The sequence below is a fragment of the Hylobates moloch genome, unplaced genomic scaffold (assembly GCF_009828535.3).
Source record: "Hylobates moloch isolate HMO894 unplaced genomic scaffold, HMol_V3 SCAFFOLD_14, whole genome shotgun sequence".
Lineage (NCBI taxonomy): Eukaryota > Metazoa > Chordata > Mammalia > Primates > Hylobatidae > Hylobates > Hylobates moloch.
Window position 1 is genome coordinate 60,839,401 of NW_026652289.1, and position 552,927 is coordinate 61,392,327.

General features: G+C 41.3%; 5 protein-coding genes, 2 long non-coding RNA genes, 1 other non-coding gene and 1 pseudogene across 23 annotated transcripts in view; 4 read left to right on the top strand and 5 right to left on the bottom strand.

The window, feature by feature from the left end:
* The first annotated feature begins 56,436 nt into the window (after nucleotides 1-56,436).
* Nucleotides 56,437-56,543, top strand: LOC116482850 (U6 spliceosomal RNA). Its single transcript, XR_004252098.1, has one exon. It is a non-coding gene; the product is annotated as a U6 spliceosomal RNA (small nuclear RNA).
* A 1,045-nt stretch (nucleotides 56,544-57,588) lies between these two features.
* On the top strand, nucleotides 57,589-62,095 carry LOC116482347 (uncharacterized). Its single transcript, XR_004251845.1, has 3 exons — nucleotides 57,589-57,758; nucleotides 58,970-59,313; nucleotides 60,619-62,095. It is a non-coding gene; the product is annotated as an uncharacterized LOC116482347 (long non-coding RNA).
* Nucleotide 62,096: 1 nt separating this feature from the next.
* On the bottom strand, nucleotides 62,097-71,294 carry SKOR1 (SKI family transcriptional corepressor 1). Of its 2 annotated transcripts, none has more exons than XM_032175732.2 (9): nucleotides 71,218-71,294; nucleotides 68,280-70,476; nucleotides 67,155-67,245; nucleotides 66,123-66,230; nucleotides 65,532-65,603; nucleotides 64,053-64,127; nucleotides 63,717-63,791; nucleotides 63,140-63,205; nucleotides 62,097-62,665 (listed from the first exon to the last, which is right to left on the bottom strand). In XM_032175732.2, the coding sequence occupies exons 2-9, from the start codon at nucleotides 70,464-70,466 to the stop codon at nucleotides 62,571-62,573; spliced, it is 2,769 nt and encodes a 922-aa protein (XP_032031623.1). In that variant the 5' UTR covers nucleotides 70,467-70,476; nucleotides 71,218-71,294; the 3' UTR covers nucleotides 62,097-62,570. The 2 variants fall into 2 exon arrangements, with proteins under 2 accessions (XP_032031623.1, XP_058283153.1); XM_058427170.1 differs by lacking the exon at nucleotides 71,218-71,294 and adding an exon at nucleotides 70,704-70,810.
* A 17,924-nt stretch (nucleotides 71,295-89,218) lies between these two features.
* On the bottom strand, nucleotides 89,219-357,252 carry MAP2K5 (mitogen-activated protein kinase kinase 5). Of its 4 annotated transcripts, none has more exons than XM_032175733.2 (22): nucleotides 356,494-357,252; nucleotides 349,554-349,602; nucleotides 336,349-336,416; nucleotides 319,549-319,618; nucleotides 314,449-314,489; nucleotides 313,469-313,536; nucleotides 307,391-307,439; nucleotides 293,403-293,467; nucleotides 263,219-263,258; nucleotides 247,641-247,709; nucleotides 247,470-247,551; nucleotides 237,765-237,826; nucleotides 231,774-231,822; nucleotides 204,811-204,884; nucleotides 203,799-203,849; nucleotides 194,188-194,259; nucleotides 169,364-169,393; nucleotides 148,713-148,739; nucleotides 148,369-148,401; nucleotides 126,951-127,012; nucleotides 124,036-124,081; nucleotides 89,219-89,687 (listed from the first exon to the last, which is right to left on the bottom strand). In XM_032175733.2, exons 1-22 carry the CDS (start codon nucleotides 356,626-356,628, stop codon nucleotides 89,583-89,585), a joined length of 1,347 nt encoding a protein of 448 aa, XP_032031624.1. In that variant the 5' UTR covers nucleotides 356,629-357,252; the 3' UTR covers nucleotides 89,219-89,582. The 4 variants fall into 4 exon arrangements, with proteins under 4 accessions (XP_032031624.1, XP_058283156.1, XP_058283155.1 ...); XM_058427172.1 differs by lacking the exon at nucleotides 89,219-89,687 and adding an exon at nucleotides 113,165-113,742; XM_058427171.1 differs by lacking the exon at nucleotides 89,219-89,687 and adding an exon at nucleotides 113,758-114,073.
* LOC116482346 (heterogeneous nuclear ribonucleoprotein A1-like) lies at nucleotides 265,003-266,381 on the bottom strand (annotated as a pseudogene).
* A 72-nt stretch (nucleotides 357,253-357,324) lies between the features above and the next one.
* LOC131381240 (uncharacterized) lies at nucleotides 357,325-358,866 on the top strand. Its single transcript, XM_058427997.1, has one exon. The coding sequence runs from the start codon at nucleotides 357,338-357,340 to the stop codon at nucleotides 357,752-357,754; it is 417 nt and encodes a 138-aa protein (XP_058283980.1). The 5' UTR covers nucleotides 357,325-357,337; the 3' UTR covers nucleotides 357,755-358,866.
* A 14,207-nt stretch (nucleotides 358,867-373,073) lies between these two features.
* Nucleotides 373,074-378,544, bottom strand: CUNH15orf61 (chromosome unknown C15orf61 homolog). The gene is made up of 2 exons (XM_032175735.2): nucleotides 378,094-378,544; nucleotides 373,074-373,296 (listed from the first exon to the last, which is right to left on the bottom strand). Exons 1-2 carry the CDS (start codon nucleotides 378,437-378,439, stop codon nucleotides 373,169-373,171), a joined length of 474 nt encoding a protein of 157 aa, XP_032031626.1. The 5' UTR covers nucleotides 378,440-378,544; the 3' UTR covers nucleotides 373,074-373,168.
* Nucleotides 378,545-378,608: 64 nt separating this feature from the next.
* On the top strand, nucleotides 378,609-469,664 carry LOC116482348 (uncharacterized). 4 transcript variants are annotated; one of them, XR_009209573.1, is made up of 6 exons: nucleotides 378,609-378,681; nucleotides 380,637-380,739; nucleotides 432,747-432,977; nucleotides 435,190-435,308; nucleotides 440,994-441,062; nucleotides 469,166-469,664. It is a non-coding gene; the product is annotated as an uncharacterized LOC116482348 (long non-coding RNA). The 4 variants fall into 4 exon arrangements; XR_009209575.1 differs by lacking the exon at nucleotides 378,609-378,681 and adding an exon at nucleotides 378,864-378,937; XR_009209574.1 differs by lacking the exon at nucleotides 378,609-378,681 and adding an exon at nucleotides 379,006-379,318.
* Nucleotides 398,963-552,927, bottom strand: part of IQCH (IQ motif containing H) — a 257,935-nt gene continuing 103,970 nt past the window's right edge. For 3 of the 9 annotated variants that reach the window (XM_058427228.1, XM_058427223.1, XM_058427224.1), the window contains 15 exons: nucleotides 536,177-536,253; nucleotides 533,734-533,772; nucleotides 520,818-521,369; nucleotides 520,045-520,111; nucleotides 508,507-508,590; nucleotides 504,210-504,385; nucleotides 497,674-497,946; nucleotides 492,947-493,138; nucleotides 475,288-475,408; nucleotides 470,719-471,005; nucleotides 434,176-434,346; nucleotides 423,664-423,786; nucleotides 409,405-409,466; nucleotides 405,090-405,198; nucleotides 398,963-399,171 (listed from right to left, as the gene is read on the bottom strand). In XM_058427228.1, the coding sequence (XP_058283211.1) occupies nucleotides 399,058-399,171; nucleotides 405,090-405,198; nucleotides 409,405-409,466; nucleotides 423,664-423,786; nucleotides 434,176-434,346; nucleotides 470,719-471,005; nucleotides 475,288-475,408; nucleotides 492,947-493,138; nucleotides 497,674-497,946; nucleotides 504,210-504,385; nucleotides 508,507-508,590; nucleotides 520,045-520,111; nucleotides 520,818-521,369; nucleotides 533,734-533,772; nucleotides 536,177-536,253 (2,447 nt within the window). In that variant the 3' untranslated portion in view covers nucleotides 398,963-399,057. Of the gene's footprint in view, nucleotides 399,172-405,089; nucleotides 405,199-409,404; nucleotides 409,467-410,355; nucleotides 410,478-423,663; nucleotides 423,787-429,895; nucleotides 429,971-434,175; nucleotides 434,347-446,518; nucleotides 446,771-470,718; nucleotides 471,006-475,287; nucleotides 475,409-492,946; nucleotides 493,139-497,673; nucleotides 497,947-504,209; nucleotides 504,386-508,506; nucleotides 508,591-520,044; nucleotides 520,112-520,817; nucleotides 521,370-533,733; nucleotides 533,773-536,176; nucleotides 536,254-552,927 lie in introns of those variants that run through there. The other 6 variants (XM_058427227.1, XM_058427225.1, XM_058427226.1 and 3 more) reach the window with 6 other exon arrangements.

Here is a 552,927-nt window from a genome sequence, read left to right on the forward strand (position 1 = left end):
TGAGACAGAGTCTGGCTCTGTCCCCCAGGCTGGAGTACAGTGGCACCATCTCGGCTCACTGCAAGCTCCACCTCCCGGGTTCACGCCATTCTCCTGCCTCAGCCTCCCGAGTAGCTGGGACTACAGGCGCCCGCCACCACGCCCTGCTAATTTTTTTGTATTTTTAGTAGAGACAGGGTTTCACTATGTTGGCCAGGTTGGTCTCAAACTCCTGACCTCGTGATCCGCCCACCTCGGCCTCCCAAAGTGCTAGGATTACAGGCTTGAGCCACCGCACCCGGCCTAATAAGCGAATTTAGCAAGGATGCTAGGTATAAAATCAATTTACAAACATCACTTACATTTCTACACAAAAAGATATAGGATGTTTATGGACTGGATATTCATGGATTGGCTACTGAATATGATAAAGAGGTCAATTCTCCCCCAATCAATTTACAGGGCCAATGCAACCCCAGTGCCAATCCTAATAGGCTGTTATTGTGGAGATTTTCTTTTTTTCTGTTTTGTTTTTTGAGACAGGGTCTTGCCCTGCCACCCAGGCTGGAGTGCGGTGGCCCAATCACAGCTCGTTGGAACCTCGACCTTCTGGGTTTATGTAATCCTCCCACCTCAGCCTCCTGAGTAGCTGGGACCACAGGCACGTGCCACCACACCTGGCTAATTGTTTTATTTTTTGTAGAGATGGGGTGTCACTATGTTGCCCAGGCTGGTCTCAATCTCCTGGGTTTAAGCAATCTTCCTGCCTCACCCTCCCAATGTGCTGGGATTACAGGCATGAGCCTCCACGCCAAGCCAACATTTTCAGACTGATTCTAAAATGTATCTGAAAATTCAGAGAGCCTAAAATAGTCAAGACATTATTGCCGGGCGCGGTGGCTCACGCTTGTAATCCCAGCACTTTGGGAGGCCAAGGCGGGTGAATCACGAGGTCAGGAGATTGAGACCACGGTGAAACCCTGTCTCTACTAAAAATACAAAAAATGAGCCGGGCGTGGTGGCGGGCGCCTGTAGTCCCAGCTACTCGGAGAGGCTGAGGCAGGAGAATGGCGTGAAGTCAGGAGGCGGAGCTTGCAGTGAGCCGAGATTGTGCCACTGCACTCCAGCCTGGGCGACAGAGCAAGACTCCGTCTCAAAAAAAAAAAAAAAAAAAGACATTATTAAAGAAGACGAACAAAGTGGGAGGAGTTACAAACAATTAACAAGACTCATGAAGCCATGGTAATTAAAACAGTGTAGTATTGGAACAAGAATAAACAAATAGACCACAGAACAGATCGAAAGCCCAGAATCAGACACATGAACTTGTTGTCATATGATTTACCACAAAGGTGGCACTGTACTGCAGTAGGGAGAGGAAAGTCTTTTCAGTACATGGTACTAGGTCAGCTAGATATTTACATAGGAAAAATGAAAATTACCTTTATTTCACACTATGATAAATAATAAATTCCAGATGTATTACAGGTCTAAATAGGAAAGGCAAACCAATAAAACTTTTAGAATATAATATAGCAGAATGTTTTTCAGACTTTGGAGTAAAGAAAGATTTCTTGGTAAAGATATACAAAAGCACTAATTATAAAGGAAAAGATCGGTAAATTGGAGCTTCCGTTTTTCAAGACAGCATTAAGATAGTGAAAATGCAAGTCATGAAATGGGAGAAGCTATTTGCAACACATAGAACTGACAAAAGGCTTGTAGCCAGAATATATAAATCATTTATAAAGCAATAAGAAAAAGATAAAAGGATCCAACAGGCCAGGCGCATTGGCTCAGGCCTGTAATCTCAGCACATTGGGAGGCCAAGGCAGACAGATTACTCGAGGTCAGGAGTTGGAGACCAGCCTGGCCAACATGGTGAAACCCTCTCTCTACTAAAAATACAAAAATTAGCTGGGTGTGGTGGTGCAGCCTGTAATCCCAGCTACTCAGGAGGCTGAGACATGAGAATTGCTTGAACCTGGGAGATGGAGGTTGCAGTGAGCTGAGATCACGCCACTGCACTCCAGCCTGGGCAACAGAGCAAGACTCTGTCTCAAAAAAAAAAAAAAAAAAAAAGACAAATAACTTCTTCCCAAATATGAACAATTTTTCTTTTTGCAAAACTCTTTTCATGGCCCCTACACTACCTATAACAACATTTATAAGAGGTCTTTGGCTGGGCTTGGTGGCTCACACCTTTAATCCCGGTACTTTGATAGGCCAAGGCAGGAGGATTGCTTGAGCTCAGAAGTTCAAGACTCACACTGGGAAATATAGTGGGACCACGTCTCTACAAAATATAACCAAAATTTTAGCAGGACATGCCTGCTAAAGGCTCCAGGCATGATGGCACATGCCTGGAGTCTCAGCTACTTGGGAGGCTGAGATGGGAGGATCGCTTGAGCCCAGGAGGTCGAGACTGCAGTGAGCCAAGATCATGTCACTGGACTCCAGCCTGGGCAACAGAATCAGACCCTGTCACAAGAAAAGAGGTCTTTAGTGTTCCTGGGAAGACCAGCTCTCTTTTGTCTCACCATTGGAAACTGCATAAAGCATGAACCCTGAGAAGAAACTAATTACCCATTTTCCTCTCTGAGACCCTCCAGACTCACCTGCATGCCTCACATCCCTATTTATCTCAATATCCGCCCCATATCCAAGACTCTCAGGTAATCCATCATCACCCAGACTCTTATCACATCCCTTAATCTAATCAGTTTCCCACCCTTCCCTACTTCCTCCATTCTTCACTGTGACCCTGAAACTCATGGTCCACCCTCAGGAAAATGTCCTAAATCCTCAACCTCTTCTCCAAACATTCATTTCCCCTTCCTGCTTTCACTAAAATCTGGTTGTGCCTGAGGGCGTTGCTTTTTTGTGGCCCTTTAAAGCAGGGGCTGGTTTTTCTCCTACACCCCATATACTACAGACCTGGAGGAGGGGTAGGTACACTCTTGGCTCTTCATTGCCTTTTCTAGACTAATTATCCTTCCTTTTCTCTACAAAATTCTGTTCCCTTGAAGTTCGTGTCCTTAGGCTATACCACTTACTGTTCTCACTGAAGCCTCCTGGATACTCTTCCTTACTCCCTGAAGATTTTAGATGCTGGCTGTTATCCTCTCTCACCATCAGCAGTACTCACCATTTTGTGATTTCAACCAACTCCGGTATCAAAAACCCATCCAACATCCTAGATTTTCAGGTTCTGTATTACTTATCTGTTGTGTAACAAATTACAAATTAACAAAATAGGCTGGGCCCAGTGGCTCACACCTGTAATCCCAGCACTTTGGGAGGCCAAGACAAGTTGATCACTTGAGGTTAGGAGTGCAAGACCAGCCTGGCCAATATGATGAAACCCTGTCTGTACTAAACAAACAAACAAACAAAACAAACAAAAAAAAATTAGCTGGGTGTGGTGGTGCATGCCTGCAATCCCAGGTGAGGCAGGGAGGCTTAGGCAGGGGAATCGCTTGAACCCAGGAAGTGGAGGTTGCAGTAAGCTAAGGTCGCACCACTGCACTCCAGCCTGGATGACAGAGCAAGACTGTGTTTCAACAATGACAACAACAAACAAAAACCAAATTAACAAAACAACTCAATAAGCACTTATGATCTCATACAGTTTCTATGGGCAGGCTTTGGGGAGCCAGAGACAGTTGATTCTGGCTGAGAGTCTCTGATGCTGCTGTAGCCTATCTCCTGGGGCTGCCACAATCATCCGAAGGCTTCACTAGGGCTGGAGGATTAGCTTCCAACGTGGCTCCCTCACATGCCTGACAAATTCGTGCTGGTTGGTTAACTAGGTAGGTTTCTCCACAGGGCTACTTGAGTGTCCTCATGGCATGGTGGCTGGCTTCCCCGAGACAATCCAAGAGAGCAAAGACAGAAGATGCAATGTGTTTTAGAACACAGCCTCGGAAGACACACAGTCATTATTACACATGCCAGCCCCAATGAGCACAGGAGGGACTAGTCAAGGGGAGTGAATATACCTCATGAGAACCACTAGGGCCAGGTAGGAGGCTGGCTGCCCAGACTCCTGATCTCCTCCCCTCCAGCTGTCTTGTACTCATTATGGCCTCAGTCTCCTGCTGCCATGGTCAGGCCCTGGACTGTCAGCAATGACTGCTTCACCACCTTAAAATCATCATTTTTAGCACCCCACCCCACTCTTTGGCCAACCCTTCCAATATTTCCAGCTCTCTCACTCTAGTATCCTGACTCAGTAACTCTTCAACCTCAGCCAGAGTTCCTAACATTTTCACTACCTATCCCTTCACTTATCTTCTCACTTTCTTAATTATCCCTTTAGATTCTAACACAATAACCACTCCTGGCCCCTTTCTTCCTCATTATGTTGTCCTGAAAAATGGTCAGAGCAAATTCCCTTCACCTGAGCAGCTAGATGTGGCTGGAAGAAAACAACTCTGTCCACTAATCTCTCTTTACGTTGATGACCACAAACCTCAAGTGGGCCATCAGCACTCATTCATGTCTCTACTCTCAAACATAAATTATTTCATATCTTCTTGTTTTTTAGAAAATATCCCATCCCATCACCAATCCACTCTTAGCTTCTCACCTGACAACCTCGTCCATTCTTTTGAAATGAAAGAAGCAACCTGGAGAGCCACTTCATCTTTCCACCACCAAAGGAAACAGCCTACCTGCATCTGTACCAGTGACCTTTCTCCATCCTGCAAAGTGATATGGTTTGACTCTGTGTCCCCACCCAAATCTCATGTCAAATTGTAATCCCTGTGTGTCAGGGGAGGAACCTGGTGGGAGGTGATTGGATCATGAGGGTGGTTTCCCCCATGCTGTTCTCGTGATAGTGAGTGAGTTCTCAAGAGATCTGGATCTGATGGTTTAAGTGTGTGGCAGTTCCCTGCTTGTTTTCTCTCTCCTGCCACCATGTAAGACGTACCTTGCTTCTCTTTTGCCTTCCACCATGACTGTAAGTTTCCTGAGGCCTCCCCTGCCATGCAGAACTGTGAGTCAATTAAACCTCTTTCCTTTATAAATTACTTAGTTTCAGATAGTTTTTTATAGCAATGTGAAAACAGACCAATACACAAAGAATGGACCACTTCATCGTCAGTGTGCTGGATCCCATTTTCTCTCCCAGAAAATGGGATCTGTGGCTCAAGGCCATCAGCTCATCTTGTTAGATGCTGGAGTTGGGGAGTGATACAAAGCAAGGGAGGGCAGCCACATGGAATGTGCACACCAAGGTCAGTCAGCCAAAAAAGAGAAGACTAGAGGAGGCAGGGAGAAGCAAATGGTGAGCCTCAGAGAGAAAAGAGAGGCCTCTGTGTTCCCGGCTTTCTGCACTGCTTCCAGTTCTTCATGAAGCTGACTGGTCTGCAATTCCAGGAGACACCCCTGAGTCCTCGAAACAAAGTATCTGGTACATAAGTCAGCTTGAGTGGATCTCTGTGGTTTTCAACTGAAGGAGCCCATTTATTCCCTATGTTTGGGCATAGAAAGCTGTCTGGCAGGGTGTCTCCATCAAGTTACTAGTATTCTCTGGGCAAGTGGATTTTAGAGGATTTTAAATGGTTTCTTCATTATACTTTTCTGAATTGTTTGAGTCACTTAAAATGAGCATATATCCGTTTCCTTCCTCTCCCTACCCCACCCTAATCTAATCCATCAACATCTTCTCTCAGCCTCACCTCTGAAATATAACTCAAATCCATCTCTCTTCCTGTCCACTGCCATCATTCTAGCCAAGTCTCCATTCTCTCTCTTGCCCAGGTGACTGCAGTAGTCAGGTAATTGGTCCCCCCATTCCTCCCTTGCAAACATTCACTCCATTCCCACAGCAGCCCACAGGATCTTTCTACAATATCAATCCAGCCATGCTACTTCCTTGCTTAAAACCCTTCAGTGGCTTCCCTACACACTGGGAATAAAACCCAATCCTCAGCTCCGTATCTTGCCAAGTGAGTCGTAGGCAAGTTTGAATACAACACTGTGTGAAGAGCATGTATAGAGCCTGGTCCATCATAGCTCCACGTGGAGTGGATGTTCTTGTCCTTACCTCCAGGCTGTTCAGCCACTTTCAGGAAGTTCTTTTAGGTTAGAAAGTTCTTAGAAACTGGCCCGTATCTACTCTGCAACTTCATCTTTAGCCACTTGCTCCTTGCTCCCTGTGTCCCTTCCATATCAGCTTCTGATGGTATTTAAAACATATAATGCCAAGACACCCTTCTGCCTCCAGGCTTTTGCTCATTCTGGCACCTAGAATATCCCCCCCAGTTCCTCCCACGGCTGGCTCCTCATCTCACAGTGCTCAGTGTTTTAGAGCTGCCTCCACCAAGGCCATCCTGACCAAGGTGCCAATCCCCACCACACCCTGAGTATTATCGTCAAGGAAGCCTGTGTTTCCTTTGTAGCTTGTGTCACAACCTGCCATTTGACATTTGCTTGTTGAGTCTGTTTTCTTTCTCTCCCACCAAATTATATGCTTCCCGTTGGTTTTATTTGCTTCTTTATTCCCCCAGTGCTTAGGGATGTGTCTTGTCTATAAAAGCTCCAAAGGTGTTCACTAAACAAAGTTTAACAAAGAGCCTTTCCTGGTATGCCCAGCTGGAAGCCATCACTGGGTCCTCTGAATTCTCATAGTTCTTCATCTCCCCTTTATTAGAACACATCTTGCTTTGTCTTTTGCACTGGGATACTTGTACAGAGAGGCAGGGTGGTTAGAACCAGACCCCTGTGTTCAAATTCCAACCCTGCTACTCCCAGGGTCCAGAACAGTGCCTGGCGCACAGAAAACAACATAAAGAGTTAGTACTACTGTGCTTTGCATTATCCCCTAGCAGGAGTCAAACTAAAGTGTTTTGAGGGTAACATTACACATATGACCAGGCATGGTGGCTCACGCTTGTAATCCTAGCACTTTAGGAGGCCAAGGCAAGAGGATTGCTTGAGCTCAGGAGTTCAAGACCAACCTGAGCAACATAGTGAGACCTTGTCTCTATAAATTACTATTTTTTTAATTTAAAAAAAACTACACATATGGTTTAGTATTTGATAACTTCCCCAAGCCTAGCTCAGGACACAAAGTAGATGCCCAATAGACAATAAATAAGAGCGCTGAGTGCAGTGGCTCATGCCTGTAATTCCAGCACTTTGGGAGGCCAAGGTGGGAGGATCCCTTGAGCCCAGGAGTTCAAGATCAGCCTAGGCAATATAGTGAGGCCTTGTCTCTATAAAAAATAAAAAGGCCGGGCATTGTGGCTCACACCTGTAATCCTAGCACTTTGGGAGGCCGAGGCCAGCCAGGAGTTCGAGAACAGCATGGGCAACGTGGCAAAACCCCGTCTCTACTAAAAATACAAAAAATTAGCTGGGTGTGGTGGCACGCACCTGTAATCCCAGCTACTCCAGAAGGCTGAGGCATGAGAACCACTTGAACCTAGGAGGCAGACGTTGCAGTGAGCCAAGATTGCACCACTGCACTACAGCCTGGGCAACAGAGCGAAACTCTGTCTCCAAAAACAAGAAATAAAATAAATAAAATAAAATAAATAGGCCGGGCACAGTGACTCACGCCTGCAATCCTAGCACTTTGGGAGGCTGAGGCGGGTGGATCACAAGGTCAGGAGATCGAGAACATCTTGGCTAACATCTTGGCTAAACCCCATCTCTACGAAAAATACAAAAATTAGCCAGGCATGATGGCATGCCTCTGTAGTCCCAGCAACTCAGGAGGCTGAGGCAGGAGAATCGTTTGAACCTGGGAGGCGGAGGTTGCAGTGAGCCAAGATCGCGCCACTGCACTCCAGCCTGGGCGACAAGAGCAAAACTCCGTCTCAAAAAATAAATAAATAAATAAAAATAAAAATTTAGCTGGGCACAGTGGCTCATGCCTATAATCGCAGCACTTTGGGAGGCTGAGGTGGGTGGGTCATTTTGTTAAGCTCAGGAGTTTGAGACCAGCCTGGGGAACATGGCGAAACCCCCGGGCATGGTGGTGGGCACCTGTATGCGGGATGCTGAGGCAGGGCGATTGCTTGAGGTTGAGGTTGCAGTGAACCATGATTGCCCCACTGCACTCCAGCCTGAGCAAAAGAGTGAGATCCTGTCTCTAAAAAAATAATAATAATAATAAAAAGAGATAAATTTTATTATGAGTTTGTATTTCTCCAGGTTCTAAACTGTTCTAAACATCTTACATGTATCAGCTCATGTAATCCTCACAATAAGTACCATTATTATTCCCACCTCACAAAGAGGAAACTGACTCATAAGGAATTAAATACTTTATCCAGGGATACCAAGTAATTAAGTGGAGTAGCTGGGATTTGAACACAGGACACAAGCAACTAAGCCTTAACAACTACAAGATACTATCAAGTGTAGACCAAGTTGTTGCAGGTTTATGAGGTCAGAATCAAAGAAGACAGCAATCTATGTTGTACAATTGGGGCTGGTTAAATAAACTCTGATAGTACCTTATGTAGCCATTAAAATGATGATATAGATCTATATTTACATTGAATGACATTCATGACTTTCTGTTTCTTTACTCCATACCTCACCTGGACTGAAATAATTTTTAAAAGCAAGCCAGAAAGCAGTAAAATAAACCTGCACACAAATGTTTATAGCATCTTTTGCATAATTGCCAAAAACTGGAGGCAGTTCAAAAGGTGAATGGATAAACAAATTGTGGTACATCTGTACTATGGAATATTATTTAGCTATAAACAAGAAATGAGCCATCAAGCCACAAAAAGACATGAAGGAACCTTAAAAGGCATATTGTTTTGTGAAGGAAGCCAGTCTGAAAAGGCAACAGACTATACGATTCCAACTATATGACATTCTGGAAAAGGCCAAACTATAGAAACAGTAAAAAGATCAGTGACTACATGGGATTAGAGAGTGAGAGGTGAACAAGGGGATCACAGGGGATTTTTTGGGCCAGTTGTTCTGTATGATACTGTAATGGTGGATATGCGACATTATGCATTTGTCAAAACGCAAAGAACTTCACGCCACAAACAGTGAGCCTTAATATAAGCCATGAAATGTAGTGAATACTAATATATCAATACTGGTTTATCAATTGTGACAAATGCAAGATATTAATAGCAGGGGAAACTAAGGGAGCGCTGGGAGGTTATATGGGAACGCTGCACTAACTTCCCAAATTTCTGTTAACTGAAAACTGCTCTAACAACTAAAGTTCGTTCATTTAGAAACAGTATCATCGCAGGATATTTCGTGTTAATGTATATCTGTGTTTTTTGTGTATACAAAAAGTCAGGAAGGACATAACCAGAATTAATAGCAGTTGTCTCAGCCTGGTGGGATTAATAGAGATCTTTCTCCTAGTTCTACTTGTTATTTTCTTAACAACGGCACGCCTTTATCCTGTAAAGGAGTAAAGTGGGGCAGTGGGGGCTGCCCAGGACCGGGGACCAGCGGGCCCAGGAGCGGTTGCTGCCAAGCGACTCCGTGCCCCTAAGGGCACCGCAGTCCTCAGCATCTGCTCCGCCCACCCCGCCCCTCAGCCTTTGCAACTGTGGGTCCCGAGGTTAGCAAAGAGACCAGAGAATTCCTCCGGTGCAATTGCGTCTGCACACGCGGCGGGCGACGGGGAGCCGGCAGGGCGGGCGGGGTCGGAAGGGGGCACAGTGGTGCTCGTCCTGGGGCCGTGGACGCTCTGTGCAGCTGTGGGGAGGCGGGGGCGGGGGCCGCGCCCGCGATGCCTTCAGTTTGCTGGAATGTTCCTGCGGCAGAAGTGTACTTTGTTCCAGGGATGGGGGAGGGCAGAGCGGGGGCTGGGCCCCAGGGCGGCCAGGGAGTTGGAAGGCAGCCAGCTTTCCGTTCCCAGGGTGCCTTCTGGCGGGGGCGGGCGTTGTCTGGTTTTCAGCATGGGCCGCTGTGGGGTTCTGGACGGAACCCCTGGATTCCAGAGCCATCCCTGCCACCGACTAGCTGCAGGTCCCTGCGTGGGGTCTCTTAACCTCTCTGGGCCTATATTTCCTCATCTGCAAAATGAGGCTAATCACATTAATAATAATGCTGTGCATGGTTATAGCCGGGCACTGCTGTAAAGCACTGTGAGGTGCTCTCTGCTCGCAGCAACCCTTGGAGGTAGGTGCTGTTAATATAACATAATTACACTCTTAGTAGACTAATACTTGCTGCCCAGGCCCTTTGGAAAGCGTAGATGGTCTGGCTGTAGAAAACCTGGTCCAGCCTCCTTCCAAGTAGTAAAACGTGCTATTATTATTTTCACTTTAAAGATAGGGACACAGGAGCTCAGGAAGGTTAAGCAACTTGCCCAAGAGCACACAGCTCCTAAGAGGCCATCCAGGATGCAAACCCAGCACTTTGGGAAGCCAAAGTGGGAGGATCCCTTGAGCTCAGGAGTTCGACACTAACCTGGGCAACATAGTGACACTCCATGATATTTAAAAAATATATTTTAAAAAAGGAAAACAAAAAGGCGGGGAACGCAAATCCAGTTAGTCGGTGAAGAGCTGCCACTCAACCTCTACAGAAACTGCCTCCTTACTGCTAGTGTCTGGAAGCCCATTATAAGCTTATTTGGACATTGCAATCCATGCAACAATTCTGGGAGAAGTTTCACAAATAATAATTATTAATAGTAATGATAATTATCACCAATTGAGGGCTATAATTTCAACACCGTATATGTGCAACAATTATTTTTCCCATTTTAGAGATGAAAGAATCCAGGCACCAGGTCACTCCAGTTCAGTGGGGTGGAATCCATTCATCCTGAAGCGGAAACACAGCAACAACTTAGCCGTCACCTCCTTTGATAGGCAGGCCGACTCCTCCAGAGTCTGATTATGCAGGCCAGCCAGGAAGAGCAGCCCTTCCTTCCCCAGACATTGTCAAAACCAACTTTGCCTTGCCTGGTAATCTGAGGAGCTTCTAAGCTGTAAGGGTGTAAGGAGTCTCAGATGATACCTAACACCAAGCTGGGGAGTTGCTCTCCTCTCCTGAGTCTGCTGCTTCCAGGAGCCCGGTTGCCTGGTGCCTGTGGAAACATCTCCTCCACTGAGTCTCCCTGAAGGATGGAGGCAGAGTGCAGGACAGTTGCCCTAAATTGTGGACAAAAGAGAGCTCTGCAGCCGAAGTTCCGTGTCCCATTATCACTAGGCTCCTGTCCCCTCAATCATATGACAGAAAATCATTGGATTCTCAGCCTCCTCCTCGGGTTAAAAGGCTGCCTTCTTTTAATGCAAAGTTTGCCACTGCTTCTGTGCAACCCATCCTCCATATATTCTCAACCTCATGGGAAAGAAAAAAACTCTTATTTTCTGTAGTAAGCTTAAATGTTTCACGAATGAAGACAGTTTGGCAAATAGCCACATATTGCTATTGCTGTCATGTGGGCATGCAGTAGGCACCGAATAAGTGCTTTGCATATTTGCTCCCTCTGTTCCGAATGTTCTTCCTCTGAATACTGACATGGTTCCCTCCCTCATCTCCTTCAGTTTTTACTCACATCGCCTATTCTGTGGGGCCTTCCCTGACCACCATATTTAAATTACACTCTCCCAATAGTCCTGACTCCTTTTCCCTGTTTTATTTTTTCCATAGCACATATCACTGTCTTACACAGTGTTACTTGTATTTATTTCATTTGTTGTCTGTCTTGCCCCCATTAGAATGTAAATTCCAGAAGGGCAAGATTTCTTTCTGTTTTCTTCACCACTGTATCCCCCAGTGCCTAGAACTGGGAGGAAGGAAGGGAAGGGGAGAGAATAGCTTCCCTGGCCATTCCAACCCATTCAACCCGGATCTCCAAGGGATACCACGCCCTTGGAGAAATGTGCATTTCTTTCCTGCACTATCTACTCGACACTTGGCCTATCCTTACGCGCCACCTCAACTCCCTACTCTCCCCCACCCCTTTGTAACATCACTTGACAGTAGCTTCCTGTTCTGCTATATGACTTTGCAGATGTGTGTCTCATCTACTTAAGTAGACAGAAAATTTCCTGCCTTACGGGCAGGGGCAGAAGACATCTGATCTTTGTATCTCCCTAGTACCAAAAACAGGGCTGAATTTCTGCAAGTTCCAGGGCTCCTTAGATTTTAAACAGAAAAATTCCTCCCTCCTCCATCCCTTCCCCCACCTTGCTCAGTTCGACTCCTAGTTCATCTCCATTAATATCAGACTTACTACTTAAGTTTGATTTGAAGTTTGATATTTGTTTTAAACCAAATAAATTCACAATGTTTTTGATAAACAACATTCAATATATATTAATGAGGATCAACGTGTGAGCCATTTAATTTCTTAACACAACCACTATATTTTCTCATTAAATGAAACAAAACTGCATACCTTAACTATGTTCTTGCCTTAATCTGCACCCTTGATTTTTTCTTTATTCCTAAGAAGAGTTTTGGAGAAATTTCAGTGGCCAAAGTAAGAAAGAGAGGGAGACAAGGAGTCTCATTCCCTGGAGGTGAATGAAGCCTGCTGGCTTCCTTTGGTGGTCACCCGACCTTACCCTACCCCTCAAGAATAAGGGAGGTACACAGCTAAGGATAGCTCTTACATAGCATCACAAATGATTATAACAAACACCGAATTTGCTCTCTGTCTCCCTCTGCATTTCCACAGGGCTGGCTCTAAGGTGGGTTGGTGGCACATCCAACTCAGGAGAAGTGGGAGACAGTCCTTGAAAAAAACTAATGACTATCATTTTTATCACCTAAGAAAATCTAAAAACGTTCACAAATCAGCATTTAGTTATGTGATTTGAACATGAAATTTCATCATTATATTGCGTGTGTGTGGTGATCTTGGTGCCTGGTATCTGTTAAAATTGAGGTGAAAAGTGCCATTCTGATTGGCTTGAATTTGAGAAAAATACAATTGAATGGGCCCTATATAAGTCTCAACAAAAATAACTGCAGAGGCTTGGTATGGTGGCTCATGCCTATAATCCCGGCACTTTGGGAGGCTGAGGCAGAAGGATTACTTGAGGCCAGGAGTTCAAGATCAGCCTGAGCAACATGGTGAGTCCTGGTCTCTACAAAACATTTTAAAAATTAGGCCCGTGCAGTGGCATGCACCTGTGGTCCGGCTAGTCAGGGGGCTGAGATGGGAGGATCGCTTGAACCCAGAAGGTCAAGGCTGCAGTGAGCCATGATCACATTACTGCACTCCAGCCTAGGTAACAGAGTGAGACCTTGTCTCATAAAACAACAACAACAACAAAAAAAACCCTGCAGGATCCTCATGAGATATGTGGGAGAGATGGATGAATGAATGCAAGCATGAACAGATAGATGAGAGAGGAACTGATCTAAGGGTAGGTGGGTAAATTAAGAAATGCACAGATGGCTAAAGAGATGCACAAATGGATAGATACACATGGTAGGTGATTGGCTATGCCGTGCTCCAGAGGCCCTGGGGCTACCACAGTGCTGACTTCAAAAGGGTTTGCTTACCCTTTGGTCTTCCACCCAAGATTTTGAGCTCCTGGAATGTAGAAATTTAATTGTATTGGTTTTTGTATCCTGAGCCCCTAGTGCAGTGTCCGGCCCATTAACGCAGGTATTAGTCAGGATGTAGTTTTGGCTGCTGTTACATACAACCTCTCATCTGCATGATGGAGCAATGCCAAGTGCATAATGCAGCCAGCAGGAAGGGAAAAAAGAGGAAAGGGAAGGCACACATCCTCTTCAAAGGCACATTTTACTTCTGTTCTCATCCCATAGGCCAGAACTTAGACACATGGCCACACCTAGTCAGAAGCATGCTTGGAAATTTGGTCTTATTCTGGGTGCCTGTGTCCAGTTAAAAATCTGTGTTCTAAAAACAGCAGAAACAGGCGAGGCATGGTAGCTCATACCTGTAATCTCAATACTTTTGGAGGCCAAGGTGGGAGGATCACTTGAGCTCCAGAGTTTGAGACCAGCCCGGGCAACATAATGAGACCCCGTCTTGATTAAAAAAAAAAAAAAAAAAAAATAGCCCAGAATGGTGATGCATGCCTGTAGTCCCAGCTACTCAGGAGGCTGAGGCAGGAGGATCACTTGAACCTGGGAGGTTAAGGTTGTAGTGAGCCATGATTGCGTGACTGCACTCTAGCCTGGACAACAGAGCGAGACCCTGTCTTAAAAAAAACCCCAGCAGAAACAGATATAAGGCAGTTACTCTCCACTACATAAATTAGCAACAGATTCTTATGTTAAATGAATGAATAAATAAATGGGGCCAGACACTATGGCTCACACCTATAATCCCAACACTTTGGGAGGCCAAGGCAGGTGGATCACTTGAACCCAGGAGTTTGAGACCAGCCTGGGCAACATGACAAAACCCCGTCTGCACAAAAAATACAAAAATTAGCTGGGCTTAGTGGTATGTACCTGTCATCTCAGCTACTTGGGAGGATGAGGTGGGAGGATTGCTTCAGCCCAGGAGGTTGAGGCTGCAGTGAGCCATGATCATGTCACTGCACTCCAGCCTGGGTGAAAGAGTGAGACTACATCTCAAATAAATAAATAAATGGCATTGAAATAAATAAATGACAAATTGAAATAAATAAATGACATTGATTGTTTTCTGAGAAGGACACGTATGCTGAGTCACATACAGTAGGTAAGTGAAAAAAGCAAGGTAGGATTAATATATGGTATGCAATTATTTGCTGTCATTCTTTACTAAGAGAAATTTTGTTGAGAGTGGAATGGGCCTAGATAAAATAGTTCACTCCCCAGGCTCCCTCCAAGTGGCTGTGTGACACCACTGTGGCCACAGAGATATAAATGGGAGACAGCTGGAGATCTGAGGACATTTCTACTTTAATACAGGAACCACCTTTCCCTCTTCCCTGCTACTTCTTGATTTCTGAGACGCAGATGTGAGAGTGAAGGTGGAGCAGTCAACTTGTGACCGTGACCATAAGACTTAATAAGTGAGATAACGTAACTACTTAGTTACATTAAGTGTAACTGAGTAGAAAGATGGAAAGAAGCTGGGACATTGATGACACAGTGGAGACGCTGCACCCACCCCAGACCTCTCATTAGTGAGAAATCCAAACTCCTGCTTGGTTAAGCCAGGATAGTTGCATTTCTGTTTTATGAGAGATACTTATGTTGTGAAATTCATTGAATACATAAAATATCTCTGGAAGTACACACAAGAAACTGTAGTCTTAGCTGCCTCCTGGGAGGACAAATTATGAGTGATCTGAGGACAGCACTGGACAAGAAACTTGCTTTTCATTTGTAGTCTTTTATATTTTTGAATGCTGAATTTACATTTATATATTCAATAAAAAAAGTGTGGAAATGACATATTACATCACCAAACCAGGTCCGTTTGCCCTCATGCAATAGAAAGGCAAACACTGAAGGACTGAGTTTTTGCAGCAAGAAAGGTTTATTGAGTCAACTGGCAAGGAGATGGGAAAATGCTCAAATCTGTCTCCCCCACACTGGGGGCCTGAGCTGGGTTTTGTAAGTGTAGGGTAATAAGGTGTTATCTGATTGGATCTTGCAATGAAGTGATGCTGGGAGGCATGATTTGACTGGATCCTGCCATGAGGTGACAGCAGGGATTGATCTGATTGGATCCTGGATCCTGCCATGTGGTGTCCACTTCTTAATTCACTCCCTGCTCCTTGGGTTTGAGCACTTAGGTTCCTCTGGTGATTGCACACTTGGTTCATGCACACTGGGTATGCTCAGGTTACTTAACCTTTGTTACAGAAAAGTTGAACCAGATTGGTCTGGTGAAGTTATATTTCAATAGGGAAACTCAAAAGAGACTGTTTCCTTCATGAATTTGATGGTTCGAGAAATACGTTTTCCAACAGTCCTGCTATTACAACACCCTGTTATGTCATCATCAAAGGCAAAGTTGTCTCAAGAAATAAATCATAAATTGAGCTTCAGCAACTGAATTTTGAACAGTATTTGTTAAAAATAAATTAACTATCTATGCTACACCTCAATAATGGAGGGGGGATGTGTTTTAAGGAAACTTTCATTGTATCTCTAATGGGTTTTTCTGGGTTTTTTTGAGTTGGGGTCTCACACTGTCACTCAGGCTGGAGTGCAGTGGTATGATCTCAGCTTACTGCAGCCTTGACTTCTCCAGCTCAGGTGATCCTCCTGCCTCTGCCTCCCAAGTAGCTGGGACCACAGGCATGCTCCACTACGGCCAGCTAATTTTTTGTATTTTTGGTAGAGACAGGGATTTTCCCATGTTGCCCAGGCTGGTCTCCTGAGTGCCTGAGCTCAAGCAATCTGCCCACCTCGACCTCCCAAAGTGCTGGGATTACAGGCATCAGCCACTGCACCTGGCCTAGAGTTTTATCTCTTAAGCTAGATGAGTATACTGTTTTGTTGATTGCCCAAACTACTTCCTAATTTGAAATTAATTATTAGTCCCGTCTCACACTACTATAAAGAAATACCTGAGACTGAGTAATTTATAAATTAAAGAGGTTTAATTGGCTCACGGTTCTGCAGGTTGTACAGGAAGCATGGCTGGGGAGGCCTCAGGAAATTTACAATGGCAAAGGGAAAGCAGTCACATCTTATATGGCCATAGCAGGAGGAAGAAAAGGGAAGGTGCCACACACTTTTAAACAATCAGATCGGCTGGGAGCAGTGGCTCACGCCTGTAATCCCAGCACTTTGGGAGGTTGAGGCAGGCAGATCACGAGGTCAAAAGTTCAAAACCAGCCTGACCAACATAGTGAAACCACGTCTCTACTAAAAATACAAAAAAAATTAGCCAGGCATGGTGGCGCATGCCTGTAATCCCAGCTACTCAGGAGGCTGAGGCAGGAGAATCACTTGAACCCAGGAGGCGGAGGTTGCAGTGAGCTAAGATCGCACCACTGCACTCCAGCCTGGGCAACAGAGCGAGACTCTGTCTCAAAAAAAAAAAAAAAAAAAAAAAAATCAGATCTCACATTAACTTACTCACTATCATGAGAACAGCACCAAAGAAGAAATCCGCCCCCATGATCCAATCACCTCCTACCAGGCCCCATCTCCAACTTTGGGGATTACAACTGGACATGAGATTTGGGCAGGGACACAGACCTAAACCATATCACTAACTAACTGTGAAAAATTAGAGTGCATTCAAATATAATAAGGCACTCTCACTCCCTTGAATTACAATCTGCTTTCTGGAGAAGCAGAGATATGGCTGGTACAATGAGGTACCCAGACTTTCACCTGACCCACAACTTATCTCTGCTTCAGCTAGTGGCTAGTACCCCTGACAGTTGCACCACAAATAAATTAAAAAACTTGCTGCCTGGGAGTCATGATTTTTTTTTTTAATTTATGTATTTATTTTTTGAGACAATATTTTGCTCTGTCACCCAGGCTGGAGTGCAGTCGCACAATCAAAGCTCACTGTAGCCTCGATCTCCTAGATTCAAGCCATCCTCCCACTTCAGCCTCCTGATTAGCTGGGACTAAAAAATACATGCGCCAACATGCCCAGCAAATTTTTTTTTGTTTGTTTGTTTGTTTGTAGAGACCAGGTCTCACTGTGTTGCCCAGGTTAGTCTCAAACTCCTGAACTGAAGCAATCCTAATCCTCTTGCCTTGGTCTCCCAAAGTGCTGGGATTACAGGTGTGAGGCACTGTGCCCAGCATGATTTTTATACTTACTTTAATTTTCTTCTTAATCGTACCCATAGATGAATTCTTAATATGGAAAGAGGCAGGGGAGAAAAATCACACACAAAGACTACATCCGCATCTAGGAGACACAGGAGAGAGCATGACCCAGGGATAATTTCTGTTATAAACCACACAACAGCAATGATTACCAAATCAAAAGGAGAGAAACTGATGGTTAAGTGCTATTTCTCATAATCATAGTCATATTGATATATATACATAAATTCTGTTACCATTTTAATTAGTAAAGTAAGATTAATTCATGTTTATTCTGCAACAGTGCATACTTGTTCCTTTCCTGATGTTATCTATCGTATTAGAAAGACATGGAAAAATATTAAACTTGTTAAAAAAATTTTTAATTTAAATAAAGCTTTATGTTTTAAAAAATTAGATTGGTTATATTTATGTACTTTTTCTCATAAAATGACAGAGCTTTTAAAAGTTCTTTAAAGGGCTGATTTTACACCACTAATATGTTTATAAAATGCTTTAATAAATCTCATGCCAAAAAAAGTCTGAGGGGCTATTCACCTTACTTCTCCATAAAACGTTTAATATTCCACAAAAAATGATTATGGCCAGGAGAATGTGCCTTGTGTGTGAATGGCATTCACCATGTAAGTTGCTGGGGTGAAAAGGGCCAATAAACAAAAGAAAATCAGCACATCATCAATAAATTCTAATAAAACTAGTAATAGAATCAGCTGCAATTCAAAATGGACACTAAAGAAGACCAAAGCTGGACTTCTGAGTAACAGTATGTGTGATAAATTACATATTTATTCTGCACCAAGTCCAAGATCTTTACCATACTGCTCCCAAGCAAACAAGCAAAGAAATAAAAAATTTATACTATCCCACGTGGAGGTGGCTTGCTAAGGTACAGCTACAAAGAAATATGTATCTTAGAGGAACACTGATATTTTTGTTAGGTTACATATCGCCTGATTAGATTAAGAATAAAGACAGCCAGGCGCGGTGGCTCATGCCTGTAATCCCAGCACTTTGTGGGGCGGAGGCGGGCAGATCATGAGGTGAGGTCAGGAGATCGAGATCATCCTGGCTAACACAGTGAAACCCCATCTCTACTAAAAATACAAAAAATTAGCCAGGCATGGTGGCGGGCGCCTGTAGTCCCAGCTACTGGGGAGGCTGAGGCAGGAGAATGGCGTGAATCTGGGAGGTGGAGCTTGCAGTGAGCCGAGATTGTGCCACTGCATTCCAGCCTGGGTGAGTCTCCAAGTGAGACTCCGTCTCAAAAAAAAAAAAAAATTATAATTGTGTGCAAGGCCCCTCACTTGTTTCCATCCATGTATTCATTCTTTTTTTTTTTTTTGAGATGGAGTCTCACTCTGTCACCCAGGCTGGAGTGAAGTGGTGTGATCTCAGCTCTCTGCAAACTCTGCCTCCTGGGTTCAAGCAATTCTCCTGCCTCAGCCTCCCGAGTAGCTGGGACTACAGGCATGTGCCACCATGCCCAGCTAATTTTTGTATTTTTAGTAGGGACAAGATTTCACCATGCTGGCCAGGATGGTCTCGAACTCCTGACCTCAGGTGATTCAACACCTTGGCCTCCCAAAATACTGAGATTACAGGCATGAGCCCAGCCCATTCTCTTTTATATTCATATTACGCACTCTCCCATATACCTTGGCAACCACTTTACTATGTTTACAGTAAATGTTTTTGTATTTTTGGAAAATATGTATTTCTTATGTTAATTTATTAAGGTATAATTTACATTCAGTATCAGCCAACCTATCTTTGACAAAGAAGCAAAGGCAATTCAATAGGAAAAGGTTAATCTTTTCAACAAATTGGTCTGGAATCACCAGCTGTCCATATGCAAAAAAAAAAAAAAAAAAAAAAGGATCCAGAAACAAACTTTAGACCTTTCACAAAAATTAATTCAAAATGGGTCATAGGCCTTAAAATGCAGAGCTATAAAACTTCTAGAAGAAGAAAGGAAAAAGACTAGATGACTTTGGATTTGGCTATGAATTTTTGGATACAACACCAAAAGCATGATTCATGAAAGAAAAATTGATGTCAAACTTTATTAAAATTAATAACTTCTGCTCTGCACAAGACACTGTTCAGAGAATGAAAAAGTCACAGACCAGAGAAATTATTATAAAACATGTATCTGATAAAGTACTTGTTTCCAAAATATACAATGAACTCTTAAAACTCAACAAAAACAAAGAAACCAATTTTAAAATGGATCATCTGAACAGATATCTCAACAAATAAGATAAACAGATGGCAAATAAGCATTTAAAAATGTCTGGGTGGGGTTGGCTCACGTCTGTAATCCCAGCACTTTGGGAGGCTGAGGAGGATCACTTGAGCCCAGGAGTTTGAGACCCGCCTGGGCAACAGAGCGAGTCCCCGTCTCTACAAGAAATTTAAGAATTAGCTGGTGTGGTAGCACACTCTTGTAGTCCCAGTTACTTGGGAGTCTGAGGCAGGAGGATCACTTGAACCCGGGAGATTGAGGCTGCAGTGAGCTGTGATTGCACCAGTGCACTAACCTGGGCAACAGAGCAAGCCTCTGTCAAACAACGACAACAACAACAATAAAATGCTCAACATTATTTGTCATTAAGGAATTGCATATTAAAACAATGAGATATATACATCGGTATATATTTAACTTTATCGGAAATTGCCAAACGGATGTCCCATTTTGCATTTCCATCAGCAATATATAAGTGTTCTAGTTGCTCAGGATCCATCCCAGGGAAGAAAAAAGGAAAGGTAAAAAGAAAAAGAAATAAGAGCTCCAGTTGCTCTACATCCTCAACTTGTATTGTCAAGATTTTAAAATTTGAACATTTTGTGATGTTAATGGTATCTCACTGTGGTTTTAATATGCAATTCTCTATTGACTAATTATGTTGAGAATCTTTTTATGTGCTTATATCTTATTTGGCGAAGTAGCTTTAAATCTTTTGTTTTATATCTTATTTTTAAGTCAGTGTTTGTTTTATATCTTATTTGGTAAACAGCTTTAAATCTTTTGTTCAATTTTAAGTCAGTGTTTTTATTTATTATTGAGTTGGGAGGTTTCTCTATATATTCTGGATAGAATTTGGTATCACTGTCCAATCAAGAAATAGAAAACAGGTAAAGTTTAACATAAAGAAATAACAGGAGATTTGAGTAATGGGAAATCGACTCATAAGAGTTACAGAGAACTCTGATGAATGCAAGAATGGCAAATACAGGGAACAGCCACTGCCAGCAGGATAGAGTGCCCAAGGAAGAACTCCAGACCCTGCTGGGGAGAGCACAGCATGCATCCTGGATGGTGGAGAAGACACTGAGGTGGCTCACAGTGCAATACTGGAATCTTCCCTTTAGGGTACTAGGGGGTGTTGTCCACAGAGAAGTGCCATACCTTGAAACTTGCTGCAAATTCTTCAGGTGATGGGGTGCTAGGGGAAGCTGTTCATGGTCAGGTGCCTTGCCAGTGGCACACCACTTAGAGAAGATGCTGAGGGAAGCTTCTGTCAGCTAGGCACTGAAGGTTACCATGCACTGCCAGAACTGGGAGCTGGAGAAGCTGCCCTTTTCAGGAAAAGGGAAACAGTAAGAGAAAATTTCTTCCTCCTCCCATGTCTACTACTGGCTTAACATATCAAAGAAAAATATTTATTTAACCCACCTCCATTATCACAGAGCAGGTAAAGAAGGGTGAATTTGGAGCCAAGAAGCAATAAGTTGATGACTGTCACAAAACCCTTTATCATTTGTGTGTTTTGCAAATATTTTTTCTCAAGCTGCAGCTTGTCTTTTCATTTTCTTGATGGTGCCTTTCGAAAAGCAGATGCTTTTAATTTTGGTGATGCCAATTCATTCATTTTTCTTTTTTCACTAATGCTTTTTTAATCTAAAATCTTTGCCTAACCTCGAATCATAAGATTTTCCCATGTTTTCTCCTTGAAGTTTTACAGTTTCAGCTTCCAGATTAAGGCTTATGATCCATTGCAAGTTTTGTGTGTATGCGTTTTTAAAATTGGTAACATATACAATAAATTACAAAAATATGTGCATCTACTTTAATTTATGAATGGTATCAAGTTATCTCATTATGCTTCTTACCTTTGTCACTGAGGGCTGTTTTCAAGATTCATTCATGTTGCTATGTATACATCTGCTATGGTTTGAATGTTTGTCCCTTCCAAAACTTGTTTTGAAATTTAATTGCTATTGTAGCAGTATTAAGAGGTGGGACTTTTAAGAACTTGACAGCTTCCATCTCATGAGTGGGATTGGTGCTATTATAAAAGAGTGAGTTTAGGGGCTAGGCACAGTGGCTCATGCCTGTAATCTCAACACTCTGGAAGGCAGCGGCGGGAGAATTGCTTAAGCCCAAGAGTTCAAGTTTAGGGGCTAGGCACAGTGGCTCATGCCTATAATCTCAACACTCTGGGAGGCTGAGGTGGGAGAATTGCTTGAGCCCAAGAGTTCAAAACCAGCCTGAGGAACATTGTGAGACCCATCTCTACAGAAAAAAAAAAAAAAAAATTAGCTGGGTGTGGTGGTGTACACCTGTAGTCCCAGCTACTCGGGAGGCTGAGGTGGGAGGATCCCTTGAGCCTAGGAGTTCAAGACTGCAGTCAGCTATTATCATGCCACTGTGCTCTAGCCTGGGTGACAGAGCAAAACCTTGTCTCAAAAAAATAAAAATGAAAGATAAAGAGTGAATTTGGCCCTCTCTAACCCTCTTTTTGCTCTACTGCCATCTGATGCTTTCTGCCATCTTATGACACAGCAGAAAGAAGGTGCTTGCCAGATGCCGGCACCATGATCTTGGACTTCCCATCTCCAGAAATGTAAGAAATAAATCTTGGCTCATTGCAAATTATCCAATCGGTGGTACCTATTACAGCAGCATAAAACAGACTAAAGCACTCTACTACGTGCATCATTCACATTTCACCCATGTATTCCTCTCCAGATGGACAACTGCTTGTCTCCAATTGCCTACTAGCAGAACTGACACAGCAGCCAATGTTCTAATCTGTATTCCCTGATGGACCTGTATGATTACTTATCCTGAGTGTATATACATCCAGGAGTAGATTTGCTGGTTCCCAGTCTGTGTATATATTTAATTTATCTAATATATCTAATGTATCAGACTGCTCTCCACAATGGTTGACAATCTGCATTCTCACCAGCAGCATGTGAAGGAACCTATATCTCCACCTACCTGCTAACACTTGGCATTTTCCAACTTTCCAATTTTTGCCAGTCTGCTAGGTGTAAGGCTGATATTTCATTGTTGTTTAAAATTGAATTTCTTTGATTACTAATGACTTTAATTTTCAATAATTCTCTTAACTTGCCTGTTTGGGTTACCACTTTTATAAGTTTTCTTTTGATAAACTGTCCATTCTTCTGTGGGATCTGCTACCCTTTCCTTGCCTTGCATTTAATTTGCTGTTCTTTTTCTAAGGTGAAAGCTTGAATTATAATTTTAGAATTTTTTTCTAATATATGCATTTAATGTCATAAATGTCCCTCTAAGCACTTTTACTGCATCCCTCAAATTTTGATAATTTGAGTTTTCATTTTCATTTAGTTGCAAATATTTTTTAGTTTCTCTTGAGATTTCTTTTTCAGCCCATATGTTATTTAGAAGTATGTTGTTTAGTCTCCAAGTATTTGGGGGATTTTCCAGCTATCTTTCTGTTTAATCCCACTGTAGTCTGAGAGCATACATTGTAATATTTCTGTTCTTTTAAATTAGGTAAGGTGCAGGTTGTGGCCCAGAATGTGGTCTACTTTGGTGAATGGTGCATGTGAGGAATGTGTATTATGCTGTTTTGGATGAAGTAGTCTATAGATGTCAATTATATCCTGTTGATTGATGGTGCTGTTGAGTTCAACTATATCCTTACTGATTTTCTGACTGCTAGATCAGTCCATTTTCAACAAAGGGGTATCGAAGTCTCCAACTAAAACAATGAATTCATCTATTTCTCCTTGCAGTTCTATCAGTTTTTGCCTCATGTATTTTGATGCTCTGTTGTTAGGGGCATACACAATAAAGATTATGTCTTCCTGGAGAATCAACCCCTTTGTCATTATGTAATGCCCCTCTTATCCCTGTTTAATTTGCTTGCTCTGAAGTCTGCTCTGTCTGAATATAGCTACTCCAGCTTTCTTTGATTAGTGTTAGCATGGTGTATCTTATCCTTCTCCATCTCTTTACTTTTAGTCTATATGGATCTTTATATTTAAAGTGGGTATATTGTAGACAACAATATAATTGAGTCTTTTTTTTTTTCTGAGATAGGGTCTTGCTCTGTCACCTAGGCTAGAGTGCAGTGGCTCAATCACAGCTCACTGCAGCCTTGGTCTCCTAGGCTCAAGAAATCCTCCTACCTCAGCCACTCAAATAGTTAGATCTACAGGCACACACCACCATGCCCATCTAATTTTTATTTACTTTGAGACAGAGTCTCATTCTGTCAACTAGGCTGGAGTGCACTGGCATGATCTCAGATCACTGTAACCTCCACCTCCCAGGCTCAAGCAATTCTCGTACCTCATCCTCCTGAGTCCCTGGGATTACAGGCACCCACCACTACGCCTGGCTAATTTTTGTATTTTTAGTAGAAATGAGGTTTCACCATGTTGGTCAGGCTGGTCTCAAACTCCTGATCTCAAATGATTCACTCACCTCAGCCTACCAAAGTGCTGGGATTACAGGCATGAGCCACCACACCCAACCCCAGCTAATTTTTAAATTTCTTGTAGAGACAGGGTTTTACCATGTTTCCCAGGTTGCTCTCGAACTCCTGAGCTCAAGCAACCTGCCCACCTCAGCCTCCCAAAAGATTACAGGTATGAGCCACCATGTCTGGCCCAGATGTAATTTTTATCTATGCTTCTCTGTACGTAAGCTGTTATTTTGCTCTGGTCTCTTTCAATTTTTTTTTCTTAATCTATGATTTTCTGCAGTTTCAATATGATATGCCTAGTATAGGTATTTGACATTTATTCAGCTTGGTGTTCTCTGAGCTTCCTGGATCTGTATGTTAGTATCTGACATTAATTAGAAGAAATTCTCAGTCATTATTGCTTCAAATATTTCTGTTCCTTATTATTCTTCTTCTGATACTCCCATTACATGTATGTTATATCATTTTTAGTTGTCCCACAGTTCTTGGATATCCTGTTCCGTTGTTTTGTCTTGTGCTTTTTCTTTTTTTTTTCCAGTCTTTTTGCTTTTCTGTTTTGAAAGTTTCTATTAGTGTACTCTCGAGTGCAGAGATTCATTCCTCAGCTGTGTCCAGTCTACTAATGAGTCCATTAAAGGCATTTTTCATTTCTGTTACAATGTTTTTGATCTCTAGCATTTATTTCTTATTCTTTCTTAGAATTTCCATTTCTCTGTTTACCTTGCCCATCTGTTCTTGAATGTTGTCTACTTTATCCATAAAACCCTTAGCATATTAGTCATAGTTTTGGGTGTTTTGTTTTGTTTTGCTTTTTTGAGACAGGGTCTCACTCTGTTGCCCAGGCTGGAGTGCAGTGGTGCAATCACGGCTTACTGCAGCCTTGACCTCCCAGGCTCAAGTGATCCTCTCACTTCAGCCTCCCAAGAAGTTGGTACTACAGGTGCATGCCACCATGCCTGGCTAAATTCTGTGGTTTTTGTAGAGATGGGGTTACACCATGTTGCCTAGGCTGGTCTTGAACTCCTGGATTCAAGCAATCCACCTGCCTCAGCCTCCCAAAGTTCTGGGATTACAGGAGTGAGCCACCATACCTGGCCCATAGCTCTTTTTAAATATGATTTTAAATCATAGTATCATAGTTATTTTAAATAATCATATTATCTTATACCATATCTGAGCCTGGTTTTCGTGCTCACTCTGTGTCTTCAAGCTGTGGTTGGTTGGTTTGTTGTTGTTTGGTTTTGTTTTTGACTTTTAGTATTCTTTGTAACCTTTTGTTCAAAGCCAGATATTATGTACTAGGTATTAAAAAAAAAACTATAGTAAGTAGGCCTTTTTTAATGTGGTATTAAGGTGTAGGGGGAAGGGACGTGTTCTATAGTTCTAGGATTCCATCTCAGTCTTTCAGTGAGCCTGTGCCTTGGCCTGTGAACTTCATAAATACTTTTCAGGGCTGGTTTTACTCCTTAGGTAGGACAGGAAGGCTAAAGGGGACTGGACTTGGGTATTTCCCTTATCTTGGTTGGTCAGGCTCTGGTGAAATAATTTCTCCTGAGGGAAGGCCTTGTCAAGATCAGAACCCTCTGGCTATTTCAAATGGTTACATTTCCTGTCCCCCTTGCCAGAAGCTGAAGATTTTTCTCTGATACTCACTGTGAGAACCCAAGTTTCAAAGATAGTCCCTTATATTTTCTTCTATTAACTTTGGTTTTATTTCTCACCTTAAAGTTTTACATCACTTAGTGTTTTACATCGCACAGCAAAAATCATCAACACAGAAGAACCTCCTGTGACCAAAAGTGTGTGGGTTTCCCCCACCAACAAGCAGCAGACACCTAGCTGGTGTCTTCCAATTCATTTCTGATACTATCTACCTGGAGATACTGTCAGATCCCACAGGTTGAGGGCTCAGTTCCCAAGACTTCTCCCTCCTTCCCCACAGCCAGAACTCTAGGCTTCAGGACTTCGGACCAACTGACTTCAGGTTGGGGTTCCCACACCTGTCTCTTTAGGCTTGATTAATTTGCTAGAGCAGCTCACGGAACTCAGGGAAACACATTTGCCAGTTTACTAAGGAGGATATTTTAAAGGATACAAATAAACAGCCAGATGAAGAGACCTCTAGCGAGTTCTGGAAGGGTCTCCAGCACAGGAGCCTCTGTCCCCATGGAGTTGGGGTACACCACCCTCCAGGCCCATGAACGAGTTCTTCCTGTCAGCCTGCATGTGTTCAGCTATCCGGATCTCTCTGAACCCAGTCCTCTTGGATTTTTATGGAAGCATTCTTGCCCCTCAGGGTATGAGGTGGAATCCTCTCAGGGAGGGTCTTAAGACCCACAATCAGAAAGGTGGGAGTAGATTAGATGTCTGCCTTGGGGCAGGTGAAAGGAGGACAGAAGAGAGATTCTGTTTCCTCAGGCCTCACACACTGAACATTCTAACAAGACTATAACAAGGGCTATGGGAGTTAGGAGCCAATATATGGATGAAAACCAATATATATATCAGAACACCACACAGTGTATACCTTTCCCTTTGGTGTAAGGCAGGGATTCTGGATTTCTCCCCCCATATAGTGAACGGGTTTAATCTGCTTTCTTCATTGATTTGTGATGCCTCCCACCTGTATACTAATGGTCTGACTTTCAGTTTTCGATTCCATTCCGTGGTGTATTAGTCTGTTTTGGTGCCAAAACAATGTTGTTTGGTTTGGTTTGACATAGCTTTGTAGTGTGCTTAATATCTGGTAGGACAGATTCCAGCTCCTTATTTTTTTAAGGTTGAGTTAGTCCTGTTTGTCCACACAAATTTGAGAGTGAGTTTATCAAGTTCCTGGAAAATAGAGCTAGAATTTTTATTGGGATTCCATTGAACTTATAGATTAATTCATAAAGATCTGATTGCTATATAATATTCAACCATTGCATCCAAGAACATAAAATTTCTCTCCATTTAGTCAGGTTATTTTCTACATCCTTTACTAGAGTTTTAATGTTTTCTCCATAGATATTTTTAATTAAGTATATTACTAGATTTTTTTATACTTTGTTGTTGCTGTTGTGAATAGATGTTTGTGGTGAAGACAAATGTTAAGGATTTATTTTTGGTCAATCTTCTATCTACTAAATTACTGAATTATCTTAATTTTAAAAGTCTATGCTGATTCTCTTTGCTTTTCAAGACAAATGAAAATATCTTCACATAGTGACAATTCTATTTCTTCTCATCCTGTATGTCTTATATTTTTCTTCACTCATAGCTTTGTCTAGAACGTCTATTATTATATAGTAAATGATAGCAGTACAGTTGGATGCCTTATTTTATTCCAGATGTTAAAGTGAATGCTCCTAGTTTCTTCATTAAGTGTAGTGTTTGCTTTAAGTTTTTGCTATATAACCAGTTTTTTTGAGACAGGGTCGTGCTGTGTCTCCCAGGCTGGAGGAAAGTGGTGCAATCATGGCTCACTGCAGCCTCAACCTCCGCGGCTCAAGCCATCCTCCCACCTCAGCCTCCCAAGTAGTTAGGACTATAGGCATGTGCCACCGCCCCTGGCTAATTTTTGTATTTTTGGTAGAAATGGGGTCTCACTATGTTGCCCAAGCTAGTCTCAAACTCCTGGGCTCAAGCAATCCTTCTGCCTTGGCCTCCCACAGTGCTGGGGCTACAAGTGTGAGCCACTGCACCTGGCCCTATATAACCTTTATCAAATTAAAGACACCTTTCCTTTTTCCAGTTTGCTAAGTTTTTTTTTTCATTTTCATAAATTCAAGGAAGTCATATGCTGAGTTATTCATAAATAAAAAATAGGTGAAAAACTTTATCAATATGCTGCTTTTTCTTCACCATTTGAGATACTCATGTGATTTTTTCATGTGATTTTTGTCCTTTATTAAAGTGGGATGATTTTCAATGTTGAGCTGGAATTCCTGGGATAAACCTACTTTCAAAAAACATAACTAGATTAGTTGCTATTTTATTTAAGAATTTTTTTTTTTTAGCAGAGTCTCGCTCTGTTGCCCAGGCTGGAGTGCAGTGGAGCAATCTCGGCTCACTACAATCTCTGCCTCCCGGGCTCAAGCGTTTCTCCTGCCTCAGCCTCCCAAGTATCTCGTATTACAGGTGCACGCCACCATGCCCAGCTAATTTTTTCTATTTTCAGTAGAGACGGGGTTTCACCATGTTGGCCAGGCTGGTCTTGAACTCCTGACCTCAAGTGATCTGCCTGCCTTGGCCTCCCAGAGTGCTGGGATTATAGGTGTAAGCCACCGCGCCTGGCCAGGATTTTTATACATGCATTCATAGGTGAAATGAACTTAATATATTTATTTATTTATTGCTTTGTCCTTACTGATTTTGGAATCAAGATTATATTGGTTGCATAAAATGATCTGGGCAACTTTTGCTCTTTTCTAACTTTCTGGAACAACTTATATAAGATAGAAAGTAACTGATCCTTGAAAGTTTGGTACAACTCCAGAAACCCACAAGTTTTCCGTTACCATGAATCCCTCCAGCTCCCCAAAAATAGCTTTCTACTGTTTACCATATTTTGAAAGATTTGGTTTAAATTAATATGTATGACTTTTTCTTTCCCCAGGTGACTGCATGCAGTAGAGAAAATACCCACAGCCCTGCAGAATGGTGCCATGACAAACTCAAAGTCATCACCCTCAACTGGACAGTCAACTCTTTTATTGTCCTCAAGTTAAAGGGTTGCACCTCTCTCCTCAAGTCCCCTTCTCAGGCTCACCTATTACCTTTGGATAGCTGACCCAACCTCCTACTTGACTGAGAAAATGTAGCCACTAGGCACTAGCCTCTTGAATCCACCTACCTCCTTACAATGACTCTGTCCACACCCAATCATACCTCTTTCCATCAGTCTCCAAACATAAGGTGTCCCTTCTTAAATCCAAGACAATCTCTGTAAACCTGCTCCAAATCCCCTCCCTTTCTCCCATGGACTTCGCCTGTTTTGACATCCCCTCTCTGTCCCGAAGTTTAAACTCGGCCTCGCTATGGGGCTTGGGGGGCTCATTTTCCTTGGTTCAGCAACAGACTCAAATCTCACCCATCCCAAAATAAAATCCCTCCTTTGTGTGCTGTGGGGCAGACATTCTCACGCACTGCAGGTGGGAGTGTAAATTGGCAAGATCTTTCTGGGAAGCAATTTGGTAACCTGAGTCAAACGCCTGAAAAATATTTGCACCCTTTGTCCCAGTAATCCTACCTCTAAAAATTTCATCTAAGGAAATAATCAGAAATGCTGACAAAGGTAGATGTTTAAAGATGTTAATCTCTCTGTTATTTTAACAGCAAAAACTGGAAACAATCTAAAGGCTTAACAATCGGGGATAACTTAAATAAATTGTACTTAAATGTAATCAAATACTGTACCATCACTAAAAATACAATTTTAAAAGCATAATTGAATGGGAAACTGTTCATGAAGCAATGTTGGATGTGAAGACAGCAGCACAGAAACAGTAGATGCAGTCTGGTGCTGATTTTGTTACATACAAAAATAGCTAACACTTCTGGAATGTTAACTATTACATACGTTCTCTCACTCAATCCTCACAACATTCCTGTCCAGTTAATACTGTGATTCACATTTTGTAGAGAAAGAAACCAACCAGAAAGAAAAATAACAATATTTGGGAGGGGTTACTGATGAATTTTATTTTCTTCATTCTCTTTATTTTCCCATTTTTATTTTTTTATTTTTTATTTTGTAGAGATGGGATTTTGAAATGTTGCCCAGGCTGGTCTCAAACTCCTGGGCTCAAGGGATCCTCCCACCTCAGCCTCCCAAAGTGCTAGGATTACAGGCATGAGCCACCGCATCCAGCCTATATTTTCCAATTCTTTAAAGAGGAATTCTTATTATTATCATTTTGTCAAACAGAAGTCCTGAATCATTGCTCCTCTTTCTGATTTATATATGCTAGTAGTGAATATTTTGGACAATACAGAGAAAATGCAATTTCCATTACTGCTACTCCAACTGCCACAGACAGCCACTGTGAACAGTTTGGCTTTTGTATTTCTACTTGCCTCTAAAATGTGTATGTAGACATATGCACTTAAAAAAGCAAACATGCCGGATGCAGTGGCTCACACCTGTAATCCTAGCACTTTGGGAGGCTGAGGTGGTGGATCACTTGAGGCTGGGAGTTCAAGACCAGTCTGGCCAACATGGTGAAACCTCATCTCTACTAAAAATACAAAAATTAGCCTGGTATGGTGGCGGGCGCCTGTAATCCCAGCTACTCAGGAGGCTGAGGCAAGAGAATCACTTGAACCTGGGAGGCGGATGTTGCGGTGAGCCAAGATCGCATCACTGCACTCCAGCCTGAGCAACAGAGTGAGACTGTGTCTCAAACAAAAACAAAAAACAAAACAAAAACAACAAAAACAAAAAGATCATGGAAACATGGCTGTACATATAACTGTATAATTTGGGCCGGGTGCAGTGGCTCACGCCTGTAATCCCAGCACTTTGGGAGGCTGAAGCGGGTGGATCACAAGGTCAGGAGTTCGAGACCAGCCTGATCAACATGGTGAAACCCCCGTCTCTACTAAAAATACAAAAATTAGCCGGGCGTGGTGGTGGGCGCCTGTAGTCCCAGCTACTCGGAAGGCTGAGGCAAGAGAATCGCTTGAACCCGGGAGGCGGAGGTTGCAGTGAGACAGGATCGTGCCACTGCACTCCAGCCTGGGTGACAGAGCAAGACTCCGTCTCAATAAATAAATAAATAAATAAAAACAACAACAAAAAATAACTCTACAATTTGAGTCTAAAAGCGGCTGCATTTTGATGTCTAGGGGTCGCCGTCCTGCGGGAAGAGGATGTGCAGCGCCGGTTTCTGCTGGAGGGGCCAGTTTACTTACGCCAGGCAGAGAGCCATCTCTGTGCCGCCCCACCCCAAGAGCTCCAAGTCTGGGCCAGGAGAACTGAGTTCCTGTCCTAATTCTGCCATTTACTAGCTCTGCTAGTCAACTTTTTTCTTTGGGAGCCCGTTTGCCCATCTTTCAGACGGGGCAACAATTCCTGTCTTGACCACTTTAAGGGAACGCTGTGACGTTCCAAGGGGCTGATGGGTGTGACTGGTTAAATCCCGCAACCAAGACAGTGGTCTTGGGGCTCCTGTCCCTCCTCCCCATTTCCCGCTGCCTCAGGAATCCTTCGACCTGGCTTAAGTAGAGAAGAGAGGCCAGCGGCCGCGGGAGGGGCAGGGACCTTGTGCCCTGCGCAGCGCTAGAGACACGAAGCTCCAGGCTGGCTTTCCAGCCCTCCCGCCCACTCAAGAGTCCTGCGGCGCGCCCTGCGGAGTGGAAGGACTCGCCGCGTGCGGCCGCGTAAGGGAGGCGCCTGGAATGCAGCGGAGGAAGAGGGGAAACGCCGGGACTCTGGAAAGCAGGCTGCGTGGCGTCCACTTCCAACGCGCGTTTTAAAGGCACTGTGGGCGAGATCGGGCGCAGAGGCTGGGGCCCTCCTCCGCGGAGCCGCCGCCCTCTGGTGGCGGCGTGCAAAAGTTACAGCAGCTCGCTCTGCCCCGGCTCCCCGCGCAGGGGTTGAGGGACTGGGTTGCCACTCACATATATTCTAAGCCAGGGGCCCTTAGGGAGCTCCCAACTGAGACCTGAAACCGGCCCGAAGGGGAAGCCTGACATGGGGGAGCCAGGACTGGGACCTGGGACTCCGGCTGCACCCCCAATTGACGCTTACACCACCACAATTACGGTCACTGTGAACGCAAAAGGCCCCAGACAGTTAAGATTTCATTCAGGCCATTGCAATAGGGAGAATGAGGAGCATCTCAAAGGGGACTGGGGTTTAAGAGAGGCAGGTAAACAATGGAGTCATCAGCGAGTCCTAGGGAATAGTTTAAGAAAGGATGGAGATCCGTATTTCCTTGGGATGCTAGCGTAAGGTGGTCCTTTGTGGCTAGCTCTTTCCTTGGAACTTAAAGAGGTTAGAGAACTTTACCGTCGCTGCCTTCTGGAGGCACAGGGCTCAGATAAAGTTCAACATTGTCATAGTAAATGGTGCATGATGCAGGACAGCCATTTAAGAGGTGAGGGAAGTGAGCCCTAGACCACCCAACTGCGAATTTTTGTGACTGAAGCAAGATTCCAACCTGCAGACACCAAGACAGCAAAAAGTCCCCAATATGAAGTGCAGAGTTCCCTTGGAGAGTAAGATCAGAAGCTCAGGATGAGTTCGGCCAACAGCAGAAATGACCTCCTCGAAGACTTGGAATCAACCTACGTCTCCATCAACAGATGATTGGATAAATAAAATATGGTCTGTATACCCAATGGAATCGTGTTCAGACACAAAAATGAATGAAATTGTGTGTTCTGCAGCAGCATGGATGGAACTGGAGGTTGTTATCTTAGGTGAAACAAGTCAGACACAGAAAGACAAATACTCATATTCTCACTTATAAGTGGGAACTAAATAATGTATACACATGGGTGTGAGTATGAATGATAGTGGACGCAGAGAAGGGGATGTGGGGATGGATGATGAGAATTCACTTAATGGGTACAATGTATGTTATTTGGGTGATGGATACCCTAAAAGCCTGACATCACCACTACGAATTCTGTGCATGTAACAAAAATATACTTGTATCCCATAAATTTATACCAATCCAAAAACAAATAAATGGAAAGAAATTACCTGCTCCACAGCTTGTTTGATAGAACGTATTGGAGAAGCATTGGGATTACCCAGATTACCCCAGGTATAGGGGAAGGGGGCTGTGAAGTTACAGTGAAGACGCCCTAGTCAAGCCTCGGGAAGGGCCAGAAATGAGGCAGGTCTGGGATTCACCTGCTGTGTCTGTCTCTCTTTCAGCCAGTCAGTCGGTCTATCTCTGTCTCCAGGATACCCACTGTTATATCTTCCACCAATCTCCATTCCACCAACTTCAACTGACATCTGGCCTCCTACAACCACCCTGGTCCCTGAATCTACTCAACCTTCCAGCCATAGAGCTCACTTTTTTTTTTTTTTTTTTTTTGAGATAGAGCCTCACTCTGTTCCCCAGGCTGGAGTGCAGTGGCACAATCTCGCCTCACTGCAACCTCCACCTTCCAGGCTCAAGCAATTCTCCTGCCTCAGTCTCCGGAGTAGCTGGGACTACAGGCACATGCGTCCACACCTTGCTGATTTTTGTATTTTTAGTAAAGATGGGTTTTCACCATATTGGCCAGGCTGGTCTTGAACTCCTGACCTCAAGTGATCCACCTGCCTCAGCCTCCCAAAGTGCTGAGATTACAGGTGTGAGCTACCGCGCCCAGCCACAGAGCCCACTTGTAACTGCAGCTTTCTACTGTATCTTTTAAGATCCCTCTCAAAAGAGTTCATGCCAGGGCACGAGTCAGCGGCTGCAGCCAGCCTATTCCCTCCCTGGCCTCTGGGTCCTGGGTTGTGTGGGGTGGGATGAGTGGGCTTTCATAATCTGCTTTTCACAGAGGATGGGGCAGGACAGCTGCCCCTAGAAGTGTCAGGAGCGGCTGCATCAAGGCGGTCCAAGGCTAAATTTTGGAAGGCAAGACTAGACATGTCATCATCTCCAAGCACTTAAGCCCACTCATGGGTCCTGAGCTGCTTCTTCAGGAGGGTGTAGACTGAAGAGGGTGGTCCGAATGGCTAGAGAAGCAGCAGCTAGAGTGACAAGCCTGGATAGCAGCCCCAGAAGTGTCTCTGGCCTGGCCCATGGACCCAATTGTCCAGCCTCCTTGTCAACCATCTTCTTTCTCGGCATAAGTGTTCATGCCCTAGGCCAACAGTAGGCAGACTGAAGGCTGCAAAGCTAAATCTGGTCCCTCACCACTGGTTTCTGCTTGGTCTGAGAGCTAAGAATGGCTTTTATATTCTTAAACAATTGGAAAAAGTTGAAAGAAGAGTAATATATTGGCCAGGCATTGTAGCTCACGCCTGTAATCCTAGTTGGGAGGCCGAGGCAGGTGGATCACCTGAGGTCAGTAGTTCCAGACCAGCCTGGCCAACATGGCAAAACCCTGTCTCTACTAAAAATACAAAAATTAGCTAGGCGTGGTGGTGTGTGCCTGTCATTCCAGCTATTCAGGAGGCTGAGGCAGGAGAATCACTTGAACTCAGGAGGCAGAGATTGCAGTAAGCCGAGATTGCGCCACTGCACTCCAGCCTGGGCAACAGAGCAAGACTCCGTCTCAAAAAAAAAAAGAAAAAAGAGAGAGTAATACATCAGGACACATGAAAACTGTATGAAATTCAAATTTCAATGTTTATAAGTAAAGTTTTATTGGAACACAGCTATGCTCATGTATTTATGTGCTGTCTTTGGCTGTTTTCACACTGCAGTGGTACAGTTTAATGGTTTCAACAGAGACTGCAAAGTCTACAATATTCACTGTCTAGACCTTAACAGAAACAGTTTTTGGACCCTTGGGCAGTCCTTGCTTGATGCCTCTAGCTATAGATCCTTGCTGGGCATGGGGCCTGCTCCAAGAGGCCAGTTGTCAATCCAGATGGCTTTTCTCCAGGGAAAGGAGACACCGGCAGTAATGATGTGAAAGGCTGACCCACTGAGCAGTGATACTTCTCACGGGAAATGAGTCAGTTGGCTTCCTGATCTATAGGTCAGCCTCTCTTAGTTTAAATGTCCCTCTCCTGAGTCTGACCAACTCAGGGGCTGTGTCAGCAGGGATCTTTGGTTACAGGTGACAGAAACCCAATTTGGACAATCTAAAGGAAACAGGAAATGTGTTAAGAAAGCCCTGGCATGTGTTCCGGAACCCATGCTGAGCATGCAGCGGGACCTCAGAGGTGTGTTGAGTCCTTGCTCAGACAGCCTGGTCTGCCCACTCTTGCAGTGCCCTCTGCACACCCACTGCTAAGGCCTTCTGCAGGCTGCACCTCTCACCATCAGGCCCTGAGGAAAGACCATCTGACCCACGTTCAAACATGTTGGAAAAAGGAGGCTCTGGTTGGCATGTTCAGGTACCCACCCCTAGCAATGCACTGTGCCCACCTTCCCACTGAACAAAACGGCTTCTGGCAACCAGGGCAGCAGAAGCGGGGACAGTGGAGGCAGGTGAGCCGCAGAGCTGGAGTGAATGTGCTGATGGTGCTTCTCGGGGGTGTCTTTCCCCTCTCTGCTCAAGCCCTTCTGCCCTCAATGCCCTTTTCCCAACCCTCACCCCTTTACCAGACTGGCTCTTCCCGTCCTTTAAGACTCAAGTGGGCTGCCACCTTCTCCTGGAAGCACCTCCTCACCCTCCCCACCCCTGTCAAGGCCCCTCCTTTGGCCGACTCCCATCCCTGGCTGCTCACCCTGGCTCTTGAGTTACTTGAAGACTCAGACCACGTTTTATCCTCAGGGCCTGGAACACAGAGGAGACTCAGTGAATGTTTCACGGATGAATTGATTCTGAGGGCTTGGATCCAGTAGTGGGGACAATTCTTCAGGAGGAGATCCCAGGACTTCCTCTCCAACATTTCGCACATGACACACAGTAGCAGGGGGGTTAAGAGCCCCTGTCTCAGTCTCTGTTCCACCACATACTAGTTGGGCAAGTCACTTAAGTTTCCTAACCTTAGTTTCCTCATCTGTAAAATGGGCATAGTATTTTTTTTTTTTTTTGGAGACAGTATCTTACTCTGTCACCCAGGCTGGAGTGCAGTGGTGGGATCACAGCTCACTTCAATCTCGACCTCGTGGGCTCAAAGGATCCTCCTGCCTCAGGCTCCCCAGCAGCTGCAATTATAGGAGTGTATGCCACCATGCCCAGTTAATTTTTTTTATTTGTTGTAGAGACAAGGTCTGACCATGTTGCCAGGCTGGTCTCAAGCAATCCTCCCACCCCAGCCTCCCAAAGTTCTGGGATTACAGGTGTGAGCCACCGCACCTAGCCAATAGGAATACCATCTACCAGTATCTACTTCAAAGGGCTGTTGTAAGGGTTAAATGAGATACTGCTTGACAAATCCTGGGACACTACAAGTATTGATTTATTATTATTATTACTATTAATCATCATATGTTCCCTCACTTTCCAGCAGCACTCCCACTGACCCCAGTGATATGCAGAGACCAGGAAGCCCCTCCCAGCCCTTCAAGAACCATAAAACAATTACTCCCTGTCTCTACTAAAAATACAAAAAAAAATTAGCCAGGCGTGGTGGTGGGCGCCTGTGGTCCCAGCTACTTGGGAGGCGGAGGCAGGAGAATGGCGTGAACCCAGGAGGCAGAGGTTGCAGTGAGCCGAGGTCGCGCCACTGCACTCCAGCCTGGGTGACAGAGTGAGACTCCGTCTCAAAAAAAAAAAAAAAAAAAAAATTACTAATCCCTCAATAAAACAGAGGCTTAGAGTTTAGCTTCACTGGATTTCTCTACCAAGGTAGCATCAGCCTATATTTTTAAATTTTGGAAAATATAATGAAGAAAAATATTAAACAATTCAACACATTTTATCTTTTCAAGTGTTTTTTTCTTATTAATATTAAATGTAGTTCTAACCACACTATATCTGCATATGTGCATTCTACTGTCCATCAGTATCATTAAATCATGGCTGTTACATTGTCATAGATAGTGTCGAATACATCATTTCTCAACTTTTCAGGGAAGGAATGTTAAAGGATAATTTCAAAAAAGATTATGATTCTCATGCAGATTTAAAATATACATGTGTTCTGGATTTTATTTAACTCATTATTAACAAGGGACCCAGTAGGAGGCTACAACCAGTTCAAAAGAGAATGCAAAGAACAGACACACATACAGATCGGGAAGATTGAAATGCATATGCAAATGGAGACAAAACTGGCTTCTTCCACAGTGCGGGAGGCAAGTGCATTGAGCATCCACTGGCTTCAAGTGATCCTCTCACCTTGCCCTCCCAAAGTGCTGGGATTACAGGCTTGAACCACCATGGCTGGCCTTGTGATTTTTATTTTTTTTTTTATTTTTTTTTTTTTAGACACAGTCTCACTCTGTTGCCCAGGCTGAAGTGCAGTGATGTGATCTCGGCTCACTGCAAGCTCTACCTGCTGGGTTCAAGCAATTCTCCTGTCTCAGCCTTCCCAGTAGCTAGAACTACAGGCATGTGCCATTCCTACACTCCTCCCATCCCACCCCCTAGCTAATTTTTATATTTTTAGTAGAGACTGACCTCAGGTGATCCACTCGCCTTGGCCTCCCAACGTGCTGGGATTCCAGGGGTGAGCTACCGCACCTGGCTATGAATTTTAAAATAAGAAAGAAGATGGCCGTTTTACATACTGCACATTGAGACTCAGCATGCAATCTTCCTGAAAGTTACTCAAAGACACTCTGCAACTGTCTGAAACATAAGTTGAAAATCAAGAACTTAAGGAAATACAGTATGGCTGATGGTCTTTTTTCAAAGATGACCATATCAGCATATACATATGCATGTACATGTGTATACATGCACACACGTGTACATATATGGGCACCCGCACATGCTCATCTTACAAAGTGATCTTGACACACTTCCATGGAACTTGAGCAGAACTTTGTAACTGTCCCAACCAACAGGATGCAGCAGAAGTGACACTGAATGATTTCTGAGGCTAGGTCATAAAAGGCAATGGCTTCCACCTGGCTCGCTCTCTCTAGATGCTTGCCTTTGGAACTCAGCCACTATGTTGTGAGGGAGGCCAGGCACACCAGATGCCATGTGTGGGTGTTCTGGTCAATAGCCCCAGCCAGGCCTCCAGCTGAGTGACAGCCAGCACCAACTTCAGGTAAGCAAGGCTTCAGATGATTCTAGACAAGCTAGAGGCTCAACTTCGGAGTTTTACTGCTGAGGCCTCAGACATTTCACATCTCCTTTGGAGGAGAGATAAGCCATCCCTGTTATACCTTGTCTAAACTGTAATGCACAGAAAGAGCAAGAGGTAATAAATGATTATTGTTTTAAGCATTAAGCTTTAGGATAATTAATTTTTATTTTTATTTTATTTTATGTTTTTTGAGACAGAGTCTCACTCTGTCACCCAGGCTGTAGTGCAGTGGTGCAGTCTCCGCTCACTACAACCTCTGCCTCCCGTGTTTAAGCAATTCTCCTGTTTCAGCCTCCCAAGTAGCTGGGATTACAGGCATGTGCCACCACACCCAGCTGATTTTTGTATTTTTAGTAGAGACAGGGTTTCACCATGTTGGCCAGGCTGGTCTTGAACTCCTGATCTCAGGTGATCCACTTGCCTCGGGCTGCCAAGGTGCTAAGATTACAGGCATGAGCTGCTGCACCTGGCCTACTTTATTTTTTGAAACAGTCTCGCTCTGTCACCCAGGCAGGAGTGCAGTGGCGCAATCTTGGCTCATTGCAACCTCTGCTTTCCAGGTTCAAGCAATTCTCCACCTCAGCCTCCCAAGTAGCTGGGACTACAGGCACACACCACCTTGCCTGGCTAATTTTTGTGTTTTTAGTAGAGACGGGGTTTCACCACGTCGGCCAGGCTGGTCTCCAACTCCTGGCCTCAAGTGATTGGCCTGCCTCGGCCTCTCCTAAAGTGCTGGGATTATAGGCATGAGCCATTGCACCTGGCCACTGTTTGGGGATAATTTGTTTTACAGCCATAGTAAGTGGAGCCTGCAGGAAATGTGGAAACCACTTAAACACAGAGTATCAAATAAATAATTATAAACATGGCTAAAATTTGGATCCCAAATTTAAAACCAATTTTTTGCAAAAAGAAGACCTATATCATTTTTAAAAAGAGAGGTGTAATAACCTAGGCCTCTAATGAAGAGATATGGAAGGAGGGCCTGAAAAACTTCTCACTTTATATTGGAAGGGAGGCAAACACGGTGGATTTATTTTCAGTCTGATAGAGAAACATGGTGTGTTAGGCTGTTCTTGCATTGTGTAAAGAAACACCTGAGACTGGGTAATTTATAAAGAAAAGAGGTTTAAATGGCTCATGGTTCTACAGACTGTACAGGAAGCCTGGTGCTAGGCATCTGTTTGGCTTCTGGGAAGGTCTCAGGAAACTTTTACTCATGGGAGATGGCAAAGGGAGAGCTGGTGTTTCACATGGCAGAGCACGAGCAAGAGAGAGTGTGGGGAGGTGCCACACTTTACAACAACCAGATCTCAGGAGAACTCACTATCTCCGGGAAAGCATCAAGGGATTTGCCCCCATGACTCAAACACCTCCCACCAGACCCCACCTCCAACACTGGGGATTCCATCTCAACATGAGATTTGGAGGGGAAGTCCAAACTATACTACATGGGTTCAGAAAAGTTTTTTAAAATCTTCAAGGTGTTGGCAGAATTAAAACAATAGGCTATATACTTTTCAAATTACAGAAGATAAAAACAAATCATCAGCCAGGCACAGTGGTGCACCTGTACTCCTAGCTATTCAGGAAGCTGAGACTGGAGAATCATTTGAGACCAGGAGTTCAAGTCCAGCCTGGCAACATAGCGAGACCATGACTCTAAAAAATACATCATCAGCCGGGCACGGTGGCTCATGCCTGTAATCCCAGCACTTTGGGAGTCTGAGGCAGGTGGATCACAAGGTCAGGAGTTCAAGACCAGCCTGGCCAAGATGGTGAAACCCTGTCTCTACTAAAAATACAAAAATTGCAGGGCACGGTGGCAGGCGCCTGTAATCCCAGCTACTCGGGAGGCTGAGGCAGGAGAATCGCTTGAACCCAGGAGGCAGAGGTTGCAGTGAGCTGAGATCGCTCCACTGCACTCCAACCTGGGCAACAGAGTGAGATTCTGTTTTTTGAAAAAAAAAAAAAAAAAAAAAAAAAAAGGCCAGGTGCACTGGCTCACGCTTGTAATCCCAGCACTTTGGGAGGCCGAAGTGGGTGGATCATCAGGTCAGGAGTTCGAGACCAGCCTGGCCAACACAGTGAAACCCCATCTCTACTAAAAATACAAAAATTAGCTGGGCATGGTGGTGGGCGCCTGTAATCCCAGCTACTTGGGAGGCTGAGGCAGGAGAATCGCTTGAACCCGGGAGGTGGAGGTTGCAGTGAGCCGAGATTGTGCCACTGCACTCCATCCTGGGCAACAGAGCTAGACTCCATCTTAAATAAATAAATAAATAAATAAATAAATAAATAAATAATACATCATCATGCAATCTTGCATATCACAGAAGGCAAAAACAAAAACAAACATGAAACGAGAAGGCATAAACCAAAATAAAAGAAATAAAACCAAACATGCCAGAATAAAAATAAATGCACGATACTAAAAGCCAAAGACCCTCAAACTGGGTTAATATGATTTAATTACTACAATGTATCTATATTACTGTGTATCAGATATTTTGAAATAAAACCACACTCTTTCCATCTGTAGGGTCCCTGCATTAGGCGAGCGTGCCTTCTTTTTTTTTTTTTTTGAGACGGAGTCTCGCTCTGTCGCCCAGGCTGGAGTGCAGTGGCGCAATCTCGGCTCACTGCAAGCTCCACCTCCCGGGTTCATGCCATTCTCCTGCCTCAGCCTCTCCGAGTAGCTGGGACTACAGGCGCCCGCCACCACGCCCGGCTAATTTTTTGTATTTTTATTAGAGACGGGGTTTCACTGTGGTCTCGATCTCCTGACCTCGTGATCCGCCCGCCTCGGCCTCCCAAAGTGCTGGGATTACAAGCGTGAGCCACCGCGCCCGGCCCGAGCGTGCCTTCTAAGCCACCTCCTCATCAATCCTGCCCTGCTCCCTGCTCATAGGTACTGAGTGCCACAGTGTCCCCACAGACACAGGCAGAGACAGTCTAATGGAAGGGGTGAGGGTGGACAGAAGTGACTGCCTCAGAAAACCATACTTGAGTGTTAGGAGTGTGCTGCCCATTTGCTGGTGAGTGCAGCCCTGTACAGTGAATGAGGGCCTAAGCTTCTCCCTGCAAGCTTCCTGTCTGCAGGTTCTGGGCCACTTTAGAGGGCAAAGTATGCACAGGCCTCCTACCACGTGACTTCACTCAGCCCCCCCACTGGCAGGTTATTAGGGAAAATTCCATCTTGGACTCTGGCCAACAATTGACCACTAAGTTTTCTGAATGGTTCTCAGTTTTTGTCCTTTTCTATGTCTCAATAGCTTTCGAATTTAAGTTGGAACATGGCACATCAAGGAAATTTGGTCTGTGGTCATCTTAACTCTTGAAATCCTATTATCTGTCCTTTGTAACAGAAGCTTTAAAGAAAAAAAGTGTCTATTAAGGCCAGGTGTGGTGGCTCACACCTATAATCCCAACACTCTGGGAGGCCAAGGTGGGAGGATCACTTGAAGCCAGGAGGTTGATGTTATAGTGTCGCCTAGGCCACAGAGCAAGAACCTATCTCTAGAAATAAATAAATAAATAAATAAATAAATAAATAAATAAATAAATAAATAAATAAGATTTAAAAATCAGGTGCTATGCTAGGCGCTGGTGATACAAGAGATAGAAATTACTTAGGCAGATCATGAGGGTGAGTCCTCGGCAGAAATTCCCTTTTAACAAAAAGCAGCCCCCAAATCATTGCTTTTCTAACAAAGAGCAGCCTGAAAAATCGAGCTGCAAACAGATAAGCAAGCTGGAAGCTTGCACAGGTGAATGCCAGCAGCTGTGCCAATAGAAAAGGGCTACCTGAGGGCCAGGTATGTTCAACATGTAGGCTTCAACTTCCCTTTTGTCACCATGTGTACAGTAAAGGAACAGGTAACATGGTGCTGGCCAGGTAGAAAGCTCATCTGCATAATAAAAGATTAGGGTGGGGGTGGCCAGACTTTTACACACTATGCAAATAGCATACCTAGTCCTAACCACTTTTTCATGCCTTATGCAAATGGCACACCTGGTCCAAGCACTCTTTCATGCTGTATGTAAATCAGACACTACCTTCTCAAGCTCATCTATAAAACCCCTGCATTTCACTGTGGACTGGAAACCTGTTCAGGACCCCTCTCCCTGTAGGAGAAAGGTTTTCTCTTTCTTTTGCCTTTTTTTTTTTGAAATGGAGTCTCACTTTGTCACCAGACTGAAGTGCAGTGGCATGATCTCAGTTCACTACAACCTCCACCTCCCATGTTCAAGTGATTCTCCTGCCTCAGACTGTAGCTGGCACTACAGTCATGCACCACCACACCCAGCTAATTTTTGTATTTTTAGTAGAGACGGGATTTCATCATGTTGGCCAGGATGGTTTCGATCTCTTGACTTCATGATCCACCCACCTCGGCTTCCCAAAGTGCTGGGATTACAGGTGTGAGCCACCATGCCCGGCCTCCTTCTCCTATTAAACCTCCACTCTTAACCTCACTCCTTGTGTGTCCATGTCCTTGATTTCCCTGGCACGAGACAATGAACCTCGGGTATCCCCCCAGACGAATGATGCCACTTCACTGGGAGTACAGCAATGAATAAAGTCTGGCCCCTCACAGCTGGGCTCATGGTCTGGGAGGCGGCGGGGCAAGCAAACAAGTAAACTAACTCTAAACAAGGCAGAAGAAAATCAGCACTATAGGCATCTGAGTGGGAAGAACAGGGAGGAGGGAGCAATTAATGAGGGTGAAGGAATGAGAGAAACCTTTATGGCGGGTTTTCAGGGCCTCACTCTAAGCCCACAACAGTGAACTATCAACGGAGGCAACAGCCCGTGCACCCAAAGTGCTGTAAGCACTTGGAGCCTGGGTCACCCAGGGGCAGCTCGGCCCCTCTGCGGCAAAGGGACCCTCCCTCCCCTGGGGCAGGGAGACTGTGACCCTTGGCAAGGGTGTGGGGAGGGGACAGATAACGGGCCAGATTGGCCCCAGGGGGTGAAATGTTGCTACCGATCAGAGATGTGAGTTGTAGGCACTTTCTCAGTCCCAGGTTGGATGGGGGAAGGAAAAAGATAAGGGGGTGCCAGCTCCAGGAAATGAGGGTGGGGGTCTCAGCTAAAAGGGGAGGAGAGAACGAGCATTTATTGAGTGCCTCAGGTGCCTGGCATCACAGAAGCATTATCTAATGTTTGTAACTGCAAATTTTTTCTTTTCTTTCTTTTTTTTTTTTTTTGAGACAAAGTCTTGCTCTTGTCCCCCAGGCTGGGGTGCAGTGGCACAATCTTGGCTCACTGCAGCCTCTGCCTCCTAGGTCTAGGTAATTCTCAGCTTCTGGAGTAGCTGGGATTACAGGTGTGCACCACTACACTGGCTAATTTTTGTATTTTAGTAGAGACAGGGTTTTGCCATGTTGGCCAGGCTGGTCTCGAACTTCTGACCTCAAGTGATCCTCCTGCCTTGGCCTCCCAAAGTGCTAGGATTACAGATGTGAGCCACGGCACCCAAACTAACTGCAAATATGTATTGAGCATCTACTATGTGTCAGATACTGTTTCAGGCACTAGGAATACAGTGGGGAGCAAAACAAAAGTCCTGCTCCTCCTCAGGCACAAATACTTTACATAATTTCAGTGATAAATACTTATCAACAGTATTAAGTACTGTAAAGAAAAATAAATGGAAAAAGAATGAAAGGAGGTACATTAGTCCATTTCACAGTGCTATAAAGAACTACCTGAGGCCAGACACGGTGGCTCATGCCTGTAATCTTAGCACTTTGGGAGGCTAAGGTGGGTGGATCACTTGAGGTCAGGAGATCAAGACCAGCTTGGCCAACATGGTGAAACCCCATCTCTACTAAAAATACAAAAATTAGCCAGGCATGGTGGTGGGTGCCTGTAATCCCAGCTACTCAGGAGGCTGAGGCAGAGGAATCACTTGAACCCAGAAGGTGGAGGTTGCAGTGAGCCAAGACTGCACCACTGCACTCCAGCTTGGGCGACAGAGGGAAACTCTGTCTCAAAATAAAACAAAACAAAACTATCTGAAACTGGATAATTTGTGAAGAAAAGAAGTTTTACTGACTCACAGTTCTGCAGGCTTAACAGGAAGCAAGACTGGAAGGCCTCAGGAAACTTTCAATCCTGGTGGAAGGCGAAGGGGAAGCAAGCACATCTGACCACGGTAGAGCAGGAGAGAGAGCGAGAGCAAAGGGGGAAATGCCACACACTTTCAAACAACCAGATCTCATGAGAACTGACTCACTATTAGAAGAATAACAGGCCGGGCGCGGTGACTCATGCTTGTAATCCCAGCACTTTGGGAGGCCGAGGCAGGCGGATTACGAGGTCAGGAGATCGAGACCACGGTGAAATTGAGACCACGGTGAAATCGAGACCACGGTGAAACCCCGTCTCTACTAAAAATACAAAAAATTAGCCGGGCGTGGTAGCGGGCGCCTGTAGTCCCAGCTACTCGGAGAGGCTGAGGCAGGAGAATGGTGTGAACCCGGGAGGCGGAGCTTGCAGTGAGCCGAGATTGCACCACTGCACTCCAGCCTGGGCGACAGAGCGAGATTCCGTCTCAAAAAAAAAAAAAAAGAAGAATAACAAGGGGGATGTCTGCCCATGATCCAATCGCCTCCAATCAGGCCCCTCTCACGACATGTGGGGATTACAATTTGAGATGAGATTTGGGTGAGGGCACAGAGCCAAGCCACATCAAGGTGCTATTTTTCCCTTTTTTTTTTTTTTGACAGGGTTTCGCTCTGCTGCCAAGGCTGGAGTGCAGCAGTGCAATCGTGACTCATAGCAACCCCAGCCTCCTGGGCTCAGACGATTTTCCTGCCTCAGGCTCCCAAATAGCTGGGACCACAGGTGCATGCCCACCTCACTCAGTCAAGAGGTGCTATTTTCAAAAGATCATTAGGGAAGGCTTCCTGGAGGAGGTGACATGAGAGCAGAGACCTGAATTAGTAAAAGGAAGAGCCTTACAACATTTATTGAGAGGTGTTTGTCTTCCCCAGTCTAAAGATGAAGAAACAAATCTCAGAAAAATACTCTGGCTTTCCCAAGGTTACAAAGTTTCTAAGCCCTTCTCTAGGGGAGAGATTCTGGGCTCAGGTTCACACTCAGAGGCAGCACCTGAGCTTTGGACCCACCTTTAACTGACAGCTGTGGTCTCACAGCTCTTAGACCACACCATTTGGTAAGAGGCCAGCGCACTGATTTATTTCTTCCCCTCCCCCTTCTCATCCTTCCTCCTTTCCCTCCTTTTCCCCATCCTCATTCCTTCTCTCTCTGCTTCTCCTCTTCCCCCACCTGCTTCTGTCTTCCTTTTACAGCATTTTATTATAAATACTGCAACGTGCACAACACATAAAGGTTCAGTTCAGTGCACAACTCCAGGGAGAACACCTGAGTAACCAGCACCCAAGTGAAGAAACAGGCAATTAATTTCTGCTGTTTAAGCCACCCAGTCTGTGGAACTTTGTTAGGCACCCCCAACCCCCCACTCCCAGAAGCCTTTATGTGTCGCCTCCCATTTTCTTATTTTTGGTAACTTCCTTGCTTTCATCATTTTACCATTTGTATATGCGTCCTTAAACAATAGTTTGGTCTTGCCTAATTTTGAACTTTATATAAATGGTATAGTTCTGTCTATATAATTAGTGCCTTTCTTCTTCCACTCAGTGTCATGTTTACAAGAGCTGTGCACATTGCTGGTGTGTTAGTCTGCTGGGGGGTTGGGGGCGCCTAACAAAGTTCCACAGACTGGGTGGCTTAAACAGCAGAAATTAATTCTCTCACAGTTCTGGAAGCTAGAAGCCCAAGATCAAGGTGTTGGCAGGGTTGGTTTCCCCTAAGGTCCTCTCCTTGGCTTGTCAACAGCTACATTTTCTCTGTGTTTTTACCTGGTCTTTTCTCTGTGCATGTCTGTGTCCAGATTTCCTCTTCTAATAAGGATATCAGCCATATTGGATTAGGGTCCATCCAATAACCTCATTTTAATTTAATTACCCCTTTAAAGACCCAATCTCCAAATATGGTCACACTTTGCAGTACTAGGGGTTGGGATTTCAACATACAAATTTGGAGGTAGAAGTGGGGGATACAATTCAGCCCCTAACACTGGAGGTATTGGTTGGTGCAAAAGTAATGGTGGTTTTTGCCATTACTTTCAATGGCAAAAAACACAATTTCTTCTGTGCCAACCTAATAACTGTAGTTGATCCATTTTCATGACTGCATAGTATTCTATTGCATGAATATACCACAGTGTAGATATCCATTCTCCTGTTGATGGGCACTTGAGTTGTTTCCAGTTTGGGACCATTACAGACAATGCTACCTTGAACATTCTTTTACCTGTAACTTGGTGCTCATGTGCATGAGTTTCTCTAGGGTATGTAACTAGAAAGGAACAACTGAGTCATAAGGTATACTTATCTTCAATTTTAGGAGTATGCAATTTTCCAAAGTGGTTGCACCAATCTCCCCACTCCCCAGCCATATATTCTCATATCTTGGTTGCTCTACTTCCTCATCAGCACTTGGCATTGTAAACTAAAAATAAAATTCTAAGCCCCCCAACTGAGTGAATGGACCCCCCACTCTTGGCCAACAGGACTTAAAAACTGAGTTCCTGGTCATGATGAGACAAGAGGTCAGATTGCAATTTGGACACAATAACTGAGCAGCATTGTATTTATTTATTTATTAGAGACAGGGTCTTACTCTGTCACCCAGGCTGGAGTGAAGTTGCATGACCATAACTCCCTTGTGGCCTCCAAGTCCTGGGCTCAAGCGATCCTCTCACCTCAGCCTCCCAAAGTGCTGGGATTACAAGTGTGAGCCACTGCATCCAGCCCAACTGATCAGCTTTAATGTTAAAAGAGAGACAATAAGACTGATAGAATGGACTCTTTATGACTATAAGATATCAAACTATAAACAACACCTAAGGCCATGCAATGCAAGGGTTAAATCACTACGCTCCCCTACACTTAAAAAATAAACTCTGTTATAACTGCCACAACGTTTTTCTTTTTCTCCAGCAGCTAAACAAGCACTGCCCTTGAAATAAGCAATATTAAAATAATCTGCAACTCAATCCACCGCCAGATGCTACCTGACCCCCTGTTCCACAAGACATAACTACAGCTTTGATTGGACAAGAGTTATTTCAGTTAACTTTCTCCTGAGGAGAAGACCACCAACCATGGACTGGTCTGGCTGGTTTACAGAGACTGCACACTTGAGTGCCTTTGCGTCCTGAAAAGACCTTTTGACATATAGAGCCTAACTGTACTACATTTAAACGTTACATTTAAAAGTCTCCACTGCAAAGAGAACATGGATCATATGTAACATGCATGTTTATTCAAGTATGCATGTATTAGGACCACCTCCATGAATATTCATAGCTCCTCCTGTATCCTGTTGAATACCTATACTTGGCCAACCATTCAGCTTAAATTCCTGTCTTACCCTTCCCTCTCTCCCTCGAAGTGTGTGTTTCTGGGCTTTGACCAAGGCTAACACTTCCCAGCCCATCAGAATGGCCACCTTGCTGGCTATAATCCTTTATAAGAAACAAAGCTCTCCTTTCCAAATTTATACATTGATTGAGTTTTTAGTTAACAGCATTATCAGACTTCTCAGTGTTAATTGTGAGGTGGTTTTGTATTTCCCTGATGATTAAAGATGTTGAGTACATTTTCACATTCACCATTTGGAGCTCCTAATTTGTGATGCACCTATTCAAGTCTTTTGCTAGCTTTTCTAATGTCTTTTTAAAATTTGTTAATCTCTTCACTTTCTATGCTCACAACAATTTTATTCTAAGAGCATAATTAACACTTTCCTGCCACTGCACCTTAGTCAGGACCATTTGATCCACACTGAAAATGTGTATTAACTTGAATCTCAGAGAGCAAGTGTTGGAGGCTTCATCCCTTCCTTCTTGAAAGCCCTTGGGCTTCTTATGGAAACATTCCACCCTTCCCCTCCAATTTCCTACCTCCACATGTGGATACAGCCTCACTTCCTACTTAACCTGCTGCTACACCACCCTCACCGGATTATGAAGATTGAATGCAATCATGTGTAAATGTCCAGCATGGTCCCGAGAACCCTGTATGGTATTAGTAAATATGACTTCCCTTCCTCCTTCTTGTTGCTGTGAGGAACGGAAGATGAGCAACAGCCAAGAGTACCATGTACTGAGTGCTCCTGAGTGTTAGGTGGTATGCTGAGTTACGGATTTTACTAGGGGCAGTAATGGCCTCCCCCTTGCCTTTCCTGCCTGGAACTTGGAGCTCTAGCAAGCATCTTGGACCATGAGTTGTGGCCCTAAAAAGATAAAAGAGCCCGGCTGTCTGCCACAATGGAGCTACCAGACAAGTCCGTAAAAGACAACTTGTTTCATGTGAAAGAGAAATAAATCTCTATCATCTTAAAGCCACTGTTATTTGCTTTTCTATGATACAAAACAGAGCCTAATCTTGACACTTATGAGAAATACATGTTTTCAGTTCATTACAAACATGTGTTTGGTCGAGCCAAATTTTCCTGTCTCTATGAAAATCATTTTTGCTGGTCAGTAAATGATAATACATTTAAATGTCCACACTAAAATTTATATTTTTCAAACAGCCCATTGGGTATTTTCATGTGATATAAGTAATTGAGACATAAGGCCTTAAGTAGCTAAGACACTGGTATTCCCTATGATAGAAAGTATCCTTGCTCTTTATAAGAGGATATCTTATTTAAGCAAGCACACAAAGGTAGTATGTCAGTATACTGAGGAGGTAATGAATTCGTTCTTCTGAATTGAATTAACAGCAAGTATCCACAGAGCTCTTCCTGTGTAAGTTAGCCAGGCTGAGTGTATCAAGAGAGTTCAAGGTGAAACTCTCAAGCCACGGTCCCCAGTCTCCATGACTGGAATGAGATAAAGATATAGGTAATGTCACTGTCATATAGCAGGCTAATGTGTTTGGTCACTGTGTTAGTCCATTTTCACATTGCTATAAAGAACTGCCAGAGATTAGGTAATTTATAAAGAGGTTTAATTGACTCACAGTTCTGCATGGCTGGGGAGGCCTCAGGAAACTTACAATCATGGTGGAAGGCAAAGGGGAAGCAAGCACCTTCTTCACGAGGCGGCAGTAAGGAGAATGAATGCAGGAGAAACTACCAAACACTTATAAAGCCATCAGATCCCGAGAGAACTCACTCACTATCACAAGAACAGCATGGAGAAAACTGCCCCCATGATTCAATTACCTCCACCTGCTCTCTCTCTTGACGCATGAGGATTACGGGGATTACAATTCAAGATGAGATTTTGGGTGGAGACACAGCCAAACCATATCAGTCACTGAATCATTATTAAAATAGGAAGTAGTACATACATGCATGCATACACACACACTAATGAAGAGGTTGAAGAGTTTAGAGGAAGGCAATGTGATGCAGGGGTGAACACTATGGATTCTGATTTAAGGCCCTGGATTATTCACTTAATCTTTCTGAGCCTGTTTCCTCATCTGAAAAACAGTGGCTCTTAAAACAGATGTATTGTGAGGATTAAATGAGGAAATGCATATAAAATGGCTGGCACAAAGGAAGCACTCAATAGATGTTCCATAAGGTGGGTTTGTTTTTATTTTTAACTTGTCAATAGGCTAATCTCGAGCAAAGACTAATCTGTCACTTCGGTAGAAGGCTTTACTCCAGGCCATTTGAGCCAACCCCCAGCCAGGCCCGTGGAGCGAGCCCACTGAAGCCCTGACCCCAACACCCCGGCCTGCGGTGGGTCCCAGGGCCCCTCCCCTCCCCAAGGGAACAATGCTCCACATCACCAAAGCCCAGAAGAGCTTCCCGGTGTAAGTACAGATTAAGTTCCAGTTTTTATTTAAAGATCCTAATTTCTGGACATTTATTTTGGGGATTACAGTGGTGGCTTAAGCTTCTTTAAGACGTTTTAAGTTGAAGTCTTTCCTTCACTTGGCTGCTAAAGTTTAATTCAGTGTAATTATTTCATATGGCGTCGACTATAATAGTTTCATAATTTCTAGTATATTAAGCACTTAATATGTTGTGTCATTTGAAATCGCATATTAAATTCAGCAAAGTACATTTTAATGAGAGCTAAGTGGTGTGAAAATATTAATACAATGTGATTTTTCATTTTGGTGCTCTGATTTTGTAGGTCTGTTCCTAATGCACAAATGCCTCACTCACCAGGTAAGGGGAACGCTGAGCTGCCTGAGGCTCCACTGGGTGTCTGACAATACTGATATTCCTGTCTTTTGTTGTATAGCAATTTACAGTGGCATTTCAATGGAACCTCACAACCCTGTATGGTAAGTAGAAAAATCATCACTTCCATTTTAGAGATGAGAAAACAGGGTCAGCAACTGGAAGAGACTGGTGACCTAGCTAGTCACAGTTGATGAGACATAAATATGGACCTTCTTGGCTGAAAGCCATTGCAGTTTTCCCCTGTACCACTGCTGCAGTCACTGTAGCCTTGGCAGGGAGCGATGTCTGGACTCCAGGGCAGCCAGGATTTGGAGGAGGTGTGACACTTTTCCTCCCATCCTTGCAAACCCACACAGGGAAACTGAGAGCTAGAGAGAAGCTGGCAGACCCCATGCTCAGACTTGGCAATTCCTCTTTTTTGCACCTTCTTTCTGAGCACGTCCTCCACACCCTAAACCTAAGCACCTTATGACCTTAGGCCATCCTGGGACTGCCAGAAAAAAAGGTTTTGATGAAATAAATTACAGTGAACCCTCGACAGAGCAACAGCTCAAAATAATGATGCATCAGTGGCAGGATTTAAGGAAAGAGTAAGAGATTATTTGGAGTAAGCACTCCAGGACCCCTCAAACTGTACTCCCATATCACATGTCGGTGTAAAGTGAGCCCTTGGAGTCAGAGAGATCCGAGAGCAAATTCCAGGACCGTCACTAACTAGCTGTGTCCTTAGATAGGTCACCTAACCTCTCTAGGCCTAGCCTTTCCCTATCAGTAAAAGAGGAATAATAACCAGCACTACCCCCACACCCCCATGCTTATGTCTCAGAGATACTCACATGAAATAGGATGCCAGAAGACCCTGTGTTGGTCTTAAAGGGCAAGGAATCGTACTAAGCTAAGTAAACAGGTATTACTGAGTCTATGTAGTGTCCCGTCTCAAAACATAACTGCATCTTAACCAGGGCCTTTGGAAACTCAAATCCAAAGGATTAAAGACATCTGGGCAAAAATATTCCCCGTCGTGGCTAAAAGGAGCAAAACTTAGGGACTCCTCCCTACCCTGCTATTTTTACCTTAAAGAAAGTTTATTTCATGCAGATAGTTGCAAGACGAAGGAAAGAAGAGTAAGTAAGTAGTTATGTATTGAGCATTAGAATAGCCCAGGACTATTGTAAACACTTGGCATCAATCAGCTCATCCAATGTGCTAGAGCCTTTCACACCCAATCCTGCATTTAACCTTCAAATGACCCTGCAAAACAGGCAGCACAATCACCATCCCACAGGTGAGGAAATAGATCTTTTAAGACATTCTGGGCACAAATATGAGATCTGGGGGAGAGTAAAAGGGGCAGCTTGGGCTGTGAAGGGGGAGGGGGTGGGACCAGAGGGCTCCACTGAGGCCTGGCATCTGGGATGGATTAGAATTGATCTCAACACAACAGGGGCCACCCCAGCAGAGCAAGGGCTCTGAGTACACCGGGCTTACAAGGCTTGAAAGAAACTCCCTCTGAGAGGTCAGTTGGCCACAGCTGACCCTGCCTCTTCCCCCAGGCCACCCTCTGAGCTGTGGGCACACAGACTGATTTGCCTACTCCACCCCCCTTCAGCCTAACTTTGGAAAAACTCATTCACATTGAGGTGAATTAGGTGGCAGAGTGCACTTCAAAAGAGATGTTATAAGAACAAGGCTTAACTCAGAGCATGAGCAGCTCACAGGAATTTCTGGCAGCCTGGGGGAGTGGGTCCTCCGCCACACTCAGGCCCCCTCCAACCCCGCTCTGGCCATGCTCTGTGTCTGAGGCCTTTGGAGCTTCAGGGTCAGACATGTGAACTCAGCGCATTGTCCCTGTGCTACAATCCCAGGGCAACACCTCCTGAAACCACTAATGCCATTCCTCCCAGGCCTGCACATAAACAAGGCCACAGGGGACTCTCTCTACATGCCCGCTCCTTCCTTCCTCCCTCCCTCCGGTGGGGCTGATGGGAGTCCCCAGCCCTTTCCGCTTCAAATAAAATGATACACGAAAACATGCAATGCTCTCTGGCTGTAAGAGAAACACTACATAATTTTAGAGAATGCTAAGAGTTCATGTCTTCACTGACATTTTTTCCATATGAAACAGCCCATTTCTGGCCGGGCGCGGTGGCTCAAGCCTGTAATCCCAGCACTTTGGGAGGCCGAGGTGGGCGGATCACGAGGTCAGGAGATCGAGACCATCCTGGTTAACACGGTGAAACCCCGTCTCTACTAAAAGTACAAAAAAAAATTAGCCGGGCGTGTTGGCGGGCGCCTGTAGTCCCAGCTACTCGGGAGGCTGAGGCAGGAGAAAGGCGTGAACCCGGGAGGCGGAGCTTGCAGTGAGCCGAGATCACGCCACTGCACTCCAGCCTGGGGGACAGAGCAAGACTCCGTCTCAAAAAAAAAAAAAAAAAAAAAAAAAGAAACAGCCCATTTCGTAATTGTTCAAAATAAAGTTGGCTCTGCTCTCTCCTACTCAGGTAGTGGGAAGTACCACCTCAGACAGGATAGGGGGACCACTCCTCATCTCTTGGGGTTCTGTAGTCCAGAATATTCAGGGAAGACTGCCAGGACTCAGTTCTTTTCAGGCCTGCAGAGTGAAGAGAAGCCAACAACTCTGAAGGCGGCAGGAGCCAGCTCCCACTGCAACTCCAAGCCTGCCCACCAGTCCAGTCCTCTCTGGCACCCACACTCTCCTCACCTGCAATGCCTATTCCCTCAAGGTCCGTGGGGGCTTGGGACTTCCCACGAAGTCATGGTTCACTTGGCTCTCCCCTCCCTGAGCCCCTCCATGCTGCCTCCTCTCCTCCACCTCCATGCTACATCCAGTGTATCCCCTCCCCTTCACCAGCCTCCCGCTTCCTCTGTACTGGCCTTTGGAGCTCAGAGGCGTGTTGTGATACGATTCAGCAGGTCCCAGGCCCTAGATCCACAGCCGCCCCTGTGGGCTGTTCCTGGGGCCCTCCATGGCTCCAGATGACCAGCTGCTTGCTTCACTCTTCTAAAAGAAAAAACAAAAACCCTCTTGATTTTTTACATCTTGCTAATTATTATTTTTTCATGGTACTTGGAGAATGCAGAATATCAGAAAATTATAATTATCCAAAAACATCCTTCAGTTATCCAGTTGCAAGAATGACAGCATTTCAATGCTGAAAAATGTCAAGGATCATCTCTAGGGTAGTTTCCTCACTTTGCAGAAGATAAAACAGAACCAGAGACAAAGAGGTACAGGGAGCAGGCCAAGGTCACAAACAGTTCCAGGTGGAATGAGAACTAGAACCCAGAGCTTTCTCCTCTGCAAAATTGCTCGACAAGAAAAAACAGACAAACAAAAAATTGGCGAGGCGCGGTGGCTCACGCCTTTAATCCCAGCACTTTGGGAGGCTGAGGCAGGCAGATCACTTAAGGTCAGGAGTTTGAGACCAGCCTAGCCAACATGGCGAAACCTTGTCTCTACTGAAAATACAGACATTAGACAGGGGTGATGGCACACGTCTGTAGTTCCAGCTACTCAGGAGGCTGAGGCAGGGGAATCGCTTGAACCTGGGAGGAGGGGGTTGCAGTGAGCCAAGATGATGCCACTGCACTACAGCCTGGGGAAGAGAGTGAGACTGTCTCAAAAAATAAAAATAAAAATAAAAATTAGCCCAGCATGGTAGTGAGTTTGTAGTCCCAGCTACTTGGGAGGCGGAGGCAGGAGAATCTCTTGAACCCAGGAGGCAGAGGTTGCAGTGAGCCAAGATTACACCACTGCACTCCAGCCTGGGTGACAGAGTGAGACTCCATCTCAAAAAAAAAAAAAAAAAAAAGGCCAGGCATGGTGGCTCATGCCTGTAATCCCAACACTTTGGGAAGCCGAGGGGGGTGGATCACCTGAGGTCAGGAGTTCGAGACCAGCCTGGCTAACATGGTGAAACCCCGTCTCTACTAAAAATACAAAAATTAGCCTGGTATGGTGGTTGAGGCAGGAGAATTGCTTGAACCCAGAAGGCAGACATTGCAGTGAGCTGAGATTGCACCACTGCACTCCAGCCTGGGTGACAGAGCGAGACTCCATCTCAAAAAAAACAAACAACAAAAAAAATCTACCTCTGGTTCAAAGTAACACATGCTCATGTAGCCAGAAATGTTGAACCAATAACTAGGTCTATCTCGTGCTAGTTTCCACAATAAGGCATTTATGAAACCACCAGCCCTACCTGTTCTAAAGAAATGAATAAAAATGTGGATGCTAATTGAAGATTAGCATAATCTTCCATCCATGTTAATGTGCTTTTTGGTTATTTGCAATTCTCTTTTGTAAATCTGAGGTAAACATCATTGTCCAAATTAGCTCTTTTCACTCAATAAAGGCCATATTAGCATTCTGAGGTTTGCGTTTGCCTACTGCTTATTTAGTAAGGTCAGATGAGAAGCTAGTCAAATGACTTCCATTTCACTGAAGAGGGGTAGCGAGTGGGAAGAACTCAAGCCTCCAAAGGCCGAACTCCCTGGCGGTGGCTCCCCGGGTCCCTCCCCTCTCTCAGTACTGAGCCACAGCACTGCTGGGAGCAGCAACTACCACCACAGTGGCCTTCCGTGAAGGGCTGGCCCAGATGGGTGACACTGACTCATGTGGTTGCAAGATCCTCTGCCTGGATCTCGGTCCCCGTCCTCTCAGCGCTGCCGCCGTTATCATCAATGACAGACAGCTCCAGTGTCACCTTCTCCCTTGCCCCCCACTGAAGCGGCCATCATCTCCCAGGCACTTTCTATGCCACACTTTCATAGCACTTCTCGGCATCCAGAGGGCTCTTTCATGTCTGCCTGGCTCCCCTGCTGGAACCGAGCTCCATGACCATAGCAACCCTGCCCACTCACGCACCCCTGAAGCCCGGGTGCTGACACCACAGGTGTTCAATATTTGTTAACGGAATGGAAGTAGGAAGGAAAGTCTGAGCTGGTCAGGGCTTCTGGAGTAAGTCTAACAAGGAAAGTGGAGGCTGCACTTGTGGTCTCAAATCTTTTCCAAACTCTACTGCGTAAAAAAAAAAAAAAAAAAAAAAAGTCTTTGAAACCAGACTCGCATCCAAATCCCAACTACTTTAACCAGTGGCAGGATCATTGGAGCAGATGGTTTAACCTCCCAGAGCCTGTCTGCTAAACTGCAAAATGGGGGAAATGACACCATTTAGGTTAAGCGCCTGGCTCTTTCTAAATGTTGGCTCAAACGGTGGTGACCCTTCCCAGACTTCCACCACTACTGGAAGTTTGGGTCCCAAAGCAGACACCCTCATCCCCTTGGCTCCGAATGCAGGGAGCTAGTCCCGAGAAGCCGAGGGGAAGCAGAAAACCCGCCCTGGCCCACCCTCCCCACGAACCCCCGCCGCAACCCCTGCCGGTCCCTTCCGGCCCACAGTGGGTGGCCCCAGGCCTCGCTAGGGTCACGTCTCTCGGATCCCCGCGCAGGGAAGGGTCCAACCAGCGACTCGCAACCTTTTCGGGGTCCCGAGTCGAACACCCGTGGGGACCCCATGGGCACCATGGCCCCTCGCTCCAAAAATGCTTTCGCGTCGCGCAGACGCGGCTCGGTAGTTTCGGGGATCGGAGCTGCCTCACGCCGGCACAGCGTTAGAGTAAGAGCCCGCGTCTGATCCCTCCGCACCTCCCCGGCCCCCGCGGAAAGACGCGCAGGCAAAACGCACCACGTGATGGAGCGTGACCGTCCGCCGGGCGCGCGCCAAGGTCAGGCAGGAAGAGGGCCTATTTCCCATGATTCCTTCATATTTGCATATACGATGCAAGACTGTTAGAGAGAAAATTAGAATTAATTTGGCTGTAAACACAAAGATATTAGTACAAAATATTGATGTAGAAAGTAGTAGTTTCTTGGGTAGTTTGCAATTTTAAAATTATGTTTTAAAATGGACTATCATATGCTTGCCGTAGGTTTAAAGTATTTCGATTTCTTGACTTTATATACCTTCTGGAAACGGAGAAATGTCGTGCTCGCTTCGGCAGCACATATACTAAAATTGGAACGATACAGAGAAGATTAGCATGGCCCCTGCGCAAGGATGACACGCAAATTCGTGAAGCGTTCCATATTTTTGCATCAGGTGGTTTTTCTGTTTTTTTTTTTTTTTTTACACCACGTTTATACGCCGGTGCACGGTTTACCACTGAAAACACCTTTCATCTACAGGTTATATGTTTTGTTTAACACAAATAAAATGTAGTAGTCCTAGGAGACGGAATAGAAGGAGGTGGGGCCTAGGCAGATTCATCTCTGCGGTGCATTTTGCATCTGGCCCTCGGGCCCCAGTTTGCGATCTTTCCCATCTTGCCTCTGCTTCCCTCTGCACAATCCTGAGTATTGCAATACCTTACACTTAAGGAAATTTCGTCTTGCCAAAGTTGATCCATTTCAGCTCCGAAACATAACAGGAACTAGTGCAACAATAAACGTACGTATGAGGAACTTGCAATAAGAGTGACTGAATCCTTTGAATCAAAAAAAAAAAGTCACCACTTAATGAGTATCTACCATATGTCAAAGGCTTCACCAATATTTCATTGAAATATTCCAGACCAAATAAATAAATAATAAAAGAAAAGAAAAAAGAAAAGGGGGAGGGGGCAGAAAAATAAAACAATGTTTAAAAAATTCCTGACAGCCCCACCCTGTGGGTTTTACTGTTTTACTGTCATCATTTTACACCAATCACTGAGAGGTAAAGCCTGATAAGACTTACAGAGGCACTGACCCTGAAAAGATCGGGACCCAGGCCTCAGGTAATTGAGTTGCAAAAACACAGTCCTAAGCGGTAAGATAAAGAGGAAACAAAGTCCAGCCACGTTCAGATTTCCTTCGTTGACTTAGTCAATGTGTTCTGAAATATCTTTCCAACAGAAAAATGGCAAATCTGCTTTGCTAGTGCTTGAGCATGCACATAGGCCCTGCGGCCACTGGGACCTCAGTCGATCTGCCCCGAGCGGCCGCACAGCTCCCAGCCTCCAGGCGCGCCGCAGGAGGACGGTCAGGCTCGAGGCCCCGGAGCCATCCAGAGACAGCGGCGGGTACTCTACCAGTGGGCGCTGGGAGCTGCCGGGCAGCATTCCATTCAGGACTCATTCCTTTTCTCTTCAGTGGAGGTGAAATGATCCTTTCCAGGTAACAGCCGAGAATAGGGGACTGCGGGACATCTCCGCCTCTTCCTTGGCTCTGGGCCTTCGATGTAAGGCGTTAGAGGACAATCTTTGTTGGCTGGATTTCTGTTCTTCCCCTAGAGATATCTGGTTCTTTGGAGGCCACTTGGGCAATTGGGTGAGTAGTTTTAAATGTCTCCCTTGGGATGCCAAATAAGAAAACGACCAATGTCGGTGTGGCTCCCTCTCCTTCAGCACAGACAACCCATCAGACTGGAATATTATTAGTCTACATATGTGGAAGGGGGTGTTATGGGGAGTAAAATAGAATCCTAGAGTGAAGGACTTGGCCCAAAAAGGACCGTTCAGATTGTTCTAAAGAAACTGGCCAGGCGCGGTGGCTGACGCCCGTAATCCCAGTACTTTGGGAGGCTGAGGTGGGAAGATACGGAGGTCAGGGGTTCGAGACCAGCCTGGCCAACAAGGTGAAGCCCTGTCTCTACTTGAAAAAAAAAAAAAGAAAGAAAGAAAATATTAGAACAGAAATTAGGAAAGACACAGGCAGTTCCTAGTCCCAGAAAATCCAGAGACCTGGCTGACTTCCTTTCCTCCTGCTGAGGGAACTTGGGCAAGTCTTCGCCTCTTTGGACACATAGAGTCAACGCATTGGCGTTGCAGGATGCCCCTCCAACCTCTGTGCTTGTAGATTCTTATGAATGTGTCTCCAGAAAGCTCAATAGTCCAGGCTTGAAAAAGCACTGGTTTGTCCTGGTTTGTCCTCCTTTCTGGGCCCACTGTCTGGGCCCGTAGAGGAGAGGAGGGTGACGGACTGGGGTCCATTTTGGGACTCGAAAAGCATTCCTGGCTTGAGTCTCAGGAAAGTGAACTCAGACAGAGTTGTAATCTTAGCAAACACACCAATACGATAGCACTTCTTGTATGCCAGGAGCTGTTCTCAGTGCTTTACATATATTAACAGAAAACAGTTCTATGAAATAGGTACTGTTAATCTCCCTATGTTATAGAAGAGGAAGCTGAGGCACAGAGAGATTCAACAACTTGCCCAATGTCACTCATCAATGACAGGGCAGCATTGAGACCTCAGTAAATCTGGCTCCAGAGTTTGTGCTCTTAGCCACACATCTGAGGATGGAGAGAGGAGATAAGGCTGTTTAGAATTCATGGGAAGAGCATGCAGATCCAGTTCTGCTTTTGTTGGTGTTCTGAATTCAAGGCAGGAGTCACATGTTTGCAACGGATCAAGGCTTTAGAGCAGGGTAGCTAGGAATGGGTGGACCTGTGTGCCAGTGACCTGGAAAAGTATGACGGAGTGAAGGAGTACCCTCTTTAGGACACAGCTGGAACAGGAACAAAGTTTTCCTTTTCTAGGTTCACAATCACTTACCTGATACCTGCTCCCAAAACTAATTCTATTGATGAAGGATCTTCTTTCTGAGCAGTAAACCTGTGTTTAATTAACCTTATGCAAATGAGCTTAATTGCTTATCAGTGGCTGTTGTCCAGAAGCACCTAGGGATTCCTTCCCTCAGACATTTTCAGCACCTAGATGAGCTGCAAAGTTGGAAGCCATTCATCTAGACATGTGTTGTGTGCCTGTGGAGCCCTGGGCCCTGTGTTGAAGATTGCAAGGAAGAGCAAGGTGTGACCCCTGCTGTGGACTTACTTTCAGTCTTAGGGCAACAGACACTTACAACCAAGAATAACAAAGGGAGGTGAGGGCCCTGCTAGCCTCATGAACCGAGTGCCACTAGAACACAGAGTCACCTGTGTTCCAGGAGTTGAGGGGTCTTCTAAGTGGTGCTTTTGCACACAGGTTGCCCTGATTTACAGAGGAAATGGAGATGGGAAGGGACTTACTGCTTTCTCCCGTGGAGGTGAAAAATGAAGCCACTTGATGCTGTCTCCAACGGCGGCTCCAACTTTGCTCAGTCTCTCACTCTGGATTTGCCAGAACAGGTGGGGATAGAGATTATCTTCCCACTGCGGATCCCAAGAGGGGTCCCGGCTTCCGTGCACTCTTGTCCCTTACCCCAGACCTGGGACTCCAGAGCCAGACCTCCTGTAGGCACCACTGGGGACCAGGCCAAACCAAACACTCCAGGAGAACAGCCAGCAGGATATTCTGTGCTCAACTGCCTCCTCCAACTTCCAGGCCCCACTATTTGTCCCTGGGAGCCCAGGCACCCTAGTCTGGGCCTTCGGGCGTTGGCTGTAATGCCTAAAATCTGTCGCAAGGTGGCAACATTGTGGCGAGAAATAGACTTTTTTTAAATTCTGGGTTTTTTTCCAAAGCATATTTTCCCTATTAATGTTTCATTTAACTTAATTAGAATCTGGTAAACTAATTAAAGTAGCTACGAGCCCCGCAATCAGCAATAATTCGTATAATTATTGATAATTACATCCATACCAATCGTTTGGTTATTAACATTTTGGGGGGAACAAACCACTTCTGAAGGGACGCGAAGCCCGGGAGGGTTTTTGCGACTGAGCTTTCCGGGTCGGATCCGCCTACGACTCCAGTCCGCAGAGATTCCTGCCCAGATGGGGCGTCCCTTCCGCAGGGCCCCAGCTGCCTAGGAGCTTTTCCACTTCGGGGGGAGTTGGGAAGGAAGAGTGGGAAGGAGCATTTGCCAGGCTCCTCTGTCGGGCCGCAGCCACGGAACTTCCTGCCTGGGTGGTAACGGTTATGCCCATTTTACAGAGAAGAAAAGTGCGGCTTCCAAAGGTGCAATCCGCCGTGGGGAAAGGCGCCGGCAAACTCCCACACCCGCGCTGTCCCGCCCCGTCGCAGTTCCGCGGGCCCTGGCGCGCCCTGGGGACTCCAGTCTATTCCTCTCTGGACCTCAGTTTCGCCACGGGTCCAGCAGAAAGCGGATCTGGTGGGTCCCATGCATATGAAACGTTCCCGCTCCCTAGAGGGGCCCTGCCCGGAGATGGCCTGTCCGGAGGCGATGCTTCGCCATGGGCCGGCGCCCTCTCCATTGTTATCTGCTTTGTGTCCGCTCTGGTCTTAGCCGTCGGAACATCCTGGGACTCCAAGGCTCCGACCCCCAGCGCAAAGGACTCTAGGGACTGGCTTCCTGGCTGTACCGCGCAGCGGGACTCCCCGTCTGCACAGCTTCGGGGAGGCCCAGAGTGTGCCCCTACTCGCCAGCTCCGTCCAAGGCCCACCAAGACAACCCGCCACGAAACTTCCCGGCCCTCGCAGCCCAGGGCTCCCGGTCCCGAGCTGCTGGCCGGTGGCGTGGGGCCTGCCGCCCGCCTTCTGCGAGCCGCATGGACGGAGGCCTGCATGTTATTTCATAGAGGCCGAAACGGAGACCCAGGAAAGATAAAAGAAGGGCTCAACCCGGGACCCCCACTAGCCAGCCGAGGGCGAGAAATGGAAGCCAAGGCTGAATGATTCCCAGTGCCGTGCGCTCTCTCCCACTACATCCACACTCTCCTCCCCGCAAAAAGAGTGTTCTGCAGTTTGCAGCGTCGTCTGTAGCCCAAGCAGGAGGTGCCCTGTGGAAACTGAGGCCGCTGGGAGGCCTTGCCAACCGCGACCCGGACGTCTGACGCCCCAGCCGAGGCCTGGCGAGTCCTTAGCCCCTCTCAGCCCAAAATGGACCGAACAGAAAATGCGGACCGGGCTCCCTCCTTTCGGGTAGCGGCGGGGCAGACGGGAGGCCGTCTGTGACCGAGCTCTCCAAGTCCCGCCGTCTTCCTTTCCAAGCCTACCCGGCGGAGACCCACCTTACGCCCTGCGACCTCCGCCCCGCCGCAGCGCTCCCAGGCCAGGCCGGCGGTGCCCGCGCCATCTAAAGGGATAATTCTGGTGAACCTGGGATTCCCGGCAGGGCGCCCTGTCTGTGAGCGCCCCGGAGGTAACTTCCCCGGTGTGGCAGGCGTGGAAATGGGCATGGATGAACCCTCAGCCCCTTCGAGCGCTTGAGGAAAGAACCCGGGACCGCTGCGCTAAGGACAGTGACGTAATGCCCCTCTCCTCCATCCCGGGCCCAAGGGAGGGTCCTAAACGCGGAGAGGCAGTGCCCTGTGGGGGAAAACTGAGTGTGTCTGGAGGGGACAGTGGAGAGGTTGAGTGCTCGCTGCTGCCCACCTGAGCAGGCCCGATTCTGACCCTGGGAGCCCCAGAACCCGCAGGGCGGCTCCTACCCCCACCTGTTGCAGTGTTCCGCCCGCCCCGCTCCGCCGGTGCACTCCCACCTCCGTAGCCCCAGAAGTGACATCTTTTATTATTATTATTATTATTATTATTATTAAAAACGAAAGTCACGGGTACAGGGTGGTCTCCCCAAACAGGCTCCAGGTGGTTGCCATCTCGTGAGTCAGTCGTCGCCCTTTTAAAGTGCTGTTACATCAAGAGGTTACAACAAAAAATAAAGCAAAATCCAAAGGGGAATGCAAAACGGGACTGGAAGTGGGTCCGGGAGAAGGAAGCAAAAATAACTTACAGCATAAATAAATTAAAGTGAACCTAATACTGAACGGAGAGACTCACAGTACATTTATATCCATTGCACATAGCCACTTTGTCATTAGGAACAGGAGTTTCAGAAGTGGACGGGACGGGGAGTGCGGGGCAGGCGCCAGCGAAGTTGCTACATTGTATTCACAATCGGGTTCAAGGCTATACAATGGGAGGGGGCGCTCTCCCCTCCCGCCCCCCATCTGTCCAGTTAACCCCTTGAGGTCCGATGCCCTAGAGTTCAAACGGGGTAGGGGGATTTGAGACGCGAGGCGGTATTTACACTTGGAAACCAAGCCGGGGCCCTGGACAGGGACGCCCGGGAGGGGGCGGGCAAGGCCGGGGAGCCCGGGAGGAAGGCGGGCGGACGGGCGGCTGTATTTACATCGGTCGGGTCCGAATGGCTTGTTCCTCGCTCAGGGCCGCCGCGGCAGCGGGTATTTACAAGGAGCAGCATGGCTTGAGGGCGCAGGGGTGCGGCCAGGCCGGCCGGCCCTAGGGCAACAGCGGGGGCTTGAAGGAGCAGTTGCCAGTGCAGTGGCGGGGCGTCAGCATCTTGCAGGAGAAGTGGTGCAGGGCGTCGTGGGCTTCTGGGGAGAGAGTCGCGAGGGTCACTCTGGGCGCCTCTCCTGGCTCACCTCACCGCGCAGTCCACCCTTTCCCTTCCCCAACCCTTTGGGGTCAGGGAATCTCAACCGAGCGGATCAGGAGGAGGCAGGAGGGTAGGACAAAGGCTGGTGATTCAGAACCACTGCTCTGGTTCAGTAGCCCCATTTTACAGAAGAGGAAACTGAGGCACAGTAAGAGAGGAGTCAACCTGCTCAAAGCCAGAATTGGTACTAGAAGGCAGATTTTTCTGATGCCCAAAGCCCAAGGGTCTCTTTCTTTTTACCCCACCATCCTAGAATAATCTTCCCGTTAAAATCAGTTCCCACTTTTCTCCCTCGCAGATTCTGATCCACGTGGATCGTGGCCTTCCTCACTAGTTCCACTATTCATTCATTCACTCGACAGCACGGCCGGCACCCAGCACCCCTCCTATCTTTGTTTCCCGGCTTCCGCACCTTTCAATTTCTGCTGGATGGCGTAGCGCGCCTTCCGCTCCTGGTCGAGTTCGTTACACAGGGTATCTGGAAGACAAGGGGAGCGGCCAGTGAGGAAACGCAGACCACCCTCCGAAAGGCCTGGGTCACAGCCCGGGCTTCCTCCTTTCCCCAGGGCGCAGCTCCGCGCAGAAACAACTCCAGGGATGGGGGAGGGGGTACCGGAGCTCCTAACTGCAGACTGGCGGAGGAAGGAAATGGCCTGGGATGGCGCTTAAAGGCAGACGGATCTAACTAAAATTAAAGCAAACTTAGGCATTACTTCCCAGGTAATTTTACGCCTCGATTTTTAATTTAGAAACCATGGAAATTGCCGCGATAAGAAGTTCAATCACTCCATGTAATGATGCCTGCAAGCCGTTTGCTGGGCTCGCTTGCCATTCTGAGGCTAATCAGAGTATACAAAGGATATTAAATAAAAAAAATAATTGTTAAATTACCTTCAATTTAAATCCAAATGACTGAGCCAACATTGCGGCTCCTGCCAGACGAGAGGCAGTTACGGCCCATGCACGCGCTCACCTGACTCCCATCTTACCTCTGACAATTTGCAGCTGTTGCACCATTTCTTCTCGATAAGCCAATTCCCTCTTCATTTGATCCTGAAAATTATCTGTGCAAATTGATTAAGTGAGAGCTGTTGTTACGCACAGCCCCCTCCCCCGGCTCCACTTTCTCACTCCCTGCCCCCCCTTTCACCCCTACCCCCAACTCCCACCCAGCCATTCGCCTGCAGCCCTGGAAAACGACAGTTTCTTGGCTCCTGCAGGACGCCTAGTACCAGTTGCCTGGCACCTGTCTTTCGGAGTAGGTCGGGGCACCCTGGTGGAAGGCTCGGTGATGAGGTGGGGTGAGGCAGGATGGCAGTGGGTACCTTTGAGACTCTGAAATTCCCGTTCCAGCTTCTTGCGGAGCTCCATTTGTTCCAGGAGCAGTTTTTGCAATTCGTCTGTGAAAGGGGAAAAGTGGGAGGTAAAGTGGGAGGTAAAGTGGGAGGTAAAGCAGGGTTACTTGGAGCTCAGGAGACCTAGAAAGCACCCAGGTTCTGCCTTGGCCAACAACCCTGAGAGGAGAGTTGAGAAGGATGACCAGTAGGTGGAGGCCCTCCACTCTCTGGCTTTACCAACTGCATTCAAAGGATTTGGGTGAAGAAACTGGGCTGTGGGGTAGGATGCCCAGGAGAACAAATTCAGGACGGTGGAATCTAGGCTCTGGCTCCAAGAACTATGCAGCTGGGCAACTGCTTTAAGTTGTTCCTAACTCCCTAACCTAAGAGGCTGGCCCACGGAAACTTGATTTCCCACTTCAAGTGACAGACCCCGCCCCCCTGACCTCCCCCCCACCGCCGCCCTTTCAATATAAATCAGGGAGGCCTTGGTCAGAGCCTTGGACACCTTTCCCAGAAAAATACACACACAACAGTTTGCCCACAATTTCAGGAGGTCTGAAGACTGCCAAATCCACGCTAAGAACCCTCACTATAAAGCACCAATGATTTTGAAGGTAATGGCATTTCCTGTAAATCTGTAACTAGGAAGAATGGAAGACCACCAATGCTTGTCTTCCTCCTGCCACAAATTCCCAAGACCATCTATGGGCTAGCTGAGGGGCAGGGAGCTTGGTGTAGAGGCCTCTGTTAGTGCCCTCAGAACCAACTCCAGAGGGATAGATGTGGCACCTGCCCTGACCATGAGGTCATTGGTATCTGGGCCCTCTCCCAGGAGAGGCTCCTCTGAAATGCAAGAATGGAAGGTAGAAGGGCAAAGTGGGGCTAGAGACTCCCCTACTCTGCACCCCAAGCCATAGTCTCCTCCTTACAGGCTGAGCAGTAACACAGGGATCCCCATTCTGCAAACAAGCTCCATCCACACTGCATTTAGGGTAAGGTGGAGGTGGTTATACCTCAATTCCAGGAGAAAGAAAAACACCTCTCACATTCCTAAAATAATTGCTTCCCTGCAATCCTGCATTGAAGTCCTGTTTTCCATTGAGTTTAGCAGATCCAGACTGTCCTGTCTGATTGTCCATGGGCATCAAAAATTCCGATCATCGTTACTCATTTCTCTTTCTGGCAAGGCTATTCAGATAGACCCGGGCCTTGGGAACCCAAACTTCTAATAAACTTCTGGGGGTTTGTTTTACTCCCATGCTGTACCCACACATACATACCTCTGCGCCAGGGTAATGTGTCCAGAGGATCATACTTTCCACCCAAAGAAAGGAAAACTGGTGTCCCCAAGGCCTTGGTGAGTGTCTTTTCCACACTCACCCCCTACAGGGATAACACCCCTCTACAGGAATGACCCATCACTCTCAAGCACAGTGTACACCTTTTTCACAAATTTAGCCTCACCTCTGGCCAGGTTCTCGATATCTTTCTCCACCAGCTGAGTTCCTGTGACATCCAAGGTAAGCCCATCTTCGCCTGGGATACAAGGGCAGGTAAGAGGGGTTCTGTCCTGGGAAAGCCCTTGAGAGGGGAGGGGTGAGCTTCCCAGGAACCACATCGAGTCAGGGACCTACCCTAGACCTTCTGCCTTTAGAAGAGACAGTTACAGGCATCCGGTACTACCCACCTTCTAGGACATCACAGTAGAGAGTAGGAGAGTGACCCCTGGAGGAGACGGCCCAGGGAAGATGGGCCATCTAAGGACAGGAAGTGCCCTTTGACCTATTTTATGTGGGTGAGGACGTCCCTCCATTTCCTTTTAGTACATCCTCTGCCCTTACCTGAAAAAACCTCAAACCCACCAAGGAGGCAGCAATTCGGAAAAGCTGGCCTGCACCCTGCTCGGGTTAAATATTTATCTGCTCGCCGAAGAAGAAGACTGGCAGCCGCTTACACTTGATTAAAAGCCTTTCTCGCAAGCCTCTGGGAACCTGGGCGACCTGGGTCCCAGCTCCCGGGTGCGGTGGGGAGCGATGGGTTCAACGGCTGGCTCACCTCTGTCTGCATTTGCAGGACTTGGCTGGGAGATACTCCTTTGGTCTGGATAGGATTTCCTCGTTTCCAAATCATCGGCGGGCGAGTGATTGTCTTCCTTGTCTAGCTCTTGAAGGCAATAAACCGAGTTTCAAGGAGAAGCAAAGAAACCGTGACCCTGATATTGCCGGAGCTGCCGCGGTCGCGGCGCCCGAGCCCTAATTAAAAGCGTCGTGGCCGCCTCTGGTTCCCGGCTGTGAGCCCAGGCGCGCGCCCTGAGGCTTTGGGCCGGGCACCCCCCACCCCCGAGCGTGGTCTGCTCATCTCCGGGCTTCAGCCCCCCGCCCCAGCCCCTTGGAAAAGAGCAAGACGAGCAGCTGAGCCCACCAGGGACGAGCGACCTACATCGCGCGCAGATACTGGGGCACCGCAAGCGCGCGTGGCCGCCGGGTCTGTCCGCGCGACTCCTGCCGAGAACGCGGCCCAGGCTGCGACCTTCGGGGTGGGTGGGGGGACATCGTCCGGGGTTCGGCTGCCTCGACCTGCCCGAATTTCCGCGGCCCCCAACCCCTCCTCTGTGAGGAACCTGGTAAGGCGCGCAAGTGCAGGGCGGCCCCCACCACCCCGCGTTGGGCCTCAGCTACCCTGGCGCTTCTGGGGTACCCAAGCGCGCGGCCATGCGCCCCCATCCTCCGCCCGGATCCGGCCTAGCCAAAGGGGACCCCGCGGCCAAACACACTTGCTGAATAAATGAGAGGACTTGAAGGCCGTGTCGGGCGTGATTTTGTTAAGGGTTTAACGCCGTGTCTGGGTGTACTGAAGCATGTGTGTGCGTGTGGTGGAGAGGGCGTGTTGTCATTGTTGTTTTTAAGTAACTAAAGATTGGAAGTTGTTGGGAGTACTAGCTTAGCTTCCTTGTTTTCATTATTTTTCTTTCCCTCTCCCTCTTTCTCTGCGTCTCTCTCCTTGTCTTTCTTCGCAGGCCTTCCTTGACCCCGGCTCTGTGTCTGCGGTCCCCCCATTACAGTGGCCAGCGGCCGCGACAGGCGTTACCGTGGGCCTCGGGGGTGCAGAGGTAGGAGGCCGCGGGCCCCAGCGCCACCGCCGCGCTCTTCACGTGCTCATCCCTCTCGGGCGCGTACACCTGCGGCGGCCGAGAAATGACAGGCGATTAGGGGGTCGCCCTGCGGCGGCCCGAAGACGCCCAGCCCTACGCCGCGGCCAAGAGGGAAAGCCGAGGGAGTGGCAGAGGTTGGTGCGCCCGCTGGACTTGAGCGGGCACAGTGACGCACGCAGCGCACCCGTGCCCCCTTGTAGATTCAGGGTAATTATTAGCGCCCGCGGGAAAATTACTCCAAATACAAAGCGGCTCCCAAGCCGAGGGCCGTTCAAAGTGTCCTCCACCCTCTGCACCCGCCTCCTTTTAGGCATTTTCCCTCCCGCCGGTGCCCCGTCCCCGGCATAAATGACTCCTTTCGCATCCGGTTAATGATTCCTGTTTTAATGAACCGAATGTACAGGTATGCGCACTCACTTTCAAAATGGCCAAAGACTCCAGCCTGGCTGCATCCTGCCCCTCAAGCCCCGGCCCTGCCAACTTGAGAGCCCCCCTCCCGCTCCGCACGCGGTCCCGAGACAGCATCCCAGCAACGAACCCTGTGGTTCCCAAGGCGGGAGTGCGAAGAGACTCGGAAAACTGCGAGTTGGGGTGGTGGGAGATTCCGGGGACCCGGTACTGCTGGGGCCGGACTCAGATAGAGGCCACACTGTCCTCTCTTCTCCTCTTCCTTGGGACTCTGATGCCCACCCAGGCGAGCGCTTTTCTCTGGCTCTGGGTTCCTTTCTTACCTCCTCTTTCTTTCTCCACACCCCTTTTCTGTCTCTGTGTCTGGCAGTCTCTGCCGGTCTCCTCCCCATTTCCATCAACAAAAACAAAGCACACAAGTTCCCCAGTCCTCCCCCCGCCCCCAGCTTCCCTTCCCTTCGAAACCCTCACTGGAGGGTGCGGGTGGGCCCAGTTTCGCAGCGCGCCCGAGGCTGGGCCTGCGGAGAGTGGCCGGGGCCTGCTGCTCCCACGCCTGCGCGGAACAAAATTCCCGTTCTCCGCCCGGCCCCGCAGCCCTGCCTCGCACAGGGTAAGTGGGAAGGCGCCACCGGCGGGGCGGGCGCGGGGCTCACCTTGGCCGGCGCGGGGCCTCCTAGGGGCCCGCAAGGCTCTCGCAGCTCGTAGCCGCCGCCGCTTGGGGGGCTCCTCTCAGGTCTCCGCACCAAGTCGTCGGCCGCCAAGTCCCCAAATGCGGGCTGGCCAGCTGGGGGTGGCCCGAGGCGGCGCCGGGGGCGGGGGCTGCCGCCGTCTGGAGAGTCTGCGGGACCGTCCGCTCCAGAGGAGGTGGCGGAAGGGGCTCCAGTGGGCTGTTCACCGTCTGGGCCACCCCCTGCGCTGGGTGCTCTGGGCTCGGTCTCCTCCTGGGCACCCTCGTCGTCTGGGAAGCGGTTGGATTCCACGTCCACCTCGGGCTCGTCCGCGGTGTCCACGTCGGGCGAGGCGGAATGGTAGCTGGAGCTGCCCTCGCTCAGAAAGTCCGGGCTCACGTAGCCGCCGTTCCCAGCGCCGGGTCCCGGCCCCCGAGCAGGCCCCGCGCCATACGCCTCCCGGGCGCTCCCGTAGAGCTTAGCGATGCTCTCGGTGTCCTTGACCACCGGCCGGAAGGCCGACACGTAGGAGCCTTTGCGTGCGGGCGGCGGGGGCGGCGGGGGCAGCGGGGCCAGGGGCGGTGGCAGCGCCTCGTCCGCGCCGTCTTCGTCCAGGGGCCCGCGGGACAGAGCGCTCGGGCAGCGCTCCTCCGCGCCGAGGCCACCCTCTTTGGCTGGCTCGGCACCGTCCAGGGGCTCTGGGGCACCGCTGCCAGCAGCTGCCGCCGCCGCGGCCGCTGCCGCCGCCACGGCTGCCGCCACGGCCTTGGCTTGGCTCTGAGCAGCGGGGTAGGAAGGTACCGGGAGGCTGCCTGCTGCTGGCCAGAACATGGGAAACGTCGGGTACACAGTGGCGGCGGCGGCCGCTGCAGCTACTGCCGCTGCGTCCTTGGCTGCCCCGGAGGGTTGATGCCCCCAGAACATGGCGCCGCCGCCCGGGCCCGCCCCTGCCCCCGGGGGCAAGTGACTGGCTCCCGGGCCCCCCGCACCTCCGCCAGTTCCCGCGCCTCCGCCGCCGCTCCCAGTGCCAGGACCGCCCTTTGGCTCTCCCGCGCCTAAAACCGGGTCGTCCTTTTTGGGGCATAGGCCGAAGGCCGTAGGGAAGCCGTAAGGATGGGGGAAAAGTGGTGGGGGCAGCTTTTGCAGGAGCCCAAAGCCTTTGCTGGGCACCGGGATCACCGGGTAGCTTCGTACGCCGGCGCCGCCACCGGGCCCTCCTGGGCCCGCCGGGCCACTAGCTCCAGTCACCAGGCCAAGTCCGCGCTGCGGGTGGGGTGGAGGTGGCCCCGGAGGCCCGGCAGCTTCATCTTCGCCACAGCGCAGGCTTTTGTGGGGCGGCGGGCCTGGGGCCATCTCCGCACCGCACCCTGGGCCACCGCCGCCAGCACCAGCCTTCCCCTGCCCACCCGACCCGCCATTAGCACCGCCTCCGCCGCCTCCTTGTAGGGAGAAGGTCCGCTTGCGCGTGCCGCCGTTAAACATGGCCTTGACGTCCTCCCAAGCATGGCTCAGTTCGTCTGTGGCCGACTTGTCACTGAGTTTGAGGTGACGACGCCAGGAGTTGAAGTTGGCGGCATCGGGCTGCGTGTACTTGGCGTCGGGTGTGCGGTGCGAGTGGAAGATGAACTTGTTGGGCGAGAAGTACATGCTGCAGTAGCCGCACTTGATGCACTTGGCACGAGAGCTGTTGTAACGCGCAGGGATGAAGCTGCCACGCGAGCCCCACGCGCACTCGTGCACCACATCGAAGGCGAAGTTCTCGGGCAGCTTGGGTGGTTTGTGCTCGCCCAGGAACGACTTGCACAGGCGTTCGGCCTCTCGCTTGGTGATCATGCCGCAGCGGCGCGAAGAGATGGGCATGGCCCCGGCACGACGCAGAATCTCCAGCTGTACCGGCGTGCACTGCACGCACGTGATGCCCAGGGCCACGCGGCGGTTGTGGATCTCATTATAGCTGTAGTTCTTGAGGAGGGTGTTGGAGATCTGCGCCAGGCATAGGCGCTCCTGGCCGTCGATGACCAGCGACACAATGGGCACCCCGTACAGCGACGTCTCGCCCACCTGGTTGGGTTTGAGAGCGCTGGAGCCCGAGTACGGCTGCAGCTCCTGCTTGGAGTTGGGCGAGGAACTGCCCTCGCGCCCCGGCCCCAGCTGAGTGGTGAGAGCCTCCATGCCGCCGCTCCTGCGAAATAGAGAAAGCAGAGAGCAGATGAGCCATTTTCAGCGCCGCCGCCAAGGCTCGGGCCCGCCCAGGAGGGCGCGCCGAGTTGGGCGCGCGGGGGGATACTTGGCAGTGGGGAGTCCAAACTCATTCACCCCCTGGACAGGCGTCTTTTGTTATTCAGACCCATTTTGGCGCCGTTAACAACAGCCCCCGGGGCTTGGGGGAGGAGAAGGGGTAAAGGAGACCTCAGGAATGCCCGGGCTGCAGGGAACCCAATCCCGTTTTCGGATTGGGAAGGAAGTGAAACCCAGATACGCAGAGTGACTTGCCCAAGGCCACACAGCAAAGCCATTGCCAAATCCAGGCTTTTTCAGCGCCCAGATCCGTGCGCCTTCGGCAACCCTCGCAGCCGGTGCTGCCGGCCCGGGTCCTGAAGCCCGGACTTCGGGGACCGGCCGCCCCTCTGCTCAGTCGCGCATGCACGCGGGCGGGCGGGGGCAGTGCGAGGAGGGCTGGGGAGGGGGGGAGGGGCGGTCACTGCCCATCTCCAGACAGCAGGGGGTAGAGGGGGGTGGAGAGAAGGGGGAGGGAATCGGGTCTGCCAGGGAAGGAGAGAGGCGGAGGCTACCGCTGTTCGCGGTGCTGAATCCGACCCTCTCCAAAGCGTTCGGTGCGCGTCCGGACCTAGCGCGGCCCCCCCCCGCACCCAGCTCGGTGCCAAGCCAGCTTCAGGGGACAGCACTGCCAGTTTCCACAAACCCGAGCTTCTCCTGTCACGCCTGGCGCCCGCGTTCGTTGAGCAGAAAGATTTCGGCTGGATATATAAAGCGTTTTCTTTCCAGCTATTAGTGAGACCAGGATCCTGCAGTTCTAACCACATTTTCTGCATTTTTAGCTGTATTCCAGACCAAAGCTGGTTTCCACCGAGGTCAACGCGTGGGACAGAGAGGTTCTCAAGGAACTTTGTTGGGATCCACTTCTTAGCTTCCAGTCGCCCACTCCCTGAGCTTTCCTCCTTCAGATATGCGTTTCCCACTCGGGCCAACTGCAGGATTCGGGGCTCTGGGCTTCCTCTTTGAGGGGCATCACCTCTCTGAGTATCCTTCATGCCTCGCTGTCCCGGCTTATATGGGCTGGAAGGAATCTCGGCCATCTTCGTAGCCACTGCAAGGCTCCAGGCACAAAAGTTGCTGCTGGTCCTGCACTTTGCTTTCTGGCTGAGGCAGGGAGGGAGCTGTGCAGGCAGACCTCAGCAGCGGGGGCACTTGGGGACTGATGTTTGGGGCCCTCTAGGTCGCCTGACCCAGCCACAGGTCCTCAGACAAGCCAGGCTTCCATCCGGCCCAAGGCTGCAGGCGCTCCTGCGGCCAGGGCAGCCCAATCCTGAGGGCTCCTCCCCTGCAGTCGGCCCTGAAGGTAACTCCATTTTCAGAGGGGCAGCTCTAGACAGACAGGGGATCCCAGTTCAAAAGCCTTCAGCAAGGAAACTGGAATCTTCTGTTTATCTGTCTCTCTCCCTTCTTCTCTATTTGTCTAGGAGACCCTCATTTGTCGATCTTATCTGTCCCTGAGCTGTCTCTGCCAGCTCGCTCCTCTTTCTCTCATCTGTTTTGTACCTTCTTCAAGTAGCAAGCTATTTATGTATTATCTCTCTGTTTCATCTTTATCTCCGAGGATCGAACTAAAATAAGTTGACCCTCATTTCGCGTTGAAGTCCTTTATATCACTGTAGGAGGCAAAAACACTGTCCTAACTCCCCGGCTGACAAGCCTCGCGCCCTCCTGGAGGTGGCTGGAGGGCGCGCAGCGCTGGGAAATGACAGCTTCTCGGTTTCTCGAAATCGGCAACTGTGCCTGGCCCGCATACAGTGAAGACAGCGCCCGAGCCGACAGCGTACCCCAGCTGAGGGTCCTGGGTCCCTGCGCGGTTTTCCCTGAGTCAGAGGAGGGGGGTCCGGGCCCGGAGTCAGAAGAAGGGGGTCCCTAGGAAAGGAACCGAATTTCGGGGGCCAAAGCGGAAAGCACAGGCGAAGGGCCATATGCAGCGACAAGGAGCAGCAGCCAGAGCAGCTTGGGGAACCCTCGTCGGCTCCCGAAGCTAGATGAACGAGCTTGGGGAGGGCAGCGAAGCGGGAGACTGGCAGTGGTGGGAGCGAGGCAGTGGTGTCTTTAGGTATAATCATAAAAACAACAGCCACAGGAGCCCAAATCAGAACTAAACGAAAAAAAAGCTGCAGGGGCAGAGCGCGGGGGCGGCGGGCTACCGGACGTGGGTACTCACAGTGCGGCGGCGGCTGGAGCCGGGCGAGCGGTGAGCGGAGGTGCGCGACGGGAGGAGCGGCGGGCGGGAGTCCGGGATCCGCCGGGCTCTCCGGGTGACGGCGCGGCCCCTCCCCGCGCGCGCGCACAGCCGCGCTCCCTGGTTCTCCGCGCTCCCACCAGCGGCCCCTCCCGCTCTCAGCGGGCGCGGGGCGCCGGGGCCCCGGGCGCGGAGATGCGAACCCTGAGCCGCTGACCCCGAGGCCGGGGACTGGCCGGAAGAAGAGGCCGAAGCCTGGAGCGCATGGCGCGGCGGCGGGGACGGCGCGGTCACAGCCCGAGTGGCGGGGCAGGCGCGCCTGACAGCTGCGAGCCGGGGCGCCACACCCACCGCCCGCGCAGTCGCTAGCGCCCTCCCCGGGTCCGCCCGCCCGCGGGCCACGCGTGGCGCCCGCCGCCTCCTCGCAGCCCCAAGGCCTGCACGCCCCAGGTAAGCGGCGGCACACCTGCGTCCAGCGCCCTGCACCTGCGTCTCGCTCTAGCTGGAGAGGCCAGGAGGGAGGAAAGGCCCTGGGGCCAAAAAGTTTGTCCCCAAGAACGAAATGGGGAGGGCCCAGTGCTCCCGGCCAAGGAGCCAGTTTTGGTCTGTGCCAGAACCGGGTGATGGGGCTAAGGGGGACACAAGAGGAACGGGCGCAGGAAGGAGTACTTCACTTTCCGGCCGCAGGCGAGGGCCAGGGTGGTGGAGCCTAGAGTGGCCCTGGGGAACCAGTAGGGTCACCCAGAAACCGGGACAGGGACCTGGGTGCGGGGCAACGAGGATGACACCCGGGAAGGAGCAGATCTGCCTCTCCCATGCTCCTGACTTCGGTGGGAGGTATCAAGAGAGCTCTAACCTGAGGAGGGGCGTTCTCCTGTTTCCGTCCCTGAGCAGGGGACTTGGGAACTAGGTTTGGGGAGCCCTCAGCCTTGAATGCCTCCCCTCGCCGTCACCAACAGGCCCAGGGCAGGAGGCAATTCATCGTTGGGAGTAATCTGAGGTTAACTACTCTCTCAATGCTGCTAAGCCAGTTTCCCCATGGGGGAGGCCCAGTCCCCTGATGCTACAGACGCCCCTGGGTACCTCCTCTCTCTCCTCAAAGCTCCGTTTCTCTCCACCCCTCTCCTGTCTCAGTCGGTCTCTCCGTCTTCACCATTCTTTCCCCAACGCCCCATTGGGTCCCCTTCTCTTCCTCTCTCAATCTGTCTCTACTTCTTCGTTTGAGTTACCAGTCGCACCCCGCCCCTCTTTGCCCGCACCCAGGCGCCCCGTCGGCCGCTTCCACCACCTCCCTCCCTGCCCCCTGGCATTAAGTGTCCTTAATGGACACGTTAATTAAACTGTAATTAATCATACTGTCCGGCCCAAATTTGAACAATTACCCTAATCAAACAGAAGTTAATAATGGCAGGGATGGCCTGGGGCGCGGCGGACCGCCTGGGCAGGGGGCGCAGCGGCCACGGCGACTACCGGCGATGGCAGCAGCGACGAACGCAGCCTGTCCTTGGAACCCGGGAGGCGCCATAAATCTTCCGCGGGTAGCGGCGCGGGGTCGCCCTCGCCCCCCTCGCCCCCCTCGCCTCGTTTTTCCTCGGGCTACCGAGTATGGTCCCCTTTCCCTCCTGTGTTCCAACTCCTCTGGGGCGTGTCTCCCCTTTTCCTCCCCTTCTCCCCTCTCTTCCTTTCCCTCCTGGCTCGCAGAGACCCTGGGAAGGGGCTCTGGAAGCGCGAACCGATCGCTCAGGCCTGGTGCAGGGACTGAGGAGAGGGCAGGACCAGCCCACAGACTCCTTTGCCTTCTTCCCGGCTACCCTGGCTGACGTAGAGTACCGTTCTCCTAGGCCCCGAAAACCTCTCCCAAGTTTGTGGGCTCTGTCTCCTCTGAGGGTCTCTTTTAGATCGGCTTCTTGCCCTCTTCCCCCTCCTCAGTTCCGGTCTTTCTGTCTCGGATCTCCCTGCCTTTCCCTTTTCTCCCAGAGGAGTCCTGGAACCCGCTCAGCCCCTTTCTTTCTGCCTCTGGCCCCTCCATTCGGGTGTCTTTCCCAGGGTGTACCTCTGTCCCGCTCCAGCTCCCCGCTGTCTTTCCTCCCACACCTTCCCTCGGGAGAACACAGGAACCTATTTTCCTTCCCAGTCCGAGAGCTGCCCCCAAGTCCCCGCCAGCTCATTCCCCCTCCCTCGGCCCAGGCTCCCCCACCCCATAATTACAATCTCGTTCGGTAATTATTCTTAGCCTCCTAATGATTTTTTAAAAGGCGTCTCAGAATTCGGCATGGTGGTGACAACGATCCTGGAGCCAGGACGCCTCCAGGGTGCTGGGGGGTTGGAGGAAAGAGAGGATGGGCTGGGTCCCCCTGAGCAGGGCCTGCCTGTCCTGCCTCTGTTGTACAGCGAGGGCCAAAGACGCCTCCGTTTCCAGCATCCCAGCCGCTGGGGGCCCCCGGGACCTCTTAGACAAAGGGTACCGCCCCGCACCAGGAGGTGTGCAGAGTCGACTCTGCGTCCCCGTTCAGCACCAAGCTACGGACAGCTCCCCGCGCTCTGGCCAGTGCCAGGAGACCCACCCAGCTCCTGTCCCTGGTCTGAACTGGAGAAAGGCGCGTGGACAGAGGCTGGGGAAGCCCCGCTGCTCAGGGCTGGGCACTGGGGAGCAGGTCGTGGGGGTAGGAGCTGGGGCTCTACTATGGGCCCGCGTCCGGCGGGTTAATATCACCGTGGACGGCACTTTACCGATTGCAGAGCCGATTCTCACAAGCGCCCTGGGAATCGATAGGAACCACTTATTCCCATTTTACAGGCAGGAAACTGAGGACCCGGCAGTGGAAGCCAACCCCTGCCCTTCTCCCCAGCCAAGGCCCTCAGCCCACAAGGGACGCAGGCTGATCTCCTGGACTCAAAAAGTGGTGCTTGGCACGCTGCAGAGAGGGCCTAGCTTGAAGAAGGGACGGTAAGGAGGGCGCAGCGCTGCGTTTCAGTATCGCCCTCATTAGACGATGTAGAGGAGGAAGGGCTGGCACAGCCGGGGCACTTGCTCAGGTTCAGGCAGGCAGTGAGTGGCAGAGCTGGGACCGCAAACCAGGCTCCGAAGGGATGGGCGGGACCCCTCTTTCTCAGTGGGGGCTCTGGGTCCTGCGGCCCTGTCCAGAGCTGGCAGGCGTCGCTGCCCTTGGCCTTCCTGACCCCCATTATTGAAGATTCTCTCTCTTTTATCCGCTGCCCTGTGGCACGAAGGGTCGGAGAGCCGGACTCCGGATGCGAGCTGCGCCTTGCGCGCTTCTCCTCCCACTGGCCGGGCCCGCGCTGCCTCCGTGCCCCTGGTGTGGTGTCCATTTGGGCTCCGGCTTGGGCTGGGGCTGCGCGGACGCGCCTCCTCCTCAAGCACATATCTTTTACTAGTTGAATTAACGGCAGTTTTCGTCAGTTAATTAGGTTTAATTTACATAATTAGTACAGTATAAAGAGGATTGGGGATAATCACGGGGTACGTAGCGCTTACTGTGTAAACACGTATTCTGAATTAAAAATCAGATGTAATTAAGGCGCGCAGGCCCTGTTTAGGCAGGGTTTTAATTGTAATGAATTTCTAATTAACACTCAATGATTGCCAAATGCAAAGGGCTGTAAAATTTTCTTGTAGTTTTGCTAATTTATTGTTTACTTAATATCTGGATATTAATCCGACGGCCACATAGGGCAGAGCCCGGCGCGGCGGCGGCCCTGGCCCAAGCAAGTGAAGGAGGCTGGGCGGGGCCTGCCGGGCCCCAACCCGAGACCAAAAGTGAGGAGAAGGGGCCTCGGAGCCGGTGAGAAGGTGCTCAGAGCTCCGGGCCCACCTCATTCCTGTTGAGGACCAGAGACTGAGGCTGGAGAGGGCCCGGACTTGGCGGGAGGCCGCACCCTCTGGGTTACCGCTGCCTGGACCAGGCTTTTTGGGATCATAGGTGAGACCAGCACTCCTCACGGCAGGGGACTCCCTGTTCTCGGGAACATCAAACGGAGGGAGAACAATTGCGGTCCTGGTGGGTCCAGACCCGGTTCCGCTGCTGACTCCAGGTAGGGCCGTGGACTTTGCCTGGGCCTGCATATCTGCATCTGTAGGATGGGCACATGGACCCCCACTTTGCAGGAGTGAAGGCGAGTGAAGGATTGATCCAGAGTCCAGGGGCTCATGAACACCTCTCTTCTAGAGCCCTGAAGATGGGTAGAGCTTGCTGGCCCTACTTAGGTGTAAGACGCTTAAGCTTCTGGGGAGAGGGAGAGCCGGGAGGCCTTGGGAATGGTTTGAAGGTCTTGGGGCTGGGCTCTGCCCTCCTGAGGCTCTCTCGCACCTAGGGCTGCAAGTTAGGCTGGCAGACACTAAGCAGGGAACCCTGGACCAGCCTTCTTTGCTCCAAACAGACAGAGAAGCCTCCCAGGCCTGAGCAGAGGTATTAGGAAAAGAAGAGCTGGGGCAACATAGATCCCATCTCTACAAAAAAAAAAATTATATATATATATATATAGAGAGAGAGAGAGAGAGAGAGAGAGCGAGCTGGGGCATGATGGTGCTCAGCTGTGGCCCCAGATACTTGGGAGCCTGAGGCAGGAGGATCACTTGAGCCCCAGGAGAGGGAGGCTGCAATGAGCTATGATTGCACCACTGCACTCCAGCCTGGGCAAGAGAAGGAGACCCTGCCTGACTGTAGAAAAAAATATATATCTTAAAGGAAAAGAGGGTGGCTGAGCATCTCCAGCTGGCCCCAGGTTTTCCCATGAGTATCCCTCTCTCCCGAATCTTGAGCTTGGGTCCCTGCCTGCATCCTGGCTGGTCCCGGGGTGAGGGGCTCCCCTTCTATCAGCTCCAGCTTAGCCACAGCCTCTTTCCAAGGTCCTCTCAGCATGGGGGAGACTGTGTGGACACTTAGAAGTTTCCAGTGAACCCATGGAAACACATTGAGAAAACTCAGTGTCACCGGAGGCTTCCACCCCACAGAGCGGGCTGCCTTACCTTCTCCCTCCCTGCACACACCCCTCCTGAGCCTCCTCTAAGCTTGCCTTCGTGCCAGCCCTCATCCCCCTCTGTCCATGGCTGTTTTATCTTCATCACTGGATTGTTCATTGGTTAATATTTCCTGGTCAGTTTTTGGGTTTCTGTCTCTCCCACTGGAATGTTGTGTCTGCAGTTGCATACCCAGGGCCTGGCACTTAGTAGGTACTCGGCATGTTTGGCAAATGAAATGAGCATTTGAGAATGAGGGTTGTGAGCCCCAGCCCAGGTCCCACTTGACTTGCTGGCCACAGTTATTGGTCCTGTTGGGGTCTAGTGGCCTATGTGGTTCTTCAAGAGAAGGTTCTCTGCTCCCCAGTGATGTTTAGGTCTTGGGATTCCCACCCTCCACACAGACTCAAAGCCATCCAGGCAGAGACCTCCAAAGCACTTGTTCTCGGGAGGTGGGGGGAGCTGCTGGTGGGCTTGCCAAGCTTTCCCTGGTTGCAAGGGGCTTCCCCAGGGGTTCCTCCATCAGCATCATGGAGAAAGGGCTGGAAAGAAAACAGGCTCTGGAGCCAGCAAGACTTGCTCTGTTTGAGTCTCCAAACCCACAACTGTAACGTACTCATATGGGCTTCACAGGGACACAGGGTGTCATAATTTTTTTTTTGAAATGGAATCTCTCTCACTCTGTCACCCAGGCTGGAGTGCAGTGGTATGATCCTCGCTCACTGCAACCTCTGTCTCCTGTGTTCAAGCAATTTTCCTGTCTCAGCCTTCCAAGTAGCTGGGATTACAGGCGCCCTCCATCACACTCAGCCGATTTTTGTATTTTTAGTAGAGATGGAGTTTCACTATGTTGGCCAGGCTGGTCTCGAACTCCTGGCCTCAAGCAATCCGCCCAACTTGGCCTCTCAAAGTGCTGGGATTACAGGCATGAGCCATGGTGCCTGGCCTGATGTCACAGTGATGAACTAAGGTTCTGGGAATACGGAACACAGCCAGGGCTGGGACTAGAGTAAGGTACCAGAAGTCACTCAGTCTCGGGGGTCCTGTAAGTTCTCCCTCTAGTCCTAGCCCTGCACAAATCACATGGCAGAGTAGGCACTCAGCAACATGTGAGCTGCTCCTTCCCTGACAGCCTCCAATCACTTCAAGATGGCTGCCTAAACATTGGTGTAGTCCGATCTGCTTGCTGGGACAGTTTGAGGCATTTCTGAGCCCAGGTTCTGGGGTGTGGGAAAACCACAGGATGCCACATCAGTCAGAGGAAGGACTTGAATTCCAGGCATGTCACAGAGTTCCCCACGGTCTCCCTGACTCCACCAACCCCAAGGGAACCTGAGTTGAGATATCATGCACATACCATATATTCCATCCACTTAAGGTCTACAACTCAATGATTTTCTTTTGTAATTCAGAGTTGTGCAACCATCACCCCATCAATGCTCGAATATTTCCAGCACTCCAAAGAGAAACTCTGTACTTCTTAGTTATCATCCCTCATTTCCCTACTTCCCTCCAGCCCTAGGCAGCTACCAATCTACTTTCTGTTCTACAGATTTGCTTCCTCTGGACATTTCCTATAAATGGAATAATATAATATTGGTCTTTTGTGACTGGCTTCTTTCACTTGGTGTAATGTTTTCAAGGTTCACCCATGTTGTAGCATGTATTGGTACTTCATTCCTTTTTATTGCCAAATACTATTCCATCGTATGGATATACCACGTTGTTTATCCATTCATCCATCAATAGATATTTGGGTTCTTCTATCTTTTTGGTGATTATGAATGATGCTGCTATAAGCATTCATGCACAAATTTTTGTGTGGTCGCATATTTTAATTTCTCTTGGGCATATACCGAAGTGTGGAATTGCTGGGTGATACCATAACTCTATAGTTAACCTTGTAAAGAAATGCCAGATTACTTTTCTAAAGAATGGCACCATTTTACATTCACATCAGCAATGGATGAGGGTTCTGATCTTTCCACATCCTCAAAAACACTTGTTATTATTTGTCTTTTTTATTATAGCCATCCTGGTGGGTATGAAATAGTACTTTATTGTGGTTTTGATTTGCATTTCCCTGATAAAATGATGTTAAACATCTTTTATGTGCTTATTAGTCATTCGCTGACAAATGTCTATTTATATCATTTCCCTATTTTTTCAACTGCGTTATTTGTAATTTTATTATTGAGTTGTTAAGAGTTCTTTATATATTCTAGATATAAGTCCCTTATCAGATGCATGATTTGAAAGTAACTTCTCCCATTCTATGAGTTGTCTCTTTACTCATAGTATTTTCTTAGTGATGTCCTTTGAAGCAAACACATTTTTAATTTTCATGGCATCCAATTTATTGTTTTTTTTTTTTTTTTTTTTTTTTTTTTTGGCTGCTTGTGCTTTGGTTTCATATCTAAGAAGGCTGTGCTGTGAGACTTACTTCTATAGTTTCCTCTAAGAATTTTTATAGTTTTAGCGCTTTACTTTTAGTCTATGATTAACCCATCTATTTGGAGCTAACATTTGTGTATGATGTGAGGTAGGGATCCAAATTCATTCTTTTGCATGTGGATATCCAGTTGCCTTAGCACTATTTGCTGAAAGATTATTCTCTCTCCTTTAAATTGTCTTGACCCCTTGCTGGCTTTTCTGGTCTGGAGAAATGAGTATCCTCCCTCCCCCCAGGAGAGATGGTACCAGCTTTGCTGGGATTTTTAGTGAACAAGCAGGCGGCCCCCACTGGGGCAGGGAGACTCCCCAGGACTTCTCTGAAACCTCAGCAAGGCCCAGCATATGTGCTAGAGACACCATGAATTCATCAAATACTTACTCAGTACCTCTTGTGTGTCAGGAGCTGAGGACACAGTGGGGGATTAAGGCAAGCTAGTTCCTGCTCTCTAGAGTTTACACTCCAGCAGGGAGATGGAAAAGAAAGATTACTATAATTCCAAGTGGTGACAATTGCTGTGAAAAAGAAATAAAGCAGGGTATGGGGTTGGAGAGGGGTAGGATTAGGGCTGGGGGTGGCAGTGGTGTAGGAGGAGGTCACTTTTCTATTTCTATTGACACCAGCTAAGGAACTTGGGTCCCCACTGTGCACCAGACACTGTGCTGCACTCTTGGCATCTCTCATCTCATTTTGTTTTCCTAAGACTCTTATGATGCCAGCATACCCATTTCACAGCTGAGGAAGCTGAGGTTCAGAGAGGTGAAGTGATTTGCCCAAAGCCACACAGCCAGGAAGTAGTAGCCCTAAGACTCAAACCCAGACCTGTCTGAAGTGAAAGTTGTTTCTTCAGCAACAGCTGCCTCCCTGTAAGATGCAGGCTGTGTTCTCCTAGGACTCTCCCTCCAGTAAGGGGGACAGAACACCTCCTCACAGTCACTCCACCCAGGCTGGTGTGCAGCAGTGGCAAATGCCCCATGCATCTCATGCATCAAAATGCAGAGGGCGAAGTGAATCACCACTGGGTGGGGGAGGAGGAAGGGGAGAAGCCTCAACAATATTTGCTGGAGAATGTTGGTCCCTGAGCATCACCGTGAGCTGCCACTGCATCGCAGAGGAAGGAGGCCCCATTTCTCCTGAGGAAGGAATATTTAAGAAGTGGGGAGTCACCAGGACTTCAGTGGTTGTATGCGGGTCTGTGTGTACGTGGGGCAGCAGTGCCTGGTGGGAGGAAGGGGCCAGAAACCAGCCCTTTAGAAGTGTTTTGTGCTTATCACGGTCAGTAGCAGGGATGATTTAATAATGACATCAACAACATCCACTGCTATAATTACCCCACTCTGCCACTGAAGAAACTGAGGCTCAGAGAGGTTAGGCATCTTGCCTACGGTCACACAGTGAGTCAATGGAGGACCCAAGACTTGAACCCAGGTCCGTGTAACTCCAAGCCCATGCCCTTCATAGCTACATTCTTTTTTTTTTTTTTCCCTCTTTTTTTTTTTTTTGAGACAGAGTTTCACTCGTTACCCAGGCTGGAATGCAATGGCATGATCTTGGCTCACCGCAACCTCTGCCTCCCAGGTTTGAGTGATTCTCCTGCCTCAGCCTCCCGAGCAGATGGGATTACAGGCATAAGCCACCACGCCTGGCTAATTTTGTATTTTTAGTAGAGACGGGGGTTTCTTCATGTTGGTCAGGCTGGTCTCGAACTCCCGACCTCAGGTGATCCGCCTGCCTCGGCCTCCCAAAGTGCTGGGATTACAAGCGTGAGCCACTGCACCTGGCCTTCATAGCTACACTCTTCTGCCTCCCCCACAGGATTGCCAAAAAAGACCCAGGAGGCCGTGGGGTAGAAAAGAGGGGTTCCATTTGGGTATTAGGAGACTTGCATTGAATCCCACCTCTCCCACTGCCTTGCTGGGGCTCTGACCAAGAGATTTAACATTTTCTAAAACAAATTATTATTATTACAAAATAATATATGTTTACTGGGTTACATGTGAAAAATACAGAGTAATAGAGAGAAAATGAAAGAGCAGCCACAGTCTCACCAGATGTTTTTATAAACATCTTCCCAGCTGGGTGCAATGGCTCACGCCTGTAATTCCAGCACTTTGAGAGGCTGAAGTGAGAGGATTGCTTGAGGCCAGGGGTTTGAGACCAACCTGGACAACACAGTGAGCCCTCATCTCTACAAAAACTTTAAAAATAAGCCGTGCATGCCTGTAGTCCCAGCTACTTGGGAGGCTGAAGGGGGAGGATCACTGGAGCTCAGGAGGCTGAGGCTGCAGTGAGCCGAGATCGCACCACTGCACTCAGCATGCGTGACAGAGCGAGGCCCCATCTCAAATAAATAAGTAAGTAAATAACTTGTACCTAGATGGCTGGAGGCAGGGAGAGGCAGGTCCCTGAAGTTTCCTGAAGCCCCTCCCACCCTGCCTTCCCCTTCATTTATTTAACCACTGTTTCTTGAGCGTCTCCTGAATGCCAGGCCCTGAGCTAGCTCCTGCCTTCCTGGGGCTCTCACTGAGGTGAGGCAGATAGATGATGTAAGAAAACACAGAAGGACAATATAGAGAAGTCAGGCAGTGACAGAGGAGCTCCAGGGAGATGGCAGCCTGTGGGCTGGGCTCCTGTGGGTGGGCCAGATCAGGTTGGGTATTGGAAAAGGCCTCCCCATAGGAACTGCATTTCAGCTGAATCTTGGAGGATGAACAGAAATTAGGCAGGAGGCAGAGGATGGCAGGAAGGTGTCCCAGCCTGAGGGAACAGCCTATGCTATGGCTCAGAGGCAGAGAGGGCTCTGGACATTCAGGGAGCAGAGCGTCGCCCCCTGTGATGGGAACATGGAGTGGAAGACAGAGAGGTGGGGATGACCCTGCTGCCTGCTGCCCTTGCAGGGGAGCTGGGAGACCAATGAGACCAGTGTGAAGGCAGTTTGCCATGTGCAACTCATATTACAAGACAAATAGGATTTCTTTTCTAATCAAAACTGTATTCCCATACTTCTGCCCTCATTATTGTTCCCAGTGTTTTCCCTGTTGCTCTCCCTACAACCCCTCTTCCCCAAAGCGGGAAGAAAAGATAAAAAGAGCAAATTCCTGGGAAGGAGCAGCAGCACAGTTTGACTGGATGCTTTTAACTAAGTCTGTAGGCAGGAGAGACTTTTTATCCCTTGCAAGTTAATGCAAACTGTTAGGGAGATAAATAAATGACAGAGCTGCTGATGGACTGTTGGGCTCAAAGGAGAGACATTTGTCTCACTTTAGAAGAAGGACCTGGAGGGCTCAGCCCCATCGACTCGTTCATTGTGCTGTTATCTGCCAGAGAGGTGGTGACACCACAGCAATTAAGACAAACTTGAGTCTATAAGTTCGCGCCTGCAATCTCGTGGCTTCAAAACAAGACAAATGATACCGCCAAGGGAGGAAACAAAGTCTTTTTCAGACTCTGTCCAAAGTCACAGCGAATATTTGTGGTCGTTCAGCAGAAAATTCGTCATTATGAGGTCTGGGCTCTGCTGCCTCCCCTGCCCCACATAATAATCCACTCCTGTGGCTCGTGCTAGCCCAGGCTGTCTCAGGGGCTCCACCCACTGCCAGCCACAGCCTGCCCTACCTGCCCACTAGTTGAAGAGCATCTCTGGTGGGTCGGGGATGTTATTTCTGCCAAGGCGGAAAGGAGTCATGACAAAGCCAGCAAGTGCCACAGCAGCCTTGCTCTGCCATGGAGGCCGCTGACCTCATCCCACTTCCTATATGAGCAGCCAGCACCCACCAAGGACCAGGCTCAGGGCAGACATCCTGAGCTGTTTACTGCTTCCCCTGGCCTGGTTCCTCCCGCAGACCTCTTTGCTCCTCCTCCCTATTCCTGATCCCACATCGCCACTCCTATTGCCTTTGCCACAGCACCTTGGAGCTGATGCCAGCCTCAGCCTCCTCCTTTGGCCTCTCACCTGCGCTTGGATTGAACTGCTTCCTCCGGCCTCATAAAGTGAAAACACCCGATTGCCCAAAGTAGAAGCTGGGACCCGGTCCAGGTGCAGTCCTGGGGGTCCACCTGACCCCAGGAATGGAGTTAGGCTGCGTGAGCCATCGGTGCAGCTCCCCATTCCACGCCCTTCTGCCCACCTGCTGGGCACTACCTCCCTCCCTCACTCTGGGACTCGGGGCCATCTTTCCCTCTCTCCAGCCTCCCTCTATGCCCCCCTTTCTCATGGACATTGCTGTGACTGAGAACACAGGCTCCCATTCTGGTTTTCCTTTTTTTTTTTTTTTTGAGACAGGGTCTCACTCTGTTGCCCATGCTGCATTGCAGTGGCGCGATCACAGCTCACTGCACCCTCCCCATCCCAGGCTCAGGTGATCCTCCCACCCCAGCCTCCTGAGTAGCTGGGACTACAGGCATGTGCCACCACACCTGGCTAATTTTTGTAGAGACAGGGTTTCGCCATGTTGCCCAGGCTGGCCTCAAACTCCTGAGCTCAAGTGATCTGCCTGCCCCAGCCTCCCAAAGTGCTGGGATTACAGGCGAGAGCCACCCTGCCCGGCCAGGCTCCAATTATAATAGGGGCCAGACTTAGCTGAAGGTTGAAGCTCCAAGGGGGAGTTTGGGCAACAGTTAGGGGGATGGAAGGCATCTTTGAGGTGGCATCATGGCCCTCTCTGGGCTCCATCCCATGTGGAAGCAGCTGTCCAGTCCCTTCTGAACCACCCTGTGGGGTCCTGGGGGCTGCCGGCCTGCAGGCCCAGCATCATCCCGAGGCTTCACCTGGAGGTTCCACTGGCCTGAGTGTGCAGACACCTGGAAGCACATGCCTCCCCAAAGATGTGGGTCTGTTCAGGCAGGGCACCCGCAGCTTCCCTCAGTGAGGCTGTACCATCCAGTTCACCTCACACTGGCCTGACCACCCCCCTAACTGGGCTGGGCCTTGGGTAGGGGCTCTGGGTCACACTGCTTTGGACCACAAGGCCCCCGCCACATCCAGAGAAGAGGGTTCCACCTCTCCTCCCTCTGCCCCCATGGATCTCTTGGAACATCTCCAAAGCCCTGGGATTCTGTATCCTGCATTCCCCACATGGGAAAACCAAAGACAGAAGCAGGGACGAGGGGCTGAGTGTGAGGGGGCCTCCTGGCCTTCAAGCCAGAGCCCTAGAGGCAGAGGAAGCACCTGCCTGTCATTGTGAACTGGGGCCCCGTGAGGATCCTCCTGTCCCGGAAACACTTGCTTCTAGGCTCCCCTGAAGGTCTGAGAGGCCTGAGGCTGCCTCCAGTGAGGGTTTGGTCTCTCAGAGGCTCCAGTTAGAAAGTGAGTGGGTGATATTGAGGATTGGAGCAAGAGATTCAAGGAGGACAGTGACAGGCCCCAAGGGCCTCAGGTCTGAGGGCCCCATCTCTGCACCCTACCTTCCCTCCCTCCTACCATCCCACACCACAGGCACCCTCCCTGTGCAGGCCCTGGGCCAGGTCCTGGGATAGAGGTGAGTCAGCCTCATCCCTGCCCTCAAGGGGCTCACAGTCTATATCCAGAGAAGGAAATAAAGAAGTTGTCAGCTGGGCATGGTGGCTCATGACTGTAATCCTAGCACTTTGGGAGGCTGAGGTGGGCAGATCACTTGAGGTCAAGTGTTCGAGACTAGCCTGAACAACATGGTGAAACCCCGTCTCTACTAAAAATACACAAATTAGCCAGGCATGGTGGTGCATGCCTGTAATCCCAGCTACTCGGGAGGCTGAGGGAGGAGAATCGCTTGAACCTGGGAGGCAGAGGTTGTGGTGAGACGAGAGTGCACCATTGCACTCCAGCCTGGAAAACAAGAGCGAAACTCTGTCTCGAAAAAAAAAAAAGGCAGCAAAGAGTAGGTACCATTTGAGAGGGGCCTGAAAGGAAGAATAGGAATTAGCCACATGGATGGGGTGAGGGTAGGCGGGGGTGGCTTTCCAGCAGGGAGAGAGCTCATGCTGCCTAGGCCAGTCTCAGGCACCGCAGTGTTCTAGGTCTTAGCCTTCCCATGACCTCTGAGGGCAGGGGCAGCTTGGCCTCTGGCCCCCAAGGGTGACTGGAGGAATCACTTCAACAGGCCAAAGAGGGATCTGCCTCCAGCCAGAGGGGTCTTAGCAGGAGAACCCCTAAGGGTCACTCAGCTCTCCATCTTCTTGACTTCAAGGCAGAGGAGAATTTATAGTTGGGGGCTGCCCCAAAGTAGGGGCCCTTGACAGGGGGTCATGAGTGAGTGGGCTCCAGGGTCTCCACAAACCCTAAAGTTGTGAACAAAATTCTGTGCGTGCATGCATGTGGGTGATGTAATTTGGGGGCAAGGATGCTCACAGCATGAACCCAAATGGTGAGAACTCTGCTCTGGGACATCAGGACTGGGAGAAGCTCCAGGACACCATGAGATCAACCCCCACACTGACAGATGAGGAAACAGACTCAGACAGGAGACGTACTTTGTTCAACGTCACCCTGAAAGTTGGTCTCCAGGCCAAAGCATGCGTCTGGAGCAGTGTTTCTCAGTGCTGTTGCGGGGCGCTCTGCACCTGTATCCCTGGGGAGCTGGTCAAAGAGATCCTTGGCCCCTTCCCAAAGGTACTAACATTGTCTTGGCAAACCAGAGTTTGGAAGCCTCTGTGCTAGAGGACAGGGCATGTGTGTGTGTATACATGTGTGCACATGTGTGTGCTGTGTGTGTGGAGTTGACTATCAGAGCCGTGGCTAAGAGCGGGGCTCTGGGTCCCAAACGGTGCTTTGCTACTTGTTGGGTGACCTTGGGTAAGTCACCTGGCCTCTCTGTGTTTCAGTTTCTTCATCTGTAAAATGGGCAGAATAATCGTATCACCATCTACCTCCTGGGATCATGGTGGGGATTAAACGAATTGATACAGTAAGCCCTAAGCACACTGCCCAGCAAGGTACCTGCTCACTTTTCCTACCGCCCTTGACTTGGGATTTGGGGCTGACAGGTTTGCTGGATGAATCTTCTCAAAATAAGGATACGCTTTAGTCTGAGTGGTGGCTGATTCACATTCCAAGGTAGCCCCTTGTGGGAGCCCCTGAGCTTTCCCCACTCTCTGAGCGCCTCTTCCTGAGAAAGTCTATCATGTGCAGTGCCCACAGTTCTCCCTGCCCTGAGCACTGGGCCAGGGTCTTCCTGGCCGAGGTCCCATCCAATTCTGTGACCTTCCTAACCCCACAGAAATGGCAGGTGCTCAGAGAAAGCTGGGAGCCTGTGCCTTGAAAAGCATTACTAAAAATATGATGAGCTGACTCTGCCCTGGGAAGCACATGATGCCTCACATAGGGTGCCCTTCCATGGGGCACTGGACTGCACATGGGCTGGGAGTCACAGCTCCACCATTTTGGCCATTTGATCCACACACATTTATTGTGCAGAGCCAAGGCCCTGTTCTTTGTACTGGGGATACAGTGTGAAAAAGACCAGAATCTCTGCCCTTGTGGAGACCCCATTCTAATGGAGGGCAGAGGAGGAAGGAGACGGAAGAGAAAATAAGTAAAATTAGTGATGTGTCACACAGTTCTGGATGCAGTAGACGAAAATGGTGCATGCGATGGGCACATGCGGCCCTAGGGCAGGTGCGGGAGGGGTGCGATTTTAGAGTGGTTAAGTAGGTTTCACTGAGATGCCATTTGAGCTGAGACCTGAAGGGTGTAGAAGTGAGCCATGTGGATGCATGGGGGAAGCGTGCTCCAGGCACCAAATGCAAAGGCCTACATTAGCTGGCATAATACTAGCTGCTAGTAACATATAAAACCCCAATCAAAATAATTGATCCCTAGCTTGCTATTTTTATTTATTTTTGAGAGAGGGTCTCACTGTCATTCAGGCTGCAGTGCGGTGGTGCCATCACGGCTCATTTAGCCTCAACCTCCTGAGCTCAAGAGATCCTCCCACCTCAGCCTCTCAAGTAGCTGGGACCACAGGCATGCACCACCACACCCTGCTAATTTTTTAAGTTTTGGTAGAGACAGGGTCTCAATATGTTGGCTCAGGCTGGTCTTGAACTCTTGGGCTGAAGCAATCCTCTCCCCTCGACCTCCCAAAGTGTTGGGGTTACAGGCGAGAGCCATTGTGCCTGGCCTCAAACTCACCCTTTATAATAGCACCAATCCCACCCATGAGATGGAAGCCCAGCTGGGCAGTGGCTCCCTAGCAACGCGGTACCCTATGGAGGGAGTGTGAACCTTCCATGGCTAGACGTCTCTGCTGTGACCCCGGGTGGTTATGTGCCCGGATGTTCAAGGAGCAGCAAGAAGACCAACTGGCTGGAGTCAAGAGAGAATTTGGGGCGATGGAACCAATATTCTTTGAAGGCAAAGACAGCAGGACTTCCTGCCAGGCTGGATGTGGGTGTGAAAAGGGAGTCAAGGCCATGTCCTGGCATTTTTGGGAGTGCCAGTGGCTTGGGCACTGGGAGGACGGAGATGCCATTTACTGACACAGGAAAGCAGTAGGAGGTCTGGGTGGGGTGGGGGATTAGGAATTTGCTTCTGGACATGTTGAGATGCTGTTCAGACCTTCAAGTGGAATCCTGAGCCCCTTGGAGACTCAGCTCCTCACTTGTAAAATGGGGGTAGCCAGGCTTACCTGGCACGTGGCTGAGGGGATTTCCTGGGAGGTGAGAGGTGTGGCAGGTGTGGGGTCAAGGGCAGTGAGGGGCAGGGGTGGGGCTGGGGTGGAGAAGGGCCTCTCAGAACAGCCCACTCCCTCCTCAGCCATGCAGGTCAGGTGGATGTGTCTGGCAGTCCAGTAAGGAGCTCATGGCGGGGCCCTGAGATCCGGCCTACTCCTTGCCATGGGACCCATCCGAGTGCCTCCGTGCTTCTGTTTCTCATCTGACAGTGGAGCTGGGCTGTGGGCCTCAGCACAACTGTGAGGAGCTAGAGGGAGGCTTGCACGTCCCTAGGCAGGCCACAGGCACTGTCACACACATCCCTGCTGAAGTGGAGATCCCACCTGTCCCCAGCCCTGGGGGGTGACAGACCTCCTGGACAACACAACTCTTATGGCAGAGGCTGTCACAAAGCAGTAATACTTTTATTCCCATCAGTGATGCTGACGGGACTGACCCTTTATAGAGAAAAACATTAGGAAAACAGAAGTGGGCAGGGGCCCTGGGAGCCTCCATTCTCAATGCCCCACCCTTTGCCTCCCTGCCAGCGTCAGCGCCTTCAAACCAGAAGGTATGGGGATGGCCTGGTGGGGCAGGCCACACATGGGGCTCCCCGGGCAAGGCCACCTGCTGGCAGAGGTGAAGGCGAAGGCAGGGAAGCCAGGGCCCAGCAAAGCTCTTCTGGCGCAGGCAACGTACGGAGAGGGGCGACAGGTGGGTTGTTCTCCTTGGTGACTGGTCCTGGGCTTTCAGTGCCCTGCGGCAGTCTCACGGGGGCCCCTGCTGGCTCCGCCTCTCCTCCAGCGCCCGGCACACCCACATGGACACCACGGCAGCGTTTCCGTCATTGAACTGCATGATGAACGGGTGGCCCTGTGGGGAAGAGGAGGAGGCTGTGACAGGCAGTCCTGGGACTCCCGCGCTCATTGTACTTTCCAGGGCCTGCCCTCAGCCTGGATCTGATCTCTTTCCCCAGTAACCCTGTGAGGTAACGAGGGAGGCTATCAGCTCCATTTCACGGCCTAGATAATTGAGGCCCAGGGACGGGCAGTGACATACTGGTAGTCAGCACCAAGCGTCTGGAGTGCTGGCTGGCATGTCTCAGACTCTGCCACCTCTTCCTGAGGCTCGCACTAGCCTGGAAGGTGCTTAAGGGTGAGGGCCTGTCTTTGCTGCACACTGCCTGGCCCTTCCTCTGCCTGGCATCACTCGCACGGCCAGTCAGCCAAGGCCTGGCACTGTGTTGCCAGCTTTCTGGTTCAGTTGCTGCCCAGAGACCAAAGAATCATCTCGTCAGAGGCTATGTCAATCCCTTTTAGCTTTCTCCTTTGTCTACAGCTCTCCTATAAAAAGAAGTCACCACCTACAACTGGAGGGAAGGCAAACATGTCAGGGGAAGCGGGGAGGGGGAGGAATGTGCTGGGCTGTGCACAGGATCTCTGGGTTCCTGGTGAGAAGTTCCACTGGGGGCTGGACTCTGGAGGGGCCGGCCCTGTTGCCCTGTGGCCTGCCTCTGGTTCTAACCCACTTACCACACAGGCAGGCCAGGTTCTATTTAGCCAGTTCTCTTCTCTGCTGTCTTGAAGCACCAAGATTTATATCCACAATCTCAGGGCCTCCTGAGAATTCCCAGGGAAGGTCAGAAAAAAGCAAGGACAACCCCAGGGTTACCAGGTCACAAGTCAGAGGTGAAAGGAAAAGTGAAAAGCTTTCTCTCTTCCTCTTCACCAAGCGGCTTCTTGCCTAGGAACTCACACCAGGTGGCTTCCTCTCCTACCCAAAACTGTGCAGCTTGCATGGTGAGACTCGGGGAGCCATAGCGAGGAGAGAGAATGGCGGAGATGAGGGTGCCCTGTGCCTGCCCCCAGCTCTTCTCCCTCCTCGTCCAGCAGCCGCTTCCTAGCTCCCCGCAGCTCTCCTCCCTCCAGCTTCCTCAGCCCCTCTTGGGCCTGTCCTCCGCCTGCACAGGCTGGGCTTTCAGGGTTGCTTTCCCAGCACACCCCAGCCTTGACTGCAGCCCTAGAGAGGCTGCTTAAAGAGCCACACGGCCTCGCCATGAGCTCATCACAAAGCCAGGAGGGATGTGGACCCTGGATGTCCCAACCTCAGCATCTGCAGGGGCTGTCAAGGACCAGGCCTGGGTAGAGCAGGGCACGGCATGGCCCCTCTGGACCACAGGTCAGACCTGTGGGGGATAGAATGCTCAGGCCGCCTCATCCTAGGCTGATGCAGTGCCCGCCCCCAACCTTCTCAGTCGAGGTTGGGAAACCTGCCCTGGGGACACCCAGCGTGGGTCTATCTCAGAGGCACACAGAACACTGTCAGAGCTGCGAGGAAGAGGAGGAAACTCGGCTTCGAAGATGCCAAGTCACCCAACCCCGGGCAGGGACCCGCTGAGGCTGGGGTGGAGCTAGGCCTGGAGCCCAGCTGGGCACTTCCCATAATCTGCTCATAGCACTCTGGGAGGCTCCTGACACACCTGCGGGCCCCCTAAGGGCGCAGGGGCCATGGAGGCCAGGCTGGGTGTGGCCCTGTGGGTGGCAGAGGTTTGGTCTGGGGCCTGAGGCAGGAGAGGCCCAGGAAGGACTGGATTTTGGCTTCCACATGTTCTCCTCCCCATATATATGCCCACCCCATGGCTGCTTTCCCAAATCGCTGCCTAGACAGAGGGAAATCCTTCCCAAAGTCCAAGCGTGCACACTTTCTCTCAGGAGGGGCGACCTCGTGCCCTTCTAAAGAACAAAGGGAGAAGCTGTGCTCGCGAGTGACTGGCCCCTCCCCCCACGCCCGGGGTAACACAGTGTCACTTTTCCAGAATGCCGGGTGACTTTGGGGCCCATATGCTCCATCTCTGTTATCATCTGTTCTGGAACAAGCAGAGCGGAACTGCAGGAGGGAGCATAGAGGCATTCCTCCACATTCCAGAAGGGCGGATGGCCACACTGCAGGGAGGCAGTTTGCCCAAGTGTCCCGGTAGGCGAGGGGAGAGGGCTGCTCGGCTGCCGCCATCCTCGGCTGCAGTGGAGACGCCGGCCTCTCCTGCCCTCCTTGGCTGGGAGGTGACCTCGTCTCCTGCTGCTGATGAGGCACGTTGTATCCCTGATACTTTACCCCACCTGCAAGGGAAGTGACCTGGACCCACTGGCTTTGTCCTCAGTCACTGTTGATTGGTTTAGGGTGGTTGCCTGAGAGGGAGAATCACAGGGGACAGACATGGAGGGGACCCAGCGTCCTAGGCTGTGGCCTGTGGACTTGGTAGCTGCTGGCAGCTGTTCACCACTATTTGACTGGACACAGAAAAAGCCACTGTGCAGTGCCCGAGAGCAGGAGGTGCTGTCCAGAGGCAGGCAGAAGGGGGGTCCTGACGGCACTGGAGACCCTGGGGCCATTATACCCAGAGCCTGGCAGCGTCTCTGCCTGCAGGGTCCACACGGTCACAGGATCCTGTGAGGCACCTCACAGGCCGGGACTGGTTTGTTATTTGCAGCCAAAGAAGTGTTAACTCACACAGGTGGGCACAATCGCCTCCACTTTACTGATGGAGGCTGCAGGGTCACAGCTGACCTGGCTGAGCTCCCAGACATGGGACTGCACCACAAGTCTGTAACTCAAACCCATTGCCCTGGGCTCTTCCTGAATAGAGGGAGAATCAATATTCAGATTGCAGTTCCCCCTCATCTTGTTTCTACCTTGGCGACTCAGGTCTGCCTAGCCAGAGGTGCGACCAGGGCTGCAGGCTGTAAGCCTAGACCATCCCAGGTCTTGACCTCTATCAGCACTGTCCCCTGGACACACTGGGAGAGTCACTGACTCCCCGTCCTCCCATCAGCCCTGCATGGGATTCAGGGAGAATACACCATGACCTCCATTTTAGAGGAGAGGACACTGAGGCCCAGGGAGGGAAGAGAGGGGTTAGGAGCTGGCATTGAGCTCATGTCTCCTGGTTTCTATTCTGGAGTATTCTCGGGGTTGGCCTGGCTCCCCTGGGACCCTGGCAGGTATGGCTCTCTCCTTCCTCCTAGACTGTAACTGACGCCCTTAACCCTGTGACATGCACAATGCAGGCATTCCTCACGAGTTTAGCAAGCAAACAAAATCTGATAGAGAATTTGGGGAGAAACACAAAACTCACTTGGCCAGAGGTGCCCAAGTTCCACACAGCCAGATGCTCTAGGCATCTTGGCAAGGCCAGACTCCTAGAGATGGACGGAGATAGCACACTAAATAATACCAAGTCCAGCCCGGAGGTGACCCCATCTCCTTTGTATTACTGATGATGCACATTGTATCCGTGATGCTTTACACCTCTCTGCAAGGGACTGACTTGGACAAGGAGTGCTGTGTGCTGGGCACTTGCCAAAGGTTTATCCTGATGTGCCCACTGGCTCCCATGCTCACTGTGGCCCACACACAGCTATGCATCTCCATTGTGCTGAAGAGGAAATCGACACTCAGTGTGCAGAACTTGCCCAAGGGCAACCAACAAAGCAGTTGGGCTAGAACCAGAACATAGGTCTCCTGACTCCAAATGCCTTGCTCTCCTGTGCTTGCAATCAGACAGCCAACCTCGAGGCTCCTTGCAGAGTCTCCAGCCCCTGCGGCTGGTCCCTCCTCTGGGCTTGGGGTGAAACGTACATCCCTCCCAGGCAGAGGAATCCAGGTGTGGGCAAGCTCTTGCAGCCCCATCAGGCTACAAGGAACAATGGAAGCACGGCATGGTGCAGCTCCCTGGAACCCAGGCACCAATATAGATGCTTGTCAAGAGCATCTGCCACCCATGGTGACCGCCCCAGGCATCTAGGCCTCTGTCCTTCATGCAGAAAGCATGTTAGCACCATTTCCGCACAGCCATGTCTATGGAGCCTGGCAGTGCCAGGCTGGAGCTGCTGAAAGATCTTGCTGGCCTCATCACCAGGCAGTGAGAGCCATTCTCATTCCCTGGATTCTCTCAGGGCCAACTGCAACAATTAAACTGACGAGGGTTGAAGTTATTATAGTCCACAGACTTTGCCACCGAAGATGGAGACACAATGAAGGGAAAGGAACAGGGTTGCCAGAGGCAGGATGACTCCAAAAGTGGGACACAGGGGAGTCAGGGAGGTGCTGGCATCACCTGGGCAGACACCCTCACCAAAGGGGCTGAGAAGCACAATGAGGGACATTGGTGAAAACATCATAGTCATGAAGATGAACTGTGGTTGCTCACCACGCCCTCCTCCACCTGGGCATTAATCAGTGTGTCACTAGTTTGACTCTTCACCTCTGTACTAACGTCCCTAATTCCTGGCCACATGTTCCACTGTGGTGAGATGCCTTCCTGATGGACTGACAGCAGGACACTCCCGGGCCCCTCCCGCGTGGAGGCAGGGGGGCAGGGCTTGGTGTGCTCGTCGTGTGGGCAAGAATGGAGGCTCCGAGCCTGCCGCAGTGTGTGGGTGCTGCCTGAGGTTTGTGGGGCTGGACTTCCAGTCCAGTGCTCATTTAATGACACCTCGCTGTCTGCCCTTAGTTGGGCTTTGAGCTTCTTCTGAAATAAGAATGTACCTATTTGGGGTCCCCATACTTTCATCTCTTTCTATAACTTTCTAGAGAATATAATAAATTTGAATAATTTAATAACTTGCTGGTGTGGCTGCAGGGCCTGGTGCAATGCCTGCATGTGGTAGGCCCTCATGAAAAGGTGACTTGTATATTCTGTATGTATATATCTACTCACTGAGCACTTGCTGTGTACAGGCATTGGCTAAATGCCTTACATCTGACCACAGCTCTCCTGAACCCTCCCGTCACCCCCATTTTATAAAGGAAACTAAAGCTCTAGGAAGCTTGATGATATGGGGCAAGGTCATGGAGAAAGTGGCAGAATTAGAGTTTAAACCCAGGACACTCTTCTACCATGGAAGACACCACACTGCCTGCCTACTGGTGGTGTCTCTCTGGGGAGATGGCTCCATAAGCTGTGGCTGCTCTAGACATTTGGTGGCTCTCTGGACCACGGGACTGCTCTGCCTCAGGGTGAGCACCAAGCACATCCTCTCCCACCAAGGATGCTGCATGGGATAGGAGGCCAAGAACTCATGAACCTGTTGAAGCAGTAAGCCTGGCCTAGTAAAGAGTCCAACAAGCTGTTCTTGGGACAGGGCAGCCCTGTGATCAGGTGACTGCCCTGTAAATGGTGATTTGAGAGGCTGAAGGGACCTCCACATGCCAACCCACTGCCCATCCCTTTGCCTTTCGTTGCTGGACCTGTGAGCCTTGCCTGAAGGCTCTATGCATCTCCCTTTAGGATTCCAGCCCGCTTGGCTGTGATAACACTTCTGTCCCTTCTCACACTAATGGAGTGTTAGGACTAGATGGGATCTCACAGTCCAGCGGAGCCATAGGCGGTGAGGTGCTTTGGGGGCTCTGCAGCAGTTTCAAATTCTGTTAAGAAATTTTTTAGCTACAGTTTTAAAAACCAATTTAAAAAAATAACATACACTCAACCATGGTCAAAGGGTTACACTGAATACTGGTGATCTGTTACCTTGTGCTGTGGTGTTACTTTTTGCAGCTTTTAGAGTCCGCTTATTAGGTCTGTGCATATTATTCAACTTCTTACATGGCAAGCATGGGCTAGGAGGGCTGCTGTGGTGCACTGGTCATTTGAAAACAGACGTCCACTCAGGACGTACACATGCATGTGTAAAGCTGTGTTGAGTGCACCAGAGCCCAGGTACACTGAGCCCCATCACGTACATCGGGGTGGGGGATGCAGTGTGGTCCGTGGCTCTGAGTTTCTGATGGTGTCAGTTCCCATAAGGTTTGAGTACCATTTGTCTGACTAATATATTTACCATAAACGATTCATATGAACAATTGGTCATTGCTGTCAGTGGCTAACTGTAAAATAAAACGTTTCTGCTATTCCTTTGTTAAGCATCTACGTTGGTTTGATGGATGCCTAAGTTGGGAAGGCAACTGGGTGAGTGAGGATTTCCTTGACACTGTGCTACTGAGACAATATACAGAAATAAGCTGTGTGTAGCTATGAGATTGCCACTGGCCCCTGTGACCCTGGCCCTCCAAATTTTGTGTCCTTTAAGAGAAGTCTCATGGATGACTTTAAAAAGAAGTGTCTACAATGGATACTAATACATTCATGCTAAAAAAAAAAACCACTTCTACATTAATATTGAAGTCTTGCATTAATTTTACATAATAAAACATGTTCCACTGTTAAAGTTTTAAAGCTACCAATCTAATCCCTACTTACCCCGGAGAAAACTTCAGATTAGAGAAGTTAAATAATTTATGGGAGGATGCACAGATTTCCAGTGTCTGCTGAATTGCTGACAAGTGGCAGGATAGTGGGCAGCCTGATAATATTAATTACGTGAGATAATAAATCATTACTATCCCTGGGGCCAACTCTTCCTTCCAGGCTGGGCGTGGCCAGGCTAATCAACAGGAGTGGCCAGGGAAGGAGAGGACCTGATAAGTGACTCAGCAAGAGGAAGCCAAAGCATCATAATAACAATCCCCCCAACTGCCCCGCACCCTGCGTGGAGTGACTGCAAGGGCCCCTGGCTAAGAGTCGGTCAGCCCTCCCCTGGCCATCCCACTAGGGCCTCGCCTATAAAAGAGATAATACTAAAGAATGGAGGGGGCCTCCCTTCCCCTGGCTTCATTCTGTATAGAAGGACTGCTGCTGTTGTAACACTCCTGAGCCCTGTCCCCAGGGAGGGAGTGGCAACACTGGGTGGGTGGGCCCACTGGGCAGATTTGTCTTGCCTGCCATCTCATGCTGAGCCTCCATGCAGGCTCTAAGCCTGCGGGAGGCCTGCAGTTGTTCACCTCTGCGTAGCGAGGCCACTGGGGCCACATTTGTAAATACATCCTCCAATCCAGATTTGTATAGAAGTAAAGCTGATACTTTCTCTCCATCATTTCTGGGTCTCATCTGTCAGCTGGTATTGAACACAGGGCAGCTGTCTGCAGCTTCCTCACCCACACCAAATACCACCTGCTCTCTCTTCCTCCCGGAGTGGGTTGTAAGGACCAAATGAAGTCACCTGACCCTGGGGCGGTGCTTCACAGATATACTCTGGGCAGGTGAGAGTTATTCTTCCACACAGAGCACAGGTCCTGCACTTGAGGGCACAGTGGTGAGACTCCAAAGATGTGGAGTCTTCCTGTCCACCAGCGAGCATACCTGGGCAAATGCCACGAATGCAGAGCTTTCCACACAAGGCATTTGTTCTGAGAACATGCTTTCTTGGCCTCTGATTTATTATTTTTATTTTTTTTTATTTTGAGATGGAGTCTCACTCTGTCGCCCAGGCTGAAGGGCAGTGGCACGATCTCGGCTCACTGCAACCTCCACCTCTCAGGTTCAAGTAATTCTGCCTCAGCCTCCTAAGTAGCTGGGATTACAGGTGCCCGCCACCACGCCCAGCTAATTTTTGTATTTTTAGTAGAGACGGTGTTTTACCATGTTGGTCAGGCTGGTCTCCAACCCCTGACCTCGTGATCCACCTGCTTTGGCCTCCCAAAGTGCTGGGATTACAGGCGTGAGCCACCGTGCCCAGCCGTCTTGGCCTCTGATTTCTAAAGCTTTTCCATGGTTGGGGGTGGGGGTTCCTTGCCAGCCCTTCATTTCAAGACCTGGGAAGTGGTATGCAGCTGTGACCTGTCATTTCAATCAACCTTCCTGAGTTTATTCTTCATAATTGCTATAGAAATAGATTTTTTCCCCAAATACTCAATTATTAGCAGCAAATTGCTTACCTCTAGCCATCCTAGACAGTACACAGCCATCTAAGGGGGTCAAGGAGCTCTCCATTTTTCATCTGAGCAGATCTATGTGTTTCTACACAGAGTAATAGGCCAGAAATGGACCATTGGGAGAAAAAAAATGTTTCCAGAGGTGTCTGTGAGTCATTCTAGGGCTTGTACTTACAGAGCAGCCACAGGACCCGTGTTGCACGGTGTTGGATGGGGCACAGGACGACTCCAGTGGGCCATGGTGAGGTGGCTAGACACTTGGGGTGCTGACACTCATGAGTTTGTCGGAGGAAGCTGATCCTTGTGAATGGCAGAATTGTGCCACTGGCCTGTTTAAAGGGGGCTGTGGTGGCTGCTCTGGCAGGGGCCTTGGATAGGACTGGGCAGGCTGTACAGTGGGGGACATGCTGGCTGCCTCCGGCAGTTTTGGGCCATGCAGATGCCCAGAGGGATCAGGAGGGAGGACGCCAGAGGAGAATGGGCATCTGCTCCAGATAATACTGAGGACTCACCCCTGAAAGGTGGAGTCTGCAGCATGTCCACACCGTGAATATGGGGCCAGTGACAAGTGTCTAGATATTCAAGGTTTGTCTCTGGGGGTGACTGATGGCTTTGTGGTGATGGAGGTTTAAAGACGCAATGCTCAGAAGGATGGATTCTCCCTTGTCCTCTGCTTTCCTTACCTCCTAAGAAAACATTTTAGGCCGGGCATGGTGGCTCATGCCTGTAATCCCAGCACTTTTGGAGGCTGAAGTGGGTGGATCACCTGAGGTCAGGAGTTCGAGACCAGCCTGACCAATACGGTGAAACCCCGTCTCTACTAAAAATACAAAAATTATCCAGGTGTGGTGGCGCACGCCTGTAATCCTAGCTACTGCACAGGCTGAGGCTGGAGAACTGCTTGAACCCAGGAGGCAGAGGTTGCAGTGAGCCGAGATCACGCTACTGCACTCTAGCCTGGGCCACAGGGTGAGACTCTGTCTCAAAAAAAAAAGAAAAAAGAACCAATGAAAGATGTGAATTCTCAAATTAAAAAAAACAGTGATTTCCAAGTAAAATAAATATAAAATCTATACCTAGAAAAACTATAGTGAAAATGCAAGCACCAAAGAGAAACACATATTGCCTAGAAAGGGTAGCAATTTGGCAGTCAGCAGATTCTTACCACCAACGGTAGAAGTTAGAGGACAACAGAATATCTCCAAGGTACTCGGGAGAAATTATCCACCTAAGCTTCTAAACCCGATTAAACTAACAATCAAGAGTTAGGGCAAAGGGAAGCCAATCCTAGAACAAAAACTCAGACTGTTTTACCATTCACAGACCATGCTGACACAACGCTTGATGTACTTCAAAAAGGAAAAGAAACCTCTGAAGGAATGCAATCACAATGAGGAATAACTGGCAAGCATGTGGATAAATCTGAACAAGCAGTAACTATATAAAGCCACAACCGCAGTAATGATTTTGAAGATCTAAAAACAAGGGGACAATGAAATTCTGGACTGTGATAACATGTAAGAAGGGAGTGATCAGAAACTCTAAAACCCCGAAGTCTGGGGGAAAAGGGGCTGAGGTAAGGACTGCTGGTTGCCCCCTGGTATCCATTCTCCCTTTCTCCATTGTGGTAACAGTTCTGATTTTAGCAGGAAACACTGTCACCTAGCAGAGCAACAGCACTCCCAGCCTCTCTGGGGGTCAGTTTTGGCCAACGCCATGTGAGCAGATACACTGTGTGCCGGTTCCTAGTAATTCTGTCCTTAAAAGAAGAGGCAAGCATTTCCACACCCTTTCCTCCTTTCCTGCTAGCTGGAGCTTGAATGTCCCTTAAGGAGCTGCCAGATCAGTCTGGGCACCCTACTTCCTGTCTGCTTTAACATGAGTGAGAAACACCCTCCTGTCTTGTTTAAGCTGCTATTTGTTTTTTATTATATACAGTTGAGGCTAACTTAGGGATAAGCAATTAGAGGCCAGAAACAGAATATGATTTCCAAACCAATGTAAAACTAAATGTAAAGGAAAAAAATGGATATATTAAATAGTTAGGATATTTGACCTCACTCAAATCTCATGTTGAAATGTAATCCCCAATGTTGGGGATGGGGCCTGGTAGGAGGTGACTGGATCTGGGCGGAGTGGGTGGAGTTCTCAAGAATGGAGTGAATTCTCACGAGATCTGGTCCTTTAAAAGTGTGTGGACCTCCCCATTACCCACTGTCTCTCTTGGCTATGTTTTTGCCATGTGATGTGCCAGCTTCCCCCTTGCCTTCCACATGATTGTAAACTTCCTGAGGCCTTATCAGAAGCTGAGCAGATGCCCCAAGCCATGCTTCCTGTACAGCCTGCAGAACTGTGAGCCAATTAAATCGCTTTTCAGGTTACTCAGTCTCAGGTGTTTTTTGTAGTAATGCAAGAATGGCCTAAAGAAACCTTACTCCAACAGAATGGACAAAGAAGAAAAAAGAAATCAAAAAAGCAGAGAGAAAGTACAAAATAGGACTGTACGAAAAAAACTCAAGTATATCATAAACAATAAATATAAATGATTAATCAATTAATAGAACCTTAGTTAAAATTTAAAACATCAACAACAAAATGCAGAGATTCATGTAAAAGAACACAGAAGTAAAGGATAATCAAACATAGCAAATACCAACCAAAAGAAGATGGCATAGCTATATTAATATCAACCAAAAACAAAATTTAAAGGAAAATATATTAGAGATAGAATCACCTCATAAAGACAAAATACTTTGAAATGAAGACACAATATTTTGACATATGCAACTTAACATTACTGCCTTAAAACATATAAAGCAAAAATGAACAGGAATGCAAGGAGAAACAGACACAGCCACAATAGTAGTGGGAGATTTTAGAGTACCTCTCTTAGAAATTGATAAATAATGCAGGTAGGAAATTAGTACAGCCACGAAATATTTGAGAAACATAATAAAGTTGATCTAAAGGACATCTATAGGACACTGCATTCAAAAATTAAGAGAATATATACTCTTTTCAAGCAAAGAGAGAACACTGGGGGGACAAACCAAATGACCATGTTTTAAGGGAGTCTAAACAAATAACAAAGATCTGATGTTATACACAGCATGCTCTCTGACCACAGTGGATTAAAATTAGATAATAACCACAAGATAACAAAACATCTTTCACTATCTGGAGAAAAAAAATACTTCTAAATAATTTGGCGTAAGAAAATCCTAATTGAAATTGAAAATTACTTAGAATTAAATGACAATGAAAACACTGCATGTAAATACTTGTTGGATGCAGCTAAAGCAATATTAGCAGGCAACTTCATAGCTTTATAGGCATATATTAGGAAAAAATATTGAAAATTTATGAGCTAAGTGTTTAACACATTATAAAAAGAACAAAAAGTATAGCTGAAGAAATCTTAAGATGGCAAATAATAAAGAATATAAAGGAATTAAATAGAAAGATGTCATGAAGATGATCAAAATTGGTAAAGAGAAAACAAGTAAATATCAAGAAGGGAAAAAAGATACATAACTACAAATCCAGTCAAAATTAAAAATAAGGGCCTACCATACGAATGATATGAGGCCAACATTTGAAAAATGCTGAGAGTGACGACTCACAACAGCAGAAAGGGAGTGTGAGATGATGAGAAGTGGAGAAGTGATAATGGTGGTGGGTGGCAAGGTGCCAATGAGCACTGACAAAACATCACCCCTCGTGGGGGCATCAAAGGTTTCAGAGTCCTAGCATCATAGTTTTAACTTTTCAAAGCATTTTGTATCCATTCTCTCATCTTATTTCAAGAAGCAGCCAATTAAGCAAAGGCTGTTACCCCTTTAAAATCTTAGTAACAGCTTTTCTAGTTCCTTAACAGGGAGAAACAAACCATTTACACAAAGACTGAGCCAAAGTGGAAAATTTTTGCTGCTATCGAATCAACCAAAAATACAGAGGAAAAAATTGCTAAAAACACTGGATATCAAGACATCAAAACTTTGAGTAAATGTAAATAACCTTAAATGAAGTCCCATCTTTTTTTTTTTTTTTTTCCAGCTGTGATGTTCCAGAGTTATCTGACCCTCACTCAGTTCAGTGGAATGGGCTGCTGAGGGTCAGGAGTGCAGGGAGCTGGCTGGGGAAAATTTGGAAGAAGAGTGTAACAAAGGTCAAAGTCATCAGACCTAGTCTAGTTTTCTACAGGATTGAAAATTACCAATTATTCTCAAGTTTCTGCTATTAGCAACCAATGTTTTCCATCTGAAACAGACTCCTCCTTTTTTAAAAAAGGAAATGCACAAAAAGGAAGCAAACTTTGAAAATTCTGATCGTTTTGCATCCCAGCAGCAAATAAAAATCATCAATAGAACTCACTCTTAGCCTTGAGCAATATTTTCTAAAACAAAACACAAAGAACCTGTGGTATTTAACTATTCTGTTACTGATTTACTGTGGTTTGCAAGGTAATGTTGAAGAAAATTAAACGTACAGAAGCCTGAAATGCGTTTTTGATGGTGGGGACTGGTGTGACCTGTGTTTTCCAAGGTGGTGCTGCTGGTCATGCGCAGAATGAATGACAGAGAGCACACTTTGGTTACAAATAAACTGGCCACCTTCACTGCAGAGCCTCATGAAACCAAAGTCTATTTCCACTGTTAAGAAAGACAAGTTATTCAGTTGCAAGCTTCCTTCTAACGGTAGCTGTGTCTATTTTACCGAGGGTCTTTAATTCAATAAGATTCACTATGGATGTGTGGAGAAGTTTCTATGTGCCTAGATCTAAGCCTGGTTTTAGAACCTAAGGACTTTCTCTGGCACATTCATGACTCTTTGGTCCTCTCAGAAAATAAAACTTCAACAGTTTGAAGTCGCCCTTAATTACTGATTCACGATCAAAATAATCATATTGCTTCAAACTTGGATATTTATATACAACGTGATCGAAGAGTATATTTTCTATACAATGAAATGGCCAGTTTCCAAATCTAGGGGCACTTTACAATCTATAGGCCACTATACTTTGACACCCTTATCTTAGACTAAGAATCTGGAAGTTAAACTAGAACTTGAACATTTTAATTTTAGGTAGTCCCTCAAGCTTTTCCTTAAGCCGGCTTTCTTGTATTTTAGACTTGATTCTAACAAGCTTAGTATCTGATTTCCCAATTAAAAGCACAAGAGAAACAGCCAAATAGAAGGAGAAGAGGAAGGTCTGTTCAAGGGAGGAACAAGAACAGCAGCAAAACTATACAAAACTACTAGCAAAACTATACAACAAAAACAAAAAACCGGCTTGGGGTCAACCAGCCTAGGGACAAATGGCCCTACTCGTGTCAATATCAGGAGATACTGGTATAGAACATGGCAAATAGACAATGTCCATAATAATGAGCTTAAGAATTTTTTGTTTTTTTTAGAGATGAGGTCTCACAGTGTTGCCCTGACTGGAGCACAGTGGCTATTCACAAGCACAATCATTCCGCACTACACCTTTGAACTCCTGGGCTCAAATGATCTTCTCGTTTCAGTTTCCTGAGTAGCTGGAAGTAAATTTAATTTTTTAAAAAATTAAATCCTGATGCATGTAATCTGTTTAAGAGGATAGAGAAGTGTTATAATACATTCAAGACCCATTGCTTGTAATTTTTATTTATTTATTTTTTTGAGACGGAGTCTCATTCTGTCACCCAGGCTGGAGTGCAGTGGCGCGATCTCGGCTCACTGCAAGCTCTGCCTCCCGGGTTCACGCCATTCTCCTGCCTCAGCCTCTCCAAGTAGCTGGGACTACAGGCGCCCCCCACCACGCCCGGCTAATTTTTTTGTATTTTTAGTAGAGACGGGGTTTCACCGTGGTCTCGATCTCCTGACCTCGTGATCCACCCGCCTCAGCCTCCCAAAGTGCTGGGATTACAAGCGTGAGCCACCGCGCCCGGCCTTGCTTGTAATTTTTTAAAGTTTGATTTTATAAAGAATACACTACAGTTATCTGAATAATCTTCTTACATGGAGCAGCTCATCTACCTATGATGTTGCCATGTGAGTTTTAGAAAATCCATATTAAACACAATGAAGGCGCTCACTTTGCCCACTTTTCTGTAAAGTTTGCCATGAAGCACCCTGTGATCTCACAGGGACAGACAAGCCTGCCGATCCTCTGAATTCATTAAAGACATACGGGGCCACTTTAGGCCCAAGTTTACCTTGGCTTCTTTGCAGAGAGTTTGATTACTTTTAAGATTTATGGTCAAAGCAGGGGGCGGAAAAGAAATACCTCACAGAGCAGATTTATAACTTCATCTTGATTTTTAATACCATTAGGGATGACATCCTATGACATAATCTTGGAATGACGGCAGGGTGACTCAGAAACTCAGTGGGAAGTTTCATATTTTAGGGTCTGGAGCATTTTGTAGTTGCAAGGTCAGGTAGGAAAGGACCAGGGAAATGAGCCAGAGAGACGGTCAGAGAGTGAGTGTCAGCTGGTTTAATTTTCTGTGTCAACTCCGAAAATTAGATAAACAATGACAAACCAGGCTTTTTAAATGAACTTGTCACTTCTGGTTTTCTTGATACAGAGCAATATTTTTCAAGTTCTGGTAGCCCCAAAGACAGATTTAACCCCTGAGAGGTGTATCCAAGGGTTTCAAAGTCCTCACATCTGAAAATAAAAGGTTTAGTCTAACCTTATACCCCGTGAAAGAAAAACTAATTATCCTTGAAATTTAAATACTCTTCTCAAAACAATTAAGGGGACTTTGCCTAGAGCCAGAAGGTCCAGTCTTTTGCAGGAGGGTCTTAGCAACGTCCTAGTTTTTTCTTTCCACCAGACCAACTCAACCCTTCAACACAGTTCCTTTGATCTTAACCTCCTTTTGCAAACCTGACCTCCAACCACTGTTCTAAGCAATACTGTCCACATTGAGCAGGTACTGGCTCTCTTCTCACCAATGCAGGTGAGCAGAGACCTGGCCCTGCCCCTCCTCTGCCTGGTGCTCTGTTGTTATGAAGAGGTAGGAGGTAAGAATTGCCCTGACTTTTATAGGCTTTGTGCTATTATAAGTCTTTGTTGCAGCCATGACATTCTCCCTGGTGGTGAAGGGAACAGACCAGTGAATCTTCCTAATAGCTGCTCCTATTGCCTTTGCTGTAAGGATATTTATTTAAAGACGACCCAGTTTGAATATGTTGATTTGGAGACAGAAATGCTTATATTTACTGATACCAGCAGTTGAGTAGGGGGTTTTCATTCTACAAGCGGCTTTCGAGCTCATTATCTTATTTCAGTGTCACAACAACCCCATGAAGTAGCTGGATGGCATTACTGTTACTTCCTTCAATTTGTGGATTTGGCCAAGGTAGAGCTGGGATTTGCACTGGATGTCAGCTCCCAAACCTGTGCCTTTTGTGATGATGTGCAATATAATAGCAGCCAGTTGTGAGCACTTACCCTGTGCCAGGTGCTTTCATTTACATTAGTTCACGTGATCTCCAAAAGCCCTATCAGAAAGTAAATGATAACCTATTTTATAAACAAGGACACTGCACTCTAAGATGGTAATGATGCCTGAGCCCAAGTTTCTTGAGGTTCTTGGCCTTCACAGGTCAGTGTTTCCCCACACTCCACAAGTGGTCAAAACGAGCCCCTGCATGACAAAGTCAGAGTCTGCCCTAGAGAAAATATGAAACAGGTGATTTGAAGCCCTTTGATCCTTCAGTCTTTGCCTCATCCCTCAACTCCAATGCCCCTTTTCCTGTTTAATGCAGAAGAGTCTCCTCTTCCAAAGCTTCAAAATCATCTGATGCCAGCTAACTGCTGACATTAAGCCAATTCACAGGAAAGTATGAATAACTTAAGAAGGGCACTAGGGCCATGTGCATTTGAAAAGAAGATGCTTGGCTCCTGCCCAGCTGCAGCTCGGATGTCTCACAGGTGGACTATTCAGGGCGTGAGGGGCTCTCTCTGGGTAGACAGGTAATAATTTACAGGACAGTGTGTGTGAAATTCCTAGCCCAGAGGCAGTTCCGTAGTCATGACTATCAGTGGCCTAAATTTTGCAGTACTTATCATACTCCTTTTCTAAGGAAACTTTTATAACACCTAACACATGTTCAGCACTAAGTGTGGCAGACATTAGGACATAGGTTTTGTTTTGTTTTGTTTTTTTAATGTGACTGGCTCTCCTGACAGCTGCAGTAGAGAATTAAAGGCCCTGCTCTCCACATCTTAAGGACCCTCACCACTCAGTAAGCAGCCCCTCCTCAGAGCCTCAGCCCTGAAGACCCAACTTGCTCCCCATTTAAAACAAGAATGAGCAGACTTCTGGGTTTAGAATTCCATGTAACGAAACCACAAAATAGAAAAAAGGAATCCCAACTGTTGCATTTGTGCACAGCCTATAGACAAGACGGCAGTGCCCTCAGACAGCATTTCAAATACAGTTTATTAGTGTGTGATATGAAAAGGGTATTTTTATTGCATGATATAATGCAATGGGACCTTGGGCGCTCTGTGGAAAGACCTCACACTCAGAAGTGTAATGAACCCGTAGTCCCAAAAACATTATACTGTACATTAACCTATCATTAATGGCACATTAGGGCTAGGGGCATTGCACGCTTGCTGGTCAGGGCTCCATCAGGACAGTGTTGAGAAAACCACACAGTCTTTCCAGGCTTAAAACAAATAGAAGAAATAAATATTCCTGATGTCTACAGGCTGCTTTAAAGGAAGTTCAATCCAGCTCTGCCTTGCAATTTCCAAGCCTGCTTTTTTAAGAGTGGAAGAAAGATACACAACCAAACAAAGGGAAAAGAAAACAACTCTCTTGTAGTTTACCCTCAGCTATTGGCTATTCAACCTCAATGTTGCTCGACAAGGTCATGAGCAAACAGCACCTTGGTAGTGCAAATGCTGCCCAAAGGACACTCGGGCCTGGACCACAGACTGCAGAAGTGGGAAGGGGCCTTGGAAATTGTGTGTCCACCCCCTTCACTGTCTAGATGGAAAAATCAATCTTCAACAAGATGAAGGAAGAGACAACACATTCAACAGAAAAACAGGCAAAGAATGTGAAAAAAAAAATGTGGCCAATGAACATATGAAAGAAGTGTTAATCCTCATACTTAATAAAATAAATGTAAATTAAAATGATTAGATCTTTTTTTTTTTTTGAAACAGAGTTTCGCTCTTGTTGCTCAGGCTGGAGTGCGATGGTGCGATCTCGGCTCACTGCAACCTCCACCTTCTGGGTTCAAGCAATTCTCCTGCCTCAGCCTCCAGAGTAGCTCGAATTACAGGGTCCCCCCACCACGCCCAGCTAATTTTTGTATTTTTAGTAGAGATGGTGTTTCACCATGTTGGCCAGGCTGGTCTTGAACTCCTGCCTCAGGTGATCTGCCTGGCCTCCCAAAGTGCTGGGATTACAGGCGTGAGCCACCACGCCTGGCCAACTAGATACCATTTTGCCACTGACTAGGTTGGCGAAGATTAAAATCTGATAATTTAGTATCAGAAGAGATGAAGAAGAGCTAACATTCTCATATCCAGTATACAAAGATGTATACATAGAGACACAGTCACTGTCTTAATAACAAAAAAATCTGGAAATAGTCAAAATATTCTATGACAGGGTCCTGGATAAATATGATACATCCATAGTATGGAATACTATGCAGCCATTAAAAATGAGGTTGATCTTTGTATTATATGGAAAGACCTCAATGATACACTAAGTAAAAAAGCAAAGTGCAGAATAAAAAGAATTAAAATTTCTAGAAGGATACCCAAGCTACTATTAACAATGCATATCTCTAGAGATTGGGGCTGGAGGATATGGAGGATTGGAAGGAGACTAACTTCTTACTGTATATCCTTCTGTACTGTGTAATTTTTTTTTTTTTTTTTTTTTTGAGACAGGGTCTCTCTCTGTCACCCATGCTGGAGTGCAATGGTATGATCATGGCTCACTGCATCCTCGACTTCATGGGCTCAAGTGATCCTCTCACCTCAGCATCCTGAGAAGCTGGGAATACAGGCAGTGCCACCATGCCCAACTAATTTTTAAATTTTTGTAGAGACAGGGTCTCACTATGTTGCCCAGGCGGGTCTCGAACTCCTGGGCTAAAGTGATTCTCCTGCCTCAGCCCCTCAAGAGCTAGAATTATAAACATGATCCACCATGTCTGGCCAAATTTTTAATCATAATTTAAAAACTAGTTTTAGCAAATAAATGATGATGATGGCAGGAATAAACATTGCTTATGAACCTATTATTTTCCAACTACTATGTTAAGTGCTTATGTGCTTCACCTTATTTGCCTTTTTACAAAAACAGAAACAGTAAATTGGTCACTATTATCCCCTTTCCATGCAGTGGGTACTAAAGTTTCCAGGGGTGAAGTAAGTTGCTCAAGGTGACTCTCTTACCCATCTACCTTCAGTAATGAAGCAGAGTATTTATAAAATAGAGAAATACTTTCCAAACTTAAGACAGCCTGAGGCCACCTTCCTGGGGACAGCCTGTATAACCCAGCAGTGATACAAGGAGGTGAGTGCAAGGCAGGACAAAAGGCTGCTGACTGGCTGAGGCCAAATCAAATTTCTGGAAACATCTTATTTCCATATTAAAAAAAGGGGAGAAGGCCTGGGGACCCCAGAGCTATACACTGTTTAAGCAAATAATGCTTGCAACCAGGGACTCAAATATATAAAGCAAAGTAGTTCCCTAATTACATATAAATCAACATCAAAGGCAACACACTTGCAGTTCCATGAAGAGGAAGCTGCCTCAGACCAGCAGAATTTCAAAGTGAGAGTAGGGGCTGAGAAGTATCCAGAACAGTCTCCACACCTTAGGACGCTGCTGTGCCAAGAAAGTTTACTGTTTTCTCATTCCTCCATTTTTTCCCAATTTTATTAAAAGCCTTATTATTTTTGGGTAATAGACTGCAGTAACATTTTTAAATGCTAGATTTTATTTGTCCTAGGGTCTGCCAGCACATGCTGTAATTAAAATGTTGATTAGTAAACAGTTTAAATATATGACAGACAATGCAGTTAAAGCCCACAGTTAGGTCAATATGTGATTTAGATTTGCCATTTAAAAAAATCTCATTTAAATTTTGCATACATTAATCACTACCATACTTCAAGGTTCTGATATCCACCTGACTACAATATTAAAATAAAACTTGCTGCCCCAGGGAAATCCTACTTATTCTTAATTGTTTCGAGGCTTTGATGGGCTTTTAATCTAAGATTAATTTATGCAATTTTAAATAACTCTTCTTATGATTAATAAGCTTGAAAATTAAAAGGAGTCTAAAGCAATTATAATGAGCATTTGGTCATAACCTCATTAGAAGAAGGAGTGAAGGATACAGCTCTGGAATTCTTACAAGACTACAATTTAAGGTTACTTTTAGAAAAGTCAAACATAGTTCCTGAAATTGCAAAGGCAGGTTAGCAAAGGTCAGTGTTAAAATGATGGCTAGCTAGATTAGCATACTAATGATTTTCCCTGAGAGTGACAGAAAGGACACAGAAAAGAAGATGCAGAAAGAGAGACAAGTGACATGTTGCCAAACAGCTACAAGCGCTGAACTCAGTTTCCCATTCTTTTGGCTAGAGACCTTCGCAAAATTTGAGAAACAGCCAAAGGGTCAGGACATTCCTATGCGCGAATCAGCTTCAGCCAGAGGGTCTGGCCCACCTGGGGCAGGTGGAATCAGTCCTGTTGTCCGCCCTGCCTGCCTATCTGTCTATCATTGACCAGCCACTTCCCTGCTTAAGAACCAACAAAAGCGTCCAACTGCCCCACTACTCTCTGGTGTGAACAGCCCTTCCAGATTGCACTGGCCCCATGCAGCTAACTTTACCCCATCATTTCCAAGGGTCTTTTTTGCTTTGGCCAGGGTGGGTTCTTCACTATCCTCGTTCCGTCCGGTCTCAGCCTGTGCCATTTTCTTTTTTTTTTTTTTTTTTTGAGACCGAGTCTCGCTCTGTCGCCCAGGCTGGAGTGCAGTGGCGCGCTCTCGGCTCACTGCAAGCTCCGCCTCCCGGGTTCATGCCATCCTCCTGCCTCAGCCTCTCCGAGTAGCTGGGACTACAGGCGCCTGCCACTATGCCCGGCTAATTTTTTTGTATTTTTAGTAGAGACGGGGTTTCACCGTGGTCTCGATCTCCTGACTTCGTGATCCGCCCGCCTCGGCCTCCCAAAGTGCTGGGATTACAAGCGTGAGCCACCGCGCCCGGCCAGCCTGTGCCATTTTCTCTCCCTGGAATGTCTTCCCTCTTGTTATTAGCAGTGATGATGATGACAATGATGATAAAAATGGTTACCATTTATTGAACACTTATTTTATGCCAGACACTGTGCTAAGTGTCTAACATTTTTATCTCACTTAAATTTCATGCTTTGCGATACTCTATTTTTGTAAGTAAGGAACTAGAGGTCGAGAGCATTCAGTAACACGCTGCAGGATGGACAGCTAGGAGAGAAAGGGAGAGGGAGGGGAGAAGCTGGCTTTCTGTTGTACCACCACTTTCCAAGTTCTGTACTCAGATCCGAGCCAGGCATCCTCACTGACTACTATGGCCCCTCGGCCACTGTTCCCTGAGCTCCTGCACCACCCAAGCCAGCAGCTTGGCACTCATCTACCTTCTCTAAATGTTGCCAATGGACATGTCTAGTCTGCTCCTGAGACATAAGTGTTTCCTATATTCTTTCTGAACCCATCACGGCACCTCACACACCTGGACAACAAATACTTGTTGATTAACTGGTTTACAATAACTCCCTCCAACAAGACGCTCATTACATTTTACCGATAATAACGGGCAGACATGAAAAGTTATGGTTTCCAGTGAGTGGGGAGGAATGTGCTTCATCTTGTTTGGATTTTCAACCACAGAGACCACCCCAAGAGACTACCAATTCAGTGTACACCAACTGCAAACATCCGACATACATATAATTTATTCTAAGTCACATTAAACTTCCCTAAACACATGTATCTTCCAAGAGGCAACAAGCTGGAAATACCCAGGAACATCAGACAGATGAGAAAATCATGACCCAAAGAGGCTGAATGACCTCGTGCCCCACATATGTCTCGCACTTCATAGTTTACAAACACTTTCATAAACTCCATCTTCTGTAAGTTAAAAAAAAAAAAAAAACAACCCAACAGCTAAAAGCCCCCTGTGAGGTTGGTATCATTACCCCATTTTACAGATGAAGCAGCTCAGGCTCAGATGGGCTAAGTAAACAGCTGTTGCCTGCCCAGTTTCCTAGAGGTAGTGCCTGTACTTGAAGCTATATTTTCTGATATCCAATTCAATCTCTTTCCAGTTTCCCAGGTTGCTTCTTTGTCAACATTCACCCCATAAACTGATTTGCAAGCTTTGAAAGACCATCCTTAGCCTCTCCAGGCTTTACTCACAACATGTTCTGCCAGTTGTCAGATCACAAACCCTTCTACCTTTCCACTCCTTCCATCAAGGTCATAGGATGAACGAGGTCATGGCTCCATGCCAGGGCCCCTGCTGCCTCCATGCCTCCAGCACCTGTGTTGGTGTGGACATCTGTGGGTTGTCTTCTCCTCGCTGTTTCCCCTCTCCCTTCAGGATGGACCCCGACTGTTTGGCTTCCTGTTTGTGTGACTTGACTACTTTGTTTGCATGTATGATGGATTTGTGTTTGCTGGATTAGTGTCTGATCGCCCTCTGTATTCCCTACAGCTGTGCCACTCAAGTAGTCGTCCTGTGAACTGCTTGCTACTGGCCTGCAATGATACAAGTAGCCATGCTGCAATGTGAACCGCACACAGCTTCCTTCGCTCACAAAGTTTTGCTCCAAAAAGCTGAACTGAACTAAACAGAATGCTTTCAGACAGGCTTGATTTATATGCTGGCACAAATTCCTTATCTTCCTGTGTTTAAGAAACAGTTCGGGGCCGGGCATGGTGGCTTACACCTGTAATCCCAGCACTCTGAGAGGCCCAGGCAGGTGGATCACTTGAAGTCAGGAGTTTGAGACCAGCCTGGGCAACATGGGGAAACCCCGTCTCTACTGAAAATACAAAAATCAGCCAGACATAGTGTTGCTCATGTGTAGTCTCAGCTACTCAAGGAAGGGCAGGTGCTGAGGTAGGAGGATCACCTGAGCCTGGGAGATTGAGGCTGCAGTGAGCCAAGATCGTGTCACTGCACTCCAGCCTAGGTGACACAGTAAGACCCTGTCTCAGGGAAAAAACAACAAACAGTTCAGATACTACCACTGGTACACAGCCCATACTCCGAGTTCAGCTAAACACAAATGAGCTCAGTAAAAAGTTTGTTGAGTTAAAGGTAGTTTCTCCCAAACTTGAGGAACATCATCGCTTGGAAGTTGCCCATTTCTATACCCATGATGGCAGAAGTGGAAAGGTGGAAAGGTTTGTGACCAGACAGCTGTCAGGACACACTCTGCCCTCAGTTTTTGCCAAAACCAAAGAAACAATGATTACATAAATTCTCACAGCTTCCCCTCTGATAACCAACTAACAGACCAGGTGCAAACTGTTGGTAATTAGTTTCTCTTTTGTGTTTTGTCTCTACTGAGGTTCAGGCTTCAACCAGGCCCCCCTGCCACCTGGGGATGGGTGGAGAGTGTGTGCAGCCATCTGCTCTCTGCCTCGACCACGGCCCTGCAGATGCAGCCTGTGGCATCAAGGTGGAAGGGACCATAGGGAGGGAGTTGAGCAAAGCATCCTACAGGGGCACTGGCTTCACAAGCACACTCTGCTGAAATCCTACAAGTTTCTTCGTGTGGTCCTGTATTTGTATTTAGCTTTATTTTTCTAACTGCAAGAAATAGTTTGACTTAGTGGAAATTCTCTAAACCACAATAACAATCCTCTGCCTACCATGCAACAATGGGTGTAGCTTTGATGTTGTGCAGTAGGACAGTCCTGTGTTCTTCCTGGCTGTGTGACTCTAGGCAAGGAAATTAACCTCTCTGAGCCCCAGTTTATGCATCAGTAAAATGGGAATAAGAATAATCCTTATAGTGTTCATGTGAAGGTCAAATGAAATAACTTAGATGAAAGAATGCTCTAACTTAAGTGTTTAAAATGTTTTATGTTTAGCTCCATTTCTCTATATATAATAAATCAATTTTTTAAAGATTATAAAACAGGATCCTTTCTGGATTCATCTTCAGCCCCAAGTTAGGTGCAATTGTTACTTCAATCTCTTCAAGTTTGTTTAGAGAAAATAAATTGTAGTATGAATACTGGCTAGTGTGGCTATTAGAGGCTCTGGTACTTTTACTTATGATATAAGCTGCCTTTCACATCTGTGTGCAGAAAAGTAATATACTCACATAAATACCCAAATGTCCATGGGTCCCAGCTCACCTGTCACTCCATTCTCAAAGCCTCCCCAGATACCCCTAGCAGAAATTCATTTCACTTGTTAAACTCATATCATTTAAATTCAATGACCATTTATTTGAGCATTCTACTCAGGCTGGAGACTGGGCTAGATGCTAAGGATACAAAGATAAGACATGATCTCTTCCTCGAGGGGTTGTGGTCTCCTTTATTGACTGTTACCACAAGTTACTGCCACAAAGCGTGAGGAGTGCATTAACAGAAGTATTACCAGGGTGAAGGGTGACAGGCAAAAGGAAGTCCTCAACCCAACTGAAGCACGCTTAGGAAAGCTTCACAGAGGTTGTGCCAGTTGGGTTTCGGAGGTTGAGAAGTTCACCATCTGGCAGTGAGGAAACAGCACAAGCAAAGACATGACTGTGTGAGGATGCCTCATGCATCTGGGGACTGCCAGAAATTTGGAGCACAGGACTCCACAGGAGTGGCCTGAGGTGAAGAGGTAGGTGAAGGTGGGAGGAGAAGGTGAGGGGGGGTCTCTGGCGATTCTCATGTTCTATCCTGTGCTTGGCTGTGTCTACCCTCACCTTCCTCACTGGACTGTGAGCTGGCTGGGGGGTCAGGACTTGCGGCTGACATGCTGCCTCCTCGGCGTCAGGCAGGATGCTCGGCACAGAGCGGATGCTAAGACATAAAAATGGCGAATGCAGACTGAAATGCACATCTGTGATTCCCACATCGGCTTCTCTCCATGTCTCACAACAGTAGAAAAGGCTTCTGAAATACAAATCTGCACCAGACGTGCAGTGGGTTATAATTCAGCCAGTCCCCTAAAAGCCATCCTTACACCTTCCTTTGGTGCTTAACCCACTTTCCAGATGATGCGGCACTGCTGCCTGCACAGGAGAGCTGAAAAGGGGGCCGTTTCTGAAGGCAGGAAGGAGACAGCGCCCAGCCGAAGGTCTGCCGACCTCCCTGACAGGGGGAGGAAAGCTTGTTTTGGAGAAGGGACTTTCCAGTGCAGAGCTGGTGCCACGGGCCCTGCATAAACCAGCATTCCAGGGTTGCCGATCTGCCTTCCCCAGAGTTAGAGCGAGAGTATTCCAGAGGCAAAGCTGTGGCTTAAAAAAAAAGTCGTGTTTAATTTAAAAATTAGAAACTGGAGCAGGCTGTGAGCACAGGGGTTGATTGAAACAAAATTTAAATTCCTGTCAAGCCCATTTAAACACGGGGGCCCTTCATAGACAATTAGCTGCTCCCTGTGAATGCTGAATAAACTCAGGCCTGGTCACTGTGAGAAGAGAGGCGCCTACTGTGAGGCGCTGAAAAAAAAATTAACTAAAATCAGGCTGTATGAAATATTTAGCCTTCCAGTATATCACAGGGGTTTGAAAGTGTAAACAAGACAAAAATCGATTCCTCGGTGCCCTCAAATCAATCCCCCAAAATGGTTAGGGCATCTGTTTCTGCTAAATTTTGTTTACATCGGCAGATTTGCCTTAATTGCAGTTGTTTATCTCTCATTGTCCCTGGGGCCCTAATCTCCCGATTACTAATACTTAACACTCATTTCACATCTAAAGCTACTTCTAATCCTCAACAGGTTTTGGGGGCTCTTAAAATTATTGAAACCGCAGAGGCAGGAGACACTGCCTCTTTGTGAAAGGAACATTTTCTTATCTACTACCAGCTGGGCCCAATCATCACCAGGGATGGCTACAACAAAGGTGCTAAAAGGCTCTTCCACAATGACTGCTGCTCCACTGGGGATTCAGAGGATAAAAAAGAGCTTTGATGGAAAAATCTGAACAAGAGGCTAAAGCAGTCCAGCCAAATAAAGTTACTGTCATAATCAAATGCTGTCAATCACCATGAAAATCCAATTAAAAATGTTTCAGCACAGCCCCCTTAAGTGGAAAAAATGTACCCTATTTATACAAATTTTTGTCAACTCCACACCAATCCCACAATTAGAAAGTCCTGCTATTAATTGAATCCCCCTCCCCCCCAAATTTAGAAAGAGATGCAGGCCATTCAGAAGCCTTCTGAGGAAGCTAAGACACACACACAGGCTAACAATTAAGAGTTAATCGGGTTACATTTGAAAATTCCATTTTCATTTGTGTCAAGGGAACCTTTGCACAAATAAATGAATGGTACCTATTCTCCTACTTCAGAATCAGTGACCATTTATATGAAGAGAACAGAGAAACGGTAAACCAGGATACTGGAAAGAAACTAGTCCACGCTCCAGCAAATGTCTCTCGGTAGACCAAGGCCTAATGTTTAATTCTAATCTTGAAAATTAAATAGAGGACGGTAGGCCCAAATGTCTCTACTGCCTTTCTGCAAGTCTCTAAATGGCCAAGTGAACCTCAAATTATCTGCAGGCAGATTTGGCCCCTCAAATAACTCTGTATCCGAAACCACAAGACTCACAATTCCCAAAGGTCTCTCTCAAAACTGCTACAAATTAAAAAGCAAACAACCCATTAAACAAATCCAGCTGGTACAACTGTAAATAGGAGCTTTCTAATATTTTCCCCAGCTCTTAAAATTCCCGGTTAGACTGGTTAATAATTGATAAGAACTGCATCTATTTATCGGTGTGTACTCACAGGAAAACAACTTTGCTACCTTCAACAGCAATTCCCAAATCCCAGGGACTAGCTGTAGGATCCTTTTATATTTCTCCCACAAACGGCTGAATGTCTCTGGTCTTTTTCAACCGAATCCGGTATTCCCAAGAGCTGGGGAGTGGGTGGCATGCATCTGATGTGCTGACAGATAAAAACCTTCAGGTCCCCTGTCATCAATCTAACAGGCAAAGATGGTGCTAGCCAGGAGGTCTCCTCTAGGTTTCGGCTCTCTAATAACCTCTGGATGTGGAGTTACTTGCTTGAGGTAAATTCTCAAGTGGTCAGAATGCATACCAAAGATCATATGTGCTGCTGATCACCACCTGGTTAGCACCTCCTAGCTCTGTCCATACATCCAGGTGGGATGGCTAAACCCTGGTGCTGGTTCTGATCGGTAATCCTCATGCTATACTGGTTGTTAAATGTTTTGAATATTATCCCTGCAAATATTGCAACATCCTAGAAATTTTATTATTTTGGCACCAAATTTTCTAACCTAGATGACCTCTCCTAGCAGGAAGTCAAACAAAAACCTTTTTTATCTGGCCATGTATTCTAGTGTGGCCACCCTAATTTATACTGTATATTGTAATGTCCAGGGATTGCTTGTTCTTGGATTAGCTTCTTTAGCTTTACTCTGAGTTCCTGGAGAACCAGATACATGTCTTGTTTGTCTGTTTAGTGTCTACTTTATCTGTACAGTGTTTTACTGGATTGGATTAGAGAGAATAGCATGTGCAACCAACACTGTTTTGCCTAAATGACAGTAGACTAGGATAGGCACTGAATTATAAGATCATGATCCTCCTTCAAGGAACTTACAATCTAGTGGAAGAAAAAAGGTATTAAACCAGCAAGTTTCCCCTCTGGCTGTCCTTGTAATCATCTAGAGAATTTTAAAGGTTAAAAAAAAAAAAAAAAAAGTACCTTCTCCCTGGCCGGAGTTTCTTTGATCTGGGTTGGGATCCAGGCATTTTTTTTCTTTTGCCTTTTAAACCTCTGAGGTGACTCTGATGAGCTGCTAGGGTTGAGAGCCGCTGTACTACATGGACTAACTTGTGGTCATAAGATGAATATATAATTAAATGCTGCTCCAACCTAGACACAATACATGCAGAAGGGCTTCAGAGAAGGGAGCAAGCAACTGTGAAGGCGAGAGTAGGGAAAAGCCACAGGGAGGAGGACCAAGACCTTCCAGGGGAGGGGAGCGGAGGCTCTTTTAGGCTGAGGGCACCACCCAAATAACAGAAAGTTCTAATGAGCTGAGTCATGGCCAATGAGGAACTAAAGTGTAACATACTTTAAAGACCCACCTTAGCCTCCCGCTGCCGCAAATCTGGCATGGCACTGAAGAGCAGCCCAACTGATCCACTTTACTGCATCCAAGATAACCAAACTCTTCCTGTGCTCAATGAATGCTACACAGCTTCACTGTGCCTTGAAACAAGACACTAGGAAGATGACAGTCCAATAAAACACGAAAGAGGCATTACAGACATGAGTTCAAATAACTACGGTCTTAAACAGGCGAGTCATCATCATACTAAGAGATCTGACTTGACTGATGGAGGAAAAAAGTTATGCTTAACTGCGAAATTAAAACTGTCAGATCACCATGATCAAGGAATTACAGACTTTATCTATATCTCTCTTGCTATGTGCATGTATATAAAGACATATACATACACACACATATTTATCTGCTAAAGTCTTGTGAAAAGATTAAGTGGTCACATCTATGGAAAAACAAAGCCTGTTTTCTTAGGGTTATAATCTCTCTGTTCTTGCTGAAGTGCTAATGTGTCATCAAAAATTCAAATTAAAGCTGTCTGATTTAGTGCGATCTCAAGTATCCAGACAGTGATTCTGCCGTTGTAATTATGTGCAATTAAAAAGCTAAAATCAACTTCTTTACTAGTGGGTTCCTCTTCATAAGCAGACACAAACAGATGATTTTAATGGCCTTCAGAACTTAAAAAAAAATTCCATGGTCGTCAGCTGGACCCTACATGGGGCCCCCTTGCTGTTGTGATGACTTCTGTGCATGATGGAAATACTCAGTTGAAGTTACAATCCCAGCCAGTATTTCTCACTGCAAATTCTGGGCGGCATAGCTAATAAGCTACTTCCAAATGAACAACTGAAAACAAAATGATGTTTACAAGAATGAGTGGCCAGACACATTAGGAGTCTGGCCCTAAAGGCTCATTTTAAAACACACTTTATATGACACAGGCAATAGCTAACTGTAGTGAACTACATCCAAGTTCACAATTTATTAACCATCATTAGTATTTTAAAAAGCTTAGATTTTTGCAAGCACAGGGTGGATGAGCACTCTCTAAGGGGGCTATGGAAATACACCTTTCTTCATATTTGCGCTCAGGGCACAGGTAAGCCCCGGATCAAAGTAAACCAAAACTTATCTTTGGCACATTTAGTAGAATGTGGTGATCATTTCGAATCGATCTGAGCCCCGTGCTTCTAGTAAACAGTAACAGGTAAGAAATCCCCCTACCCTTCTGCTAACCACAAAGGATCACCCTGCTCTCACAGAGGTAAGATCCTTTTCCATCTTTCCTCGTGACTTCTCTAAGACTTGCTGGTGACCCCCTTGTTTACCTGCCTTCGTAAGACCTCAGAACCCTCCCTTTTCTTTGAGCCATTCCTCATTAATAAACACTCTCCCTACTGCAATAGCCCTAAATAAAATCATCTTCTTAATTGTCTAGTGCATTTTGTCTTTCACAGTGATCAGAAGATTTGGGTCTAATAATGAAACAAAGCCATTTGGTGTGAAGCCCAAAGTCACACTGGAATTTGAGTGCTGGAGAGACAAAAATCTAACATCATGGTTACCCTGATTGTTAAACGGACCACGCAGATGTGCAATTTATCATATACCTTGATTAATTGAGAGAACAACCAACCATACTATCTGAAAATGTAACTACAATCAGGTTTGGAAAAGCAGAAAAGCTACCAGTGACAATTTAATTTAGAGGAGTTAAACAAGTTAACATCTCTTAGTAAGTAATTAAATGTTTAAACAGATTTTTCTAGAGCAGTTTGGTGTTTATTAGCCCCCAAACATTACCACCTCTTATACATAAAGCCTTAGCTGAGAAATGAGATGCCTTCAAGTTTGCAGCTGCTGGGATGACATGAAGGAAAAAAATCCAAGAGCACTATTCTGATTTTAACTGATACCCCGCCTTCTAGGACCCATGCCAGCTTGTTGTATTTCTAATGCCACTATTTACTTGCTGTCTAAGCAAAATGTCAAATTTCAATTGCAAACTGCATCCTGTGTTTCTTTTTAGGTGCCTGGATTGAAAACCAAACCTGAGGAAATGCTAAACGCCTTTAAAGGATGCCCTACTCTGGAATGTACAAGGAGATGCACAAAATAACAGGCATTACTAGAACCTAAGGAGAAAACCCATGTTTTTAAACAATTACTAAAGCAGTATAGTAATAGCATAAAGACAATTTCTTCGCCAGCTTGTTTCTCTGAAATTCTCTCTGCCACTGAACAGCTAGAACAGATAATAACTATTAGTAAATCAAACTCCTCTGCAATATCCAGCTGTGCCTCACGCATTTACATACAGATAGAATGGGTATATGTTTTTAATATGTATGTGATACGTACTTTTACCACAGCCCAAGTGCATGTTACAAAGGAGGGGGAGAATGGGAATCAGATCAGCATGAGATAATAAAGTGGCCTAGATAAAGTATTAGCCAGCGATTGATCTCAAACCGGGATGCTGCTTCTTCTGACCTGATTACTTACTATGCATAGATTCCATTAAATAGAGCTTAGATACTGAAAGCTTCTGGAAACACTCTAAATGCATAGAAAGATCTACCGTACTCCGAGCCCAAATTGTAACCGTGTGGGTGCCCACAGCCCACACCGTCCCCGCTCAAGTTAAGGCCCACAATCAGGCTAGGCAGGGAGGTTAAAGGGCTGCCTGACAGCTGGTGCAAAGCCCTGCTGAACCCCATAGAAAGCACCCCACCCCCACCCTCAAGCAAGCACTGTCCCGCTGAGTGAACACTTCCCTCCCTACAGTCAGCTCCTGGCCAAGTAACTCTAAAGGACAGAAGCAAGGGAGCTTAACAATCATTGAGGGTCAGGGTCCCCTTTGAAAAATGTAGCAGTCATGAATTCTTCTTTTTGGATGAAAAGGCACATCTCCACATGCATAGATAACTTCAGATGTAATTTCTGGGGCTCTGACTTCCTAAAGTCACAGACCATTGGTCAAGAGCTGCCCCCTCGGTTTTGCAGATAAAGACACTGAAGTGGAGAGGGGATGGGGAGTTGGCTGAGGTTACACAGTGAAGGGATGTGGTGGAGGTTCTCCCTGCTAAGTCACATCCTGAACTTAGCTACCAAATAACTCTGAAGGATGATTAATTCCTCAGAAGGAATTCCTTGTGGTTTAGAGAAGCAAATGGTCTATACAGTAATATCTCACATACCCCTTTTATTTAAAAATATTTAAACACAGAAATTGAATAGCAAAACCAACCTGAACCCCCATCTTAATGCTCTCATCTTAGGTTGTCTTTGTCCCTGAGTTTAAGGGTCTGATTTTTATGTTTTTGCATCCTTCAATTTGATTATTGACATTTAAGGGAAATTTCTCTACCATCTTTGCATTATCGCTGTCTCCCCTCTTGCTGCAGTCCCATCAATCCTTTCTGACTGGCAAGGGGCTGGCTTTTTCCCACATAAGCCATGGAATCCCTGCATTGCCTGAAGGCCTGCTGAGCATTCTGTCTGCTACCTCCTCAGGGTCTCTACTGTCCGAAAATTTGTCCCTAAGTTTGTTGGTGAGGCAGCACTGACACAGGTCTTTCCTGGGAGTTGCAGCAGCGTGATTTAAAAGCAGATTCTTTAATAATGGAATCATTATCACAGGAAAAGAATTGGAGGTGGAGGTGGAGGCGGAGGTGGGGGTGGGGGTGGGGGTGGGGGTGGGGTTCTACCTGTCTTGTGTCGGTATGCTGAATGTTCTTGGCTGCCTGCACGCTTAGTTTACCTTTAAAGCAGGGTTTAAAGCTGACTCCTGATTTCTGCAATAGGCTCTTAAAGAACTGAAAGTCACACCTTTCCCAAGGATGAGGGACCTCCCTATACATGAATGGGAGTCCGTTCAAGAGAATTCACTCAAGAAAAAAGATCCATGTGGAAAAGGGTGCTGTTCCCAGGGTTCCTTGTATAGAAGTGGAATGTCTTAAGAGATTGCCCGGCTGGTGGTGAATATGTTGCCTATTTGAACTCCACCAGGTCAATGTTGAAGAGGGTTTCTGTTCCAGCAGGCACTAGAGGTTTCACATTGCTCTGAAAATGTCTGAGGCAGAGATATACTCATGCTTTGCCCATCCTGTTTCCTTTGCCTGGAATGGCCCCTTCAAAGCTCTCTATTAAAATTCACTTCATCCTCCAAAGGCCCTTTTCAAATGCTACCTTCTCTACCCAGTTTTTCCTCATTTCCCCAAATGGATCTCCACAGAACCCTGCAGTTCTTTTATACTAGTTACTTCATTCTAGTTATTTGTATACTTGCTATGGCCCCAAAAGATTATCTGTGTGGCTTCCTCTATATCTTCTGCTGAGTCTAGAACAAGACTGTGCACAATGGTATATCAACTACCAAATTCAATTATTTAATGGGTTCTGAAATCTCTTAGGATGATGCAGATGCTGATAAAACTTTTGAGAGAACTTCTGATGTAGCTTAATGACTACATGCCAGAAAACCACAGCAGCTGAAATGTATCCTGGCCTCCCCAAAATGTAAGCATTAAAGGAATTTCTTGGTCCAACTTTAAAATACTTCCACTTAGGATATAAAAACTGAAAACCATCATAAGAACAACCACACAAAGTAGAGGGGATAAAATATCTAAACAACTAAATGAGTTCTAACACTGAGATTTTAATGGTCTCAGAAGTCTAACCTTGAGTTTTACATTAATCTTTAAGACTGACATGGTCAAAAACTGCCAAGATGATGATTTTATGATTCGATAAGGAGTATTCTGGTATAAACAGTGACCTCATCACCTAAGTGCCCACTCTGCATGGCCCAGACCCAGGAGGAAGGGTGATCTAGCCCACCAGTCCTACATTCTGATTTACTTAGGCTGAGACTTGCTGTGTTCACTGGTCAAGGTCACACCTGGAGTTCATATAAGAGTTCCCAAATAGTGAATCTATAACTTCCAGTATTTCCAGCTGCCCATCTCTAATTTTCTTTCTTCGATTTGGAAATGGAGGCCTACAGGGAAACCTTGACAATCCTGCAGGCCTCACTTGAAGCGGCCCATGTAGCCCATGCTGGTACCCTGCTGGCTGGAGTTACCATGCTTGGGAGATAAACTGCTCTTTTTGTGAAAGGCATGGGCCCCCACCCAGAGTGACAAATGGGCTCTACAGTTCATGCATTCAAGAGGAGGCTCTCGGCTTCCAGATGGGAGCACCATCAAATAGGTTGTAGGCGGGAGAGAAAAGGAAAAATTAAAGCCATTAATATGCTGGAAGGAATAAAGAGGCTGGTTCCTTAAGATTGGGCCCCTAGGATGTGGCTCAAGTTCCTTAAGACAAAGGAAAACGCACTTTCTTTCCCATCCCCTATTGGGCCCAATCTTTTGCCCAAAGTCCAGGCAGGGCTCACTCTCTGACCACAGCAGCTTCACATATAGTCTATTATTCCCTGCCTCCTCACTGAACCCTGCCAAAGCAGTGGTGCCTCACCACTGCTATACCTCTGGGAATGCATTCATTTAAAATCAAACAGTGAGCAGTACTAGAAATAATGTTAAATTAAGTATGGAATGGTGCTTCCTGTGACTACATTTTTCATAGTATTTTATTGATTTATTGATATTTATTAATTTAAAATGTGGGACAGCACACAACAGGGTATAGAGTTGTAAAGAGATATATCTAAATACCTATGTTCTCTCTCTCTCTCTCTCTCACACACACACACACACACACACACACACACATACACACACATCACTTGCTTTCAAAGCACTGAAAGTACTCACCCTTTAGCCTTGTCTTTATGATGTGCCACCCTGGAGTGGTGTTCCTTACCAACATATACATCCATATACATTTATGGGCGTATGTGTGATCTGCAGGTGTTTTATTTATAAGTGGCCAACTCATTGCAGCATTGAAACATGCATTTACAAACAAATATCTGTTTTATGAAATCCTATTCCTTTGTTTTAATAGCTGAGCTATCCAGCCATAGCATAATAATGCACAAGGTAAATGGGTCTCCATCTCTAGAACCTGTTCCAAGTTTTCTCAAATGTGACTAACTGCAAGAATTTCCCAACCATCAAAGAGACCAAAAAAAGACGCCAGTTTATTCTAGACATGAAACCTGCAGAGTTATAAATTGCAGAGGTTTTTAGGGGTGATCTTTAACTTGAAACTACCCTGAAAACTGAGATTTTGCTCCAGGGAACATGAAGGAGGAAAGTACCTTCCTGAAAAGCATTCATGATGCAAAATGGAAACGTACTGTTATTTTATATTCGAGGATGAAATCCATATTATACAGAAGTTGGGGCACTGAAACTGTTTATTAGGTTGGAATACAAAGGACAAAAACCTCTGAACTGGTATCTGTAAAATGCATATTATTTAAAGAAGGTGAAAGAAAATTGGTAGGAATTTGCTCTGACTGTAGTAATCCAAAGGCAGGGAATGGTATGCAAAACATTAGAAAGAACAGACTATAATTATTATTTACTAATGCTCGATCCTAATGTTATTCTAACAGCTTGTGCGTTGTCAAATCAACAATCTGCACTAAACAAATGACCATTTGGGAATTGTTAGGGAGCATCTCTGTTCCTCTCCCTGCTTGACTAAAAACTGTCATTTGCAATCAAAGAAAGCTGCCTTGGAGCTGAGAACACAGCACTCGCAGCCTTGTAGCTGTCTCTTTCTGAGGAAAGACCAAAGATTCACATTAACTTGATCTTTTGCAGCCAGTTTAATTTCATTCTACATGAATCTAAGACTCCATACCATATTCAGAAATTTTCTGCAGAATTGCACTAAAAAGTTATTGCACCAATGATCTTCTGTTACCAATCCTCTGAATTCTAAAAGGTTTAATAGCAAATGAGGATAAAGAGTAACCTACATTAAGTTTGTGACCCTTGATGAGACAAATGAAAAGAGTTCTGCATTAACTTTCAAAAAGGTGGTGGGTTTTTAAAAAGTAAAAACTATTATCTGAGGATATGAGCTTCAAAAACATCTACCCAAATAAAGTAAATAATGTTGCCTTTTCAGAGCCTATGGCTGTTTTAAATTCCATTCTGGACTTTTAAACAGAATGTTAAACATAAATATATAACTGAGAATTCTAATGTAACTATAAAAATTCACTTACCATCAATTCTTCAGGTGCTGGCCTTTCTTTTGGCTGTTTTCGCATACTGTAGTGGAGAGAAAAAAAACCCTCTATTATCTGTGTCATTTGTATATTTTTGCTATAATTTCTACCAATGGCTATTTGTACTGGAATTTGAATGTTTTCAAAATACATCATGTTCAATTCTTGGCCAAAGTATTAGCATATACTCCCTTTCTTTTATTTTGGTCTTTACTTAATCAGATTTCTGGGGGGACATTATGAGTAAGAAACAAAAAGTTTTTTCTTACTTTTTCACTTAAAAAATATTTTGCAACACAAATAAAGAATGAATTTAAATTAAATGTATCCTAATTCTACTTTTGAAGCTAATGTGAAAAAAGCAGCAATATTCTCTTATTGACTCAATTATCAATTTATTTCAAACTTAAATTTAGAGAATATACTTTTTTTTTTGGTAATTGGGATAAGACAGTAAGGAAAGAAACATGACTGTAGAGTCAAATGAGAATACATCCCATTCTTTCACTGTTATTCCGAATGACAAGAAGTATATAAAACAGGTCAGGAATCTAGATAATGCTACAAAATTACAAGTGTGTTGCTGTAGATTATCTTGACTTGCATTTGTTTTGGCAACAAGGCAAGTTGATAATTCATTAAACCGCTGTGGGACAGCTAAATTTGTTTAAGCTGCTTAAAGAATCGCATTCTTCATGCAAAATATTTCTTGTCTTCCACGCAATAGATATAATTAGTAGCTGTAACATGTACTTAGCTATGTGATGAAGCACTCACACATGGGATGGAGGTGACTGTGGGCAGCTGCCTACTTGATGGCCTTATTTGTTCTAAACTCAGAGTGTCCGTGGGATAGTCATGAAAAGAGATTGCTGCTTCTATCACTTGGAAAAATCACACGGATGCTTTTTTCTTTATAAGGCACTCTTCTAACAAGCAAGAAGAAAACTCTTCTTATAATCTCTGCATTTGCTGACAATACTTTTTTAAAAATAGATTTAATGATCATTTGGTAAACAAGAATCGGAGTTATGAACCATTAATGACATCGAGGACATTTGCCTTCCCTATAAATAACCATATGCACCTCTCAAATACTGCATCCATTAGCAACTAATTCAAGCTGTCTCGCCAGTGGAGTTGGTAACAGTCCTAATCTGACATTCCAAAGTAGCTGTATCTCTTGGGAAAACAAGGCTATTACCCACTATCATTTCTGTTTTGGCTTGACATCTGTGGAAATTTGAATACAGGTTATCCCTCCCTCTGTCTCCATAAAACTTTTAAATAACAGCTGATTAATTTTTTGGACAGGATGGAGGTGAAGCCTTATCCACTTTTCTCCCTGCTGCTCAGACCAGCCCCACCCCCAGGTTGGTCTCAGACCACACAGCGAGATAAGATTAGCACTGCGATCCTGTCACAAATCCAACATCTCCTCCGGAGCAGAGAGGGTGATGCCCAAACCAGGCGCTCCAGGCAGTAGAGGAATCGCATGGTTTGTGTTTCAATTTTTGCATTTCAAAATGAGGCATTACCATGTGTAAAACACATGGTACACATTACCATGTGTTTTAGGAATTCCATATAAAGGAAATTAAGAGGGATATATATTTCTGGGTAATGGTTCTAACATCATTAAGGAGCTTCAAAACAGTTCAGGATTCCAGTGTTTAATCAACATGTACGCTTTTTTTCCAACATGGCATGCTTTGGAAATAAAATGTTTTCAGAGTAAAAATAGTTTTTAAAAGCTACACAATATTATATAAGTACTTTAAATAAATAGAAATAGTGTTAATAAAATTTTTTTAATTGGGGAGAAAAATTTCTTCCTCACATATATTTTCTATGGAATATAAACTGCATGAGACATTTTTATTAAGAGGTAACATGTTACACTTAGTCAAAAAGGTGACAAAGCTTGACATTTATATTAAGGAATATTTCTTGGTTTCCCTTTAGCATAATCATCAGACAGATCATAGTGGGAGGGGAAGGGGATGGCACACAACGATTTTGGTTAGCAAGAATCCTGATAACATTACTTTGCCACACCACAGAACTAAGGGTTTCTTTTGATGGGGTCTGCCCATTCATTTTCTACCAGAGGACATGACTCTGGACTTTGGTGAAGGAGGGAAAGAAGACCAACGTAGTTAAGAAGGAGCTGCGGTTGGTTTTGTCTCCTGCTTTGAGGACAATGATTCCTATGTTCCTGAATTCCTCCTCTAAAAGACATATGCGTTCTGCTAGGAGGAAAAAGGCAGAAGGCTGGCAAAGAACTCTTGGCAGTAAAATGCCTGTTTCTTCAGATATAAAATGACAAGGAGTTGCCTAGAGGCTCTGAGGGCCCCTGTGGCTCCTCTCAGTTCTTTAAGGGTTAAAATGGGCTGAACTGTTTTCATAGTCTTCCAAATGTCAAAATTCATTGAAATGGGACCCCAGTATTGCATTTAAAATACAACCAAAGATAAAAGTTATTTACTGAAAATCCGATGAATTAATAAACTATGCTGCTTCCACTAAGTGACAGACAGTTTTATGGGTAACTTGAGGTTACGTTAATAAAAATAAGCTTCGTACGTCTGTTCAATAGGGGCTATACAATTGTGTATTTCTTTTTTTTAAAAAGGATAGCAACAGCATCTGTGCTTAAAGAAGTATCATGACTTTCAGCAGTTTATTAAATCAGGAAAAAGGCTCTGAAGTATGCTTATTACCCTTTGTGTAAATAACGTTTACATAATTTAAACAATTTCTTCAGCTTTGCTGCCCCATCTGCCCAAGGCCCCGAAGTCCCTCCTGTCTCCAAAAGGAAGCAGGGAGAGCCATAAGGTCTCACGGAGCTGCCGAGTTAATGGCATGTATCATTTACATTGAGGGCATGGCATGTTTGTAAACGGGCTCACCACTGAGTGATGAAATGTACAAATGGCTCCGAGAACTCTCCAACTGGAAGGACGGGCGAATCCTGGGATGGAGGAAAAACATGTCACCAAAAGTCACAACAGTCTCCCTTCTCTTTCTTTATATTCCCCACCCACCCATGTGAAGGAACAGTATAAAGAGGGATACAATGAGAATAAGGCCTCACCCAATTAAAAAGACTGTCTTTACCCTATTCCACACATTTAGGTAAAAATGCCAAATTTAAAGCCACACATATTTTACAATGGTGAGAAACATGAGAGCTGAGAGAGGGGAGGTGAAAAAAGGACAATGATAGCCACAGGGTAGGAGACAAGGTAGGGAAAGTGTAAATGAGAAATTAATGATTATTTAAGTAACACACAAATGGTCTTGTAATTAACAAAGAGCTGTGAAATTATTCTTGTGTTGACCTTTGTTTCTTTTACTGGATTTGCTATTTATTTACACTTTCCTTTTTATTTACATTTATTTGTATATTCAACTGCTCTTTACTGTTTGCCCTTAATAGAATAATTTGGATCAAAATTTCTTTTCTTTTTTTTTTTTTTTACTTTAATAGAAAGGCTTTTATAGGGGAAGTTGTTTCCTGAAAAGGAATTTCAGCCTATTTGCCAGTCTAGGCAGACTCCTCATATGAGAAAGCCAGTGAATTAAGGATACAATGAAAAACTCCCAACTTGACCACCAACCAAAACTAGGATGGAGGTGGGAGTCAGTCAAAAAAGCAGAAAACTACACAGCAACAAACAACCACCACCACGTAACACAGACAGCAAACCCCATTACCATTTGCAAAGGAAGGCTTTAAGAATTTAGGAGTTTTTCCAACAATGACAGAGAGCGCCACTGTGTTTATAGTGTAACAGCTCAGGATGTAATGAAATTACACTGCAGAGTACTTTAACAGTCATCTCATTAGACCTACAGTTGGAACAAGAGAGCCACATAAAGTAGGCAGCTGCAAATGACTCCATTCTCATCTATTCTCATTTGCTATTAAAAATACCTTTCGGCGGCTTTTTTCCACCCTGACATCCCTACACAAAGTGCCCTGCAAAGTATGATACATGCACCTATTTAAATTAACAAAGGAATGACTTATTTTAATCTCACTGTGCTTTGGAGTGCTTTGGCCATTTGGATGAGCAATATATCATTACATACAACCTTCCAGCGCTGCAGGCAAGAAACTCAGAGCATGCAGCATTTGGTGGGAGCCAAACAATTTCTCTAGCATACAACTGTGTCAAATGCATGCATGTATTCATTATTGAGAACGAGAGGAAATAGCTTTGATGTAGTAGAAAAAAGAAGATGATAAAAGCACCTCTGCAATATGCGTGTCATTATCAATGGTGGCAGATAGATACAATTGCACAGCCTCCTATGTGATTAGTAAATATACATATAATTGCTGTGGCCAATTATCAGAAAAATGAGATCGGTAATTACAAGACAGAAAATTAACTAGAATTCTTATTAAGGCTTTGTTTCCAATTCAAACAATTGGAAACTGCTGGAAAATACAATTAAATCAAAAGGAAATAAGGGGGTCAAGGCAGCCAAAAAACAAACAAACAAAAAAAACAACAAAAAAGAGACAACAAAAAACCCCGAAGAGGCTACAAGAAAAGAAACATGAACAAAATGTTTCTTGGTTTTTGCATATCTGTCCTCTTCGAATTTAATCTATTCATCCAGAAGAAGGGATGGTTAGCAATTCTAAAATTAAAATTCTCATCAGTAAAGAAAGGCTGAGGAAAAGAAAACAAAGGAAAAATGGAGTGAAATAAAATCTTGCCAAGTTCAAAGGATTACATGCAGGCATTACACAGAGACGACATGAAAAACGGGGGTGGATGGGTGGCTGATGAAACAGTCCACTCAAAAGAAACAAGACACGAAATAGCATGACAAGTCCCCAATAAAGGTATATAAAATGGCCACAAAAGTCCCATCGGTTTGAAGAGCAAAAATAAAACATGATATCAATTTCAGCTGCAGCCTGTTTTAGGAAAGCCATATATATCACCAAGCCTATAAGATTCTACAAGGCCCAATTCAAGAAATGACATTTTACTGTCTCAAAAACTATTAGTAAAAAGATAGTTCAAAGTCTGAGGTGTAAAAATGATGGACTCTGATCAGTGAGGAAGCTTCTCTAAGTCATCGCTTCATGGATTTTTTTTGAGGGTGTAGTATTGAAAGTATCTGAGTAGTAGTTGCTCTAAAATGCAATATTTAGGAAAACAAAAGCCTGCTATCTTAATGTGGTTCAATATTTACCAAGAGGGTTAAAATTCTGGACTGGCTTTCTACAAAGATCTGGTATAAAACATGATGCTAATGTGGGCCTCTTCTCAAAGTATGATATCAAAAGTAAATTAATGAATTATAGACCAGCAACTTGATGAAGAGGCCATTTAAAAACGGATGAGAAACAAAATGAGGAAATGTGACATCTTGCATGGGTAGTTAATGTTATTTAAGACCTGATATTGTAGCCTGTTAAGTTCCTCATATTATAAAACTAAGGAACACTGGGTGGTACCCATGAATAATTTATTTCCCTTCTGAAAATGCCAGCCCAAGTCGACTTTGCAGAACCACAGCCAGGGGATTCTCATCTCAGTGGTCCCTGGAAAGAATCACTCATTAAAGATATGGGGGAAATTCTAATCTCACATGCACAATGCCAGATATTTATTTTTGTTTTAAAATCCATGTCTCCTGCATCCCTCAAGGGAGAATTTTCTGAGATGCAGAAGACTGAGTGGTAGGGGGATGGTGAGAATGCCACACATAAACACTGGGCGAAGGTGTTTTCTGAGAGCCTCCAACTCCGCAGAAGTATGCAAGCTGTTAACACTCCAAAGGAAAGCAAAGGAATATACCTGAGAGTGTTCTCTGCACTGCAGAACTTAACAGTACACTTTTCTCTTTTTAAAGCAAATAAAATTACAAAGTTAGTTTTGATCAGGATGTGAAAGATCAAGAACCTGCCTATTTTGTTATCTAATTCAAATCTGTGAGGAGGGAGGCATACAGTAAATTTGAGCTCCAGTTTCACTGTAGCTCACAGGAAGGGAAAGTATCTAGTCATCCCGAGGAGTTCAGAGACTCTAGTAAAGTAGTTGCTGCTACTTCCCAAAAATGCCCTCTATGAAATATGGGTTCTGGCAAGATGGAGAAATATATTTCAAAAATATAAATGTGGGTTGAAGAAGCAGTTACACTGAATTCTCAGTACTGGCTGACACTGACTCTAAATTGTTAATGAAAGTCACTCTCTTTAAGACCTTGGGTGCCATACTTCACCTTAAGGGCTTTTTTTCCAGATGCTTTTCCATTGAACTTCTAAGCACAGAGGTAAAGAACGAAGCAGTGGACACAACCTTAACCAAAAGCCTCAATCTGAGAGTCTAGTCTCAAATCAACTTTAGAGTTCTGCTGAAGGGACACAAGCTGGGTCTTGTTATCAAGCAGGCAACTGTTATATAAAAACAGCTGCCATAAACCATTTTAGTAAGCAATTCTGGTCATCAAGGAGGACAGTTTCCAAGCCTCAGAGGTTTCAGTAACTATCTGGTCAGCCCCTTTTGCTAAACAACTGGAACACAAGCACGCAGCATGCTAGAGAACAGTGAAGGACAACAGGAAAAAGTTTGAGTGATGCCTTTGCCTTGTGAATAATGAACAGTTCAAGAAGGTCAACCCATTACAACTGAAACTGTTTAATTATTAATTATGCACAATCTATGAGCAAAAGGACAAGTTCAGAATGCTTAATGTATGTTAACTTCAACTGGACTCTCTCTGGGTATTTTGTTATTAGCACTTGTCAGCAAGGTACTCAGGCATAAAAAAAGGCAAGTAGCAGAAAATATGTGTGTGTGTGTGTGTACCTGCACACTCAAAGAGTGGTGGAGAAGACAAGGCAGGAAGAGGTCCAATTCCAACCACAGCTGCTACTAGTTCACTTACAGAGTAAGTGTGCCAATAAGTACATTTAGTGACCTTAAGAGCAGGCAGGTAAGCTGGACACTCCAAATACAGAAAGCATCAATGAGAAAAATGCTTTTAATATTCAAGGAATATTCTTTTTTTGAAACTATAATGTATCTTGGCTTTAGAATAATCTGTCATTAATCTACTCTCCATCCTGCAACTCCCCACCCCCATAAAAGTGAACGTAAAACTGGTAAAATCTGAATAAGATCAGTGGTTTGTGTCTTGTATCTATGACAATTTTCTATCTACAGTATAGATACTGTACTATACTTTTTTTTTTTTTAATTAGATGCAGTCTCGCTCTGTCACCAGGCTGGAGTGCAGCGGCACGATCTCGGCTCACTGCAACCTCTGCCTTCTGGGTTCAAGCAATTCTCCTGCCTTAGCCTCCTAAGTAGCTGGGACTACAGGTGTGTGCCACCACACCCAGCTAATTTTTGAAATTTTAATAGAAACGAGGTTTCACCATGTTGGCCAGAATGATCTCCATCTCTTGACCCATGATCCACTGGCTTCAGCCTCCCTAAGTGCTGGGATTACAGGCATGAGCCACTGCGCCCAGCCGATACTGTACTATACTTATGAGATATTACTGTTGAGGGAAACTGGGTGAAAGGTACACAAGATCTCTCAGTATTATTTCTTACAACTGTATGTAAATCTAAAAATTACGTCAAAATAGAAAGTTTAAAAAGAAAAGGTAAGGGACAGGGACTATTTTTAAACAATTAGATGAGGCCTAGATTCTTAGCAGAACTCTGCTTGTATAAGGGAGAAGGCTGGCATAAATACTCAACTGGAAAAAAGTTAAGGGCCTTTTGCTTAAAAAAATATTCCTGAGGACTACATTTTTGCCTATAATTCATAATTAAAGGTGACGGGGGACCTGACAATAATGTGGTGGTAAATTCAGACACTGATAAGGCATAACATAAAATACTGTGTAAAAATGATACAATCATTCATTATTCATTCATTCATTCAACAGCTTTTGTGGGCATCTACCATGTGGAACGCAATGAGCCTGGCATTGTGGAATGGCTGATACTTAATCCATATCCTCAAAGAATTTGTGTATTGTTCAGAGGGATAAGATGTACATCCCTAATAACCAGCCCTGCAGGATGGAGGAAGTGGCCACGTGAGACTGCCAAAGCTGGGCACTCAGGATGAACAGGGGGGCACTGAGGTTTTGGTTCAGTTTGGCTGGCAGACGCGAGTTCACAAACTAGGGTCATGGGGCGTAAAGTAAAAGAGTCTGCAGCGTGTGAGATACCTTCTTTGCTCTCCTACTTTCTTCTTTCCTGTCTCCCAGACAGCACCTGAGGGTGGGAGGGACCTTGAATGTTGTAGTCTGGGTCCTGTTTCCTTCTCCTTATACAAAACAGACATTCCTTCAAAACTTATGCATACTGGCAGTAAAGCAAAGGAAGATGGGACAACCTCTCAAATATCTCAAGGTGTTGGCTGCACTGGTGAATTCTGAGGTCAGTTGTACTGTGGTTGGATTAAACCAGCATGGCAAGTTAAATGAAATATGGCCAGCCCTCTAACTGATTTTTAATAGCCCACTTCTAGACTTATGGTGACAAGCCACCAAGCCAACAGGTGTTCAACATCAGAAAATCACCTGTAGTCTGACCAATATTGAGAGTCACGCTCTATATTTTAAAAGTAAATCTTTTAATTCATGTCTGACGTTCCTTTGCCCTGGCCCAACAATGTCTACTCTTAGGCACTAGGATTCATACTAATTGGCAAAGCTCTATTGGATCACCGCAGTCTATCCTCAGTGCTGGGATCAAAGGTCATTTGTAATTCTAGGGGCTTGATGCCCAGCAGGATAGCGTTTTGCCTGTCAGACCCCAAATTGGTTTCTGATCCTCCACTGTTCACTACCTTAGAGTAGCATCTTTATGAGACAAATGGCAGAACCCATAGGGCAAATCTGCACTTGCTTGGGGAGAAAATCGAGTTTAAAAAAAAAAAAATCTAAAAAACAAACAAATGAAAAAAACTGGACCCTCACCTCTAAGGATCTCTATAGAAGCTAATCTTCAAACCAAAAACAACCTGTCCAAGGTGTAAACTAATGTGAGATTCTGGGAAATCAGCTACATTTTAATATTTTAAAGGTCCTCAATATTCATATCTGTACATATCTGCTGTAACAGAATATAGACAGGGAAGAAAAAAGCAGTCACATGTTATCAGAAGGAGAAAAATGGGAAAGAGATGAATAGGTGCTCCTGGTCCGAGAATGAGTCTCGTTTAGAGTGTGAGTAGCCATAACTACACAGCAGATTTGTACAAATTCAGTCAATGCTTGTTAAAACATTGAGTTTATTTTAAAATGTGTCCACTCCATGAAGGAACAATCAGTATTTTGACTCTAAGTGTATTTTTGATTTCATGATGCAGATAGAACTGACCTACTTCTCGGTGTGTTACAAGAGAAAACATCAGGGTGAAAGCGATGCTTTGAACTTATGAAGGCTGGCAGATGACATACCAGAGAAGAAAGCCTCCAACTCCGCTCAGCTGGAGAACAGAAAGCCTGCCTTTTACTCATCCCACTCCACATCAAGTCTTGAGCAGAGAAAGTGAAAGATGATTCAATTTCCACACTGGGTCACCCCATGCTCTGGGCTGCCAGGCGTGACATTTTGGGGTGACGTTCTGTCCACTGGGTCTGGGCTGACAGTAGCAGCTCATTTAACTTGTCTCAGATGGGCCTGGAACCACGAGGTAAAGGCCTGAATTTTTGCCACTGAAACGGCCTTCCTACCCATAAACCCTTTAATCAAGGAGAACCAGCTGTTAGCCAAGTAAACATCACTACCAGATGGCTTATAAAAAACAAAATATAAACGAACAGGTCTAAAGGAATCTGTCTCTGGGTAACTGAAATTTGAGATTATAGAGATTTTTTTTCCTATTTTCTTTTTTTCCTTAATGTGTTTTGGAAGTTCTTCAGTATTGGGATAAAAGAGAATAGAAATGATCTTTGTCATTAATGTCAAAATGGACTCTTCATTTAGTCTGCTTGGATTTTTTTTTTTGTCATTTAAAAGATTTATATTTACTTAGAAATGTTGTAAATATATGGTAAAGATCTTGGTGTTTTATAACATTTCTTGAAAATAGGTGAGTTAAATGAAATATGGCCAGCCCTCTAACTGTTTTTTAATAGCCCATTTTTAATGGAGAAATGGAAAATAGATTAATCTTTTAAACTGTATTTATAATTGCATCCTTTCCAAAGCCAATGAGCATCTTTTTTCTCTTTTTATTTTAGGTCTCTTGTTGGTCATCAGCCATAATGCACACATTTTTTAGAGGTGCCTACATGAACAGTACACACATACACACTAACATCCACATACATCTCCCTTTTCAGTGGCTTATGCAGAGCAGCAAAAAACATACTTGTCTCATACCGAAGGGATTTCATTTACAAAAGTAAAACCCGTTATTGTCCTCTTTTTCTGCAGCCTCCCAATGCATTTCTACTGCTTTTCATAAAACACTGCTGCAAATAATCAAGCATGACCACTGACATCCACAAGATTGAGTTTTAGGAACCATTAAATGAGCTCACCCTCGTGGGAAGTCTCCTGCTCAGGCTGGTCTAAAGGTAATTATTCAGCAATTCCTGCCTGTGCTTTTACCTTGTTCCTATACAGTGTTTGCATTTCATACACTGGTCAGGTCAACTTTTTTCCTCAGGAAAAGTCCAGCTATACATGTTTGATCCAGTACCTAAATTATAATGTTAATATACACACTGGCATTTCACCTGGTTCTACAAAAGTGCTGATTAAAAACACTCTTAAAGGTAGATAATAAACTATATTAAAAACAAAACAAAAATTAGGAGAGAAAAAAACCCTTAATAGGTGCCTAAATGAAAAAAAAATTGATCTTTTCATAGATAAAGAGTTAAGATTGAAACATCTGAACCACATCCACACACTGTTGAAGTACAAGAACCTGGCAGGTCCGTGTCCTGAAAAACCAACAAGCCATAACACTATCAAGTCAGACTCTGAGAACCCACTGTAAATCCAAAGTCCACATCACCACACTGTATGTCCTCCTGAATGTTCACTCGACTGTTAGTTAAAATAATTACTGCCATTTGCCACCTGCACTGCCACTATAGATAAGAGGGGAAACAGAACTACCAGTAGCTGCGTGTATGAGTATTGGCTGTATTTGCTTACACATTTTTAAACAAATTCAAAGGCTGCTTCAGCTGCAATTCAAAGGCTGAGAATTATACGTGAAACTGTGCTATAGTTGGTTTCATACAATAGACAGAAGGGAATTTAAAGCTGGTTTAAGGAGACACTACACCAGTTTAAAATTAGTTACTATGAGGGGAACAAAGGGAAAGAGGGAGGGAGGGAAGAAGAGGAAATGAAAAAAATAGAACTACATACTGTGAAATGAACAAGTTCAGTTAGAATGTTCATCAGGATTTGGAAAATCATAATGCCATCTGCTACTCTGGACCTCAAAACATCAGGGATCTCGTGCGCCCAGACGCTTCCATTTCCAGGAGGAAGGAAGGAACTTACACTCCCTGGAATGCTGCCTCCATTCTGGAATGGAGGCAACACCCCAGCCGACCAGTTTGGAATCTCTTTTGAGAACATTTGTACTGCTCACATACACATTTTCCCTGGTTTAGAGAAAATTAACAGCCGGCAAAACGATTACAGCAACTCGGCAGCGAAGCAGAGCAGTGCCCCCAACCCAAGCTGCTGGGTAACTGACCCTGGCATCCAACTTGGGCTCAGGGTGTGTAGGTCCCATCATGGTGGATTAAATGAGCACTGTCCTATGGCTGGGTAAGACTTCACAATACAGCAACACATGTTAAATGACAGCAGCCAAAACTGGCCCCACCAGGCAACTGCCCATTCACAGACCGCTATTCACAGGCCTCCACCACCAAGAAATTAATTCATTAATAATACATCAGGCTTCATGGACAATTCAAAGGAAATAACACAAAGCTACTTGTTCAATGACTGCCTAAAGATGCAGAATTTTTCCTGGTTAAAAAATCCCCACAAATCTAATTGACTTACTAAATCAAAATTATGGGGATGTTTATGTTAATATTTTGGTTAGTAAAAAAGAAGAAATGGATAAGGTCTGTTGGCTGAATTCACTCAGTGCCACTTGGAAATAATAAAAATACAGATTTTTTTTTCAGCAATAGTTAATAAAATCTAATTTTATATAATTGTGTGTTTAAAAAAATTTTTTTTACTTCAAGTGACTTTGTATATCCTTCAGACTATGAGGAAAAAATTTTCTTATAACTTGTTTCTTCTGTAACATTTTGTATTCACTTCTTTCTTACTCCTCCCTTCTGACAACTCATAAATATGAATTAAATATAATTATAAATGAACAGAACATTAACTTTTGGATTACTGCTGTGTTTTGGTAGAATGTTAATGTCATTTCTAAAGAAACAGTTATTACCAATAGAAAAAGTAATTACTAAAGGAATCCTGGCCTTAATGCTAACCTATTTTCAATTTTCAAACCATCCAAACTGAATTAATTTAAACACACTGGACTTTTCAAAGAAGGTATTAGATTTCTAAAGATTGCCTTACATAAAAGAGGAATATCAGTTTTCAGGATCTCAACTATATATTCCCAACACTTTGAAACACAGGTCTAGTTGACAATATCACCGAAAGGACAGGACTATTGTGTGCATATGCTTGTATTAACTTACTGAGTTTCTAATGCCTCAGTCATTAACTAATACAAGCTGCACGCACCATAAAGTCCCACATCACAAAAACCGGTTTGTGGGAGTGGTTGGAATTAATCTCTGTGGTCAGACACTGTGGGTCTGCAGGTCCTGTCTCCCTTTAACCACCCACAGTTATGTGCTGTGACAGGAACACGCCATCCTTGGGATGCTGGGAATAGGAGGGGGATGATTTCCTTTTACTTCTTGCTAACTTCAGAAGCCAGAGTCATGGTAAAGTCTCTCAGGTAAAAGATGAGTGGATATTATTTCCTCTGAAGTTGGTTAATCCCATTTTTTCTTTTTTCCTTTCTTTCTTTTTTTTTTTTTGAGACACAGTCTCGCTCTGTCATTCAGGCTAGAGTGCAGTAGTGTGATCTTGCCTCACCGGAACCTCCACCTCCCAGGTTCAAGAGATCCTCCTACCTCAGCCTCCCGAGTAGCTGGGACTACAGGCACGTGCCACCATGCTTGGCTAATTTTTGTATTTTTTTGTAGAGATCGGGTCTCACCACGTTGCCAGGCCTGGTCTCGAACTCCTGAGCTCAAGTGATCTGCCTTCCTTGGCCTCCCAAAGTGCTAGGATTACAGGCGTGAGACACTGCGCTTGGCCTAACCCCGCTTTTGAATTTCTGGGAGGTATTATTAGGCAATCATTCTTGCCATCAGCATCCCCCACCCCCCAGCACCAGCTGTTTTCATAGCCCAGTGGCTTCTCAGGCACCCTGCCTAGGAATGAGTGATTCTACATGAATGAATTTTTTTTTTTTTTTTTTTTGAGGCGGAGTCTTGCTCTGCCGCCCAGGCTGGAGTGCAGTGGCGCAATCTCGGCTCACTGCAAGCTCCGCCTCCCGGGTTCACGCCATTCTCCTGCCTCAGCCTCTCCGAGTAGCTGGGACTACAGGCGCCTGCCACCACGCCCGGCTGATTTTTTTTTATATTTTTAGTAGAGACGGGGTTTCACCGTGGTCTCGATCTCCTGACCTCGTGATCCGCCCGCCTCGGCCTCCCAAAGTGCTGGGATTACAAGCGTGAGCCACCGCGCCCGGCCTGAATTTTTTAAGATAACACATTTAAGAGCCAAACTTACTGTATCTCAATAGAAATCTTTCTAAAAGGATTCACGCTCCTCCATGCCAAATTAAACAGAGTACGCAGAATAGAATTCAATTAACTGAAAGACGTGGGGTCATTCATATAGACAGCAAAACTGAACTGAGTTGCAAAATACGTATGCCCTTTGGGCATGTCTGCAATGCTAAGTTGTCTTCTTTCACAGCTTTATAAAAAACCTCTTCTTTTGATGCCAAAATGTTCAGTGGTCACTTTATACTTTCTTCAAATCAATGATAGTATAATGTAAGGAACCTTACCCTTTGATTGTCACTCAGTTTCCTTGTCTGTAAAATAGAGTGTTGTGGGGAAAGAATGTGACAGGAAACACTGTGTAAACCATAAAGGTTAAGGCTTAGACTTCTGAATTCTGGTAGAGAACCATATCTATTAGCTAAGTATCTCATCATATATTCTCTGTCACTTTTTGGATTTGTATTTCTGAGGTCTTGAAAAAACAAGTGTTGAGATTTATGCATAAATGTCATTTGATGACTATTTACAAGAGCCTATAGGATGTTAGGTGCAGTACTAGGAAGACAGAAATAAAATGTCTAGGAACTTAGAGTCTAGTTGTTAAACTCATAATTGAATCTGGAGCAGGAATGAATATAGTTTTGAATGAGGTGCTCGGTGATCTCCCAAGAACAGAATGCTAATCATCTCATCCCTTGAACATGCCTCTCTTTCCGTGTGCCCCATCTCAGGAGAGTACCACCATGCACCTGACTGCCCAAGCCCTGTGATTCATCCCTGACCCTACCTCCCTACCCTCCCTTATATCCAGTTACTTACCAAATGCAGTTAGTTCCATCTCCTAAATACCCTTCAAACATGCTAAGGCTGTCCAAACCCCTCCAATTTCTGATCAGAACTACAGCTTCAATGTCCTTTCTAATCCATCTTCCACAGCCCTGCCTCAGTGTAAAACACAAATCTGGCTATGTTGATCTCTTGCTTAAAACTCTTTCAGTCTCCCCATCCTCCCTCCCCTACAAATATCTTTAAGCATGGGGTATAAAGATCCTTCAAAATGTGGCCCTTGGTTTATATCTCATAATACTTGACCAAACACCCCAGCCATACCGAACTCTCTGCAGGGGCCTCAGATCTCTCCAAGGCTAACTCTTATTGGCTATCCTTCAGTCTCCCCTCCTCTGCAGAGCTTCCCTGGTAGCCCCCATCTCCTCCACTGAGTTCTCTCCTCTGTGTTTCCCCAGCACCTTGGCCACACTTTAATTATAGAATTTATATGGCTACAAACATCATTAAATACCATATCGTAAATACCCATTTATGTGAGTGGTTAAAATGATAGTCACTGTGGTCCTCTGAGAGCCCAGGCCATCAAGTCTCGTATCACTTATATTACCTGCAGTTTAGTGATCTGCATATATGACTGCTTACTTGTCTGCCTCCCTGACTAGAGTAGCTGCTCTTTAATGGTGGAAAGAGCATCTTATTCATTCTCCATCCCCAGTACCGAGCTCTGGGATTAACACAGGTTTACAGAATGACTGTTTGGGCTATCATCAGTGGTTTTCAAACTATAATCTATGGAACTCTCAGTTCTTTTATGCAGGTGTGTGAGAAAGGGGATGGAGATCTAAATCTCCCATCCTCTGACCAAACCAAAATAGCTTCATATTCATCTATTTTATAGATTGGGTTTTTGAGCAACATAGAAGGGTCAAGGGCTTTTAGAAATGTGTGAAAATCAACTATTGTATCAATGGGAAGATATAATCTGATTTGCAAATGTCTCCTAGAAATATTATTTTTATGCAGATAAAAACCACAATGAAATGTCACCTCACATTTTGTTAGGATGGCTATTACAAAAAAGTCAAAAGGTAACTAGGGATGGTGAGGATGTGGAGAAAAGGGAACCCTTACACACTGTTCATGGGAATGTAAATTGGTACAGCCATTATGGAAAACAGCATGGAGGAGGTTCCTCAAAAAACTAAAAATAAAACTACACTATGATTCAGCAATCCAACTTCTGGGTGTATATCTAAAGGAAATAAATCACTATCCTGAAGATATCTGCACTGCCATGTTCACTGCAGCATTATTCACAATAGCCAAGATAGGAAAACAACCCAAGGATCAGTCAATAGATGAATAAAGAAAATGTGATATGGATACACACACCAAAATGGAATCTTATTCAGCCTTAAAAAAGGAAATCCTGTCATTTGCAACAGCATATGAACCTGAAGGTTCAGACAGATGAATATGCTAAGTGAAGTAAGTCAGACATAGAAACACAAAAACTGCATGATCTCACTTAATATGTGGAATCTAAAAGAGTTGAACTCGTAGTAGCAAAGTAGAAGAGTAGTTACCAGGGGCTTGGAGGGTGGGGGAAATGAGGAGGTGTTCGTCAAAGGGGACAAACTTACTTTTATAAGATAAATAAAGCATGGTGAGTATAGTTAATGATCCTGTATTACATATTTAAAATTTGCCAAGGGAGTAGATCGTGTTATCACCACACACACACACACACACACACACACACACACACACACACACACACCACACACACACACACACACACACACACACACACACACACACACACACAGTAACTGTGTGTGGGGTTGGATATATTAGCTTGATTGTGGTAATCCTTTCACAATGTATATGTTTATCAAAACATCACATTGTACACCTTAAATATATATACTTTCTATTTGTTAAGTGTACCTCAATAAAGCTGGGGAAAAATATAACTTTCACATTCCACAAGGCACAACTGTATTCAAAACTTATGTGTATCTTTACTTTGTCTCTTATTTCTTTCTTCCTGTTCTTGATCAAAGAAAGCAGCATAAGAAGAGGGTGAGAGAGAGAAAATGTTGCCATACAGGGGCAGTCTCCTTCAATTAGGAACAGGTGGTTTATCCTAGAGTTCATTTGGAATGCATATGATACTCAAAACACAGTGTCCCTTGTAGGAGCACTGTAACAATGCCAGGGTTCCGGGCCAATAGAGAGGTAGGACTGTGGCAAGCCACAGCTCTAGGAAGAGGGCCTTTGTGCCCTGGTGTGGGGGAGAGATGCTGGCTTTCTCCATTAGGTTTGTAGCTGAAAAATGGGGATCAATGGGAATGCCACAGTGAGGATGTGGGGAGGACAATGGAAAGAGGGTGGCCAGTTGAGTCATGAGCAAGAAGACAACGAAGGGGCATCCTTGCTGTGAGGCCTGGCCTGGGGTCCCCGATGATGAGAAGGACTAAAGTGGATTTGCTTAAGATGGAAACAGACTTTCTTGGCAAAAAGGCCTGAATTCAACAGCTCATCATTACAAAATCCCACTTATAAAAGTCTATGTCTTCTGCAAGTTTTTATGACTCTATTTAACCATAAAACTTAATGAAGACATAAGACAGCCTCTACTATTTACTTATCTGTCTGGCTGGCATATGCACATCATTATGGTGGTACTAAAAAGAATCATTATGAATAGGGACAATCATCTACCCCACCAAACACCTGGACTCACAAGAGCCTCACATGGACTCTTCACTTGGACGTGGCTCCCCTGATGCTTTCTAGAAATGCTAGTGAAGATGACCAGTGGTGGAAGGAGGCACTGTTTGATGCCAGCCCAGCCTGGATGCTCAGTGAAGAGGATGGAGGTTAACCACATGCCTAGACACTTCTACCTATGTGAGTCAGGCAGACTAAGGGGCAGCTAACATTTCTGTTCTAGAAGAGGGTGACACTGAACAAAAGGGGATGAGAAAATGGAGGATGGGGAAAGGGAGGAGAAAAATAAGGGAAGAGCCTACTTTATAATAATATTACTAAAAAGCTTCTAAAAGCCGGGCATGGTGGCTCACACCTGTAATCTTAGCACTTTGGGTGGCTGAGGCAGGTGATCACTTGAGGTCAGGAGTTTGAGACCAGCCTGGCCAACATGGTGAAACCTCATCTCTACTAAAAACACACACAAAAATTAGCTGAGCATGGTGGTGCACACTTGTAATCCTAGTTACTTGGGAGGCTGAGGTGGGAGGATTGCATGAACCCAGGAGGCGGAGGTTGCAGTGAGCCAAGATTGTGCCACTGCACACTCTAGCCTGGGCAAACAGCAAGACTCCATCTCAATCAATCAATCAATATTTAATAGCTAGCTTCTAAGCTTCTCCCTCAGTCTCATTTCTCCTACTACCCACCTCAACAGAACTGTCTTAGAAAAAAATACAGATTTCAACATGTCAAACCTTCCAAGCATATCCCTTAGCTACAGGGTAATACCTACGCGTTTTGGTACGCATTTGAGATGCTCCCTGTATTTTTTTCTAGCTTCACTTTGGGCCAACCATTAGTCTTCAAAGCTGCCTCACACTTATACACCTATGGTGGTGTCCCTCCCTCTGCTGGGACAATCTTCTCCCCACTTTCATTTTGTGAATATCAAGGTATTTCCAAAGCCCAGCTCAAATATCATCTCCTCTCTGATGCTTTGTTAGCTTCCCACATCATCCAACCTTGCACAGCACTGTTTACACAGCTTTATTATAGTTTTTAACATAATGAATCAAATTCATGAGTTTGTCTTCCACTAGATCATGAAGTTATCCAGCACAGGGATTTATCCCGGCACCTGGTAGAGATCACGGCCCAAGCAGGAGCTCAATAAATGTCCCTTGAAGTAAATAAAAATACAAATTTTCCTAGCTGTGGTAGTCTTCTACGAAATGGAATGTGGTTTAAGTGTGTCTTCTCTTTTCTTCTGCTGAAGCCCATCCTATCCATCCAAGCAACTAAACATAGGCCATCACAGAGAAACTCTTTGCTTTCTATTTTTCTCTTTGACATTTAAAATTTAGATAAAATTCACAAAAAATAAAATTCACCCTTTTAAAGTAACAACCCAGTTCCAAAATATTTCTACCACCCTAAAAAGAAACCTTGTACCTGTGACAGTCATTCTCAATTTCCTTCTCTCCTCCAGTCCCTGGCAATCACTAAGTCATTGACTTCCTGTCTCTATGGACTTCCCTATTGTGGACATTTCATAGAATATGTGGCTTTTTGTGTCTGGTTTCTTTCATTTAGCATGTTTTCAAGGTACATCCATACTGCAGCATTTATCAGTACTTCATTCCTATTTATGGTCCAATGTGAACTTCTGGATTCTTTCTACGTTTGGGCTATTATGAATAATGCCACTATGAATGTTCATCTATAAGTTTTTATGCGGACATATGTTTTCCATTCTCTTGGATATATACCTAGAGGTGGAACTGCTGGGTCATATAATTGTTCTATGTTTAGCTTTTTGATGAATGGCCAAGCTGTATTCCACAGCAACTGTGGAACCATTTTACATTACCACTAGCAATTTATGTGGGTTCCAATTTCCCCACATTCTTGTCACCAATTGTTATTTTCTGTTTTTCTTTTTTTTTTTAAATTACAGCCATCCTAGTGGGCATGAAGTAGTCTCTCATTGTGGTTTTGATTTGCATTTCCTTAATTAATTGTTGAGCATATTTTCATGTGCTTATTGACCATTTGTTTATCTTCTTCAGAGAAATGTCTACTTAACTCCTCTCCCCATTTTTAAATTGGGCTATTTGTCTTTTTATTTATCATCGAGTTGTAAGAGCTCTTTATATATTCTGAATACCAGGCCTTTATCAGATATATGATTTGCAAATATTTTCTCCCATTCTGTGGGTTGTCTTTTCACTGTCTCGATAATGTCCTTTGACACACAAAAGTTTTTAATTTTGATAAAGCCCTCCTTTTGTTTTTGTTTGCTTATGCTCTTGGTGTCATAGCTAAGAAACCATTGCTAACCTAAGGTCATGGAGATTTACATCTATGCTTCCTTTTGAGAGTTTCGTAGTTTTTACTCTTACATTTAAGTCTTTGATTAATTTTTTGAGTTAATTTTTGTATATGATGCAAGGTAGGGGTCCAAATTTATTCACTTACATATGGATACCCAGCACCATTTGTTGAAAAGACTATTCTTTTGCCACAGAATGGTCTTGGCATCCTCATCAGGAAACAACTGACCATGCATATATAAGTTTATTTCTGGACTCTGAATTCTATTCCATATGTCTATCCTATACCACTACCATACTATCTTGATCAGTGTAATTTTGTAGTAAGTTTTGAAATCAGAAAGCATAAATCTTACAACATTTTTTTTTTCCAATTATTGTTTTGGCTATTCTGAGTCCCTTGTATTTCCATGGGAATTTTAGGATTAGTTTATCCACTTCTGCAAAAAAGCCTACTGGGATTTTAATATGATTACAGTGAATCTGTAGATCAATTTTGAGAGTATTTCCATCGTAACAATATTAAGCCTCCCACTTCATGAACATAAAATGTCTTTCCGTTCCTTTCTTTCTTTTTTTCTTTTTTTTTTTTTTTTTGAGAGAGTGTCTCGCTCTGTCACCCAGGCTGAGTGCAGTGCTGTTATCTTGGCTCACTGCAACCTCCACCTCCTGGGTTCAAGTGGTTCTCCTGCCTCAGCCTCCCGAGCAGTGGGGATTACAGGTGCCTGCCACCCTGCCCGGCTAATTTTTGTATTTTTAGTAGAGATGGGGTTTTACCATGTTGGTCAGGCTGGTCTTGAAACCCTGACCTCATGATCCACCAGCTTTGGCCTCCCAAAGTGCTGGAATTACAGGCGTGAGCCACCATGCCTGGCCTGTCTACAGTCTTTGTACTCCTGATAGTGACCTTAGCAAAACTAAGAAGTACCATATGAAATCAGCACTTTGGGAGGCCAAGGTAGGCAGATCACTTGAGGTCAGGAGTTCGAGAACAGCCTGGCCAACATGATGAAACCCCGTCTCTACTAATAATACAAAAAATTGGCCAGGTGTGGTGGCGTGTGCCTGTAGTCCCAGCTACTCCAGAGGCTAGGACAGGAGAATCACTTGAACCCAGAAGGCAGAGGTTGCCGTGAGCGGAGGTTGTGCCACTCCACTCCAGCCTGGGCAACAAGAGCAAAACTCCATCTCAAAAACAAAACAAAACAAACAAACAAAAAATACCGAAGACAGATGGTCAGGTTGTTGGGACAAAAGGTAGCCACCAACAAGAATGAGGAGTGCCCATAGAGAACAGGGGCAATCACAAGAGGACATAGGAAAAGCACTATGCAGAGCAGTACAGCCATGTAAGGTGTGTTAGCCAGAGGGCAAAGGGCTCTATACACTTCAAGAGGCCCGAGAATATCAATGTCAATGCCAAGCACTCTGGCAAAATGGTTGGTAAAATTCAGTGAAAGAATAAGGTAAACCCCACACAATTTTACAGCCCTGGAGGGCATCAATACATCAAAGTTTACGTTCAGTACCATGTTCAGAACAAGGGACTAAGTCATTGAGAAAAGGTTAAATGATATTCACCACACTCCGTCAACAGGCTGCCAAGAACAAATAGATTTTAGAAACATTTCTTTCTAAAAATGCAAATTTCTCATAGCTGTCAGAGCTTACAGTCATAAATTTCAGTTATCTAGACAATAGGGGCCGACTTATTCCCCAAAGATATCAGATGGCTAAGGCTTCAGGTACACATAGACACACATCACTTATAAAGAACCAAAGCACTTTACAACTCAGGTATTCAGGGATTTAGGGAGGACCTGATTACATAAGGACCTTAAGATAAGAAGTTCTGTTGAGAAGCAACTCTGAGGCACCAGATGATGTCTTTAAGCTGTCACGTATACCTGAGCTAGCCAGCGACAATTCAGAGAAACGCCACCCACCAAAATTTACTCGGACCACCAAGATTTCTGATTGGAGCTCAATTCTCCTGTTACCTTGGCCACCCTCCCAGTTCCTGATCTGTGGTCTGAGTTTCATGGTCATGATTCTTATTCCTGTTTAGTTTTTGGTGTCTTCTGTTTGGACATCTGGTAGCCAACTCTGGCTTTGTTCCATGATTCCACCTCCTGCCTCCCAGAGTGGCTCTGACATTCATCTTTGGCCACTCCAGGACTGGCTCTTGCCCACCTTAGTGGTGTTTTACTACATCTTCACTCTTTGCCAGGCCATAACAGGTTAAGCTGAATCCACACAATAAGAAAATATGTTACACTGGGCTTTGTGATAGCTATTTTGTACATGACGCCAAATATACCCATCTTGTCTGAACTTCCCTCAGGGGAAGTAATTTTTGATCTGACTTTTCTCTAACAGGAAATAGTACATGCTAGCATCAGATACCCATTTCACAACAGGGTAAATCCCACTCCCAAGCAGTAAAACGGCTCAAATCCCAACTGGGCATATTCATTCACAAATAAAAGGCCTAAAAGTCATATGCAAATGAAGATAGCTAGCTAATTGCCCTGTAGGAACTAAAGGGGAAGACTTAGCCCTGGCAAGCAGTTAGGGAAGTTTGAGAAGTGGTTTTCAAACTTTAATGTGCAGAGAGTTACGTGAGAAACTAGTAGATTCTAGGCACGACCCCTAGAAAGTCTAATTCAGTGATCTGGGCCCAGGAATTTGCATTATAACAAAAGCCTTAGGTAATTCTGATGCAATCAGTCCTTGGTCCACCCTATGAGGAACACTGCATCACAGCAATGAGAACTCTGACAGACACATAGGACAAGCGCAGTAAGTATAGGACCCCACCAATCCTTCCTTTCCGTGATGCTACGATTCATCTTGTCTAAGGCAGGTCATCTGGCCAATCCTTTCCTAATACTTTTATTGCAGAATATCAGCTCAGTTCCAAGATCAACCTGGTTTTAGTAAAGGCAATGTTCATTTCCCAAGTTTCCACAAGGAAGATGGTTTTAGAGTAAACAGGAATATATGTCTAAGTTACATTTTTCTCTTGACTAACAAAGAAATGCTATGAAGAAAAATATATCATTTAAGTTACATATTATTGTTCTTCATCAATCTTCATCCCTTAAATAGAACATCTCCCTATGGTAATTTCAAAAGTCTCATGATTTTGCCCAAATTAAACAAGTAAGATATTTTAAACTGAATAGCAATAACTGTTACTTTAAATAAGGAATGAAAATATCTATTTGATACAGAAAACATTCAACTGAGCTGTCCAGAAACACACATTGTATTGGTGAGGAATGCCTTTACCTGGATGTTCTGATGCCTAGGAGCCTGGCAGACCAATGGTAGAGCCCAGGAAACACAGAAGGCTGTGCAAGAAACTGGGTAGGCAAGTTTCCCCAGGCACTTCCTCAAGCAAAACTTGAGGGGGACCTCAGGAAAACTAGTTAAATTGGGAGGATTCTGATGGGGATAGTAGGCTTTTGGAATCTAAGATAACAGAGGATATTGATGAGCTATTAGATCCAGGAGGTCTGTCTGATATTTGAGATAATGGAGCCTCCATTTGTTTCAGGACGATGCCTTCATTTTTACATCAACATGGTTTATGGCTTGCAGGGGATATATGGACTGACTGATGCAACCATTAAGGATGTTAGAGCCCCACTCTTACTATTATTGTGATATGAGTGTGTGTGTTTGTTTTTTTCCTAGGAGGATCTTTATTTTTTCTCCCAAATCTCATGACTGGTTATGCAGATGTTTAATTGAGAGGAATAATTATGAATTACGATTTTTTTCTTTCAAACTTTCCTATCTGAATCATTTACTGCCTTCCCTCTCTAATTACAAGTGTTTTAAATATTATAAAATTAAAGTTTAAAAAATAAACATTGCTAGTAGGCAAACCCAAGCTCCAAAAAGCTCAGTTTTTAAAGAAAATGTTAATGTTTCTTGAAAGCCTTGTGTATTATAAGATTGATGGTTTACAGAAAAGGAATTTAAAGTCAGAATAAGAAGTAGACAAAGTTGATTGAGAGAGAAAGGCAGGTAGATTAGCAGCACCATGAAGGCAAAGGAACAGTGGAACTCAATGGATAAGGATGATCAGAAGTAAGCTCAATTAAAATGTGAGAATACAGGTTTCCAGCTACTAGAATACACAAGATGTTAGGGACATATTCTGAGAAAAATGCCTAATTAGGAAATTAAAGCTGAACTGTTGACCTAGAGTTTTTGAGCCCTTTTATCACTCTGATATGCTTTGGGTAAATAACTCAAGGCAGGCAAATTTCATCCAGCTTATGCTTGCTCTTCAACTCTGACCCTTGCCTACTGAATGACTTCAAATAACTGTTGCAGAAAAAAATGATACCATTTTAATTTCCAGCTCCATCCCCATCTGGCCAGGGAGAGGGTCAATTAATATTATTGTGTTTTGTCTTTAGGGTATCTGATGCCCCTGAGGACCAGCCTGCAGGACAGTCTGTTTTTGCAGGGTTTGTTGGCCAGAATCAGAAGAGTGGGATTCAGGACAAGGCCAGTTCATGTAACACAGCTCAGAGCCATACAACACAACTTGCTCCAAGGATGTTGGGCATTGTACTTCATTAGGAAACAAAATATAAGCTTTCCACACCATTAGGAATGACTTTAGGAGTGAAAGCACATAAGACGATGCCTCACCTCATCAACAATGCACTGCAGAAGCTGGAGAGGCTGCAATGGAAAAGAAGAGAAGAAAAAGTATTAGCCTCTATGCAATGTCTTTACAGTGGAGTGGAAAGAAAAAATCATTAATGCAATAAAACATAGCAAGATTAATCAACAACAGCAAACTCTTATAAAAACATTGATGCTCAGGATGTTCTATTATTTCTAATGGTACCTAATCTAATACAGGCAGTTAAAGGTTTGCATTTTCTTCAAAATGCAATTTGCTAAGTTTAAAACAAGGCATTCAAGCATGCAAAGGAAGCAGCCATCAGGAAAAAGAAAAGTGAATTTTTTTCTGAACTCATAAAGCTTACCATTAAAGATCCCTGGTTTTTCTGAATCTGAAAAAAGGCAATATGTAATTAGCATGTCATAATCAAAATGACTCACTTGGACACATTATGATCACTGAGAGAAAATTATTGCATTGCTGGTGGCAATTTGTGGGCATGTGTTAACACAATTTACATAATGAAAATACACAAATGTTAATAGCTCGCTTCTCATTTATAGGCGAAAGTCAGCAGAATGTTAATTTCACACAACACTTTTTAGTACCCTCCAGGTTGTATTAGAATAGGGAGAAAAACCATAATCCATTTCAAATGGCTGTTTACGATTCAGATATAAATAATGTTTTATATTGCTAGATTGTGAACACTGGGCTTAATGTTGCAATCATTGCTAATGTTATGAAGCTCACTCTTTTTAAATTAAAAACCGATTTATTTAAAATTGAAATTAAATCATAGTCAGAAATTAGAATTTTGGATTCCTGCCAGCGTCTGCTCACAATCCCCTATTTTGTGAGGAAAACTTTAATTATGTGGTTGAAGTATTTGCACCTAACTTAGGAGTGGGGTAATGACTCCACCTTTTCCAAAGTTCCTTCTGCCTGTTTCCAGGGCAGCAACGCTCTCTGGGAAAATCAAATTCATGGAAGTTTTACACAGATTTTTAGGGAATAAAAGCAGAGTCCAGTAAGAGAGCGTTTCTGATCAACATTCTGAAGGCAGGCTGCTCACACATTTAACACTGATAAACTGCATTTCTTAGAAAGCTACTAAAACATGACATAAAAATTAATAAAACATCCACTTGTACTAAACAGTTTAATTGTACTAAACAGTTCAATGCCTCCCCATCCAGGAAAAATAAAGCTTACAGTTACTATAAACTCAATGAAAATGAAACTCCAGGTACTACATTTTCTAACAGAGAACTTTTCAGGAACCAAATACTGATGGGTCAACTGTTTTCTGAGATAACTGGGCTCCAACCAGCTGGTAAAATACAGGGAAACTAGTAATAATCCCTTATATGTTTTTAAAGGTGTTTTAAAAAATTCTTTCCCATATACAAACTCATTTGATCTGCACAACCACCCTGAGGTTGGCACGGATGATCATCTTTATTCTATGATGGGAAAGCTGGGCCTACCAGAGGACCGTGTCCGGGCCTGAGGCCTCAGGGCCAGGGTGTGGTGGTGCTGGGGCTCCTCCAGAGCTCCTTTCCTTCCAGCATTTGTATTACACCTGCCTGTGATCACAGAGTTATTTGAAAACAACTGGATTTGTATACATTTATACTTGGTATGCTATTGTTGATAAATTATCCATTTTGACATGTTGGTTCCTCTCACCTAGACTGTGAGTTTCTCAAGAGCTGCAGCTACACTTATGCATTTCATTTGCATCCATGTGGCTGATCAGCACACCCTTCCTCCTACTGCCTGAGTTTTTAAAAAGTGTTTTTTCCCATGTATTTGTCAAATGAACACGGTGCCCACTCATTGCTCTTATTGGCTTTTCATCACTTCCTCCCCGATCACTACTTTCAGAAACCTCTGTCCCAGGTTGACTGGCTTAGTCTATGTTGATAGTCCCTGCTTGATGTTGTCCTGAATTACTGCTTCTTCTGGTTTCTCCAGTCCATGAGTACTTCCAGACAAGATTCTGCAGGTAAAGATTTACACTACAAGGGAAGGCGGAGCTGTAACCACCACCCTGAAGTGGTTAAGAATTTCAGTAACAAGCCACACTACCTTTAAAAAAATAACTGAAAAGCCTGGATAACCTCTCCTATGACATGAGATATCTATGGAGTTTGCTTTTTTTTTTTTTCAAGCACACACTGATACTCCTCCCACCCCTACATTCCTAGTAAGATATATCTACTTCAACAGCAGAGTTATTTGTAATGAACAAAGAATCAGAAATCCATTTCTGACATCAAAGAGAATGTGCTTCACAAATTTCCAAGAGTCAGGGGGATGACAACATTCTCTGAGGAGAACATGCAGCAAACATTCTAAGTGAGCGGTTTTGAAATGAATTCAGAAGTGGATTATGAAACACTGTCCCCAGTAACATATGAGTTGTGTGAATCAGATTAACTGAGGGGAGGAAACTTCCTCATGAACTGAGGTCTTAAAGAAAGTCTCTAGTTTGCCCTATTTTGCAGGTTAAAAGCTTAGTCTAGGTCAACTTAAAATTGTACTATTTATGCTTGCTCTTCAGTAAAAGAAAGAGAAAAACAGCAATATCAAAGTCTTTTTTTATAATCTTATAACTATACGGTTTTGCCCAGGTTTTTAAAGAGAGACGTTATCAGGTTTTATTATACAGTTTTGATAGTAACATATTATATGAAACCATCTTCATAAATTTTGTATTAAGGTGGCAGTGCCAGTACCTGAAATTGATTCAAAATGCTTAAGATACTCAATTACTTTTTAACAGTTACACGATGCAGTGACTTATATCTTCTATTTCACAAGAATTTGATGATGCAACATCATTGTAACTGATTCATTTTCTCAATTAAATAAAGCTACTGTGCTTTTCTTTATATGAATGCCACATAGGCCATAGAGTTAGATGTATCATCTCCTTTTTCTGTCTCAGATATATTGCCATAAAGGCTGTATTCTGTTCCTCTGTTAATTCCACCAGAAAATTTAAAGCCACAGTCATCTTTTTTAAATTCTGAACTGCCATGTACTTGGCTGTATTTATATTAGGCATATTTTTCACTGCTAAACTCTTTGTTGTTTACCTTTTTCAAGATCACATTACTGTACAGGCACAGCAACCATAAAACAGATCCAAACAGTCAACCTCCAGTCATTGCCTCTGCTTTTGCACACAGTTCATGAAAAAGTGAAACCCCTAGTTTTATAGCACATTAAAAGTGGAACCAAGGGTCCTCAATATAAAATGTTGGCTTTGTGAATACCTATCTTTATTCTGGGTCTGCCTTCCAAATGCTTAGCTGTGAGAGCAGAGTTCAGAGGAACGCAATAATATTGTTAGGGCTGATGTACTGCCTGCACCTCACAACATATGAAATGCTGTTTATAACTAACTTGTCCAAGCCCTCATTCCTGCTTATACATTTCGCATGTGTTGAGTGTTTTCTATGTCTAACTAGTACTTTGGGACAATGAGAGAACAATAATTGTTCCAGTCACACGCTTTGTTAATCAGTCTCCAGAACTAGTTGCATTTTGATAGATGAACCTCTTCCCTTTTCTGGGCATAGATTTTTTTTTCTTTCATTAGCTGTTAGATTCAAGATTTAAAACCACACTGACAGGGGATAGTTATGTCTCATTCTGATGTAAGACAGACTCTTATGTGTTTAAATGGGGAAGAATGACTTCATAAAAGGCAGCCACAAGTAACAGTTAGGTCTTGGTATTATAGTAACATTTATCATATATTTCCTTACAAGGACCATCCAGTTAGCAATTAGAAAACTCTTATAACATGACGTATGACTGTGAAAAATGATGCTAGAAAGGAAATTGCCAATGTAAAAGTTTGCTTGTGGGGCCTCAACTATTTAGCCAATGGCTCTGGTGATAAAAAGCAATTTTGGAAGTCTCACTTTATGCTTTGCTCTCTGTAGAGGAGCTTTTCACATAAGTGGTAAAACAGATCTTGCTACCAGCCCCTTTTACATTATACTCAGAGGCACAATCAGAAAACTAAAATGAATCTACCTATGTAACTTAGAAAAGACACCAGCTATAGCTTTCATTTTCTCTTTTACTCTCTGAAATTACGGCTTGCCCTGCAGCTCTTGTCTGGAAGATTTATGTGTGACCTAGGTCAGATCTTCCAATATCAGTTGACAAATTTTCTCTTTACATATTTACTGCTTTTCAAGCTTGTATTATTTTCTCTTAAATAGAAAGAAGAAATATAAAATTAAATCATATGGTTGGAATTTTTAAAGAATAGCATTTTCATTTGTTGTGCTACTGGCATCACATTCTAGCTTTCAATGTTGAGCTCTTTATTCTTTTTTTTAAAACTTCAAATTTTAGGAGCTGTGGCTATTTTGCAAGGACTCTCTTCTCAAATCAGATGCATTAAGCTATAACCCTGGCTAAATATAAACAGGGATTACGGGAAACTGAGACATTCATATTCTAAATGAAGAATCATGATCTAAAGTATTTATGAAAGGAAGGAACCCCAGAGATGATCTAGTTTAATCTACTCACTTTGCTTTAGGGAAGCTGAGGCTCAGAGGGGAGCAGCACCCAAAGTCATAGATAGTGCCTGGCCTGACCCTGACGGCTGGGTGTTAGGAGGCTGCCCACTGTGAGGAAAATGCATGAACTTTGGAGTGAGAAAGACCCCTGGGAGTCTAGTCAGATGCCCATGGTCCCCAGAAGCCCTCTCCCTTCAGTGGGGCTTAGAGCTCTCATCTACAAAGTGAAGGAATGAGCTAGAGAAGCCCAAAGACTCCTTGAAGCCAGAGCTTCCCATTAAGGAGCCATGTTTATTTTTCCTACCCAAGCGTAGGTACCAGCAATCAATCTAATTTTATCTGGCACTGTGCTGGATATTAAAACTTAGGGACATACAACCTCCAATCCATTATAACTTGCAAAAACAAAGTGTCCATATCTCAAAAAGCCTTCAATGAGAAAAACAAAACCACTGCTACATGATAAGCTTTATATACATTGCCTAGTACCACTAACTTGAGTTCCCAAACAAATGACTTTTAAATAAAGGAAGAGAACGAAATTTACTCTGGCTAACTACAAATGGGACTTTTGGCAAACTGATATGTGAAGATACTAAATGCATTAAGAAACAAAATAAATGGATAATATATACTACTTCCAATAATTTCAGGTGAACACGTATAATTCACTTGTGCAGTCCTATCTCCCCTGTTCATCAGCCTCTGTCCTTGCTCAAGTTCTTATCATGTCTGTGGGTCTATTAGTATATTTTCACAGGACCTAAAAAAGTCACAAGAAGATTTAGCAGGCAGCTACTCAATAGGTTATTAAGAAGGAACCAATGATTCTCACATTCTAAGATCTACTCATTGGCACCTTCTCTCTGGCGCAAATCTCAGACTCCAACTGGGGTGCTGTACTCAGGAGTGACCAGTTTTGAAAAGCAAAAACTATATATCCCTGAATTTAGCAAGCAGCTAGGCGGGACAGAAAGGCTTTAAGATGCCTACAGGAGGGCACAGCTCTGATGGGACCAGACAGAAAATCATCACAGCCATAAGTTAGTTTACTTGGCTCTCACTGCTTCCTGAGTATCAAGGACAATGCATTTTCACACAAAATACAACAGCTGGAGCACTGAGGTACAGCGAAACATTATTCATTTGCTGGGTCTGCCAGTCAGTGAGCAGGAAACAAAAAAGGACCTGGCTACCAGTTCATACTGTTTTATCCTTTGTGTATTTAAAATTGACATAGCTCATGTCCCACCCCACAAAGGTGTATAAGATCCATAATAAATCTTCCTCTTGGTAATTGCACATTTTAATGTTTAGACTTGAATTTTGCAAGGAAAGCAGGGGCTTAGAATTGTAATTTAAAATGATTAACGTGAATTATAAAATCTTTTTCCTGATGGTATGAGGTCTGTCCACAGAGTCCATTAAGTACCTAAGTTTTGAAGATTTTAGACATTTGCCATATCAAACTTTTCTCCTTTCTTTGTCCCAAAGAAGGGTGGCCTTATTTCAGAATCCAGTTTAAGAATATTAATTGTGTGTGGAGACATGGGAAAGGGGCAGCTGGGGGAAGGAGGTGTTGCTTTTTCTGAGAACGGTCCTTTAGACTACTCTACTCTTCATGGTGAAATAAATCTGCTACAGCAACATTTTAATGTTTCAAAATGTCTGAGAGGGTTTTTCCAGAGCTTTCATTTAGTTTGCACCTCTCTTAGCTTAAATCCTCTAAATGATGTTGGAAGTCACCTAGTACAATTCTTTGCCTAATGTAGAAATTCACTTTATAATATTCCAAACATATAGGTATTCTGTCTTTGCTACAAGACTTTCAATGATGAGATTCCAATGATTTTCTTTTGGGCAGATTAAACTGTTAACAAAGTTCTTTCTTGGCAGGGCGCGGTGGCTCACGCCTGTAATCCCAGCACTTTGGGAGGCTGAGGCGGGCGGATCACGAGGTCAGATCATGACCATCCTGGCTAACACGGTAAAACCCTGTCTCTACTAAAGATACAAAAAATTAGCTGGGCGTGGTGGCCTGCACCTGTAGTCCCAGCTACTCGGGAGGCTGAGGCAGGAGAATGGCATGAACCTGGGAGGCAGAGCTTGCAGTGAGCTGAGATCATGCCACTGCACTCCAGCCTGGGCGACAGAGCGAGACTCCCTCTCAAAAAAAAAAAAAAAAAAAAAGAAAGTTCTTTCTTATTTTGAATCCAAGAAGTATGTCTTTCTGTAAGATGTGCCCATGATCTGGAGCTATGGCATACAAGTTTAATGACAGCTCTTCACATATTTGAAGATAGCGGTCATGTCTCCACAATGTTGTCTTTCTTGAATGAACATCCCTGTTTTCTTCCTTATGATCAGTTGGTATTTTGGTTGCCCTCTATCCTTCTCCCCTTTATTACTAAGGATACTCCAACAACACTCCCCCACCCCTAAGAAGCCCGTGTGTTCCATGGGAAGATGACTTCACCCCCAGCTCTAGGGTATGGTAGGTGGTTCAGGCTTAAATTAGTCAGCAACATCTAAATCCCCTGGGCACAGGGAGTTGAACTGGTCCAATGAAACTGCAGCCTAAGGCCTTTGGTTGCTTCTGAGGAAAAGAGACCAGCTGCTCTCCTCTCAGACAGGAAGTGGGTTGCTCCAGGAACCCCAATAACCATTCTTGGTATGTGAAGGAAGAAGCCTACTAAGGAGAGAACTGAATATGAATTGCTGAGTCAAGTCCCAGCTAAAACCAGCAAGCAAGACTAGGCTTTACAGTCATGCAGTCCAGTTATTACCCCTTGTGGTTAGGGCTCCTTTGAGTTTTCTGTTACCTGGACATGAAAGCTGCCTGAAGAACCCAGGCACGATTTCCCATTCTCCACCACCACAGTCACCTTTCTCTGAATTTGTTTCCATATGTGTATGTTCCTCATAAAGTATAACACCCACACCTGAACACAGACCTCGGATTGACGGGCTTAGATCACTATGTTTTGGACCTGATACACCAGACAGCCGAGACTCAAGGAGGCTAAATGTGCATTCACTCTTTTTTTTTTTTTTTTTTTTGAGATGGAGTCTCACTTTGTCACCCAGGCTGGAGGGCAGTGGCATGATCTCAGCTCACTGCAACCTCCACCTCCTGGGTTCAAGCAATTCTCCTACCTCAGCCTCCTAAGTACCTGAGATTACAGATGCATGCCACCATGTCTGGCTAATTTTTGTATTTTTAGTAGAGACAGGGTTTCGCCATGTTGGCCAGGCTGGTCTTGAACTCTTGGCCTCAAGCGATCTGCCTGTCTCAGCCTCCCAAAGTGCTGGGATTATAGGCATGAGCCACCACGCCAGGCCATGCATTCACATTTCTATAGCCTTATCACACAGTTGGCTCAAATGAGAGAAAACCAAGAAGTATACAAATCTTACTGAAAGAAGTATATAAATCTTTTTATGTACTGAAAAAGAAATCTGAGACAGAAAAGGAAACACTTTTTTTTCTTTTTTTGAGACAGGGTCTCACTCTATTGCTCAAGATGGGGTGCAGTGGTGCAATCATAGCTCACTGCAGCCTTGACTTCCCTGGACTCAAGTGATCCTCCCACCTCCGCCTCCTGAGTAGCTGGGACTACAGGTGTCTGCCCATGTGAAGACAAGTTGTCACATATCCTCAGAAGGTGTTATGCTCAGGTATTCATGCTGGCTGGAGTGGGAGGATGGGACATGGAAGAAAAGAAAGGGGCCAAAACAATTGATTTAGAGCCTCAGGATTTGTGTTCTTGGTTCCCTCTGATTGCAAAATTTGCTTTGCCAACATATAAAAAGTAAACTTAGGCTACATAATTACTTTATCGATTTCATATATGTTTATTAAGTCCTTATGCTATGCCAGGTGCTATACTAGACTCTAGGACCCAAAAGATGGATAGAATATAATTGCTGACCCACAGAAATGAGTGACTTATTAAGGGTTCCTGAAACCTAGTAGCAGGACTAAGATTTAATTAAGCACAGGGCTTGGACCCTCCTCTAAAAGTCACTCAGTATTTGGACAAAATAATAGTCTCTGGAGTTTTGCTTTCTTCCCTCAGGGCTCTATAGATTTCTAAGACAGCTTCCCCCATCCTTCCAACCCCTAAAGCTCCCTACCACATGGTAACGTTTCTAGGCATTGTAAGAAAGATTGCTGCATTAGTTTTGGTTCCACATATCACTGAACATTTTTTTTTTTTTTTTTTTGAGAAGGAGTCTTGCTCTTTCACCCAGGCTGGAGTACTGTGGTGCGATCTCTGCTCACTGCAGGCTCCACCCCTGGGGTTCACGCCATTCTCCTGCCTCAGCCTTCCGCGTAGCTGGGACTACAGGCGCCCGCCACCTCGCCCGGCTAACTTTTTTGTATTTTTAGTAGAGACAGGGTTTCACCATGTTAGCCAGGATGGTCTCGATCTCCTGACCTTGTGATCCGCCCACCTCGGCCTCCCAAAGTGCTGGGATTACAGGCGTGAGCCACCGTGACCAGCCTCACTGAACATTTTTTTACCATGATATATTTGGATGTGGCCTACTGAGATTTTGAGATCAGTTATAATTGCAGCCAATACATGGTTCATATGGGATAAGGAGGAAAGAATCTAAAAACTGGCCAGGTGCAGTGGCTCACACCTATAATCCTAGCACTTTGGGTGGTCGAGGTGGGTGGATCACCTGAGGTCAGGAGTTCGAGATCAGCCTGCCCAACATGGCGAAACCCCATCTCTACTAAAAATACAAAAATTAGCCAGGTGTGGTGGCATGTGCCTGTAATCCCAGCTACTAGGGCGGCTGAGGCAGGAGAATTGCCTGAATCCAGGAGGAGGAGGTTGCAGTGAGCCAAGATTGCACCACTGCACTCCAGCCTGGGCGACAGAGTGAGACTCCATCTCAAAAAAAAAAAAAAAATATATATATATGTATATGTGTGTGTGTGTGTGTGACTAGATATATATAGATATATATCTATATATATCTAGTCACACACAATATTGTGAATTAACATGTGTCTTACTGGCTTGACTGTAAATGAAATTCAAAATAGATTTAAACAAAATAAGTCATGGATCAAGAATGAACTGGATAAAGTTTGACTTACTTTATCTTTTTTTTTTTTTTTTTTTTTTTTTTTGAGACAGGGTCTCACTCTGTTGCCCAGGCTGGAATGCAGTGGCACGATCATGGCTCATTATAGCCTGGACCTCCTGGGCACAAGTGATCCTCCCTCCTCGGCCTCCTGAATAGCTGGGACTATAGGCATGTGCCACTACACCTAGCTGGTTTTTAAATTTTTTGTAGAGACGGGGTCTCCCTGTGTTGCCCAGGCTGGTCTCAAACTCCTGGGCTCACGTGATTCTCCTGCCGTGGGCTCCCAAAGTGCTAGGATTACAGGTTTGAGCCAGCACACCTGGCTCCAATGTTTGATATTTGATTCAGAGTTTTACTTCACACCTCCCATATTTTGATATAGGTACAATCAGGTTTCAGTAAACTCCAAGGAAGTAATCGGGGGGAGATGGTGATGAGCAAGAGGGCTGAAGGTGTGGACAGGAGGAGGAAGCTGCTCATCCAAGGTGAAAGCAGACTGTAGAAGTATCCTGTCCAGCATTTTTCAGACTCTGTTTACCAAATAACTCTTAGTTCAAATAAGATATTACTTAGATGCATTTAAAATTACCAGATAGAAGCAGAGCTGCTCATGTGGTTGTGTGTACATGTGTGTGTGGGTGGATCCCCATCTCCTCTATGCACTGTCTACCCACAATTCTGTAAATCACTAACCTAGGGCATTTCCATCATTTTCCAGGTGAGGAGGCTGAAGTCCAAAAAGAAAGAAGGTCAAGCAACTAATAAGAAAAGCCAAGACCAGAACTCAGGTTAGCTCTGTGTGCATGTTTGGGTAGAAATCATATACTGTCAGTGACTTAATTTTTCACTTGTCGGGTGTGTCATTTGCTGCCTCCTATGCCCTCTACCCTGAATCACTGAGCGTTTCCAGCTGCCTGACTACCAAGAAGGCATAGGGCTATCCAAAGAGCAGGGCCTGGAAGGAAGCCTTTGGCCAGGAACTTTCTTTTGTTTAAAGGATTTTACCAACTAGGCCTAGAGTCCAGGTCTCCTCATGCCTTATGCCCAGAAGAGTGCTCTCTGCAACTTGTTTCTGAAAAGAAAACAAAACAAGACAAACTTCATTACCCCTTTGGTCTCTCCTCCTCTGAACCCGTAGGCCAATAGCTTCTTCTCTCATAAGACTATTCTAGGCCGGGTGCAGTAGCTCACACCTGTAATCCCAGTACTTTGGGAGGCTGAAGCAGGCAGGTCACCTGAGGTCAGGAGTTCGAGACCAGCCTGACCAACACGGCGAAATCTCATCTTTATTAAAAATACAAAAATTAGCCAGGTATGGTGGTGCACTCCTATAATCCCAGCTACTCGGGAGGCTGAGGCAGGAGAATCACTTGAACCTGGGAGGCGGAGGTTGCAGTGAGGCAAGATCATGCCACTCCACTCCAGCCTGGGTGACAGAGTGAGACTCTGTCTCCAAAAAAAAAAAAAAAAAAAAAAAGACTATTCTATTCCCCAAGCTGTTCTTTCCTTCTCCTCATGGTGGTCACCATCTGCAGACATTGATGTGTGCAGCCTAAAGGTCCACACTTGGTTCCAACTGGCTGCCTTGGTTTCCCAAAATTCCTTGGAGATGACACCTTGGCTCTGTGCATAAACAGACAAATGCCTCCTTTCCTGGCTCCTAGTGGTCTCTGGGACCCTCTTTCCACCTGGTATGTCCTGGCAATCTCCAGCCCTAAATCGAATCAGCTCTTTGCTCCTTTTAGGCAACTCATTGATTTTTCAATGAACTTAGCTCGTCTGTTTTATTGGCACTGAAGAGGGTTGGGTTCTTAGCATCATTAACATTTTAGTTGAAGAAGAATTCCCAAACCTCCCCAGGCATTAATCCATAACTGTTAAACATCTGAAAAGTAATCTATGCTCAAACAAAGCTCGGCCAGGTCTGTCCCCTTTTTAACTTGGAAGCCAATGAGCCCCTATCCCCAAATCTACCCAAGTTTTCCATACTGAATGGTGATAAGTAAAACACTGGAGTATAATAAAAGTTGATGTCTTTGTCTGTTGCTGCTGCTACTACTGCTGTTGAGGACCATTCTCCCCCCAGGGATCCACAGCCAGTCAGCAATTACCTGGCAGGCACAGAGCATCCTGGGACAGCAATTTTCATCTCTGCAAACACACCAGTTGGAGGCAGTACTTGAGTGGATATGTGTGTAAAATAAGGACGGCCATTTAGACTCACAATCTCTGGATGCCTTATCTTACTTTCTCCCCCACCATCCCTCTACAGTAAAAAGACCATTGCACTGTGAGTGGGAGACAGTCTGGCCCTGTTGCTGAATACCTAGTAATCATGAGTGAGTCATTTAATGGCTGTGGACTCCTATTTCCTCATCTGTAATCTAAGAGTTGGACAAGATCATTGTAAGATCTCTTCACATGCTGAAATCCTGTGATTCCATAAAGTAGCAGACTGCATCAATAAAAGCAAAGGGAGAGAAGTGGAAGGCCTAGTGGACCACAGAGCTTAAGAGGGAGAGATAATAGCAAAGCTGCCACATGAAAGCCAGACTGAACACGAAGTTCATTAACTTTCAATTCTATTTCTGGGGGCTAAATTATTTAAAAATTGTAAGGGAATCATGGTCCCCAGTAACTGAACTAAAAATGACAAGATTCTGTATATAATTCTATATATTACATGGTGATTGTGAATGATAAATTATAACTCAAAAAGGAAAGACTGTAAAGGAAGGCTCTTGTGGGATCAGAAAAATAATTCATTTTAGTCCTACTTGGTGTGAGACATGGTCATATATTTTCAGAGTTACATAGGTAAATCCCTAAAGAACTTTCTGGAAATATAAATAATACTAATATTACCTAGCTCTTGTTTACCACCTTATATTTTTCAAAGTGCTCCTTAGGCATTAGTCCATTTGATCATGACAATTCCTCCCCAGCAGTCTAGAAAATGCCCTGTGATATACCAAGCCAAATTCATAAAGGGTGGCAGGGAACCGCTCAGGGGCATGTGCCAACTGTCCTCAAGGGCAGAGACCTTAAAATGCAATGACTTCCAACCTCAGATTAGCCCCAGTCATGTCAAGGGGATTCACAAAATTCTCAAACCCAATTTCTTTATCTGGTCCCTGCTACACTTGCCATCTCCATCCTGACACATTACCTCCCTCCTCTACCATGCTCCCCTCCCTTTTCTTACTTCCTTCCCACGGTGACTTTAAAAGTTACCTAGGAGAATTGCGAAATTGTTAGGGAAATGAAAATAACAACAGTAGTACTGTTAAAGTACTGGAACGACACCAAATATAATATGCTGTTTTAGACCTTTATCTTTTACCAGATGAACCTCCTTTGGACTTGAGTACCTAGCACATCCTTTCCCATACTTCTTGCAAAGGGAAAGAAGTGGAAGGCCTCCTGGACCACAGAGCCTAGAAGGGAGAGATAATAGCAAAGCTGCCACGTGAAAGCCAGACTGGACACCAAGTTTATTATTATGACTTGGTGTCCAAGTTCATTACTTTAACCTTCTATTCTATTTCTGGGCTAAACTGATTATTTAAAAATTATAAAGGAATCATGGTCCCATCCTTCTTGCCTCAGAGCCTTGGCTCAAGCATCAGCTATCTACTCTGTGAAACCTTCTTGGTTTCCTGAAGTGAGCTGACTGCTCCCTTTTCCTCTTGAGGTCAGAGCATCCCATCTCCTGGAGGATTCCTTTTATATCAACTGCCATTGGTTTTATGTTTTTCTTCCAACTGTACTGGACTCTTTTGAGAGCAGAGACCACACCTGTTTCATTTTTGTGCTCCTAGTGCTTAGTCAGGCACAGAGTAGGTGCTCAGTGACAAATAATGTTGAATTGAGATGTATGTCATACAATAGTTTAGAAGGTACTACAGAATCAAACCAACATGAGGTTAGTGCTTTCAAACAACACAGGAATCACGAACCTAACTGGCCAAATACAGATATCTCAATTGAAGTATTAACAAATAATTTATCTTTAATGAAGAATTTCACATTTCTAAGCTACCCACACATTGGGGATGATGTCTCTTTCATTTCTGCTCTATTTTAAGGACATACTAGGAACCCACCTCCTGTTTCTGGCATAGGCTAAGCAAATAAAATAATGAGACTTCTTGATCAGTATGCAATAGATATGGAGAAGAATTTGACACTGGCAATTTAAAAATTCCTAGGAAGAAGCAAATGTGTATAAGTGAACATCTTCATGTCACTTAAATTTCATCTCCGCATTTTATGGAATATAAATCTGATTTTATGCTTGAAATATCAAGATATTTTAAATGTCTATATCCTAAATAGGACAAAAGTAAAATGAATTAAAACATACAGACTAGACATTTGTTTAGAAAAAAAATTGCATGCATATTGCCCCTTTAAACTCTTGCAAATTAAAGGTGAGTACTTGAAGTTTGGGGTGATTACTCATTGCTATTTTTTCCTTGATTAAAGACCTCACACACAAAAAACCGTATATTTAAAAATTTACTTAAATCCTTGATGTTCCAAACTTCAAAAAGTTTATGCAACAAAGTATAGATTCTAATACCTCTTTTCAAAGAGTGCAAACTTTTTAGGTATTTTGCAATTCCAGGTGTGATCAGTAAACATAAATAAGATAATGATATCTGTGGTCTAAATTTAACATCGAATATAAGACATCAGTAAACAATCAACATTAGAATTAGTAACAATATACTAGTCAAAGGCTTTTAAAACACAAATAAAATTAAGTGTAAAAACTCTAGTACTTCAACATTAGCATTTGAAAAGTGTTCAATGTTTTTAAATAGTTTAAGAACATATGTTTTCTACTCTATTCTGAAACACATACTCAATCCAGAGCACAATTTATTACTACAAAATAAATGAATGTTTAAAAGACAGTCTGTCAATTGAAAAAACAAAACACATTAAAGTAGCACGTTTCCAAGCCAAGTTAAAATATTTTCTCCTTGACAAGCTGCTTACATTTAAATGAAAACAGGGCAAATCTGGTCAATAATATGGATTGCATATAATAAAAAGGACCTTAGATCATGTTAATACAAGGATCAGAAAGCAGTAACTTCAATTAAAACTACCCAATTATTTAGCAAACTTTCAGATGCAGCAAATAAATTAATCGGTTTTAAATGAAAGTGCTCAGATAAGTAGCTTTTTGACCTATGAGTAAGTCTCACTAGCAGCAGTCACAGCAAAGCAAGAATCTGCTGAAGCAAGGCAAAGCTCCCAAATCAAACAAATGTTATTGGTAATCAAAAAGCATTTGCAAAACCTATTTCCTTGGTTAATAGCAGGAGGTTCTGAAGCAAATGCCACCTACAGCTCCTCTCATACTTTGATATGTAGTGTATAGGGGTTGAACACACATTTCTCTTACCCAAGAATGACAGAAGTATCTTGGTTTTAACAACAGGATATTTTCATTTCTGAACTATCTGTGGAAGGTGCCAGTCGTTATATCATTAAGAATGCATATCTTTCACTTACTATCTACCTATGTTTAACTTGTACTGGGATTTAAGAATGCCTCTTTGAGACAAGCAATATGTCATCATTTTGTTCAGCTAACAGGCCTGACAGCCCTGTCTCCTTGAGTTAAGAAAAGTAGATCTCTATTTTGTACACTGGTGGCAAAAGCTGGCAGAATAAATGAGAATTAGCCAATTGGTAGTAGAAGTTTCTGATCCCAAAGATTCAGACCTTCCTTTTACCCTAGTCCAAATTATTCTATTTGGCCAGATGATGGTATTTTTTTTTTCCCAATAAAAGTGATCTTCTTCATATACTGCAATAATTTATTTGAATGCCATTCTTATGTGTTTTTAACAAATAACATCACTATTCACTATTTCTCTTATCTTTTTGATCCTTTTTTACTACTTATCATCTTATTTGAAACAGATTTTTAACAGATAAACTTGATTGTTACAAGAATATCTTGCTTGCATTTTATTCAAATAATTCTTAAAAACAGCTTAAAAAGCCGTTTGGAATAACATCAAGCTTGCCATCAATCAAACGAAAAAATTCCGCTGGCGGTTGTATAAACATCAGATCAAGTCTGATGTCTTCAAGGATTTCAGAGTGAACCATAAAAAACTCCATTAACTTCTGACAAAGAATGCAAATTAATCACAACATGGGGTGAAATGAAATTAAAGGCTCTTTTCTAATCAATGACAAGGCAGGATGAAATATTTGTTACTCTCTCTGCACTCAGACTGCCTAGGATGTTTGCACTTCCCTTGCAAAGCCCCAAATGTAAGGTGTGAGTACAGATTCACCCACAGTCGCTGTTAAGGCCCCCCTCCCCACAGGGCTATCTGCTTACAAGTCGTGGAGATTCACAAAACACACTAATCATCCGAATCTCAGGTGCATCCAATTTGTTATTCACACTCTCCCATGCCAGTGAAAAGCCTGGCGCAGACAGATGCACCAGGAACCCTAAATGACAGTTTTGGCCTCCGGAAGTACGATCACTACAGCAAAATCTAGTACAGCCTCCAGGTGAAATGTCTGGAGCTCCATATGGAGCAGGGAAAATTAACAACAAGATGAAAATCACTGCAGCAGCGGGGAGTCAGAATTTTTGAAAAAAAAAAAAATGAAATTTAAAGATGAAGAAAGAGAAGTAATAAATTAATGGGGTGTGAAAACATTCAAAGCTTTACAATACCAGGGGCACTATTTGCTCAGATTTTTTTCCCTTTTTTTAACTTCAGGTCATTTTGATGTAATTTATTAACCAAGATCAGGAATTGCAGCCAAAAGAAGAACAGTATTTTTATACATGCAAAAGTACTTTAAATACATTTGTGTCTGTATTATCTTCACTTTCCTGTGGCATCCTGCTTGCCAAATTTCCCAATGCCAGAGCTGATGCATCCCCTGAGAAGTCTCCTTAATGGATTTGCTATCATCCTAATGCAGGGCACTGTTGTAAAGTTTGAATGAAGGACGACAATTTTTAGCAGGCAATCCTTTTCATTTCTCCTAAATTATGGTGTCATTAAACAAACCATTGCCCACCATTATGTTTTTTAAGTCAACTGAATTTGGATCTACATGATTAACTATAGGCAGCTCCAGTCCTTGTCTAGACCTTCACATCTTTTCAGATTACTATTAAAGCTAAATTGTTCCAGAAATTGAGAAACTGTTTGCAAGATATTTAAAAATGCAATTTTTCATTATCATATTGCAGAATATGCTTCACAAGCACCCAGAATTTAATGGCACCGGGGTCAGTGAGGGCTCTGGGTCCCTCTGGATCTCCCATTACTCTGCTAAATACATGGTAAGAAAAGCAAGCGGGATCTGGGGAATGGTCTTGTCACCATCCATAATGGCACAACCCTCCAATGCTCAGCATTTCTCACCTATATAAGAGGCCTCCCTAGGGCAGAGAGGGCAAACTAGAAGAAGGGTTGTGGGGCAGAGTGGAAAGGAGAACAGGGGTATGAATAGCCAAACGAATGAAGAAGTTAAAGAGCCAGTGAGTTGGCTTATTTGTCTGCAAGTCCTAGACCTAACTGTAGCCATTCCTGCCTAAGGCAAGGTACTTTGCCTCTCTGAGCCTGAGTTGGCTCACCTAGAAGCTGAGTCAGGTAACAGCCTGAGACTGGAACCCTATGTGGGAAGCCTGAGACTGGAACCCTATGTGGGAAAGGTGCCAGATGAAGCCAAGACATCATTGTTTTTCCTGTTATAGGCAGTAGTAGTAAGACTGTGCTCTTCATGTTTTTTTTTCTTTAGAACCCTAAACTGCATGCCAAGGAAGTTATGCAACCCGAAAGCCTAAAGGAAACTAAAACAGTGCTTTCAAATAACAAAGACCCAACCCACAAAACAAAGAAACTCATATAGAATGGCTATCTCAACAAAAACCCGGCCCTTTAACCTTTATGTTGCTCCCAGGGCACTGACTGTCCCTAGTATCTTCCCAACACTTCTCCCTCTCTGCGTCCTCACTGGGTACACACTGTGTCACCAGCAGGAAGAGGGGCTGCTAATGACGCTGTCAGCAGCACTGATGCTGAGCTGGGGGAAGACAAGTCTTGAAGCTGGCCCCGCCTCCCCACTTTGCCCTCTGCTCATTTTATACTCTGCTCCAATTGTGGCTGGCATGTTGCTAAGAACATCCTTTTACAACCTATGATTGACAGTTGGGAGATTCTGTTTTGTGCTGCAGCCCAACATCTGATCCAGACGGGTGGCTCTTTGTACTTTTCAGAGTGGTTTCATATCCACAGTCTCATTTGATCAGCATACCTCCTTTAATCAGATAGGAGAGGTAGGCATTAGAATCCTCATTTTAGAGATGAGGAAACTGACACCTCAGAGTTACAAAGCAACAATTAAGACCTGCGGTGAGACTGTGGCAGCACCTAATTCTAATATTCTGGCTCATGGTCCAGGGCTCCTTCCAATAGGCCACTCCTTTCAATTTGCCACTAGTGAAGACAACTCAGGTCTGGTGCCCTGATTAGACTTTGGGTTCACAGCAGCAATTCCCTGGCACTGTCCCTAGTCCTAGGAACAATCAAACCAATGTGATCTTAAGGATATATGAAAGGCTTTCTTTCATGTGTTCTAGGAGCAGACTAGTGAGTGACACTTAGGATGAGATAGTTCTCAGTTTGATAAATAGAACATTGCTTTGACCCTGTGGATGCTTTGTAAGATAGTGAGTTTCTTGTCACTGGAAGTGTTCAAGCAGTGTGGATGTTTGCTTTTCAGAGACATTGTAGAGAAGTTTGATGTGATGATGTCTAAGATCCCTTCCAACTCTAAGAGTCTATGATTCACTGCTGCCTACTCCACTTGGGATTCAAAGAAACCAAACCAGTCACAGTTTTAACAGTGAGCAAATCAGCCATTCTGTTTGTCCAATTGATGAGGGGAGGCTATTTCACAGAGTGGTAGGAGTTCAAATGACATAACTTGGGCCAAAGAGAAGGTGTTATTCCATAACTCAGCCTCTGTGACACTATAAAAATACACATTTTTCTTCGTGTGCTTTTTTTGAGGGCATAAGGGAGGGGTAGGAAAGGCATTTATAAAGTACCCTTTCCCAATCTTCAGCTTATAGTACAAAGCCTGTAAAATAAATGCCAACTCCACCAAAAGTCATTAGTGGTTCTAGCAACGACACACCCAAACTTCTGTTGAAAAACTTAGGAACTAGGCCTAATGGCATCAAAGCTGCTTCTATTATTTCAGATAGAAGTACCAATTTGGTGACAACATTCTATCATGATTCAAGGAATACAGTTGTTTCCCACCCCAACTCTGGCATAAAGGTTGTTGCTAACTAGGGAGTTCAGCATAGTATTAGAATTTTCCAACTTCCACTTGACTAATCAAGTTAAGATATATTTAGACATTCAGGAAAACCATACTGCAAAGGTAAATAGCCTCTTCTCAAATTCGACCACAGCCTTCATGTGCTTCACTTGTCAAATGTGACAGTAATCCATTTCTTTTTTTTTTTTTTTTTGAGACGGAGTCTTGCTCTGTTGCCCAGGCTGGAGTGCAGTGGTGTGATCTCAGCTCACTGCAAGCTCCGCCTCCCGGGTTCAAGCCATTCTCCTGCCTCAGCAGGGACTACAGGTGCCCGCCACCATGCCCGGCTAATTTTTTTTTTTTGTATTTTTAGTAGAGATGGGGTTTCACCATGTTAGCCAGGATGGTCTCGATCTCCTGACCTCGTGATCCGCCTGCCTCAGCCTCCCAAAGTGCTGAGATTACAGGCGTGAGCCACTGCACCTGGCCATGGCAATCCATTTCTTAGGCTCATCACCCATCAAATCTCACTGATTAACTACTCTAGACATTAGGAATCTCGAGAATATTGCTACATTCTCAACTTTTGGAATTTTTACTGGATGGCTTATAAGTTTTCTACTAAGATTTGTTTGAGAAATATATTGTATAGGGCTTGTGAGTTCATTTTCAAAATTTTAGGGGATTTCACAAATTGGCCAAACTGAATTGTTTAGAAATTACTGACAGAATAAGAAGCTTACCAAGATAAATATTCTAATGAGCTATAAATCCTGAAAATGTAATTTTAATTTGATGGCCTACCTAGAGCTAAGCAGCAAGGCTATATACACTAAAATCTCACTAAATGGCAGCATTCATGCCAAGCAACTGCATTTTAGACTTTCTCTATAAGGAAAAGCTTACATTTAAACAAAAAAGTCTACGAATTTGAAAAGTGAGACTGACACTCTTGAACCTAACAACTTGGATGATTTCTCTTCGGCTTATCTGATGGCTTTAACTATGAAAGCAAAAGAATACAAAAGAGACATTTCATTGAATAAAGGGTCTTTAAATGTCCACATTGGTACCAGGAGAATTTGCTTAAAACTGCTTATAAAGATGGTAGAGAGAATGAGCCCCATCCTATTATTCAATAACCATGTTTGTGATGCATCTGCATAATCTAACCATGCATAAATTAGTATGTGTAATACAACACTTATTTGCATAATAATAGCAAGTTAATAGATGCTTAAAGAGCAGAGACCAACACCACCTTTAAATCAGACATGCCTCTAGGCACTTCGGCCTGTACAGACCAAGATGCCAGAAAAACAGTGAACATCAACCAGAGGAAAACAGTCAAACCATTCATTTTTCATCCCTCTAGACATTTCACTTATTTCCCCCACACACTGGGGAATCATTTTCAAACCACGAAATAGCTTTATATTTTAGTGCTAGTACCCTTCTATAATAAAAATCTTAAAGAAATTTTAATAAAGATTAGAGTCAGCAATGCTAATATAATGGACTGTTTCATTTTCTTATAAATGTAGACAGGAGGGAGCAAAATATTTTTAAATAATATGTTCAAAATTATACTCATAAAATTGGGGGCCTATTTGCCTAGCAAAAATAATGACCTAGATTAGATGCTTTCACCCTTTGTCTTAATCTTTTAACTCAAAAAATGTTAAGTGAATTTAAGAGCTTAAAAAGTATATCAAGAAAAGGCTGGCTCTCTCCTCCATCCTCAAAATGAGTACATGGTATTGGACCAGGAAAAAAAAAATCCCGAATGTCACACAAAGGAAAAGCACAATGATCACTCTCAACCTTTAACAAGAAGAAAAAAATCAGGAGTTTAAAAAAATCAAAAGTCAATAGAGATTTCTAAATGACTCCTTTAAGATATCACTTTTCAATTTAACAGGACAGATTTATTTGTATGTGGCTCAAATGTTCACAATTGCTCCCTGCACCTTCATACATAGGAATGAATGTCACAGTGGCAAACAGCAGTAATGAACAATCTTACCTGAGGATATGGAAACCTCCCAAGAGCAAGCTGGGAAAGGAAATAATATTTGTCTAGTTATAGATTTGCATGCAGGGCAGATCTCCTTAAGACAGACAAGTACTAAATTTCAGAACTGCATCCAGCAAATATAAAAAAGTTCACAACCTTAAATGTACAAACTAAATTATTGCTGTAATTACATTAAGAGCTGTATTTAGAATGGACATTTTCAATGGATGATGTTGCATCCCTGATAAAATATTTTAATTTTTAATAACAAAACATTATCCTTATGTGGTTTCCCTTAGTAATATTCTCAGCTGTACGGGCATTATTCACATTTACATGTGTGCAACAGTTTCTTCTAGACAGAGATGTAAAAACTCTTTGCTTTTCGTCTTGTAAAATGGGAACATCTAATTGTTACTAACCCACAAAATTTTCAGTTACAAGTATAAATGAAGGGTCGTAGGAAGTGGGGAATGGACATTATTATGAAATTGAAAACTGCGCCATTATTTTCATCCATTTGTTAAAGTTTTTTCATCCATTTTCTACCCACTAGTGGCAAAAATGGCCATATCAAGGTTGTGAAATGAGAACTGTAGGTCTAAGTCTGAAAGCTTCCAATCTAGCTTGATTTGTAAACTGCTCTGTTTCTGAGCCAGTCACTTAATTTTGATTCTTGAATCCTCACCTGTAAAAACAAAATGATCCAACCAGCAATAGGCTTGATATAAAGCAAAAAGATATAAACTGGTTTTTTTTGAGCCAGAGTCTTGCTCTGTCACCCAGACTGGAGTGCAGTGGTGTGATCTTGGCTCACTGCAACCTCCGCCTCCTGGGTTCAAGTGATTCTCCTGTCTCAGCCTCCCAAGGTAGCTGGGATTATAGGCGCACACCACCATGCCCAGCTAATTTTTGTATTTTTAGTAGAGATGGGGTTTCACCATGTTGGCCAGGCTGGTTTTGAGCTCCTGACCTCAAGTGATCTGCCTGGCTTGGCCTCCCAAAGTGCTGGGATTACAGGGCTAAGCCATTGCACCTGGCCAAAAAGATAAAATTTAACAAACATACCAAAATCTATTTAAAGAAAATAGTGGCAAAACTTTGCAATTTTATAATGTGGCCCATCCTCAGTCCTGACATCATTTACATGTATTTGTAACTACTTTCAAAGCAGAATCGCAACATCAGGGACTTTAACACTAATGGATCTAAGAGAGCAGCAACTTCAAAGATTAAAACCCAGAGTCCCACTGAAGTAGCTCCCAAACAGTTAATAAGTGGAAGCCTAGGAACTGACTCTAAGATTTGCAACTTAATCCAGTGTTCCTTCCTGCATATTAAACTGCCTTTCTAGATCTTGAGAAGTTCTGCACTTATTTCAAAGACACTGACACTGCTCAAACATTTCTGAATTCTCCTTTTGTAATTGTTTTAGAATTATTTCAATTAACAGAATACCTATTTCATTTTATTAGTATGCACCTTATCTTGGATTTAAAATTATACCCCTCAGCTTATTCATCATGTAAATTATTTGTAGACTAAGGTTTGAATAGCCTATGGATATTACCAAAACCCAAAGCCACGTACAAAAACTAAATATTTTGTTGCTTAGACATGAATATGCTGAAGTTATCAAAGTTCTAAAACCAATATGAACAATAGCCAGGTAACAGGAATAAACATTATGACCTTGTAAGGTGACTACTTTGAAAAGACCAACACTTGCTTGCACATATGCTTGTGTGTATGTGTATATATGTATGTTTTAGAATACCTAGTTTCATTACCTTGTACTCATATATTGTACACAAAATATACACTGATATGTGTATGGATTTTCAAGATATAGGTATACTATCATCATTTCATTTGATGGATATCATTAATCTCTTCCACTTTACATAACAAAAACATCACAAGATGGGGTGAAAGAAAGAGAGTGTAGATGTTTGCCAAACTCCCTTTCGAAGTTTTGTGTGATTATATTTGTTGTCTATGTACGGGGAGGGAAAGGGGAGAGACTCAGTTCTCCCATCATCTGTCCCCACCCCACCTCCTTGCAATACAGGTTTGTAGGTTTGCCCTACATTTTGAAAATAGTTTGTTTCTGGCCAATCAGAGTGTGCACACTGATTCAGGAGGAATTACTATGGTCTACTGTGATGGGTGAACTAGGCATTTGCAACAGTCTGCAGTAACTTAACAGTTATCACAGTGATCTGTGGATTATGACTTTTGCATATACTTCCATTTGGAGTTAGAAAACCAGCAAGAGGAGGGTCTCACACCCAAAAAAGCTAATAGCTTAATAACTACTACAAAACACTTAGAACATTCTAGCTCAAGACCTTCCACAGGCATTGTGCCATTCACTTGGGTATATGCTCAGCATGTCATTAGGGACCATGGAAGAATTCTGTTCACATGGCTTAAAGACAGAGGAAACCTGCTCGCCACACATACAGTCAAGATCTAAACTAGCTGGCAGGTGCCAACACTGACCATTGGTTCTTGCAGTTTAAAGAATTAAGCAATGGTAAACGGATGGCTTAAAATGGAGTGAGATACAGCAAAAAAATGTGAATTCTTCCCAATTCAACACAAAGCTTCCGGTTGCAAGTGGTCATGGTTCTACAGAGAGGCCAGGCTCCAGCCAACTTGGGAATGTGCATTCGTCTACTTGGCCCTCTCTGTCATGACTGTACAAGGTAAAAAAGGATGGCTGATGTTATTTGTTTGCTCTGTAAGACAATGCCATGCAAGATAACAGGGAGAAAATTTAGTGCAGTTTGGTCAGCTGGGAGCCTCTCTGTACCAGTCTGCTTGGGAATAGGTGCCAGTGCTTGAACTGGTGAGCTCATCATTCATGGGTCTGGCTTTGCTTTCAGTGTTATTTCCTGACATCTTGTGGAACCTCAGTCCTACCTTTTAACTATGTTCCTGGGAGGACTGCTTGTAAGACATCTTGCAGGTCTGACCTCTTTAGAGTTAGAAGACAGAGAATGGTTCTTTGATCTTTTTTTTTTTTTTTGAGACGGAGTCTCGCTCTGTCGCCCAGGCTGGAGTGCAGTGGCGCAATCTCGGCTCACTGCAAGCTCCGCCTCCCGGGTTCACGCCATTCTGCTGCCTCAGCCTCTCCGAGTAGCTGGGACTACATGTGCCCGCCACCATGCCCGGCTAATTTTTTGTATTTTTTAGTAGAGACAGGGTTTCACCGTGGTCTCGATCTCCTGACCTCGTGATCCGCCCGCCTCGGCCTCCCAAAGTGCTGGGATTACAGCGTGAGCCACCGCGCCCGGCCAGTTCTTTGATCTTAACTAGTAGGTACCGCTGCAATTGCAGCATGATGACAATCACTTCCTCTCTTACAGAGTGTCACCACTGGGCTGTTGAAAGACTTGGACACCTATGCCAGTGAAAACTGGCAAGTGCACTATTAGGCTGGCACTGAAAGCAGTCATTTTAAGGCCCCAGGAGAGGACCGCTGCCTTCTATGTATGCCTCTATCCCTCTAGGTCTAATGCAGCTACAGTGTTTATGTTCCTCACTATTTGTCTTATAGAAAAGTAGAAGGAAACATATAGCCAGGCTCTAGAATTCTTTTTATCAAGTTCTATTGGGAGGAGGTAAAAAAGAAAATGGTTTCTTAGTAGATATAGCTGCATGAAGAACGAGTTCTCTACAAAAATGAGAGGCGTGTGGTGGCATGTGTCTGTAGTCCAAGCTACTTGGGAGGCTAGGGTGGGAGGGTCACCTGAGCCCAGGGAGGTAGAGACTGCAGTGAGCCTTGACCATGCCATTGCATTCCAGACTGGGCAAGAGTGAGACCCTAACTCAAAAATAAATAAATAAATAAATAAAAAAGAACGAGTTCTCCATGAGGCTGACAAAAGTCAAAATAAACATGGGACCCTTATGGGGAAGAAGGAGCACATATGCTCCAAGTGAATATTTCACACACAGGCAGACCTGGGGCCATTCTGTATCTTTTACCCCTACTGGTCTATTAATCTACTTGCATTTCCCCTGTTTTTATTGTCAAGGTATTATAAATTAGGAAACTTACAAAAGAGAGTATGTAATCTTCTCTGAAATGGCCTGCAGATATGTCACTGTACTAAATGTGTTTCAGATTTAATGAAGCTTTAATGTCCTTTTTAATTTTGCCTGTTTCTGTATCACCAGGGGTCGGGCAAGGCAATCAGCACTCAAGAGGGTGGTTTGGTTTAAAACTAGGAAAAAACTCATTTGCTTATGAGTTGCACTGTATTTTCTTAATTAAATTTACTAAGTAAAATGGTTTAAGTTCAGCCAACCAATGACCTTTGTATGTAGATTTAGATTTATAAATAGGTTAACAGTTAAAGGAAAGAAAAAAAAAAAAGAATCACAACAAAGCAAATAGATTAGGGCTAAGCCAATAGAAATCTTTGCTCTCTTTATCATCTTTACAAAAGAACCATGTAATATAGGCAGCTTAAGTCTAGTTTTTTTTTAAAAAAGTGTACTGAAAAATGTAGACACACATAAGTGCCAGCAATTCATCAAATGGGTCTCATATCCTTTTCATTCCCACAAGGGGAGCAGCTCACATCGTAAAAGATTTGGAAAAGCTTTATTTATTTGGGGCCGGGGGGTGGAGGTAGAGATAAGGGATTCTATTTAATGTTAAATTAAAAAATACACTTTAATTCCAAATACTTAAGATTTAGCAAACTGCTGAAGACTCTGTTGTGGGACGTTTATTACGTAAAAGGCTGAAAAAGAATGGTCTGAAGTGTTTACCAGTTGGGGATACACTTAAATAACTAACACCTCACCCTAAAAATAGGACTGTTCCTTAGTGTCATCTTATTGACCTTTGACTTGGCCAACCACAATCTATAAAATGCTCTTCAGTTAGCAGCATTTGAATATGTTGGATTTTATAATTTAAATAACAAATATATTTGTATGTGTGCCTGTGTGTGAAAGAGAGATCATAACAATTGCCAAATATACAACACGATAAAAACCTTTGTATTTTAACAAAAAGAAGTTATTTACTGACAAAGCAACAGAATGGCTTTTATTGATAATAAAAATAATTATTGTCATAGAATCATAAATGATGAAGAGAAAACAAACATTGTAGCCAGAAAACAAGTGCAGGACACAAATTCAAGACATGTTTTTAGTAATCAAGTCTCCTACTCAGAATATCAACTATGTTGTGGGAGTAGTTTTAAATTTACAGTTCTACTGAAGAGCACTGGATTTTTTTATTCTGAATTTAGACATATTCTATGTTTCTCAGCAGAACTACAAATTGAAAATAAGCATTTTCAATATAGCCAGTGATCTAGCTGAAAGACAACTTTATAGTCTGAAATGTCCTAAAATTTGTTCTTAATTACCTTGTGTACATTTTACACAATTAAATTTCCATCTAAGGATTTTGCATTTAGATTGTGCGCTGCAGTTAAACCTTCATTTTATAGAAATGCAGCAGCCACTTTGGAACACTCAGACACAGGGAAACTTTAAAAAATCAGACTTAACTACTGGATTACATAAAATTCCCTAGGTGAGATTTCATCCCAAGACCAATTTACACAGTCCTAGAGAAAGAGTTTAAATCATCTGAAACTATGCTGGTGAAGAACCATAATAAATATTAAATACCTCAAAATCTAAGATTTTACTTTTTTCCCCATGTATCAACTTCACTGTTCTCTTACTGAATGGTTTAAAAACAATCCAAAGGATATAACAGCAATTTACCAGTGTTAAAGTGCTTTGGAGGTTAAACTGACAACAAAGAACACAGAAACACAAAGCGTCTTGAAGTAGGGTTTCAATTAAATGTGGAGGATTTAGTAATGCAGGACCAAAAAAAAAAAAAAAGAGTTACAAATTAATTTAATCTTCTGCCTATAGTTTGCAGCTGCACTCCAAAGTGTCTGGGGCTTAAGAACAAAGCCTTGAAAGGCCTCAGAGTGAGGAAAGCTTCAATTTTTAATGTATAACGCCATTAGCTGATAACTTGTGGAATCTGCAACCCCTGTGGAGGGGCATAAGTGCGAGTAACAGAGACTGATGAAGTGACATATTTGTTCATGTCTAGAACTATGAGGAAGAGGATTATTACTAACACCATCACGCCTAACAGAAACATGCCCTAATAACCTTTGGGACCTTCCACATTATCAGTACTCACTACAGCAAATATATTAAAATCAAAATCTAATTCACTTTAATTAAAGACAATTAGTTTTATTATTATTGTTTAACTTGTATGATATTATAATACACTGCAAATTAAAGATGGGATAATAAATGTAACGAAAGCATCAAACTGTGTACACCCTTCCATCTACACTTGTGAAATTAGCTTATCACTGGTGTCTATTTAAGGAAATTCAAAGACACCATCATTAAACGTGAAGAAGAAATACTTTACTCTCAAGAGAATATAGTGAACCCACAGGTATTTTTTCCTTATTCAATTTATGCTTATTTTCACAAACTCTTTCCTACAAACTCTAAGGATTTCTTCAACACAAACAGAATTATGGCCCAACGGAGGCACCAGAAGCTTAATTAATTTGCTCAAGGTCATACTGTAAGTTGGTGGCAAAGCTTGTTAAGAGCCTAGGAACACTGGGCTCTACAAATGTTTTGGCAATGGCAAAGGACCCTGTCTGCAAAGACTTCATAGACTTCTAGTGCAGTGGGTGAGCCACAGCAAGTAACTCATTATGCCTATATGAAAAGTGCCAAGTACTCTGAGAGCTTGTAAGTAACGTTTTTTTCTTTGTGTAGAAAGAGCCTAAATGTGAGGGTCCCATCAGGAGTGCTCCTTAAAGGGTGCCAATACTAAAAACAAAACAAAAAACAATTACTTGTCCTCACCAAAGTCCACTGATCTAAACTTACTTAAGGAGCCCAAACAGTAGCACAAATGAATAAATCAAGCACTTATCTACCATTCAGAAGGTCCTGCATTCTGTCCCAGATTATTAATAATAAGGGAGAAAAGACAGCATTACAGATATTTCTTAACAAACCTGCACATCCTGCACATGTACCCTGGAACTTAAAAACAAAAAACGAACAAATGTTTCTAATAGAGTACGTTTAAAAAAAAAAAAAAAGAAATGGGCTTATTACAGTAGACACTTAAACAGGGAGAGGGCAACAGTAATTCACAAGTACAATATCCTAATGCTATTCCTTTAATTGCTTTATTTGTTTCACTGTTAAAAATGATTACCTGCTATAGCCTAACCGTGAATGCTGAAAAGCGTGATACATTGAGGTCTCAACCTGGGCAAACTGTACCTAAACTTACACTTTATTGCAGCTTAGTTCACAATCTTCACCTAATATAGGGTTATATCCCAGTGCAGCAGGAGGATAAATCATCCTGGAATATTACTCCAGCAAAGTTTAGCTGTGACTGGAGCATATGTGCTTTCGAGCCACTGAAGCAAAGGCCCATAAAATACACTAATTACTGGAAGTTATGGTCACTGAGTGATTGATAGCGCTCTGCAAGGCAACTTCCTCATTTTCAGCTCTTCTGACGGGGCTCATCCGCCACATAGCAATTATTAATTCATGACCCACCCCTCAGGCACTAGTACCTTTACGTCTAATTCTCCTGCTACCAAACTACTGCTACAGCTGGACACTGTCTTTCTTCATTCTGATGGTTGGGTAAAGATGATAAAAAGTAGATTTCAGGCTAAATGCTATTGCTTTGAATCTTTAAATGTTCCTTGGTCTTTCTAACCCTGCTGTCCCAAAACACGTAATTCTCCTTCCTCTCCCATATGCTATTTCACTTGCATCATTTTCTTTTTTTCCTTGTGTGTGTGTGTGTGTGTGTGTGTGTGTGTATGTATATACTTATGTATGTATAAGCATATGTGTGTGTATATATGTGTATACTTGTGTATATATAAGCATATGTGTGTATATATATATATGCGTGTGTTTATGTTTGTGTATGTGTATATCAATCTGTCTATACTACATTAGACCAAAAACCCTAGCTGAGTAACTTTTTGGTTAGATATTGTGTTTAAATGGAATATACAATTTTAACTAGGCCATAGTAAGTATAAGGCAGCTAATTGATAAATAAAAAAGGGAAAAAAGCCCTCAATTTAAAAATACCCACTTTTGTAGCTTTACAGACACTTTAACCATTCCATGTTGATTTCCATCAATAGCTCTACTCACAGAATACTAATGAAAATATCTGGGTATATAACTAAATCTCTAAAAGTCAGTTAAAAACAATGGCAAAGGTCTTTTTCCATGGTATTCTGTGCACTGAGAGGAAATTCGTGAGAGCCTCTGAGTTAAAGAGACAAAGTTTAGTCATGATTAATGAAAGAAACCATTTTATTTTTCTAATTGAAAAATGAATGTTCTTCAAATGTTTGCATAGCTCAAAATGCAACACTGAGGGCAGTTTTCCTATCTGGAATCTGAGATGTTGCAACAGATGAGTAGATAGATTTCTAGCCTACCTATTCTTTCAGGACTTGATTCAAATTGTTCCTCCTTTTCTCCTCTTCTGTCAGGAGTTAATCCCAGAAGACTCTACCCACAATTTTGTAGACAAACTTCATACCACTCCCTGCCCATACCCTTCACTGGGCAGTGGGTATCACATCCTCCCTGGTGACAGTTCCCAGTGTTCTACATCTTCCTGTGTTTCTAGTGCCTTATAAATTTTAACTTGTTGAAGGGCAAAGTATAAATCATAAACTTTTATGTTCTCCATGACACCAGAAATAGCATTTTGCAGTAGGTTGACAATAAGAATTTGTTGATTATGATATATCCCCTGATGCTGATATCTCCTGGAGTCTGGTCAACCTGGAGGTGCCTGATTTGCTTGTTTCTATGCCACAGTACCTTAATGAACACGGTACACAAACTCTTTAGTATTAGGATCTGATGGTCTTAACTGACAAGGCCCTCTTACGTCTCACTGCTTAGACTGATTAGTAGCTACCATTTTCACATATTTAACCATTATGATGAATTTAGATGACTTATTTCTTATTAAAGATTAAAAGGTTGTCAAGGAAGAAAAAGATTAGAGTTAAATGAATTGACCTCATGGAGATAGACAGTAGAATGATGGTTACCAGAGGCTGGGAAGGGTAGTTGGCAAGGAGAAGAGTGGGGATGATTAACGGGTACAAAAATAAAGTTAGAATGAATAAAATTCTAGTATTTCATGGCACAACAGGTGATTACAGTCAACAAAAATTTACTGTACATTTAAAAATAACTAAAAGTATAATTGGAATGTTTGTAACAAAGAGAAATGATAAATGCTTGAGGTGAATACCCTATTTACCCTGATGTGATTATTACACATTGTACGCCTGTATCAAAATATGTACCCCATACATATGTACACTTACTACGTACCCATAAAAAATTTTTTTTTGAGATGGAGTCTCGCTGTGTCGCCCAAGCTGGAGTGCAGTAGCACGATCTTGGCTCACTGCAACCTCTACCTCTCAGGTTCAAGCGATTCTCCTGCCTCAGCCTCCCAAGTAGCTCAGATCATAGGTGTGTACCACCACGCCTGGCTAATTTTTGTATTTTTAGTAGAGACGGGGATTCATCATGTCGGCCAGGCTGGTCTCAAACTCCTGACTTCAAGTGATCCACCCACCTCGCCTCCCAAAGTGCTGGGATTACAGGTATGAGACACTGCACCCAGCCCCCATAAAAATTTTTAAAAAATGATTAGAGTTAACTGCCCCAAACCCCATCTCATGTGTTTACTTCAACAGTCATTTGAATCCTCATAATAAGAATTAAGAAATGACACCCTTTTAAAAAGTTTGTGTAATGCTGACCTGTGTCTTCTGACAGCAGGCACCCCTAATCATGACAATGGTCTCTTAGAGACCTGGCTTTGGGGGCTTCTAGTTCTAAACCAGTCTCTGAAATCATGCAGCTGTGGGTATTTGAGAAAATATCAGTGCTGGGGTCTAGTCTATTGAGCTCAACTTCACTCACATTTCTATTTCTAGACATTTCAAAGTCAAGGGAGTCATAAACAGTTGATATTCTCGTACTTCTGGCCTCTGTACATGCTGCTGCTCCTGTTGGAACACTGCCCTCCAAATCTAACCCATTCATCAAAACTTAGCTTAGATACCAGCACTTCTAGGAAGCTTTCTGAAACGTACTGTGCTTCCAGTGATGGCTTTAACAGAATCTACAGCCCAAGATGCTCTTTTGGAATGTGACCCTGTTGCCTCATCATCAAGAACCTACATTGTGATCAACAGAATGTGGCAGGAACAATCCTGTGGTTGGGCCTTAATGGATCTGTAGCTTTTCCAATAACAGCTTAGAACACCAGGCACCACAAAGGAAGTCTAAGCTAGCCATGAAGGGGAGATGGGAGAGAAGGGTCCCAGCCACTCCTGGCCATCCCCACCAAAGCATCATACACACAGATGAAGTCATCTTGGATCTTCCATCCTTAACCACTACTCAACTGCAACTTCATGAGAGGCTTTTGATGCTACATAGAATGGCTGAGCCTTGCTAGGATTCCTGACCCACAGAATCCTGAGTAAATAAATGGTTATTTTAAGCCACTAATTTTGGGTAGTTTATTAAGCAGTAATCAATAACTGAAATGCTTTCTCTGACACTGATGTCAGCCCACACTCTCATGTGCCCAGTTCTACATGTTTCCATTGCACTTTTACTTTTCTTTCTTCCTATTAGTCAAGGAGTCACTGAGGGCAAAGTTTGTACCCTTACTACCAACACTGGGTAGCACTTGATAAATATTTACTAATGAGATGGGATCCTTACCTACCTACTTCCTATTACAGTAGACATACTGGAGATTAGGTTAATATTTGTGTTTCTTTTTAATAAATAAACTAGGCTTTAGTTTCTGAAAGATAACTAGCACATTTTGAAATATGGTGAAACTAAACCAGCTACAGGGATAGTGTAAGGTATAATCCTATGAAAAGCAGTCTTAACTGACCAGCAGAGTCACAGTAAACCTGTCTTTTCCTTTATCTGATTTTCTGCTCAGTTCCATTTACCATTCATCTCTTCTTTTTTCAAACTACTTGATCTACTTTTCTAAAGCATAATGGAAGAAGCAGACTTGAATCCATGAGTCAGAATACTTGACTGCTGCTGCCTGGGCTATTCACTTAACATTTCTAGAAAAGTCCTTTAACTTATCTGGATCTAAGTTTCCTCATTTGCAAAATGGGAACTTTGAAGCTTATAAGGTGAAACAATATTTGATGCTTCAAGTTGCTGATTTTTCAGAGTGGGGAGAAGCTTGAAAGAGATAATGAATACCAAATAGCTTTGTTAAGTGTTACATTAAAAAAAAAGTGTGATGTTGTCACCCTTCTTGTTAGAATGACACTGAGCAAGAGGATGTCAAGAGCTTGGAAGAGAGGAAAGAGCACTACATTTCACATCAGAAGACCCAGATTCCAGTCCTCTTCTGCCCAGTTCCCTGGAGACCAGCTTCCTCACTGCTAAGAGAAGTGGTCTGATTTAATAAGTTCTAAAGTCTCTCTTTAAGTTAAAGTCTCTCTTTAGGTTAAAAAAAATTCTAGTCTCTAAATACAACATAAGGCATATAAGAGAATTTTCTAGGAGCAGCGGTTTTTACCACTGGATATCGCAACGTTGGCAGACATGGTTCCCAAAATTATCATAGACTCAGAATTTTAGTGTTGAGACATGTCACTAGAAGACTGGTTCCTTCTTATCTTTCAGAGCTCAACTCAAAAGTAATCCAATACCACTCAGTTACTCCTAGCATATCATCCTGTTTGTTTATTTATTTTCTTTCTTATTTTTAGAGTCAGAGTCTTGCTCGGTTGCTGGAGTGCAATGGCATGATCCTGGCTTACTGCAGCCTCAAACTCCTGGGCTCAAGGGATCCTCCTGCCTCAGCCTCCCGAGTAGCTGGGACTACTGGTATGCGTCACCACGTGCAGCCTAACTCACTTATTTGTCTAAAAAGGTACAATGATCAAGTATTCTTTTTCAAAATGTAGGCTCCATGAAAGCAGGGATTTTGTCAGTTTTGTTCTCAGTAGTGTCCCCAGTGACTAGCACAGGGCCTGCCACATACTAGGCACTCAAAAAAATATTTGCTGAGTGACCAAATGAATATATGACTGCATCTTGTCTAAACTTATTATCTGTCTCTTCTACAGAAAAAAATCTGAGACAAATAGTCATTCAGTCCCTACTTATGTGTCCCCAGGGATGGGACATTTTTACCTCTAAAGGCAAATGATTTAACTGTTGAGGAGGAAAGTGTAGAGTTCTATCCATCAGAAAATCCTTCTTTATACTGAATAGAAAGTCATGGGAGTTTTTTTTGTTTTTTTTTTTTTGCTTTTGTTTTAGCCTCAGAAGTTTCAGCCTTCTTGTCATAAAAGATCAGCTTGCTGCTTCTTCACTGACAATCCTTCAAACATCTGAAAATGGGCTGTCAAATGCCTGCTTTGTCTTCTATTTCTTTATTCTTCATATCAAGACTTTGCTTTTTTTTAAATTTCAAATTCTGTGTATTTGTGTGTATACATGATATGAGCATGTGCTGTTGGAAAAACTTTAAAATCAGTCTGAAATCCATCAAAATAACAAAATGCTTAGCTGGGACTGCTAGCACCTGTTCCATCTTGTTTTGTCAATCTCATGGTTGTTCCTGACAGCTCTGAACACAAAGCAAACTCAACAATGCTTTATTCAGTGGGAAACACTTCACTTTGTCTGCCAGTTTCACATTCACTACAATCACTGACAACCTTGGAAAATGCACATTTAGGCATGGTAATCTGAGACAGCTGGATCCCTTCACAGACCTTGCAAAGGACTGAACTAGTCAATCCATCATCTGCCAAAGGTCATTTTAACAGCTCCTTTTGCATTAAGTTACACACAATTTTAGACACCCCCCCCCCAAAAAAAAAAGACAATGGAAAAAAATCAAGACAGAATTACAGAAAAGGGAGGAAAAGCAGGGGAATGAGTGACAGAAACTGTTACATGTTCTTTTCCTAAGCATCCTTCAATGGGAGGGGAGGACCCATTACAAGGATTCCAGAATCACATCCTCCCCACTTTCCTATAAAATCTTCCATGGAAATTTCCTTTGTCTTTGGGCCCTTCAGATCCTTTCACCTTTTGATGGTTCTCAGCAAAAACTTTGGTCAACAGGTAAAATGTTTCACTAGTTGGATCAGGAGACTGAACATGATCCACGTTGAGTGTATACTTTATCTGAACTACCTGGGACCAGAAATATTTCAGATATTGGCCTTTTTCGGATTTTGAAATGTTTGCATTATACTTACCAGCAACCCCAATCCCAAAACCTGAAATCCTAAATGCTCCCATTAGTGTGACCTTTGAGGGTCAAGTTAGTGCTAAAAAATTTCGAATTTGGGCCGGGCGCGGTGGCTCACGCTTGTAATCCTAGCACTTTGGGAGGCCGAGGCGGGTGGATCATGAGGTCAGGAGATCGAGACCATGGTGAAACCCCGTCTCTACTAAATACAAAAAATTAGCCGGGCGTGGTGGTGGGCACCTGTAGTCCCAGCTACTCGGGAGGCTGAGGCAGCAGAATGGCGTGAACCCGGGAGGCGGAGCTTGCAGTGAGCCGAGATCGCGCCACTGCATTCCAGCATGGGCGACAGAGAAAGACTCCGTCTCAAAAAACAAAAACAAAAACAAAAGGCTTACTTCTTCAAGTAACTTTATGTGGTTGCTAATGTTAAATAAAAGTGTTCATGAAAAAGCCTAGAATATTGAATATATTCCTAATCTTGCTTTCAAAAAACATGTGTTTATTATTGTTTATCTTCTGCCTCCCTTATTACATTGTAGGCTCAACAAGGAAGGGGAATATGCCTATTTTGTTTGCCAATGTATCCCAGCACTTAATAATGTGTTTGACACGTAAAAGGTGTTCAATAAATATTTAAGGAATGAATGAATTCTAATGTTACCTTCAACTTATACATAAGAAACTGACACTTGGAGTGACAAACTGAACTGGCTAAGATCACAATGATTATAAGTGTTGGTGCCAATATGTGAACTGAATTCTGGTTAATCCAGTCTAAGCTCTTTAACAGTTCAAGAATTAGGATAACAACCCTTCAATCTAAAAATGATATTGGAAAGAAAATGACAAAATGACAAACTCGCCATCAAACTTCTCCAGAAGCTTCTGTCAAGGGTACTAGGCTGGGTAATCCATGCCACTTTTTTTTTTTTTTTGAGATGGAGTCTCACTCTGTCACCCAGGCTGGAGTGCAGTGGTGCGATCTCGGCTCACTGCAACCTCTGCCTCCCGGGTTCAAGCGATTGTCCTGCCTTAGCCTCCCAAGTAACTGGGATTACAGGCACCTGCCACCATGCCCAGCTAATTTTTGTATTTTTAGTAGAGATGGGGTTTCGCCATGTTGGCCAGGCTGGTCTCGAACTCCCAACCTCAGGTGATCAACCCACCTCGGCCTCCCAAAGTGCTGGGATTACAGGTATGAGCTACCACACATGGCCCATGCCACCTTTTAAATACTTTTATTTACATTTACACAGCTCTACATAGTTTATGTGTTTACTCATACATATAGAAGATCACAATTCATTTTCTTGATATCTAATGAGTCTTATCTGGCATCCATTAAACAATATGTATATGTAAAAATTAGATGTGTTAAGCTTTTACATTCCAATGAGACAAAAGGTGGTTATATCCAACTATTTGTATTTTTTATAGTAAATTTTCCTTGGGAAAATTTCTATTACTAATCCTCAACAAAAACTCACTTTTTCTGAGAAAAAACACTGCCATATGTCATTTGGGGGAAAAAAATGATTTTTTTTTCTATAGGAATACTAAGAGAAGGGCAATCTTGTACAAACATATATTTTTCCCATGTTATAACATTAAAATTTAAAATTTTTCTTTGATGATTTCTTCCCCTTTGTTTTCTCTGTTCTTTCTTCCTGGAACTTCTATTTTTCGTGTTACTTCTTGACTTGGTTCTTTAATAAGAAGTTGTCATGAACTTCTTGACTTGGTTCTGTTTTTTTTTTTTTTGAGACGGAGTCTTGCTCTGTCGCCCAGGCTGGAGTGCAGTGGCGTGATCTTGGCTCACTGCAAGCTCCGCCTCCCAGATTCACACCATTCTCCTGCCTCAGCCTCCCAAGCAGCTGGGACTACAGGCACCCGCCACCACACCCGGCTAATTTTTTGTATTTTTAGTAGAGATGGGGTTTCACCATATTAGCCAGGATGGTCTCGATCTCCTGACCTCGTGATCCACCTACTTTGGTCTCCTAAAGTGTTGGGATTACAGGCTTGAGCCACCGCACTTGGCCGACTTGGTTCCTTAATTTTCATTTCTCTCCTATTTCTTGCTGTTCTCTGAAAGTTCCTTTTGTTACAGCAGCCTGTTCTTATATTCTGAGTGCACTATTTTCTCTTTAGTCCTCTGAGGATACTACTGGTAGTTTATTTGAACTTTTTACCCTCTGCACAGTTTTCTGGCCATCCAAATTGCTTTTCTTTTTAGTTGTTGTAGGCCTCTGTTCTGACCCTAAAGGCCTTTCTCAAACGTCTCTGTAAGAGTAAGGCACTGAAAATCTCACTGGAAATTGTGCTCATGGATGGGGCTTGTAGACTAAGGGCTCTCCTGGGAGCATGATTTAGCTAGGCTGTTTCCTTGGGGGAACTCCAAACGTCTGGATCTTTAAGTCTTCCTAGTCAGATTTCCCTAGACAAAGTCTCTGCTAATCTCCTGCCTGAAAAGTAATCTCTGAGTGTAAAGTAATCACTAGTGTCCTAGGAACAGGGTGGGAGGTCTCAACATTCAGAATCTAAACTTTCACTTAATGCCTCTGAACGTAGTAATGGGACCCAGACTTCTATGGTGCCAGGTATCACTTATTTTATTTGCTCCAAAAAACCCTCCACTCAGTTTTGTTAGATTGAGTGTCCACCCATGGTGTTTACTCCAGTACATTAACAATTGTTTTCTATTGGGTTTTCATGACCAATTCATATTAGTTTGTAATAAATGAAAGATTAACTAGTCTTATCATAATTGTCAAACTGACTTTAAAGCAATTCTCCTCTCTTGGTCCCACCTTGACTCCTGGCTCCACATATCTGGTCCCACCAATTCCTGAGCCTTTGGGTGTTTACAGTATATCAGATTGCCTGCTTGCTTGTATTCTCAGCCCTGCTCAGTTGTTTACTGTTGTCTCATATTCAAAACTTGAGTGCTGTTGTCTCCTTTCCCTTTCTCTTTATGGTATTATCCTTGTGTGTGTGTGTGTGTGTGTGCGCGCGCGCGTGTGCAAATCACATTATGGCTATTTTTAGTGGAGTCTGAGGTGAAACTGTAAGCTAAAGCTTGCACCATCTTTAACCAAATTAGCAGTCTTTCTGATTCAAATGTAAACATTTCAAAGGGTAATTCCTTTTAAAGAGAGGGGATAATGGCTTTTTTCCCTTGTGAACTTTGTCCAAAAGCTCTGAAATAGATCTCCCATCTAAAGAGGAGGTAACTGAGGCTCAGAGAAATTAAGTAATTTACCCAAGGTTCTATAGCTTAGGCTGGCTGAAGTGGAATTCAAATCTGGATCTGATACCTTGGTAAACTGAATGCTCTTTTTCACAAGCAAAACACTGTGATCTATTCTCCAAACATTTATGGGCATTTATATTAAAGACTCCATCACACTTTAAACTCTGATCTTTATTTTCTGAAACTGCTTTAAAAAAATCATTACAAAAGTAGGAAAAAATTGAGTCAAAAAGATTTATTGAGTGCCCACTAGGGCAATGGAATGTATTAAACAGCATAGAAGATTATGAGAGAATCATATTTGAATCCTGTCATAAGGAACTATGACATGCCTATAAATTACTGTAATACAAAGTGGACAATTTACATGCCACAAGGAAGATGCAGATGAAGGTCAGAGGAAGAAGATATTACCTTCAGCTGGAGATACCAGAGTTGGTATCATGAAGGATGGTTACTTAAACTGTTTCTTGGGGAGATGAAGAAAAATGATATTACATGTACAGAGAACAGCGTATTATTCCATGGGTTTATTTTTAACTTGGTAAAGGTAATTCTAAAACTCACAATTCTTTTTGTCAAAATAAGAGAGCCCAAAAAATCTTCAGAAGATGGCCAGGTGCCGTGGCTCATGCCTGTTATCCCAGCACTTTGGGAGGCCAAGGTGGGTGGATCACCTGAGGTCAGGAGTTCAAGACCAGCCTGGCCAACATGGTGAAACCCCATCTCTACTAAAAATACAAAAATCAGCTGGGCGTGGTGGCGCATGCCTGTGATCCCAGCTACTCGGGAGGCTGAGACAGGAGAATTGCTTGAACCTGGGAGGCGGAAGTTGCAATGAGCTGAGAATGCGCCACTGCACTCCAGCCTGGGTGACAGAGCGAGATTCTATCTCAAAAAAAAAAAAAACAAACAAAAAAAACACCAAAAACAAAACTTCAGAAGATGATGTTACTTGGATGACAATGACAATGACCTTGTGTTGTTCTCTATGTTCTTTACCTATGTTGAGACATTTTTCTAAGCCATGGTCCTTGCTTTCATCATTCAGCACATCATTCAAACCACTTCAATAAAACACTGGTCATGATGAAGAGGGGTCTCTGAGGACTAGATGACGCACCAATTAACTAAGCACATTGAGCTAGACTGTTCTATTCCTCAGACTCAGGAGACTGGTTAGAGGGGTGGCAAACAGGCAGAAAGAATGAGGATCCAAGCAAAATGAGCAAAATGCATATGCTGTGCATATGCTAAAGATGGGGCTTTCAGATGGGTACAGTGGTGCACCTGTAGTCCTAGCTACTCAGGAGGCTGAGGAGGGAGGATCGCTTGAGCCCAGGAATTCAAGGCAAGCCTAGGCAACCTAGCAAGACTCTGCCTCTAAAAAAGGGTTGGGGCCAGGCTTTCAGTCTGACTCCTATAGAAAAGTCTGTCAGATTATTCACCATCAACCTTAATAAAGTTTATAATAACCCACCACGGATGGGGGGAGAGGGGAGGTGGGGGGAGGGGGGAGGGATAACATTAGGAGATATACCTAATGCTAAATGATGAGTTAATGGGTGCAGCACACCAACATGGCACATGTATACATATATAACAAACCTGCACATTGTGCACATGTACCCTAAAACTTAAAGTATAATAATAATAAAATTAAAAAAAAATAACCCACCACATAGAATCCCAAACCAGAACATGTATTTGTACAGCATACTCAGTGAAAATAAGAATATTACAGGACTGGTTTGGTGCCTTTTTAATGTAGATGCATCAACCTAAATACTGCAAATTGCAAGGCTAGTGGAGAATGTATGTTGACTTATTTTTTGACTCAGGAAGGACCCACTTAAAATTCACTTTTGCAAATATGACTGTTTACTTCCCAACTACAGATTTATGTTGTGAACTCAAATGACACAAGAATATAAATGGAATAACTACTTAGTAAAAAATGAGAGTGGGACTTTCTCCTTAAGCCATTCTTTAGAACAGATAAGCACTGAAGTGCCTGTGAAATTCAGAAATTATGCTCTAAAATGTTTTAGCCACCCCTAATAAAACTATCAAACTTGGTAAAGCCCTTATTATATACCCAACTCATTTTCATTTTAAAGTTTAGCCCTGTAGTCTTTTTGGTTTTTTTTTTGCCCTGAAGTCTTGAACAGAGACTACAAGGTTAATAATCCTAAAAATCTCCTAGGCAACTGAATCAGTATGAGCTTCCTAGAAGAGATAAACAAATATTCCAGGGAAGGATTACCCTCCTAGTTTATCCTAGTTCAGGAATCTTACATCCTTGTTAGTGGGTCTCACTTCTTTTTTATTTTCTTTTTGCATTTCCACATTGATTCTTGCTAACAAAGTTTCAAGGAGAAAGAACTACAGTTTCACATGGGTTCTCTTCCCCAATACAGAGTGAGCCCACACAAATCCCATATGTGGCAATGACCTTTAATGATTCCATAACTAATCCACAGGAGGGGAACTACAACACATTTAAAGATGTGAGTTAAAAATCACAAACAAACAATGGAGAAACGGGCCAAATTCTTCCCATCAAGTCAAACTGCCATGTATCAGTCAAGGTGAATAATCTTTTTTTCCCTTCCTAAGGATAATTTCCATCTTTTTGTTACATCTGCCAACTCCAAATACTACATACAGTTGACAAAAACCTGGAAGAGATGCCCTTTACCCCCCCAACAGAGGGATGCTGTACCGAAAGGAGAGAGAAGCAATTCTGTCCCTGGATAAAAGATAGTCTATATTAAAGTTTCTTTGCTTAAGGCATAAATGTACCTGTCTGTGAGTTTTTTTTTTTTTTAACGGCACATTTTAGTGGCATGTACCATCATCTTTTATGAGAGTGTGGCAAGAGGCCTTGTTATGACTCCCCATGGGGGCTGTGACAGCATATTAACAAGGTAAGAGGCAGGAGGAAGAAGGCAGGCAAGGAGGAACCCTGTCATTTCAGGGGTTTAAAACAATGAAGGCATTCAGTCGGGTGCAGTGGTGCACCTGTAGTCCTAGCTACTCAAAAGGCTGAGGCAGGAGGATCACTTGACCCCAGGAATTCAAGGCAACACTGGGTGACATATCAAGACCACATCTCTAGAAAAAAAAAAGTGGGAGGCAGGGGGCAGGCTTCAAGTCTGACAGCTGTAGATTGAACTTTCTGCTTCTGGCATCACCAAACCTCAGAGATGACGGTTTATAGAATTGGGGGAAAGGATGCTAGGGAGACGTAGAGGAGACAGAAAACTCTCATGCCCATTTTGTCTCTGATTTTTTTTTTTTTTAAGACAGCATCTTGCTCTGTTGACTAGGCTGGAGTGTGGTGGTGCAATCATAGCTCACTGCAGCCTCAAACTCCTAGGCTCTGGCAGTCTTCCTGCCTCAGCCTGCCACATAGCAAAGACTATAGGCACACACCACCATTCCCGGCTAAATGAAAAAAAAAATTGTTTTTTTAGAGATGGGGTCTTGCTATGTTGCCCAGACTAGTGTTGAACTCCTGGCCTCAAGAAATCCTCCTGCCTCAGCCTCTCAAAGTGCTGGTATTACAGGAATGGGTCACCAGGCCTAGCCTGTATTCGATTCCTGTGTAATTTCAGGGAAATTCCTTTGCTCGGTTTCCTACATTTTTATCAATTTTTTTCTTTACCACAGGTACCCTAGGAGAATAAACTGGTTAACTTAAAACACTTTGAAGAAGGCATGCACACAAACAAGTAGTGAAACTACACTAAGGGAGACCTTGCATACTTTTACATTTGATCTCTCCTTAAGTGTTTACAGGGATCCATACCTTAGAGTGTGCTGGGAAATGGGGAAGGGATCCTCTATCTTTTCCCTCTTTCTCCTAGTGGCAAAGTCTGTTCAAGACCAATCTCCCTTAAATGTCAACTCCTTTGTGTGAAACCCCACCCCCTTTCCCTTGTGGCTCAGAGTCCTTCGTAAACATCTCTACTGAAGACTCATCACACCATTCTGGGCTTTGGGTATCTTTCTTTTCTACCAGAGGTGGGCTCTCCTCAGCTCTGTGTGCCGCACTCTCCAGGGCCTGGCACAGGGCAAGTGCTTAAGTAAGAATTACTGAAGAAAGGAAAGTTTCTACTAGAAAGAGAATTTTGTTTTTAAAAGTGAGAATAAACAGAAGAGGAGCAATTCTTAGAAAGTGTTGACTATGTTACAGAATGCAATTTGTTCCTCAGATTCTAAAATGCTATTGAGATTCACATTTTCTGTCTATAGTGATTTTAAATTGGATTTGCTACATCTATTCCTAACATACTATGGTAAAAACAAATAAGAATCTTGGCCTTCAAGTACTTCTTTTGGACTAACGTCCTAATCCCTTCAGGTAATGTTCTCATTATATTGACCCTTAAGAAAAAACAAGAACCGGCTGGATATGGTGGCTCACGCCTGTAATCCCAACACTTTGGGAGGCTGAGACGGGCGGATCACAAGGTCAGGAGATCGAGGCCATCCTGGCTAACATGGTGAAACCTCGACTCTACTAAAAATACAAAAAATTATCTGGGCGTGGTGGCACGTGCTTGTAGTCCCAGCTACTCGGGAGGCTGAGGCAGGAGAATCGCTTGAACCTGGGAGGCGGAGGTTGCAGTGAGCCGAGGTTGCGCCACTGCACTCCAGCCTAGGCGACAGAGCAAGACTCTGTCTCAAGAAGAAAACAGAAGAACCTTGGGTTTCTCTTGTAATCTTCACTACTGAATCCCCACAATTTCTCATGTACGGACTCAAAACCTACTTCTCTTCCCTATCACATATTTTTCTTTACTTTGGACCCCAAATAGATTAGGTATAAAAAACATGCCAGGGGCCTTACACTATTCTCTAATGACTTACTGGTCTATTACTTGTGTTGGTGACATGTTATATGGGGGTAATAAGCCCCTAGAGGTCAGGGGCTACAATCCTATAGTTCCTTCTGAAGGCATTCAGTTAAGCATCATGTACAGAGGTGCTCAACAACCCTCTCTGATGATCATAATCTGATTCCTCTTTACAACCTCTAACAACATCTCTTCCTCCTGCTGTTAACACCCAGCTCCTTACCATCCATTTTAAAATACAAGGAGCATCAAAAGGCCTAGCTCCTCCTGGCCCTCACTCCTGACCATCTGGTTATCTGCTCTCTGCCACATGAGCCAACACAGTCCTTCTGGCATTCAGGCATCCCACACTCAATGCTGACACTTTTTCACACAGTTCTCTATACCTAATCCTCTTCAATCCTGAAAATTCAATGAGTCTGTTTTCTTCAGTCTTCCAGAGAATATTCAATAGTTTATCTCCAGGATAAATGAATATCATCAACAGAACCCAAATATATCAATGGCGATCTCCTTCCTTACACTACAAAGAGTCTCTTTTTATTAATCTTTGCACCCCTAGCACCCAGCAAAATACTGGCAGACACATATTTCAATATGCAACATAAATATATTTATTGAGCACCTGTCTTCCTACCTACTTAAACTGATCTCCCTGTTTCCACACTTGCCTGTCTATAGTCATGCACCACAGAGCACTCAGTGATACTGTGAAAATTTAAGTCAGATCATTTCTTCTAAGAGTAATACCTGAAGTCCTTAGCATGGCCTACAAGGCTATATTTGCCCTGGTCCCTGGCTACCTCTCTAAATTTATTTTTTCCCACTTTTCCCTTGCTAACTCCACTCAAGTCACACTGGTCTCTGCCTTCCTTAAATATGCTGAGAGTGTACTCTATCTTGGTGCCTTTGAGCTTGTTATCAGGTGGCTCCCTTCTCTCACAGCATTCAAGTATCTGCTCAAGTGGTACTTTACCAGAGAGGACTAGTCTAGTCTGCCTTCTTTCTTTTTTTTTTGAGACGGAGTTTCGCTCTTCTTACACAGGCTGGAGCACAATGGCGCAATCTCAGCTCACCGCAACCTCCGCCTCCTGGGTTCAAGTGATTCTCCTGCCTCAGCCTCCCGAGTAGCTGGGATTACAGGCATGCACCATCACGCCCAGCTAATTGTTTGTATTTTTAGTAGAGACGGGGTTTCTCCATGCTGGTCAGGCTGGTCTTGAACTCCCGACTTCAGGTGATCTGCCCACCTCAGCCTCCCAAAGTGTTGGGATTACGAGCGTGAGCCACTGAGCCCAGCCTAGTCTGCTTTCTTTTTCTCCATGGGACTTATCCCCACCTGACAAATTACATATTTAGTTATCCCTTTGTTTTCTGTCCTTCCCCTCATGCCTCAGCCCTCGCCAAATGAAACTCCATGACAGCCAAGACTTGAGTGTCTTTTCCTTACTCTATCCCCATTGCCTATACAGCAGGCATAGCAGGAGTTCAACACATGAATGCATAAATGAATGTAGAAAGGATGAATGGCGAACATTTATATGTGCTCTAAATCTTAAATCTAACAGTTATGCTCTCTTATAGTAGTGCCATGCCTCTGCATTTTATGTCATTTTATCACTGTCTCAGTCACACAACTCTAGAGTTGCTGTGTGAAAGCTAAGGAAAGAAAACAACACCATGAGCAGTAGCACAGTCATAGAATGTTAGTCTGGAAAGGGGTTTAGAGATCAATATTTTACAAATGAAGAAACTGAGGCCCAGTGAAGAACAGTGGCTTCCACAGGGTCACCTAAAAAACTAGTAGCAAACCTGGAACTGTAATCCAGGTCTTCCATTCCCAATCTAGGATTCTTATCTCTACACCAGGTAACTTCTCAATTGTCTTACACTATATCCAGTCATTTATAAAATAAATGACAACAATTTAAAATATGCAAAAGGAAATTGTATAATAGCAATACACAAATCAAAAACACTAGTTTCCCCTGAAACAGGCTAATAGAATAAGCCCTTGAGGACTCTGTTGGGAGACTCAGTTCTGAGATCTGACTACTATTATCACTAACCTCTCAGCTGATGCATACATATTGTATTTCCTCTTAGATTCCCTTTTAAGAAGAAGCAGAAGAATATGATTTAATAAACGTTCAACACTTTATTTTTGCTTTCTTTCTACTGTGCAGGTAAATTGAGTTTGAAGATTATTTCCTTACAAATACAATTGCATTCATGCATTACAAAACTCACAGAAAAAGTATTTGACTAAAAAAAAAGGTTACAAAATCATGATTGCAACTCTGTCTATGATATTATTTAAAGAGTCCTTTCTACTTTTCTATTATAAAAAGTCCTGGCCGTGCACAGTGGCTCCTGCCTGTAATCCCAGCACTTTGGGAAGTCCAGGCAGGAGGACTGCTTGAGCCCAAGAGTTCAAGACCAGCCTGGGCAATATGGCAAGACCCTATCTCTATTAAGAAAAAAAAAGAAAATACAAGTCCTTCTTTATCTGAATCAATTTAAGTGAGAATTTTTGAAGCACTGGTCAGTATAGAGGTTCTATACTACCATAACTCAAACTGAGCCATATGTCCTTCTAATATAAGTTATACACATTTTCTTGTAGATCAATGGTCATTTTATTAAAAAAAACATAGCATAGAGTTCTAATGGAGCTACATCTAGAACACTAACATAAAGTCCATTCTAAATACAGCTATAAAGACTAGATATTGCAATTGTGCTAAATACATACATCCTCTTCCCCCTTCCCTCTCCATCATATCACACCACCCCTTAACCCACATACACATGTGGTAAGACTATACTGGAATAACGTGATTTTTTTTTCTTTTAAAACAAACGTATATAACTTATATATCTAAATGAGTAGCGCTGTATCTTTTAAACTAATCACCTTTGGAAGTTACATATGCATTCCAACAGGGCACAGAATTTTTCTGGAATCCCTATTTTACAACATGGGTTCTCCAGATTTAGTGTGTATAAGAATCACCCAGCGAACAGGTTAACAATGCAGATTCTTAGAGGTTTGGATTTAATTGGTCTTGAACGGGGTTGAAGAATCTGTATTTTTAACAAGTGCTCCAGGCAGGTCTCACATAGGTGATCTGTAATAAACAGTGCTTTAAAATAACCTCCAGAGTCAGTTAACAAGCCACATAAGGAATCAAAGACTTTATGGTCAAACTCCGTGTATACATCTATATAACATGCTGAAGGTTTATTTTAGCTTATTCTTTCAAAATCTTCACTTTTCCTGATTGAATATATTAGTACAGATATGCACAGAAGCATCTATGTGCAAACAACGTACCTCCATAAAAGAGATTCCTAAGCTCCAGACATCAGAATGAATTCCATACTGTTCCCCTGAAATCCTTTCAGGCTGCAAGAAATCAGAAGGGAGCTTGTGAGTTGACGGATGCTACTCACACATACACCAAAATGGGCTCAGCTAAGGTGAGGAGCCACCAACATCTGCATAGCATTTTACAGATGACAAAACAATTTTACATGTGTGTATATATGTATTTGTGCATACAGTATATACATAATCTATATAAATTATATATAGATATATTCTTACTGAATCCTCACTAAGTCCCTGTGAGGAAGACTTTGGAAGTCAATGGAGGCTCAGAGTACTGAGGTAATTTAGGCCAGGTCCTAAGTAGTGAATGAGCTGAGACTTGAACCCAGATCCTCTCCCTCCAAATCCAGTGGTCTTCGTTGTGGAGTAACAAATTATACAACATTATATGATATTATCATTTATTTGTATTTTGATAGATAGGTCTGGAATAGTAGGGTTTCTCTTAATTTTTTATTTGGAAATAATTTCAAACATAGGAAATTTGAAAAAAATGAGATCAGAGCAAAGCACATTCCTATTTCCTTTACCCAGATTCATCTACTGTTCAACATTTCATTCCATTGATCAGAGTTTCTTTGTATATGAACCAAGGAACAGTTTGAAAGGTCCATTTGGGACTCCTGGTCCTCCACTCAAGATGTATAGCAAATACCTGGTCTAAAAGAGGCTACATAAACATTCTCTACTTCAAAAGGAATAATTTCATACTGAGTGGATGCTTCCTGATCTATCTATCCCTCTAGGATTTAGCATTCAGTACAGTAGAGGGCTTTGGAATCAACACATGAACAAATGAATAAGAGAAACTGAGGTCTCACAAAGGTGGAATGATTGCTAAAGGTTACAGGCTAATCATGGCAAGGCTGAGATCATAACTTACACCCCAATATCCAATTCAATAGATACCAGGATGTATTCATATGGAACTGGCTAGCCAGCTACAGGAATAACATTATTGTCACCGTCATTACTATCATCAACAACAAAATTATGTGTGCATTTATTAAAGAATTTCTATACGCCAGGCCTTGTTTTAGTGTTTTTCATGCATATCTCATTTCAGATTCATAAACATCCGTGTAATATTGGTACTATTTTATCATCACCATTTAACAGATGAGGAAAATGAGGCACAGAGTAGTTTACATTACTAACCATTATGAGTGCTGTATCCACTATACAAGAAGGATAGTAATAGCTATCATTTAATGACCACTTACTAGCCCCAGACACTGGGCTAGGTACTTTGGGTCTTCTACTTCATAATGATTTTGCAAAAGTAGGTATTATTGCCCTCAATTTACAAATATAAAAACTAAGTCTAGAGCTATGGGTTAGCATTAAATGCACTGTCCAGGAGCAGAGCCAGGATTCAAAGCCAGTTATGTCTGACTGCAAAATTAGAGTTCTTTCCAGTGAGTCAAACTGACCCCACAACTAGAAGTCAGAAGAGCCATGCACACCCTTGAGCTGGTCAGTATTTCTCAACGTGCAGTCTTTAGAGCAGCCATCACAGAACTGCCTGAGGTGCTTACTGTTAATACAAATGAACCTCCAGAATCAGAATCTCTGGGGGTGGGGCTAGAGATCCTCACTTAAAAAAATAATTTCTCTGGGTGATTGTTTGGTACACTTAGCTCCAGTCACTAAATATTTCCATGTTCCCTGGAGAGACAATGACCTTTTAGATCTCCCTGCCTTCCTCTTCTCTGCTTAATGACCATGTTTCACACAGATCCTGTTTGAGGGTGAAACCTTTCTCTACTCCTACAGCAGAATTATAAATTCCTGCTTTTGTACTTCATTAAAATGCTGTTCATATCTTATTATTTATCACACTGTGTTGTAAAATCATCTGTTTTCTAGTCTATTTTTCCTAAGAGGCAAACAGAGTACTAGGCAGACATACCTAATACCTTGCCTGACACATAACAGGTATGCAGTCAATGCATGCTGACTGAAGGGATGTAATACATGTTTACTGCATGAACAAATAAGTTCCTTAGAAAGTTCTTATATAACTTCCTCATACATTGCTATTCATGTCTGTCACGAACTTCTAACAAACATGAAAACATGAAAATCCTAAAATCCTCTAGAATTATTAAAGAACTAACTAAATGTTGCCCTGCCCCCTGTCCTTTTTTCCTTCCTGTCTCCATTTCTTCATCCTACTGATTAACAGGTACCAAGCATTTCACCCAGAATACAGAAAAAACACGAACACACACAAAAGTGAAACCCACATACAAAATATTTGGGCAGGATTAAAAAGGAGGTTAAACACACTCATTACATTTGCCCACTGAACTATCAAAACAAATGCAAACTGTAAGCTGATAATAAAGCATAGAAAAATTAAATTAAATTTAAAAAGAAAAAATAGAAAAAGTGATAATGTTCACAGGTACTAGATGGCAAATAAGAGAACTCTTTTAAGGGTCAGATTCTGATGACCTCTTGTTGGGGAAATTATTCTTGCAATAAGCTAATGAAACAAGATTACTGCTGTGATGCAGTGTTTGAGCAAAAATGTTCAGCAAAAGCCAACAGCAAGCTCCACGTGTCTATCCTAAACAACTCTTAAGGTGGATAGGGATTGGGAAATGTGCCCAGGCCACTGGAAGTGATTTAGACACAAGATGAGCACCAAAACATTCTGAATTTATGGAGCCAGGATTTGATGGCCCAAGGCTGCACAATTCAAAGCTGTTCTCACACGTGAAGCCAAGGTGGCCTGCCCTGTCCTCTCCCCTGAAAAACAAAATAAAGCAAAACCAACTACCAGGTACCACGTTGTTGACAGAATATCTATGATGGATATTTAGCAGTTAAAAAGTGAAAACTGAGGTTACTCTCTCACATGACAGCTGTCATCAGTGTGAAAAGCTAAATAATAGGAAACACATGACTCTTGTCTAAAACATCTTTGTAGTGAGGTTAAATGACAAGCAAACAAAATGAAACAAAAAACCCTGACCTGTTCTTAATAAGAACAGTAAAGAGTAGTGATGATCTAATAAGTAGAATTTATAGAAGATCTTAAAGGGCAGTCCTTCTGGCACCCACACTATACTCCCTCCAGATGCCCTCTGTGACTCAGCTTTGACAAGAATCTACATTTAGTTAACTAACTCCAGAACCATCTGTTTCCACAATATTTGTCAAAAGCAGGAAGATACCAAGATATATCCCTTATCTCTTCCAAAAAAGGAATTTCTGTTCAGACTCAGACTACCTAGAAAATTAACAAAGTAGGCAAGAAAACTTCAGGCTAGTGTATAGTCAAAATATGTATCACAAGTGATGAGGTTTTTTTTTTTTTTTTTTTACATTGGCAGGATCCCTGTGTAGGCAGACAGAACACTGGTTAAACAGGGCTCTGGAATTAGACTGCCTGAATTCAGATCTGTCTTCTAGTTCACCAATTCTCTCTTCTGCTGTGTCCAATATGCTGTCAAATACAGTGAGTTCTAAATTTTAATCTAGAAGTTTTGTTTAGGACTTTAAAAATCTACTATGTCACTTAAAAAATGTGTGATCTTAAGTCTGTATGCATCTGTTTCTGCTGCCTGCTGTTCCTACTGATCTTGTTCAGGTGGCTTTGTTTTCTTGTGTGCCCAGTTCTCTTTGCTTGCTAGTTTTTCCCCTTGAAAGAAAAATTTTGGAGAGGTTCTCTGAGGCCTAAGGTGGAGACCACCTCAAACCACTTTTCAGCATGATGTGCCTTGTCCAACCTAGGACATGTATGCATATACCCAGGGTGCAAATCTATACCAGGGCTAGGCTGTGGTCATAGTTTGTTCCACTTTTCCTATTTCTTCTGCTTCTCTGCTTGGTTCCAGGTGCCGCCTCTCCAGTTTCCCAGGACTGGGGGAAGAGGAGCAGTTTTACATCTAGTTTACCCTTACACTGAGGTTAGCCATTTAGGCTTCTAGCATGGAACAGAGAAAATCTCCTCTGAGACCTTCTGACTTAGGTGGGCCCTGAAGCTTGGCCGCTGCCCCTCTTGCCTGACTGTGATTCAGGCAAATGCCCTCAGGAATAAGCAGTGATGGGGCTCCCATTCTACTTTCCTCTCTGTGGTAGGATTTCATTCAAAAATTGTCCTGGGAGTAGCCCACTGTCTTTTTAGCTCTTTGGTGCATTTGAGATGGTTAAAAACAAAACAAAACAAAAAAAACTTAGCTAGCATATTTAAACAGAAGAGTTGATCTAAATAACCTAGTCTGCTATTAGCAGAAACTAGAAGCTGATGTCCTAATTAAATTGCCTTTTACTATGTGCCAACTCTGAGACCTTGGGTTAAAGATATTTTTACCTTTGGTTTCCTCATCTGTAAAATGAAGATAGTAATAATAAATAATAGTAGTAATACGTTCACCTCCTGGGGTTGTGTGAAGATTAAATGAATCCCGTAATGTGCTTCAGTACGTGCCACATGGGAATGCTCAGTTAATGTTAGCCTTCTTCCAGTCACCACCACTACCATTATTACCACCGCATGAGCATAGCCAATTGAGTTGGATCATGCAATGTGTATGTGTTTTATTCCAAGTAAAGACAATTTCCAAGAATTGGAATAGCTTGGGCAGAAAAAAATGTTCTGAAGATAAGAATGGTTATTTAGGTTGACTTTCTGATCCCAAGGGCCAAGTATTTGAGTAAGATTTTTTCATTTTAAAACTTCAGTTAATCATAGCAATAGTGTCAATTTTTATATTTGATTTTTAAAATGATAGTAAGCCAGGAAGACTGAATAGTTGGTTAAAGTTTTAGGAACTTCTATCTTAAAAACATAATAAAATTTTTAGTAATTAGAATTTCTGGGCCGAGCATGGTGGCTCACACCTGTAATCCCAGCAGTTTGGGAGGCCAAGGTGGGTGGATCACTTGAGGCCAGGAGTTCGAGACCAGCCTGGCCAACATGGCAAAACCCTGTCTCTACTAAAAATACAAAAATTAGCTGGGCGTGGTGGTGCATGCCTGTAATCCCAGCTACTCTGGAGGCTGAGGCAGGAGGATCTCTTGAACCCAGGAGACGGAGGTTGCGGTGAGCTGCAATCATGCCACTGCACTCTAGCCTGGGGGACAGGGTGAGACTCCATCTCAAGAAAAAAAAAATAAAGAATTTCTGAAAAATGGTTAATTTAATATAAGCTCTAAGCTTCTAGACCCCTTTTATAATTCTTATGGATAAAATCCTTTTAAAATGTGGTTGAAAATCTTTCATGCTTTGGATGAAGGTATCTATTGAACCTATTAATTATCTGCCCCTAAAAAACAGTATTTCCTTGAGCATGACACTTCACTTTTCCAGCTCTCAGTCTCCTCACTGGTGAATGGGGAGGTTGGATCAAGATGACTTTTCAAGTCTCCTATAAGCACATTGCTGCTTAATGTGCCCGTACTTGGTTTTTCTAAATGACTCATGATGTTACAAAAGCCTCCCTGTCTTTTTCCTAATTATCTTTTCTATATCTTACACTTCCGATTACAGATTAAGTGAGATTATTCACATATACAGGGCTATTTCATTCTGATATATTTTCTTTTTTTTTTTTTTGAGACGGAGTCTCGCTCCATCACCCAGGCTGGAGTGCAGTGGCACAATCTCGGCTCACTGCAAGCTCCGCCTCCCGGGTTCCCGCCATTCTCCTGCCTCAGCCTCCCCGAGTAGCTGGGACTACAGGCGCCCGCCACCACGCCCGGCTAATTTCTTTGTATTTTTAGTAGAGATGGGATTTCACCGTGGTCTCGATCTCCTGACCTCGTGATCCGCCCGCCTCGGCCTCCCAAAGTGCTGGGATTACAAGCATGAGCCACCGCGCCCGGCCATTCTGATATATTTTCTTTTTAATATTTGAGTAGCTTAGCTGGCTGTATTTGAGTAATTTTGGGCTGTCCATACCTTGAAACACAAGCAAGATTCTTAATATGAAAAGTTAAATGCTGTGCTTATAATTAGTGAACAAGACACTTTTGGAATGCAGCTTTCATGAACTAATTCATTCGTCTGGCACTATGTGAGGTACTGGATATATAGAGTGAGCAGAATACATCTTGCCACTGTGAAAGTCATAATCTAGATTGGGAGAGATGCATAAATAATATGGGTATAATGAGAGGCACAGCAATTAAGAATTTAGTCTCTGAAGGCAGATCACTTAATTTTGAGTTCTGATTGACACTTATGAGCTTTGTGAACTTGGGTAAGTTACTTAACTTCTCTTGCTTCAGTTTCTTTATCTCTAAAATGAGAATAATAATATTACCTATGTCATAGTGTTGTGAGGATGTAAAAGTTAATATATGTAAGAAGAGTGATTGGCACATAAAGCTACTTAAGCGTAAGCTATTATTATTAGTGATGTTACTATTATCACTGTACAGAAGTATGCATGAATATAAAGTGAGGGAAATACATAAAATGAGGATATCAAATGACTTCTAATTATGTATTCCTGCAATTTTTTATTTGTTCTCTTCCCCACTACTTCATCCTCACCCATGCCTTCTATTTCTGAGTCTTTGCTCATCCATTCACAGTGATCTTTCTCTTGTGCAAGCACCCTTTTCACATACTGTTTGAATCATCAAATTTGTACACTGTAAGTCTCATTTTCTTTTCTTTTTTATTTTTGAGACAGAGTTTCACTCTTGTTGCCCAGGCTGGAATGCAATGGCGTGATCTCAGCTCACGGCAACCTCCGCCTCCCAGGTTCAAGCGATTCTCCTGCCTCAGCCTCCTGAGTAGCTGGGATTACAGGCATGCACCACCACGCCTGGCTAATTTTTTGTATTTTTAGTAGAGACGGCGTTTCTCCATGTTGGTCAGCCTGGTCTCAAACTCCTGACCTCAGGTGATCTGCCTGCCTTGGCCTCCCAAAGCGCTGGGATTACAGGCATGAGCCACTGTGCCCGTCCTGTCTTATTTTCTAACTGTATGTTTGGTACAACTTAAGTCTTTATTATGTCACACATAATGCTGCTACATATAATGTCGTGTTCCCTGTTTCACCCAAGTCTTATCTAGATTATAGAGTGGTTCCACTGTACCTGACTAACAGCATAGAAGATGCTCAGTAAATGCTGGTTGATTATTGAAGGTGCTCAGTTTCAGATACAACTTTCACTGGCATAGATCAGGGGCTGGCAAACTTTTTCGGTAAAGGGTCAGCTAGTAAATATTTTTCATACTATGAGCCATATACTTTCTGCTGCAACTGTCACAACTACTCAACTCTGCCACTGTAGTGCTAAAGGGGACATGCATAATATATAAGCAAATGGGTGTGGACATGTTCCAATAAAACTTTGTTTACAAAAATAGGCAGTAAGAGCTTAGAAGAGCGATCAGTACATTGTTCCAGTAAGTTGAATTTGGTCTGAGAACTGTAGTTCATGGATATTTGGCATAGGGCTCATGTAGAACTCAAAATTATAAAATATACCAGCTAAAATGAGAACCAGTTGTGGTTAAAAAAAAAAAAAAAAGCTCAGCTCTTTTCTCTCAAGAGGCCGTCAGCAGATAAAAGTCAGGGATTCATACCTGTTCTATAATAATATAGGTTATTTCCACCTCCCCCCATCCCCACCCTCACACCATGTAGGTAAGCACTTGGCCAATAAGAGCCTCATACTGAACTGAGCAAAGTGCTCACTCTCAAGCTACCATTGCTCCTTTTCTAGGTATCTTATGCTTTTTATAGCTTGAACTACAAAGCTGATGACTAGAATTCACTCACCTAAGAAGCAAAGCAATTTTAGTTTTGTCAATCTGAGCTAACGTTTCATAATTTTAATCCTCACATTTTCTTTTTTTTTTTTTTGAGATGGAGTCTCGCTCTGTCGCCCAGGCTGGAGTGCAGTGGCACAATCTTGGCTCACTGCAAGCTCCGCCTCCCGGGTTCACGCCATTCTCCTGCCTCAGCCTCTCCGAGTAGCTGGGACTACAGGCGCCCGCCACCACGCCCGGCTAATTTTTTGTATTTTTTAGTAGAGACGGGGTTTCACCGTGGTCTCCATCTCCCGACCTCGTGATCCACCCGCCTTGGCCTCCCAAAGTGCTGGGATTACAAGTGTGAGCCACCACGCCCGGCTAATCCTCACATTTTCAATTAACAGATGGACGCATCACATTCATCCATAAACAAAAATAAAAAACTAATTTCTTTAATGTACACCTGAGAAGGACAACTGTAATCTGGATTTGTACATTCAAATATAATGCAATTTAATTATCGGAGGAATTTAAAGCTACTAAGAACATGCTGGGTAGTTGAGCAATTGTTTCATTTATAGTCATGTCCCCCCAACTTTTAAAAAATTACAGTGTTTCATATTCTTTCAAAGACTTAAACCTTTGCATTCAGCAAGGCTATAAAGGTGGCTCACCAATCTCACCTAACTTGGTAGAGGAAGGAAGGTGATAACATTTTATAAAAACAGATATGATGACTTCAGAGGTTAATTTATTATTTTTCCTATTATTATACAAGAAAGTATAAACTTTCTTTAAAAACCATCCAAGACAAAAATGAGCTATTCTGGTATCCGAATGAAAACAAAATGTTTTGTATTGTTCTGAGAATAAGGTTTAGGTTTAGAATTAGGTTTAGAATAAGGTTCCATCCCTAAATCTTTAATCGAGATAATATATACAGAAAGAATACCAAGAATAAGACCCACGGTTTTATCCATACTAACAACATTTAATTTCATGACATATTAACAAAGGCTATTAGAGATGAAAGGGACTACCTAAATAAATTTAGAGCTTTCATTATAAAAAATTATCTTTGTTACAGGAAGACAAAACTTTACTCCAAAATTAATACTAGATAAGTTTCCTGTTTATTTTTTTTCCCTCCGACTCTCAAGATGATTATGAAAACCCATAAACTAAAGTATTTTTATGAAAACAAATAACTTCCCTTACTCAAAAGCCAAGTCTACACTGGTCTTTGAAACAGCCTTATGCTTCTACTTGTTATTGTTGGTAAGTTTATTTCAGTGCAACTAAATAATCTTACAATAGGCATGAATAACAACTAAACAAAATATAGAGGTACAAGTTCTATAGAGAACTGCCCCCTAAACCCTTACATTCAGAGATCCATAAATAAAATTTGGCTACATCAGTAATTTAATTTTGATCTGGTGACAAAGCATGTTCATATTCCAAGAAAAAAACAACCAATTTTATTGACTGACATTTGGGGATACTTGAGGGTTAATTAAACAAGAAATGTGGAAAAGTGGCCAGTATGCTATAAGGTGAAATTTTTCTGTAGGATTAAACTTCGAAACTCAGCGATTTCACACTTGAACCAACCAGTTAAGTCAACAAAGTCAGATAAGTTGATAGCTCCTGTAAAAACCCTAATGTCTTTTAGAAAGATTTAAAAATCAGATCATGACTAGATTGACTTTGCAATTTATGATCTGCTAGGCTAAAGCTGTGGAATTAATTCAAGAATTATACATTAACAAGTACATAAAGATAAAGATGTTGGTTTTAAACGTTATTTTTGCATAAGTTTACTTACCGCCATATAAGCATTTGTTCCAACATACGTCTTGGCTATAGAATTCACCAGCTATGAGACAAAACAGTCTGTTAGAACAATATAAAGATAATGTGGAAATAAAATGGGCAATTATTCCTCATTTAACCTACAATCATCATTCGTATAAATCAACTAAAAATTATGTAAAAGGGAACAAATTTATCTACAAAGGCATTAAAAATGATTAAATCTTTTCTTTTGAATGTGATTTCCAATTTAAACAAGCACAGCATTACAGTTTATAGCAGATAACCTTAAACAATTCACTTAAGCAGGATGCTTATCGCTTTAGTACCCCAAACCCGCCTGATATAAAAAGTCAATTTAAAGCAGAATTTGAACACACTCAATTTTTAGTCAGATGGCTCAAGATGTGAATGAAGCCCCATGCATTACTAGAATGAAATGAACACTAAATACGCTGGAGGGATAACAGACTTTGACAACTCATAATACAACGATGACCTTCGCTTTGGTCTTCATGTTTGGCTGGGAGTAAAGGTGGCCGCAATTCAAATCAACATCACAGCACGCTCATGGGTCACTATCACTGGGTTTCTCAGGGGAGGCCCAAAATGGAAATTAATTAAAATTTGTGCTGCACATTGTAATGGCCCTCCACCATTGTTGCTCCCAATATTAATTTTTATTGTGGGCCAGTTGGGTTCCCCAGGCACAGCTCCCACTCTGCCCTCCCTTTTGTCTGGCCAAAACGCTTTCATATCAAAGCTGCATATCAATGAAGTTTGCTATTCGTAAGTAGTAATTACAAAGTCAGCAGTTTTTACCATCATTAAACAATGAACAATCATATTCTGATGAAGGAAACTCGCTCAGAGATTAAAAATGAATAACACACTCCCAGACGAGGAAAAGATGCAGAGTTTCTGTTTATCTGGCAGCTAGGTAATTTTTCAATCCAGATAACAGAATGAAAATATAAAGGGGTTGTTGCAGAGAAAAGAGTACACTGGGAGGAAAAGAGACATACCTGAGTGCTAACTCCAAAATCACACAGCTTAACCTGTCCTCTTGTGTTTACTAGCATATTGGAGGGCTTCACGTCTAAAAAGGAACCAGAAAGGGCCATGTAACTAATTCCATATATCTATAGCGTTTGTTCTTTAAAAGCACACATGCACACCACACCAAGTTGCAGAAATGACATCATCTGCTCAATCCAAAAATCAAATCACAAATTTAACGAAAAGCATTTTTTTTTTTTTTTTTTCAATCTCGGCTCACTGCAAGCTCCGCCTCCCGGGTTCACGCCATTCTCCTGCCTCAGCCTCTCCGAGTAGCTGGGACTACAGGCGCCCGCCACCACGCCCGGCTAATTTTTTGTATTTTTAGTAGAGACGGGGTTTCACCGTGGTCTCGATCTCCTGACCTCGTGATCCACCCGCCTCGGCCTCCCAAAGTGCTAGGATTACAAGCGTGAGCCACCGCGCCCGGCCTAGCATTTTTTTTTTTTAACTGAAGGTAAAATGTAAGGTCTTAACTCCTCCACGTTCAACAATTTCCGGTTTCCACAGAATAAAGAGTTTATTTCAAGTGAAAGTGAAATCTAACCTCGGCTTACAACAACAATAAATACACCCATCATCCTATCCCTAGTTTTTCAGGAAAAGTAGGTAATTAAGAAAATGTAATCTTCTTGCAAAGAATTTGCACAAAAAGGACGAGTTTTGCTCTATATGTGTAATTATCAAGCTAGTTCTCCTATCTAAGTAATAGTAAGGCCAAAGGGAGGCAACAAGGAAAAATCATTCATATGCTACGGGTAACAGGTCGTATCTGAATGAAACCGATGAGGAAACGAATGTAGTACTGCTATTTCGCATGTTTTACAAGGCAAATGCTACTTCAGATAATACTTAGAAATTTATCTAAAAGATGTGTATATATGTGTACATGCATGTGCTTATTAGTCTTTGTTTTATTTATCATTCTCTTCCCTTACATTATTTTTGGCTGCTGTTATAGTTAACAAAAGAATTGACATAGATTTCACTAAAGCAGTCAGTCGCTAAGTAATGACACAAAGGATTTCTGTGAAGCATCATCAGTGACAACAATGAGCCTTTTCAGGAATTCAAGGAGCCCAAAAAAGCCATCCAAGGAGGACAAGAGCATACCACTTTTGATGGTATAGAGCAGCATCTGCTTCAATGCATCTTTTATGGCAAAAGTGGTCTAGCAGAGACAACTGGTTATATTTAAAACAGCATATAATCTCAACTACACTGACACTGAACAGGAGACTCAATTTTTTGGTGTAACATTTTTTTAAAAACTGTAAATGGGTTAATCTTCTCCTGACCTTCCATCCAGCAAAAGGGTACCACAACAAAGTATCTTGCCAAGAGTAGATACTTAATTCAAATTTCAAGTTCACACACAGTAACTATTACTGAATCGTACTTACGTGACAGGCAATGTGCTAGGCATTTTCTTATACATTAGCTCATTTAGCCTGCTAAATGTTATCAGCCTCAGTTAGCCTGATAACCAACATTTGAATGTAAATTCCATGAAGGCAGGGACTTTGTCTCTTTTCTTGACTACAGTACTCCCAGCCCCTGAAAGAGTGCCAGATATATTTCAAGTGCTCGATAAACATTTGTTGAATGGATGAGTGAATAAAGAATGGAAACCACAAGTACATATTGTGGTTGACGATTGTGTTTCAGTGATGAGGGGTGAACTGTAGAGCCTGTCTCTGTAGCAAGCCCTTCAGACACCACACACTATAACCTCTATTGGGAGGCTCTATGAATTCAAGTTGGTATGCACAGGCAGGTGTAAGCTCTTTTTATCGGTATCATCGCCCCAAGAAATAAATAAGTTCACAGGTTAGGAGTATACTTTAAACATCTTTAAATGTATCCCTTCCAAGCACAGTATCTTGCTCACTGATTGATGGCTTTTTATATGATACATTAAATTTACTAATACATGGCCAGGAGTAGTGGCTCATGCATGTAATCCCAACACTTTGGGGGGCTGAGGCAGGCAGATCACTGGGGGTCAGGAGTTCAAGACCAGCCTGGCCAACATGGCGAAACATCATCTCTACTAAAAATACAAAAATTAGCCAGGCGTGGTGGTGGGCACCTGTAATCTCAGCTACTCGGGAGGCTGAGGGAGGAGAATTGCTTCAACCTGGGAAACGGAGGTTGCAGTGAGCTGAGATGGTGCCACTGCACTGTAGCCTGGGTATCAGAGTGAGTTTTGTCTCAAAAAAAAAAAATTGCTAAGACAAATGTCCCCTTTACCAGCAAGTCCCTGGTCTCTTGGCGTCTAATTTTCTCTAATTTTTCAACATAATTCTTATACCACCATCATATTAAACCTTAAATATACCACTTTCACTACATCACAAGTCTCCTTAAGGAGGAGGTTAAGTATTCTCTGACATGCCCCCCACCAACCAGAACATGAATTCCTTAAGAATAGGGTTGTGCTTTCAAGTGTGCCCCAGTAGTTAGCACAACACATCATAGCCACAGTAGACACTTAAATGTTTGCTGAACTGAAACAAATGTTAGATTCTACATAGTTTGGTCTTATTTTTCAAATCTAGTTCTTATCATGGGCCCTCAGTTTTAAATATTTTTCTTTTGGACAATTTGTTCTTTTATATATTGATGTCCTAAACTAGGAGTGTACAATCTTTGGCTTCCCTGGGCCACATTGGAAGAGGAACTGTCTTGGACCACATATAAAATACACTAACGATAGCTGATGAGATTTAAAAAAAAATGGCACACACACACAAATCCCATAATGTTTTAACAAAGTTTACAAATTTGAGCTGGGCTGCACTATTCAAAGCCGTCCTGTGGCTCATGTGGCCCATGGAGCATGGGTTGGACAAGTTTGCCCTAAACCATTCTTAAGCCACCACATCAGATGGAGACAGTTAATGAACAAATATTTTGAACTCCTGGAAGAAGGTGCTGCCTGGAAATTAAGAGGTAGGCTAAAAGCAGCAAATCTTTAGTTTCAATCAGATACATCTGACTTAAGTGGATCAATGGAAAGACAAAACAATAAAACAACAAAACTGCTAAACTATATTCCAAAAGACAAGGTGTAAATAAGAACCTGACTGCATTTTTCCAGCTTTCCAACATCTTTTGAACATATATGTAAACCTACAGTATGACTTTTCCATATTCTCCCCTCAACCTGGTTTTCAGAAGTAATTTATGTGTGAAAGTAGTAGACATCCAGTCATCCTCAAATCAATCTTTGCATTCCAATGAGACTGTTTTAATCACTGTCTCAAAAGAAAAAAAAAACCCATCATTAAGGCTTTGTTCATTCTGTTTTCATCATCTCCTTTCCACCCCCACGTTTAGAAACCTTTCCTCCATATTTTCCAACTATCTGAATCCTGCCCATCCTTCATCTCAGGCCATCAAAGTCACTACCTTCTTTGAATTTCTGTAGCATCTGTCTTTGGGACAAAGCATATGATTTATGTATGTTATGTATGTATGTATGTATTTCAGAGACAGGGTCTTGCTATATTGCCCAGGCTGACCTCAAACTTTTGGGCTCAAGTGATCCTTCTGCCTCAGCCTCCCGAGTCAATGGGACTACAGATGTTTGCCACTGCACTCGGCTTTAACAACATTTTATACTAAGAGTTACTTAATGTATTTGCTGTTATCAGTATCATCACCCAAAGAAATAAGTTCATAGGGTAGGAGTATACTTTATACATCTTTAAATGTATCCCTTCTGAGCACAGTATCTTGCTCACTGGTTGATAGCTTTTTAAATGATACATTAAATTTGCTAATATAAATGTCCCCTTTACCAGCAACCTTGAGACATAATTTGAACCTAACAGCCCCCTTTAACAAAGTCAATGAATCTGGGCTAGGAGACATATGGCCTGGGTTTTAGTCTTTTTGATCCTGTCACAAATTTGGCACATGACTTTGGCCTTGGCATGTGATGTTTTAGTTTCCAACTCTGTAGGGAGATGAGCCTTGTCATGAGTAACATAAGTCATGAGTAACATGAGTTACCATGTCAGTATTAGAGAACTGTGAGGATTAGATGAGATAATGAATGTAAAATTGCTTTTTAAACTGTCCAACATTCTATAAGTGTATTATTATTATCAATTGGTAATCAAACAAGCTAGAAAAAGTTGTATATTTCATTATATTTAGAAAATAATTTCTATTGCTACTGTGGCAATTTAAGCTGTATTTGGGTAAAATACTAGCTCAAAGAAAATAATTTCCAAAGCCCAGTAAGTCGGACTGTAAAACCAATGTGATGTTTATAAGGAAACATTTTTGCCAGACTATATGCACCCTTTCCTCAACAATGCTACTGAGCTGGTTTCCCTAGTTTTACACTTGCTCTGTTATAGTTTGTGTTCAACACAGCAGCTAAAATGATCCCTTTAAAACCTAAGTCAGATCACGTCACTTCTTTGCCTAAAACCTCCAAAGCCTTTCCAACTCAGTGCAAAAACGGAAAGTCCTCCCAGAGGTCCCCAAGGCCCTTGTGAGCTGCCCCATATGCTCACCTTGCCACTCTTTTCCATGCCCACTCTGCTTCAGCTCACTGGCCTACCTGCCAGGTATGCTCTTGCGCTGTGGCTCTGTGTCCCTGGAATACTATGCTTCCACAAATTGTCCCTGGCTTGCTCCTTTGCTTTAGATTTTTGCCTGAATTTTTCTCCTTTGCTTTAGATTCTTACCTTTTTAGGAGAAGCCTTTCCTAACCACCTAGTATGCAGTAGCAATACCCCCCAGCTCAGATACTTTCTTTCCCTTTTCTTCTGCTTCAGTGTTTTTCTTAACATTTACCTCCATCAACACACTCTATTTGATCTATTAATTCTCAGTACTCCCCTCTTCAAGGGAAGCTCCATGAATGCATACTTGGTCTGTTTTGTCCACTACCACATCTAGAATGGTGTCTGGTACATACAGGAAACAATATTTGTTGAGTAAATGGTGAATAAATGATATCTCTACTAAACAGGTGAACTAACATGCTTATCCAGAAAAGCATGAATTTGGCCTGAGAAGGAGCTCCATCTTTGCCCATTTAATGGACTACATTTCAGAATGAATACATTTCAAAATGACACTTCATTCTGAGAAGAATCCATAGTCATTTAAAAGTACTCACTCACAAATATTTACTGACACCTTACCATGTGCCAGATATGGTACTAGGTGCTGTGGAGAGAAACATGAGTAAGACCCTGTCTCTGGCCTCCAGGAGCATGTAGACCAAGAAGCAGTTTGGTATCTCTGAACAAAAATACTGCTCATGAGATTTTAGGATAACAATGTTGTTTTTGTATATTCTAAGTGGGGTTTTCTTTCTGAACAATAGGGATGTTTCTTTTAATAAAGACAATGAAAGTTATGCAAATAAAGAGCTCCTAAGCTTGGCTGTGCATATTTAAAAAATAAAGCTTTTTGTGTTCTACTCCAGACTTATTGAACCAGAAACCAATCCAATACAGCCTTGTCTTCAGGCCAGCATTGAAAAGACCAACTTACTGCATTTCCCTCTGATTTAACTTCTAAAAAGTTCAGAATATCTGAAGAGAAATTTCTTCTCGTTTCATTTTACTTTTTGAAATAAATCTCATTTAAAAAATCAATTGTACTGCAGCCATTTTGAATGTAGTTTGATGAATCTGATGAATGTCTACATCCATGCAACCACACCATGATCAAGATATAGAACATTTCCATCACCTCAAAAGTTTGCTGTGTTTAAAGTTTAAAAACTTTAAAGTACTAGACATCCAGTCATCCTCAAACCAATCTTTGCATTCCAACTGGACTGTTCTAATCACTGTCTCAAAAAAAATCATTAAACCTTTGTTCATTCTGTTTTCATCATCTCCCTCCTACCCCCAGGTTTAGAAACCTTTAAACTTAAAAACTTTGAAGTGAGTTTTTAAGCTCACTTCAAAAAGTTTTTAAACTCACCTCAAAAAGTTTGCTCTGTAAAAGTTTAAAAACTTTACAGTCAATTCCACCCTGACCCCCAGCCTTTGGTAAATCACTGAGTGGTTTTGTCATTACATATTAGTTTTGCTTCTTCTCATAAATTATAAACCCTACAACATGTTACTATTATTATTATTTTTTTTTTTTTTTTTTTTTTTTTTTGAGACACAGTCTCACTCTGTTGCCCAGGCTGGAGTGCAGTGATGTGATCTTGGCTCACTGCAACCTCTGCCTCCCGGGTTCAAGTGATTCTCTTCAGCCTCCTGAGTAGCCAGGATTACAGGCGTCTGCCACCACCACCAGCTAGTTTTTGTATTTTTAGTGAGACAGGGGTTTCACCATGTTGGCCAGGCTGGTCTCGAACTCCTGACCTCAAGTGATCTGCTTGCCTTGGCCTCCCAAAGTGCTGGGATTACAGGTGTGAGCCATCACGCCTGGCCATGTTGTTATTTTTCTTTAAACAATCTGATGATTATTGTTGGATGATATATCTGTCATTATAACTGAAATAGGTGTCCTTCAAACACTGTAAAGTTGTGTCTTGCTCTTTTATACAGTTTGACATTTATGCTTTTAATTGGACTGTTTAGACTATTCACACTTAACGTAATTATTGATATGGCTGGGTTCAACTCTACCATCTATTTGCCCCATCTGTCCTTTGTTCCTTTTTTTCTTCTTTTCCTGCTTTCTTTTGGGTTAGCTGGGCTAGTTCTTAGCATTCCACTAATCTCTACTATTTGCTTCTAAGCCAGAGGTTGGCAAACTTTTCCTGTAAAGAGTCATTAAGTAGATATCTCAGGCTTTGAGAGCTATAAGCTTTTTGTTGTAACTACTCAAATTCTGCTGATGTAGTGCAAATGCAATGATAGGCCACATGTAAATGAATGGCCATGACTGTGTTCCAATTCCACTGTGTCTGTAAAAACAAAGGCCCAATTTTTGCCCATGGGTTGAATTTTGCCAGCCTGTTTGAAGCTTTATTTATTTATGGCTGTTCTAGAATTTACAATATGCTGCTTTAATTTCTTACAGTCTACCTTCAAGTAATATTAGGGTATTTCATTTATAATGTACAAACCTTATAATAATATATTTCCATTTTCTTCTTCTCATCTTTCATTTTCATACATCTTTCCTCTATGTACACTATAAGCTCCATAATATGTCTTTATTTTTCCTTTAAATAATTATATTTTAAAGACATTTAAAAGTGAGAAAACATCTTTTTATTTATCCACGATTTGTGAAACTATTTATTCCTTTGTGTAGATCTAACCATCCATCATCAGTATCCTTCATCCTACATAACTTAACATTTTTTTGTAATGCTGGTCTACTGGCAATGAATTCTCTCATATTCATCTGAAAAAGTCTTTATTTAGCTGTTTATTTTTGGAAAATGTATTTGCTGGGCACGGAATTCTGGAATAACTTTTTTCTTTCAAAATTTTAAAGATGTCTTTCCATTATCTTCTGGCTTGCATAGCTTGCGACATGAAGTCGGCTGTCATTCTTATCTTTGTTTCTCTACTTCATGTGCTCTGTTTTCTGTGAATATTTTTAAGATTTTCTTTTTACTCACTGGTTATCAAAATTTTGATTTTGATGTGCTTTGATGTGGTTCTGTGTTCATCCTGGTTAGGGTTCATTGAGTTCTTAGATCTGTGGACTTATAGGCTTCACCAAATTTGGAAAGTTTTCAGCCATTATTTCTTCAAATTATTTTTTGTTTCCTTTTCTCTTTCCTCTTCTTCTGAAGACTCCACTTAACACATATATCTTAGACTTCTTGATAGTGCCTCAAAGATCATTAAGGTTGTGCTCATTTAAAAAAATATTTTTTCTAGTAGTGGAAATGAGTAATTTTGTAGTAATTTTGGATAATTTCCAGATGTTTAACATCAAGATCACAATTTCTTCTGTAGTGTGTAATTCAGTTAATTCCATCAATGAAATTTTTCAGATATTTTTCATAATTGAAAAATAAATGTTCAACTTGTTTGTCTTCCATTTCTCTCATTATGCTCATGTTTCCTATGAATTCCTTGGGCATATATAGTTTTTATAATAACTATTCTAAAGTCCTGTCTGCAAAGTCCATTATTTCTGGTGTGTGTGTGTGGGAGGGGGCATCTATTTCTACAGATGATTTTTTTTCCTGGTTATAGTCTTTCATCCATAATCAGAAGAAAAATTATTTGCTTGTCTACTTTTTATTTGGATTGTCAACATTGTGAATCTTGTGTCGTTGAATGCTGGATTTTATTGTAATCCAGAGTGTTGGACTTGATACTAGCAAGTAGTATATCTGCTGAACACTGATAGTTGAATCATTTTGAGGCTGATTTTAAGAGTTTTTATTTTAGGAGAGTTGAGAGTAACCACTGCTACAGGGCTAGTTTAGCCCCATTGCTAAAGCATAATCCTTCTAATGTCTTTCTTGGATTCTCCAATGTGTTGAGGCCTCTCTACACTGGATTATTGGAATTTAAAATATTCCCAACCTTGTATAAGTTTTGGGAATTGTTTGGCTTATAGTTCCCCATAAATTTTCTTTTCTAAACCGTAGTTGGTTGTCTAGCTTTGTAGGATTTCACTCTATAAATGCAGAGGCTGATATTAGGCCAGATGCAAGGAAACTCCTATGCAATTTCTAGAGCTCTTTTTCTGCATGTTCCTGCCTTTCTAGGAATCTGCTCTGTGAATTCTAGCCATTTTGGTCTCCTTGAACTCCAAATTCTGTCTTTTCAGCTCAGTAAGACCTTTGAGCTTTGTTTGGCTTTCTGTGCAGACAGCTTGGGTGACTGTAGGACTCACTTCATTTGTTTCTGTTCTCTCAGGGATCACTGTCTCACATTGCCTGTTCTCTAAAGTTTGAAGATAACTGTTTCACTATTTTGTCCAGTTTCCTAATTATTTTTGGTGGAGGGCAAATCCCACAGCAGTGACTCCATGGGCAGAAGTAGAAGTATCTGTTTTTTTGTTTGTTTGTTTTTTGTTTTTGAGACACAGTCTTGCTCATGTCACCCAGGCTAAAGTGCAGAGGGGCGATCTCGGCTCACTGCCACCTCCAACGCCCAGGTTCAAGCTTCTCCTGCCTCAGCCTCCTAAGTAGCTAGGATTACAGGCACTCACCAACACGCCTGGTTAATTTTTGTACTTTTAGTAGTGATGGGGTTTTGCCATGTTGGCCAAGCTGGTCTCGAACTCCTGACTTCAGGTGATCCACACGCCTTGGCCTCCCAAAGTCCTGGGACTACAGGTGTGAGCCACCACACCCCGCCTCGCTTTCTTTTAAAATGATTGCTTTTGTCTTTTGTTCATGTATTGGCCTTACATCATAAACCATCCTGAATCCTTTTTAAAGGATTAGATATAATCCTTGAATCCTTTTTTAAGGATGTAGATATAAATAATATTAGGACTTTATTAAACTAGGTTAAATCTGAATTCATGTGGCAGAATTTGAAGCAAATAGAATCCCTTTAAATGTTAGGTTAAGGACAGCTCCCCTGATTTAAATTTTGTTATCTCTTGCATAAAATATTCTATCTTATATCCAAAGTATCAACAATCCTAGTATACAGCCACTGAACTTATTACTTCAAGGTTTCATTTAAAACATGCAAGTTCTACAACTTTTTTTTTGAGACAGAGTTTTCATTCTTGTTGCCCAGGCTGGAGTGCAATGGCCCGATCTCAGCTCACTGCAACCTCCGCCTCCCAGGTTCAAGCGATTCTCCTTCCTCAGCCTCCCGAGTCGCTGGGATTATAGGCGACTGCCACCATGCCCAGCTAATTTTTGTTATTTTTAGTAGAGACGGGGTTTCGCCATGTTGGCCAGGCTGGTCTCAAACTCCTGACCTCAGGTGATCCACCTGCCTCAGCCTCCCAAAGTGCTGGGATTATAGGCATGAGCCACTGCACCCAGCCTACAACTCTTTTTTTATTTTTTGAGATGGAGTCTCGCTCTGTCACCCAGGCTGGAGTGCAGTGGTGGGATCTCAGCTCACTGCAAGCTCTGCCTCCTGGGTTCACACCATTCTCCTACCTCAGCCTCCCAAGTAGCTGGGACTACAGGCACCTACCACCATGCCTGGCTAATTTTTTGTATTTTTAGTAGAGACCGGGTTTCACCATGTTAGCCAGGATGGTCTCGATCTCCTGACCTCATGATCTGCCTGCCTTGGCCTCCCAAAGTGCTGGGATTACAGGCGTGAGCCACCACATCCAGCCAACCTACAACTCTTAAGAATAGATCCAGAGGCCGGGTGCAGTGGCTCACACCTGTAATCCCAGCACTTTGGGAGGCCAAGGCGGGTGGATCATGAGGTCAGGAGATCAAAACCAGCCTGGCCAACGTGGCAAAACCCTGCCTTTACTAAAAATACAAAAAAATAGCTGGGTGTGGTGGCATGTGCCTGTAGTCCCAGCTACTTGGGAGGCTGAGGGCTGAGGCAGGAGAATTGCTTGAACCCAGGAGGCGGAGGTTGCAGTGAGCTGAGATCGCACCACTGCACTCCATCGTGGCGATAGAACAAGACTCTATCTTAAAAAAAAAAAAAAAAAAAAAAAAAAGAATAGCTCCAGGAACACTGAAATGATTTGACTTTTTTTTCTTGTTTGTTTTCAGCTTCACTCGAAGCCATAGACAATAGCACAACAGATTAGGCAGAAAGATTACTTTTAAGGAGGTAGTTATATTTATGCTTATTTTAATGCAATATCAAGTTATGGAAAACAAACAGCAATTGAAGGCATACAGCTTTTCATTCAGTTCACTTAAAAACATCACAGCCTTTCTTCTGTAAGCAAAGCACAGAAAAGATGAGTCATTAAAGTGACTGATTATAAATGGCAATGATCAGGGCAGATGTAAGTCATTTTGGTTTAATCAGGCCATTAATTATTAGGGTTTATCAATTAGTTTTATTGAAGGCAAGGGAGCTCAAATGAATACTAGGGCATTGATTTTAACTGAGACATTTTCTCAAAGAAAATACAAATGAGGTGTGTTGAAGCCTGGAATTATGGGTCCTTTTCATACCACTAAAGAGAAATAAGTTTCTTCTACCACAACACATAAACCTTTAGTGAAAAAGCAAACTAACTTATTCTCCTTTTGCATTAAAAATGAAATATCATGTTTAGGTGTTCCCTAATTTAAGGTTTCACTTTAAGCTATCTTGGCCAAGAGATGAATATCATTTTGGAAATAGTAAGATAAAGGTACAATGCAAAGTGGCTCATTTTTAATATCCAATACTCCTTATCTTTTTCATTTTAAAAGATTTAGTTATTTTATGCAGTAGGCTTTTATAGGCATCAAAATAGATTCCTGTGGGTCAGATTCCCTTAAAGGAAGCAGAGTGATGCCCTGGAAGGTGCCCCTGCATACTGACTGTGAGACTGGACGAATCATTGAAACCTCTCTGACCATACATGTACGTGTGGGTGTGTGTACTCAACACTCACGTGCTCAGTGTTGAGCACACAACTTCATTTAATTCTCATAACAATCCTGAATTCTCACTGACAACCCTGCCAGTGTTGGAAGATCAGATATCATGCCTGATCTTGTACATCATACCCTGTATATGATATCCTGATATCTGATATCTTGATATCTGATCTTCCTACATTGACAAGGCTGTTAAGAGAATGAAGTGGGCCTGTGTGCTTAGCACTGCTGGCACAGAGCTAGAGGTCAGTGAAATGTTGAATGAATCAAATGAATGGGAAAAACATTTTGTAAACTTGAATGTACCAAATATACTATAAAGCTACTGCTTTGTAGAATCGGTAATGATGACTTCCACTCCAGGAAAACAGGATGTGGATCATTTAATACACTGGCTCATATCCAAATGCTAAATGAGGTTAACTTTCATTATACCAGCTCCACCTGAAGGCAGGCTTCTTCTAGGATAGCAAGTGTGTTCAGCTGGGATCACAGATGAGTTAACATTATCCAATCACAACATGTGTCTCCTGTCACAATACTGTCCCACTCCTTCAGTGAGATTTCACAGTAAGCTGTGCTTTTTAACGATGATGCAATAAATCTTTGAGTTGCAGCAGTGACAGCCCAAGTAGATAACAGGTGGTTATGATGCAGTTCCATCCAATGACTTGAAGTGCTTAGAAGATTATTAGAAAAATATCAGTGAGCAGAAAGAATGGAGGAGTTTACTAAAAGAGCCTTCTGTCATGCTACGGATAACAGTAGGTGGTTTTAGGTAAATAAAAATCAGCCTCAAAGTGTCTTTAAAACTTAAACATAAAGCTATCATATGACCTTTGTAGTCACTATGAGGTCACTCTTTAACAAAGTATGAAACATTGGTTCATTACACTAATCATATACTATATACCAATGGTAAAATATTTCTTCTCAAATCTGATATGTGCTAGATGGCCTGATGAACTATGATTTACAAATATCTAAAGAAATATACCAATTCCACTCCTAGGTATTTACTCAAGAGAAATGAAAATACAGAACCACATAAAGACTTGTGTATGAAAAGTAGTATTATTCATAATTGTCCCAAAGTGGATACAATGCTAAATGTCCCTCTACCAGTAAATAAGCAGACAAAATGTGATATATCCATACAATGGAATACTATTCAACAATAAAAAGGAATGAACTACAGACACATGCTACAACACAGACGCATCTCAAAAACATCATGCTAAGTGAAAGAAGTCAGGCACGAAGATTTCATGTGGTATGTTTCTGCTTATATAAAATGTCCAGAAAAGGCAAATCTGTAAGAGTCAGAAAGTAAATCAGTGGTTCCCTGGGGCTGAGGAAGGAGCAGGGAGTGACTCCCAATGAGCATGAGGACACTTTTTTGGGGTGATGAAAATGTTCTAAAACTGGATTATGGTTATGGTTTCACAACTTTATAAACTTACTAAAAATCACTGAATTGAGTAGGTGAATTTTATGGCATGCAAATTATATATCAATAAAGCTGTTTTAACATATGTAACAAATCTGCACATTGTGCACATGTACCCTAAAACCTAAAGTATAATTAAAAAAAAAATCAACCTCAAAACACAGCTTGATTTCTCATTACCAATTACTAATAAATAAATTGATAATCCATAGTTTCTGCAGGTGCTTTTGTGGTCACTGTGGTCACTCTCTTACCCTATAACAAAGTATGAAAGATCAGTTAATTAGATATAATATACTATATATCAATGGTAAAATGGTTATTTCCTCTTAGAACTGATATGCACTAAGCCTGATAAACCGTGATTACAAATATTGAAAGAAAGATATTAATTTTAAAATGTTACTTTTGTGTATTTAAGATTATTTCCAAAAATGACTAAGGCTATGTGTATAAAATGTAAAAACAACTGATTCAAACATGAAAAATTTCATCCAACCATAGTTGCCTCAATAACTGCAAGTAACTGCTCTGATTTTCAGGCTGGACTGATTTCTTTTCCCCCCACTGAATTGACCAAATTGACTGTGGAAATTGGTATCATGTTGAGACAACCCATGTTGCCACCCATAACTGCCTCACGCAGAAACTGTATCTTTACACATTCTGCATCAATTAGCTATTAAACAATCCACATAAACAGCATCAAGCAGAAGCTTGCTAATAAAGGCCAGAGCCTCAAGAGCATGTGCTTTCCCCACATCTTCACAAAAGGGCTCCTCCGCCCACTGCCCAGCCCCTGCCCCCAGCACAATCAGGGGTCAGGGTGGGAAGTTACCCTTGGCTAGGATCTGGCTGGGTGCCGAGGGTGCTGTTCAAAACAAATAAAAGCTCCTTCACAAAACTACAGTTGGAGTTACTTAATGTGCTTTGTATAGGGACCCAAATGGTAATTTCCTGGTAAGATTAGTTCTTTTTTTTTTTTTTTTTGAGATGGAGTCTCACTCCGTTGCCAGGCTCGAGTGCAGTGGCACGATCTCACTCACTGCAACCTCCGACTCTCGAGTGCAAGCGATTCTCCTGCCTCAGCCTCCTGAGTAGCTGGGACTACAGGTGCTCGCCACCACGCCCCACTAATTTTTGTATTTTTAGTAGAGATGGGGTTTCTCCATATTGGCCAGGCTGGTCTCAAACTCCTGACCTCATAATCCTACCGCCTCGGCTTCCCAAAGTGTTGCAATTACAGGCGTGAGCCACTGTGCCCGGTGTCTGGTAAGATCAGTTCTAAAGAAAATTGTGATTTTGTATCAGCTATATGCTTTCTTTTGTCAGAAGTGAAAAACCACACCAATTGAGGATTCTCTTTTTGTTGTGACCTATTCACATCAGGTGCTGTTGGTATCTCCAACTTCTACTTCCTTCTGGTCTTTGTTTCATACTTAAAAACATTTAATTTGCTCTGAACTTTTACATGTCTCACTGAATGCTCTTAGAAACAGGCATGGTACAATTGTTACAGAAACATTTTTAAATGTGGCATGTGGCTGTTGTGGGATGATAATAGAGGCAGCAATAAACTTCTCTTCAACGTTTTCCCCCTATAAAGCAATTACACTGTGTGAATACCAGGGAGCCACTCTCAGTTTACCAGGAGCCAGAGGGCGCATTAGCAGGTCTCCACTCCTAGTAACCTCTCCTAGCACTGTGCCTGGGATCTTCAGCAATGCTCTTTCATTATGTTTAATTGTCTTATGAAAAGAAAAAAATATATATCTATCTAGTTATTTCTTGGGGACTGCATTCTAATGAATGAGAACAGCAGGTACAATTAAATATAGACTATGCTGACATTCTGCATTACAAATTCATCTGTGCACAATGGGAACATAAGAGAAAACCACAATGCAATATAAAAGTTATTCTAATGACTTCATCACATAATAAAGGGTAGGTCATCCAAATATTCTTGCAAAGGCCTTAAATAAAATTAAACAGCATAATTAGCCATCCTCAATGGCAGTTATTGCCTAGAGTCTCATGATTCGGTTCAGAATGGAGGCAACAAACGTGCCCTTTCCTTCTTCAATAAAGGCAGGGGACCTGGGGCATTTACAAGATTAATAACAAGGGCAAAAAGGCCTGAGCTTCTCAATTCTCCCTCTCTTAATCCTTTCATAGTAAGTAAAAGAGATTTCCTTCTAAAGTGGTGAATCTTAGATTCCTACCTGTGATGTGTACATATTCTGGTCAGTGTTTAGGAAAGGCCAGGTCTGGAGGAATGTGTTCCTGCACAACCTACTTCCCCAAGTCTAAGATACTACTGACTGTTAAGACTCCTCTTGACTATAAAACCTTTCTGGGGAAAAAGGAAAGAAAACAAAGGAATACCACATTATATGCATAAATAAGATGTAAGACAGCAGACTTGACTTGGAGCGGTGTGTCCAGAAGACTAATCCTGGTAATTTGTTTTAAAGAAATAACAAAAAATTATGGTAGATAACACTTACTTGGTACTTAATATATACCAGAAACTGGGCTAAGTGCATTATTATCATATGCATTACCTCATTTAATTCTCATTATAACCCTTGAGATAGGTACTATTATTAACCCCATTTTACAGAGGAGGAAATTGAGGTTCAAATTAATGAAATTACTTGCCCAAGGACACAAAACTAGAGGTTTCGACTAGTAAAGCTCTTAAGCCTTAACAAACTGCATTATATTTATGAGCTAAATCTTATTGCAACTAATAGGACGGATTATCCTAGCTTTGGCAGTGAATAGTTGGGTGATCTTGGGAAGTTCACAAAGAAAATAGCCCACATGTTTTAAGTTCTTTATACTCACAGGCTAATTTTCTAAGAAAAGGAGATGTTAACAGGAAAGTGTGAGAAACGTTCTAACTATTCCCTCTCACTTAACCTCTTGCTTCTTTTCTTGAGAAATAATTATTTGACATAATAATAGCTGCTATATGCCAGGTACAATGCTATGGCCTCAAAGAAGTTAAGAAGCTGACCCAAGGTCACATAGCTAAGATGAATTAAGAGGAAGAACCAGAACTTAAACCTGGGTCTGACCCTAAAACTAGAGCTTTTCCATTAGGCCACCAACCACTTTCCTATGACTTTTTCCTATGACTTTTTCCTATGACTTTTCCTATAACTAAGCAAGTTTTTTGGGCTGCTTGAGCCTTGATTGCTTCACCTAAGAATGGAGATACAATGATACCTCCTCACAAGATTATTATAACAATTAAATAAAATTATACATACAAGAGAGCTAATGCAGTAGCACATACAAGGTACTCAATAAATGGTATTAGTAAAATGATTAATATTGTTATCATTATGATTGTACCTGATCCAGAAGGAACTTAATCTTCCACCAGCAAAAGAGTAGATTTGACTTCCATGGTGCTGATCACCTTCAACCATGCCTTTACAGAAAGGAAGAGACATGGAGAGCTCTTCCAGCTGCTAAAGCTGTCTGTCCATTCTGCTTGGCAAAATGTCCCAAGGATAAATCTCTTACTTTAATACGAGAAAGGGGAACAAAAGATGACTTCCAATTTAGCCACATTACAAAAAGTTCCAGGGGAAAAACACTGTCCTCAGAAAATTCTGATTCAATGTATTCATCCAACAAATATCCACTGGCATACAATCAATGCCATAAATTCCTCTACCAACAGAAATGACCCTGTCATTCATCATACAGGTGCTCTCTCTCTCCCTCTGATAAGCTCCTAAACTTTACGTTTGTGTCAGAGACAAAGCAATGATCAGAGCTAACTGTGGGGCTTGGTGAATCAAACATTCACCCACACACTGGGGGCATCTTGCTGGGTGGTTGGACAGAAGCTTACCCTAATGGATACTATAAAGACTGGTGAGCCAAAACACACAACAATCACACAATCTGCTTCAAATCCCAATCCCCTGCAAGGCAGAAGGCTTTTAGAGGTGGGTACTGGGAAAATAACCACCCTCTTCTGTTTGCATTTGTTCCTTGAATGACACAAGACATCTTTCCTTCTTTCTCCTCTAAGGCTTCCATTGATACTCATTTTCAGAATGGAAGAGAGTAATTTCCCTCTTACTGATTTCCTAAAAGGGATGACTCTGCCTATGATCAAATCCTACCACAGAAGCATGGGAGAGAGAAAAACTAAGTCCAGGACAACCTTCTCTGATTAAGCTGACCTTCTGAATACAGGTAACTATAGAAAGATGATATATTCTTTTTTTGTTGTTTACATTAAGCTTTTAATTTTGAGATAACTATAGATTTACATAGTTATCTCAAAGTTTACATTTACAATGGTAAGAAATAATACAGACACATCCTGTATACCCTCCACCCAGTTTCCCCTAATGGTAACATCTTATAAAACTGTAGTATAGTATCACAACCAGGGTATTGACACTGATGGTCAAGATGGAGAACATTTCCATCACCATGAGGATTCCACATCTTGCTCCATTGTAAACATTCCCTCTGTCTCCCATCCTCTCATTAGCCCCTGGTAACCACTAACGTGCTCTCTGCATTTCTATAATTTTGTCATCTCAGGAATATTATACAAATGGAATCATACACTATGTAATCTTTGTGACTGGCTTTTTCACTCAGCATAATGATCTGGAGATTCATCCAGGTTGTGTGCATCAAGGGTTCGCTCCCTTCTATTGCTGAGCAGTAATCCATGGTATGAATTGCTTAACCATTCATCTGTTGAAGGACATCTGAGTTGTTTCCAGTTTTTGGCTATGATGAATAGAGCTGCAATAAACACTTGCGTACAGGTTTTTGTGTGAACAGAAGTCTTCATTTCTCCGGGATAAATGCCCAGCATTGCAATTGCTGGGTCATACGGTAGTGGCATGTCTAGCTTTCTTTCTTTTTTTTTTTTTAAATGTCAGCAGTGGGGCTGTATCATTTTACATTCCTACCAGCAATGTATTAGTGATCTAATTTTTCTGCATCCTCATTTGCTGTTGTTACTATTTTTTATTTTAGCCATTCTGATAGGTATATAGTAATATCTCATGGTGGTTTTAATTTGCATTTCCCTAAAGGCTAATGATATTGAACATCTTTTTCATGTGCTTATTTGCCATCTGTGTATACTCTTCAGTGGAATGTCTCTTCATGTCTGCCCATTTTCTAATTGGATTGTTTGTTTTTCTACCATTGAGTTTTGAGAGTTCTTTATATATTCTAGGCACATATTCTTTTAAAAGAATACTTTTGGCCGGGCACGGTGGCTCACGCTTGTAATCCCAGCACTTTGGGAGGCCGAGGCGGGCGGATCACGAGGTCAGGAGATCGAGACCACGGTGAAACCCCGTCTCTACTAAAAATACAAAAAATTAGCCGGGCGTGGTGGCGGGCGCCTGTAGTCCCAGCTACTCGGAGAGGCTGAGGCAGGAGAATGGCGTGAACCCGGGAGGCGGAGTTTGCAGTGAGCCGAGATTGCACCACTGCACTCCAGCCTGGGCGACAGAGCAAGACTCCGTCTCAAAAAAAAAAGAATACTTTTAAGACATGCAGCGTTTCTTGTCTCTTGAAAATCACAGCGTACTACAAATACAGAAATACCCTGTGATCACCCAAGGTAAATAGAATGAATGACCAATATGGGGAAAGAGGCTTAATTTCTCGAGATGTTCATTTGTGTGGATAGTGTCAGAGCTGGAGAAAAACCAACAACCTAGAGTCATAGTTTGTTTACCCTGTTAATGGGCTAAGTCTTTTTTTTCTTTTAAAAAACATACACATTCACAAGTTATAATCTACTATAGCGCTGGATGTGATTAATATTTATTATATTTAAAGGACAATATGGAAATGATTTTTACACAGGAGATAGGGTGTTAACTGTGCTCTCAACACTAGCACTTGCATAACATAAATGCCTCCTTCCAGACCCATCTGATTAAACAGCCTGAGAGCTCAGGGAAGGAAGTACACACATACTAGCTCTCTCATCATTACACATGGCAACATAAAACCTACTGGGAATAACTCCTTTTAAATTGACTTGGGTTACTCAAACACTAACCAGTTCTTTTAAAAAAGTGTTTGGGGCCGGGCACGGTGGCTCACGCCTGTAATCCCAGCACTTTGGGTGGCCGAGACGGGTGGATCACAAGTTCAGGAGATCGAGACCAGCCTGGCTAACACGGTGAAACCCCGTCTGTACTAAAAATACAAAAATTAGCCGGGCACGGAGGCACGTGCGTGTAGTCCCAGCTACTTGGAAGGCTGGGGCAGAAGAATCGTTTGAACCTGGGAGGCGGAGGTTGCAGTGAGCCGAGATTGTGCCACTGCACTCCAGCCTGGGTGGCAGAGTGAGACTCTGTTTCAAAAAAATAAACAAACAAAAACTGTTTGATCCTCCAGAAAGCAAAAATATGTCATAGGTTATTTCAAAATTCACTATAATGTATAGTTAAGCACAAACTATGTAGATCTCTGCAAAAAAAAAGATTGTTACAAAGCTTTATGCAAATTATATCTTTTAATAAATCATTAAAAATTAATCAGGTTAGTTTTCTATTGATAGCAATGCTTTCCAAGAATTATTTTAAGAATCACTTTATCCAGAAAATAATCATTCCCTAATTTATTTTTGCCACAAATCCCAACTTCTACACACACTAACATACTATTTTAACTACTACCTTGACATCGAAATTTCTTTCCTAAGGAATTCAAACGTCTTACGCCTACCAAACCATTTCTCTTTTCCCATTTAATAAATATAACAAAATAATTTTGGAATATAATACAAATATTCTTATAACATTTTTAATCTTAAAATTTATACTGATTTCACTTAAAGGACAATATCAAATATATAATATTTACCTGCCTACACTATTTTGAACTGTTAGCCTCTCACCTTCCCATTTTCTTCAAAATTCCTTCCTTAAAAAGGATGCCCTTAGATGGGACTGTCTTGTGCATTTTTTTGCAACTGCCTGTGGATCTACAATTATTTCACAATAAAAAGATTAAAAAAAAAAAAAAGTGTTCTTGCTTTCCATCCAAGTTGTGACTTTACATGTCCTTATTATAATTCCTTATTAATTATAATACTTCATTTTCAGTGTCCCTGATACTTTAAAAAGTTTCCCTTAAAGATGCCTTTTGATTTGATAACATCAGTCTGGTTTAGAAAGCAACATTTTCTTAGCTAAGGCAGACGGCTTTAATTTTCAATTATTTGTTTTATACTTTAGTCTCTTCAGTTCTAAAACATTTCATATTTCCTAGAATTTCCCACTTTGAAGGAATACCTTAAATAATTTATATATATTAAGCACTTAGAACAGTGCCTGGTACACAGTACATGCTTAATAGTCATTATTGTTATTATTTTCATCACAAAATCTACTCTTGGAAATTCTCCCCTCCCTTTTCTCTTTCTTTTCCTTTATGTCTCTCTGATTTCCTTTGTTCCCCACCTTATCAACATGTCACACTTCCTTCAGTCACGAAATCACAGAACCCAGAACCTTAGCTCTTGAATAAATCTCAGTGATCATCCAGCTACTCTTTCATAGTATATATGAGGGAACAGAGGCAAAGAGAACAGGAGTGATCTGCCTTTCTGGGGTCACCCAGTGAGGCAGTCAATCAGTAGGACTGAACTGGAAAAGTCAGATAAAGCCTTATTCCTTCTTAGAAACTGAGCTTTTAAAATTGTCCAACAGGTTAAGTCAGCTCTGCACATACGCAGTTCTTGGTAATATCTCTGGGGAAAAAATTGGCTTAACTACAGAAAGAACTGTCCAATTTCCAGATGTTTCAAATTGTGCCAATGATAACAGCAACTTCTAAGTTTCTGTTTCTCTCCCCACTATCCTCCCTTCCCTGACCCTGTCTCTCTCTTTCTGGCATTGTAGATATCCTTTAAATCACGAGGGCTGGTTTTTTTTCTTGGGGTGGGGGCGTTGGCTGGCTGTTTTTTAAGCTACTGAGTTACTAGATCAAACCTAGGTAGGATTTGTCAGGAGCCATGAAGATACAGAAATAATGACAGAATCACCAAGACCCTTTGAAAGAATGGTTTGTCCTTTTGGCAGGGAAAACTTCTTTCTAGAGTGTCTACTGCACTGCTAAGATGTAAGAGGAGCTTTTCTCTGTAAATCTGGTTTACTTTTTAATTTTAAAATTTGGTTTACTGAGGCATAATTTATACACAGTAAAATTCACTCACCCTTTACAGGTGCACAGGTCTTTGTTTGCTAAAAAACACATATAATCATGTAACTACCACAAAAATCAAGCTACAGAACATTTCCAACATACCAAAATGTTCCTTCATGCCTTTACAGTCAATTCCTCCTCCACTGTTTGTCAACCAGTGATGCTGATGTTCCATCCCATAGGAAGGAAAATTGTATTTTGCTTTTTCCATGTATGTATTCTGCCTTTTCCAGAATGTCATATAAGTGGAATCACACAGCTGGTAACCCTTTGAGTCAGCCTCCTTCATTTAACATGAAGTATCTGATATTCACCCATGTTGTTTACATGTATCAATAGCTTGTTTTATTGCTGAGTAATATTCCACTCTGTGGATGTATTACAGTCTGTTTTTCCATTTACCAGCTGAAAGACATTTGGGTTGTTTCCAGTTTGGAGCTATTATGAATAAAGCCACTATAAAGAGTTGCCTAAAGTTTTTGTGTGGACATATGTTTTCCTTTCTCTTGGGTAAATATCTAGGAAGGGGACTGCTGAATCACATTGCAAGAAATTGCCAAACTATTTTTCAAAGCAGCTGTACCATTTTATATTTCTACCAGCAATGTATGAGAATTCTAATTCCTCTGTATTCTTGTCAGCACTTCATATTATCAGGCTTTTTGTTGTTATCTCTTTTCAGGGAAAGAAAGTAGCAAGAAGTATATTTAGCATACTAAACTGTTAACAATTTAAGCAACCTTGACACCTCTCTTTCTCTTAAAAGTCACAAGCAATCCATCAGGAAATTCTACCGACTCTACATTTAAAATATATCCAGAATCACCACTTCTCCCCATCTTTATAACTATCTCCCTGATCTGGGCCCCTGAAACTTACCTGAATTACCAAAACATTTTCCTAACAGCTGATTCTACTCTTGTCCCCCACAGTCAGATACAAACACACTGGCCTCTTTGCTGTTTCACTAACACTCCGGGCACATCCTATGGTGTCTACTCTAACTGTTTCTCATATATCTACTTGACTAGTAACTCTCCCCTTTCAAGCCTTCCTTCCAAACTCATCTTCCCTATGAGGTTGCTTTGATTAATATGCAACCAACCCTTTGCCTCCCCTAAGCTCAAGCTTCTTTTTCTTTTCTATTATTAACAACCCTCTAGCACACTCTGTATTTTACTTATTTATTGTGTATATTATTGTTTAAGAAACATTTCCTAACCCACTCTATCACTGCTAGAATATGAGTTCTATGATCATAGAAATCTTTTGTTTCACGTATTGATGTGTTTCAAGTACTGTGAACAGTGCCTAGAACGTAGTAGGTATAAAATAAATAGTTGCTGAATGATCAAACTAACACTGGCTTTGGTATCTAAGATAGCACTAATTGGAAAGTCTGTGTGAGGCCAGATTTATAAAAGAGAAAAGCCAAGGGTAGAAAATAAAATTTGTAACATGTATACTGAAACTACAAGGCTTAGTTTCTTTAAACACAAATCTATCTGGCCAGCATTTGCCTACAGAATTTCTGCAAAAATGTCTTTTTAAAAAGTTCTCCTATTGGAGAAAGTAAATGAAACTAACGAGGTTCATATATACAAAAAAACTCCTGGCACACCAACTATATAGGTTTTTTTTTCTTCTATAAACTTCTGCATCTGTGTAAGATGGCCCCAGAATGACTGCCAATTTTATTTTCTTAATCTAAGTTCTATTCTCATTACCCTTGCATTTCTATTTTTTATCCTCAGGGAAAGAGAGAGCAGTTACTACCAGGGCATTCTCACATCTTCCAAAGAAATGGCATAGGTGTTAATCTTGTATTTATGTTTGATGTGGGTAATGATGGCTATGACTGGAGCTGTAGGTTTATTAATATGCAGGGCTCTCACCTCATTAGTGGCGATGTATGTTTTGAAGTGAAGCTGCGATGTTTCCTGTAATGTCGGATCTGGCCTAACAGATTTTCTCACTGTTCATTTTCTTTGTTTTTACCCATAGTCAGCACATGCTATGCTTATAGTGCTCTCACATATGCCTTTTAATAAAGACAACTTTTCCACAGTAGTTAATTTGGTGGGCATTTCAAACATTTTTAATAATTATGTCCTCATGTGGAATTATCACGTTTGGTTTATTTTAGAGAAAAGATTTTCATAATTTTTGACTCAGTAATATAAAGTACAATAAACTCTCTCCCTGGCTTGGTTTTGTAGTGGTGTATTCTTATTAACTGAATAAAGTGATTAATTCATGGTTATAATAAAAACATGCCACATTCTTAGAATTCAATAGTTTATAAAGTCCCTGCACATATATCTCAACCAAATCTTAAAAAGAGCAAAATAAACAATAGTAACACCTGATTGAATATAACATTTGATGATCCATTATGAATAGCAACTGCTGTGCTTCAATTTCCAAAACAATTTCCAGTTAACATAATATACTATCAAATAAACTAACTTTTAGCAGACTAACAAGCCTCATGGGATGAGTGGTTTGCTGCTGCTTATTGCTCAGATTTCATTCTACTCTACAGTCCTCACTGGATATAAACTACGGGAGAGACTCCAGGTTTTCAAGAGTTTGTTTGGAAGCCATTAACTACGTTTAATAAATTCTGTAATACACTATTTATATATACACTTTCTATAGCTAAAATCCAGGACCACTGTATTCCAAGGAGGCCATATAAATGTGAGAAATAGTTTGTTCTCTTTTTTCATTAGACACTAAACACATCTCCATTTCTTAATCTTTTGAAATTTGTGCCCATAAGTACAAAGCAATTTCTTTTTTTATTTCTACTCTGGTTTTTAAGAACAGCATTAGAAAATGATGATCAGAGAACAACACAGGTACTTAGACCAAGACAAAGGAGGAAGAGGTATAGATCGCTCATGAGTATTTCTCTTTCACCATCTTCTTTTCACTGTCCTCTCACAATGCCTAAACCAGGCTCCCATAGCCCCTGCAGAAGGACCCCTGTTTTTGATTTGACAATGTGACACATGTTCAGCTAGAATTTCCATCATCATTCATTTAGAGAAAGCAAAAATGAGTATATGTGCTTTTAAGAAGGAACAGCAATGAGCTTATATAGCAAAAGTGCATAAACAAGTATATTACCTATTTAATTGCCTTAGCTGAACTTAAAAGCTCTGATCTTTAATTGCCTGATTGAACTGATCTAAAAAGCTACAATTTTTTAATCAAGAAGAAAATTAAATAGCTTTTTGGTAAATAAAAAGGCATCTTTAATCTTATTTTTATGGAATCCAAGTTATTAAATATGGACAAAACCTCTAAAATATTAAGTTAACAACTACTCAATCTAAGGTAAATTTCTCATTACAATGATTTACAAAAGTCTTCAGGGACACCTGGCTTCTTTGACGCTTCAGTAAAAACACATGCTTTTAAGTCCAGAAGGTAAAAGTTTCCATGAATAGCTGGGAAACTCAAAAGCTAAATATGAATACATTTAATGAGGTGTATTACCACAGGATATTTATTTCTGTAGTTGAGTGGCCATAACTACTGGGACATAACTGTTCATCTGCACTGCAATTCGTTAGTCTTTCCATTGAGACAGATGTAGATGCACACTCATTCACTGAAATTCCTTGAAAGGACTTGTCAGCCCTCTACCACTATTCCTACTGTGTCCCCAACAGATATCTTCTTCTCACAACAGGTGGCATTTTATAGCAGGCTACTCTCCGTAGGAATTGGGCTGGCCAGCACCAGCTGAAAAAATAAGTACAGGCCCAGGATTCCCTTTTGAAACCTCTATGCTCTCCATCAGCCAAACAACTGCAGCCCTTGTCCATCACTAACGAAAGAGCCCTTTCTTAGCCAAGTTGCAACCAGGGACGAAAAGAAGGACCTACTGGCTTCTGAGAGGCTCTGGTCAACCAAGCTTGGCCACAGTGATCATAAAGTGGTTATACTGAGAATCTGACCCTAGACATTATTTTTAGATCCAGACAAATCCATTTCAAACATGTCTATCAAGATCCCATTTCAAATGAAAAATTTATTTCTCCCAAACCCAGAGTAAAAATTAAAATAAAAAATTTAGATATAGGAATATGAAAGGTACATCAACTTATCAGCATGATTTCTAATTTTAAAGAAGAAAAATCAAGATAATGGCAGAAGAACTATCCACTATAGTTCTTTGTGCTACTAGGATTCCTTCCTGCACAAAGTTATAGCTAGAGAGAGATTTCATTACAAGCCAGAATTAACCTGTATGCCCAGAGTACACAATGATCCTAACACTCACTTTCTAACAACACTCGAATTTCCAAGGCACTGTCCTTTTAAACAAAGCTTTACTATTAAGAGTGGATGTTTTTCCTTTAGTTCCTTTTGTCAAATGGATAGATGTCCATTTTTTAAAAAATCAATAAAATTTTGAGAACTGATCATTGGGTTAATTCTTATTAAAATGGCTATCACCACTTTATGGGTTGCTGGGTATGGGGAGGTAGAAGTACAGGGAACAGAAACAATATAAGTCATATCATGTTAAATACTGTTATCTCTAACTCTTGATAGTCAAAAATGTTCAATTTTTTTCATCCACCAAATTTGTTTACACACTTATTTATACCCAGAGAAAGTAATACTAACAAAACTCACTCTCCCTACACCTACCTTTCGCACCAACTATACTCTAGAAACGGAGTGGACTGGCTTTAAAAAGAAATCTAGTCTATGATTCCATTTAGTCAGTATAAATACCTTCAGAAACCTGACTATTTTATTTGTCAAAATCTAGATAACCTCATTAAAAAGAGGGAGGATTTCAGAAGAAATGTGGAATCAGTAGGATATTAAAACCACCATGAAAGAAAACCCTTAGTGACAGGTATGACATCACAGTTGAAAATATCAGTTGTTTTCGCCATCTCACAGTTTATACCCTTAAAAGAAAAAACTTTCCTTTAATCACATCTAATGTGTATGCTGTTCCATTCCCCAAATGTACAAACAGCTAAGATGAGCAGACGTGTAAAATTAAACAGCGCTGTTAGTAACACTAGGCCTTGAAGTTGCTTTGTTATAGTCTCTTTTTCACTTAATAATTTGCTCCAGATGAATTCAGATATTTTGGGAACGTTAAAAAAACAAAAGGAGATTCCTTTTGCAATATTCAACAGTTATCTGATTATTCTCTCATGTGTTCTGTTACTAGACAAGGGGACTATTCCTGATGCTTTCACCAATATCTTATTTAAAGTTTTACTTTTGCCCAGGCGCGGTGGCTCCCGCCTGAATCCTAGCACTCTGGGAGGTCAAGGTAGGGGGACTGCTTGAGGCTGGGGGTTTAACACCAACCTGGCCAACAGAGCAAGACCCCATCTTTAAAAAAATTAAAAATAAAGTTTTTCTTTCCAGGTATGTGAAGCAATCTCTTAAGGAACAGTGTGTGATGCTATCTGAAATGTTAATAGAAGGAAGGATGTAATTGTACGGAAAGCAAAGGTTTTGCATTAACAAGAGTTAAGTAAGACAAACAAGATCCTGTTATTTTCAAATACTATGAAATATCTTTTTACAAGTTTGACAAAGGTGATTCACAAAAACACACTACCAAGTTTATAATCTAAATGAGAGCAGCTGATGGAGAAAACAAGAAAAATAACATTTATAAAGCAGCCATCTTTTTGAGTACCAGATGTATCAGCTGGCTTAAATGTCAGAACACTTACTCACTTTAAAAATCAAGGTGTCTGGAGAGACCCAACCCCACCCCAAATTAAGTCCAAGCTTACAAGCCCAGCACATACCTCTATGTAAAATCTTTAAACTCCACAAATAAGTAAGGCCTTTAACAACCTAAATTTAGGAAAAAGAAAACAGTACAATTATCAATTATGGTTTAAGGAACTTTCCATATTTAAATATATTCAACATTTTTTTTTTGAGACAGTGTGTCACCCTGTCACCTAGGCTGAAGTGCTGTGGGGTACAATCACTGCTCACTGTAGCCTTGACCTCCTGGGCTCAAGCAATCCTTCCACCTCAGCTGCCTGAGTAGCTGGGACCACAGGTGTGCCTGGCTATTTTTTTTTTTTTGGTAGAAACAGGGATCTCACTGATGTTGCCTAAGCTGATCTTGAACTCCTGGGCTTAAGTGATCCTCCTGCCTCAGCCTCCCAAAGTGCTAGGATTACAGGCATAAGCCACCACACCTGGCCTAACTCTTCCTTTAAAACTCTGTCAATCAATAAGCATTTACTGAACACCTCTCATTTCTGTGTGAGGCTTTGCGGGAAAACCAAATGCAAAAGCCACGGTTCCTACCTTTAATGAGTTTATAATCTTCTGAAGATGAGGTACTCCAAATGAAAGAAATAAGTGCATGTGTATATAAAATAATCTGGAAGTACCTATGCTGAATTCATAATGATGCTAAGCCAGGCAAGGAGAGAGACAGGAAAAAGGGAAAATGGCTTTCTTAATTTTCCATACTTCTGTGTGTAAAACTTTTTTTGAAGTCATGACACTTATGACCAAGGAGAAATGTTTCTTCTTAGACAGGATCTCACTCTGTTGCCCAGGCTGGAGTGCAGTGGTGCAATCATAGCACACTGTAATCTCAAATTCCTGAGATCAAACAACCCTCCCACCTCAGCCTCCTGAGTAGATGGGACTACAGGTGCACAGCACCATACCCTGCTAATTTTAAAATATTTTTTATAGAGATGTGATCTTGTTTTGTTGTCAAGGCTGGTCTTGAACTCCTGGCCTCAAGGGATCCTCCTGCCTCGGCCTCCCAAATCCCTGGGACTACAGGTGGGAGTCACCATGCCTGGCCTGGAGAGACATTTTTAAAAAGTTAACTAATGAAATAAGGCAGTGGGTAGAATAGAAACTGCTTTTCCCATCAGGAGTCAGAAAGGCTTACTAAGGTGTTACGTCTTGAGTAATGGATTTACTTAAATGAAAAAAAGAGAAGGAAGTGTTTAGGTCAAGGTAAAAATATATAATCAAAGTACTGGGGCAATGTACTCTTCGAAAATTTCAAAGTCATGAAAGACAAACACTGAGGCATTAGAGAGACATGACAACCAAATGCAATGAATAATCCTAGACTGGAGTAGGACCAGAATTTTTTTTCTTTTGTCTATACAGGGTATTATTGGACAATTGGTGAAATTTGAATAAGGGCTGTTGAGTAGATAATAGTATTGTATCGATACTAGTTTCCTGATTTTAATCAGTGATTATGTAAGATAACGTGTTTGTTCTTAGGAAATAGATACCTAACATATTTTGGGATAAAGGCCATGATATCTGTAACTTATTTTCAAATGTTTCAGGAAAAAATATGTTTACAGATTTTTAACCAAATATGGTAAACTGTTAACAACTGGGGAATATGGGTGAAGCATCTGTGGGAATTTTTTGTATTAGTCTCACAACTTTTCCGTAAGTTTAAAATAATCTCAAAATAAAAAGTTCCCCCCCAAATTTATAAAGTATATTGGGGCAGGAAAGAACGAAGTATATCAAGATGGTCCTCATAAGCCAGTCTGGCTGGTGCAAAGCATATATGTTGACAAGGCAAAGTATTAAAAGGGCAGGTCAAGGAAATAAAATGAGAATATACAAACATCTGAATTAGATTTGCATTTTTCACTCTCATAGCCTGAGTTAAGAATAATTAGTTGAATGAGATACTGAAAAAAAGATGTTTCCATGACCCTAAGTATATGGGTTACACACTATGTGGAAAATTTAATCAGTGGTCACCATTAAAAACTTAAAAAATCTTTATGTATAAATTGCTGTAAAAGGAAATGCACATGTTTTATTCATAACCATTGACCCTATATGCACATGAGCTTGTGAACTTACCAATTTCAAGGTTGACTATTCATAATTAGACACCAGATACACTGAACAAATCACTATTAGTCAAAATTTACTGTAAGATTTAAAAGTATTCATCACTATAGAGAATTCTGGGTAAGTCAGGACTATAAGAACAAGAAAACCTACCATTACCCATGAGAAGTAAATGAGTGGTTTACATCTCTTGAAAATGGTAAGAAGAGGTTAGGGGCTAAATATGCAAGAATTCTAGTTGATCAAGGAAGCCTAAGAGCAACTGTGAAATAAGAAATGCAATGGGAGAAACCCAATTTCCAAATACTGAAGATCTAGAAGACAAAATCTATATCAATTAATACTGAGCAGAGGTTAACATATTTTAATTGTTCTCAAAGGGTGCAATGTGCTCCTGAAAGATTTGCTAACATAGATTCATCAATTCTAGTACATGTTTGTCTATTCTAAGGGAACAGCATACATTTTTATAGCAAATGACTTGTTCCAGAGTTTGGAAATAACTGGCATTACAATAAAACACATGTATTCTGGACAGGAAGACAATACAGAAAGAAAATATCAAAATATTAATAATGATAATTTTATCACAGAAGGAAATATAACAAAAATATTTCTTTAAATGTTTATAAAAATTAACATCCATAATAAAACAATTTTCTCTTTGAGTAATAGGAGGAGGTCATCTTATTTAGCATGGAGGTGATCATCTCCATTCTGAGGAAGAAGGGTTAAAATTTTCAACTTAGAAGCTTAGCTGCATGTTATAAAAACTATCCATTAAAGATAGCTCACCACTAAAAATTGGTTCCATACAAAATGAATTTTCAGAAAACATGTAGGGGAAGGCAATCCAATATATTCTGATTGTCAGGTAGAAAAAAGTAAAACAAATACTGATTTTATAATATTTGCTAAAATTATTCATTTTGTTAGAGATTCAAAAAGAAAATATTCTTATTATTTATCAAAATACACTACATTTTCCTTTAGAAACATGTAAATTCTGGTGAAAAAGGAGCTAGAAATCTGTGAACTGAAAATCTAAAGGATATTATTGGTATTCAGCAGGCTGGGTTTCACAACAATGACTTGACAAAGCCTTGACACTAAAAGTACTTATATCTGTTGTCAATCACTTGCTCCTTGACATGTCAAGTGCACCTCCTTTCAGGGACAACTTCAATCAACATTAGCACTCAAAATACAGTACACAATGTCACTGCTTCCGAAATGAGAAGAAAAATAGAATGTGTTAGGTGACAGGGAAAGGCAGAAAGGCATTCCTCTTTATAGAAGACCAGATTCAAATGGATAGCAGAGTAAAACCACTGAGCCACTGAGTAAGTTGGAAGGTTGAAATCAGGTATATATAAATTCCTTTGGGAAAAAAAAAACTCTCTTGCCATACATTTTACAAGAGAAAATTTGAATAACATATCACAGAGGTCGACAGAGGTCCATGCAGTAATGAACCTTGGACCTATGAACCTGCCTTCCATGCCAGATTATTAGACCCCGGAAAATAAAGTTAATTTGGGAAAAGAGAGATACCTAAAGACATGAAAAGAATCTGAAGCAATTGTGTTGCTCCATTATTCTCTCATTCAAAAGTCTCTTTTTTTATTTTTTAGCCTAGCTCTTTCTTCCACTCCTGCCTCTATTTTTTTTTCTCTCATTCTGTTAGGAAAACACACTGAGAAAGCAAGGGGTCTGGTGTCAGACAGCCCTGTGTTCAAATTTGTACTGACCAATTAGATGATAACTCTGGGCAAGCTGGTTAACTTTTCCAAACCTCATCTTGCATGTGCACAGAGTATGTTCAATAATCCACACTTAACAAGGTGGCTGTAAAGGCTAAATGACATAATATTTGTATAGAAAGCACGCAACAGTGATTGGCACAGGAAGTATTCAATATACACCTATTTCCCTACTCTCTCTTTCTGATTCTGTTGCTTTTGACTTGGCAATAGCACCCTTGTGCTTTCTTGGCCTCAATGAGGGAACTCAAGGGAAAGATGTTGATGCCATCTTCAGTACACTTTTAGAGAGATGACCAAGGATACTGGGAACACAATCAGACTATGGGAATATTTAGTTTACACACCATAGCCCACAGCCCATCAATTTGCTAGTCTTATTTTGACTAGTACAACCCTCCTGGTGCCAGGTATTAGCCATGGGCCAATCTGGTGTTTGTCAGCTGCAACAAGTGATAATCCAAATTTGTAGCCTACTCAGGATACATACAAAAAAAAATACCCTTTGGAGGCATTATATAAACCCAGGCTCCTGCAGAATTTAGCATGGAGGTGATCATCTCCATGGCAGACAAAGAGCAAAATTATTAAAAGCGTTTCTTCTACTCCACCCGTAAGTAGTTTTCATTACTATGACCTAATGAGCCATAAAAGCTGGAGAAATTGGACACATATTTAGGGGGGAAAACCCATAATTAAAAAAAATGTAAGGGCAAATATAAATAATCCTTCAGAGTAGCTCTTACTTTAATGCCTTTCACTAAAATAATTTGTGTCATATTTTCATTCACTTAATAGGCAAGCCCTGTATTTGATGCTGAATTATTTTTTCTGCTGACTCTATTCACTTCAACAGTCTTACTACTTCAGTAGAATTGAAAAGATAGATGGCCTTGTGTGGATGCCCTAAACAAGAGGGAAGTAAGATTTATGAAGTTCAGGAAGAACATGCTTCTCTACTGAAGATGGCAGATTTCTATTTTTGCCAAGTTCCATAGATAACTGAGTATATAGAAGTTGTATACTTTTTTTTTTCCATTGGTATCCTTGCCTTTTTTTGCCCTTTATTATACATGTTATTAAACTTTACAGCCAAGAACTGCCAAAAGCCACAAAGCATTCATTCTCTCCTGGGATTAGAACAGGAAATGAAACACTTTTATTTTCATCTAAAATAGTGATTTAAGTACTCAAATTTCATACTAATCTACCTACACATGTAGATGAGAAGCTACTTAGCAGCAATAGCATCAGAAAAGAAAGTTCTCATCACCCAGGGCAGTTCACACTAATAATTAGAAAGAAAAAAGGAAAGCTGTGAATTACAATGAACTAAGACTAAATAAGTGTCCATGTTGGATTAAAGAATTTGAGTTGTCAGTTTGATGTATAATGAATGTGAAAATCAGCCATTTAATTAAATGGTACATGGTACAATCACTTTGTTCTGCATTAAACCACTGAAGTTATCATACTGCCTTTAGTTTAGCAATTGTTTACTATTACACCATCTCATGACTTCTCTTAGACACTGTTTAACCTACATTATTATAAATGTGAAATATGGAACTTATGAGAACATTATAGTAATGTTAGCTTAGTTTATATATTTCACAGTATATTAGTGCATATAGAAAATACAAGAATATGGGAAAACTGCTTTAAATCACAAAGGGAATAAATTTCTAGATGTAGTTGATGAAAAAACTAAAAACCAAGAACATAAAAAGACTGCAAAAAATCTTTACTAATACTACTTTGTTCTTAATAAATTAATATTTTCTCATAGACTGCTTTAACAACTCAGACTTTTTAAGTATTTGCTAATCATATGCTAATCATAACTACAAAATGTAAAAACAAAACAAAAAAAAGCATTTTTTTTTTTTTAAGAAGTTGGAAATTTTACAAGTCAACAAGAACACCAAGGTCCCTGCAAACACATGAAACGAGAACAGGTTGGAGCACATAAGCGTGTGACTATGTTGTGATGGTGGGTGGGCTGGTCTATGAAAAGAAGAACAAAACAGGAGAAAGTCAAGAAGGTCTTGGGAGCCAACTGGGGTTGAAGAACAAGAAAAAACATTGAGAATGTAAGAAGAATGAGCTTGATTAGAAGAATTAAATCACTCAAATTTCCTAACACTGAAGCCATATACTTACTGCTACTGCAATTCTTCCAAGGACATGTTCTGGCATTTTCCTATATACATCCAAAGATCCCCCTGTAGAGATAAACATGCCATGTTACTACAAATGAAATTACCAGAACAATGCACTGGGCTTCTCCTGTGTATTCACTGTGAGAATATGTTTTTACACTTCCTACACCACGCATTGGATGTGTAGTATAAAACTTGTTTTTAGTCCAATGTTATCTATAACATAATCATACTTCCTGATGAAGTATAACTAGATATTTCCATTTTATTCTGAAGTGTATAGTCACATACATGAAAAACTGAAAGAAACTAGTCAAGGGCAAGCTAAGAAACTACACTTTATGTAAAGTTAAATACATACACAAAATTATAAAGATCAATATGACAATTACATTTAGTTGCCTGCTTTTTGTAAGAGTTTTTCTCAAATGTAAACCAGGGTAATATCTTAGAATTTTCACATTAATCCAACAAAAGCTGGAATATATGCAAAGAACCACTACTTTGCTCATTAATGATATGATTATGAGATCTATTTTAACAATATGTAATAACCTTTCTTTAAGAGTCAAAATTAGGTATACAGTCTTTCAGTTCTATAAAAAAATTGTATTCCAGAGTATTTGACAAATATTTTTTCCTATCAGAGGCTAAAAATTCTTATTTAATGCTTTATTACTGGATGATTTATAAGTATGCCTCATAAGGTACTAAACATGAAGTATGTCATTCTTTTGAAATGCAAATATGAATATTTTCATATGTCAAATTTTCATAAAGCTAAACATCAGAGAAAATATTTTTATCTGTAAAAAATCGTGTATTCATATACAAACATATGTATACAAGTATACATATATATGCATATAGACACATGCATATATATATATATGGCTACTGGCTTTATATTTATCCCATTTAAAGCAGATAGAGAAAAATGATCAGTCTTAGTTAAACTTTGCTTGTAGTTTGCAGATTTGAACAAGAAACTGGGAAACCACTGTGTAACTAAACATTACACTTTGGCTCTCAGTGCTACTGGGAAGATAATGAAAAAAAGACATTTCTGATATGAACTGAACCACCCTTATTTACCAAAATGACATTTTTATTATAGATGTAATGAACGTGAGAATACAGCAGAAAAACATTTTATGTTCTCATTGATCTTTCAGATAAATTGGCAGTATCAAGGATAAACAGAATAAAAAAGATCAAGCTTTACATGCTGGTATTTGAAAGACTGACAAATGCAGCTTACTGGACCAATCCCTTATGAAGTGAATGACCTGAATGGCTCAAAACTAGGAGATGAAAACCCATCCACATGTACCAGTAACAACTTCTAAGAGGAGATTTACTTTTACCAAGTATATAAATCAGGGCTTAATTAACTAAATGGACAATGGTTTCAACAAGCTAAACCTAAAAAACAAAGATTACCTTACCACCATTATCAGTAGAAGAAGCCAAAAAGGAATCTAATTTTGAGGTAGTTCACTGGTTTTTAACCTCAGTTAGACCCGCTTTCCTTAACTATCCATATGGCTAAATCTTTACACAGCTGGCTCTGTGCTATCATGGATTCATTTTGTCCTTTTCATGTCCATTAGAGATAAATGTCATAGGTGAAAAAATGATGTAGCAGATCCACTCAGGATTAAGAGTTCCTGTTAAGTTTGATGAGTTCTTTTTCTGCAATTCAGTAACTCTTATCAGGTTAAAAATGGCAGAAGGGGTTGGTTTAATTTTTCTCTGTTTTATTATCATTTCTATTTTACAGATCTATCAAAAATGGCAACTGTTGGACCTATCAAACATTAGGGCAGGAAAGCTCATAAAAGATCAGTCCAGCAACTTTACTTGACAGGTGGGAAAAACAGTCCCAGTGATGTGAATGTTCTAGCTAAAGCCATGAGTCAGCTGATGGCAGAGCTCAGAGAAGACCTGAACCTTTGAAGTTTCAGAAGTTAAAGATTTAAAAGGTGGCCAGGCATGGTGGCTCACACCTGTAACCCAGCACTTTGGGAGGCCAAGGCAGGAGGATCACTTGAGGTCAGGAGTTTGAGACCAGCCTAGGAGACATGGCAAAACCCCATCTCTACCAAAAATATAAAAATTAGATGGGCAAAGTGGTGTACACTACTCTGTAGTCCCAGCTACTCAGGAGGCTGAGGCAGGAGAATTGCTTGAACCCGGGAGGTGAAGGTTGCAGTGAGCAGAGACTGCGCCACTGCACTACATCCTGGGTGACAGAGCAAGATCCTGTCCCAAAACAAAACAAAACAAAACAAAAAAATTTAAAAGCCTTCCCCATGACGTGACATAGCTTGAGAATCACACATGAACTTTTTGCAGTTTAAAAAGTCTCATGCAATGTGATACTACTATGATGCAAATTGACAGAATTTAATTTTAGCTGAGATGGTGGTATTCAAGGCATTCAGAAACTCATTCATCTGTGGCTTGGTAGGTTTGAACTTTTTGCTCGTGATTTCAAAGTTACTGGTTTGTTCTCTGTGATCTGTCACTTTTCTTTGTTCCCTGAAGTAATATGTAACCAAATAGAAATTCTGAAGTTGAAAAGTATAATAACTGAAATGAAAATTTTTAGAGAGGATCAACAGCATATTTGAGACAGCAGAAGAAAGAATCAAGGGAGGTAAAGATAGGTCAATGGAGATTATGCAGTCTAATGATGAAAAGAAAAGAAAATGAAGAAAAATGAACACATTCTCAGAGACCTGTAAAATACCATCCAGTATACAGACATATGCATAATAGGAGATCAGAAAGAGAGGAGAAAAGGAAAGGAGTGGAAAGAATATTTGAGAAAACAATGACCCCAAACTTCCTAAATTTGATTTTAAAAAGTGAATCTACACATCCAAGAAGCTCAGTATACTTCATATAGGATAAACTCAAAGAGATCTATATCTATACACATTATTATCAAACTATCCATAGCCAAAGAAAAAAAAAATCTTGAAAGCAGCAAGAGAAGTGACATTTCAATTACAAATAATCCTCAGAAAGAACAAGAGCTGATTACTCATCAGAAACCAAAGGTCAGAGGCAGGGGAATGACATATTTGAACAGCTGAAAGAAAAAGATTATAAACCAAAAATTCTATATCCAGCAAAAACTATTCTACAAAACTGAAGGAGAAATTAAGATACTCTCAAATAAACTGGGAAATTTATCTCAGAATACTGAGAACTAATCATTAGTTGACCTACCCTACAAGAAATAAAATACAGTCTTTCAGACTGAAAGAACTTTAGATTGAAGTTAAAAGACAGTAACTCAGATCCACATGAAGAAATTAGGAACACTGGTAAAGGTAACTGCATAGGCAAATATAAAAGACAGGATAAATGTATGTTTTGTTTGTATCTCTTTTGTTCTATATGACTTAAGAGACAATGGCATAATTTTAAATTTGTGTCGGACACACAACGTATAAGAATGTAACATATGACAATAACAGCATAAAAAAGATGAGAAGAAATTAAGCTATACAGAAGCAAAGTTTTCGTATACTATTTTTTTTTTTGAGATGGAGTCTCGCTCTGTCACCTGGTCTGGAGTGCAGTGGTGCAATCTCAGCTCACTGCAACCTCTGCCTCCTGGATTCAAGCTATTCTCCAGCCTCAGCCTCCCAGGTAGCTGGGATTACAGGCGTGCAACACTGAGCCCAGCTAATTTTTGTATTTTTTTTAGTAGAGACGAGGTTTCACCAAATCAGTCAGGCTCATCTCGAACTCCTGACCTCAGGGGATCCGCCCACCTTGGCCTCCCAAAGTGCTGAGGTGGGTGGATCACCTGAGGTCAAGAGTTCGAGACCAGCCTGACCAACATGGAGAAACCCTGTCTCTACTAAAAATACAAAATCAGCCGGGCATGGTGGCACATGCCTGTAATCCCAGCTACTCCAGAGGCTGAGGCAGGAGAATGGCTTGAACCCAGGAGGCAGAGGTTACTGTGAGCTAACATTGTGCCATTGCACTCTAGCCTGGGCAACAAGAGCAAAACTCCGTCTCAAAAAAAAAAAAAAAAAAAAATTTTAAACAGAGAAACGGACAAACTTTTAGCTACATTGACCAAGAAAATAAGTGAGGAGACTCAAGTAATTAAAATCTGGAATGGAAGAGGGAACATTACTACCAACTTTGCAGAAATAAAAAGGATTATAAGAGATATTTCGGAACTGTGTATCAATAAATTAGACAACCTAGATGAAACAGATTAATTCTGAGAAAAACACAAACTACCAAAACTGACTCAAGAAAAGATAAAAAATCTGACTAAACCTGTATATAAAGAGATTGAGTTGGTAATAAAAAAAACTAATCACAAATATTATTCAGCTTTTAAAAGGAAGAAAATTCTGACACATGCTACAACATGGATGAATCTTAAGGACATAATGCAAAATGAAATAAGCCAGACACAATAAGACAAATACTGTGTGATTCCAATTATATGAGGTGGTAACTAGAGCAGTCACATAGAGACAGAGTATAATGCTGTTTGCCAGGGGCTGGGGGCGGGGGTGAATGAGGAGTTCTTATTTAATAGGTATAGACTTTCAGTTTTGCAAGACAAAAAGAGTTCTGGAGATGGATGGTGGTGACAGTTGCACAACCATGTTAATGTACTTAATGCTGCTGAATTATATACTTAAAATGGCTGATACAGTTTGAATATTTGTCCCCTTCAAAACTCATGTTGAAATCTCACTCCCAATGATGAAGATGGAATTGCAATGCTCCTAACACAAAGAAATGATAAATGTTTGTGGTCATGCATATCTCCATTACTTTGAGTTGATTACTACACATTGTATGCTTGTGTCAAAATATTATTATGCATGTACTCCATAAATATGTACAATATTATGGATCCATAAAAATTTTGATTTATTTATTTATTTTGAAACAGTCTCTGTCACCCAGGCTGGAGTGCAGTGGCATGATCTTGGCTCACTGCAACCTCCAGCTCCTGGGTTCAAGTGATTCTCCTGCCTCAGCCTCCCAAGTAGCTGGGATTACAGGCATGTGCCACCACGCCTGGCTAATTTTTTTGGTACTTTTAGTAGAGATGGGATTTCACCATGTTGGCCAGGCTGGTCTCGAACTCCTGACCTCCAGTGATCCACCTGCCTTGGCCTTCCAAAATGCTGGGATTACAGGCGTGAGCCACCCTGTCCAGCCCATAAAATTTTTTTAAAAAAGAATTAACATGAATCCTTCATAAACTCTTTCAAAAAATAGAAGAGGTGGCAACACTTCCGAACTCATTCTATAAGGCCAGAATTATCCTGATACCAAAATCAGACACTGACATCACAAAAAAAGAAAACCAGACCAATGTCCCTCATAAATATGAATACAAAAATCATCAAGAAAATACTAGCAAACTGAACCCAGGAACATATAAAAAGAATTACACATCATGACTAAGTGGAATAATTCCAACACTGCAAGACTGGTTCACTTTGCAAAAATCAATTAATATAGTATACCATACATTAATAGAATAAAGGACCAAATATGCAAGATTATTTCAATAGATATAAAACAGGCATTTGACAAAATTTAATACCTTTTCATGATTAAAAAAAAATACTCAATAAAAAAAAAAAATACTCAACAAACTAGAAATAGAAGGGAATTTCCTCAACCCGACAAAGGACAACTATTCCAAACCCATGGCTAACATCATATTTAATGGTGAAAGACTGAAAGCTCTCCCTCTAAGATCAGGAACAAGAGAAGGATGTCTGCTCTCATCAGTCTACTCAACATTGTACTGAAGGTTCTAGCCAGGGTAATTAAGCAAGAAAAGGAAATAAAAGACATCCAGAATTGAAAAGAAAGCACTAAAACTACCTCTCTTTGCAGATGGCATTATCTTGTATATAGAGAACCTTAAGGAATCCACAAAAAGCTATTAATGTTAGTAAACAAGTTCAGCAAAGTTGCAGAATACAAGATCAATATACGAAAATCAATTACAGTTCTATACACTGGCAATGAACAATCCAAAAATGAAATTAAGAAAAACAGCACTAAAAAAAACTTAGAAGTAAATTTAACAAATAGTTACCACTTATACCCTAAAATTATTTTAAAATCATTGAAAAACAATTAAAGAAGACCTAAGTAAGTTGAAAGACATCTGTGTTCATGGAGTGGAAGATTAAATAATGTTAACACAGCAATATTCCCCAAGTTGATCTAAAAATTCAATTCAATTCTTATCAAAATCCCAGCTGGATTTTTTTGGAGAAATTGCCAAGCTGATTCTAAAATTCAAATAAAAATGCTAGGTATTCAAAATAGCCAAAACAATCTTGAAAAAGAACAAAGTTGGAGCACTTACACTTCTCGATTTGAAACTTAAAAACTATAATAATCCAGAGTTATCAAGTACAAGTAATCAAATATGGTGTAGTACTGGTACAAAGACAGACAACTAGATCAATGCGAGATGTATATGCATTGATCTAAAAGTATAGAAATATATTTTATGGTCAATTTTCAACAAGTATAACAAGAAAATTCAATGGGAAAAATAGTCTTTAACAAATGGTACTGGAACAAATGGAAATCTACATGCAAACGAATAAATTTGGACCCCTATCTCGTACCATATATAAAAATTAACTCAAAAATAAATCAAAGGCTTAAATATAAAAGCTGAAACAATAAAACTTGAGGCTGAGGTAGGAGGATCACTTGAGCCCAGGAGTTCAAAACTAGCCTGGGCAACATAACGAGACCACAGCTCAAAAGAAAAGAAAAGGAAAGAAAAGAAAAGAAAAGAGGAAGCGAAAATATAAACAATGAGTGAAAATATTTGGAAATCCTATATCTGATAAGAGCCTAGTATTAGAATACATAAAGAACTTTCACAACTCAACAATAAAAGCCCAATAACTCATTTAAAACATAGACAAAGGATTTGAAAACGTATTTCTCAAAAGAAGATATACAAATGGCCAACAAGCACATGAAAAGATGCTCAACATCATTAGTCATTAGAGAAATCTAAATCAAAACCAAAATGGGATACCATGTCACACTACAAGCCCACAATTTTAAAAAGACACAAAATGACAAGTATTGGCAAAAATATGAAGAAAATGGAAACTTATACAGTGCTGGTATGAATGCAAAGTGGTGTAAAATAGATTGGAACAGTTTGGTAGTTTATTAAAAAGTTAAACATAAAGCTACCATATGACCTAGCAACTCTACTCCTAGGTATATACCCAAAAGAACTGAAAACACTGGCCGAGTGCGGTGGCTCACACCTGTAATCCCAGCACCTTGGGAGGCCGAGGCAGACAGATCATGAGGTCAGGAGATCGAGACCATCCTAACACAGTGAAACCCTGTCTCTACTGAAGATACAAAAACTTAGCTGGGCATGGTGGCACGCGCCTGTAGTCCCAGCTACTTGGGAGGCTGAGGCAGGAGAATCGCTTGAACCCAGGAGGTGGAGGTTGCAGTGAGCTGAGATCACGCCACTGCACTCCAGCCTGGGTGACAGAGCGAGACTCTGTCTCAAAAAAAAAAAAAAAAAAAAAAAAAAAGAACTGAAAACATATGTCCACACAAAAACTTGTACACAAATATACAGAGTAGCATTATTCATAATTATGCATAAAGTAGAACTATCCCAAATGTCCATCAACTAAGAATAAACAAAATGTAGTATAGCCATACAATGAAATGTTATTCAGCAATAAAAAGGAATGAAGTTCTCATATATGCAATAGTGTGGATGAACACTGAAAACATTATACTAAGTAAAGGAAGCCAGACACAAAGGCCATATATTATCAGATTCCATTTATATGGAATGTCCAGAATAGGTAAATCCATAGAGACAGAAGATAAATCAGTGGTTGCCAAGGACTAGAGGAAAGAGAAAGTAGAGAGTGAGCACTAATAGGTAGGAAGTCTCTTTCTGGGGGTGGTAAAAAGTGTTTTGGAATTATATAGTGGTGATGACTGCACAACCTTATGAGTATATCAAAAACCATGGAATTGTACACTTTTAAAAGGTGAATTTTATGATATCTGAGTTATATTTCAACAAAAAATTTTAATTTATTTGTTTTTTGATACAGGGTCTCACTCTGTTGCCTAGACTGGAGTGCAGTGGCATGATCACAGCTCACTACAGGCTTAATCTCCTGGGCTCAAGCAATCCTCCCACCTCAGCTCCCAGAGTAACTGGGACTACAGGCCCGTATCACATGCTTGGCTAATTTTCCTTTTTTTTTTTTTTTTTTTTTTTTGAGACAGAGTCTCACTTTGTCACCCAGGGTGGAGTGTAGTGGCGCGATCTTGGTTCACTGCAACCTCCACCTCCCAGGTTCAAGCAATTCTCAGTCTCAGCCTCCCAAGTAGCTGGGACTACAGGCATGTGCTACCACACCTGGCTAATTTTTGTATTTTCAGTAGAGACGGGTTTTGCCATGTTGGTTAGGCTGGTCTCAAACTCCGCCCACCTCAGCATCCCAAAGTGCTGGGATTACAGGAGTGAGCTACCGTGCCCGGCCATATTTTAAAAAATTTTTTTGTAAAGATGAGATCTCACTATATTGCCCAGGCTGGTCTCTAACTCCTGGGCTCAAGCAATCTTCCCACTTTAGTCTCCCAAAGTGCTGGGATTACATGTGTGAACCACCGTGCCCTGTTTCAACAAAAATGTTTGAGTAGAACTGAAAAATTGAAGACTTCAAAGAAAGAATGATAAAAGTCACAACACAGTAACATATATTGGCTCAATGAATCCACTTTTTCTGGTCAGTCTCCACAATTATCATACTTACCTATATGGCTGTAAGATTTTTAATTCTTGACATTCTACTATAATTTAGAACATGTTATACACCTTATGACAGTATCAAGGTACCAATGTTGGCTCATTACAGTTTTGCAGGGCACAAACTAATTGCTTTAGTAATGTACTGAGAATCTCCACAAGGAACTAACAATATTTTCTTAAGTTGTGTTTTAATGGACTAGACTATGGAAAGATGAATATGTAAATTCGAAGACTGCTTAGATTTAAAATTGGTAAATAATAATAATGATGACATCATTTCACTGATATGTCCCTAGAAATCTGTATTTTGCCATAATATTCAGGTCAAGAAAGAACTACCAAAATAGAAATGAATAAAAAAATAGAGAGGGAAGGAAAGGGCTAAAGTCCAAAGAAAATTAAACACATCTTGGCTAAACAGCTGTGTTGAAAAACAATTTCCTATCTTGCAATTAAGAACCGATTTCTTTCTGAAAGACACAGGACATTGGGTTAATAGATTTCTTTAAAAGAAAATCTGTTTTGGCTATTGAAACATTAAAAGAACAGAACATCGGTCTTGCAAGTAAAGACAGACTGCAAAAGAATCAAATATCAAACCACCAATTAGACTACCATTTAATCTGTTCTATTTAAATTTTCAATAAAAGTGAAGTTGAATTCTTAAAATTATAGTTCAGCTATAAATATTTAACCCCAGGAACCCCTAACACTGAAATAATCTTAGAGTATAAATGAGGTAATTATTAGCATATTTTATTATTTTTAATTCTACTTGATATCTGTATCAAAACCAGGTTTTAAAGCACTATATACTCTAAAAATTATTTTAAAAGTATTATAAAAGGGAAAACTCACCATCCATGAATTCTGTACATATTGAAATCCTGTTTTCTACAAAAAATGCTCCATAAAATCCAATGATATATGATGAATCGCACTGTAACAAAAATAAGACAAAAGTAGTTATAAATCTGCAAGTCAATTCCACAGGCATGCTTTACAAATAAAAATTATGAAAAAAATTACCTTATAAAGAATTTCCAATTCAGACATAATTTGCTTCTGAAGTTCCAGTGTAATATCTAGTAGTATCACCTAAATATAGAAAGGTATTAACATTTATTCACCTTCTAATTATATTTGTTATAAACACTATGAAATAGAAGAACTAAAAACATGGTAGTTCCTTTATTCTTCCCCACTTCCTTCTTCTTACCACTATAATTCCCAGTAATACAAGCTGTATCTGCATCTGTCTAACCTTTTGTCCTTCTATACTGGGGGAGGTGGTACAGAAGTGATTGATGGGACCAAAGAAAAAAGCCAGGTCTCAAAGGTCAACAGTAATGGCTTTAAAAGTCAGTTAAGTTATAACACTCTTAATTTATGCACTCTATTTTAGCCACATTGGCTATTTTCAAAAGAGGAACATAGGAATGACCCTCAAACCAATATAAAAGAATTGTGTTGGCCATGTGCAGTGGCACACGCCTGTAATCCCAACACTTTGGGAGGGAGGCTGACGTGGGAGGGTACCTGAAGGCCAGCGGTATATGGCCAGCCTAAGCACCATAGCAAGAACCCATCTCTACAAAAAAAAAAAAAAAAAAAAAATTACCTGGGTGTAGTATGATCAGGTGGCCCCAACCTACTTGGGAGGCTGAGGTGGGAGGATCACTTGAGCCCAGGAATTTGAGGCTGAAGTGAGCCATGACTGCACCTCTGCACTCCCACCTGGGTGACAGACCGAAATCCTGTCTCTTAAAAAAAAGAACTATCTTGTGATTTGTGATTAGACACTAGGCAATAAGCAGAGAGGATGATGAATAAAAATGACATTTTATTTATTTATTTAGAGACACAGTCTCATGCTGTTACCCAGGCTGGAGTGCAGCAGGGCAATCTTGGTTCACTGCAACCTCTGCCTCTCAGGCTTAAACAAACCTCTCACCTCAGCCACCCAAGTAGGTGGGACCACAGGTGTGCCACCATACCCAGCTAATTTTTTGCATTTTTGGTAGAGATGGGGGTTTCACTATGTTGCTCAGGCTGGTCTCGAACTCCTGAGCTCAAGCAATCTGCCCACCTCAGCCTCCCAAAGCACTGGGATTACAGGCATGAGCCATCACATCTGGCCAAAAAATGACTTTTTTTTTTCTTGAGACAGAGTCTTGCTCTGTTACCCAGGCTGGAGTGCAGTGGCACCATCTCGGCTTACTGCAACCTCTGTCTCCTGGGTTCAAGCAACCTCTGTCTCATGGGCTCAAGTGATTCTCGTGTCTCAGTCTCCTGAGTAGCTGGGATTACAGGTGTCTGCCACCACATCTGGCTAATTTTTGTATTTTTAGTAGAGATGGGGTTTCACCATGTTGGCCAGGCTAGTCTTGAACTCCTGACCTCAATGATCAACTCACCTCAGCCTCCCAAAGTTCTGGGATTACAAGTGTAAGCCACCATGCCCAGCCAAAAATAAGATTTTAAGTGGGGTTTTTAGTTATGAGAGAAATAAGGAATTTTTAAAATATATCATCTTTTTTTTTTTTCCAGTCAGGTAATGTTCTTTGCTAATACTGTTATAGAAAGTTAAAGCTTGAAGAAATCTTATTTCATTAACTGCCTTCTTTTGAGTGAGGAGGAAACCAGGTTTCCCTCCCGGGAGCCACAGAGCCTGGGAATGGTAGGACCCCCTCCTCTGGACTCAGTCTCATGGGCTTTTCAGTATTTTATGGTTTATTTAAAATATCAATCACTGAGTGATATTACCCACAGTGATTTATAACCCATAAATATAAAATATTTATAAACTTATCTAGAATAAATTCTAGTTTATTTCAAACACATATTTTTTTAAGAAAGAAGACCATACTGTTCAAATTCTACTAAGCATGTCAGTGAAACTAATTCAAGAGTAATTGTTTTATTTATTTATTTATTTATTTAGAGATGGAGTCCTGCCCTGTCACCCAGGCTGGAGTGTAGTGGTGTGATCTTGGCTCACTGCAACCTCCGCCTCCTGGGTTCAAGCCATTCTCCTGCCTCAGCCTCCCAAGTAGCTGGGATTACAGGCACGTGCCACCACACCCGGCTGATTTTTGTATTTTTAGTGCAGATGGGGTTTCACCATGTTGGCCAGGCTGGTCTCGAATTCCTGACCTCAGTCAGCCTCCCAAAGTGCTGGGATTACAGGCGTGAGCCACCGTGCCCAGCTTGTTTTTTACTTTTAAAAGGCAGTGATGAGAATAGAATAGATGGAAAACAATTTTTATGATTTGTGGCAGAGTTTCTGACTCTAGACATTTCTAGATAAAAACTTAACATTCGGAATTACTATGATAGTGTAGTTATATACCATTCAACTTTGAATTACATTTTGTATTACAACTGAAGAATATATATATAATCATACTGAAGAAAAAACATAAGTTATGCCTTGTAAACTGCTGATAGAGCAAGGAAAGAAAAGGACAATTCTAAAGTACATTTTATAGTCTTACATTGGCCAGGCGTTGATTTGGGGTAGGGGAAGGTGGGGAAAAAAAAGGCATAGGTGGTTTCTATCAAGAGTTTGCGGCTGGGCGCGGTGGCTGATGCCTGTAATCCCAGCACTTTGGGAGGCTGAGGCGGGCAGATCACGAGGTCAGGAGTTCGAGACCATCCTGGCTAACACAGTGAAACCCCGTCTCTACTAAAAATACAAAAAATTAGCCAGGCGTGGTGGCGGGCACCTGTAGTCCCAGCTACTTGGGAGGCTGAGGCAGAAGAATGGTGTGAACCCGGGAGGCGGAGCTTGCAGTGAGCCGAGATCATGCCACTGCACACCAGCCTGGGCAACAGAGCGAGACTCTGTCTCAAAAAAAATAAAAGAGTTTGCTTTGGGGTTATTTATAAAAGATCTCAGTAAACTAGACTGTAAGTGTAATACAAAACTGCCAAGAAACATTTAAACACTTCTCCTGATCAACAGTCATTTGCCAACAATATTCACTTACATTTTTGTTCCTGTGTAAACCTTACCAAGAAAATTAATTTATCTAGTGTCAGTTCAATCCTATGGCATAAAATATTGCAGCTATTCCTACTATGATGACAAGTACCAGGAATCTCTCGCTCTAAAAAAGTCTGATAAAAGGAATGAAGTTATTAACCTTAAATCAATGGTTCTCAACCCTGGCCTCATATCGTAATACCTAGGGCACTTAAAAAAAAATCCCAAGGTGCAGGCTTTACCCCAAAACAATGGAATGAGAATCCCTTGGGTTGGGCCCACATCTTTGTTATTTTGTAAAGCTCCCCAGGTAATTCCTAACCCAAAGTAAGGTTGAGAATCACTTATTTAAGGTTTCAAAAGCCATTTATTCAGTGCTGAGATATATGACTATTAAGATATCCAGGCCACCAACAACGTAGAAATGACATGATTCCACATTGCTAACCACCATCCTGGAATTAACCCCAAACTACTGGCTGTGAATATATCATTCCCTTGATCAAGAACCTTAATGTGTTCCCATCACCTCCAATAAAGTTAAAACCCTAGCATGACATTCAAGGAATTCTTCCACAATATAGACAACTTATTCTAACTCCTCTTCCCACTACTCCCACCACAAACCCACTCTTCATGTGAAATCAGATGACATTTCCTGGTGTACACACATATCCTGTGCTTTCCCTACTTCCAGCCTTTGCTCCTGCTGTTTCCTCTACTTGGGGTGTGCTTCCTCTCTCTTCTTCAGGCACTGATTGAAAAAACCTGTTCTATCTTTTAGACCCAGCTTGAATGCCACCACTGCCTCCATGAAGCTCACCTCAAAGTCCTCCACCAAAATTCATCTCTAGCTCTGGCCCTCAATAGGTACATTCTGCCTTGAGCACGCATCCCTCATCTCCTAAAAACAGAAGCCTCAAGGTTAGAGTGGCTATGAGCCTCTGAAGGGCAAGGGCTGAGTCTTGTACATTTTTCTATCACCCCCAGCACTCCACACAGGGTCTAACTCACAGTAGTGCCTAGTAAGTGATGTGGGATTTAACTCAAGTCTTTACAACTATAATCCTCTTTATAAGAAGCTGTTTCTAGACAGAAGAAATAGATTGCTTGATTTTAAACTGAATTTAAAACCAAAAATCTACACCACCAAATAAATAAAAATGCCACACTGACATAAAATGTAGTAAGGAATACTGTATTTGTGGAGCTAATCTGCTGTACTCTAATTTGTTTTGATCATTGTTGGTATTTGCTTTAGTCTAGAATAGTGGAGATTCCAAAATGATGGAAAAAACAAATAAAGTAATTTCTGAGAACTTGAAAGGGAAAGTAAAACCCACCTTAAAATAACTCTATTCATATGCGCTCTATTTTCTGGGAGACTTGGCACTCTAGGTGGAAGGTTAATTCTCCTTCCCCTGTGTATTCTTGTGAGTGAGCTTTAAAACTGCTAAAAATAAACAAATCCAATTCCTTATTTGAAGGCAATGGCAAAAAGCATGGTAAAGACTAATTTTCTTTTTGAAGTCCAAGGAAAGTACGGACTCCCTGATTCTTCATTATTTTTTTTCTCCTTAGGAAGTACTAAATGTTTCAAACTGGAGAGAATTTGAATATGAAGCATTCCATGGAGAAAGGGTTAAGTGAGAAACTGAAATACCTTAGTGCATTTCCACTGCTCTCCACTACACCTCCAGGACAAATAAGGATGAGTTGTCAAGTTAAATATAAGCAGTCAAGTGACTGAATTATAATTTACTCTGTGCTCAATTTAAATTAGTGTGAGGCTATTAAAATATACAGTATAAATACGGCAATTCATCACAAGCTGTCATGGATGACTTCATTTATTTGCTGGAGTGGCACACACTTCACTAAAGGGAAAGAGAGCAAAATCACAGGTCAAATTAAGCTGCTATTCTGTTTTAATTCACTTATTTAATCTGTGGTGACATAATTGTCTTTTACAGTATGTACAACTCAGAAAGGAAATTTGGGAGGATTATAGTCAGTATACAAATGATTAATCAAATGGTCCATTTAAATGCTAGTTTAAAAGCAGCAGAAACCCAAAGCAGTCAAAGAATGATAATCAGCACATGCAATATACAATGCTAAGAAATTTCCTGTTAGATGGATTTTTCCCACTTAGAAAACAAACAATAGTGGGAAATCTATTAAATCCTCCAAGCATTACTTCTTGAAAGATTTTATAGAATACATTAATGGTATAAAAAGGTTCTGTTTACAAGATGGCTAACAGTATTTTTATTTGTTTTCTGCTCTACTTATCTGCAATTGTCTTGACTACCTACACCAAACAAACACACAAAAAGGTAGAAACACGTTTCATGAATTACATATGGTCATTATGAAATAGTTATCTTTAAAATGTGATTAGCATCATTTTCAAAATTCTCTTTGAGGCAGAACATTTTCTAAATTCAATAGTATAAAATAGAAATTCATGGTACATTATTCTTTCCAAAATTCAACTTCTTTTAAAAATATCTTGTAATATATTCCTACCTCAGAAGTCTAAAAAGGGAAACATTTACAATATGCTTTTTTGTCTAAAAAATAACAACATTTACAGGCATAACATGAGAAACATTTTGAGTAGGAAAAGTAACAGATTTTCAAGGACTCATCTAATTGTGCCCATAGACATTCAAAGTGTGGGTCCAACTGACCATTTTACTTGGAAAATTAAATTTCCCTCATCATTCCATGCAGGCGTCAGACCCTGTAGGTGATTCCGTTTGGACAAGGACTGTGATTTGCTGCTCTTCGTAATCCCTCTGTGACACCAGGCAGCCCTGTTTCACAGCTGAGGTCACTGGGAGGTTCAAGTGACATGCTTGAAGTCACACAAAAGTCAGGAGAGGGTCAGGAAAAGATCAAATATGCTTCTAACTCTTAACCTTCCATTTCACCCTTTAATATAAAAAAAGCTAAGAAATATTCTGGGTGAGAGCAATGGTCCATATGAAGAAAGCTATGAGATATTTTGTACGTGAGCTGAACCTGCTTTCAAGATGTTACTCTAAAAGATGAATGAACTAAAGAACAAACAGAACAAAAATTTATTCACTTAGTCATTCAACAAATTATGTGTTGAACACTTACTCATTATGTGTAACGCTTTGTACTATACCCTATATGCAAGGATCTGCAGGAATCACAGAGTAAGGCAAGAAGATAAATAAGATCTGTTCCCCACTTACAAAGAGATTTCAATATAATACGGGAAATGTACAGGTATACTAATAGCAAAATACAAGGCAGTTGGTGATAACACCCTTAAAAGACATATACAGGGAATTCTAGAGAGGTTCAAAGAAGAAAATGAGTGAGTGAGAGATAGACCATATGTGACAGGGCTTATCCAGAAAAGTTCAATGAAGGAGCAGGCTTTTCAGCTGATCCTTGAAGGGTGTTAAAGATTTTGATAGGTAGAGATAATGGGTGAAAGCATTCTAATTAGAGAGGAATATGTGAATCAAAGTGTTGAAGTGAGAAAGTGCCTGAGTTCAGATAAGGCAACGAGTTCAACTTAAAAGACACACAGGATTCAAATATGTAAGATAATGCTATAAAAGCAGACTGATGACATATCGTGGAGGATCTTGAATTCCATCCTCTAAAGTCTTTAGTTTATCTGGGAAGTGACGTGAAGCCTCTGAAGACTTTTGAGAGGGAAATAAATGTGACCAGGATGATCCTTGGCAAGTCAAATCTGAGAGCAGTGAGCAGCGCCGGCAGGGGGTCACCGGCACTTAGAACAAGACTACCTACGTTTAAATCCTGGCTCCACTACTTATCAGTTGTGGGACCTTGGGCAAGTTATTTAACTTCTCTGTGCCTCAGCTTTTGTAAAATGGGAATCAGTAAGAGTTACAAAATGTTGTGAGTATTAACTTAAAAAATGCACGCAAAATGCTTAGCATTGTATAAATCATCAATAAATGGTAGCTTCTATTTACTGAGAACAATTCAAAACCTGGTATACATATCCGACAAGAAAGAAGTCAAGCATCTGGATTAGAGTGGTGTAAGGAAAGGAAAGGGATATTAGACCTTTGTCAGATGCATAGTTTGCAAAATTTTTCTCCCATTCTGTAGGCTGTCTGTTCACCCTGTTGATAATTTCCTTTGCTGTGCAGCTCTTTAGTTTAATTAGATCCCATTTGTCAATTTTTGCCTTTGTTGCAATCGCTTTTGGTGTCTTCATCATGAAATCTTTATCCCATTCCTATGTCCAGAATGGTATTTCCTAGGTTGTCTTCCAGGGTTTTTGTACTTTGGGTTTTACATTTAAGTCTTTAATTAATTTTGAGTTAATTTTTGCAGTAAAGGGGTATAAGGAAGGGGTCTATACAAATTTGTAAGAAAAAGACAACCCCATTAAAAAGTGGGCAAAGGACACGAACAGACACTTCTCAAAAGAAGATATACACGAGGCCAACAATCAAATGGAAAAACGCTCAACATCACTGATCATTTGAGAAACATAAATCAAAACCACAATGAGATAGCATCTCACATCAGTCAGAATAGCTATTACTAAAGTCAAAAAATAAAAGATGTTGGCAAGGTTGTGGAGAAAAAGGAATGCTTATACACTGTTGGAAGGAGTGTAAATTAGTTCAACCATTGTGGAAGACAGTGCAGTGATTCCTCAAAGACCTAAAAGCAGAAATACCATTTGACCCAGCAATCCCATTACTGGGTATATACCCAAACGAATATAAAGCATTCTATTATAAAGACACATGCATGCAAATGGTCACTGCAGCACTATTCACAATAGCAAAGACATGGAATCAACCTAAATGCCCATCACTGGTAGACTGGATAAAGAAAATGTGGTACATACACACCATGGAATATTATGCAGTCATAAAAAACTATGAGATCATTTCCTCTGCAGGAACATGGATGGAGCTGGAGGTCATTATCTTGAGCAAACTAACACAAGAACAGGAAACCAAATACCGCATGTTCTCACTTATAAGTGGGAGCTAACTTATGAGAACACATGGACACCTAGAGGGAAACACTACACACTGTGGCCTATCAGAGGTGGAGGGTGAGGCGGGGAGATGATCAGGAAAAATAACTGATAGTTACTAGGCTTAATACCTGGGTGACAAAATAATCTGTACAACAAACCCCCATGGCACAAGTATACTTCTATAACAAACCTGCACATGCACCCCAGAACTTAAAAGTTAAATTTAAAAAAAGGAAGAGGTACTAAAACACACTTACACACACACACACACACACACACACACACACACACACACACACACACACATCAACAGGCTTCCAGACATTGGACATTAGCCAGAACGGGGCAGTGATCCCTGAAAGATGGAAAACAAATGAGATGAGCCCTATGATCGCCCAGCTTGCTGACCAGAGAGTTTCTAGGCCTCAGTGTAGGGAGGGGAAGCCAGGCAGAGATAAGCCATCTCCCTATGATGAGAAGACAAAACTGAGAGTCTGAGGAGGCCAAGGAAGCTAGAGAAGCAGAGGGCAGAGAGCTGGCAGAGGACCTGAGGGAGAGAGCTCCAGAGGTCTGCCGAGGGGGTCATGGAGTCTTCAGCTGAGTAATGAATGATCTGTACATAGATGTCAGGAGATCACCTGAGGCCAGGGAGAGAACCACCAGAAAGGCCCAGAAGAAACAATCTCCAGATTAATACTGGGCAAGAAAAGTTTGTATTCCCACCAGTCAGTGTGGAAAAACCTTGCAATTCCCAAGGCACCAGGTAGAGTACTCAGAAGAGTACCACCTCTGTTGCACGGGGAAAATTAGTTCTAGACTAACCACTGGGCTGGTACTGTCTAATAAAATTTCAAAGCAAGCCTTGAAAGAATCAAATTATTTAAAAGTAACTAAATACCATCTTTGTATTAGTCAGGGTTCTCTAGAGGGACAGAACTAATAGGATAGATGTATATATGAAGGGGAATTTATTAAGGAGTATTGACTCACAGGATCATAAGGTGAAGTCCCACAATAGGCCATCTGCAAGCTGAGGAGCAAGAAAGCCAGTCCAAGTCTCAAAACCTCAAAAGTAGGGAAGCCAACAGTGCAGCCTTCAGTCTGTAGCTGAAGGCCCGAAAGCCCCTGGCAAATCACTGGTGTAGGTCCAAGAGTCCAAAAGCTGAAAAACTTGGAGTCTGATATTCGAGGTCAGGAAGCATCCAGCATGGAAGAAAGATGAAGGTGGGAAGACTCAGCAAGTCAAGTCCTTCCAACTTCTGCCTGCTTTTATCCTAGCCACACTGGCAGCTGATTAGATAGTGCCCACCCAGATTGCGGGTGGGTCTGCCTCTCCCAGCCCACTGACTCAAATGTTAATCTCTTACGTTAACATTAACTCAAATGTTAATCGCTCTGAATATTAACACCTTCACAGACACACCCAGAAACAATACTTTGCAGCCTTCAATCCAATCAAGTTAACGTTCAGTATTAACCACCACAATCTCAGAATAAAGTTTAAAAATATTTATAGCAAAGCAAAAATAGCACCCATGCCACATGTCTGGTATCCAATAAAAAATTATAAGGTATAGCTGCTCTGCCCAAGCAGAGTAGCTATTCTTTTATTCCTTTACTTTCTTAATAAGCTTGCTTTTCACTTAAAAAAAATTATAAGATATGAAAAAAAAGTGAAAAATATAACCCAAAGTGAGGAGAAAAGGAATCAGTTAAAACTGATCCAGATATGACACATATGATGGAATAAGTAGATAAGGCCACTAATTCAGTTATTATATTTCATACTTTTTTTTTTTTTGAGACGGAGTCTCACCCTGTCGCCCAGGCTGGAGTGCAGTGGCCCGATCTCAGCTCACTGCAAGCTCTGCCTCCCGGGTTCACACCATTCTCCTGCCTCAGCCTCCTGAGTAGCTGGAACTACAAGCGCCCGCCACCACGCCCAGCTAATTTTTTGTATTTTTAGTAGAAACGGGGTTTCACCATGTTAGCCAGGATGGTCTTGATCTCATGACCTCGTGATCCACCTGCCTCAGCCTCCCAAAGTGCTGGGATTACAGGCGTGAGCCACGGCGCCCGGTCATTTCATACTTTCAAGAAAGCAGAGGAGGCCAGGTGCCCTGGCTCACACCTGTAATCCCAGCACTTTGACAGGTGGAGGTGGGTGGATTGCTTGAGCCCATGAATTCGAGACAAGCCTGGGCAACGTGGCAAAACCCCATCTTTATTTATAAAAACACACAAAAAAAGAAAGCAGAGGAAGTTCTGAACATGTTAAGTAGAGACATTAAAGATGTAAACACCAGCTTAATACCACTGATAAAGAAAAAGTCTTGAAAGCAGCCAGAATGAAGCCAATTCTAATATACAGAGGAACAAAGATTTAAAATGACAGTAAACTTCTCACTGGAAAGAAAGAAAACAGTGAAACAAAATCTTTAAAAAACTGAAAGAAAACAGCAGTCAACCTAGAATTCTACATCTAGCAAAAATTAAAATCCTTTCCAAAAATGAAAGTGAAATACACATTTTTAGACATACAAAAGCTAAAAGAATACCAAAAGACCTACACTATATGAAATGTAAAGGAAGAAGTCATCCAGATGGAAGGAAAATACTACTAGATGGAAATCTGAACCACACAAAGGAATGAAGAGCACTGGAATTGGTAAATACATGAATAAAAATAAAACACTATTTTTCTCACTTTTTAAATGTCTTTAAAAGATAAATATTTCCAGGCTGGGCACGGTGGCTCACACCTGTAATCCCCGCACTTTGGCAGGCTGAGGTGGGCAGATCACAAGGTCAGGAGTTTGAGACCATCCTGCCTAACATGGTGAAACCCCATCTCTAATAAAAATACAAAAAAATTATCCGGGAGTGGTGGCAGGTGCCTGTAGTATCAGCTACTCGGGAGGCTGAGGCAGAAGAATGGCGTGAACCTGGGAGGCGGAGCTGAGATCACACCACTGTACCCCAGCCTAGGTGACAGAGCGAGACTCTGTCTCAAAAAAAAAAAAAGATAAATATCTAAAGCAAAAGTAGTGACAATGTATTTTGGGGTTTATCGCATATGATGATATAAAATGGATGATAATAAAACAAAGGCTGGGATGAGGGAAATCAAAATACACCATTGTAAGATTTCTATACTATAAAGTGGTACAATACTATTTACATAGGAAGACTATGTTAAGTTATGAATTCTAAAGCAATCACCTAAAAAAGGGGGCATACAGGCAGAACAAATAGAAAACAAAGAACAAAATGATAGATTTGAATCCAACCATATCAATAATCATATGAAATGTAAATAGTCTCAATACTCTCACTTAAAAAGCAGAGATCATCCAACTGGATTAAAAAATAAGACCCAACTATATGCTGCCTACATGAAATACATTTCAAAAATAACGACACAATAGGTTAAAAGTAAAAAAAACATAGCATGCTAACACTTGTCAAAATAAAGCCTAGAATTTAATATCAGACTATAAATTTCAGAGCAAAGAATATGATCATGGACAAAGAAGGTTACTTCATAATGTCAATGAGGCCGATTCATCAAGAGGACATAATAACCATAAATGCACCTAAGAATATATCTTCAAAAAACATTAAGTAAAAAATAACAGAATTGTGGGCCACAATTATTGTTGAGTATTTCAACACCCCTCTTTCAATAATTGATAGAACAACTAGACAAAAATCAGTAAAGATATAGAATATCTGAATAATACTATCAGCCAACTTGATCTAATTGACATTATACAATACCCTATACAGTGGATTATACATTCTTCTTTTTTTTTTTTTTTTTTGAGATGAGGTCTTACTCTGTCACCCAGACTAGAATGCAGTGGTGCGATCATGGCTCACTGAAGTCTCAGCTTCCTCGGCTCAGCGATCCTCCCACCTTAGCCTCCCAAGTATCGGGGACTATAGGCACACACCACCATGCCCAGCTAATTTATTTTTTATTTTTTATTTTTTGTAGAGATGGTGTTTTGCCATGTTGCCCAGGCTGGTCTCGTACTCCTAAGCTCAAGTCCTCTACCTACCTCAGCCTCCCAAAGTGCTGGGATTACAGGCACAAGCAGGCTATACATTCTTTTCATGTGTACAAGGACTGCTTACCAAAATAAGTCATATTCTGAGCCATAAAATAAGTCTCAACAAATTTAAAATAATTTAAGTTATACGAAGGGTGTTCTGTAACCACAATGGAATTAAATCAGAAATCAGTAATAGAAAGATGGAAAATCTCCAAATATTTGGAAACTAAATAACACACTTCTTTTTTTTTTTTTTTTTTTGTTCTTTTATCGGTTTTTTATTTTGAGAAATTTCAAACACACAGAAAAGGTGAAAGAATAGTACACTGAATACCAGTGTATTCTGCATCTAGAGTCAATAATGGTTAGTATTTTGCCTTATTAGCTTTATGTCCCCACCCCATACACACACATACTTTTTGTTTTCTGAAACCTTGAAAAATCAATTACAGGCATAATACTTCACTCTTAAAACACACTTCTAAGAATTAAAAATTCTGCCTGTTTTGAAGAAATGGTAAATTTTTCTTAGATTATGACTATTATGTAAGTTACATGGTTTTTGCCTAAACTACCAACAAGCTCAGGGCTACACAAACGTTTAATCACAATAATCATATCTGCTCTTAAATCATCCATTCATTCAACTCAGTGTGAGTATCTACTATATTTTATAGAATCTAGAGATACAAAGTGAATACAGTACAGTTCTTGTTGTAAAGCCCAGTTTAATGGTCAGGTCTAGTGAACAGTATATTTGTAAATCCCAACTATTTTCATTTACTGACAGTCTCTACTTTCCTAACAGCTATTCTGTAAATATGCCTTTCTTTAAAATTGCTTTTACTCTTTCCCAGAAAAAGCTGTTGGCCCCTTGCCACACCCAACTAATGCACAATACTTTTAATATTAGTCTATATAAACATAATTCAAAATGTATGAAACTATGAAAAACGTATAATGTACTTTGTAAGGCCAAATAATGATAGATTTCTAGGTGATTTATAACAGTGCTCCCCTCTCTTGGAGTAAATAACCTAGAGTTGGCTATCTTTAAATATATCATCAGCAACAATCTAAGACTTCTGACACAAAAGGAATAAAAAAGTAACTCAATGGATGGGAAAATAGTGCTCAATTTTTAGTGGAAGTTTTCTCTTAGTGAAAAGGGAGCTCAGGAGGTACAGAAAAGTTAAACCAATGCCAAGGTGTACAACAGAGCCACACTCAGTGAGCACCAAGGTGGTACGACCGAGCTGCGCTCGGTGAGCGCCAAGGTGGTACGACCAGGCCGCGCTCGGTGGGTGCCAAGGTTGTACGACCAGGCCACGCTCAGTGAGAGCCAAGGTGGTATGACACAGCTGCATTCAGTGAGCTCGGCGCCTCTGTAAAATGTGCGGGCTGTAACAGGTGATAGGTCTCTTCCAGTTCTACAATTCTATGGACCCTATATGGCTGAACTGTCAAAGAAAATATCTCAAAGGAAGCTCTGTTGTGCCCCCTCACAAGCTATTTAACTTCTTAAAACTAAACTTGATAATGCCACGTAACACATTCTAGGTGCTGTACTAGATAATGCCACGTAACACATTCTAGGTGCTGTACTAGATGTGATATGGAAGAACTCTGGATTTCATTAGCAGTCAGAGGATCTGAGCCTTAGTTTTGGTTTCAACTTGCTAAAAGGTATAAGCAATTCTAATGTAATTGCTCTGATTCTTAGTTTCCTAGATGAGAAAAAAGATGCAGAAATATATATTATGCAACTGTTAGAGAAAGAGACCAATTTCTCACTGTGGATAGCTAAAAAGGCATATTGGAGATGAACCATGAAAAGATAGATGGAAATCAGAGGGATGAGCAATGTTAGTAAGTTGTATAAAAGCTGCGTGGTATATAACAGAGGAGATGAGCTTTGGAGGCAGATGAACATTTCATATCCTGGCCTTACCCCTTCCAACTCTGTGATCTTTGACAATTCAGCTTTCTGAGTTTCAGTCTCCTAATCTAAAGTAGACAGGCTTACTATGTAATTTTAAGGATTAAATATAATAGTTATAAAACATCTAGCATAGCTGAGCGTGTGGCTCATGCCTATAATCCCAGGACTTCAGGAGGCTGAGACAGGAGGATCACTTAAGCCCAGGAGTTCATGACCAGCTTGGGAAACATAGTGAGACCCCGTCTCTACAAAAAATAAAGAAAATTAGCAAGGCACGGTGATGCACACCTGTGGTCCAACTACTCAAAGGGCTGAAGTAGGAGGATCTCTTGGACCTGTGAAGTGGAGGCTGTAGTGAGCCTAGATCACGCCACTGCACTCCAGCCTGGATGACAGAGCAAGACCCTGTCTCAACCAAAAAAAAAAAAAAAAAAATCTAGCATAATACTTGGCATATAGTAGTCACTCAAAAAATAAGAACTTTCATTACTAAAGGCCCGGAGACTGGAGATAAAGGGCATGACGGGAAGTAACAGATTGGTAAAGCAGAGTGCATGTTTATAAAGGTAGGTGGGGGCCAATATGTAGAGGGCCTGAACAATTTGTGGGGAAGGTCGGGGGCAAGGCAAGCCTGACCAGTTTGTTAGCTAAGAGCCCAGAATTGGAAATGGGGTTCTGTGGGGTTAGGACTTCATTAGCAAAGGGTTCAGTCAGAAGTGCAATTCAAGACAGAGTTCATTAAGGAAATCTGAGATTTAAGATGATGGGAAGATCAAGCACCAGCAGTGGCAGAGATTAAATCCAAAGTGGCATGGCAGGACTGGGATGCTGGAGTTTGGCAGAGATGAAGTGTGGATTATGAATTGCATGGGAACAAGTGAGGAGCATCCTAGGTAACTGCCTGGAACATCCCTGCGTTGTGTGTAGCCTGACTCTATTAGCAGGTATTGTGCTTGGGTATTTCAGTATGCCGAAGGAGTCAGAAGCAAAGCAGACATCTTAGGCTTTAGGTTGTACATGATTGAGGAAGGCAGTCAGCAAGACACAGTCAGATCTGTGATTTGACTTCTCAAATCTGTGGCAGAGTAAAAGGTGCATAGGAAAAGAAAAGACCGAAAGTACAGTGAGGAAGTTATTTCAAAAGTCCAGGTAGGAGGTAATGTGAGCCTGATCCAAGACCATGACAATGGGGATGGGAAGAGAAAGTAGCAAATGGATATATTTCAGGGAAAAATTCTAACAGGATACAGCAATTCACAGGATGTGGCATATTTAAAGAAGGAAAAGGAATACATTACTAGTAAGGTTTAGAGCTGCGTGACAAGGAAGACGGTGATGCCACTTAGCAGGGGACACAGAAAGAAATTTTCTCTTCTTCTCGAGAAGAATCACGATACACAGAGCTTACAACTGACTATTTTAAGGCATACTTAAAAGATCTTCAGGTGTCTGAATGTTACCAGAGGGCCACAGCTTCCCCTACCTACCATCTAAACCTTAAGCCATTTCATCTCCTCTGACAATATCTGTGACTCAAGCTAACAGAGGAAAGGAAAGAGGTGAACATCAAGAATTTCATAAAATGTATCCAGTACTTACCTTTACAGCTAATATTTTCCCACTTGGGACATGATATGCTCTATGGGAAGAAAAAAAAACAAAATCATTTGGGATCACTAAACAACCTACAAAATGGTTAAGGACATAAATGTAAATCCAAACATTTCTGCAGCAGTGGGATACATGATACTTTCAAAGAACACTAACAACATTAGTAATTTACATTTATATAGAGCTTAATGATTTACAAAGTGATTTACTATACATTACCTTAAAATAACTATCTGAGGTAATGCTGATACATTATTATCCTCCTTTTATAGATGAGAATTCTGAAGCACAGAGAAGTTAAACAGTTTGCCCAATGGCACAAAGTAACTAGTGGCAGAATGAGACCTCAAACCTAGGTCTTTTGGCTCCAGATCCCTTATGACTGTCACTGTGTGTGTAGGTTCTCTATAGCTCTATGTTAAGCAGTGTATAGAGCCATTTTGCTTTTTTTCTTTTTCCAATTTTTTGCTTTTTTTTTGCTTATTTTCTCAATTACACATGCAGATAAACTATATCATAACAGTTCATCAAAATAAGCTCAAACTAACAGATATAGTGAAATAACTACAACTTAAATCAAGAAATATAAATGTTTTCATTTATGAAAAGGAATGAGAATAGGGTTTACAGAAATGAAATACCATTACTATCCATCAAGACCTTTTGTGTTTATCTGATTGAGTGACTGACTGATTCAGACAGGGGCTGTCTCCGACACCCAGGCTGGAACGCAGTGGCGTAATCACAGATCACTGCAGCCTCAAACTCCTCAGCTCAAGCGATCCTCTCACTTCAGCCTCCTGAGTAGCTAGGACTATAGACACATGCCACCATGCCCAGTTACTTTTTAATTTTTTTTTTATAGAGATAGGGTCTCTGGATGTTGCCCAGGCTGGCCTGGAACTGCTGACCTCAAGTGATGCTCCCACCTCAGTCAATGAAAGTGCTGGGATTACAGGAGTGAGCCACCATATCTTTTATGTTTAAATGAAATGTGGCCTTTACACATATACTGTGGGGAGTAGATATTCTGAACATTATTTAGAAGCAATCTGCAACACATTTTTATACAATAAAAATTTCAAAATAAACCACATAACATAAACAAGCGTTGTTATTGCAAGCCCATGAAAATATTAATATAAGGAAGTAAGTTAGTTTCGAAGAACTAAAAATCTTGCCCTGTAGAGGATTTTATACACTAGCTAAGATCAGACAGCTCTTCCTCTCACCTGGTAAGTGTTAGGATGGGAATGTCATAGGGCAAATGGGGAACAGAAGTTAGTGCCTCACGAATTCCTCATCTTCACCTGCCCAGTTGTAAAACATATTTAATGAGCCCCTAAACTTCCCCTTTCTTAAAACAGAAATAAAACAAAAATTTACATAATCCACTACTGCCAACATGGAAACATCATTTTCTGCTGTTTTGCAGAAAATTTGGTTGCTCTGACAAATATTTTTTTTAAAAAGACATTTATTCAGCATCATGATCAGACTATTGCATTTAGCAATCAACAGCATGGGTGCAAAAAAAAAATCTACATTAGAACACTTTGTTGGAATGCTTTAAACTTTCCATGGAATAGGAACTAAAATAACCTGTTATACAATTAGACAAATACAGTCCTCGAGTTTTTTGCCCATTCACATGAATATTTGTCTAAAACATATCTTCTTTGTAACAGCTAGGCCCTGCCACCACTGTGCTTGGCTGAGTCCACAAATCTGTTGTAACCTGTAGCTTCCCTGTCACTTCTCTGGCTCCCCTCTTTTGCTACGCTTTGTTTCCTGGCAGTAATTAAAATCTTCTGCCACTGCCATAGCTACTGCTCCTACTGGAACTGCCATAGCCATCTTGGTTTCGTGGTTTGGCAAAGTATTGGCCTCCACCACCATAGGGGCCAGAGCTTCTGCCTCCAAAGTTTCCTCCCTTCGTGGGTCCGAAATTTGAAGACTGATTGTTGAAACTGCCAAAATCATTGTAGCTTCCACCACCTCCAAAATTGCTTCCATCGTTACCAAATCCATTATAGCCATCCCCACTGCCGCCATATCCACCATCACCACGGCTGCCATCAAAGCCACCATGACCACTGAAGTTTCGTCCATGACCAAAATTGTCATTCCCACTAAAACCACCTCCATAACCACCACCAAAGTTTCCAGAGCCACTTCGACCTCTTTGGCTGGCTGAAGCACTAGCCATCTTTTGCTTTAACAGGGCTTTCCTAACTTCAGGGCTTTCGTAGACTGAGGTGGGAGCATCGCTTTAGGTCAGCAGTTCCATATTGTGGCCATTCACAGTATGGTTATTTCTGAATGACAGTCTTATCCACGGAGTCATGGTCGTCAAAGGTTATAAAGGCAAAGCCCCTTTTCTTGCCACTGCCTCGGTCAGTCATGATTTCATGATTTCAATCACTTCAATTTTTCCGTATTATTCAAAATAATCTCTTGGGTGGTATTCTTCAGTGTCTTTTTTTTTTTTTTTTTTAGACGGAGTCTTGCTCTGTCACCCAGGCTGGAGGGCAGTGGCACGATCTTGGCTCACCACAACTACTGCCTCCCGGGTTCAAGCAATGCTCCTGCCTCAGCCTCCTGAGTAGCTGGGATTACAGGTGCCCACCACCACGACCAGCTAATTTTTGTATTTTTGGTAGAGACAGGGTTTCACCATGTTGGCCAGGCTGGTCTCGAGTCCCTGACCTTGTGATCTGCCCACCTGAGCCTCCCAAAGTGCTGGGATTACAGGCGTGGGCCACCGCGCCCAGCCTTCAGTGTCTTCTTTAATGCCACCAACAAATATCTTTTTCACAGTTAAGTGGGCACCGGGTCTTTGAGAATCTCCTCTTGAGACAGCTGTCTTTGTTCCCACAGCTCTTCCGTCCACCTTGAGTGGCCTTGCATTCATGGCTGCATCCACTGCCTCCACAGTGGCATATGTGACAAATCCAAAGCCCCGGGAGCACTTGGTGCTTGGATCTCTCATTACCACACAGTCTGTGAGTGTTCCCCATTGCTCAAAATGGCTCCTCAGGCTCTCATCGGTTGTTTCAAAGTTCAGCCCTCCAATGAAGAGCTTCCTCAGCTGTTCAGGCTCTTTAGGAGACTCTGACTTAGACATGAAAGCAGGGAGAACAGAGACTTTAATGATGTTTCCTCTGCAGCATCCACAGGCAGAAAGGACTGACAAAATTTTTTAACAGCTTTATTGAGATATAACTTACATATGATAACATTCACTTGTTTTAAGGGTACATTCTACTTTTTAGTAAATTTACAGAGTTGAACAATCACTGACAAGTTTTTTGAAGGTGACTGACTTATAGAAATGATTTAGTTATTAACAGTATATAGGTATTTGTAATATCATTTACATGTAAAATGTTACAAATTCAGGCAAGACTAGGAAACTACATATATAAAGCATATGTATATGCTTATCCAAATATATGTGTGTTATAAGAACTTACTCATTTTGCTGTTCCTACTTGAGTGGACAAAGGTCAAGCCAGTCATAGAAGGTAAACTTAACTTTTATTATATCGATTAATTATACAGAAATTCAAGTATATCTCATTTAAAAGAAAAGCAAGATTACAAAAACCGGGTGACAACTGTTTAGTTTACCAAAGAATTATTTAACCTTTGAAAGTGTCTAAAGACATTCTCAAATAACAACCTCATTGGTTATTTCTAAATACTACTTATAAAACTTTAATCAGGTTGGGCACAGTGGCTCATTCCTGTAATCTCAGCACTTTGGGAAGCCAACGCAGGAGGATCACTTGAACCCAGGAGATCAAGACCAGCCTGAACAACGTAGGGAGACCCTGTCTTTTAAAAAAAATAAAATAATTAGCTGGCATCGTGGTGGGTGCCTGTAGTCCTCTATAGTTCCCCTGTAGGGACTACAGGGAGGCTGAAGCAAGAGGGTCGCTTGAGTCCAGGAGGTCAGGCTGCAGTGAGCTATGATCTCACCACTCCACTACAGCCTGGGTGACAGAGCGAGACTCTGTCTCAAAGATATAGAAAATAATAATACAAATCAATTATTATTTTCTTCAGAGACAGGGTCTCATTCTGTCTCCCAGGCTGGAGTGCACTGCTGTGATCTTATTAGTTCATTGTGACCTTGAACTCCTCGGCTCAAGCGATCCTCCCACCTCAGCCTCCCAAACTGCTGATACTACAGGAGTATACCACCATACCTGGCTAATTTTTTTAAAGTTTTTAAGAGATGAAGTCTTGCTATGTTGCCCAAGTTGGTCTCAAACTCCAAGCCTCAAGCGATCATCCCACCTTGACCTCCCAAAGCACTGGGATTACAGGTGTAAGCCACTGTGCCGGCAAAATAATTTTTTATACTTTGTACAAAGTGATACACATTTTATAAGTGGAACCTTATCCCCTATATTATGTTTTTTGTTTGTTTGCTTGTTTAAGACAGAGCCTTGCTCTGTCGCCCAGACCAGAGTGCAGTGGCACAATCTCGGCTCACTGCATCCTCCGAAACCCAGGTTCAAGCAATTCTCCTGCCTCAGCCTCCCAAGGAGCTGGGATTACAGGAGCCCACCACCACACCTGGCTAATTTTTTTTTGTATTTTTAGTAGAGACAGGGTTTCACCATGTTGGCCAGGCTGGTCTCAAACTTCTGATCTCAGGTGATCTACCAGCCTCGGTCTCCCAAAGTGCTGAGACTACTACAGGTGTGAGCCACCACACTTGGCCAGAAATGTGATTTAAAGGAAATTAGTAAGTTTATTCCACGTAAATACAAGTAATATAATACGTAAGACTTTGTGACATATTATTTTTCCCCCTCCACATCACAAATTCTTCCAATTCCAACTTTTAAAAATATTATATATTAGAATCACTAATCAAGAACTGAAATATAAAGACAAATAATTAAATATATACACAGGATTCAAAAGTTGTAAAAAGATCAGTGTTGTTACTTTGAATAAGCAACACCTGGATGTTTGAGACCAGCAGCAGTGATAAGAAAATGATTAGCAGATAGTCTAATATACATACCATACTGGACAGTTTGGCAACTTAATTAGCTTGTCAAGAAAGCTGATCTCTTTTCTAAAAGAAAGGTCTCCTATTTCCAAATGAATTAAAAGGAGAGGCTTGATAATTTAATTATGATGCACGCTAATTCATCCGTGGAAGTTTGGGTTCGATTTCGAGCAATAAAGATGCTATGCGGTTTGGTTTACAGTGCAATGACAGTACCAATTTAACATTTAATCATCAAGGAGAAGTGGATGACAAAGGCAATGCCAGGCATGAGTCGAGTGTGTCCCTTAACTTTGCAAATGGTATTTACTTAGAGAAAAGGAATTTGTTTACTTTCAACAGATACTGCATCTCAATTGTCTTGACCTTCCTCAACACATTAATTGTAAAGTGATTAATGAAGTTTGAATGGAGGCTCTGCTTACACCAAAAGACAACTATACACCTCTGCAATGTTTTAATTAACAGCTAACACTTCAAATTAGTTTGTTGTTGCCACAGTAATTACCTGTTTCAATGACTGCATGGAGGAAGCATTTTTATGAGATATTTTTAGTGCTTGGTCCTTGAGTGTTCCATTTTGTTTGTGACCAGCACAGGCCTTCTGGGAACAGTCCCAGCCCTTAAAATTGAGCACACACACATACACTTTACCATGGCAAAAGTTAGTAGCCTGGTGTAAGTTTTTCAAATATTTAAAATAACAAAGAGCCCAGTGCAAGAGAATACTTACTATCCATACTTTCTTATTTCATTTGTAACAATAGGTTATAGATGACAGACAAAGAAGTTGCTCTTAACTTTTAATCTTGGTATAGAATCAGATAATTTATTGAACTAGTAGAAAATAGAGAAAATTATTTAACCTAATCCCCTTCTTTCACAGCAGAAGCACCCAAAAGCCAGGTTAAATAACTTATCCAAGCTCACACAGTCAGTGGCAAAGCCAAGACTGGAGCCGCGACAGAATATGCATATTTTAGGACCTAAAGGAAATAGATGGTGATGTTTGGCTGGGCACAGTGGCTAGAGCCTGTAATCCCAGCACTTTGGGAGGCCAAGCCAGGTGGATCACCTGAGGTCAGGAGTTTGAGACCAGCCTGGCCAATATAGTGAAACCCCGTCTCTACTAAAAATACAAAAAATTAGCCAGGCCTGGTGGCAGATGCCTGTAATCCCAGCTACTGGGGAGGCTGAGGCAGGAGAATCGCTTGAACCCAGGAGGCAGAGGGTGCAGTGAGCCGAGATTGCACCACTGCACTCCAGCCTGGGCAACAAGAGCGAAACTCCGTCAAACACACACACACACACACACACACACACACACACACAAAGAGATTGTGATGTTTAATTTTTTTTACCTGTATTCTAGGGCAGGGAAACACGTAATTCAAAACTTACAAAGGTACTGACCTATTTCAATCAGGCCAAGGACCACTATATCCAAATTGCTCCAGGCAAGGAAGCATTCTGCAATGACTGCCAATCTATCCTGGGAGGCAGAAGAGCAAAGGGGACAGGCTCTGAAGTCACTGACAGCTCGAATCCCAGCTGTGCCACTTCTTTTTTTTTTTTGAGACGGAATCTTGCTCTGTCGCCCAGGCTGGAGTGCAGCGGCACGATCTCGGCTCACTGCAAGCTCCGCTTCCCGGGTCCACGCCATTCTCCTGCCTCAGCCTCCTGAGTAGCTGAGACTACAGGCACCCGCCACCACGCCCGGCTAATTTTTTGTATTTTTAGTAGAGATGGGGTTTCACCGTGTTAGCTAGGATGGTCTCGATCTCCTGACCTGGTGATCCGCCCGCCTTGGCCTCCCAAAGTGCTGGGATTACAGGTGTGAGCCACTGCGCCGGGCCTAGCTCTGCCACGTCTTAAACATGTGAACCTGACTGTCAGTAAGCCCCACCAAGTCTCAGTTATCTCTAGTCTGGAATAGGGAAAGCAGTCTCTTTCTTATAGAGTTGTGAGGATTCAATGAGATAATGCTAATGAATTAAATGTTAGGAAGGTAGGAAGTAGCCGGGGGCAGTGGCTCACACCTGTAATCCCAGCACTTTGGGAGGCCCAGGTGGGCGGATCACCTGAGGTTGGGAGTTCGAGACCAGCCCGACCAACATGGAGAAACCCCGTCTCTATTAAAAATACAAAATTAGCCCAGCATGGTGGTGGGTGCCTGTAATCCCAGCTACTCAGGAGGCTGAGACAGGAGAATCATTTGAACCCAGGAGGTGGAGGTTGCGATGAACCGAGATCACACCATTGCACTCTAGCCTGGGCAACAAGAGCAAAACTCCATCTGCAAAAAAAAAAAAAAAAAAAAAAGGAAGATAGTAAGTTTTCAAACTAGCTGAGTGATTTAAGAATGAAAGCTGCCAAAACAGACTTAAACAGCAGTAGTGTCTCTATGTGCTAGTTAGACTATATGCTCTACAAATGACCCTTTAATAAAGCTTTAACAACAAAGAACTGGCAAAAGTTTGCAATGTATCATTTATTGTTCAGAAAAACTTAAACATGTAGTATTACTTCATGTTGAACCAACTTTGGAGACAAAGAATTAAAAGAGCCATCTGGTATGGATATACCATGTTCCAAATTCTAGATTTCTTACCATGTTTATCTCTTGCCCACTACTATAAGTTTATTCACACTACAGATAGGTGTGGTAAGTATGCCATTCAGGTGTTAATCTCAGCAGAAACTTCACTAAACAATCATGAGAAGGCCAAGTTTTCATTCTCCTTGGGTTAATAGGAAAACATAAGGCATAAGCTACCCTAAAAATACCTATATACCTCCCTTTAATACGCTTTCTTTTTTTTTTTGAGACGGAGTCTCGCTCTGTCAGGCTGGAGTGCAGTGGCGTGATCTTGGCTCACTGCAAGCTCCAACTCCCAGGTTCACGCCATACTCCTGCCTCAGCCTCTCGAGTAGCTGGGACTACAGGCACCCACCACCATGCCTGGCTAATTTTGTTTTTGTATTTTTAGTAGAGACGAGCTTTCACTGTGTTAGCCAGGATGGTCTCAATCTCCTGACCTCGTGATCCACCTGCCTCGGCCTCCCAAAGTGCTGGGATTACAGGTGTGAGCCACCACACCCAGCCCATACACTTTCTTATAAACGCTACAAAGATAAACTTTGATGCTTCTCCTACTCTTCAAATGTTACATGCTCTATTATTGCCCTTGGCACACTACAGAAAAGTATTTATGTGTCTGTCCCCAGTACTGGGCAGTGAGCACTGCCATGTTTTAATCATCTTTATATTCCTTATGCTTAGCACATGTCCTGGCCCATGGTAGGTGCTCCTCACTTCATAAATGTTTGACAAATTACTACTTCTGGATGAAAAAAAAATATCATTTGGATAGTGTTTTACAAAAAAAAAATCCACATGCTACTTCATAATCTTATGAGTAGAAGTTATTATACTCATCTCCATTTCATGGGTAGATTTCTAACTGCTGAATCAAAAGTCTTTATAAGGATTTCATCATCTGGGCCCTGGTTACCTCACTGATCTCTGCTTCTGCCAGTCTCCCTTATGCACAATACTGAACTCTGTTCCATCAACCGTGCTTCTGCCTCAGGGCCTTTGCACCTGCTCCTGAGGGCTGGGCCACTTTCTCTAATATATACCTGGCTTGCTCCATTGCTTCCTTCAGGTCCTATATTGTTTCTTTGACTTTCCTACCTAAAACAGCACATTCTCCCTTCATCTTCTTCTTTTTATTTATTTATTTATTTATTTTTTGAGATGGATCCTCACTCTGTTGCCCAGACTGGAGTGCAGTGGCGCAATCTCGGCTCACTGCAACCTCTGGGTAGCAGGGATTACAGGTGTGTGCCACCATGCCCAGCTAATTTTTGTATTTTTAGTAGAGGCAGTGTTTCACCATGTTGTCCAGGCTGGTCTCGAACTCCTGATCTCAGGTGATCCACCCACCTTGGCCTCCCAAAATGCTGGGATTACAGGCGTAAGCCACTGCAACCAGCCACTTTCTTTATTCTTCACAGAGTTAGCAACACCTGATAAAATTTATTAATTTATTATGTCTCCCTCCACAACAAAGGAAGCTCCATGAAAACACAGACTTTCATTTTTTTTTGTTCTCTGCTATTATTTCCAGTGCCTAAAACTACATCAGGCACATTTTACAAATAATCATTAAATATCTGAATGAATAAATTTTCTTAATTGCTCTAGGTCTATTTTGGTTTTTATTTTTAAGACAATTTCATTAAGTTTTTCTAAGAAACTGCTCATTTTGTGTTTTCAAATTTATTGTCATAAAGTTATTCATTGGATTCTATTATTTTGAAAATCACTGTTATATCTAGAATTATATTCCCTTTTTATTCCTAATTTTGTTATTTCTCTTTCTCACTGCTCTATTTGGTAAGTTTTTCCAAAGAACCAGCTTTTGGTTTTGTTGAATTGTTTCTTGAATTTTCACTTAATTAACTTTCGTTCTTTTTTTTTTTTTTTCCAAACTTTTGTTCTTTAGTATTTCTTTCCTTCCACTTTCTTTGGGTTTACTCCCTGTCCCACCTTCTTGATTTTCTTAAGTTAGATTCTAAGCATATCATACCCAGTTATTCTTTACTAAGGTATGTATATAAACCTATTCTTTAAGAATTACTTTGGTGCATGTCAGGAGTTTTCATATTAATACATGGTATTTGTGGTTCAGTTGTAAATATTTGTATTTTCATAACATTTCTCTAGTAATACTTTTTGCCTTAAAGTCTGTTTTGTCTTATGTTAATATAACCACAATAGCAGCATTATTTTGATTAGTTTTTGCCAGATATCTTCCCCTACCCTTTTCCTTTCAATTTTGCTTTGTCTTGGTATTTTAGAAATTTCTCCCAATACAGTCTAAAATAGCACATAGCTGTATTTTTTTAAAATGCAACCTAATCTATTAGCTGCTAATATTACTCTACTTATATTTTTTGTAATTATTGACATATTTGGATTTATTTCTACCACCTAATTCATTTTCTTTACACCTATCAACTTCTCTCTTCCTCTATTATACTGAATTATTCTCCCTTTATTCCATCTATTTGTTTTGAAGTTATACATTCTATTCACTGTTTTAGTTACCCATATAATTTTTAACAATCATACCTGACTTAACAAAATATAAAGTTAATTTCTATCTATATCCTTCTCTTAAACAATATAAAAATCTTAGAATGTTTTAACTTCAATCAAGCCCTTCTCATCCTAACATATTATTTTGTCCAGTCTTTTTTTTTAACTTCATTTTGAATTATTACTATCATTGTCTTATACAGTCAGATTTACTTAAATGGTCACCATTTCTTCTTTCATTTTATTCCTTCCTGAATTCAATTGGATTCCATTCTTCTATTTCTACTTACTTCCCTACCTACTAGATTTCCTACCCTGTGGTTTCATTTATCTATTGGCATCAACTACTCTATTGCCTTATATGTTCGTGTTATAAATTACTATTTCTCTTCAACAGTTATTTAAATTCACAGGTATATACTTTATCAGTAGTGGTTTTTTGTTTTTGTTTTTGTTTTGAGACAGAGTCTCGCTCTGTCTCGCAGGCTAGAGTGCAGTGGTGCAGTCTCGGCTCACTGAAACCTCTGCCTCCCAGGTTCAAGCGATTCTCCTGCCTCAGCCTCCCGAATAGCTGGGTCTACAGGTGCCCACCATCACACCTGGCTAATTTTTGTATTTTCAGTAGAGATGGCGTTTGACCATGTTGGTCAAGCTGGTCAAGCTGGTCTCGAACTCCTGACCTCAGGTGATCTACCCGCCTCAGCCTCCCAAAGTGCGGGATTATAGGCGTGAGCCGCTGCGCATGGCCTACTAGTATTTTTTTTTTAAGCAACAGGGTCTTACTCTATCACTCAGGCTGGAGTACAGTGTCACAATCATAGCTCGATGCAGCCTTGAACTCTTGGGCTCAAGTGATCCTCCTGCTTCAGCCTCCTGAGTAGTTGAGTCTACAGGAGTGAACCACCATGCCTAGCTTAATTTTATATTTATTTTTTGCAGAACGGGGGTCTCACTATGTTGCCCAGGCTGGTCTTGAACTCCTGGCCTCAAGCGATCCTCCTGCCTCAGCCTCCTGAGTAGTTGAGACTACAGGAGAGTACCGCCATGGCTGGCTAATTATTTTTATTTTTTGTAGAACAAGGTTCTCACTATGTTGCCCAGGTTGGTCTTGAACTCCTGGCCTCAAGTGATCCTCCTGCCTTGGCCTCCCAAAATGCTGCGATTACAGGAATGGTGTTCACTTTATTTAACTATATTGTAAACTCTAATTACCTAACTATGCTGTAAATTCTTAATATAGGGTCTATATTATCTTCTACTTTATTTTAAGTTTCAAGGGGAAGGTCAAGGTCCATTTTGTTCATTACTATAGGCTCGACCTCTTCCACAGTATATGATATATTCTCCTCCTAAATCCTTTTTTTACATTTAATACTTAATGCATGTCTCTGATTGCTAGGCAACAAGCTAGGTAGTGTGGATACAGCAGAGAACAAATGAGACCAAGTCCCTGCCTTTGTGAAGTTTACCTTCTAATAGGGGCTGACTGACAATAATCAAATAAATATATAGTATGTGAGGTGGGGGTAAGTGCATTGAAAAAAATAAAGGTAAGGATATAGAGACTGATCAACATTAGGGACATGCTATTTGATATTAGGGTTGGGAAGGAAGTCAGGAAATGCCTCTCTCTTTAGGTTACACATAAACAGTGTATGGGAGCACACCATTTGGACATCTAGGGGAAGGGGATTCCAGGTAGAGGAAACAGCAAGTTCAAACGCCCAAGGTGGAAATGTGTGCTTGACATGTATGCAGAAGTAGAATAGCAAGAAGGCTAGCTGGGGGAGATGAGGTCAGAGAGGTAAGGAAAACAGACTGTGTAGCACCATTTAGGCCATGGTGAGGACTCTGACTTTTATTCCAAATGATATAAGAGGTCATGAGAAGAGGGGGAGACCTAATATTTTAGAAAGATCACTTTGGCTGCTGAGTGAAGAGAACACATTGCAGGAAAGCAAGGATAGAAACTGGGAGGCTAGTTGGGAGGCTTTTGCAATAAAATCCTAGCAGGCAGTAATAGTGGTTTTGAATAGGGTAGCAAGAAAAGAGTGATGAAAGGTGGTCAGCTTCTTGAAATATTTTTGAGGAAGAACCCACAAGATTTGTGGGTAAAGGTATACATAATCTGAGAGAAAAAGAAGTATGAAGAAAGACTGTAAAGTTTTTGTCCTTAGCATCCTATAGAATAGAGTTTCTAATTACTGAGATGGGAAAAGCTGTAAACGAAGCAGGTTTCCAAAGAAATAAAGAGTTCAGTTTTAGATAATTTTGAAATGCCTAGAGGACATCCAACTGGTAATCAGATATGAGTCTGAAGTTCAGGACACAGGCCAGGGCTACAGACATACATTTGGACTTCCTCAGCATACAGATGATATGTAAAGCCATAGAACTACACACGCTCACTTAGGAAGTGAATTAAACAGGGAAGAGGTGTAAGGACTGGAACTGAGGATCTCTGAATTCAGAGGTCAGAAAGATGAGAAGAAAACAGTAAAGGAGATGAGAAGGTACAAACAGTAAGCTAACAACAGACTCCAAAGAATGGGGTCCCTGAGGCCATGAAAGTTGTTGTATCTCCCCCACTGCCAAGTGAAGTACTTTGCACAAAGTGTTCAAAAAACATGTGACTGATTTCAAAAGCAATACTTAGCGACAAATCCAACTGATTATATTATTTACTCCTTGAAATGTTAAAGATGAGTCTAGTACAATACATAAAAGGTTAGAGGTGTGCTCACCTTCATCTAAACTGTTAATGTGAATTTATTAAAAGATACATCGTTACAAAGAATAAACTAAATTTCTAGAATAATCTTTAAAGGTAAGGAAAATAGGCAGGGCACAGTGGCTCACACCTGTAATCCCAACACTTTGGGAGGCTGAGGTGGGAGGACTGCTTGAGTCCAAGAGTTCAAGACCAGCCTGGGCAACATAGATGAGATCTCATCTCAACAAAAAATTAAAAAAAATTAGCTGGGCATGGTGGCACACGCCTGTGGTCCCAGCTACTTGAGAAGTGAGGTGAGAGGATCACTTGAGCCTGGGAAGTCGATGCTACAGTAAGCCATGATCATACCACTGCACTCCAGCCTAGGTGACAGAGTGAGGCCCTGTATCAAAAAATAAATAAAAGTAAGGAAAATAAATATGTGAAAATAACATGTTAAAAAGTCCACACAAGACAGAAGGGAGAAACAACCTGTGTTCACATTCCAACATCTGGACTCCCACACAAATTTATGCCATGCATAAGATCAACTGCATCTGGATTTTACCATGTTTACTAAAATTATTTATGCCTAGAATTTCAAATTCTAGCAGAACCAAAAAATATGAATTGTCCCAGCTGACTCTTGTTCACAAAATAAATAACCTAGAGCTGATCATACATTTTCTGATAAAGCTGGTACAATCTCATACAATTAAAGTAGGCATCTATTTTCTATGGTACTATTCTGCATATTAATTTCTAAACATATTCCAATCAAATTATTTTAAATTATGAGCAGAAAGAATTTATAATAGGGAGCATATGTGGTTTCCTAGTGATTGTGAGGTAGGATATAATTAAAGAAAGAATGGGGGAGGCTGGCCTATAATCTGACTATAAATATTTCAGATTTCAGCATAACTGACAATATCCTATGTCATAAATGTCAATTTATTAGCAAAATAGTTATCAAAATGAGTATGGAAATACCCCTTTTTTGCCTCTTGGAGAAAAGACCTGGAGCGTAATTGCATGTATAATGACTTTTATTCACAATGGCAAAACAGGGACATGGAAATGATAGTATTGCCACTGTTCTATGAAGGACACAGGGCACTTCCTTCATTAACCACATGAACTAAATGCCACTGCCTTAAATTCTACTTCTCACATAACATACTTCAAAGAAGGTTAGTGAAAAGAGGGACACAATTACTTTGTGAATTATTTATAGAGTGTTATCAATTGTTGAAAGGTTCTCCAAATGGATAGGAAACCTAAGAAAATAATCCAGTCACTAAAATAGTGAAAGCAATGGTTAGGATTTGGCTCAAGAAATAACCAGTAATTAAAAAGAGATGGTCTTATTCTAGGTAAGCAAGAAAGAAAGTGATGGTTATTTTGCTCCCTGTGTCTCTTAGAGAACAGGTAGAAGACAAGAAAAACGGTGAACAAAGTCTATTTTAAAATAAATAAAAGTTACAAATGTATTTGTTATTAGCTCATTGCAGAGATAGCTCACTCTCTCAAATAATAACATCAGTTCTTTGTTTTCCATGCAAAGATTTCACAGCTTGTGAGATATCCTGTATTCCCTGATTCTCTATTCTCTGAATGCCCTTGGGATTTATAGGACGTCCATCAGAGATATGGCAGAGGTAAAAAGACAAAGGAAAAGAAAGCTCTCTGAGATCTGATTCATTATGAAAAAGTTTGATCAAGACAAGACAAATAAATCATTGTCTAAAACGCAATTCTTAATTCTCCTCACTGGCACAGAAAGTTAGGAGTTGGTCACACTCAGGTTCAATTATTAAACCTACTTCCTTATTAAAACATGGCATCGGCTAAAGCTAATATACTGTACGATCATCAGTTTCTATACTTACAGATGATGCTTCTTTGCTCTTTGTGTGACATTTTATTTATTAACCAAAAAAGCCTCTGCTTTTATGTAAATTTAGAATAACAAGATACAAGTCTTTCCTCAACCTAGAAGTTTCCATTTCAAAGACTTTATAGCATTGGCATAAAGGAAAACTAAAAAAGAAAGAAGATGGTAGAAATTGAGAGGGTTAAACTATTAGGAGATACCCAAATGAGACTATAAGTCTCCTACTTAAAACAAGGAATCTGAGAGTTGATTGTATTACATTTTCCCAAAAGATTATAAGGCTGAACAACTCTGAAGCCAATACAAAACAAGCAGAACGCTTCTCTGCTGTATAAAGCACGTGAGTACACAAATACTGACACAAACAAAAATCTTTTAGTATCTTGCGAGATTAATTTTAAAACCCTCTAGATGTCACCTTTTAATCCAATGATACGGTTTCAGTAACTAAATGTAAACCAGCTGTGGTTCAGCTAATGAAAAATACAATTTTTAAATTTTAAATTAAATAAATTTAAATTTTTAAATTAAAATTTAATCCTCTAATTGCTTGGTCTTTTTAAAAATTGTTCACTTGGTAGGTTTATTTGAAGGTAGATTTTTAATTAACACATTTAGGACTAATGGCCAAGCTTCAAAATTTTAGTATTCTGTCACATACTAAAGTAGCCATCCACAGAAATACTTCAAATAGTTTCAGGGAAATCAACACTGACAGTTGTTGCCTTCCATAATAGATAAACACATTAGCCAGGCTCTAGCTGTTAAAACAGGAAATCCAAAGTAAACAGCAGTTGTAAAAAGAAGCTTTTATGTAAACTATACTAGTTCAAATAGCAGTCTTTGCCAACCTTCCTTCTGCCTAAAAACCTATTACAGATGCTTGACTACTGACTGCAAAATAATTTGTGGTTAAGAAACAGGCCCGGCACAGTGGCTCACACCTATAATTCCAGCACTTTGGGAGGCCGACGTGGGCGGATCACCTGAGGTCAGGAGTTCGAGATTAGCCTGGCCAACATGGCGAAACCCTGTCTCTACTAAAAATACAATAATTAGCTGGGTGTGGTGGCACATGCCTGTAATCCCAGGTACTCAGGAGGCTGAGGCAGGAGAATCACTTGAACCCGGCAGGCAGATGTTACAGTGAGCCAAGATCACACTATTGCACTCCAGCCTGGGCAACAAGAGCAAAACTCTGTCTCAGAAAGAAAGAAAGAAAAAAAAAACGGAGCCCCTCATACTGTTTAGGTCTCAAGTCAAATATGTTATGAGGTCACAGATATTAATTTCAAGATAACTGATTGTACACAGGGCTCATAAATCAACCTAATGTATGATATAGAGAACTTGGCTAGATTAGAAAGATTTTCAACAAGAGAAAGCTACTGTAACTCTACATTTGCCATTTCTTCTTTCTGTTTACTCTGGCTATATACCCCTTTTTACTCCCATACCTGCCTCAGAGTTAATGTGGTCATCACTACCTCCGTATTTCTTCCACAAGTTGATGTGGCCTGGTTCAAGCTTTTAACACTCTCTACACCAACTAGAGTAATGTCTTTTAATATATGGTCTAAATACCTTTGAGATCAAGGAAGCTACAGTCATTCTGATCTCTTGATTAAGGATTCTGAAATAATGTAATGGGCAAACAGAGAAGCAAGAGATATAAAGCCTAATGATGAGAAGGAATGAAAGAACTGGAATTGTTAGGCAATATAAGTGGGGGAAAATAGAAATACCCTGTGGATTGACTAGCTAGGAAACTCTCTCTTGAAACAACTTGATAACCATCTAATCTTTGCTCACAGTTTCTGGGAAAACTAACAATAAATTACTTTCCAAAATCAGATATATAAACGGCTACTTCAGAAAACCTCCTTATTCTAATAATTAATATTATATTCTGCTTTATAGTTTATAAAACATTTTACATAGTAAAGCTATTTGATTTCCACAAAAATTTGTGAGGTAAATATTATTATTATCACCACTTTATAGATAAGGAAACCAACGCTTGGTGAGGTTACTGACTGCTTCATGATTCCTATCTTTAAGTACCAGAGTGGTAAGTATATTTGGGTCCTCTGAAGCTAAATCCTGTGCATGTCCCAAGAAGCTTTGTGTGAAAATAAACTGGTTGCTTCTAGATCCTCTAATTTCAGTTGTCTTCAACATTCTCTGGATATGGTCAGTGTTGATTTTTTAAAAGCAATAGGGAAAATCGATTGAACGGCTCACTTTCCAGAGTTGCATTAACTTTTTCAGGCCACTGGGGTACAATTTACTAAATTACCTCTTCTAGAACACTAAATAGTACCCTAGTGGGTCCAAGAGTAAATGCACCTCTGAAAAGTGAGCCATTTCTTTCCTTCTTCCCCATAATATCAGATGTAATATGTCCCCTATGACAAAAATATTAACCCATTTCCATTAAAAACTCAAGAAATTGCCCCACACACTAGATAAAATGAGTATGGAGAAGCTTCCCTAGGGAGCTGAGGAGGAGCAAAAATCTCTCTTCTATAATCCTGCCCACAATACTGTTGACAAGTCAACATGAACTTATATAAAAATATTTGTTTTTCATTCAATGGAGATTTACTTTAATCAAGACCTCAAAACAGAATAAAAATATAAATTCAAAGCTGGTGGTTTCCAGGGGGCAGATGCAGAGGATATCATGATGGCTAGTTTCATCCTGCATTACAGTGTTTAAAAATAAGCTCAAGCATTCATCTTGCTTATGAAATAATAGATATATCCCAAACAGCTGGTCCTCTCTGACCGAATGAAACAAACATTCCTTGGCTGGCAAGTAAGCATGTTATTACTTCTAATCTCCATAAAAGCAAACTCTCTGATACATTTTTGAATTGTCTTAGGAATAGCTATTGAGTGATTTAACATTTGCAAGATACCTTAGCAAAGCCAGTCTTTTAAGTTTTCGGCACTGTTCGTGCCTTACTCTTCTGGAAGATGGCTTTGCAATGAAAATAAGACAACTTTAATTTAAGAATCATCCAGCTTCTAATTAAACTGCCATAGGCAGCTGGTTGGATAAGTTTTAATCAATTTCAATCACCTATTGATTGGTATACTGAAGCCTAAAAAATTAAAAGTAAAAGATGATTGGGGAATTGTCCCATCTCAGAACAACAGTAGAGGCCTCTGTAAATAACTCCTCTTTTAACCATCAGCTAAATGAACACTTCAATACTGCAGTACAAAGTCTTCTGCAAAATTACTTTAACTAACAAGCAGAAATTTATCAGCTTCAGCCAAAATCAATGCTGAAATCAATTTGAACACTGGTTGTGTCTAAAGGGGCTCATTGGCAATTTAGGGAAATTACACCATGTAAATGCCTGTGCTTTAATTGAACAGTTTCATCAACTAGGCTGTGATTGCTGTCCATTCATTTATTTACTTTCGCTGCAGCTACCATTCTGCAAAGAAATGGCTTTTGTCAGGCTGGAGAGAGGCACTTTATCTTCATTTTGTGCACTTTTGTGCATAAAAGACTTCACGAAATGGGCATATCATGACTAGGGTCAAAAGAAACCAGGAGAGGCTTTTTCCTTTAACGTTAAAAACTGAACAGCACAAACTATCATCATATCTTATACCATCCAAGGACAGTCATCTTTAAACCAATAATAAGAAGGAATTTGAGTGACTTCCCTGCACATGACACTATGCCTCTAGGTTGAGGAGCTATGTTCTGGACAACAGAAGGAAAGTATTTGGACTTTAAAACCCAATTCCACCAATGTTCTTTATGAGATACCTTTGTTGAGTTACAAAAATACATAAACTGTGTTAGAACATTCTCCCTCAAAAATCAGGCAACATTCTGTTTTTAAAAATCCTTTGAGGTTAGTCAAGGGAAGGTGCTATTCTCCAATCCATTTAGAAGATTAAAATTTAATGGTGTCACATTTACTCTTACAATATGATAAACAGCAGGAGAAAGCAGAAAGAGATCTATGTGAGAGGAGGGAAACTAACTTCCTTATGAAGACCAGCAAGCCCAAAATATTTAGATTCTAGAAATGATTTAAATACACTCATAAACTAACTCACAAAATCATGGCAGTGAAAAAAAAAAAAAAAAAAAAAGAAAACCAAAGATAAAATTTCCAGGGAGTCATGTGTTGAACTGACTGAGGTTCAGAGATCGGCACAAACATTTCTGACATTGAGCTCATCAGTTATTCAAAGATTACAAGTTCCAAGGAAGGAAGGAGGAAGGGAGACAGCTGTTTGTTCATATTGGTCATCTATAAGATACATGTGCCTGATGCACAAAATAAAAATTCAAAGTACAGCTGAAGTATATCTGCTAGAGAATGCTAGCAGAAATTCTTAGCTTTGCATATATTCTGTTTATTCTAGCTCCTCATAGAGCCAAAATGTAATTATTTACCAGGAATGGCATTGGGAAAGGACTAAGAATCAAGAAAGCCTGGGTTTCAGTGGTGATCTTATCCTTGACTTGGTCTGAATCCTCAGGGAAATCCATTCATTTATCTGTGTTTCTGTTTCTTCATAAATCAAATGAGGATGATGATACCTACTGTGCTCAGCTACATTCCCACATAGCTGGGGCCATAACATGAAGCTTGTGATTGAGGTCAACTGTGGAAATGTAAATGCAACCACAGTGACTCTGAGTACCTCTTGCATCTTCCATGTATAGGGGCAGGTAGGGCCTTGAAACATTTTATTTGAGACTCCAAAGGAGCAGGGCAACTTCTCATTTGCCCCTTCGGTCAGTTACCCCAGCTGTTGTGCTCTGCAAATACTCACTAAGAATTACGTCCAAAAGAAGTTAAAAGAGAAAAGAAATAAATGGTGTACACGAACTTAACTCAGTACATGTGTCTATGGTAAAAATTCATTGTATAATTTTGTCCCATGTATTTTATCCCACCACTTATAAAGTTTCATTGGCTATACATTTTGTTGCTGAGGCCATGTAAAATATATTTTATTCATAATTTTTAGATAACTTTTCTGAAAATTTAATTATGATTTAATAAGTTCTATGTTTATTGGCTAAGTGTATTGTTACATTTTGCTGCTACAGTTAACCGTTGTAATAGAATCAGTATGTTTGAGAACCTTATACAATACATATCTTCCAAATACATTAAGCTTGTTAAAATGCTATATTGATTGTGCCCTAAAGCAAGTTCTAATTTTGTGTGAACATTTTTCATTTTATTATTTAAATTCACAAGACAAAAACCATTAACTGCTTTCAGCAATACCACTGTACTCTCTTTTTCTTTCTTTTTGCCATACTGACAAGGAAAAGTAAGAAAATTTTAGGGTCAAGAAGACAACATGATATAAAGTCATATTTAAAAAGCAAATTAATGCTTTTTTTAAAAAAATTTAATGCTTAATACCCACAACCTAAATCTCTATTGCTATTTCCCCCTCAAATTTTGCAAACTGGTCCTCTAATTCAACGCTAGTGTACAAATCAGAACCTAAACATATTTCACTCTAGTAAGGCAGCAATTTAACAGAAACATGGTCCCCTACATCAAAGTAACCAATGACAGAGCAAAGAAAAAAAAACTGTGGCAGAAAGTTATACACAGTAAATGCCTTTTGGACTTTCCAGTGAATTATTTTCCAAAAAAGCAATTTAAGTAAATACCCTAGATGCTATGGTACACAAATATTTGCTTGTGCAATATGCCAACCAAGAGACTATGATTTTCTAACACATCAAATACTGTAAAATAGCTATAAAAAAAAGTAACTTGTCTTATAAATCAAGAAATACACCACCCCTGCTAGCACAACCATACAATTAATCCAGGGATTCAATTATTAAATTATAAGTTTTTGGTAAATAAGGACACCCAAAGGGTAGACCAAATAACAAGTTATGTTGTCATAACTGTCAGCCAAGAAATGGATGTTTTAACATCTACTAAAAAGCCTCTAAATTAACACCTAGAGATGATACATCATTGACTTTCAAATTTATACACTGATTTTATATCTTACATCCAAAAATGACTTGGGTTACAAGTTAGGAAACTCAGAGAGTGAATGGCAAACAGAAAAACCTTGGCTTGGGAAGCAGGTGTCAGAAGACCTAAGTTTTATTCTTGACTTGATCTTGGGCATGCCACTTAGCCCTTCCAAACTTTATCTTTCTCATAAGTAAAAAGAGGGTAACATACCTTCTTAGCAAGGATTTAGCAAGGACTAAAAGACCCAGGGTGATCAAGCCCTGTCCATCTCTCCACCTTCCCCAGAGCTTATTCTACTCCAATTACACAAGTTCATGCCTATCTTAATCTTAGGTCTTCTGCCTGAGTGGTTACTTCTGCCTATAAGGTTCTTCTCGCAGATTTTCCCATACTGATTCCATCCTGTCTTTAGGTCTCAGCTCAAACAGCATCTCCTCAGATAGGTCTTCCTGAGCACCTCTTCTACACGTTTTATAGAACACGCAAGGTCTATATCATCTTACTTCAGTGTTTATTATCTTGATTATTGTTTGCCCCACTAGTGAGAGCTCTGGATAGGGACCTTGCCTATCTTGTTCACAACTGGACTGTACATGCTTGGAATAGTCCTTGGTACAGTGGCAGGATGTTCAGAGAAAAATGAATATAGACTAAACAAAACCAAGCAACACCTGACATAAGATTTTTATGGTAACTGAACGCTGAATTTAGTTCTGGGATTTTAGGCTTGGGAGAAACCTGTGCAGTCATCTCATGTCCAGGTCAAAGTGGGAATTCTCTTCTCAGCAGTTCTGAACAACAGCCATATCATTCTGCTTAAGGCAGAGGAGTTCACCACTTCCCAGAGTCACCCAGCAATGAACAACACATTATGTCCATCCTTAGGCTGTGAAGAATCTGCCTCTGCAGGTAAATTCATGAAACACTCACTAAGTGCCTACAGTAGGTAAGGCACCGTGCTGGGCCCTGTGAGGACTCCCACCAAGATAACCTAGACATGATTCTCCTCCAGGGAACACAACCCAGTGGGAACAAGAGTAGGAAGAGTACATTAATCACTCTAATCAAAGGCCGATTGTCACAGAGACATTCAAGACAGGCCCTTTGTGTCTAGTCTTCAAAAGAACACAAAGCAAACCTGCTCCTCATCTACAGAAATTGCGCTTCAGACTTTAAGTCAGCTGTCATGGAGCCCTTTAATCTTCTCTTCCTCAGAGAAAAGTTAGCCAATTCCTTTCAAACACTTCTCAGCTCAAATGCCAGTTCCTCCATGAGGCCTTTCCTGATCCTTCTTGAGGAAAGAGCTAAAAGCCATCACTTCTTCCTCAGCCCCCCAGATCTGTGCACCATACACACAGACAGGTGGCCCCAGACTGTGAGGTCCCGCCCGTACCTGAGAACGGAACTTCTGCATCTATCCAGACACAAGTTTTATGAGGCTAGGCTGTCCCCAACATCTGACACAGTGCCCTCCACACAGCACATGCTCAGAACTTGGCTGCTGGACAGATGAATGAAGGAGGACTGAACAGGCACAACTCCCCAATCCCTCATTATTCTTTCCATTGCTCCTCTGGGTGCTCTCTGAACTGTCCATATGTCTGTAAACTCAGCACCCAGAACTACATACAGGAATCCAGAATCCAAAAGTGACAGACACTATGTCAGTCCCTGATGTTATGCTTTCTTGGTGTGGCAGGGAATAGATTTCAAATGGAAACTAGATCTCTTACACCCTACAACACAGAAGTGTGCTAATGTAATGTTTACCTGGTCACAACCACTTTTGCTGGGGACTTTAAACGTCTTTATAAATAAAAAGTTGTTATTAAAATATTAGAAAGAAGTCTTGACACTTCGAAACTATTTTTTTTCTCTGAAAGGAGATGAAGTTGAAACACTTAGATTCAGCAAATTCTTACTTGAAATATTACCATAATGTATTGATTTTTACCAGACTCAATTGACTGAAAAGTTGTTTGTATAGCAATATTGGCCAAACCAATATACTAGAACAATTTTGTTACCCATAGTAATCAAGTGCATTTCTGAAGTATAATTATACTATCATAAAAAATAAAACCAAGATACCCTTTTCCAAGCAATAAAACAATAAAGGCTATAAAACAGAAAGAAAAAAAGGCTAAATAAATGAGATTTTTAAAAATGAAATTTATGTCTTTCAAAAACACTACTGCCTCTTCTTCCTTCCCTTAAGCCAAGGTTAGCAGAAAATGATCAATACTTCAATCTCAATAAACTGTTTCAATAATAGTTAATTCGGGTGGAAACAGAGTCTGAAAATCTCTGCTCAGCGACCTGTGACATCCTGTCATGTTGGTCGGATGCCAATAATACATCATTGCCATAATGGATATGAGCATGTATGAAGTTACAGGAACATGGAGAGGTGAGGAAAAGCAAAGGTGGGAAAGGTACGGAGAACCATGAGCTCAGGTTCATTCCTTAGATTCGAATCAATAAAATATACATTATCGTATGAAACAAACCTGTAACAGTGAATGCTGAGAGAAGGAGAGAAGGAAACACACATAATTAATTTTATTTGACAAATATTCATTGATTTTCTGAAAACATTAATATCCTTGCTTGTCACATGATACTATAATGCAATCCAGTCATATACAAATATTTAATTTTGCATTAGGATGATATCTTATTTGCTTATTTAAAATATGATCTTGGCTGCAAAGAAAAGACTCCTTATGTGATTAGAAATTTAAAGTCGAAATAAATCAAACCATCATTCTAGCTCTCAGGTCAATTTTAAAACCATTTAAAAACTACTCTTAATTTACAAGATACACATCATGGAAAAATATATAAAGGAGTAGGGCCACTGACACAGCCACAAGAGAAGCTGGGTCCAGACCTCTTGCTCCCTCTTTAAGTTTCACACCTTCAGGTTGGCTGGTGAAAGAGGAAGTCAAGTTTTCTGGGTACTATGTGGTTCCCAATATTTTCACCATCAAGGACTCTTTTCATTCTGTTTCCCCTAAGGAATTCCACGTTTTGAAATATTCTGTTTACTAAACAGCATTTAACTAGACAATTTATGTGTTTTCTCATTTTATATAAATGACCAACAGTCCTTCTAATTTTCATTAAATAAATCATATTACTATAATGAGTTAATATGATTTCAGCTCCCAAACAGTAATTTAACGTTTTAGTTGGCCTCTACAGTCAAATCACAAGTGCAAAACACAACCTAATAGGCCACAGGATCTCAGTTACCACCTCCAAGGACCATCCCCAGCCCACTGCCCAGCAAATACCTCTTTTTAGATAAGGCAACAGAAAGGAGGAGAGACCAGCATCTTTGAGAATTACAATTCCTTCCCTCCTCTTATTGTCTCTAGATAGGTTCAAATTAATTCCTAAGTAATGGTATACACTCAACCTTCAAAACACCATGAAGGCAGTATATATACTAGCCATTGTATCACTGAGAAAATTCTACCTCAAGTCCAGATCGGACTCTTACTCTATCCTGTGGGAAGGAGCTGGAGATAGAAAATTCAGTTTTCAAACATCTTGAGACTAGATTATCCAGCCCCAAAGCTGAAAATACGAGTCTTGGCTTGAATAACTGGCATTAAGGAAAAAATAATATAAAAGATAATCCTTCAGTGATTGCTGGCTGACTTACTATGATTTAATCCTAAAAGTTAAATATTACTTCATTTCTAGATCCAAAGTTTGAGTGACTCCATCAAATGATATGCCAAGGAAGCAGAGTCTGAGAGACTGGCTTTGGAATCAAACAATGTTTCCAAAGTAACTATGCCTGTTAATTACTTTTATTTCCGTATGACATACTATCCAAGAAAAAGAGACAGTGACTAGTGAGTCAACAGATACTAAGCACTGAAGGTTTTAACATTTTAAAGAAAGTTAATCATTCGAATACCAATCTCCTCAGTGTGGATATTCTTCTTCTTCTAGGTGAATGTTCTACAACAATTGTACAGTCTCGCAAAGTAGCTAGATATGAGGAAGATCCAATTAAAGAGCCCCACTAAAACCTCCACTTGCCTCATTCTCATTTCAGCCAAGACGTACCAAGGGTCTATTTTATCCTTAAAACTGTGTTGGGTACACGAGAAAACACAAGAAAACAAAATGGACTCTGCCTGACCTTGAGACAACATTGCCTGGGGGAAGAACACCAAGCAAAAAGAAAAGAAATGCTGTATGGAAATCTGGCTTTGCTGCTGAATGGCCACATGATAAGCCCCAGTTTTTTCAGTGGTAAAATGGGCTTAACCCAGCTGTCCTATAGCAATCCGAAAATAAATTAGGATTAAAAATACTTTGAAACTTAAAAAAATCATTATATTTAAGATAATACGTAAGATACCATGATTCATCAAGCAACTACAGAATAGAAGAAAATATAGAAGTATAATGTGTATAATATAAAGGCAGAATTTCTCAAAGTTAGTTCAACACAACTATAATTCTGTGAGATGTTTATCAAAGAGAGTCCCATGGCTGGCTGGGGGCGGTGATTCATGCCTATAATCCCAGCACTTTGGGACGCCAAGGCAGGTGGATCACGACGTCAGGAGATCGAGACCATCCTGGCCAACATGGTGAAACTCCATCCCTACTAAAATACAGAAAATTAGCTGGGCATGGTGGTGCATGCCTGTAATCCCAGCTACTCTAGGAAGGCTGAGGCAGGAGAATCACTTGAACCCGGGAGGCGGAGGTTGCAGTGAGACGAGATCTTTCCACTGCACTCCAGCCTGGTGACAGAGCGTGACTCTGTCTCAAAAAAAAAAAAAAGAAAAGAAAAGAGTCCCATGGCCAAGTCAAGGTAGGAAGTACAAAATGTAAATAATTTTTCTATTATTAGTACTACCATTACCAGTGTTAACATTTAATAAGTGTCAGTCATAGTGCTAAGCCTTTTACGGATCTTCTCATTTAACCTCACAACAACCTAGATACTATTAATTTTTTTTTCTCGTTCTGTTGCCAGGCTAGAGTACAATCTCGGCTCACTGCAACCTCCACCTCCCAGGTTCAAGCTATTCTCCTGCCCCAGCCTCCCGAGTAGCTGGAACTACAGGCGCCCGCCACCACGCCCAGCTAATTTTTATATTTTTAGTAGAGTCGGGGTTTCACTATGTTGGCCAGGATAGTCTCAATCTCTTGACCTCGTGATCCACCTGCCTCGGCCTCCCAAAGTGCTGGGATTACAGGCATGAGCCACTGCACCCCGCCCAACCTAGGTACTATTATTATCCCCATCTTACAGATGGGAAAACTGAGGCATAAGACATTACATAACTTGCCAAAGATTATGTAGCTAATTAGTGACAGAGGCAGGATTCAAACTTAGAGCCCTCACACTTAACCACAACACATACTATTCTCTATTTTCTCAAAGTTTTTGAAATTCATTATGAATCTCTCAGAGGGAAATAGAACATGTGTCTTTCCTGAATTTATTTTTTTGAAGCAACTTGTAGCACTTTAGGAAATGAGGCAACAAGGAAAATACATTCATTACCTTTTCCTAAACTTTTCTTCTTCCTAGGCTTGGGCTATACTTTAAGGTATTTCCTTTATGTTCCATGTAGCCCAAATCAGTAATCCAAGAAATACCAACTTAAAATTACCTGCCTAAGTCACTCTCATAATATAGAGCACAGCTCGTCAGGAGACAGCACACAGAATTCACATTACCATTTGGTTTAAATGTCTGAGGCCAGAATTTCATATTGTACAACTTTGAAGGACATCTACACTTAAAGGAGGAAAATGTATCAGCTGTTAAATCATATACATTGTAATTACACGATTATAACATCCCATGAAATTCCCAACATTCCATCAAGTGAAGTGAATAAGACTGCATTATTAAACTTTTGCTTTGCACTTATTAGCTTTATTGCACTTATTAGCTTTATTACACTTTAAAGAAAAAAATGGAATAAGCCCATTAGGCAGTTTTGTTACCAATGAGTGGATTTTCCAATATTTTCTTCATCTAGTTTATGTAGCATAGCCTATAATGTAATCATGCTGTTTGAAAAACCACATTTTTTTAATCATCAACACCATTAAGGTGAACTCAGTGTAGGAGAAACTCAATCATAACACATCAAACACTTAGTTTTATAGAGACTTTACTAAAGTGGATCCTCATTTATCAATGATTACATCATTTCTTTGCGCTGTACTAAAAGCCAGGGATATAAGAACAATAATACAAGCTGAAGCCTGAGCAAAAATGATGCCCAATGATCAATGACAAGCGGTTATGCAATTTGGTATCTTCACCGCCCCTCTTAAGAATCACACAGGCAATAAGGTAAATGAAATTTCTTTTTATAAGAAATCTACTATATAAGCACGAAAATTATCAGGATACTGTCATTCACCATCCATAAGCAATCCTGTCAAAAACATTACATCTTACAACACTCACAGTGAGCATTAGCAATGGTAGCTAAATAAGCTCTTAGGATAAGCTCCTAACGTTACACACAGCATTCTAGCAAATTAAAAAACTTGTGGCAAAGACATATAGAAGAATGGTCCCTGCGACATAGTAGCCCTAATTAAAGGAGAAGTTCTAGCCATGCTTCTTAGCTAAAAACAACATTAACAGAGTGATGGGGGAGTTACTGTTTAATGGGTGCAGAGTTTCGATTACACAAGACGAAGAGTTCTGTGGATGAATGGTGTTAACAGTTGCACAACAGTGTGAATGTACTTAATGCCACCGAACTATACACTTAAATATGGTTAAAATGGTAACTTGTGTTATGTGTATTTCACCACAATTTAAAATAACAATTTTAAAAACAACATTAACATAATTTCATGTTGTAATTTTCCCTTGGGGGATGGGCATGTTTTTTCCACTTCTCTGTATACTCCCTTTTAAAAAATAAACCTGGCCAGGTCTGGTGGCTCACGCCTGTAATCCCAGCACTTTGGGAGGCCAAGGCGGGTGAATCCCGAGGTCAGGAGCTCGAGATCAGTCTGGCCAATATAGTGAAACCCCATCTCTACTAAAAATACAAAAATTAGCTGGGCATGGTGGCATGCGCCTGTAGTCCCAACTGCTTGGGAGGCTGAGGCAGGAGAATCCCGGGAGGCAGAGGTTGCAGTGAGCTGAGATCACGCCACTGCACTCCAGCCTGGGCAACAGAGCGAGACTCCATCTCAAAATAAACAAATCCACAAACAAACAAACAAACCTATCTTTTAAAATAAAGGATTAAAATGTCAACATCTAGAATATTATGTCTCGTAAAAATTCTGCTGGGGTTTCATGGTCTTATGCTTCTTCCCTTCTACAAATAAGCTAGGACGATAAATTCACAATAGACCTTCAATTAATATAAAACTAAAGGTTTGGTGCAATAACACAGATAAGTAGGTTAGGAGTCTAAAGAAACATTTTTTATTTCCATTTGAAGCCAATAAAAGGAATACAAAGAGTTGCCAGAAATCTTTCCTGTTTTATTATATTTGGCTATCAGCATAAGGGCATTAAGAAGAAAGGTTCAAGCTTTGAAAAGTGCTCCCTCCAGGGAACTCAATAGAAGCAAATCAGAGTGTACATGTTCCTTCTTCCTCCTTCCTTTCTATGGGTACCTGAACTTAAGAACCTTCAGAACACAGTAAAAATCTAAGTCAGATAGTAAGGAAGAGGAGACTAAGATGAAAAGATGCCATTTATAGTGGAGGTTGCGTGGGAAGGAATGCTAGTATGATCCACGGAAGGAGAAGAGTAGCCGCAAAAATCATTAGACACATTGGACCTCAATTTTAAGGGCCAGGCCCAAGGCCCAAGGAACATGTAAGAAACATGTTATTATTTATTTCTCTGAATTATCATAGTGGAATTATCATAGTGGAAGGACTTCACTTTCAGACCAACTGTTCACAATACTCAGTCATCTGCAGGAAAAAACAATCCAAACATGTGAACATAAGTTTTTTTTTTTTTTTTTTTTTTTTGAGACGGAGTCTCGCTCTGTCGCCCAGGCTGGAGTGCAGTGGCGCAATCTCGACTCACTGCAAGCTCCGCCTCCCGGGTTCACGCCATTCTCCTGCCTCAGCCTCTCCGAGTAGCTGGGACTACAGGCGCCCGCCACCACGCCCGGCTAATTTTTTTGTATTTTTAGTAGAGACGGGGTTTCATCGTGGTCTCGATTTCCTGACCTCGTGATCCGCCCGCCTCGGCCTCCCAAAGTGGAACATAAGTTCTTAAAGGACTACATTCAGGAGAAAGGACTCACATCTTGGCTGTATCTGCAAAGGGCACCGAGGCCCTGAATGGGTGACTGGATCAGATGACTTCAAAAGAGCTTCTAAGCCTGAGAAATCAAATTCTATACCAAGGCTGCATCAACGAGTAGGGGATGTTCTGGGATTTTAGGATGTGAACCTTCATGGTCATAGAATAGGGCAATTTTTATCTGTATTCATGTGGTTAGTCAGAACTTAAAATTCTAAGAACATGGGTAACGAATTAGAAAATAAGTTAATAATCCTACAACTCTGGAAATACATATTAATATCAATGTTAAAGTATCTGTGGTTGTGATCTAATATCACAACCATAATGTGATGCAGGATTAGTGTACACATGGAAAACAGCTCTCTGGAGGAAAGTTTTATTATTCCCTCAGGGCTTTCTTACAGAGTATGGATTTTTTAATTCCTAGTGGAATATTTTTCATACACCATTGCAGACTATTAAGTACCAGATATTACATTATGTAGTTTAAACTTTGCACTACTGCATGAGAAGACTTCCCTGTCGGAAAACTATTTTTTATAGCTAGCATTTTTTAATATGAAAATGAACATTCCTTTGGGTAAGATCACTGCAACTGGAATTTGGGAGAACTTTATAACTTAACATATTCATCAATGTGTAGAAATTATCTTGGGGAAGGAGGGTGAGGAGAGAAGAAAATACAACAGGAAGAAGGCTTTTTAATAACTTATAGTGTTGACACAGGGCAAAGCAATGGTATTTATAAGGTCTGGCTTCCACTGGGCATAACTGTAAACAGGTAGGGGACTAGCGTAGGGTGCTAGCAAGTTAAAAAATAATAATAATAGTGTTAAAAAGCAAAGGAAAAAATGCATTAAACTTCAGGCCAGTTAAAGGTACACTTACTAATGGTGGACTATTAACTACACACCCAGGAGAGCTGCAGACTCGGAAATATTAAAAAGGCAATATAAATGCACTTTCCAGGCAATTCTTGAGAAAATAGATGTCTTGCAGAATTTTGGAGTCAAATATGGAAATAAAATCTAAGTGTTAGTGGTCATTTAAAAATCTTTGCCACAGAGAACTTGGATACTCAGTATTTGGAAAAGCGGATAGAAAGTTTAAACAAAATTGACTACTCACTTGTAGACTGTGCCTCCGTTGCCATGACCAAGAGTGTCCCGATATCGTATGTCTTGTTCATTCATCTCCACAAGAAAGAAAGAAAAACAAAAAGGGTGTCATGCTGTGGATGGAAATGTCAAGGAAAAGCAACTCTGGGCCATAAACAACAAGCAGTCTGGGTCATTTCAAGTTCAGCTGCAAGAACGAGAAGATCAATACAACATTTGCTGTCCAATTTATAAAAGACGATACCAAGGGACGAAGTGATGGAAAGTTTAATGACAATTTGTTTGCCTGGGTCATTTCATTAAAGTTTGATAAAAGGTGTCAAAATGGAATGATATAACATAGCTCAAAAGGGTCAGGTCAGAGATACTGATAAGAAAACAGTCTCCAGTACTGCATATAACCAATGCCAAAGAGCACTGCACATAACCGAAGTCAAACTTAGGAAAACAACACACACACACACACACACACACACACACTCAGTAATCTAATGCACGATCTGTAAATAAATCAGCCCTAGAAAACTCCTCAGATGACCCCCATAATTAACATTTAACAAACTAAATAATGTTTATGATTTTCCTAGAGTAGATATAGCTTTTCTTTGCAAATAACAAACTAGTATACAGCAATAATTAGGCAGAAATCATATTATGAAGATGGAAAAGTACCAAATCAATGCACTTAAGATGCACATATAGTCGAACATTATAATACATAAAGGAAAAATACATAGGCATGTAACTTTTATTAAAGTCATTTTTGTAACTTTATATGTAAAAGTTTGCATGTTTTTCAAGGTTCTATAAAACCTATTATACCACAAATAACTACTCTCATTTGTATTATGAAGAGTAGGTGAATTATGTTAGTGCCCATAAAATAATGTTTTAGAGTTTAGAGAGCTCCCTATATAATTATTTATCAAATGACTTTAAGACTAGTCAGACTTTATTTGATGCATTCAGTAATTTTCTACACACTGGTCCAGATGCTTAAAAATTAACTGCCAACTTTATTCACTAAGTGGATGTAATAAAGGTGTTCTTTTCCATATAGCTAAAGCTTGGGGAAAGCCACTGTAAGCCCTGAAAAAAAAAAAATCAATTTCCAGGGAATTGCACTGCCTTGCATGGGCAGAAAATGGATAGAGTTTTTAATTCAATATCACTTGGAAAAAAAATAGTTTGCTCTCAGACCAGTATAGTAAAGCTTTAAATATTTTGCTCTACTTTAAACTTCCACCAATTGAATAAAGCAAGGGTTCATTTACCAAGGGAAATATTTTCCTTCCACACATTTCTGAAGTTGAAGCTTCAGAGAGCTGTGATAATTAGGAGTACAATGCAGGTAACAGAAACAGCTTCCTTTCCAAGCCATTTACCAATCCTTAAAAGAATATTGACAGATTAATGTGTAAAGGCCAATTCAGCACCCAATTTAATTGTAGTACAACCAGACTGATGCCCTTTACAATCAGCTAATTATTATATTTAGGGTCAGTGAAGTAATGAAAGACATGCCAGAACAACTGGCAACTATTTTCCTATTTGAGGGGAATTCTGTTCATCACTACCTTTATATTACTAATACAGAAAAACAATTTTAAGCTGTATAAAAGGTGTGGCATAAACAAAATAAATCTCATTATTCTGGACCGAATGATAAATTTTAAAGCAGCATGAAGAAAAGTAGCACATAAAGTGACGAGATGCTAAACTAGCAGAGTTGCTGTTTGGTTTACTTTGATCAATGAAGGAAACATAAATAGGAGTATCCATTGGTGGGCACTGGGCTAATTCCCTTAGAACATTTCTCTAGGTAATCTAAACATGTCTGTAACAACCTGATTTGTACTATTAACTAGCAAGCTACACTCTCATCATGGCTTGACATAAATTTCTAGGAGAGACACTTCACTCACTCAAGTACACAAATTCTGAATTTGTGGCACGAAGTTTTAAGGGTAAGCAGGAAGTTGCTATGTAGTAGATAGAGTCTACACTCTAGAGGGACCACAGTCTGCAGTCATATCCCCTCCACCACTTCATAGGCAAAGGGGTAGGTATGGTATGTCTCTGAGCATGTTCAAATGGTATAATTCTGACATCATAGTCTTTTTACCACTTATATCCACTACAGGGAAAAGAGAAGGGAAGAAGCTACCCAATCCACATTCCCAGCACTCCAACCTAACAAGGAGTAGTAAGCATCCAACACTGTCAGGGCACAAGCAGGGAAGGAATGCAGGGAGGAGAAGGGGAGAGGGAGAATGTTTGTTGCAAGTGTATGTGCGTGTGCATTAATTAACACTGTGTAAGCAAATTCAAGAATGGAAAAAATCAAGACAAATATGGAATCCTTCAGATAACCAGGAGGATTGCAAGAGTCTCATAAAGATAAAAATGGTTTTGAAGAGCAAGTTCTGGAACCATGTCACTCAGTATCCATAAAAAGTGAGCAATGTGTTCTTATAATGTCTTTCTACAATGTTTTAAAGTTATGCAAACCTTTGGCCTGTGAACTGATTTACAGTTTTTTAGTTTTAGTTTTTTTTTTTTTTTTTTTTTGGAGACGAAGTCTCACTCTGTCACCCAGGCTGGAGTATAGTGGTGTGAACTCAGCTCACTGCAAACTCCACATCCCAAGTTCAAATGATTCTCCTGCCTCAGCCTCCCGAGCAGCTGGGATTACAGGCACATGCCACCATGCCCGGCTAATTTTTGTACTTTTAGTAGAGATGGGGTTTCACCATGTTGTCCAGGCTGGTCTCGAACTCCTGACCTCCGGTGATCAGTCTCCCTCAGCCTCCCAAAAGTGCTGGGATTACAAGCGTGAGCGACCGCGCCCGGCCTGATTGTGTTTTAATATTAAAAAATATCAGATTCTTTTTCTTTTTGCTTATTTGAATTTTCTAATTTTTATATGCTGTACAAATACTCCTCATGTAAAAAAATTTGGGGGGGATGGGAAAAACAAAGCAAAGCCCAAGAATTGATTACAAAAAATATTTTTAGAACTTCATATCTCTGATCAAATGGGCTAATTTAATTGATCTTAACTATGAAAAAATCATTAAAGGGATCTACAATCAACTAGTAGTATTTCTGCTTTTTTCGTTTAGATAAGGATATTAGGGGGTGGAGCCAAGATGGCCGAATAGGAACAGCTCCGGTCTCCAGCTCCCAGCCCCAGCGACACAGAAGACTGGTGATTTCTGCATTTCTGCTTGAGGTACCGGTTTCATCTCACTAGGGAGTGCCTAACAGTGGGTGCAGGACAGACGGTGAAGCGCACTGTGCGCGAGCCGAAGCAGGGCGAGGCATTGCCTCACTCGGGAAGCGCAAGGGGTCAGGGAGTTCCCTTTCCTAGTCAAAGAAAGGGGAAACAGACGGCACCTGGAATATCGGGTCAGTCCCATCCTAATACTGCGCTTCTCCAACGGGCCTGGAAAACGGCACACTAGGAGATTGTGTCCCGCACCTGGCTCAGAGGGTCCTATGCCCACGGAGTCTCGCTGATTGCTAGCACAGCAGTCTGAGATCAAGCTGCAAGGCGGCAGCGAGGCTGGGGGAGGGGCGCCCGCCATTGCCCAGGCTTGCTTAGGTAAACAAAGCAGCCAGGAAGCTCGAACTGGGTGGAGCCCACCATAGCTCAAGGAGGCCTGCCTGCCTCTGTAGGCTCCACCTCTGGGGGCAGGGCATAGACAAACAAAAACTCAGCAAAGAACCTCCACAGACTTAAATGCCCCTGTCTGACTGACAGCTTTGAAGAGAGTAGTGGTTCTCCCAGCACGCAGCTGGAGATCTGAGAACAGACAGACTGCCTCCTAAAGTGGGTCCCTCACCCCTGAGCAGCCTAACTGGGAGGCACCCCCCCAGTAGGGTCAGACTGACACCTCATTCAACCGGGTACTCCTCTGAGACAAAACTTTCAGAGGAACTATCAGACAGCTGAATTTGTGGTCTCACGAAAATCCGCTGTTCTGCAGCCACCGCTGCTGACACCCAGCCAAACAGGGTCTGGAGTGGACCTCTAGTAAACTCCAACAGACCTGCAGCTGAGGGTCCTGTCTGGTAGAAGGAAAACTAACAAACAGAAAGGACTTCAACACCAAAAACCCATCTGTACATCACCATCACCAAAGACAAAAAGTAGATAAAACCACAAAGATGGGGAAAAAACAGAGCAGAAAAACTGGAAACTCTAAAAAACAGAGCACCTCTCCTCCTCCAAAGGAACGCAGTTCCTCACCAGCAACGGAACAAAGCTGGATGGAGGATGACTTTGATGAGTTGAGAGAAGAAGGCTTCAGACGATCAAACTACTCTGAGCTACGAGAGGAAATTCAAAACAATAGCAAAGAAGTTAAAAACTTTGAAAAAAAATTAGAAGGATGGATAACTAGAATAACCAATGGAGAGAAGGGCTTAAAGGAGCTGATGGAGCTGAAAGCCAAGTTTCGAGAACTACGCGAAGATTGCAGAAGCCTCAGTAGCAGATGCGATCAACTGGAAGAAAGGGTATCACTGATGGAAGATGAAATGAATGAAATGAAGAGAGAAGGGAAGTTTAGAGAAAAAAGAATAAAAAGAAATGAACAAAGCCTCCAAGAAATTTGGGACTATGTGAAAAGACCAAACCTACGTCTGATTGGTGTACCTGAAAATGATGGGGAGAATGGAACCAAGTTGGAAAACACTCTGCAAGATATTATCCAGGAGAACTTCCCTAATCTAGCAAGGCAGGCCAGCATTCAGATTCAGGAAATACAGAGAACGCCACAAAGATACTCCTCGAGAAGGGCAACTCCAAGACACATAATTGTCAGATTCACCAAAGTTGAAATGAAGGAAAAAATGTTAAGGGCAGCCAGAGAGAAAGGTCGGGTTACCCACAAAGGGAAACCCATCAGACTAACAGCTGATCTCTCAGCAGAAACTCTACAAGCCAGAAGAGAGTGGGGGCCGATATTCAACATTCTTAAAGAAAAGAATTTTCAACCCAGAATTTGCTATCCCGCCAAACTAAGCTTCATAAGTGAAGGAGAAATAAAATACTTTACAGACAAGCAAACGCTGAGTGATTTTGTCACCACCAGGCCTGCCCTAAAAGAGCTCCTGAAGGAAGCACTAAACATGGAAAGGAACAACCGGTTCCAGCCATTGCAAAAACATGCCAAATTGTAAAGACCATCGAGGCTAGGAAGAAACTATAGCAACTAACGAGCAAAATAACCAACTAACATCATAATGACAGGATCAGATTCACACATAACAATATTAACGTTAAATGTAAATGGGCTAAATGCTCCAATCAAAAGACACAGACTGGCAAACTGGATAAGGAGTCAGGACCCATCAGTGTGCTGTATTCAGGAAACCCATCTCACGTGCAGAGACACACATAGACTCAAAATAAAGGGATGGAGGAAGATCTATCAAGCAACTGGAAAACAAAAAAAGGCAGGGGTTGCAATCCTAGTCTCTGATAAAATAGACTTTAAACCAACAAAGATCATAAGAGACAAAGAAGGCCATTACATAATGGTAAAGGGATCAATTCAACAAGAAGAGCTAACTATCCTAAATATATATGCACCCAACACAGGAGCACCCAGATTCATAAAGCAAGTCCTCAGTGACCTACAAAGGGACTTAAACTCCCACACAATAATAATGGGAGATTTTAACACCCCACTGTCAGCAGTAGACAGATCAACGAGACAGAAAGTTAACAAGGATATCCAGGAATTGAACTCAGCTCTACATAAAGTGGACCTAATAGACATCTACAGAACTCTCCACCCCAAGTCAACAGAATATACATTTTTTTCAGCACCACACCACACCTATTCCAAAATTGACCACATAGTTGGAAGTAAAGCTCTCCTCAGCAAATGTAAAAGAACAGAAATTATAACAAACTGTCTCTCAGACCACAGTGCAATCAAACTAGAACTCAGGATTAAGAAACTCACTCAAAACCGCTCAACTACATGGAAACTGAACAACCTGCTCCTGAATGACTATTGGGTACATAATGAAATGAAGGCAGAAATAAAGATGTTCTTTGAAACCAACGAGAACAAAGACACAACATACCAGAATCTCTGGGACACATTCAAAGCAGTGTGTAGAGGGAAATTTATAGCACTAAATGCCCACAAGAGAAAGCAGGAAAAATCCAAAATTGACACCCTAACATCACAATTAAAAGAACTAGAAAAGCAAGAGCAAACACATTCAAAAGCTAGCAGAAGGCTACAAATAACTAAAATCAGAGCAGAACTGAAGGAAATAGAGACACAAAAAACCCTTCAAAAAATTAATGAATCCAGGAGCTGGTTTTTTGAAAAGATCAACAAAATTGATGGACCGCTAGCAAGACTAATAAAGAAGAAAAGAGAGAAGAATCAAATAGATGCAATAAAAAACGAAAAAGGGGATATCACCACCGATCCCACAGAAATACAATCTACCATCAGAGAATACTACAAACACCTCTATGCAAATAAGCTAGAAAATCTAGAAGAAATGGATAAATTCCTCAACAAATACACCCTCCCAAGACTAAACCAGGAAGAAGTTGAATCTCTGAATAGACCAATAACAGCTTCTGAAATTGTGGCAATAATCAATAGCTTACCAACCAAAAAGAGTCCAGGACCTGATGGATTCACAGCTGAATTCTACCAGAGGTACAAGGAGGAACTGGTACCATTCCTTCTGAAACTATTCCAATCAATAGAAAAAGAGGGAATCCTCCCTAACACATTTTATGAAGCCAGCATCATCCTGATACCAAAACCTGGCAGAGACATAACCAAAAAAGAGAATTTCAGACCAATATCCTTGATGAACATTGATGCAAAAATCCTCAATAAAATACTGGCAAACCGAATCCAGCAGCACATCAAAAAGCTTATCCACCATGATCAAGTGGGCTTCATCCCTGGGATGCAAGGCTGGTTCAACATACGCAAATCAATAAATGTAATCCAGCATATAAACAGAACCAAAGACAAAAACCACATGATTATCTCAATAGATGCAGAAAAGGCCTTTGACAAAATTCAACATCTCTTCATGCTAAAAACTCTCAATAAATTAGGTATTGATGGGACGTATCTCAAAATAATAAGAGCTATCTATGACAAACCCACAGCCAGTATCATACTGAATAGGCAAAAACTGGAAGCATTCCCTCTGAAAACTGGCACAAGACAGGGATGCCCTCTCTCACCGCTCCTTTTCAACATAGTGCTGGAAGTTCTGGCCAGAGCAATCAGGCAGGAGAAGGAAATAAAGGGTATTCAATTAGGAAAAGAGGAAGTCAAATTGTCCCTGTTTGCAGATGACATGATTGTATATCTAGAAAACCCCATTGTCTCAGCCCGAAATCTCCTTAAGCTGATTAGCAACTTCAGCAAAGTCTCAGGATACAAAATTAATGTACAAAAATCACAAGCATTCTTGTACACCAATAACAGACAAACAGAGAGCCAAATCATGAGCGAACTCCCATTCACAATTGCTTCAAAGAGAATAAAATACCTAGGAATCCAACTTACAAGGGATGTGAAGGACCTCTTCAAGGAGAACTACAAACCACTGCTCAATGAAATAAAAGAGGATACAAACAAATGGAAGAACATTCCGTGCTCATGGGTTGGAAGAATCAATATCGTGAAAATGGCCATACTGCCCAAGGTAATTTATAGATTCAATGCCATCCCCATCAAGCTACCAATGACTTTCTTCACAGAATTGGAAAAAACTACTTTAAAGTTCATATGGAACCAAAAAAGAGCCCGCATCGCCAAGTCAATCCTAAGCCAAAAGAACAAAGCTGGAGGCATCACGCTACCTGACTTTAAACTATACTACAAGGCTACAGTATCCAAAACAGCATGGTACTGGTACCACAACAGAGACATAGATCAATGGAACAGAACAGAGCCCTCAGAAATGATGCCGCATAGCTACAACTATCTGATCTTTGACAAACCTGACAAAAACAAGAAATGGGGAAAGGATTCCCTATTTAATAAATGGTGCTGGGAAAACTGGCTAGCCATATGTAGAAAGCTGAAACTGGATCCCTTCCTTACACCTTATACAAAAATTAATTCAAGATGGATTAAAGACTTATATGTTAGACCTAAAACCATTAAAATCCTACAAGAAAACCTAGGCAATACCATTCAGGACATAGGCGTGGGCAAGGACTTCATGTCTAAAACACCAAAAGCAATGGCAACAAAAGCCAAAATCGACAAATGGGATCTCATTAAACTAAAGAGCTTCTGCACAGCAAAAGAAACTATCATCAGAGTGAACAGGCAACCTACAGAATGGGAGAAAATTTTTGCAACCTACTCATCTGACAAAGGGCTAATATCCAGAATCTACAATGAACTCAAACAAATTTACAAGAAAAAAACAAACAACCCCATCAAAAAGTGGGCAGAGGACATGAACAGACACTTCTCAAAAGAAGACATTTATGCAGCCAAAAAACACATGAAGAAATGCTCATCATCACTGGCCATCAGAGAAATGCAAATCAAAACCACAGTGAGATACCATCTTACACCAGTTAGAATGGCCATCATTAAAAAATCAGGAAACAACAGGTGCTGGAGAGGATGTGGAGAAATAGGAACACTTTTACACTGTTGGTGGGACTGTAAACTAGTTCAACCATTGTGGAAGTCAGTGTGGCGATTCCTCAGGGATCTCGAACTAGAAATACCATTTGACCCAGCCATCCCATTACTGGGTATATACCCAAAGGACTGTAAATCATGCTGCTATAAAGACACATGCACACGTATGTTTATTGCGGCACTATTCACAATAGCAAAGAGTTGGAACCAACCCAAATGTCCAACAACGATAGACTGGATTAAGAAAATGTGGCACATATACACCATGGAATACTATGCAGCCATAAAAAATGATGAGTTCGTGTCCTTTGTAGGGACATGGATGAAACTGGAAAACATCATTCTCAGTAAACTATCGCAAGGACAAAAAACCAAACACCGCATGTTCTCACTCATAGGTGGGAATTGAACAATGAGAACTCATGGACACAGGAAGGGGAACATCACACTCCGGGGACTGTTGTGGGGTGGGGGGAGGGGGGAGGGACAGCATTAGGAGATACACCTAATGCTAAATGACGAGTTAATGGGTGCAGGAAATCAACATGGCACATGGATACATATGTAACAAACCTGCACATTGTCACATTGTGCACATGTACCCTAAAACCCTAAAGTATAATAAAAAAAAAAAAAAAAAAAAAAGATAAGGATATTAATTCGACTTTTCAAAATGAAGCATAGGAAGAGTATTCATTATATAAGAAAGTGATATTTAGAAGCTTACGGAATATTGTATTGAAATATTATAGTTGGGATCAAGTATCATTTAAAAAATCACAGAATTTTACAGCATTCTAAGACCATTTAGCCCACTTTACTTAGGTTACATAACTAGTCAAAAACTCAGTCTTTCAGTATACTCCAGTTCAACATCATAGCTCAGCAGTTTGTCTCCGGTATTAAGTATGGAGGGACATTCCTATCAATGGCCACTGGCCCACAGGAAGGTAAACAATCAACTGAAAGACACTCACAAGTTAAAAGCAATTTCATTAGCTACAATGTTAGTTTTTAAGAAGAAAAATGTTTTTAAAATCACACAGCTCTTTAAATTGAAAAGAGGTGAAGGAGAGCTTTTTATTCAATAACAATACGAAGTAGTTTTTTTTTTTTTTTTTTTTTTTTTCTGAGATGGATCTCACACTGTCGCCCAGGCTGGAGTGCAGTGGCCCGATCTCGGCTCACTGCAAGCTCTGCCTCACGGGTTCACGCCATTCTCCTGCCTCAGCCTCCTGAGTAGCTGGGACTACAGGCGCCCACCACCATGCCCAGCCAATTTTTTGTATTTTTTTAGTAGAGTTGGGGTTTCACCGTGTTAGCCAGGATGGTCTCGATCTCCTGACCTCGTGATCCGCCCGCCTCGGCCTCCCAAAGTGCTGGGATTACAGGCGTGAGCCACTGTGCCCGGCCAATACCAAGTAGTTTTTAAATACAGTCCAGGTTCCTTGTTTTGACTAAAAAAGCAAATAAAAGGCAGAATAATAAATGTGAGGGAGGAGGAAGAAAAAGCCACAGGAGTTACAATTACATGTCAACTGCCAAGATAGCAAATGACCTTAGAGAAATGACTGGCGCTGAGCTCTGTTCCTGCTGAAAGAGAGGCAGGGGCCATAAAAGAAACAGAGACAGCAACAACCCATGGGCAGGCAGGTTGGGTTTGTGTGGGTAAAGGAGGGCTGTTGTGTAGTTTGGACTTACATACACAGCGTCATTTATGTTTCACTCTTCATATGCAATCCAAGATGAACTGTAAGAATCTAAGAGTTACATATACTAGTAATGATACAATTTTTAAACTTTTTAAATTTTACAGTAGATACCTATTCCCCCTCCCTTTTTTTTTTTCTAAATACAAAAAGGTTTTCCTGTTGTTGGGTTTTTTTTGAGACAGAGTCTTGCTCTGTTGTCCAGGCTGGAGTGCAGTGGCACGGTCTTGGCTAACCGCAACCCCTGCCTCCTGGGTTCAAGCTATTCTTATGCCTTGGCCACCTAAGTAGCTGGGCATGGGCCGCCACATCCAGCTAATTTTTTGTATTTTTCGTAGAGAAGGGGTTTCACCATGTTGGCCAGGCTGGTCTCAAACTCCTGGCCTCAAGTGGGCCTCCTAAAGTGCTGGGATTACAGGCATGAGCCACCACGCCCAGCCAAATACAAAAAGTTTTTCTACAGGCTTTTTGAAGTTATCAAAATAACAGCCAAAAGATGCAGCTGGACCAGAATTAGTTCTAGATCTGATCTGAGTAGATTTATACTTGATTTATATCAGGAATAGGAAAATACTGCCACCCTCTCCTATAAAATCTAAAAAACAAAAAAAAAGAAAAAATAACTTTAGAGATGCAAGGGCCAAACTCACATATCTCTGGAGTAACTGTGCACTTTTTAAATTCTTCAAATTGACCCTTTGGGCTATTTCTAATGAGTTTCAAATCAAGGGCCAATGTTAAACAGATGATGCCACACTAGAACTGAAGTAGGAAAAACACATCCAGAAAACACATCAGTGAGACTGATTTATAGCTCTCAATAAAACTTGCCAAAAATATCTTCTGATTTATTTTTTTAAGCTGGAAAAATGGAATTACTCCAACATAAAGTGATAACAGGAAAACAATGTCTCCATTCCAAAGACTAAATGTTAAACTTTTTTTAAAGTGCTTGATTTAATATATTAATGAAATTAATGGAAAAAATGAAATGGAATTCAATTATGGATCAGCACAGAAAATACTCTTTGTTTATTGTCTGTGTTAAGAAGAATCAGTACCTATCGCTTATAAATCATTAATATAAAAATGCTCAATTAATCCTTATTTTATATATAAAGGTCTGACAGAAACTAGTCCCATCACTAGACCTTTGCTTCACAAATCGAAGCAATAATGGTTTCAGAAAGCAGTCACACTCTATGAGCAGACAATTGGAGAGATTTAGTAAATCCCACTTTATAGAGCAGAGACTAATCGGAAAACACAGGCCAGTCAAATGTTTCTTATGAACTGTTGACACTATATCAATGCTGAATCAATTGGTGGCATTTACTCTGAGTGACAGAAAAGAAATAAATATTTATATCACATAACCTATATCAATGAACCCAGGCAGAAAGCTATTTCTAACTTGTCAATATTTGATTATCTTGAAGAATCATGTCCCTTTCTTTTAATGATTAATATGAATTCCTTATTAAATCTAAGTGGAGGCTAGTGGAAAGGCAAATCATTATTAATGCTTGAGAGCATAAACCACTAAAATAAAAAACTATGTTCAAGTGTTAAAGTATCATTAAATGTGACTTACATCTTCCATATCAAGTGGTGTCAGTGTTCAGCCCAGAAATTTATTGATGCCTACAACTGTGCACAGTACCTCACTGCAATGCAATTTCACTCACTGTTTAGTTACCCTATAGCACCAAGGAATTAAGGAATTAGAAGGAGACATTTTGAAAGCTTCCAGAGGTGGGTTTTTTTGGTTTTTGAGGGAGTTTTTTGAGTGCAAGTAAATGTAAGAAAGGCTAATCCTTATAAAGAAAAAAAAAGCCATATTGTTTAATATGAGGTTATCACACTCCCAAGGGAAAGCAATAAACACTCTTTAAGTGTCAAAAATCCTTGCCAGGATAACCTCCCACCATATAGAGAACCTCATAACTGAAGCCACTAAGATATCTATGGTACTAGGTTTACTGTCAAAACATTATGAGACTGCTTATTTTTTGTCAAAACATTATGAGAATGCTTATTTTTTGCAGTGGAAAAACTGTTTTTCATTTTTGAAAGAAGAGTCTATGACAGGTTATTTTCCATTGCCTGGGCTGAACAAATGTAGTTAAAGTTTCTTAATTTATGTCAATTTTGAAATATATTTTCCAGCTGAAGAACACAGTGACTCATACATAAATTACAATTAGTAACTACAATGCAAGCATGTTGAAGATACATAAATATCCTAGGCTCGATATTTTTGCTTTTAGTCATATTTTATTTATATATACTGGTTCTAACAAAATGTAAGGCACTGAGGTGATACAGATGTGGACCTCAATCTAAACAAACCTTTGGCTGCTGAAAGTTAAAGGTATTCGATAAATACTATCTAAAATGTTGAGACTACAAAGATTATACATACACCACACTAGATTCTCCTTAGCTGTATATAGGATATTTAAGGACTAGAATTCACATACTCTGGATGGCAATCAGATGTCAGAAGCAGATCAACTTAATTTCTTCTAACTGTATTCAAGGAATTGTGTGCTAAATAAGCAAGGCCTCCAGAAGCACTACCATACAGCACTGTTTTAAGGCATGCACATCTATTAGGCCACAATGTTACAGGTGATATTAAAGGACAGGCATGAGGACCTGGCTTTGTCTTCTTGACATGCTCCACTACAAGTACTTGATTCATGAAATGCCAATGAGGCTTGGAGAGGTCAGCGTGTGAAGGCACTGAATAAGCATCTGAGATAATTAAGATTTCAGCCTTCGAAACATGGACGGGAAGTGAACAGCAGTTAAGAAAATCAATAAGAGTCTTTTATTTGCAGTGACACAGATGTCTCAGTCAATAGAGCCTAATAGGCAGGCTTGATCGCAATGGACAGGCGCCTGCCTCCAAGGCTATCAAAGGGCTTCCACTATAACAAACATTAAAACGCATTTATGTTGCTACTGAAGAATCGAGGACCCTGTAGGTAGCTTAATTTACCAGTGTATGTTTAAAAGCACTCTACTATTTCAGATGTGTCCATTTACTTGAATCAAAATTAGTATGAAATAACTGGCCTGAAGGCTTGTTTGTCCCTCACTGGCTGGGTTAGGCCATTCAGCTTTAGATGGCCAGTCTACTAGGCAAACCAAGGTCTCCTGAAGGCCAGGAATTTTATACACCAAAGGTCTGCTGTCACTCTGCCTCCCAAAAAGCCAGTGTTAGTTTCAGGACAAAAGAAGGAGGTAAGGTGAAAAAGTAATGGTTTTTCCTTTTCTCCCCAAAGATAATGAAAGAAACAGTCACCTCAGAATGCAGGGCCATTTCAACAGCCCACGAGTTGACACACTTGTTCAGAACTGATTAACTTTTTAAAAACTGAGATGGCAGCAGGGTGTGTGCATGGTACTTCACTCTGCTGGGAGTGAAACCCATTAGCACAGTTTGAAAAACGGGCTGCAAATTGTTCTGCCAATCAAATTAAGCCATGTTATTCATTTATGACAGGAAACTCACAGACTCTTTATCTGTTTAATATGCTTATGGATACAAAAACTGGATGGTAATATGTTATTATTATGTGAAAATCTTAATATATAATAATACCTACCTGGCCATTGGCTAATATTTTTTTCAGTTCAGCAGAAGACTTCTTTAAGCTGAAAAGGAAAGATAATTTTTAGTGGCAAGATCATCAACACCTCTGAACACCACTGAAAATTCCAGACTGAAATACACCTTTGCTTTTAGGTATAGGTATTGAGCACATTCTTCACATCCTTCTCCCAACGCAAATTTTTTTCAAAAGTAACTGGCCAAATGCAAAAGGTATCAAATAAAGAGACTAAAACCCTGCTAGTAATCTAAAGCAATAAAGAAGCCTACACTCAAGATGAAGCTACAATATTTTATGAACTACTTCAGTGACATTTTTATGGTCATTAGTTCTACTGGCTTTAGATAGCCTTTCAGAGGCAATTTCATGTGGACAATGTCATCTGCTAAGCACTAATATTCACAGCAAATAAAGATTATAGAACTTCAAAAGACAAATAGATAATTTAAGTCCTGGTCTCTTACACAGTTAAAAGTTATAATTCAGCTTCCTGGGAAGCAAATATGTAGTACAAATAAATCCTGGTACTCACTAGCTGTGTGATCTGGGACAAGTTACTTATCCTCTCTGAACCTCAATTTCCTCTTTCTGTAAAATGGGGAAAATACCAATTTTATAGGGTAACCAGGAAAATTAAATATTACAAAAATCCAGCGCTGTGTCTTGTCCATAGTAGGTGTGTTTTCACAAATAAAATTAATAAATTGTAGCTGGCTTTTTTTCCTTTCCTATGGGTATGAGACTCAGCTCCGAGTTATTTAGGAAGTATTACAGTGTTCTCTGAACATATATGACTATGTTAACACTCACATGGATGAATTTAGTGAAATTCCTTTTTTTTTTTTTTTTTGAGACGGAGTTTCGCTCTTGTTGCTCAGACTGGAGTGCAAAGTACAATGGCACAATCTTGGCTCACCACAACCTCCACCTCCCAGGTTCAAGCGATTCTCCTGCCTCAGTCTCCCAAGTACCTGGGATTATAGGCATGTGCCACCACGCCTGGCTAATTTTGTATTTTTAGTAAGATGAGGGTTTCTCCATGTTGGTCAGGCTGGTCTCGAACTCCCGATCTCAGGTGATCTGCCCGCCTCAGCCTCCCAAAGTGCTGGGATTACAGGTGGGAGCCACCCCCGCTGGCATGAAAGTCCTTATTGAAGAAAGAATGGTAGTCAAGGGGAGCTCTGAAGTCTTCTAGCTTTATAATGAATTATACCTGTGAATACCTACCTGACTAGTAGAGTAGCATTTAAAATAGCACCTTCCCCCAGCAATATTCTATTTGAGATTTAAAGCCTGTTAAGGGGCTGGCACGGTGGTTCATGCCTGTAATCCCAGCACTTTGGGAAGCCAGTGCAGGTGGATCACGAGGTCAGGAGATTGAGACCATCCTGGCTAACACGGGGAAATCCTGTCTCTACTAAAAATACAAAAAATTAGCCGGGCGTGGTGGCCGGTGCCTGTAGTCCAAGCTGGAGGCTGAGGCAGGAGAATGGCGTGAACCCAGGAGGCGGAGCTTGCAGTGAGCCAAGATTGCACCACTGCACTCCAGCCTGGGCAACAGAGCGAGACTCCATCTCAAAAATAATAATAAAAATAAAGCCGGTTAACTCTACTTTTTTTTTTTTTTTGAGACGGAGTCTTGCTTTGTCACCCAGGCTGGAGTGCAGTGGTGTGAGCTCGGCTCACTGCAACCTCCACCTCCTGGGTTCAAGCGATTCTTCTGCCTCAGCCTCCCAAGTAGCTGGGACTACAGGCGTACGCCACCACGCCTGGCTAATTTTTGTATTTTTAGTAGAGACAGGGTTTCACCATGTTGGCCAGGCTGGTCTCAAACTCCTGACCTCGTGATCCGCCCACCTCGGCCTCCCAAAGTGCTGGGATTACAGGCGTGAGCCACCACACCCGGCCAACTCTATTCTTAACCTATCCACTTTAGCCCTTTACCTACCTACCCATGCTAGTTGTCAGTATAGATGTCTTTCTTCCTACCATACCCTCCCCCAACAGGGGAGAGTCTGGGAGCTCCCTGAGAACACAGACACATCTTACATATTCTATATACTCCACTCTCTTCTCACCTTTAAATATAGCCCAATGACTTGGCATATGCTAAGGGTTCCACAAATGGTGGTCACTGCTCTGGTTATTATTATACTGTGGCAGCAGTAGTAGTAATGCAGTAAGACATTAAGATCATAAATACATCAGAAAGCAAAAGGGGCCAAGCACAGTGTCTCAAGCCTGTAATCCCAGCACTCTGGGATGCCAAGGAAGGAGGATCGCTTGAGCCCAGGAGTTCAAGAACAAGCCTGGGCAACATAGTAGGGCCCCATCTCTAAAAAAAATTAAAAACTTGGCCAGGCATGGCAGCACGTGCCTGTAATCCTAGCTACTTGGGTCACTTGAGGCCAGGAGGTCGAGGCTGTGGTGACCCGTAATTGTGCACTCCAGAATGGGGGGGGTGACAGCAATAAGACCCTGTCTCAAAAAGAAACAAAGAAAAGAAAGAGACAGAGTGAGAGAGAGAGAGGGAGGGAGGGAGGAAGGAAGGAGAAAGAAAGGAAGAAAAGAACAAGAAAAAAAGAGAAAGGACTCAAGACCTAATATGAAATACACATATTCCATTTGGTACCTTTAATAGGTTACATTTGAGAGAATCTCAGACTTCAAGTTTGATCACACTTTACCACTTCAAGTTATAATTACTCTTCTTTCTAAATACATCTTAAACTTTTGCTATGGTCAAATGTAAACTATGGAGCCTGAGTTCCTATTTTCCTAGATTTTATAAAGTATGTCTTCACCCAAGGGTTCTTGACTTTAATGTCCTATCACATCTAAGAATCGATGCACTAAAGTGGCAATTAACAATTTTGTAGAATAGGATGAAAGCTGAAACATAGACGAAAAAATACACAGCTGCCTAAAATCAGTCCAGTTAACATAATAATAGCAGCTACTATTTATCAAGTGATGACCATGTGCTAGGCATTGTGCTAAATGCTTATTATCCTAATTTAATCCTTATAATAACTATACTTTAGGTATAGTTATTATCCCTAATTTATAAAGGATACTAAAATACAGACCTCTAAGACACAGATCTTGCTCGAAATCCGTCTATCTCTTATACACACACACACACACACACATACACACACACACACTTTTTTCTGGGAAACATTCAGATCCTAGTTTTCCCACAAATGACTCCCAGTTTGATAGTTCCAATTATTGTAAAGACACAAATAACCAAAAAAGCCCAGGCAAGGTTTCTACATAGATATTCCATTATATTATAAACTTGAATTAATAACATTTTGATTCATTGCATTTATAAAATGCCTTTCATCCAAGAAATAAAACATGATTCCTAATACAGCTTCATCAGTCTTTCTAACACCAGCAGTAGATAGATGGAAAGTTTAATCATCCTAATTTACAGAAGGAGAAAGCTAAGTAGTTTAGGAAAGGCCTTGCCTTGGCAGTGGGACTTGAATTCAGTAATTATGGCCTAGGAACACCATGTGGATTAGTAAACTCAGTTTAATAAACAGGCATTCACCTAAGGCAAAAGAAAAAACAACCCATGCTTTGAGAGTAATAGAGGAAAATACTGTTTCATTCATTATGCTAGTATCTGGCTATCAACTTTGTCTGGTTAAAAAGAAAAAGAAAAAATTGTATCCTGGAAATTTCTTTGTGACTCACTTTACTCAATATTTCATTCATCGGTGTGTTCATGGTGACCTAAGCTATCCAAAAATCACTTTTAAAAACATTTTAAGGCCAGCTGTGGTGGCTCATGACTGTAATCACAACCCTTTGGGAGGCCAAAGTGAGAAAATTGCTTGAGCCAGGAGTTTGAGACTAGCCTAGGCAGCACAGACAGACCCCGTCTCTACAAAATAAAAATAAAAAAATAAAAAAAAAATAAAAACCACTTAGTCAGGCATTGTGGTGCAAGCCTGTAGTCCCAGCTACTCGGGAGGCTGAGGTGGAAGGACCACTTGAGCCCAGGAGGTCAAGGCTGCAGCGAGCTGTGATTGTGCCACTGCACTCTAACTTGGACAACAGAGCGAGATCCCATCTCTAAAGAAGTAATAAAACAAAAACATTTTAAAATTTAAATGTGTTACAACTGTAACTTGAGTACGACACCTGAAGAGAGACACTGAGATATCCAAAGAAGAGAAAAGGATGAGGGGACTAGAAATAATGTCGTATCAGAAAAGATGAAAGAGCTGGGAGAATTTAGTCCAGAGGTAAGATGTAAAAGAAATACAAGTAATTCATACATACATTCATGCATTCATTCATTCAAACATGATTGACAATCGCTTCTCGGCCTTTTGGCTAAGATCAAGTGCAAACATGATTGACAATAACCTATGTGGCAAGCATCATGCTGGGAATTGGAACTTTGTCAATGAATATGCTACAGTCACTGCCCTCAAGTAGTATAGAATCTACTGGAGGACAGGGGTGATTATAATACAATGTGCTCACTGCTACAATACAAGGAAGCAAGGGGGTATCATAGGAATTCCTAGAGAGGTCCCTGGTGTGCACTGGGAGATGGGTAGTAATCAGGGACAGTTCTCAGAAGAAGATAATTTAGTCCTCAAAGATAACCAAGGTTAGCCAGACTGAAGGTCAAGGTGGGGATGAAAAGAAACAGGAAAATGTGCAGGCCCAGTAGAGAGAAGAAAGTGATCCATTCAGGGCACTATGTGTTCATCAGCAAAGCTGGAATGTCAGGTGGGATGGGGTGCAGAGGCGGGCCAGCAAGCTGGAGTACACAGAGCACCCATATGTGAAGGGCCACTGCACACCTGCTGTGGAGGTTACACTTCATCTTGAAAGCATGAAGAGCAGTGAAGGTTTTAAAGTTGGGAATGACTTCAGCTCAGGACTGTGCACTGGCAAGATGGCTCCAGCTGCAGGGTGGAGGAGGGGCTGAATGGGGCAAGAACGTTGGGAGTAGACTCTCAGGAGGCTGTGGCAGTGATGTGGAGAGCTGGAACTACCCACACAGCAGCAGGGACGCTGGTGAGTAGAAAGACGCAGAGCTACTCAGAAGGTAGAACCCACAAGTGTGGGGACTGACAGGGTGTGGCACTGAGGGAGGCCTAGGAAGCAGTGAAGGAGGACTAACAAGTTATCTGGAGTTAGCAATGGACTGGATGTGGGAGAATTTACTGAGACAGAAAATCTAGAACTGTGTTTGGAGGGAAGACGACTGGAAGAGCTGTTGACCTGGAAGAGGGAACAACCACGTTCTGAGGGCTTAACTAAAACGTTATGAGTGGGTACTATAGAAAGACAAATCTCAGCTCACAAAAAAGAGCCTTCTGAGATGTAGCCGAATAAAAAAGTGAAGGAGCTGCGTTGGTTGATAAAGTGCATTCCTCCGACAGGGATGTTCAGTAAGAGGTTTGATGACCATTTGGCAAGGAGTAGGGAGTCAAACATCAAAGGAGGGCAGGATTAGATGGGAGCTTCTGCTCATTCGCCACACCACAGGCAGAGGATCTTTTAAAAACTTAGGGCTGGCCACGTCGCTCTCCTACTAAAAGCCCTCTAACTGCTCGCCAGTGCACCAAGAGGAAAATTCAAACATTATAGGGCCTACGAGGCCCCGCATGACAAGCCCTGTCTACCTCCTCAGCTCCTATCACTCCTATTGCTCTCTCATCTCCTCTCTCCAAATCTCTTCCCCAATCCAGCACCCCTCCCTGTGCCAAACTGGCCTATTCACAAACATGCTGAGCTCCTTCTCCACCTCAGGGCCTTCACCTACTCTCTTCCCTCCATCTGAAACGCCCTTCTCTGCTTCTTGATGTACTTCTCATCCTTCAGGCCAAAACAGAAACGTCACTCTCCCCAGACAGCCTTCTCAGCACTCAGTCTAAATCTAAACATTCATCTTTCCATATGAGGTCCTTTCTCTTTGGTCAATATGGAGCTAGGTTATCTAACTGGTCAAATTTCTTTCTAGCTTCTTCCCCACCCCACCCCAACTCTGTAGATAAATCACATCAAGGGCACACTTTACTTGCTTGCTCGCACCTATTGCTTGGAAGTGAATCTGAGACTGCTGGGCTGCTGTGTTGAGAGGGTACGGCCCGAGTATTCACCTATAAGCAAAGAAAGAATCTTGATCAGTCTTGTGTTCTGAGGACACAGTTCTAATTAACCTATAATTTGCCACAAATTTCTCATTTCACTATGAAGGTTAATTAGCTTGTTGCTAGACAGACCCACAGTTGGAGTCTATTCAGTATATAGGTTACAAAACCGTATAACCCGCACATTACATAATATTCTATTCCTGTCATTATTCCATTAAATACTTAAACAGTGATGAAAAAGGAGAGATAAACAGTGTGAAAATCCAACTCACTGTCTAGAATACATATAAAAACAGTATGTTCAAAAGGTACATTAAGAATATACCCAGGGGTTAGTAGTGAACCTCAAGTTATATCCTTCTAGCTCTGCAAACAAGCGGAACACTGTATGTAGAATGTTTCTTATTCACTAAAAAATGAGGTCCAAATAATTAATTATGAAATATTTGAGCCTAATACAAAAGCCAGCTTTTCTTTCAGATGTGAAGCCCTAAACAGAAATCCAGAATTCAAAATACACAGAATGAAAAGACATTAACTAGATATATGTTTCTAGCATAAATATGTCGAGAGGGTATTCCATGTGCAATATGCTTATGTGCTTAATTCATCACTGAAATGAAGTCTTTATTCTTATTAAAATCTTGTAGATACCAGCACTTAGGATTATCCTGAAGACACTGACCAACAAAACAATTCCAAATAATTTAAAATACAGTACCAAACCCCCAGTATGCAAATATATACACATACTGAGCAAATACTACAGATGAATCCCCCTCCACCTCCCATTTAAAAAAAATAAAAGGATCGCTTGTCAGAGCTTGAGAAAGTGCAGTTTTATTTGACATTTCAATAAGTGGAACATAGCATTACAAATCCATCTAACTTTACTGAAACAATTATTGAAATTCGTACCTTCAGGCCATGTATGTTCCGTTCCCCAGGAGGCTTGCAGGCTGAAACAGTAATTGACTAAATTGTAGAACACATCAGGGCCATTTACAAATTTGCTCAAAATGAATCGTTTAAAAAGAAATGAGGGTGACACCAAAATTAGCAGAGAGAAATGATTGAAAAGTGGCTCCCAAGACCCAAAGTGGGAATTATGAACCAGGGTTTTAACTTGCAGGAGTGAGCATTTATAAATGCAAAGAGCTTTCTGACACCACCTCATATAAATTCCAATTTCTGCTTAAAACATATAAAAATCAAGTTAACTGAGCTAAAATGATTAGATTCCTTTCATAATTCAAATTTCTGCAATCTGTCCTCATTCTATTACATTGTATATCTGCTACCACTTAAACTACTTTGAAAAGAACTAAAGGATTTTTTTTTGTGGGCAAGAGGGGTGAGAAAAGGATCTTTTAATGCCAAAAAGATTGCTAGGGATTCTACGATGGAACATTCTAGTTTGAATACTACTTTGCACAGCCATAAGCAGTCAAATGTATTAAAATACAGATATATAACTAATTTTATTACATTTCTTGCAAATCTTGACATATGCTAAGATTTAGTCCTAGAGATAAGGCGGTGCCAGGAAAAAAGAATATTAATTTCCTGACACCATCTTGAGTTACAGGTTAGTACTTTTCCAGTTCAGCAAATGCTTCTTCAACAAATGTTAAAAATACAAAAGCCTCCTGCCCATGTTATAAACTACTTCTATTTGAAAACTATAGTGCCCTACAAATTGTATGTTAAGGGGCCGTCAATTTTGATTGTTTGGGGACGAATTAATTTGATTTTTTTTTTATTATTTTTTGCTCCTCTCTCAGATGTACATGTCGTTTTCCTGTTTCTGACAACAAGAAATAGAGCTGTTTAATAATAAGATGTGGGTAATGACTGGGCGCAGTGGCTCATGCCTGTAATCCCAGCACTTTGGGAGGCTGAGGTGGGCTGATCATGAGGTGAAGAGATCAAGACCATCCTGGCCAATATGGTGAAACCTCGTCTCTACCTAAAATACAAAAAATTAGCTGGGCATGGTGGCGGGCGCCTGTAGTCCCAGCTACTCGGGAGGCTGAGGCAGGAGAATGTCGTGACGCAGGAGAATGTCATGAACCCAGGAGGCCGAGCTTGCAGTGAGCTGAGTTCGCGCCACTGCACTCCAGCCTAGGCGACACAGCGAGACTCTGTCTCAAAAAAAAAAAAAAAAAAAGGAGAAGATATGGGTAATAATTACAAAACACTGCAGTTGCTTTCATTTTGTATATTTCAAATATACTCAAATTTATTATGTTATTTTTCCTAGAAAATAAATCTAAACCATAACAAAATGTTTTTACTTGCCTTTCTAAAATGCATTAAAATTAAGACTCAAAATCTTCTTTCCTTAAAATGGAAATTAACCTTTTGAACTACAGTCACATGCATTTGATGCCTGGTCCTTGAGGGACCATCAATACTTCCTAAGACAACACTTCAAAATATTTCCACTGAAGTAAGCAGTGCGTTCATAAATTTCATTTAAACAAAGTGGCTAGCCAAGGAATCAGAGACAAACATCAACTCTTATCTCTAACCTTAACATCTGCCTCACTCCTCAATTGACTTCTCAAACTTTTATAACTGGAGATGTAAACAGCAGTCAAAAAACCCAGTAACCTCTTATTTCCTAAAGTTACCAGGTCAGGAATTACTACAAAGCTAGTCAATGTTCCCACTTATTAATATTTAACATATCTTTTAACAATGGAGAGGACTTAGCCATGACCTGGGAGTTACTATCCAAGGCAACTGTGCTACTTGGAATGAGGAGAATATGTTATTAGATCAGAATTATGGCCAGGCATGGTGGCTCATGCCTTTCATCCCAGCACTTGGAGAGGTGGTGGTGGGAGGATTGCTTGAGCTCCGGAGTTTGACACCAGCCTGGGCAACATTGTGATACCTTGTCTCTATTAAAAAATAAAAAAAAATTGCCCAGCGTGGTGGCACATGCCTGTAGCCCTAGCTACTCAGGAGCTGAGGCGGGAGAACTGCTTCAGCCTGGGAAGATAAAGGCTGCAGTGAGCACGCACTGCACTCCAGCCTGGGTGACAGAGTGAGACTCTGCCTCCAAAATAAATAAATAAATAAATAAATAAATAAATAAATAAATAAATAAATAAGGAAACGATCATTTTCTCCTATCCTTCCTACTTGTTCAGTCTACAGATTCTTTTTAACATGGGGCCTAACCATAAAATTTAAGATCTGAGGGCCTCTAACCAACTAGGTAGACACAGGAAATATACCCAGTATGTCTACAAGTCGATTATGTAAATTTGCGTAATTTCACTTATCTACATATGATAAAATGTACATTTGATGTAGACAGGTAGCAAAAAGCAAAAGACTACCAAAAACTAGAAACAATTATACCATAGCATATTAAAAAAACACAGAAATAAAAAGACAGTCTCATATTCTGAAATATTTAAATTTGGCTTAGAAAGACTATGTTTAACAATTTATTGCAGCCTAGTGGGTTTTATGCTAAGACTACATGTGACAATGACATCTCATATAATTTCCTCCTTTAAGTATCCTCTCCCCATAATATACTCCTCTCCACTCCAAAACAAGCCCTCCAAACTACTCCCATGCACACTCTAATTATATTTTGAGATATATGCCTTTCCATTTTAATCATATTATAATTTAAATGAAATTCTTACTCTAAGGGCATAGTAAGCACTTGTAAGCTGTGTGACTCTGAAGTTACTTAACCTCTCTGAATCTCAATATTCTCATCCATAAATTGGAAGCAATAATACCTAATAGGCAGAACTATCAGGAGGATTACAGATGATGATGCGTAAAGCAATATTAATGCCTTAACAGAGCAGACATCTAAAAATGGTTGTGATTATCATGGGAAGAAGCATAATGTGATGAACAGTGAGAATGACAGGACTTCTCACAAAAGGAAAGAAAACAAACAAAACTTGAAAAGAATTTGGATGAAGATAACTAAAAAAAATTTTTTAGAGACAAATGAAGACCCACAACGTTGGAAGTGTGTGTTTTGTTGTTGTTGTTGTTTTTGAGACAAGGTATTGCTCTGTCACTCAGGCTGGAGTACAGTGGCACAAACATGACTCACTGTAGCCTCAAACTCTTGGGCTCAAGCCATCCTCCCACCTCAGCCCACCAAGTAGCTGGGACAACAGGAGTGTGCCGCCACACCTGGCTAATTTTTGTATTTTTTTGGTAGAGACAGGGTTTTGACATGTTGCCCAGGCTGGTCTCAAACTCTTGAGCTCAAGCAATCCACCTGCCTCAGCTTCCCAAAGTGCTGAGATTACAGGCATGAACCACTGTGCCCTGCCTGGAAGTATATTTCTCCAGGATACTGCAATTAGGGTTTTCTATGGCAGAGCTATAATGTCAATAGAGAAGTTAATGGAAATTTTCAGTTTGTAAAATACTACTCCTTGTGAAGAAAGAATTTTGAAGCTTGCCCAAATTCTCCAGTCACTGCAAACATTAAGAAATAATCTACCTCCTGGCTGGGCGCGGTGGCTCATGCCTGTAATCCCAGCACTTTGGGAGGCCAAGTGGAGCGGATCATGAGGTCAGGAGATCAAGCCCATCCTGGCCAACATGGTGAAACCCTGTCTCTACTAAAAATACAAAAATTAGCTGGGTGTGGTGACACGAGCCTGTAATCCCAGCTACTCAGGAGGCTGAGGCAGGAGAATCGCTTGAACCAGGGAGTCAGAGGTTGCAGTGAGCCGAGATTGCACCACTGCACTCCAGCCTGCTGGCAGAGCGAGACTCTGTCTCAAAAAAAAAAAAAAGAAATAATCTACATCCTAATCATTGGACTAATAAACAGAAATAGCAACATTTCTTTTTTCTTTTTTTCTGTTTTGGTGCTTATTCTTCAAGTACAACAGAAGTGGATTAATCACAATCCTTGTTTTGGACTATCACTGGCCTTAAATAGCCCAACTGTACTTACTTAGCACTTCAATAAGTTATTAGTAATATACTAAGCACTCCTGATTCTGCTGCCCACACATATGCTAGAAGAGCAGTATTATTCTTGAACCCAGATCTTCTTGTGGGTTGGCCAACCCAGCTGCCTTTGGAGACTTAATCAGTGCAAATAGGAGCCTACTGGTTAATTGAGCCATTCAAACTTCAGAGAGTTACAGGTAATGAAAGTCTAGAATGTTTAATTGGAAAACTCATACCATGATTATTTGTACAGTATCAGTTAACGAAGGTAAGTTTAACTTTTAATTATTTCAATTAAGTTATTTCTAGAAGGGTTACTTAGAGAATTTCCTTATCTGTTCCATTAGTTAGAAAACATGGATTCCAAGTGGGGCAATGTATAACGGGTGAAAGACTTAATGGTTTATATAATTAAACTGTTCTTTTTCACCATTATTCAAATTTTGAGGGAACATTTATACACGGTTGAACAATCATATCTGATACAAACCGAAAAGGGAAAAAGAAAATTATCTGACCAAGTGATTCATTGAAACTTACTCTCATCAGCTCATATTTTTGGAGATAATCAAATTTCCATTTATGAAGAATTTCAATTATTTAGAAAATACCTCCTCAAAAAACCAGATACCAAACATTCCACCAAAATTTCTCTCCTAACACCTCAGTAAATCTTAGCTTCTGTACTAGCTGAAAGCTTTCTCCTCAATAGCAGCTTTGGCCACCATCATGGGCCACAATTTATAAATATCCAGAATTAAAGTCATTTATTTGCCTTGGTTTAGAAACCATATGGACCCCCAAAGAGTTCTTTAAGCTAATGTATGTACTTCAAAAACAAAAAACAATCTAGTTAGTTTAATTTACTCTAGTAAATTAGATATTTTATCTGCCATAACTATAATATAGCCTGCAATCCCACGATAATGAATACTTCTTTTGTTTTTCGAATTAAGAGCTAAACATCATGTTATGTGCATTTAAACCTTTGGAAACATAACTGTTGATGAAACAGTTTACTGAAATAATCATTGTTGATTAGAATTTGCTCAACATTACCTCTTGGAAATATCTGCAGAGGCTCTATTAACTGTCCATTTACTTGCTGTTCCATTATTGTGGAATAATACTGCAAAGAGATTATAGAAAGAGATTACTCAGTAATGTATGAATACTGGAACAGACACTTATGGGTTGTTTAATTCACAGTACTTTTGTAAATTGCTGGTATATACATATCAGCCTTGAGAATACTTTTCCCCTACCGGCACATCAAAATGACTATAGTGAATATTTAGGATTGAAAGTCCAGTGTGTTAGCCTTCACCCTGGCATTTATCTTTAAGAGTACAAGTGTTGATTAAGACTTTATATTAGTATTTAAGAAAAATTTGAAAATGATAAATATTTAGATGACACATAAAGAATTTCAGTGGAATTTCCCAAATTGCCTCTTGCTCTTTTTCCCTGGATTTTGCAAAGCAAAATGAAGAAGCTTCACATTGGGCTTGGACCTACATGCCAGTTAATCAAACATTATTCAATTTGTGTATAAAATGCACAGATAATGGAAATCTAAATCACAGAGACTGTGGAAATAGCAAACAAAATATGACCCATCCAAAGATGACAGGATTAACATGATGAAAAGGTAGCCTAGTTTCAAACAAACATACCTTTTAGGCTTTAGCCTTATAAACACTTTAGTATGGATCAAATTGCACTGTAAAATCCTGCACACAAAAAATAAAGTTCTAAGTGAAAAAGCTTTCACACTCCTTAGTAAACAGAAATTATTCAGTAGGTGGTACTGTGGTTTGATTACCACTTTTTTCAATATGCTAATTTGTGAGCATATGTCCACCTAACTTGGAGATGGCTTCTGTGCTCTCACATCTTATAATGCTCAACAAATAACAAACTGATGCTCCTGGTGGAAAAATATACACAATGAAAACTGCTGATTTTATGTTTTGAGGGGCTGTCAAAGAGCAGAACATCCTTTTCATCCTCACTGTTTCTATATTAAAAACATGTGCATATTATTTAAATACTATATGTTTAGGAAATCCCTCCTTGATTACCATTGTTTGCTGACATTCTTTAGAAGTTTATTTTTTAGAAGATATCACATATATCTTCCTATTGCTTTTATGTACATTAAAATTATTACAAGAGCAAGGTTTTTTTTTTCCTCTTGAAGATAAAGGGGAGCTATAAAATGCCCATCATTTTAGGAATCACAAATTAATACATCTAAGGCTGTTTGCACTAATAACAAATAAAGTGGAGGTGGATGTTGGATAGCTATGGACTGACATAAGTGTACCCAGCTCTCCAAAGGGTTTCAAACTGTAAAGGAAGTGATTCTCTCCTTCTACAGACATAAAAACTTATATACATACAGCATAAACATGTGAAATACTCTCTGGAATACATACTAAGGCAAATGTCTTTCAGGAGATTCTGTTCCTTAAAACCACAGAAATACAGCACTCGCCATTACTCAAACAGTGATGACAAGTAAATGAAATATCAATCATGTAAGCTGTCAACCTTTTGGGACAGCAATAACTGTTAACAAGTAGTCTGGAAAAATTGTCCGAAAATGACTTGTCCTCAGCACACAAGTATTTGAGGTTTCCATGGAAAATTAAGATGCCAGTGGCTATTTGGAACATTGCTCAGGTATTCTTTTTAATGGGAAATTTGCCGGTTATTGATCCACAGCATGTACCCCCTTGCTTCTGGAAGGCTGCAAGCAACTTTCCAATCAGTGGCTGTCAAAAAAATTACTGCCTTTTTGTACTGATACAAGACAACAGCAGTGGTAGTGTTCTCCTATAGTTAATGCTTTTCTTTAACTAACTGCTATGTACAATAGGCTAGTAATTTCAGTTACTACTTTGCCATTGTCCTAGAAATCAAGACAAATAAAATATCCTTATGCTTTATCTAACGAGTTAATTATAGAGATGTCTAAAACTGGTGCTTGGGGTCAAGTTTGAAAACAAATAACCTCAAATGTAAAGGGTCAGAACAGGTGCAATGCATTTTTTTCCTACTATAAAACCTTGCATGCATGAAATTGACCTGTTTTCCAGCTCTATTTATTTACCTCACAGAATAAATAAATAAATAAAAATGGTTTTCCTTTCATTTTAGGTCTGTGCCAAATCAACTGGCAAACTATATACACTTTAATAATCATTGTGAGAATTTTTAAGCCATCTATAAACATCTTTCTGTACTACGATTAACACAGTCACAGTAATGATACCAAGTATGTCACCTAACAGTTTCTCTAAAGCGAGTAGTTAGGTTGTGTTTTTTGTTTTTTATATTTCCTCTAAATCCAAGTATATTTTCTCCTGCTGGACTACTGCATTTGATCTGTGTCTGTATTAATAGAGAAGCTTATGTTCCACATAGCAAAGTAATTCACCATCAAGGACATGCTGTAAAGGGAGGTAATCAAAACCACAGTGTGGGCCCTACACAACTGGCCCCTGAGGAACAGCCACCAACAAGGCACTAGGCCTAGAAACTCAGGCTACTGCCTACGGAGCATTCCCCATGGGATAAGGATAAAATGCAGGGCCATGCATGGTACCTCTTAGCACAGAGCAGTCCTGACCGGCCACCAGGTCCATGCTGCTCAGTGAGATGAGCAAGGCACATGAAGGAATCAGAGGGCTCAAACCCAGGAGCTTCATCACTAACTGTTGTCTCCAAGCACGTGACCTCCATGACGAAATGCTCACTGTGCCTCATGTTACTCATTTGTAAAATCAAGATGGGATCTACCCAGAGGATAGCCGTGAGGCTCACATGGGAAAACAGAGAAGACAGCAACTAATAAACTGCAAAACAAATTGGGGTTTTCTTTTTTTTTGAGACAGAGTCTTGCTCTGTCACCCAGGCTAGAGTACAGTGGCACAATCTTGGCTCACTGCAATCTACACCTCCCAGGTTCAAGCAATTCTCCTACCTCAGCCTCCCAAGTAGCTGGGATTACAGGCACCCATCACCATGCCCAGCTAATTTTTGTATTTTTAATAGAGATGGGGTTTCACCATGTTGGCCAGGCTGGTCTCAAACTCCTGACCTCAGGTGATCCACCTGCCTTGGCCTCCCAAAGTGCTGGGATTACAGGCGTGAGCCACCGCACACAGCCAATAAATTGTTTTTAGATCTGGATCTATCAGTGTCATTTCTATATACTCTTCCTTTAAAGGGATTCTCTTCCAATTGTGTTCTAAATAGTGATAAAACAAGCAGTAATGACCAAAACCAAAAGAAAAGAAAAAAACAAAGAAACAAACAGCAATGACCAAAAAAACACCCCTAAACCTTGTACACCAAGATACTGAACATAATAGCTTGGACAGAAATGTAACAAAGTAACCTTCATAATATTACTTCAAGTTATCCAAATAACTTCATCTTCAGGTCTATAATCTTATCCTGGCATTTATTAGCCCTAACACAAAGCTCTGCACATAGTAGGTGTTTAATAAATATTTACTGATTGAAATGGGGTTGAATTCTGAGTCTGCCACTCATTAACTTGTGTAGCCTTCAGGAAGACATTTAACTTTATTAAACATTAGTTTCCTCCAAATGAGCGTAAAAATATTTACCCTAATATATAGGGTTACTGTGAGGCTCAAAAATTAAACTGCAGCAATAAAATTAGTGAAGGCACTTGGTAAACTGTAATGCATTATTAGTTAAGAAATTTAAAAGTACACCTCCTCATATTGAAACAATAGTAAGCAAACTTTCTATCTTAGAAGTGTTGCAGCACTTAAAAGTGCAGAAATAATTATATAGAGTACGAAATATTGTGTCCAAACTGAATACATCAGCAGCAGTTATAAAATGTGTTTTCTCCTGTTACCCCTTGCATAATCCGTTACATGCAGTAACTGCAGCGATAATCAATAAGCTAACTGGGTAAAAGATTAATCAGTTTTGCAATTGCTAATGGAATCTCCAGTACTAGACTCAGATTAGTTTCAGAGTCCCTCCGAGCTGTTCTTCAAAATTCTTCAGCCACTTTAATAAGGATGTGACAAAGTTTAGCATAGTTACCAAAAATCTAATTAATTTGAAACGGCCAGATTCAACAAGGGGATAACAAGTACAATTTTTTGCTTTGTTTTGTTTGCAAGTTTACTACAGTGTTCATATTTGTTATAAATCTAATTCTAATGCTAATGGCACAATTCAATCAACAATTACATTTTTTTCTTCATGGGAATCTGCCATAGTTCCAAAACAGCACAGTTTAAGTTTATGAGGCACAAATTTTCTATTAAGAAAGAGAGAAGGACGGGAGCAGTGGCTCATGCCTGTAATCCCAGCGCTTTGGAAGGCCAAGGCAGGCAGATCACCTGAGGTCAGGAGTTCAAGACCAGCCTGGCCAACATGGTTAAATCCTGTCTCTACTAAAAATACAAAAATTAGCCGGGTGTGGTGGTGTGCACCTGTAATCCCAGCTACTCAGGAAGCTGAGACAGGAGAATTGTTTGAACCCAGGAGGCAGAGGCTGCAGTGAGCCAAGATCGTGCCATTGCACTCCAGTCTGGGCGACACGGCAAGACTCCACCTCAAAAAAAGAAAAAAAAAAAAAAAAAAAGAAAGAAAAAAAGAAGAGAAAACAGAGACAGAGACAGAGATAGAGGGAGAGAACTAACCCTCACTCATTGGATACCTATGTGTGTTAGGCTCAGTACTACATATCTACGTTTATTCACTTAGTTTATTACAATCCTATCCTATTCTGTAAGTATCATCACCTCTAACAGATGAAGCAAATGGTTTCATCAGTAAACAAACAAACAAAAATTACTCCTTTCATTCTAGGCCATGCCATGCACTCGGGGCATAAAATGTATATTTACTGCTTACAAGTTAAGAAGTAGGTTATCTCATATTTCTCATACCTCAAAACATTTACCTAAATAGGCAGGGTTATCTGGTAGACTGCTGAGCTGGTGGAGAGCTGTGGCTTCGCTCACACCCTGTGCAGGTTAGGTTATATCCTCTGATCTTTCAGAGGCTGGCGAAGCAGTGTGAAGACATCTGTGCTGATGGGTGAGCTGGGTGACCTCTGGCTCTTTCTTTGGCAGCAACCAGCCCCCCACCCCCCTCCCCCACCCCGCCACCTCCATGGGTTTTCCTACTTCTCCAACCACTCCATTCGGTTTCCTGTAAGTGCAGGATTTTCCCCCACTGTTTTTCATTAACCTTCTCATTTTACACTCTCCTTGAGTTACTTCAGCCACTTCAAAGTTTCAACTACCAGAGGAATCACTGAGACTAATTAGGAGCTGATGAATCACAAATCTTTATTTCCAGCCCAGACTTCTCTCCTAAGTTCTGAAACATAACCAGTTGATTGTGCAGAGCCTCCTCCAACTCAACAGGTCCAAAACTGATTTCCTCTCCTATCCCCTATCAGACCCTAGACCTGTCTTCTGCTGCCTGGGTTTATGGTCTCAGGAAATACCATCACTATGACCCTGTTTCCCAAACCAGAAATCTGGAAGTAATCCAAACCATCTCTCTTCTCTTCTCCCCCATATTCAATCACTAAATTTTATTTTATTTTATTATTATTATTATTTTTTGAGATGGAGTCTCACTCTGTTGCCCAGACTGGAGTGCAGTGGTACAATCTCAGCTCACTGCAACCTCCACCTCCCAGGTTCAAATGATTCTCCTGTCTCAGCCTCCTGAGTAGCTGGGACTACAGGCACCTGCCACCATGCCCAGCTAATTTTTGTATTTTTAGTAGAGAGGGGGCTTCCCCATGTTGGCCAGGATGGTCTCGATCTCTTTACCTCGTGATTTGCCCACCTCGGCCTCCCAAAGTGCTGGGATTACAGATGTGAGCCACCGCCCCTCGCCTTATTTTGTTTTTTTGAGACGGAGTCTTGCTCTGTCACCCAGGCTGGAGTGCAATGGTGCAATCCTGGCTCAATACAACTTCCGCCTCCTGGGTTCAAGTGATTCTCCTGCCTCAGCCTCCTGAGTAGCTGATACTACAAGTGCCCACCACCATGCCTAGCTAATTTTTGTATTTTTAGTAGAGATGGGGTTTCACCACGTTGGCCAAGCTGGTCTCAAACTCCTGACCTCACGTGATCCACCCGCCTGGGCACCCAAAGTGCTGGGATTACAGGCGTGAACCACCATGCCCGGCCTACTAAATTTTATTAACTTGACATCCTCCCCACTTCTCAAATCTGTTAACTTCTCACCAGTCCTGTGACCACCATTGTCTTTCACAGGGAACAGCCCCCTAAGTGGCTTCCATGCTTCATAGATTCTTTACCCCAAGCCACTCTTGAGAAATACTGTTATCAGAAAGGGATCCTTATCCATACCCCAAGAGAGGGTTCTTGGATGTTGTGCAAGAATTTTGGGGTGATTCTACAGAGTAAAGTGAAAGCAACTTTATTAAGAAAGTAAAGGAATAAAAGAATGGCTCCACCAATAAACCCAGTCAGAGCTGGGTGTTCTCAAAAGTAAGAGGAGGAACACATCCACCTTAGATACAATGCTTGTTTATATGTAAGATAACAAAGCAAAAAACCATATGGAGGAGATGCGCTGCACTACAAGGGCTGGTGACACAGGATTGTTCATCTTTGTGTAACTACTGCCTTCCACAAGAAGATATTATTATGTAAAGATATTATCTTTAAGGTAAAACTCAGAATGCTTTTGTTCCTAAGATACCAGGACATCAGGACATTTCCTGGGTCTGTTAAGTCCTGAGTCTGTTTGGTAAACGCTATTAATCTGTTCCCTTAACTCTAAACATCCTGTAATTAAGAATGCCTAACTTCCTGGGGCTGCAGCCCAGCAGGTCTCAGCCTCATTTTACCCAGCTTCTATTCAAGATGGAGTCTGATATGGTTTGGATTTGTGTCCCCGCCCACAAATCTCATGTCGAATTGGAGTAGGGGTCCAGTGAGAGATGACTGGATCATGGGGGTGGATTTCCCCCTTGCTGTTCTCATGAAAGTGAGTGGATTCTCACGAGATCTGATGGTTTAAAAATGTGTGGCAGCTCCCGCCCCACCCTCTACCCAACTGTCTCTCCTGCCACCCTGTGAAGAAAGTACTTGCTTCCCCTTTGTCTTCTGCCATGATTGTAAGTTTCCTGAGGCCTCCCAAGCCATGCAGAACTGTGTCAATTAAACCTCTTTTCTTTATAAATTACCCAGTCTCAAACAGCTCTTTATAGCAATGTTGTTAGAGGCATTTGAATCACAGCAACTCCATCCTGAGCGAGGGCTAGAAAAAATGAGGCTGGGACTTCCCGGGCTACATTCCCAAGAAGTTAGGTATTCCTAGGCTCTAGCTGTTTATGATTAAGGGAACAGATTGATAACGTTTACTAAACATACCCAGATTCAGGAATGTCCTGATATCCTAATATCTTGAGAACAGAAACATTCCTAATTTTGCTTTAAACATAATAATATCAGGCCAGGCACGGTGGCTCATGCCTGTAATCCCAGCACTTTGGCAGGCCGAGGCAGGCAGATCACAAGGTCAGGAGTTCGAGACCAGCCTGGCCAATATGGTGAAACCCCGTCTCTACTAAAAATACAAAACTTAGCTGGGCGTGGTGGCGGGTGCCTGTAGTCCCAACTACTCAGGAGGTTGAGGCAGGAGAATCGCTTGAATCCGGGAAGTGAGTTTGCAGTGAGCCGAGATCGAACCACTGCACTCCAGCCTGGGCAACAGAGCAAGAATCCGTCTCAAAAAAAAAAAAAAAAAAGAAAGATAATATCAATTCTTGCAAAATATAGTAATTAAGAAAATGAATCCTTTATCACAAACCCTTGTAGCAGAGCACATCTCCCCATGATCCTTTTTTATCCTATACATAAACAAACATCATACTTAGGGTGGGCACATTCATCCTCCTACTTTTGGGAATGTCCTACTCTATGGAGTGAGTAGCTATTCTTTCACCACTTTACTTGCTTAATTAACTTACTTTCACTTTGCACTGTGGACTCACCCTGAATTCTTTCTTGCACAAGATCCAAGAACTCTCTCTTAGGGTCTGGATTGGGACCCCTTTCCAATAACAGTATGAAAACTGATTAATACAGAGTTGCTATGGCTCAAATGCCTCTGACAATATGAGATATGATCATGTCACTTCTCTGTTCCCTCAAACTAAGGCCCTCCATGGTCTAACCCACCTTCCTCCAAGCCCCATCTCCCACCCTCTCCCCCGTCACTGTCCATACAGACTGAATCACAGGCAGCTCCTACTGACTCACCAGGCATTCTTTAAACACACTGTTCTTTCTGCCCCAAACATCCTTCCTAGTCCCCTTGTCCTAACTTACTCCACCTGGACACTGCCCTCTTCAGGAAGCCTTCTTGGTCCCCAAAGCTAAATTAGACACTTCTTGTGCTTATGGAGCACCTAATGCTTAGGTGTATTATATCATTTATCACTCCGCTTGGTAATTATGAGTTTTTCTTGTCTTCCCACACTGAACTCTGTTTCCTTTTTTGTTAATCTCCCTGACTGGACCATGAGCTCCTGGAGGGCATGAACTGTATGCTCACTGCACCCCCACCACCTTGCATAGCACTTGGCCAGAGAACTGATATCCAATAAACATTTGCTACATGAAAAACTGATTGGATGAATGAGGAAACAAACCAGCAAGTGAGTGACCTCAGGCCCCAGCTCTCTATTGACTAGCTGTGTGACCTCAAGAAAGGCACACAATTGTTTATGCCTCTGTATCTTCTGCTGTAAAAATGGGGAAAAAACCTACCTTGCTGACCTTATAAAGATGTTAAGAAGATCAAAATTAAAGGAGCTGGTATATGGGAAACCTTCTTAAAAAGTACTTGAAAAAAAAATCTTGAAATAGGAAATGGTGCCTTGAATCTCTCATTTCCAAGTAAGAGTACATAGAAGAAACATGTTCGCAACAATAGGGTGACACAGAAACCACAAAACAAGGCCACTGAGATATCTGGACAAAGTACAGTGATAGAATTTAACTGGTTTATTGAGGTTGAGTCAGTATCCCCTCTCTTCCCTCAATTACTACAGTACTATAAATAATAAAGTAAATGGGTATTATGGGGAACACCGTTTCTCTTTTGGAAGCTCAACAAGGGCAAGAACCATGCCTTGTATATTTTATTTCCTCTTATGCCAGAGGTATTAACCTGGGATCTATATGGGCTTTAGGAGATCCTTGAAGCTGGTGAAATGCTGCATTATGTGAATTTTCTGGGGGACAAAAATAAACAACTTCCCACAGATTTTCAAAACGGACTATGCCTTCAAAAACCTGAGAAATCACTGCCATATAGTGCCTAGCACATTACAGACACGGCACAAATGTTTACAGGAAGAATCCAGAGAGGAACTGATATAGACATAGCAACAACTCTCATTGGTCATACCTTCCAACTTATTCAGCAGCAAGTCTCACGTACAGAGGGGATACCAGGCCTACTTATTATTCTTCCATACATTTATAACCAGACAGTTTCTCAAAACTCTCCTTAGCATGCCTAACAGACAACATAATTGGTACGGTATTTCACTTATAAGGAATACTTATGCTGTTTTTTTCATACTAATGATAAAATTTTCAAATTCCTGTTGTCAATACTGCAAGTATACCCTATTATATGTAGCTCAGTCAGTAATTACAGCAATAATCAATAAAATAACCAATTATTTGCAGTCCATAGTTAATTTATTAGTTTTCCCAGTGAAGAACGCAACCATCTTAACTCTATCAAATGGCTACAAATTCAATTATAACTCTACTCAGATGTGTCATCAGTTACTCCTTCTTTCAATTATTTCTCATACTTTACATTAAGAGGCTTTTTCTTTATGATGCTGACCTCTCACAAAGCACACAACTGCCCCAGTGGTCAAAAATAACATATGAAGCCAATCTATTTTGAATACCAAATTAATAGCTACATTTACTTACCTGGCTTCAGGCTCTGAATCCTCAATAACTCATTGCTCCTGTCATGAGGAGACTACAATGTGTACAAGTTCTTCCTTAAAAGACTCGACCGAGGGTCCTTCCTTAAAAGACTCGACCGAGGGTTCACATATGGTCACAGATTGATTAGATGATGAGAAAGAAAATCACAATGCGAAGGTCAACAGGGACCAACTCTGGGCCCTATTTATAGGCTCATGTTATTGGACAGATGTATTTATTAATGACTTGAAAGTGAAAATGACAGCAAATTGGCCAAGTTTAATGATAACACCATTTGGATAAAACCATAAAGGACTTTAAGGAGCTCCAGATGGTCTTAATAGAAGTTTGGGCAGCCAATAGCAGATGAAATTCAAATTGGCTAAGTTTAAGGTAATATGTGTTGGCAGGAGTTTAAATTTGTATTCAGCAACAGGCCCAAAATTTATGGGATTCTCTCAGCTGAAACTTTCAGAGTTATTACCTTGGTTAGCTTGAGGTAGTGTCCACACTGACCTTTCACCTGATTTTTAGGCTGTAGCAATTCTGCTATTTCTCTTAAAGTAGAAGTTTTAATAGTAGCTTCAGGGAACCTGCCACTTAAATAAAACAGGACTATCAGGCCATGCAGACAGCAAGCCAAATGAGACATTTTGTTATAAATAGGCTAAGCGGAACCCTCCACAGAGATGGAACTGAACTGGGAGCAGAGCCATATAAATGACAAAAGGTTGGTGGTCCAAACCTCCTATTCCAGTGGTCCCCAGAGTGCCCCGGTGCCACCAAGACTGAGGCCTGCTCGTGCTTATCTTTTCCTTTGCTTCCAAGAGCCACATAATAAATCCCTCGTTCTGATGCAAACTTGAATATGCTCCTGCTCCTTGCTACCAAACAGGCTCCAAGATAGATCACAATAGGGGCTAAAAGAGGTCACTACACTTTTATCACTATTTCAAAGGCATCCAAAGGTTCCAAACAACACAGAGAAGAGAATTAAAATAATCTGTCTCTGGAAAAAAGTTTTCTTTTTTGACTAGGATAAGAAAACAAAACAAAAACTTTACTTACAGCTTGGAGCATGTCATTATTTGAGTAAATAAACAAATTCCCAAAACAATTTATTTCCTTCAGTTTCCCTTTCTCATTCTTTTCACCATTTCTCCACCTTGCCTGAAGAATATACTGTGTAATCAGTTGTTTGGATAAATTGCATTGAATTAGGGGACTAACAACTCATTGAAAGCTGAACTGATTTTGCCACCTGCAAAGTTAAGTTCAAAGTAGAACCTATTTAATATGCAGCATGTTTGAAAGTACTATGTGGAAAATGAGCTTCCAACCTCTTTGTTCTTTAAAGAAAACTTCCTAATAGCTAAGGCCCTGATGCTATTAAATATTCAACTTCTAAATGGACAACAAATTTGGTAAACAAGGTAAAACACAGCCTTGTAGGTAAGGACAAAACCTTTAAACCTTCAGATGCCCACAGAGTTTTGTGTTGTTTTGTTTTTTTTGAGACAGAGTCTTGCTCTGTCGCCCAGGCTGGAGTACTGTGGTGCGATCTGGGCTCACTGCAACCTCTGCCTCCCGGGTTCAAGCAATTCTCCTGCCTCAGCCTCCCGAGTAGCTGGGACTACAGGCGCATGCCACCACGCCCGGCTAATTTTTTGTATTTTTAGTAGAAATGGGGTTTCACAGTGTTAGTCAAGATGGTCACGATCTCCTGACCTCATGATCTGCCCGCCTCAGCCTCCCAAAGTGCTGGGATTACAAGAGTGAGCCACTGCACCCAGCCAACAGAGTATTTTTTACATTTCTCTACAAACTCAAGTACAGTGACATTTTGGTAATAAGTATTATTTTTTACACTCAGGAAAAAGCAGTATTTGCAAAGCTGAGCAGGACTATAATAGATACCAAAACAAAAACCTTATTTAAAACAACCAGGAGCAAAGAGACTGAGAGTCTGTATCCAGGCCTTCCCTTTAATTAGCCATGTGACTTCCAACTGATATCTGAATCTTCTACTCTCTGTGGGCCTCAATGTCCTTATTTGTAAAATGACAGAGTTGAACAAAACCTCTGTGGTTACCTTCCAACTCTACTTGAGTAACTGCATGATTTTAGAGGCAATCTCCAAGTTATGTATACTAGGATAAAGCCAATCATATCCCAATTTATAAGGTGCTCCACAGGTCAAAACGCATTTTTCCCTCATAGTACTCAACGTCTAACAAGGTACACGGTGGTCAAATACACCAAAGGGAATACTTACACTTCACTTAAATACAAGGACTCTTGTACTGAATATAATACAAGGTCTCATAATGGGAGGCATTACAGTAAAATATATGCCATACTCTTCTGGCAATGTGGGAAAAAATGATATAAAGAGGGAGAACAGACAAAATGATGAAAATTATTTTTGTTAATACTGTGTTCCACTCACACAAGGCTCTCAATATTAAGAGAACCAGGTGTAATAAATCTCTAGACACAGGATTTAGCAGAAACAAATATAAATCTATTTACAAAAGCAAGATGTATTGGCTGAATTTCTCAATGAAAGGTCACCCAAAAGAAGAGGTTAACAGTAAAATAATCCCCTCCTAGAACTGGGCCTCCATAGAACTACCAGACAACAGACACAAAAAAATGAAAGGAAAAAAGCAGCACGCTATTTTCAATCTTTCTAGAAAATGAGAGGAGGAAACGAGAACAACAACAAAATTTAAACTACATTAAGGGAATATTTAATTAGCAATGATCAGGTATTTAGTTTTCAGAATATGTAGGTCGTATTTTTTTTCTAATAAAGCATTTCAAATTCTAATTAAAAAAATACTTTATGGAGGAATTAAAAAGATGCAATAGTGTCAGAGGAAAAGCCATGATCCCAGAAGTGGAATATTCTAAAAACATAACTTACAAGAAACTATGCTATAAAAACAGATTGTTGATTAACACAAACTCATAACAAAACACAGAGCAGCTATCACAATGGTGCTGTAATAACACTTGGCTGCTGAATTCTTTCAATACATTAAATATCTCCTTGGAGACCAAATTACATTTTCTTAAAAGACAATTTATTATAGCTTTGTTTTCTTCTCATTATCTCTTAAAAATATATCTAATGAAGAAAAGAATACAACTTCTAAATAACTTACATAAAATGGTACTAATGTGTCAACAGACTTTGGTTTAATATGTTGGTTATTATTTAACAGCACACAACAACCTATTGTCATGACAAATCCTTACCATAATATAATATTCCATGTGTCACATGTATCAAAAACCACTGTATGCCATTATTATGGCACTCATAAAATTAACAGCCTCAGGCTGCTAGCAATTTAAATAATTGATAAGTTTTCAATTAAAAAGGCAACATTTTCAGGTCTAATACAAAAATCTATTTAAATTACTGATAAAAATGTACACTTGTACTGGCCCAAAGCCAGAAAATGCTTGCATCCAAGAGGGGGAAAAAGTAATTCTTCAAGTTTCAACTCAGAGGTTGCAAATTTGTTTTTACTCTTATGCAGAGATATAGGCTGTTTATTTACTTAACCTTTGTAATCAATGAAAAAGAATGATTAAAGGACTAATGGTAAAAGTGCCTCTATTTTTGCTTTCCCACATATGGCTTTTAAAGAAATACTAAGGTGACCATAGGTTTACGGAATTCTATATGAAAAACTAAGCTCTTTTGGCCAGGTGTGGTGGCTCATGCCTGTAATCCCAGCACTTTGGGAGGCCAAGGTGAGCGGATCACTTGAGATCAGGAGCTCGAGACCAGCCTGGCCGATATCGCGAAATCCCATCTCTACCAAAAAGTACAAAAGTTAGCTGGGCATGGTGGTGGGCGCCTGTAATCCCAGCTACCTGGGAGGCTGAGGCATGAGAATCACTTGAACCCAGGAGGCGGAGGTTGCAGTGAGCCGAGATCAGGCTACTGCACTCCAGCCTAGGCAACAGAGTGAGACTTCATCTCAAAAACAAAACAAAACCAAAAACAAAAGAAAAAAAAAGCTTTTTGTAAAAAACAATAAAAAAGTGGTAATCTGTCAGTATCTTCCCTATGCCTTTATACCAAATCCTGGACTCAAACTTCAGAGCCAAATTGAACCTACAAAATAAAGACCAATGCAAATTTGTAGGAACATGCTGGTACTCAAGAGGACTACCAACCAAAACCTACTGTAAGGTTAGGTCCAAATGGTTCTCCTTAAATTTCAACGATAAGAACCAAGACCGATCAAAATGACAGCCAACCTGGCCAGGCACCTTGGCTCACGCCTGTAATTCCAACACTTTGGGAGGCTGAGGCAGGAGGACCACTTGAGGCCAGGAGTTTGAGACCAACCTGGACAACAAAGCAAGACCCCATCTCCACAAAAAACTTTTTTAAATTAGCTCATCAATGAGATAGATGACTTTTATTCAGACAAAAAAAAGTGGACCCAAGAAATCTCAGAAACTTTTAAACAAAGGACATGTAATGTAAGATTATGTAATCATATTTTCCTACAACACAAAAATAATTAAACACTGCATTTGAGAAAATAAGCATATGCTGTAAGGAATATATGGTGCAGAAATCACAACTAAGGTACTATATAAACCCAAATTATTCAGAATTTAATAATGATGATGATAGGCTGGGCGCAGTGGCTCACGCCTGTAATCCCAGCACTATGGAAGCTGAGGCAGGTGGATCACAGGGTCAGGAGTTTGAGATCAGCCTGGCCAATATGATGAAACCCTGTCTCTACTAAAAATACAAAAATTAGCCAGGCATGGTGGTGGGTGCCTGTAATCCCAGTTACTCAGGAGGCTGAGGCAGGAGAATTGCTCGAACACGGGAGACAGAGGTTGCAGTGAGCCAAGATGGCACCACTGCACTCCAGCCTGGGTGTCAGAGCAAGACTCCATCTCGGAGAAAAAAAAAATAACAGTGATGACATAAAAAGATCCCGCAAAGAGGAAGATGGGGGAGAGACAGTGTAAAACAGTAAATGAGCAACAGCTTGGGCATGAAAAGAAACTGAACTTAAATTCCATATTCACACTCATACTAGCTCTAAGACCTTGGGCTTCTCTCTTAACCACAGCTTCCTCATCTAAAAAATAAGGATGATAATATCTGTCTTACAGAGTGATTATTAAAACTAAAAAAATTAAATACCTCAAGCATTTTGTATATAGCAGTAGCTTAGAAATGGAAATCATCATTATTATTATCACTGTGATCACACCCACTAACATTTTCAAAAAGCACAATTTGTAAGATCATACCCAAAAGTACATATCTTTTGCATGTGGTTAAGTTGAATACATAATGAAAGTATATTGATGTCAGTTCTCTGCAATGGACATGCATGAGAAAATTAGAACCCATCTGTGTGTGTGTGGGTTTTCTAAAAATAAGCATGTCACATTCTCAGGAGAGTTAGCCAATCTATCAATACCAGTGCTAGACCTTTTCAGCAGACAATCCTACTCCGCCTTTCAAGGTACTGATGAGCCCAGCTCTAAATTCTCAGTACACAAAGACTCTCACATAAGTTAATGGGAAGTCAATGGGAAATTGACTTTTCCTATTCTGTGCTGGTTGGAATGCAATGCCCTGTTAATCATCCTATCCTTCTTGTTCTCTATTCTCCTATCCTAAATTAAAACTATTGGTGGAAACCCATACAGACAGTTTACAGTTTTCATTACAATGAAACAATATCCTGGCTGAAGCTGAAGTCTATCAAAAACCTACAACCTAACTGTTGACTAAGATTAGGGTCTCAATGAAAAGCAAGAGCCCCGATTCCATCATTTCCACATGATTCCAAATGATTCCATCATTTGCATTTGTATAGAACGTTTAACTTTTCAAAGGGCTTTCACATCTATTCTCCCATTTGATCATTACAATGGCCCTGTGCAGTATAAAGGACAAGTATTATTATCCACAATTGACAGATGAGGCAGTTACAGCACTGAAAGGTTAAGTGATTTGCCTAGGGCCAAGAAACCACAGTAGACCTAAGGTCTCCTGACTTCCAGTCCAATGTTCTTTCTACCAGGCCACTGGAAAAGGTTTTGTAAACAGATTACAGACCCAGATATAATAAAACAAAACTTGAGAGGAAGGCTCAAATCAAGACTCAGGTAACCTATGTCTCCTCATGATAGCTGAATTTTTCAAGCTTAGTATTGAAGCTTTAGAAATATGCCCTTTTCTCTTGTTTACTTCAGTATCAGACGACTGTTGATGCAGATTTGCAGTAAAATTTTAAACACAAAAGAAAAGTCGTTTCAGAATATATTCAGATCACTCTGATTCAGTAAGTAACCCTGTAGTTCATTTTCAGTGGGAGTATTATGGGTAGTGCATAAATAACCAAGTGTACATCTTTAAATCGTGTATCCATATTAAGCCTGCAGCTACATTGTAACTATAGTCTGGAAGGGTGAGAGAGATCTCCAGTTGAAAGTAGATTTTGAAAAATTTTTTAGAGCCCAGGGGTTCATTTTTAATGAGCCGTTACTTTAAGTACTGCATAAAAAATACAGGAAATTGATAGTCCATTTAGTCTGCACCATACCTAATGCAAAAGTCATTAAGATGCATTATTCTTAATGTTTATGGTATGATCAGTAACTGCCTTTTGAAAATAATGCCCTTAACTTTCACATACGGAAATCCTTGAAACCTTTACCTATTATATAGAAAAATGTATGACAACTGTGATTTATTTACTTGTCTTCACTATGCCCAAGAAACAGCATCCTCAATCATGTTAACATTTTAAAAAATAGTCCTCATTTCTCGTATACTTACATATGACAGCATTGCCTTCATTTCCTCATCACTTCTCACTGTAATTCGATCACCATCTTCATCTTCATCTGTTTAAAAGCAACATAATGCAAATGATAAGGTGTGCATTTGTTTAATGCACAAAGGGAACATAATATAAATGGTTTATTACAATGTGATATTCTAATCCTCAACACCACATTTTGGGGGGATGTTGACATTATTAGTTTGTTGTTTTGTTTTCTATTTGGAATATGATCAGAATCTCAATATAAAACTTTCTTTTAGGGATAGCAGAAAATTAAAATATTGCTCATGTCATTCACAACATATCTCTAGGTTAAAGTAAATATAACTGGAGTATGACAAAACAGGTTTGATCAGCGGAACTAAAAACCAACGAGAGGCCAGTCTTGTTCTACTATCCATACTTTTTAAATCTCCCAAACAGCACCATATCCCAATTTCTCCATTCTTCCTCTCTCCCAGGCAATCTATCATCTCACAACAGCATGATAAAAATGGCTAACACTTATTGAACACTACAATACATGAGGCACTGTGATCTATGCTTCATATGCAATACCTCCTTGAAAACCTCATAACAAACCTATGACATGAACATCATTATCATTATTCTCTTTCCACAGGAGAACCTAGGCCTAGTGCAAGGTTAACTTGTAAAGCAGCTCTAATACAGGTCTCCCCCATTCTATTTAGCAGCTCTTTTTCTGAACAGTTTCACTTGTTTTGCATACTCTCCAGCCATAGTAAGCTTCAAATGCTATTCATGCTATTTTGAAATAATTTAAGTCTTAAGGCTGGAGGACAAGACTTCACAAACTACATAACCAGAATGTGTAAATTTGAGTAAGTATCATCAGAGGCCACATCTAGAAATAATGTATTTATTTCATGATACTTCTCTTATTCAAAGTAGTTTTTGAAATATCTCTTCAAAACTGCTTTAAAAACCTGAAGATAGACTATGTGAGAATATTAAATCTCATTTTTAACCCAAAGTGAAATTGTTGGCCTGATCACTTACCCACACCATCTGCCAAGCATGTCTAAGAATGACTTATGGCTATTTCTAAATATATAGTTAACTATTCATCCTTCTATAAAGATTTGTCAACAGTGAGGACAGCCTATGTAGTAGACTTAAATGCACAGTTGACAGAAATGCCAAAAACGTCTGGAGCAACATACAGAGCCTCCCAAGGGGACAACTTGGAAGGGGCAGGCTCTCAGCAGGATGCCTCAGTTCTGGTGTTAACAATTGTAATTATTATTATTTTTGTTCACTCTTGGGCATATAATTGCTGATTTGATCATATAGAAAGACTGTTCTGATCCCAAGCCTGGAGAACCTCAGACAAATCTCTCTTCATGAAGAGAATAAGCTTGCCCAACATGGTCAGGGGACGCTTACTGAAAGTACAGAGGGAGTTCAGTTCAACACAGGGATCTTCCCCTACCACAAGTCAGTGCGTCTTCCCTCCTGTCTGGCTGTAGTTCCAAGGATATCCCCCTGCTTGGTGACTAGGCTATGGGGACCCTAGGAGGAAGCTTGTGTTCTTTCACAATTAGCATATTTTCAAGCAAAATACTTTCTCCCTTTATCTCTTCAGTGGCCAACAGCAATCTGATAGCATGATCGAAACCAGCACTTGGACCAGTCCTGTTCAGTGACCCATAGCTCTCACTCTTTCCAAGCCCTTGTTTTCTTTCCAAGCACTTGTTTCTGGATCCTGGTTCACTGCTGCAGAGTTCCCCAACTCAATGTGAATCGGCATCATCAAGATCACACTGTCTAAATCTAGGAGAGTCATTACTAGTATTCTGCTATCAAGAGTTGCCTGTTTTCAGAGTAAAAGGCATACACTGGTCACTTTCAGTAATGAAGAAGGCACAGTCCTGAGAGATGTTACACACATATTCTTTCATTCACTTTAGATACAGAATCTCTAGAGCCAAATTGGGGGAGAAATGCCATTCTAGCTGTAGAAAGAGAAGCAAGGAGTCTCTCTATACATAGGTTCTAGAAACTAATACTTTCAAGGTTAAGGTGAAAGTTTTCTTAAAAATGCAGGAGACAGGAAAAAACAGAGTACAAATGATATAATGTTACATATCACCACACATGAAAGCACTTTACATTTTTGCTTTAAAACCAGGTCAAATTCTCTTTAAATGTAGGCTAAACTGATTTGTTCTTTATGAAGTCCTGAACTTGGCATAAAAACAATTTCCAGCCTGAATAAAGTAGTTTTTTTAAATAAATCTCATTTCTGCAACTAAGCTAGCTATAGAGATGATGGTTAAAAAGAGACTGCTTATATTTGAATTTCAATATACCCAAGACCTAAATAAGGTATTGTTCACATAGGGTGGGCAAGTGCTTATATTTTGGTAAAACGCGTGAAAACCCTTCTTATAATTTATTAAAAAAAAAGGGGGGGGCACCGATTACAGAAAGATCATTTAAATCACAATCAAGAACAAAAGGAGAGTTCTTCAACTTCTCAAAGCTAGAGCTTGAATCTTTAAGGCTACTTAAACCAAAATATTCTGGAATTCTAAATTTCTAAGAAATCTCTTGAGAGATTATTTCAGAAGAAAAAGATCTGTGAAAGAAGTCAGCTACCAGAATAATTTCTTGTAGAGAAGTTGCATAAAAAGTAGCTATGAAACATTACAAGAGCATTTGCTTAAGTGGACAGAAAACTGAAGCCAAAAGGCTAGAATAGCTTTTGACATCAACCCAGTGATAAAATGTTGGAACTATCCCATTAGGGGGTCTGACTCCAAAAGAAGATTTCAGATAAGTTGAAAGAGGCATTCTAATAAAGGCTGGGGATAAAATCAGGCTTATATGGCATACTGATGAATAGTTGTTGTGGGTTAATAGGATACCTAGCTTTATGTAGGTATTGGTTTTCTTTACAAACTGCTCTTTGGGAGACTGATTTGCTCTTTAATATCTATGCTTAGTCGTTTTATTAAAGACTCCTTATTTTTGTCCAAGAAGAAACTGAGTTGGAAAAGTAACCACACCCATGAGAAGACTGGTGGCTCCAGCCAAAAGGCAAAAGCTGAGCTATCTCTGACCCCTTGATGGCAGCCCAAGAGCAAACCACTCACCTTAACCTGTAATGCAAAAATGCACTTCTCTCTAAAGACAGTGAATTGACAGCTACGAAAAGTTAGTGAAGGGTAAGAAAGCAGAAATACATACTAAGCAAATTACTATGACAGTAGCCTAAAATACTTTCCTGAACAAAAACTTGGATATATACAGCCCATCTAGCTAAGACTCAGGCTAGCTGCTTATCAAGCTGGATAAGCTATAAAAATTACACTAGCTGGAACCATAAATCATAAAAACTTACTAAACTGGCACAAAGTTTCAGAGGTATAAATATGTTAGAGAACAACACTAGAAAGTAGTGGTACTAAGAAGTAAAAAAATAATTTGAGTTTTTTCTGTCTCATACATGGAGGTTCTTTGCCATCTGACCAAAAAAGCATTACCGGATATGACCAAGAAAAGGGGTGGGGGTAGGGGAGCAGACAGATCTGATACACTGGTTCACAATGAGAATTCCAGGCTTCTCTAGTTGCCTGGAGCATAGTAATATGATTTTCCAGCACATTAGGGAAGCAAAAGTAGAACCAGAAAGCCTATGTACTGGCTAGATTTTGTTAATGTCACTTAAAATGGAGGAAAAAATCCTAGCAAGATACCAAATAGAGTGCAGCAGATGGTAAACAAATATTATGAAGCAATCTTCACAAAATCTGCAGTGTGTCACAAACATACAAAATGGCAGAGTTTGGGAAAAGAGAATCATAACAGGCCATATGTTGTTAGTGATTTTATTTGAAGCAACATGCAATCCAAAAGAAAAACCAAGAAGAGAAACATAAAGGCCCAATAGAGAGGAGAGGCAACCTCAGGTAAGGGGCCGTCAGAATGGCCTACTGAGTAAACAGCAGACAAACAGCAGACTCCAGGGAGCTCTCAGCCAAACAGCACCCACTGTGGTGACAGGAGCTCAAGAAGGCTTTCAATAGAAACAATCTAGCTTCTACAAAGAGCTACAGAAAGTTAAGGCAATATATTATATGTCATTTGTCACACTCCTTCTGTGCCAGGTGGCAATTAGAACTACTGCAAAGGCACTTTTCCCAGGTAAGAGAAAAGAAATGAAAACATAATTGTAGAAGTTAGAAAGACATCAACAGGAAACTACCAGAAAAGATGTCAAGTTTAAAGCCCTTCTCAGGCATGGAGTTAATGACGTGGGCAGGACCAGAGGCCGTACTTTCCATGGCCACATCTTCATATCCATGAGTTTTAATTTAGCTTCCTGCTTCCCTCTTCCTGTTTCCTTCCTTACTTCTTTGCTTTCTTCCTCCTTCCAGCAAATAAAAGTACCCGCTATGTGGCGGGCACTGTTCTGGGCACTGGGACAGTCACAGCGAAAAAAGAAAAAAACAAACAAAATCCTGCCCTCATGGAACTTACACTCTAGTGGAAAGAGACTGAAGGAGGTGAGGGAGTGGGCCATGCTGATATCTGGGGAAAGACTGTTCCAGGCAGAGGGAGCAGCTAATACAAAGGCCCTGGGTCAGAGGAATGCCTGGCATGTTTGACAGACAGAAAGGAAGCCAGAGTGGCTAGAACAGAATGAGAGGTGGGGAGGAGAAATACACGGGTTCAGAGAAACAATGGTGGGACAGGTTGAGGCCAGATGCGAAAATGCAGAGCCTTGTAGGGCATTTTAAGGACTTGGTCTTTTACTTTGGAGTGAGATGGAAATCACTGGAGGGCTGTGAGCGTGGTGGTGTCACCTGACTTCTAAAAGAATCACTCTGGCTGCCATGTGGAAAAGAGGCTGTATAGAAGCAAAAGTAGAACAGGGAGACCAGTTAGGAGGCCACTGTCCTAATCCCAGTGAGAAATGATGGTGGCCTAAACCAAGCTGAGGTTTTGAGAAGTCATCACATGCTGGATAAATTTGAAGACAGAGCCAACAGGACTTGCTGATGAATGGGATATAGAAAGCTTATCCTTATTACTTCACTCTTCAACCATCCATGCATTCCAGTGTGTCTATTATGTGCCAGGTACCATTATGGTAGGGATTCAAAAATAAGCTGCACTGCCCACTGACCTTAAGGAACAACTAGTCTGGTGCTTGAGTAAAGGACTCAAACTTCTTAATTTCCATACAAATTAGCAAGACTATTAATAAGAAATGACTACTCTCATAAGACTAAAAGGGATTTGGACTTTTTGCATCAGTAATATTTCCAGCCAAAATTTCAACAAATTAAAGCTCTCTTATTTTGCCCCAAATTCTAGGATGCATAACTAACTCTTACATGTTAAATAATTTTCAGGCTCAGTGTAGGTTTATTGTGACCATTTTTCACTAACTTACCTAGTTTTACTTAAAAACGACCCTTTATCTTTTTACACATACAATAGTTTAAGGAAATGAAACTTCATTTCTTGCAAATATTTTATGATTCAGACTCTTCTCGGAAGCAAAAAGAGGCTCCCACCCAAATATTCTTAACAAGATTGTCATGGCTAGCTGAACATAAGAGTATCTCCTACAGGTGTCACTCCAGTTATCAGCTATAGTTGTTTCCTATACTCTGAGAATTTACAACTTCCAGAATTGCAATTTTGCTTTAAATGGTCATACTATGCCAAATTTAAAATGAGACAGATGTGTTGGTCTAAAGATTTCCACCCTAAACACAAAATAATCTTCCAGCAGTTCATAAAACAGCTGAAAATGATTCTGTGCAATAAGGAGAGAGTATAAAATAGTCAGGGTTGAAGAAAGGCACAACTTCAATAAATATTTAACCTATAATCATGTTTTCTGAACCAAACTCAGACACACGGTTTGACAAGCGTGAAGATACTTCTGAGAGCTACAGATTAGAATACATGAGTGTAATGGAAAAGTAAAACCACATGGTTTTTATAGGTTTAAAACAGCATTTGTCTACATGGACTTAAAATCCATGTTTCAAGTCACCAGTGAGATTTTACTGTCCAGGAACACCAATCCAACAGTCATTTTACAGTAGTTACTTCTCTAGAGAAAATGCTGGCAGAGGAACACAAGTAACAGATATGCACAGGAAATGCATTAGTGGGCACGGTTGATTTTTATCACCTCATGTGTTGGTGTACTCATTAATCTGCTAATGAAACTGTGAAAATCAGCAGGGGTCTCTGGGCCTATATGATTGTCAAGCTCTTACATGTCAAGCATATGTAGAACCTAGAAATGCAAACACACAGGATTTTTTATGGTTATGGAATTTACCTTCATCTCAGAAAGGTTCTCACATCTGGGAAAAGAAAAAACTATCCCATAACTGGTGTGGAATCAACTATCTGCTTGAAAAATAAAGTTGGATCCCCACCTGATTTATTTCACCAAAATAAACTGAAGATGGTGCAAGAATTAAGAAAAGTAAGGGCTGGGAGCAGTGGCTCACACCTGTAATGCCAGCACTTTGGGAGGCCGAGGCGGGTGGATCAACTGAGGTCAGGAGTTCGAGACCAGCCTGACCAACATGGTGAAACCCCGTCTCTACTAAAAAATACAAAAATTAGCCAGGCATGGTGGTGGGCACCTGTAATCCCAGCTACTAGGGAGGCTGAGGCAGGAGAATCACTTGAATCCAGGAGGCGGAGGTTGCAGTGAGCTAAGATCATGCCATTGCACTCCAGCCTGGGCGACAGAGCAAGACTCCATCTCAAAAAAAAAAAAAAAAGAAAAGAAAAAGAAAAGAAAAAGAAACAAATTCTGAACTTTGTAGTAAAAATACATGCTTTTTATAAAAACCCACAACACGACACATACAAACATATAAATTTATATAAATAACTGTGTGTGTCTAACCTCATTAAAGTAGAAGGAAAAAAGAATATGAATGAATGTTTCTTCAATATCCTGGACTGTAGAAGACCTTTCTAAGCATGACATAAACCCAGAAGTTACAAAGGAAAATAAGTAAGTTTGACCATGTAAAAATTTTAAACTTCTCTACGGAAAAAAGAAGAGAGAATAAGAAGACCAGAACAAACTGAAAAGAGCAATAAACTGAACAAAAACATTTGTAACACACAAGACAAAGGGCCAACCTTAATATTGGAAAACCCTTAAATCAATTAGTAAAAGATAAATAACCAAATAGAAAAACAGGCAGAGATGACAAATAGTTTATAAAAATGAAATACAAATAGCTGGCCAGGTGCGGTGGCTCATGCCTGTAATCCTAGCATTTTGGAAGGCTGAGACGGGCAGATCACCTGAGGTCAGGAGTTCGAGACCAGTCTGGTCAACATGGTGAAACCCCGTATCTACTAAAAATACAAAAAAATTAGCTGGGTGTGGTGGCACATGCCTGTAGTCCCAGCTACTTGGGAGGCTGAGGCAGGAGAATCACTTGAACCCCTGAGGCGGAGGTTGCAGTGAGCCGAGATCATGCCACTGCACTCCAGCCTGGGCAACAAAAAAAAAAAAGAAAAGAAATTAAATACAAATAGCCAAGTACAAATGAGAAGATATTCAAGCTCATTTACAATTTAAAAAATATAAAATAAAACAGTAACATAGTAATCTTTTTCACCTATCGAACTGACATTGACTAAAAGGTTTGCTAATATCCAGAGTTGATGGGGTTGGAGGGAAATGAGCCTTCTCATACACTGTTGGTGTGAGTGTAGACTGGTTCTACCTTTCGGTGAGCAAACACATTAATAGATATTGAAATTTAAATATGGGTACTCTGTCTCAGTAGTTCCAACTCTAAGAATTTATCTTACAAATTTATTTCCACAATGATATGGTTTGAATATTTGTCCCCTCCAAATCTCATGTTGAAAAGTGATCCCCAATGTTGCAAGCGGGGCCTGGAAGGAGGTGTTTTTGTCGTGGGGGTGGATCCCCCATGAATGACTCAGTGCCCTCTCTATGGTAGCAGATTCTCACTCTGTTGGTTCATGTGAGAAACTGGTTGGTTGAAGGAGCCTGGCACCTCCTCCGCTCTCTCTTGCCATGTGACACGCCTGCTGCCCATTCACCTTCTGCCATAAGTAAAAGCTTCCTCAGCAGAATGCAAGCAGATGCTAGTGCCATGCTTGTACAGCCTGTAGAACTGTGAGCTCTAGATGTAAGGGAGAATAAGGACCTAAAAGAGGTCCTTTTAATAAGAAAATAAGGTTTAGAACCATCAGCCCAAAAGGTGAGTTCTGCAGACAGATGTCCCTCTCCTCATCCAGCCCTAACTCCCCTTGGAAATACCATGCCCAGAAAAAGAAATCGGAAAGAATATAGCTCCTCAGGTTTGACCCCCTTGGGTCGGTCAAATGTGGGAATTTGATTTGGAGGCCTGAATTGCCCACCACCAACCAATTATATCCCATGCTCAGGCTATAACATAAATAATCCAAAAACACAGATTACTCATTTAGATTTAGACCATATACATTTTATAATTTTCATTTGAATATGGACACACACAACGTTCCACTCATTCAACAAGTGTGTTCCTCTAAGGCAGCAAGCTCATTACTAAGAAGAGAGGAAGAGTGGAATAAAACATTGTACCTATCACTAAGTGACTCAAAATGTAATGACGGAAGTTAACATGCACACACACACCAGAAGGCAGGCTGAAGGGGTTCCCTGCTCTAGTAAAGGTGCAGAGAGATTAATGCCATCTGAAATCACCAGAGGTTTCATTGAAGAGATGCCATTTCTCAGAACTGGAGAATCTGTGAAACCCCGTCTCTACTAAAAATACAAAAAAAAAAATTAGCCGGGCGCAGTGGCGGGCGCCTGTAGTCCCAGCTTCTCAGAGAGGCTGAGGCAGGAGAATGGCGTGAACCTGGGAGGCGGAGCTTGCAGTGAGCCGAGAGCGCGCCACTGCACTCCAGCCTGGGCAACAGAGCAAGACTCCGTCTCAAAAAAAAAAAAAAAAAAAGAGAATCTGTAACATTACCTGAGCTTTCCCCTCTTTTCCACTCACTCAACTCTTTTTCTCTACATTTATACAAAACAGGTACATTTGACAGCTACCCTATCTCTTGTTGCTTAATTCATATCACTAACTATAACACCATTTCTTTTATATAAGATATCAATTAGTGTTAGGTATATTTTCAGTATTAAATGTATTACTATAAGGCCAGGTGCTGTGGCTCACACCTGTAATCCCAACACTTGGAGAGGCTGAGGAGGGTGGATTGCTTGAACCCAGGAGTTCAAGACCAGGTTGGGCAACATGGCCAAAGCCCGTCTCTACAAAATATACAAAAGTTAGCCAGTGTAGTGGCATGCACCTGTAGTCCCAGCTACTCAGGAGGCTGAGGTGGGAGGATTGCTTGAGTCTGGGAGGCAGAGGCTGCAGCGAGCTGAGATTGCACCACTGCACTCTCCAGCCTGGGTGACAGAGCCAGACCATTTCAAAAAACCAAAAATGTATTACTGTAAGTATTTCTTTTATTAAAGTTGTATTTATTCAAGGGTTGTTCCATTATACCCATAAGCCACTGAAATATTTCCAAAATTCCTTATAAGCTATATCTTCTCAACTATTTCTTAAACATAGATTCCATTTATTGGTTCGGATTTTTGATTCAGAAAAAAAAGTCACCACAAAATAATCATGAAAAAAGCCAGTCTAGGATTTCAAGTCTATAGTGGTAAGTACATGATAATCCAAACACAAAAAAACTAAGAACTGTCATTATTTTGTCTGTGGGTGTGTTTTGTATTTATTGTTTTTCATTTAAAACTGGCCCACATGCAGATGGGCACAGAGCTGCTGTCATTGATGGGGCAAAAGAAAGAGCATGATATCACAGAACCTAAACCTGGAGTAGTAGAGTTTTATCTATATTTACACTTAACAGGCTTTCGACACACTTGGGGATAAAGAGTGCAAGTTTTATAGTCAAAAAGATGTGTGTTTGAACCTGGGCTTCACCTTTCCAAGCAATCACATTCAGCAATCATTTCAGGCCTCTGAGCTTCAGTTTCCTCACAGGTATAATTTTCCTATTTCACAGAGTCAGTATAAAGATTACTAACAACTTAGGCAAGTCATCTAGTACACTGCCTGGCACAGAGCAAGCTATCAATGAATGACAGTTAAAATAATCAGTATTATTATTATTATGAACCCTAACTGGAAGCCAATGAGGCAAGCACAGGCACATCAAGCCACTTTGGGGACCTGAAAAGCAAGTAAAAAGTACAAAGTAAACTTCTTTTTGCTATGCTTAAGAACAACCAGAATATATGATTTCAATAATTATGCCAACTCTCAAAACAAGTCCAGTACAGTGGTTGAGAATATACGTTCTGGAAACCACTCCAGGAATTCCACTTTAACAGCTGCGAGACTTTCAGCAAGTTGCTTAAAGATTTCCTTTCCTCAACCAAAACAGAGCTAATAACAGTCCTTTTAAGTACTTAGTGGGTACAGTGGCTCACACCTATAATCCCAGCACTCTGAAAGGCCAAGATGGGACTATCACTTGAGGCCAGGAGTTCAAGACCAGCCTGAGCAACACAGCAAGACCCCGTTTCTATACAAAATTTTTTTAATTAGCCAGGTGTGGAGGTGGGTGCCTGTAGTCCCAGCTACTCGGGAGGCTGAGGCAGGAGGATCACTTGAGCCCAGGAGTTTAAGGCTGCAGTGAGCTATGATCATGTCACTGCACTCCAGCCTGGGCAACAGAGCAATACTCTGTCTCAAAAAAATAACGAGTACTTCGTGGGGGTCTTGTGATGGTTAAAAGAAATAAGATAACCCATGGAATGCTCTTAGCAAAGCATCTGTCAACAGTAAGTACTCCGAAAGTTAACTATCAGACTGTCCATGAAACCTGTGGCACCCACAAGGAGTTACTGCAAAGAGTCTGAATAAAGCTTGCAACACTAGTATGTATTTCAGACAGATGTACTATTTTTCTATAGTACAGAGTTCAATGTGACTAATAAAATCCTGATTACATTACGAGTTCTACTCATTATAGCTTTTAAAAACAGGCAATGATTGTTGAAAAATGTTCAAACAATACAGAAACATACAAAGTAAAAAGTGTGCTCATTCATCCACCACCCCCCCCATCCGCCCCCGCCAACCCAAGCCTCAGGCCCCAAGTCCACTTTCCAGGGTAAGTCACTGGAAAGTACTGTAGTAGGCACTCTTCAGATCCTATCTTTCAATACACACATAAAGTTGGGGAAGCGGGGTTGGATATTTTATAAAATGGGATCATACTATAGGTATTATTTGTTTATTCAACAATATTTCACAGATACCTTTCTATACAAATGTAAAAAATCCTAACTCATTCTTTTTAGTTACTGTTGAACGCTTTGAATTATAGATAAATTATAATTTATTATCCATTATAACAGGCATTTAGTTTACCTCTAATTTTTTGCTGTTGAAAATAATCCCACAAGCCTGAGCCAGGAGGTCAAGGCTACAGCAAGCTGTGATCTCACTACTGCACTCCAGCTTGGGCAAAAGAGTGAGACCCTATCTCCAAAATAAATAAATAATCCCACAATGGGCCAGGCACAGTGGCTCACATCTATAATCCCAACACTTAGGGAGGTCAAGGCAGGAGGCTCACTTGAGGCAAGGAGTTCAAGACTAGCCTGGACAACATAGCAAGACCCCATCTCCACATAAAATTTAAAAATTAGCCAAGCATAGTGGTGCATGCCTGTAGTCCCAGTTACTTGGGAGGCTGAGGTGGGAAGATTGTTTAAGCCCAGGAGTTCGAGGTTACAGTGAGCTATCATGCCATAGCATTCCAGTCTGGGCACCAAGGCAAGATCCTGTCTCTAAAAATAATCATCATCATCATCATGATCTCACAATGAACACCTTGTTTGACGGGCATTCAACACGTTTAGCTACTTCTGTTGAACAGCTTCCTTAAAGTGGATCTGCTAAGTCAAAGGTTTTGCACATTTTATATGTTGATAAGAAATGCCAAATTATCCTCCAAAAAGGAAGTACCCATTGTATTCTCTGTAAGTAACCATCTTCATAAAAAACAGAAACAAAAAAGTATCCTATCATGTGGAAAAACTGAAATTTTTCTACATTAAGAAGTGACCCTCTGGCCAGGTGCAGTGGCTCACACTTGTAATCCCAGCACTTTGGGAGGCTCAGGTGGGTGGATTACTTGAGGTCAGGAGTTCAAGACCAGCCTGGCCAACATGGCAAAACCCTGTCTCTACTAAAAATACAAAGATTAGTTGGGCATGGTGGCACACACCTGTAATCTCAGCTACTCAGGAGGCTGAGGCATGAGAACTGCTTGAACCCAGGAGGCAGAGGTTGCAGTGAGCTGAGATTGCACCACTGCCCTCCAGCTTGGGCAACACAGCGAGACTCTGTGGCAAAAAAAAAGAAAAGAAAAAAAGTAGCCCTCATCTTAAAAAAAAAAAAAAAAAAAACTACAGTTCTTACTTCATCCCTCTCAGCATCTGCATCTCAAAAAAAAAAAAACTACAGTTCTTACTTCATCCCTCTCAGCATCTGGCCCCTTATGCTACTAACTATCTCATCTTAGCATGACTCATTCCATGATGTCCTCTGCAATGACCTGGTTCATGACAAAACAGTTTTCTAGTCCCCAGGTCACCCTGGCCCTGTCCCCAGGCCAACTGTGGGGAAAAAGGAAGGACTAAAGACCTGAAGTGTTCCTGTCACCATCTAGCATCCCTGCCAAGCCCCACTAAAACAGAATTATTCCATGTAATGCTCACAGTAAAAGCTCTACTTTGTTGCTATGTTTTAAAGCAGCAATGGATTAAAATCTCTTAATCAATAATCATTGGCCTACAGGTAGTTTACACGTTTCATTTTGTCCCGCAATATTATTACAATCAGGAGCAAGAGCAGATAAAGGTCATGCTGGTAATTAAAGCTATATTGTAGAAATATGCTCACCCAAGATATGATTAAATAAGAAAATATTACTCAGTTCAGTATCATCATTAAACTTGCATCAATTTATAAATATTTAAATGTACCATATGATGGTCATAAATAACCTGTTTTTGTCAGTTTCTAAAGTAATGCCACCCATAAACCCTTTAAAAAATGACTGCAGAAAGGAATAGTCAAGAAAGTATACAAGCCAGACTTACATTCAAATGCTGTAGTTGTTGCTTCAGGCAGAACCTGGCCTATCACATCCTAAACAAAGAAAGAATAAAGAAACACAATTAGCCATCTTCTTTATTGCTAACATGTGGCAAATCCTACAGGAAATATGAGAACCTGGGAAAGATTTTTGAAACGTTAGCATAAACTATAAAAACATTAGCTCATAATCACACTTAGCCCAGCAACGTAAACCCAGAGTTTAAAGCTCTATTCCAGGAAGAAAAATATTTAAGAAACCTTTCCCACATTTTATTAATAACATAATATTTTATTCTCACTTCAACAGTCTATATACAAATAAACCGTCATGTATTCACAAAAACTTGGTTTCTTCTATGGGAGGCTGTGGAATATACTACAGTTGAAAGAGAAAGGGGTTTTGAGAGTCAGACTGACGTAGGTCTGAATCTCTGGGAAAAAAATCACCTAACCTCTCTGAGCCTCAATTTGATTACCCTCCAAAATGGGTCTAGTAATACTTACAGATGTAGTGTAAAAATTAATCTAATAAACATAGCTTAGAACTAGCACATTGAAGACATTCAACAAATGTAGTTCCTGATATACAACAAGCAACACTGTGCCTCGCACTCATCATGGTAGGAGTTCAACACACAAGTTTTCGTGATGATATAAACCCATTATGCTACATTTAACACAAACAGTTCTTATCAACCTTTACTCTTAAGCAACAGAAAACATACTTAATGACACCAAAATAAAGTTAATCTAGCCTACAACAAAAATCTAAAAAGTGTATATAATCTGACATCAATGTTTAAATAAATCTATAAAGTTGAAGACACATGAAAATTAGTATACTGAGACAGCTTAATTGAATAAGCACAGAACACCTAAGCTCTGGGGAAAGTGACCCTCCATCATGTCCAGTCCAACTCCAATGGCCTGCAAACCTCATTTCTCTCCAGGAGCTCTGCCACAGTGTCCCTCCCAGGCTGCACCAGCGCTGGCACCAGGCAGCCGGCTGACAAAGCAGCTTGCAGTATTTCTCAGCAGGGAGCCCACAGCCTTTCCAAGCAGGGCACTTAGCAGAGTGGCGGCTGCAACTTCCTTCTAAAGGCAATTCTTTAGAAGCTTTTGCTGCAGTGGCAATTTGCATAATAGTCTTGCCTCTATAGTGCTTTTTTTTTTTTTTTTTTTTCAGAAATAAATCTGTGCATATAAAACTGATCAAAGAGAACTATCTTAGGCAGCCCTTGCTCATTACAGCCAAAAGAGATTATTTTTTTTCTGACTCTAGTCGTCACAAATGAAACATCAACTTTTTGAGAAAGTATCTATAAAAGATTTTAGTGTTAAAAAATTATTTCTACACTCTTATAATTAGAAAGTATTTATTGACAGGAAACTGTAAAGGGAGTACAGAATAAAGCACACAGGCAATCCAGTGGAAAACCTGAAAACATGAAATTGCAGCCAAATGGCTATGGCTGGATGCTAGCTCTCTGGCACAGCTGAGTGCACGAAATCTCTCTGTGCCTCACTTTCCTCATGTGTAGTATCAGATCTTAGCTGTACCTAACAAATGAGTTAGTATTTATAAAGTACTCAGAAGAGTGTCTAGCACATGTCAAGTGCCATACTAGTGTCTGTTAAATAAATAAAACAAAACACCGGTAACTGGAATATTACAAAGCTTACTTCATAATAAACTTTGAAATTCCAGCACCCAACAATCAGTGGAGGATGGTGATTCACTCACTGACTTCATCCTTCAGCAGTATTTATTGAACACCCATTCTAGCCAGTGTAGGTTTAAAAAAATGAGGGGAAAACAACTGCTTCATCTCCAACTCTCTAAGTCTAGGTTATCACCAGTTATTTTCAGGAAACTCCGATCTTGAGATGTGAACTGTACCTCTATAGTGTTAGCAAACTAATTTAGGCTCCTTCCTACTTAGGAATAGCAGACCCCATCAAAGTGCAGAGTTCTAACAACCACCTGGAAACCTGCTCAGTGGCAATGGCATGCCTTAGCCCATCGACATAAACGAGGCACTGCACATGCTTCTCATCTGATAGGAGGAAAAGGGAGAAAGAACAAAGCAAACTTGAGTGAGGGAATCATGTGAACACAACCAACCATTTTGTTCTTTAAAGCAAATAAAGTGGGGCTATCATAATGACAAAGAGGTAAGAAGTTTAAACATCAGTAATATCTACTAGTCATTTTAAAGCAGGGTACATTTGATGATTTTACACACATTTTCCAGCTAAAGTGATTTATTTACAAGCGGCCTTCTTCTACTCTTGACAATATAACATGTACCTAACAAACCCAAAGAAGGCTTCAAAAGAAAACCGGGATGGGCGCAGTGGCTCACACCTATAATCCCAGCACTTCGGGGGGGCCGAAGTGGGTGGATCACTTGAGGTCAGGAGTTTGAGACCAGCCTGGCCAACATGGTGAAACCCTGTCTCTACTAAAAATACAAAAAAATTAGCTGGATGTGTGGTGTGTACCTGTAATCCCAGCTGCTTAGGAGGCTAAAGCAGGAGAATCACCTGAACCTGGGAGGCAGAGGTTGCAGTGAGCCAAGATAACGCCACTGCACTCCAGCCTGGGCAACAAAGCGAGACTCTGTCTCAAAAAAAAGAAAAAGAAAACCGAAGTTTACATATTTTGATGACGACCATTTTTTGATATTTTTCTTCTTCCTTTCAATAAATCAGACAAATATCTGACAGATCCAAAACATAATTGAGCATCTACAACATGCCACGAGTATAAAGATCACAAAGCTGCAGGCTACAGGAGAATAAAAGTTGATCCTTGACTTTAGGAAGATTATAAACTGGTTACAGAGATAAAGACAAACCTGAAAGACTAGTAATATAAAATAATTAGAGTATAAGCACCAAACAAAAGACATAAACAGCCAATAGTATTTGGTAACTCAGGAGAAAGGAAAAAATCACAGACTCAGTTTAGACAGAAATCTCTGTGTGTGTGTGTGTGTGTGTGTGTGTGTTTTCTTCTTGAGATAGGGTCTTGCTCTGTGACCCAAGCTAGAGTGCAGTGGTGCAATCATGGCTCACTATAGCCTCAACCTCTGGGTTCAAGAGATTCTCCCACCTCAGCCTCCCTAATAGCTGGGACTACAGGTGAGTGCCACCAAGCCCCCACTAAGTTTTGCATTTTTTGTAGAGATGGGGTTTTGCCATGTTGCCCAGGCTGGTCTCAAACTCCTGAGTTCAAGCGATCCACCCACCTCGGCCTGCCAAAGTGTTGGCATTACAGGCCTAAGCCACCACTCCTGGCCCAGAAGTCTTATAGATGAGGGGAAATCTGAGCCTGGAGACCACAGGGTACAAAAAGAAGAGGGGAGAGGGTTGGGCATTCTCTCTCATCACACACTAACCGGACCTCTTGTACAGTTTTCCCAAAACTAGGAACTCAGTCTCCAGGGAAAAAGAGAAACACAGAAAGCTGCAAAACAGAAGACCCAAATGTCTCTACCTTTGAGGGTCAGGTCGGCCTCCATACTTAAGCCAGTCCCTGATGATTCAGACAAAAGACAAGGCCCAGAGAGACCGACTGACTTGCCCAGGGTCTCCCAGTTATTTGATGCACAGTGACTGGAGCCCTCAACTGCTGACTTCAGGTCCGAGACACTCAGTTATGGCTGACTCGGTGACTACAACCTGTTTCTGGCATCTGTGTCAGGTTCTGCCAAAAATTAGCTGCATGGCTTTAGCAAGGTATTTTCCCCCCGTGCGGTTCATGCCTCTTCATTTGAAATGAGTCTGAATTAGATGAGGGGATTCTTCCAGGTTCCACGTGGCTTTCAAGTCTAAGGTTAAAAGCCAGAGATGCTGATGTGTCTGTTGGTTCTTGCCTTTTCTTGATGAACAGATGAAGTGAACCTGGAGAACAGATCACAGGAGTCTGCCAGGATCTGGGCTTGAACATTTGCTAAAATGGAGCACTAGGAGATAGCACTGAACACTCACTGCCACAGGTCCTTCGTCAGGCCTTTCTGACAAAACATGCTCCACCTGGGCTTACCTAGCCAAAGTGTGCAGACACCTGGCATGTTGAGCTCTAGTGGTGGGGCCACTCAGGTAGTGTTTCCTGTTAAGCCAGTCAGCCTTGAGCCAGGTACAACTTAAGAGATGCTCAAGAAACAGAAGACCCAAGTCCAACCCCTTATAATAGCAATCCCATCAATAATAACAACACTAATGGAGCGCTTACTATGTGCTAAGTTGTTCCAAGTGCTTTACATGTATCAACTCAAGGAGTCCTCAGAACTCTAGGAGGTAGGCATTACTTTCACCCCTCCCTAACTTTTTTTTCACAAATAAAGAAACTGAGATACAGAAGATACTTGCCCCAGTAGTACAACTTGCAGGTTAAACAACTTGGCTCCAGAGTTTGTGGTCTTAAACACTGGGCTATTCTTGAAATAATCACATAACCAAATAATATAATCACATAATAATCAACCTTCCATTGTTAAATGAGTAAGAGAAAGCCCGTCTTTCTCATCACAGTCACAATCTCACATGATCTTTCCACGTCTTTGAGGAAGGTACAAGTTTCCCTGTTTCACAAATAAGGAAACTAAGGCTCAGAGAGGTAGACTGACTTGCCTAGTCCGTGGGACAGCTTGCAATTAAACCCAAATTCCTTGACTCTAAACCTAGTGTTCTGTCCACAGAACCATAATTGCATGCATCCTTTTTTAAGCTCCCTTCTTAAACAAGTATTTTGGGATCCTATGAAGAAACAAAAACAAACATATCTATCTCCTCCAGAAGTTTACCATCTAGTGGAGGAGAAAAAGAATCATGATCAAACATGTGCTTTGCTGGGGGACCCACACAAAGCTGTGATGACACAGAGGTGGGGCACATAACCAAGAATGACACAGAGAAAAAGCACAAGGTGGCTTGGAAGGACAGGTGAGAATTGGCCTGTGAAGAGCAGAATGCAGACAGCCTGGACACCTGGGAGAACTGAAAATCAACCTATATAAGTGAGGCACAGAAGTTTATGGGGCTGGCCGGGCGCGGTGGCTCACGCTTGTAATCCCAGCACTTTGGGAGGCCGAGGCAGGCGGATCACGAGGTCAGGAGATCGAGACCACGGTGAAACCCCATCTCTACTAAAAATACAAAAAATTAGCCGGGCATGGTGGCGGGCGCCTGTAGTCCCAGCTACTCGGAGAGGCTGAGGCAGGAGAATGGCGTGAACCCGGAAGGCGCAGCTTGTAGTGAGCCGAGATCGCGCCACTGCACTCCAGCCTGGGTGACAGAGCGAGACTCCGTCTCAAAAAAAAAAAAAAAAGAAGTTTATGGGGCTGTGAAGAGGGATGACACAGGTGCCAGGCAGACAGGGGCCAACCCAGATGTGCCCAGAGGACCATGTGAAGGAGCCTGGGCCTTATCATGAGGGGAAATTTGTGTGTGCATGACTGTCTGGAGAACTCTGGATACAAAGAAAAGGATGGCATTTGATGCACAATACGGAAAGCTCCTGGTCAAGGCACCCAAAAATCTGCATGGCCTGGGCAGTCAGTAACATCTAGAACTCAAAATGAAGTTATAGAAATCAAATTTTGATTGAGTTATCCAAGACAATGAAAAATCACATCACAAATCTTCCTCTTCCCAAGATCCTGCCACCTTGCCCACGCTTAACTTGCAGGTAAGTTCCACTACAGATCTGCTGCTAGCGACGTGCTTTTCGGAATGTCCGCTTCTGTCTTACATGCCTCAGTTATTCAGCATGTAGAATGGGCACAAGGCACCCTGTCTATCTCAAATGAATACCAGAAAGATTAGAAGTGGCTGCAACATGTAGGGAAAGAAACCTACTAAGTCAATGAAACAAAATTTTAGTTATGGTACTGACTCTCCCACTCAGGAGCTCACAGCTTTGGAAAAGCCATTTCACCTCACTGCTCCTCAGTAACTATCTGCAAAAAAGAAACATCAGCTGAACAGGCCACCTACAGTGTTACACTCTGCTCTAAAATTCCATCATTTTATTTGAAATATATTCTGAAAAATCCGAAAGTAAAATATCACCAATTCTAAGATGCACATTTTCCTTCACTTTTACCATCTCCGAAACTGGATTCATTTTAATAACGGATGATGTGTCATACTGTCATGGTCAGCATTTTTTTCTAAGTAAAATGTCTTACATTCAATGATGCTTTAAGTTTGCTCAGGCTGGGCACAGTAACTCACACCTGTAATCTCAGCACTTTGGGAAGGCCGAGGCAAGCAAATCGCAGGAGTTCAAGATCAGCCTGGGCAACATGGCAATACCTCGTCTCTACAAGATACAAAAATTATCCAGGTGTGATGGCATGTGCCAGCTACTTGGGAGGCTGAGGGAGGAGAATCGCTTGAGCCCACGAGGCAGAGGCTGCAGTGAGCCGAGATCATGCCATAGCACTGCAGCCTGAGCGACAGAGTGAGGCCCTGTCTCAAAATAAATAAATTAAACAGTGTGCTCAAACACGGTAAGTTAAAGTTGTCCTTTTTCCCCTTCTCAGCTGGTCACCAAGTTCAGAGAACTCAGTAGAAAAACAGGGCTGGAATCTGTCCAGGGACATTCCCCGAAACACTTGGGGGGAAAAACCTCTCTTCTAGATTCAGCTGTTTGCCTTTGCGTGGTTGTGTCTATGTGTGTCCCAGCCCGGGCCATGAGCTCTCTGAGGGCAGGGGTTCAGTCAGATTGATCTATCTCTCCAGGGTCCTAGACATTCGCCAGGTTTTAGTGGTTGCAATTTATCAACGCTGTGCCTGAAGCAATAAAACCGCCTCCACAGGAAGCCAGCAGTAGCCATTGCCACTAGCTCAGGTCACCAGTGGTCAAGGTGCTGACTACTCAAGTCCCTGAGTCCCCCTTGCTGGGATCTGGACACTGAGATTACCACTCACCAGCACATCCCTGAAGAGTAACTGCGGCCCGGAGTGCACTGTCCAGTCCACCGCGCCACTATTTGGGATCTTGATGCGAATTACCAGCACCTGGTTCTCCATGGCAGGAAAGGGGCCAAGGGCTAGCCACAGCATTACAGGTTAAAGAGGCTCACATCCTGGGGTAGGTGATACCCACTGGTCGCTGGTTAGGAGGGGGCTCCAAGAGGTGACAAGGGGAGTGAGGGGCAGAGGACAGAGAGTGAAAACAAGGGACTGGAGGATGAGGGGGAGGGAAGAGGGGAGGGGTGATCAGGAACGCACCCGCAGGCACCGAGCCTGCCCAGGCTGTCGGGGGTCTGAGGTGTCTCCCGGGGAGGGTGCACCGGGAAGCGGGCAGAGGCCCGCAGGAACTAGCGGAGGTCGGAAGGTTCTGGAGTTGAGCGAACGCTATGGTGAAGCTCTCTGCCGCCGTGTGGGTATAAGGAGGCAGCAGGGCAAGGACTGCGGCAGGTATCCACCGCTCGTCAGTGGACTAGGACAGGGTCCTCGACTGGAGGGGACTCAGTCCGGGGCTATTAAGAAAGAGCCCCAGGGCCGCCACACCACGGAGAGTCCCTGCGGGAGAGTCAAGGGGCGAGTCTTCTGCCCCACCCGGAGACACAGGGCGCGGCGCGCGCAGGCTGAGCTCCGGCCACCCGAGGCCACGCGGACCTGCGGCGGCTGCGGCGGCGGCGGCGGCGGCGACGGCGGTAGCGGCGAGAGGAGGAGGAGGAAGGCGGTGGCGACACTGTTACTCCGGAACCAAAACGCGCGGCGCCGGAACCCCGGGAGCCGACGAGCGGGACCCGCCTCCCGCGGCGCCATGTTGGAAAAGGGCAGCAGCTCCCGGGAGGATGCGCCCCCGGCGTGGGGGAGCCGAGGAACCGGCGCGCGGCGCGCGGCGCGTGGCGCGTGGCGAGTCGGAGAGAGACTGGTCTTGCTCGCTCAGGAGACCCTCATCGCCCAGAGAGCGCCCGCGGCGACCTGGTCGCGGCCCTTTCCTTTCCTGACCCTGCTTAATGACAGCGAGGTGAAAACATCTACCAAACGAAGGGTAAAAGGCTGGAGTCCGCCAGAAGCCAATTTAAGGCTTAACATTGCAGACCGTTTGTCTTTACAAAAGCTTCAAAGACGGGGCTGCAGCTCCCGGTTATCCCCACTTTGTCAAGCCATGAGTCTGAATGTTCGTGGGGTTGTGTGCATCGAATCAGCAAGAGCGAGGCAAGAACTCAATAAATAGTTGTCTTTTTATCGCCCCCTTCCAAGTCACAGGTTCAGAGGATCATCATCTTTCTCCCACATTAGCAAAACATATTTGCATTTTTCAGTGAAGTTCTTTACCGCACGAGTGCCCTAAAATAGCAAACAGTTCCCTGTTCAAAAGCAATAGTAAAGAAATTCGCTGAAGAGTTTAATTGCCTGGGGACAGCTGCAGTAGTCGCATCATTGTCTCTTATTAAACTGTTGCAGAAATATTTGGTCTAGTCCATGTATTTTCAACTAAATAGCACTGCTTACGCAGTTGGTGATATCACGGAAGTAGGAATAAACCTTGGTTATCTTTTCTTTTTTTGAGACGGAGTCTGGCTCCGTCGCCCAGGCTGGAGTGCAATGGCATGATCTCTACTCACCACAACCTCCGCCTCCCGGATTCAAGCGATTCTCCTGCCTCAGCACCACCACCCCCCACCCCGGCCGAGTAACTGGGACTACAGGCGCGCGCCATCCGTGCCCGCTCATTTTTGTATTTTCAGTAGAGACTGGGTTTCACTGTGTTGGCCAGGCTGGTCTCAAACTCCTGACCTCGTGATCCGCCCACCTCAGCCTCCCAAAGTGCTGGGGGGATTACAGGTGTGAGCCACCGCGCCCGGCCAACCTTTGTTATCTTCAAATGTCTTGTTACCTCAGATTTTAAAGTGCATAAGCTTGTAGAACGATGGTGCCTCTACAGAGGTTTGTTTACAAATTGTGACGTGTAGGTTCGTCCTTTATCTCTTTCTTATGAAGGTGCACGAATTGGCTTTACTTTTTGGGGTTGAATTTTGTATAAACTCGGTTGAGGAGGCGTGTCAGTTTCCCTTCTAACAGTAAGGTGCTTGATTAATGTGAGAGAAAAAAATTAATGTTGGTCATTTTCAGTTACAATACCAAAATTTTTTCTGCATACTTTACTCTAAGTTACTTTTATATTTAATTTGAAAGTCCATTGTAGGAGATAAATTATCACCTTTTAAGTTACTGTAAATCAGTAGCTTAGGTAGAAATTCATTTAGTCAGATCCTTCAGATATTCTAGGAATTGCCCCTTTTCACCTGCACTTCACTTCTGTGAAAAATAAACCTTTCATCCAAAGTCCTCATGTACTTTTATTAAAAGTTCATTTCCTATTATTTTAGAAAATAGACCACAAAACTAGAGATTTTCTATGAACCTGTGATTTGTTAAAGTGTCTCTTTTATTCGAAGTACCATGGGGAAAACCAACTCAATTTGCCAAATTTGCATACATATTCTGAAGCTTTTCTTACACTAATGGCAAACTCATATTTCTGCCCCAATATTTGCAGAGCCAATATAATTACACGTCAGCTCTTCATAGCCTTTATGTAGTAAGAAATCTTAATTTTGATGATTTGAGCAAGGATTTTCCAGAAAGTTATAACTGTCATTGCGAGAAGCATCATAATCACTGATAATACATGACCATTCCATTTGGTATCATAAATGACAAAATATAACTTTTTGATCTTTACCAAATTGAATAAACTACTGTCTAAATTTAAGGAATATTTAGTATTTAACATCGAAGTTGCATGTGATCTTAAGAAGTTTGCATTTAGTACTTTTTTTCATTTTTATTTATTTATTTATTTATTTTGAGATGGAGTCTCACTCTGTCACCCAGACTGGAGTGCACTGGCGCAATCTCGGCTCACTGTAACCTCCACCTCCCAGGTTCAAGCGATTCTCCTGCCTCAGCCTCCCAAGTAGCTAGGACTATAGGCATGTGCCACCACGCCCAGCTAATTGTTTTACTTTTAGTAGAGAAGAGGTTTCACCATGTTGGCCAGGCTGGTCTGGAACTCCTGACCTCAAGTGATCCACCCGTCTCGGCCTCCTAAAGTGCTAGGATCACAGGCGTGAGCCACCGCGCCAGGCCTTTTTTCTTTTTAAATGATACAAGTCAGGATAGTCACTCAGATACTGGCTGAGATAGTTTACTAGTCATTAAGCAAACACTGTAAAAAAAACCTGTGCTTACTTGTAGTGTTCCTACTTGAGGGATTTACTTTTCACTAAGTGTAATAGAAAATCCCTCCCCTCATGAAGTTATTTCTGATGGGGAACACAGACAAATGAGTAAAACATATGTTAGATAGTAGTAAATGCTAAGAGAAAAATGAAATCAGAAGGGAAAATGGTAAAACAGTGAGTGCGACAGTGTGATAACACTAAGGAATATGAAAACTGGGCTATGTTGGCTTCTGTTAACTGGCAAATTTACCTGAAAATAGACACATTACTGAAAAGTTAGATGTCTAGTGATTTTTTTAATTGTGATAAAATACACATAAAATTTACCATCGTACTCATTTTGAAGTGTACAGATCAGTAGTGTTACATACATTCACCCTGTTGTGCAGCCAATCTCCAGATTTTCATCTTGCCAAACTGAAACTCCATATTCATTAAACAACTGCCCACTTCCCCTTCCCTCCAGCCCCTGGCAACCACCAATCAACTTTCTATTTCTATGAATTTGACTACTCTAGATACCTCATATAAATAGAATCATCCAGTATCTGCCTTTTTGTGACTGGCTTATTTCACTTGGTATAATGCCTTCAAGGTCCATCCATGTTGTAACATGCGTCAGCATTTCCTTACTTTTTTTTTTTTTTTAAGATGTACTCTTGCTGTGTCATCAACACTGGAGTGCAGTGGCATGATCTAGGCTCCACCTCCTGGGTTCAAGCAATTCTCCCACTTCAGCCTCCCGAGTAGCTGGGTTTACAGGTGCCCACCACCACGCAAGGCTAATTTTTGTATTTTTAGTAGAGACAGGGTTTCGCCATGTTGGCCAGATTGGTCTTGAACTCCTAAACTCAGGTGATCCACCCACCTTGGCCTCCCAAAGTGCTGGGGTTACAGGCATGAGCCACCGCCCCTGGCCATTTCCTTCCTTTTCAAAGCTGAACAAAATTCTGTTGTGTGTATATACACATTGTGTGTATCCATTCATCTATCAATGAACATTTAAGTTGTTTCCACCTTTTGGCTATTGTGAATAATGCTGATATGAACATGGGGGTACAAATATCTGTTCCTGTCTCTCCTTTTGACATTTTGGGATGTATACTCAAAAGTGGGATTGCTGGATCATATTTTCTATGTTTAATTTTTTGAGGAATCACCATACGGTTTTCAATAGTGGCTGCACCATTTTACATTCTCACCAAAAGTGCATAAGAGTCCCAATTTCTCCACATTTTCACCACCACTTGTTATTTTCTATATTTGTTTATAGTAGCTATCCTGTTGGGTATAATGTGATATCTTACTGTGGTTTTAATTTGCATTTCTCTAATAATTAGTGATGTTGAACATCTTTACCTATTCTTGTTGGTCATTTGTATATCTTCTTTGGAGAAATACCTGTTGAAGTTTTTTGCCCATTTTATGTATTTATTTATTTGTTTTTGAGACAGAGTCTTGCTCTGTCTCCCAAGCTGGAGTACAGAGGCATGATCTCGGCTCACTGCAACATCCGCCTCCCAGGTTCAAGGGATTCTCCTGCCTCAGCCTCTCGAGTAGCTGGGACTACAAGTGTGCACTACCACACCCAGCTAATTTTTGTATTTTTAGTGAAGATGGGGTTTCACCATGTTGGCCAAGCTGGTCTCGAACTCCTGACCTCAGGCGATCCGCCCGCCTCGGCCTCCCAAAGTGCTGGGATTACAGGCATAAGCCACTGCACCCGGCTTTTTTTTTTTTGTCCATTTTAATAGGGTTATTTTGTTGTTGTGATTTATTTTTTTAAGGAGGAAAATTACATTTTGCTGTTATAAATTCAGAGGTTTTCTTTCATCTCTTATTACCCTGATCCCAGTATCGAATCCTTAACCCAGAATCTGAGCCTTTCTCACCACCTTCACTGCTACTGCCCCAGTCCAAACTATTCTTTCATCTTCTGTTTTCACCCTTGCCCCTACTACCAACAGTATTACCTACCCAGTTGCCGCAGTTAGATCAGGTCACTTGTTTGACTAAAACTCTCCATACAGCTTCTTTTTTTTTTTTTTTTTTTTTTTTTTTTTTTTTTTTGAGACGGAGTCTCGCTCTATCGCCCAGGCTGGAGTGCAGTGGTGCAATCTCGGCTCACTGCAAGCTCCGCCTCCCGGGTTCACGCCATTCTCCTGCCTCAGCCTCTCCGAGTAGCTGGGACTACAGGCGCCCGCCACCACGCCCGGCTAATTTTTTTTTTTGTATTTTTAGTAGAGACGGGGTTTCACCGTGGTCTCGATCTCCCGACCTCGTGATCCGCCCGCCTCGGCCTCCCAAAGTGCTGGGATTACAAGCGTGAGCCACCGCGCCCGGCCTCCATACAGCTTCTTATCTTGTGCAGGAAAAAGGCCAAAATCCTTTTCTTGGCCTACAAAACTCTACACATTCTGCCCTCATCCCATCTAAAGTCTCAAACTTCATTTCCTACTAATTTCTCTCACTCCTACCAGCCTCCTCCTCACTGTGCCTTGAACGTGTCCCGCATCCCACCTCAGGGCCTTTGCATTTGCCATTTTCTCTGCTTGGATTGCTCTTAACCTAGATATCTGCGTGGCTCATTACCTCACATTCTGTAAGTCTTGACTCAAAGGTCACCTTCTTGCTGAGGCTCTCCCTTGGCACATTATCGAGATTGCAGGCCATCCTCAAACCCATAGATACAAGCATGAAAGCAGGCACAATTCCTAATCCTCTTCCCTGGTATTTTTCTCCTGGCACTTATCGCTATTTTTTTTTCTTTCTGTTTTTGAGACAGGGTCTGGCTGTGTCACCCAGGCTGGAGTGCAGTGGTGTGATCTCAGCTCAATGCAACCTCCACCACCTGGGCTCAAGCGATCCTCCCACCTCAGCCCCCTGAGTAGCTGGGACCACAGGCGTGCACCACCACGCCCAGCCATTTTTTTTGTATTTTTAGTGGAGACGGGGTTTCACCATGTTGGCCAAGTTGGTCTTGAATTCCTGGGCTCAAGTGATCTGCATGTCTCTTAAAGTGCTGAGATTACAGGCGTGAACCACTACACCCTGCCCGTTTATCACTATTTAACATACCACACGTTTTACTCATTTGTTTCTTGCCTAGACTGTAACTTCATGAAGGGATGAAATTGTGTGTTTTATTCAGTTCCATATCCCTAGTACCTAAGAGAGTATCTGGAACGTAGTGGGCACTTTAATAATATTTGCTGACTGAACAGGGAGTTTTGAACGCAGAGTGGGTTGAGTAATAGGAATGCAACTTCCATTGCATCTTGCATCCCCTGCCTGCCTTGAACATCAATCACTTGCCCCCTTGCCTTTCCACCACCACCACCACCACCACCAAGACTGCGACAGTAACAATTATAGACTCCCATTAAACAGTACATTTAATTTAAAATATTGATTGCCTTCTATGTTTAACAAATTCACCTGGCCGGGCATGGTGGCTCACGCCTGTAATCCCAGCACTTTGGGAGGGCGAGGCAGGTGGACCGCAAGGTCAGGAGATCGAAACCATCCGCGCTAACATGGTAAAACCCCGTCTCTACTAAAAATACAAAAAATTAGCCAGGCGTGGTGGCATGCAACTGTAGTCCCAGCTACTCGGAGAGGCTGAGGCGTGAGAATCACTTGAACCCAGGAGACGGACATTGCAGTAAGCCAAGATCGTGCCACTGCACTCCAGCCTGGGCAACAGAGCGAGACTCCATCTAAAAAAAAAAAGAAAAAAGAAAAATTCACCTGTTTCCTTCAGCACCCAGTATGGGCCCTTACAGATAACACTCCAATATATGTCGATTAATTTTGATTTAAAAGAATATAGGCCAGATGCAGTGACTCACACCTGTAATCCCAGCACTTTGGGAGGCCAAGGCAGACCAATCGCTTAAGCCTAGAGGTTCAAGACCAGCCTGGGCCACATGGTGAAACCCTGTCTCTACAAAAAATACAAAAATTAGCCAGGCATGGTGGCACAGGCCTGTAGTCCCAGCTACTCAGGAGGGTGAGGTGGGAGGACTGCCTGAGCCTGGGAGGTCAAGGTTATGGTGAGCTGTGATCGCACTACTGCACTCCAGCCTGGGTGACAGAGTGACACCCTGTCTCAAAAAAAAAAAAAAAAAAGTTGCCTTTCTACACACCAGCAATGTCTTTGAAAATTTGATTGAAAAAATAATGTATAATAGCAATAACAAAACAATAAACATAATTATTCTCATGTTGCATGATATCTATTAATTTTGAGACAGAGTCTCACTCTGTCACCCAAGCTGGAATGCAGTGGTACAATCTCCATTCACTGCAACCTCCGGCCCACAGGTTCAAGTGATTCTCGTGCCTCAGCCTCCTGAGTAGCTGGGATTACAGGCATACACCATCACGTCTGGCTAATTTTTGTATTTTTAGTAGAGATGGGTTTTTACCATATTGGCCAGGCTGGTCTCAAACTCCTGACTTCAAGTGATCCGCCTGCCTCGGCCTCCCAAAGTGTTGGGATTACAGGCGTGAGCCACCGCGCCCGGCCACACGTTTTTCTTTCAGTGGAGTAGACTGGTGTTCCTACAAATCACTTAAACTTTATTTTTTCTCTCTTCTCGTTGTTTAAACATATCTATATTACTTTCTTTATATGTAGTCGTAATCATAATAACAAAGCACTTCCACATCCATTGTCTGACAAAATTATCTTGTGCATCTTATGACAAGTGTAGAGTAGAGGCTGAGAATGTGGACTCTGTAAACAGACGGGAAGAACACCTACCATGCGTGGCCTTGGGCAAGACCCTTTGGCTTCCACAACTGAAAAATAAACATAAAAACTACCTAATTCATGGGGTTGTTATGAGAGGATTAAGTGAGTTCATATGTGCCAGGTCCTTATATGAGGACCTGGCACAAGTAAATGCTATGTAAGTGTTAGATAAATTTCTTATTGTATACATGAAGACATTAAGACTTAGAAAGCTCTAATTTTTCTCGAAGTTACTCTACCAGCAGTGGTAGAGCAAGAACTAAAAACATACCTTTTCTCTTCAAAGTAGGGTTCTTTGTATTCCACATATACTGGAAAAGCGGTAAGTACCAAACTAAATAGCATGGTTGGGAACCAGACATAGACATGCAGGAATGATTATAAAATTTCTGAGTTAAAGGGGACTTAAAAAATCACCAGTCTAATCCCCTTCCCATTCAAGAATTTTACCCGCCCCCTGCTCACCTCACCAAGGAATTGACATGTAGCGTCTGAACAGCTCCAACAACAGAAGACTCACTGTCTCAAGAGGTAACCCATTCCATTTTCTGAGGATTAAAACACTCTTTTTGTCTTCTAGTTACTAACACATTACTTGTAGTTCTGTTTTAAAAGAGTAAGTCTAACTGATTCTGGGACTTTCTGTTTCATGTTTCACTTCATTTACTTCTATACATCATTCTAAATTTGATTTTAAAATAGCAAAATTATTGTATGAGAAAACAGGTGGCACCATTTGAAATACCTTAAAAGGAAATTCAACAAGATTACAATCTCTTATCTTTCAGCATACATAGTTAATTCATTACATCTGAGATAATATTTCAAAACTTATTGCTGTTCCTGTAAAGAATCCATATGATCTACAATTAAAGTATCCTGTTTTTTAAGAAGCTATTAAAAACAAAGGCAAGTTTTCTTTTTAATTTTGAATCATCACATATTTATTAAACATTGAGCCTTTATTATATAACAAGTGCTGGAAAGAAAACTTCATAACACATGGTTCACACCCAGTTGTGGACAGCAGTTTTTTCACTATGGCTTGAATGGACTCTGTAAATAGATTTAGAACTGCTAGATTTTGTTCGCAAGGAAAGTTACTAGGATTTCAACACTGTCAAGGCAGCATTGACAAGTGCCTTCAACACCGTCAAGGCAAAAGTATTTCTTGGATGAATAAATGACTGTTGATTTTGAAATGTGATCTAAAATTAAGTGACACTATTTAGATTTTTATTCACACTTTCAAATTCTTGCTTCCTTCATTTTGTAAATTTAGAGATTTGAAAACATAAACTAAAATTTTGGTGGTCATCTCGTAGGAAGGATCTTGATACAATGTGTAAAAAAGGTAACAAAGGTATCTATTTTCATCTAGTTCTTACACATCTATATCTTCTGAAATAAAAATATCCACTTTAAGTGGAGTTTTACATTTATATCTGTTTGCTAGAGTATTAATTTTTTATTTTGTATATTTTTATTCTTCCTTTAGGGTTTGAGTAGACAACTTTTAAGTCTAATTTTAAATTACGAACTAATATGAAAATAGAGTAAAATGAATCACTTTGTGGTTAATAAATTCAATGTTCTGTTTACAGACAGATTGTTATAAAATTACTGATATATTCTCACAGAAGCAGTAAAGGTTATGTCAAATAAGTACTAAAAAAATTATACTACGTAGTGTTAATGATGTTACCTTAACATACCAGCTTCAGGGGCTGCATAATTGTTTCTGCTAACCCATAAATTTTTGAGTAACAACAAAATTATTGTGATTTTTCTTCCTAAATAATTCATACATTACAAAGCATGTATGTAACAAGGTCCATGAATCACTAAAGCATATAATGATCATATATCTAGTGACATATCTCTTTTCATAAGATGAATTCAAATAGATTTATGTATTTAGGTTAACTAAAAAATACTGAGTTTATAAGGTTAATAATTCTATCAACAGCAACAACAAAAACTTCAAATCTTCTTTAAGAAGTTCAGTTTCCATGATTTGCTTTTAAAACTGAAAGCTTTTGTTTATCAAAATCCTTGTTTAAGCTACTTTTCATGAAGTTTACAGCTTTTAAATTGATACTATAAATACCACCGAAGATAAATTAATAATATAATGGAGTAGTACAATGTTCATAAACTGTATTTAAAATGATATAAGTACAACTAAAATAGCCATAAGCAATACTACATAAAACCACTTACTAGTAGTAGCTGATATTCTTTATCCAGCAACTGGGATCTAAGAAAGGATATTTTCATTTACTAACACTTTACATGCCTTATGTTGGTCTTATCTTAAATAATCTCGAACCAAATGTATCCTTTTCATAATGCTACTAAAAATGATCCCAAATGAAATTTCATAAAACTAGGTTTCATAATTGAAATTTTTAAAATTCTAAGACTGCAACATACAAAATGATGTCAACATGCTTTAACTATTTTAATCTCTAACATTTTTTAACCTCCTGCAGTCATATTTTGTCATACTAACATTGAATCCTTTACTAATTTTTAAAAATTGTTTTTAATTGTGGTAAAATACGTATACATAATATTTACCATCTTAACCTTTTTTTTTTTTTTCTTTTTAGAGATAAGGTCTTGCTGTATTGCCCAGGCTGGAGTGCAGTGGCTGTTAACAGGCACAATCATGCCACATTGCAGCCTTTGAACTCTTGGGCACAAGTGATCCTCCTGCCTCAACCTCCCATTAACTGTACCACTCAATGGTTGTAAGTACATTGATACTATTCTACGACCATCAATACCATCCATCTACAGAACGTTTTTCATATTGCAGAACCCAAACTCTGTACCCATTAAACACTAATTGTGCATTGTCCTCTTCTTTCTTTCTCTTTCTCTTTCTTTCCTTTTCTTTTTCTTTCTTCCTTCCTTCTTTTTTTTTTTTTTTTTTTTTTTGAGACGGAGTTTCACTCTTGTTGCCCAAGCTGGAGTGCAATGGCATGACCTCAGCTCACTGCAACCTCTGGCTCCCGGGTTCAAGTGATTCTCCTTCCTCAGCCTCCAGAGTAGCTGGGATTACAGGCATGCGCCACCACACCCAGCTAATTTTTTGTATTTTTAGTAGAAACGGAGTTTCACCATGTTAGCCAGGCTGGTCTCAAACTCCTGACCTCAGATGATCCGCCCGCCTCGGCCTCCCAAAGTGTTGGGATTACAGGTATGAGCAACCACGCCCAGCCTGTCCTCTTTAATAATCTTAACAGCCTTATTAAGATATAATTCCCATGCCATACACTTCTTTCATTTAAAGTGTACAATTCAGTGGTTTGCGTATAGTCACGGAATTGGGCAACCATATCACAATCAATTTTAGAACAGTTTCATCAGCAGTGAAAGAAACCCCATGCCCCTTCGTGGTGACTCCCCATTTCTCCCCAACCTCTTCAGCCCTAGGCAACCACTAATCTAGTTTCTGTCTCTATAGATTTGCCTATTCTGAACACTTTATATAAATGGAATTTTATGAGATCTTTTATGACTGGCTTATTTCACTTAGTGTAATATTTTTAAGCTTCATCATTGCTATAGCTTGTATCAGTATTTCATCCCTTTTTTGAATGAGTAATATTCCATTGTGCCACTATGCTACATGTTATCTGTTCATCAACTGATGAATATTTTTGTTTCCACTTTTTGCTAGTATGAATAATGCTGATATGAACAATCGTGTACAAGTTTTTGTGTGGACATATGTTTTCAGTTCTCTAGGGTCTATACCTAGGAGCAGAATTGCTGGGTCATATAGTAATTCCATATTTAATATTTTGAGCAACTGCCAAACTTTTCCAAAGCAGCTGCACCAATTTACATTTCCTCCAGCAATGCATGAGTTTCTCACTTTCTCCACATTCTCATCCACACTTATTATTGTCTTTTTGATCACAGTCATCCTAGTGGATATGAAGTGGTATCTCGTTGTGGGTTTGCTTTGCATTTTCCTAATGATTAGTTGAACATCTTTTCATGTGCTTGTTATATATCTTTTATATATCTTCTTGGAGAAATGTGTGTTCAAATCAAATTTTCAATTGGGTTGTTGAGCTTTAAGAGTTATTTATATATTCTGTATATAAGTCCCTTATCAGATATATGATTTGTACATATTTTCTCCCATTCTGTGGGTTGTCTTTTATTTCCTTGAAGGAGATCTTTGAAGAACAAACATTTTACATTTTGATGAAGTTGTATTTGTCTATTTTTTCTTTTGTCATCTTCCTTTATCCTTTTCTGAAATATTATAGGTTGGTGCAAAAGTAACGTGGTTTTGCCTTTTTTTTTGAGACAGAGTCTCGCTCTGTCGCCCAGGCTGGAGTGCAGTGGTGCGATCGCAGCTCACTGCAAGCTCTGCCTTCCGAGTTCACACCATTCTCCTGCCTCAGCCTCCTGAGTAGCTGGGACTACAGGTGCCTGCCACCACGCCCGGCTAATTTTTTGTATTTTTTTTTAGTAGAGATGGGGTTTCACCATGTTAGCCAGTATGGTCTCAATCTCCTAACCTCATGATCCACCCACCTTGGCCTCCAAAAGTGCTGGGATTACAGGCATGAGCCACCGCGTCCGGCCACCTTTTTTTTTTTTTTAGTGGCCAAGCTTGTGTTTGTGGAAACTGTTTTAGCCACACTTTCATTAAAGGAGAAAAAAATTCCACATCTGATCTCCAATTTATATTAGAAAACTACTCTGTGGACTGTGGTCACTACTAATAACACTTCTTACTGTTGGGAAAGCCCTGGTGAAACATTTGTCAAGCACAGAAAATGATTTGAAAGTGAAATATAGTAATTAAGATTTGTGTTCTATCGATTGTGTAGCTTAAGTAATTTTTCATTACTAACGTAAGATTTAATAAGTATAAGTAGTTAAAGATTCTGACTTGGCACTAGTCATTAGCATGTAATTGAACTAGTAAAAAAGATCAGTCAAAGCTGTGTTGATTACCACCTTATCTTTGAAAGGCAATTAAAGACCTCAATCATTGCAACAAGATTTGATTATGCAGCCTTTATCGGACATTGATCTTTCAGCAAAGTGCAGTTACATTTTCCATTAATTTACAGTAACAGAGTTTAACTCTGATACCCTAGACTGTTGACCCAGGTGAGATGTAATGCTAAGTACTTGTTTAGGTTAAGATGCCCCCAAATGTCATTATTGTCTGAATAACAGTAGATACTTAATCCACTAGCTTTAGGATAAGGTTTCTGTTATCTGCATTAGCTTTTCAGTGCAGTGAAACCAAGATCTTTGCCTTTTATGTCATCCCTCTTATTCAAACATCATTCTTTAACAGAGTTAAAAGATATCTCATGAAGAACTATAGATGTTCTGTGCTTACAGTTTTGGGTGAATATAAATATAAATGACATGAAGTAAAATGTACTTTAAAAAATACATGGTTTTAATAATTAAAAATGTTTCAGCCAGGCGTGGTGGCTCACGCCTGTAATCCCAGCACTTTGGAAGGCCGAGGCAGGCGGATCACCTGAGATCAGGAGTTCCAGACTAGCCTGACCAACATGGTGAAACCGTCTGTACAGAAAATACAAAATTAGCCAGGCGTGGTGGTGCATACCTGTAATCCCAGCTACTCAGGAGGCTGAGACAGGAGAATCGCTTGGACCTGGGAGGCGGAGGTGCAGTGAGCCAAAGTCGCACCATTGCACTCCAGCCTGGACAACAAGACTGAAACTCCTTGTCAAAAAGAAAAGTTTCAATTTTTACGGAAGTCAACGTTAGAAAAATATTAATGCCCCAAAATGTGTGGTAAACTATAACTTTGTACAATTTGGCATTTTAGGACATCGGCACCAAGAAAATAGAGATTTTTGTATTAGCAGCCTCTCTCATGCTCCCAAATAGGTTACTGCATCTTTATAGTGGCTCACAACTTACACAGGAACTAAGAATTTTGCCTAGAAATTTATTCCAATATGTGATAATTCATTTGTATAGAAATAACAGTAGAAGAGATGCAAGGTTTTGTACTAAAACTATACCTTTATTAAAACAGGTTTGGTTGGATTAAAGACAAAAATCCTGTCAAATATGACAGAAAAGCTAAATCAGTGGTTTCACCAATTAAGAAAACTACTGATATGCAGAAGAGCAGGGCCTGTTCAGCTCCCCACATGCCACTTCAGGGTTAGCGGGTATGCGCCTTCAATGCACCTCTCCTTCTCTCTCCATCACCTTATTTTTGAAAATTTTTAATTAATGAAGTCCTTTAAGTATAAATGTAAATATATGCAGCAGAAGAAGGTGGATTATAAAAACAGAGCTTTTGCAGAGACAAAAGTAAATTTGATGTAGATTTTTGGGTAGAAATGTCTCGTTTCGTTCTTCTCAGATTACAGGTGGAAAAACTAAGACACAAAGGAGGAGAGTTATTAGCCTGAGGTCAAAAAGTAAGACAGCACCGATACTAAAAATAGACTCAGTCTCCTGACTTACACATTTCTACTTTCTCCCTTTTAGGCCATAATACTTTGGTGTAATATGCAGCTTTAAAGAAAAAACTTAAACCATTGCTGTTCAATGGGAAGTATTGTTTTCAGACTAAAAGTTTACAAGACTTAATAAATCCAATGAATGATATTTAAATTTTTAAACCACGCCTTTACCCATTGTTGAGTTCATCCTTCACCATGATCAACTCCGTAAGAGCAAGAGGTCTATTGATTTTCATGTAATACAAGAAAATATTACAATTGCTTAATTGTTATACAGTGAGCACATCAGACAAGAAATCAAGGCCCTATTTAATGCTGCAAGCAGCAGAGAATTACAGAGATCAACAGGGTAGTTTGTCAAAGACGTTCTCCAAGGAGACTTACCTATCACATATGGATAAGAAGTCACACTGACTATAGCTATTGAAAAACAGGTAAGCAGAGTCAGCAGTACAAATTATCAGAAATCAAACAGGCCAGTGTGAAAAGAGGTGCAACTCTACTGAAAAGCTGTATTTATAGTCTGGTAATTAAAAACCATTTTATCAGCCTTGTGTTGGGACCAAACCTTTACAGCCAGTATTGACAAGACCAGCAGCAATGAATGAGCAGTATTTGACTTAAAACTTATGAGCTATAGTTATTTAACTTTGCCCATTACAGAGGAAATCAGTTCTAGCCTTCCCTGCAAAATGCTAATAGTCAGTTGTTTTATTATTAATGAAGCTTAATGTGACACTATCTCCTTTGTGTAAGCCATTCATTTAACTAGTGTCAAGTATATTCTTCTGGACTAAATATATTGGCATAAGTACTTCTTTGATTAAAGTGTTACTTAGAATTGCTTTTAGACAAGTGAACACTACATATATTTGAAGAACAGTTCACTCTCTGTAGATCATTTAAAATGACTACCTTTAACGAAGCTAGTTTGTATTACTTTATTATTTTGGTGCCTTCACCTCAGTCACTTCCACTCACTTTCTCTACTGACTTGACGTAAGCATCCAAATGTTGAATTTTATAAAATGTTTTGCTACAAAAATGTGTAAGTGTTGCAGAGTATCAGCAACACATTAACATAAAATGATATATAATGTATCTTTGTAATTATGGGAGAGATCATAAATCTTAAACACCCATTGGTTTAGAAATGAAATAGTTCTACTTAGTTCTCCCTAAATTACTCCAAATTTCTGAAATTTACCATTCATCTGAGTATTTTGTGACTACCCCAAGGATACATTTTTTAAATGACTTGGCTTTCAAAAATGCAATTAAGTTAATAAAATTCAAATGCAGAAGTGCCACTAGGTCTTTAAAATTTCAGCCCACTCCCTATTGCCAATAAGTCTATGGAGATGAACCACTTCAGTTAATTGCTTTTATAAACAGTTACCAAATTTATTTTTCTGCATCTTTCTAGAAGACCTTAATTGTTCTTACAGCTTTACAGGAAAGCTATTTTAACTTTTAATAGGTCTGGATTTCATTCATCTTGCTACACTTATATTAACCAGTTATTATTACATTTTACAAACGATATGGTTTTGGACTCTTTAAACAACAAGAAGTTTCAACATTACACTCCAACCCCTCCTCCAGGTAAATGGCACAAGGCCTTTAAAACATTTCTGTTTATAATCCTCGCAGCTGAATGGTTTAGACTTGAGATTACAATTAGATTCTCATCAATTTTGGATTTGCCAATGATATATTTCCATCATACATCCTAACGTCTTCTACTTCTTCTTCCATTGTTACATAAAAGATTTTCCCCCCTCTTCTTTTCTGTGGGCATCTATATTTTCTCTTCAGAGTTGATTTAAATTGTTAATACCTAACTATAGAATCTATTACATTGTAATCATTTTTTATCTGTAGGTTAACCTAGTTCTAGGGAAAAAATGGTGTGAAGCTTCATGTGTTTGTAGTTCCCATCAGCTAAACAGAGTACGTAATATATAACAATGTACAAAAAGCTTCACCTCTTGAGGGCAATGAATGATTCATCTTAAAGAAGCAGATACCATAGAAAGAAAAAAGTATTTGCAAAAGTTTTATTTTAAAGGATCAAAAATAAATACTGCACATATACACAGAGAAAATCCCCTGATATTTATGTTCTTTGATGCACACTTTCAATACATGGCACCTTCATCTTCTTTATTGAGAAAATAAACTGTTATGGGTCCATAACTGGTATGCACAGTCTCTGTGACTCTGGCAAATAACCAGGAGCCAAGTCCATATAATAAAGTTGGAATACCTAGAAAACAAATGAATATGTATAAACATCAATGCTTATTAATCATGTAAGTTACTAATCACATATAACACTCTTCAGCAATGTTAACAAATTACAATGTGATAAAATATAAAAATATTACTCAACATTGACTCTATGATTATCTAAGAGCTCAATTTCATCAACGTGGAACATGATGGCAATTATGTGAGTCCAGAGGTTTTCATACTATAGACAAGGCGGGTATAAATGTTAATTCAAGTACTTCATAAATTAATTACCCTCAAATAATCATGAATTCTATATTCTTTTCATAAATAAGAAAAAGGAGAAGAATACTCACTAATTTAGTTGTAGATGCTCCTGATTATTAGCCTTGAGCTAAAATTACTAAGTTAACACTACTGTTTGTTTTTTGTGAGATGGAGTCTCACTCTGTTGCCAGGCTGGAGTGCAGTGGTACGATCTCGGCTCACTGCCACCTCCGCCTCTCCTGCCTCAGCCTCCTGAGTAGCTGGGACTACAGGCACGCACCACCACGCTCAGATAATTTTTATACTTTTTTAGTAGAGATGTGGTTTCACCATGTTGGCCAGGATGGTCTCGATCTCTTGACCTTGTGATCCTGGGCCTAGGCCTCTGAAAGTGCTGGGATTACAGGTGTGAGCCACTGCGCCGGGCCAACATTACTGTTCTTTAAGTTAGTAGTAACACTAATGGCTGAAGTAATTTTTGTACAACTTAAAAGAAGCAGGGTCAAAGAGCTGTCTTTAAAATCTAAGGCAAAACCTAACTCCAAGTAAGATTTCAGTACAACAGGCATGAGAAAAAAACTATTATTAGCATTTTTTCAATTGATCTGAAAACAACCTTATTTCAACCAATTTGAAATAGATATATAGTAGACTCCAACATGTGTTTCTTCTTTGGAATTGGTAAGATTTTGCTACTTTATTTGAGATTAGTTGCTATTTGTGATACATGAAACTAAACACACTATCCAGAGATCTATATTAAGCACTCACATGCATATAAGACTGTTGGACACAAAACAAACTTTCACAATTCCTATCTTTTTAAAGGTACTTATTTAAAATCAATGACTACTAACATATTAAAAACATATGTAATAAAACCATAGGCACATGAATCAATAACAAATACTGTATGCTCTGGACAAGCATTAATTTTATGCTCTTATGTGGGAAATGGGCAGAAAGTGACACTTTAAAAGGATAGCTGTACATTTGGAAAATCACTTTCTTTCTAGTAATAAAGTGGCTGGGCACTGTGGCTCACGCCTGTAATCCCAGCACTTTGGGAGGCCGATGCAGGCGGATCACCTGAGTTCGGGAGTTCGAGACCAGCCTGACCAACATGGAGAAACCCCGTCTCTACAAAAAATACAAAATTAGCCGGGCATGGTGGCGCATGCCTGTAATCCCAGCTACTCAGGAGGCTGAGGCAGGAGAATTGCTTGAACCCAGGAGGCAGAGGTTGCAGTGAGCCGAGATCACACCACTGCACTCCAGCCTGGCAACAAAGAGAGACTCCATCTCAAAAAAAAAAAAAAAAGCAACACATGCTCTGGGCTAATCATATTGCTAAATTTTTGTCTTATTTTTCTGCAAGAATATATTTGCTGTGTTAAGCTCTTTTTGAGTGTGTTTGCTGAACTACTTTGTGCTTACTCCCTGAAGCTGCATTCCAGCCACTGTGATGCCAGAGATTAATCAGGAGAAGCATCACATCACTAGCTGGTAATGAGGAGAAAGGGAAAAAAATGCCCATTCAGGCTGGCATCTCTCTATTTTTAGGAATATACTGGGTCACAGTTTGTCACCATCACAGGGTTCCCGGGAACGCCTATGAAACCTTTTATAGTGTATCACCTTCTTTGCCCTGATAATGTCCAAAAGAATCTCTAAATACCTCAAGGGAATGTCATCAAAAAATCCACAAAAACTAGAATAATAAAGCTGCTTATAAATCATTTAACCACAAAGAAAATAAAAGGCAAATGGCTCAGGGGTGGGAGGTGGAAAAAGAAGAATATGAACAAGCTAGGCAGAAATGAAAGAGAAGTAGAGGGAGTAGTTGAAATAAAAAATAAATTTAAAATGCAGTATCACAACTTCAAAGCTGAAAATCAATGGAGTGAGGAAGAAAAAAAATAGGCTCTAGAAGCAATTACTAATTTTCTTAGCATACTGAGACTAAAATATATAAAATAGGCCTCTTAAACCAAGGCTAAGTATATAAATTTAAGGAATACCTGGTGACACAATTTTGTTTTATAGTATTTATCATAGTTTTCAGTTAACATATTGATTTAAAAAATTCATACTTTTGAAAAATCACAAAGACAGAAATAAACGGTCAATATCTTTTCAGCTAAAATCAAGGGCTGATCAAAGATTACTAGCTTAATAACTATATTATGTCTTATTAAAAAATAACCAGCATACATTAGCAGTAATGCTGTTTGACAGGAGATGGAGTTATGATCTGAGTCAGAAATTCTGTATTTTTTACCCCTTGCTGTCTGTTTATTTAATGCAGTCAGACTAATACTCAAAATGGGAAGGTTTGCCACCTATATAACTTATATATTACAAAATCTTTGTAGCACATATGCTTTAAAGTCTGTAAGATTCTATGAAAAATTCAATTTTTTCTGAAAAATTAAATTTATATCTGAAACATATAACATCAAATGAACCTGAAAATCAGTTCTTTGCACAATAATTCACTTTGAGTCAGCTGAACAGTAGGTAAACCACTGTCAAATTAAGCACTTTAAAAAATTAGTAATTCCTCAGTAAATCCCATTCATTCCAATGGTAAGTTGCTTTTCTTAAATCTCAATCTACTTCTCAGCAGGATACATAGACTGGTAAACCATCAGTAAAATGTCAGCTTCCATTGAAGGGAAGACGGAGGAGAAAAGGAGCAAATGGGTAAACAGAAATCTTTATTATTTACAAAATGGAAAAATGAATTACTCTAGTAATTACTAATATGGAAGGGAAGAAGAGGAACAAAATCCTAAGTATAATATTAACAGGCTATGTACTCGATCATCCAGAGAGACGATTGTACATCACAGAATAGGAAAGGACCTGTTATCTAATTCACATCCCCTCTACCTTCAGACAAAAATTAAAAATAAACGTTACCAGATGTGTTCACCACTTTAAAATATTTTTTAATCCCCTTTATCAGTATATCCCAATTTGTATTAAAGCATGCATGAGCAAAAAGTTGTCCTTTTTGCTTAACTTAGAACTCTTACTCCCATTTTAGCAGGATTTTTAGAATGTCCAAAAGACCATACAGACCATTAAATCACTCTCCCACATTAAAAAATAAAACAAAAAGCACTACAACTATTGTTTCTTTCAACTTTAAACGGTTTTAACTTTCTATGTGTGGAATATTCTGAGTATCCACTTTTTTTGGATGTCTTAATATCTATATCTAAAAGAGAGGCCCCTAATCATTAAAGTGCTCTCAAACAAAATGTTAACACTAAACATGTGACTTTAAAGGGAAAAAAAGGCATTTGGCTCATGGTTTACCTATAACTCTCCCGTTATGCTTTTCCTAACCTATTATTCTTTAGGGAAGAATGATTTCTTGCTTATGAAAAATGCTAAAATAAACTTACACTTCTCGAATCTAGTTAACACTCCAGTCTTTCCAAATAATTTCGAATTGAATTTCCTAAGTCACCTCACCCTTCAACTTCAACCAACCTCCAAAGTAGTGGGCATGCGCTATACAGTCCATCAGCCAAATAACAAGAGGCATTTTTAAAGGATAACACGTTGCTAAATAATTTTCTCCTTACAGGACAGTCCAGTGGAATAACGGCTCAAAAAGCCCACGACTGACATATGTGTTATTATAAGCACAAATACAGACTATTTTTAACCTTAAAGGACGATCAGATTATGTAATAGTATTAGTAGTACGGCTGCGCAGGGTTTAGTTTTAATCCTGGCTTTAAAAACCTGGTTGGGTAACATGGTTCATTCAGCTCCATGGCTAGATTTTGAATCACTGAAATCTAGATTGATTTTATACCAGCTATTAGTAAGTTCAAAACATCTTGAGGCCTTCTGTTTTTCCCCTGACCTATAAAAGATACACCCATGTCCATGTTCGTACCTCTTCTGTCATTAAACCAAAAGAAAATAAACACCTATTGACAGTAGACACCCTCAGGGCATCTCCATGAAAACACACAAATATTAAAGATCTTTAAAAATCTTTTAGGCCTAGCACCTCAAGAAGCTGTTATGTCTGGTGAAAACCTTTGGTGCTTTTAGTAAAACGAACTTGCCGGGAATTCATATAAAGAAAATAAAAGAAACTTAAAAGAGTAGTTCCAGTTATTGCAACATAAACGCAGCTGCAAAATGATGTTCACGGGAATGAGTCCTGCCATGCAGTAGGACGGGTGTCAACCTCAGACCACTTTCCAGGGGGCGTTTCCTGACGCCCCCTGGCTTAGTGCCCAGGCAGGGGTCGTCCCTGGTTAACACGGGCAGGACAGGAGGGCGGCCCGCCCCTCCCTAGGCCCGAGGACGCGCCCGCAGCAGGGGAGCGGCTTCGGGAGCCAGGAGCTCGGCAAGCTGGGGATCCTTGGGCGAGGAGTACAAAGGACCCGAGGCGAAGCCGGCGCCGGGAGGCAGAGCTGACCCCCGCGGGACTCTACCGGCCTGCAAGCGTTTGTCACGTGCTCGGTGGCTGCGGAGCCGGCCGTCCCGGCTGGGCGGGCTTCACTGCGTGGGCGCGGCAGTCGCCACTCACCGAGGTTGACGACCTTGAGCGCCGTGAAGAAGCGGTTCTGCCGGGCCAGGTCCTGCCAGGGAGCCTTGGAGCAGTGGTACTTGATGAAGGGGAAGCAGCCGGTGCGCAGGACGTGGTAGTTGGCGCCCTGCACCGGCCAGTTGAAGTGAGAGAGGCCGAACTGGTCGTTGCGGACGGCGCTGTAGGGCACGCAGAAGGAGGTCCAGTGCGGCAGGCGCCGCTGCAGTAGGTGCTGCGTCAGCACCTCCGAGGCGCTGGGCTTGGGGAGGGCGGCGGCGCGCGAGGACCACGGCCTGCACAGCAGCAGGCGGAGCGCGACCTCATGGGCCCTCCGCAGGGCCTCCATGGCCTGCCGCGCCGGGGACGCAGGCGGGTGTCCGCAGCCGCCGGCGCGCAAGCGCGCCCCCGGGCGAGCGGCGGGAAGGCCAACCGGCGCCGCGCGGGTGCCCGAGAGCCCCCGGGGTGCGGCGGCGCGTGCGCACAGCGGCCCCGCGGCCTCCCGCTGGGGGTGGAGTCCGCGGGACGGGAGGCGTGACCTGCGCGAGGCGGAGGGTCACCTGCGTCAAGTAGCTGGTTTTGAGTGGCCCGGTATGACCTCACGCCGTCATTAGTAACTCTGGGGCAGGGGAGGGATTCGGAGAGGTCTCGTCATTTTGGGTGTGAGGAAAATTCAGGTGGAAGACAATTAAATAACTAACCACCTCCGCAAGGGGCAGAACTCAAACCCAGGTCTCCCTCCCACGCCCTGGGCTCCAGGGAAACCCTTGGGTGTCGTTGTTGAAACAGGACGAGGCGTCCTAAGGGAAGTGAGTAGACAGCGGAGACCCCGGGTCTGCGTTGTTTGGTAAGGCCGGGAGCACTTTTGTGTGTAGGTCCTCGCTGCCGGGTTCACTGTTTAAAATTAGTCCCAGAGATTTCAAAATCAAAAGTTTATTTAAAAACCTCACGTGTCTCGGTGCAGCGTCTGAACACACAAAGGCACCTCCCTCTAAGAACCTGGTAGACGGACCAGGAGCCTCTTATCGACCTTTGTGGTCCTCAGTCACCCATTACCAATCCATTACTTTCAGAAAACCTTTGCTCAAACTTTGCAGCTCCTGAGGCAGTAACTTGCAGACACACCTGCTTTTGAAAAAGCATTTCCTCTTTTATCCTAAACTCATTTTGTTTGGAGAGGCCATACATAAACAAGATGATGTGTCTGAAACCACCTTATGTAAATGAGGTACAGTAATTACGGGTTAAGCATCATGTAACAATTACTATCGTTGCTAAAAACTCAAGGGGGATGTAGGATAGTATGGCGAAATTTTATATTCCCCAGTTTTTTGTTTTGTTTTGTTTTGTTTTTTTGAGACGGAGTCTCACTCTGTTGCCCAGGCTGCAGTGCAGTGGTGCAATCTCGGCTCACTGCAAACTCTGCCTCCCAGGTTCAAGTGATTTTCCTGCCTCAGCCTCCCGAGTAGCTGGGATTACAGGCGTGCACCACCACGCCTGGCTAATTTTTGTATTTTTAATAGAGACGGGGTTTCACCATGTTGGCCAGGCTGGTCTCAAACTCCTGACCTCGTGATCCACCCGCCTCGGCCTCCCAAAGTGCTGGGATTACAGGCGTGAGCCACTGCACCAGGCCTATTCCCCAGTTTTTATTGAACATTGAGCACCCACCAACATATGCCGAATCTTGAACTTTACCTTACAGAATTTGAACTTGAACTTTACCTTATAGAACTTGAACTTTATAGAATTTCTTTTTCTTTTCTTTCTTTTTTTTTTTTTTAGAAAGGATGTCACTGTTGTCTAGGCTGGAGTGCAGTGGCTCGATCTCTGCTCACTGTAACTTCCGCCTCCTGGGCTCAAGAGATCCTCCCACTCTCAGCCTCCCAAGCAGCTGGGACTGCAGGTGTGTGCCACCTACACTCGGCTGCTTTTTTTGGTATTTTTTGTAGAGGTGGAATTTTGCCATGTTGCCCAGGCTGGTCTTGAACACTTGGGCTCAAGTGATCCGCCCGCCTCGGCCTCCGAAAGTGGTGGGATTACAGGTATGAGCCTCTGCACCTGACCAAATTAAATTTTAAAAAAGAGTGGAGTCCTTTTTCAAATGAAATCTATTGAAGATCCCCAACATACAAAGTTGGTTAAAACTTATGCTTTAGGCCGGGCACGGTGGCTCACGCCTGTAATCCCAGCACTTTGGGAGGCCGAGGCGAGTGGATCATCTGAGGTCAGGAGTCCGAGACCAGCCTGGCCAACATGGCGAAACCCTGACTCTGCTAAAAATACAAAAATTAGCTGGGCGTGGTGGCACATGCCTGTATTCCCAGCTACTTGGGAGGCTGAGGCAGGAGAATCGCTTAAACCCAGGAGGCAGAGGTTGCAGTGAGCTGAGATCGTGCCACTGCATTCCAGCCTGGGTGACAGAATGAGACTCCATCTCAAAAAAAAAAAACCAAAAATAAACAAACAAAAATAACATATGCTTTATTACTAAGCATAAGTTCAAACATTTTTTTAACTTTTTATTTTACTTATTTATTTTTTAGGCATGGGTTCTCACTATGTTGCTTAAGCTGGTCTGGAACTCAAGCCAGTCTCTCACTTCAGCCTCTTGAGTCGTTGGGATTACCGGAGCCACCATGTCCAACTGTAAGTTCAAATTTTTTATATTAACTTTATAGATAAATTAAAAACAAAACAATGAAACCTCAGTGTGTTGTTGTCTTGGATTTTCTTTAGTTTTGAGCAGAAAGGGGATTCATCGGAAGAAAATTAGGTAGCCCAAATAGTAAACAAGAAGTCTAGAGAACCAGGCTCAGAAAATGGGAAGGAACCAGGAGAGTCCGAACAGCAAAGACATAGATAAGACGAACAGGAACTAGTCTGGCGAGCATGCCATTGCTGGCCCCACTGCCACTGGACTCTTGATCTTGTTGCTTGCAAAATGTTGAAGCTCGGGGTTTGGTTGTGAAAGTGGATCCTTTGAATTGAGTTGTTCTTATACCCAGCTAAAACAGTGGAAAAGCTAGGGGGAGAAAGCACTCAGGACACGCGTGACATTACTTTAGAAATGTAATTCTCGGCCGGGCGTGGTGGCTCATGCCTGTAATCCCAGCACTTTGTTTTTCGGAAGTGAGCCGAGTGGTGTGAACCTGGAGGCAGAGTTCATATGGCCAATCTAGCCTGGGGACAGAGCAAAAAAGAAATGTAATTCTCTGCAAGTCCCCCTGCTGAAACTGCCTGTTGTGACCTGAGACCAGTTTTATCTGTAATTGCTGAGATAACTTGCAGCAACTCTAGGATTAATTCTCCCCACTGCTGTCCCTCACCTATTGGAGCTTGCCAGCCCCTCAGAACCTTACTAGTGCCAATGAACTTTCTCAAAGAGCACTATGTAACATTTTTCTGTTTTATAAAAGCTCCAACCTTCTCTTTGCTCTTCGGACATGTTGAAGACCACCTGGTCTGTGTGTATATACCAAATTGCAATTTTTTTCTCCAAAAAGGTGTTAAATTTAGAGATTAATCTCTTTATCTTTATTTTAACTTCAACATAGTTGCAGTTACAGTAGACTCAGTATCCAGTTGATTTCTGCATCTTCTGTTTTGGTTGTACACTATCAAGAAAATTCCGATTTCTTCAGAGAAGTAGATACAAATAAGAGTGGTTTTTAAATTATGCATCTTGAAATCCGGCCATGTGCTTCAATTACAAAAATGGCAGCAGGAGATCAATTATGAGATCTACACTGAAATGACTTAACCTCAAATTAATGTGTGGGCAATTTGCAATATGTTAAATTTTGGCATTGTCTCTCTTTTGGCAATATAAAAATCTTTTTTAAAAAAACATGACATTTGAATTGAACATGTGCAGAACCCCTAAGTATGTCTGAGAAACCCTAGGTTCTGTGGCATATGAGATGAAAACCACTGACAAAGAGAACCAGATATTACATATGTTCACTGCATTTTCGCGTCAAGGCTTGGGAAAGGGCTAGCAAATTGAAGGACTTCTGTTGGGAGCAGCTCTCTTGGCTAGACCTCATCAGCAGTGAGGGTTTCTCTTAACCTGAGGCTCTTTCACTATCTCCCTTTCTTTTCTATTCTAAGGTAGAAAGTTCCCCCAAAGACAGATGAAAATGGTGGGCCACACCCCATATTTAAGAGTGTTTGAATGAAACATTCCCCTACCTAAAGATACAGAGATGGAGAAAATAGCATCTCTTCTGACTTTAAGATTATATGGTGCCACTTCCATAATTGAAATAAGATAATTTCTCAAAACAACAACAAAAACCAACCCGCAACTCAGATCACATGCTTGATTTTCTTTTCGGTTCCAATTCTTCATGGCTGTGAAACAAAGGGGCCTAGGGATGTATGCGAAGGTTGGCACTCAAAAGACTAAGTCGATGTTTTTTAAAAAATTGTATTCTATAATTAAGAAAGCATTAAATACATTTTTCCACATAGCATAGAGAAATGGCATATCTCTTAGAAGGAACCCCTTAAAATGATTATAAAGACCGATACTGTGCACAGCATTTAGCATGTGCACAAATACTTCATGCTGCTCCTAGAAGGGACTTTGCACTCCTGTTTTTGTTTTAAAGGCATATAGAACATTGTAGGTGCCTAGAACATATTGAAAATGAATTTTAGGCCGGGCGTGGTGGCTCTTGCCTGTAATCCCAGCACTTTGGGAGGCCGAGGCAGATGGATCACCTGAGGTTGGGAATTTGAGACCAGCCTGACAAACATGGAAAAACCCCATCTCTACTAAAAATACAAGATTAGCTAGGTGTGGTGGCACATGCCGGTAATCCCAGCTACTCGGGAGGCTTAGGCAGGAGAATCGCTTGAACCCAGGAGGCAGAGGTTGCGGTGAGCCGAGATTGCACCATTGCACTCCAGCCTGGGCAGCAAGAGTGAAACTCTATCTCAAAAAAAAAAAAAAAAAAAGAGAATTTTATAAAATTGATAAATTAGGATATATTAAAATTAAAATTTTCTATTCATCAAAAGGCATATTAAGAGAATAAAAAGGTAATTGATAAAGTGGAAGAAGTATTTGCAATGCATGTATCTGAGAAAGCATTTGGGTATCTAGAACACACTCATACAAATCATTAAGAAAAAGACGATTCAATAGAAAAATGAACAAATATTTTAATGGACATTTTATAAAGGAGAATAACCAGTGGTTCAATAAACGGGTGAAAAGTGTTTGATTTCAATAATTATCTGAGAAATAGAAATTAAAAACCTCAATGCAATACCATTACACACCTACTAGATTGGCTAAAGTAGAAGAGACAGAAAATACTAAGTGTTGATTAGGGTTTGGAGTAATTGGAACTCTTATACATTGCTGGCCCCCATTTAGGAAAAATTTTTGACAGTATAGTACTATATATATAATAGCTGAATATAGGCGTGTCTTATGACCCAGGCATAACACACCTAGGTCTGTATTGGCATTTGTCTGCTTGGGCTGCCATAACAAAATACCACAGATTGGGTAGCTTAACAGAAATTTATTTCTTGCAGTTCTGGAGTCTAGGAAGTCCAAGATCAAGATGCTGGCCAATTGGGTTCCTAATGAGGGTTCTCTTCCTGGCTTGTACGTGGCTGCTTTCTTACTGTGTCCTTGCATGGTGGAGAGAGAGCTCTGCTGTCTCTTCCTATTTATTTATTTGTTTATTTATTTATTTATTTATTTATTTATGTATTTATTTATTTATGGTTTTGAGACAGAGTCTCATTCTGTTCACCCTGGTGTGCAGTGGCACCATCATAGCTCACTGCAGCCTGGAACTTCTAAGCACAAGCAATTCTCCTACCTCACACTCCTGAGTAGCTGGGACTACAGGCACACACCACCATGCTCAGCTATTTTTATTTTTTTATTTTTTTTTTGTAGAGATGGGGGTCTCACTATGTTTCATTTATATATGGTGTAAAAGCAGGCAAAAACTCATCTATGCTGTTAGTGTTAGAAGGCAAGACAGTGATTAGTTACCCTTAGCGGAGTGGGGCTAGGGGGAAGCCCGTGATTAGAAGGAACATGAGGACTTGATCCTTTCTTGATCTGGATCCTGGTTGAATGAGTGTATTCACTTTGTGACAATTATTTTAACTGTACACATTTGATATGTGTATCTTTCTCTTTCTTTCCTCCTTTCTTTTTCTTTTCTTTTCTCTTCTTTTCTCTTTCTCTGTTGAGGCAGGATTTTGCTGTGTCACCCAGGCTGGAGTGCCATGGCATGATCATGACTCACTGCAGCCTCTACCTCCCAGGCTCAAGAGATCCTCCTAGCTCAGCCTCCCAAGTAGCTGGGACTACAGACCCGTACCACTATGCCCAGCTAATCTTTTGTATTTTGTATTTTTTGTAGAGACATGGTCTCACTTTGTTTTGCAGGCTGATCTTGAACTTCTGGGCTTAAGCGATCCTCCCACCTTGGCCTCCCAATGTGTTGGGATTACAGGTGTGAGTTGCGGCGCCCAGCTGATATGTATACTTTTCTATGTGTATATTACACTTCAATAAAAAGTTTGAAACAGAAAATGAGTTCTACAGGTAGTACTGTATATTAACACATCCTGTTGTTAGCGTTCATTAAGTATCTGCAGAGAACATGTCACTGTGGACTTGACCCAGATCTGATCCTGTACGTGTACAGAATAGTTATTCTCATGTTGCTTTTCTGATCTTACTGTGTGATCCTGATTTACTCATATATTTCTAAGTGTGATTTAAAACAGAATAGAGTAGGGATGTAGTATTCAACTCACTGCTATTCCCAGAGAGAGAAGTATAGGAAAGTTACTGGGTGCCTATGTCAGCATGTTGGTAAAAGATAAAGGAACTATGAAAAAGAGATAGAAATGTTTACATTTAGGATTTTATTTTAAATTTCTACTTTGAGGCCTAAGGACCTTTGGTTCCAGGAAAGAAGGACCATGGAGAGGATGCTGTCCCATTCATATTCCAGCATGCTTTAGAACTTAAAAATAGATACTCATAGGAGCCACAGACATGGATTTTCTAGAAACCCAAATCTGCTTAATGGCTCAGTGCCCTCTAAGCCATGCTCAGCACCAAAAGAGATGGCTTGAGAGACCCCTGCAGCTGGATGAATGTTCATTAATTCTCCCCCCTCCCACCAGTGGCAAATGCTGCTCACTGCTCTGCTCCTGTATCCTTGTGTTGCCCTGGCAAAGACAATATACATTGGCTTTATGCAATATTATCCTCATGGAAGTACTGAGTTATGGCAGAAGTCATTAGGAAAGGAAGGAGCTGCTGTATTCTTATCTAGATCTTCTTGAGTCCTTCTGTGGAACTGATTGATGTTTTGAAAGCCCCCAAGGAGTAGGCTGGCAGCTCAGGCTGCTGTTACAGAGTGGCAAGAAGAATTACTCTAGTAAAGCACTTTACTGTTAACATAGTGGGTACAGACTTCATCCAAAGGCATCTTGTATCTCAACTACTGTCGGTATCTGTCTTCACTGGAATGTAGACTTCCTAAGGCCAGGGATTTATGTCTGTTTTATTAATTTTTGTGATCCCAGCACCTAAAACAGTACTTGGCATGTGGAAGGCACTCTACTTGTTGAATAAATGAGGGGTATAGGGGAAAGTAGGTAAAGTGAATACAATTAGTATATTTGAAGGATGTCGGAGAAAGGAAATTACAATATGTAGGGTCAGTGGTTTTAAATTTTTAATTTTGATCGTTGGAGAAATTAAACTACAGAATAGGTAAGAAACGTATCCAAGGTCATATATCAGAATCAAGACTAAAAATCCTGTCCTCCTGGCTTTCAGTGTGCTTTTCGTTAGGAAACAGTTCTACTCCTGAAGCTGTCCTCTTAGGTTTAGCAAGAGTTCTGGACAGAAATAGAGTTAAAATTAAGCATTAATCAGGCTGCACTTTGGCCTACCTCCTTGTGACTGAAAGTCACACAGCACTACGTACTGACCACTTGCATCCCCACTGTTCCCATAGATGGGATTTCTGACTTTAGAATCATAAGGCTTTTCTTTAAGAATTGCTTAAGATGTTTTTCAGATCTCAAATTCCAGTGAAACAGCTACACCAACCAATTTGAAGACCTCCACAGAGGAACGGGATCACCATAAAAATCCACTTTCTTCATCTCTCTGTCTCATGGCTTCGCCCTGCACTCTTTGACCCAATGTTCTCCACGCTTTGGTCTGCCCTAAAACCCTTAAAAACCCAGCCCAGCCCCAAACTCCTAGGTGAGGCAAATTTGAGATTTCCTCCCATCTCATTCTTTCTCTGCTACACCCCAGTGTCTTGGCGTATTACCTTGCTGTGCACATCAGGCAATGAAACGATTATGGTTATACTCCCATCTCCTGCTGTGAATGCTGATACTTTGGAATCTGGAGGCAAGGAGACATATTCCTGACTTTTTTTTTCTTTTTCTTTTTTGAGTTAGGGTCTTGCTCTGTCAGTCACGCTGGAGTTCAGTGGCGCGATCTCAGCTCACTGCAGCCTCAACCTCCTAGACTCAGATGATCCTCCCTCCTCAGCCTCCTGAGTAGTTGGGACTACAGGCACATGCCACCACACCCAGCTAAGTTTTTTATTTTTTGTAGAGATGGAATCTCCATATGTTGCCCATGCTAGTCTTGAACTCCTGGGCTCAAGCAATCCTCCTGCCTCCCAAGATGCTGAGATTTTGGGCGTGGGCCACCCTGCCCAGCCTATATTTGTGACTTTTAAAACCTGATAATGACATATGCTGATAGTAACAATCCATTTTATGGGCATGTTTCCAGTGTCACAAATCCTCATATATTGGGGGAAGTATTGTGGCAGTATTTGAAAACATAGCCAAATAAATTCACCTTGTCACATGGGTCGTAGTTATGATTCCATCTTCATAAAGTGAGCCTTGTTTTATCAACAGATACATTCATGAAAAGCATGTGACATTTTGGTAACATGAACAATATTTTCACATCTAATCCTAAAGACGTTTTGGCTTCATTGCTGATCTTCAATGACAGTGGCTCTTAAACCTTTAGGTTTAAGTGTCTCTGCCCCCTCCCACACCCCATCTCACTGTCAAGTAGTTAATGATCTATAAACAAATACTGAAATGCCCTACGGGGGCCCTCCATTTAAAGAGTCCTTGAATCATGTGATAATGGAAATACAGTAGTCCACCAGCTGATTTATGATTTGTCAGTTTAGGTTTTTGAAGTGAAGTTCCACTGGCATTTTCAGATGGTGGAGGTTTTTAATTTACTGCACAATAACGCTAGACTTTCTCTAATTTTTTCTTTCAGGAGAAAACTTTCAAAAACGTTAACTTGCCTTTGCAGCTTCCATTGTGTGAAATACCACTTTGTGTGTGCACATTTCAGTTTCTTAAGCAAAAAGTGACTACAGAGAGTATTAATCTCCATGTAATGATACCTGCCAGTTTCTGGGTGTTTATGTTATTCTAGGTGCTTTACACCTACTGTCTCATTTAAACAACACTCAAAGCAAAGTTTCATTTTCTTCATTTTCAGGCTGAGGAAATGAAATGTCAGAGGTCAGAGAGGGTAATGTGGTTATTCACAGTCGCAAAGCAGGCAGGTGGTGGAGCTGGGATTTGAACCTGTAAGAGCTGGACTCAAAAACCCATGCTTTGAACACAAAGACTCAGGAAATAGCATTCTAGACCCAAAATACAACCCACTTAACCAGAAATCTGTCTGGCTGAATGCAAATTTGGGGGCATGCACGATGACTCAAAAAGAATGACTTTCTTTTTTTTTTTGAGATAGAGTTTCGCTCTTGTCCAGGCTGGAGTGCAATGGCACAATTTCGGCTCACTGTAACCTCCACCTCCCAGGTTCAAGCAGTTCTCCTGTGTCAGCCTCTGGAGTAGATGATTACAGGCATGTGCCACCGCACTCAGCTAATTTATGTATTTTTACGTATTTTTAGTAGAGATGGGGTTTCACCATGTTGTTCAGGCTGGTCTCAAACTCCTGACCTGAGGTGATCCACCCGCCTGGGGTTCCCAAAGTGCTGGGATTACAGACATGAGCCACTGCGCCCGGTCAAAAGAGTGACTTTCAAAACTAGGTTACTTTTAAAAATTGATGTAAAACAACTATTTCTATGTATATTGAAAAGTACTTTTAGATTATCTTTAAAATGGAAAGCCATGTGCTAATAAGTTTGGACACCCCCAACAAAGGTCCCAAATGTAAGTAAATTATCAAGCTGTAAAACTCGGGTTTGATTTGGGGAACCTGAGGAAAGTGTATATGCGGATTCTTTGGACTGTTTTTACAACTTTTCTATAAACCTAAAATTTTATTCAAACAAAAATGTTTAGTTTTTAAAAGTTAGGTTTTAATTTAGAGAGCATCTGGCTGCAATTGGGGTGGGTATGAGTAATGCTGCTGCTATGGATAATATGCACATTAGTCCAAGCCAGCATCTCCATGAACCACAACTTGGGGTTCAGCTTCTTTTTTTATTTCTCATTGTTATTCCTAATAAAGCAAGATGTTAAAGCTAACTACATGCTCTATTAATTATATGAAGGTGAACTTGAGTCATATTTGTTACTGAAGATGATTAATAATTACCAGTTCTGTGCACGTTTCTGGTACATTTCAGTAAATAAACAGGGTACATTGTTGGGTAGTAATTGATTAATTAGCACATTCATCCTACATAGCTCAATGGTCTAAGGATGCTGAGTTTGAGATATTGCTCATAATTATTACAAGAAACAAGTCTGTTTCATTTCTCAGTTTATTCTTCTGTACACTAATTTTTTTTTCCCAAAATCGAATGCTTAATGGTTCAAAACCTTTTAGGTTTTCTTCAGATAAATCACCTCATGAAAAATTGCTAGTCATAATCACAGAATCTTGTTTTTGTGTGAACTAGGGTGAAAACTTTTACAAGGCCAATTTTATCACGGGATCTTGCTGTTAAACTGGATCAAATACTGCAAATATAGGGCACTTCCCTACCATGCAGGAAATGCTCATTGAGCACCTATGCGCAACAGGGGCACTGGAATCTCATTTGCTTCCCAACCACATCAAATAAGCTCAGGATTGCAAGTGTCATCAGGTTGGCACTTTGCAGCACCAAGCAAATATACCGAGTAATCTTCAGAGAAGGATAACAGCATGCATTGGTCGCCATTTTAACTGTGCAGCAAGTTACGAATTTTGTTCTAATTTATTGAGCCAGCATGCAGTGGAGAGACAGAGTAGTCGAAAGAGCTATGGACAGGGAGTCAGGAGTCTTGGGTTTTTATCTCTATTCTTTTTTGAAGAAGCCATGTGACTATGGTCACATCACTTCCCCCTTCTGTAAGCATGGATCACTTATCTATAAAATGAAGGCTTCAACCAGGGACAATGAGGTATGGTGAAGAGACAGGTAGACCTACCTTTGAGTCTGGACTCCCCAACACTAGTTATATTATTTCAAGGAAATTATTTAACCTGAGTTTCTGCCCTGTTTACTTGAGTTTATTGTAGGATCAAACAAGATATGAAAATTCTTTATAAAGTACCATATGAATATGTGTTATTAATATTAACTTTCTTAACGGGTTGATGCTAACATGGTATGTATTTGATGGCTGTATCAAAATGCCCATGTACCAGTCTAACAATAGGGAATTTTTTTTTTTTTTTTTTTTTTTTTTTTTTTTTTTTTTGAGACGGAGTCTCGCTCTGTTGCCCAGGCTGGAGTGCAGTGGCGCAATCTCGGCTCACTGCAAACTCCTCCTCCCAAGTTCATGCCATTCTCCTGCCTCAGCCTCTCCGAGTAGCTGGGACTACAGGCGCCCGCCACCATGCCCGGCTAATTTTTTTGTATTTTTAGTAGAGGCAGGGTTCCACCGTGGTCTCGATCTCCTGACCTCGTGATCCGCCCGCCTCGGCCTCCCAAAGTGCTGGGATTACAAGCGTGAGACAATAGGGAATTTTTAACATCCTTTATGCCATTATTAAAATCTCACTGGGTAAGAATTTCCAATGTATCTTGATAATTTACTGCTAAGTAAAAAACACAGTCTGTATACTATGTCCGGGATGATCCTATTTCTAAGTTTATATATGCAAAGAAAAAAGAATCTATGTAATAGAAACTCAAAATGATAAAAGAATAAATGCAGTATATATTAAGCAAGCAACTGTTACTACTAAGAGAGAATGTTCTAGGAGATATGTACGTGTATATATGTGTGTTTATATATGTACATTTGTTTATATACATACTTTTTTTTTTCTTTTGAGACGGAGTCTCACTGTCTCCCAGGCTGGAGTGCAGTGGCATGATCTTGGCTCACTGCAACCTCTGCCTCCCAGGTTCAAGTGATCCTCCTGCCTCAGCCTCCCTAGTAACTGGGATTACAGGCATGCACCACCACACCCAGCTAATTTTGTATTTGTGGTAGAGATGGGTTTTCACCATGTTGGCCAGGCTGGTCTCGAACTCCTGACCTCAGATGATCCACCTGCCTCAGCCTCCCAAAGTGCTGGGATTAAAGGCGTGAGCCACTGTACCTGGCCAACATACATATATCTTTAAATTTACAATCCATTGAGTGAGACAGATAATGAAGTAACGTATCTATTGTGTGATATTACAAAATACCACACATTGTTAATTGGCTTTGAAGAAAAATAGAGTAAGAGAATAGAGAGTAATAGTGTTACTACTTTATGAGGGTGGTCAGGGAGGCCCCCCTGGTCTGGTGAGAGCTGGGCAGAGACCAAAATGCAGCAAGTGAGTGAGCCAGGCAAGCTGCGGAGGGAAGAGTGTCCCAGGGAGAGGGAATGGCAAACGCAGAGGACCTAGGCAGGAATCATAGCAGATACACTCCAAAACCTTGACAGTGGTTATCTCCAGGTGGTGGAATAAAAATTGATTTAATTTTTTTTCTTATGCTTTCCTGTTTTACAAAGTTTTTTTTTTTATGTGTTTTTGAAGAAGCTATGTTACGCTATTTGTTTTCTGGAATGAGGGTACGTTTCCATAATTAGAAAAATCAAAAACTCTACAGGCATCCTGAAAGACAAAGTCATCTTAAGAAGAATGTTTATGAGTATATTTGAAAGCTTATGTCATCTATAAGTTTTTGTTTTCATGTGTTAGTGCCAAGATCCCATGAGCCGTAGGGAGAATAAAAGGAGCAGACAGGTTTCCACCTTGGCGATGAAGTTCAAAGAAGTGTTTACACATAAGTTTTTGTCATAATAACAAGTGTGGTCTTTGTAGAGGGATATAGAATCATCTTGCTTTCAGCTCCTTGTCCAGGCCTTGCTGCGTGAATGTCAGAATACTTCCTAAAAAGGCTGTGCCTGCCCGCTGGTTGATGGTGCCCAGGAAACATGGTGGCATTTTAGGATGTCTTTAGAAGATGGGATTAAAGGTGTGAGGTAGAAATAGTTTCACCGTTTTATTATATCTCATGTATGCAGTTCACCAGTGATTATATTGCAAGATGGAATATTACGAAATGCATCTTCCATCTTTTTTTGGGTACAGGCAAATATTAAAGCTCAGAGACAGCACTGCAGCTACCCAGAGATGCTCTGGTTTGTACAGGGACAAAAATGCCCAATTAAAGTTTCTTATTCTCATTTCTTTTTTTAAATTTTTTTTTTTGAGATGGAGTCTTGCTCTGTCACCCAGACTGGAGTGCAGTGGCATAGTCTCGGCTCACTGCAACCTCTGCCTCCTGGGTTCAAGCGATTCTCCTGCCACAGCCTCCCGAGTAGCTGGGGCTACAGGTGACCGCCACCACGCCCAGCTAATTTTTGAATTTTTTGTAGAGATGGGGTTTCACCATGTCGGCCAGGCTGGTCTCGAACTCCTGACTTCATGATCCACCCACCTTGGCCTCCCAAGGTGCTGGGATTGCAGGCGTGAGCCACTGTGCCCAGCCTCTTATTCTCATTTCTATTTCATCTTTTTCCATCAAGATCTTCTAGTGCAGAAGGTATACATGACATCAGTTCAAATAAAAATGCTTTCAAAATAAGATGTTTCCATCAGTTTTGTTGATTAACAATAACCGAGAGCTCAGTGCCGAGACTGAAACCCAAAAAATGAAGGACATGATCCCAGTCTAAAGGAGGTGTTGTATTTGGCTTCATATGGCTCCTTTCCATAAGAAAAATATGTTGCAATGAACTATTCTAAAATGATGCAATATTTTGCAACCATTTAAAATCATAGGCCTTTTGGATAGTAGATGGGGGTGTTTAAGGGGCAAAGTATTTTCAAAATATTTTCATCCATTGTTTCCAATAAATGGAAGAAAGCTGGAAGAAGAAACCACCTCCTTGCATGATATATAAAATTTTGGCCAGGCGCGGTGGCTCCTGCCTGTGATCCCAGCACTTTGGGAGGCCGAGGCGGGTGGATTACCTGAGGTCGGGAGTTTGAGACCAGCCTGGCCAACATGGTGAAACCCCGTCTCTACCAAAAATATAAATATTAGCTGGGTGTGGTGGTGGACACCTGTAATCCCAGCTACTCAGGAAGATGAGGCAGGAGAATCTCATGAACCCAGGAGGCAGAGGTTGCAGTGAGCTGAGCTCACGCCACTGCACTCCAGCCTGGATGATAGAGTGAGACTCCATCTTAAAAAAATAAGAAATTAAAAAACAACAACAACAGCAATTTCATCTCTTTTATATACATCGATGATGGTGGCATAGAATTGTAGAACATCAGAGCTGGAAGGAAGCTTAAATATCAGTTCCTCTTTCTTATTTTATGTATCAGAAACCTGAGAACTAGAGAAGAGAAATTATTTGTTAAGGAAAGAGCTGAAACTAAAACCCATTAAGACATCTAAATCTAAAATAGATGTCATACATATTCCATACCCATTTAGAATACCTACAGATGCCACATAATCACTACTCTGTCCTTTGAAATATTTGCAGGTGAGTGGAGGCATTTGCCCTTTTATGCATTCTCTGTGGTATGGCACAGAGTTGAATAGGTATGGCAACAAAGACATGGTCTGCATGTGAATTCTAGAGTATTTAGACGAAGGGCATTACGCTTAGAATAAAAACAATAGTTTTCATGCTATTGAAAACATTTTAAAATATGTTTAGTAATAACATTTTATTTTAATGAATATAATTTCACTTATAACATATTCTCCTAATACACGATTTTTAAAAAACAGCTTTTTGAGGTATTATTGACATTCATAAACTGCACATATTGACAAAGATTCTCTCCTTGACTAAACTCCAGCCAGGCTCCTCCCAGCCCTCTTCTTGACCAGGCCTTAACCTTGGCCTATGAAGACTTGAACAAACATTAACATAGTTTCTAATAGCTCGAGGCTGCAACCCTAGGATGACCCTAGCCCCCTCTTAAAATACCTGCCTGAGAAAACTCCAGGCTGCAAAAAGAATAAACTTTCTTATAGCCAATCCTAAATTAAGGCCCCGTCTCCCAGTCTCTGTGGGAGGGTAGGAGCCTAACTTCTGTACCAGTTAGCAAAACCAGATGGGTTTCACATGAACCAACCCTGCTTCTTGGTTTTTATTTCTCACTTTCTTGACTCTACCGAGCAGCCACTGTCCCCTCTTCTATTCCCTCATTCTCCCCTTACAATGCCCAGTCACCTCTCTAGAAGTTGAATTCAGTTTACACTGGACCCTTTTCCCTATTGCAATAGTGTATTACTGATTAAAATCTGTCCTTACCACTTTTACTAGTGTCCAGCCTTATTTATCTTTGACAACATTTAACGTGTACAATAAGTTTTGACATCTATATATACCCAATAAATCATTTGTATGTCAGTATAGTGAATATATCCATCACCCAGCATTTTCCTTCTGCCTCTTTGTAATCTTGTTCCTCCTCCTCCTCACCCTATTCCCACCCCGTCTCCCATCCCCTGGTTACTACTTACTATAGTTTTTATGTTCTAGAATGTTAAATAGGTATGTACTTTTTTTGTCTGAATTTTTTCATTCAACATAGAGATTCTTCTATGCTGTTGATTTATTAATAGTTTATTTCTTTTCATTGCTCAGTGGTGTTCCATTTTATGGATATCCCAGTATTTTTTAATTCATTCATCTGCTGATGGACATTTGGGTTGTTTCCAGCCTTGGGGTATTGTAAACCAAGCTGCTTTGATCATTCCTGTGCAAGTCTTTGTATGGACATATGCTTTCTTTTCTCTTGGGCAAATACCTAGGAGTGGAATGGCTGGATTGTATGGTTGGTGCAGAAACATGATTTTTGAATGGCTGTATAGAAGTCTTTAATGTAGATATTTCATATTTTTAAAACAATACCCTATTATTGAACATTTAGACCTTTAGATTCTTCACTATTGTTGCAAATGATCTAATTTTTCGGCTCAGCAATGTGTTTATATTCAACTTGGAAAAATAAAGCCCAAGAAAATGAAAAGCGTGGAAAGGGAATCTGGAAACAAAGAGCATGTTCCTAAATCATTTTGAGTTTTTCAGTGATCGCAAAGTATTTTGTGTCCTCTCCTGGGAAACAAAGTGGCATGAATCTTTAAATGAATCAAAATTTTAATTTTAATTTGGAGTTTATTTTGCAACCAGTGGAAGGTCTGCTGTTTTGCTGTCGAGTTTATGGGACCATGATTTCATCCTAACATTCCTTATGAGGTGATTGCAGTAAACTTGGGTGTGGCCGTTTGTTTCTGGGAGCTATAATTAGCCATCTGGTATACTTTATAACAGTTTGTTAAATAAAAAAATCTTAAAATGTAGCATTTTGCTGACTTCTCTCTCTCCTTTCTGCCTGTGTGTGTGTGTGTGTGTGTGTGTGTATGTGTGTGCGTGTGTGGTGATGCACATGTATATGGTGACAATTGTAAAAGTGAAACAAAATGTTAATGGCAAAGCTATATTTTTCTGTGCTATGTTTACGGTCTTCCTATAACAAAAGTTGTTTTCACCAACAGATTTTTAAACAGCAGGGACGTGCTTATTATTTACTGTTTTGGTGTCTTTCCCTCATTTACATAAATACCCCAGAAACCAGCAGTTTAAAACTAATAAAAGCCAAGGCCCTCCATCAACTGCAATAAAGTTTCACAACCATGAGTTAGACTGTTAGAGTGAAAAATAAACCTATATATGTGGTTATGAAGGGTTTTTTTTTGGAAAGTGTATAATCACATTTCAAAGTTAGAACTTCCATTTGAAGTAGCCATGTAATAATAATAAACATTTATATAGAACGCTTCATCTTTGAAACACTCTGCCAACATTGGCCAATTCATCTCGACTGCTTCCCTGAGGAGCAGGTACTATGCTCTGCCATTTTTCTACTTAGAAAATTGAGGAAAGTATGACCAGGCCCGAGACAGGGAGGGCTGGCCCTTATTATTCTGTGACTCTTTGGGATGTAATTCGTAACAGCATGCCTCAAGTTTCTGTTCCCCATTGATGAAGTCATTAATAAAACAATGGTATAAATAGTAGCTCTCTCAGCTCCAAGCTCTTAGATGCAGTCCTGAGCTTCCTGTGGCACACCTCTTGGAAGGAATTATATGTGGAGAAGATACAGAAGAGCCCATTGAGATGGGTTGATCCAAACTTCTTCCAGCAAGAAAAGTGAAGTCCAATGCTTCCCCCCTCCCCCAGCTGCCACCCTCACATTATCTTGGCAACTTCATTTACGGTTTTCCAGATGGGATTTACCATGATTAGTACATTTAAAGAGTTGCACAAATTTGTTATGCACATTAAAGCCAGAGGAACAGTAAAATAAAACTAATGAACATTTACATTTTTGGAAATATAATTAATGTATGCTTGAGAAATTCTGAAAGATAAACATTTAAATGTTAAAATACTTATTACCTTCCCCACAGGGACAGTGTTGGGAATTAATGAGATAACAAATGTAAAGTGCTTTGAGCTCTTTGGAAGAAAGGTGCCAAATGAATACAAATGATTATTAATTGTTAAAGCTATCAGATGGTTACTAACATATTACTTGTGATAAAATACGTATTTTTATACTTAAAAAATAGGACGCTTACAATTCTTAGGATGACATAGCTGAAATAATTCTCCCCAAACTCCTTCCAGGCTATTCTACATTTTGTTGGAAGCCTTTCCCAATGCTTCTGTGATTTCTTAACCTTATACCCATCTCTTGAAACTTCAGGGCATGACTTCCCAGCTTCCAAATTCTATGCCTTTCCAACGTCATTCTCCACCAGTCTTACAGATCCATCACCACAGGAGAATTCCACTGACACGATTTTTTTCTTCTGACTTTGATCACATAATTGCAATGCCTTACCATGCTGTCAGTTGTACAAGCTCATTTCATTAGCAGGAAGTATGCATAAGTTAACCTGTTTTTTTCTATGTTTTAAGCAACACACTAGAATTTGTTATTCTAAAAATGTGCAAATCCCTTGGATGATCTGGGACAAGTGAAACTAAACCCTCTACTTTGTACAACATGCTGGAATTTGTGGTAAAAGACAGCAAATCCCAAATTTCTTTTCATTTAGCCTGAGACGTAGGGTGAGACACTCTCACTGTCTCAATTTCCTTATATGTAAAATGAGAACAGTCGTCGTACCTACATGCATGGAGTTTTTGGAAAGATGCAATAAAATAATGTATATGAAGCTTCCAGCACACTACATCCCCAGCCCCCAGTTTGTTCTATAGGTAACTGTAAGTAGCTTACGGAAAGGTCACTTAAGTAGGTAGGCAGCACAGGTGGGCAGTAGCACATTTAATATTATAATTTCGTTGGTTTCTTTAAAGTCAATATAAAATAGGTAATATATTAAAGGAGATACTTATATCCAATAATGCTCTCCAACCACTGCAAACATTCAACGTTAAATAATGGGTCATTTCTCATACAAAGCCACCTCTATTGTTTAATGTGTGCTTCTCTCAAAAACTTCCTGGAAAATGGTATATCATTTCCCCAAAATCCTCTTACCACCAAATATTTCGGTTTCCTATTTAGAAGAGCAAAAGCTCAGTAATTAATTCATCGTGACTAAATTATATTTAGGATACTTTAGATATTGTACACATATAAATGATTCTTTTTTCAAACGTGCCTTAGTTTACCAAGAGCACAATATCTGTGCAACATATATGTGTTAAAAGATAATGGACTATTGCTTCTTTTCAAATGTTCTGTAATTAAAACATGTCACTAATTTAATCTGGTCCTCTGGCTTCTTCCACTTAATTACTTGAAGTGATTGTTTTATTATACCAATTTTTCTCCTTTAATTTTGAAGCTGTAGATGTTTAGGTAGAGAACCCTGCTCCCAATCACTTTCACAGGTCTGAATTCTGTGGTATATGCAAATGATAGCTGCAAAGGAGGAAAGTGGCATTGTTTGAGAAACCAATCAAGTGAGTAAAACAATGGTGTAGGATGGCGAACTCGTTTCGCTATTGCCAGCAGCTTGAGCCTCGGGAGTGCTAATCAAAATTCACATGCAAAACTTCCCGATAGATTTAACAGTTTTGTACTGTTAAGCAGGGGCTCTCGCCATGTGAATGATCTACTACTGTGCCGAACAAAACGGAGACAGTTTTCTTTTAAAGTCCAGAGCAGATGAGAGCCATAAGGAGACAGAGGGTTTCATTTACTCTCAGGACACGATTGTGCCAGTGAACTAATGAGTCTCTTGGACCTTATGTTGCTCTGGCTTCAATCGAGGCGCGACTCTAATGGGCATGTAGTACTTCCTATCTGTCAAGTGTCTGAACAATGGCCCCTCGAATGGACTAGAGATCTGGCAAGAAAAAGAGGTCAGTGTTGTACCTAGCACAGGCAGGAAACCTGGCTAATTAATGTATTTCCAACTATAGCAAAACAAAAGCTGACACACACAAATGTTAATTTTATTACAGAAACTCTTAGCCTGTGGCTGAATCACAGTTAACAAATTATTGAAATTCCACAGGTAAAAATCCTCTTCCTTTCCCCAATACACTAAAATATTTTTATAGACATAAAGGTCATTCTTTAAAACAATACATGGTTTTGGTGTTGTAATTTGCTTTTATTTCAGTCTTCAGTAAAGCTCGCTGATGTAGAAATATTTTTGGACAATTATGAAGTGAATGCTGAAAGTTAGAGTCAGCACTACTACAATCTTAATCTGCCTTTTTAAAGGTAGTGTAATGTTGAACTAAAATTGAAAAAATCCTACTGCTGTATTAAATGGAGAACTAGAGAATACAAATGTTTATTCAAGCTACAGAGCTTGAGTTACACTCCATCTTAAACTAAGAGCAGATACTGCCACCTAGATACATTCTGTGCTTTGGTTAACTAGATGCTGGCTTATCCTACTTTTTGAAAAATGGCAACAATAGCAGACAATAGTGGCTTGGTATAACAAAAACACGATGAATGATAGTCACTTAAAAATTCATATAAATATAATTTCAATATAATTTGAAGCTTTGAAAAAAAGACATTTGTGTTTTGACAAATAGCAATGCTTAAGCCTTTATTCAAACCTATAAATGCAGAAGATCAATGACTATTAGAAATAGGAGAAAACTTTATAAAACATAAAAAATAAAAGCTGTATAATCCTGAGGCCTATGAGGAAGTACATGTGGAGGTGATATCAGTAAGACTTTTAACTTTCTTCTTTTATCAGATTACTTTTTTCTGAGTTTGAGAAGAAGAAGGGATTGTTCAACACTCTCAAATGAAAACACAAGTTTTGGTTTAATAAATAAAATAAGATCACTTAATAAACAATGTTTTAAAAAGAGCATTTCATTATAATCTGTTCTGATTCACCTCCTAGCACACAAAGCAAACCAATTTCCCCTGGCTTTTATTTCTAACAGAAAAAAAAAAATTGCCCTTTTTATTCCAGACTGGGATCCAAAATGTTATGTACTGTATTCCAGGATCATTTCTTGGGTTTAGAGAGGTTTTTATCATCTTTGGACTGTTGTTCCTCTTCAAATCTCATTTTGTTTTCCTTTGTTACTCTTAGAATAGTTTCAATATCAGCAATGGTGGTCTGTAAATAAAGACAATATTTATTACTTAAAGACCTCTTACAATCCCTCTCCCCCAAGCATCTGGTCCTTTTGGGAATTCACCATGGTTTAGATCAGTTCTATTCAGAATGTATTCTACCGACTGGCATTTGTCTACAGATTATGGCTTACCAGTCTTGCTGAAATGAGTAAAAAAATTGAGAGTAAGAATTTGGAAAACTTTTTAGAATTTTTATGCCTATTATGTCTAATAATAAAAACATTGGGCTTCTAAATTGTATATCTTTAATTTTTTAAATTGTATTTTTCTAGTAATTAAATTTTCTTCTATTTTGTTAAAAATGTTGATCCATGATAGATAAAATCAAAACAAAACAAATAGTTTCCTTATTATGGATAATTTGAGAAGCATTGGTCTAGTCACCCTAAAATGAGGGCTAATAGGCTGATGGGAGGGTTTATTTCCATTGGTTGCTCGGAAGAAAAAAATGACACATTCCCATTTACTTTATTTATATTTTATTAAGGTATAATTCCCATACCATAAAATTCACCCTTATAAAGTATACAATTCAGTGGTTTTTAGTATATTTGCAAGTAACCATCACTACTATATAATTGCAGAACATTTTCATCACCCAAATAGAAACTCTGTCCCCATTAGCAGTCACTCCCCATTTCATCCCACTCCCTCAGCCCCTGGCAGCCACTAATCTATTTCTGTCTCTATGGATCTACCTCTTCTGCACATTTCACATAAATGAAACCTTACAATATGTGACCTTTTGTGAATGGCTTTTTACCTAGCATAATGTTTTCAAGGTTCGTCCACGTTGCAGCATGGATCAGTACTTTATTATTTCTTTTATAGAGGTGAATAATATCCCATTATATAAAATATTATCCATAGAATATAATAAAATTCACTTATTTCTTAGTCGATGGACATTTGGGTTGTTTCTAATTTTTGGCTATTATGAATATTCCTTCTATTAACATTAATGTACACGTTTTTGTGTGAACGTTTTCAATATTCTTAGACATATACCTAGAAATGGAATTGCCGGGTCATATGGTAATTTTACACTTAATTTTTTTTACAAGCTGCTAAGCTTTACATATCTGTGATACAATTTTAAATTCTTACCAGCAATATATGAGGGTTCTGGTTTCTCCGTATCCTCACCAACACTTGTTATTGCCTTTTTATTTAACTGTAGCCATCTTATTAGGTATGAAATGTTTCACTGTGGCTTTGATTTGTATTTCCCTAATAACTTATGATGTTGAGCATTCTTTCATATACTTATTGACCATTTGTACATCTTTTTTTTTTTTTTTTGAGACAAGGTCTTGCTCTATCACCCCAGCTGGAGTGCAGTGGTGTGCTTATGACTCACTACAGCTTTGACCTTCTGGGCTCAAGCAATTCTCCCCCCTCAGCCTCCTGAGCAGCGAGAACTGCAGGTATGTGCCACCATACCTGGCTAACTAAAAATAAGTTTTCGTGGAGATGAGGTCTCACTCTGTTTCCTGGGCTAGTCTCAAACTCCTGGCCTCAAATGATCCTCCCGCTTCAGCCTCCCAAAGTGGTGGGATTACAGGTGTGAGCCACTGCAGTTGGCCTACATATCTCCTCTGAAGAAATGTCTATTCAAATCCTTTGCTCCCTTTTAAAATTGGGTTATTTGTCTTTCTGTAGTTGAGTTGTAAGAGTACTTTGTATATTGTGAATACTATGCTTTACCAATATGATTTGCAAATATTATTTCCCTTTCTGTGGGCTGACTTTTTACTTTCTTGATAGTGTTCTTTGATGCACAAAGTTTTAAATTTTGATGAGGTCTGATTTATCTATTTTTATTTTGGTTGCTTGTGCTTTAGGCACCATGTCTAAGAAACTATTGCTAACCCAAGGTCATGAAGGTTTATACGTATGTTTTTTCCTGAGAGTTTTACAGTATTAGCTCTTACATTTAAATATTTGATCCATTTTAACGCAATTTTTTTTTTTTTGAGACGGAATCTCGCTCTGTTGCCCAGGTTGGAGTGCAGTGGTGCGATCTCAGCTCACAACAACCTTTGCCTCCTGAGTTCAAGTGATTCTCCTGCCTCAGCCTCCTGAGTAGCTGGGATTACAGGTGCACGCCACCATGCCTGGCTAATTTTTATATTTTTAGTAGAGACGGGGTTTCACCATGTTGGCCAGGCTGGTCTCGAACTCCTGACCTCAGGTGATCCGCCCGCCTCGGCCTCCCAAAGTGCTGGGATTACAGGTGTGAGCCACTGCGCCCGGCCCATTTTAACTTAATTTTTATATATGATGTGAGGCAGAGGTCCAACTTAATATTTGCATGTGCCATTTATTTAAAAAATATTTTTTCTCCATTGAATTGTTTCAGCACCCTTTCCAAAAATTATTGGCCATTATGTATGGGTTTATTTCAGACTCAATTTTATGCCATTGATCTATATCTCTATTCTTATGCCAGTACAACACTGTCTTGATTACTGTAGCTTTGTAGTAAGTTTTTAAATTGAGAAGTGTGAGTTCTCCAACTTCGTTCTTCTTTTTGAGATTATTTTGGTTATTCTGGGTCTCTTATGTTTCCATACGAATTTTAGGATCATCTTGTCAATTTCTGCAAAAAAGCCAGCTGGGATTTTGATAAGAATTACATTGAATCTATAGATCAATTTGGGAATGTCAGCATCTTAGCATTATTGTCTTCTATTGGATGAATACAGACTGTCTTTCTGTTTATTTAGGTCTTCTTTAATTTCTTTCACCCATGTCTTATAGTTTTCACTGCAAAAATCTTGCACTTCTTCTGTTAAATTTATTCCTGGCCAGGCGTGGTGGTTCACGCCTGTAATCCCAGCACTTTGGGAGGCTGAGGCAGGTGGATCACGAGGTCAGGAGTTCAAGGTCAGCCTGACCAACATGAAACCCCATCTGTACTAAAAATATAAAAAATTAGCCGGGCATGGTGGTGCGTGCTTGTAATCCCAGCTACTCAGGAGGCTGAGGCAGCAGAATTGCTTGAACCTGGAAGGCAGAGGTTGCAGTGAGCCGAGATCGCGTCAATGCACTCCAGCCTGGGTGACAGAGTGAGACTCTGTCTCAAAAAAGAAAAAAAAATTATTCTTAAGTGTTTTATTCTTTTTGATGCTATTGTAACTTGAAATTTTTAAAAATTTATTTTTGCATTATTCATTACACAAATATAATTGTCTTTTGTATACTGATTTTATGTCTTATAAACTTGTTGATGGGTTCTTTAGGATTTTCTTTTCTTTCTTTCTTTTTTTTTTTTTTTTGAGACTAGGTCTTACTCTGTCACCCAGGCTGGAGTGCAGATCATGGCTCACTGCAGCCTCAACCTACCTGACTCAGGCCATCCTCCCATCTCAGCCTCCTGAGTAGCTGGGACCACAGGTGTGTGCCACCACACCTGGCTAATTTTTTAATTTTTAGATAGGGTCTGCCTATGTTGCCTAGGCTGGTTTCAAACTCCTGGGTTCAAGCAATCCTCTTGCTTCATAGAATTTTCTATTTACAAGAATTTGCCACTTGCAAATAGAGATAATTTTACTTTTATTTCTTCTTCTTTTCTCCTTCTCCTTCTTATTCTTCTTAGTAGAGATGAGGTCTTGCTATGTTGCCCAGGCTGGTCTCAAACTCCTGAGTGCAAGTAATCCTCCCACCTTGGCCTCCCAAAGTGCTGGGATTACAGGTGGGGGCCACTGCACTCAGCGCCTTTTATTTCCTTTTCTTGCCTAATTTCTCTGTCCAGAACTCTAGTACAATGATGAATAGAGGTGGCAAGAGCAGACACCCTTGTCTTGTTCCTAATCTTGGCGAGAAGGCTTTTGGTCTTGCAATGTTAACTATATGTCAGCTGTGGGTTTTTTGGTAGATGTCCTTATAAGGTTGAGGAAGTTACCTTCTATTTTTACTTTGTTGAATGTTTTTATCAGAAAAGAATGTTAAATTTTGTTAAATGCATTTGCTGCATCATCTTCCTTTTTTTAAATTTTTATTCCCATCACCCAGACTCACTGCAGCCTCAACCTCCTGGGCTCCAATGATTCTCCCACCTCAGCCCCCCAAGTAGCTGCGACTACAGGCATGAGCCACCACACCTGGCTAATTTTTGTAGAGATGGGGTTTCACCATGTTGCCCAGGCTGGTCTTGAACTCCTGGGATCAAGCAATCTGCCCACCTCAGCTTTTCAAAGTGCTGGAATTACAGGCATGAGCCACTGTGCCCAGCCTCAATCACCTTCTGTTTTTATTTAGCCTTTACTTTGCTGGTAAATCCTTGTTTAAAAACTGAAAATATCTACCACAATGCCACTAAGTAGAAGACAGAAAATACTAGCAAAGATGAATCTATTCCACCGCTTCAAGTTTTTGTTATTGTACCTATATTACTGAGATTGAAAGTTTTTGCCTTTAGACCTAACATGAGTAAAAATCAAGAAAACAAACATTCATATGAGAAGGCTAGAAACCACGACATAATTAAAAGCTACCTGAGAACATCTGACTTTTTATGATTTTGAAAGTCAGAGAAAGGGCAGAGAAATAGCTTTCATTTTGTCAAAGGCGGTTGACTGCCAACAGCGAGACAAGCCCAGAATCAACTTAGTCTGAATGCATTTGAGGTTAAAGCATCTGATTCTGATTATTAGCTATATTTGGACAGGCTGAATGGATCAAATGCAGAGAGGCTCAAAGTTTTGCACATGGCACTAACAGATAAGATGATGCTACTAGCTAGCAGGAACTTAAAATGTAAATGATAGGCTGGGCAAGGTGGCTCATGCCTGTAATCCCAGCACTTTGAGAGGCCAAGACAGACGATCCCTTGAGCTCAGGAGCTTGAGACCAGCCTAGGCAAGACAGTGAGATATCCCGTCTCTAAAAAAAAAAAAAAAAAACCACACAGTAAACGACGAGCATAGATCCTTTAGGACCAGTGAACATTGATGTAACATTTGGTCTGTCTTTTCTTGAATCTTCTCAATCATGTTGTAGGGAAAGCAGTGGTCATTCTTCCAGCTCATAAAATCATGTTATTGTTACTGTTACTAAAGGAGTTAGGCCCTAGCTTGAATCAAAAATGTATTAAAATTACATTTCTATTAAGCTTTTGTTGGACTTTCCATTTAGGAGAAAAACCACGTGGTTTCTGATTGTGTCCTTTGAATTAATGAAGGCCTAGGCTGGGAATCAGATTCATACCTTGCTGTTCAATACCACGTGATCATCTCTGTTCAGACAGTATTTCAGAAACTCCCGTACAGACCTTGTTCCTGTAGTTTGGAGTTTGGAGACTTCTAGTCAATTATACACAACTGGATTTGAGGGGCCATCTTTAAAGGTCATAAGGAGGCTTCTAAAGGTTAGTAGTGAAATAATCCAACCCACATTGGAGAAACAGGTGGGGTAGATGGCCCACATACATGCTATATTTTCTGCTTCTCCCTAACACACGTTGCTTTCTTGGGTCTTAGAACTTCTCTGGCTCTAGAAACTAGGGCTTCCCAGGAATCACTAGTCAGACCTTGTATTATCTGGAATATAGATAGATAACATACGCAATTTTTGGTTGTGACAATCTCTGTTTTGGTTCCACTGTGACATTTCAGACTCACGTCCAACATCAGAAAGCTCTGCTATCTTAGGAGCTGGGGTTTGAAAATGGCAGCAAGTTAAAAGTCAACTCTATTTCAAAGAAAAAGTTTCAAACTATTAAATTTAACTAACGGCTTCAGTGGGAACCTTACAGTATTGACCTTGCACACTGTAAAATATGTACTGCTTACAATAAAAAAAAAGATGGTTTAGCACTTGTTTACAATACAGCATGAGGTATTTTCAGCCCTTGTATAGAAATTAACCAGAATGGTTAGTTAATTAACACCTCACCTTAAAATTGGTCTCGCCTTGCATATTAGGTGCTGATATTTCTTGATGGATGATGAAGAGATTGCGAGCAAAGGTCATGAGGACCCCCTGGAGATCCTCGCCGATTGTTCTGTTAATGATATCCAAACAAATGAGTTTACCAGTGATTCCCCTCACATGCTTAAAAACAATCGCCCTCTCATTTGTGCCTGTCTGGTGATGGAATTTAATGAGTATTTTCAATCTCACAAGGTGGCAATCTTCAGGGAGATATGAAAGATGAGACTCCATTTTAACTTGTCAACAAAAAGGATTTGCATAATAAATATTTTTTATTAATCAACTTAGCAGAATATAGCAATAGGGTAGGTCATTTCTAGCGAAAGTCTACCACTGAGCTAGGATGTTGTACGAGTTCATTTTAAAAATGGTTTAAGCCCATCATTCTCAGCAAACTATCGCAAGGACAGAAAACCAAACACTGCATGTCCTCACCCATAGGTGGGAATTGAACAATGAGAACATTTGGACACAGGGTGGGGAACATCACACACTGGGGCCTGTCGTGGGGTGGGGGGAGGGGGGAGGAATAGCATTAGGAGACATACCTAATGTAAATGACGAGTTAATGGGTGCAGGACACCAGCATGGCACATGGATACATATGTAACAAACCTGCACGTTGTGCACAGGTACCCTAGAACTTAAAGTATAATAATAAAAAAAATGGTTTAAGTTACTTTAGGAGAACTGTCGCTAAGTGTGATCCTTGCCAAATGATTTCCTTGTCTATGCAGACATTTGCATCTCAGTATTCTGGAGTCTTTTGTCTGGGGCTTACTTTCTATTTCACGGGTACAAGTGATTCCTATCACTTAATGAGAGTGTCCTGCCTATGTTCAGAGGAGAATGTGCCCTGTTCATGAACAGCCGTCTTTATAAACCTGAACATCCACTTTAAGATTTCAGAGACAGCTTGCAAACTATCCTGTAGCATTATAGGGCTCCCTATATAAGGTGGTCACTCAGTGTAGGCTTTGTGGTGTAGTGAAAAGAACAGTAAGTTCAGGATCAGGAGACAGACCACCTGCTGTGTGACCCAGGCAAATCACTGCCCCTCTCTAAGCCTCAGTTTCCCATCTATGAGGATCAGTTAATTCTGAGGCCCTTCCCTGCTCTAACATTCTGTGGTTCTATGACTGCAGTTAGGGATGAGATTAAGATGGGCAGAAAACAGTAGAAAAGGACTAAAGGCTTTCGAGAGGTCCATGTCAACTGTGCCCTCCCTGAAGTATGTGTGAATAGCAATAACCATCTAGAAGGTACACCAGTAGGACCATTTCTACCATTGAAACTAGCCTGCAGGTCAAGGCATCCTTGCCTGAAATCTCAGGTACAGATGTAGGGACAGCTGGGCAAGTTCCTCTTGGTTACCAGTCTAATTATTAATTCTGTAGGTTTCAGCATCAAATCCACCTTGCTGCTAGGTCAGTTTGATGACTGGGAGTTTCTCAGTTCATGAAACAGGCTCTTCCTCTATCTCCTACTTTCTGTGATGGTTTTCCTCTTGCCTGGTTCCTCTATGCCTGAGTACCCACCTGCACTGCTCTTCCTGTGGCCCATACCTCATGAACCCTGCCTCTGCCTGGGTGATACTACCCCTGTCTCATCCCATCAATTCCAGGACACAAGTCCTGCTCCTGAGTGTCAGCCTCTGCTGAGCTCTGCTGCCTGCTGAAAGGCTTTCCTCATGCCACCCCCTACCAGCCGGGGTCTCCAAAAGTGGCCTCCTCTCTGAGTGCCTCTGGTCAAGCTCCCCATGACCTAGCTTTCAGGTTGTCCCTTTACTCTTTGCGGTTGGAACTTTCCTGATGGTATGAGCTGGTTGCTTCTCAGGATGACCTCCACGCATCTGAATCCTGGGTCCAGTGTTTGGCCTGTCTGGTTGCTCTTCTCCCATCACCCGAAGGAAGCTCACCTCTCCCAGCCTCATCCTATATACAAAAGGGTTTGTCTGGTTCCAGTCGTGTCCCAGCTTCTCCTTTGTAGTTAATCTTTCATGCCAGCTGGTACCCACTAAGACAGAGTTCATATCTCTAGGTTCTGATTTCTAGTTCTTTGTACCTAACTAACCCATCTGTCTGAATTCCTGGGCTTAGAAATATACTTGGACCTTGAATGTTGCCTGCTTAACTGGATTCATAAGTTGGGAAAATACAAATTTGTTATTCCCATGCTTGCTAACTTCAAATCCAGATGACTGCTTGGTTCTCCTAGTCCCGGTAATTCCCGATGGCCTATGTTCTGCCCAGCCCTGACATCACCGTGTCAAGTTTGGGGAGAGTGAAATGGGAAGTATTTAATCTCTGATCTTCCAGGTACTGTTCCCCTTTCATGGCTTGTCAGCAGTTGACATACTAGACCATGTTTACCTGTTTACTTGTTTACTGTATGCCCACCCCTCTAGAGTGGCAGCTTCCTGAGGGCAGGGCTCATTGCTGTTTCCCCAGCACCTAGAACTGTGCCTGGCACAGTTGATAAAATGCTTTCAAATTTTCTGGTAAGGAAGGGTGTGGCAGGGAGGGAGCTGAGGGGCAGAATGTCACTGGGAAGCAAGGGGCTTATCCTTCCCTGCACATGCCCAGAGGTGTCCCTGGCTCTGTTATCATTCTGGATGTGAAGGCCTAGGTGGAGAAGATGAAGGCAAGCTTGTTGGTATGTTATGGATTGAGGTCTCATTTCTGTTGCTATCAGGGCAATGTGACAAATGGGTGAAGAGTCCCTAGGGAAGTGACTTTCTTAACAAGACCCAATAAGTTTTGCATGTTTATGGGATCTTGGGGAAAGACTGAAACTGGAGGGGAGGACTCAAACAGCCAGCTTCCCTTCCCAGGTGATGGGAAGCATCTGAGACTGTAAGTGCCAGATTAAATTGTAGCCACATTCTAGTTCCAAAGGGGAAGAAACCAGAACATTTGCCTAAGTTCAAAAGGATCGATGAGGGTGAATATCACTGTATTGATAATGGCCTGTTATAACTGATAATGCTTTGGCAGAACAAAGGACTATACTTTGGATAGGGAAGTTGGGGCCTGTCCTATGCAGCCATTTGCTTGTTGTAGTCTGCACCTCTTTGGATCAGTTTCCAGGAGACTGACCATAGTAGGGTGTAGGGGAGGTTGGGGAGGGAGGGACTGAGGCCACGTAGGAACATCAGTGCTTAGTAGAGGAATTGGCTCTTATTTGGTTAGTTTTTATGAGACCAGATCTTTGTGTATATGTTTCTGTGTGTTTGAGTGTGAGGCCACAATGTCTACACTGCCGTAGAGGTTACAAGGAAGAGAAATACAGGGCAGAGACAGTTTCCCAATTAGGTAGGATGACTTAAAGGTACCAAGTAACCATGCGCCAAGATACGAAATAAGAGATGACTCAAGGTTGTGGCTCTAAAATTCTGAGTCCCAGGTAGGAGGAAACTTTGCTAGGCTCCAAATATCCCAGAGGGAAATCTGGGAGAAGTGCGGAAGCCTCCGAGTGTTGCCAGCAGCCTGTGCTCAGTGCATGCGTACCTTGAGAAGATTGCGCCCGGAATGAAACTGGATCTGAGGAGGAGCTACAGATCCTGCCTGCTAGGGGGACATCATGTGAAGTCACCAGAGCACAGAGCACTTTTCTAAGTAAGCCAGAATGACAACTGCCTTCCACAGGCAGGACAACTGAGCTGGGTCCCCATCAGTGAGATCTGATGTGCCTTATCTGTGTATGCATTTGGGTATAATATGCTGTTAAGTCTAAACCTTACCCATTAATTTCAGGTAATTAATCAATTATATAAACCCCCATTGACACATCTAAAGTCATTTTATAAAATACCTAGGCTGGGCGCAGTGGCTCACGCCTGTAATCCCAGCACTTTGAGAGGCCGAGGTAGGTGCATCACGAGGTCAAGAGATCGAGACCATTCTGGCCAACACGGTGAAACCCCATCTCTACTAAAAATACAAAAATTAGCTGAGCATGGTGGCACGTGCCTGTAATCCCAGCTACTTGGGAGGCTGAGGGAGGAGAATCGCTTGAACCCGGGAGGTGGAGGTTGCAGTAAGCTGAGATTGCGCCACTGCACTCCAGCCTGGGTGACAGAGCAAGGCTCCATCTCAAAAAAATAAAATAAAATAAAATAAAATAAAATAAAATAAAATAAAATACCCGAAGATCTAAATATAGACTTCTAATAAATCAGCATGCTGATTAAAGTGCATGAGAAGCATCATTCTTGTTGGTTGTGATTGTCTATTTCCTTAGCTTATTACAACTCACAGATACACTTCATACTCACAACATTCCCAACTTGTGTCTCTTCAGGTGCTCATATAATATAAAAACAGTTCCTTGCCTGTCCTGTAAAATTTGAATGGGGAGAAAAGAAATAGTATATTATCTGAGAAACAAAGTACAGAAAATGTTACTGGCACAGAAAGACTACTAAGATTGATTTGATTTGAAATCTAGAGCTACCTTCAGATATTATGAGAACACATTTGAAAAGGCTGCCTCTAGAATTTGGAGTAAGTATGTTCTAGAACCGTGCTTTTTGAGTATGGTCCTCAGAACACCTGCATCAGAATCATCTAGTGTGCTTGTTAAAAAGGCATTTTCATGGACATCATGCAAGCTCAGAAGACTTGGCAGGCAATCTGTCTTTTACCTCACTTCTTGGATGATTCTTGTGTACATCAAAATTTGAAAACCACTGTTCTAAGAGTGATGGGTTAAAAAAATATAGGGGAGGCTGGGCACGGTGACTCATGCCTGTAATTCCAGCACTTTGGGAGGCTGAGGCGGGAGAATCACTTGAACCTGGAAGGCGGATGTTGCAGTGAGCCAAGATCTTGAACTCCTGACCTCACCCAGGAGGCCAGCCTGGCCAACATGGAGAAATGTTGTATGGTGAAAAGTAGCATGGCGGCCCAGCTACTTCAGAGGCTGAAGGCGGCCTAGCTACTTCAGAGGCTGAAGCAGGAGAATCGCTTGAACCTGGGAGGCAGAGGTTTCAGTAAGCCGAGGTCACGCCATTGCACTCCAGCCTGGGCAACAAGAGCAAAACTCCGTCTCAAAAAAAAAAAAAAAAATTGTCCCGGCACAGTGGCTCACACCTGTAATCCCAGCACTTCTGGAGGCTGAGGCAGGCAGATCACGAGGTCAGGAGATCGAGACCATCCTGGCTAACACAGTGAAACCCCGTCTCTACTAAAAATTCAAAAAATTAGCCGGGCGTGGTGGCAGGCACCTGTAGTCCCAGCTACTTGGGAGGCTGAGGCAGGAGAATGGTGTCAACCCGGGAGGCGGAGCTTGCAGCGAGCCGAGATCACGCCACTGCACTCCAGCCTGGGCCACAGAGCAAGACTCCGTCTAAAAAAAAAAAAATTATATATGTATATATGGTAGCAATTTGTTATGTGGAAAATAATTTGTACTTCAATGGGAAACTATGTGTTGTCTATAGCAGGGGTCTTGAATCCCTGGGCTGCAGACTGGTACCAGATCTGTCTCAGACAGGCCTGTGGCCTGTTAGGAACCGGGCCACACAGCAGGAGGTGAGCAGCAGGCAAGCAAGCATTACCACCAGAGCTCCGTCTCCTGTCAGATCAGCGGTGGCATTAGATTCTCATAGGAGCGGGAAACCTATTGTTAACTGTACAAACAAGGGATCTAGGTTGCATGCTACTTATGAGAATCTAACTGATGCCTGATGATCTGAGGTGGAACAGTTTCATTCTGAAACCATACTCCCTCTACCCCACCTCCACGTCCATGGAAAAATTGTCTTCCATGAAACCGGTCTCTGGTACTAAAAAGGTTGGGAATTGCTGGTCTATAGCACTCCCTGCTGCCTTATCAGATTGATTCTATGGGAGATATTTTACAATTCTTTAAAGTATAGGTAACTGATAGACAAGCAAATGCTGTCCAGTCTGATAAAGGCTCTGTTGATTTCCCTTTCCTGTTCCTCTTGTGGAAAAACCTATTTTGCCTCATTGTGCAAATTTCAATATTCCTGATCTATAAAGATGTCTGTTTTGGGATTCTCTTTTGAACCTGTTATAATATCTGCCTAGTTCCCTCTTTTTGTTTGTTTTGTTTTTTGGAGACAGGGTCTCACTCTGTCACCCAGGTTGGAGTTCAGTGGCTCAATCATAGCTCACTGCAGCCTCGATGTCCCCAAGCTCAGGTGATCCTCCCACCTTAGCTTCCTCAGTAGTTGGGACCACAGGCATGTGCCACCACACCCAGCTAAGTTTTGAATATGTTTTTTGATAGAGATAGGGTTTCGCCATGTTGCTTAGGCTGGTCTCGAACTCCTGGGCTCAAGTGATCCTCCCAGCCTCAGCCTCCCAAAGTGCTGGGATTACAGGCATGAGCCACTGTGCCTGGCAGTTCTTTCTGTTAAATAAAATCTTTATCATGTGTTTATTTTCATATCTGTAGGAGAGGCATGGCTTTACCCTTTTTTTTTTTGAAAATTATCTTGTAACAGTTTTCTCCAAATAAATAAGAGGTAACCCTGGAGTTGTCCAACAGTGGAAATGACTGCCCTGTGAAGCTGTGAACTTCCCATCACTGGAAGCTCAAAAAAGGAAACTATATTTTGGGGCTTTGGTAAAAGAAATCACATGCCAGAATTATGACCACACATCAACTTCCCACTTTATCAAGAAATCTGAGCTTTAGGGCAGACAGTGGACTAAACAGTGGCTGCCAACTCTGGCTGCACATTAGAGTCATCTAATGCCTGGGCCCTACTTCCAGAAATGCTGATTTATTTGGTCTCAGGTGGGCTATGGGTGTAGGGCCATGCTGAGTCATATTGGAGCCCAAGGCAAAGGAAAAAATAAGTAATCTGGTCCTGTTTTCATTAAAAATTTTGATATTTTATTCCTAATGAATTTTTTGCAGTAATTTTGATTGTTAAACTATTGCACTAAAATATTACTTATGTTAATGAGGGGTGTGTGTGTGTGTGTGTGTCCTTAAATTCTGTGCTCAGGAAGAGTGCCTCACTTACCTTACCCTAATCGCAGCCCTGCATGGGCATCTGCTTTTTTTTTTTTTTTTTTTTTGAGACAGAGTCTCACTTGGTCACCCAGGCTGGAGTGCAGTGGCACGATCTTGGCTCACTGCAACCTCCAGCTCCTGGGTTCAAGCAATTCTCCTTTCTCAGCCTCCCAAGTAGCTGGGACTGCAGGTGCATGGCACCACGTCTGGCTAATTTTTGTATTTTTAGTAGAGATGAGATTTCACCATGTTGGTCAGGCTAGTCTCAAACTCCTGACCTCAGGTGATCCACCCGCCTTGGCCTCCCAAAGTGCTGGGATTACAGGCGTGAGCCACTGTGCCATCTGCATTCTTTATAGCTCCTCACTGAGGTCACTCTCTTGGGCATCTAAGGTTGAGAACCACTGCCTAGTACATCTCTTGCATCCCTTACTGTGCTGTCCAATATGGTAGCCAATAGCCACATGGGGCAACTGAGAAGTTGAAAGCTAATAGTACAAATTGAGATGTGTCATAGCTTTCAAAGACTTAGTACAAAAAAAGTAGGACTATCTCAATAATTTTCATACTGATTACATGCTGAAATAATATTTTCAATATACTGGATTAAATAAAATATATTTTAAAAATTAACCTCACCTATTTCTTTTACTTTTAAAAAATGTTGCTCCAAGAAAATTTTGAATTATCTCTGTGGTTTACATTAGTGGTTTTCATTATATTTCTATTGGACAGTGCTATTCTAGGGACCTATGGTTAACACAAATATAACAAATCCTTTCCAGTAAGTGGTTCCCATTTCATAATTTTATATCCCTCTTTTAAAAATAGTTCCATATTGAGAAGGAGCATTAGTAATGATCGGGCATCAAATCCCCTTATGCAGAACAAGTTCACAGAAGTTTCGTATCCAGGGATATGTGGGATATTTATTGGATTTTTTTTTCCTGCTGGGAATAGAATGCTTGGTTGGCAGAGACTTTCCTTTCAATACTTTAAAATTATATTCCCATTGTCTTCTAGCTTTCATAGATTAAGTTGAAAAGTGGCCAGGATAGGTGGCTCACGCCTATAATCCCAGCACTTTGGGAGGCCGAGGCGGGCGGATCACGAGGTCAGGAGTTTGAGACTAGCCTGGCCAGCATGGTGAAATGCTGTCTCTATTAAAAATACAAAAAAAAAAAAAAAAAAAATTAGCCAGGCATGGTAGTGCGCACCCGTAGTCCCAGCTACTCGGGAGGCTGAGGTAGGAGAATTGCTTGAACTTGGCAGGTGGAGGTTGCAGTGAGCCGAGATCACACCAGCCCAGGAGACAGTGCAAGACTCTGTCTCAAAAAAAAACAACGAAAAAAAGAAAACTTAGCTAGCAGTCTAGCAGTCTTATTGCTCATTTGAAGGTAAAGTAATTTTTTTTCTAACTACTTTTAAGATTTTGTTTCTCGGCCGGGTGCGGTGGCTCATGCCTGTAATCTCAGCACTTTGGGAGGCCGAGGCAGGCCGATCATGAGATCAAGAGATCGAGACCATCCTGACCAACATGGTGAAACCCTGTCTCTACTAAAAATACTAAAACTAGCTGGGCATGGTGGCGTGTGCCTGTAGTCCTAGCTACTCAGGAAGCTGAGGCAGGAGAACTGCTTGAACCCGGAAGGTGGAGGTTGCAGTGAGCCGAGATCACGCCACTGCACTCCAGCCTGGTGACAGAGTGAGACTCCATCTCAAAAATAAAAATAAAAAAAAGATTTTCTGTTGCTCTTCAATTTTCAGGAGTATAATCATGATGTTCCCAGGTGTGATTTTCCTTATATTTATCTTGCCTGAGGTTTTTAGTGCTTTCGAATGAGGTTGGATATGTGTTTTGATGTCTTTCACTAGTTGTAGGAAATTATCAGCCAGTATTTATTTAAAATCACTCTCTCTTCTCCTTGTGGGACACTAATTGCAGGAAAGTTAGATTGTTTCCTCCATGTTACATGTATCTCTGAAGCCTTTTTCTACATTGTCATCATTTTCTCCCCTGTGTGTAAGTTGGAATTTTTTTCTACTGGCTTGTTTTCTAGTTCGCTAGTCATTTGTTCTGATAACCTATTAAATTCATATATTAAATTATTAATTTTGTCACACTAATTTTTGGTTCCAGAATTTCCATTTCAGTTAAAAAACTGACTCTAGGTCTTTGGTGACATGAATCTATTACAAACATATATGTTTTCTTGAACATGTTAGTCCTAGCTATTTTAAAGTCCCTGTCTTTAAACTATATTCCTGCTGGGAATAGAATGCTTGGCTGGCAGAGACTTTTCTTTCAATACTTTAAAATTATGTACCCATTGTCTTCTAGCTTTCATAAGATTATGATGAAGAGTGGCTGGGATCGGTGGAGTTATGAGTCCCTGTCTCATAACTCCAATATATGAATCACCTGTGGATCTTTTTCTATTTTTTTCCCCTTTGTTTTAAATGATTTGGTCCTTCTTTTAATATACCTTATTTTTTTATTGGATGGTGGTCATTAAAGATGGAAAATTGTAGCAGCTCTAGATAATATCTTCCTTCAAAGAGGGTTAAATTTTTGTTTTTGGCAGACAAGTAGAGTACTGACAGCTCATCTGGATGTATCAAGGGTTGATTTTATTTTATTATTATTATAATTATTATTTTTGAGATGGAGTCTCACTCTGTCACCCACGCTGGAGTGCAATGGCGTGATCTCGGCTCACTGCAACCTCTGCCTGCTGAGTTCAAGCAATTCTCCTACCTCAGCCTCCCGAGTAGCTGGGACTACAGGTGCGCACCACCATCCTTGGCTAATTTTTTTTTTTTTTTTTTTTAATTTTTCGTAGAAACAGGGTTTCACTATGCTAACCAGGCTGGTCTCGAACTCCTGACCTTGTGATTCGCCTGCCTTGGACTCCCAAAGTGCTGGGATTACAGGCATGAGCCACAGCACCCAGCCCCTGATTTTATTTTATTTTTGTATTTAAAAGTTTTTTTTTTTTTTTTGAGACTGGGTCTCACTCTGTTGCCCAGGCTGGGATGCAGTGGCATGATCACAGCTCACTGTAGCCTCAACTTCCCAGGCCTAAGAGATTCTCCCACCTCAGCCTTCCAGGTAGTCAGGACTACAGGTGTGTGCCACCATGCCCTGCTAATCTTTGTATTTTTTGTGGAGACAGGGTTTTGCCATGTTGCCCAGGCTGGTCTTGAACTCCTGGGCTCAAGCAATCTACCTACCTCAGCTTCCCAATCCCATGCCTGGGATTACAGGCATAAACCACTACGCCTGGACTAAGGGTTGATTTTAGCTGTTGCTGGACCTGGTCTATTTAAAGGTTTTCCTTCATGCTTTGTGTTTAGTTTTTCTCCTAGAGAAGTGTCCTTACTCCTAGAGTTTGGTCCTTTTGAAGTCTCCACTGGAAGCTTGAGGTGTTTATTAGGACCCTTTCAATTTAGCAGGACATGAACTCCTAACATCATGTGACTTTTGAAATATCTGCCAGATCTTTAGCCTCCCAGCTACTGTTATATTTTTCCTCTGGATTTTTTGGAGTCTTGAGCTGTTCATTCTACCAGGTATGAGTCAATTAGGGATTTAAACGGCATGCACACAAAAATTTTTTGGGCTTACTTCCCTTTGATCACCTTTGTTCTAGGATTTTGGATCTCAAGTCTCAAACAGTTTGACAGTTTTGAACTCCAGGCTCTGTTGCCTCCCAGCACTTTGGGAGGCCGAGGCGGGCGGATCACGAGGTCAAGAGATCAAGGTCATGAGGTCAAGAAAAAAATCTGTTTAGATTTATTTCCTAACACATTTGTAAATGTCCTTTAAAACTTAGGGGAATATGACTCTCACCTTAGATGCTTCTGTTCTTTCTTTCTTTATTTTTTTTAGAGATGGAGTCTTGCTTTGTCGCCCAGGCTGGAGTGCAGTAGCGCTATCTTGGCTCACTGCAACCTCCAACTTCTGGGTTCAAATGATTCTTGTGCCTCAGCCACCAGAGTATCTGGGATTACAGGGATGGGCCATCACACCCGGCTAATTTTTGTATTTTTAGTAGAGATGGGGTTTCGCTATGTTGGTTAGGGTGGTCTCGAACTCCTGGCCTCAAGTGATCCACCCACCTCGACCTCCCAAACTGTTGGGATTACAGGCGTGAGCCACCGTGCCTGGCCCTTCTGTTCTTTTAAGGACTGTTTTAGTTGCCCTTCAATGCCTTCAAGCAGTTGTTTTATATATATCTCAATCCAGCCTTTATAATCATTTTTAGTGAGTTAGTTGGTTACAAGCTACCTTGTCATGGTCAGAATGTGTAAGTTTGGCAAGATATTTATAACTTTCTAAGAAAGGTGACCAGGACTGTTCTTAGCCCTTATCCAGAGGAAACAACAGAAATGAAAGGCTTACACAAAGCTGTTTTTTCTTATCCCATAAAACAATTCCGTATTTTATTTTACATGTGAGAGATGTAAGAGTCTACCCTTAGGCAGCTCACCAAAGTAAACCTCAATGTTAGCAACATTTTCCCCAGGCAACTGCAGTCTACTTATGTACCCCAGAATCTCCCTTCACAATATGCTTATGTGTTACTCCCTGGCTATCAGATTCCCCATTACTGTCCTACTCAGGCCCGTTTCCCATGTAGCATCTTAGGTTATAGATCTTTTTGTTCGTGTTTATCCATCTTTCTCCCCGCTCGACGATATTTAAAATTTTACTTCTGTGTAAAATTCTTTTCAAGCTAGTTATTAGAAAGCACCATAATAAATAACTTTTTTGCTAGTAAACTTGCAAAGTGATTTAACATTTTAAGTCTCAGCTTCCTCATTTATAATATCAGAATGAAAATGTCTACCTTTCAAAGTTATTGCAAGAATGAAACAAAATGTGTGAAAATATTTAACAATGTATAAAATGCTATCAGATATAAATAACTATGGCTGATCCATGATATCATCTAGATCAGGTCTGGCTCTCTTGATCTGAAAAGCCATGAACTATAAAGAAAAAAAACAAAATTATCTATTCAGTCTTCACTATTCAAAAACTGGTGGAACAGGACTGGGTAACTGCAATACATACTTCCATTTGGAAAGAGAAACAATGAGAGAGAAAAACAGAAGACAGGGCTTTGTAGTAATTCTGAAATCCCACTGGGCAGACATTTCCAGGGCCCCTATCCTTTGGGTGGGAAATGTTCCTTGATTAGTTCTGATCCCAATTGCTTCATGAGCTTAGACACTATTCTTTGTGGTCCTTGACTCTGCCTTCTGAGATTTTATTTCTTTTCCATAATTGTCCTTGGGCCACATCTGAAGTGAATATTAGAGATTATATTTTCCTTAGCAATTTTTTAAGAGATGAGATCTTGCCATGTTGCCCAGGCTGGTCTTGAACTCCTGGCCTCAAGTGAGCAGTCCTCCTGCCTCAACCTCTTGAGCAGCTAGGATTACAGGCATAAGCCATCCTTAGCAATTTTAAAACTTTCTCACCCACTTCCTGCCTGTAGATAGTTGAGGGCCCAAGGGTTGTTTTAAGTCTTAAGCAGCAACAGTCTCTTTTAATCCAGACTGAGATTTCTCTTGACGTTGAGTTCTTTCAAGAACTTAGCTGGTTTCTAATCTGTTTGATTTCAATCAGCTACAAGTAGCAATAGCTACAACATGGAGTTCTTTTCTAGATACTTCTTAAATTTTCTATATTTCTTTGCTTTCTTGCTTCTATGCCTCTCTCTTAATTTCAGTTATCTTAAGCCTATGAGGCTTCAGTAGGAGAGCTATACCCTTTTTCTTTTTACCCTTTTGTTCTGTTCTCTTTTTCCTGAGAGAGTCTTTCTAAATGAAAATATGTACTTGATATGGTTTGGCTGTGTCCCCACCCAAATTTTATTTTGAATGTAGTTCTCATAATCCCCACATGTCATGGGAGGAACCCAGTGGGAGGTAACTGAACCATGGGGGTGGTTACCCTTATACTGTTCTCATGATAGTGAGTGAGTTCTCACTCGATCTGATGATTTTATAAGGGGATGTTCCCCCTTGGCTTGGCACTTCTCTCTCCTGCTATCTTGTGAAGAAGAATGTGTTTGCGTCCCCTTCCGCCATGATTGTAAGTTTCCTGAGACCTCCCCAGCCATGCAGAACTGGGAATCAATTAAACCTCTTTCTTTTATAAATTACCTAGTCTTGGGTATTTCTTCATAGCAGCATGAGGACAGACTAATACAGTACTGGATGCCATAATCTTTGTTGGATTCATACTCTGAGATGCTTTAATTCAGAGGTTTTAATAGTAGGTTATAGTCATACCTTTAATTTGACTCACATTGCAAGGCTGAGTTTTAATTGGCTTTGGTTGTGTAAATAAATGTCTCTTCAATTTTTAAAATTCTCATTTTTGAGGTTTAAAATCAGTTCAGCTTTTCCCATTTTGCAAAGTGCCAAATTTCTGAGATCTCTCTATTCCCTTTCATTTCTGCTTGCAAGATGTCTGATTCATTCAGAAGCTCATATTTTTTGTATAATACCTTGCCAAATGCAGTCGGCAATGCCTAATATACACCATTAACACTAAAATTTCCAACTGTTTCTCCTAGAGCTGTAGGTACATTAGGTATATTATTTGCCTTCCAAGTAATTGCAGGTATTAGTTTTGCCAAATATTTCACCACTTCATAACATGAATTATCATCCTTCTGCTTTCCATTAACAGTTTCCCAGCCACTCACTGCCTGACTACCAAGCCAGCACCAAAATCTTAGGTTTCTGTTGTAGCAGCATCTTCTTTTGATACTAATTTCAGTATAACCTGATTAGGCTGGGTTATGTTGCAGTAATTCAACAAAATTACTGGTTGTTTCTAACAATGAAAGTTGCAGTTCTTGGCCCTGCTCCATTTCCCTTATGAGTTGGCATGGGTCTTTGATCACTGTGAGTACATGCAGGGACCCAGGCTGAAGGAGGCTCTGTCTCAATGTGGTTCCATGATTTCCAAGGCAGGAAAAAGGATATGGCAACTCAAGAAGTGGCTCCTACAGGCTTCTGCAGAACAAGGACACGTATTACCTCTGCTTATATTTCACTGACCAAAGCAAGTTATGTGGCCATGCCCAACTTCAGGAGGAGGGCTGAGGAAATACAGTTTTGTTATGTGCCTGGAAGGAGGAGAATCAGAATATTTGTGAGCAGCTCAAATGATTCCCACCATGGCAATACCCTGGCCAGAGGAAATAATTGCTGGTGACTATGGAGCTATTTAGGATGGTGGCGCACTGCCTATGTATGTGTGACACCAGCCCCGCCCCACACTGGTGCAGGCAGTAAACATGACGCCTTTCTCCATATGGCTTTCATTACAACTTCATTTCATTAGGAAGTCAGTGGGGTATTCTGTAGCATTAGAGAAGTACCCGGAATGAGACCCACCAAGTTGCTAACAAACTCAGCAATGCTCCCTTCCCATATATGTCAAGGAAAAATAAACTCATAGAGTGATCTCATTTCCCTTTTTTCCCCTGGGACTTCAGACAAGAACATCATTTGAAAGTCTGTGATCATAATGGGAAGAAAAACAGTGCTGAGAATAAGGACTTTTGAGGATTCTTCTTTTGGTAGCACTGACGATGTGTCATTAATGTTACTTTCTTTTTCTGGAATGAGCACCCACGTTAAACTCAACCAAGAGTGGGAGCAGGTTACTCTGGAATTTGGGTAAATGATCTTGTTTTTAGACTCAGCATAACCCAAACAGGCAATAAAATTTTAAGGAAATTAATTGTTAAATTTTTTTTCTCCTTTTTAATGTAGAGATAGTCATAGGGGCTATGAAAAGAAGTCTGTGTTTCTCCAGCTGAAGAATACATAAGAGGTACCTAGAGGGGATATATTGGAAATGGATTCCAGAATTCTTCTTGACTGGGTTGGTAATATTTTAGAAATAGAGACAGTTGGTGGGAAACAGTCCTTAGGGGGAAAAAGGGCTTATATAGGGGACACCTTGTGTAAGACGAAGAATCATGCTTGACTTTGTAGACAATTATGGGTTCATATGTCAGTTCCACAAAATTCCTGGCTGTATGACCCTGGGAAAGTGCTTAAAATCTTTAAGCCTAAAGTCCTCACTGTAATATGGTAGAAATAACACCTTCTTATAGGACAGGCATGAAGAATAAATGAGATAATGAAGTAAAGTGCTCAGCTCAGAGGCCAGTACGCAGTAGGCACTCCATAAATGCTGGTTCACCACTTACCAACCTTCCATCCAAGAAAAGGCAATTAAGACAGCAAGTGAAGAGTCCTGACCAGGGATGGACACCAGGGTCTGAAAAGATGAAAACTCATCTCAGGAAAAATAAAGCAAGGATACTGCTGGAGAATTTTTGTGACTCAACTTCTTCTCTCTTTTATTGTACTTCTGTTTATTATCTGCTCCTTTTCTTTTTTCATTTCTTTCTTTTTTTTTGAGACAGAGTCTTGCTCTGTCACCAGGCTGGAGTGCAGTGGTGCGATCTTGGCTTACTGCAACCTCTGCCTCTCAGGTTCAAGCCATTCTCCTGCCTCAGCCTCCCGAGTAGCTAGGATTACGGGTGCCTGCCAACACACCCAGCTAATTTTTGTATTTTTAGTACAGACAGGGTTTCACCATGTTGGCCAGGATGGTCTCGATCTGCTGACCTCGTGATCTGCCCACCTTGGCCTCCCAAAGTGCTGGGATTACAGGCATGAGCCACCGTGCCTGGCTTATCTGTTCCTTTTCTTTCTGATTATCGCCTCCTCCTCTTTTAGTGGATTCTCTCAGTCTCTGGATTTTCTCCTCTCTCTTTTCTTCTGTTATCTTTTTCTTCTTTGCATTGTTTCATCATCTGTTGCCCCAATCTATATTTCTTCTCTCTCATTTTATCTTTCATCTTTTTTTAACTTGTGCATGGATGTCCTGGAGGTGAGTCTATGGAACTCTGCTGGAAGTGTCTTTGGTGCCCCTCTGTCTGCCTTTTCTTTTCTTTTTTTGAGACAGAGTCTCGCTCTATGGCCCAGGCTGGAGTGCAGTGGCACGATCTCGACTCACTGCAACCTCTGCTTCCTAGGTTCAAGTGATTCTTCTGCCTCAGCCTCCTGAGTAGCTGGGATTACAGGTGCATGCCGCCACGCCCAGCTAATTTTTGTATTTTTAGTAGAGACGGAGTTTCACCATGTTGGCCAGGCTGGACTCGAACTCCTGACCTCAGGTGATCCACCCACCTCGACCTCCCAAAGTGCTGGGATTACAGGCATGAGCCACCGCGCCCGGCCTCTATCTGCCTTTTCTGCAGCTGTCTTCAGTGAGCTTCCTGACCCTCAGTGGAACGCTCTCCTCTGCGCCATCCACCTGCTTCCCTCGGCCTTAGCCATCTGTTTCCCCTATAAAATCTGCTCTTGGAAATAGATCGATCAACTCAGAGACAAAGGAGTAAATAACTTATAAAGTTTGATGCTTTACTTACCCCAAGGGTACTTGAACTTCAGTCAAATACAAAGTCTTAAGCCCAAGAAATAAATCTCTAATAATAATTTCAGGCAATAGAAAGTAATGAAGCACTTTTTTGTGGGGGGAAGGGCAGGAGACTGTCCCTGCCAAATATGCCTTTTTACAGAGTTGTTCTACTTTGATATTTTAGAATAAAACAAATAGATTAAGATAAAGCTAGAGTTAGATTTAGCCACCTTCTGGTATGTGGAAGTGTTTTGATCTAATCAGTTTGGGGCTAAAAACTATTTAATTCCAGAGGGATTGTGTGTAGCAGATGCAACAATTAATTTCAGGTAAATCAGTTCAGTCTGGCTTCTTCATTCTCTCTTTATCAATTTTAATGTAATTTGCAAGGGGATCCAAGCTCCACTTTATGTGTCTGCAAACAGCACGAACCCATCTAACCAAAGAGTCTCATGTGCCCTGACAGTGCCTGGCAGCCTACTGGGGATTGCCAAGTGTCAGCCAGACCATTCTATTCACTTGGCCTCGTGCTGAAGGTCTGCATGCTTTTTAAGAACGTATAAAATTTGGGGCCGGGCGCGGTGGCTCACGTCTGTAATCCCAACACTTTGGGAAGACGAGGCAGGCGGATCACGAGGTCAAGAGATCGAGACCATCCTGGCCAACATGGTGAAACCCTGTCTCTACTAAAAATACAAAAATTAGCCAGGCATGGATGCATGTGCCCGTAATCGCAGCTACTCGGGAGGCTGAGGCAGGAGAATCACTTGAACTCAGGAGGTGGAGGTTGCAGTGAGCCAAGATCGCACCACTGCACTCCAGCCTGGTGACAGAATGAGACTCTGTCTCAAAAAAAGAAAAAGAAAATAGAACATATAAAATTTGATCCTTGAAAATTGTACTAGTCTCAAGCATAAAGAATATGTTAATAAATATAGAACTGAATATCTACAAATCAAAACATCTGATCGACTGGTTACTACTCAATTCTTATGTCATTATATATACCTCATATTTAATGTGGGAGATGAATATATTTTAAGATGTTTGAGGTGCTGTGAAGTGGGTCTTCCATAAGTAAGAGTGTACAGGGTTACTCAGGGTCTTAGAATGGCCCTGCGTGTGAGAGACTTGAAAATCTGAATCAAAGTGGAAAAACATGAAACTATTTCTCTGGAGTAACACGAGTCTCTAGCCATAAAACGGAGGTTCTATTTTTGGCAGGAGACGTTGCATTGCACTTGCCCCTAGCCAGCTACATCAGGATAAAGCAGCTATGCAGGGGCCCCCAGTATCATTGGAAATAGACCAAAAGTAGAGAAAATGGTTTTTATCAGAACTCCCTTCAGAAATAAATTATCAAGTATCAGTAGGAGGATGCTACGGACTGAATTGTGTCCTAACCTTCCAAGTGACTGTATTGGAGCTAGGGCCTCTAAGGAAGTGATTAAGGTTAAATGAGGTTGTAGGCATGATGCTCTGATTGACGGAACTGGTACCTTGTAAAAGAGACAACAGAGATCTCTCTCTCTCCTTCCATATGTGAGGACACCACAAGGAGGCAGCCATTTACAAGCCAGGAAGCAGGCCCTCACCGGGAACCAAATCTGCTAGTGCCTTGTCCTTGGACATACCAGCTGCCAGACAGTGAGAAAATACGTTTCTGTGGTTCAAGCCATTTAGCTTGTGCTATATTGTTATGGCAGCCCCAGCAGACTAAGACAGAAGCTATTCATTGATAAGCAGCTTTGGGTGGGATCAGGAAGCTCAGGGCCTGCTTCAGGATCATGAGGTGGTCCCCAAAATGCCTCCTAAGTCTGGAGAGCTTGCATGGCTTCTGCTTTAGCAAAGTGGGTGTGTAAGATTGGGGATGAAGTAGAACTTTCCAGGACTAAGTGCTACTTTCTGTGGAGTTGTGTATCTGCTTTTCCCCAAGCAGCAATCAGCCTTCCTCTACAGACACGTCAAACCAATATTTAAAGAATATCTATTTGAAGGAGCACCAAATTATTAGCTACCTAGATCACCCACAGGCATATCTTTGGTCCGCCCCTGGCCAACTGTAACCCTTCATACCTCAAGATCATAGCCAATGCCATGGGCCCTACAGATCTGGAGAAAAACATAGTGGAAAACCAGTGAGAGATTGCTGTGTCTTAGCTGGGTGGTCATCACTGCATAGCGACTGGTTGCCAGCGTCTGGAAAGGAGCACAACTGAATTATTAAACAGATATTTAAATAAACTTGTAATTTTGGAATACTTGTAGATTAACAGGAAAATTGCAAAGATAATTCTGAGAGTTCCTATATCCCCCACACCCAGTTCTCCTATTGTTAACATCTTACATTGCTGTGGTACATTTGTCACAACTAAGGGAACAAATTGCTACATTACTTTTTATTTTTATTTTATTTTTTGAGACAGGGTCTCGCTCTGTCACCCAGGCTGGAGTGCAGTGGCACAATCTGGGCTCACCGCAACCTCTGCCTCCTGGGCTTAAGTGATACTCCTGCTTCAGCCTCCCAAGTAGCTGGGACTACAGGTGCGTGCCACCAAACCTGGTTAATTTTATTATTTTTTTCTAGAGACGGGGGTCTCACTATGTTGCCCAGGCTGGTCTTGAACTCCTAGCTCAAGCGATCTGCCAGCCTCGGCCTCCCAAAATGCTGGGATTACCGGCGTGAGCCACCACACCTGGCCCTACATTACTATTAACATAAATCCATACTTTATTTCTATTTCATTGGTTTTTCCCTAATTCCTTTTTTCTGTTTCAGGATCCCATCTAAGACACCACACCGTAACTAGCTGTCATATCTCCTTAGGCTTCTCTGGCCTGTGACAGCTTCACAGACTTTCCCTATGGTTTGATGATCTTAACAGTTCCGAGGAGTAAAGGGCAAGCATTTTGTGAAATCTCTCTCAATTTCAGTTTGTCTGATGTTTTTCTCCTGATTAGACTGTAGTAATGTGTTTTTGAGAGGAAGACCACATGGGCAAACTGCCATTTTGCTCCCTTCATATCAAGGGTAGATAGATGGTATCAGTGTGACTTACCACTGATGATGTTAACCTTTATCACCTGGCTACAGTGGCTTTTGAAGTTTGTGGAAAAACTTTACAGGTTTCTCTGCTGTAAAGATATTTTCCCGCTCTTCCCATACTTTAACCTTTGGCAGCAAGTCACTGAGCATGGTGGCCAACATTAGAAATTTGATGCTGCTTTCTTTGGGGAAACGGCTCTTCTTTATCTTGCTTGTCTATCAGTGAAAGCCATGCCAAAGAGATTGGTGATAGTAGGCCCAAAGTGCTGTCATTATGTATTTCCTGAAAACATTTAAAATTTAATACGTACCAGATAAAGTACTGGATCCTGCAGTTTTATAGCATGTTCTTTGTGAGATGTGATATTTGCCTTAGTCAATCAGCTGTTTTTCTCTAGATAGCTGGAAATTTGGAGAACTGCATATAGGGCCATGGCCAACCTTAGGGCATAGAAGATAAAGGTGCCTGGCTTGGCTCTTGAACTGTGGTGACACACAGGTGCTGGGCAACTAGGTACCCAGACTTGTGCAGTGACTTGGAAAAGGAGTAGGCAAAGAAGGTGCTGCTGGTCTGGAGCTGGCTGTAAGGAATCGTAGTGACCTGACATGCATTATAATCAGGACTCTGGCTCGCCTCCTGTCTCTGAGATAACGCAGGGGAATTGGGGCTGACTGAGTGCTCTGCAGAAAATAGACCTCCTTTCCTCTCCCGCATCCCTCTCTCCCTCTCCCCTCCCCCTGCCCCCACACACACACTCAGATTTTGTGGCACTTTTGGTGACATGCTTCCCTCACACATGATGGGGGGACCATGTTTTTCTTCAACATTTATATCAAGTCCTGTGTCCGAAGGTCACATCTTCAGTACCACCAGTTAAGGCTGCTCATCCTAAATGCAAGTAGAGTCCACATCTACAGACCGTGTTAGGCCCCCACAGGCTAATACATCTTGAGTTGTGTACCCCACTTGTAGCGTCCCATTTGTAGCCATTGGGATTTTTCTAACAATAGAAAATTGATTTGATCCTCATATGCCTCACAACTGTACACTGTCACCCTGACCTATCATGAGTTGTTCCCTTGGTCATCTCCTCTCCATGACTGGGAGTTTTCTGAGGGCAGGCGCTGTTTGGTTTCTGAATCTCCAGTTTGGGCACGATACCAGCACAGAACAGGCACTTGGTGTTTATTAAATAAAAGAGAATGAATAAATGAAATAGATTAGGTGGATAGCTCTTCCCTCTGACTTAAGAGACTCTTCAAAGGATGTAATTTAAGAAAGACACTGCCCATTGATAAGTGCTTTGGGGCAAAAGCAGGTGATTATTACACGGCACAGGGGACAGTCACACCATCCTTAGAGAAGGACAACTCAGGGCAGTTGCTCCCGGCCTTGCCTGCTGGAGGACAGCATGGCTCTGGTGGACTAAGCAGGAATAACTGGTGGGGTAAAAAGAACTGGCTTGGCGAAGTTCTGGCCCAGCCAGCTAGTCTGTCTGGAAGGGCATGGCCACTAGGCCTGCTCGCCCTGCCATACTGGGCTGGCCATGCTCTCACCTTCACACTGAAAAGCCCAGAAGCATGGGCTTTTGCACATGGAAGTGAACTGTAAACACACTCGAATTCCATTGTGGTTACTGAGCATGTAATTGCATGGTAATTGCCACGAATTCACAAGATAATTCCAAGGTTATTTTTGTCTTCTAAACTTGTCTGATGCTGCCATAGTATATAAACAAGAAAAACCAAGACCAGGCCCCAGCCAGCCAGAGAGGTAGGCAGGCAGGCATGTGGTAGCACGATCTAGCAATACTATGTATCTTGGCTCCAAAGCACAGCAGAAGAGCTTACTGTCCAGTAGTACATGATTACTAGACAACATGTAAGGGCGGGCCACCCTGAGGTTTCTTCTTCACTACAGATGCAGAGTGCAACTCCCCTTCCTCCCAGACTGGGGTTTGTGATGCATAAAGAATCTGAAAGAAGAGCCAAGATATTTGGTACATGTCTCCCAACCTTCTTTTCCATAGCCATCACCATCCTAGTCCAGACCTTTATTGCCTGGAGAGTCAGAGGTGAGGATACAAGCAGAATTCTGCAGTGGAAAGGTTATATGTAGTGAGAAAGAAGTTCAAAACCTGACCAGGCCACTTACTGTGTGTGTGATCTTGAACAGATCATTGAAATTCTCTGTCTTCTGATGATTAAATAAGCACCTACTGCAGTGCCTGGAACCTGATAAATGGTAGCTACTATTTTTGTTGTCATTCCTTTGAAAGGATTTTGGATCTACAATAAATGTAACTTCCCAGGCTGTTTTTTCCCCTACTCTTCCCCCATCTCCTGGGATTCTGAACAGTATCACTGGATTAATCATTTCCCCCTAACACAGGTTGGTCAGTGTCATCCTCCTACTCAGAAATATTCAGGCCTGTTCGCCTTCAAGGTGAAATCTAGACCCTGGTGTGGTGGGTAGACCTCCCCAAACTTGCTCAGTGCACCCTTCCAACTACTTCTCCTGCTTCCCACTTCCCCAGTTCTGTGCTCCAGTCTGACTGGTTCACTGCCTTTTCCTAGCAGACCACAGGTTTCTTTGGACTCTGTCCCATCTGCTAGGGGATGTCCTCCCCTCCTCACCAGTTAGTGACTGTTCTAGTCTTTAAGGCAGGATAAAGTTCTGTGTTTTCAGTAAAGTGGTCCCTGTCTCTGCCAGTCCACGGTCATTTCCCCTGAGAACTCTGGCAGCAAGCTGAGGGTCTGCCACTCAAATGGCATTTAAATGAGGCCTTGTGGTATTTCCATGTGTATGTTATCTATTTTAATAGCAACATCTCTCTCTCTCTATGGCCTTTCTTTTCAGCTCCTCAAGTATAGGGACTTTGTCAAGTATCTTTTTCTCCTGATGCTTGGTCAAAGTCCTGGCACATATTAAGTGCTAAATAAATGCATTAGAATAATACTTACAAGATACAACTACTTTTTAGAAGACTTAGCCAACTGCACAGTTTCTAGAGGAAGAAACTATCAATCACCTAGGATTGTCTTATGTCCAGCCTGATAGCACAAGTGAATAGCATAGGAGTATTGAGAGGAGGATTAGATGAGAATGTAAAGACCTTGGAATAGTGTCTGGCACACAGTAAGCTCTCAATAAATGTTAGCAATTATTTTCACGTATTAAACTAAATAATTTCAAAGATAAGGTCAATTACTTCAAATCATAACTGACCAACTAACCAATAAACCTTTTCATCAGAAGGTGACTTGAATCAGAAGACCTGGGCTTTGCTATGTACCACCTTTATGACTTGGGCAGCTCACTTAACCTTGCTTAGCCTCAGTTTCCTATTCTGTAAAATGTATATAATAATCCTTAACGTCGATTTCTTGGGGTTATCATGGGGATCAAATAAGCTCATGTATAGTTGAAGTATAAAGCATTATACAAATAGAAAACATCATATTAAAAGGTTGATTTGTAAAAACTAGTCTCTTCTGATGCTGTACAATTTATCTAGGTTTGACAAGGATCAAAAAAGGAATCATGATTGGGAAATATCTACTGAAATTAAAAATTTTAATTTTTATGGTTATGTCCTTTGAGCCAAAATTCCACTTTATGGTATGTATTCTAAGATATACCTTAAATGTGCCAAATGATATATACACAAAGTTATTCACTGCAGCACTGTAATATGAAAAAACTGGAAACAACCCAAAAATCTACCGATGGGGGAAGGGTACATAAATTATGGCACATCCATGCAATGGAATAACATGTTGCTGTAAAAAAGAAATGATACTGCTCAGGTGTCTGAATCTGAAAAAAAAGAAATGAGAACATTTTTAATGAAGTGTTAGAGAAAGCTCTCCAAAGAAAAAAGTGAGATTCAGAACAGTATGTATTATAGGCTACATTTTGGGTATAAAAGGGGGAAAAGGATCACCTGTATGTGTATTTACTTGTATATGTAAAAAGATGCTCTGAAAGGCTATATAGACACAGAATGGTGGTTACCTTTGTAGGATGAGGTGGGAACTGATCAATGGAAAGGAGATTTGTCCATGTTTGACTGTTTCCACCTTTTGCCTTTTGAACCATGTGAATATATTATGTATTTCAAAAAATTAAGAGAACCCCATTAAACTTGATTTTGAAGACAAGAGTTGAAGATGTATATTTCATGCATATTTTTAGTGTGTGAACTGTTTATTTTTTTAAAAACATAGTCAAGCTTTTCTATATGGTTCGTGGTATAAGTGACATGCTCTTTTCCATGCTCTGTGTTATTTGCTTGGAAATCTGTGCTATGTATAGGAAACCATGTCCAGTTACATGTTCTTTTTAAAATCTAAGACTCCAGCCAGGTGTGGTGGCTCACGCCTGTAATCCCAGCACTTTGGGAGGCCGAGGGGGGTGGATCATGAGGTCAGGAGATCGAGACTATCCTGGCTAACACGGTGAAACCCCGTCTCTACTAAAAATACAAAAAAATTAGCTGGGCGTGGTCGCAGGCGTCTGTAGTCCCAGCTACTCGGGAGGCTGAGGCAGGAGAATGGCGTGAACCCGGGAGGTGGAGCTTGCAGTGAGCCAAGATCACGCCACTGCACTCCAGCCTGGGTGACAGAGCGAGACTCCGTCTCAAAACAAACAAACAAACACCCTAAGACTCCTCTATGAACATCCGGTCCATTTAGTGCTTCTGTGTGAGACTCAGAAGCTGAGGCTGAGCTCAGAGCAGACGAGAAGCCAATGGATAATGGCAATATTGCTGGAGACAACCATGTCACACAGGGAAATACATCCGCTTTTCAAAGAAGAGCTTTCTCTATGGCCTCAACAAGGGACTTCTTCAGGGATGAGCACAAGCTCCACTCTGGGGCTGGATCACTGATCCTCCGCTGATGCAACACAGGTTGGAATGTGTCACAGTTAAACACAGGCCGAGGTTAAATCTTGGCTTCCCTACTTGCTTGCCTACTGACCTTTAACAAATTGCTTAACATCTCTTAACCTCGTCTTCCTATCTAAAAATGGGCATAATAACAGCACCTGCCTAATATATTGGACTGCAAAAAGATTCATAGAAAGCACTTAGTAAAGTACCTGGGGTGGAGTAAAGGCTCTGTGTCCTTTGATAAACTGGAGGGCTTTGCTACTCACCCTTATATCCTCTGTGCTTAGTAGAGTGCCTGGCACAAAATAGGCATTGGGTCAGTATCTGCAGAATTTACTTCTAGTTGATTCTTGCTGAAAGTAGTGACCGATGGTTAAAGTAAAGGCTGATGAGAACTTAGGATATGACACATTACAATATTACTCCTTTCTAAAAGATTCTGCAAGAAAAAGACCTTTTAAGCGAAGGCTGTAGTATAGAGGGATGGGCCCTTCCTGTGTCCCCGTACAGGAGATGTCCCTTCCTTCAGCCATCCGCAACACATGAGGCGGCCTGGGCCAGGCTTGGTGCAGAGTCCCTTTCTATAGGCCCCATAAGATCAAATCCCGCAAGTGACCCTGGGGATCATGTAGCCCTCCTTTATTTTACAAATGAGGAAACTGAGGCCAGAAGAGAAGATCAGAACTCATGATCCCTAACTCCCAGACCAGTACTCTTCACTCCAAATGTCCACTGGCTACATTTGGAATAGGTGGGAATTTCAGAGATAGCCTTTTCTAGTAAAACAGGAGAAAAAAAAAAAGACAAAATATTCTTGGTAGAAGTCTAGTCTTATTAAACTACCTTTCTAAATCACAATCTTAACAAGAATGCTTCAAGCTAAATAAAGGAAGCTCAAAATATTCCTTTTCACTGGAGAATATAATTTTGCTTCAGCCACAATTTAAATTGATTTAGTTCTCAGCACCAGCACTTGAAGTGTGGAACATATTCTATTTTCGCCATGATACTTGTTTTGACAGTGATGCATTTCAGTTGACATAGTTGAAATCCTTATGTAATAAATCTCTGCCTGAAAATTAATCATGTTTATAATATTCTGAGAATTAATAACACCCATTGCTCAAACCATTAACTTAAAAAAGGAGCTTCCAAAATCTGTTCTCGTCAGTAAGGGACCACAAATAAATGAATGTTTGATAAAATAATCCAAGTAGCAGTTTAACAAGCGTAAACTTGAATGTGGCTGCAATAACACAGAACTATTGTTTAAGGGTTGGCAGAGGCTGATGAGGTTCTTATTTCAGTTACGAAGCAGGCATCCACATGCATAATGAACTGCTCTCTGAATTATTAATGTGTTGCTTATTTAGCCTCATCTGTCTAGAAGATAATGTATCCTAACTCTAATGAGTGATTGGTTTTGTACATAATTACAGTAGCAGCAGTAGCAGGGAAATGTGTGCCTTCAAAGAAGGAGTTCTAAAAATAAAGTCATCACATAAACTCTGTTGTTGTTGCATTCTATCAAAATCAAACCCGAAGCATTTGAGAATTTATAATAAATTACAGGAGACAGAATCATTATTAACATCATAATTTAACACAAAAGGTTTTACTTAATCATTCATTACAGATCATGTGCTGCTAAAATGTGTATAAATGACTTGGGTTGTGTTAAGATGTTTGCAAAGATGTTCCCTTTTGGACACTCACCAACCATGGTATGGAGGGTCCAGAAAGAGTGAGGAAGAGTGAAAAACTGACAGAAAAGGGTAATGATTGATGCCAGTTTGAACAGAACATTAATTGAAAGTTAAAACACTGTTAGGCAATTCCTTTTCATTTCTAAAACACGCACTTCTGGGATTTATCAGGCCCTGTTTACACCTTCAAGTGGTTCTTTGTGGAGGTCAGTGAATCAGAAACCCATTCACCTGGTCTAAGTGGGTCTGAGTGACAGTTCTGCCACCTGTTTCTGAGATGAGACAACAGCTCTTCTGAGAGCCCAGGAAGGTGTTTGCTTTCCTTCTATAGAGCATATTATTAAAGAAAAGGGCCCACACTGGAAGCATTTTATAGGCATTAGCTTTGAATGCGCTCTCATTATCATTGTGGTTTCATCTGTGCATTTTCTTCTCCTTCAGTCTTCAAAGGGGGCTATCAACTGCCTGTTCATAAACTTGACGGCATCATAGTCTGTTCACACTTGTTCAGGAAGCTTCGATTTGCTTGTGAGTTGTACCGCGTGTGCATGTGCACATGCTTCTTTTTAAAAAAATCGCTGATAATGTGTGTACACATGCATAGGAGGGTGTGTGCACAACCCAAGCATAGTGGCACACAGGTGGGAACATCTGTTTATATATTTCTAAAATGAAAAGCACTTTCAATTTATTCCTACACCAGAAAACCTGCATAGCTTTTCTCCAGTGATTGAAGAGGCATTGGCCTTATTGAAGATCATAATGCCTCCCTTTTGTGTGCATGCAGTTCCTAAAAGTGTTTAAGACTTGATCACAGGAGAATGTTGCCTATAGCTAGGAATGAAACCTATAGGCAACATGGGGAAAATGGGAGAATGCTTCTCATTCAAAGCACAACTTTTGCTGATAGCCTTCTGAAGCAACGTACTTAAAAGCTGCAATTGTCTTTGGAAGTCTTGTGCTGAATACCACTCTGCTTCCAGCTTTTTATTTTTATTTTTAGAGACAGAGTCTCTATCAACCAGGCTGGAGTGCAATGGCACGATCACGACTCACTGCAGCCTCAACCTTCAGGGCTCAAGTGATCCTCTTGCCTCAGCCTCCCCAGTAGCTAGGATTATAGGCATGCACCACCATGCCTGGCTAATTTTTGTATTTTTGTAGAGACAGGGTTTTGCCATGTTGCCTAGGCTGGTCTAGAACTCCTAGGCTCAAATGATCTGCCCGCCTCGGCCTCCCAAAGTGCTGGGATTACAGGCATGAGCCACCACACCTGACCCCCAGCTTCTTGCAGAAATGGCATAGACTTAGGTTCACTGGCCAGAAGGGCTCAAGTGTCACTGCTGTTTCTCCCTCTAGCATTGAACATAGGGTCTCTCAGGTCTCTTTGGTGAGGATGGAGACCACAGGTGGAGTTGGACTTGAAAGCCTCTTAGCAAGGTCCTGGGTCATAATTAAAAGAGGTCTGTTTCTCCTCTCCAGCCCAACTCTGCTTCTCTTCTTACTAAGGAACGAGATCAAGGGGATTCCTGTGAGCAAGGTTCTTCCTGGTACCTGACTGGACAACTGGATGAAGAAGAGGGGAAGAAGGAGGCTGCCTGAGCCCCCCCAAGACATCAAGTGCCCTCCTTATGGTGACTGCAGAGATCCTGGGAAGAGTCAAACAAATATTATTCAAATCCAGGGGTGTCTCCTGGACCCAAAGGGGTTCACAGAGAGGCAGGAGACTGCTTGGAAAAGGTATCTCTGGGACACTCATGTTGGGTCCCATTAATCACTAGAGTTCCTCTTTTATCTGGTTGACATATTTAGATTTCAAGTAGAGCTTCATTTGCAAAAAAGTATGAAGCCCACTGTTGTAAGGAAAGGCCAAAGAAACCCTCTGGCAGCTGTGAGAGCACCGTGGCCAGAGAGTCCCCAGTACACTCTTGTACAAAGGGCATCTGGTCCCCTTGGCCTTTGTTCTCTCTCTCCATGACCAACCTAGCCTATTCAATCAAGCGCCCACTGTCCCCACAGGGCTATGCCCTTTGTTGCTCAGGGTGCTGAGGTTGGTAACCCGCAGCCAGCCCCAGGACTCTGGCCCTGGCCCCGGCCCCCTCACTGACGGAGCTAGCGATGAGAAGGGAGGTGGCGGCTGTGGGAAGAGGCGGATCATGATGGGGCTCCTTAACCAAGCTGGGAAGTGGGATTTTCCTGAAGATCACAGGAGTCCATTCAAAATCACACACAGGGGAACACATGCTCAGACTGGCTTTTCACCTTGCCACCTTGGCTGCTGTGTCTGTTTAGGCTGAGGGCACAGGCAGGGACAGGGAATCTTAGGAGGAATATAGATGTGAGATGGTGGAAGCCGAAACTAAGACACTATCTTTGTGGAGACAGAGGAGGGGTCAGGTTAGCGGCATTTTGGCAGCTAGACTCAACACACCCTGCTTGCTGACTGGATGTGGGGCTGGGGGTTATCTTATCAGCCTCTGGCCTGATCCACTAACAGGAAGTACAGGAGGAAGAAAGACAAATGCGATGCAGTTTTGGATATCTTGACTCTGAGGATTCGAAGCAGAGATGTTCTATAGAATTTTGGACCCATGAATCTGAAGCTTACAAAAGAGAGTGGGGCTAGAACAATATGGGTTTTGTGCAAAACAGCTGGTAGTTGAGGCAATGGGTGTAGGTGTACCTGCCCGGAACAAGGAGAGGAGAGTCCCATGCTCTTTCACATTTCCACAGATTGCAGCTTCATTCAGGGATGGCTTTTCCCTTTCCTCTGACCAACACATTAGCATTTCCAGACCCTGCTCAGACAGGACCAGTGACTTGCCTGAGGCTTTTTCTTCTTCCTGTACTCAAAGATCCTGGCTCCTAGACAGAGCTCAGGCAGTGGCAGTGGGTGTTGCTGAACACCGAGAACCTTCAGGAAGCACCTCTTGCTTACCGGCACCGATAGCGCACTAATGCGGTTGGTTTTCTTCCTTTCCTTTGGAACAAAGCGGGGCACTTCCAGGGTGCTCAAACTGCAATCCAGATGGCCGTTTGTCAGGTATAAGGTGAGTTGAGTCAGGGCCAGCTGGTCACTATATGCGAGGTTAAGGCCCGTTGCCCACACCTGATTAAAACAGGAGCCGTAGAAGTGAGGGTGAGATCAGCAAACAGTAGCGAAGGCCCCACCTCTGCCTAACCAGACCAAACTACACCAGACTAGTGAAACCAGTGACCACGTGTCTTAATAGAGTAGATGTTTTTGCTTCTGTTTCTACATTGCTCAACTGAGAAATGGAGTCTGATTCTAATCAGAAGATTCAAAATTCTTGCGGGAAGTTACAGAAATACTTGGCCAAGACAATCTCACAGAGATGCCGAGTCTTGAAAAGCTCATGTTGACTTTGATTTTTCTGCCCAGGGCCTGCAGGTCAGTGCAGGTGGTCAGTGCCAGGTTTTCTACTGAGAAAATGAGACTGGACAGAAGCTTTGGAGGGTGGGGAACTACAGTAGAGCAGAAAGAGGGGAAAAGAGTGATGAATATGAGAAAGGGCAGTTTGCCCTGATTTTGGAAAAAGCAGTGACAGCCCCTCTGGGAACCTCAATATGATATTTAAGGGAAACTTATTGTTGGCCTCTAAGTCTTAGGTCTACCCCCATTTTCTCATGAGAGTGAAGGGTAATCTTATTTTACCAATACTACAATGTCACAGTATTCTCAATTGTCAATTGGTGGTAACACCTTATCCTAGCTGTATCACAGTATTGTTAGAAGAATACTATGATGCAATAAAAATTAAAATTAAAATGCTTTAAAAAATAGACATTAGTTATAAGTTAATGTCAACTGCTAGATAACTGAGTAGTGTCCATTAATTCATTTGACAAATATGTACTGAGCATCCACTATGTGCTAAACTGGCAATGATAAAAGTAGGTCATGTGTTTCTTCTTCCCTCTCCTGTGGCAGATCAACCTTAATTGTCCTTGTCATCCTCCATCCCCACACTGAATCCAGAAGCAACCCTGGAATCCTCCTCAGTTCAATGTTCAAGGCATATCATCGTCCTAGTCACTGGAGAGTCAAAGGTAATAGGCATAGGCCCTGCCATCAAGAACGTGAAGACAGGCTTGGCACAGTGGCTCATACCTGTAATCCCAGCACTTTGGGAGGCCGAGGCAGGAGGATCACCTGAGACCAGCCTGGCCAACATGGCGAAATGCCATCTCTACTAAAAATACAAAAGTTAGCTGGGCATGGTGGCGTGCGCCTGTAATCTCAGATACTTGGGAGGCTGAGGCACGAGAATTGCTTGAACCCAGGAGGCAGAGGTTTCAGTGAGCTGAGATCACACCACTACACTTCAGCCTGGGTGGTAGAGTGAGACTCCGTCTCAAAAAAAAAAAAAAAAAAAAAAAAAAAAAAAAAAAAAAAAAAAAAAAAAAAAAAAAAAAAAAAAAGAAGGTGAAGACAGATACATACACATATCCAATTAAACAATAGAATTTTATATGTGATAAAATAATGGGGTGGAACAAAGTACTATTGAAGCAGAAAGAAAGGACAGACTGGGTTTGTCTAATGAAATCAGGGCTGCATCATGAAGGTGACCTTTGAGCTTTAAACAAGCAACAAAAAACACAACTGGCCCCATGTATCAAGTACCTGCAGTTTTTATGAAGCTGGGTGAATCATAAATATCTCGGATCTCTGTGGCAGCCTAAAAAATAACAACCCCATGTCACAGATGAAGAAACTGAGGTTCCAGGAGGTACCCAAGTCCATTGAGTTAGGAAGTGGTGGTGTTGGGATCTGAATCCAATTCTACCTGGCTCCAAGTCTACCTTCTTCCCATTCCCTGATCCTGGCCCAGCCAATCCTTAACCTGTGTAACAGTTCTCCAGTGAAATTAAAAACTAAAGTTGCAGAGGATCAGAACGTTTGTGTTTAATATAAGACATGCCATGAAAATGTCTTGTGGAGAAAACATGAAGTATTTCTGGAGTATGCTGTAATTAGCATAATGCATTTTCACTGTAGGAAGTTGGAAACTCACACATTTTCATGAAGACTTGATTAAACAGTTTTTCCTCTTAGAAGGCCTACATTTACCCCGCTCACCAACTCTGTGTGTTAAAATACATAATACATCTGCCCTAGAGTGGACTCCTCTCAAACAAATCTAGCAGTGAGTGACTTGAGTAAGCATTGAATGTAAATGGCGTCATTATAAGGATATTAAGAGGTCAAGCTGTCAAGGCCCCTTGCTAAACTGAAGCTAATTTCAGGAGTCATAGTCACACAGTAATGCCCTTTTATAATAGCAAATAAATCACATTTGCAACAATTGTTAAAAACTAACTGCCAAGTATCTGTTGCAGTTGTAAATATCCTATTTGTCAACTTAAATATTTCCTGCTGTATGGCATGAAATGTAAATCAGATGGGGACAGCTACTTTCCCTTAATATGAGAAAGTGAGCTTGCTATTCTTGCATGTCAGACTTTTTTTTTCAGAGTTTCTATTTTGAGGTTTTAGTGTCCTTGATCAAAGGGAAATATATATAACAAACATTATTAATATTTATGTTAATAATATTAATGCTTTGGTAATAAGGATTTTAATAGGAAGGCAGCACAGTGTAGGGGAAAGAGTGAGAACCATGGAGTCAGAGAGCTTAAATCTGGACCTCACAGTGGGAACTGCAATGAGTTGGTTAAGCTCTCTCAATCTCAGTATCCTTAAGTGTAAAAGGAGCAAAATCTCAGTATCCTTGAATGTAAAAGGAGCAAATGATAATACTGACAGGGTTTTGGAAACAAAACAAATGCACATGAAATTGCCTTTTTTTTTTTTTTTTTAAAGACAGAGTCTCACTCTGTCGCCCAGGCTGGAGTGCAGTGGTGTGAACTCGGCTCACTGCAACCTCCACCTCCCAGGTTCAAGCAATTCTCTGCCTAGCTGGGATTATAGGTGTGCACCACCACACCTGACTAATTTTTTTTTGTATTTTTAGTAGAGATGGGGTTTCAACATCTTGGCCAGGCTGGTCTTGAACTCCTGACCTTGTGATCCGCCCACCTCGGCCTCCCAAAGTGCTGAAATTACAGGCATGAGCCACCGCACCCAACCTTTACTGAACTTTATAATTTATAAGGCAGGCTAGGTGCAGTGGCTCATGCCTGTAATTTCAGCACTTTGGGAGGCCGAGGCAGGAAGCTACTTGAGGCCAGGAGTTTGAGACAATCCTGGGCAACATAATGAGACCCCCCAAGTCTATTTAATAAAAATAGGGAAATAAATAAAATTAAACAAAGTTCATTACAGATGCTTTTTATGATGACTAAACATTTCCTTTCAGAGCAGATTCTTAGGAGGCACATTGTCCGTTGTCTATGTTAGCTATTAGGTCACCCGTTTAATAACTGTTTTCCCCATAGGTAATTGTTCTATTCAACCTCACAACTCAATCCAGTAGGCGGGTAGGTTTGTGCAAGATTGGTATTACTGTCTCCATTTTACAGATGAAGATACTGAGATAAAAAAGCAGCCTCATAGTTTGCCTAAGATCATATAGCACAGACCAGAACTCTGTTTCTAGAGCTGAAATGCTTTTGCCTCCTCTGGCTGCCCTAACCCCTTGGTTCTCAAAGGAAACAGGAGGACAAATTTTCTTCAGCCTTTTCCTCAACAGCAGGCTTGCCTGATTTGCTCAGATAATTGTTCTGTTCTCCATCTGGTCTTTCCATTGAAGACACCGCCTGAGGCATGCTTGTTTTGTGCACAGGGGTTCCTATCTCCCCCTCTAGACTGTCAGCCCTTTAGGGGATGCTGCCAAGTCTTTGTCTTCCTGCAGCACCTAGTGTCTGGGGCAGGGCATGCAGCAGGGTGCATTCGCAATTCCAGTGTTTCACTGTGAACTCCTCTTCCGTAACTTTTAGGGAATGAGATCCAGGTGCGTCACTTGAGGCTAGTTTCAGATTCAAATGCAGCAAATATTCACTGAGCACCTCCTCCGTGCCAGGCCCATGTGTTCTCACACCTCTCATTTAATCCTATTCTTGTATTTTTAGTAGGGACGGGGTTTCAACATGTTGGCCAGACTGGTCTCCAACTCCTGACCTCAAATGATCCACCCACCTCGGCCTCCCAAAGTGCTGGGATTACAGGCATAAGCACCGAGCCCAGCCCATTTAATCCTATTCTTGATTTGGGACTCTGATGATAACTTTACAATCTAATCTCTCAGCACTAGGTACTCTTGTCCCACTTTAGGTGAGCAATGATGGGGGCCTGCACAAAGCACTATGAGTGGGCATGGGAGACTTGGATGAATTTAAAATGTTTATGTGGTGGCTTTGACATGCCTTGCTTATGATAACTTATAATAACTGGCTTGACAGGTTAATTGATTAGATGCAAGGGTGAGGGAAAAATATCACTGAAGGTTAGGGCTGGAAAGACCCTTAAAAATCACTTAATACGGTTAGTTTATAAATGGAGCGACTGTGGTGTGAAAAGTGAAGTGGTTGCCCTAGGTTGCAGAACCAGGTGTCAAAGGTGAGTGATGAGAACCTAAGGTGTCTCAGCTGTGAGTCAGAAATCACTTGTTGCCAGTTGTTTGACTGATTAAAGGTCACTTTGTTAAACATGGTTAGTATGCTAGAGAGATTTATATCAAGGTCTTAAGAGCACAAGGAATACAAAAAATAATCATCTCAGTATTACTTATATTACTGAAACACTGTTGCTGTCCAACATTTTGGCAGTGGCTAAAAAGACTAAGACACATCCAAGTGATGGGATAGTCTGATATAATTAGAGACAGTGGTTGTGAGTAACTTTTGATGAATTTAGGAAGATGCACAAAACAGCAAAAGGAGGATAGTAAGTTCCATAAGCAACATTACTTCAGCTTTGCAAAACTAATATATGTAGAAAAGACTAGATGAGAATATAACAAAATGTTACCGGCCAATGTTAACATTAGCAGAATCATGATAACTGCAACTGTATATAGACTTTCATGTATATTCTAGATCTGCACTATCGAATATGGTAGCCACTAGCCACATGTGGCTATTGAGCACTTGAAATGGTACAAACGCACACCAGATTTTGAAGACTAAGGATGTAAAAAAGAATGTAAAGTATCTGATTAATAAGAAAGTATTAATAATAAGATAATAATAAAACCACTGCTGCCTTGAGCTCCTGGGCTCAAGCGATCCTCCTGCCTCAGCCTCCTGAGTAGCTAGGACTATAGGTTTGCATCGCCAAACACTGCTATTTTTTTTCTTTTCTTTTTTGTAGAGACAAGATCTTGTTGCCTAGGCTGGTCTCAAACTCCTGAGTTCAAATGATACTCCCGCCTTGGCCTCCCAAAGTGTTGGGATTGCAGACCTGAGCCACTGTGCCTGGCTGAATTCTATTTCTATTGGATTGGTTGTAAAGAAGTGCATTGTAACCTGCAAAGGAGCAGGGCCAGTGGGGTGGGGAGGGCAGAAGTGCTGCAGAGGCCCCTGCTCTCCACTGCCTTCCTCAGCTGCTACTGTGCTGGATGCCGTGTGAACCACAGCTGCATTTGGAGGCCTGGGCAGGTGAGAGCCAGTAGACAGGGCAGGAGTCAGGCAGAGGTCAGATTGCCCAGAATTGTTCTGTTCCCAGGATCTGGGCCGCAAGCTTTGAGATGACAATGTAGAGACATGCTTCTGTGTGGGGAGGGGTGGGAGAGAAGCCCAGTCTTGAGCCCTTTTTGCCTGAGGTGTTCTCGGCAGATGGAGGCTGCCTGCTCACCCCTGCTACTTCTGCCTCTTTCTGGTGACAGGTGGGATGAATGGGTGGCAGAGCACACAGATGTGGGCAGATGTGCCTAGGCCCTACATTCTGTGCAAATACAGTTCTTAGCAAATGGTTTAGTGTCGCCTCTTGCTACCCTTCTCCTTGGGCATCAGGGCATGTATGGGACTCGGAGACTAATTTATAGATCAAATAACACTCACTGAAGAATCAGGATTTCAGAGCTTTATGAATCCAAAGATGCTCTGCAGACTCATCTCTAAGTTTTCTTGTCTTCTTCTTCCTCTTTTTCTCTTTGTAAGAAGAACCAGAGATTTCAGACAGGATAAATGACCCACTAAAGGCCCCAGCTTTTGGTATCAGGGTCTGAGACAACTATCTGTGGCCCAAAAGAAGTTGCCTCTCTGGGCCACACTTTCCTTAACTAATCACTCACTGGGGATAGTAGTCTGGGTGAATCCTCCCTCTGTTGCCTCCAGATGTATCTATGAGGCTAACAGGGAATTGTGTATATTTATCATATTGCCGAGAATTTTTAAAAAGACAGGCCCTCCAAATAAGCCAACTCTGAGACATGCAGCACCAAGAATTCACCCACGCCAGAAATGGCATCCGGCCTTCAGGGCGAACTGTGATACATGGCCCATCATGCTTAGTAGTTGGTTGGCCAAGGGATGTGTGAGTCACCTCTCTGCCCATGTTCACAGCATTCACAGCCCCAATTCAACAGAAAATCCAGCATTGGACCACTTGATTTTTTCTAGAGTAAGACCAAGTGCTCAGTCACCTGCCCAGCTCCTCTGGTTGGTAGAGAATACAGCCATGGGTAGGCCATGGTTCCCTCTGTTTTACTGGTTTGGCTAAGTACAGAGCCAAGGGCTTATTTCCTTTTTACAGCTGTGGAGGCTGGGAATGCACTGGAGAGTGTTGAGTGGAGGAGTGATGTGAGCTAACTTATGTGACTCTAATTGCAGTGACAAGAGGCCCTGAGGGTGCAAGGATGGAAACAGGGAGTCCAGTTAGGAAGACATGCAGTAATTGAGGTAAGAGATGATGGTGGCTGGACCGCACTGGTAACTGGAAGGTGGGAGAAGTGGTTGTATTATAGATATTTTTCAAAAGTAGAACTAAAAGGACTTATTGATGGATTGGATGTGCAGTATGAGAAAAAGGAGCCAAAAGTATCTCCAAAACTTCCACCCCGAAGAAAATGGAAGAATAGCGTTACCATTTCCCACTGGGGCAGAATGCCAGAGAAATACCTTGGAGGGTAAAATCAAGATTTCAGATCGGTTAAGTTTGAGATGCCTTTGTTAAAGCATGTTATAGAGGGTGGGTTGAAATCTCAGGCACTTTTTCTCCTTTTGCAGCTGTAAAATCAGAAGGATGTGCATGGCTAGGCTCTAGGGATAAAACAGAATCAGTTCCTGGGAGGGAAGCAGCTTTTTCTCTGCTCTCACTTCTGGGCCTGGGGCTCAAGATTCTCCTGGGTTGGTGAGAAGTGAGGTCTATAGGACCTGAGGCCTTCCCCAGGGGACAAGGCAGAAGCAGCTCAGCCCACTTCTCATCACATTTAGGCTAAGATGCAGTAAGGTGGAGAAGGACAGGGGCAGCTTGGTAGGGGAAAAGAAGTGACAGCAGCTTGAGAGTAATGGGATTGGAGGGGACCATGGCTTGGGAGAGGTGGATGGCTTTCTCAGGACAGAGAGTGCCCTGGACCAGAGTCACAGGACCTCGCTGGGAGTGCTGGCCTTGTGGTCTTAAGCAACTTCTTTCCCCTCTCTGGGCCTATTTCCTTGTCTATTAATATAGTCCTGATGGGACCTATCCCTGAGGGATATGTGTGGATTCAGTGGCTAAATGAGATAGTGTGTGAGACTGTTACTACAGAGGCCTGGCAGACACAAATCTGTTTTGGGTCCTGACCTCTTCTTCCCCATCTGACTGTTGGGAGCAGAGTTGGAGCAGGTGTAAGAATTCACTTGGTTCTTGACTTCTGTGTTCTTGCCTGCTTCTCAGAGACAGGGAGCGCATTTAACTCTTCGCAGATGCTATTTAAATACAGGCCTCAGAATCCCAGCTATTATAAACAGAACACGTTTTCTTAGGCAGTTACTAAATGACATCTTTTTTTTTCTCACTTGGATCACTGAATCTCCAGACAGCATGGAGCTCTCCATTGTGGTAAACAACACACCTCATGCTTAATTTTAAAGGAGTTGGTACACCCCACTGTAAGAATTTTCAATTAGTAAAATATTAATGTGATTATGATATTTGGTAAGAGTTGTTTGTATGACATTAAGATGCAATAGGCCCTCCGCCTAAATCAATAGGCAGGGGGAGAGCAGCCGCTTGGCTTGTTGCCACCTGGTGGCAGCTGCTGGGATAGCCCAGTCTCTTGGAGAAGTGAAGAACAGCAGTTGTGGCTGTACAGGGCAGTCACCCTGGTCAGCAATTGAGCCTCTTGGTTTTCAGCTTAGAGGCCTTCATCCTATTCAACTTTTTTGGGCATGACTTAAATCACAGCTCCATGAAGCTATCTTTGAGCAACTAGAGCTTCCATCTCTGTACCAATCCCCTTGGACACTGCCTTCTATGGGGTGTTTGGAGTTGGTGGGGTAAGAGGCTGCAAACCATCTGTGCCCTGCCACCTAGCACTCAGGGCCAGGCATACCTAAGGCTTCCATGATTTTCAAAGGCCTTCAAAACTTTTGGATTCTGAAAAAAAAGTTCCTGGCTCCCAAATATGAAAAGAAAACTGCAAAATAACAATGTTTTAAAAATATCAACCAAATGGAACATGTCGGTCAGGTACAACACAACACTAATACAGTTATGTCTAAATCATGGTCCATGATTATCCTCATGGAATAGATGAAATGGATTTGAATACATTTGATATGATGTAGGATAGAATCTCTAAAACTAAAAATACTCAGGGCTCAGGGAGGTCTTAACTAGTACTGTCCTGGCTGACTGAGAATGACCTCCATCCTTCTCATCTCTTCATTTTATGGGTGAGGACTCTGAGAGGTGAAATGACTTCTCAGGTCCCACATTTAGGGGAGGAACTAGAATCAAAGCCCAAGTTCCTGACTTCCAGGCTAGTTCTTTCTATGACACTTCATTGCCAGCATTAGTAGATCAATTTCTTCAGAGTGCCAAGTTTCTCTGCGACTTTGGAAATTCGTTCAGGATATGCAGAAACTATATCTAAAATTAATTTGAGGATCAAACATGGAAAATCTTGAAACTTAAACTTTCATCATCAGCAGCTGTATTTATATTTTTCACCTTTATTAAAAATATCACAAATCTTTTAATGTACTCTTGCTTTCTCTGCTTCCTTTTCTGAGTTTCTTTTGCAGCCTCCATGCATTTATGACCCTCCCTCTATTACTTTCAAGACCAATGGCCCAACTATTATTTATAAAGATACAGAATATACTCATTTATTTTTAAGCATTTCTTTGCTTTTTTATTATGAATTTTTGGAATGCTTTCTTATTTTGACATTAAGCACTAATTTATAATAAACATGAAAACACAATTTTTATAACCTATTTCAGGTTTCTAGGACTAGTAATTGTATATGCGCCTTCCATGGCAATTCAATATAGTAATCCCATACTGTAGATAGTTGTTCTCCCTCTTTAATTTCCATGCTATAAATGGCAGGGCTGGTGAAGGATTCTTTTAGTTGAGAAGTGCTCCTTTACTGTCACTTCAAATGATTTCCAAAAGGCTTCTGTGAGGATTTTCAAAGCAGAAGAGCTCTTGTTCTGTGGATCCCATTGGGGAAGATTCCTATGAACAGCCTTTGATGACCATCGTGCAAAGCAAAATCCTCTCTCAGTAAGGATGAGCATGTGGCATTGGCCCTAATCAGTGCAATGAGTTGGCTGCAGAGTTCCCCTTTCCTTCCCAGTTTCTTTGACAGTTCCAGGAAACCAGAATTTTTAAGTAAAGAACAACCTTGGTTGCAGAATATATAGGCAAGAAATATGGACTGTCTGAGCTACGGCCTTAGAGTTGGTCTAGTCCAGTCCCCTCAAACCCCAGGCATGAGGCTCACAAGGGGAAGAGACTTGGTCAGGAGTAGAGTTCAGACCAGAGTTCAGAGCCCTTGATTTCAAATTCAAGGCAAGGTTATTTACTTTTGGGAAATTCCTAGAGAGGAGAATGAAACTGAGAACAAGAACCTCTCTTTTTCATACCTACATCCTGTACAACACCCAGCACAGCACTCTTGATAGAAGTAGTGCCCAATCAATATTTGCTGGGTGATCCAATAAAATAACACAAGGGGAAAAAATCTTCCTTGAAAACACAGATAAGAGATGTTCCTTCACACCCACAAGGATGGTTGAAATAAAAAGACAATAACAAGTGTTGGCAAAGATATGGAGAAATTGGGACCCTTATATACTGCTAGTGAGGTGGCAAAATGGTACAGCTGCTTTGGAAAACAGTTTGACAGTTCCTAAAAAAGTTAAACTTTGAGTTACCATTTGACCCATCAGTTCTACTCTTAGGTATATAACCAAGACAAATGAAAACACATGTTTATGTGAACACTTTTATAGGAATGTCCATTGCAACATTATTCATAACAGTCAAAAAGTGGACACAACCCAAATATCCATTCACTGATGATTAAGTTAACAAAATGTGGTATAGCTGTACAATGGGACATTATTAAGGCATGAAAAGGAACAAAGCATTGATATGTGCTACAACATGATGGAACCCTGAAAAGATTATAGAAACTGAAAGAAACCAGTCACAAAAGCCCACCTATTGTATGATCCCATTTATATAAAATGTCTTGAATAGGGAAATCCATGGAGATGGAAAATGGTTTCCAGTGGCTGTGGGGAAGGAGGTATGGGGAGTGACTTCTAATGTGTACAGCATTCTTTTTTGGGGTTAAGGAAAATGTTGTAAAATTAGATAATGGTGATGGTTGCACAACTCTGTGAATATAGTAAAAACCATTGTAATGTATATTTTAAAAGTGTGAATTTTATGGTATATGGTATCTCACTAAAGCTGTTACACACACACACACACACACACACACACACACAGAGTCATTTAGGATGGATACCTGTACAATGTATACGGCCACTTGTTTGAGTGTGTGAATGATGACTAAGTGTGGGAGCCTGTGATAAGCTACCTCCCAAACCACCTTCTGAGTTTATTATAGGTATTAGTCTAAACCTTAAAAAGCTTTGCCATGTATGGGTAAAAAATACCTGCTACAGACATGAAAGCAAACCAATGCCCAGTGAGGGTTAATATATGGGACACCATAAGTAGTCATGATCTGGAAGAAAGAGTATCTATTAGCATAAATCTGGCTCCATCAGCATAAAGACTCGGCTCTGGGGACAGTGCCACTTTCTAAAAGGCAATCTGTTGCTTGAACTCACCACAGCAGGCTTTTACTTTGTATCAGCTCCTGGACTGAGAGGGACTGGACATGGTCAAACCCAGAAGAGAAGGGGCTGCTCAGGTAGTGGGCCGGTGGCTCAGGAAAGCTTTGTCCCAGATGTTTCCACCTTCCTCCTGTCCTCCGGTTGCTCACCCAAGGGGACTCCAAGCACTCTAGCCTCCTTCTATGGTGTGGGGCTCCCTGCAAGCTCTATGCCCTCCATGGGGACACTTCCTCAACCCCATCAAGTTAACCCAATAATCCAATACATCCTGACTAATTTGGTGATGGTAGAGGGTTGAATCCCAGGTACTACATGCTTATCATAAGGGAACCTTTTGGATTCAGTTATCTGAGAGATGAATCTGGATTCCATGACTTTGCCACTGTTTCCTACAGACTCGTGTTTGAAAGATTCAGCATGCTGTCAGGCTAATAGGACATCCTTTTGGATGGCAGCAATCTTTAGAAAGCTGCCTTGCAGCTACCATGTAGGACAGACTCAAGGAGGGAGACTTGGGAAAGGAAAGAGGAAGGGACACTGATGTAGATTAAGGGCCTATTAAGTGCAAGGCACTGTGGTATTTGCTTATGTCATCCTCTGAACAGCTTTATGGGGTAGATATTCATACTCCCATTTTATGAAGGGAAAATTGAGGCTCAAAGAACCCAAGAAACGTGCCAAGTTCCACAGCTCAGCGGCAGGGCAAGGACAAAGATCCAGGTTTGCCTAACCCAAAAGGCCAGGTTTTCTCTACTGTGCTTGACTCTGGTGATTGCTCTCAGCCTGGCGAGGGAAACAAACGCTTGGCAGAATGTGAGAGGGCACTGTGATGCTGGCAGCCACAGCAAGAAGCTCCCCCAATTGCCAGAGAGCTCTGAAGCCAGGGAAGGCTTGTGATTTACTGTGGGACTTTGGGCAAGTCACTTAACACCTTTCTGTCTCACCTTTCCCATTATTTATCTCTAAAGCACTTTGAGAGCCTATGATATAGCAGCTGTATAAGGACAAAGAAATACAGTCCTTCAGTATAGGCAAAAAGCCAAGGTTCCTACCTGTGATCGATAAAAGTCCTGTAGCACTTTCCAGAAACGTGGGTGGAGCTTTAGGGCCCTGGGAAAAATTTCAATTGAGTAGCTGCTGGCTGAAAGGCACCCTGGAGTTCCACCTGAGTAAATGTTCTACAGTCCCGGCTGACCTGTCCGGGCTCTGCCGCTATGGTAGGCCTCTGCTCTGCTGAGCTCCACCTCAGAGTCTGCTTTTAACGAACAGGCCCCTCTGATGCCATTTGTCCCTGGGTTCGTTTTCTAGCAAATGAAAGAAATGGCATTAAGGGTGGTATTTTCTTCCTCTCTTCCTCTATTCCCCTTCCTTCTCCTTTACCTCTTCTAAAACTCAATGCATTGTTTCTTAATGTATAGCTTCCTCTCAGGAGAATACACTAGAACACTATTGAGTCATGGCAGATAAGTGTAAATTCTTAGTTTTAGCTCTACCTGTATCTGCTAAGCATTAAATACAGAATCTTTGAGGCAATTTGTAGAAAATCATCATGAAATTACTTTCTTCAAATTTCTTTCTTTAACAAGTGAATAAAAAATATAAAATATATACATTGGTGCTTCCCCCCAAAATCTGGGATAACATATTCTTTGGTATGCCATAAATCTTTCATATGAATAGAAGTTTCACAGTGCCATTTCTTTGAGAAATGTCTTTCTATTGAGCCTCTTTAGAAGTGTCCTTGTGTCCTGCACACTTCTATTTGACTTCGGAACTTAGTTGCTGCCACGTGGCATTTGAAACATGCTCCCTCCAATTCTGGGGAAAAGCTGCAGGGGAACACAGTTGTCCTCCCTGGTGGTGACTGCCAATGATAGGGAAACTCCATGTTCTTCTTTATATTTCCTACCTGTGTCCTCTGTATGGAAGGTGAATTTTGTTGCATTATTTGGACTTCTATTGGTTCCTGACTACCTGATCAAGCTCCAGTGTGTTGGTTTAATAGCATTTACATATTAAGACATTTGTGGAGACATCTACAAAGATTAAAAAACAGGCCAGGTGCGGTGGCTCACGCCTGTTATCCCAGCACTTTGGGAGGCCAAGGCGGGCGGATCACCAGGTCAGGAGTTCGAGACCAGCCTGGCCAACATGGTGAAACCCTGTCTCTACTAAAAATATAAAAATTAGCCTGGTGTGGTGGCACAGGCCTGTAACCCCAGCTACTCGGGAGGCTGAGGCAGGAGAATTGCTTGAACCCAGGAGGCAGAGGTTGCAGTGAGCTGAGATTGCACCACTGCACTCCAGCCTGGGGACAGAGCAAGACTCCATCTCAAAAACAAACAAAAAAAAACAGACATAAGGTAGGTATTCTGGGGTGGGATAGGAATGTAACATGACAGGGGAAGACAAAGTCTTTAAGAAGAGAAGCAATGTCATGTATTTATTTATAAGGGCTCAGAACAATAGGGAACACAATGAATCTTATGTTTAAGAAAGCAAAATATATGTTTAAAGGAATATACATATTGCTAAAACAGTTCCATTTATACAAAAGATTCATGTAACTTGATAAAGGTTTTCAGGGATTTTAAAGGATTTTAAGTGCTGTGTTAGACTGTACTAGTAACAGATGTTCAACGATTTGTTTAAGTTTTTGTTTTACTGAAAAAGCAATGGATTATCTGATATTTCCTTTTTAAAAAAATCATATCAAAGCCACCACTTTCCAAGTATAATTCAAATTTATTATTTCTAAGAAACATAAATAATTTAAAATGACAGAAGGGCTCTTAAAAATAAATATTACTGTAGTGGAACTAGAAGATTTTGTTTGCTAAACATCCTCTTCAGAATCCCAGGCTTTTGTGTCACTTCTTACTCTTTTTCTATGAAGACAGATGGTGTCAGTAATTGCCTATATATTTAATTAAGTTAAAAAGCTACATAGTAAGGTTTTGGCAAAAAAGTTTGAAATTTTGTGCTATGAGCAAAGAAAGCAAAGGAAGCAGAAATTGGTAGCATAAGACACCATTCCTCACCAAATATGCATTTTGATATCCATATGTGTTGGAATGTGAGATTGCATTTTATCAAGCTAATTATAAGAATAAAGGCATTTATCTTGAAAGATAAAGCCCACAATAGGTGTCTTGATGGCATTTATCGTACACTTTTGACCAGCTAGATGGGAATGACTCTACCTGTTGTCCCCATCACCTCCCACCTTGACCCAATACTGAAGTGGTTGCCCTAAACTCTGCTGAGATGCAGGTTTTTGCCTGGGATTTCTCACCTAGCAGGCTAATCATTGTGAAATTATTATGGGGGAGAAAGCAGTAGCTACTTGTAGAAAGTGGTTTGGAAAACTGACTTAACCATTCTTGTGGTGTCCATTTTCAATGTTTCCATCCCATGAATCCACCTTCTGGCTTAATGACAATATGGCACTCCCAGCTGTGGTGCTGTCTATGGGCTGCACATTTAAACTCTTAAAGCTTAAAAATGGCTACCACAACACTGATTTTATTCCATTTCACTTAGTCATTAACATTTAATGATTACCTTATGTGCTGAGCACAAGGATGGAATATATTAAAAAAATAGGAGATGTGTTTTCTGGCTTTAAGCTGTTCAACTCAATTCAACAAGCATATTGAGGACATATAAGAGAAACATACGTTTTCTTTGGTGATAGTGGTGGTTGGGGGGAGATACTTACAAAGCAAGTCACTATCAATCCAGTGCAGTACCACAGTGAGTATTTGTTGTGAGAGAAAGAACACAGGCTTGGCAGCCAAATAAGTCACAGTCTGAACCCTGTATTTGCCACATAATAGCTGTTCATGTGGCCTTGAACATGTCACTCTAGCCTCAGTTTCCTCAATTGTAAATTAGGGATAATAATACTTCTCAGGATGTGAAGATTAGGGTTACTAAAATACATAACAGAGTGCTTGACACATGACAAAAATACAATAAATAGTTAATATTATCATTCGTAATTACTCTGGCCATCAGTGCTATACTTCAGATCTGAGCTAAGGCTAGAGGATGAAGTGGCACTTTAAGGGGGATCCATGATGAGCTGGACTTTGAAATATGTTTTGAAGGAAGCGAAGTTGTATATCAGCAGAGAAAAAAGGAAAAGCAAATTGTAGGAATGAAGGTAATATGTGGGAGGTAGGACGATAATGCATTTATTTATTTTATTTTAGTCCATAAGTTATGGGGTACAGGTGGTATTTGGTTACATGAGTAAGTTCTTTAGTGGTGATTTGTGAAGATTTGCTGCACCCATCACCCGAGCAGTATACACTGCACCATATTTGTGGTCTTTTATCCTTCACCCCCTCCCACTCTTCCCCCCAAGTCCCCAAAGTCGATTGTGTCATTCTTATGCCTTTGAGTCCTCATAGCTTAGCTCCCACATATCAGTGAGAACATATGATGTCTGGTTTTCCATTCCGGAGTTACTTCACTTAGAATAACAGTCTCCCATCTCATCCAGGTGACTATAAATGCTGTTAATTCATTCCTTTTTATGGCTGCATAGTATTCCATCATATATATGTATATATATATATGATGGAATATATATATATCATACATATATATATATATATCTCACAGTTTGTTTATCCACTTGTTGATTGATGGGCATTTGGGTTGGTTCCATGATTTTGCAATTGTGAATTGTGCTGCTATAAATATGCATGTGCAAGTATCTCTTTTGAATAATGACTTCTTTTCTTCTGGGTAGATATCCAGTAGTGGGACTGCTGAATCAAATGGTAGTTCTACTTTTAGTTCTTTAAGGAATCTCCACACTGTCTTCCATAGTGGCTGTACTAGTTTACATTCCCACCAGCAGTGTAGAAGCGTTCCCTGTACACTGCATCCATGCCAACATCTACTGTTTTTTGATTTTTTGATTATGGCCATTCTTGCAGGAGTAAGGTGATATTACATTGTGGTTTTGATTTGCATTTCACTGATCATTAGTGATGTTCAGCATTTTTTCTTTTTTTTTTTGTTTTGCTCCTGTTGCCCAGGCTGGAGTGCAATGGCGTGATCTTGGCTCACCACAACCTCTGCCTCCTGGATTCAAGTGATTCTCCTGTCTCAGCCTCCCAAGTAGCTGGGATTACAGGTGTGCGCCACCATGCCTGGCTAATTGTGTATATTTAGTAGAGATGGGGTTTCTCCATGTTGGTCAGGCTGGTCTTGAACTCCCGACCTCAGGTGATCTGCCTGCCTTGGCCTCCCAAAGTGCTGGGATTACAGGCATGAGCCACCATGCCTGGCCTTTTTCATATGTTTATTGGCCATTTGTATATCTTCTTTTTGAGAACTGTCTATTCGTGTCCATAGCCCATTTTTTGATGGGATTGTTTTTTTCTTACTGATTTGTTTGAGTTTGTTGTAGATTCTGGATATTAGTCCTTTGTCAGATGTATAGATTGCAAAGACTTTCTCCCACTCTGTGGGTTGTCTGTTTACTCTGCTGACTGTTGCTGTGCAAAAGCCCTTTCGTTTAATTAGGTCCCAGCTATTTATCTTTGTTTTTATTGCATTTGCTTTCAGGTTCTTGATCATGAAATCCTTGCCTAAGCCAATGTCTAGAAGGGGTTTTCCAATGTTTTCTTCTAGAATTTTTCCAGTTTCAGTTCTAAGGTTTAAGTCCTTAATCTATCTTGAGTTGATTTTTGTATAAGGTGAGAGATGAGGATCCAGTTTCATTCTCCTAAATGTGGCTAGCCAATTATCTCAGCACCATTTGTTGAAAAGGGTGTCGTTTCCCCACTTTATGTTTTTGTTTGCTTTGTCAAAGATTAGTTGGCTGTAAGTATTTGAGTTTATTTCTGGGTTCTCTATTTAGTTCCATTGGTCTATGTGCCTATTTTTACACCAGTACCATGCTGTTTTAGTGACTATGGCCTTACAGTATAGCTTGAAATCACGTAGTGTGATGCCTCCAGATTTGTTCTTTTTGCTTAGTCTTGCTTTGGCCATCTGGGCTCTTTTTTGGTTCCATATGAATTTTAGAATTGTTTTTTCTAATTCTGTGATGAAGGATGGTGGTATTTTGATGGGGATTGCATTGAATTTGTAGATTGCTTTTGGCAGTATGGTCATTTTCACAATATTGATTCTACCCATCCATGAGCATGGGATGTGTTTCCATTTGTTTGTGTCGTCTATGATTTCTTTCAGCAGTATTTTGTAGTTTTCCTTGCAGAGGTCTTTTGACTCCTTGGTTAGGTATATTCTTAAGTATTCTTTTTTTTTTTTTTTTGCAGCTATTGCAAAAGGGGTTGAGTTCTTGATTTGATTCTCCACTTGGTCGCTGTTGGTATATAGAAGAGCTACTGAGTTGTGTACATTAATCTTGTATCTGGAAACTCTGCTGAGTTCTTTTATCAGTTCTAGGAGCTTTCTGGAGGAGTCCTTAGGGTTTTCAAGGTAAATGATTGTATCATCAGCAAACAGGGACAGTTTGACTTCCTCTTTACCAATTTGGATGCCCTCTATTTCTTTCTCTTGTCTGATTGCTCTGGCTAGGACTTCCAGTACTATGTTAAAGAGGAGTGGTGAGAGTGGGCATCCTTGTCTTATTCCAGTTCTCAGAGGGAATGCTTTCAACTTTTCCCCATTCAGTATTATGTTGGCTGTGGGTTTGTCATAGATGGCTTTTATTACATTAAGGTATGTCCCTTGTATGCCGATTTTGCTGAGAGTTTTAATCATAAAGGAATGCTGGATTTTGTCGAATGCTTTTCCTGTATCTATTGAGATGATCATGTGACTTTTGTTTTTAATTCTGTTTATGTAGTGTATCACATTTATTGACTTGTGTATGTTAAACCATCCCTGCATCCCTGGTATAAAACCCACTTGATCATGGTGGATTATCTTTTCGATATGTTGTTGGATTTGGTTAGCTAGTATTTTGTTAAAGATTTTAGCATCAATGTTCATCAAGGATATCAGTTTGTAGTTTTCTTTTTTGGTTGTGTCCTTTCCTGGTTTTGGTATTAGGGTGATGCTGACTTCATAAAATGAATTAGGGAGGGTTTCTTATTTCTCTATCTTGTGGAATAGTGTCAAAAGGATTGGTACCAATTCTTCTTTGAATGTCTGGTACAACTCCGCTGTGAATACGTCTGGTCTTGGACTTTTTTTGTTGGTAACTTTTAAATTACCATTTCAATCTCTTTGCTTGTTATTGGTCTGTTCAGAGTATCTAATTCATCCTGATTTAAGCTAGGAGGGTTGTATTTTTCCAGGAATTTATCCATTTCTTCTAGGTTTTCTAGTTTATGTGCGCAAAGGTGTTCATAGTAGCCTTCAATGATCTTTTATCTTTCTGCGGTGTCAGTTGTAATATCTCCTGTTTCGTTTCCTAGTGAGGTTATTTGGATTTTCTCTTGTCTTTTCTTGGTTAATCTTGCTAATGGTCTATCAATTTTATTTATCTTTTCAAAGAACCAGCTTTTAGTTTCATTTATCATTTTTTTTTTTTTTTTTTTGAGATGGAGTTTTGCTCTTGTTGCCCAGGATGGAGTGCAATGGTGTGATCTCAGCTCACTGCAACCTCTGCCTCCCGGGTTCAAGCGATTCTCCTGCCTCAGCCTCCCAAATAGCTGGGACTACAGGCATGCACCGTCACGCCCAGCTAATTTTTTTGTATTTTTACTAGAGATGGGGTTTCTCCATGTTGGTCATGCTGGTCTCAAACTCGCCCGCCTTGGCCTTCCAAAGTGCTGGGATTACAGGCATGAGCCACTGTGCCTGGCCTATTGTTTGTATTTTTTGTTTGTTTGTTTCAAATTTCATTTAGTTCTGCTCTGATCTTGGTAATTTCCTTTCTTCTGCTGGGTAATTTCCTTTCTTGTTTCTTTAGCTCCTTGAGGTGTGACCTTAGAATGTCAGTTTGTGCTCTTTCAGTCTTGTTAAGGTAGGCATTTAGGGCTATGAATTTTCCTCTTAGCATCACCTTTGCTGTATCCCAGAGGTTTTGATAGGTTGTGTCATTATTGTCATTCAGTTCAAATAATTGTTTAATTTTCATCTTGATTTTGTTTTGACCCAGTGCTCACTCAGGAGCAGGTTATTTAATTTCCATGTATTTGAATGGTTTTGCAGGTTCCTTTTCGAGTTGATTTCCAGTTTTATTCTACTGTGGTCTGAGAGAGTGCTTGATATAATTTCAGTTTTCCTAAATTGAGGCTCGTTTTATGGCCTATTGTATGGTCTATCTTGGAGAAAGTTCCATGTGCTGTTGAATAGAATGTGTATTCCACGGTTGTTGGATGAAATGTTCTATATATATCGTTAAGTCCATTTGTTCCAAGGTATAGTTTAAATCCATTATTTATTTGTTGATTTTCTGTCTTGATGACCTGTCTAGTGGTGTCAGTGGAGTATTGAAGTCCCCCACTATTATTGCTTTGCTGTTTATCTCACTTCTTTGATCTATTAGTAGTTGTTTTAGAAATTTGGGAGTTCCAGTGTTATGTGCATATATGTTTAGGATTGTGTTATTTTCCTGTTGGACAAGGTCCTTTACCATTATATAATGTCCCTCTTTGTCTCTTAACTGCTGTTGCTTTAAAGTTTGTTTTGTGTGATACAAGAATAGCTACCCCTGCTCGCTTCTGGTGTCTGGCTGCATGAAATGCCTTTTTTCACCCCTTTAAGTTTATGTGAGTCCTTATGTGTTAGATGAGTCTCCTGAAGGAGAATATAGTTGGTTGGTGAGTTCTTATCCATTCTACAGTTCTGTATCTTTTAAGTGGAGCACTTAGGCCATTTACATTCAATGTTAGTATTGAAATATGAGGTACCGTTGCATTCATCCTGCTCTTCGTTGCCTGTGTACTTTGATTTTGTTTTTGCTTTTTAACTTGTATTTTTATTTTATAGGTCCTGTGTGATTTATGCTTTAAAGAGGTTCTGTTTTGATGTGTTTCCAGGATTTGATTCAAGATTTAGAGCTCCTTTTAGCAGTTCTTGTAGTGGTGGCATGATAATGGCGAATTCTCTCAGCATTTGTTTGTCTGAAAACTACTGTATCTTTCCTTCATATATGATGCTTAGTTTCACTGGATACAAAATTCTTGGCTGATAATTGTTTTGTTTGAGGAGGCTGAAGATAGGTCCCCAATCCCTTCTAGCTTGTAGGGTTTCTGCTGAGAAATCTGCTGTTAACCTGATAGGTTTTCCTTTATAGGTTACCTGGTGCTTCTGTCTCACAGCTCTTAAGATTCTTTCCTTCGTCTTAACTTTGGATAACATGATGACAATGTGCCTAGGTAAAGATCTTTTTGCAATACATTTTCCAGGTGTTCTTTGTGCTTCTTGTTTTTGAATGTCTAGGTCTCTCACAAGGCTGGGGAAGTTTTCTTTGATTATTCCCCCAAATATGTTTTCCAAGCTTTTAGAATTCTCTTCTTCCTCAGGAACACTGATTATTCTCTGGTTTGGTCATTTAACATAATCCCAGACTTCTTGGAGGCTTTGTTCATATTTTCTTTTTCTTTTTTCTTTGTCTTTGTCAGATTGTATTAATTCCAAGACCTGTCTTCAAGCTCTGAATTTCTTTCTTCTACTTGTTCAATTCTATTGCTGAGACTTTCCAGAGCATTTTGCATTTCTAAAAGTGTGTCCAATGTTTCCTGTATTCTTGATTGTTTTTTCTTTAAGCTATCTATTTCCTTGAATACGTATCCCTTCACTTCTTGTATCATTTTTTGGATTTCCTTGCATTGGGCTTTGCTTTTCTCTGATCTCTCCCTGATTAGCTTAATAACTTCCTGAATTCTTTTTCATGTAAATCAGGGATTTCTTGGTTTCGATCCATTGCTGGTGAACTAGTGTGACTTTTTGGGGGTGTTGAAGAGCCTTGTTTTGTCACATTACCAGGGTTGGTTTTCTGGTTCCTTCTCATTTGGGTAGGCTCTGTCAGAGGGAAGGTCTAGGGCTGCAGGCTGTTGTTCAGATTCTTTTGTCCCATGGGTTGTTCCCTTGATGTAGTACTCTCCCCCTTTTCCTATGGATGTGGCTTCCTGTGAGCCAAAATGCAGTGATTGTTGTCCCTCTTCTGGGTCTAGCCACCCACCAAGTCTACCCGGCTCTGGATTGGTACTGGGGGTTGTCTGCATAGAGTCCTGTGACGTGAACCGTATATTATATGGGTTTCTCAGCAGTGGATACCAGTCCCTGTTCCGGTGGAGGTGGCGGGGGGATGCAATGGATTCCATAAGGGTTCTTAGCTTTGGTAGTTTAATGCTCTATTTTTGTGCTGGTTGGCCGCCTGCCAGGAGGTGGAGCTTTCCAGAAAGCATCAGCTATAGTAGTGTGGAGAGGGACTGGCAGTAGGTGGGGCTGTAGAACTCCCAAGATTATATGCCCTTTGTCTTCTGCTACCAGGGTGGATAGGGAAGGACCATGAGGTGGGGTGGGCATAGGCGTGTCTGAGCTCAGACTCTCCTTGGGCAGGTCTTGCTGCGGCTGTTGTGGGGGATGAGGGTGAGGTTCCCAGGTCACTGGAGTTGTGTACCTAGGAGGATTATGGCTGCCTCTGCTGAGTCATGCAGGTTGTCAGGGAAGTGGGGGAAAGAGCAGTCACAGGCCTCACCCAGCTCCCATGCAAACCAAAGGGCGAGTCTCACTCCCACCATGCCTCTCCACAACAGCCCCGAGTCTCTTTCCAGGCAGAGGGCAAGATGGGCTTGAAAACTTGTCCCAGGCTAGAAAGAAAAGGGCTTGGTTCTTCCCCTGCATATGGAGTCTGCACACTGGATTTGTGCCCTCCCCTGAGTTCTCGCCAGGAGGCTTCTCACCCTGTTCAAGTTGTTACAAACTTCAGGTAGAGAATTTCTTCTCCCTGTGGAGATTTACCCCCTGCTCCTCTGGCCACCTTCCTGATGGATCCCTGTGGTGCCAGGCAGAAATGGGCTGCTAGGGGATGCAGCGAGCTCCCAGGGCCTTTCTGCTTCTTCCTCTACTCCTGTATTTCCCTTGGCTCTCTAAATTGACTCAGCTCCAGGTAAAGTGAGAAACTTCTCCAGCAAATAGACCTTCAGCTTCTCCAGTGTGGGGGTGTGTGTTCAGGAGAGGAGGGTCTCCCTTTCCTACTTCCGCAGTTGGGGCACTCACAGTATTTGGGGTGTCTCCTGGGTCCTGCAGGAGCAGTCGGCTTCCTTCAGTGGGTCTCGATAATACATTTATTGAACATGGAGCCACCAAGCTTGTGTGTTCTGGAGAGTCTTGTGGACATGATCAATGAGAGAAGCAACCAGTGGTGCCATATGCTGGGAGGGGGTGATTCAGGATTGATTGTCTTGCGAACTTTTATTTTTTTGAGACAGAATCTCACTAAGGCTGGAGTGCAGTGGTGCAGTCTTGGCTCACTGCAACCTCTGCCTCCCTGGTTCAAGCAATTCTCATGCCTTAGCCTCCCCAGTAGCTGGGATTACAGACTTGCATCACCACACCCGACAATTTTTCTATTTTTAACAGAGACAGGGTTTCACTGTGTTGGCCAGGCTGGTCTCAAACTCCTGGCCTAAAGTGATCTGCCCACCTCAGCCTCCTGAGGTGCTAAGATTACAGGCATTACACACCCCACCTGAATATAGACTTTTTTTTTAAAGACATACAAATGGCCAACAGGTATATGAAAGGTGCTCAGCATCACTGATTATCAGGGAAATGCAAATCAAACCCACAGTGAGATATCACTTCACACCTCTTCAGATGGCTATTATCAAAAAGACAAAAGAAGGCTGGGTGTGGTGGCTCACGCCTATAATCCCAGCACTTTGGGAGGCCGAGGCGGGTGGATCATGAGGTCAGGAGTTCGAGACCAGCCTGGCTAACATGGTGAAACCCCGGATCTCTACTAAAAATACAAAAGTTAGCTGGGCGTGGTGGCGTGTGCCTGTAGTCCCAGCTACTCAGTAGGCTGAGGCAGGAGAATTGCTGAACCCTGGAGGCAGAGGTTGCAGTGAGCCATGCCACTACACTCTGGCCTGGGCAACAGAGTGAGACTCCGTCTCAAAAAAAAAAAAAAAAAGGCAAAAGATAAGTGTTGGTGACAATGTGGAGAAAGGGAACCCTTATACACTGTTAGTGGGAATGTAAATTAGTACAGCCACTGTGGAAAACTGTATGGAGGTTCCTCAAAAACTTAAACACAGAACTACCGTATGATCCACCAATCCCACTTCTGAGTGCATAGCCAAAGAAAATAAAATCTTGAAGAGATATCTGCACTACCATGTTCATTGCAGCATTATTCATAATAGCCAAGACGTGGAAACAACCTAAGTGTCAGCTGATGACAGATGAAAGGATGAAGAAATTGTGGTGTGTGTGTATCATATGTATACATGTACATACACATTGGAATATTATTTAGCCTTAAAAAAAGAAGGAAATTCTGTCATTCATGACAATATGAATGAACTTGGAAGACAGTATGCTAAGTGAAATAAGCCAGACACAGAAAGACAAATACTGCATGATCTCACTTACATGTGGAATCCAAAAAAGTCAAACTTATAGCAACAGAAAGTCGATGAGTTATTACCAGGGGTCAGAAGGTGGGGGAAATGGGGAGATGCTGGTTAAAGGGTACAAACCTTCAGTTATAAGATGAATGAATTCTGGAGACCTAACATATAGCATGGTGACTATAGTTAATAACCACATATTATATACCTGAAATTTGCTAAGAGAGTAGATCTTAAGTTCTGACCACACACACACACACACACACGTATCCAAGTGAGATGATGGATATGTTAATTAGCTTGATCGTGGTAATCATTTCACAAGGTATATTATATTTAAATATCATGTTGTACACCTTAAATAAAAATACTTTTTTTGGGTTAGTTATACCTCAATAAAGCTGGGATCGGAGGACAATTTTGCAAGAGAAAATTTATCACATAAAAAGTGTTGACCACAGGTGACAGCTGGAAGTAGGAACAACTTTCAGCTTTGTTTTGGGATGCTGGGGCAAGCTATAAATGCTCATAGGTGAAGAATCTTATGGTCTTTCTTGGCATTAGTAGGGAGCCTTTTCCTTTTTTCCTACCTCCTGCCCTCCTGAGTCCTGCAGAAATGTAGTACCTGCTGGAGACAGCAGGGTGCAGTGTGAGTGTCCAGATTTTCCTCGCCCTGGCCATGTTTCTGGTGATTCAAGTTAAAGATCCCTAAGTCCAGAGAGGTGTCTTGGTTTCATTTGAAAGGAAGCAAAGAGCTCCACGATGAGAATGGGCATCTTTTGAGGAAGTCCTGGGGGAACAGCTGATGTAAACAGAGGAATTAGGTCCGTTATATGTAGATCAACCAAAATCCTACCCAAGAGCTGATGTTTAGGCTTGGGTTCAATATTTCTCAATGTCAAGGTTTACAGTGTAATGGGGGTTAACCAAACATTTAAGGACAGTCACAAATGGTAATATAGACATAGCAAAGTTGGCTACTAGTTTATCTGCACTATCAGTGTTAAGAAACAGAATTGTAATTTTCACTGGAAAAATTTGTCATCATTGCCCATGTGCTTATTATAGAAGTCACCATCTTTGCCATCATCATTACTATTACTTGCATATTATAGGTCTCTTTCATTGACACAAAGATACAGACCTTTTAAAGGGAGAAGGTCTTTTACTTTAATGCTTCAAAGTCCTTTGGGATGTATTTGCCCTTCCCTAGGTATTAGCCTGTTATTAACAGTCTGCCCACTATAGCACTTTAAAACACTGAATAATAGGTACTTCTCTTTATACCAAAGGCCTATTAAATTTTAATTTAGATATACTCTGTTAGCCTTCTTCCATATAAATAAAATACCTTCCCTAAAGAGAAAAAGTAAATCTCATTGAGCTCCCTTGGTGAATACCTTGTATATCTTGAAAACAGAGATAGGGAGATCTTGCAAATGAGAGTACTAGAGGGGGATTCAGAGAGAAGTATTCATTCATTCATTTAATAAATATTTATTGAACATCTATTATATGCTAGACAGGGTGCTAGGTGCTGGGTATACAGCAGTGAACAAGAAGGAATTATGATATTTCTGTAGACTTTGGTTTTTCCATTCTCTGAAATAAATGTATTCATTTTTGATGCTTATATATCACTTTGAGATGATGATAATGCTCAGTGACTTTTAAAAATAATGCTAATTCAATTCTGATTCGACTCACAGTTTGAGAACCTGCTGAGGGCTCCTGTGACAGTTTTACATGTGGTTATGCCATTTGATTTAATAAGAACAGCACCTTATATCTGCTCAGCCTCTCAGAACATACTGTGAGGAGGAGGGCAGGAATTTACCAGTTGATAACAAAAAAAAACAAGGCTCAGAGAGGTCAAGTGAATTGTCTACAGTATCACACTAGTTAGTGGAAAGACTGGGGCCAGAACCCATTGCCATTGCAATGAAAATATTTTCAGATTTTTTTTATTCTAGGCTGATATGCTGTATTTAGAAACTCTTAGAAATCGTTTTCAGACTTTATGGGATATACTATGGTATATATCAGGGCCTCCATTTTCGTCTTTCCTCACAATTTGTACTTTGTGACAAGTCTTACTTCCTTTCTGTAGCTAACCTTATGGTTTGGAAGGGCCATTACTACTCTCCGGTAGCTGTTTTTCATATCAATTCTTCTTAAAGATTGGATTTTCTTTAATTTCCTTTTCAAAAAAAGTAATAACTATCAATGCTCATAATAAAGATTGTTGTTTCAAAGTTCACAGTTATCTAAAATAAGAGTTAATTAATTAATTTATTTTTGAGACAGGGTCTTGCTCTGTCATCCAGGCTGGAGTGCAGTGGTGGGATCCTAGCTCACTGCAGCCAGCCTCCAACTCCTGGGCTTAAGTGATCCTCCTGCCTCAGCCTCCCATGTAAGTAGGATTACAGATGTGTGCCACCATGCCCAGCTAATTTTTTAATTTTAATTTTAGAGATGAGTCTTGATGCCCAGGCTAAAAGAACTTTTTTTCCTTTTTCCATCACCTGAAGCTTTTATTTGGTAAAAGCCAGATCACCATTCTCCTCAAGAAGCAAGAGGCTACAATCTAAAAAACTATTGATATCGGTAGGAAATGTTCAACTAAATTCTATGATAATTAATGAACCATATATATTCAATTTCCTGTGAAATATAAAGAACAATGTGTGTGTTTTTTTTAACTTTTAAGTTCGGGGTACATGTGCAGGTTTGTGACATAGGTAAACTTGTGTCATGGGGGTTTGTTGTACAGATTATTTCATCACCCAGGTATTAAGTCTAGTACCCAGTAGTTATTTTTCCTGATCCTTTCCCTCCTCCTACCCTCCACCCTTTGATAGGCCTCAGTGCACAGTGTTCCCCTCTACGTGTCCCTGTATTCTCATCATTTAGCTCCCACTTATAAGTGGGAACATGTGGTATTTGGTTTTCTGTTCCTGTGTTAGTTTACTAAGGATAATGATCTCCAGCCACATCCATGTCCCTGCAAATGCAGGACATGATCTTGTTCTGAAAGAATTTTTTAATTTGGGAATTTTCATATAGAGCATCTTTGCCAATCTATTTGTTTAGAGATTTTATATGAGGAACAGGAATGGGAGAATTGCTATATAAATGTATATTTATTTGAGGTGAATCCAACATGATATTTGTAAGACTTAGATCGTCATTATTATCCATATGTGTTCTGTGCTTTTTCCCACCACTCTTTCCCACCAAGTGAGCCTGTTTCTCACTTGGAATACACTCATTCTTATCCTCCTCCTAATTTTCTTTCGGCTCAAATCCCACCTTCTCTGCAAAACCTTTCTTGATTGCTCCCAACAGAGGGGATCTTTCTCTTGTCTGAATGCATGTAGAAAAATCATTTGGCTGTTAAACTGACATTACCTTTTTGATGTCTCTTTTATTGTTCTACGTAGTTGTCACTTAAACCTTTCCTTGCTCCTCATTTTTCAAGCCTATCTTCCCAACTAGAATGTGAACTCCCTAAGGGCAGGCACTTCCATGTCTTTTGCATCTTTGTAGCTTCTCTACCACCTAGCACAATGGCTTATACATAATAGATGCTCAATAAACACTTGTTTTGTTTAGAGTTTCCCCAAAGTGAGTAATTAACTACAAAAGATCTGGATCATCTGGAAGTTCCCAAAGTCCGTAAATCAACAAATAATAATCAGGTGGCTGGCCAAATATGACCATCATTGTGTTAGACATCATGAAGAGGTAAAAAAAATTCAAGGCCTAGTACATTTTCTAAAGGATTAAAAAAATCTCGTGGAGGCAATATTTATACCTATGAATCAATACAAGTATAAAACAATTGTGTGCATGTATGTATAGCAAATAAAATGGGATGATGGATATGAAATAAGCTTTGTCATGATACAGAAGATGTCTTGTTTATTTCCACAGCACCTAACAGGAAGCCAGAGTAGGTCCTCCGAAGGTGTTTGTTCAATGAACATGTCATCCTCCTCAACTTAAAGCTTTTAGTAGGTACTTCATATTCCTCCTAGAACCTACTAGGTACTGTTTATCATTGATCTTGGCTCCAGGACCCATTGGGATTTGGAAATAGCTTTTGCTGCTATTTGTTTACTGCTTGGATCCCCTTACATAATATCATCCTTATGTGGGAAGGCCAGATCTCCAACATGGCTGCCTTGCAGCTCTGTGTATTCTGGAGTGCTATGTACTCTGCGCACCATTTCTGAAGGCCTGGAATTTCCCCATTTCTAGGATACCAAAATCCTGGACCTAAATCCACTGGCAGGAGTAGTCTTAGACCATGTTCCACCATCTCCATTTCCCAGGTACCAGCCCCTTCTTCCTTGATTACAAAATGACCATGTGTTCTACTTGATGCTTCCAATATTTAAGTCCTACATTTCCAAAACTTCTATTCTGCTAGAACCTCATTCTCATCTCCTTAGGTCTAGAAAGAATTCTCCACTTTCTTATCTGGAGGTGATTCACAATTGTGGGACTGTCCTTGAGGCATTGCTGTCATTTTACCTATTTTGCCTTGGCCCCCAGTCCCCTTTGCCCCTCCTGCATCAGCATGGTAAATTATGGGGCCCAGCTGGGGCCAGTGGGCATGAATTTGAAATGGATGCAGTCACCTCAGTTTTCTGCTTCCCATGTCTGTTGTAAGACCTGTGTGTATGTGAGTAAGATCATGTATGTGAAAGTGCTTTGCAAACAACATTCTATACAAATTTTTATTATCGTTATTCATGTATTTTTTTCTGATTAGAAATATAAGACGTTTACTTTTTATTTTTTTGAGACAGGGTCTTGTTCTGTTGCTCAAGCTGGAGTGCAGTGGCACGATCATGGCTCACTGCAGCCTCAATATCCCAGGCTCAAATTATCCTCCTACCTCAGCCTCCTGAGTAGCTGGGACTATAGGTGCACACCATCATGTCCAGCTAATTTTTAAAAAATTTTTTGTAGAGATAAGGGTTTTGCTATGTTGCCTATGCTGATCTCAAACTCCTGAACTCAAGTGCTTCTCCCATCTCAGACTCCCAAAGTGCTGGGTTTATACACATGAGCCACTGAGCCTGGACTATAATACATGTTTACTTTTGCAGAAAACACAAAGAAAAAATAGCAACCACCCTCTATATTAGTATCCTATTGCTGCTGCAACAAATTGCCACCAACTTACTGGCTTAAAACAACACAGATTTATTATTTTACAGTTCTGTGGATCAGAAGTCTTACTGGGCTAAAAATCAAGATGTGGGCAGGGCTTTGTTCCTCCTGGAGACTCTAGAGGAGAATCTGTTTCCTTGCCTTTTCTGGCTTCTAGAGGCCGTGTGCCTTCATTGGCTCATGGTCCCTTCCTCCATGTTCAAGGCCAGCAGCACAGCATCTTCAAATCCTTCTCTTTCTATGATCCCCCTGGCCTCTCTCTCTTTTTTTTTTTGAGACGGAGTCTCACTCTGTCACCAGGCTGGAGTGCAGTGGCATGGTCTCAGTTCACTGCAACCTCCACCACCCAGGTTCAAGCGATTCTCCTGCCTCAGCCTCCTGAGTAGCTGGGATTACAGGCGCATGCCACCATGCCCAGCTAATTTTTGTATTTTTAGTAGAGATAGGGTTTCACCATGTTGGTCAGGCTGGTCTCAAACTCCTGACCTCGTGATCCACCCGCCTTGGCCTCCCTAAGTGTTGGGATTACAGGTGTGAGCCACTGCACTTGGCCTGCCTCTCTTTTAAAAGGATCCTGGTGATTATATTGGGGCCACCTGGATAATGCAAGCTACTCTTCCCAACTCAAGATCCTTAATCACATATGCAAAGTCCTTTTGCCATGCAACATAATGTTCACAGATTTGGGGAATTAGGGTGTGGATATCTTTAAGGGACCATTACTCTGCCACCTTCAATCCTGCTGTCCAGAAATAATGACTTATAACATCTTAGTATATATCTTTAGGTTCTTTTAACTCTGCATTTATATATTTTTTCTTTTTATAAAATTATCATATTGCATATATTGCTTGTGATCTGCTTTTTACCTTTATCTATTCTATAAAGTTTCCTGTTAAATATTCTTCAAAAACATTAGTTTTAATGTCTTCATAGTATGCAATTTCATTGGTCTATCATAATTTGCTCTAAATAGTCTCCATAGTTGGAGATCAGGTGCGGTGGCTCAAGCCTGTAATCCCAGCACTTTGGGAGGCCAAGGCAGGTGGATCACTTGAGGCCAGGAGTTTGAGACCAGCCTGGCCAACATGGCGAAACCCCGTCTCTACTAAAAATACAAAAATTAGCCAGGTGTGCTGTGTGCCTGTAATCCCAGCTACTCAGGAGGCTGAGGCACAAGAATCACTTGATCCTGGGAGGCAAAGATTGCAGTGAGGCAAGATCATGCCACTGCACTCCAGCTTGGGCAACAGAGTGAGATTCTCCTTCAAAAAAAAAAAATCTATTGTTGGAATTTAGACTATTTGAAATATTTTGCTATTCTTAATAATGATGTGATTAATATATGTGTATTTAAATCTTTGTGATTATTTCCTGGTGATATTTTTTTAAAAGTGGATGATTATTAACATTGGAATTTGCTGATACAGAAAATGAGTGCTTTAAAATGTTACTGAAATAAAGAATGTTTTGCACTGTAGGTTACCTCAGATGCAAAATAAGCTAACCTCCTCATTTTATAGCTGAGAAAACTGAAAATGAGGGAAAGTGATAAGTTCAAAGTAATATAGCAATTTAGAAGAAGAGTTGGAGGCCAGGCACAGTGGCGCACACCTGTAATCCAAGCACTTTGGGAGGCCAAGGCAGGAGGATGGCTCAAAGCCAGGAGTTCAAAACCAGCCTGGGCAACATAGCGAGACCCTATCTCTACAAAAAAAAAAGAAAAAAGAAAAAGAGCTGGATTTGACTATATGAAACTTTAGTATGATGAAGAGCATTACAAATAAAACACAAACGACAGGATTGGGATCCAAGCACATGAGGCATGGAGGGGTAGGGCACAGATAGAGTAGGCAAAGAAGATGGCAGGAGTGGTTGGGAGATTAGTTACATTAAACAAATAAGTAAACTGAGCAAATAAGTAACTATATTGCGGGATAAAGACTCAAGTTTCTCATTGTTGGAGAAGTTATTTATTTTTTAGTGTTCCAATAAAACTTTATTTACATAAAATGAATGCTGGGTCAGATTTAGCCTGTAGGCCATTGTTTACCAATTCCTGCTCTAGACTATTTTGATCCTCCTGTTTCTGGGATTTTCTTCTTCTTCTTCTTCTTTTTTTGGATACTGGGTCTCTGTCGCCCAGGCTGGAGTACAGTGGTACAATCACAGCTCACTGCAGCATTGACCTCCTGGGCCCAAGCAATCCTCCCACCTCAGCCTCTCAAATAGCTGGGATCACAGATGAGTGCCATTATGCTTGGCTAATTTTGTTTATTTTTAAAATTTTTTTGGTAGAGACTGGACCTTACTATGTTGGCCAGGCTGGTATTGAACTCCTGAGCTCAAGCAATTCTCCTGCCTCAGCCTCCCAAAGTGCTGGGATTACAGGCATGAGCCACCACATCTGGCCTGGGATTTTATTTTGTAAATATACACAGTTACTATGTTCCAAGTTCTATTTAGCTTTTTATTTTTATTTTTTTTAGTTTGTAAGTTTAACTAATGGGTATGAGGTTGGGGTTTTTTTGGTATTTTTTATTGATATGTAATAGTTATATATATTTTGGCTATACATGTGCTATTTTGAAACATGTATACAATGTGGATACATTGTAATTGTACCCCAAATCAGAGTAAGCAGGATACCCATCAAGATATTTACTTTTAAGTGTGGAAAAGGGGAATTCTAGAAAGAACCTTGAGGTGCTGGATTGAAATTGGAGATGCTGGCAGGAACTCATGGTTTTATAATATAAACACTCATAGATATAGAAATAGTTATAGATGCATATATGTATGTATATGTACATATGTGTGTTTATATGCATATATGTGTGTATAACTGTGTGTATGTATTGCACCTACGTAATACGTGTACTTGCTAGCTCTGTCCACTGAAAGGTCTCAGAAGGAGTGACACTCCAGTAGCAATGGCAGCACTAAGAGCCCAGATCTTACAGGGCTTCTGAGTCGATCCTAGGTCCAGGGCAAGGAAAACAGAAAATGAGCCTGGAACATCTTATTGTGTCAGAAAGTACGACATGCTCAAAGAATGATGAGGACATGTGAAAAGGACATAAGACACACCCTGAAGGGTCTCCCACTGGCCAAATCGGGAACAACTGAGCATCGAAACAATGAAAGTATCAAAATACAACCCATTAAATAAAATAGAAACCCATGAGTTCATACTGACATAAATACATACAGACCTACAGGCATACATGAGAGGTGGAGAAGGAAAATTGTTTCTTGCAGTAGATTGCCAGAAATTTCTACACAAAATTTTACCAGAAAATTTTCCACAGAAATACAAAATTACCACTATCATAGTGGTAGTGGAAAAAGTTGCCAATGGATGCCAAGTTTTCTGGGTGGAATTTGATAAGCAATACATTATTGTGGTACTCTTGGAACACATTTCTACAAAATATTACTAATCAATGACAAGGGAGGAAATAGTAATTTTTTTTTTTTTTTTTTTTTTTGAGATGGAGTCTTGCTCTGTCACCCAGGCTGGAGTGCAGTGGCATGATTTCGGCTCACTGCAACCTCCACCTCCTGGGTTCAAGCGATTCTCCTGCCTCAGTCTCCCGGGCAGCTGGGACTACAGGCACATGCCGCCACGCCCAGCTAATTTTTGTATTTTTAGTAGAGATGGAGTTTCACCATATTGGCCAGGCTGGTCTCGAACTCCTGACCTCGTGATCCACCGCCTCGGCCACCCAAAGTGCTGGGATTAGAGGCATTAGCCACCACACCTGGCCAGAAATAGTAATTTTTATGGTGGAGAAACATGGCCAAAAATAAAAAGAGAGAGAGGAAAGCCACAAGTGACAATCTGAGAGAAGGTATTTACAAGATGTATAATAGTCAAAGAATGACAGTTTCCAATATACAAAGAGCTCCAACAAATCAACATTTGTATTATAGTCCAATTTAAATGGGGCAAAAGGTATGATTAGGCAATTAAGAAAAGATATATAAATGGGCAAACAAACATATGAAGAGGTGTGGATCTTCACTAATAATCAAAGAAATGTTGAATAAAACAAAAATTTTTTAACCTGTCAGACTGACAAAAAATGAGAGGTTGATAATATGCCTGCCAGTTGCTTCACTGGCATCACAAGGCATGTCAATTGGAAAAAAAATTAAGGTGTTTTCTGAAGTGGTAACACTTGCAAAATGGCTAGAAAATATGCCAGTGATCTGTAAATAATCTATTATATACAGAGAACAAACATACTTCTCTTGCTAATGTAGAAACACCCTTTGGTGTGGTCACTGAGAACTTCTTCCAATATTCTGTTGATAACTATAACACAAATGATCACATACTGAAGTATTTATGGGAAGGGACAAGGAGAATTCATAGTATGATAAAATCAGAGAATCTAGTATCTATCTATCCCATTCATCCAATGAATGTTTGAGCTCCTTCTTCAAAAGCCTTGCAACACCATCCAGCATCTGCTAGAACTCCTCCATTGTACATTCATTCAGTCAGCAAATATTTACTGAATACCTACTTTGTGCCAGGACAGAAGTAAGTGCTGAGAATACAGTGGGGGAGCAAAAAGAAACACAGCACATTGCTTAAAAGAGCTTACAATTAATAGGAGGAGAAAAATATTAATCAGATAGTCATGTAAATAAGTTTAAATTTTTAACTGAGATAAGTGGTACGAGGAATGCTCGTACACAGCTACACAATGATATGAAAACTTAAAAAAGGAGAATTTGACTTTGTCAGGAAGGTCAGGAAGCGCTTCAATGAATGTGGCTTAAGCTGAAATGTGATGGCTGGAAAAGGGGCTAACTAGGTCAAAAGAAAAAGCAAGAGCATTTAAGGTGGAGGAGCAGCATGTGTAAAGGCCCCATGGTAGAGGGAATATGATGAGTAAGAGGGAATGAGACAGGGTGTGTGGATGGACCAGACCAAAACAGAGGGCAAGTTAGGGTGAGACAAGACTGGCCAGGTACATGGAACCAGCCAAGTGAAGGGTGGGACCTTTCATCCAGAAGCCCAGAAGGGTGGTAAGCCCAAGGAAGGACTGGCATTGTGTTTGGAGATCCTTTTGACTGCTGCGTGCAAGTTTCGTTATACCAAACTCAAATAAATAAAAGCCACAAGTCAACTGTCCCCATAGTTCCATCCTTCCTATTGTCCCAAGGACCACAGTTTTAGCTTTCTCTTTCTCATTCTCCTTCTTCCTTTTTTCTTTTTCTTTTTCTTTTTTTTTTTTTTTTTTGAGATGAAATCTCGCTCTGTCACCCAGGCTGGAGTGCAGTGGCATGATCTCAGTTCACTGCAACCTCTGCCTCCTGGGTTCAAGCAATTCTATTGCCTCAGCCTCCCGAGCAGCTGGGATTATAGACATCCACCATCACGCCTGGCTGGTCTCGAACTCCTGACCTCAAGCAATCCACCCGCCTGCGCCTCCCAAAATGCTGGTATTACAGGCGTGAACTACTGTGCCCAGCCTTTTTTCTTTTCTTTTCTTTCTTTTTTTTTTTTGAGACAGGTTCTCACTCTGTCACCCAGACTGGAGTGCAGTGATGCGATCCTGGCTCATTGCAGAGGAGGTGGGAGGTTGAGGCTACAGTGAGCTGGGATCAAGTGATCCTCCCACTTCAGCCTCCTGAGTAGCTGGGACTGCAGGTACATGCCACTATGCCCAGCTAATTTTTTTGTATTTTTTGTAGACGTGGGGTCCCATTATGTTGCCCAGGCTGGTCCTGAACTCATGGGGTCAAGTGATCTGCCTGCCTCGGCCTCCCAAAGTGCTGGGATTACAGGCATGAGCCACCACACCCAGCCAATCTTTCTTATGACAAATATTTGGGGAGGGCAGCCTCCCCTGGCTCCTCCTCCCCCTGCATGCCTGCCATCCAGATTTCCCCAGGGAGCGTTGTTTCTGTCCTGCCTCTACCACAGGGAGATTTCCGAATGACCTTCAGTTTGTCCTTTTCCCTCTCAATGTACAGGCCTGAGAACAGAATGTAAAACCAATGGAGGGCCCAGGAAGGCAAATGGAAAACGATTATTGAACAAGCTGAAAACTGCCAAAAAACATAAACTCTCACTTTGAAGCCATCATCTGACTGAAATGGAGACTGTAAAACTGAGAATAATGATTCTAAAACAACTAAAGTATATGTACAAGGCAGATGACCAGAGGATATTGCGATATCGAGAGAGGAAGGCCAAGAGGTCATTTCGCCCTTTTGACAGAGGTCTGGACACGCAGCACTAAGAAAGGAGCAACCGGACATTTTAAAACATGAGTCCTGTGAAATAGTAGTGAACTTGAACATTATACTTTTAGGTGGGAAAAGCAAAGTGAAAAAGGTTAAAGATGATTTATCCTGAATATTATATCTCAGCACCATAACTATGAACGTGAAGAATCTCACAAATGGAATATTAAATAAAAGCATACAGTAAAATAATAATAGATAGGATGTTATGATCTACAAAATGCTTAAAAACATGCAAAATAAAACTCTACATTATTTTTGGGTGTATCCATGTGTGGTGAAAGCATAGAGATGAAAGGGAATTAAAACTCCAGGTATGAGACAGTAGCTTCCTCCTGGCCTCTAGGAGGAGGAAGAGCCATGTGCTTGGCAAGGAGTACACAGGACTGCAGGTGGCATTGACACCACTTTGTTTCTTAAGCTGGGCAGGGGCACGTGATATTGATTATATTATTATTTAGACCTTTTTATATTTCTGAAGTATCTCTCAATACGTTTTTTTAAAGAAAAAAATTAGACAATCTAAGTTGTGGGTAAACTACTGATAAGAAAAGGAACAGAAATGTGAACTCTTAACTCCTTTCTAGTGATTGATTTTCTATATAAAACAGGCTCTAGACAGGTTCCACTCCCTGGATGGCATAAAATAGTTTCATGATACATAGGGATAACACTAATGGACAGAATTGAGGGCCTAATCAACAGAGCTGTGAACTGTGAGGGGTGAGATTCAGTCACTCTTTTTTTTTTTTTTTTTTGAGATGGAGTTTCACTCTGTCACCCAGGCTGGAGTGTAGTAGCATGATCTCGGCTCACTGCAACCTCTGCCTCCTGGGTTCAGGTGATTATCCTGCCTCAGCCTCCCAAGTAGCTGGAATTACAGGTGCATGCCACCAGGCCCAGCTAATTTTTGTATTTTTAGTAGAGACAGGGTTTCTCCATGTTGCCTACGCTGCTCTCGAACTTCTGAGCTCAAGGCATCTGCCCACCTCGGCCTCCCAAAGTGCTGGGATTACAGGTGTAAGCCACTGCACCTGGCCTCAGTCACTCTTTAGCTCCAACTGTACCTGAATGAGACAACCCTAGCCCTGTATTTCCAGACATAAAGCCTGGTCTCACTTGGATTCGCATGGGCCATGTAGGTGTTGAATTTAGAGCAAGTTCATCAGAGAATCAGTGCTATTTTAGAAGAGCCCTCATATGCCCTATTGTACTGTAGGTGTGTAGGGTGCAGAGTCATTACATATTTTAGCATTTCGTGTGGCATCCATTCAACTTACCTGTTGTTCTAAGGTGCTTGGATCTATAAAAGTCACCAGATCTATAGAAAAGTAACCAACCACATCTCTCATTCTGCAGGCTTTTCCAATTTGGAGGCACAAGTAAGTGAGAACTTGGGGATCCACTGAGGTCTGAGGCACGGTAGTACCAGAGGAGATGAAGGGGCTTTCGGCATGAAGCTGGTCCCCTGTGGACAGCACGCTGATTTTCCCGTTGGGCTCTATCAGCATGTCCACTGTCAGGTTGGTGACATTGTCTGCAGGTGGGAATGCTTCAATCACACCCCCTGGTGGGAAAAACATGGAGTAGGTGAAAGGACACATGCATTTTGTTTGACTTGGGCTCAGATTCTGCATCTGCCATGTCTTGAGAGACTTTGGGTAAGTAGCTTACATTCTCTGAACTTATTTTTCTTTATCTGTAATATGGGCGTAATAAAGCCTACCTCATTAGATTGTTGTGCATCTTAGAGATACTGTATCTATCTATAGTATTTAGCCCAATGCTTGGTATATTGTAGGGCTCGGTGAATGGTAGTTTTGATTCTGATTATAATTTGAAGACACCGTGAGGATCACTGGGTCTATGCCCACTCATTAAACAGGGAACCCAAGAATTATGGTCAAATCCCTCATGGGGAATTAACTGCCCAGAGTCCACAGTTAGCATCTTGATGACCAATGTGCTCTTTTTGGTAAACTTCACTGCTTTTTGAAGGTTTGACAGGTTTGGGCTTTTTGCAGGCAGAGAGAACATTGACCATCATGTCAGCCAAAGGACTTCTATATAAAGCCAGTTATAAAACATTTTTAAAAATATAGAACCAAGAGATATTGCCGTGTTTGAAGAACACATATGCTCTCTCTGCTGATAATGAGAGCTTTATAATTTATTACATTTTACCCTTTGCTTTGAATGCCAAAAATCATAGAGGCAAGTCTGATGTTCAAGCACAGCAATAACATCTTTCTGGCTAATTTGTGGGCTATCTCAGTGGTGTCCACAAAAATTACATAGCCCCAATCTTCTGTTTTTAGGCCCAACTTACAAATCTTACTGTATATGTCTTCTTCGTAGAGAAAAAATTTAAGATATTGTTTGTAAAGAGTTAGATAATTTAAAAGTAAAAACAACAAGTGTTCCATAGATAGGGTGCCATCTAGCACCTGACAGCACTAAGAGAAACTTGGCCTGTATTTCACAAATTTGCTGGGGGCTGGGAGAAGTGTGACCTCTGCCTACAGGTATAAGCCACAGACTTTGAACAGCATACAAAGAAAAAAATGAGCAGTTTTCAAATGCAGTCATCTGTTACTTCATCCAAAAGGCACTTTCCTTAAATGTCTATAAATTTGGTCAGAGGTAGTCCTAACAAACACCAAGTTTCAAAAGGAAAACCGATTTTGGAGGGTACATATTCAAATCCTAATTTTTCTATTGGTTTGTTTGAGACATTCTTTTCTTCACATGAGGCCTACTTGTGTGTGCTATATCTAAATACCAGTTGCTGAGGATTTAGCAAGGTAAATGCAACAAAAAAACAATGACAAAAATCTACAAAAGTGAAAAACCTAGTGAGACTCTAGGCTTTGGTTAACTTTGTGGCTTCAGCTGTCACCTATGTTTTGAAAGACAGTGCTTCAGTGGAAACACATTATCATTCATAACTGACAAGATTACTTGGGTATTTTATTTCAAAGTAGCTTATTTGTACTATCTTCTCAGCATCATGACCATAACCTTTTCACTGTTATTTTTTTCCATGCAAAGCAATTAATTCCTCTTCTGAAAAAGGTATTGCCACAAAGTTAGAACCTGTCTCTACAAAAAAATTGTAAATTGTAAACAATAAATCAGCTGGGCGTGGTGATGTGCGCCTGTAATACCAGCTACTCAGAAGGCTGAGATGGGAGTATTGCTTGAGCCTGGGAGGCCAAGGCTGCAGTGAGCTATAATTGTGCCACTGCACTCCAGTCTGGGTGACAGAGTGAGACCCTATCTCAAAAAATAAAAATTAAAATGAAAAAGTATTGCTTTTGATATAATCCTATGACAATTTAGAAATCAAATCCCTAGCACATTTTGTGGCCATAAGCACACTGGAGATAACATAAATGGAATGAAACAGGCAATGGTGGAAGCTGGAGGGAGGGAGATGGTGACCTTAGAGTCGGGAAACCTGGGAGACACCCTGGCTCAGTTAGGGACCATTGATGCAGGGCCTGCTGTACGCACTGGGCTGAGAGAAAGGCAGAAGCTTTGAAAACACATGACTTTCAAGAACCAGGTTTTTTAATGTGCTAAAATTGTAGGATCTAACTTTGTGTTCCATTTACTACTTATTTGTTGTGTGATTTTCCCCAAGTCCCCTCCTATCTCCGAGCTTCAGTGTCTTCATGAAGAAAATTAAGGTAATAAGGCTTCGTACTGCTCTCCATAAATAAGCATGGCTGAGAAAGCAGGATAAAGATGAACAGGAGGTGGAGGTGAAGACTTAGCTTGTGGTTATACAGCTCAGATGAGATAGTTGCTAGGAAAGCCTTTCTCATCTACAAAGCTCACATGAAAAGAAATAGTTTAGAGGGAGGCTTTTGCAGGCAGATGCTGAAAGATCTGGAAATTTCCTAACACTTTGACCTGAACGGGCCTGGAGATCATCATGGTCTTCCCCCTGTAACTTAAACAAAACAAAACAAAAACAAACAAAAAAACAAAACCTTATTAGGCTGGGCGCAATGGCTCATGCCTGTAATCCCAGCACTTTGGGAGGCCGAGGCAGGTGGATCACCTTAGGTCAGGAGTTCGAGACCAGCCTGGCCAACATGGTGAAACCCTGTCTCTACTAAAAATACAAAAATTAGCTGGGCATGGTGGTGTGCGCCTGTAATCTCAGCTACTCAGGAGACTGAGGCAGGAGAATCGCTTGAACCCGGGAGGGGGAGGTTGCAGTGAGCCAAGATCGCACCATTGCACCCGAGTCTGGGCAACAAGAGTGAAACTCCATCTCAAAAAAAAAAAAAAAAAAAAAAAAAGAAAAAACACCTTATTATTGATCTTGTGTGTGTGTGTGTGTGTGTGGTAGCCACTTGATTTTCTTCCATTTATGCATGGGATTGACTTTCCTTACTTTGACTTGTCTATCAGTGGGTACATGTGGAAATTTATAGAATCACAAACTTTTAGAGTTGAAAGGACATTGGAAGTTGTCTAGCACAACTGTCCCCTGCAAAGAATCTCTTTCCAGCAATCTTGTTAGATGGCTGCAATTCAACCCCTTGCTTAAATAATTCATTAACAGGGTGTCCAATACACCCTGCCCAGCCAGTATATTCCAACAACCAACAGATCTGTCCTTTCATACACTCTCATACATTGAGCTACAATATGCCTGGATAAATGTAACTACTGGCTGTGCTCAAGACTCCTGGAGCAGCACAGAGGTAGCTTTTCATGGGCTCTTCTGTGTGTTAGCAGAGTGATTTGGGGTTAATCTTTTGTACTTCCATTTTCCACCTCTATAAAATGAGGGTGATAATGGTGCCCACCTCATAGGATGGTTAGGAAGCTTCAATAAGTTAATATAGATATACTTAGAAGAGTGCCTGGCCCATAATAAGCACTATCTAAGCTCACTATTTTATCATCACTGTGCTATTATCATCACTGTGCTATTGCTCCTGCTGTTATCATCTGACATGACATTATCTTACCATTATTGATTATTGCTGAGATTATTATTATCACTTGACAGCAGTGGAAAGATGCCTTCTCTGGCCTATTATACTAACCCTCTCTTCTTGTGCATGTAGGTAAGCATATAATATGTCTTGCACTGTAACCTCCTAGAGAGTGAGGGCTGTCTCATGGGTGTGCCTCTGTGTAGCACCCCCACAGGGACCTCTGAGACAGTAGACAGGCATCATTCACTCCATTCATTCCCTCATTCATGGACCACCCAATGTTGTTAGGAAATGAGGATGAAGTAGGAGGAGGAGGATGAAAGGAATGGAGGCTCGTTTTGTTCCTGGACTGTAGCAAATCCTTGTTTGGAAATGCTATATTCAGAACTGGAAGTGAGACCATTTTTGCTCTCCTAGAAAACAGAAGGAGAAACTAACACTTATTAAAGATAATTTTGTGTAAGGTTCTGTGGTAGAAACTTTCATATCTGTATTTCAGTGAATCCACCCAATGAAATGGGTGGTGAGGTAGGTAAGTGAGGAAACTGGGCCTTGGTGGGTTTAAGAACCTTGCTCAAGGTCACAGATGGGGTCTAGACCCAGGTAATCTGATTCCAAAGCCCATCTCTCAGGAGAAATTTGTGGTGTAAAAAAAGGCCCAGAATCTTGAGCTTCCCATGCCATGCTTGGCATGCTAGGTTCCTATTTACTTAAGAGGCTGGGTGTAAGATAAATATTTAGGCAACATTTGAAAAAGATAACTACAGGAGCACTTTTCTAAACCAACGCAGGAGATGCGAAGTATTTAAATTGGCCCCAGTTGACCCAAAACTAGAATCCAAGGTTGTGTAGACTAATCCTCAATAGAAACTTTACAGTCTTATTTACCTTGACTGAGAAATGTTTGGAGGAATTTCCTCCACGTCGGGAACCGTTTCTCATTGACTGGCTGTGCGTGCTGTGCTAAAATGCCCGCCAGCTCCTCGGAGATCTTCACCAAAGCTGGCTCCTGCAGAAACAAATTAAATAGAACCACAAGCAATTTTACTACAGAAATGAAAACTGCTTGTGGAGTGATTAAAAACCAGGCCTCCAACAGGCAAAAAAAATGTGGTTACTGTTTACCCAGAGTCAGAAAGCCATTTTGAAAATGTTCTCTCTTTTTTCAGCCATTTCAGTTTTCATATTTCAAAAGTGATTTGGTGCCCTAAAAATTCTTAATTGTTCCTGTTGTCTCTGAAAGGCACCCTTCTCTCTGGGCATCAGGAAACCAGGTTTCAGACCCACTGCAGCTGGCAGCCTGACCAGCAGAGTGTCCTTGGGCAATATCTTTTCTCACTCTGGGCCTCAGTTTCCCTTTATATAAAATGTGGGGTTAACTTTTTTTTTTGTTTCTGGTGACTACAGGTATGTGTCACAACACCTGGCTAATTTTGTATTTTTAGTAGTGACGGGGTTTCTCCATGTTGGCCAGGCTGGTCTCAAACTCCCGACCTCAGGTGATCCGCCCGCCTCGGCCTCCCAAAGTGCTGGGATTATAGGCATGAGCCACTGTGCCCAGCCTAATTTTGTATTTTTAGTAGAGACGGGGTTTCAGCATGTTGGTCATGCTGATCTCGAACTCCTGACCTCAGGGGATCCACCTGCCTTGGCCTCCCAAAGTGTTGGGATTACAGGTGTGAGCCACTGCACCTGGCCACCTCCGTATGTTTTTTAATTTTTTTTTTAAATTTTTTGAGATAGTGTCTTTCTCTGTCACCCAGGCTAGAGTACAGTGGTGTGATCATAGCTCACTGCAGCCTCAGTCTCCTGGGTTCAAATGATCCTCCTGCCTTAGCCTCCCAAATGGCTGGGACTACATGTACACACCACCATGCATGGCTAATTTAAAAAAAATATTTGTAGACATGGGTCTATGTTGTCCAGGCTGGTATCAAACTCCTGGCCTCAAGCAGTCCCCCACCCCGCCTGCTAAAGTGCTGGGATTACAGCTATGAGCTACAGTGTCCAGTCATCTTCCATCTCTTTAATCTGTGCCATTTCCCCCTTGTTGGTGGATGTCTGCATCCTACAACTTCATCATCAAAGCCTTAAACTATGGCTGAAGCTGTAAAGGTGAGATTTTAGGTAGGGATGGGTTGGAAGAGTTAGGTGGGAAGGAGTATTGGGGCCAGCCTCAGTTTGCCTGAAATCCCCCCTGGGTCACAGTCTCATCTGTCTGGATGTGAGGCTGGCCCCATACCATCTGTAAAACAGCCCATAGACTAAAGAGCCTCCTGTCAAAATGAAATCAGTAGAGAATCCTCTAACGAATAAGAGTCTGGCTTTTGATCTCAAAAGCCTTGGTTTGCCAGGACAATTTTTTTTAGATGTCCTAAGTTGCGATACTCTTCCTCTTAGACTATCTAAACATTTTCAATTAGAAGCCACCTCTTCAGATTTTATTTCTGCCAGAAGTGACGCAGGGTACTGGACTGAAACTCATATGATAGACAATATTCATATTCAAAATATGGAGCACTGACAAGAAAAACTCAGATTTACTTTAGGTTGCCAGGGAACTTCTGAATCTGAGTGATGGTGCAGTAATTTGGAGGGATCAGCTTTGGGGGTGGGATTGGAATATTAGAAATCACACACACTTATTTCCAATTTCCCTACCATTAAAAAGTGATTGTCTTCTATGCACTGCTCGCCCCAACTCCTTGGAACAGCTGGTTGATTCTAGGTCCAGTGCCCATTGACAATCCACAGTAGAAGACAAACATCTGACATTATGCCCTCGGCAGGTTCAAAAACTTTGAATAACTTCCGAAATATCCAGAAAATCTTGGTGGGAGAGTTTCATTAGTTAGCTTAGGAAGTGCTTGACATACAAAACAGAACTGCCCTAAGAAGCGGAGAGCGCCCTGGCTCACACTCAGCTCAGGACGACTCCCTGCACAGTGGGAGGAGGTCTGTTAAGAAGGGCTGGTGAAGCGCTCATGCAGAGAGCTCTGCTTTGTGATGCAGAGGCAAGGAAACTGCTGTCAAAGCAATGGGCCTTTTCCCTCCCTTCATATCCTATACACCGTGCACATTTTCTCTGATCTTTACTGTGAATTACCTGATCGTCCCAAAGCCCTGTATCTAAATTATAAACAAGCATGTGAAATGCGCAGCTCCAGCAACCCGGACCCCTTCTTTGTTCCTTCTCTGAACAGTCCCCCAAATCCATCTTTCTTTTGTTTTACACTTGTTTCAGTTAAAACCATTCCATTTTATCAAGGAAGACCAATTGTCTCTGATTTATGAAGTGCCCCAAAGCTGGGACAATTAAACACAGCATTAGAATCCCACTCTTCTCTGGAAAATGGAATGGCAAGGAAAGGAAGTCTCACAGCCCAGGCCCTCTCTCAGGCAAGTGGGAATTTCTTTGCTCTGCCTTGATTAAATGGCCTTTTCTGCCCCACTGCTGGGGAACGTGAAATCATCTACCCAGTTATACACTATGTGGTCATTCATACCAAGACAGTCCAAACATAAATCATTCATTCATTCATCTATATAGCAAAAATTACAGAATGTCAGGCCTTTTAAGCAACTGAACTAGAAAAAAGTGATATATATATATTATATTTTATATATTTTATATATATATATATTTTTTGAGACAGTCTCTCGCTCTGTCACCCAGGCTGGAGTGCAGTGGCGCGATCTTGGCTCACTGCAAGCTCTGCCTCCTAGGTTCACGCCATTCTCCTGCCTCAGCCTCCGGAGAAGCTGGGACTACAGGCGCCCGCCACCGCGCCCAGCTAATTTTTTTTTTTGTATTTTTAGTAGAGACGGGGTTTCACCGTGGTCTCGATCTCCTGACCTCGTGATCCACCCGCCTCCGCCTCCCAAAGTGCTGGGATTACAGGCGTGAGCCACCGCGCCCGGCATATATTTTTTTTTTTGGCGTTGGGGAGAGAGGGAGAAAAGGCAGTGAAGGAGCAGGTAAAACCCTTGCCACGTAAATCTTGAAAGGAGATCTCCTTCAACTTGAGGATCAAGTCCAAACTCCTCAACACGACAGATGAGGAAGGTCCTCTGTGATATGGCCTCTGGCTCCTAATGCGGCCTCACTTTCCTGCCCAGCTCTCAGCCTCCCCCTAACCTGCCCTCCTCTGCCTCCCCTTGCTGACTCCCCCTCATCCTTCCTGAGGTCATTCCAGCCACAGCTCTTCCAGGAAGCCTTCTCTCCAATTGGGAGAGAAAGCTTTCTTTGTGCTCTCCAGCTCTCTCGGGGCTGCTTAATGGCATGGGCACTGGCTTTGAGGTCAGTCTCCCAGTGCCTAGCACAGGGAACACTAAATGTCTGCAGAATGAGTCATGATGGTGATAAACATAGGACGTAGTCCTTAAAGCTGAAGTTACAGAATAAGATGAAATGTGAAACCTCTCTGGGCTCCTCCTTGCCGCTCAGGAAGCAGCTGGAGGGGAGGCTGCTAAAGAACCATGAATTCTTCCTGGGTGGACTTTATGGGATTCCCTGCCTCTGAACGGCATCGGGAAGATAAATGAGGTCACATTTATGAAGTGTCCTCAGATGCAACATACTATGTGAGGGCCAATAAGTAACTCATCAGCCTGCTGCTTGTGTATGGCATCTGGACACTGTGCCAGGCTTCTGCCACCGCCTCTGCTCACAAAGCCAGCCATTCTGCTTTGACGCTTGGAGTTTTCACTGTGCACAAAGCCCCAGTAAAGGGGTAACTTTCCTAGAGGAAAGTCGGCTGCTGGAATCTGGAGGAGTAATTGTGTCTCACCATGAGAGGTACACAGCGGAAGGCACTGGCAGGGTGACATTCAGTAGGGATGCTGAGGCACACAGAGGCAGCTTGGGGCCATGATTCATTCTCTAAGAAAAAGGCATGGAGAGGAATAATGCGAGGTAAGAGGAGAGGGGTATTAACTGTTTAATTTATTTCTTTATTTTGAAAGTGTCTGATGGGAAAAACAAGGATTATACTAAGAATGGCCTCAGCACCAATGAAAATTGTCTTCCTATCCCTACAAAACAAACCAAAAAAATACAGCAGGACCTGCAGCTCATATATTCAAGTAAGGTCAGAAAAATGACATTCTTGGTAAAAGCTTCATTTTATTTTATCCCCCCAACAAAACAACCCTTTACAGTCTGGTTTCTGCTGGTACTCAGAAGCTGCTTGTGAACTGGTGGGTTAGGCCAGAGCTCAAATCCAGGAGCAAAGGACTCCATTGCAGCAGTGGTTTAACAAGCTAAGAACACTCTTTTCCCAAGAAGCAACAAGGTCCCAATGGCCACAATGGGTCTATTGACGTCAGATGCAAGCTCTCAGTTTTTGGGGGGCTTTCTGTTCTCTAGTTTTTATCATTTTGCATAGTTCAAACATAATTGCCACAACTTTAAGGGCAGATGCTGGTAAGGGAAGATCTGTAGCTATTCAAGTTTATTTTGTTCAAAACAAACTTACATACACACAAACATACACATACACACACACACACACACACACACACACACACACACACACACACCCCTTCCATAACAGACAAACACTCCAATTCATGTGAATCATTAGAATACTATTTGTAAAATACTTTGTCTCATCACAGGTTCACATTCATGATCTCATTCAGTCCTTTCAGCAACACTCTGCAGTGGCCACTACGATGTTATTTCTCTTGCTTTAAAATGGGAGCTGAGGCACTTAGAATGAAGAGGCTTGTGTAAGATCACTCAGTGAGCTTCAACAAATGATGAAAGACAGAAAATAACAGTTAGGGAAACCATTGCTAGCTTGCTTTCTTCCTCCCTTTTCTATCTTCCCGAAGTGTATATATATTGAATATCTGTTATAAGCCAGCAACAGGGGCACATCTTTATCTCAAAAACTTGTGAAATGAGGCTGGGCGTGGTGGCTCACGCCTGTAATCCCAGCACTTTGGGAGGCCAAGGTGGGTGGATCACTTGAGGTCAGGAGTTCACGACCAGCTTGACCAACATGGTGAAACCCTGTCTCTACTAAAAATACAAAAATTAGCCGAGCATGGTGGTGGGCACCTGTAATCCCAGCTACTTGGGAGGCTGAGGCAGGAGAATTGCTTGAATCCAGGAGGCAGAGGTTACAGTAAATTGAGATCGTGTCATTGCACTCCAGCCTGGGCAACAAGAGCAAAACTCTGTCTCAAAAAAAAAAAAAAAAAGACAACAATAACTTGTGAAATGAGTAGTTAGGAAGATTTTTTGGCTTTGCATTGAGTAACAACAAGGTGATGGACGATGGACGACCACATCAGTGTTTCAGAGAGGCTATTATCCATTTTGAACAGATCATTTAGAGCTAATGACTTGGGAAGTGTGGAAAGAAAAATATATACCTTGTTGATAATAAACAAGTGCAAGAAAAAATACATTTGACTTTTGAAAAAAGTCAGAATTCCAGATTTTCATTCCATCATGATTGCACTGGCTCTGGGAATGCAATTAGCGGCTAGCTTTGTGGGGCTGATAGCTCTAGGGCAATTCCCATCAGAAGAAACTTCAGCCCCATCTTTGCCACTGCACAGGATTGCCTCCACTTTTTCCAGTGCCCACATTTACCTCTCGGAGTGCATCAACAATCGTCACGACCTTGGAAGGTTCCAAGACATCTGCAGAAGGCACGGGGCTCCACCAGCCTGGCCGATGCACCCCAGAGATTCTTGTCTACCAAGTATGTACCTCGCCTCTTGCTCTCTCTCTTTCTATCAAGAAACTGTAAATTTGAAGGAAGAGATGTCTGAATGAATGAAATTCAGGATATCTTAGGGGAAGCCAGTAGACTCTCCACTGCACTCAATGACTAAAGCTAATGACTAAAGCTTAATACTGCACTCAATGACTAAAGCTACTTCAAACTCTACAGAGTTAGCTTCCCCAACCAAGTAGATTCCAAGAGTGCCTCTCTGTGTGTGTATTACACACACATACACACATACAGACACACATTGGTGTAACTGGGTCATGTGCCAATCTGCAGTGGTGAATTAATAACTTTTTGGTTAATCACCTCAAATCTCCCATATCAGACACTGTTGGTGTTCAAAAGAAAATCAAGGGACCTGCCTACATGGTTCTACTTTCTAGATGCTTCTGACATCCCTACATGGAGACTGGAGAGTGAAAAGGGCAAGACAATGACCTGAAAAAGTAAGCAAGAGACTGTCAGTGTTGAAAGGAGCCATGTGGACTATCTAGGACAAATGCCTCATGTCACAGAAGAGGGAACGAGGGCTTCTCCGGTCATACTGGGAGGCTGCAGGTGCTCTCTGGCTGCCTCTGACTCCTGGGTAAGTGCTCCGGCCCTGCTGCCTCTTCAAAAGTGTAAAGTGGGGAGCACCATGAAAGGTGCTCAGGATTTGAATCAGCTAGTGGTACACAGATTGAGAGAAGGGAGGGGTTCCAAATTTGAGGGTGCATTTAGAAGGGCTGCTTCCTTGTGCACAAGATACATTTTAGTCACTTTTTAGGCTTTATTAAAAGCCTAAAACTTTTAATGATTAAAAGCTCACCATGTGGTAGGCATGTGCAAGGGTGGGGTGGGGGTAGTTTACATTTATTATCTCAGCCACTCTCTGAGGTAGACAGACAGTGTCATCCCCTTTTCATGTCACACTGCCATAAAGTAGCAAAACTGGGATTCAAACCCAATTGCTACCAGTGTGCCATGATGCAGTGGAATCTGTGCTGGTAACTGCCATCAAGGCACAAGTGCTCAGTCTGGGCTGGATTACATCATCCACAGGTGATGCCAAGTCAGTGCTGTCAAATGTATGAACATATGGTAGCATGGGCCTTTGTCACTGGCTGCCCAGCATCTATGTCCCCTCTTTCAGGGTAATAATATTTCAAACTTCTTTCAGGACCAATCCTTTCCCCATGCCTAACTATGTGAGTTGATTGAGAGTGTTGCCCCCCAACTCAGCTGCAAGGATTGGCCCTGATGAGCAAAGCCACATCCTGGCTACAGTGATTGGTTCAGGATGGGCACATGACCCAATTAGACCCATCGAATATTAGGAGCACTTCCTGGGGACTTCTGAAAAAGCAGCTTTATGCTCTTCTGAGAATGCTACCAGATAAGATGTTCTCTCTTCCTATTGCCTTGAGCCAGGACAAACTGCAGGAGCTACTGGCAGCCATCTTGTAACCCTAAGGATGGCCAGCCTTACAATGGAGCACAGTATACAGGAGAAGTGGAAAGTAACTGGGTCCTTGGTGATATCACTGAGCCTTGTCTGAAGCCAGACCAATGTTTGAATTTTTAGTTAGCTGACATAATAAATTCTCTTTATTTTTAAAGCCATTTTGAGATAATACATTCTCATCATTTTAAAAGCCATTTTGAGTTGGGTTTTCTATTACTTGAAACTTAAAACATTTTAAACTGATGCAATGGGTGAACCAAACCGTGTATCCACAACCCATGATGGGTGTTTTAGGCCAGCAGATGCTCTGATCACTGTGTGCACTGGTAAGTCTCATTCTGCAATCAGTAATGGAGTTTCCACTCATTCCTTTCCATCAAGATTATTAGAAATAGTCCCTCTTTAGAGTGCAAAAATATGCTGAGAGGATGAAGAAAAAATGAAAATGTCTTTGGCAAGTCATCAACTACTTCCCACACCTACTTAAAGTTTAAGGACTGCTTTAATACTCCATGTTTAATTGTTAATTGAGAATTTAAAAATCAAAAATGCCAACTTTGCCTTCGATGAGATGGAAAATTATGCTGCTGTAGAAGGTAACATAATGTAAAACAGCCAACATTACCAAGGCACACAAATGTTTTTGGTATGTAAAATTGCTTTGTAAAATATTTGCTCCATCTGCTGAAAGCGGCAAAGACAATTTTCCCTTGATAGCTAATGGCCCATTTCGGCTGTGTGGCAAGTGATTCGCTGCGGTGGCGGCTCTCATTAAACAGAATGGTGAAAATGCGGTATATAATTCCATACTTATGTAGCATTATCCACTCGATGCTTCTCGAGGAGTCTGTCCCTCATTATCTATGCCTCCACCTTGCACCAACATGCAGGCCTAGCAGTTGACTTGACTCGAGAAGCGTTTTGTCCAACTGAGGCACATATGTTGTGCCTCCATTCCAAAGCTCAGCACAACTGCTTTGCCCCCCACCACAAACACTAGAGAGGTTCATTCCCTTTCAACTTTCCAGCGCTTAAATTGCTGTTTCTTTTTTCCTCTCACCACAGGGGGCTGTGGTTTTCTTTCTAGGCTCACCCTGTGCGCGCTGCATGCTGGGGGTTTCAATAGATAAAGATTAAATGCTTCTTGAAATTCTTAATTGAACTTTGCAAATACAGAAAGGCAGGAAAATTTTTCCCCGGGACAAAATTGCCATCATCAAAGCCCCGACAAGCCCTGTCCTTGGTTCATGGTGTATGTGAGGGCCTGTGATCCTTTTCTTTCAGGGAGTTGTTTACACTACTCCCAGAATTACTTCAACATCTGCTAAAGGAACAATTAAAGATAAATAATCCAGGGTGGTTTAAAAAAAGAAGAATATGTTCATGTTTGGGGAATGATATTAAAAAGTAGTTACAGCAGCAAGTGACTGGTGTTTTAGAAATATTTTTAACATTGGAAAATGGTTTTAAGGAAATTATATTAAAATATAAGAGTGACATCAAGTAAATACACATGCCCATTCTAAGATCATGCAATATTTTAAAGCAGAAACCATGTGGTTTTAAAATCAGCCATAAGTAGAAGTAGCCATAATTATCATTACTGGTAACAGGGTCTTTCTTTCCAGTTAAGAGAAATATCGCTGGTTGAGAAAATTGCATATGCTGATGAAAGCTCTTTAATTGAAAATTAAAAACAAAAGGAAACACATGTGCCCTTTGGACTTGATTTTTTCATTCAAGTAGTGGGGGAGAGGAGTGAGTTTGTGGAATGAAATGAGAGACTATCAGGAGAATTTATATTTTAATTTTATGCAAAAGGAATGGGCAAGCAGTGACTTTTCTTAATCAGAGTGAAGAGCTATGCCTTCTTTGATATTTCCACACGTACAGATGCATACACTTGAGGCAGATGTAGTAGCATTATATATTGATTGTTTTCTTTCCACAGACCATGCTTGTTAAAATACCAGGATGGTAAATTAGTGAATTCCAAAGTCAGGATTTTTGTTGGATCTGGCACAGTTACAGGAAAGTCTGAGTCTTCTCAAGGGCATCCCTGTCTCACCGAGGGGCACCAAGGACAGACGACCAGAAGCAAATGGCGCAGTCACCGTCAGAGGAGAGTAAAACTCATTCTGAAACCGTTCCAAATGCCCATGCCTGCTCTGTGGTTTTCAGCAAAACGGACCTTTCCAAAAGACCTCCAGTGGGGACTTCCTGGATGTGAGAACACTAACCAATTCTCGTTCCTCTCATCTTTTGTTTTATTCCTTCCTTCCACGCTGTTATTGCAAAAAACTGGCAGTTAAATTCAATTGATTCAAAATATTCGGGATCCATATGGCCGCCAACCCTGGAGCTGAAGCGGCGATAGCGCCTCACTGCTGTTTTCAAGCATTTGCCTCTCCTCCAGTCCCCAGATGGTGGGAGTAACATTTAAACCTCCTTTTCTCTGCCTTGTACAATAGACCTTGGCACCATTTCAACTGTTTACTCCGGTAATTAACAGCTCTGATACCACAACAATTACAACTCCTACACTCTCACCACAATAATGCTATGAATTAGTGAGAACTAATGGCTGGAAGGTAGAGTGTTTCCAGACTGTGAGATCTGTGCATTTTTAGAATAAAATAAAAGGTATAAACAGCACGCTTGCAGTAGACAATGATTACCTGGTAATTAGTTTACACAAAGCTTCCTATTTAATGGCAAAACACTGTAATTAACGTGTGACAGAAAATCAAAGGGTACTTTGTAAGCATATGAAAAATTAACACTGCAGGCCCATAGCTTTATGTACTGATTAGAAGCATATTAAATCAATAGGACACACAAACCAACAGCTTGTGTAGCTGATTATTATAGGTCCTCAGAAGGGGTACCCTGGCTTTCATTTCACTTGGGGAGGCAATTTTCCTTCTCCTGTCATCTTCCTCAGGCACAGAGAAACACCTCACACTCAACCCTGGCAGCTTCATGAAAATAACTACTGAACTGGAAGAAAACATTCTAAGTCATTCTCAGAGATAAAGACAAATATGTAAATGATTAAGACTTTCCAATGATTGTGGTGACGTGCTGCTACACTAATTAGAAAATACACCAACTGGAACCAGAAAATAAAGCCACTGGGTTGCAATCTTTCCGTCAGAATAATCTCTACTTTGTCAAGCCTCTTTATTCAACTCATAGAAAGTTCAAATAAATGGAACTGTTTTATATTTCTAAATGATAAGAAAGCAGGCTGCTATGAAGACATTCTTTTCAAGGCACTGTCTGGGTAAAGAATAGGCTGGGAACAACCGGATCAACCAACATTCTGTATCTTCAACAGCCACAACCCTATATAATGATGGCTGATGGACATAGCAATATCCTGGAAGCCTACCAGAGCCTAAAGAACCTTCTAAATCACCAAAGAAAGATTAAGTTGTATGTACTTGTTCAATGTTACCTGTATTTTGTTATAATACAATTTTATGGTAATAATAACAATAATAATAGGTAGCATTTCTTAAAGTCTTATTATGTGCTAAGCACACTGCTAGCCAATTCACAGAATTATCTCATTTACTTGTCACCACTTACCCATGAGACAGGTACTAATCTCTCTTTACAGACAGAGAAAGGGAGACTTGGAGAGCTGAAGTAATTTGCCTATGTTATCCCCCAGGAAGCATGGGAGTCTAACGTAGGTGTCCCTGACTACGGAACCCCAGGAAGCCAAACTACCTCTTAGTTACCCTGAATGACTAGCCTGTTCCAACACTCATTCTGCTTAAAAGGCAGTTTACTATGTCAACCTGGAATAGGAGACTAAAAAAATTAAAACAAACAAACAAAATATTTGGTTGCTTATTTTTTTAAAAAACAGGGTGTTTCTGCTTTTAGAGATAGGAGTCTTGTTCTGTCACCCAGGCTGGAGAGTGGTGGTGCAGTCATGGCTCACTGCAGCCTCAAACTCCTGGGCTCGAGTGATCCTCTTTCTTCAGGCTCTTAAGTAGCTGGAACTACAGGCACACAGCTAATTTTTAAATCTTTTGTAGAGATAGGGTCTTACTATATTGCCCAGGCTGGTCTTGAGCTCCTGGCCTCAAGCCAACTCCCACCTCGGCCTTCCAAAGTGTTGGGATTACAAAATATCACAGGAGTGATCGACTGCACTGGGCTAAAAACAAGGGTTTTAAATGCTTACCATATTTTTAATGCTACATCTGATGTGAGGGTGGGCTACTCCAAGCTTTTTGGGAATTTACAGGCTCACTAAAATGATCACGATAGTGTATTCAATTGAGAAAGGCATTGAAAATCTGTCATTCCCATGAACAATCAAAGGGTGATGTCTAAAATTCTCTCTCATCACCCATGCACATAACCAGGTATGTGAGGCAGTTGGGTTGCAAGAGCTGAATCCTAGAAACTCCCAAGCAGGGTTCCTCCTCTCCAGCTCTGAGGTATGTGTATTGATGGCCCCCAACACCTCCCAGTTTGCTGCCTTGTGGGAAAAGGAGACCAGCTCATCAGTCATCTAGGAAAGGGAAGAAATTTGAGAGCAGTGGCCTCTGTGTTCCAGGAATATTTGTGTTTCCCACAAATCTCTGGAAAGCAGAAAGCTTGCCACAAGGGCAGCACACGGTATGAGTCACAAAGGGAAGGACGTGAGGGAGAATACTTCCCAGGACTTTCAAATAAGAAGGTCTTTCCTAAATGTACTTGGCTTAGTGTGGCAAAAGCACTGGGCAAGCGGCAGTCAGATGTGGGTTCAAAGCAAGGCACAATCATTTATTAGCTATAAATTTGGGCAAGTCACTTCTTGAGAATAGGCTTCTTCATCTGTAAACAGAATAATAATACCTTCCTTATACCTTAAATTGGTGTGAAAGTAAATGAGTAAAAACCTCAGAGTTTTTCTGAGTTTAAATGAGATAATTCATGTAATGTGCTTAGCACAATACCTGGTACCCAGTAGGTACTCTGCAGTATTTATTTATGATGATGATGATGATGACGAAGAAATACAAGGAGATGTCAACACCTTAACAGTGTATTCATCTACAAAATGCTTAATCTCAGTGTTCTGGCAACCACTAAATACATAAAGATAATCTAAGACGTCAAGATTTCAACATATAAAAATAAATATAAAAACAAGTGAACAATAATCATTTATATTAGTTTCATGACTAGAAAAAATAATAACCTAGATTTTTTCTTAACCTAGAAAATCTAGATTAAAAAAATAAAGATCTTGCATTTTTGATATAAAACACAAATAATAAGGACATGAAAAAAGAATATCCCTTGCTAGTAATCAAATAATGGCAATGAGAAGCTGGATTTTTATATCTAAAATAAAAGCGCAAATAGTTCATAATATCCACTGGTGGTAAGGTTGTGGTAAAACTAGTATGCTTATTCTCTGCTAGTTGCTTTGGAAATTGGTACTATCTTCTTAGGAATATGGCAATATGTAACAAAAGCAATAAAATATTCTACTCCTGAGTCTTTCTTCTAGGGAAGTAACTCAACAGAAGCAAAAAGAGGTGTATACAAAAACCAAATATAAAAACGAACAAATATTTCCTCCCTCCTTCCTCCCACCACCAAAAAATGAAAGCTGGAAATAGCGTAAATTTCCAACTTAGTTGAATTGTTTAATATATTACAGCTCATCAATATGAGAGAATATTATGCATCTAATAATTGTGAAGACTATGTATAAACATGGAAAATATTTAAGATCTGATGTTTAACTAGCATATACACTATTATTGTAGCTATGAGAAAGAAATATTGCATATGTAGAAATTAATACACAAAAATGAAAACAACTATGTTTGGGGAAAGTGATTATGTACTTATTTGGTTAAATTTGTTTTAATCTTGTTATTTTATCTTTAAACTTTTCTAAAAATGATGTGATTACAAGCAATGGCTCTTTGGGATCACCTAATAAATACCTACTAAATTCTACACAGGACAACGAGCTCTGCCATTCTGCAATGGCTCCTGTGACCTAGTTCCAGGGCCATTCTGAATGGACAGAGATCTTCACAATGGAGGTGGAGATGCAGGGAGTTCTATGGCATGAAATGGTTAATGATTCTCTTTTGTAATTGTGTTTTCTGTTTGTTGCCTTAGTTCTAAAAGGAGGCAAAACAACTGTGGTTTATTCTACCTTTTCCAGGCATAGTTCTTCTCCTACCTTTGTGATCCCCAAATTAATATCAAATGTCAAACAAAGTAAATCAAAGTACAAATAAAGGTAAAACTGCTCTTGCAAAAGGCTAAAATAGCAATGTTTACTAGAAGCATTCAAGAGCCAGTTCAATTTCCTTTTTCTCATTAAGGGGTAAAATAGTAATGCCAAGACCACATCCCAGAATCTCCAGGGTAACAGAGGCCCCACGAAGGGCTGCACAGAGAAACTTGAAAGTAAACTGGCTTAGTGCTTTACACACAGAAATTGTTCTACAAAGATCTCTTGCAAAGCAGTGTCACCAGTAGCATCACTGCCACTAAGCCAATGTCCCAGGAATTGAGGAAAGGAAGACACCCTTAAAGAAAAAAACGGAAAAAAGCCACAAGGACTAGTACCACAGTGTCTGCCTGGGTCTCCCTAGACTGTCTTAGGTGAGTTTACCCAGGAATGTTTCTCCCCTACATGTTTGCCTTCCTTTGTTTAAGCCTTTATTCCTCCTAAATGAAAATAAATACCCCCGACTGGGGAACGGGGAGTTTGGAGTGTGTGCAAGAGTGTGGATTCATTAAAACTTAACGAGCAGAGTACTTAAGTGAATGAGTTTACTGGAACTTGTTGGGGGAAGTAGGTTTTGTTAACTGGTAGGATGAAGAGAATAGGCTTGGTACCAAGTCACCAAGAAAAAATGATAGAGTTGTGTTCTGTTTTCATTTTGGCCTTCATGTAACATTCTACTTTTCCTAAAAATCACCTACAGGTCTCTACTGAATTTTTTTAACCATGACTACAACTTTTCAGCATCTGCTGACTTCAGGACTATTTTAATTCTCAACTATAACCAGACAGATAACTCTGGTTCCAAATTACATAGGTGAAAAAAGAGATGACTTTTTTTTTTTTTTTTTTTTTTTTTTTGAGACAGTGTCTCACTCTGTTGCCCAGGCTGGAGTGCAGTGGTGTGATCTTGGCTCACTGCAACCTCTGTCTCCTGGGTTCAAGCAATTCTCCTGCCTTAGCCTCCTGAGTAGCTGGTATTACAGGTGTGCACCACCACCCCCGACTAATTTTTTGGTATTTTTAGTAGAGACAAGGTTTCACTATATTGGCCAGGCTGGCCTCGAACATCTGACCTCAGGTGATTCACTTGCCTTGGCCTCCCAGAGTGCTAGGATTACAGGCATGAGCCACCACGCCCAGCCAGATGATTTTTTTTTTTTTTTTGAGACAGAGTCTTGCTCTGTCGCCCGGGCTGGAGTGCAGTGGCACGATCTCGGCTCACTGCAAGCTCTGCCTCCTGGGTTCACACCATTCTCCTGCTTCAGCCTCCTGAGTAGCTGGGACTACAGGCGCCCGCCACCATGCCCGGCTAATTTTTTTGTATTTTTTTAGTAGAGATGGGGTTTCATCGTGTTAGCCAGGATGGTCTCAATTTCCTGACCTCATGATCCACCTGCCTCGGGCTCCCAAAGTGCTGGGATTACAGGCGTGAGCCACCGCGACCGGCCCAGATGATCTTTATATTAGATACTTGAGTCTGCACTGAATTCTGTCTACATCTAAAACCAGTATCTGCATAAGATGCAAGAGAATCTCAAGAGTTCAAACTCCCATAAACAGCACTGTTTTTAATCTGTTGCCTACAACATACCAATGAGAAAAATCATGGTATTGCATCATAAACTGCTATGCAAATGATGCTATTTGTAAGTATTAACATAATTTAGTGCTTACAGTCATATTCTCATTTCTAATAATTCTCCCAGAATGGAGTCTTTCTCTGGACTCTTAGCCTGCAGGATAGTCTTTCATCAAGAAGCTGAAATTTTTAATAACCTGCCAGCATATGTTTTGTATGTGCCAGGCTAGGCTTGATGACACAACATCTTCATTATCAAAAGAAACAGGTCTACAAACTGTAATAGGACATTAAAACATGCCTGTGCTCGTAAAGTAATGCTTTGATGTCTAAATGTGCACCATTACGATGGTCTTCTGGAACAAAGGAGAATTCTAATCCTAAATTCTCAATAGCTACACTCAATGGAGACTGCAGCTCACCTCCACTCCGAATATGATTTCACTTTGAAGGCAAAAGAATGTCAATAGGCTCCTACAAAAAAAAAGAGGCACCTTTTCAGAACTACTTTATTTTTGGCTTCAGATCATGGCTAAGCACTGGCCTCAGACTGTAAAGAGATTTCCGAATAATTATATATTTTCCTTGTTAAGTTTTAAAAAATGATTTAGATAGATTATTAATTATTCAAGAGCTTTGCATTTAATAACATTAACAACAGTGCCAAATGTATTTGGTGCCAATTAAAATGCTATGGTTTAAAATAACTGAAATTTAAATAATGCACAATGTGGCTTCTAAATACAATTCAGCCAAATGTCAGTATTTTAAATATTTTTTAAAGTCAAACATTTCAAATTTATCATAGTCTAATGTCAAGAGAATTCTTTAAAAATTATTGGTTTGAAATACTGAAGCCAACAAATACTTTGCACATTAACACTTCAATGTTTTAAATAAAAAAACATATTTTTATGGTTTAATCTTAACAGTGTTACTTTAAAAAAAATCTATACAATATGAAATAAAATCCAGTTCAAAGAGAATATAAGGGAAATCTCTATGGGCCTCAAAATTAAATACATTTTCTTTGTTTTATCTTTATCTAGAAGAGTAATTCATTTTGGTATCCTTTAAATAATATGTAAAAAGCTGGCCATGACAGGTACTGCATTTAGTCCATTTACTGATGGAGGGGAGAAACGAAGCCCAGAATAGATCATGGGGAAACCAGTCACATTTGTCAAAGGGAACTCTCTCTCCTGACTGTTCTCTAGATTTATTCATCACTCCACTTTCCAAGAATAATGTGGTTCCCTCAGGTGTGCCCCTCCCTCTCTATCACTTGTGTCTTGATTCATATACTTGCGTAGTGGGATGCTCAAAGCGGATGCAAATCACTTTGCACAGCCCACTGCTATGTATGCTGGTAAGGAAGGAACCAGTTAAGGGAATTTGCATTGAGATTTTCCTAATTGGTTATGCTTTAACCAGCAGGTCAGCCAAAACAGAGATCTGGGATTAAGAGAAGCCAGGCAAGACTGGGGATTTCTGGATGAAAAGCAAGATAGTTTTAGAATGGCAGGTTTAATTTATATATTAAACCATATAAAATTACTTTAATTAAGCAAATTTGGAAGGGACTAAAAGGTTGTACGATTCATCGCTTCACAAATGTGCATGGAAAAAATCTATACCCATCCATTCATACTAAGACTTTTTACCTACAGCTCAGTTTTTGCTGGGAGATTTTCTGGCTGGAATATACTATTTTCTCAGCATCTCACAGGGACCAGCAGTTACATAAAATTCCTTGAATTGTCTTCAAAAACATATGACTGCTGACAGAATGCTATTATACATTAGCTTCCAGGTGACAACCATTCACTAATAGAATTTCTATCTCATAATAAAATACAGCTAGCTTAATAACAACAGTTGTTAGAAGCACATGATCAAGAACCACTCAGGGCAAATTATTAGATTTGTAATGTTACCTGAATGTGATAAAAAATTACTTCCTAATTATCATAATCAATTTCAAGATGTGAATGAGGACTTTTAGGGCCCAGAGAAGAAACACTGAAAATAACCCAAATTGTGGATCATACTTGTAATCCCAGCACTTTGGAAGGCTGAGATGGGTGTATTGCTTGAGCTCAGGGGTTTGAGACCAGCCTGAGCAACATAAAGAGACCCTCCTCATCTCAATAAAAAAAAGAAAAAGAAAAAATTAGCCAGGCATGGTGGCGCATGCCTGTAGTCCCCACTACTCAGAAGGCTGAGGTGGAAGGAGCCTTCTGAGCCAGGGAGGCAGAGGTTACAGTGAGCCCTGATTGTACCACTGCACTCCAGCCTGGGCAACAGAGTGAGGCCCCATCTCAAAAAAGAAAAGAAAAGAACTCAGTCAATCCCATTCATTGTGTATATAAGGAAAAAGGTCCCAAGAACGGCACTGCTAGCAGGTGACAGAGCTAAGTAGAGAGGAAAGTACTTTCATCTCTTAGCTGAACTTTTTGCTTCATCCCGTTTGCAGACACTGCAGGTTTAAGTCACCATTGAATACTCACTTGTGCCCATTTCTTTCTCCAGTCTTCAAGGCCATATCTGCTACTCTCCTTTAGCACCCATTTGTAGCACTTTAGGTAGGAAGGAATATCACAAAATGCAGTCCCATTTCCTCGGAACTCAGAATCCATCTTAAAGAGCCAGCGCTGTATTTGCAGGTGATCAGTTATCAGCTGACTCAGCTGCTCTATCATCTGTGGGGCCGAAGACACAGCCACATTTAATACAGTTCATTTCCTGGGATTCCTTTTTATCGTGCCAACTTAGTTGCTGTACTTCTCATGTGTCTTTACTTCTAATGGTCTGTTCATTTGGTTATCTTCTAGTTATTAAGACAGATTAAAGAAGTTCAAAGTGATATAAATATGATGCAAAAGAAACCATTAACCAATTGAGACCAAAGACATGTTTAAAAGCACAGTCTTATTTATGAGAAATTCTGAAATTATCATTTTGCTGGCTTTTGAAGGCAAAAGAAAGAATCCTTGAATGCCTGTAATTGAATCTTGATATTGTTTTCTTTCTTTTTTGGAGAATTATGCATTTACTTATTGATTCCTCAAATGATGTTTTAATTGTTTCAAGACTAGAAAGAGTTACAGTCTTGAAAACTTTAACTGTTTGGGGCTTTGTTGAGCTTTTTACTGCTATAAACTATAAAACATTTAATTTTTTCCTCATTAATGTACATGAAATACATTTGTTGGCTGGCCAATTGGCCAAGTTTAGTATATGTGTGATATAAACAAATATATTTTAGAACAAGACAGATAAAGGAGATAAAACATTTGTGAAAGCAACCTTCCTGGCATACACACCTACTTGACTTTTTATTTGAAACAACATTTCCTCAAGAACTGGCTCAAACACATGGGAGTTTAAGGGATAGAACAGTACTTCAAGCTCTAGTATCATAATAATGATGATGATGGTCTCTAAGATAACTGAACTCTCAGTAGGAGACAGGCCTTTGGCTCATGTCAGTTCTTTGCATGAATTTTCTCATTTAATACAATAATCTATGAGGTGGACACAATTACTAGTTTTCTTTTATATGTAAATAAACTGAGGTTCTGCTAATTTAAATAACTTTCCCACAATCACACAGCACTGAGTAGCAGAGTAGGAATTCCATTCAAGTTGCTCTGACTCCAAAACCTATGCTCATTCCCTCTTCACCGTGCTGCTTATCCCAACCCACAGAGAGGTGGAGAAGGGTGAAGTGGAGAAAGAAGTCAGAAGAGGAGCATGATAAGCCACTTTCTTTACACTCAATAAGCCATTTGGGGTGAGTTTGAATCAGATAAAAGTCTATAGCAAGATGACTTAATTATAAGTAATACTCTCCTGGCAGAGCCTGGGAGAAAAATACCTCATTAGCTCACAAAACGATTTTTCTGTCTTGTCTTCTTATCAGACTTTCCAGTCTATACTTCCCAGAAAGCAACAAAATAACACTAAGCTTTTTGTCTCCGGAGCCTTCCCATGCTGTTCTTGGCTATGGTTTTCTGTACGGAAGGACTCTGTGACACTCTTATCCTCTTTTTTGATCAGATCTCTTTGCCCACAATTTTTTTTTTTTTTAACTAAAGAGTGTGAAAGGACTCATGATTTACAGTTCTGTTGAGGTTTGGAGCTATCAGATTAAAGTTATTTTGATTAAAGGCCTGATCTGTTCTTCTGGGTTGTTATCTGTCCAGCAAATCTTCCTGGGGATACTATACTACATGGCAGTGTGGAAGAGACAGCAAAATGGCCATACTCGGGTTCTCTGGAAACCTCATACAACTATGGGGTATTCAGTGAGGGTGAAATTAAAATTATCTTAGCTCCCTAATTATCAAGTAGTGTTTATTGATGATTTGGGTGTTTAAATGACAGAACTCTGGTCTACAAATCATATGGTGATGAACACAGCCTAGGAAGGTTTTTTAAATATGCCTTCCAAAGTTGTTTCCTTATTTCTCTAATGTGTTGAGAATATAGATTTTATATTTAATCATATTTTGCTGTATTATGATCACACTTTGCAGAAGTAGAAATGGTCTTTGGCCTGTTAACATCAGATAAAATTCTTTTGCTAGTGTAAGGAAAGGTGTTCTGGCATAGATTTTTAAAAATTACATATTTAGATATATTGAGGTTTCGACTACTAACAGAATTATTATCTATTTCTTCCAAATCCTATTATTTGTTGCTTCTGAGAATCCTATAAATGGGCATCTGTTGATGGATCCCCTACAGTAATGAAAAGGATCAATAGTATTGTAAAGACTGCACCACTGGAAAGAATTATGTGCTATCTTTAAGTGAAAATTGAACAGTGCTTTAAAATAGCATCGCTATTTTTGATTATTTAACCAAAGCTGTCAATATTTCCCATGGAGCATGTTCCAGAAAGAGAAATTTCACAGTTACTTTATGGATCAAAACAGGAAATGCTCACTGTGTTCATTCTAGATTTAAACAAATTAATCCTAAACAAAACGACTTCATGCTATTTCCGAATATTTATCATTTTTCTGTTTGAGTCTATCTGTTCAAAAGATGTAATAAATTTTTTTAGCTGTGATTCGTTTTATCCTGGTAAAGAGCAGAAAAATAATTACTGCTAAAGTCCAACTGAAAGTCAGAAATACTTAATAACCTAAGTTAAAATAATCGCAGTTTTCTTTCACCAGCTTTAAGTTTATGATGCACATGGGTAAAAAGTCAGTGTTATTGATTCATCCCCATCTGCAGATTCAAAATGCTGACATGCTCAGATAGATTAGATAGGGTAGTCACTATCTGGAAAAATCTCAGTGGAGTATTTTAATTCTTGATGACCTCAGATGTATGTTTTCTAAACAAGTAGAGTAGAACTCAGTGAAATATTGGTTTATTGTTGTACACTTTGCACATACCATAGGTCAAATGACGTCTCTCAAATTTGATGTGTCTCTAAGGAGGTTTTTAGTTATACTTCTGAATACTAGCACTAGAGGGAGATTTTACTGCATTAAATGTGCCTGCATCTTTAACTACAATCAACATATGCGGTTCTGAAATATTTCATAGCAAAGATTGCCTGAGATTTCCTCAGTGAAGATGAAGGCAAGACTCAATATAAATATTGCACATACATGTTAAAGTTTTGAAGGTTGTTTAATGTGTAGTACATGTGTGCAATAATATCATTTAAAAATTTATTTTGCTTGTAACAGCCAGATATTCTGCTGCGAAGCAGAGTCAAGCAATCTACCTTGTTATCTTCAAATTCCAGTGGTGGCTAATGACAATGGAAGTGACACAACAGCTCAGGAGGAGCCTCTGTATTCCACTCCTACTAAAATTGCCTGCGACTTTCCTAGGTTGTGATACCGTTAAGAGAAACCTCCTTCATGAGCCCATGAACATTGCCCAAGAATACTCTAACAAGAGTGAAATACTTGCTGGCAATTTAATAAGCTAATAGTATCTTCAAACTAATCTCTGCAAAGTATGATTTGTTGAAAGGCTAGATTTTTGAGCTCAGTGGCTGTGAGGTGCAGAGCATCATGATCAGGCAACTGAGAGTAGGAGGGGATCCCTAAATATCGTCCCTCACAAACTGACTCATTGGGCATGGTTCTCTGGTTTCCCAACAAGTGGGTAGGGGGGATAATTTGTGATTGGCTCAGAATAATGGTCAAGAGGTGTACTGAAACAGAGGTTAGGAAATGTTAACAGCCATTTGTGTTTTAATTTTCTCTATTATGAAAACAGATGGCAATTAAATGGGAGAACACCTGCCAGGGCTAACTCAAAGAGAAAACATTTCTAGTGGCTAATACATTTCTCCCAGTGTTTTAGACCCTGACTATCTGCTGGAAGTATGCATAGCCACACACTTGGTCCAAGGCAAAACCAAAACAGACAGTTTTATTCCTGGAGCTGTCTTACTTCCCCAGTTTTATTCCTGGAGCTGTCTTACTTCCCCTTTCTGAGATCTTTCCCCTCCTCCCTTTCGATCGCTTCCTGAAGAACGAAGGAAGTCTGCAGCCCTCTGTTCACAGGCCCTCTGCAATCTGACCCAGTGGGGAGGCTCACTCACTGGAGTTTTCCAAACCCACTGCTTTTAGCGAAAACTGACTCTCCTATTTCTTAGGATCCTATTTAATGACTGGCAAGCTGATATGATGATGAATTAATCCATGTTAAAGCATTAAATATTGATAGCAGATTAGTCCAAATGATATATACATTTTAACAGTGCTTATTCCAAATGAGTAAATAGTTTGGAAATTCCAGCAATTTCTGCAAGACTAACAGGAAAATACTTTAAAACACAAAGTTCTAAAGTAGATTCCCTCAGGCCAGGCGTAGTGGCTCATGCTGGTAATCCCAGCACTTTGGGAGGCTGAGGTGGGCAGATCACTAGAGGTCAGGAGTTCGAGACCAGCCTGACCAACAGGGTGAAACCCCATCTCTACTAAAAATACAAAAATTAGCTGGAAGTCACTGAATCTGGGAGGTGGAGGTTACAGTGAGCCAAGATCACACCACTGCACTCCAGCCTGGATGACAGAGTGAGACTCCATCTCAAAAATAAATAAATAAATAAATAAAGTAGATTCCCTCAAATCAACTCAAATATTCCACCTATTCTTCATTGGGTAGGTCTGGCTCCAGAAGACTTGGAAATTGTCCAAGATCAAGAGGATGTTTCAAACATTTGAACAGAGCTTCACTTGTCCACCCCACATACCTGTTGCTGACTATAAATGTCATATATTCCAGGAGGAACTGCCACATTGGCACTGTCAAAGACACGTTTACTTCCAGATTTGGTACTATAAAGATGAGCTAGTTCAGGCTCAGAGCCCAGGATGGGTATGTCTAACATATCGGCCACAGCTAAATCATCTCTGTGGAGGAGCCCGCTGACGATGTAGGCCTCTGTTCCTCGGATGAGATTTTTTATTCTTTTGATTGCCTTGGGACTGTACATCAGGTGAGTGGCCAGGCACATATGATGCTTCTGGGGGAAGATCATATTATTCTTGTTAAAAGGTGTCCTTTTTTCTAGTCCATACACCTAATTTATAATGTTGCACATAATAAATACATTATTAATAGCAGGCTGGGTTATGACCTATCCTGTTGTTTAGCAGTTTAAATTGATAAAAGCTGTTGGGGTAAGGTTCCATAATCGCTCACATCTTTAGTGTTTTGGAAATAGGCTCACTGGGAATAGAACTAATTACTACACATCTGTATTTATTTGATCCACATGGAATTATCCTTCTGTCAGAAGGAAAAGAGGCTGGCGGCCTTTGGGTAATAGTGATTCATCTCTGCAACACTTCTGGCATGGTTTAACACTAAAGTGTCTGGAAAATCAATACAAAAAATGAAGAAAAAAGCCCCATAACATTCTTTACTATATAGATTCCTACTCTGGCAACTCTTTAAATGCTTGAGTAGGAAAAAGGCACTTGACTCGACACCCTCCTTCCAAAATTCTACCGCTAAATCTGCTTCAGATAATACGCACTTTTATAATGATTATCATGGTTCTAGGCAACAACTCTGGAAAGGATTCACAAATAGAAAATAATTGAAAATTTCAGCAAGACTCAAATTCATTTTTCAGTGAAAAACTCTTTTTGTTTTATTTTTGACTAGTTAGACCCAGCTCAGCAATACATATGACTGTCTCATTCAATTAAATAAATAATTCTAGCTAGTCTAATGGGGGCAGAGGAAACAGCATACATCAAAACTAACACAACCACGTTTCTGCTTTCGAGGGGTGAGGACACCAATAACAGTTAACACATAACTGAGTGGGGCGGAGAAGGGCCATAAGGATCTGCCGAGTCCTCGAGAGGCATGCTGGTGGGGAGCGCTGAAAAGGCAAATACACATTCTCCTTGTGCCTCTGTTTCCTCATCTGTAAAATGAGTGTAATAACAGTATCTACCTCATAAGGATGCTGTAAGGATTAAATGAGATAATGTATGTAAAGCACTTATAATAGTGCCTTGGATATAATAAAGACTTAATGAATGTTAGCTAGTACTATTATTATGAAAGAGGTTGGGGTTGAGGTGAATTCTGAAGGATGGGTGGGATTTTATCAGGTGAAGATGGGCATGGGAAAGACATTACCTAAGGATAGAATAAAATAATCCAAGATTGTTTTCCTCCATCTAGAGAAGAGGGCAGCGTGGCACACAGGAAAGTGATGGGGCTTTGGAGTGAAACAGGTCTGGCTTTGAATCTAGCTCTATCACTTATACGCTCCATTAATGTAGGCAAGTAACTTAGACCCCCTGAGCCTGTTTCTTCACCTGTTAAATAAGACTAAAAATTACCGATTTGCTGGGGTTGCTCTAAGGCTTTTAAAATAAGATCACAAATGTAAAATACCTAGTATAATACACAGCATTGATACTCAACAAATGGTAATAGTTATTATTACAGAGAAAACCCTCTTAAAAATAAAGTCAGGCTAGGCGCCGTGGCTCATACCTGTAATCCCAGTACTTTGGGAGGCCATGGCGGGCAGATCACTTGAGCCCAAGACTTTCAGACCAGCCTGGGCAACGTGGCAAAACCACCTATCTACAAAAAAATTAGCCAGGTATGTGGTGGTACACACCTGTGGTCCCAGCTACTAAAAGCCTGAGGCAGGAGAATCGCTTGAGCCAGGGAGGTCAAGGCTGCAGCGAACCGAGATCATGCCACTGCACTCCGGCCTGGGTGACACAATAAGACTCTGTCTCAAAAAAAAATAAAAATAAAAATAAAGTTATTAAAATGTTATGCAAATAATATAATGTAAAAGTGCCAGGGTCTCAAGGGAGTTGAAGGGATTTTATAGACCAGCATCTACTACCCCAATTCTAGTGAAAAATTATCTACTCACTGCAGCACAAAAATATGGAGAAATGCTAAGTGATTGTTTCAAGGAATATCAGATGCACCAGTTTGCAAATTGTCAGAGAGTATAACTCCTGAGTATGGGAGAAAGAGAACTGGACTGGGGAGAACACCTGCATTTCAGCCCTGAATTTGTAATTTGCTAGGTGATTTAGAAAACTCAACCTTTCTGAGTCTCAGTTTCTCATATTCAAATGAGGGGTTGGATTAGAAGCCTCTAGCTCTGAAATAACTTTCCCTTTAAAACAAGAGCTCTTTTGGACTTATTGCTTAATGGGTACAGAGTTTCTTCTTGGGATGATAAAAAGTTCTGAAATTGATAGTGGTAATGGTTGTACAACAATGTGAATGTACTTAATGCCACTAAACTGTACACTTAAAAATGGTTAAAATGGTAAATTTTGTGTTATATATATTTTACCACAATTTTAAAAGGCAAAAAACAGAGCTCCTCTGAGAAGAGGATTTACATGATTTCCCCTGTTAAGCCCTTCCTCCAGATTAGGTGTTCTATTCCAAGTTCCTCAGATCTACGCAATATGCCTTTTCTACCATAATTTGAAATCCTTTTTTTTTTTTTTTTTTGTGGAAGCAGGGACAGAGTTTCACTCTGTCACCCAGGCTGGAGTGCAGTGGTGCAAACACGGCTCCCTGCAGCCTTGACCTCCCAGGCTCAAGCGATCCTCCCATCTTAGCCCCTCAAGCAGCTGGGACTATAGGTGCATGCCACCATGCCCAGCTAATTTTTGTATTTTTTGTAGAGACTGAGTTTTGTCATGTTGCGCAGGCTGGTCGCAAACTCCTGAGCTCAGGCGATCCACCTGCCTTGGCCTCCCAAAATGCTGAGATTACAGGTGTGAGCCACTGCACCTGGCCTTAAATCCATTTAAAAAACATACTTCTGAGAATGCAGTTCTAGGAAACCCAATGTTCCATTTCACAATGGCCAGTGATAGCACCTGGCAGGTTTGTCTTTCCCATCTGGTTAGTCACTGTCTTTCTTTCTTGTTTATTTCATTCTTTTCTTTTTCCCATAAATTATTCCAATGAAGACATGTACAAAAAATGAACTGAATAGGTGACTTGAGTTACAATGTCCGTGGTGAGCTTTTCAGGGCACCCAGAAGAGGATTCCAAGGCAGCATTCTTTTCATGGTAAGTTCACAAGATCAAAGCCTTTGACATGTGATCTCTCATTTGATCCACATGACATTGAATCAATTAACTATCCCTATTTTGGAGATGGGGAAATTGAGCCTCAAGTGATTTGCTCAAAGTCACACAGCTAGTAAACAGCAGAGGCAGGATTCAAACCCCATTAACACAGTTGGCATGCCACTGCTGCCACAAGTTCCCCATTTTATCGAGCGAGTAGTAAAGATCTGGTGGGTATTTGAGATGTGAAGGGGGATGGCAGATGCAGCAATAGAACCTAATGTTAACATTCTGAGCACATTTCCAGCCAGGATGCAGTTCTGTCTCCTCTAGGTTTGCTTGTTTCTATTGGCAAGTACTCTACCCAACTCTGTATTATAGTCATCTGCAGGCATGCCCTAGACTCCAGGCAAGATGCTGCCACAGTATTGTGTTCAATATGTGTTTAATAAAGATTTAAATGTGAATGAGTGATGGCAAAGGATGTATCACTAATCACAGGTCTTGTATGACCATTTGGAGAACATCAGTATCATCAGATCCAGGCAGTGGATTAACACAGATGACAAAATCTAAAATGTTTCTAGTTCCATTGAATTATGGCTACATTTAATTTATCCCCATTGATTTTTTTTTGACCTGAGATAAAAGGTAGTTGTTTAGGATGTCTTCATAAACACTGAAATGTCTAAAAATAGACATAATGACTTTTATAAAGAGCACATTTTACCATTACAAATTCAAGAATCATATAGTAACTTGGAGAGATGTACAAACAGATTTTTGGCATGCTTTAAAAAATCTCATAGCCATCCATTTAAATGAAAATCAGCACTGATACAATCTCTCAAACCCATTAAAAACAAATAAAGCAATCACCAGACATGAACAATAACTGATTTGAAAGTGAGAATTTAATTTTTGCATTTTTAAAAAGTTGATTGCTTATGAGTAATTACTCAAATAATTTAAACTTGAGCTATGAGGAGAACTATTAAGTACTTAAAACCTTGCCTACTTGTTTCTACTCACAAAGATGTAAACCTATACTATGTGCATCTGTGAGTGCCTGTCTCCTGCTTAGAAGCCAGAGTGGACTAGCAAGGGTATGGTTCTCAGGTCATAGGATGATAGAGTTGAAGATGACTCTGAAATGATCTAATCCAGGATCTCATTTTATAGATGAGTACCAGAGGAACAGAGAGGTAAGGGGGCTTGCCCAAGGCCACAGGACATCCAGGAGCAAGGCAGTCATTCCAACTCATGATACTGCTTGGGGTAGAGAGATTTTGGTTCACACTCTGGCCTTACTAGTAACCTTGGACTAGAAAATGAGTCTTGGTTTCCTCAGCCATAAACGGAGATTGATAAAAAGAGCTATCTTTCCATCTTGATGCATTCTTCTGAGAATCAAATGAGAAACTGGGCTGGGTGCAGTGGCTCACACCTGTAACCCCAGCACTTTGGGAGGCCAAGGCAGGTGGATCACTTGAGGTCAGGAGTTCGAGACCAGCCTGGCCAACATAATGAAACCCAGTCTCTACTAAAAGTACAAAAATTAGCTGGGTGTGGTAGCACACACCTGTAATCCCAGCTACTCGGGAGGCTGAGGCAGGAGAATCACTTGAACCTGGAAGGCGGAGGTTGCAGTCAGCTGAGATCGCACCACTGCATTCCAGCCTGGGCGACAGAGTGAGACTCCGTCTCAAAAAAAAAAAAAAAGAAACTGTATGCTAAGAATTTGAAAAATGTTGGTTTTCTCACTTTTTTTCTCCCCAGTCTAGTGCCCCTTCCCCATTCTATGCCTCTTTAATGTATATGGGCATTTCAGATGTGCAGAAACTCCTTACTAGCAGTTAGCAGCCATTAGATCAATTTTCTGGCTGGAGAAAATCAGGAATTTAACTAAACACTAATGGTAGTTCTTTTTCTTCCTTGCACCCTAATGTCCGTAGTAACTATGTCACTGAGGCCAAGCAATAATTAGGAAGCACCAGAGAAATTCTTACATTCGTGGAGGATACTGGAAGGTTCCCAAGAATGTACATAAACGGCAGTGATTTGTCACTTGTCCTTTCTTTTGCTTCCCCAGCCCCTGTCCTTGCCTTCCTCTTTCACAGCCAAAAGTGCCAATGAAACAAAACTGAGCAGAGTTTTTAGGGGAATACTGAGGCGTCCAGTTATGAAAAAATAAAATCTTCATTTTGGTAGAAAAGAATAAACCCTGACAACAATTCACTGAGTATACCAGCAAAGTAGAAATGCGATCGAAACTCTCCCCAGTCCTGGCAGGCCTTTCCTTAGGTCCCTCCCCCACCCCCATTTTTTTTTTTTTTTTGGTCAAATCATGGTACATCTGAAGTGTTAATGGGTAGTCACCTAACACATAGATGTTCCCTATGTATAGCATGCAATCACTTTGGCAATAGAGAGACAGTTGACTTTGGTGCATTTCAATTGTAAATGAAGACAGCTATCTTTAATTACACCAAAAAAAGTCTCCTCAAAAATGCATAGTCCATTAGGTATTAAACTGTTGGCTGGTTAACATGGAGAGTTAAAAGTCTGGTTAAAGTGTAGGGAAATTCGTTTTATGCCATCTTTTGTACTGCCTTATTCTAGAATGCTGCCTTTATCATTCCATGAATTTCCCAATGGCTCTTGTCTAGGAATAGGATTCCACTCAGAATTCATTCCATTCACTAAAAAATCAGCACAATTAAAAAAAAACCTGAACATTGTTCATTAGGAACCATCTGATATGGTAAATCAAGCCAAATTCCCCTCAGGGGAAAAAACATGGAGTACCTGTGTGGATCAGAAAAGAGAGGGCCTGGTCTAGTTGTGCTCCTAACTAGTTTTGTGACTGTGGGCAGGCCCAGCCTTTCTCTGCCTCAGTGTCCTCCACACAGAATTAAGAAAAAGGAATGGTACACGTTATAAATCCACCTACTTGATGGTACCACCTAGTAACTGGAATTAGGCTACAACTACAGAGAAACTAGGTAGGAGTAGCTCCACTAAGTCTGAAAGTTAAACTGGAATATTTATTTCCTACAGACCAACTAGTAGTCTAATCAGTAAAGCTGTTAAACTTGCAGTAATATTTCACTGATGTGTACTAGAGCATTGCAAGTTATAAAATTTCCAATTTAATTTTACTGCATCCCTGAAACCACAGTAATTAGAAGACAAACTCACAGGGAAGATGTTTACAGCTTCAGGGGTGATAATTTTGAACCTGTCCTGCAGGTCACTTCTGTCCTCTAGGTTCCCTGATTTGACGGCTGCATGTAGACTTAGGATTTTTTTGTAATACAGCACTAACTCGTCATTCATATGATGGGAGCAGATGTAGATGACGTTCACATTGGCATCTAAAAACAACAGGCACAATGTTAATTACTGGTGTGAAAGTAAATGACATTATGAACTCTGGCATCCGACTGATGTTGTGCAGTTTAAAATAAAGAGGATGTCCAAAACCCACATTAAGGTTAATTTAGATCGGTTTTGTACTATCTGAGCAATCTAACTGGCTTTTTTACAGTTCAGCATTTCTCTAAAGAAAATATAAATAACACCACCACCAACGAAACAGATGCAATGATTCCTTCAGAAGGAGGGCTGTGAGATACCTTGGAAATGTACTTTCAAATAATACATAGGGATTTAGCCACACGACTCCCATTAACATCAATGGGAATCGCATACTGCTTTAAAAATTTATTCCATTAACTTCAGTAAATTATAAAACAGAGCTATTAACTTTACAAAGCTGATGAAATTGCAATTTCTTATTCTGTATGGACTTGATAGGGTCAATTCAGGGAATGTCCTGTTGAAATAAATGGTCTGATTATAATTACAGCAATAATTATTTCAGGAAACCAGCCTTTCCCTTGCTTGATTCCCAAAGAGGAGTATATTACTTAAATAGCAGGTCTAGTGATTCTTGGTTTAAAGGAAACATCGTCTTAATTTAACTTTTCTCCTTCTTAAGATGTGCTTCTTACATATAACATAGCAAGAAACCCTAATTAAATATCCCATCCAAATGGAATAGTGAAATGAGAGTATCCACTCCATGCTGCAGAATATTTCAGGGAGTATGAATAGGAAATCAGCAGTCAATGAAGTCATTCATTTGTTCATCCATTCATTCACAAAATAGCTGACTGATCTGTAGGGGCAAAGCCCTTGGCTAAATGTGGAGGGAAATACAGCAATCATTGTGGGCACGATGAAGCATGCAGACCAGGTACTTAGAGAAGTTCAGAGGAGGGAGCACTGTAAACGTTTTCTTAGGCAAGTAGGGCAAAGAGGGGATCTTAAGACTCCTCTGATCAGTTTGGCAGAGTATATATACAGAGCATAGACTGATTAAATTCTAGTTATTTAACCTTTCTAAGCATTCATTTCTTCATCTGTAAAAAGGGGAACAAAACCACCTGGGGCATAGAGTTTTAGACACTATTAAATGAGTGAAGATAATAGAAAGTATCTGGTGCAGCATCTGGCACATAGTAAGTGCTCAAGAAACAGCACAGGTGTGTGAATGTGCTCCTGGCCCACTCTGACTAGGCTGGCCAACAGTGACTCCCCAGCTGCCCCCATACCTACGTTCCTTTTGATCAGTGCCTCAAGATTTAACATGAAGTAGTGTTCTCTGTGGTTCTATCCTATTGTTTCCAATCTATTAATCTTGTCTTTCCAAGCTCCTTAAAGGCAATGTTTGTACTATTTCTTATATTCCCCTAAGCCCTGGCACAGTGTGGAGTATGCAGGAGTCACTCAATATACACCTGTGGACTGACTGAAGGGATTATGGAGAGATTCATAAAGTTGAGAAGGTCTTTTACGCCTAGACGCAGGGCATACAAGAGAAATCTCTCTCTCTAGAGACCTAGAGGGGGTGTTTTCTGAAGTGGCCCAGTGCTAGGCCCAGAGCAGGTGCTCCATACATGTGAATATTTAGGTGGCTCCCATTTAATTTTGAAGCATAAACCTCAAAATAAATTAACCGAGGAGGCAGTAAGTAAATAACTTGCATCCAATTGCTGAATCATCAAATTAGTCATCTTAAGTCTTATGTTTTGAAGAAGAGTCTAGCGTCTAACCAAATTACGGTAGAGGTTTTAAAAATCAAACTAATGAGGTTTTTTTTTTTTTTTTTTTTTGAGACAGAGTCTCGCTCTGTCACCCAGGCTGGAGTGCAGTGGCGCGATCTCGGCTCACTGCAAGCTCCGCCTCCCGGGTTCACGCCATTCTCCTGCCTCAGCCTCTCCGAGTAGCTGGGACTACAGGCACCCGCCACCACGCCCGGCTAATTTCTTTGTATTTTTAGTAGAGACGGGATTTCACCGTGGTCTCGATCTCCTGACCTCGTGATCCGCCCGCCTCGGCCTCCCAAAGTGCTGGGATTACAAGCGTGTGCCACCGCGCCTGGCCCAGTTTTTTTTTAAGTATGAAAGAATAGGGCAGAAAAACAACAAAAATAGCTTACAGACTGTAGCAGATGAAAAATAATTTTTTTCTTGGGAAGAAAATTTCTAGGTTACAAATGATAACAGGAATCATGTTGCCAATTTCACCTTTCCTGTTCATTTCTGGCAAAGAAATACATATCACTAACTCTAAGATTCAGTATTAGTGGGTTTTATCATGTGTTAATTTTACACATGTTCAAAATTAACTGACAGGTAATTTTGGAAACGAACTGATATGAAGATGAAACTTTCTTTGATTGCTGGTCAGTAATCAGTCACTTTCTTGCTGAACTCATCTAGGAACTGAAAATACTAGCCATTGGGGTCTGCACCTGACAACCATGAATTCACAGCCAATATCTAGTGACAAGCCTTACCAGTGTTACTGGATTATCTTTGTTTCCCCCAAATAAGAAGAAAAACCATAAGGGATAATGATGTATTCTTCCATAAAATTATTACTTATTTTTCTATTTTCTTTACATCTTTATTTCACAAGAAAGTACTTTTTTTCATCTAACTACTATTTCTAAACTTTCATTACTCCTCTTGAAGACATTTTATGATTGCATCGCTATATCATGAAGACTATATACCAAGAAAAAGGCATTTGGTTCATAATCTCTCAGAAATGTTCATATAAGCAAAATATTCCATTGCAGGTAGAGACAGACTGAATTATTGAGTTGTTTAAAATAGAAGCCTAATACTTTCAAGTCTTTTCCAATAATGAGAATCTTTTATAAAGAAATTATTTGGTGATGGCTTATACTATATATAGAAAGGGATATAAAAAGCTGAAGAAAAAAATTAATTCAAATAAATTAGAGGAAAGTCTGCCCTCTGCTGCACTTCAGTGGTTTTCATCCAGTCAGGTTTTTAGTTGCAATAGCTTAGCACTAACAAATCAATCTTAAGTCATTAAAATTTTTTTTTGTAATGCTGAAAAACAATCTTAGTGCCTAGATAATAGATTAAAGCAATCACGATTATTATTTTAGGACACTGTAAATTTCTAGTACTGATGTACTTTTTGCTACCAAATGGCATTTATAAAATAATAATGATGCTGAAATATATATGAATCATGTAAAGTATGTCATTCCAGGGAGCCAGCTAAGTTGGTCCTTGATCATTTAAAATTCTTCCTTGTTTTTCTTAAATAAGGGCCAAAGAAATTGTATTTTAACAAAACAAACAAGTTCTTATTTGATAACTAATAAAAATCTAATTTTTGTGTAACCTTGAATTCGTGGCAAGTATCTCACAAACAGATTCAATGTTATTGCTTAGCTTTTGCAATCTATATTCTTAGAGCCTAATCTGAACCCGGGCCTTGAACAGTGTCAACCAAAGCTATCACATTCAGGCATCCTTCTCTCCTGGTTCCAGATGGGTGTCTGATTAAGAACTGACCAAACCAGTATCAGAACTTGACTTTTACAAAGATGTATACATCACTCAATCAAGGTCTGTATTTCTAAAAATTCCCTCCATTAAGCACTTCACGTTTTCTAATAACAAGCTGGTCTATATTTAAATAAAAGCTTCTTTTAAAAGTCTATCTTAATTTTCCCCTTTTTCTTCTTATGAAAACACAATGCTTCATTTCTGATACCACCTTTCACTCATTCCCCAGATACTATAAGAGACAATACTGACACAAATGTAAAATATTGACTTCACTCACTGCAAGATTAAGTAAATAAAGAAGATTTTGGTTTATAGGAGAGAAATTCTGATTCAAACCTGCGGCAAAGAGAATCTAGAAAACTGCCCAAGTAAATTGGTTAAAATGTCATTTTTTATTCAAGTTGATTTTACTACAAATCTGTTTTTTAAAATAAAACATTTAATTGCCCTGTAAGTAGATTAAACATCTGAGCTTTTTCCTTGTAGAGGAAAACAATAAGCAAAAACAAACAAACAAACAAACAAAAAAACACATTCTATCAGCATCCACTGATAAACATTCCAAAGAGTCATTTGTGTAAAACTATTTACTGTACCTAAGATGTCACACAGCCTCCCCAGCTGCACGTTCTGCTGTGTGTTGAAATCGGCAATATGTTCTCTCACAGGCTGGGAATACCCTAAAAGGCAAACAAGGTGTCAAAACCCAGAAAGAGCAAGTCAATATAGCAAAATGGCACAAGAGAATTTCAAAATGTCACAGTCCTTATTTCCAGGAAAAAATTTTCTCTGAAGCACCTTACAGAAATAACCCAATCCCGAAGAATGAGGTGCTTGTTTCTCGGGGGGAATTAAACATTATTCTGGAAGATGTGCTAAGCAACATAGTCTGTAACAGAGGGGTTCACATTTTTCAGTACCAACAAGGCTGCTAAGAATCAAGATGACAAAACATGGAGAAAATTCCTGACATGCAATATGAATGTTTACAAGGATGTGTAAGAAAATTATGCTCAGGTTAAAAAAAATACCGTTTTGGCTTCTTAATGTGAGCTTCCTATGTGGTATTTTGAAGATGTGTTCCAGAATCATTCTAAAGTGACACACAGATTTCAGATAAATCCCTTGCTGTCAGGAATATGTATTTAAATAATTCAAATACTAAAGAAATCAACTTCTGCTCACAGTCAAAAGAACGTTTAACTTTTAAAGGCAAGAAGAGCTAATGTAGTTACTTTGTCAGTACTAATAAAAGTCCTGCAGTTTGCCTTCGTTTCCACTGAAAATGTAGCAGAAGGGAAAACACATATGGATTACTATTGTCCAAAAATCTCTCACAAAAGAAACAACAGCGGAAATACTTTCTGCTGATATTTCAGGTCATTAAAAAAAGTGAATCAAAACATAAACTTAAAAAGCATGCGTACTCACAAGCAGGTATAATTGCTTATATGAAATTCAACAACTGTAGGTGTAACTTTTTTTTTCTTCATTAAAATTGCTTTTCACATTTTGAAGAGATGCTTCAATGCCTCCTTGTGGTTACTGAGCCCAAACACATGTTTCAAGTTAAACTGCTCTAGATAAAGTGATTTTATATACTGCATCTTCAAGATGTGACACACATTTCCTTTTCAGCATAAGGAAAACTATAGCAATTCAGGCAATGGGGCTTCAGACCAAATGAACTCTGATAATTGGCTCTTTGCTTTGATGTCAGTGTTTAAACACTAGACAACGTCTGGAAATTAAATGACTTTACAATCATCTAAAAGTCTCTCTTTGCTTTGCATCTGGACTTAAGAATTAAAGAGAGAGGCAGAAGGACAAATGAGCTGTTCCAATCATTTTTGAAAAATTATTAATCTTTCAAATAATTTAGAGAACCATTCCACATATAAAAGCTAATATAGGCAGTTACAACTCCAATGTCTTTATGTGTGACGGCAATATTGTAACTTGGGATTTTGCATATGTATAATTTTATCTACATTCAAATAAATGTTTAGAAAGATGTATTGTGGATAACATACAGCAAGAGTATAAAAAGGCAGGAAAATGCCTAAAGAATAAAGTGTGATTAAGAAAAGTGCCTGAGAGCATTCCATGACTGCATTGCCTTTCAAAAGTAAAGATAAAAGCAGTATAATATGTCTCATTAAGATGATGTCCAATTTAAAATATAAAAGATGTCTGATCACTTTGTTGCCACATTTGTCTGTGTTCCATTCCAGTGTTTGAAGTCAGTTTTCCAACAAATTACTTGGGACCTCTGTTACCACTGAACAAGAATGCATATAAAATGTCTACATAGAATACACCCATTTTAAAGAAGTGTATGCTAATCTTGGAACATTGTTATAGAGAATCATATGCAGTTACAGACATGAAAACATCTTGTAAGCTGTAAAGTGCTTTATAAACACAAGGTATTTTAATGTTGGGTGTTTCCAAAACGTATAACAACAACAACAAACTCTGTGACAAGCAACAGACCATTCTATATGGACAAGATACAATGCAATGTACAATGACATCAGCAGAGCAGAAGTTGGGAGTCAATATATTTGTTTAAGTCAGAATTGTTTTGTTTTATACATCCATAAAGTATATGTGTTGACAGGTGAAAAGATTTCATCAATGCTGGTAGTGTATCCTAAATATAACAGTGACTTAACCATGAAACTATCAACAAGGATGTCATGGTTTGCGGGGGTTCAGTAGACATGCCCAGTGGCGATGAGACATTGCACTTTGGGATATAATCTACAATGATATGGTTTCTTCAAGGGTCTCATTAGGAACACTGGGGGAGTTCTGAGAGACCATCAACCTCAATCCTGTCATATTATAGATAAGGAAAGTCAAGGTAAGTGTCTTGTCTCTTGTCCAAGGTCACATAAACCTACCAATTATTATACGGTTTAGATACTACATATTAGCTCTTGTGAGAAATTTAGTTATATAAAATAAAAGACTCTCCAAGTGTGAGCAGAGAAGAACTCCAGAAGGGACAAAGAGCTTTGGCCTCTTTTCTCACTTTTATTTTCAGTTGTGGTAGGCAGAATAATAGTCCTTCAAAAATGTCTGAGTTCCAATACCCATAACCAGTGAATATATTGGGTTACATAACAAAGGAGAAATAAAGTTGCTAATAGAATTAAGGTTGCTATCAACTGACCTTAAAATCAAGAGATTATCCTGGATTATCTGGCTGGGCCACATGTAACTGTCAGAGTCCTTAGAAGTGGGAGAGGAAAGCAGAAGAGTTGCTAGGTCTCTACTGAGGCAATAAGGTCCTCATCACCACGGGGTATGCCTGACCACCCTTTTCTAAAGTTCTTAGTCTCCCTCCACTGTCATTCTCTTGCACTCGTTCTTCACCACCCTTTTCTCATTTTGTCATTACATATTTCTTTGCTTGGTTGTTTACTTTGTTGTCCATTTCTTCTTTCCCCTGCATCACTCGAGCTCCTGTAACCAGACTCTTAGCTATGTTAAAGCAGGGACTTGTGAAATCTCCAGTCAAATAAACAAATGAAACATGTGTGAAGCCCGTACTCAAAAAATCTTTTTAATGTTTTTTTTTTTTTGACAGGGTTTCCCTCTGTTGTCCAGGCTGGAGTGCAGTGGTGCGATCTCAACTCACTGCAGCCTCAACCTCCTGGGCTCAAGTGATCCTCCCACCTCAGCCTCTCAATTAGGTGAGACTACTGGTGCACACTACCACATCCGGCTAATTTTTGTAATTTTTGTAGAGCCAGGGTTTCGCCATGTTGCCCAGGCTGATCTCAAATTCCTGGGCTAAAGTGATCCACCCACCTCAGCCTCCCAAAGTGCTGGTATTATAGGCGTGAGCCACCATGTCCGGCCTGTCTTTTAAATTCTCAGCCCTTTCTCCTGTGTGTTCTCATCACTCGCCCTTCTTTCAACTCTTCTAAAATTGGGTTCTCTAAGCTAGAGAACTTCTGGAGAATTCAAAGAATGGTAAGTGAGATTTGTAGCTTTTTCCAGGTCCTCATTAGCACAGAACAATACAACACTAGCAGAAAGAGGCACTCTCTCTTCCTCATCACTATAGAAAGGATCACAGCCTCTTTTCTTATTGCCATTCTCATTTCCCACAAAATATTCCTAGTTTGATAGAGAGTTCCGTCTTTTCTCAAATAAGTAGTTGTGAAATATTATTGTCTCTACATCAAAGAAGCTTACCTGAGAGCTGCCTCTCTGAAGTTATTCATCTATTACTTCTGGTCCCCCATTGAACCAAGGTTGCTCATCAAGGGTAACTGGCAATCATTTCTCCATCTTCACTTCTACCTTCACTGCCGTTCACAGTCCCTTTCTGCATAAACATCTATCAGATGACACCAATTGCCTCTTTGCATCCAGCAAACTAGCTCTGCTAGGATTGGCTTTTCTTTCACAGTAACCACAGAAACCCAAGAACATGAGCAAGGCCACACTGAGTGACTGAGCCCCCTTGGCACTGGTGCATGCCTCTGTGACAGGCCCCTGTTCTTGCAGCAGATCACACGTTCTTGAAAACTCGGCTTCTTAGCCGGTGGGTGACTCCTAGTTTCTTTTGTCTCCCAAGTCCTATTTCTTATAATGGTACTCGAGGCAGAGAAGAGTTTAACAACAGACTCCTGATTACCAAGTAGTAGTTGTTTATCTCATCACCCTGGCCTGGGATGGTAGTCATTCATGCCTCAGTTTGGTGGTCTGGAGGAATAGTTCTCAACCTTTTCCTTATTTTGAAACTCATGATCAGTGATGTTCAATGCATCACATCCTCCCAGCAGCATACTCAAGCTTACTCCATCCCTTTCTCTCCTAATCAAGAGAGCACACTGGATGAAAGGTGAAGAAGAGTGACATTGATACAGAGATAATCTGCAATTGCTCCAATTCATAAGAAAACTTTGGTATTCTAACGGTAGAAAAATAAGAAGACACATGATATACTCACAAATGATTGCACATCAGCATCTTGTAATAATAGAGAACTATGATCTAGACACTGTGGTTGTAACCAGGTTTTAATTACTTATGCAAGTGTGAAAGCACAAGATACTAGAGAGCAAGAAGGTGGGATCCCAAAAGATGGCAAAAAACAGCTCTATCTGGGTTATTTATATAGTATATCCATTGCCAGTTAGATTAAAATAAAACTAATAGTTGGTTTTTTGGGGGCTATTGAAGGGGATTAGGGAATTTTTTTATAAAGATGTAGAAAACATAGAAGTACATTTGTTGAGTTTTGAAAAGATCCTCACCAAATGGATTCACCTTCAAAAAAGTAAGGAAGTTCTCTTGTTTAAACTTTTGTCAGTGGTTAGCACAGCATTGCATGCAACTAAAGCCAGTTGTATTAGTCCATTTTCACACTGCTATAAAGAACTACCTGGCCGGGCACAGTGGCTCACACCTGTAATCCCAACACTTTGGGAGGCCAAGGTGGGCAGATTACCTGAGGTTGGGAGCTCGAGACCAGCCTGACCAACATGGAGAAACCCCATCTCTACTAAAAATACAAAATTAGCTGGGCGTGGTGGCACATGCCTGTAATTTCAGCTATTCGGGAGGCTGAGGCAGGAAAATTGCTGGAACCCAGGAGGCGGAGGTTGGGGTGAGCTGAGATCATGCCATTGCACTCCAGCCTGGGCAACAAGAGTGAAATTCCATCTCAAAAAAAAAAAAAAAAAAGAACTGGGTAATTTATGAAGAAGAAGGGTTTAATTGACTCACAGTTCCACATGGCTGGGGAAGCTTCAGAAGACTTACAATCATGGCGGAAGATGAAGGGGAAACAAAGACCTTCTTCACATGGTGGCAGGAGAGAGACAGTGAGTGAGGGGGGAAGTGCCACACTTTAAAACTGTTGGCTCTTGTGAGAACTCACTCCCTACCACAAGAAAAGCAAGGGGGAAAGCTGCCCCTGTAATCCAATCGTCTCCCACCAGGCCCCTCCTCCAACATGTGGGGATTACAATTCAAAATAAGATTTGGGCGGGGACACAGAACCAAACCATATCACCAGTGATTCTCAAATTGTGATCTGGGAACCCTAGGGGATACTGAGAACCTTTCAGGGAGTCTGCAAGATCAACACTATTTTCAAAATTATACTAAGATGTTCTTTGCCTTTTTCAATCTTGTTCTCTTACAAGTTACAAAAGACAAAAAGTTTATTAATATGATTCTAGATTCCACATTGCAACTAACACTTAGAATTACCATGTGGAGTTTAGTATAAAGTCAAAGAAGAATATACACAACTATCTGAAAAGGCTATAAAATATACAAATTATTCTTTCATTTTCCAAATACTTATCTGTGTAGGGTTAGATTTTCTTCATGTGTGTCAATCAAAACAACATATTGGAACAGATTGAATACAGAAGCAGATATGAGAATCCAACCATGTTCCATTAATTTTTCAGACCTGTCAGACAATCCTACCCTTCTCACTAATTTTTTTTTGTTTTAGAAAATAATTATGTTTCAAAAATATGTTATTTAGATTAGTGTTGGTAGTGGGCTTATTATTGTTATTTTAAAAGAAGTTAATAAACATTTTAAAAATTACTCTGTTTTAATTTCAAATACAGTTAATAATGACAGATATAATCCACTTAAACCAATGTTCTTTAAGGTCTTCAATAATCATGATGAGTGTAAAGGGGTCCTGAGAACCACTGAACAAGCCTTTTAATATTTTTTATGAGTGTAAAGGATGTTATCTTTTATAGTGAAAAATTCCTTTTACAGCATATCTTAATATTAATAGATCTCATAAAAGCCTATGAGCTGGAGTCACCTGACACCCAGTTCAATGCTGTTTCTGTATTTTATGGTACAACATCATATAGCTCAAGACCAATTGGATAATTTCATATTACAAGATCATAGGACCAACTCTGATCTAACCAGTATAAATGAGTGTCGATTTCAATTACATGGGTGAATACAAATATGTGTTAGTTTGGGCTATAAAGCATTTTTAAAGTTTAAGTGTACTTTGTTCCTGATCCTGACAGACCTCGATATTTCTGGGAAATGCTGTCTGGGAAGTCTGGGCAGTACACCTATCCCAAGGATCTAGCATGGCAACACCATAGCTAAACTATGGATTCTATACTACTTGCCAAAATATATGTTGAAGACTGCAAAGATTTTATTGAAAGTCCAGATTTTCTAGCCTGAGTTGGAAAGAACAACATCTATATTGTCTTTGAGCTGTCAACTCAAAAGTAAAAAGCAGCACTGAACTGGGCATCAGGTGACTCCAGCTCATAGTAGAGAAAGTAGAAGGGTGCCAGTGTGCGTGGAGGCATAGTAAAAAGTGATTGCAGATCTAACGCCCTTGGCTGCCATTCTCCACTCTGCCCCTGTTTACAAATGTAGGTGAGCTCGAGCTTTTATCTCTTGGCAGAAGAGCATGGAGTTAGGAAGCAAGAGTCTCATAAGCATTTGGGACTTTCTCAGTTCAGCGTATGATCAGTTGCACACAAAAGTAAGTTTCCCTATCCTTTCTTGTAGGCTTCTGTGAAAAGTACAGATGAGCTGGAAAATGCTGTATTTCATGAACTTCATAATAACAGGATCCATAATTTTTATGGAATTAAAAATTTGAAGCCCACTACTTGTTTTAACCCCAAGAATAACTTGCTAAAGTAGGGCACAGAGGGAAAATATGGAACTGAACAATATACATTCTTTTTAGTCATCAAATCAATTGGCAGTGAAATAAAAGATAACACAGAGAAGAGAAAAAAAAATCCCACCTCTATTTTTACTTTAAAGGAGGAGGAGAAGTGAGAGTGAAAACTCATCCCTGGGGGTTTAATTGGCTGGCAGTGGCTTCATACACCGCTCACAGCAGCAGAGCCCCATACTTGGCACGTCTCATTTAATGTCAATATATTTTAAAAAGCAACTGAGTTTACACGTAGCACCAAGTGATGTGCTGCAATAAAGAAGCACAGGGGTTAAATTAAAAGTGGAGGAAATACTTGGCCAAAGAAACTGGGAGCAAAATTAGTCTGTAGGTTTTATTTAGACATCTGGTTTTTCTAGAGGAATTAGGATTCTTCAGGTTCTTTCTCATTTGATTGACAGATTTTGCTTAAAATAGACCCTAATATTTTATTCTTGTTATGAACCACTGTAGATTATTTTGTTATAATTATATTTCATTAATAAAAATGATAAAATATGTAATATCCAATTAAGAGATCAGCCTATAAACTCTGAAAAATGTTTATCATCTTATAAAATTACAAGGCAAATCAGGTTTTTTTGACAGCAGCATTCCACTTCTCTTGTGGGTTAAAAATAGCTAAAATTTTTGTTATATCTAGGAATACTATCTGAAATATATAACAATCAATTAAGTTTCATAAGTCTTCCTTTCTTTTTTTCTTTTTCTTTTTCTTTTTTTTTTTTTTTTTTGAGATGGAGTCTCGCTCTGTCTCCAGGCTAGAGTGCAGTGGCGTGATTGGGGCTCACTGCAACCTCCGCCTCCCAGGTTCAAGTGATTCTCCTGCTTCAGCCTCCTGAGTAGCTGGGACTACAGGTGCGTGCCACCACGCCCAGCTAATTTTTGTATTTTTAGTAGAGACGGGGTTTCACCATGTTGGCCAGGATGGTCTCGATCTCTTGACCTTGTGATCTGCCCGCCTCGGCCTCTTGAAGGACTGGGATTACAGGCGTGAGCCATCACACCTGGCCTAAGTTCTCCTTTCAAAGAGGTTACTCCACAATGTTTAATTGTCTTACTGTTCATATTACCAAGCCATAGATTTTAAAAAACTTTATAAATATTTTGTGGTCAAAAACATTACTGAAAGGCCATCCTTTCTGTGATCACCAGTTTGGAAAATGCAATTATTCCCATGTGTGCAAAACTGCATAAATAACCAAATGCTTACAACTACAATATATTATGCAGTTATCAACTACTTAGCTTTCATTTGAAGGGTTCAAACAAGTTAGTGCAGCCCCAATTGGCCAGCGGCATGGTGTAATTATTTGTAGAGCTAATTCTACGGCAAATTTCCTATGGCAAGAGAAAAAGAGGACAAGGCTGCAACTTGTGTTAAATGCCTACCTGAACCAGACAATCCTACCAACTGATTTTGACTAGTGAATCTGTCTCAACTTTGGAAATGAAATTACTAGATTGAATAGATTAGTTTTCTTGCAGTACATTTAGAGAAAAAATTTGCTTCACTTTCATCCACTTCTATTTTTATGAATTGTATAGGTAAGTCCCTGGTGCATGAGACAAAGAAGTTTGTGGCATCTAGCTGAAATCTTCTTTAAGGACTTCCAGGGATGTGGTACACAAAAAAGTGTACCCTATATCCTTAAAAATATATACATAGTTTGAGAATTCTATCTGTGGAGTAGGTAGGAGATGACAGCTTGTTGTTACTTAATTTAATGTTCACAAGTCATTTTTATAAATTCCAAAGCACGGCCGGATGCGGTGGCTCACACCTATAATCCCAGCACTTTGGGAGGCTGAGGCTGGTGGATCACTTGAGGTCAAGGGTTCCAGACCAGCCTGGCCAACAGGGTGAAACCCTGTCTCTACTGAAAATACAAAAATTAGCCAGGCGTGGTGGTACATGCCTGTAATCCCAGCTACTTAGGAGGCCGAGGCAGGAGAATTGCTTGAACCTGGGAGGCGGAGGTTGCACTGAGCCGAGATCACACCACTGCACTCCAGCCTGGGTGACAGAGTGAGACTCTGTCTCAAAAAAAAAAAAAATCCAAAACAAAGATTGTAGAAACAAATACTATATGATCAAAGCCCAGGTATTATTCTCTTTTCAAAGTGTGCAATTAGTCTTTTAAAATGCTCAGTTGAGAAAAAAATCTGAGCTTGTTCTTATCTCTTAGAAATTACATAATTAGCAGTTTTTCTTTAAAATGGGTATCATGTTGTTAACAAACAAAAACTGGTACATTAGGGAAGACCTTCATATTTATTATATATTTATGTAAACTGAATATGTGTAATGCAGAAGAAAACTAGTTTTAATATCATATTAAAATAATGTTTTTTATTTCTAGCTTCTTTGACCAGATTATTCTCCCACTTAATTTATTTTATTTTATTAATTTTTTTAGAAACAGTGTCCCTGTCACCCAGGCTGGAATGCAGTGGGATGATCACAGCTCACTGTAATCTCAAACTCCTGGGCTCAAGTGATCTTCCTGCCTTAGCCTTCCCAGTAGAAGGACTACAGGCCTGCGCCACCATGCCTGGCTAATTTTTGAAACTTTTTAAAACGGGGTCTCACTATGTTGTTCAGCCTAGTCTTGAACTCCTGGCCTTAAGCAATCCTCCCAAAGTGCTGGGAACTCCCACATAATTTTTATTCAGTAAGGCCTTTTGAAATTTTAAGACACTTTCACTCAAATTTTTTTTACTACCCAGTTTACATAACGATTACTTTCAAATTTTTACTTCTTTGGAGACTCCTTTGTATCAAGCTTCTCTGCAGAGCAGACTGCATGGAAGTTTTTAGGAGGGTCAGAGGTGGGAGTATAGGAGTAAAGAAGTTTGTGTCTATCACACTTTTGTGCTAAGCAACTTTGCAAAGTGGGGGCCCTGTATAGAGAAAACAAAACAAAATTTCCCATATAATATCAGGTCTGGTCCACAATTAGCCGCAGAAGCAAAGGCTCCTGCACCTTATTCGAAGGACTCAAGTCAACTAATTGGGTCTGCGATTAGCCTCTTTGGTTGCAATCAACTACAAGTGCAATTTCTGTGTGTGAACTAATTTTGTGTGTAAAAGTAGTCTCACCAAAACAAAAGCCTAACTTAGAATGAAATTCAGATCTGTCTTACCTCACTTAGATCCTAAGAAGAAACAAATTTCTTTCATAAGCCATGAAGAAGACCAAAACTAAAAGGCTCTGTGCAATGCAAGTATTTTCTTAACCTTCTGTAAGTACTTAGATCTAAGTTCTCCAGAATCTAGAAAAGATTGCCTTATTTTATTATTGATATTTTACTAATTTAAAGATAATTATATTTGTATAATAATTTAAATGTTTTTTCTTTTCATATTACTGTTTAAATGTGTTATGTTTCTACACTACACATAAGTACACAAACTGGTTATACTCACATATGAATATAAATAAACTGCAATCCAGAATTCTATTACAACAGATCACTTAATGCATTGCTCTACTTAAAAGACTTTGACAAAGAGCTAATATGTATGTAACAAACAGATTCAATGGGTTGTGCTGCTTGTCAAAACTCTACCAAGTCAGCTTAGGAAATCTGACCTCACCAAGGAAATTTAACACACTAGTGAGATGCAAAACAAAACAAAACAAAATAAGGAAGCAAACAAATCCCAAACATGTTGACAGCAGCTCATGTTTTAAAAGAAACTCCAGTGCAAATTTCTGAAATTCCCAATGTCATTTTGGCATACCTTTTTTACCACTGTGTTTCAGACAACAGCTTTTAAGTTCCCCAATTCATAAATGTAATTAAATAATTACATTGGTGCTAATTAACATGAAACTGCAGATTATTTAAGCGCAAAAAACACTATTCAACTTCTTAATTATTCTTGTTCACACAGCATTTCCTTTTGCTCAGGCGCCCTAGGTGCAAATAAAGCATCCCATCTGCTCGTAATTAGAACTAAATAATTTCAGAGAATGTAGCTTATCATTTTGACTGCACATTTGATTAAAAACAGTGTACAAGCAATATCCTGATTATTGGCGTAACAGCAACAACACATACAAGGCTGTGTTCTTCTATCATTAAAGAAGATCGAAAACATTATCTGTTATTTCAGGGGGAAAAATACAACTTTTTAGTTCATTTCATACAGATGAAAGCGAATTACAGCAAATCACCTCTCCACTGAATAGCAGCCCCCACATAATGACTTTATTTGCTTAATCCCCAAATTAAACGCCGTTTCGAGCGAGGGCCCTGTGTTATTACTCTCATCATGTCGAGAACATTTTCCTGCCGAGACCAATTTGAATAAAACAAGGGGCCTTCCTTGAACTCAATCAAGGAGCCATAATGTGGTGGGTAATAGAGGTTGCTGATAGATTTGCAGGCAAAAGTGTTATACCTAATGATGGGATATGGATAATAGTCCTCCTGGAGGTCCTGATGCGATTCCAGTTGGCTGCCAGATGCTAAAAATCAAGAAGAGCATTGATCAGTGACAGGAAGCTGTGGTGGATTCATCTAGTCAAACTTCAGCTGTTTTTCCACTGTACAGTTAAGCCAGGCATAAATTATATTAATTGATTTAATTACATACTTAAAACATCTTCCCCAATTAATTTAATTAGGTGGCTACATGATGCTACTGGCAGGGGAAGATTAGAGGCAGCTCACTTAATTAACAGAATATGAATGAAAAAAAGAGAAAGCAAACATAAATGAAATTGTGAGCACTAATTAAAAGGCTGTCTGCAAACTTAAATACTTTCTGACAAAATGGTGACAGCAATGTAGACAAGAGAGGATTTTTTTTTTCTGAGCAAATTAAAGTGCCAGAAGGTATATATAGGGAGAAAAAGTAATGCAGTTAAAACACTGATTTTCTGACAGAACTACCATAGTCAAAGTAAAGGGACTTTTTTTTTTTCTATAGAAAAATTGCAACAGATTTTGCAGCCACGAAAGCCACATTCTTGATTAGGGCTAAACTATGATGCACAAACAAATGTGGGGTTTGTGCATCATACATTGAGGGGAGTGAAAGGTGAAGGAGTCTGAGGCAAGGAGGGTAGTTGGAAAAAGAAAGGGAAGATAAACAGACAACTTATTGCAACCGCTCAAGCACGAAATGTTTAGAAAAAGAGGTCTGCCTTAACAGCTGGCAGCCTTGTGCACCTTGGCTCGAATGCGGAAATTCTCCAGGTGTCTCTGACGTGATTCCTTTAGTATCTTCTTTAGTCGAGTCTTATGGCAATGTAACAGCCAAGCAATGGCAATCACACCTGATGCCCACTTCTGCTGGCGATAAATGAGGAAGAATTTTCTTGCTTTGTAGCATTTCCATGTGGCTTGGATCTTCATGGCGGCCTCCGAATTTCCATCTTGGCCCTTGTACCTTTGACCTGGAAGATTTATCAGCATTTGGACATGAGCTGGGTCCTCTAACACTGAGAGGAGGTCATATCTGGTAAGTTTATTCGTCAGCTCAAACTCTGGAAGGAGGGCCACCAAATTATTCCCTTTTATTTTGACTTCTGGTATTGCATAGTTCCTGAGAAACTTCTCGACATGTTCCAAGAGAGAAAAAATACCTCCCCAAGCTAAGCTAAAATGTTCCTTGAATGCTAAGAAGTCTGGGGCTGTATTGTCTATGACACCATTATAAATTAAAAAGTCATAATCCCACAGTGATTTCAGGGCTCTCGAAGGTGTTGTGACTTTCATGGCCTGTGGGAAAAGAGAAATATATTTTAGAAGTGAAAGACATTATGATCTCCTTTAAATGAGTGGTCAAGACACACACTACCACATTATCATTTAGCATTCAATGGTGGGAAGATATGAATCCTAGTACTGATTTAACACACACATGTCATAATATGGAAGTCTGGCTAGTATATATCATTAAAACTCATTACCAGATGGATATGTTAGAGATCACTCAAATCTATTAACATTTTTATAAAAGTGTTACAAAATTGTTCAAGGAAACTGGTCATAAAAAATTATGCATTTAGTTTACTTTGATACAATCGCCTGACCCCCAATCTCTGTGATTTAATTTTTACACATGCACGCATGGTCTGAGAAGCGTGTTGCTGATTCCTTGATCATAACTTATCCACCAGTCTGAAAAACAGGGCGAAGCCGTTCTTTGCATTCCTTAGGATAACTTCAAATGTGCCTGTTAAAAGTTGTTTCTGACTTCATAAAAGATCATCACTTTTTAGCATTTTATAGTTCTTCTGCCATCTTCTCTTAATATCCAGAGGTCATTTTTACAAGGAACATTATGTTATATGTTATCACCTTTGTCATTCTTAGGTTTCTCTTGACACGTGTTCTTTTATTCTTAAGTCTGGTTTCTTCTTAGGAACATATATGGGGCTGTCCCAGGTGGATTAGAATCACAAATCTGATAACAAAACCAAGGGAGCATTTGCTTTTCATTTTGTTCCCATCTGTATTGACATTTTAAGCTATGAAAATACTTCTATTTATAATTGGCAAATTTCTAAGAATCAGATGCTGAGCAATTTTTTTTGTTCTTTACACTTTCTATGTTAAAAATAATAAATGCTATTTAAAAAATCATATCAGAGGTTGTTTAGATGACAACAGCAATACATGTCACCCCCATTTAAAAAAAAGGAAAGGGAAATTGTGTTGTGTCAATGACCACTCTGTAACCACTACATTTCAATTCTCAGAACCTATTCTACTGAAAACAGACACTCTGCCCATGATCTAAATGTTCCTAATGGCTTAGAGGGGTTGAGGGAGAGGGAGGGTACAGATTTTCAGGCCCTGAGTTCTCGTCAGTAAACCCGGTATTAATTTACTGTAATAATTGTTTCTGCTTGCTTAGGTATGTAAGGAATAGATTGTTTTCAATATGTCAGCATTCTCAGATGTATAAGCCCATCTTTACCAAACTGTAGGGTTATTATTGCTCTTTGCATTTTGAAGAGTTTTCAAAAAACTCAAAGAAAAAACCCCCCAGCAATTTATCCATAATGATTATGCCACAGCACTGTGTTGAGTATTACTAGATCAGATTATTCACGCGTTTTCTTTTCTCTGGTCCTGGGCGGCAGAATAATTAATTAGACTGCCTTCTCAAGTAAAAATGCTGAAAAACAAGAGTAAAGTCCAAAAGCGCAAATTTCCTTTCACTTTAGAAACAGACTTTAAACAGCAGCGAGCTTTTTGTGTACTTTTAACTTGAGTTGTTATAAGGCATAAAAATGAGGGAAAAAATCTTCTCGCCAAGTTTCTATCCCTTTCTGATCTAATCAGGGTACCAGAAGAGAATGCAAGCTACTTGGTAGATGAAAATAAATTCCTTCTTCTTGGATGGGCAAGAGAAAATTGGAGAAGTAATGCCTCCTTCAGCAGCCACCAGTGCTGGCAGGAGAGGCTGCCACTCCTGGTAGAAGACAAGTGGCACATGTTCCAACAGAAATGGCCTCTATGGCTACATTTCTCCCTCCCTTCAGGAACGGTCTCTGATACTGGGAATTAGAACTCAGAGAAGAATGACAGTTCTTCATCAGTGAGAAATAGACATGCAAAATAATCACAGATGGACATGTATGGAGCTGGCTGGTCCTGCCGTCACGTGTGATTCAGTCAACAGGACTCTGAGACTTCTGTAAGAAGCAAAGCTATGGATGGGAGATTTGCCAGAGAATCTTGTCTTCTTGGCAACATTCTGAAACTTCTTATCTTCACAGCAAGACATGTGGAATTAGGACCATCTATGAAAATGGGACAACCTTGGTAGAAGTTGAGAGAGGAGAGGACTCACATCTCTCTCAGACAGTGCCTTTCCATGGGGTGGGTCTAGAGATTTTATGCACATCAGCAAATGCATTTTAGACCTTCTGAAAGAACAGCCTTGGGTGGCAGTGGGAGCAAGCAAAATTTATCAGTGGCTGTTTTAGAACAAAGGGATTACACCTTTCTACCTTCTTGGACGATAATCCAGCAAAGACCTGCTCTCAAAGGAAACATACCCCTGGACATCAAACAGAACACTCAGGCACTGGGAAGCTATGGGTTTGGAGTCAGCTAAAGCATAACTGTAGTACATCTGTCACAGAGAATGCCACACTTGGGAGCACTTTAGACTTGGAGCAAGAAAAGACATGCCTCTCAAGAGAAAGGCTTCCCAAATTAAAGCAGTGCATCAGCATTGTGAGATCCATTGAGCAGGTAAAGACAAAGCTGCTTCACAGCCTGCTAGGAATAAGAGCCCTGATTAAAGGTCATGCCATGCTTCAGGTTCTGGCTCCTTCTGCTATTCTTTATCTCTGTGAACTTGTCTACTATTATTTGTTGGCTTTCTTTCTTTCCTTCTTTTTCTTTTCCTCTGCCTTCTTTCCTCCCTCCTTCCTTCCTCCCTCCTTCCCTTCTTTCCTTCTTTTCCCTTCCCTCTCTTCTTTTTCTTTATTTTTCCCTTCCTCCCTCTCTCTTTCCCTCCTTTTCTAAGATGTGCTGTACTCCCAATATGATATTACTGACTTAACGGCAATTTTTTTTCCTTCTAGCCAAGAAGGATTTCTGTCAAAACACTGTATTCTCACCTGGTCCTTCTTGGGTCACAATCATACCTTTGCGAGATGCCTGTATTCACTAATTGGCCCAAACAAAGCCCAAACCTGTGGCCTAATTATTAGCATCTTGCTCTAACTAACCAGCTGGGGAACAAAACATGTTTGCAAAGTGTAATCGCTAATTAGATAACTTCGAGAGTTTCTGGAGCAGTTATTTAGGCAAAATTCTAAATCCAAAACAAAAAACAGGAAAGCAGGATGGTGATTACATATGTTATTAAGTCACAGACATTAAGCAAAAAAGATAGACCCAGTGTTGCATTCTAAAATTTAGAAATACCAGCTGGGTGTGGTGGTGTGCACCCGTAGTCCTAGCTACTCAGTAGGCCGAGGTGAGAGGATTGCCTGAGCCCGGAAGTTCGAGGCTGCAGTGAGATATAATCACACCACTGCACTCCAGCCTGGGTGAGAGAGTGAGACACTATCTCTCAAATAAATAAATAAATAAAATTTAGAAATAACTGCCACAAAGAAAATCATATTTCTAAGACAAATGTCTTTATGAAAAATGTTCTTTTCATTTATGTGGACAGTATGTGGGTTTGGCATTAAACTGGATCCATAATCAGATACAAGCAGGATCTCATAGTGGCAAATGGCCAAGTATTGGGGATAATACCACATGGGTATCATCTTTAGAGAATGTTCATCATTCCATTGCCTAGAAGGATAGACTAAATTCCTTCTGAAACTAAAAGCCAATGTTCAGTTTCTCAAATACCCAAACATATCCATTAGTAACTAGCCCAGGCAATTGCACTGTGTGAAAAAGAGTAAGTTCTTTCTGCACCTTATGGCTCTAAATGAGAGTTTGCATTTAGAATATGAATGGAATGTCCCTCAGAGATGGAGTTCTTATTCTTTCTCAAAGACCAGGGATGCTATTTGTCTGACCCTGCTTTTAAATTGTGTTAAGGGTCCACAATATGCTGAGCTTTCTCTAGAATAAACATCAGGACCTCAGCTGGCTAGAACTGTTCAAAAGATGTACATGATATTCAGAGAGACTAGCTGACCTAATCAGCAGTCCGTAATTCAGCATAGTCACAGGTCTGAATTTTAGAGGACAAAGGAACTTGGAGGTCACTGGCCTTGCCTTTTGCTCAATAGGCTATTATGGGCCCAGAGAAATTAGCCTTGGCCTTAAGTCCAACTAAACTGGGTTCAAATCCAAGCTTTGCCAATATGTGCTACATGCCCTTGGGCAGGTTACTACACCCTAACTTTCCTAAATTTCCCTAAATTTCCTTATCTGTAAAAATGAAAGGTCCCTGCAGAGCTGCTATGATGATTACAGTATGTGTCAAGAACCTTTAATAGTGCCTTACCCCTAGTCAATGTGGTTTTTACTATAGAGAAGGAAACTGAGGCTCAGAGCGGTTAAATGACTTGCCCAAGATCACAAAGCTAGTTGGAAGATCTTCTTAATTTCTAAGACAGTATTTTGTTACAATAAGACAAAATTCCGTTTCTAAACAACCCAAATCCATATATAACCAAAGGAAGGAGAATAAGTACTATAAGAAGTGTGTCTTTGCTACTCTTCCATTTCCTTTCATCAGCCCCTCTTCCTTGCCATCGGGTGCTTTCTCTTCCACACCCTACCCCATGCTGACCCCTACCCCCGTACCACCAGTGCCCACAGCCTAAACTGCCTAGAACTCCCCATATGGCTCCTTACTAAGCTGTGCTCTTCTTAGTCTTCTTTCTACCACCTTGTACATCAGAGCCAATCTGGCCTTGATTTGCTGTTTTTTTCTTTTTCTTTTTAAAAAACGGAATGATAATTATTATTTTTAGAGACAGGGTCTCCCTCTGTCATCCAGGCTGGAGTGCAGTTGTGTGATCATAGCTTGCTGCAGCCTCAAACTCCTGGGCACAAGTGATCCTCCCACCTCAGCTTCCCGAGTAGGTGGAACTACTGGCACAAGTCATGATGCCCATTTAATTTTTGTAATTTTTTTGTAGAGATAAGGGTCTCGCTATCTTGCCCAAGCTGGTCTTGAACTCCTGGCCTCAAGCGATCCACTCACCCCAGCCTCCCACAGTGTTGGGGTTACAGGCATGACCCACTGCACTCAGTTCATTTTTTCTTATTTGACAGGCTGGAAAGCAATTTGTTAAACTAATTCCTATCACTGTGCTAATGAACATAACATAGTGTGGTGTATCGGAAGCAACAAGACCCAGAATCTAGTCTGTTACCACCTTCCTCTGTGGCCTTGGGAAGCCACTTCTGTGGGTTTCAGTTTCCATTAAGAGATCACTCAGGGCACTTCTAATTTTGATACCCTATGCCTCTCTGACTTAATGTGTCACCCCTCCAGGGATATTGGCTTTTTAATAAACTTCTGGAGCCAGTAAAGCCATCAAATCAAAGGCAACTATCTCCAATGGCATCACTTTATGCACCATGAAAAACACCTGGGGTATATTTTTTCCTATTCTATTTTTTAGATGGAAAACTCTTTCTAGTAACTCTGAAATCAAAATAGATTAACGGCTGCCCACACCACCTAATGGTAAAGGTGGTCATGGAGAGAGAACCCCAAAGAGTAGTGTTCCAGTATTCTGGGGCCTGCAAATCAATGGCTCTCAGTTCATAATATCTAGAAACTGTCTAAGTAATCCTTAAGTCCCAATTAAAAGTGAAAATCAGAGCCCTTAACCTTTACAAAGAGAATAAAAGGCAAAAACAGAACTCATCGAGCAGAGACATATAAAAGAAGAGACTTGAGTGTAAAGGCCACTCAGATCAGCAGCAATTTTCTAGGAATAATTTCTGCAATTGCTTTGAAAGGTATCTTTATTCAAATGAGTCTTCCTGAACTCTGAAACATTTCCTGAGGAGAAAAATTCCCGTCCTTTGATGCATTCTCATGGAACAAAAACACACGATGGATCAAAATCTGGTTGAAGATCAAACAGAACAGAATCAAGAAGATTTTGTAAATAGATGGTCTATTTTCAGTCAAATGTGAAATTTCCTTCTAGAGACACATTTCATTTTACTGCTGCATTGATTTCATCTTTTCTGTTACACCTCTAATATTCTCTGAGAAAACGTGACATAGTTAAGGACCACTGGGGACAATTATGATGGATGGGTTGAACCTGCTGGGGATGTGGACAGGAAGCCTGACAGGATGGGAATCAAAAGCAGCCTGGATTCCCAGATCTCTGAGCAAAGACACATCATAATTTTCTCTACATGTATGGGAAAAAGAGCAAGCCTCAAAAAGGACTGCTATTATCACCAAAGTAAAGCTTGACACTCCAATTTTCCTGAGAAAAATGTGGATCTAGTACGTTCCTTGATCACAGATCACTAAAGAATACTTGCAGAATTCCTACAGAGCTCCACCTTGTCATATTCTCTATACCTATATATGTATTTTTTTTTGTTTTTGAGACAGAGTCTTCCTCTGTTGCCCAGGCTAGTGTGCAGTGGTGCAATCTCAGCTCACTGCAACCTCCACCTCCCAGGTTCAAGTGATTCTCCTGCCTCAGCTTCCAGAGCAGCCAGGATTACAGGCATGTGCCACCACACCCGGCTAATTTTTGTATTTTCAGTAGAGATGGGGTTTCACCATGTTGTCCAGGCTGGTCTTGAACTCCTGACCTCAAGTGATCTGCATGCCATGGCCTCCCGAAGTGCTGGGATTACAGGCATGAGCCATCGTGCGTGGCTTCTATACCTACATATGTATTCTGGTTTATTTTTCTTCATAGCACTTATCTCACTCTTTGATATTATATTAAATATCTGATTATTACCTCTCTCACTAGAATATAAACCCCAAGAGGGCAAGGACTAGGTTTGCTTTGTTCATTGCTGTGTCCCCAGTGCCTATCTAGTACACTGCCTGGCACATGGTAAAGGTCAAAAAGGATTAGCTGAATGAATGAATGTATGAATGAATGAATGAAAGTGTGAATACTAAAAGTTAAGCTTATAGCCAGTTGGACTGGGTTCACAGCACAAAGCTGTTCTATGATCATACAAGTTATCTGCAAACTTGTATCTTGAGTTTTGGAGCACTAATGCAAAGTTTGGCTACTGAGATACAAAAATGTCCATACCCTTTGATCAATAAGTTCCACAGGCTAGTTGTGGTGGCTCATGCCTGTAATCCCAGCACTTTGGGAGGTCAAGGCAGGCGGATCGCTTGAGCCCAGGAGTTCCAGACCAGCCTGGGCGACATGGGAAAACCCCATCTCGACAAAGAAATGCCAAAAAAAAAAAATTAGCTGGGCGTGGTGGCATACGCCTGTAGTCCCAGCTACTCAGGAGGGTGAGGTGGGAGGATTGATTGAACCCCAGCAGGTCAAGGCTGCAGTGAGCCACAATCGTGCCACTGCACTCCAGACTAGGTGACAGAGAGAGACCTCATCTCAAAACAAAAACAACGATTATTTATTAATAATGTAACATTTATAATTTAATGTCAAGCAATAGGATGAAAAGAAAATTATGGTATATCTTTAATAAAGAATCTTATAAAGCCACTAAAAATGTTTTATGAATTTTAAATCATATGTGTAAAGGTTTATGATAAATTGTTAGATGAAAAGAGTAAAACCACAGTTGAATATACAGTATAATACCAACAAAAGAATATGCCAAAGTTTAAATAGTACCAAAGGATTGTGATATGGGGAAAAAATTCTTCTATACTTTTTTTCTCTTTTCTGAATTTTCCAAATTTTCTATGAATGATCAGGTCACAATTTGATCAATGAAAGAGATAAAGTGAAAAAATAAAGATTATCTTGTTGGCTGATAATTTAACCTTTTTTCTGTTGTATATAAGCAAAATTATTAATCACATGTAATAAAAATGTTCAGTTAGACAATGCTATGAAGAGTAGTAAAAACAATTCTTATAGTTTTTCTCGGTAATTATAAGAAAAATTGTTCCGCAAGAATTTCAAAAAAATTGTTTGGCAAATAAAACTGTATAATTTCAATTCATTTGGAAAGTTTAATGATTAAAACACATAGGTGAGGATGGCAATTTCTAATGAATTAGAGAAAATGGTAACTGTTTTTAAAAGATTCTACATGCAAATCAAAAGCACAATGAGATACTATCTCATACCAGTCAGAATGACTATTATAAAAAGGTCAAAAAATAACAGATGCTGGTGAGGTTGCAGAGAAAAGGCAATGCCTATACACTGCCAGTGGGAATGTAAATTAGTTCAGCCATTGTAGAAAGCAGTTTAATGACTTCTCAAAGAACTTAAAAGAGAATTACCATTCGACCCAGCAATCCCATTATTGGGTATATACCCAAAGGACTATAAGTCATTCTACCGTAAAGACACATGCATGTGTTATGTTCACTGCAGCACTATTCACAATAGCAAAGACATGGAATCAACCTAAATTACCATCAACAGTAGACTGGATAAAGACAATGTGGTACATATATACCATGGAATACTATGCAGCCATAGAAAAGAAAGAAGTCATGTTATTTGAAGCAACATGGATAGAGCTGGAGGCTATTATCCTAAGCAAAATAACACAGGAACAGAAAATCAAATACTGCATGTTCTCACTTATAAGTGGGAGCTAAACATTGAGTACACACGGACACAAAGAAGGGAATGACACAGGGGACTACTTGAGGGTGCAGGGTGGGAAGAGGGTGAGGATACAAAAACGAGCTATCGGGTACTATGCTTATTACCTGGGTGATGAAATAATCTGTACACCAAATCCCCATGACACACAACTTATTAATACCTATGTAACAAATCTGCATATGTACTTCTGAACTTAAAAGTTGAAAAAATAAAAATTAGGCTGGGAACGGTGGCTCACGCCTGTAATCCCAGCACTTTGGGGGGTTGAGGTGGGCAGATCATTTGAGGTCAGGAGTTCAAGACCAGCCTGACCAACATGGTGAAACCCCGTCTCTATTAAAAATACAAAAAAAAAAAAAATGTAGCTGGGTGTGGTGGTGCATGCCTCTAGTCCCACTAACTTGGGAGGCTGAGGCAGGAGAATAGCTTGAACTAGGGAGGTGGAGGTGGCAGTGAGCCAAGATCGCGCCACTGCACTCCCACCTGGGTGAGAGAGCAAGACTCCATCTAAAAACAAAACAAAACAAAACAAAAACATCAAGATTTGTGTTTTTTAAAAAAGATTCCACAGGGTTTTTTTTTTTTTCCCCCGTGTCTGGATTTTTCTTTTCTCTTCTTCCTTTAAGATGGTAAGTTAAATGAAGTTTTATGAGAGAAAATGAGTCTAAAAGAGAAAAAAATAGCTTTGGACTTGCTTCTGAATCTCGTTTTGTATCTCCAGGTTGCAGAGCTCTAATTCTCTTAAGACCTGCCCTCTCTTGAATCCTTTAGGGCAAGACAAGAAAGGAGACTAAATTGTGCTGGGAGCAAAGTCAACCAGGGAGGCACCCTGTGCCCTTCAAGAAGTAGGTTTATTCCCCCACCAGATATGACATGTTAAAGCCAAAACTGCTGCTAGATATCATCTAGTGGTTTTGAAAGTATACATTTTAAAGCCTCGAACACTTTGTTCAATCAAATACCATATAGTATGATAGTAAAGAGGTAAAATAGAAAACCCAGGTGGTCTACAGCCCCCTATTGCTAGGAGCTTTTGCTTCTCTGCTTTCCCTGGGGCTATGGGGTGAGGATTCCCTGGGGCTGTAGGGTGAGGATACGGAAGCCCCTTAAAAACATTGATTTGATCCAATCTCCTTTTTATACAGATAGGAGGAAATGAGAGCAGATAGGGGCAGTGGTATGTTTAATGTCACACATACTGCCTGATTAAAACAGTTCAGCTGACTCACCCATAAAATAATTACAGTTTTCTAAATGAGAGGATCAGAAGTACATGTTGGGAAAATACTAAAGAAAGTAACAACTGAAAAGAATGACTAAGAGAAGTGAGACCCCAAATTTGAGATTACAATGTTATCACCCAAACCTATTCTTTCTACACCAATATAAATTTTACAACACAGGGATGGCTTAGGAAACAGGATTTTCTTTTATATTTGTCTTCAATTTGGATTTTTTTTTTAATTTTGAGATGTTTTGGGAAAGTTTTAAACACACAGAGAAGTATAGTGAATAATATAAAAAACTACCACGGACACATTTTTGTTTAATTTTTCGTCGTCTTTGCTGTATATATACGTGTGTGTGTGTGTGTGTGTGTGTGTGTTGTGTGCATATATGTGTGTATGTTATATATATATAAAGTTAACATCCTCTCTGTATTTCTTTTCTTCTCCTTCCTCTTTCTTCCTGTTCCCAGAAGCAAACACACTCATGAATTTGGTCTGTACTCCTATAGTAGAATAAATATTTGCAAACAAATGCAAACAATATTTGCTTGTTTTATCCATAAAATAGATTTTTATTATCAAAATATTAATTAAAATTAAGTGAATCTTAACATAGTTTTTATGCTTGCCTTAAGATAATAAAAAGATTTATTTGCTGACAGGCAATTTTAACAACCTCAAACCTTTGAACTAGATTCTTGAAAACAAAGATGCCTCAGATTTGCTGAAATAACTATTACAAACTCTACCATCGTTTTTTATTCTTTGGATCCTGTGCAAAGCCTGACTGACTTAAACTTATTCAACTTCTTAAATTGGGTTTGGTTAACTGAGCTATAAGATAGAAAAGGCTGTTAAAGTCGGAGCCGATGAAAGCAGACACAACAGCAAAGGTGGTAACTGCTGTCTGTTATTGAAGAAAACAGTAAAAGACACAGAAACTGATTATCTGTATACATGATATTGAATAGAGAATAAATATTAAATTATATTAGTTAGGCAGAAGTGTAATATATTTTAGAAATGTAATAAATGTAATATGTTTCCATAAAAAATGATTGATGTTTATAAAAATTTCTAATGCTTTAGGGCTCTGGTAGTTACATAGTCCAGTTTTGTATGTTGGCTCTGTCATTTACTAATTGGATGACTAATTGAATGACAATAGTGCCTATTGCACAGAAATCCTGTGAAAACTAAGTGAGATAATCCACTTAAGACATTAGGAACAGAGCCTGGCAAAGAGTAAGCACTCAGTACATGTTAGCTGCAAGTAGCAGTAGCAGCAGCAACAGCAGCAGTAGTAACATGAGCAGTAGTAGTACTATTTGAAAAACTGACCCACATGGAAGCATTCATAACCTGGAACAGGCAGAGAGCACAAACTCTGGAGCTTCACTCTCAGCTGGATCCTTTGCACCCTTTTACCAACTGAGTGGGCCTGGGGACAATTGCAGCACATAGGTTCTGCCTGCTATGAGGGTTCAGTGGGTATGAAAGATGCTTAGTGCCATGCATGCAGGACATGATCAGTCAACATTAGCAGTTACACATATTCCAGATAAATAATGCCTTACTGTTCATAAACACATCCTATTTTTAACCTGCAGAATCAAGCTCACACTTTTCTCACATTAAGACGTCAAGGGACGCAAGAGGAAGGATCTAATTGCACTGATTAGTTTACCAAGGAGCAATCTGTCTAGATACAGAGGGACTGTATGTAATCATTGATGTGAATAAAGCTCTATCTAGGCATAGCTCTGCAGGAATAAAATGTGACCCCAAGGTCGGGCCTTTTTCCTTGAAAGCAGATGGCTAAGATCTCTGTGAAATTCTTACTGATAAGAGATCACCAGGAAAGGGAGGCCTAGAAGATGCTCTTAATAATGGACCAATGAGTTATGATAATGAGTACTTTTCCAAAACACTTTCACACACATTAACGCATCTGATCCTTGCAGCAACCCTATGTGAAGGAAGGTATTACCCTCATTTGTCAGAGGAGGAAAGTGAAGAGCAGAGAAGTCAAGTGACTTGCTCAAAGGAGAATCCGGTGCATTCCTACTTCAAGTTCAGGACTTTTATTACCCATGCATGGCCTTGTGGAATGTTCCTTGCTGGCATGTACTTGCCATATTGTGGGGGCTATTTCATTTTTCCAATGTTTTTGTAACCTTAGTTGTTAGGATTAGCTTAACTCTAAATCCCATCTGTACTACAGCATACATGCAGTATGTTGCATGTGTGTGTTCATCCTATATGCGTGCACACATATAAGCACGTGCTGGGGGACAACTGCATTTATTTTTCAACATTTTATTTCTTTTTAAGTGTACTTTTAAAAGATGAAAATCTATGATTGAATTTGAAGACTGATGTGATTCAGCCAAATTTTAAGGACGCTAAGTCATTTGTTTGGACTGAAGCCTGAGAAGTAATTCAGTCCCAAAAGAAGGCAAAAAAGGGTTTCCACTTTAAATGAACCATGTTTTTTTTTCCTGAAACCATGATCTAATTTCTTTTATAAAGGAAACACGAACTTTTGTTGCCATCTCCAGCTGTCAAGCAGTCACCCATACTTTTGCCCTAAGGAAGGGACATCAGGTGACAGACCCTAAATTTCAACTAGTCACACAAATTACAGACCTTCCTATCATGATGTCCTCTTGACCTTCTGCTTTTCCCCTACAATGAAGAATGAGACACAGTTTAAATCAAAACGACTCTCATGGGCAATTTTACAAAACAAATAGAAGGCTCAGAGCCTCACCCCCTTCCCCACTTTCCCCGCTGGGCCAGCCTGTTCTCTCTTTCCACGCAGGCAGGAGCTAACAATTAGAAAGACCTTTCCCACACTGACAATGATGCTCTGTTTGCCAAGCCCCGTTTGCTTTGAAGAAAGAGTTTGACTAAGTAAATATTTATAAAAACACTATAATCAGATGCCAAGTCCCACTTCTAGGGGACACTAGCGTGGCACCACACTGCTTTGTGGTGGAGTCTGATCAAAGGTCTGTACTGGCTCTATCACGAGGCTTGGCATACTGAAGTCCTTCTCTTAGCCTTTTAACTTCCATGCCCAGGACACTTCCCACAAAATATGTGAAAAATTACATTTACCATTGAAGAGTCAATTTAGAAATGCTGTCCCAATCTGGGACCACAGGAAAAAGTCATTAAATATTACTGTTTCCAGCAGTTCGGGAGAGCTTTGTGAAGTCAACAGAGAAAATTAAAGCCAGGGCTCATTAGCATTCAGAAAATATGTCATTATTTAAAACTATTTTTTCATGGTAAACCATTTACTGGCTAAAACCTAGTCATAATATTTGTATTACCTGTAGATCTGTTATCTATAAAACTGTGGGACCTGAGTGCTCCAACAGGGGAGAATCAAAACAGGTGCCTCCGCCTGTTCCTATTATGCACATTAGCCCATGGCCTTCTCACAGCCTGTTAAACAGCTGAATTTGAAACAATAATGGTGCAGGCCAAACACTCGCCTGAAGGCCTGCCTGTCTTGGGATTTGGCCATTTACATTGATTTTCTTTACCCACATTTTTCATGAAACACAAATATTTGCCACGGCAACTGGGGTGTCACATGACATGCTGCTACATAAATAGCCTGGAAATCTCTTAAGGGGACACAGCCCACCAGTGCTGATAATACAGTGAAACCTCTTGATGATTTCAGTATTGAAAGATAAAAGTCTGAGAAGAGCAGGTAGCAGTCTACTATGGAGAGGCAGTAGGATTAATTTCTCCTGTGCTGCTCTCCAATTTCTCCTTCTTTCTTTTCTTATGAGAGCAGCTGAAAACATGACCACTTTCTACATAAAGTAAGCCAGAAAAAGACAGTGCCAGCTGTCTCCTTTCTGTGGTGAAAAGTTTCAAAAATCACTGTCTGCAGTCCATAAACATAAGAAAGCAAGGTACAAAAGTCCAGCACATTTAAACTGGGGGAATCTCCATAAGAATGAATTACATTGTACTGTGAAGAGTTAATGTTAAAGAATACAGAATTTGGCCCGGTGTGGTGGCTTATGCCTACATTCCCAACATTTTGGGAGCCGAGGCAGGTGGACCACTTGAGGCCAGGAGTTCGAGACCAGCCTGGCCAACATAGCGAAACCCTGTCTTTACTAAAAATGCAAAAAATTAGCTGGGAGTGGCGGTACATCCCTGTAATCTCAGCCACTCGGGAGGCTGAGGCATGAGAATCGCTTGAATCTGGGAGCCAGAGGTTGCAGTGAGCCGAGATTGCGCCAACTTGGGTGACAGAGCAGGACTCCATCTCAAAAAAAAAAAAAAAAAGGAAAGAAAGAAAAGAAAGTGCCACATGATGGTTAAAAAAGAAAAAAAAAGGCCAGGCATGGTGGCTCATGCCTATAATTCCAGCACTTTGGGAGGCCGAGGCAGGTGGGTCACTTGAGGTCAGGAGTTTGAGACCAGCCTGGCCAAAATGATGAAACCCCGTCTCTACTAAAAATACAAAAATTAGCCGGGCATGATGGTAGGCACCTGTAATCCCAGCTACCTGGGAGGCTGAGACATGACAATTGCTTGAACCCAGGAGGCAGAGGTTGCAGTGAGTCAACATAGTGCCACTGCACTCCAGCCTGGGCAACAGAGTAAATGAGACTCTGTCTTGAAATAATACAGAATTCTTTCCCCTGCTTCATTAAGGTATTCTATGTTTGGAGATCTTGCCTTTTTAGCCTGTATTTATAGACAAATGAAATACAGTAGAACCTCACAATAAGATATCCTATACCACACAAATTTGGATACAAAGCAACAGCCACTGGACTCCTGACCAGTTAGTATTAGAGGCTGACCCAGTCATTTAGTTAATCTTGCAATGATGCAACATGATTGAATTTTTTAGACCCCACCAATAACATTATGCTAGAGTTGACTTGTACAATTCCCCTTTTGAAAGTCAAATGCATACCAGCAGCAGCTGAAATAGCACTTATTTCTATGTTGAAGGTACAACTCAATAACATGTGTAAATCACCAAATATCTCACAGAAAGTGTTGTAAATAAGAACAATTTTCTTTCTATAGTGAGGAATGTAAATACCTTTGATCTTTGTTTCTTGGGAAAGAACTTCACTTCTGCTGGAGATGGCGGTGGTTCCCGAGGTATAGTGAAAGTGGCTGTGGATGAAAATGGTACATGTTACCTTTTCCAGAAGAAGAGGCTGAGTCATTGGTTGGATGCTATTGGGTTTGCACCTTGAAAGTCAAATGGCTCTGTCACCCACTGTGCGCTCACTATCTTTCTTTCTGTATTCATTCAATGAAACAGCTATGATCACTGACTTCAAAAGGAAGCCAAGAGCATGAGAGGGCAACAGTTCTATTAGAATACAAGGTCAGCCCGCCTTATGCAAACTGCCTGATAAAAAGGCAAATTTTAAAAGCAGGCACATTTTAAAAGCAGGCAAATTAGAGAGTAATATCTGTCTTATAAAATGCTTTGTTAGAAGATTTCTTTAAATAGCCAGATTCCCAGGTTCATGTAATATGTGATTTAACATAGCTACATATGGACTATTCTATTGTGTAAAAAAAAAGATTCTAAAAAATTTAAATGACTGAGGGAAGTGATACAATTGAAAAGCACCATAAAGATTATTTTTGAAATCAGTTAAATCTATACGCAACAACTTTTAGAGAACACACCTAGTCCATAGTCGAGGAAGAATGGGCCCACATGCTAGACAATGCTGTCTCAATCACATCTCTCCTACTGCCTAGCAGCAAACCTGACTGCCCTTTACCAAAAGCCCAAGTCTGACATTCTCAGGGGAGAAAAATCCTTATACTACTCATCCCAAGAAAGAGAACAAAAAATTTATTTAAATGATTAATTGAATAAAAGAAGTGAGGCTTCTTTCAGCTCAATTCCTTCAGCTCAACCCCCTTTTCTGTTAGTTTTCTATAACAACAATCTTAGAAGGAATTGACAGATATTGATCAAAAACAGCACGCTAGTAAAGGATATCAATATATAATTTAGAATCTCACTTTGAGGACTTGGTTCTCTTAGATTGCCTCAACTGAGCTGCAAGGAATATCTTCAGCTCTTTTTTAAAAAGTAGGAAAGATAGCAGAGCCTTTTCAGTGAAACTCACCTTCACAAAAGGGATTTCTTTGTTGCATTTGATCAACCCATTTTTACACCCCTCTGGTTTCCCTGGCTTCCGGCAAGCTTCTCTGTGACTTGTAGTCCTCACTCTCCCCTGGCCAGTAGTGTATGAAGACCCCATTTTAAGGGTATAGTTTTTGCCTTCAGTTCTATGCTCTCCTTCCCTGGTGTCCACTTTGGAGTTTGCTCTCCCACTTCTGAAGGTAAGTCCACATCCTGTGTTCAGCCTGCTTTGAATCCACAGATTCACCAGTAAAATTTGTTATTCCTATTGTCTGCAGACTCAGTACAATTTTTGTTTAACTTTCAGATTCTTGCAGAAAAGTGAGATTTATGGCTAAATTCCCATGTTCAAACAAAACAGCAGCTGAGAAATTTTCAAGTGGGCATAACTTATAACGGATTTTAGTAAAATTTTAGTACAATTTGGTAGGATAAAGATCTCAAGGATAAGTAATTTCACATTGTTAATCCACAGTTAATGATATCAATAAGAATTTTCTTAGCTGTCTGCAGAAATGCTATCACTAAATTATTATTTCATGTGGCCTTGGATTTTATGAGACACATGCATTTGAAGAATGTGTCTGCATTTTTACAAAACCGTATCCTAATGCACTGCCTATTTTGCTACTCAATTTCCCTGCTGGAAAAATGTTTGGTAAATTTTGCCAGAGTTAATGTAGAGGAAAAAATCCTTGTCTTTCTGGACAAACTTGTATGCTTCTGTGGTAGTTATTACTAATTTTTTTTTTTTTTTGAGATAGAGTCTTGCTCTGTCGCCCAGGCTGGAGTGCAGTGGCACAATCTCGGCTCACTGCAAGCTCCACCTCCCAGGTTCAAGCCATTCTCCTGCTTCAGCCTCCTGAGTAGCTGGGACTACAGGTGCCCACCACCATGCCCGGCTAATTTTTTTTTGTATTTTTTGGTAGAGATGGGGTTTCACCGTGTTAGACAGGATGGTCTCAATCTCCTCACCTCGTAATCCACCCACCTTGGCCTCCCAAAGTGCTGGCATTACAGGCGTGAGCAACTGCGCCCAGCCAGTTATTTCTAATTTTAGAGCCCCAGTTTTTTCAGAGTGACAATGTGCCCAACTCCCAGCAAATTAGAAAAAAAATTTTTTTAAGAACATGCAGTTAAATTTTAACTTAAGATAAACAATAAATAAGTTTTTAGTATGTCTCAGATATTAAATATACTTATCCAACAAAGAATAACAGAATTTCCATGAATGGATTAGAATAAGCATAACATCATTCTAAGTATTTATTTAGTATAAGTATGTCTATAATCCTTATGTTAGCTCTAACCCTATCCCTGGACATACACTTTCCCAGCCTTTCTCGTAGCTAGCAGTGAGCAGTGAGATGTAAGGGAAAGTCCACCCCAAGGCTTCTGGGAAGAGACTGACACCACTATTTTCCCCTTCATCTGGCCTGGAATGTGTACGTAAGGCCCAGGGCTGCAGAAGCCATCTTATGACCAAGAGGTGGCAAGCATGAGGATTAAATCAAACATACCAAAGAGGGTAAAGTAGAAAGAACACCATGACAACCCTGCTGATCAATGCCACCATCCCTAGGCTCCTCACCTCCCAATTTCTTGTGTACGAGACAAACTCTTCATTGTTTAGGCCACTGGTAGTTTTCTGATAGTTATAGTCACATGCATTCCTGAGTGGTACTACCCGTTCCCATCTCTCCCTCCTTCCCTCTTCTCTTCCTTCCATACTTTGTCTTATTGCATGTGCTAGGACCTCAGTACCAAAATGGTGGCAAAAATGATCATCCTTTACTTGTCTCTGCTTTTAATGGAGAAGTAGAAAAGGAATGCTTCAAAAGTTCCCCTACTAAGGATATTTTTTGCTCTAGGGCTTTGGTTGATAACAACAATCAGGTTCAGAAAATTCTCTTCTATTCTGCTCCATCCAGAGGATTTTCCCTTATCATTAATGTTGAATAGTATTGAATGATTTTTTTTTTCTTTTGGTATATATCAAGACCATGAGGTTTTTTCTTTTTAAATATGTTAATATGGTGAATTATATTGCTAAATTTTTCTGATGTTGAACTTTCCTTACGTTTTTCCTTGATTATGATGAGCATTTAAAAATGCTAATGTTTTTTAGAATCTTTGCCTCTATGTTCCTAAATAAGATTGATCTATGTATATTTTTTCTTGTACTGTGCTGTTTCAATTTTGGTAGCAAAGTTATAATAGCTCCATAAAATCAGTTGATAAGCTTTTCCTCTTTTTTTCCCCTATGGAATAGTATAAAAAGAATTAACTGACCTGTTAAGGTTGGTAAAACTTGCCTACAAAAGGCCTGAGGCCTTCGCCCCTCTGGCATATTAGAGTATGTGAGTGTGTGTCTGTGTGTGTGTGTTTAAAAGACAGAGAGATATTTTTGACTACCAATTCAAATTATCTAATAATATTGTTTTAAGTTTGTTATTTTTTCTCAAGTTATTTTTGGTAGTTTACACTTTTCTAGGAGATTTTTCATTTCATATTTTAAAATGTATTGGCACAAAGTTACCATACTACGATTTTTTTAAAATTCTACTGTATCTATAGTTAGTGACCTTTTTTCATTTTAATAGTGTTTACGTGTGCCTTCTATTTTCCTTTCTTTATCATTATTGTCAGAGATCTGTCTGTTTTATGTTCTTTTAAAGAAGCCAATTTTTGACGGCACAGTGGCTCAGGCCTGTAATCCCAGCATTTTGGGAGGGCAAGGTGGGCAGATCGCCTGAGCTCAGGAGTTTGAGACCAGCCTGGGCAACATGGTGAAACCCTCTCTCTACTAAAATACAAAAAATTAGCTGGGCGTGGTGGTGCGCACCTGTAGTCCCAGCTACTCGGGAGGCTGAGGCACGAGAACTGCTTGAACCCTGGAGGCAGAGGTTGCAGTGAGCTGAGATCACGCCACTGCACTCCAGCTTGTGCTACAGAGTGAGACTCTGTCTCAAAAAAATAAATAAATAAATATAAAATAAAAAAATAAAGAAGCCAATTTTTAATTATTTTGGATCATTTTTGTTTTTACTTTCTTAATGTCTGCTTTTATTTTCATTATTTCCTTTCATTTTTTTTCCAGTTTACTGCTTTTCTTTTTCTGTCTTCTTGTGTTTAATTAGGCTTAGGTCACTTATTATCAATTGTCCTTGTTTTCTTTTTTCTTTTTTTTTTGAGACTGAGTCTCGCTCTGTCACTCAGGCTGGATTGCAGTGGCGCAATCTTGGCTCACTGCAACCTCTGCCTCCCGGGTTCAAGCGATTCTCCTGCCTCGGCCTCCTGAGTAGCTGGGATTACAGGTACGCACCACCATGCCTGGCTAATTTTTGTATTTTTAGTAAAGGCAGGGTTTCACCATTTTGGTCAGGCTGGTCTCGAACTCTTGACCTTGTGATCTGCCCGCCTCAGCCTCCCAAAGTACTGGGATGTTCTTGTTTTCTATTAAATGCATATAAATAATGGATGAGGTTGCTCAGAAGTGATGAAAGACACTGGTCTACAGATTCAAGAATCCCAATAAATACAAAGCAGGATAAATAAAAAGACCTATATGCCTAGATGTATCACAATGAAGCTGTAGAACACAAAAGACAAAAAGAACTTATTTCAACTAGAGAGGAAACAAAAGACAAATTGTTTTCATCCACAATTTTAGCCACTATTCACCACTGACTCCGCAATAGTCCATAGGCTCCTCAATAGCAGATATAATTGCTAGAAAACAATGAAATAATATATTGAATGTGCTGATAAGATAACTTTCAAAAAGCAGGACATAAACACATTTTGAGGCAAATAAAATTTGAAAGAGTTTATCATCAGCAGAAACAGGCTTGTACTAGTGGAAATTGAAAGAATATAATTTAGGGAGATGGAAATGAATGCAGTATTGAAAGTCTGAGATGCAACAAGGAATGAAGAGAAAAGACAGTGACAAATCTGTTGGCTAATATAACAAATATTGATTACATAAAAAACATTAACAATAACGTCTTGTGGGTTTTTTTTAAAAAGATACAACTAAAATACATAAGAAAAATAGATGCTACATCAGGAGGAAGATGGAGTTAAAATGTTCTGAGGTTTTTATACTGTTAAAGGGAAAAGTACAGATATTTATTAACTTTAGACTTTGATAAGCAATATATGCATGTGAAAATAAGAAGCTAATCACAATAAGAATATAAAAGGAATGTATCAATTCCAAAATAATAGAGGAATAAAAGTATAATGAGGAAAAATAATGTATTCAAAAGAAGACAATAAAGGAAAGAAAATGAAATAGCAACAAAACAGGGCAGGGCACAAACAGAAATAGTCTAGATGGAAGAAATATTATCAAAATATATTAGTAATAAGAATAACTGTAAATACGGTAAATGCTAAATGGATAACGATGGTCAGAATGAGTTTTTTTTTTAATTCAGCTGTATACTATTTATAAAAGACAGACTTAAAACATATTGCTACAGAAAGATTAAAAGTAAAAAAATGAGAAAAGATACGCCAGGCAAACAATAACCAAAAGGAAGCTGATGTGGCTATATTAACAGACAAAATGCTATTTATGCTAAAAAGCAATTATAGAGATAATGAAGGACAGTGTGCAATGATAAAAGTTCCCATTTACTAGGAAGATATAATAACTACAGTAAGAGTTGGCAAGGATGTGAATTCACAGAGTATCTTATACACTGAAGGTAGAAATGTAAATTGATGCAATGACTTTAAAAGACAGTTTGGCATTACTTTCTAAAGTTGAATGTTCACCTACCCCATGACCAACATTTCCACTCCTATTGACCAACAAAAATGCTTGTTCATACTCAGTAGGAAAGGTGAAGGAGTGCACAGCAGCACTGTTCACAATACCAAAGGGTGAAATCAACCCAAAAGTCCATCAACAGAAGACTGGATAAATTAACTATGGTCTATTCAAACCATTATCTTCAGCAAACTAACACAGGAACAGAAAACTAAACACTGTATGTTCTCACTCATAAATGGGAGCTGAAAAATGAGAACACATGGACATAGGGAGGGGAACATTACACACCAGGGACTGTTGGGGGGTGGGGGGAAGCAGAATGGAGAGCATTAGGACAAATACCTAATGCGTGCAGATCTTAAAACCTAAATGATGGGTTGATAGGTGCAGCAAACCACCGTGGCACATAAATACCTATGTAACAAACCTGCATGTTCAGCACATGTATCTCAGAACTTAAAGTAAAATAAACAAACAAACAAAAAAATGGAATATTCTACAGCAGCCAAAAGAAATGAATTCAGTGACGTGCAGCATATCTACTTCAAGACTCTAATTCAGTATTTCAGGGAGGGCCCTGGCATCTCTAGTTTGATGCATACAGGTCATCTCCTTAGCACTCCACTTCTCCAGCTTTGCGTACAGCTCCCTACCCTTTCCTTTCATGTCAAGCAGGTGTCCCTCCCCCAATATTCTTTCTAAAAGTCAGACTTACTGAGTTACTACTTACATACAGTAAAATTCACCCTTTTTAGTGTACAGTTTTATGAGTTTTGGCAAATGTGTAAGTCATATAACTATCACCACAATCAAGATATAAAACAATTCCAGGCTAGGCACGGTAGCTCACACCTGTAATCCCAGCACTGTGGGAGGCCTAGGCAAGTGGATCACGAGGTCAGAAGATTGAGACCATCCTGGCCAACATGGCGAAACCCCATCTCTACTAAAAATACGAAAAATTAGCTGGGTGTGGCTGTGGGCACCTGTAGTCCCAGCTACTTGGGAGGCTGAGGCAGGAGAATTGCTTGAACCTGGGAGGCAGAGGTTGTAGTGAACCGAGATTGCACCACTGCACTCCAACCTGGGCAACAGAGCAAGACTCCATTCTCAAAAAACAAAAAAACAAAACAAAACAAAAAAAAACAAAAAACAATTCCAATACCTGCCAAAATTCCTGTATGCCCCTTTACAGTCAACTACTCTCTCCATCCCCAGGCAACTCTTGATCTGTTTGCTGTCTTCATTGTTTCATTTTCTAAAAATGTCATGTAAATAGAATCATATAGTGTGTACCCTGTTGAGTTTGGCTTCTTTCACTTCACATAATGCATTTGGGATTCATCCGTATTGTTGCATGTATCAGCAATTAGTTCCTTTTTAGAGCAAGTTGTACTCCATTGTATGGATGTACCTCAATTCATCAGCTGAGAGACATCTGAGTGGTTTCCAGTTTTTGGTGATTATGAATAAAGCAACATTCATATATTACAAACATTCATATACAGGTTTTTGTGTAAATATGTTTTCATTTCTCTTGGGTAAATAGATAACTAGGAGTGAGATTGCTGGGTCATACAGTAAATGCGTGTTTAACTTTATAAATAACTGCCAAACTGTTCTCCAAAGTGTTTGTACCATTTTGCATCCCTACCAGCAAGGAATGAGAGTTGCAATTGTTCCATATCCTCATGTAGTGGTATCCCACTGTGGTTTTAATTTGTATTTCCCTAATGACTAATGATGTTAAGCATGCTTTCATGTATCTATTTACTATCCATATTATCTCCTTTGGTAAAGTGTCTGTTCATATCTTTTGTCTGTTACGTTATTGGGTTGTTTGTTTCTTATTACTGAGTTTTAAGAGTTCTTTATATGTTCTGGATAAAAATACATAATCAGTTATTGTTTTAAAATATTAACTCTCAATCTATAGCTTTTCTTTCTTTCTTTTTTTTTTTTTTTTTTTTGAGATGGAGTCTTGCTCTTGTTGCCCAGGCTGGAGCAATGGCGCAATCTGGGCTCACTGCAACCTCTGCCTCCCGGATTCAAGCCTCAGCCTCCCGAGTAGCTGGGATTATAGGTACCCACCACCACACCTGGCTAATTTTTGTATTTTTAGTAGAAATGGGGTTTCACCATGTTGGCCAGGTTGGTCTCAAACTCCTGACCTCAAGTGATCCACCCAACTCGGCCTCCCAAAGTGGTGGGATTACAGGCGTGAGCCACTGTGCCTGGCCAATCTATAGCTTTTCTTTTCATTTTCTTAACACTGTGTTTCAAAGAGTGTAAGTGTTTAATTTTGATGAAGTCCAATGTATCCAGTTTTTCATTTTATGGATTTTGCCTTTGGTGTGGTATGTAAGAAATCTTTGCCTAACTCAAGAACACAAAAAATTTTCCCCTTCGTTTTCTTCCAAAAGTTTTATAGTTTAGGCTGTATATTAATTTTATAAACCATTTTGGGTTAATTTTTGTACATGGTGCAAGAAATGGGTTAAGGTTCTTTTTTCCCTTTTATATAAATGTCCAGTTCTTCCAGCACAATTTGTTGAAAAAATTATGCCTTCTCCACTGAATTGCCTTTGCATCTTTGTCAAAAATGAATTGACCAAGTATTTGTGGTTCTATTTCTGTACTCTTTACTCTGTTCCATTGATCTCTGTGTTTATCCTTTTGCCAATACCACACGGTCCTGATTACTGTGGCTTTATATTAACTCAGATAACAAGAGTCCTCCAATGCTGTTTTCCTTTTTCAAAATTGTACTAGCTATTGTAGCTCCTTGCCCTTTCTACAAACTTTAGAATCAGCTTTTCAATATCTACAAAAAACCTTACTGAGATCCTGATTGGGACTGCATTGAATTTATAGATCAATTTGGGGAAAATTAATTATAAAAATATTGAGTCTTCTAATCTATGAACATGGCTAATCTTTCCAATTTATTTAGGTCTTCTTTTAACTTTTTTCATTAGTGTTTTATAGCATCCAGCATCCGTATGTTTGCAAATATTTGTTAGCTTTATACCTAAGTATTTAATTTTTGGTGTTATGTTAATGGTGTTTTTTAAATATTCAATTTCCAATTGTTCATTTCTAACAAATTGAAATTCAATTTATTTTTGTATGTTAATCTTGTGTCCTCAAACCTTCCTTGTTAGTTCTAGTAGCTTTTGTGTGTGTGTGTGTGTGTGTGTGTGTGTGTGTGCACGCGTGATGGCTTGCGAGTTTCTATGCAGTAATTGTGCTGTTTGCAAAGAGAGTTTTATTTTTTCCTTTCCAATCTGCATGTCTTTTGTTTCTTTTTCTTACCTCACTGCATTGGCTAGGAACTTCAGTACAATGTTGAATAGAAGTGGTGAGAGTGCACAACCATGTCTTGTTCCTGATCTTAGATGAAAAGCATTCATTCAAACACTATTGTGATATTGGTTGTAGAGATCCTTTTATCTGCTTGAGGAAGTTCCCTTGTATCCTTAATTTTCTTAGGGTTTTTGATACAAATGGATGTTGATTTTTTTTAAATTGAGATGGTTATATAGTTTTTCTTCTTCAGTCTATTCATATGATGACTTATAATGATTGATATTTAAATGTCGAAACAGCCTTGCATTCCTAGGATAAACCCCACACGGTCATGATGTAATATATATAAAATACATAATCTCTCTCTCTATATATAAACATATATATCTATATATAAATATATAGATATATATACACAGAGAGAGCGCTAGATTCAATTTGCTATATTTTGTGAAGGACTTTTGTATCTGTTTTCATAAAGAATACTGAGCTGTAGTTTTTTCTAAAGTCTTTGGTTGTGGTGTCAGGGTGATGATGATAGCTTCATAAAATTATCTGGGAAGTGTTTCTTTCTATTCTATTTTTCAGGAAGAGTTTCTGTAACATTGGTAATATTTCTTTCTTAATTGTTTGGTAGAATTCACCAGTGATGCCATATGGTATCATTTTTTTCTTACAATGTTTTTAAGTACTAAGTCAATTTCTTTAATAAATATAGGACTAATCAGGTTATATATTTCTTCTGGAGTGAGCTTAGGTAGTATCTGTCTTTCAAAGAATTTGTCCATCAATATAAGCTGTCAACATTATAGGCATAAAGTTGTTTCTAATGTTCTCTTATCATCTTTTAAATGTCTACAGGATTTGTAATGATGTCTCCTCTTTTGTTCCTGATATTGGTCATTTGTGCCTTCTCTCTTTTAATCTTGGTTAGTCTGGCTAGAGGCTGACCAATTTTATAAAAATGTTCCATTAAACACAGTTTGGTTTCACTGAATTCCTTTTTTTTTTTTTTTCCATTTTCCATTTCACTGACTTCTACTTTTGTCTCTATTATTTCCATCCGCTGCTTGCTTGGGTATAATTTGCTTTTCTTTTTCTGGTTTTTTAGAGTGGGAGCTTAGATCATTAATCTGAGATATTTCTTCTTTTCTAATAAAAGTATTTAATGTTAAAAATTTTTCTTAAGCACTACTTTAGCTGCATCTTACAAATTTCAATATGTTGTGTGGTCATTCCCATTTAATTCAAAATATTTTTTTAATATCCTTGTGACTTCCTCTTTGATCCATGGGTTATTTAGAAGCGTGTTTTTGCATTTGGGGGATTTTCTACTTTTTAGTTTAATTCTGTTAGGGTCAGAGAACATAATGTGTAAGACTTTAACTATTTTAAATTTGTTAATATTTGTTTTATAGTCCAGAATATGGTCTATTTTGGTGAATGTTCCATGTGCATTTGAAGTAAATGCGTGTTCTGTTGTGTTTTAATGGTCTATAATGGTCTATGGTCTACATGGCCTATAATACTGTTCTATTATGGTCTTCTATAGCAGGGGTCCCTAACCCACAGGCCACAGACTGGGTACTGTGGCCCATTAGGAACTGAGCTACACAACAGGAGGCGAGTGGCAGGTGAGCAAGCATTACCATCTGAGTTCACGCCTCCTGTCAGATCAGCAGCAGCATTAGATTTTCATAGGAGCAAGAACCCTATTGTGAACTGCACATATGAGGGATCTAGGTTGTATGCTCCTTATGAGAATCGAATGCCTGATTATCCAAGGTGGAACAGTTCCATCCTGAAACTATTCCTCCCCACCTCTTGTCTGTGGAAAAATTATTTCCCAGAAAACTGGTCCCTGGTGTCAAAAAGGTTGGGGACCACTGTTCTAGAGTATTATTTTTTTGGGGGGGATTCCTAGTTCTATTGATTATTGTGAGATATAATTCTGGATTTATTATTTCTGTTTTATTAATTTTTGCTTCATATATTTTATATTTCTGTTTTTAAGTAAATACACATTTAGGAATGTATGTCTTCTTGCTGGATTGATCCTTTTATCATTAATGTACCTCTTTATTCCTGTTAATGTGTCTTCATCTGATAGTAATAGAGCCAATCCAGCTTTCTTTTCATTATTGTTTGTATGGTATCTTTTTCCATCTTTCTCCTTTTTATTAATTTTAATTTACATTTAATTTGCGTCTAGTCCTATAATTTACTTTTGAATTACAAATATATAAACTTTTTATTTTGGAATAATTTTAGATACAGAAAAGTTGCAAAGATAATCTAGAATGGTCCTGTATACCTGCATTCAGTTTCCCTTAATGTTAACATATTCTATTACCGTGGTCCATTTGTCAAAAGCAAGAAACCATCATTGATACATTATTATTAACTAAACTCAAGACTTCATTCAGATTTTACTAGTTTTTACACTCACATCTTCTTACTGTTTCAGGATCTTTTCCAGGATATCTCATTGTATTTAGTCATCATGTCTCCTTAGGCTCCTCTGGTCTGTGACAGTTTGTCAGTCTTTCCCTGTTTTCATGACCGTGACAGTATTGAGGAGTATGGTCAGGTATTTTGTAGAATGTCTGAAATGTGGATTTGTCTGATGTTCTTCTCATAGTTTTTCTGTAGTTATAGGTTGTTGGGGCAGAATAACATAAAGGTGAAGTCCTTCCTCATCATATCATATTAGGGGGCACATGATATCAACATGAATTATGACTAATGATATTATCCCTGGTCATTTGGTTAAGGCAGGGTTTGCAGGTTTCTCCATTGCAGATTTTCTGTTTTTCTTCTTTCTGTACTCTATTATTTGGATGTGAATCACTAAATCCAACTCACATTCAAAGAGAGGGGAGGGGTGGATAAATAAGCTCCATTTCCTGGAGGAGGAGGTAACTGTTTAAATTACTTGGGGCTGGGCACGCTGGCTCATGGCTGTAATCCCAGCACTTTGGTAGGCCGAGGTGGGTGCATCACCTGAGGTCAGGAGTTTGAGACCAGCCTGGCCAACACGGTGAAACCTCGTCTCTACTAAAAATACAAAAAATTAATCAGGCGTGGTGATGGGTGCCTGTAATCACAGGTACTTGGGAGGCTGAGGCAGGAGAATCACTTGAATCCAGGAGGCAGAGGTTGCAGTGAGCCGAGATTGCACCATTGCACTCTAGCCTGGGCAACAAGAGTGAAACTTCATCTCAAAAACAAATAAATAAAAATAAATATATTATTTGGAATTCTATAGAATGATTTGTCACCCTAATCTTATTTTAACCTATCTGTCTTGACATTTAAATTGCAATTCTTAGAGACTACATACAGTTGGGTCTTGCTTATTTATCCAATCTGACAATCTCTGTCTTTTAATTGGTGTATTTAGAACATTCACACTTAATGTAAAGATAGCCTTCACTTTGCACTGTTCCAGTATGTACAAATTCTAGTTATTACAGTTTAGTTAAATAACATCAGTACCCCAACATAGTTTAAATTCCAGTTACATAAAATTGTAATTGCATAAAATATAAATTTGCTGCTAGAACTCTATTCCACAAATCACTACATAAGTGACAGATACATATCAAGGTCAGTGACCATTCAAGTCATTCCATTCAAAGTCTGTCAGTCATTGGTCACTGTGCATCTGTTTTTGAGTTTGCATACAGACTAAAGAATGTAGTAGTATTGGCTCTTTGACTCCCAGTGATAAATCCACATCATTTTTTTTTCACAAAAAATGTACAAATGAAAGACAGAGTTGGTTAAGGAGGTTAAAAGTACACCGAACGAATGAAAACTGATAGTCCTCAAAGTGAAACTGAAATATATTGTAAGTAGAATTATAGAAGAAATAGCTGACTGTGGGAATGTAGACAATGCCACCATTTGAAAGACTCTAGTAATGCATCCGGAAGAACTTAGTCAAGATTAACTTACTGACATACATGAGGAAAGTAGTTGTGATGAAAGTACATGTTTGAGAGGATGTGATGCCAGAAAGAAATTTCATATTAAAGGAACTCAGAGATATTTCATAATATTAAAAGTGAAAAGAATAAAAAGTTGGAAGCTGATTCAAAGTTAGAAAGAAGTATGACAATGCACCAAGCCACAGTAAAGATTATCACTCCATATCATAAGTTAATAATAAGAAGAAAAAGGCAAGCACTATTTAAACTATTCTTTTTTTAACAAAGAAAACACTTTATTTTCAATGTTTCTAATGTTTAGAATAATAGGATATTAAATAAATATAAATTTTGCTATTTTTTTCGTGGCCCTACATAGTTATAATAGACAAAGAAAGTTTTTAATGTTTTGACAAAAATCTTAAAGATCATGAAACAACTGTAATTTTTCCTATTGACTCTAAATTACCTGGCAGGGTTTCTGCTTACACAGTCATTTGTGTGGTCCCACACCACTATGCAAAGATTGCCTATAATTCTTAATATGGTGATATGGTTTGCCTGTGTCCCCACCCAAATCTCATCTCAAATTGTAATCTAAACTGTAAACCCCACTTGCTGGGGGAAGGACCTGGTGGGAGGTGAATAGATCACAGGGGCAGATTCTCCCATGCTGTTCTCATGACAGTGAGTGACTTCTCATAAGATTTGATGAGTTTTTAAGTGGCGGTTTCCCCTGCTCTTCTCTCTTGCCTGCTACCATGTAAGATGTTCCTGCTTCCCCTTCTGCCATAATTGTAAGTTTCCTGAGGCCTCCCCAGCCATGCGGAACTGTGAGTCAATTAAGCCTCTTTCCTTTATAAAGTACCCAGTCTCAGGGAAGTTCTTTATAGCAGTGTGAAAACAGACTAATACATATGGCTGCATTAAAATTTAACATCTTGTTAGCTTTCTATTTGTTCCATGGATTTGTTACATTTTTAAATGTAAATTAAAAATTAATAAAAAGGAGAAAGATGGAAAAAGATATCATACAAACAATAATGAAAAGAAAGCTGGATTGGCTCTATTACTATCAGATGAAGACACATTAACAGGAATAAAGAGGTACATTAATGATAAAAGGATCAATTTTTCCAAAGAAAATTATGATTTTCACAAATTTTCTGCTTTTGGAGTAAATAAGTATTTTTATGATTCCATTTTATCTCTACATAAATTATTATTTAAACCTCTTTTTAAAATATTTTAATGGTTGTTCAGGATACACAAAACATCTTTTAATTAATCAATATATCTTCAAATAATATTAGACCATTTCATGTATAAGGATCTTATAACAATATATTGTTATATATCAATTTCTCCCTCATCCTTGTGTTATTGTTGTCATATATTTTACTTTTACATATGCCATGAAGTCACAATACATTGCTAATAATATGGGTTAGCAAAATATGGCCCATAGTCCATATCAAGCTCACAGTATTTATATGGCCTTTGAGGTAAGAATGGTTTTTACATTCTTAAAGGATCAAGAAGTAGAAGAAGGAAGAGGAGGAGAAGGGGGAAAAGGATGAGGAGAAAGAGAAGAAGAAGGAGGAGGCAGCAAAAGAAAAAATAAGGAGGAAAAGAAGATGCAAAGAAACTTGCAAAGGAACAAAACATTACATTATTTACTACCTAGTCTTATTTCCTATCTAGTCCTTTAAAGAGTAAGTTTGTTGACCCCTGAATTATAGTCAGTTATCTTTTGGAGAAATTAAACATAAGGAAACAGGTATTTTATATTTACTTTCATTTTAGTCATTTCCAGGTTTCTTCATTTCTTTGTATATACCCAAATTTCTCTCCAGTATTATAGTCCTTCTGCCTGAGAAACTTCTTTTAACATATTCTATAGGGCAGTTCTGCTGGTAATGAATTATCTCTTTTTATTTGTCTAAAGAAGTCTATTTCTCCTTCACTTTTGAAAAATATTTTTGTTGGAAGTAAAATTCTGACAACTTCTTTTTCTTTCAGCCCTTTAAAGATGTCACTGTATTATTTACTGACTTGCATAGTGTTTCATGAAAAGAATACTGTAATTTTTATCTTTGTTCCTCTGTATGTAATGTGCATTTCTAGTTTGGCTATCTTCAAGGTTTTCTCTTAATTTTTATTCTCAGCAGTTTGAATACGATGATTCTGTGTGTGTGTGTGTGTGTGTGTGTGTGTTGTATTTATCTTGTTTGTGGGCTTCCTGGATCTGTGGTTTGACGTCTTTCATCACTTTGGTAAAATTCTTGGCCATTTTCTCTTCAAATATTTCTTCTGCCCTATTCTCTGTTCTTCTGAGATTCCAATTCCACACATATTAAAATGTTTGCTATTGTCCCATGGTTATCAATTGCTCTGTTATTGTTGCTTTTCTTCCTCTTTGTGTTTCAATTGTGTAATTTCATTTGACTTATCCTTAAGTTCACTGATCTTTTTTTCCTCAGTTGTGTTTATTCTACTGATGAAACCATTGAAGCCATTCTTTATATGTTCCCATATAAATGTTTTATTTATAAAATTTCTATTTGATTCTTTCTTACACTGTTCAACTCCCTGCTGAAAACCTCTAGCAGTTCACCCATGTTGTCTCATTTTTCCACTTAGTCTTTAACATATTAATCATAGTTATTTTAAATTCCCTGTCTAATAGTTGCAATATCTAGTCTCTGAGTCTGGTTCTACAGATCTGTCTCTCGACAGTGAGCTGCTTTTTGTGTCTCACAACTTCTACTAATTGCCAGACATAGGGCTTAAAACAGTGAAAACTGAGGTAAATAGCATTTATGCCTGGAAATGGCAGTCTTCTTCTTCTAAGCCATTAGGGTGTGTGACTGGGTGAGGTTGGAAGTTGAACTTGTTTTGGGTTTTGTTGTTGTGGTTACCTTCATTGCCCCACAAGTTCCAAATTCCCTTTCACTTATGCTCATGTTATTTTCTATTTTCTCTGTTATTTCATGTCTCAAGGGCCAGTTCAAAGAGGTCTCTATCCATAAAGACTTTCAGTGATCCTCTATTATCTAACTTTTCTGCTGCTCATTAGCTATGCCCTTCATGTACTCCCCTATTCTGTTTTAACTATAAGATTTAGCTATTAAAAATGCTCAGAATATATCGTTTTGTATTTAGTATTTTTTTTTTATTATACTTCAAGATTTTAGGGTACATGTGCACAATGTGCAGGTTTGTTACATATGTATCCATGTGCCATGTTGATTTCCTGCACCCATTAACTCGTCATTTAGCATTAGGTGTATCTCCTAATGCTGTCCCTCCCCCCTCCCCCCACCCCACAACAGTCCCCGGAGTGTGATGTTCCCCTTCCTGTGTCCATGAGTTCTCATTGTTCAATTCCCACCTATGAGTGAGAACATGCGGTGTTTGGTTTTTTGTCCTTGCGATAGTTTACTGAGAATGATGTTTTCCAGTTTCATCCATGTCCCTACAAAGGACACGAACTCATCATTTTTTATGGCTGCATAGTATTCCATGGTGTATATGTGCCACATTTTCGTAATCCAGTCTATTGTTGTTGGACATTTGGGTTGGTTCCAAGTCTTTGCTATTGTGAATAGTGCCACAATAAACATACGTGTGCATGTGTCTTTATAGCA

Bases quoted from the DNA above. Each gene is read 5' to 3' on its own strand.
- SKOR1 (XM_058427170.1), bottom strand. From the start codon at position 70,810: ATGGCTTTGCTGTGTGGCCTTGGGCAAGTCACTCTGCGTATCTGGGTT. The intron at 63,206-63,716 runs GTAAGATGGGAG...CTTGTCTTCCAG, and splicing joins ACAGCTGCAAATTGTCAGAG to ATACCCTGTGTAACGAACTC. The intron at 62,666-63,139 runs GTGCGGAAGCCG...CTCTCTCCCCAG, and splicing joins CATCCAGCAGAAATTGAAAG to AAGCCCACGACGCCCTGCAC.
- MAP2K5 (XM_058427171.1), bottom strand. From the start codon at position 356,628: ATGCTGTGGCTAGCCCTTGGCCCCTTTCCTGCCATGGAGAACCAGGTG. The intron at 319,619-336,348 runs GTAAGTATACGA...ATCTCTTTGCAG, and splicing joins TGAAGGCAATGCTGTCATAT to TATTATTCCACAATAATGGA. The intron at 124,082-126,950 runs GTGAGCCCGTTT...TCTCCACTACAG, and splicing joins GTACATTTCATCACTCAGTG to TATGCGAAAACAGCCAAAAG.
- LOC131381240 (XM_058427997.1), top strand. From the start codon at position 357,338: ATGTTGGAAAAGGGCAGCAGCTCCCGGGAGGATGCGCCCCCGGCGTGG.
- CUNH15orf61 (XM_032175735.2), bottom strand. From the start codon at position 378,439: ATGGAGGCCCTGCGGAGGGCCCATGAGGTCGCGCTCCGCCTGCTGCTG. The intron at 373,297-378,093 runs GTGAGTGGCGAC...TTTGTTTTCTAG, and splicing joins GCTCAAGGTCGTCAACCTCG to GTATTCCAACTTTATTATAT.